Source organism: Antedon mediterranea, chromosome 7 (assembly GCF_964355755.1).
Source record: "Antedon mediterranea chromosome 7, ecAntMedi1.1, whole genome shotgun sequence".
In the NCBI taxonomy this organism is placed as follows: domain Eukaryota; kingdom Metazoa; phylum Echinodermata; class Crinoidea; order Comatulida; family Antedonidae; genus Antedon; species Antedon mediterranea.
This window is the reverse complement of record NC_092676.1, coordinates 28,385,331-28,955,537: the sequence shown is the minus strand read 5'-3', so window position 1 is coordinate 28,955,537 and position 570,207 is coordinate 28,385,331. Positions and strand designations below refer to the sequence as shown.

Genomic DNA, 570,207 nt, shown 5'->3' with positions numbered 1-570,207 from the left:
TTGGCACATATTTGTTTTTATTCAGTAATAAATGATTACATTGAAAAATAATAATTGGCTACTCTATGACATTTTATTTACAAAAAATTCTGCCTTCCAATACTTTCATTTATAACTAAAATGTACTTGTTTGTTTTATTCCAAGAAACTTTTTTTTAATACATTAAACTGTAATTTTACCTTACACTCTCAATATGATACATTTGGAATCGCCCTCAAGTTGACGCATTTTGGAAAATTAATAGCGGTCCCAAATTGCAAATTGACGTATTTTGGACAAAACGCGTATTTTGGAAATGAATAGCGCCCTCAATTGGCGTATTTTGGACAATTCTCGTATTTGGGATAATCTATAGCGCCCTCAACTTGACGTATTTTGGAAAATGAATAGCGCCCTCAAGTCGACGTATTTTGAAAAGACTCGCGTATTTTGGATTAGTATAGCGCCCTCAACTTGACGTATTTTGGAAAAAATTCTGCGTATTTTGAACTGATGTTCACCAACCCGACTCATACAAACACGGATTGATTATAAACAAAATACAGAGATGCGTTATTGCATGAACACTATAATCTTATTGGTCAATTGAATTTCAAGTCAGTTGCTTTAAAGCTGGATGCTACGCAAGGACGTAATTGACGCAAATGAAGTGAGTTAACCAATAACAAGCGACAATTAGAATCTATCGCTTGTGATTGGTCAAATTAACACTACATTGTAAGGTATACAGTTTAAAACGCATCATCATTTAATTTTGTTAACTGTAACCTGCTCCAAACAGCTTGTGAAATTAAGTACACAATCAGGCCTATATTCAATATATAATACTATTATGTAGGCCTAATATTTGAACTTTATACCGAAGAAACTAAAAAAACTAAAAAACTAAAAGATACTAAAAACATTTATACGTACCTCCTGAGAGTAGTTTTCCATAATTTGCCTACAAAAAATATATTTGACAAAATGCGTCAAAATGAGACCAAAAACAATTGTGAAGGTTTCGGTACAGTTTACTTGCAGCTTAAATGAGCAACCGTTTTGTTTTATTTTTCAGTTTCTGTTCATTTTCCATTTTGCAACGACAATTAGAATCTATCGCTTGTGATTGGTCAAATTAACACTACATTGTAAGGTATACAGTTTAAAACGCATCATCATTTAATTTTGTTTAACTGTAACCTGCTCCAAACAGCTTGTGAAATTAAGTACACAATCAGGCCTATATTCAATATATAATACTATTATGTAGGCCTAATATTTGAACTTTATACCGAAGAAACTAAAAAACTAAAAAACTAAAAGATACTAAAAACATTTATACGTACCTCCTGAGAGTAGTTTTCCATAATTTGCCTACAAAAAATATATTTGACAAAATGCGTCAAAATGAGACCAAAAACAATTGTGAAGGTTTCGGTACAGTTTACTTGCAGCTTAAATGAGCAACCGTTTTGTTTTATTTTTTAGTTTCCGTTCATTTTCCATTTTGCAACGACTGCCCACCAGTCATTGGTGTTTAAGTTCTTGATATCTTTAGATTCCAACCTGTTAAGTCATGAAGCTTAAGTACGGATGGTACTGGTACCTGATAACGCTAAATGGAATAGCTAAAATTTTTGAAGTGGTAAGTATTATACTGATTCACTTGGACCACGAAAACCGATTGACGAAATCGAATAACAACCAATTGTCAGTCGGCTGAAAAAATCCAGTTTATTAGGGGGGAAGCATTTTCTATTGGTTGTAGGCCTACGTATCATGGATTTAATTTAAACTTGTAGTTAACATTTCCTTGTATTGGAATAATATGGAAATGAAACAAGCTGTGAGTTATGAATTTCTCAGAGTGACATATTATTATTATACGGGCTTACTATCATCCCACCCAACCAACGCAAGGACGTACGCAATCAACGCAAGGACGTACGCGGAACGCAAAAACGTACGCGGAACGCAAGTTATTTGACCAATGACAAGCAACAGTTTAGTCGCTTATTGTTTGTCAAATTACCTGCGTTGCGCTAGACAAGAAGGCTGTAGTTATTGTCTTTATTGTTAGTCCACCACCAGTCGGCTTTTTTTCAATTTAAAAGCAAAAGTAGTATACGTATGAAACGCCATATGTGCCAAAATATTTATTTTTACTAATATTAAGTCAAAACTCTGTCTAGAACGTAGACTAGCGTTGCGCTTACGTTCTTTAATTGTGTACTAGAGTGTATCAAGCTTAAAGTTTCGCAAAACAATATCACAATTGTCTCTTTACAGATTTTTCTGATTAATGGATTCTGTCTTAGTTTCTATAAAATAATCGAGTGCAACGTGAACGCACCTCCCCAGCTTTGTATCAGTATGTTGTGGGGATATTACTTATTTGCAGTATTCGCAATGCTATTGGCAGTCTCGATAATGGTCATTGTGCTTGGTCACCTTATCATGCCAGACGACATTACTGATGGGTCGCAATCAATGGTATAGTAGGCCTTCACTCTTATGTGTGTCATTTGTGCACATGGAACATGTACATGGAATATGCACACAAAATTAAACAATTAGTTATAGGCAGGCCTATAATTTGATTTTGTCTTTAAAGCTTGGATCCTCTCATATCACTCCGCGATGGCTCATCAGAACTGTCGCTTGTGATTGGTCACTAACTTGCGCTGTGCCTAGGTTGTTGAGTTGATGTGACGCAACCTTGACGTAGAAGACACAACGCAGCGAGTTGACCAATGACAAGCGACTTATCCATCGTTTGTGATTGGTTAAATCACTTGCGTTGTCTCCTTCTGTTGCGTCTCTAGTGAGAACCATTAGGAATAGTAGAGCACACTCGTATAACTCATGTTATTTCTTTCGTTACAGGAGATCCGTTTTTGTATTGCGGTAGCTTTTCCCCTTTTAGTCGCTTCAATAGCCTGTGTAGCGTCCAATCGAAAAGAAGCAAATTACTTATTCAAGCCATACGGATTTCAAGTCAACGAGAACATTCAAGCTGTCACAGGTGTAAGTTTGTGGCTTTAGTGGAGTTGTGGCTTTAATAGAGTTGAGTTGTGGCTTCAGTGGTTATGATGCTTGGCTAGGGTCTTGGGTTCAAGTCCTGTCATATGTCAGAATTTTTTCTCATGACAATTTGCAACTCCACTCCAGTAGTTATGGGCGCTGGTATGGCACAAAAGCACAAAATCAGATAAAACAGGCATATAGCACAAAGACTAGGAAGTATGAAACAATAGGTTTTGAATATAACAATAGAGGTATTACCGTATATATTTTAAATTAGTTACATACTATTATGTTGTGTTGGTAACATTTTAAAGTGGGTTAATTCAGTGTGTTGCCTACTATATGCTGTGTAATTTAAATTTTACAACTTGTAGTCCAGTTTTACAAAGTAGGCCTACCGATATTTAAACATAACAAATTAATTTATGCATGACATCAGAAGCGTCCTTTTTATTTCTTTTGTTTTTTCCTTTTATGATTTAAATTAAAGTTAAAATTATATAGATAAGTTACAGTAAACTTTAGTATGTCAAACACCCATGTCACTGCTTTCGATTTCGCCCTTTGTTGACAATTCCGGAAGATTAATAAGATTACCTTTTATTTACTTAATTGTACATACTTAAATAACCTTTATTTTCAAATCCTAAATATCCGGAAGAAAATGACTTATGTCTTTGGATTATGTCGCCAAAGATCAAGCAAAAACCTCAATTAACTAGTTTCAATTAACTCCTGCACGTGCATACATAAGTATCTCTTTTTAAAATTACCGCCAAGTACATGATGTCATGTAATCAAATTAAATAATACCTATATTGTTATAAATCCGAAACATCACACCTATTTTATACAATCAAAACAACTATTGTTTTATTCTTCCGTAGTCATTTACTTTTCAGTAGGCCTACTTTGTAAAACTGGACTACAAGTTGTAAAATTTAAATTATACAGCATATAGTAGGCAACACACTGAATTAACCCACTTTAAATGTTACCAACACAACATAATCTATATATAAATTTACGTAAGGGCAAAATTCGGTAAATCACGCGTTATTTCTAGAATGTTTACTCGATGGTATATAAAGTTGGTTCGTACTTTCGGTACTGATTTTAACCACCTGATGTAACCCTGTTTACTAATTAAATTGAGTTCGATAATTAGTTATTGACGATTACAACGAATTTAGGTTCAACGATTTGCCCCAAATAGGGGTGTTTTTCGATCGTGGTATACACTGTCTAATGGATGTCAATTTGAAAAATACCCGCACACAATAACACGAGGATGCTTCGCATTTTCCTATCTCCTCCTACGATAATTGTTTTTAATAGCTGAAAACCGGTTGAACCGTTCGAGTACAGCATCATAATGTTGAAGACAGGCCGATTTTCTTTTAAAAATGCTATTTTGATACATGTAATATACGTTTTTACAAATGTATTGATTTGTGATGAATGGAACATTCCAAATTATTTGGTTTAACCATTGAGGTATAGATTTAGATTTATGGGCCCCCTTGGAGAATAAACATAAATAGTATTGCAATGCTACAATACTGTTAAGGTATTAACCACTTTTTGATCGCAATTTGAATCGCAAATTTCTTACTGTGAGTGTTGGTACTGTTAGATATAATATAAACAAATATACAAATAAACTTTATTACTGTGAGTGTGGGTAGGCCCTATACTGTTAGATTATAAACATATAATATACAAATAAATAAACGTTATTACTGACAGTTGCTTCTCAACGTTTGTATTAATTAATAATTTAAAAATATATAAACGTACGTAGTGGTGTATCGTTACATGTACTTTACTATTTCAATCGACTATGACAGTGAGAGTTTTAACAAAGTATTAAATCGTAAATGTTTTACTGTATTTAGTGGTATATTATTTATAGGCCTATAAAACATTAAAAACAATATTTCGTTACTGAGTGGATAAGAATATATTTTAAAATGTTTCCTCTTTGTACCTATCTTCTTCCTCCATCCCTCAACCCTTAATGTTACATACAAAACACAAATTGGGTTTGTTTAAATGAGTCCAAATAAAAAAACATAAATCATCGTGTTTATTTATTCGTTTCTGATTTTGTGCTTTTGTGCCATACCAGCGCCCATAACTACTCACTCCCAAAGTCTTTGTTTATGTAGAGCATCTTGTGTGTATGTTTTTCTTGTCAACGAGATTGCCACCTTTGAGATCCTTGGCAATTTGCCTAAAATGTGAATTTAAAAAAAAAAAAAAAAGTAGCAGTTTATTAATGACATCACCTCATGAATCATGATGTAATGGTGGATCACTGTCGCCTGTGATTGGTCAACTCACTCACCTCGTCCAAGTGGGAACCAAATTTCGGTTTTATATATTGGATAATGATTATTGACTTTAACTTTTTGAATTGGTGGCAGCACACATTTAATAAAAATTGGGCATGGCAATTGCTGGAAGGGAGGGGACGCCTATAAGCAAAATAACATCAAACCCGTATTAATATAAAATCACCAAGTAATTAAAATTTCAATATCGGATAATAGATTTTAGAGAGCCTAACACAGTATTTGATTTTGCTTTTACAGGGATTCGGTTTTGCTACATTGGTTTGTCTGATACTGGAGTGTAGTTGTCTGAAAAGAGCATTGTAAGAATCGAAGTCGTCACGTCATCTATCCACGTGTTTTGAGTTCATGATTGTATAACGGTAGCTTATTAGTACCACTAGTAACCCCAGCTACAGATTGTCGACAACCCGGCACTAATGATTTGCTATCAATAATTTTCAAAACCTTACACAATTACATTATGTATTTTTTGATTTTAGCATTTAGTTAGCAGCTGCACAAAGTCATATAGAAAGCAACAATATTATAATATAGGCCAACGTCAGTGGAGAAAAAATCTGCTCAAACATGGACAAAGATGTTTCTCTACTCAACAGTACCTAATGCTTCTTCGTATAGTAATAAATAATTAACATAATCGGGTATGTATCTCTTTTATCATAACCAACAGGCCTATTACACTTTTTTCATACAAAATGCAGAAGCGTAATTCAATTTCAATTCAATTCAATTTATTTTCATAAGATACATCATTGTGAAATAATATTACAGTGTGTTTAAAAAAAAAAAATTTAGAATACACTTATGCTGGAAAAACATAAATAAGCCCAGAGGGCTTTAAGGCTAGTTCCACCAGAAAAAAATAATTCAAAAAGTATATATAATAAATGTTTCAAAAGTAGTCAATAAATAAATAAATGAAAATAAAATATGAATAAATAAATAACAAGAATAAAGAAAAAATAATAAAAAAATAATAAAAAATTTAAGCTACATACACAAGCACAACAAGACACAGGACAAAAACACGTGACAGAACGAGGACAGAAGGGACGAAGACGCTGGACAAGAGTTAAAAAACTGGGTTAGAGGATAACGACTTGATTCAAAACACACTTTTACCCAAATTCTTTCGCAGTCATCGGATTTACAATTAAAAACATTCATTTGTCATCTAAAATAGTGATATATTTCGCAACAAAGGCACCTACACCCCCTCCTCGCTTGTGTTTTCTACATTTACCAAACCATTATAACCATCTATATTAATATTATTATCATTAGTTAAAAAGGTTTCTGCAACGCCAAAAACCTGAATATTATTCTCTTTGATTAAATGAGCAATCTCATTGAGTCTAACAGACGTTAACCTATTGATATTATTAAATACTATTTTAATATTACTACACTACTTGCTTGTTTTTGATCTACCATATTTCTTTCCACGTCGTCTGTGTTTTCTTCTTTTTGAATCACTTGCATTATTTGAGCTATAATCAGAGTTTATTGTATCAGTTTCTATCTGTAAGTCATATAGCCAAATACGGTATGATAACCTACATCATTCTTATCGGATGTCTGCGGCCTGCAAATTTTCAGACGAAAATCAAAACGAGGAAAAGGAGAGGTCCGAGTATAGATCCTTGGGGGACGCCACAAGTCATAGGAAGGCAGCACGAGGAGTGAGAATTAAAGGATGTGATTTGGGTTCGGTTTTGGAGGTAGTCAAAACATTCCATGTTTTCTATCGTCAGAGTAGATTTATAAATATATAACAAACATTACGCTTTAAACATGAGTGTGGTAGAACACAGTCATAAGAAACCCCCTTTTAAATTATGGGTGAGCCTGTCTAAATGTAAGCACTTGGTTGGTTGTTGATTCAAGACAGGATGGAAATTACAGTGGAAATTTCCGCTGTATAGATCCTTCTAGATTCCTCATATTGATTCATTAGTTCTGCCAGATCCTAAAATACCGGACGCAAAAATCCTACTGCGGTATCTGTTGAAAAACACCAAAATCAGGTTGGTTAGAACAATTATTTTTTTTGTAATTAATAGTTATTGTACTAACTTAGATCCTGAATTTAGATTGCCTTTCGTTTATCATAATAATGTAGACAGTAGGTCAAACGCAATTTTCAAAATTGTAGGCCTATGCATGGATTTATTAGATAAAAAAATTGTCAATATCTAAAATCCAAACAAAGTATCAATGAATGCATTTTTTTTTCAAAAACATTTATTTCTCTTTTGTTTTCTATGTACAAAGTTTGCGATAAAATAATTATAAATAAGAGCGGCGAAACCCCAAAAGCGAAAACTTCTGAAAGGCTGCCAAAATAACAAATTATGGTAGAATTTTATCAAAATAAAAAAAAAAAAACCCCAAAGAAAATCAATAAAACCGATTGAAAATATTAATGAAATTTTAATTAATGTTATTAAGGATTCAGTGATTGTATGTGGATAATAGATGCCCTTTTAGCCTAACTGAGAAATGTTTTATTCTTGGCAATTCGGTTATGTACCTAGACAGACGGACGGACGAGTAGGCCTACTGCCGGCCCAGTTACGTTGTCCTCAGTTATATAATTTAGGCTAGGCAAATGTATTTATTTTTTTAAAAAGAAGATGAAAAGTGTGTTATGATTTAAGTCAATTTTCTATTTTTTTTTCAATTAAAATAACTGAACTATCCTACGAGGAAAAGGAAACAAAAACGATTTATCTTTAACTATGTTTCAGACGATCACATAATGGAGTGTAAACGCATCGCAACGCCGAATGGTGTACTCAGGATCATTGAAGCCGTAAGTAGCTCACATACATCAGTTGAGCTGCTGCAGCCATCATTGGCTTATCAAGCCTACTCTATTTGGAAAAAATAGAATTTTTAAAGAAAATTCCACTTTTCCATGCATATTTATTCCCGCTCGCAATTTTTTTATCAACCTCTTGGGCCTAAGCCTGGGGACCCTCATCTCATTTCCACGCTGTCATCAATATGGATCCTTTACAGAGAATCCTAACGGACCTGAAAAGTGGAATGCATATTTTGAGATAAAAATCGCTAACGTGAATGACATACGCCGCCAATAGTTTTATATTTCAATTCAATTCAAACATTTCATTCAAAACATTTCATTCAAAACATTTCGTTCAAAACATTTCGTTCAAAACATTTCATTCAAAACATTCAATTCAAAACATTTCATTCAAAAAATTTAATTCAAAGCATTGAATTCAAAACATTTCAATCTTATATCGCGCCATTCAATTCATATCGATGCATTTCATTCACATATCGCGTCATAAAATTCATATCATCGAAATGTTGCGTAAACGGCGTTCCATACTTTATTCAATTTATTCAACAATATCTCGTATAATGCTTAATACTGAGCTCACATTACCAAGCAAGCAAGATAGGAACTCGTACCCTTGATCGCCAAAGCTCAGCATCCTGTTCCTGTGTGAACTCGGACCGACCGCTCTTGCAACTGTGTTTATTGAAACCTTTACAGTCGAATGAATCTTACACACAAAAATAATTAATTGAATGCTGAAATACACGGATACAAAAGGCATCCTTAATTTAGATTTATTTGGTCATTGTAATATTTCGGTTAAATAATGATGAAAAATGTGTATTATTATGACATAATTCGTATAGCCAGATAATTCAGTTTTGATAATGACCTCATGGTTGGATAATTACATATGTTTGTGAAGATTTGATTCATGCTTCTTAAAAATGAAATAGGCCTATTGCTAATCCTAAATGAAATAGGCCTATTGCTAATCCTAAATGAAATAGGCCTATTGCTAATCCTAAATGAAATAGGCCTATTGCTAATCCTAAATGAAATAGGCCTATTGCTAATCCTAAATGAAATAGGCCTATTGCTAATCCTAAATGAAATAGGCCTATTGCTAATCCTAAATGAAATAGGCCTATTGCTAATCCTAAATGAAATAGGCCTATTGCTAATCCTAAATGAAATAGGCCTATTGCTAATCCTAAATGAAATAGGCCTATTGCTAATCCTAAATGAAATAGGCCTATTGCTAATCCTAAATGAAATAGGCCTATTGCTAATCCTAAATGAAATAGGCCTATTGCTAATCCTAAATGAAATAGGCTTATTGCTAATCCTAAATGAAATAGGCCTATTGCTAATCCTAAATGAAATAGGCTTATTGCTAATCCTACGGAATAAAACGAAACTGATTGTATTGCTTTTAATTAAAAGGGTTCATTTTTAGTCGCGTGGACGCGACTCTATAGTTCACTATGTCGGTCGGTCGGTCTGTCGGTCTGTCTGTCGGTCCGGTATCACTATGCGTTTTAGCACGCGACTTATGGCTGTTGGCCTTGTTTTTAAATGTTTGAATGTATTTTATATTGTATAATTGCCAAAATAAAGTAACAATTCCATGGAACAATAAGTCTTTATCTTGGAAGACTGACAACAAAAACAAAATTAACCTTAAATGAAGTTAAATAAATCAATTTTTGACAAACCGACGACGTCGTGTTGTAGGCCTTCAGTCGTTTGGAATGGAGAAATGTGTTAAAGCGAACCATCTTTGCTGAACTTGAACATTGCATTGAAATGCCTTTTCTTTACAGATTTTACTGATCATTGGATTCGGTCTTATGCTTGATAAAATAGTCGACTGTGTTAATGCTGTAAACGCCGAGGCTTGCCGAGATGAGTTGTGGGCGTATTATGTATATATGGCGATTGCAATCATAGTAGCATCTCTGATAGTGGTCACTTTGATTGGTCACCTTTTCAACTCGGAATGGATCAATCCCGTCAGAGTGAGCATATTTGACTTATTTCGAAATTAAAGCTTTATTATTTGATTAACTATAGGCATATTGAATGATACTGTTTTTGTTGTTTTATATTTGTTTTATCTAATGTACATTATATTAATATTTGATTTAAATAAATGTTGAATGGAATTAACAAAGATTAATTAACAAAATTAAAAATACTAGTTGTTGATATAATAATAATAATTGTCGTTACAGGAGATTGGTTTTTGTGTTGTGTTTGCTATGCTTGTTTTGATTGGTTCAGCTTGCCTAGCGTACCAAATCAAGGAGATAAATGATTTATTTAAACCATTCAAAGTAGAGCAAAAAGAGCAGATGACCGCCTGTGTGAGTAGACGTGTATTTATTTACAAACCGCCGTACTGTTTATATTTTATCCACCTGAAGCGTGGTTCCCACTAGCAACAGGCCCGTAGCCAGAATGCATCAGAGGGGGGTTTTCTTGACACCAAGTATTTTGCGAGCGCAGCGAGCAACTGTAGGCTGGGGGCGAGGGGGCCGCCAAGGGCCCCCGGTCGGGGTCCAGGGGGCGAAGCCCCCTGGACGCTTTGGCTCTCAGAGCAATTTTGGTTGTTTTAATAAGCTTACAGACATTTTTTACCTACTAAAATCTGGGTTATGCAGAGAAATTATATAGTAGGCCTACAGTATGGAAGTTAGTAGTACTGATCATGAAATACAGCTTTATTGTTGCAAAAAAGTATATTATATTAGGCCCTTAAGTAATTTCTTATCCTATAAACATAAAAAACAAATAGTACCGTATATTTCGGTGTACAAGTCGCACCTGTGTATAAGACGCACCCATAACGGAGACTGAAATATTAGTATTTTTTATGTAGTCGATGCATAAGACGCACTTATTTCTAGGCCGAAATTTAAACATTTTACAATCAAAACAATGGTATTTTAATAATAAAATAACGATATTTGAGACATATTAGAATCAAATGATATAATTTTGTTTGATTGCCTTTATTACATCGTAATCAGTCTCTACTTCAACTGAACGTTCAATGAAAAGGGAAATCCCCATATTTACGATGCACTGTGTGGGTAGGGCTAGCCTAAGTCTATTTAAGTAACTTTAATTTCATATTATTTAAATATATACCTTCTTATTGTGTGTATGACCATTATAAAATCAATCCAAATGATGTTCAGTTTTTTGGGCTGATAATGAACCAGGAATATCATGTTGGGTAGGCCTATATGAAAATCTTTCCTATTTCCATGCATGCATTACAGCAATATGAGGAGAGAGCACTAACCATGTGCTCCTTGCCTGGTGGCCAGCACTGTTGGCCATATATACACTATAAGATTAGGGGAAGCTACTTAACACAATAACAACACACTCTTTTAGATATCGCTTGACATACGAACTATTGACTACATGATTATAAAATTATGTGATTGTTGACATAGAGATGTAATAAAAATAAACCACCGTGATCAAGGGAAATAGTTATTGTGTAAATAAAATGTGACACCACCGTAATTAATGGACTCTTCCATAAATGTGTTGCGCTGTGATGATGCTGCATGCTGCTAGAATACACACCTGCGAGTTCAGAGAGTATTACTAGGCCTGGGTAGAATATCTAATGCGTACTGTAATATTAATTAATACAGTCGAGGATGACAATTTATCTTAACTAAAAATTCAATAAACTTGTTACCACACTGTGGTTAGACAGGAGTGAGTAACTAGCTAGGCCTACATTGCAGAGTAGTAGGCCTACACTATTTTTAATTAATTTAAGTATTAGTAGGTAATTAAATTAATTAGGGTTACATTTAGAGGTCAAATGTGCGTGTCAAAAGTGCGTCTTATACACCGAAATATACGGTAGGCCTACGTACACGTACCAATTTAACTCAGCACCATTTTTATTCAAGTTTAAACAGTGAAATTCTTTGGTTTAATGAAAAATATTTCCAGGAAAAAAATAAAAATCCCCAAAAAGATTGAACTGAACTGAACGACGTGATCTTGTGCCTCTCGATCTCACGCTCAGCAGTGACTTTGACATCGGACAATCTGTATATTCGATCGATTTAAACATAGTCAATAGAAGTAAAATGACCAAAAAATCTGCTATAATTGATAATTAATTGCACAATTTTGGAAGTGGGGCCTTTGTTTTTCAAGGGGGGTTCGCTGGTAAAAGGGGGGTTCGCGCAAAAGGGGGGGTTCGCCCGAACCCCAAAAAACCCCCCTGGCTACGGGCCTGAGCAACGTAACGAAACCTACGCAAACGTAAGAAAATGCCCTTCCAATAATTGTGTTTGCCCCCGCCTGCGTGAAATCAAACCTGCGATGTTTGCAGCACTGTTGCATCGTTGGTTCCCACTTGTGATTACGCAATACAGCACTTTGCATCAATTCGTCGTTACGTTGCATTCTAGTGGGAACCACGCTTTATCATATTTTTTTATTAATGTTATACAAGCAAGACAATTGAAACCTGTTAAGGCGTGGTTCCCACTAGAACGCAATGCAGTATTGCGTAATCACAAGTGGGAACCGACGACGCAACAGTGCTGCAAACATCGCAGGTTTGATTTCACGCAGGCGGGGGCAAACACAATTATTGGAAGGGCATTTGCTTATGTTGCGTAGGTTGCGTTACGTTGCGTCGCTAGTGGGAACCAAGCTTCAGTAGAAATTGCCCAAAACCCCTTTGGATCACATATTGCAATTGTGCCTGTATTCTAACTTTTTATAATTTTTTTTTTCATTAGGTATTCGGTTTTGGTTCAGTGGTTCTTCTAATAGTTGAGTGTATTTTGCTGGGTTTGAAAGCCTCTTCCGATCAGCCTAACTCGTTATGGACTAATTTGATGGAAGAAAATTAAAACATGAATGATTTTCTTTCGTATTTTACAGCATAATTTGCCTTTAGTATGACTACGTCATTTATCGTCAATGTCGCATCATCATCGTCGTCATTATTAATTCTGTCTACACGAATTTAATGTTTTATAATTTACCTCCACATGTAGTCGATCGCGTGTGTGTGTCTGTTTGTTAGCAGGATTACTCAAAAAGTCATTCCAAGATCTTTACCAAAATGAAAATACAGATAGATATGGTCAAGGAGCACTCTATTTTGGAGGCAATCCGGACCACGGTCCCAATTCTGGACTACTTTTTAGTATTATTTTCAGAACAATAAGCATGTTACATCTTTTTTATACAATTAAGTATTAAGTATCAAATACAGAAGCGTAAAACATCATCTTACGTTTTTCTATCTTCAGAGAAGATTTTATAATAAATAAATGATGTGTAATATTGAAATTTTATTTTGGTCATCTTAGTTCCAACTAGAACGCACAATAATTGATCAATCACTTGTCATTCACTTGCGTTGCGTTTACGTCCTTGTATTGCGCATGGTGGGAAACAAGCTTTATACTTGTGCACTGTTGGAACACGGTCCGAAACATTACACTTTTAATATGAGTGTGGTAGAAACACAGTCATAAGAAACCCCCCTTGTTAATTATGGGAGAGCCTGTCCAAATGTAAGCACTTGGTTGGTTGTTGACTCAAGACAAGATGCAAACTTAGAGTGGAAATTCCCGCTTTATTAGACTCTTCTAGTCGATTGGATTCATTAGTTCTGCCAGCTCCTAAAATACCAGAAGCAAAATCTTACTGCAGTATCTGTTGAAAAACACCAAACTCAGGTTGGTTAGAACAATTATTTTTGTTGTAATTAATAGTTATTGTAGTAACTTAGATCTTGAATGTAGATTGCCTTTCATTTATCATTGTAGACGTCGGACAGGTAGGTCTAACGCCGATAACGCCGAATACAGTCTTTCTATCAAACTTAGATCCTGAATGTAGATTGCCTTTCATATACGTCGGACAGAGGTCGAACGCCAATGACGCCGAATACAGTCTTTCTATCAAATATTTGGTTGAAATTTTCAAAATTGTATGCATAGATTTATTAAATATATAATATATATTATATATATATATATAAGATATGTCAATATCTAAAATCCAAAAAAAGTATAATGATTCAAATCAAGCTAGACGGACGGACGAGGACAGGCGATCCGGGCGGCTTAGTTCCGTTGTTCTCAGTTGTATAATAAGTTCTTTAAAAAGAAGATAAAGTGTATTATGTTTTAAGAGTGTATAATAATATTTTTCAATTACAAGATAAATAACTTGTTTATCGATGTATATCTTTAACTATGTTTCAGACGACGATCACATAATGGAGTGTAAATACTTTGCAACGCCGAATGGTATACTCAGGATCATTGAAGCCGTAAGTAAATATAATAGCATAATACATTCGGATTGCAGCCATCATTGGCTCATCAAGCCTCTCCTATTTGGAAATTAGAATTTTTAAAGAAAATTACACTTTTACATGCATATTCAGTCCTATTGAATTGCTCGAGTGGATTGGATTATTGTTACTCTACTTCACTATAAAGACAAAATCTTTTTTAGTTTTTTGTTGGAAAAAAGTACCTTTAAAATTAGTTATTTTCTTTCGTTTTCTGCTAAGCTTTTCGTTGGTTATTATTAGCCCATCTATCATCTTTTTTTTTTGTTGTGGCATGCACCACCTTTATTCAATTTAATTCAGGAATATCACGTATAAAATGCTTAATACAATACTGAGCTCACCTGAGCGCAGCATCCTACTGTTGTTAGTTTGCCTTGAAAGAAACATTGAGAAATTCTCAACCGTACTTTACTTCCTCATAATATGAATCTTACACACTAAATAATGAATTGAATGCTGAAATACACGGATACAAAATGCATCATATTTAATTTCTATTTATATGGTCATTGAATTATTTCGGTTGAATGATACAAATGTATACTATTATGACGTAAGGCAAATATCCAGATGTGACGCTTTGTGACGCTATTTCTCTCAAGCTTTTGTATTTTTTAAATTTAAAGAGATTGCTTTTGGTTAAAGGGATTAATTTTTTTTGTTTTTTAATGTTTTATTGTATTCTATATTGTATAGTTGTATAAACAATTTCCAGTCTATGGAACAATAAGGAATTTTGTATCTCGGAACCCTAACAATAAAAACAAAATCATGCCTTAAATAAAGTTAAATAAATCAATTTTAGACGAACCGACGACGCCGTGTTGTTGCAGGCCTATAGTCATGTGGAATGGAGAAAAGTGATGAAGCGAACCATCTCTGCTTACGAACAATCAGTACTGTTAGTAATGTACAACAAAACAATACATTTTAGAAGGCTATTGTCATTTTAAAGAAATTTCAAGTTAATGTATACCGTACTCGACATGCCCGGCAGCATTGTTTTTTTCCTATTAGGTTTAGGCCGAAACCGATGCTAGGGTAGCTGCTGCAAAAACACTCACCAACCATTTAGCCGCGCCTACGTACGTATAGTATCAACAACTGAGAGTAAATTAAATTGATTAAGAATTTTACACTACAATGACATACATGTTTCATGTTAGTCTAACATTGTACTTCAGACTGAATTATTCCATATAGGCCCATACATGGGGAAATCTTTGGAACTGCTAATGCAAAAACAAAATAAATAAAAACGTTATAATATAGGCCTGTATGTGATGTTTTGCTTTATGTTTCTGAAATATTTATTTTTTTGACATCCAAAAATTATGTAGGCCTACATATCGAATGAATTAATTAAAACTCACACATAACTTTAGAATCAATTGTGATTATTATAAATGTTTAATTATATCATATCTAGGCTTACATATTGCCGGATTCTGCCAAAAAAAGGAAAGACAATTCAGCAACGCGACATCGTCAGACCAGGGAGTTGCAGCATCAACACAGTCGCAACACAGTTGCAACTCCCTGGTCAGACTAGGCCTATAGCTAGCGTACGATGTTCGTACGCTACCGCTCTTTACCAGCTAGGCCTAAAAACTAAGCCCAACTAAGTTAGGCCTAGAAACGTCTACCAGAGAACTTTCGACGCGAGCTACTTATTAGGAAGTGCATTGTTTTTCTATTTTTATCCTAATTAACCTAATAGAACGCACATTTAAGACAATAAATAACCTGGTTTAATGTTATATGCATTATTTTTTCAAAACGTAATAAATTGCAGGTCTAGTGTGACCTTCACAGTACAGTAACTAACTCCGATCTAGCTGCATTATTGCGAACGTCACGCATAGTGTGTTTTGCAAGTATGACGTCATGAGTTCGGGCATGCATCATGAATATTCATGATATATACACGCCCTCTATAGTTTCTGCCTTAACCTAATAGGAAAAAAAAATAATGCGTAGCGACACCGTGCCGTGATTGTTGTTGTCTCAGGTTTATAGGCCTACTAATTGTGTGTGGTAAAATAAGTTTGATTTTGAAAAAAGTATCTTGTGAAATTCCTCTTTACAGATTTTACTGATCATTGGATTCGGTCTTATGCTTGATACAATAGTCGACTGTGTTGATGCTGCAAACGCCGAGGCTTGCCGAGATGAGTTTTGGGCGTATTATGTATATATGGCGATTGCAATCACAGTAGCGTCACTGATAGCGGTCACTTTGATTGGTCACCTTATCAAGCCAGAATGGATCAATCCCATCATAGTGAGCATACTTGACTCATTTCGAAATTAAAGCTTTATTATTTAATTAACTCATAGTAATATCTCTATGATTAACTATAGGCCTATTAAGGAGGAATGTCCGAACCAAATGATAATGTTTTTGTTGTTTCATTTGTTTAATCTATGTACATTATGTTATTATTTGATTTAAATAAATGTTGAATTGAATTGAATTAACAACGGTTAATTATCAAAATTAAAAAGACTAATTGTTGATGAAATAATAATAATTGTTTGTCGTTACAGGAGATTGGTATTTGTGTTGTGTTTGCTATCCTTGTTTTGATTGGTTCAGATTGCCTAGCGTACAAAATCAAGGAAATAATTGATTTATTTAAACCATACCATGTAGAACAGAAAGAGCAGATTGCCGCTTGTGTGAGTAGTGTATTATTTGCCGCTTGTGTGAGTAGTGTATTATTTGCCGCTTGTGTGAGTAGTGTATTATTTGCCGCTTGTGTGAGTAGTGTATTATTTGCCGCTTGTGTGAGTAGTGTATTATTTGCCGCTTGTGTGAGTAGTGTATTATTTGCCGCTTGTGTGAGTAGTGTATTATTTGCCGCTTGTGTGAGTAGTGTATTATTTGCCGCTTGTGTGAGTAGTGTATTATTTGCCGCTTGTGTGAGTAGTGTATTATTTGCCGCTTGTGTGAGTAGTGTATTATTTGCCGCTTGTGTGAGTAGTGTATTATTTGCCGCTTGTGTGAGTAGTGTATTATTTGCCGCTTGTGTGAGTAGTGTATTATTTGCCGCTTGTGTGAGTAGTGTATTATTTGCCGCTTGTGTGAGTAGTGTATTATTTGCCGCTTGTGTGAGTAGTGTATTATTTGCCGCTTGTGTGAGTAGTGTATTATTTGCCGCTTGTGTGAGTAGTGTATTATTTGCCGCTTGTGTGAGTAGTGTATTATTTGCCGCTTGTGTGAGTAGTGTATTATTTGCCGCTTGTGTGAGTAGTGCATTATTTGCCGCTTGTGTGAGTAGTGTATTATTTGCCGCTTGACGTGAGTAGTGTATTATTTACAAACATGTATATTTAACACACCACTTTGTATCACCACAGCATGCAATTGTGCCTGTTTTCTAACTATCTATAACATTGTTTCATTTTTATTCATTAGGTATTCGGTTTTGGTTCAGTGGTTCTTCTATTAGTGGAGTGTATTTTGCTGGGTATAAAAGCCCTTTCCGCTTAAACGTGTGACGCATTTGATGGAAGAAAAGTAAAAAATCACGGAATGATTCGCTTTCGTATTATTTTTACAGCATAATTCACCTTAGTATGAAATACATTATCGTCAATGTCGCATCATCGTCGTAATGATTTAACAACATATTTATACAGGATTATACATGATTAATATTGTGTACACGGATTTAATGTTTTATAATTATTAATTAGTTTTGTTTTTAGAAGCAATTTTTATGACATGGTTCTCTAACACCGGGACGTGTACGTAAGTGCCAATCGCGTACATTTGACCACGCGCGCGACGTGTGTGTGATGGTACGCCCTCTCTCTGATCCGCCCTTTTGCGTTAAGTTACGTCCAGAGTGAGTGAGAACCATTTTTGGTGATGGACGCTGATGCTTTTTAGCTTTTATGATAATATACACAGAAAACGACTCAAAAACTTAATAATATAGTGTGAATATTGTTCATTGTCATTCAACTTTTTAATAACAATTTTAAACGTTACTGATGATTTGCAATAAGTTTATTGTTAATTTTACTCATGTTTTATGGCGTTTTCTTCCTGTTTTGTAATTTTTTACCTTTTGTATTGTTACATATTTTTATATATTTGAAAACGAGCAATGAATTTCCGAAAAGATGAATAGAAGATAAAATTTGAATTTGTAGTAAATAGGCTTATACATTATGATGAATATGACTATTATATAATTTTAGTAATTACATTGTGGTGATAGACAACAACCCATGTGACCATGCTTTAGTAATAGGACGTGTTCTTTTTTCATGAAGTAAGGTTATCACAGATATTGCACAAATAAATAATACCTTGTATTTTATCTTGTATTTTTAATTTTTTTGTATCGCACACCACCATCGGAGGAGGAAGATCGCACGTTATAAATCCCACGTTGGTGGCAGCAGTCAATGAAGTCATTGGTGTAATAAGCCTTCGGCTATTGGTTTTATCATGGAACTTATAGTAGTTCCATGGTTTTATCAAAGAATATGTGCCAGCCGCGGTTTTCCCTGTAACAGTACTATTGTCCATGCGGTAGGGCGCCTCCATAAGTCAGGATGTATATTCTTTTTGTGACGGTCACACTAATCTAAGCCTGGACCACCGGTAGTTTTTTCATTAAAAATGTTATCAACTACATGCTAACATCATGTTAAATGCTGTTTGGATATTTCGTTTTTCGTTTTAGCAATTTATTTAGTAAAAAACCTCCGAATAGACATTCACGTCAACTACCGTGCGACGGTCGGGCGCGTTGTTGTTGACGTGTTTTCACGAAGAATAGTTTATTAATGCTTCAATATTTAAGCGTGGTTCCCAATAGCGACACAACGTAACGCAACGCAGCGACGTATCGACGCAAAGTGCTGTATTGCGAAATCACAAGTGGGAACCGACGACGCAACAATTGCTGCAAACATCTCTATGGCATGCTAACGTTGACGCGCAACAAGCAGGTTTGATTTCACGCAGGCGGGGCAAACACAATTATCGGAAGGGCATGTTGTTACGTTGCATATGTTGCGTTACGTTGCGTCGCTAGTGGGAACCAAGCTTTAACTACGGTTTCTGTTTCTTATGTAATTTTATTATTTGGTGATCATTTTTGTTAAAATTTTAATCTGTCTGGGGCCAATACAGTTTACTTAATTAGCAAAATCATAATTTTAACTGCCGCCGTCGTGTGGAAAAATAATATACGGAAATGTAACATACTGAAAAAGGAATTGTATAAGTAATATAGAGTTGTAGTTTTCAATAATTTGCCTACCAAAACAATATAATGTTATGCTTCAAAACCAAACACAATTGTGAAGATTTCAGTACTGTAACCGCAGCTTAAATAAGCATAGTTTTTGTTTATTTTTCAGTTTCAGTTTATTTTTCATAAATTGTGAATAAGCTCTCAATTTTGCAACGGATGTTCAGGCATTGGTGTTTATAAGTTTGTCAGAGCGGTTCAATTCAATTCAATTCAATTCACATTTATTTACTCATCCTTTATAAATATAGTTTCATAGCATAAATGATGGCAAGGATCCTGCATAGAGAAGTTTACACTTCTGATTTCGCAGAACCCTTTTACATAAAAAACATAAAACAATAAACACAACATAATAGATACAAAATTAAAAAAAAAACATTTCCTAGGTTAAGTCATGAAACTGAAAAATTATTTCTTGAAATTATTGTTGGATATGCCCGGTTGAAAAAAAAATTGGATCGGAAAAAAAAATGTTTTTAACTGATAAAAAGTACAGTATTTATCAAATACCAAGTATCGTTGAACATTATCTTCCGTGTTTTATATCTCTAAAGCTTGGTTCCCAACGTAACGCAACGTAACGCAACGCAACGACGTATTGACGCAAAGTGCTGTATGGCGTAATAACAAGTGGGAACCGACGACGCAATAGTGCAAACACTATTAAGCGTGGTTCCCACTGGCGACGCAACGTAACGCAACCGACGCAACGTAACAAAATGCCCTTCCAATAATTGCGTCGATACGTCGCTGCGTTGCGTTCTAGTGGGAACCACGCTTTAGAAGGGCACTTTATTGTAGGCTAAAACAGCGCTAATATCTCTAGTGTTTCTACGCCCTAAAGTGTTTGGGGGATCGACTTCCTTTACAAAACACGGTGTAAGAATAATTACGCTTTAATATGAAAAGCGGTCATAATGCACCCCTTTTTAAATTATGGGACAGCCTTTCCAAATGTAAGCACTTGGTTGGTTGGTGACTCGAGACACGATTCCAACTTTTATACAAGTGGAAATTATCTCTAGGCCTAGATTATTTATAGATCATTTTAGTCGATTAGGCCTACATTCATATTAGTCAAGCCAGCTCCTAAAATACGACGCAAAATTTGATTACGGTAGGCCTACTGTTGAAAAAAAAAACAAACTCAGGTTAGAGAAATTATTTTTGTTGTAAACATTTCTAGGGTACTAATGTTAGGCCATAATAAACATAGTTATAAATAAACTTAATTTATTATATTACTTCGGACGTCGGACAGTAACACAGATGACGCCGAATACAGTCTTTCAACAATCAAATAAAACAATTGACATTCTCAAATTGTATATAAGATGTATATTGATATATAACATTATTAAATAAAAATTATATCTATATTTAAAAACTATATCAATGAATTCAAATCAACCTAGATAAATAGATGGACAAAGACAGTATTGGCGATTCCCCCAGTCATCCTCTTGCCAATTATGTGTTTCTTTAAAAATCAAGACAAAATATTATTATGATTTAAGACTGTATTTTTAGTCGCGTGGAAGCGACTCTATAGTTCACTATGTCGGTCGGTTGGTCGGTCTGTCTGTCTGTCTGTCTGTCTGTCTGTCTGTCTGTCTGTCTGTCTGTCTGTCGGTCTGTCTGTCGGTCCGGTATCACTATGCGTTTTATCGCTTTCAGAACTTATCTTGATATCAGTTTAATCTAGCTAGGTCAATTTTTCACAGTATATTCCGTATGGCCAGGAATCAATGTGGTTAAGTTTTCACGGTGCCCAATAAAAAATTACGTGGTCTACGCATGATTTAACGAAATCACGTTTGTAATCATATCTTCACAACCATGAATCACAATTAAATAAAATTTGGTACTCATAAATTTCAGGGCATAAATCATCATATGGCAATACAATTACGTGCGTAGCGCATGTAACGCATGCGTACGCGCGCTTAAAATTTTCAAAATTTATTTTCGATGAAATAAGAGTACGTTTCAGGCAATTTTAAGCGTTTACAAAATTGCCATGAGTGCGCATATTTTTGCGCGCGCACTGCGCGTTAAATGTTATTGCGCACTCTTTTTGCCAGATTTCTGTTTTCTTGACTTACTTTTCAACTCGAAATTACGTTATACGAGCACGTCAAAAGTGACAGGCTACACACGTGTAAATTAAAAAAATATAAATGTTTTTAAACATTTCAACATTTTTAAACATGTTCAGTAATTTCGGTCAGTATAGTTCACTATGTCGGTCGGTCGGTCTGTCTGTCTGTCGGTCTGTCGGTCTGTCGGTCGGTCTGTCGGTCTGTCTGTCGGTCCGGTATCACTATGCATTGTAGCACGCGACTTAATGGCTGTTGGCCTTGTTCAATTAGGAAAGGAAATAGATATCGTAGGCTGCGAAGGAAAAAAGAAAAATTGATAATAATATCTTTAAAATATCTTATTTCAGACGATCACATAATGGAGTATAAATATTTAGCAACGCCGAATGGTATACTCAAGATCATTGAAGCCGTGAGTAAATATAATCATCCAGTCTTACAATTTGTTCATATTACATCAAGCCTCTATTTGAAAAATGAATTTTGGAAGAAAATTACACTAAAGCTTGGTTCCCACTAGCGACGCAATGTAACGCAATCTACGCAACGTAAATGCCCTTCCAATCATTGTGTTTGCCCTCGCCTGCGTGAAATCAAACCTGCGATATTAAAGCTTGGTTCTCACTAGCGACGCAACGTAACGCAATCTACGCAACGTAAGAAAATTCCCTTCCACTCATTGTGTTTGCCCCCGCCTGCGTGAAATCAAACCTACGATGTTTGCAGCACTGTTGCGTCGTCGGTTCCCACTTGTGATTACGCAATACAGCACTTTGCGTCGATAAATCGCTGCGTTACGTTCTAGTGGGAACCACGCTTTACGCAATACAGCACTTTGCGTCGATACGTCGCTGCGTTACGTTCTAGTGGGAACCACGCTTTACGCAATACAGCACTTTGCGTCGATACGTCGCTGCGTTGCGTTCTAGTGGGAACCATGCTTTACAGCCAATATGATTCTTATACAACGAAAAATAAATGGAATGCTGAAATTACACATGCATTATGCATACAAGAATTAACATTAAAGCGTGGTTCCCACTAGTGACCCAACGCAGCGACGTTTTGACGCAAAGTGCTGTATTGCGTATTCACAAGTGGGAACCGACGAAGTATCAGTGCTGTAAACATCGTAGATTTGATTTCACGCAGGTGGGGGAAAACACAATTTATCGGAAAGGCATTTTCTTACGCTGCGTAGGTTGCGTTACGTTGCGTCTCTGAAGGAACCACGCTTTATAATAGAGCCCATTTCTATGAAAATCTCTTAATCAACGGTGCTTCACATAGGCCTACTAACATTGGTTAAAATAAAAAGTCTTTAAAACTTAATTTCTTTTTATTATTTGCATTAAAATTTCATTGACTGAATATCAAACGAATTTTTATAATATAATAACAAATTTTAATATTCAGTATCAACGGGTAGAATTTTCCGATGTTTATATAATAAAATAATAATAATAAATTGTTTCAGATTGTTTCAGTTTTGATTTGACTTGAAAGATGGTATTGTCCCCAAAAAAACAGGAAAAATGAAGATTAAACAGACTTTAAATAGGTTATTTTGTAGTTTTAATGAAGTTAATCACTTCTGTAGAAAAAAAAATATTTCACTTGTAAAAGGACAAAATAAAATATGGTTACATTCAACCAAAAATCCATTGGCTGGCAGCCAATTTGACTATTTTTGCTTTAAATTACAGTTTTTTCAGGTAAATAAACATTTTTTCGATCCAATTTTTGGATCAAAGTGGATAATTACTATTATGTGACATTAAAATAGCATATTCAACAAAAACATTTAAAATAATTATTGTTTTCAGGGGACAAGATTCATGCTTCTTAACCATGAAATAGTCATCTATATTGTATTATTTTATAATAATTTAAAACGAAACTAAACTTGTCTTGTGTTTTGAAATGTTGGGTTTTGATGTTTAAATTTTATAATATAGGTCTATTGCCAAGGGAAAGTCTAATTTTCAGTCTATGAACATAAAGAATCTTGAATCTAGAACAGCTACTATAAAGGAAAGTAACAAAACGCACAGAGGCCATTTAAAAAGAATGAATATAATACATCACACTTTTTTTGTCACATAAACTTTGATAGTGTAGACCGAACTTAAGGGTCTTTCACAACTGTTCCGGCACGGTTTCGGTCCGGCGCCGGCAAATCCAATCGAACGTCAATGTTTCGTGTTTACGTGCGGCTACGGGCGCATATCGATTGGCGCATAGCCGCGTGGAGCGTCGAGAGAACAAAACTTTGGCGCTCGATTCGCCGTACCACCGGAATCGTGCTGGCACAGCTGTGTGAAAGACCCTTTATTATGTGTGGTAAAATACTAATGACGAAATGCCTCTTCTTTACAGATTTTACTGATCATTGGATTCGGTCTTTTGCTTGATATAATAGTCGAATGTATTGAAAATGTCGACGCCTATTTTTGCCATTATCGTTTTTTTTGGAAGTGTTATTTATATACCGTGATTGCAATCACTGTAGCAATGCTGAGACTGGTTGTTGTGGTTGTTCACCTTATCAAGCCAGACTGGATAAGTCCTATCATAGTATGTAACTTGACGCATTTCAAAATTATTAAATTTATATTATTTGATTAAATTAAAAATTTTATGAAATAATAATAATAACAAATATTTATTTTATTTATTCTTTATATCAAACCAACAGTGTAAAACACCAATAACAGGTTGAAAATAAAAACTAAACAATAAAATATGAGCCAATATAAATATATACAAATGAAAAAGAAAATTTAAATAATTTCATTAATAATACATTTAAATTGAGAAAAATTACAGTTAAAAATATCTAAAGAATTATTTTTTAAAAGACAAGAATTGTACAATGACGAGAGTCTACAGAAAATACCATTTTTACAAACATTGACACGAGAAAATTTAACATGAAGAAAGGGTTTACTACGAAGATTACGAACAGGAACATTAAAATAGGCCTACTTGTTTGTCGTTACAGGAGCTTGCTTTTTGTATTCAGATTGCTATCCTAGTTTTGGTTGGTTCATGTTTACTAGCGTCCAAAATAAAGGAAAATAATGATTTAAATAAAGCATTGGGTTTACAATACCAGCAGACTGCCGCCTGTGTGAGTAGAGTCTTACAATGCGTTCTCTAATAATTTAAACCTAGAAATCGCTCCACAAGTTTCTCAATCTGGTTTTTATAGCATCCTGCAATTCCGCCTAAACAACGGGTTTTTATTATGTGTTTTCTAACATTCTAGGCCTTGTAACATTGTTTTATTTTTTCCAGGTACTCGGTTATATTTCAACGGTTCTTCTAACGGTTGAGTGGTGTTTGTTGAGTGCAAAAGTTACGTTACAACGTATTTGATGGAAGAAACATAATCACGATATTATTCCCGTATTTAATCGCCAGACCTATACATTTATCGTAAATGTCGCATCATATCGTCGTCACCATCAATTTTGTATACACGGATTTTATGTTTTATAATTATTAAGGTTTTGTCAGGTGAAATAGTGTTAAGCTGTTCTCTCATCATAAAGAACGTACTTGGCAAATGATCAATCACACGATGGTCATTGGTCATTTGCCGTTGCGTCCATAGACAGTGGGAATCATGATGGGCCATGATACTTTTAGTTTTTTTTAAGGAGAATAGGCCTATACACAGAAAACTGTTATAATGTATTAAATAATGTGAATACATTACTCTGTTCTAATTACTTCATTTTCGACTACAACTGTGGTTTTGACTGTAAGATCATTTGGAATGGATTATGATAATGACCTGTAGGCCTATTATACGTGCATTAATTGTTTCTGATTAAAGTGTATAAATATTGTCATTTTCATCACAGATAATTCATTAAAAATCGCGGTTTCGGGTCTTCTAATACTATACCGCTGTAAAAACTTCCCCACTGTCTAACAAGTATTTCTTGCGCCACACACATTATTAAAACCATCGTTGGTGGCAGTAGTTAATGACGCCATTTTAATGAACGACGCGTGTGTGGTGGATCAAGAAGTGGAAGTGGGTTTGTGCACAAAGGAGAACAGTTTATATTGATTTTTGCCCGAAAATAAGTACTTTTTATGCAAGTTTACTCAACAAATATTTCCTATGGAATTTTGAGAGTCATATTTTTGAAGTTTTGATTATCAATTCGTCAAAATGACTCAGTATTTACCGCCGAATTTGTTGGCGTTGTTTGCTCCCCGCGACCCCATTCCGTATATTCAGCCTGTTGTGAAGCTCCGCCATGAAAAGAAGACATCTGGCTACACAGGAATGGCCGACCTCGTTAACGGGCTTTTTGAGGTAAGGGCTAGGCCTAGCCTATTAGTAATACGTGATATTTTAGAGTTAGCCTTAGTAACCTGTGAATTAGTTAGTAGGCCTATTTATTAATTATTAAATACTAATAATGGATTATTATACGTGCTAATTTGGTTTTTATTTTAAACAAGTTTAGGCCTATATATAGGGTAGATGTACCAGACCTCGGCAGGTTACAGGGAAATTCGTTATTTACGTGTATTTTTTAAAAGCATCACAAAATATTTTTTGGTAAAGTTTTTAGTATTTATATAAGTAGTAAATACAGTGTGAATTATCAAATAAATATTTATAATTAACAAACAATAATAAAAAATGTGTTTTTTATTTATTTACCAAACCTCGGCATGTGTCTGCCAATCCTCGGCATACGCTGCCCAAGCAAGCCCTGGAATTACGCGCGAGCGATTGCGCAATCGATCGTCGATGAAATAGCAGGCCTAGCTAGGCTAGGCCTAGCCATAGCCAGATGTCAAATAAATGAGTCAAAAAACAGCAATATTAAATTTATTTTACCAACAATTATATTTTGAATAAAATTTAATAAACAACATTGCAAATAATTTAATTTAATTAGTTATTTCCGTTAGGTGCCGAAGTCTGGCACATATCATTAATTATCAACCAAACATCTTAACACCCCTCATAAACCCTATATTTTTTCATTGGTTTGAAAATGGAATATTCTGGAATGTTGCTACACTACAGTAGGAGCCTATTTCAATCCCAGACGTGTCCCTCGTGTGTAATTTTTCATGCCCTAGAACTTTAAATGGAACAGTCACGTGTTAGCTCATTGGTCTATTTTGCTGAAATGTCACTTCCGGTTTTCAGGTTTCAGTTTTTATGGCTACTGGCAGACATGTTTCGCTGGTGTCTAGTAAACGATCGGTGGTTTATATTTACCACCTATAAATAAAGTATATTATACGTTAAGATAAACAAAAAATATCAATTATTTAATTAATTATAACTAATATAAATACAACCTGCCGAGGTTTGGCACATTGCCGAGGTCTGGTACATCTACCCTAGGCCTAACTAGCTTAATTAACTAGTTAGGCTAATTAATTTTTTTTTAAAAGAGTGCATTTATCAATATAAGATAAGTAGCCTAGGCCTTGAGATGCACAATTCCTAAATTGTTTGTATATTTCAGGATCCAGAGGAGACGCCCCCACCAACAAGAGGAGAAACGAGGGAGGAGAAGATTATGCGGAAAGCTAAAGAACGAGAAGACCAAACACTCATGAAAATACAGGGAGAAATTGAAGCATGTACGCATCTTAATTTTAAAATCTCTCAAATAATTTTTTCTAAATTTTACTTACAGGGAACATTTTCGCCAGTGTAGCATAGCAAAAAGCTATACAAAACAACCTTATTGCTACACATTTTGAAAATTGTGTAGCAAAAAATACTATACAAAACTATGTTTCTCGACTTAAAAATCAGTTTGATTAGCAATATTGCTAAACAAAATTTTTAAATGAAAATTTTCCCTGACTTAGCCTCGAACCTTCAAACACACAATCTCCCAGCACATCTCTTGATAGTACAGTCGACTCCGCCTAAGTCGAATTCGCGTAAGTCGAAAAATCGCGAAAGTCGAATTTTTAGGAAAGTCCCAATTCTTTCCTATACATTACTGTGTAATTTTTATTTCTAAGTCGAATTTTTCTAAGTCGAAATTCGTCTAAGTCGACGTCTTTTTGCGGTCCGAATACACACATTCTTTAGTGATTTATATCTTATAAGTCGAAGTCACAAATTACGCGGCAACAACGCGTTAAAAAAGCCGATGAAACGTACGTAATTCGATAAACAAACAACAGAGGGGAAAATGTGGGACCATATCGGTTCTCTCAAGCAGGTTGTATAGTATAGGCGGCGTCCCACAACTCGCGCTAGTGTATAGTGTACGAGTTGTTTCAGAGTTGAGAACTTGAGCGGCGTTTTGTAGGTACCTATTTTGTCCTAGACAGATGGCAATAAACAATGAGATACCGATTTCGAATAAGAACCGAAATGTATTTATTATACGTTTTTGTATTGTTTCGGAAAAATACAGTTTATCATTGTCGATAAAGAGGCTTAGCATTTATTAGGCCTAGCTAGCTAGCTAAGCAAATTCAATTCAAGAAGGCTCATCACGTGGGCCGCGACAGGACAGGGTCCACTACTAGGCCTAGCCATAGCGCAGCTAGTGAGTGAGCCTAGGCCTAGCATTTTTTTTGGGAAATCTGTAAGTCGAAGATCGCGTAACTCGAATTTTTATACCGGTCCCATTAGATTCGACTTAGGCGGAGTCGACTGTATATACAGCAGTCTTACACATTATTGCTTGTCATTAGAAATAATTCTTTTATAGATATTTTTATTTTAATTCCTGGATTTTTCACGTAAATTTCACTTCATCATGTGACTGTACGTAGTAAACACCAGGCACAGCAATTACCTGATTGGTTGTTGATTTTGAGTGAAATGTTATTCAAAATCAAAGTTCATCTCCATCTCCGGTACACACACAGCGTAATAAAAAGACAACTACATATTCTGTAGGCCTACCTCCTTGGTGGAAGTAAACTAAACTACTGTTGAAACAGAATGACTCTTTTGCCTAAATTTTAATATGATTAATAATTTGTATCTTATTTACACAGGGGATCCTCATAACAACATGAGTTCCACAAGTGATGCATTCAAGACCTTATTTGTAGCAAGAATTGTAAGTTTATGTTTTCAACATACAAAATTCCAGTTGGTATATCTAAATTTATTTTAAGAATAATTTGTTTTACAAAATTGTCCTTTTTTTGTAGAACTTCGATACATCTGAATCGAAATTGAGACGAGAGTTTGAAACATATGGCCCGATTAAAATGGTACGTTAATTTTGCTTGTCTGATCTTATTTTGTGCTTAAAAGTTTACAAACCTACTCTATAGGTTCATTTATTCTTGATTTAGTTTAGTCTTGTTTAAATTCAAGCATTGTCTTTTAAGGCGTGGCAGTGAGATCACTCACCTAACACCTAAAATGTCCTTGGTGTGAATTACAACAGTACACCTGAATGTTTTGAGTGCAATTTGTCATTTTCATAAGACCTGTACATTGAAAACGAGACAGAATATGTTCTCTATAAGAACTATAAATTGCTGGAACTCAACTGTGGTTGAATCTCACTAAACCAATTTAAAACCGCACTAAAAAAGCACTGGTCTGACCACCCATTAAAATACAGCCCATATGAATCAAAGAAGAATATGTTCTGGTCAAGAGAGGTACAGAAGCATTAATGGTTTTCATGCTATAGTGTTGGTTGGTTTAGTACAATTGTCTTTGTTTTTTGCGTCTAGATTAACTTAGTCCATGATAAGAAGACTGGCAAACCGCGAGGGTATGCATTTATTGAGTATGAACACGAAAGAGACATGCACAGTGAGTATCAGCACATCAACTTAACTTTGTATTATCATTTACTGTTGTTGATTGCTTTACTTGATAATTACGTGTGTTACCTGTTAGCTAAAAAGTTAGTTTAATTGGATTAGGCGGGGTACCTACTACCTGTGTGTTTTAGATAATAAAATAACTTTCCTAAATTAAACTGGATTAGAGTTTGTGCGTAAATAATTCCCAAAAGGGTCAACAATAGAATACTAGGGCAAAAACATGGGGTTATATTCCTGTAGTACAGTATGCTATATGTTAAACATACCTGATTTAAAATGTGTAATATTGCCAACATTGTTTCTTCTAAGAAAATGTTCACAACAAAATGTCTGTATTTGGGACACCCTTCTAATCTAAAAATTGTTTAGAATACTTAAAAATCTTTCCGCATCATAGTTTTAATATGACCACAATAAGGAAAGGAGTTCCTTTTAGCAAAGTACAATTTAGACAATGATTTACACTATGAATGATGTAAAATTACTGTAAAATATTATATTTCTATATAACATTTATATGTAAATGCAGGCTTGAAAGAAAATAGTTTAGATTGGTAAGTGTGACAAGAGTATTTGATTTAAATCTTTTTGGCCTACTGTTATTGACTTTGAATTTTTATTTTAGGAAATTTATTAGAAAATTAAATTAAATTAGGGAGTTTTGTAATTGAGACTGACATGGCACTATTTTTGTTACTTTCATAGCCTAACGTGTGTGCGCCCTGCTTCACGTAACGGCTTTGTTGCGTGTCACACGCTCTTCCCTCGCCCTCATGTGCGATTAAGAACCATGTTTGAGTTAGGTTTGTATTAAGGAAGGTCATTTGGTAAGAACGTGGTAAGGATGTGTCTACGTCAAATATAAATATATATTGACATAAATAATAAAATAGGATTAATAAATAGCTTTTTTAAAAAAATAAATAATAAAACATAAAAATAATAAGATTTTCCGTCCAAAAAAATGTTCTAAAGTTTAAATAATTATAATAAAATATTTGTTAGTTATTTAACCACATTGTTTATACTGTAAGTTGAAAATTTAGAAATAAAATAAATGTTAATCTTGGAATTTGATTTAAAAAACATTTATAACATTAATGATTCCTTGCAATGCATGCTAAAAGTCTACAAGCATAAACATTAAATATCTAAATATTACAAATGAAATTAATATAATATTAAACATAATTAAAAAAAATACATTTAAGATATTAAAAATATCATCACTACATTGTTCTTGGTAACGTTTGTTTTGATATATTTTGTGAAATTTGTTTAATGCAATAAAATAAAAATGCACTTGAAATTTTTGGTAAGTTTAAATCGGGACAATAAAGTGCATTTTGGTAAGTGCGTTTTTTGGGCATTTCAAAATTATCCACGGACTATCAACGTTCTACCAGAACCTGACCAGGTGATGTGAATGGGGAATTTTGTGATAGACAATGGGTGTAAGTTGTTCAGGTGGTATTATTTTGGGTGTATCTATTATTTGGTAAGGAAATGTGTAGAACAATAAGAATACAATTGAACATAGAGCCCTTGTTTTGTATAACCCTTTTATTTGTACCATAATAGATTCTAGGTGGGGTTATTTTGGACAATCATTCCTAAACTGCCATTTCCCTTCTGTCTTTCATACAAATTAACTGCATTCTTTGTACCATTGTTTTTCTTTTTTAGGGCCATTAGAAAGTTATTTTTTTTTTTTTTTTATTTTTTCTTAAGAGTTACAGCAGTTAGTTAGTCAATGTTGTTCTAGTTTAGATCAAATAGTTTTACTATCTCTATGAATTCTTCTGTAATCAAAACAAATGCCTACTATTTAAAATTGATGCTACTACTGAGTTAAGAAACCATGTCTTAAATAAACACAGCACTTTTGTTTCAGGATAGTATGTTATACAATATTTAGCTGTACGGCTGTTAAACTATTTGCTTAACAAAAAATAACTAATCCATGAGCTGTGGTGCTAGTACTAGTAGCACATAACTACAACATTATCTTTATATAGCATTTACAATATGTATTTCAGTATAATTTTGATATATTTCAAATTTGAGGCCATTTTAAGATTTATCAGGTGCTTGTGGCATATTTCTTTCTTTTAATCATTCAGCCATTTTACCTATTGTTCCATTTAAAATGTGATAGTGTCAGTAAATGGTCGCTTCTACATGAAAGTTTTGTAAACTATGTAACTATTTTCCAATTTTTAAAGTAAAACAAAATCATTTTAGGTTAGTATCTGATTATTATATTTAACAGTAACAGCCGATGACCTTGTTTTGTAAATAGTTTTGATTAAATAATTTGTTTGGGTGAGAATACAAACATGTAAGTTGAGGTGGTAATACTTTCTACTACAGGTTAATTACAGAGGTTTGAATCGTCTATTAAAACTTTGTATCCTAACAGGTAAAGACAGGTTGGTATTATCACCCTGCTCGTGGTGTTACCCCCAAGTATTGTCCCCTAGTTGATATTCTGTGTTTTTTTGTGATTTAATAATTTCAAACAGCCGCTTACAAGTACGCTGATGGTAAGAAGATCGATGGGCGTCGTGTTCTTGTGGATGTAGAACGATCACGAACGGTAAAGGGTTGGCTTCCGAGACGATTAGGTAATGTGTTTATCATTTTTATTATTGGTATATGTACTGAATCAACATTATTATATTAATTTAATAATGATTAAAAGTTAAATTCCATATATATTTAAACCTACTTTGTCACATTTATATACTGTACATACAAAGAAGTGAACCCAAGTGCTTCAGCTCTGTCTACATTATCAAACTAGTTTGACAAAAGTGTGATGTGCCCAAAAATATGGTAGTGATATGCCCAAATATGGTAGTGATATTCCCAAATATGGTAGTGATATGCCCAAATATGGTAGTGATATGCCCAAATATGGTAGTGATATGCCCAAATATGGTAGTGATATGACATGTCTATATATGTGCACATCACATTCTTTTTGTCACAAAGTTTGATGTATAGACAGAGCTTTAGTGACAGAACAATTTGTTTTCCTGTCTTGTGCCTTTGGAGAAGATTTAATGTATTCAAATGATGCATATACAGGTGAACATCATTGATGACTGTTATTGAAGGTTTATTCTTTGTATCTAAATTCAGGTGGTGGTATTGGAGGAACAAGACGGGGAGGGCCAGAGATTAATGTTCGACATTCAGGTCGTGAGGAGATGTCGCAGGCAGCTGCTGCAGCAAGGTCAGTCATGATTATTAAACTTCATAAGGATGTTGATATAAAGTTTGCTGTACACGACGTATAGTTCTGAAAAGTTTCATAGATGGAAACCTTGGTACCCGCAGGGGTCTTGTTTACTGTAATGTTTTTAACAAAATAACATACTGTACATTACACACGTTAAATTGTCTTTACTGGATGTTCATTTAAACGGCTTAAATTAAAAGTGTGAATATAATTGTGATAACAAATATTAATTTAAGTTTTTTTTTAATCTTTAGGGACGAAGATAGGGAGAGAGATGTGAGAGATACAAGAAGGGATCGTGGAGAACGTGATAGGGGCGAAAGAGATAGGGGCGAAAGAGATCGCGGTGGTGATCGCGATCGAGGTGACAGAGAGCGTGGTGAACGAGATCGCGGAGACAGAGAACGTGAACGTCGCAAAAGCCGAAGCAGAAGTAGAGATCGTGGTGACAGAGACCGTGAAAGACGTAGAGACAGAGATCGCGATCGGGATAGACGTAAGGATCGTGATAGGGAACGTGATCGTGGTGATCGTGATAAGGACAGAGAACGACGCAGGGATAAAGATCGTGGTGATCGTGACAGGGACCGAGGTGAACGCAGAGAGCGTGATCGAGACAGAGACCGCGATAGAGAGAGAGACCGAGGAGATCGTGAGGAACAAGAAGAAACATTTGAAGAAGGTTTTGAACAAACAAACATTAAAAGTGAACCTGTAACCGACGATCAGGATGCGTCGTATGGCGCTGAGGCTTTTAACGATCAAAACGGTAATATGGACGAAGATTAGATCACTATTACATTTTATCAATAACTTGTAAAGCAGAATTTCACAAACTATACACAGTGGATCGTTACAATTATATAATTTTGTATGTTTTAAGGTAAAGTATTGTATGTACAGAGTCGGCATAAAAACACTTCCTCATCTTTACATCTGGTGATATTTTTTAATGAGTTTACTTTAAATATTGTAAAATGCTGTCAATTTAACCATGTTCTGTGTCATTTGCATATTTTATTTACAATTTTTCTCAATCATAACTGCTAAATTTGATATTTTATATATGTTCACCAGTTATCCTATACAAATGATCTAAATTTTAAAATTGAGAATAAAAATCTTTTATTAGATAAAACACATGGTGGTTTTGACGTTGGTGAATTTTAAGGTGATGTTAAATTTTATTAGGTAAAGTATGTCAAATTGTTCAAACAAAATACCAGTTCTAATAAAAATTCTAGAGGGCGTGTTAAGCACAGCGACAGTAAATAATAGTAAGTATTGATGAATAATGTAGTATTACTGTTAATGTAATGGGAACATTAATGATGTGTCCACTTTAAAATGTCATTTGTTATACAGAATAAATGTTATGCTCATTTTATAAATAGTTGTAGTTTTTTTTAAATGTATTTGGGATATTAGAATAAATAGCTAGATGTCATTTTATCGTCTGTTCAATTTTTTGCAAACGATTTCACCAATCAAAGCAGCTGTTGGGCGCACGTCAGTGGAAACGAAGTTGGACTTTGACTGGTCAAATAACTTGATTTGCGCGTACGTCATTGCGTCGTGTGGTGGGAATGATATTGGCTTGTGATTGGCCAAAAAATATAACAGAAACATGTTTTTTTTTTCAATTTTATTTGTAAACAAATATAATCTAAATGTACAATATGTATATTATGTGTTTAGAGACACGCTAAGTATTTGACGACTCGAGCTTTACTCGCATTAACGACCTTGCTTATACCATGTTCAGCGCAATGTATGGCGTTTAGACGTTAATGCTCATCTATCTAGATGTGTACTGAGCATATATACAGTATTACAACTTGCTGAATACGATAGACCCACTACAGCCGTTTCAAAACATTATTGCAGACTTTTGATAAGCAAAGTGAGCATCGAGTAGAAACAACGGGAATGATAAAAAGGCAATCACCTGAGAAAGAAAAAAAAGAATGGACAATTTCTGAAATTAATTTAAGAGGTGATGATAAAGATATAATTGCACTGAATAATAATTGTATACATCATACCACGCCTATGAGTTCTCTTCGTACGACTTTGCTGTATTGGACGATTCTAGACGTCAACACGACCACAGCTATGATGACAAATGAAAATTCGAAGAAACAACACACTAACTCCTATAACGAATAATAACAACACACTAACAACACACTAACTCCTATAACGAATAAAACACATATATACTTGTTTTTATTCACAGTTTAATGTATGTATTTTATGTATTTTCTTTTATGTATTTTCTTTAATGTATGTATTTAATGTATGTATTTAATGTATGTATTTTCTTTTATGTATTTTCTTTAATGTATGTATTTAATGTATGTATTTTCTTTTATGTATTTTCTTTAATGTATGTATTTAATGTATGTATTTAATGTATGTATTTTTTTCATTGGATAAACCATGAAAGTAGACCATACAAACATAAATTATTATTACCAGATGACATTTTTCGAGAATTGTTTTGTTGAAAAAAAGTTGAGGCACACGCGTAACGTCAGTGTTTGTGTGGGCGGAGCGTATTTATGATTTCTTTATCCCCTTTTCCATAATGCTGTTGAAAATGGATCTACTTGTCATTTTCTATATTTTAATTATTTGATGTACAGTACTTTGAAAACCTTATTTAAAAATTTACCGATGTCTGGTTTATAAACAACAACTTACATATCTAATGGCAATGCGCGTATCTGATAACGTACGAATTACCAATAGCAGCAGTACATTAACGGCTACGATGAATGTGAGTGCCACAAACACCGAGTACTCGTTAGGTACGCATCTGTAACCGTAGAAGTCTTTGACGATTTCATTGCAGTATGGATTGTTCAAAACGTCATCTATTACGTTCATTACAAATGCAAAAGCGACCAACATAAACGCCTAGAAAATAATCAAAACAAAGTGAAATTGAGGATAAATCGTTCTATATCATTTTCGCGTATTTAAATTCCACGTCCTTTGTTTCTCACGTCGTTGTGTTGCTGATACGTTTGTCTCGTCGTCGCGTTGCTGAACGTTTGTCTCGTCGTTCCGTCATCGAATTGTTTAGTTGTTTTCCGCAGGCCTACTTACAATTTCGAAAAACTTGAGTATTCCGTTCCGACTGCAAGCATATGCACACTCACAACCCATCGTGACATATACAATTTTACGACGTAAATTCTATAAAAAAAACAAACAGAACGAAGCACATTTTAATCTTCCTCTTTAATAAATAATAAATAGAAAACCTAGTTATCATTTTAAAGCTAGGTTCTCCCACTAGGACTTAACGCGATGACGTAAGCACAACGCAACTTGGCCAAAGTGACACTTCAATAACCAATTGCGTGTGATTGGTCAAATTACGTACGTTGCGCTTACATCATTGCGTTGCGTCGTCCAAGTAGAACCAAGCTTTAGACAGTATTGAATGAATATCGATGTACCAATTTATAATATGAATACTTATTGATATGATATTATACAGACATAATGATTTGTATGTTGTTATTGAATTTTTTAATTGCAGTATTAAAGTTGACATTTCTAGGTCATTGTGGATGAGTTACATCATCGCGTCATCAGTGCCAGCAATGACAAGCCTAACAAGGGCCGCGAGGACAGCATTTAAACATTTAGAATTGAGTTGTTAATGTAAATAGCACGTGATGACGTTTGATGACGCAAGCGCGCCTTGGACCAATCTCTCTTCTGGATCGGCCAGCTAATATTATGTTGTTATGACAGTGTAGTAATTTATTATAAGGTAAGCGACCTAAAAGTTTACTACAGTACTTTTATATTAAAGTGGTGCGATACTGAACAGTGTGTATCATATCAGTTCGTGGTACTTTTACTTTAGCTTTGTATTGGCTTCCAATCTCAGGGGCGTGGGTTCAGGTTTTACTTCGTACGGTAAGCCAGTTGGCCTACTATTGTCTCTTTGTAACTGGCATACTTCTTGTCGTCTTAACATGCTAATAAAGAAATAAACAACAAAAGCATGACATTCTTGTCGTACCTGAGTGTCCATCCATTGCACCTAATTGTATCAGTTGCAACACCGAAATGGAGAGTAGGCCTATGCATATTTGTCTATTTGTCAAAGAATTACTGCAAATGTACGTTTGTTTATTCAAGTCAATTGTTGTTTTTTTTTTTTTGAAGATAAACACAATATTCGACAGTTATTTTAAAAATTTGTTTTTATTTATTCAATTTCTGCCATATACAATACATAGAAAAAACAAATATAAATAGCAAGGAAAGACTAAAGACTAAACACTATGCTGTTATCACACCATTAACGTTATTTTAATGAATTCGTCCTAATTACCATCTAGTCTGATATACTTCGCTTAAATGTCAAATTGCAAGAAATCATAACAGTTATTAATAGAAAAACGATAAGCGGCTCATTACTGGTTGACCTATTAAAGTGTTATTAAATTAACGTAACTGTGGCCTGTAACACACAATGGATGAGTCGCGTTGTCATTCCCTTGTGATATAATTAGGCCTACCAACAACCAATATCAAATGTTTACTTTATTAATGTACAATAACATTAGATGTTAGATCCAAATAGTTTCACAAAACATTTCAAGTAAGCTGATATATCTGGAATTTATTTGTCAAAAGCTTGTTTTTCACTATAGAACGCAACGCAAAGACGTAAGCGCACACCGCGCAAGCAATTTGACCAATCACGACGTGATGGCTTGTCCGAAGTGTCGCTTGTGATTGGTCACCTGTTTGCGTCCAAATTGTTTATGCTTATTATACTACTTTTTAAACTTTTAAATTAATATTATATACTATAAATTCAACACATTGACATTAGATGATAATCTAAAAGTAAAATCCATCCATAGGCACGTCACCTGTACGTCTAAAAACCGCACGCGCTTTTAATTGTACGCGTGCGGCGGACATGTCTCTGACAACAAAAACACGACATTTTGAGTTAATTAAATATGAAATTGAAAGTCATTGGCACCGTAGGCGATTTAATTCATGTACTTAGTTCTCCATCTGTTAATACATTCGCAGATAAGCCAATAATGCCGTTTATAATTTATTTAGACACCGCAATAACAAATCCTGTTTCCGCAATTGAAATTATCGTGTCGTTTGTTGTTGTAATATTACATTCGTTGCGTCATACCTATACACTATTATGATGTAGTTTAGGCCTACTAAATAGTATAGTTATTATTACCATTTTTGAAGGAGTTAGTCCGGTCTAAGTGAACGAACCAAACCAGTGACAGAATAGGCCTACAAAAAATATACATAGGTCTATCTACTGAGCTGGTATGATACAATTGCCAAATTTCAAACATTAATGTGATGATTATTTTGATTAGGCCTATGGTATGTTAATTGAAAACATGCTAAAACAAGACTTACCGAAAATACAAAATACTTAAATTCTTATTAAGAATTAGATAACACTGTAAGCCATTAGAACATTGATATCTTATGTTGAAATACAAACATTCAATACATTTAACATACAACACATTAACATTCAATACATTTAACATTCAATACATTTAACATACAACACATTAACATTTAAAGTTAGGATAAAGCACAATAAACTTGCTTACTTACGGATGCCTCCTCCTCAGTTTGGGTTGTTTGGCGTATAGAAAAGCAGACCTGTAGCTCCCTTTACTCTCCTCATTTCAACAGTAACTGATAAACACATATAATATACAGATATACCATATGTTTGTAACATATCACTCGGAACAATCCATTCCAGTAGTGATGTCATTAGCTACGGTCGTTTGAACATGTATCAGCAGACGATACTGAGCGGTATTTAACGAAGTAAAAAGGCCAATTTACACAGACGAGCGGTAACGGTATAGAATATATATTTTAATGTTTTTCCTAAAGCTTAGTTCACACAAGGACGCAACGCAGAGAGTGACGTAGACGCAACGCAAGCGAGTTGACCAATGACAAGCAATAGTTTGAATAATCCATCGCTTGTGACTGATCGAATCATTTACGCTGCGTTACGTCCTTGCGTTGCGTCTGTAGTGATGGGAACTAAGCATGACCATCACAATGCGGAGCGGACGGACGGTTTCCGCTCAGGATAGATACAGACTCTACGTACGTGGGACAAGCTACGCGGTTTTCCGCTTACCGTTACCGCTCGTCTGTGTAAATTGACAGTTATTATCGGAGGCAGTTTTGAGGTAACACCACTGTATTATGAATAATTATATTATTAGATTTATCGTATAAAGCTTAAAGATGATCACATATTATTTTCATTTCGGCCTTATTTATTATGATACATAATCTTCGTCTTCTTATAATACTTTATCAGAACATTTTACAAGAATCTTTTCATATTATCTTATCTTATCATCTTTTCAAACATTGCTAAGCCTAGATGTTGGCCGTGGTCCATTAGTCCTGCTGTACACGTTGTTATTCTTTCTTGCAGTAGATGGTCTAACACATCCCCGTACTCTGCAGCTAGAATGAGAAAACAACGTTACAACGTTTACACTGCAGATGAGCGGTAACGGTAATACAAATATAGAACAACCTATGAACGTATTACCACAACGCGGAGCGGACGTGCAGTTTGCGCTCAGGGAGATAGATACAGATTCTACATTAGACAAGCTACTCGGGTTTCCGCTTACCGTTACCGCTCGTCTGTGTAAATTGGCCTTAATACAGAAAAACAAAAACTGCGTAAACTTTATCTACCCCATACACGCCACTGACAGGTATACGATCTAAATGTGGATGTCATATTTTGGGTCTGTATGGGCTTTGGAAAATGAAATATTAACTGAAATATGAATTCGTTTCATTACTTACATTCAAAGAAACTGTCCTGATGGTCGATGTGCATGAAGGGATTTGTTGAAATAAGTTTGTTCTGTCGTCCATGTTTAATTTTGTTGTGATCAATCTACATAAGATAATAAAAGTCAGTTTGTTACTCATTCACGTTTTGTTGTATGTGCCCGGTATGTAAGCCTACACAACCGATTTTATTTCAGAGAACCAGTCTTTTATAATTCTTAAAAACGAGAAGGTAAACATAAAATGTATGCCTACTGTAAAATATTTGTTGTTACCTTTCTGTAGTGAATTGGGATAGGAAGTTCAGGCTGTTTCTCTTCTACTGTGTGAGATTTTGTTGAAGAACTACTATTCCTGAAGGCACGCCTCTCATTTCTTTCAGATACCACTGAGATCTGATCTTTAAAGCTGACGTCATATTTTAGCTGTTTTCCAAGATGATCACGTTTTAATCTGTCTACATCATCGTAATCTATTGAATTAGCATGATCTTGTATTTTGTGTAGATAGTCATGGTGAGGAATGACATCCGGGGACACGTCTGTTTTGGTTAGTTTTTCCCATACTGGTTTGTGGATGCATTTGGTGTTGAGACCCATGCCTGTAAGAGGTCGTTTTCGATATGGAATAAAACGTTGTTTGTGAACCTGATTCGCTTGATGGAGACCTTCTCCATTTATGATCGTATCTGTGCTAGAAGTACTTGATTGGGTTGGTTTTTTTGTCGTAACGCCTTGGTTGACCAATGGTACTTCTTGGCTTATGAAGTGGGTTTGATTGGTGACTTCGGTCAGGTTGTGCTCTTCTGGCGATTTACCGTTGATCGGTTTGCTTGGTAATTGCCGGTCGTTTTTATGTCCTCTTGTCCAGTTTATGTCTATTAACGATTGTTGTGGATGATCAGGGTTAGTTAATTGGTTTTTGGCTGGGATGCTGAAGTGGAATGATCGAACTGCTGCAACGGTATATTCACGTGGTTTCAATATAGACCGACATTTGTTATTGAATAGTTTGCTGGTGTCATCATCATCATCGCCCGCATCGCCTGGTTCAACACAACGAGGTTTAACGTCTGTTGTTCGTCTGGTTGTTGTAACTTGTGCTCCTTGAAGTTTGATGTCGTCATTATTTTCTATAGATGTATTAACTGAGCAATTACTGTCGAGTTCTGCAAAACCCCAACTGACCTTGTTCTGCTGCGTAGTGGAGTTACTGTTTTCATTTCTGTTTTCGAAGGAAGATCCTATAGATAGAGACGAACTAGAGCTTGACTGAGAGTGGGCCAGGAGAGGTGGTCGCGGTCTGATCTTGGTGCTATCTTCATGAACATTTTCGCAGGATTGACTGGAATCAGTGCTGCTATCATCGGACGAAGAATCTGAGGAGGAGGAGGAGGAGGAGGAAGAAGAGGAGGAGGAGGATGTATCAGTAGAGGTGTCTGAAGAGATATCTGAAGAAGAATATCTAACAAGACGTCGTCTTGGCTGCTCAACTACTGCTGTAGAATTAGAATTCTTGATCTTTCTTCGTGGGTTAACCTGAACTGCTCCGCCCTCATCATCCGATGATATTGTTTTGTCCAACCATCGAAATGCCTTTTGTCGACGATGTCTTTGTCGACTGACGTCACTAGCCTGGGAATTATCAATTCGTTGATTGGATCTTGTTTCTGACTCATGATGACCAGTTTGCGGATCTTGAAGAACAGAATTCGATGTTCTGTACCGAAACCTACGATAAACCTTCCGCAATTGACGAAATGGCGTCAACAAGACATGCATGACGCCTTTGCTGTTCCGATTATCAATATCGTTATTGTTATTTGAATTACATTCTGTTTTAATTGTATCATCACTTGTTGAGTAGCCATTTTTTAATCGCTCCAGTTCACATCTGCACTTATGTCTATTGATACCTGCTGTTGATGATAAGGACTTGATATTATGTCTTCTTTTATTTTTTGCATTATATTTAATGAAGTACAAAACAATTGTGTACATCATGCACAGGCCTATCATAATAATAAGATTGTCAATGTTTGTGTTCATCATCTGTTTTACTACTTCTTTGGTGACGACATCATTTCCTTTAAAAGATAAATAAAACTCAACGTTATATTATATTTCCTTAGATCTTCTTCCTAGAGGCCAAGGCCTATATAAAGAAGGCTAGAAAAAAGAGCATTAGAAATATTTTATACCTACCTAAGTATTTGAAATTTTGCGCTAACCCCATTTTTTAGTAGTCCTTTAAAATGATGTATTAATATTATAAAACAAACTGTAACCCATCAGTTCGCAACAAGGGGGCGCATACAGGTAGGTTATACATACTACATCAGTCGTAAAAAGGTGGTGATAAATAAACGACGTCGTATGTTTAGATAAAATTTACCATAGCTACTCCAAATACGCGCGCGTGCATAACCATGGCTATTGCGCGTGTGCTGATCACAGCAACATGATGTACGACGTACCCCCCACGTACGACGACGACGACGTACGCACACGTAGAAATATGATGGTGCCAGACTACTAGTGTATAATGTCTTAGGAATTATATATAAAATATAAGTTGATGATGATACATTTGCATTATAATTTTATACAAATAAACAAAGAAACTGGTTGTTTTATCTGCGGCGGTTTTTTACCAACACATATTTTACTCTGTTGACGTGCCATATACTGGCGTACCATAGATATACCCACCATTCCGCGCGAGATCCAACATTTGGGACTTGCATTTGTTGTGAAAAAGCAAAAAAGAAATGGGTAGGCCTAGCTAATTAGTTCTTTTAAATAAATATCAAATGTCCTTTATATGAATCTGATAATTAATTATATAGTGTAAATGTATCTTTTCATATGATATCGTCGATAGCGTAGGCTAGTCTAAACTTAAAGCTAGCCTAGCCTACCCTACATACAGTAGGCCTATAGGCCACGCTCCCGTCGTACAACACACAACAGTGTAGCCTAGCTAGAGAGGTGGCGTGAGAGAGGGCAGGCACGTGTCCACCTGTCGGGTCTGTCCTCTCTAGACGTCGGCCTAGACCTATCTAGTGGATTTAAGGTTGCAGCAGGAATAAAAATAAGATATTATCATCTGCATAACACCTGCAAAACGTGCTGCTTATTATTGTATTGTAGTTTTTTTTAGTCATTTTTTCAGTGTTCACAACTTGTATGTATTATTTAAACAAACAAAAATTTAATTTATAATATTAAAATTATTTATTTTATTTATCAGATCGAAATCCATCGCCAATCCCAGAGGATCTAATTGATCAAGATGTTTTGCGAGCTGACATAATCGGAAGTACAGTGTTTAGTAAACAATGGGTCTTGTCATGTCTTGTTAATCTCTTAAAGGTAATAATTTACTCAACTAAGTTAAGGCTTTATAAATTCTTCTTTTAATAATAATAATAAACATATCGAGTTGATTTACACTTGGCGCCACAGGAGAAGGAACCAATTACAACAATGTGACAGCTTTGTCCTTCTGTAGTTTTACAAATTGTATTTATGTTTCAGTTTGATTACTTCACCTGTTAATTACATTTTTTATAGGGTGTTGAAAAAGAGCCAAGTAAAAGTAATGAAAAAGATAATGATGATAATCCAAATGGAATTGAAATGGACAAAGAACTAGAGGAGGAGCTATGCAAATTATGGGATATGTCAGCCAATGAGGTAAAAGATACTGTACATTGAATGGAAGTAAATTACACTCTAAAACATTTCTCCTTTGAAGTAATATATCTTTCTTGAATAGCAGAATGGCCCACATCAAATATTTATTATAATAACTATAGACACAGTGTAATACGTAACAAAAACCAATAGTTGCTGTGGTTATGTTTAAATGACATTTCTCCAAATAATGAGAGCCAAGTGATCATAGTTCATTAGAAGCGGTGCTGTAACGGTTATGGGCACTCACTGGCTAAACCTAGGGCCCCAAGCTCAAAAGGCCCCAGAGCATGAGCAGTTTAATGCAACTACCCAGCGTTGGAGGGCCCCTTAGGAGTGCTAAACCTAGGGCCCCAAGCTCAAAAGACCCCAGAGCATGAGCAGTTCAATGCAACTACCCAGCGTTGGAGGGCCCCTTAGGAGTGCTAAACCAGGGCCTTTGCCCTGTGTGTTACGCCACTGCATCTAAGTTTTATCCCATGTAATAATCCTTTGATCAATTTAAAAAATCAATATCGGATTCTTTTCAGGAAGTTGTTTCATTTCTCCACGAATGGAAGTCTGCTGAAATGCTCATCAGCGTTGTCGCTAAGACAAATTCACCTAGAACCACAGTAAGTCTATTTACTTTTGTAAAGGTTTTTCTACACTATCAAACTAGTTTGACAAAAAAAAGCGTGATGTGCCCAAATATGGTAATGATATGACATCATCATGTCTATATATGGGCACATCACATTTTTTTGTCACATAAAGTTTGATAGTGTAGACAGAGAACTTGCAAAAACAACATAAACACAATGCTGACTAAGAGTAGTTTAGAAGACTTTCTATTTCTTTTTTAGGAAATCTGTATTGGAATCTTAGCTAATATGGCATGTACAGAAAAAATGAGAAAAGTTTTTACTGAAGATGATCAACTCCGGTAAGAAACACATTAATGTATACACGGACTACCTGATATCCTAACTCTAAATTCTAATAACTAGGAGCATTGACATCTTAAGCTGTGTGATGTGCCCAAATATGGTAGTGATTTGACATCATTATGTCCATATATGGGCACATCACATTTTTTTTGTCACATAAAGTTTGATAGTGTAGACAGAACATTAGTAATTGACATTATTCCATACTTGGAGTGGGAGTGATGTGGGTTCATTGATGAATACTACAAGAAAGTCACATAATTGATGTATAATATAAATTCAATATTTAATTTGTATTTATTTTCTTTATTGTTCTATAGGGGTTTGTTAATAGCCCTTCTTGAAGGCCGAGACCCGCCCACTCTAGTTGAGCTTTCAAGATTACTACACGCCTGCATCGCTGACCAGACCACTTGTAAACCTTGGCTCACAGACATAAAGAAGAATTCAACCAGCCTAGATGCACTTACTTTTATTTTACTTAGCTCTACAAACTGTAAGTACTGAATTGTATCAATATTTGAAAACTCATTCAAAATATATACGTGCTATTGGCATTTAACCCAGATGTTTTGCACTTAATGCCAAGGAGTCTCCACATTATGACATAATTATATTATTATGAATGGCTATTTAGTTAAGAAATTATTTAAATGTTCTATCAAATTGTAGCAGGTACCGGACTTACTGTAATAAATTGCAAACAAGTTGGTGGATAATTTTTGCTATAGCACACAAATTAAAAATCTGTTGAAGTTGAATAAAAACACCAGAAACGTAATATTCATATTATATTTATTTTCCCTAATTGTTTAAAAATGCCTTTTTTTTTACATTTGTGTACAAAAGAATCGAGAGTTTACCGTGTAATTTGAACTATCCCCCACTGATAAGAAAATGTTTATTTTCAACAAAATCGTGTAGCACAATAAAAGTTCTAACAATTATGAAACATAGGGAAAATTATAGATCGATAATTATTGGAATGTATGATTGATCAATAGAAATTGTTTTGGCCTTTAAATTGTTTTAAGCTTCCAAACTTAAACAACTGTGTTTATGGTGCAGTACTTGGTTTTTCAGCTGATCTCGTATTCAACGTTTCTTGTTTGTTGGACGTTTTACTCGATTCTGATCAGGATATATTGGTGTCACTTAGCAACAGTAACTTTGTACAGGCTGTGGTGGAGGCTAGCAAAGAGGTGAAGAACAAGAAAGAAGAGTGTTATGATATGTTACTACATTGTCTGCAAGTTCTCTCAACAGAGCAAGAAGGAGTCAAAGTTTTAGGTAGAACTTAAGCTCTGTCTACACTACCAAATATGGTAGTGATATACCCAAATATGGTAGCGGTATGACATCATCATGTTCATATATGGGCACATCACATTTTATTATTTTTTTCTTTTGTTATAGTCGAATGTTGCAGTCAAGTTTTTCCAATACTCTATGAATATTTAGAAACAATATGTGAAGATGATGTTGTGACTATCGTCGGAAGAGAGAGGGCGCTTTCTTCTGTAGTGTCCATTCTTCAAGTGTTGCTCGTCAACTCTGATATGGGAGATGATGAACAAGGTATTACAATTCTTTTGGTTCACCAATTGTGGACACCCATTTGTACTTCTGTGTGAGAACTACAGTGTAACTACTGTACTAGACTAAAGCCGAATATGCTGTTTTGTGCACCTGGGTGATGATTGTGTATAAATAATAGTAATGGACTTAGTTTGAATTTTTAGAATGCATGACTTTTCTTAATATACTGTAAATACATCTTTGACAGCCATTTAAACTAATCAATTAGATTGTGTTATATAACACCTAAATACATTCCTGTCATTTGATTGGACGATTGTGGGTCACATGATAACTTCCATCATTCACTTCATGCCATTATTTGTACTATTACACTCATCATTCATTATTTGTATATTTATAGACAGATACATCTTTGCCTGTGTATTAAGATTCAGTAAACATATGTAAAGTAACTGCCAATTGCTGGACATTTATTGTACTTTTAATTTCAGTTTCAACATTATTTAGATTTCTCCTCTCCATACTTAAAACATTAATATCAAGCACACAACGTTTGAGGAGATTTTCATCAGAGATGGCAAAGAAATTTGTTAAAACATCCACGAGTGATTCTACCCGCACTACGCAAGAAAAGTCTTCATCTTCAGAAACCACAACAGACACTGCAAGTATACAGAAATCGGACAACAATCACCATGGTAATGAGGAGGAAGAATATGATGTAGACAACAAACAAACAAACATGCTGTTATCCCTTCTGACAGATTTTTTTGTTGAAGTCAATCAAGTAAGATTTTGTTGCTTTTTTTTCTATTACTGTATCTCTTCATCTTACCTTTTTTATAACACCATCGTGGCAGACGGTTATTTTTCTTGATTAAAAGTACATTAAAAATCAATATTATTTGTCAGGGTGAAAAGACGTCGCTACTCAGACAACTTAAAAGTTGTTCACCGAAACTTTTGAAAACACTTTCATCTCACCTTAAGAATTCTCATCCGGATCTTGCAGCCAAATTACAACATCCGGGTAAAACTTGACGTAATCCTAGTGCTGTAATACGGTTTAACAATGTTGTCAATGATGCTTTCGCATTCGTTCATGTTTCTTAACATTCAATTGGCGATGCCCATTTGAAGATGAGTGCGTGAGGCAGTCGTGTCTTGTTCTTGTTTTCAACACATCTACATTGTTATGAGTTCCCACAATCATCATGCTGATTATCAGGGAATTAGTTCCCACAATCATCATGTTGATTATCAGGGAATTAGTCAGCGTGGTGGCAGTATTCACACAAAGACATTACAACACGTATTCTATTGAAGCAGAGTTTACTGATCAGTTGTTTGTTTTGCTGGGTCGAACTTTTCGGGATAATTACCGAAGCATGAGAGTATTCAAGCGATTTTGAATTTGGGGAGGGAACATAACTCGATATTACACTCAGAGATTGGAAAGAACTTTCGGTTAAAAACTTAAAGATGTATTGTCCCTTTGACTAATTCCAAAAAAATAAAAAATAAAAGATTTCGAAAAAAGGTGGGCCATTTTGAAGTGTCATAATAGTTATTAACTATCACCAAAAATTTTTCGAAAAAAAAAAAATTTTTTAACTGAAATACAGACGTTTTTTTGTTAAAAAAATAACTTTGACTTCCAGTCAAAGTTTTCAATCAAAACATATCCCATAATGCAACGCACTTGTTTGGCTACTCTGTATGCATAATCATAAAACTTCCTCATGATCTGTGTGAAAATACCTTCTTAACCGTGACGAGTTGTAAACAATCCTAATTTAGCATATGCGTAATGCGTACTCATGGTTTGAAATCTTTGTTTACTTTCGCTTGTGACGATTTTCCAGATGAAATGTAATCAAACTAATTTACCTGTTAATTACGTAAACTTGTTGTTTTGGCTTAAATTTTCGACTTAAAGTGAATAACTTTAAAGATGCATTGTCCCTTTGACTAATTCCAAAAAAATAAAAAATAAAAGATTTCGAAAAAAGGTGGGTCATTTTGAAGTATCATAATAGTTATTAACTATCACCAAAAATTTTTCGGAAAAAACATTTTTTTAACTGAAATACAGACGTTTTTTTGTTAAAAAAATAACTTTGACTTCCAGTCAAAGTTTTCAATCAAAACATATCCCATAATGTAACGCGCTTGTTCGGCTACTCTGTATGCATAATCATAAAACTTCCTCATGATCTGTGTGAAAATACCTTCTTAACCGTGACGAGTTGTAAACAATCCTAATTTAGCATATGCATAATGCGTACTCATGGTTTGAAATCTTTGTTTACTTTCGCTCGTGACGATTTTCCAGATGAAATGTAATCAAACTAATTTACCTGTTAATTACGTAAACTTGTTGTTTTTGGCTCAAATTTTCGACTTAAAGTGAATAACTTTAATATTACTTTGATATGGCCACTTTAAATTTAGAATATTTTTACCTTCATTTTTTTGTGTTTCAAGGGACAATACATCTTTAATATTACTTTGATATGTCCACTTTAAATTTAGAATATTTTGACCTTCATTTTTTTGTGTTTCAAGGGACAATACATCTTTAATAAAAAGATATTTCATACAATCACTGATTTATACATGTTTATATGGCCTCTTGCAATACAAGCCAGATTGGTTTATTTTCTAAAACTCTCTTAAAAACGACATTGAAAAGTTTGTTTTATTAGTTAAAATTCCAGTTTTGAGCGAAATACTACATATACATTATTGATAGCTGGTAAGTTTAAATTGAAGTACTATAGTACACTCTTTTACCAAGTGCTTAATTATTTTCAAAATAACCTCTTTGTAAGCTCTGTCTTCACTATCAAACTTTGTGACAAAAACATGTGCCTATATAATGGACATGTCATATCACTAGTATATTTAGGCATACCATACTGTATTATACAGATATTGACTGCTTAGAGGTTAAATATAAGATTTGACATCCCCGAGGGAATGATATTAAGTTCGAGGGAATATATATTTCCCGAAGCGCCAGCTGAGGGAAATATATATTCCCCGAGAACTTAATATCATTCCCGAGGGGATGTCAAATCTTATATTTAACCGATATAAAAGGCAATATCTGTTATATTATATAGCCAAGAACAAGTCTGCTGGGTTGGGTGAAGCTAGGCTAGGCCTCCTATAGTATTTGTATTGTATTTAAAACAAGCCTGCCTAGACACCTTACCTTGCGAAGAATAATATACAGATAATTACTAATTAATGATTCCTTGGCAATAAAATATTCACTTGGGCCTAGGTCGTTTAAATTAACAGAAGAATTTCCATCAATAAGCCTATTAATAATAACATTATAATCAGGTAGGCCGAATAAACAATTCGTCTTCTCTCGATCTTCGAGAGGAGCCGAATCACCGGATGTTCAGCGCGTACTAGTTACTAGGTTACTACCGTGAGTATTGACCAATCACAAACGGTGTTTCATCACATTTAGGGTGGACTTATAACAAATGAGGGCGCTATGTATGCATAGCTTAAATAGTTTAGAAGATTAATTTCTTCAAGCAAATTCCGTGGCCCAGCGGATGAAACGTTGTCTTGCGATGGAGTGACAATTCCACCCGAGTTCAAGATCGAGTAGATGACTTTTGTTTATTTATCGGCAAACTCGAGTGTTGCACACGAAAATTACACAGTCAATATCATCGTACTCGAGAATTTATATGATTAATGACAGGGGACACGATAATTACGCGAAAATTACACAGTCAATATCATCGTTCTCGAGGATATATACGATTTACGATCCTCGCAGCGGTAGTCATGTGATGCAGTTTCAACCAATCACGTTCGCGTATTTACATAGGCTATGTAATATTTGGGCATATCACATTTTCTTAGTCAAACTAGTTTGGTAGTGTAGACAGAGCTTTAAATTCACTGGTTCCAGGGCATGATATATATCACCCAATTTGTAACCCACAGGTGAATTTAAATGGGTTTATTTTGTGATTACAGATTCATAGAATTAATATAGTATGTATTTCATTTAACAAAATCTGAACAAATTTTGTAAAAAAATAAAAGTAAATAACATTAGCAAAGAAAATATTTATTCAGAAAAGAATATATTGTTCTAGACTCGCATTCTGTTGTTATAAACAATACAGTATTTTTTTAAATATCTATAAAAAAGAATTGTAAACAAATTTCTACCATGCATGCAATTGTTTCAAATGAATAAAATTGAGTGGTACAAAGACAGCCATTGTTTTTGTTTTGGGGAAAAGCGCAATTAAATTAACCAATATCTAAATTATTTTTTTTTACATTTTTTTCTTAAACATATTTTTTTTACATTAATTTACAATAACATATAATAGTTCAAACTATGTACCACGAATTGGTAAAATTTGATTCATTTAAATACATAAACAAATTTTAATATCTTATTAGTTTGACATTAATACGAAAGACTATCAACGCAATAAGTTACAAAGGGAAATAAATAATTTGAAACAAAGAAAACTTGCTATAAGCTTCACCTCAATCAGTAGACATAGTCTATTTACATTCTTCAATAACATTGCAAAAAATGATTGTACAATTTCTATTATTAAAGAGTTTTGCATTTTAATACACAATAGCTCTTCCTACACCTGTTGCCATTGTCCGTGAAAAAGAGAAACGTAGACCCCGATATTGGATGCGTCCCCTTTAATGGTTTTCTTTAATTCATTTAAGAAGTAGCTTTTGGTTTTTTGGTTTAACCATTAACTTGTTCTTTATCAGGATGTCAAGCCGCTAAGATGGACAGAACCAGTCATATCTGTATTCTAATGCCTGCTCACAGGCGTTAAGCGTTCATAGCCGCTAAGATGGACAGAACCAGTCATATCTGTATTCTAATTCCTGCTCACAGGCGTTGAGCGTTCATATCTGTATTCTAACGCCTGCTCACAGGCGTTAAGCCGTGACGCCACTGTCTGTACTTTTTATGGAATAACCTTCATTACAATTTATCAAAATTTAGCTAAGTTTGGGTTAGTAACAATAAACCTACCTACAAATGTTCTAAAGGATTATTTTTTTGTGCAAGAGGTTTTTTTTTTTGTAACTAATGGTGCTGCCCTTTCACTAATAGTGCTGCCCTTTTCACTAATGGTGCTGCTCTTTTCACACAAACGCTAATTGAAAACAACCAGAACAAAAATTTCACCACAACATATGTTCTTTGGAAGTATCAATTTCTGTATTTATCTGATTTTATTCAATTCTACTTATTTTAACAGCAAATACATCGATATTGGTTTCTATGGTTACTGATCATAAATACTACGCTTACATATAAAGAAAAAATCGTTCGTTTTCTATACAAGTTGTTAAATAAGGTAATAAGGAATTTTAAAGTAGTGGTAACAAAAGTTGTGAAATTGCTTCATTTCTAAATAAAAAGTGTACTTTCTTGACTTAATAATGTTGAAATTGAATCCAGACATGTATTACTTTGATTACATGTTGCTGTAGCTATTCTGCTTTTCTGTCTTTAATAAACATTACAGACCTGAAGGATATGCCACATGGATTTTTATAATTATTATTCCTACACAGTAATTATATATATGGCTATAAACCTACCATATTTGGTGTGCATATTGAGAGCTTGGGTTTACATAAATATCAAGTTCTCTGATTCTTGATTCTCATAATATATTATATATGTATTATACAGTATGAAACACAAGTCCCAATAGGAGTAGGTTTATATCCTGATATGTTACACTAATGAAGTTTTTCAAGCCAAGAAATAATCTAATTAAAAAGTTGAACATAAATGAATTGTCGTGTTCCAACTTTATTTTTTTTAATTATTAAACACTGCACCTACCTAAATGACTAACTGATTTAGAAAACTTACTTTCAAGTTCCAATGATAATTATCCAGAAAGAATTAAAATTTAAAATCATAAAATGAAGACGGTATCTAACATTTTGATAGCCTGGCTAAATATTCTATGCTACGTTGTTTGTATCCACTGTTATAGTTCATTGGTATCTGTAATGATACATGGCTAAGTTCTGAATTAGCCGACTTAGTTGAAGTTTATTGGTGTCAACATTAACCACCGCTTTCTGTCTTTCCATCTCTGTTACCTGGAGAAAAATGAAATAGAAACATAGCTTTTAATTGTTCACTTAGCAGTAGCAGCATTAGCATTACATGGTTGTATTAAAGGTGTTTATTCTGGTCCTCAAGCTTAACTGGAAACATTACATTTAGATTATGCCCTCAACAGACCCACGGCAGCCAGCAGTGCAGCGCCTACCTACCAGATCCAGAGTTTAGCCAACAGCCCCTTCACACTTTCCTTTATATTTTTTTTAAATGTAAAACTCATATAGTATCAGCATTGTATGGTTGTTTAAACATTCATTTTAAATTAATATTATTTTACAAGATCCAGAGTAGGCAGCCCTCCTTTCCTCATTGTTACTCAATGTAAAAAAACACTTAGTATCACTTTTCAGATGTATTGTATGTGCATATAGATCACGTCAATTGTACCTATCTGATGACCAAACCCCCAAAATAAACCCCCCTTACCTTATTGTTTTTACAAAGCTGGCCCAGTATGCTTGAGTGATAGGATACCGCTCCTCATTTGATCATTTTGGCTACTTTCAACTTGAATCTTCGTTTGTTTTTCAACTTTCTTAAGTTGTGGTTTAATGCTGTTGAAAAATTAGGTACAGTTTAGTCAATGCGTTTCTCATATATATTTTAATAGTTGATCTTTTTAGCTAATGTGCTTTGATGAAGATTGTTCTATATATACAGTAATATGTTTTTATTCTCTATGAAGAATTACTGTACATGTTTAACATTACCATTTCTCATTGTCTAGTTATTACATGATGAAAAATGTAAATATTAGGGAAAATATTAATTAATAATCATAATGATACAAATGAAAACTTACAATTTTCCTTTGGCTTCATTGGCTTGACCTTGTAGCTCAGCAATCTTTGGAAGAAAACATTTTATTTCATCATCATTTTTCAAGCCCATATTTGGAGGTGAGTGAACTAAAAAAAGATCCATGGGCTCTGACCACCCACATAGTAGTCTTAATATATTGACTTCAGAGATTTGGAAATGTGTAATGTAATCAGTAGGGTAATGCAGAGGCCTGAGGCTCCTGGTTTAGGAACCCTATGCCATTTTTGGCTTTTTTGACGTATTTTAATGGGTTTATATGCTCCGGGGCCCTTGGGATTAGCGAGTGTTCAAAGCCACTGAATGTAATAACATTTTAAGTATAATAGCTGTACCTCCCAGTCTTGTCTACGGATGAACAGTTCAATATCAAATATATCTCCTTCAACTTTAAGAATGTCATCATAGAGGGATGCACAGAGGTTGGCCAGTTCGTCATCCCCCATTCCGTTTGTGTCGATTGACGCCACATGTGCTGAGATAAAGTCCTGTTTCTTTTGTTCTTTTGCTGCAGCTTCTTTTTTCAAACTATCTTTTGCTTTGTCCATCAACAAGGCCTTAACAAAATAATTGTGTCATTTAAAAAAAATCAGAATAACTTGCGGTCTAAAAGCATGTTTATACTAAGACGATAATAAATTACGATAAATAAACATACATATTTAGGTTACTTAATGAAATAAGATCGTAATGCATGATGTGTATACCTTTAGTCCGCCTTTCTTTTTTCTGTTTATGCTTAATTTTGATAGAATTCCTTTTCCTTTCTTCTTTCCTGAATCTGATTTTGGCTCATCTGATTTCTGAAATAATTATGCAAATTAAATTGTAAAGTGCACATGTAGACATCGCTATTTATTTTATCATCTTCTTTTACACTATTTGTGTTGTGTAAATCACAAATTCGTTTCAATGACTCTTGATGGTCCAAGTACAAATGAATGTTTATTGGTATTTAATACAAACAGTATAAGATTTATTGAATAATATGAGGGAGATGCTACGAATACAATAACGAAAACGTCACACAAGCGTATTTGTAAAAATCTGTTTCCCATGTTTAATATTGAGGGCGCTGTCCAAAATATGACTGCGGTAAATTGGAACGAAGGACAGGTACATGTTGTTTGGTTGCCTAAGCCTAGCGTAACGTAGATCGACTGAGGACTGCTATATATCAAAATTGACCTGGCATTTTTAGTAAATTACTTTCAATAAATTATCTATAATTATCATTCTTGATTCAATGCAAAATAATAGATCAAAAACTATACTCGTTTTGTATATGACTGGTGATATTCGTCAACACGAATACGCTTTACGAATATGAAATGGAAATTGATTTACTTTAGAATCCGCTGCTTTCTTTGCCTCTGCCTCTTTCCGTTTTCGTTCTTCTTCTGCCGCTTTTTGTTTCTAAAGGCATTTAATAAATCAAATTTATTTAAATAATCATCATAATCACCATTATTGTTTTGTAATTTGTACACTTAATCAATAATAATCATCACTATCCTATCTCTTCCATGAGACGAGGACGCTATAAAGAACACTACAAGACTTTCTCACTTGTTCTTGCTTTTTTCTTTCAGTCTCTTTTTCTGCTGCTGCAGCTGCTGCTTGCCGCTCCCTCTCCGCTTGCTCAGCAGCCTCACGTTTCCTGGCAGCTTCTTCTTCAGCTTGTCGCTGCCTCTCCTCTGCTTCTTGTCGTTCTTTTTCTTCTCTTTGTTGTCGTTCTTCCTCCTCCCTTTGTTGTCGTTCTTCCTCCTCTTTTTGAGCACTATCATCTTCCTCCTATCAGTGAATACAATCCATTGTATAAACCTTATAATGTACCACTTGCGTTGGTAATGAAATTCTTCTATACTAATTATAGCCAAAAATCTCAAGTGAGATCAGTTCCTCTTCAACCTATTTTGAGTTATATACTCAAATAGTAACTTACTCTGCCTTGTTCAATATTTTGTAGCATCACAGTTACACATTGATAATCAGTATAAATATAATACAGTAAAGCCTCATTTGAGACACTCTCCTGTTCAGGGGTCACACTTATAAGGGAACATCTTTTGTATAAATGAATATGTATAATATATTATGTTTTAACACTACAGTATGTCCAAACCCCTTTTCACATTATTGGTCTTTAATATGGGTTCTGCTGTAATAAAACAGTAATTCCAATATTCATTACATTTGTGCATACTTACAGCTGTTCCATTTACTGTGGGTTGCTGCAATCAAGATAAGAACAAACCATTAGTAAAGTTAATAAACAAAATGTGCATTAAAAAAAAATGTGCATAATTCCAAAATAATGTTATAAAATAATAATTGAGATATCCAGGAATATAAACTAGAAGTGCAGTCCAGCTAGAGATGTGAATGCTTGAAATAAAACAGAATTTAATTAAATTAAAATTCAGTAGTAATTACATAATACGGTATGTTCATACAGTGACAATATTCAAGTAAGGTACCTGATTGGACGTCTATAAAAAAATGAAGAAAGGATAATGTAAAAGGAAAAATATGAAGAGTAAATAATGAATATATGCTAGATTAATAAATGATTAATAGGCCTAGCTACACCTCAAGAACATGGTTGTGTTTTGGAGGTATAAATAAATTATAGGAGTCTTATAGGGAGGCATGTAATGTATTCTGATATGGAAAGGAGGTAAACACTATACAATATCAAGGGGCGTGTTGTAGTAAATGTGTAAACACAGGCATTTGATTGGCTAACACTCTATACATTCCAAGGGATAGAAATATGTACATCTACACATTCCAAACCATCTTGAATAGATAGGATTCACTGCACGTCTTATAGGTCAATATTTATACTACAAAATGCTATAGGGCTAACAGTTATCATTCTAAGGGATCCAAGTTTGCTAGAAGGCTGTATGAGGTTGTCACAAGTTTGATAGTTATGTATATATGAATGGTCTCCAACACCTATCTTTGTATCAGTTTGATTCATCCAATACCATATATCAGAGGCCTACAGTCTAGACATTTCTGGCTATAAAACAGGTTGTACTACTTTAAAAAATATTTAAATTTATTTTAGAAAAGAGAAATATATTGCTATTGATAAAAAATTTTTGGAATCAAATATTGGAAAAATTAATTTATGTCAAAAATAGTTTCTTTTCCCCTTCCCTTATAAACAATCTGAATAATGTTTCTAAAAGATATTTAATTTCTATCAATTTTGGCAAAACTAAATTTTAATATAAACTCATAGATTTCTCTTTAAAAAAACTTATATAGTTATATAACTTGCAGCTAAATTCTTTTATTTGGAAGATAAATTTGATAAATTATTTTTTTTTTAACTGTGAAATAACATTCCAACATATGATGACATTTAGCAATTAATTGTTTTAAGATAGGAAAGAACAAAGAGATTAAGATTGTAAAAAAATTGTCAAATCTATAATGATGTTAGTGATACATTGGAAACTCAACTTTGGGACACCCCTATTAAAGGGACACTTTGTTGGGAAGGTGTCCCTTTAATAGGAGTTCTACTGTAATAGAAGATATGGTAACAGGAGGAAAGATCAAAGATGAAAAAAGAAGGTTAAAAGGTGCGGTATCATGATGTGCTAAATGACAAGAGAACTTATTTCAACTGGTACCTCCTCCACATCTTTTTTGTTACCACTGGTATCCTCTGTCGCCATGCCATTCTCCACAATTTCTGGTTCCTGAGGTTTAATTTTATTTACTTCTTCTTGCTTGGGCTTTAGCGTGATGTGATAAGAAATTAATCAAAGTTGAATCCATTATATAATATAATACATAGAAGAGTTTGTGCAGATTTCACTTGTGTAATGTAACTATGTGTCAACTGTCTACTACATACTATATTTATTCTGTACTTTTATTTTCTATATAGTGATATGGTAGTTTATATTTTTGTATGATACTTTGTGTAAATTCAGTACGTGCCTATGATATTCATAGTGTGTCACTCTTTAAACCATCTCACCCTTCCCCCTTCTTACAATTAAATTCAGTACGTGCCTATGATATTCATAGTGTGTCACTCTTTAAACCATCTCACCCTTCCCCCTTCTTACAATTAAATTCAGTACGTGCCTATGATATTCATAGTGTGTCACTCTTTAAACCATCTCACCCTTCCCCCTTCTTACAATTAAATTCAGTACGTGCCTATGATATTCATAGTGTGTCACTCTTTAAACCATCTCACCCTTCCCCCTTCTTACAATTAAATTCAGTACGTGCCTATGATATTCATAGTGTGTCACTCTTTAAACCATCTCACCCTTCCCCCTTCTTACAATTAAATTCAGTACGTGCCTATGATATTCATAGTGTGTCACTCTTTAAACCATCTCACCCTTCCCCCTTCTTACAACATACATTCATTCTAACCTTCCATCTCTTTCACTCTTCCTTTATCTCTTTTATCCTCCCTTTCACCTCCCTTCCTCTTATTCATTGCATTCTCTCTCATCTAATGTTGTTAAAAAACACCAATTTATAAAGTTTAGACAGTTTTAGTTACAAAAAGGACATATATAAAGGACGTATATTAAAATTGTGTTATTACATAATAGTAGTTATATCAAAAAGAGAAAGAGAGTGTATATAGATAGATTTCAATATTATTAATAGATATTAAATTACACAAAGCGAAAAAGAGAGAGAAAGATTTAGGCAAGTTATAAATCAACAGGACAATATAGAACAGTATAAATATTACACATGTAGGAAATTAGGCAACCTACACCAAGATATAATGTAAACAATTTACATTAATGTAAACAATTTACATTAATGTAAACAATTTACATTAATGTAAACAATTTACATTAATGTAAACAATTTACATTAATGTAAACAACTTACATTAATGTACCCGGTACATTTATATTGTGAAAGTTAAATTTGAAACTTGTCTTCTGTAAAGAATTATGATGTTGATATTGTCGTTTGTGACAGACGTCCGCCATACTACAACAAGTAAGGAGAGGCACTATAGAAATGTTGTTGTTAATGTTTTTGGTATTTATTTTGCTAAATTGCAAATTAAACACGATTTCTTGATTTTTCCAAAAATATTTGATTCATTTTAAAATGAATTATTGTAATGTTTTGCTTTGCTTTTAGCATTACTTTTTAATTTTAAATAATTGATTTTTGGTTCATAAAATCATAAATCATGAAAGATTTACTGAAATTTGTTTGGTTTTTTGAATAATAATAATTATTATGATGAAAGAAATACTATAATTTTTACTATAAAAGAAATGTAAGCATGAACCATATTTGTGACCAAAAAAATGTGATGTGCCCATATATGGACAGGGTGATGTCATATCACTACCATATTTTAAGCATATCACTACCATATTTTGGCACATCATACTTTTTTTTTGTCAAACTAGTTTGATAGTTGTAAACAGAGCTTTAAACAATCATTCTACTACAGTATTGAAATGAAGCCTAAAGAAGATACAGAGAAGAATAGAGTTAGGTGTTAGATAGATAGTAGTTATGACAACAGTCGGCATGACAACGGTGAGCTACTACCGTCAGTGTTAGTGGGCGCTCTTTACCTCTACTTCATTTTCTTTCGCTGCTTCTGCCTCTGCTTCTAATTCCCTTCTGCGGCGACGTGATACGTATGCGGACTGTATAGCAAACACGAAGTTGTTGTTAATAAGAAAATAAAAATAAGAAAATAAAAATAAAACAAAAATTGGAAAATAAATTGAAAGTATAGTTTTAATAATGTGTGCATACACTGCAAATAATGTGTAATAAAAGTACAAACCTGACAGTAAATATAAATTTACCTTCAATTAAAGAACAATTTACCTTCAATTAAAGAACAGCTTAGTTTAAGTCCCTAATAATACACTATCAAACTTTATGTGACAAAAAATATGATGTGCCCATATATAGACATGATGATCTCGTATCACTACCATATTTGGACATATCACTACCATATTTAGGCACAGCACACTTTTTTTGTCAAACTATTTTGATAGTGTAGACAGAGCTATATAACTAGCTATAATATTCATCTGAAGATCAGAATAGTCTCTATTTTAAAGAATTCGTTAATTTAGGGAACATATGTTCTGTCATGTGTTTTCCAACAAACAAAACTTTAAAAGCTATTTAGAGTTTTTAGAGTACTGTACTGTATGTAATTAAGTATTTTCAAAAGCTTGAGATGAGTCTAAAGCTGAATACAGAAGTTTCCAAACTGGAAAACTGATTCCATTAAACATGATCAAATGACAAATTATGTTAATGATCTGTAGATGCCCCTGCTAAACAGTTTTAACATATTTGCATTGACTTGTAGGCTATGGTCTGTTACACTTTAACTCTTCTGGCCTATTGCCACCACTAACTGGTCCTATTATCCCAGCTGTTAAGGCATATCACTCAGGTATATATTGAGCCTTGGGATAAAGTTAATGTATTTGTATCAGCCTACTAATTCAATTCATGTTTTTCTTTATAAGAGATGCATTGAAATACATGGGAAAGCAAGCTGCATCTGCTACAACATTGTGCTCTAACACCTCATCACTACATCATTATAAAGAAGTAAAAAGAATGCTTGGGTTTTTAATTAATATGATATACTGGGCCATATACCACCTTGTTTCGAGCCTTGTGGTCGTGGGGCTTTAGAGAAAATTTATTTTGGTTAAGTGCTATACAAAAGACAATTATTATTATATACCGAATAATTAATTAATCTTTTATTAAGTGGATTTGAAGAAAAAAAATGTAAAAATTGGAAACCCACCTCTTCGGGTTGCTCTTCTGTTGTTTCTCCTCGTTCTCTAGCCCTCCTTTCTCGTCTCTCCTTCCGTGCTGCATCGACGTCATCAGCAGGCCCATTCCTTTGAGTAAAGCATTCATATTTAATCAGTTTTTTTTAATAAGATCTTTTTAAGGATATTATTAAAAATACTGATTAAAATATCTTTAAATCTTGAAAAAAATTATGAAAAGGGGAAGTACTTTCAATTCACACTACTTTTTGGCTTACAAGTTACAGTAAATCATATGTTTTTTATTGTTTACTGTGTACAGTACAGATATAACACAGTGGCCAAATGTGGTCTGGAATATTTGAAACAGACATATTTTAATTTGTAATGGTTTGTTATGGTTTCCATATTTCCATACAGTATAGGCCTACATCTATTAAGCTGTCTTGCTTGGTATTAAGACCACATGCCAGGCATAGCTGACATTCTTTGAACCAGGTCTACTGATACATGAGTATGGCTTAATAACAGAAAGATACTGAACATAAGACATGGCGATACCCTTGATTAAAACAATAACAATGAATAGTAGTTCACAAGACTGTTTTGTAGGCACCGATCTTGTGAAGGACTTATTTTAAACTGAAGGGGAAAAAGAGGAAATTATTTTTTTCTTTTATTGAGAAAAACACACCAGGTGATACCATAGAGATATTATAGTGAACTATAATATCTCTATGGTGATACACAGATGAATCATTTTATTTCCAATAAGATCCTATTAACAATTAAAATGATAAAAACAATTGCAAAAACCAAGGAAAATTACCCTCTTCCCACCAACTTAAGGCAAAGTTTTGATCTGCCCAAATAACCACTCAAGAATTTTTTAATCAATCTTTGTTTTGGTGACATTTGTAATAACCAGGTTTAGATATAAAATATTTTATTTTTAAAGTTATTCTACCAAAGGAAATCTCAAATTAATTTTTAAATGTACAAATTAAAAGATTAAAGAATGAATCTGTTATCAAACACACTGAGTTATACACAGATATGACTGTTAATGTTAATTTAAAACCTGTAAAATTGTAATATAGTACGTTGTAAATTATATTAGAGCACAAACATTGATGAACCATCAAACATGTTTGCGGCGAAACCACCAAGTTATTTGAAAGCATTTACTTACAAAATTGGAAAACAAATTTTTTTATAAAATACAAACATTCTTTTACAAAGTTTGTTCTGTAAAGTGGAAAAAGAATTTTGTGTAGAAAAGAACAAAAATAACTTATTTATTTAAAAAAGCAAATACATTTGATAATGATGTTCTTTAAAAGTTGTACAGAATTTTTATTTTATTTTGTTGGAGCAGACTGAATGTAGGAGGGTTTTTGTCAGTTCTAAGAATTTACTAGAAACAGGTGTGGATAATTGAACCAACCTACAAATGATTTATTAAGTACTTTCATTGAATTTTATAGTACACATCACATTTTACAGTTTAAATGTAAATATCATCAGTGTATTACTATTATCAAAATAAAACTAGAAACATATCTGCATAATTGTTGTAATTTATAAATTATCCTGTTGAAAAGCTAAACTGAAGCAGTGTACCATTATCCTAACAATTTTTAATTTCTGGGTAACAAAAATTTATTTAAAGTTTGTTAAAATAATATATTACTAAATATTAAGATTCTCAGCATAAAAGAAAATAAAAAAAGTTATAAAACCATGCACGTACAACTCCCGTTGTCGTCGCCTTTCCTCTCTACGCTTACGCATTGCTTCCAAATCATCATCAATACTGTTTAGTCTAAAACAGATACAAAAAAACAACAAACATGCAACAAAACAATTATTACACAATCAAACCAATATTAAAATGGAGAACCACGCCATGCAACAAAGAGTAAAATCTGCAAAAATAAAAAAACTTTAAAGATATTTTGTTTGATATAACTAAAAATAACATTTATTGAACTTCAATAATTTTTCAGATTAGAAATATTATAGTCAGTAGCGGCTATGAGCGCTCTCTGTAGTAGGGAATTAAAATATGTTGAAAAAGGCTAAAAATGCCTGAAATCTCCAGCGTTGCAGGGCCACTGATTATAGTTTGATTTCTTTTGCAAAATAAAACTATTTTATTTATATCAAACAAATTATCTTTTAAAAATATGGTTATTCAAAGTAGAAAACACACTGGAATGAAAACAATGTACATTAAATAATTGATTAATTAGAAATTAAAACATGGGTTAGAATACATAATAAAGTTGTGTAAGCCCTTGTTCACACTTAATATTTGTTCAACAAATTTTGCAACATTGATATAATACAATTACAACTTTGAATATTGGAACTTTCCATAAAAAGAAGGGTCCTGATGGACGCAAGTTCTATGATAAGTGTTACCCTGTATCTGAATACCTCCTTTGTCTTTTTCTTTGCAGTTTATAATTTTACCTTAGTTATCAGCAATTATGCTTATATACGCCATTGCTTCATCAGTGTGAACACAGCCTTAAATTGTCAAATCACAATGCTTTCTTAGCAGGTGTTGACAGACATGGCCATTGGAAGGAAATTGGTCAATTGTCCATCACCAGACCTGCCTGCATACCACTGGCATAACTAACATGCCCTCTAGGTCATCAAAACTGTCATGTTTTAATGTTTATTCCATCCACTCAATACATTATTTTACTGAGATCTGAGTTTTCTAGACACCCCTAACTTTCCTGAACAGTTTACTTCATAATTTATTTCAAGTACAGTTCTGTACTAAGGGGAAAGGATTTTTTCAGATTTTTAAAAGAAGTTGACCAGAAGTTTTTAGTTTTAGACTGCTCCATATTATCACATAAAGTGATCTGTGTTATTGATTAAGATCATTAAAACAATTTGAACATTTTTCCATACTGTTGTTTTTTGTTTTTTTTTAAACAAAAGTTATGTATTGTTATTTCTTACTCTGTGTTGTCTTGTTGCTGTCTCTTCTTGCGCCTTTCCTCCCTCCGTTTGGCTCGTTCCTCAGCATCTGTGTCCCCCATGTTGAGTTATAAAAAGTACCTAAACCAACCTAGAATAAGAACAAAACTGTTATTACAAATTTAAGACCCATAATTAAAATTTCCCAGATGTTTATATTATGAATTAGCATCAATGGTTGGAAAAGTAATCATTGTGTTATGTTTAATTAATTATTATTTCAACACATGTTTCAGTAATGTTTTCATTGGTCAGAAATATGTTTGGATAATAATTTCTTTATTGTCAACAAACAAAACCAATTGATAAGGTATAGCTATTAATAAGCTAATCAAAGCTTATCATTAACTAAATGTATGTACTTGATTTCATGAATAAAAAAAAAGTAGAGAAAAACAGTAAGCAGGATTAACAAAAATAATCTTAATTAATTTAACAAATAAAACTAAATAGTAGTAGAAAACAGTAGTAGATAAAGCAGTCTCATGCGATTCTGTTTTTTATTTCATACTTTGAATGTTATAAGTTATTTATATACAGTTCTGATGAAGGGCTAGTGTTACCCGAAAGCTCTGCTAACTTTTCTGGCTGTTTTACTTTATCGTTTTCGCTTTTGTTTGTATCTCCATTGAGATACACCCACTGATACCCACAGCATTTTCATTTTTCAGTAATTTGTCTTTAAATTTATATATACTTAAACTATACTATAACTTCAACGAAATGGAGGAGAAAATCTATATTTCCAAAAATGAATAAGACTGTTTACGTGGATACCCCACTGTTGTGTCAAATGGTCTGAGCGTGTATTGTGCTACTTTAGATAGAACTCAAGAACCACGACGTATGCTACCACTATCAAATGACTGTGGGATTCATTTCACTCTGGCTATCCAATATATGCACAAAGAACGAGTAACATGATATGTAAAAGAAATTAATCTAAAGAATTGACTACAAAAACTAAACTTGTGAATTTAAATAATCAATTAACAGAACATAATAATAATAGTCAAATCATTTAGTTGGAAACAGTTTTCCTTCTCAAGAACCGGTAATACAATAACCTAAGAAAGACACACAAAAACTTTCCATATTGGCACCAGAGCTAAAACAAGAAGAAGCCTGTAAAAATTCAAGGACCAAAAGCACAGCTGTAATAGGAGAATTGTAACTTCATTTAAAACGTAATCTCATAGCTAAAATAACAATACAGGTTCGTTTGTGAATGTCAACTGTTTAAGTAAATACTTATTCAAATGGAGCATGAAGGCTAACTTACTTGAGTAAGTACTCAAGTTGGATAGGAGTGTTTACATTGAAGAATTAAGTAGGTATATCATCAAACAACAAAACCAAACATTGCACCTCAAAATGGAAATGATTTAAGAAATAATGAAACAAATATTAATATTTTAATGATAGTATTATAAGTAGAATTGGAAAATTAAATTGATTGATAAGATTAGATCGTTATTGTTATTGTTGAGTGCTTGACAGATTAAATAGCAGTAAAATAAATAATTTAGATGTATATAAAGGATATAAGCATTTATAAACAAAAATGGAAAATTTGAGTTCATGTGGTCAAACAAATTCTGGCATAACCACTTAAAATTAGTGAAAAAATAAATAATTTTCACCTACTATACCAGATGCAGTAAATGGATGAAAAGAAATGACAAATAAGGGGAGTAATTTTACCTTAAAAAATGTTATAATATATAAACAACATTTATTTTCTTTGAAAAGAAAATAAATTGTGATCCCTGCAGCTTAGCTTGTCCCTAATTCTTGCCAATTTGTCAATCAAATTATATCAAGTAGTAACTTTACTAGAAATTTCTTGAGACCATGCAACACAAACAATTTCGTTATCACAAAACGCAGTTACTTGCAGAAAACATATTAAAACTCCTTGGAAAGTTTATTTAATATCTTAGACAAAGAGTGAATAATAAAATAAATGAATCCATTTCGATTGTGGCCCATGAAATGAATTAATTCATCAATGTATTCCTTGATGTCCATAAAAGGTGAATTACTTGGCTATCTTCATCCCAGATAACACACACAGGACTCTACCATTGTCTAAGAGGCAAGTCCAATCAACTGTCATTATTAATTTCAATTAATTAGCATTAACGGTAAATAAAATGGTCCGGATACTAAAGTGTCATTGTGTGTATGCTTACATTAAATAAAGTCTGTTAAAATTAAGTCTGAGAAGTCGTTCCTAAAAAATAAATTAGTAGTAAAAAAATCGATGAAAACATTATACATTCCTTGAGCTGGAGCGTGCCTCCGCGACAGGAGGCGTTTGACAGCCGAAGTGATTAATTTTCTTCTCAGTGCGCGGCACACTTATCTAAAACACTTGCTCAAATATGGCGACCTTAAATTCGCTTTCAAACTGGTAACAACAACCACATAACATCGTAGCAATATAAATTACTCCACGAACATGAATATTATTTCTACTTCACTTCCTTATCTTATGAATGCGTACCTAAAGCGACTAACTAACCCAGATGAACACTATCTATATACATCGTATGAATGCGGACTTAACGTTAAGTCTAAACTTATATATAAACAGATGAGCAAAAACATAATATCCTGAATTAAAATATTGACATTTTAGATGAATTATAAATATTATCCGATCCGTTTATCACGAATTAAAATCTTACCTAACAGCAAAATGGCAGTAGCCGAAAAGTATGGCGGTAACTTTTTCCAACTTGATATTGATGAAGTCAAGAAGCTGAAAGCGTCTGCCGCGTTTCGCTTGATCAAGTGTTGCATTTATTTAGTGACGTCATTGGAGTTTACGCTGTTGCGATATCCGGTATTACTCCCCCCTAGACTTATTTCGATGGCGCTATTTGAAAAAGTAATACCAACACATGTAGCTCGTTTCATCATCGGTATCGGTATAGTGCCATCTTTATCTTGTGTGCATCATCTTCACCAAGTTAATCATTTTGTCATTGTGGATTTGTCATCATCTCACTCGTCGTCATCGCCATAATCGTCATCATTGTCATCATCATCACCGTCATGATCATCATGATCGTCATTATTGTCATCATCGTCATTATCATCATCGTCATCGACATCATCATCATCATCGTCAGCATCGTCATCATCATGATCATCAAGATCGACATCATTTTCATCATCGTCATCCATTTATTATCATTATCTATTATGATCACCAGAATAAAAATCATATAGTCCACATTTAATACTATTATTATTATTTTACTAATCACATTACAGAATTCGTACATAAAAGTGTATCATCATGGTACAAAGTACGTAAATATAATTGTTGCTAAAAAATACAATGTTTAATGTTTAAGTGCAGGCATTGGTTAGATATCTGGAAAAGGTCTACGTATTTTACTGGTGATGTCATATTATCATTACCATATTTGGGCACATCATACTTTTAGTGTCAAACTAGTTTGATAGTGTAGACAGAGCTTAAGACCTAACCTTCTCTACCAGAGAGAAGTGTCTTAATTAACATGTTGTGCGTTACAAATACGTTTTGCAAACTTTGTATTACTACACTATATTGTAATTCGTCATTGCGGAAAGACACTTGTTGATGGCGCGCGCGTACAAAAGACGTCACATTTTTATCAGTACTGTATATGAACGCGCGCGTCATCTTTGTGTCTCCTCTTCGCATTTTATTTGGTCGAATTAATCGTAAATCTATGAATATATTATTAATTTGTCATATATAGCAATACGAGCCGATTCTCGGTACTTCAGTATCATAGGCTGATTCCGTGATACAGCTTCACATATATGTATCCTATCGAAGACCAATTTACTCCACCACATTAATGTAGTTGGTCGAATTGTGCGTTTTATTTTGGCATAGATAATAACATCTTAAGTTCTAAATCCTAGGCCTACACTCGTACAAACGAGTTTATAAAGAAATATTTCCGAAAGTTTATTAGTGTAGACCAGTTGACAAACTTCGGCAAACTGCAGAAAACAAGTTTGCCGAAATCTAGTCCACGCGAGGAACCTTTAGTTTGCAAATAAACAAACATGTTGGCAGAAATCTGCACTGCAAACTTTAGCTTCGGTTCCAAACTCGAACAACGCCGATTTGAAAACAAAATTCGTTTGTTAGTGTAGGCTTTAAAAATTTACTCCACCACATTTAGACATTTTTATCTTACGAATTGTCTTATTCTGAGGCCATTCCCCTTGTACCTTACACCACATTCCACGTTTCCCAACATTGTATGGCTATGCCTCATACATTATTATTTCTGTTCACCGCGGGTTCTCGTGACCCTTCATAATACCATGGAGTAAAGAACTCCATGATAATACATTGACTACACGTCAATCTAACATCACATTACGCATGTTCTATTTGTTCAACCCTGCTTAGAATATCGTTAAATTGTGCGTTTTTACTATATTCTTATTTATAATATTTTCTTTATCTACATACATACAGTTTACAAAATATTATTGAACAGTTACAGACAATTATAAAACTGATCATTAAAACTAAAGCTGTCATTTACTACTGATAAATTCTTCGGTTTTATTCGCTTTTTAGACAGATCACTTGGAGCCTACCGTTTGGTTGTTGTGCATTTCAATATACCTTCACTCCACTCGCGTTCTTTATGTTATTTCTGTCAAATAGAGCAAAAATTGAAGCCGAAATTAATTTGTGATTATAAAAAATATAAATAAAAGAAAAAATATTATATTTTAATTAATGCACTTTTTTTAAACCGTTCATAATAAAATATAGCGGAAAATGTAATTTTGTGCAACAACAACAACAACGGGTAAAATCCAATTGTTATTAAAATATACAAAAAAACAAGCGTAGGCCTATTGATAACCCTGCATAAATTACAACGCGCGCGCGCAAATATTGAAGCGTACAGTTATTTGTGCAACGTCGCGTAAAATTCCTGATGTCATCTTAAATACACATTATAGCTTATATAAAGACTGTATTCTTTTATACATTTTACCAATATAAATAGATAATTTGAGGATTCGATTATAACAATTCACAAAGTCTGCTACACTTCACTTGGCTTTTATTCTCGGCGGCGGCGGCACCGGACTTCTCTTCCTCAACGCTAGCGTTCGAATTCTGTGGTTTATCTTCAACTTTTACTGGACTTTTCACAGGACTTTTTACATCGGTTGCTAGTTTGGACGATGACGTATTCATAGGCTTAACTGGTGATCCGAGTTTGTTAGCGTTCGGTTCTTTGATAATCGGTTTCTCAATCGGCGTCATCTCGGTTGGTTTCGGCTCCTGTCGGTTTTCTATTTTCTTACCGATAACAATCGGTGCTTTTAATTGATTCTTCAACGGTGAATTCTTTGACATCGTTATATTGTCTTTTACAGGAGATTTCACAATGTTCTTTTTATTGTTGGGTGTGGCGGCAGCAGACTCGTTGACTTTAGGTGTTTTCACAAGTGGTTTTGATATATTTTGTTTTGGCATCACCGGTTTTTTTTCTATTGGTTTTTTTTCCGAGGTAAATTTAGATTTCCTTGCCATTTGACTAGGCTGGTCGCTCATTCTTACCTTATTTTCAAACTTGACTGGCCTGTACGACGGGTTGACTTCACTGTAAAATTGATATATACATTATTTTAATTAACATTGATTTCTACTAACGCAAGTGTACCGAATACGTACTGTAATGTGAGGAGGTATGGGCACAGACTATGAGAGGATATTAGGAGGAACACGTATTAACATTGTTTTACGACCATCAAGAGGTCTTATGCATTATTGTCAGACCTCTGACCTCAGTCCCATCAGCTGAAGGTAGATTTATAACTTACCCCATCTTTCAAAACAGATCAGCGCCGTTGACCTAAATGGATAGGCATATTATATTCATTTAATTGTTAGAAAGATTCCATAGATGTCATTGTTAGATATTATTATACACATATGTACGCCCTCAAGTACGGTACAAATACATTTAGCAGAGTGTCCGTAGTTATCATGATGATGAGACGAGTGTCTGAAATGCAGAAATGATCACTAAAGGTTGGTTTCCACTATATACGCAACGTAACGCTATATACGCAACGTAACGCAAAATACGCAACGTAGGAAAATTCCATTCCAATAATCCCGCCTGCGTGAAATCAAACCTGCGATGTTTACAGCACTATTGCGTCGTCGGTTCCGACTTGTGATTACGAAATACAGAACTTTGCGTCAATACGTCGCGCTGCGCTGCGTTCTAATGGGAACCACGCTTAAGATAAAACAAACAAATTCAACTTACACATCCGAGTTGTCGTCGTCGTGATAGCCGAGCTTTCTGAACCCTCTGAACGGCGGTGCGTCGTCTCGCCGTCCTTTCAACCAATACGTTTTCATAGATCCTTTACCCTAAAAGCAAAATTTAGAGTTTTCCATGGTCAGGTGTGTTGCCCTACTTGAGTCTGAGTGTTCTCAATGTATAACGTACAAATTACGTCAGAGTGGGGCAAAACATTTGACCAATTGTTCTATAGGCAACCGTTTATGATTTCATTTATTTAATAGTGTATGTTTCAAAAGTAGGCCTATCAATAACAAATTATTCATTTTTTCTATTTAAAGAGGATGATTCCCACTTGGGCGCCAACGCAACGACGTACGTGAACCGCAAGTAATTGGACCAATCACAAGCGATAAGTTCGAATGATCCATCGCGCCGTGATTGGTCAAATTACTTAACTTTCGACACGCGCTTACGTCCCTCTGTTACGTCAAAGTGGGATGCAAGCTTTAGTTGTATTTAGTTGTAATAAAAAGTTTACCTTAACTTCAATTGAACCTCTTTCTTCGATCACATACGGACAGTTACTCAGGGACTCTTTGGTAGCTTCGCTGATGTGTACACATTGAGCCTCGCTCGTAGACTCCATCCGAGACGCTGTGTTGACAGTGTCACCAAATAAACAGTAACGAGGCATCTTAAGTCCCACAACACCAGCAACCACCACTCCTGAATGCACACCTGTCCAACAACATTAATATAAAGATTATTCTCTGCCAAATATTGTCAGAAGATTTTATGAAAGAATTCCCCGTTTTTATTGGGATAAATCTCTGTGTTTTTTCTGAATGTAACTGTCAGTGACTTTGAAACTCCAATTAATTAGTTCTTACCGGCACGTATTTTCATGTGGTCATCTGAATCGGGCTCTCTTAAATCTCTCATCGCCTTGACCATTGACATGGCCATTTCGGACACCCTATGTGCGTGGTCGTCGGTCGGTATAGGTGCTCCGGACACTATCATATATGCATCACCAATAGTCTCAACCTAGTAATAGAGAAACACTTAGATAACTTATAATAGTTAATTCAACTGTGATACTACTGTATGTGTTGTTTAAACGCCGCTCAAACTATTGTTGTAATGGTTATTTTTAGATTTTACTTTTAAATGACGGCTCATATCCACCTAGAGTTAAAGGCCAATTTACACAGACGACGAGCGATAACGGTGTAATAAATATAGAATCTATGTTATTCCTTATGACTATTAAAAAAAACGCGGACCAGACGGACGGTTTCCGCTCAGGACAGATTCTACGCGGACCAGACGGGCGGTTTCCGCTCAGGACAGATTCTACGCGGACCAGACGGGCGGTTTCCGCTCAGGACAGATTCTACGTGGGACAAGCTACGCGGTTTTCCGCTTACCGTTACCGCTCGTCTGTGTAAATGTCCCCCCCCCCCCTTTTTTTTTTAAGAAGGCGTAGTGCAAACCTGGTGCACAAAAAAGTGCTCAAATATGGTAGTATTATGACGTCATTATGTCCATATATGGTCACATCACATTTTATTGTCACATAAAGTTTGATAGTATAGACAGAGCTTAGTCGTAAATACATAATTTCACGAAACCAACTCTCAGATTTAATTTCTCAGAGAACATAATCGAATTTGACTTGGTATAATTTTCATTAAGCGTAATCATGATAGCTAGCTGTATAATTAAACATCTTTCTTGTTTTCACCTTTAATTAGATTCCACCTTACCGCTCTGCTTAGAAACTTTAATCATCCACCGATTCATCTTTTAATCAAGACATCGTGAAACCCAATCATTGTGAATTAATAAGATTATTTATTGACACGCTCAATTTGGTGATTGCAAACTAACGCTTGTGAAAATATAATAAAAAAATACTCAATATTTTAGATTAAATATAAAAGAGTAATTGCATGAAATTTCGTTATGTAAACATTAGAAGACTGTTTGCATTTACTCTCAACTGTTAATCAACTGGGCGTTTGATAATATTAATTCCACTCGCAAGTAGTTATTTAATTATTTTATCTTTAATACTTTATATTACCGTCGTCGTGTTGGATTAATCGCAATAAAGTATAAAGTGTTTTTGATTATGTGATATTATTAAGCAGCGTTAGAAAAATGGCTAGTTTAGCGCCGTGTGTTTACATTTTAAAACCCTATTTTTGCTCTTTTGATAAAATCCTTAAGCTCTGTCTACACTATCAAACTAGTTTGACAAAAAAGTATGATTTGCCCAAATATGGTAGTGATATACCCAAATATAATCTTTCATAATCTTTCAACTTTATTCAAATCATACAAAGCGTACCATGTGAAATAGGAGCCTCAAAGTAGCTTTCGCTAAACGAAATCCTGTCACAACAAATATATTAGTCAAAATGCATAAATTTTGATCTAACAATAATTCAATAAGAAAGTAAATAATTAAATAAAGGACTAACATTAATGTTTTTGTAAAAGTGAACATTTATATTAACTTCATTTACGAATTTGAATGTGGTATGACATATCATGTCCATCACATACAGTTTGATAGTGTAAACAGAGCTATAACGCTTGTTTTTCACAATCACGACGCGATGAATCATTCGAAAAGTGGCGTTGTGATTGGTCAAAATACTTGTGTTGCGCCTGCGTCGTTGCGTTGTATCTAAATGTTTTCAAGTAAAAAAATGTAAGCAATTTTTAGTTTCATGGTAATGTTTGGTGACGTAATCATCTTACCTTATATACTTCGTATTCTTCACATAGGTTATCAAACTTTGTGTACATGCTGTTCAACATGGCTACCACCTCCATAGGTGTAATACGTGAACAGATTGTCGTAAAGCCTACAACGTCACTGAATAAAATTGTCACACACGGAAATACCTTTAAAATACAAAGTAAAAATTAAGACGATCAACGTAAAAATGCACGTTTAAAGGCTTATATGGTTTTGGATGAGTAATCATACACGCGCGCGCAATCCATCTGGAAGTGTTACCTGTCATTTGTCGTATATCAGTCTTGACAAAATTTGGGAAAATACAATCCTTAGTCCTCTTACCTCGCACGTACTGGTAGCTGAGTCTCCCTTTCGAAGTTTTTCCGCCACAGGTTTTGGTATCATCTGATATAACAAAGAATCTGTTTTCTTAACTTCGACATCTAATTTTCTCATACTTTCTTCTAATTGCGCACTCTTACGTTGTTCCTAAAGTAAACAATTAACATGATTTAAATATACATTCGCCTATTAAAAAGAACTTACGATACCGGGGTTGTATGGAACGCCACAAAACCAGTATTTTGCAGTACAACGAGGCGAGAAAATTAAATTTATGAGGGCGCTCATAAGGTCTTACGTACCAGGCTTTGATTCATTTCATCATTCAACAACAAATACATGGCATACCTGGTCGAGTGCCATCTTTAACTCTGTAGATTGCTGGGTTCCAGCTAGAATGAGATCACGACTCGAATCGTGCATACTAAAGTCGTTCACATACAATCCTGCGGCAGCCATTGTATCTATATTTTCCATTCTAAAAAAAGAAATGTTAAAAAAAGTTTTTACCTCCAACACAAAGTTGACGCGCGCTTGTAATTAAACTGTACTATTATGTATCACCATTTGAACGCATACGTATAAAAACGGAGCCATAATGAAATACTATTGTGTGTAACCTTCCCGTTGATTTAGATTGGCTTTATTAATCTTAGTATGGTATTAACTATCTGTTCAAATATCTTTAATTTATAATATTGTCAATGCCAACGACTTATTTCGTCTAAGTTGATTATTTATAGTGTAATGTACAGTAGTTAGGTAAGATTGAAATGATGAGAGGAAAATTAGCATTAAAACAATTTCAAGGACAAGGACAGAATAAAACATTAAATCGTATCTCATATTTTCTTCCATACAAAATGGTAAAATATTAATAATAGTGAGTATTTCTATAAAATTATCATGAGCCCTTGCAATTAGATGATTCGTATGTAACCCAAGTATTAAGTTATTGTCTTTGTTTATGTTGTTAGTTTTCCATTTAGCGTTTCGATTTTTCTTTAGTTTAAGTACTATAGGCCTACTTATGAAACGTCAAAGTGTATGTTTTTTTAAACCAATTTTAAGTTGAATCGTCGCCGGCTAGAACATAGACTTAGGTCGGATGAAAATTACGTTATTATTTTCAAAATGAAACTATATTATAATACTTACACAGGTGTACATAGAAAAATCATGGAATCCCATTCCTCTATATACTGCATTTGACCCTTGAGGCGAACTCGACGTGGGTTCATGTCCAAAGTTAGGGCATCTGTTGTATTAAAAGAAACAAATAAAAAAGGTAACAATTTGTTTTTCAATTACTTTTTTATTGTATATTTAGGCCAATTGCCCAGGATAACCATAATTGAATTCACTATTCTTCTTAAAGGTGGCAATTCTTTTCACAAGATAAACATATTATACACAAGATACTCTACATAAACAAAGTCGTATTACAAGCTTTTGCAATTGTAATTTATCATTAATGTATTATTAATATATATATTTTAAATATTGTAATGAATAAATTAAAAAGCAATCTAATGACTGCCTTGATGTTACCGATGATGACATTAATAGTTAATTTGAAACAAAGACATTTTTTTTTCGATATTTTGATTATTTAGGATCGTAAATTGGTTTGTGACGTAATTACCTGACCATGAGTCGTTAGAGTTCCTGCTTTCGTTAGAATTTTTGCTGCCCTTTCTTGAGCCTACTGAGAAATAAAAACTGAATATTAATATATTACTACTTAGCGTACTGTATTAGTTCAGTTAAGGTTCTTTCACACTTGGTCCGGCACCCGCCAAATCGAACGTCAATGTTTCGTGTTCAAGCGGCTACGCGCATATCGATTGGCGCAAAGCCGCGTGGAACGTCGTGAAAACGAAACAATGCCGTTCGGTTTGATTTACCGGCACTGGAGCGGAAACGTGTCGGAACAGGTGTGAAATACCCTTTATTCGGTTAGTATATCAATTGGTCAGTCGGTCAGTACGTCATTCGGTTAATTTATCAGTCGATCAGGAGAGTATGTCGTCAATCCTATTGTTTCAGCAATCGTTTAGTTTTTTGTTTAGTGAGCGTGCCAGACGAAGGTAACTAACTTGTATTACCTGTGGACTTCCGACCTTTTGATTGTTTTTTTCGAATCAAAGTCGTTGCAGCTAGTTCAAATACATTATTTACGTGCATAATTACCTAGAAAAAAAACAATTTTCTATATAAATTTACAAAGTATAGTCAATCTGGACTAAATTGATTTTTTTCTAGAAAAAACAGGAAATGAGGGTTTCAACCAACAATTTTTTTTTTTGTCAACAATTTTGAAGACAATTTTTTTTTTCATACGTATCCAACAGCGAGCACAGACTCGCCAATTACAGGATGGATAAACTATTTTTTAATTGATCGTTCTTACAAACTAGTTTCAACTAGTATTCTTAGAAATGCAGGAAAAAAACATATTACTGTAACGTTTTGAAAGAGAAAGAAAAGAACACCTGGGAGTTATTAAATGATTAAGCGAATCGAAAGAATGTATTAAAAAATATAACCCTTACTCCTGAAACTTGTCAACAATGAGTAAGGTTTATTACGTGACCTGAACACCATTATGATATGTGTTAAGGTCTAAGTTTATTATTGTATTTTTTTGTCAACAATAAACTTAGATTACTGATCCATTAAAAATAAAATATCATCCTTGTCTTTCATCATCCCGTTCCTCACTTATTGATTACAAACGATGGTTTTTTTTTCATTCTATGGCTTTAGTTATTTAATAGTCTGTAAAATTTAAAATCTATTTTTTTGCAAAACATCGAACAACGTTAAAATTCTAATCAACAAAATTTTAAAACGTAAGACATAAATAAATCCAAAGTATATTAGAAGGCAATAATTAGAGTAATTAGACCTAAGCATTTATTATTCTCATTCTCATCAATGCCAATTATTAGTATTTTTCATTAAATCTAGCATTGTAAACTAAATGTATTTTACAAATTGGCTTGTTGTTCAAAATCATCTTCTACTAATGGAGTCCTTTAGTTTTTCAATACGCGCCACGCATCTACTGCATAGCTACAAAGTCTTTCTGCGCATGCTCAGACATATATGGTCGACACGTATAGAAGTACTGTTAGACTCAATAGCTGCGCAGTAATCGTGAGAAAAGAACGACATTTGTGTCTGTCAATGTTTATGTCCCTTTTAGACCTTGTTATAATAAATTGTAAATATAATTATATTGTGCATAACACACGGTTTTCAATGTTGAAGCTACTACGATATACCTTCGTTTTATAGACCTATGACTTGTTTGTTTAGAGGAGATCTAGCCAATTTTAATTATTTATTTCGTCAAGAAAAAGCTCATTGCATTCCTCGCTGCTTAGTCTGCATAAAGACACATCAACAACAATTGGAATGATTTGTTGATATTTGCAATTGCATTTTATACTACTTGAAATACTTAATTTATCATGTTTTGTGTGTGTGTCAATTAATTTAACATACTTAATCAGCGTGTATTGTGTAGAAATTGAAAAATAAAGTTAAGAATAAATAGAGAACTATGCAGTAACTTTAATATGTTTCGTAAGCTGCATTTTTCAAATTATAACAAAGAATAGCATACCGAATCCCAGCAGAAATCCAGCAACGGTCGAATCAGTTCGAATTCTTGATCGAGAGGCTTGCCCACGAGGTATGGGATTGCTGAATGAAGGACGGTGCCTAGTAGAAAATAACAACCTTTATTTATTTATTTTTATTCGTCACAAATATTCAGATTTTAGCTTGAGGGAGGAGTCCTCCAACCTCTATAGCGCGCAACGACACGAAAACACGTACGCGCAACGCAAGTAATTTAACCAATCACTACAACATATCCCCTTTTTCACTTGCCTGAACTTTTACTGGTTAAACTATTACCGTATATATTATTGATTCAACGTAAAAATAAAAATTAATTGAAAATATAATTTATAGAATATACATACCAACATTCTGTATGGTCATGGAATCGTCAAAGACAATGTGGAATGGGAATATGTTAAACAAATGCGTAGGGTGTAGGTCGGGTGCCCTCTCCATAAACCTCGACACCGTACCAGCATTCTTACGGTAATTTGAATTATCAAAGCTTAATAAGTACGTCACAGACTGCATCCCGCCTTTATATTCAGAGTTCACAATTTGAACATCTATTTCGATGTCGTAGAAATTTCGTCCCACTTCAATAATCTGTCCCGTTACATAGCGAAGAAATCCCCGTCGCTTCGATCGATAATGAAGGGTTAGCCCGTTCTCGTTCTCGTCAGTACAAAAGAAACTGGGGGGCCTAAGCTTTGGGTAGCTGAACCGGATGTATTCGTGGAGGTTGTCGAGTCCGTTTAAGAAATCACTCATGTTTCGGCCCAGGCACCCGAGCAGACGATCATAATCATAATTTCCCACAAAATTGACAAAATATTTTCCGCTTTCAGACATAAACTCATCAAGTTCAATGTCCAGTATCGAGCTAGCTGCTCGACAGATTTGCGGAATTATTCTTTCACTATAAATATCATGGGTGACAAATATGTGCTCGTCAATTTCTGCTTTACTCCTGATTTCCAGCCATTTTTCTTCTCCATATCTTCCTTTTATCATATCATGAATGCTTTCTAACAGCAGCCCATACATGATTACAGTCGATCGTCACAGTCAACGTACACTAATGCTGCTTTAACGATTCTCTTCAGATTTGGTTATAAATAGAACATCTGAAAAAATGTAAATTAGAAGCGTCAAAAGATAACAATTTATTTAAATATTATCCTTAGTAGATGCTTAACTGTGTAGATTTTGAATAAATTATACTTTTTACTATTTAGTCAAGAACATGGACAGTTTGTTTTGTCTTCAGGTGGTGTCATTGTATGCATTATCGCATACATTTCATTGGAATTCATTATCTATGAGTGATTTCATTACCATCTAAACATGAAGACGTTATGCACACATTACGTAATTCATTTAAGACTTTTTGTTGATTAAATGTTACTATTTGATTTGATTTTATTCGGTCTCAACAAGACAATATGAATACAAACAATTTACAAGCAAATACATTAAATAAGAAACAAAGGAGGATAGCCCATAAAACAACAATAAACAACATAAACATACCAATCAAACACGTATAACAATAATGTATGGCAGAGGATATACAATTTAAAAATATGAGACACAAGCAATTGGATGACCTCGAGCACATTATGCTCAATCATGACACAAATTTATTTTTTAATTTTTATTTTATTTCAACCACATCCAACAGCGAAAAATCGCCAATTACAGGATGCCTTAAAACTCGATATAAATATAGAATTAAAAGCACATGAAAATACAAAACATGAAACATACAAAAAGGCAAACTTAATAGCAGTATCATAGGGAGTGTGAATACAAACATTTCTTTTCAAGACAATTTTAATGATTTCTTCTTTTTCCATTTTGGAGCAAACTTCATTCAGGGAGGTATAACAATCCTCCTGCTTTATTGTTGAAGGCTACTGCTCCACTGGCTTTCGTGCATACTGTGTTTGGTCCATACATAGTTACATTATCTTTTTTTTCAATCTATCACTTAATGTCATGGTGAAAATGTTTTACTTTAGTTTATCCTCAATACAGTAGACAGATATTTAGATCATATTATTTTAAAATATTAAAATATTTGTAAAAAAAACAGAATATATTGAAACATTGTAAAATATGCACATCATTATTTGTACGCGTGGGGTTTTTATTTAAATAAATTGTTTTTCAATTTGTTTAAAAAGTTGTAAATCGTTGACGAATTTGTTACCATATCATAAAAAAATCTAATTTACGATAATCTCTATCTCTAAAAAAAACGTGATACAATTGAGGACACTGTTCGTAATGAGAGCACGTAATTAGTGTCATGTATGTAAAATGGTAATCAGACATAGACAGGAGGAAAGAATAATGATCTGCAACACGAAGTCAATGATTAAATCACTTGCAAGGACACACAAATCATTCGCCTTAGAAGCCATGACGTTATTTACGCGCACGTAACCCTCACGAAAATAGGGAAACAAAAAGTATTTGTTTGTCATTTTACTTAAAATATATTTTTTTAAATGTGGCTTCATTATGGAATCGGAATGGATTTGATGTGATCGCCTCCATTATTTAAGCTTGCTTCCCAGAACGCAACTCAAGGACGTAAACACAACGCAAGGACGTAAGCGCAACGCAAGAACGTAAGCGCAACGCAAGGACGTAAGCGCAACGCAAGGACGTAAGCGCAATGCATATTAAAGCCTGGTTCCCACTAGAACGTAACGCAAGGACGTAAACGCAACGCAAGCGTTTTAACCAATGACAAGCAAAGTTATAGACAGTTAGCAATCACAGGCGAATAAGCCATCGCTTGTGATTGGTCAATTCACTTGCGTTGCGTTACGTCCTTGTGTTGCGTCGCTAGTGTGGGAACCACGCTTAACAAATCACGACGCGATGAATAATCCATTACGAGGTTTGTTTCCTAGTGTCAAATCATACTCGATTGTTTAATAGTCCCCTGTCCAAATTTAGTGGCATTTTCTTGCTTTGAATACTGAACTATCACCCAATGATACTCGTACCAACGTCACGGCATCTCATCCGAAAGACGTGATAATGCCATTTACTTACACGGCAGCTGAAACACAGTCAGCGGTAAATTAATCGATGAGGAATCTGGGGTTGCACGGTGGTTCAATTTCATGAGTATTATTTCTTTTACCTAATGTTACTTTACCGGTGGAACATTTGAACCTGATTAATTTGTTTTAAAAACGGTGTTTTAAAATTAATAACAGTCATAGTATAGGTCTGCTTTAGGTGAACTTAAATGTATCATTTTTTTTGTAACTGAAAACATAATTTGTCTTGTGATGAGTGATAAGAACATTTTAATGTAAACGAATTCTCTTATCGAAATATACAACATGTGAAGCAGATGGCTGCTAATGATGGGTCTCTGAATCCCCAGGCGGGTGGCTGCTCTGCTAATAATGGGTCTCCGAATCCCCAGGCCGGTGGCCGGCTGCTCTGCTAATAATGGGTCTCCGAATCCCCAGGCCGGTTGACAAAATATAATCATAGGCCTACTACAATAGGCGTACTAAAATACAATAGTCCAGTGGTCATATTCACCATTCACACTATAAAGGCCAATTTACTAATTCGTGTAAATGGTACTAAGAAACAATATATAATATATACTATTGTTTTACCGTTACCTCTTGTATGTGGACATTGAATTATAAGAGAAACACTAACAAACTAAATAATAACTAAGGCAAATTATTATAGAAAACATTAGAGTATATATTTTTGTTTTTCAATTTAAATAATTCTTCTAAGTGAATACCTCTTACGGAAAATCCTTAAATTTGTATTGTATAATAGTTTGTATTTAAGGGAATATCTTTCTTAATTGTTCTTATTTTTTATTGACAAAAACATCAGAAACGCACACAAAAAAACAAAACAACAACCACAAATTAAGTGGAAGGAAATAGGCCCACAAAAGGGAACTAAGAGCCAGTGTTGCTAATGTTGTTTAATTTTCAATTATGTGGCCATATCATTCTTGTAAATGTCTCCTGTCCCTTTTTAGCTCAATTCTTCCTGTAAACGGATGTTCATATAACGAATAGACGCCTACGATAATTTACAATTCTTCAATTATTATAAAGAAATTAATAGAGGTAGTATATTGTAATAGAAATACATTTAATGTTTAGTTAATGTACAACCAAGACACAATGAATGAGCTATTCAAGTTTTTATGGAGTCCATAGGTTTGACTTAACGACGTTTAATACGGCTTTTGTTTATTCTCCTCTTAAGGATCAAACGGTCGTGATTCTAAATATAATTTTCTAAGAAGTTTTGTCGATATGACGAGAAATTCAAAGAAATATAACGTTACATTTCCATTTATAACAAAACTTGATTCTTGACCAAACTTTATGACCGTTTATGTTTTTATAATATTTAAAAAAAAATCCTTATTCTGATGATCAAGAGGATCAATCAAAGGATAAAAACACAGAAAAGTACTATTAATTAATCAAATCACTTTAGATTAAGTTACTACAATCCTGAATTTGATTAAGGTGATTACATAAGCTTTCTCTTAAAGTAGGTCCAAGAGTTACAGACGAATGTATCTTTGACATACAAAGGCTAGGAATGCTAAATTTACCCAAATCCGTACTTGTTATATATATTTGGCTTATATAAGTTTTAAATGAAACTCTTAAACTATATTTCCCTTTAGAATGATAATGGTCATTTTATCGTCATTGATGTGATATATTTTCAATTGTTTTGTGTTAGTTCGATTAAAGTTAAACTTTATTCAATTAAACATGTTGTTTTGGGTGTTTTTTTTTTCTGCTGGTGGTATCTACAATATCTAAGGTAGGCTATAATTGGGGTAAATGGGGTCTCTAGTCTAACTTTAGAGGGGTCTGCCAGGTCATTTGGTATTGTTTACAATGTGCTAAATCATATAAAATTGGTCGCTGGCGGTATCTACAATATCTAAGCTGGGATAGTTGGGGAAAGGGGGGTCTCTAGTCTAACTTTAGAGGGGTCTGCCAGGGCCAAGGCAGTGTACAGATTAGTCTGTAATAAGGTAATTTGGTATTTCATACAATGTGCTAAATCATATAACATGGTTGCTGCACAAAAAACAACTTATTTCCACTTAATTAATAAGTAACAACATAATTGTAGAATAAACAACAAGAATTGATACTTAATATTATTATAAATGAAGATAATTAATAAATAAAGCATCGGACATCAACATTATCGACTGTCCATATTCAGTTAGGGGGCAAATGGCAAATCAGCTCTGTGGTCATGTTACAAGAGTTGTCAAAACAATATAAATTATCTGATAAAACTCTTAGAAGGTAGAAAGCCTTTTGTAATTTTTCCCCTACTCATGGATTCCTTTTGTACCGATTTTTTCAATTGTATGTTCACATTTGAAGAATGATTACCGTATCCATTGAGTATGACAGAAATGTTCGGTAACAAGTTATTTAAAAAAGCTCTTAGTAGAGGCATAAACCGGGCGAAACATCCAACTGATTGTACACTTGTTTAAACTAACCATACCGTGATTGTTAAAATATATCAGAGCAAGCACACAGGTAGAATAGAAACATAATGTAAACCTACCATTTTCACAATGCGACCTTTTACACCTGCAAAGCATCCACGCTTGCCGTGACATGAGATGATACTACCGCAGGCTGATTGATGGACTCAAGATCCTCATTTGTCTGTAAAATTTAGATCACTAAATGAAACTTCATTCAGAGGATGTTTAAGTACATAAAGTGCACTGCGCATGCGTTGTTGAACCTACTGACGGTTGGCTGTAGTTGTTTATGCGTTACCATAGAGATATATTGTACACAAATACTAAGATTTAGATGGTGTAGTGCTGGTAATTGGATTTTGTAATAGTATTAAATTATAGAAGATATCGACCTCAAAAACTTGTTAGAATGTTGAATTAAAAACAATTAACTTTTAAAAACAGTACAATATAATTAAATCATTTAACATTCGCTAAATCTCTACGTTTAAATTTCAATCCATTTTCATTGTCTTTTTTGTTTTGACTGGTTTTGTTTGGTGAGCAATAGCATTGCGGCAATGGTCAACCATATTCATTTTGGTTTTGAACGCAAGGACGTAGCGCAACGCAAGTAATTTGACCAATTATGAATTATTCGAACTGAATTGCGCTTACGTCCTTGCATTACGTCATCGAGTTACGTCCTTGCGTTACGTCATTGCGTTGTATTCTAATGAGAACCAAGCATTATCATTTGACTTTTTTTTCTTTTCATTTTTACTGTTTAATTTTTCACTCCATAATAAAAAAAAGAAGGATGTGTGGGTTTACCATGGCACGAAATTATTATTTTTCTTTTTTTTTAAAATTATTTTGCCATTTTATATTGAGTACTTTTTTTCCTAGATAATCATCAATTAACTTAGCACAGCAATTAGGCCTAATACTTGTAATCTAACCTCTTGCTCTTAATTTCGATATAGTTCTAATTCTAGCTTTTTCATCATAAAACCACTTAGTTTAATGAAAATGTGTTGAGAAGTTTTCAGGGCCTACCCACATGGTAAGCGATTTGATTAGTATACTCTTCTTGTATAATAATATTGTTCTTTTAAACATGAATATTCGTCGATAGATTGTTAGAAAATTGGGTAATGAATTAATGTTGAAATTTGATTCCGAGTATCGTTTTTGCTGATAGGAATATTCGTTTTTAAGAATTAATTGTACGGGGTAAAATGACATCAACTCCTAATGAAGTTTTAAATTAATGAACTATTGGAAATTGAAGATAGTTAATTAAAACCCGATAGGCAATATTTTCGATGACTTGGAGATCAAAAGGACTCTCAATCACATAACCACGTTCAAAAACCGTAGCCAATGCGCGCATTTGTATTTATTTTACGCGGGCGTCGTTTTCATGACGTCACCGGCTTTGCCTCATAACCGAAGCAACATACCACCGAACAGAACCACCAACCAGTTGTTTGTCTCTTCTATCAATATTGTTTCGTTGTCTCGTTTGCTTGTTACTTTGCTATTGCGTGTTTGTACGTTTTGTACACTATCTCGTTGTTTATATCATAGTTATTAATAATTGGGCCTGCTTCTTCTTTGTCTACTATGCCATTTTTATTATCTATTTATTGATGTTGTATTAATTAACATTTGATGAAAACCAACCAAATCCTTAATACATTTGACTAAGAATCCAAAGCTTCGGCACATCTATCTACCAATCTAAATGCTTCGTGGATAACCCACACCCCGCCATAGCCCATCATTAAACATCAACATTTGTCAATGTTCACATAACCTAAATAAAGATCTGTCTACACTATCAAACTAGTTTTACCAAAAAATGTGATGTGCCCAAATAGAATAGTGATATGCCCAAATATCCAAGTAATATCATCATGTCCACATTACATTTTTTTTATCACATAAAGTTTGATAGTGTAGATAGATCTTTAGATGTATTCTGATTTGTCAATGTTTACATCAATAACCTAAATAACATGTAATCTGATTTAGATAACAAATACATAATTGCATTTACTTGATTAGATTTGTTAGTATTTGATATACTATGATTTCCATGATAGTACAATATCGATATCGAGAGGTCGTTATATGTACAATTTTTAATAGTATCTCACTAATCTCCTGTAATTATATGTGATGGAAATAGAACGCTCCAATCTACCGCTTTAGTCCCTCAGCTTCTCCTCCCTCCGGCACGACAATCGACCGAGCAGGTCCATCCTCATTCTTCGGCTATGAACATAATCATTGTCGTTCACTTGTAATATATTTTATTGTGCGAACGCATGGCAAATCAAATTAACTTGATTTATTCCATAACATCGTACATGGAAATATTCTTTTCTTCGACATCGCATATATCAAATTAGCGTAAATAAATCTATACCTTATTATTTTACCTTAATCTCGGTTCCCACTAGGACGCAACGCAAGGACGTAGACGCAACGCAAGCGAGTTGACCAATCACAAGCAATAGTTCGAATAATCGCTTGTGATTGGTTGCGTCGTTGTGTTGTAACCACGCATTATTATTAAGGGTGATTACGACGCAGACACGTTTGTGTATCGATTTTCAATAAGAGCAGCATGGTGTTTAAGTGGCCCAATCGATATTCTAAGTATCCTTTAATGATCAATGAAGTGTTCTTATACTATTTAGACAACAAATGATTTGTTTTCAATTGATTTCAATCTATTTATTGAAACCTCCAAGAATTCTGAGCTTGGTGGAACGTGCTTGCCTTTACCGGGATTGTAACTCTTTCTACTCCCTAAACCTCAAATGAAACTCGGTTTATAAGCACGAGAGATTGCAGTTTATACTTCATATTGGCGAGTTTCTCTATCGCGTATAAAATGAAGTATAATAAAATCATGAATTAGTATACCATATCATTTTTTATTAATGTGTTTAAACATAGAGATATTATAGTTCACTATAATATCTCTATGGTTTAAACAATCTCTTACATCACCCGTCAGTGACGTAATTGACCGGTTGCTGTTCATTCTGACAATCAGTTAAATACTATCCCACACCCTAAATCTCAAGTGAGACTCAGTTTATAAGCACAGTGTATACGTGACTTGTCTTGTACCTGTTTCTCACTTTTTGATGGGTATAAAAGACAGAGGACATAATTATAAGTATACAGTATTTTTTTTTATTCATTCAAAAATAAATTCTCTTGAATCATGCGTCTGTGATCTGGATCATACGATTCGGAAAAAAAACAGTTTGATTTGATTTGAATTATTAGGAAAATCATAAAAAATACATACAAAGTGATAACATAAACTATACATAACATACATATAAAAATACATTTATACAAGATTTATAAAATAATTTATACAAGATTGTCCATGATTGCCCAGTAAGCTAATTAGTTAAATACCAGCACATGATGTCTACCCCTCTATTCATCAAAAGTCTAAAGATCAAATTCAATAGTTTGTTGTGTGTAGGTTTTAGATCGATTAAGTAACGGTTAGGTTATCTACATTTACTCAATGATAACGGTATTATGTCAGAGGTTTGGTAGTTATGGATATTATGGAAAACTAACACGTACAAAATGACACAATTGATGAATTGGAGGAGAAAGACAAGGTAAGTAAATACATTTGTTGTATTGCTGGAATGATTTAAGTATCAAAGTCATAGTCAGTGTGAAAATGTATTGGTAGGCCTAAAGTTATTTAAGTATCAAAGCCAAAACTCGTTAGGCCATATAATGTGTTGATAGAATTAGTACGGTAGTATAGCTAAACCATTATTTGTAAAAACTAGTAAAAGAGGATACTTAATTTAAGTATCAAAGAAGAGGTTAACATAATATTTTTTTTCATTTTTCAATCACTCAAGATAGGCTGCAAGTTTGCTGCTGAGTAGCAAGTATTTAAGGGTAAGTCAAGACACACCAGTGATCACCATCGACTCACTTCTAGGCCTAGCCAAATACTAATTTATTTTAAGCTTATAAAATGTCCTCCTTTTTACCGAAGTAAATATTTGGACTCGTAGCCTCACTAATAAAACATTATATACGATACATTTTATGTTGTTTAAGCAAATAAGGAAACATTTGATTTGGTTTTACGAGTAGGCCTAAGTCTGAATCTGGTCATTATTATTATTAGTTTCTATTTCTTTTGTGTCGATGTTATAAGCTTCTTGTGGACATTTTTAGCATTTTCTTATTCAATTAGAGAAGATTTTGTAAGTTTATTTGATTTCAATTACCATGTTAGAGGACATGCTTCGTGTACATTAGCCAAGTTAATTTGGAAGTGATTAATTTAGTTGCTCAGATGCATATAGCTCTTAATTAGTGGGCAGTTTCATACGCTCGCCCGTATTCTTAAACCGGACTTTAGTCGTAGTTCGAGCTAAAACTAAAAAAATGACGTCATTTTAATTCATAAACCGAACTTCAACTAAATCGCCGACTAATTCAGGCCAACCTCGACTAAATCGAGACGGATTTTGATCGATTTTTTTAGTCCTGGAGGGGGCAGGCTAAATGGTCGACTAAATGGTTTTTAAACGATGTTTATGAAAAACGTAACAGTCATTGAGTTGTTATATTGGCCAGATATTGAAGAATGAAATATCTATTTTTATATTAGCTTAATTAAATATATATTGGTATATGTTATAATAATGAAAATCATCTTTATTTACAACTGTATACAAATTACATAATTTTCTTCGCGCAAGTCCGACTTCAACTACGTCACGCCATTAGTCCATGGGATTTAGACTTTTAACTCACACAAATTGCAAGAAAAGGTTTTTTTGATGAAATGTGTTTTTTAGACCCCTACCGAAATCAACGTTAGGACATTTTTCGACAACAGGAAGTAGCCTAATTTGCATAATTAAAATGGCGGCCATTTTTAATAACGTACTATGTATCTTCGAAACCGCTAGGCACAGATACTTAATTATGGTGTTAAAATCGTTAGAATATATGTTTTTATATTCACTTCAATGAAAAAGTTTGTCCAAAAATTAATGGAAGTGCTATTTCTAACATTATTATTAACATAGCGACAATGGCAGATGCGGAAATTCACCACGCGATGGAATGTTAGGGGGCCTAGCGCTTTCTTTTCACGCTTTGAAGTGCGTGGTTCGTCGCGATCATACTTTGTTGGGGGCTTAGAAAATATAAAAGTTACCGTACCGCCATAGTTCCTAAATATATTTTGAAGATTTTGTTTGTTGTTAATCAAAAGTACTTCACTGTTAAATTAATACTCATCTTGTTCTAATAAATTAACGATTAAAATTATTTTTCATGTATAGTCCCGATGCGTAAAAAGTGTTGTAAGAAAATGGAAAGTGATATCAATGCGCAAAATTTCGTCTGCTCCTCAAATACTCTCTTGTCATTGGCCAATGTATAGCCTTTGTTACCCAACTGCAACTCGACTAAAAGCTCGACTTCATTAAGTCGAACTGCAAACTTCGACTACTTCGTTTTTGAATCGAATTTGAAGTAATAGCTCGAACTACGACTTTTTCAAGTCGAACTTCGAACTACGACTAAAGTCCGGTTTAAGAATACGGGCGTAAGAGTGTGTGTTTTGGACAAATTGCTGTCATTATCTCCCAATTTGCTTTTAGACCATTATCACAAAATAATAAACATACCATTTTGACGTAATGTAATCGTAACCAGTGCGACTTAACATCTAATAATGTAAAGAATCGATAGGTGGTATAAGCCACACTGCATAAACCATAATTAAGTCCAATGTGCTCAAAACAAATTAAAACATTAGATTTATGCAGGTGAATAATATTAATACAGAATAAATTATTTATCAGCAAATACTGAACATTTTAATTAATAACGTTGTCGTATCCAAACATTGTAATTGTATGCATGGAAATAATATAATTATACTATTCGCTAATGTTATAATTATATAACGTGCTTATTATCGTATACTGGAAGGTTGAACATTAATCTAAACCAGCCCTTTAATATTGCATCATCATCATCAATATACACAAGATATACACGCACTTGGTACGCTCGCGTGTTCAAAAGCTGATAATAATCAACGCTTTTCGTACTCGTGCGTCAAATTTGTGTTAAACTACTCGCAGTATTAAATTTAGCCTTGTAAAATGTGTGCTGTTGAGTTGCTTTTTAAATTATCATCATTATTGCTATCATATAGGTCTCGTCACAGTGTGTCTACATAATTTGAACACATTTATGATGGCCTTTATGTTATGTTCTAACGTAATGTTATGACCAACAACATCGAAAGCAAGTCATAATAACAGTTAATTAAGGATGTGGCTTGTTCCTCATTTAGACAATCTATATGTTTAATATACACTGCAGAAATAGATACTAACTGTGCTTTTTAATTAGGAAGAAGTAGCAGATTTCAGAGAAAATTAACTAAGGTTTATTTGTTTAATTACATTGTCTGGTGCCGTCGTGTGTTTTAATTATTCGAATGAAAAAGTGAATCCTATTTGAGCTGTAGTGAGATTAAGTCAACGGCCGGTGACGTTTATTACAATATCTACGCCAAAGACCAAGAATGTGACCAGCATTTTGGTTAAACAAGGTAAGAATAAAACTAATAGTTATTTTTTAATGATTTACTTCTTTAAATCACATTTAGAGAACCAACTAAAGTATCAGAAAAACGTTATTTTAAAGGAGGGCGGACTGATGTTTCTGAGAGAAACACATCAATTTTTTTCGGTCAATGTTTACAATACCAAAGAGGAAATAAACTACTGTTTCTTTTTTGTACTCCCATATGAAGTTATTTAATTCCTAAAACCAATATTTATTTCATTATTCGTTTCTATGTAGGATGGAGCATACGATGACGCTCAACAGCAGACGTATAAGACCACTCACTGCGCCTGCGCCAAAATCACGCACAAAACAAGTTGGCGGTAAACCGGCTAGCCAAAGAATCAGAACTAGACCGGTTACTGCCAACCCTTTATTACCACCAAGATCACCTCCTACATATATCAAATCTTTATTCGAGACAAGTGACCGATTGATACTTGGTAAGCCTAAAGACATTGATGATGGAAATGATCGTCTTCAGTACATGCGAACGCCAAAGTGTCCCACTTCTGGTACCTACAACTCACCTGCAATGTCTCAGTATGAACGCTGTACCAGCTGCAGCTACTGTAGTGACGATGAAGACAGTTCAGCAGCTTACGATTCGCAAGAAAATATTAAACACCGAACTAGCGGTAGATTAAAGAAAGATCTTCATAGAAGAATCACAACGCGTAAGCATATTGGGATAACCAGTGACGTCATCTTCCAAATGCAAATGAAGAGTAGCTTTTGGACGTCTGATATGTTATACCATAATTGGGGTAATCACCTACTTGATTTGTAAGTTCTTCAGTCTAATAATAATAAATGTTTTAGCCTATTTCCAAAATAGAAATATATGGTATTGGTAATGACTTCAAAATACAGTATATTGAAAGAAAAGATTTAAACAATGAAATCAATCTTTATAAAGTTTTTTTTCTTCTGCGCTGCCTTTATACAAATGTTGTTATGTTTCACGGGAAAAGCAATTTTCTTTTCTTTTTTTCCAACAATTACCCTGCAGACGGGAGAGAAACTGCCAAAGTTCTGGAAGTATGGGCAGTATATCAGTCGGTACAGTCGACAACCTGCCGCCAGAGGGCAGAGTAAAAGAAAGACGATATGCAGTATCGAGTGAGAGGACACGGAGTTCACCTACTGTATCGATAGAGTCAATTGGGTGAGTTGATGTACGCACGCACCCCCGCGCACACACGTGACGCGACGCGACAAAGCATGGTTAATTGTCACTGTTATGTAGAGTGCTGCTCCTCATCAATTTTGTAATAAATGCAAAATGCGGAGAGTAAATTTGCGAGAGTAGAAAAAAGTTTAATTTTAACTTCGTATTTCAACCCACATAAATACAATAATGGCCATCTTCACGTACGTGACCTTTACAACGGAAGTTCAATTAACATTAAGGAATTATTTTTTTTTAACTCATCCAAGGTCTACCCTTGAATTCATACAATGATTTTAATGGCGTAAAATTAAATATGTAGTGCCGCCTTGGGTGATTTTGAACATTTAATATCAATTTCATCAAAATTAAAAAATAGATATTTTTAAATAATTATTGGGTGGATATCCTTCAGCATTAACAATCCAATCCAGGGATCAAGCAGCACAGAATAAACTTAGTAGAGGACATTTGTGGTGTGGTTATACTAACCTTGTGTCATGAACATCGAACATTTACTGTACTCTACCATATTATGCTATTATATAAGTTTAGGCGTACTTGGCGCGCCATACGAACTTAGGCCTACTGTTCAATATTTGTATTTTTTACAATCCGAATAATTATCATTGCTTAAAGTAAAATAATTATACAGTACTGTTAAAATATTATCGTTGTATTGGAACCTTGATGATTTATTTTATCAACAAACATCTTCAAAGTTAATGAGAAGGTTTAATGCTTCTCTTTATCTACATCTACACAATTTATTTTTATCTCATCCTTCCTTTGCCCCCACCTCTTCAAATTCTACATGGCCAGAAATGCATAAAGTTTGTAGTAATGAATTAACTACTTACCTACCTAAAGCATGGTTACATGCTTTAGTATCTTTGCATGAATATACGATCAATCAAAGTACAGCATCCTTGATTTAATCCATAGCTTTTATCTATTATATTAACGTGATTTACTATTTAAACTGACTCTTGACAAATGAGCCACATACATTTGTCTATAGGCTATAACATTTTTAGTTGAATGAAATAGATAATGATATACTAGTTCAAAAATGCAGCGGTGACATCACCGTGTGAAAATTAAGTATATTATTATAGAAATAAAAATATTAACGCGCGCGTACAAATGCTGTTATATTTTATCAACGTTTGAGCGCACTTCAAATGTTTACCAAAAATCCAAAAATAACTACAATTAAATTAATATTTGTATGTTTGTTTCACATATCTTTTTTTCTACATCAACCAAACATTAACATTATTAATGTAACCCATTCGTCGCTGAGGGCGCTATTTAAATTAACTAGACATCACGTATACATTTCTCATGAACATCACTGCACAAAGTTTTTTTTGTTTAACGTTCGTGAAAATTGAATTATGTAATTAAATTTAATTTAATTGCTGTTTTTGTCTAAATTATGTGTTATGAAATCTAAACAACTGACATCTATAAGACTATAGTCTAATTAATGATATGGTATTTATTTCCTTCATAAAGACTCGTAAGAAGATAAATGTACATTTCCATAAAGAAAGCAAAAGACAATTTTGAGTCCCGGAACTATATCGTCACAGTGTAAACATGCCTTATATAAAACAGGAATTATTACAACTGTTGTACGCCTGAGAATTACTTTGATTATATATATACGTAATGTAAAACGTTTCACCTACCTTAATTTGTTTGTTCCAAAATTGTAGCAACGTTTCGCAACAACCATTCTATATTAATGTTTTTTAACGAGTTTTCTTCCGAGACCTCTAGACATCCTCACTCTTGTTCTACACTTTCTTGATTTAAAAGATTGAGCAACTCTGTGTTTTACAGAAAACAGCATAACAGTAATTAATAGCTTACTTTTAATGTGTGTTAAATCCGTGTGATAATGCTATACATCAGTCTTGTCATGTTTTATGTCATTATCGTAAGAGGGTTAAGCTATCTGCGAAATTAAATGTTCATTGTATTTCCAGTATTTCTTATTGCCTTATTCTTCTAAAGAAGTGACAACTCTTAGATTCTTCACACAAATTTCTGTGTTGATAACATGTCTATAGCTGCGTCTTCACTAGGACGCAACGTAAGTTGTGCGCACAACGCAAGTAATTTGACCAATCACAAGCTACGGATAATTCGAATCAATAGAGTATCACAACACGTATACGGATAAATTTGAATTTTTTTTTCATTTTGGTATAATTGCGACGCGTTACCTAGGTTGCGTCCTAGCCACAAAGAATTGTACGCGCTCGCTCAAACTTTGATGCGTTCGTTTATTAGGCTAGTTAACAAACAAATGCCACTTGACATCTTCTCGGTAGAATTAGTGTTACACACGCTATTAAAATTGGATTTAAAATATTAAATTGATTAATACTTACAACTTCCAGGTATGATGGTAGCAAAAAAAATAATTACAACAACAAAGAATTCCTTTTTCTCTGAAAACAGAATAAACATTAACAACTTGGAAGTTTTATATACCACCTGTTCCGTGATACAGAAACAATACACAATCTACATAACCAATTGTGTAAAATTAACCAATTAAAACAGCGAATGAGAAGGTCCGCGTTGTTAGTCTGGGACAAACGATCCTCTATTTTAAACTCAAACAGACGAAATGTCCAACCAGCGAGTCTGTCCGATATCTAGCGGTATAACAATTCGGGACCAATCGACAAACTGCCGGACAAGAACGTCGCTTCCTTTATACAATCATGGATTTGAAAATAAGTATGGTGGTACGAGTGAAGTCAGAAGAGAAAGAAAAACATCGGACCGCTTTATATCGTATTCATCTCCTGTGTTGAGTAGGTCTGTTATCGATGATAGAATAGTTGAGGAGGATAGTACAGGTAAAGGTACTGGTACGACACCAAAACCATCAAGAAAGGTATCCACAGCAGATTTACGGTGCAGAAAACTGCTCAGGTAAATTATTATTGGTTCCCCCATGATTGTGTTAATTGCATTTGTCGGGTTAAAGTTCATCTGTAGTTTATCGAAAAGATGTTAATATCAAAATCATAATCTATCTATCTAAGATCTAATAAGTAGGCCTTCCATAATTTTATTTATCGACACAGGCATTATTTAAGATCTAATAAGTAGGCCTTCCATAATGTTATTTATCGACACAGGCATTATTTAAGATCTAATAAGTAGGCCTTCCATACATACACCTTTGTCTTAAACGTGAACATAAACAAAATAGTATGTATCTGTATGACATATTAGTTGTACCAGGCCATTTTTATTAATCAATTATTACCCTAGCTATATCTGCTTGAAAACCAATCAAAAATGCATTTTATTTTATTCAATTGTGTGTTAATCAGCGGATACACTTAAGTAATACAAATTCATAATCAAGTACGTCCTACACATTGGTTCTCAGGGCACATATAGCTTACAATTGATTGTAATGGTTAATACAGTAGTGTGATTGTTACGATTAGTTGATTTTGTTTGGGTTTTTTTTTGCCGTTGCTAGTTTAAGATCTCAAACAATACGTCAAGTAACTGAACACCGAGTTTACGAACAGCACAGGATCGTGCCATAGATTATCTGTTATCATTTTCTTGCCTTTAATTTTTTTTCCAATTTCATTTTTAAATAGATTTATACATTATTTCCGTGTGCCTTAATTGACATTTAAAACCTCGTTGTTGCTTATTTTAGGCTTTACACTGATTATGTATCAGTTGTCGGCTAACTCCGTGTAAGTATTCGATTCTATTCATCTAAATTAAACAACGTTTGAAAGAATATTTATTTACCGAGTTTACAATACTGATTTGATAACAACTTGAGAACTTGAGAGTGGCCAACTCTTTACTTATTAAGTGGATACTTAAGAGACTTCCTTTTGAACAATTAGTCAATACAACAGCAGGTAAACAATACATCATTTTTGTAGATCGAATAAACAATTCATTATACAGTAAAATTTATTTTTTGGTTGGATGATAACACCCGATGTTTTTGTTTTTATCTCATTCTACCTTTGAGTGTTTTGAATAATGAAAGCTTCTTGTAAATGTGTCCCTGATGTACGCGTAATCAAACATGGTCACGCATGGTTAAAAATACTTATTTAGGCAACATTATCACCTGGGTAACGATCAAACAAAGTACTTATATTGCCATTATACTAATGCTATATCATTAACATGTGTCTGTTAATGTCTTATCATACACAATAAGTAATTTATCTAATTATTTGTATGTGTTTAGTGTTTATTATAGCTATGATGAATTATTGGTTGTATAATACGTAATAATAACCAACCTTGAATGCTCAGTGACTAGATTATTGGTTGTATAATACGTAATAATAACCAACCTTGAATGCTCAGTGACTAGAACGCGCGCGTCGTACGACGACTGATGTACGGAATGATTTATTTTTTTAATTTTCTGAATGCAGAATTGTATATAATGATAATGGAATCGAGAAGTAGGGAAGGTTATATTTGTCTAACTATACTGAAGCATCGAATTAAATTATGAATAACGTAATGTTAAAATACGAACAACGTTTACGGTACCCGGCCCCACCAATTATTAATGTGTGATGTTCTCGGTTATTTAATTAATATATAGGGTGTTTTGAAGTTTCCTTTTTATCACTGTAGATCTTTGTCGTTAGGGTTTCACGGAGAGATTGTGACTGCACGCAAACCACGTATTCTGCATCGATTGAGTGACGCGGAAATCGAAGACCCGATTGCACGAAAAACAAGAGTAAGAACTATCCAATCAAGTTTATCACAAATAGGAAGTTTTTGGGAGCGCGCAAACGTCACGATGCGCACGTACGTGATTTGTTGTTTGTACGTGCGCGTCATGACGTTTGCTCCCAAACCCTTCCCACCATGCATTGTGCAATGACGTTCCTTGCGAAATCAAGCTATTTGCGATAAACCTTATCCAATCAATCCAATTGATTGACTATAGTTTATACGCGCGCCATCAACCAATCAGATTCCAATAAATATAAATATGTATTTTATTGTTCCTTTCAGCTACGAGAAACTTTAAAACGAGCCATGCGGATCATTAAAGTTGTATCGTTGATAGCGTCGTGTATGTTGCGCAGTTCGAAGGATTCTACAACCGAAACATTCGTGGCACAACTACACTACATTACGCGTACCTCTGAAGAGAAGGAAAATCTACGGTTTAATAAAAACACATTTCAGAAAGGCTACTCGGTAAACATTCAACTTTATTATGGATTCAGTACATAAAGATAGATAATAAGATTTATACAGTGCACATATCCACAAATTGTTCAAGGCGCTTGTCAAAACCATGAAAAATACAAACCTTGAAATTAAAAACAAAACAAAAATTTGAAAAAACAATACAATCAATATAATCGTTTAAAATGCGTTACAATTCAATTCCTTACATAATATTATTATTCATCACATAAATATATTCGCAATAGAAGCGTATCCTTGTCTTATGATGACCTAGTACATCTACGAGACGCATACGCACAGCACTTTGCCGCGTATGGCGCCCCATATACATTCAACATGATAAACAATGACACAAAGACAAATGCAAATATAAGTATTTTAGATGGATGCATAATTTTACTTTGTGTCGTAATTGTTTTTACATAATTATGTATATAATTATTAGTTACGAGTCCCAAGCTGGTTGCCACAGATTGCCGACACATTGCCGAAGGACCGAACGCCCGAAGCAATTTACAAGATATACGGAGTGATGAATGACATGAAGAGTTTTGAACGTTTTACTAACAAAGTGCGATTGGAACTTTGCCGAGTGGCCAGATACATGAGGTACAATTAGTTTCAAACTCAAGGAAACCATATCAACTTTTTCGTGCGCGCGTGTAAACAATATGGTTATTCCAAGATTCGCGTGCGCGCACAGTTTCTGTTAAGCTCTGTCTACACCAAATGGTAGTGATATGGACAGAGCTTTATACGGTATTTATTTAACAGTTTTTCCTTGTTTATTAATAATTAATTATAATTCTGAGTTTATTATTATTATTGTGTTTTACTAATTCCATTTTAGTTGTGGTAAGGGTCGAGTGATCGTAAGACAGGGCCACGTTGGGTTCGGTTTTTACTTCATCTACTCTGGATCGGTGTTTGTGCAGTTAGACATAGAGGACCAGACTGGAGTAGTGATGGCACAAACAGTCAACATCATCGGCAAAGGAGCATGTTTTGGGGTAAGAAATGTACACCTTTATCATTCATTCATTATCATCTCTATTAACATTGATTATATTTTTTTTTTAACGATTTGAGGTTCATCAATAAAAGTGTGATTGTTTGATGTATGAATTAAACCTACCGTTCGTTATTATTGAGTTGTTGTAGGCCTGTCTTGGTTAACATGTTTGCCTTCCAACCCCAAAGTCCAGGGTTCAATCCTGACCTGTGTCAGAGTTGTAACTCACGACTTAATCTACTGTACACATTAAGCCTCAAACCATGAACTTTTCCAGTAATTATCCAAGTACTTAAATGTTAGTGTCGGATGTGTATAGTTGTTGGTATAATAATCTATCTCCCTCCCCCAGGAGTTGGCCCTTTTAGGCGATGGCAGACGTACTGCTTCAATTATATGCAGAGAGCCAACAGAGTTATTCGAAATCGAGAAAGATACTTTTCTGGAATCTTGCCCGTATATTTATGAAGGCGAACTAACCGAGAAGATAGACATTACTCAGTAAGTATGGAACACCGTTTTGTTTTCAGGCTAATTTACACATAGTGTCCACGTATAATCTGTATCTATCTAGAGCGAAAACCGCCCGTCCGCTCCGCGTGTACAATGGTAGAGCGGTTCAACGACGCAACAGACAGTGGCGGATCCGGGGGGGGGGGCGCACCCTCCGCACGCCCCCCCCCCCCCTATAAATCTGGGAAAACAAAATTATCCTACCATAAGGGGAAAAAAATCGGGAAAAGAAGCGTAAAAAAGAGTAAAACTTTCACTTTTTATTTAAATACATTGTTTTAGCGCCGTGCTAAATTACTTTTTATTAGAGGTCACCATTGCCGATGCTGTAAATTTCTAAGAGTTGCGAAATGAATTGCCTATTTTCACCAGAAAAATAAACGCATTTTAGTCCCCCTGGATGTAACATGATATTGACGCTTGTATTGTACCCATACTCGGGCTCTAACGATTCGTACAAAGGACACCGCCATACAACCGCGTAGGTCTACCTATTGTTTAGATTGCTGGCAGTCAGCAAGCATAAATAAAAGTGTATATACGTCAAAAATGGAACGCCGTGGTTACCTACAGATCATCATCATAGAGGATTTGTTAATAATAATATCGTAGGCCTACTGTGGTAACTGTAGGCCCTACTGTAGTGTACATTATAGCAACCGATTTTTTTTCTAGGCCATCCACGCAACTGTATCAATACCTATTTATATATTTAATTTCTTCAACAAATTGATGTAAATAAATATTGAGCCATAATAAAAGCATTAAATTCGCTTCCCCTAGATGGACGTTCGCATTGAACTTGAACGCAATCAAAACTAAATAATGAGTGAATGAAATCGGCAACAAAATGTTATATCGTCCTGTAATTAGTCACGTGTGTTTATTGGAGGGAAAAAGTATGATCGTTTTGCTCATTGGTAGAATGCTGCATTATTATGAGTGTCTTTTCCTGGATCCGCCCCTGTCAGAGTGCTGCAAACAGCGCAGGTTTGATTTCACGCAGGCGTGGGCAAACACAATTTAGAAGGACATTTTCTTACGTTGCGCGCGTAGGTTGCGTTACGTCGCTAGTGGGAACCAATCTTTAGTTATAGTCATTAACCCGTCTTAATAAAACATGCGTTAGTTAGACCATTCTTCTAATTAATTCATCCATGGTATGACAATATTTATTGATGTGTTTTATCTGTGTGTTTTATTTTATAAACCTCATCAAAATCTTTTTTTTACCCACTCGACTTGTTCTATTGACCGTGACTATCAATTATTCACGGAAGAAGACGTGTTGTTATATTACGTCAGAAAACGACATTGTGACGTAATTGGATTGGGAAAATGTGAATTAAACCGTCAGCACTTATGTCATTAATTCAGTTAATTATTATGTAAACATTGAAGGAGCTATTTTTGGTATGTTATGACGCGGAAACAAACAGACATAAGCACATTAAACATACTAAAACAATACAATCTAGGAAACGTTTTTTTTACTGATGAAAATGATCAGTCATGACACGTCATCCGAATTGTCGATTGTGATTGGTCAACTTACTGCGTTGCCCCACACCATTGGGTTGCGTCTAAGTTTAGCAACACATAACATCATCGTCGTATCATTGCAATAACTATCCTTTTTTATTTTAGAAAATACAACTTTTTCCGAAAGTGGCCCAAAGCCAATCTGCATCGACTTTGCTTCGAGTCACAGATCCGTGAGGTTTCTTACGGGAAAATAGTCGATAGAGATACTATAGCCACGGATTATCTATATTTCGTTCTTAAGGTAACTATTGGTAATTCTCAATGTTATATTAAAAAGACTCCGACTTAAAAACCTTGTATAATGTTAAGTGAATGATAACACGTGATGTTAATGTTTTATATCTCAGGGGAAATTAGTGATGTTGAAGGAACTAGATCTGTCCAAGTTTATGCGGAGCGATAGTCGTTCCTTAAGGACATGCGCAGATAGACACCTTCCTCCTCCTCGACCAAGGTCCAGTGCCGGCAATACAAAAACATTTCCTCATGCTACAAAGCACAATAAATGCTACATAAAGATTGGAGATATACAAGATGGCGAGTCCACGGTAGGTGATTGATTGATTGATGATTGATTGATAATTGATTGATTGATGATTGACGATTGATTGATGATTGATTGACGATTGATTGATGATTGATGAGATTTGGTTAAATGCTTAACCTAAATTTCTCTCTTTTGCATTTCTTCTTTAGTTGATTGGTTTTGTATAGATATCTTATAGCAATAAAGCATTTCCAATTTGCAGTAAACTTTACAACGCGATATTGTGTGTCCCAATACGTCATTTGTTTATTATTTACGTATAAGAATGAGTCGAATATCTCCTTGGTATAGTCGCCATATAATGATATGTAAGCTCTATCTACACTATCAAACATGGTAGTAATATTCCCAAATATGGTAGTGATCATCATGTCCAAATATGGGCACATCAAATTTTTTTTTCACATAAAGTTTGATAGTGTAGACAGAGCTTTAGAATGAGAAGATCTCCATGCTTTATTATAGTCGCCATATAATGATATATAAACTCTGTCTACACTATCAAACATGGTAGTGATATTCCCAAATATGGTAGTGATATGACATCATCATGTCCATAAATGGGCACATCACATTTTTTTTGTCATAATAAGTTTGATAGTGTAGATGAAGCTTAAGAATGAGAATATCTACCTGCTATATAGTCGCCATATAATGACGTATGAAAGAAAATTGAAAGCAACAATTACAGGGTAGAAGACAAGAATAAACACACCTATTTACATCTTGACTATTCTAGATTTAACTCGTAGATAATCATGTGTGTATCGTAATTACCAGTTAGACATGTAGGTTTGTTTATTATACCACTGTATTGTACTTTCTTTTAAGTTCAAACTTTAACAAGTAAGACACCGAGAAACGCTTAATTAGCAGCCGTTGATTGGCGCCTTTGTGCAATTTGTTTCTCGATATAAATTATAAACTGGTAATGTGTAATTAACCCAAAACTACAAATCATAAAATGTTTTCAGTAAATGAATGTTTTCAAAACTAATTACATTTGACCCATTTTTGGAGGGTTCATGAAAGCATTCAATAATGCAACACACTCAGTAGCACAATAGAATTACAATACATTAGTGACATTAACGCTTGCATTCACAGGAAATGACGTCAGTGAAGCAAACGGATGACGGGAAGCATAAACCAACCGGTGTAATACTTGTGAGTAACGGTGTACGTCTGATGTGCGTGTCGAAAAGAAAGTTACAAGAATACGCGCCAAAACAGTTACTGGATGATTATTCGAGAAATCATGAGCCAGCTTCGAGGTGATTTTTTAGGTTGACCAGGTTTTGAAATCTGCATTTTATTTGTATGTTCAAAATGTCCACGTTTAAAGACCCCTTCCCTGCAATTTTGGACGTTTTTTGGAAAATAATACATATATATCACTTTAAAAACATTAAACCATGTCATTCCTTGTCTTAAATGTACGTTTTATGGTAAATTATGATAAAAAGTGAGAAACAATGCACTACCTAAGTAGCTCGCGGCGATCGACCTCTCGTGGACGGTCTTAGGCCTAGCCTAGCTAGGCTTAGTTTTGTAGGCCTAGCTGGTAAACATCGGTAACGTACGAACATCGTACGCTACCTATATACCTAGCCTGACGTTGTATAGTTGCTGCATTAATTGTCTTTCTATTTTTGCCAGACTCCGTTGATACAAATTGGGGAAAACCCGGTATTTTCGCTGAAAAGTTAGGAGTCTTCCATTTGTTTTGGCCTCACGATCGATCGAAAAGTGGGCGAATTACAGGTGAAAAACAAAAATATCAATCCGCGCGCAATGCATTTTGGGATTTATAGCGGGCCGCTATAATTATTAGAATCGACTTATTTTTCACATTTTTAACCGTTTAAAGACGAAAAAAGTTATCGCAATAGGACCATATAGTATTATTTTTACATTAAATATAGTTTGTGATCTTAAATTAGATCTAAAAAACGTAGGGAATGGGGCTTTAAGCCTACTTTCACTTACTCTTTTTGGGATTCTTTGTTCTTTAATTTTGCATAACTTAAAACGATAAACAATTTATAACAAACAAAAATACATGAACAGAAACAACAAAACCCAGATATCTTCACCAGGATAACCCGTAAAAGTTTTATAATAACTTACTTGTTTCTAGCGATTAGCGAACACATGATATTCGCCGTCCTCCCCTAACCGTCGTGTATCGTAACGTCCCTTTTAACTTGTTTCCAACGGGGTCCAACAGATATCTGGGCGACAGAGATTACAAACGACAAAGTAGGCCTCTCATAAGTTGTAGTTAAAGTTATTTCTTGCAAAAACCCTTGCAAAAAAAATGTTCCTTTATTTCTTTGCCAACCGGTTGTCGATACCGAAACAAGTTTCTAATGCTTGGTTCCCACTAGAGACGCAACGCGCGTTGCGTCCTAGTGGGAACCAAGCTTAACGATTCATATCATCAACGTAAAATTTGTTTGTTTTTCTTCGGCAGTATACCAACAGATGAGGAACTGTACATGAAATATTTATCAGATATTAATTGGCAAACTTACAAATCGAACATTGTTGAAACATTAAATGATGAAAAATGCGGGAAATCGATCTTGTCGAGACCAGCTACAGCTAAAGGGTCGTCTGCCTGGTCACGGTGGCCTGGCAATCAAAGCCAGACGAACTCGGATACGTTGATCAGATCAAAGACTGAGGTATGGTTGAAAATATTATTGATGCGAAGATTTTTTTTACTAGTTATAATACATCCAAACATCGATTTTTGTTATGGCGGAATATATTCATAATAAAAACTTTTTTTAAAGTTTAAAAAGACTTCAAAAATTCAGTAGAAACTTTAACGCGAATGTAAACGTTTTTTGTACGCGCTGTATACTTTTAAAATGCGAGAAATGACTAATTTGCGTATATTTTTGTTCCTTATTTTTTCTTTCTCTAGTCGCATCTTTCCAGTCATTGGCAATCGAGATAGAGCACTGTGAGTTGTTCATTGAAATCAAACACAGCGCCACCTAGAATATTAAAACTGCTGTCTGGAGTCTAGATGAACTTTTTAACGTCGGTGGTCTACCGTCCAAATATGGCAAAGTAATTTGTATTAAAAATACATCAGATGTTCTTCCTTTTTGGTTACTAGGAGAACGTTATAGGCCCATTTGAGGCATAGCTAGATGAGGTCGCTGGGTGGTTAGAATTTGTCTTCCTAATTAAATAAGAAAGTTGAAGTTGCTTTACCGATTTAAAGAAACATTTTAAAACATATATTTATTATATAACTTGCTTGAGTATGTTCTTAGTATCAACTCAGTTGAAAATTAAAACTCGACGTATTAAAACAAAATTGCAATAAGGATTAAATTAACTATGCATTTTAACGCACATAAGTTATAAACGTTCTATGTTTGTTTATGTTACTTGGTGTACGTATATCCATGGTTAAAACATTAAAACTACTATTAAGCGTAATGTAATATATACAAAATAATATAGTACAAAGAAAATAAACATCAATAAACAATTCGTGTTTCTTAGCATTTATTTCTGTTTTCAGAATTGTTATCACTCTCTGTATTAAATAAGTTATGTACAATCAAAACAAAAATACAAGAAAATATTGATTAATTAGTAGTACAATGTTTAAACTTAGTCGTTACATCACCCTAAACAGTCTACCATCTAACTTATATCGTAGAAGGCGCTCATGCATAACTAATAACACTTTTCTTCATTTCTTTTCCTTATAACAAACATTTTTATTTTAAAATTAGAAGTTTACGCGCTTTTGCCGAGGTTTTGTTTACCGTTTTTCCCCTGCGATATTAAATGATATATTTTGTAAAATATTTCTTAATAATAAGTAATTCGTTTGGGAAGACTTATTTTAAAGTGCTAAATTAATATAAATTAATAGACACTTACTATATAACTTTACAATAAAATTTAATGACAAAAAACAAGAAGATCGACGTTTCGGAACCATCATGGAACCATTTTCAAGATCAAGTGATTGAATTATACAAAAATAACAAACACCAAAGGGTGACAGGAAATACTAATTAATTGGTTAATTAACAACAAAGAAGGTCTACAATTCTAAGAACTTAAGTTATTAAGCTCCTCCCTCTTAATTAATAAACAATTTAGCTTTGACTGAATCTTTTTGTTTATTAAGTGTAGGTTTCAGTTCTTTGATCCAGAGCATTTCCTTAATTAAACAATCAAATTTGGATTTGCACTTGCACTTGACAATATCCTGAAATGATTAAAAGTTTCAATAGGACTTATATTATGTTGCTTTAAATGCTCTCCTATGGTGCCTTTACTGTGTTCATCAATACGTTGATGAAGGTGCCGACAAGTATAGCCGACATAGTTTGTATCGCACAAACCACATTGAAATTTATATACAACGCATTGCTGATTTCGGTCATAGGTTTTCTTTTAGATTTAAGAATTTCACCTAACTTTCTACTTTGTATAATTCAATCACTTGATCTTGAAAATGGTTCCATGATGGTTCCGAAACGTCGATCTTCTTGTTTTTTGTCATTAAATTTTATTGTAAATTAATATAATAGTAGACCTATTTAAAATAAAGTAATTTCTTCAGCCTCCTAAGGAAATAGCAGTGGTAACATTTTCTAAAATCTAATCAATCCTAATGTTAATCTCTTTTTATTTATTGCCGCTACTACTACAGCAACTTTCCCACTGGACGCAACGCATTGGACGTACGCGCAACGCATTAACCTTTCGCGCAACGCAAGCGATTTGACTAATCATAAGCGACAATTCAAATACTCCCCTAAGTCCTAGTGGAAGCTATAAGCTTTAGATAAATAACGGGGTTTTTTTTTTCAGTTGTCAAGGATTTACGTATAAACACGTACTGGCCTATTAAATATTTTTTTCTTCATAAAATTCCGTTTCAATTTAAATAAATCGAGATATAGATACATTATTTATTAATTATTTCACTTATAACTGTAAAAATAATATCCGCGACAAATTGTTAAAAAACAAAAATGATTTTGTTGAACTTAGTCTTTAGTCCTATACAGCATACTTAAATTGTTTTATCTGCCATGTTTGGTGTCTCGCTGATTCCACAATAATTCCCCTCAAAACCTGTCTTCACTGCTATCGTCTTGTAATAGATGTGGAACTACTTTAAAGAAAAATAAACGGCATCAATATTTATTTGAATTAAATTTAATATTGATTGAATGCACGCGTCCGTATGATATGATTGATGACGTATGATATGATTGATGACGTATGATTTGGTCATTTATCAACAAATCTGATTTTATCAGAAGCCGAACCCTTCTTTGTGATTAGTGTAATGATTTTTTTTATCATTAAAATGAATCATACATTAATGTTGTCATAAATCAGATATAGAAATATCGTGGAATACTATGATTTTAACTAATCATAATTTTACTCGGATTTTATAAGAACTTTGTAGAGTTTATTCAGAGCCGAACTGCTCTATTAAATCTATAAAATTAATTTGTACACCCGTAATCGTTTTCAAATAACACTAGTATACTTTTGAAATAATTCTAGCTTGTTTAAAATCAATAAAGTTTTTTTTCATTGCATTTCATTATCTGTCATAATAGGCCTACTAACAAAAAGCACAAAACGACTTACTTGTATCGGCATTTAAAAGCTCATTTGATGAAAGCAAGTTTTTGATGAAATTAAATTTCTTATATATGTTCATATTATCTTCATATTGACTGCTCTGTTCCAAAAATAACTCTTCCTAAAAATGTAATAAGTTTCACGTCATATTGTTGAAATAAACATGATTAAACATATTTTAGTATCACAGATAGCTAATGCATAGGCTAAGAAAATTAGTTTCCTGAAAAAAAATGTCAAGAAAACAATTAATAGTAATCAGGAAGCCAATTGTTGGAATTCTGTTTTTTATAAGATAAATCAATATTTTTGTTTTTCGGCAAAAGTGAATAACTTGATTGAATATTCGAAGCTTCTTATTTTGTAAAGATGAAATTTATTTATTTATTTATTATCTTCTTAAAAGAGTAACTTACTAAGTACTTCTTAAGGTACTTCTTTATAAACATCTCTGATAGAAATCAAAACTTTCTATTAAGCTTTTTCAAACTTTATTAAAACTACAAATAGCATATTCAATTGATTGATTAATTGGTATCGATTGTATTCAGCTTCATTTTGTATGCTTTAACTGTAGAGTATACTTACATCCATTGATTTTTTACCCATTGGTGCGCAGACTACACTGCTACCAAGTGATGAATGCTGAATACAACAGGCGGGAAGAAACACCTTCATGCATTTCTGCAAACCCATGCTACCACATTGACAAACTTGAACTAAAAGATTTAAAACAAACATTTTAAACACAGTTAAACCTGCTGATTTTCCACTAGAGGTGAATTTGTTCGCGCGAATCGAAAGCGTCAGCTTATACGCATGCGTATTCATGATTTTATCTTCCAAATCTCTACGCATGCGTATAAGCTTGTGGAAAAACACAAGGACATATACAGTTATATATTAGTCATTGGTAAACTAAAGCAATAAACATCGTGATCGAAAGTTAACAATTTTTAAATTAGTTTGAAAAAAAAATAATTAAAAACGTAGTTAGTGTATTTCTTGTTATCCCACACATCACAAATCAATCATTATGAACAAGCAACGTCACAAATGCAAACTATTGAGTTGTGGCGCGCACTCCCAGTGGAAGAATATATCAATTCACAAGTAACTATAATTATCGTTTGCTTCCAACACTGACCGAATTTAATACAATAATACTATTCAGCGTCATTCGTACTCATGATAATATCATAGGTTATCACTAGTTCGAAGAAATGTTTTTACAACAACATTATTAATAAGTCGCATAATGAAAGAATTTGTTTAGAAGCTAATTACTCAACGATTTATCAAAGGTTAATTTGTTTTTGAAAAAAGGAAAGGATTATCTGGAGAGAAGAAAAACACTTCCACCAAAAAAAAAAAAAGAATCTAAATCCACAAACTCTTAGAAACGTTAACATTTCACTCTAGTCCTGGTTTATAATTTGATTGTTTTGTGTTGGGTCGTCTATTTATTGAAGGCAATCGCAGTCTCGCAGAAATGTAAGTTTGTTACTGTGATTTTGGCGGCGATTGCCTTCCATAGTCGACTTAAACTACTAACAAAAAAAAGGGAGAGCAGTTTACCTCTGGGGCCATTGGATCCTCGTTTGTCTAACCTAAGGTGTGTTAGGCCTGTCGTTGATGCTGTTGCAATATATACCGTCAGTATTAACACTGCTATTGTCGAGTAAGGTCTATTTAAGCTGAACGTTTCCATATCTTACTAAAGTCAACTGTATACGATGATTCACTCGGTATGTCGCTAAAGATGAGTAATGTCGCTAAAGAAATACAAGAAAGAGGTTATTAGTAATTAAATTGTGCCACAATATCTGCCGGTGGTCGCGTATTTTTTGGACCATTTTTTTCTTTCTCTTTCATAGCTTCACTGACGGCATTGTGTTTATTACCCCGGTAATTAAAACCAGTACATTTCGGTCCTTTTTTTAACAGATAGAAATACTGTATATGTATCTGAAATATTGGGCCTCCTAGGGCTACCTAAAGTCAATTTAAAGCACTGTAATGCTAGTTAACCTATGAGATATTAAAATCAACAAAGTTTAGAAATATCAAATACTGGAGATCGCTAAACGATCAATTGCTGTTAAAATTAATAATTGATGTAGCTATGTTATATTAATTGATGTGGTTTGTCTTATGCAGTGATAGCTACCAACATGGTTTGTTTTGTTCTTAACTACCAAGCTAACATAATAATAAGCAGTCAGAGTAAGATTATTGATTTAAGCACATTATGTTCTAGGACTTGAAGTAGACTAATTAATTAAGATCTATTAATGTTTTTTGCTCAGTAGTCCATTCAGGTAGCATTACATAACCAGTTTTACATATAAGTACATTCATGGTCACTATCCTTAAGTTAAGCTACTGGTAAGTGGATCCTTGTCGTGCACGATTTGTTATGTATTACGGAAGATCATACTTATTTTTTCTGAGTGACCTCCGGTTATAATGTAAAAATTTCTAAAATGGAAAAATGGGTAAAAGTTGTTTTTGATTTGGTATTACGTGGGTTCGTCCCACTTTTATTTCCATACATCCACTTCTCTTTACATATAAATATTTTTTTTTCTTTTAAAAATTATTATTATTTTGGATCGACAGAAATTTGCTCGTAGTTATTTTGGGCAATTCTTAATAGTGTAATATATCTCCATACATCTTTTTCTAGACTTACTAAAACATATCCTTGCAATTTTGTCATAACAAAATTAACTAATGTTTCTTATATTAAGAATGTATTATTGCAAGAGAACCCAATTATGATTGAGCAGACGGCCATGGGACTACTAAAACGCCATTTCTTTACAACTAGAACCGGCGATTCAAAAGTTGAATGTTCTCTTTGCAAATATAGAAATGATCTTGATTTATAGACAAATAGGAAAATGAATTACAATTTTAATTACTTATCAAAGACGAATGATTGTTTATCTTGTAGAGAAAACGAAGACGATCAAATTCAGGAATGAATTTCTATCAAATCATAAACTCCGAACGATGTAATTATTACGAGGACACACTTACTAATAAGGGAAAACATCAAAAACCCGGCAATACGTTTGGGAAAATCCTTCTTTATATCCACTCTCGTAAATTTCGGTATTTCGCCAGACTCTGGAGATTTCGCGCCAAAAACAGAATCCTCTCATAAATTGCGCGAAATAATCAAGGGCAATATTAAGATAAGTTAGCGTAACCAATGCGATCATGCTTATTATAGGATCGATCTATACAACTGGAAAACACTTTAAGGACGTATAATCACTCATAATTAAGACCCAGTATGTAGCTGGGTTGTTTTTAGCCTACAAACTATAATATCTAGCAATTTTATTTGATTGTAAAATGTTCGAATAACTTAGTTTAAAACTTTAGTCCATCATTTTGAATTCAAAATAATAATAAAAGACATTTGACCATGAATAATCCATTTAAAGCTTCACGTAGTACGCAACGCAAGGAGGACGTAAGCGCGCACTGCAATCAAGTCCATTGCGTTGCGTCTACGTCATTGCGTTGCGCGTCCAGGTGGGAACTAAGATCAATATAATACTCACAAAAACTATATAGATTTCTATGTGTTATAATAATATAATAAATCATGTATTAGAAGTAAATTTCGCTCACTATATTAATTATATATTCTAATCAATTAAATTGTATTCCCTAGAAATAGAAAATTCAAAATTAAGAATTAATTTAATGAGGTTTTGTATATTAATATTTATTTTGTATCGATTATTTGGGAACTAATGCTCTTCTGCTCGATTTAAAAAAAAAGTTTTAAACCTACATTTTTAGGAGGCCTACTGATTTAATAAAACGAGTTTAGTTTTCTTCTGGAAGAATGTTTGTTTTTGTCAAAAAATTAATATTCACATATTTGCTGATTTTAATTATATATTGCAAAAATTGCATTATTCAGTGTAATGATTTTAATTTCCGAGTCCCACACCTAAAAATATACACAAAAGCATTTAACTATAAAGGATGATTAATTCACTTTATAGTGCTTATCTAAGTCTCAAACCGCTCAATTAATCTAGAATTAGCTTATCTTGGGGTCCTTAGACATTTAACATACTGATGTGTATCTAATTTATAAAGTAACCATCAATATTTTTCTTTTGAAGATTGTAGGCATATTCGATTTTAAACTAGTTTAGTTTAATTTTATCATTGAACGCTTCATTCATTCTCGATGTAATTTAATGGGTATCGTAATTGTATTTATTCATTTAACGACGTATACATTTAATGTGTAAACATAGTATGCATCGAAAAATCATCAAAATACAAATCTAAGTATAAAGTTAATCACAATTCTGTAAAAAGTAAACTTACCCTTTGATGAAGCAGTGTTTAAGCTTGTTCAATATTGAAACGAAATCTATCACAGGTAGTATTAGGCTTCAGTGGTTGTTGCTTCAAATCCTGTTTCCTATAGTTGTATCCAAACCCAGTTGTTGGAACGATTGTTAGATCTTAAAGGACACCAATAAAACTTAGATGGATCTTAAGTATCAGATAAGACTCCCACCTCCTCATTTGCATATTTAACACGTGCTTTGAAAGGTTTTATAGTAAGTTGTTCTTTCAGATTTCGTCATACGATATTAACTTATCGTTCTATAGATCGATGCTGTATCTTTTTAATTAGCTATTAGTAACGCATTAATATACGAACAGAGTCTCTAGAGGTACGTTCTATAGTAAACTGTCTATTGGTCCGTAATTGATTCTTGTCACGTTGAACAAAGTGCTGATTGACTTATCTAAGGTCTGGTTCACTTCAAAGTAATTTCAGCAGAAGTGTGTTCAGTTTCCGTGTGCTAGAGACCTTTCGATTTTGGGATAGACATTGTTATAGGTTGCTTATCGCGCGCGAGGAGACATTGCGGACTTTAGGTTCCTTATTTCTCGACAAAAGAGACATTTGTCATTGTTTAGAGAGAGACGTAATTGGCCTGTTTTTACCCAATGAAACACGTTAATGTACCTCTACTAGATTAATTGGTGCGTGTTTATTTTTGCGCGCGCTCGCACATAATGAGTGAGTAGTTCATTTGCTAGATGGCAAAATTCTTAAAAATTAATTTAATTCTATTTGAGACTTTTTACTGTTTTATTAGGAAATAATAATTTAAGAGGCCTACATGCATGTAACAATAATTATTGCGCCATATACATATACAAGTTTCTATTTCATAGAGGTACGTATATATTTTGTGAAGACGTATTCATTTTGTGCTATACCTTTGTTTACCACAAATGGTAAATATGATATATGTTTAGACATATATCATTTTTTCATTAGTTTTACATACCCAGACAAATTAGTTTTACTTGAAAATATGATCAATATGTCTCATGGGTTTTGGTATAACTATTTTAAGAATATCAATTCAACTTGCTTATCAGAAGAACGAAGTGTTGTCGAAGTTTTAATTTCAAGAAAGCAAAATAACAAAGTTAGTCACAATATTTTAGCTATTACGAATTGATTGAAAATCTTATTAACCGTTGATTGACAGACGGTTAGAAGAAAAAATAATTACCGTTGAAAATTACACAAACTAAACCTATACAGTATATATAATTATGAGAATAAACTTTTCACACCGTAAGATAAAGATTTTCACGTAGGCCGCGCCTACCTGTGAAATTTTCGAACCTTATCCGAGGATTCTTCTTCAGCACTAAACCTACATATAACATAATAATAGCTGTACTGGTAGTGCAAATGTATACTGTTGAGTTTGTCATAAAATGTTTGTAATATTTTAATTTTAAAAATTCGTTCCCTATAATCGAAATTGGGCCATTTTGTCAAGAAGAACCTGGCAATTATTTTATGACGTCATCAACATTTCAGAAAACTCGAGCGAAGAGAGCTCTGCTGATGTGACAATTTCAAGTTTTTATTTTCTCTTGCGTTTTTGTTCGCTTTTTGTCCATTTTCTAGAACAAAAGTACATGGTTTTGTAACTTTATAATATAGTACTATACAATGTGGTAATACCCATACCCAATATAGTGTTAAAAAGGTAGGAATAATGGATTCGTGTACCGTTGTTGTTGAGGCTAAGTTAGGCCAGACTGTTTCGTTGTGTTCTTGGTTAACCCCTGCTGGCCTAGCCGAGCTAGAGTATTATACTCTAGCTCGTAGTAGGAGCCACTCGTTCAGTTCAAGAGATTTGGTGGTCTCGGGTTGCCGTTACCTAGCTAGGCCTAGGGTTATTAGTCTAGATTGCAGTAGATTACAGGCTACTACTAACCTAGTGATGGCTGGCTTGGCTGTGCTTGTGTTTATAGGCCTATAATATCCTATGGATGTAATAATAATTATATAAATATTTATGAAAACATGATTAATTAAAGCCTGGCCTACTACTACTAGCTAGGGCTAGAGTCAGGAATAAAAAAAATAATGACTGTAATGTCTACAAAATTGTTTAGGTTTCTTGTGGAGGCACAGAACTTTATATACAATATAAAATCTTTACAGTTTATATAGGAAGCAGAACAGATCTTAAGTTCAGTAACCATACAGTATAAACAAATGTATCAAGCCTAGGCTAGGCATATAGCCAAGCCTAGCCTACTAGTAGGCCTATAAAAAAAAAACACTATTTTATTTTATAATAATATAATAGTAAATAAATAATAATTAATATTAATTTAATTATTTTACAGTATCAAAACAATAATAAGCAAACAAAATAACAAATATCACTGGTAATTATGAATGAAGACTGAAGTATCACCAAAGTTAGTTTCATAAATTGTCATGTGTATTTCAACATACAGTATTTTATTTTCACCTCGTTTTACTATAGGACCTAATACATAAATCATTTAATTTAAAACCTCTTGTCCCCTAAACTGAACCCAAAATAATCCTTACTAAAAGTCAAATCTGGTGGTGGTTGTTCTTTCATCTACTGCACTGTGTAATCAAATGCACTAAAATACTAAGAAATATTAAGGTGGTTGAAGTAAAGCGGCTAAAGGATTGAGATCAACTTTGGACTACAGTAATGTGTGACGTTTATTTAATGTGGACTCGAAATACTGTGTAAACTATTCATTGATTTTACATAGAAGTACAGAACTGTCAACAAGTTTTGTAGCAGTTTGTTTTCTAGTAGCAAGGACATCGTAGCGTAGTAGAAAGGATTCAATAATTTAATGACCAGTTTGTTTATAATTCAAGATTTAATTTTTTTTTCTGTTAAATTAAATTTCATCAGAAGCTGATTAGTATTCATCTCCGAAGATTGTTGCCATTTATTTAATTCCAACTTCATTGTGAAAACAACTTTGCCACAAAAAAAAAGACAATTTTAGAAGTTTACGCATTATCAAGGAGTTGCTTTCTAACTACAGTACCGAGCGGAAATAAATCGCCCCTTTTTAATTAAATACCTAGCATCACCACCTATTCCTTTTTATAGTCACTCCCCAATCAATTCAATCGTCATAATATTTGTTATTTGTGACCACAAGGTTCCCTATTCCAAAATTAAGCAACAGTTTTAGAAGTTTATAGGTGACGAAGAAATCTAGCAGTTTTTATGAACAATTAATTATTTTGGAAGAAAACTGTCCTGGAAAAACTTGACAAGAATTTGAAATTTGATGGAAAAAGAAACGAACATTTGATTGTAATTGTTTGTCATTTTGCAGTTAACGGTCGAAGCAACATCATTGACAAGGTAAGAGTAAAAGGCCATTTTCACATTTGCAAAATGTAACAAGTTGTAACCAGGTTTGCATAGTGTGAATACAATTTTCTGGATAATCTCCCGAGAGAAAAACACACCAACAAGAGGCCTGTGTTTTTGTTTCGAGATGTTCTTACTCACCCGCGTGTATTGCCCTGGTATTAACGGATCAATCATAGTAATCAATTAGCGCGCAACTATTCTTTCCTCCCGAGATTTCACAAGGTTCGCATATTTGTGTGTGAAAGCGTGTAATAAGTCGGGAGATTTGGTTACAACTTGTAACAATTTACACAGATGTGAAAAGCGTATAAAGCCCTGTTCACACTCACTACTTGATATAACGGAATGACCTTAAACCTGTAGGTGACATTCATTGTCATGCAGTCAACGTAAATTGATGACAAATTAAATTGATTATGAATACACAGAAACCTTGATTTATGGCAACAAGCACACTTTAATAATTCTCAAAGGAATTCTATACTCGCAATCTATCTAGAAAATTCAGATACTCAATTTAACTATTTCATTAAAAATTAAATTGATATTGCCAAAAATAGAAAAGTGAATCCAATATATTTTGTTGTAATTTTGCATTGATTTATGAATGTTTTTTTTTACGTTGTTAAATCAATGGTATTTCTTATAATGATTCATTTTTAGCAGTGAGTAGGTGCGACAAGTTTTGAATCATGGCCTACTACTGTACCAAATTTTTAAATTGTTTGTTTCATGGAAAAGTGTCTCATACACGACACACCAATGGATGGGTTCTATAAAGAATTATTTCGACCATACCAGCATATATTTGTACCAAAGAAATACCATGGTACACTAGCGTATCCTAAAGGATGGGTTCTATGAATAATTAGTTTACAATACTGATGTGAATTTATTTGTACATAAAACAATGAATTTTTCTTTTATAATTGATTATTTTGTCTCTAGATTTGATTAAAATCAAGAATGGATCCATCTGGACAAGATTGTTATTATTTTTATTACTCCACATGCACAAAGGTAGTTTTAATTTATAAATGATAGTTATTTTGATTGCTGTAAAATCTTTATTAACGTTCAGTAATACCGAATTATAACATACAGTAATCTCTCAGTTTCACTACAGGTAATACTATTTTAAGCTCCATTGATGCTGTAGACTGCTAGTCACTACTTTGATTGACAACTAAATGCAAAAATGTTATTGTAAACATAATCTTAAAGAGAACTTTCTAAATTTGCAATGTTTTTTTCTAGGGTGATGGATGTCCCTTTCGACACTGTGAGGCAGCCCTTGGCGTTGAAGTTGTTTGTACACTGTGGAGAGCTGGACGCTGCTATAAGAAAGCCTGCCCCTACAAGCATATGGAACTCAGTGTAAGCTAGTGATAATTAATCTACAAATTAATTTTATGTACTTCTATTCCAGCGTATGATGTGATGTATAAAGCCACAGTTTTCAAAACCTTTATTTATAATATCAATATGTTGTAAATGCAAACATTTTTTGAGGATTTTTTTTATAGTAAAATCGGGCAACTATACAGGTAGCAGTGTTTACTGTACTTCTATTCCAGAATATGATGTGAAGCCACAGTTTTCAAAAATTTCTAATATTATTATTTTGTAAATGCAAACATTTTTGGGATTTTTTTAATAGAAAAATCGGGCAACCATAGCATGTTTTTGGGAAAGTAAACCTGGAGGATGTAAGAAGCCTTATTGCCCGTTCAAACACTCGTCACAACAAGATTACACAAATTTATCATTAGAAGAGATAATTCAACCAGTTGGTAAGTCATCTAGAAGATTTAATACACTGCTCACTAACCCTAAGTTGTACAAACATTTGTACAGCTTTTGCTTGAGTCTTACCATAATACAAAGTGACATGTTTTTTATTATTATTCAAACACAATTGAAGAATGTTTTATCAAAAGGAGAAAAAAAGGAACTAAAGAATATACACTAGCCGATTTTCGGTGACATTTTATAACATAATTAATCAAATGTGAATCATAATGGGATTGAAAGACTGAGAAAAACGGAACTAAATAAATTCTATTGTGTATTGAAGAATGCCAAATATGTTATTCAGCATTCAATTACTTTCATGAATTCATTTTAACATTCAATCACATTCATGAATATTTATTTTAACATTTAATCACATTCATGAATATTCATTTTAACATTTAATCACATTCATGAATATTTATTTTAACATTTAATCACATTCATGAATATTCCTTTTAACATTCATGAATATTCATTTTAACATTCATGAATAGTCATTTCAACATTCAATAGTCATTTAAAAATTAAGTAAAAAGGTTATTAAACCAAGTTAATCTAAACCATAATAAATAAGTGCCCTAGGAAAGACCTTGCGTTGACTAAAAATATAAGTGAACAGTTTCAATTAATACAGTTTTTTTCAGGCTATTCTAAAGAATGACATGCATCATACATAGTACTTAACTCATTGTGTCACTATCTGACCTTCTTAAGTACACAGTAATTGAACACTTAGCCCACTGATAAGTTGTATGTACTTACTGTAACTGAGGAGCTATCAGAAGTGTGTGCTAACCACATATGACATCTTGAATGCGTAATTTAGAAATTTAAAACTTTTCATTCACATATTACATAACAATGAGCTGTAACAATGAAATGTCATTTGTACGATCTACATTTACAGTTTGGCATGTGTGAATTAAAATGACCTGACTGATTTCTACAGTAGGTCATCCATCATCATCACATCATTGATATAATATTTTTGTTTTTGTTCATTTATTATTAAATAGGCATAAAAAGCCCCATGATGCCACCACCATCCAAATACCATCGTACCCATTTGACCAATCATATGGTTCCAAAACCAAAGATTGACGACAGCATCAAGACCGACGAGATGGACGTAGCCTTCTCAATCCAGACACCTATCATTGATCCTGTAGTAGTACGACCCAACGACAGTGAAGGTAAGCATTGTGAAAAGTTATTACAATGAGTATAGAAAATCTGGTGTAAAAAAGCATCCCTGACCGAGAAACCAAGACACTTTGAATTTAAAATATTTCAATGAGATTTTGCTAATATAATCACAAAACGTATTCCATTGTGAATAAAAGAAGCATTTTTAAAAGGTCATGACTTGGGAAATACCTAATTATAAATTAAGGAATTAGTTATAGTATATTGGCAGTTTATTTATGCGAATTTAGCCTTAAAACTAATAATCAGTCAGTCGTTTTACGCGCAGAATGAATTTTAATTTACGATAGTGACTTGATTGTAAATAGTCTTTTAGGTATTTATTTATAACAGTGCTTTGCCCTGTTCGTCGCATAAAAAGTACAAGTTTACAAATGGCCCGCTGGCTGACTGATGTTCCGGCTTTATTGTGATGGAACCTTTTTCCATTTTTTGTCACCTCTTAAGCTCTGTCTACACTATCAAACTTTATGTGACAAAAATATGTGATGTGCCCAAATATGGTAGTGATACAATATGCCCAAATATGGAAGTGATATGCCCAAATATGGTAGTGATATGCTCAAATATGGTAGTGATATGCCCAAATATGGTAGGGGTATGACATCATCAAGTCCATATAGGTACAACACATTTTCTTGTAAAAAATAATAAAGTTTGATAGTGTAGACAGAGCTTTTTTTTTAAATGTTTGTTTGCTGAAATAAAAATAAATGAAAACGTTTATCATCTTTTTATCTTATTTACTTCCTTTACTTTTATACCTTGTAACTGGACCATTTTGAAAAGCAGTTTTACTACGTATTATTTAGAAAATGCAATCCAGCAGTCAAAAGAAAGTCCTTGCACAATCCATCATCCTCCTCTTCTACAATTGTTGTTTGCTTGCCATAAAGTAATTGAGTTTCTTATAGGTTATTAAAACAGATTAAAAGAGTATTATTGATATAACGCTGGTCACATTTTCTTAGTATAATTGACAAATGATCTGTTTTTGAGAAAAAAAAGACAAAACAATTTCATGTTGTCATTAAACTTGCCAGATAATGTGAAATGTCGACACTGACATTATTATACATTATTTATCAAGTTCATTTATTAAATTGCTGTATTTAATTTTTTCATGCATCAATAAATGAACACAATGATTAATTATACAATATACAGGTACAAGGGCTAATTTCCATCTCATTAGTATAATTATTACTTTTTTATTTAGAACGTAATACTGTCACCGCATAATTAATTAACACTATTTATTAAGAAGCCAGCGCAGTGTCACAACAAAAAACACTATATTGATCTATGTGGCAGCATAACCTCATCGAATGATTTTTTAACTTTAATGTTTAAATTTCAAATTTGTTATAAAATGTGTATACGTACAGTATATAAACATTTTTACATTGCAAAACTCAGTTGCCAAAACATGAGAAATACATTAAAAAAAATAAAACTAACTCTATTCATTATGTATATAGTAATTTATTAATATTACTGATTCCCAATAATGAGAGGCAAGTCATGATTCAACGTTTCGATCTTTATTTGATCATCATCACAAACTACTGTATGTTATTTCAACATAATCAGTCATCTATTGGTTTTTATAATCATTTAAATATATTAAATTTGTCTTTTTTCAAAGATGAAACCAGTAGTGTTGAAGGCTCACCAGTTACAAAGCCGATAGCACGAACCGTGCAGTCACCAACGAAGCATCCAGTCCGTCATGCAGTGTCGGCAACTATGAAACCCTTCCACCAGCAGATGTCTCATGGTTATTATTTTATTTATTATACATGAAAGTAAAATAAAATTAGGTAAAAAAGCTTAAAATTATAGTAATTATTTTAAAATTCCAAATTTCAGACGAAAAATGTGTCCACAAGATGGAAGGTATAACTGACATAGATGACTTAACAACTGGACAGACAAGTCTACAGTCTGTGGAGGAAGTGAAGAGAAAGAGGGCGCTAAAGAGTTTTCAGACTCGTCGTGAACAAAGTTTGTTGCCAGAAACTTGTGAAGAAGATGAAACAAACGAAGAAATGAATGGTGCACAAATGAAAAGAAGAAAAATAAACAATGCTGTATACAATGTACAAAGTAGTAAGTTAATTAGATATCAATCTACCAGAGGCTCCAAAACCTGTTGAAGGATTAAAATGACACTTTACCTGTATGTACGATCCTGATGAGTAAAATGACACTTTACCTGTATGTACGATCCTGATGAGTAAAATGACACTTTACCTGTATGTACGATCCTGATCCTGATGAGTAAAAGTTTTATTCTGCTTTCCATTCTTTTGTGTTTCACCTTCCCTGAAAAAATAACGATGCTACACAATTAATTCATTACTTTACATGGTTGTAGTATATCTATTGCACTTATAGTGACAAATTATCTTTTTTTTTTCAGGAATATCAGATAGGTTAAAACAGAATGAAAGCAACAAACAGGTCAGCCTAAGTCTACAGGTATTGTTGTTTTCATTTTTGTTACTTTATATTACTGGGCAGTTTGCAGTTTCGATATGCCTTGTTAAATTTATATGATACAAGTATAATTCGCCTCCCTAAAATAGGCTAAATTGAGACATATGACTGGTAAATCAATTGTTTAAATAATCTGAGTATAATCTGACTCCCTAAGGTAGTCTAAATTAAGACACAGGACTGGTAAATAATCCTACCCCACTAAGTTTTGCCAAATTTTGTAACCAGGCCCCTTTGGACTATTTGGTCATACTATATCTATTGTTTTTCTTCTTTTCTTTCTTTTTGTATAGTACATGTTCTAACTTATTTTAATTTCAGAGTGAAAGTGATATACAAAAATATTCAAATCTTAAAAAATTCAAAGAACAAATGAAAGAAAAGCAACTTAAGAAACAGCAAGAAATTAGAGAACAATTGGGAAATATATTGCCAGTCATAGATCCACTCCCTGTAGAACCAGCACTGATTTTGAATACAGCCAAAAAAATATCAAAGAAACAAACATGGCGAGAGAAAATGAAGGAAAACCAACTGAAAAAGCAAGAAGAATATCAACAATTGCTGGAAAAAGAAGAAAAAGAAAAAACCGAGATTCAAATTGAGGAGATTGTGGAAGAGAAACAACCTAACATTGGGGTTAAACTCAGCTGGAGAGAGAAACAAAAGCAAAAACAAATAGCGTTACAAGATAAAATAAAGAAAGACCTTGTAGATAGTTCACAAAATGTAGCAGATAAAGTTTTTGTTAAACGCAAGCTACCACTGTCAAATTCCAAGCCGCCTAGCATAAAGATTGGAAGAGCTAGGCCAAATCCTAGACCTTCTGCTAAACCTTTAGATAAAGAAGTTAGTAATACGCAACAAGAAACGGCAAAACCTAAATCCAAATCGTTTGTGGAAATGCGAAAGGAAAAACGATTACAAGAACTAAAATTGTTAAAAGAACAAGGAGTAATTGGTGAAATTGATGAAACAAATATTTCAGGACGATCCATTTCACAAACAAAAACAGAATCTGAAGAGAAAAAAGACTTTGAACCTAAGCCAACAGAATTGGAAAGCATTAAGATTAAATCATTACAAGAAATACAAAGTGAAAAGACTGGAGAGAAACCTGATGAAAGGAAGGATAAGGAAGAGAAAGATGTACCAACAACCGAAGAAAAGAAGACAAAAGAAGGTCAAACAAAACAAGGTAAAACATTTTTAAATACCAAAAGTAAATACAGTACTATACAATAAGTAGTCATACAGTTTTGTGTCTGTAAAAGTTAGATTTTGAAGCTCTGTCTACACTGTCAAAGTAGTTTGACAAAAAAAGTGTGAGGTGCCCAAATATGGTAATGATATGCCCAAATAGAGTAGTGATATGATATCATCATGTCCATTATGGGCACATCACATTTTTTGTCACATCAAGTTTGTGTAGACAGAGCTTTAAATATTGTTTGCATAGGAGACAAGAATAAAAACCAATCTATACATCTATTTAATTAAATCTTAATATCATCCATACATCTTCCTGCTCCGTTGTATAATAATATGTTGGCAGTTTGTAATGAACTTCATTTGTATTGGTAATTACAATGGCGGACAACATTTACATTTTAACAAGTTACTGATTGTGTCTAGACAGCTTAGACCTACAGGTTGCAATGTTCACATGTTGTGGAAAGTTTAAATTAAAGCTATCTAGTTTAATCATTTAGTGATTACATTTGTCAAAATGTTGTATTTGATTTTTGATACAAATCCTTGACTCGTAAATTTTCTTAAGCTCTGTCTACACTATCAAACTTTATGTGACTTTATTTGCCCATATATGGACATGTGCCATTCAATTATGTTTTTATAACATAATTTATATTTGATATCTACAACAATGCTAAATAGTAAATCAAATAACAGTAAAAATTATTTTTTTTTTTGCAGTTAAGATCAAGCGTTCAATGGAGGCCTCTTCAACCACCAGGCCTCGATTTAAACGCAAACCAGCTTCATCAATTGTCAGCTCAGCTTCCGTTGACAAGGTAATGAAACTTACAACACCAGATTCTACAACACATTCCAGAGCTGAAGTAGTCATAGCAGACGCAGATCAATGCGATTCAAAGGTTGTTCTTTCAAGTACAAAGGAGGCTGAAGCCAGCAGGGCTGATGCTAGCCATGATGATGCAAGTCTAGCTGATACAAGTCTAGGAGACACCAAGCTAGCAGAAGCAAACGTAGTAGATAAAAACACAGCAGATACAGTTCTAGAAGTTACGACGATCAGCAAAGAGTCCACAGATCAACAAGCAGTATCTTCACAAGTTGAGGTAACCATTGATTGTTTGTACAAACTCAATATATGAACAAACATATTCCAGTAATAAAGTACTTTAAGATTGATCTAGTAATGTAAAATATTTTTTATTTTGATTCCAGGATGAAACATCAAAAGAAGAACAAAGTCACATTGAATCTAGTCTCCAACATCCAGATGTGATTAACATTGATAGCACTGAATCTAGTCTCCAACATCCAGAAATACTTGACATTCCAACATCCACAGAAGCAGCACTAAGTAACACTACTACCTCTGGTAAGTTATCCAGTTCTGCTGATGTTACAACTCAGGAGCATGTCACAAAGGTCAAACCAAGTCGAAGGTCAAGTGTGGGTCGGCGAAGACATTCAAGTAGGAAGTCATTAACTGAACAAAATAGGTATAGATTATTATGATTTAATATATATTAATTTAAAAGTTAATAAATTGTCTACCTTAAATATTATTTATGTATTTCTTTATTATTTATTATTATTTTTTTTCAGTTTGGATCAAGATGATGATGACCTTGATGAACTTTTAGAAAGCTCAACTGTTGGTGACGATGATGACGTCGGCAGTGATGCTTTACTCGATGAAATTGATGCTTTGCTCAATGATTAGATGTCAAAGGTCAACCTAACAATGCAAATATCGAAGTGATATGTTTTGATTTATCTAATCTCATTCCAAATTGTGATTAGAATAATATATAATAATGTAACAAATTAGTTTCTAAAAGAAGCTAAATTATTTGCAAAATAATTTATATTGCTTGTTCATACATGCATTGCAGCATTGACATTGCTAAATATTTTTGTTTTTGTATAAAGTGGTATCTATTATTGAATATCATATTATTGATTATTATAAAGCAAAAGGTACACTATATAGACAATTTGTTATATCCATAAAATATACAAAATAAAGCTTAATAGGCCACTGAGCGTTACTATTATTTATCACAACAAAATATACACGTTCTAGAAGGCTCAACCAAAGTTACATTATGCAAAATGTCTGCATGTTGTTTTTTTGTTGATTATTTGGTGGTAAAGTAAAATAAAACGATATTAAAAATCATGAAAAGTAGGCCTAATACTAAATACTATTAACAGTTTTAATTATTAATAATTATAATTGGCTGAACTGTAAATTAAATGTCAAATTGTAATAAGATTTGGCCTAGTTATTTCAACCCTTTGACTTAATTATTCATATAATTTTAAATAATTGTCGGTTTTAGAAATTTGATGTTAATTTTGCATTCATAATTATTCATATTATTAATTTGTTTTGTTATAATTGAATTAAGTTGTAAAAAATGGAATGTATAATTTTAATACGAGTGTTTCATTTCAAAGACGGGAATTAAATCATTGTTGATTAGACAAAAAGAAGCTATACTAAAATTATTTGTTTTTTGTTATTGCTAAAAATATGTGTAGTATCAGCTAGCATTGCAATGTATTACACGTACGCGCGTACTTAAATTGCGCGTTCGCGCATAAACCCGGTAGTAAACGCGTAATTTTAGTTGCTAAGTACAATAAACGGCAAGCTCTCTGATCTTGTTCACCCACACACCACCTCACCGGACCCACCCCCATGTCCAATTGGTCGATGGTGATGTAGCCGGGGTTCAAAACATGTCATGGGGTGCCCAGGATCGAAATTACCACTTGATCCGAAAGAACAAAACGAACAGAAAAAGTGCGCGAATTTTGAAGAAAGAAAAAGTCACGAGGACGGCCACGACGTTGAAAGACCCGCTTCGACCGAACCCATCAATGCAGACCAAGATGGACAAAGGTACGTCACTTTACCGTAGGCCTACGTAAATTGTTGTGGATATTAAATAAATGAAACCACAAGTTACAGTATTTGTTTTGAATAACAGTTCCACACATGGTATCTTTTAGGGATGACCCAAACAGCCAACGTGAAAGAAGTGCTGCTGCGATATACATCGCCAACTTTATCAAGAACTATGATGAAATGTGTGACGTGGTGGTGAGTACTAGTGATTCTGACGTCAGCAGTTCCGATGAAGAAGACTTGGTTCCACGTCAGGCATACAAAGAAGCGCATACTGATGGTAAATATGAAATGATTTTTTTTAATATGCGGTGATTACGATAGCAAATTTTGACAATTGATTTTGCCTATGATTTGTTTATGTTGAATTGAATATGAAGATAATAACTTTTACTATGATCAAGATGATAAGAATATTTTGTAAAATGTTTAGATACAGAGATGATATTGAAAAAGGCAAGAAAAAAGAAAAAAACAACATATCGACGCGTTATAAGAAGACCTATAATTGAAGACAACCTTGTCATCGAAGATTTAGAGTTTCCTGTTGTACCACCACCTCCCTCCAACACCAAGACGAGCAGTGCGATCAAGTCTGAAAATGAACCGTCCACAAGTGACGAGACAATAAACCCACGCGAAGAAGATATACCCCACTCGAGTGGTGTTAACAACAGTACAGGTACAGAAAAAACAAATGATATATCGCTTGAAGAACAAAAATCGAATGTGGAGGAAACGACATTCATGAATGAAAACGTAAAGAGAGGTGACATTGCTTGTGTCATGTGTCAACAAGAACAACAACAAGAACAACAAGGCAAGAGTGAGGTAGGACCCTACACTAAAATATAATTATTTCGAAGTCTCATATTTATGAAGGGATAGTGTTCCATGAAATCTCTGCGAATTATTCTGGCTGTTTTACTCGGGGTTTTACTTTATTGTTTCGATTTAGGTTTTTGCTTTTTTATTTTGTATCTCCATTGTGTTCCAGCCACTGATATCCACAGCATTGTCATTTGTTCAGTAGTTTAATTTGTAGTTCTGTACTTATTTCTCGTAGGAAGAACAGACAAAGCTTCAGAAAGTGTTGTCTGTCGAACTTGTCACTGAGCGTGATTTCAACCAACGTTATAGAGACGGTGCAGAGAGCCCGGTCGCCGTCGTCGGTGAACGTCGTAGCTCGATGACTACCCGTCGTCTGTCTGTTGCACAGCCTCTACTTGCTATTCCTGAACAGCATGATGAAACGAGCGACGCATCAGATTGTGATTTCGATGTCTATTTTTAAATCAACTAAAATCACAATTAACGATAAATGATGATTTCCTAATAAAGAAATGTGGGCAAAACAACCTCTATAATGCTTTTTCCTTTGCTTTCAGGTCCTCATCATATTAGTAAAACTATTCTAGTAACATAAACTGGAATGCATATTGACAAAATATTGACAAAATATTGAATAACCTGTCTAATATTATGTGTTAAAGATATATATTATAGCGCTAGTTCTCAAACTTAAAAAAAGTTTGTTTAGTCGTGAATCCAGACGTCTCTTTGATTTCGGCGTGCCTAATACCCACACGGTTTGCTTGAAAACTGGCTGCTGAGCGGCTGGCAGGCGACTTTTAAAACTTCGTCGGCGGCCATGCACATGCAATATGCAGGCGAACAAAACAAACAAAAGAATCTTATTTCACAGACAACCAGGTAACATTTGTGTATTATAATAAAATAAAATGATTGTATAAATATTTGAATTAAATTATGAAAACCGAGATTATAAATCTGGCGTTATGACTAGGCTACTCTAGAGTCTAGGCCTACCTAGCTAGGCTAGTAGTAGAGTAGTGTACCATAGACTAGGAAGGAGGCTACCTAGCTAGGCCAAGGCTAGGCCTACTTGTCAAAAAGGGGTCTAGGCCTAGATAGGCCTATTATAGCCTAGGGCTAGCTCCAGACTTTAGTACAGGCAGGTATTTACAGTACACACACATGTCTTAGTAGCCTTAGTTACTACACTATACTAGCCTAGTCCCTAAAAACCTAGGCCTATTTTAGAGAACAAAGAATAAATAAAATAGAAGAAGGCAAAATAATTGTTTGGTGCAAGAATAAAAATTAAATGAAAATTAAATTCCTATATCATTATAATAATAGATATGCCTAGGGCCTAGATGTATCAATCGTCATATGAAACATGTCGACAACCAAAATCTCATTTTTGTCTTTTCCAGCCCATGTGTTGCTTGTTGATTTTACACCACCGTTTAATAACAAAGTATGCGCAAACATACACTCATGTTTAGAAGAGTTTTTTGCTCTTGTTTGCAGCTTAGCAGGCCCTCCAAGAGTACCTTACTTCAGTATATCAGCCATTCATAGGTACTCAGAGGTATGTGTATTATTAATGTATTAAGTTCAAACTCATTTGTTTGTGCCAAAAAGACTTGATATGTTACAGCCCCATTACTTTATTATGTATCCCTATCACAAACTACATTTTTAATGAAAAAATAAATACTATATGTTCCTATTGCGATCGGATAACCTTTTTTGTCTTTAAACAGTAAAAATAAGTTGATTCTAATCATTTAAGTGGCCCGCAACATGCATCTGTTATTATGACTTTTGTTTTAAATAAACTTCAACCCCAATATTTTCCTGCCCTAATGTGCTTTTTCCTTTTTTTAGTGTTTGCTTCCGTTACAAAATGTTAGAGGCAACTTTCAACAGATTTACAATGCTTTGCTGGAGTTGAAACATCTAAAAGCTGACATGCATGAGGACCAGAGTACGACATCATTTGGTCAAGGATTAAAAGATGCTGTTTTACAGTTTAATCGGCAGTCAACACATATTAGACAGGTGATTCAATATTTATTTTTATTGCAGAGAAAAGCTGTCTATCTTCCTACAGGTGCTATCATGAACCAAATCTTACACTCCACTTAAGCGCTCTCTACACTATCAAACTAGTTTGACAAAAAAAGTTTGATATGCCCAAATATGATAGTGATATGCCCAAATATGGTAGTAATATGACATCATCATGTCCATATATGGGTTACATCACATTTTGTTGTCACATAAAGTTTGATAGTGTAGGCAGAGCTTTAGACTCAACTGTCAACAGAAAGCATTGTTATTAAGGAAACATTATAATGTTAATGAAATTTTGTATCTAAAGTTGTTTTTATTTAGATTTAGTGTGATGATTCGCTGTTGGTCTGGAATGAAATAAAGAATAAAGAAAATGTTTGCTAAATCTGTCTCAGGCTAAATCAACTATTATTGACTTGTTTTTCATTCTTTTAAGATGAGTGGCTTTAGCACACAGTTAGAGGTTACTGTGTTTTCATGTCAACATGTTAATGCCATTGCAAGACAGATAGAGGCAGCTGCTCAGAGTATAGACTTAGAAATCATCAGGGTTAGTAGTTTTTGTATTAGGTTGTGGTATTACAAATGAATGAGGACACTAAATTAGTCATCAATCATTATTTGTTCAATCTGAGTATTATGTCATTATTTAGTTTACATTAGTACATGAATAATAATAATATTAAATGGTAGTCTTATATCAACTTTAAATACAATGTTTCTAAGAGCTTTACACACAAAATGATCAATAATATGTATAAAAGCTCTGTTCATACTATCAAACTTTATGTGACAAAAAAAAATGTGATGTGCCCAAATATGGTAGTGATATGATGTCATTGTGTCCATATACAGTATGGGCAAATCAGATTTTCTTTGTCAGATAAAGTTTGATAGATAGAGCTTAAGATAACCCAAAAAAAGAAGAAAAGCAGATGAACCAGTTACCCTACTCGGTTCTCCAGCATTTTGAAGCTCCCATATGAGAGCTCACCGGAACAGTATTGACAGGAGCTTGAGGGAAAAAGGCATCCATCTATCTATCTTGGTTTAATTTCAATTTACTTTTCACAGAAAATTGAAGTAGTTACTGTGTATGAGACAGAGAATGGTGTACCATTGGATGAGAATGACAGCTCACAGAGTACTGATTCAAGTGATGACATGGCAGCCATGATGGATATCATGCAAAGTAAACTTGTACCAAATGGTACCATTATTTCATTATTATTATTATTATTATTATTTCATTATTTCATTGTATATCTACTAAAGTTCTGTCTACACTATCAAACTACCGTGCCCAAATATGGTAGTATGCCTAAATATTGTAGTGATATGACATCATCATGTTTTTGTCACATAAAGTTTGATGTGTAGACAGAGCTTTAACAAATTTTACTATTGTTGTGGATTTAAAAGATGTGTACAAAACTGAAACTAAACCGAATCGTCCATCTATAGACTTGAATACAGTGAGCAATTAAAAAACTGTCTTAAAAATCTATAACCTCTTTATATGTCTTACAGTCATTAGTAAGAGAATTTACTTTTACAAAGAAGAAGAACATTTTTTCATTGTTTTTGAACAGATACACTAAGCATTAGTGATCACTTCAAACACTGGCTGTATGATTGTGGTACAGATAAAGAATATCTACACCTGAAACTAAATGGTAAGACACCTGTTAAAGGAACAATTTACTATGAAACACCACAGCTAACCACTATTCAGAGGGAAACCTTACTCAGGGAACACCTCATATTCAGGCAATGCTTGCTGTAAAATGGCAATGTTTTAACACTACAGCCAACAACTGCTTAAACAGTGTTAAGAGGACACTTTTTTAGGTACTAATAGAGCTGTACTGTTAAACTATAACTTTCAATCACATGTAAAGTCAATATTTGTGTGTTTTATAAATAGATATTGGTTCAGGTGCAATGACTTTAAAATGTGATATTAGGGAACAGATATTAAGCCCATCACTCCTACCACCAACTGCATCATCTTATGTAAGTCTGTTTTTTTTAATAATTTCCTTGTTTACTGTGTGTGTGTGTATCGACTGAGTGTAATTGTTGTAATGTTTTCTGTTTCAGAATATTTTGCCTGAATTGAACTCCTTTACAAGTGGTAGCAAGAAACAGTCAGCCTCAGTGTCAGTGATGCAACTTACTGCTATCAAGTTGGTTAGAGCTAATGGTCTCTGTGAGTCTATTGTAAGTACTGTAGTATCCCTCCTTTAAATTCGGATGCTACTACTCCTACTTATTGGGTTATGTAGAGTTAATGACACTGTAGTTTCAACGACACTGTGGTTGCAATGGAGAGTGGTTGCTATGCACTGGTTGCAATGGCACTGTGGTTGCAATGACACTGTGGTTGCAATGGCACTGTGGTTGCAATGGCACTGTGGTTGAAACTGTGCTTTGGTTGCAATGGCACTGTGGATGCAATGTCACTGTGTTTGCAATTGAGTGTGGTTGCAACAGAGTGTGTTTACAATAGAAATGTGGTTGGAATGCATTGGTTGCAATGGCGTGACATGCTTACAATGGAACTGTGGTTGCAATTGGCATGTAGAAGGCCTAACTTATGTATCATACTTATTATTGTGAATATTGTTCTTCTTCAGGTGTTTGGAATGCCATTTGTTTTGCAGCCCACATTGTGTTGGAAACTTGATTGGGAAGAATTGGACACCAATCAGCAGCACTTTGCTGCTCTTTGTCAACATTTACATGAAAAGGTTTGACAACAAAAACATGTTATAGATGTACTGATCCTTTATTACTAATGTAAAATAAATAAATGCAATTTCTTTATATTAAATTATATATATACGACAGTACAAGGTATATTTTCCCAATTGGAGCTTTGGATAATAACCAATTTTTATTTTATTTACTATTTTATTTTAGGATATGGTATTACTGACCTGCCAGAACTCAACCCATGATCAACCAAGTTACGCAGGCAAGACACCAAACCCTAGAGGGCACTTTGTTATTCTACCATCAGAAGGGGGTTCAAGTCTTCTAGTAAAGCCTGTAGCTAGTAAAGAGCTTCTGTTACCGCATAGTTTATCCAATAGAGTTGACAGGGTTGTTAGTGATGCTATGGAAGCTGTCGGCTCTCATCTTGAAAAGGTAAGTAAAAAATGATCAGTCCGGTTCTAAAGCTTTGTCTACACCATCAAACTTTATGTGATGTGCCCATGATGATGTCATATCACTACCATATTTGGGCACATCACTCTTTTGACTTTTGATAATGTTGACAGAGCATAAGAAAATAAGATTTTTTTTTTGTAGAAAACTATTGATATATTTGTACGAGAGTTTTAACCGTTTTATTATTATTTAAATTTATTCTAATTCCTTTAACTTAACTGATGGTTCTCTCTTTCGATTTTGATTTAACTTATTTGCAATCCTGGTGAATAAAATATATATTTTTTTAATGAAAAGCGGAAAATATCCTTTGAAAGGAAGTGTGTCGTGTGTGCGTGGCAATAATCTAATGTTACTGAATGTTACTCCTTGATGTATTGACAGCTAGAAGTGTGTGATGTACTCAATCCACTTTATTATGTGTCTAATCTACACCAAACATTAATGTCACAATTGATGAAAGGTAGTCAATGGCAACAGAAGAGAAAAAACAACAATAAAGATCAAAATAAGGTAATTAGAGATGTTTTTAAACATTGATAATAATTAAACAACAATTAAATTGTAATTGTTTGTAACTACTGTGCAGTAACTGTGCATTAGCTTTGCATCAGGGTGTTTAGTTCATTAATATTTTCAATGTACTTGGTAGAAAAAGTATTTAGAGTTGGGAGAAAAACATCTGATCTGATATTAAAACTTGTCTAATATTATTTGTTTAATATTGCAGCCAGCTAAAGTGATGAATGTAAAAGGCCGAACAAAAGGTGTGATTATGACACCATCGCTAAAATCTGGTCATGTGACCAACTCATCATCCAATGGAAGTAAAGCAAATAACACACGTCCAGGTTATAAAGAAGCTACTGTGAGTAGTCGTGATTTTCCAACAGAGTTATAAATTGTGACAAAGAATTGTGACTTCACTTCGGATAAAAGATAGTGTTCTTATGGACTTATAGTAACCAAATATGTCGAAAAACAGTACTGTAGTACAGGGATTTTTTGGACTATTTAAAATTAAATTATTATGCGATAATTGTTTGCGTTATCATCATCTTATAGAGTGTTTGTAACCGGTTATGTCGAAAGAGAAAAGGGTCAAAATTTGGTCATTTTTGAAAAGAAAATCCCTTTTTTTTTTTAAATGACCAAATAGAATTCAATTATTTTGTGATAGTATTGCTATATGTGCATATATTGCGTTATAATCATCTTATAGAGTGTTTGTAACCAGTTATGGCGAAAAAGAAAGGGTCGAAATTTGGCTATTTTTGGAAAATATCTCTGAACTATTATAGTAAAGGGATTTTTTAGAAAAATGGCCAAAATAGCCACTTTTTAGAATTCAATTATTATGCGATAATATTGCTATATATGTGCATATATTGCGTTATACGTCGTGAGGTGGTTTCCCGAATGATCGTAAAATCAAAACGGTACTGGGTATGACCAACTAGCGTTCTTGTCACCAACTAGTCATCCATTCATAGAAGTACTGATGTAGTAGCCTACCTGTACGGTGACCATAGAATGTGACCCGAGACATGACTAACTACGACTTTTAGATGATAGAAAGTTGAGAAAATTTGTTACGAGTAGTTGTACGATATGAAAATGTTTATGAAAATATGTTAAAGATGTAAAACATACTACACTAGGCGTATAAACAGTAATGTTTGTTAGTAAAAACAATTTCATGTTAAAAGATATAAGGAAGAAAAGCAAAGAGATTATGGAGCGGCTGTACCTGAATATACAATACAAGTATTGTAAGGTTAAAAACTAGAAATTTAGGCGATCTTGTCAAAGGTCAAGCGCCTTCAGCCTGCCACGTTTCGATATTCAATATTGAACTTGACCTGACGTGGTTCCACAATATCTTTATATGAAAAATTTGTAGAGTGGATAGAAAATTATTAAAAAGATTATTGTTAAACTCTTTTTAATATACGTTGTTCGTTTTAATGTTAACTAGGTTTAAATTTTCTCACCTTTTTAAAAAATTATTTTATTTCAAGATGAAGGAGATTGAAAGTTTATGTTGCGTACTTGTTTCTGTGTATACAGGACGCTAAAATATTAAAATTATTAGATAGGATTTACGTAATATGATTATATTTTATGGTTTATATGAATGATAATTTTAAATAGAAATGATTTAGTTCTAAATATAATATTAATTAGTCTTACCTTGTTTGAAAGCCATTTGGTTTGGATAATATTGAAATAATGATAATGTCGGAGCCGTAGTAAATTTAATATGTTTTTACCGACCTTTCCTTTGTGAGAATGTTATGTTTGAAAGTAACAGGTTCGAAGGTTTGCTATGTGCGTGTGTTAGAACGTGGTACCGAATTGGCGCGGGTTCGATTATGCGTAAAAGTCTGTATAGATTATTCTTATTATTAATTAACGTATAGTGATCAAAAAAGTAAATTTATGTCATTTAAAAGTTTTTTGTAACTACAGTAGTTATGGCGAAAAAGTAAAGGGTCGAAATTTGGCCATAATTCATACGCCATAATATTGCTATATATAGTACAGGGATTTTTTCAAAAAATTGGCAATACTTTAGCATAATTGACATGCGCAGAACCCATTATTCGACTCTGCGCATGTTTATTATGTGATAGTAACCATTTATGTCTAAAAATAATTTTTGACCATTTTATTTTTTGACATAACTGGTTACTATAGCATAATTGACATGCGCAGAACCCATTATTCGACTCTGCGCATGTTTATTATGCTATAGTAACCATTTATGTCTAAAAATAAAAGGGTCGAAAATTGGTCTTTTTTTGAAAATTTCCCTGTACTATAGTACAGGGATTTTTTCCAAAAATGGCCAAATTTCGACCTTTTTATTTTTCGATATAACTGGTTACTTTAGCATAATTGACATGCCCAGAACCCATTATTCGACTCTGCGCATGTTTATTATGCTATAGTAACCATTTATGTCTAAAAATAATTTTCGACCATTTTATTTTTTGACATAACTGGTTACTATAGCATAATTGACATGCGCAGAACCCATTATTCGACTCTGCGCATGTTTATTATGCTATAGTAACCATTTATGTCTAAAAATAAAAGGGTCGAAAATTGGTCATTTTTAGAAAATTTCCCTGTACTATAGTACAGGAATTTTTTCCAAAAATGGCCGAATTTCGACCTTTTTTATTTTTCGATATAACTGGTTACTATAGCATATTTGACATGCGCAGAACCCATTATTCGACTCTGCGCATGTTTATTATGCTATAGTAACCATTTATGTCTAAAAATAATTTTCGACCATTTTATTTTTTGACATAAATGGTTACTATAGCATAATTGACATGCACAGAACCCATTATTCGACTCTGCGCATGTTTATTATGCTATAGTAACCATTTATGTCTAAAAATAAAAGGGTCGAAAATTGGTCATTTTTCGAAAATTTCCATGTCATTTTTTCGAAAAATGGCCAAAATAGCCACTTTTTAGAATTCTTTATTATATATTATGCGATAATATTGGTATATAATATGTGCATATATTGCATTATAATCATCTTATAGAGTGTTTGTAACCAGTTATGGCGGAAAAGAAAAGGGTCGAAATTTGGCCATTTTTGGAAAAAGTCTATAGTACAATATGCTTCAATATATTCTACAAATTAAATTTAATTGAACAATGTATTAAAAAATGACACATACTTTATATTAATTTGACAGGAAATCAGCTAATTTGAATACATCAATTTGTTATTGAATTATATCAGAACTGAGTGTACAATTGAGCACATTGAAATTATGTTTGATCGTCAATCATCGCAAATCGACAACTCCCAAAAAGTGTTTATTTGGCAATTTGTTGAGAGTGATATAATGTATAACAGAACACCGAAACGTTTATTTCCTTTACAAAATATATAAAGTTAGCTACAAATGCAATGAAAACAATTTAAAAAAAAGATATTGTGATTTCTCATACGGTATATAATATCCAAACATTGGTTACAAATTGTTATATATTTAGATATACAGTATTACTGCAACAATCGTCAATTTGATTTGTAGTGAAACCGAACATTATTTTAAACAGTTTATCTAGTATAAACTACAAACTTGCTAAATGTTTCTGAAGCTATAGCACCTCAAGTAAAGCCTTTAGTATGTACTTCATGCATTGTTGTAGTATTGTACTTAGCCTTTAAGCGTGGTTCCCACCAATGACAATCGATGGATTATTTGAACGGTCGCTTGTCCTTGTTGCTTCTACGTCCTTGCGTTGCGTCTCTAGTGGCAACCACGCTTAAGTTCGTACTTAATGCATTGCTGTAGTATTATACATTCATATTTAGTTGCTGAAATAGTATATGAACTTGCAATCAAGATTTTAGGCAAATTAATAGAAAAATAATCAATTCTTAAAAACAGAAAATGCTATTCTTTACCATTCACATGTAGTATAGGATTCATGTACATACGATCATATATTAAGGATATCTATGAGACAATCACATCTTAGGACATAATCTTTAATTTAGTATTTGATGCAATTTGTGTTTTTAACAGTCAAAAGTGTTCATTTACAAACATAGTTAGGTAAAACTACAAGCGTATTAATTTGTTATTATTTACAACTATGGTAACTATGGTAACTAGCGTGTTAATCAATGAATTCTTGTCAATTCTTCAACAATTTTAATCAAATCATTTGAAGTTGCGTCCCTCTTCATTCCTCCATCTTCGATCTGTAAATAAATTCCTTTCTGGTTAATTATAAAGCTCTGTCTAAACTATCGCACTTGATGTGATGATGTCATATCACTACCATATTTGGACACATCAGACTGTTTTGTTAAACTAGTTTGATAGTGTAGACAGAGCTTAAGGATTGTATACCATATTTTTTTTTCCAGTTTCCTACAGTTTTGATGCAATTTTTAAAATGATAACTACATACCTGTAATCCCTTCACCACCTCTTCCATCTTGTCAGTACTGAGATCTAGAAAACTCTCTATTAGATCACCGTCTATAAACCCATTAGATGGCTCTGTCTTCCTTTCTGTATCAAAAGCTCGCCAGCTGGTAATAAAGTTAAGAATATAAGTATTTAGGTCAGCAGAAGCACACAGCATGACTGTGCAGTAGTAGAGTAGTTTATATTTTGAGTGGAGTCCTCAGTACAATACTGTTCTCTTTAAGTAAAGTTCTGTCTACACCATTCAACTAGTTTGACAAAAACAGTGTGATGTGCCCAAATATGGTAGTGATATGACATCATCATGTCCATATATGGGCACATCACATTTTTTTGTCACAAAAGATTGATAGTGTAGACAGAGCTTTAGAAAAGTTCTTTATCATACAATGTGTTTATATATATCAATGGCTTTATATCCCATATGAAATAAAGTATCTTACCCAAAGACACAAGCCTCTCACATGACACATGACATATGACGCATGTCACATGATGTATGTTACATGATGTATGTCATACCACTCTCTCTAGGATTACTAGAAAATAAGCACTACATCATATAAAATGTTCAATTTGAAATCAGAGGTATTAATCTTTACCCCCATTGTGTATATTAGTACCATTATGGTTTAGTAGCATACAAGGATGAGACAGAGGAGAATCTCATCCCTGACCACACTACACACTATGTAAGGATACAATGAGTGGTCTATCCTGCCAACACTCTTAATCACTTTCGTCAGTTTGTTTTGAACCTCCAACAAGAACTTGAAGAATTCTTCTGGAAGTCTCGTTACAAGACCTGCAAGAAATAAAAGGAAAAATAAAACAACATCACAACTCAATTCTGAGCCTATGTGTACATAAAATAGTTAAAAACATGTCAAAGTCTAAAGCTCTGTCTACACTATCAAATTAGTTTGACAAAAAAAAGTGATGTACCCAAATATGGTAGTGATATGGCCAAATATGGTAGTGATATGACATCATCATGTCCATATATGGGCACATCACATTTTTTTATCACAAAGTTTGATAGTGTAGACAGAGTTTAATAAGTTGTATTAATTATTTAAACAAAATGGTAAGTTCTTTAAGATAAAAGCCAAGTTACCAATAGTTCCATTGATGGTGCCAAACAGTACATTTCCCTGAGTATTGATTGTGCTCTCGCCGATATTCTGCATTACGAGGGAGCCCTTCTTGAAAACGTTTATGAATTCTCCAAGATGAAAGAAACTCTCCTCTTGTAAATGTTGTCGTTCATCGTCAGTAGTGGCAGCACTTTGGTGAAAATAAATAATTTATATCAACTTTATTATAAAAAACAAAAAATATCCACCCTGGGTGATTCAAGTAGTTTAAACCCTTCCCACAATTCCTGTCACTTTGATGTATCGAACAATGGCCGCAATTTGCACAACTATAAAAATTGCTGTAGTTCAGTCAATTCAAATAATGTTGTAATTCACTACTAATTTGGTACTCATATATGATGATGTACTGTTGTAAACTCACCTATCTTTCTGACACGTAAACAAGTTGTATGAATTTTCGCTTCCTAAAAATGTGTCGTCATCAAGAATCTCAATTGCAGACATCCAATTTGGATTGTAATCTCTAGCAATCTAAAATACAAAAAAAAAATGTGATAGTCAGCCATACAAACAAAAGATGGATACATGGATAATTACTTAGCACCTGGCTATCTATCTGAGAAGAATAAATATCTTAGATCAGATGTCAGCTTGTGACTCTAAACTCGACCTATTTCTGTGGCTATCCCAACTAGCTACTTTGAACTCTTTTAAAGCCCTGTTTACACTATCAAACTATTTTGATAGTAATTTTGGTAGTAATATACCCAAATATGGTAGTGATATGACATCATCATGTCTATAATGATATGGGCCATCACATTTTGTTGTCACATAAAGTTTGATAGTGTAGACAGCTTTAGATTCAGACTTATTTTACTTCAATTTATTGAGAGCCTGCTTATTATGACCTATATAAGAATTAACATTATTGGTACTTGACTAACCTCTTCCAGACAACCTTCCATAGATTTGTAAGCAAGTAACGTGATGGAACGAAGGAGGTCGCCAACCAGTACAAAGTCACCCTTTGTCTTAAGATATAGTGCTATAACATTGTTGATATGTGAGCATTCCATACGTAGTTCATGATCTATCCAATTATATAATGCAACCTATGCACGAGTAAGAAAAAATTTCATAAAATATTAAAACATATGTATGGGATGTCTTTGTCAAAATTAATGCAATGTAATATTACAGTAACTCTACTAAGAACTGACAATGTTGATACATGTACTCCATATATAGATTCATAAACGATTGAAATACAATATGTATGAAACGCCTATAAGGTAAAAAATAATGCACGATAATATTACAGTAACTCTACTAAGAACTGACAATGTTAATACATGTACTCCATACATAGATTCATAAACTATTGAAATACAACATATGTATGAAACGCCAATAAGGTAAAAAATGTTGCTATTATATTTCAATAAGATACTTACATAGCTATTAACAGACGCAAGTAGTTTTCCATTGAACTCAACTAGACTATAGGCAGCACCTTTGATTTCTTTTGCAGCAATCTGAACCAGTTTGCCTGTGAACAAATGATAAACAAAAAAATATTGATTTAAAAGGAAAGCATGAATCTTTAAACTGTAAATTCAAACTAGTAGGCCTTAATCTTGGCATGAATGGGACCTGACATAGTATCATAATTATATCATTTATTTTCCAAACTTTCAAATAAAGTAAATCAATGAGGCAGGATCAAAATATAAAAATAACTGTCGAGAGTAAAACTCTTTTAATAAACTTTACATACATCGACATGAAAAAAGATTAAACTGATTTTCTTACCATCACTCCATTGGAATACTATTATCTTTCCAATTTTAGGTTCCGGATCCTCAGGATAAACCATTGTCAATCCTACAATGTAGTATGCGGTTGAGTCGTTACCAAGGGTACAAGAGATCAAGCTGGTGGTGAATTCATTTGGCAGGAAGTGGTGAGCATGAAGAACTGTGGGATTGAGAACAATTTGAAATTAAAAAAAGGAGGGATTGTATTAAAGATTAACTTAACCCGACTCTATAAAACAAAACTATTCACATCATCTGTAGGCAAAGAATGAGAATATAACTGCTGCAACAGAGAAATATTTATAGTTACTAACACACTAAAAACGCCTTTTACCATGCAATTAATTTTTACACAAATAATATTGCATGGGAAAATAGTCCCTGAGTAAAGTTAAGCCCTGTCTACACTTTCAAACTTTATGTGACAATAAAATGTGCTGTGCCCATATATGGACACTACCATATTTGGGCACACCACACTTTTTTTGTCAAACAAGTTTAATATTGTAGACAGAGCTTTCAACGAGAATTGAGTTATAACCTTCAAAGGTGTGTTGATCAATGATCAGCAACGAATGCAAATCAACTTCATCCTCCATCATGTTACTCTCATCCCTCGACGTAATCATCTTCGCCGTGCTGGAGCTGGTACTGAGGGCGGTAGTACTTGCGCTTGGACGCACCGGTGTGGACCCTGAACCATCTTTGATCTCTGTCCGCATGGTAGTGACCGCAAACGTCTGTGTTGATTCTTGGTAAGCGATCCGTGCAGGGGATTCCCCTAGAGGGATTGTTCGTATGTGTAGTTTTTGAATTTCATCTATCGTACCGATCATCAGTGACGTATCATTGGCCAGCGCCAGACTACAAAATTAACAAATAATTATATTTACATATATTTCATATAAATTTCTAATTATATTTAATATATTTAAAATATATTTTATTCAGTAAAAAATAGTGAATAATTTGGTTTTCTTACTACCAGACATGTATCCCTTTAACTTTCTATTATCAAACACTTAAGCCTAACCCTCTAAAAATCCTCACTGCACACTAATAAATAAACAAATATGAGGTGCCTCGTTCTTTTGCACATATGTGACCTCTTGATTCATAAATAATTCATGAGGCAAATGCAACCATGGATTAAACACTGTGATTTATTGACACAATTTGACACATTTACAAAAGGCACCGAAAGAAACGGGTGCTTTTCAGTTTGGATACCAATCAATATTCAGGACAAAATATAAACAAATGCTTACCTGTCTGGGTAGCCTTGAGAATTAAGTGGACACATGTAGTTCACTTCTTTGAGGTTAACATTTGAGAAAACAAGCTTATGATTACTGGAGTAAATAACTGTGGGTCTGTCCGAACAAGCATACACATTTGTCATCGATAGAGACTTGAAAGTTTTCAACACTGTTGGCTGGGTGCCAAGAATAACCTTTTTCCTTTCTGACAATCTGCCTGGAAGTACGATCACATTTTTTACAAATTAGGGGGCGGGTTGATTAAAAGAAGTGAATCTATAAGCAAATGTAGAAAGTTTTACAAATTTAAAAGGCAAATAAGCTTACCTATTGTTGTATTCATTTGAAAATAATAAAGTGAACCATCTCCCAAAGCACACAGTAGGTATGGTTGACCCTCAAACACGGTCATCAAAATTGAGCGGGGAATTATTTCTGGAAAAAAAAATATATATAATTGATAACACTGGTAGTCTATACTTGGATTACTCTTACAAGAAAATATTGTTCAACTTTTTTTCCAATATTTCAGTTTTTTCTCATAATATTATTACCTCCATCAAGCATCTCTTTGTGCAGAACTTGCATGGAAGGAATCTTTAACAACCTTGCAGAGATCTCTGTCCAGAGTCCAACAGCACAGATCTCTGCCTTTTCACTGCCATCCTCAATTGGTGTGATATCCAGACAGGACACTTCATGTTCCATTTGTACAGAGCTGCAAACAAAAAACATTTCAAATTGAATTTCAAATAAAAAATAATTTTTTTGAGAGAGCGGCATAGCGCAGTCAGCTAAACTGGTGGTAATCACTCTTGTGCACTGAACCGTAAAAGACCATAGGTTTCATTTGGTCCACGATTCGAATCCCATCGCCAATCTCTGTGTTTTCCAAATTAATTCCAAACACATTATATAGCACACCGTCTTTGGAATGAGACATTAAGCTGTTAGTGCCGTGTGTAGCATGGCTCATGTGCATGTTGAAGAGCACAGTACACACTGTGAAAAAGAGTAGAGGATTGTCTCCCAGTGTACTGAGCCTTTCACCACCAGAAGGACCCCAATGGAAAGAAGTCTATGGAATTTGTGGGCTATCCTTGGTGTGTAAGAACAATTTGACACTATACTTATCTCAGACAATAGTAATTAAAAAGCTAACCTTATTTGTTTTATTTCACCAGCGTATATTTCCAAATAAAACAGATTGCTACCAACTGCACACATGACCTGAACAGAGTTGCACGCAGCAACGCTTATGTTCTTCCCTGAGGGCGCTTTCCATTCTGCTACAAGTGCTTTGGATTCTATGCTAACAAGTCTAACAGAGCTAGCTGTCACCTATAATAAGGGAAAATAATGTTGTTTTTAGAAAAGTGCCTTGCAGTAATAGTAATAATTAACCCTTGTACGATAGACAAACATACATACAATATAATATGTCATTTTAGATAGAATAATGGACATGATGTCATATCACTACCATATTTGAGCATATCACTACCATATTTGAGCATATCACTACCATATTTGAGCATATCACTATATAATAATATAATAATACCAGATTTATATAGCGCCCTTTTCATGAGTAATCATGCTCAAAGGCGCTTTACAAGCATTATTACCCCAGTATTTTTTGGGATCAAACACGTATGGAAACATACTTCCATAATGCAGCCGGTAACCAGCGCAGTTGTGTCTAGATCTAACTGGGTACCCATTTATACACCTGGGTGGAGAGAGGCAACGTAAGTAAAGTATCTTGCCTACGGATACAAGCAATGCGGCGAGAGTTGGATTCGAACCTAGGTCTGACGATCGGTAGTCCAACGTCCAACACACTGCGCCACACGCCCTCACTACCATATTTGAGCATATCACTACCATATTTGAGCATATCACTACCATATTTGAGCATATCACTACCATATTTGACCATATCACTACCATTTTGGGCACTTTTTTTGGCCAACTATTTTGATAGAGAAGACAGAGCTTTATTCTAGTGTTTTTGAGAACTTGTTACCTGGAGCAATTGATTGTGGCAGACATTTCCACAAAAAAACGACTGTTGTTCACTTTCAATCCCTGCCAACTCTGTCTCCTCGACTTCCTCTCCATTCAACGTCAATACACGTGTTTGACCTACGAAGGTCAACACAAGCGTGTCATCCTTGTCTGACTGCGACTGTACTCGTAGTGGCCACAGACCTAATTAGGAGTGAGTAATTTAAATACAATAAGCAATATGAATAATATTAAATTATTATTTCTCTATATAGTTTGTATGTTGATCTATATGCCTAATAGCTTTTCATGTTTGTAATTGGCATCCGTTTCTCTGTCTCATAACCTGCAACAACATTTTTTGATACCAGTGTTGTTGAAAACATAATAAAGATTACTTGAACTTGAAATATAACCTAGATAACCACAACCTGAATAGGTAATAATAATAATAGTTCATTCTTTTTATATAGCTCTCAAGCTCTCAATGCACTGCACATTATTACCCCAGTCATTTTTAGATCAAACACGTATGGAAACATACTCGCATAATATTATGCAGGTAAAAGTTGATGAACTAAAAGTTGAGAGTCCAATTTCTTCCTTCACTCAATCTGTAAACTACCTGGCTTTGTGAAATGTGCCATCATCTTTGATTTCTGATTTCTTTAACATTACTTACCTTTAATTCCATGCAAGTCAATACTAGCGTGCTCATGAATACCAATTCCATTGCGTATAATACGGAGGGAGCCCTCTTTAAAAGCACCAGAGCATGTTACCAACTACGAATAAAAAGGTACAAATTATAAATACCTTATCTCTGCAGTTATTTTAGATTTTCCGAAAAAATAATACTAAAACGTTTTTTCATCTGAATTTAATTGAACCAGAATAATTTATTCTTCTAGAATAGATCCTCAATATGATTCTAGTTGCTCTGTTGTCTATAATGTAAACTTTTTCTAAAAATAACCATTGACGGAAAAAAAGGTCAACAGTGGTAAAGCCAAGATACCCCACCCACCCTATGTTGTAACTAACTTACTTGACCCTGTCCTTGTCTGTCTAAATCAACAACGCACATGTCAACAATAGGCCCAAGATTAGTAAAAGTCTCCATCACTTGTATGTAAGAACCACTCTCATTAGGCTCAACAGTCAACTAAAAAAAACACCAAAACAAAAATCAAATTAATATTTATTTCACAAAAAAGTATATGCATGTTTGTAATAAACTAAACATTTGTTTTCTGTAAGTTTTTCCCATATAGTGGGGACATACAAGCTACAGATGTATAAGTCTGCAAGTTTTTCCCATATAGTGGGGACACAAGCTACGGATGTATAAGTCTGCAAGTTTTTCCCATATAGTGGGGACACAAGCTACGGATGTATAAGTCTGCAAGTTTTTCCCATATAGTGGGGACACAAGCTACGGATGTATAAGTCTGCAAGTTTTTCCCATATAGTGGGGACACAAGCTACGGATGTGTAAGTCTGCAAGTTTTTCCCATATAGTGGGGACACACAAGCTACGGATGTATAAGTCTGCAAGTTTTTCCCATATAGTGGGGACACAAGGTACGGATGTATAAGTCTGCAAGTTTTTCCCATATAGTGGGGACACAAGCTACGGATGTATAAGTCTGCAAGTTTTTCCCATATAGTGGGGACACAAGCTACGGATGTATAAGTCTGCAAGTTTTTCCCATATAGTGGGGACACAGGCTACGGATGTATAAGTCTGCAAGTTTTTCTTATATAGTGGGGACACAGGCTACGGATGTATAAGTCTGCAAGTTTTTCCCATATAGTGGGGACATACAAGCTACGGATGTATAAGTCTGCAAGTTTTTCCCATATAGTGGGGACACAAGCTACGGATGTATAAGTCTGCAAGTTTTTCCCATATAGTGGGGACACAAGCTACGGATGTATAAGTCTGCAAGTTTTTCCCATATAGTGGGGACACAAGCTACGGATGTATAAGTCTGCAAGTTTTTCCCATATAGTGGGGACACAAGCTACGGATGTATAAGTCTGCAAGTTTTTCCCATATAGTGGGGACACAAGCTACGGATGTATAAGTCTGCAAGTTTTTCCCATATAGTGGGGACACACAAGCTACGGATGTATAATTCTGCAAGTTTTTCCCATATAGTGGGGACACAAGCTACGGATGTATAAGTCTGCAAGTTTTTCCCATATAGTGGGGACACAAGCTACGGATGTATAAGTCTGCAAGTTTTTCCCATATATGGGGACACAAGCTACGGATGTATAAGTCTGCAAGTTTTTCCCATATAGTGGGGACACAGGCTACGGATGTATAAGTCTGCAAGTTTTTCCCATATAGTGGGGACACAGGCTACGGATGTATAAGTCTGCAAGTTTTTCCCATATAGTGGGGACACAGGCTACGGATGTATAAGTCTGCAAGTTTTTCCCATATAGTGGGGACACAGGCTACGGATGTATAAGTCTGCAAGTTTTTCCCATATAGTGGGGACACAGGCTACGGATGTATAAGTCTGCAAGTTTTTCCCATATAGTGGGGACACAGGCTACGGATGTATAAGTCTGCAAGTTTTTCCCATATAGTGGGGACACAGGCTACGGATGTATAAGTCTGCAAGTTTTTCCCATATAGTGGGGACACAAGCTACGGATGTATAAGTCTGCAAGTTTTTCCCATATAGTGGGGACACACAAGCTACGGATGTATAAGTCTGCAAGTTTTTCCCATATAGTGGGGACACAGGCTACGGATGTATAAGTCTGCAAGTTTTTCCCATATAGTTGGGACACAAGCTACGGATGTATAAGTCTGCAAGTTTTTCCCATATAGTGGGGACACAGGCTACGGATGTATAAGTCTGCAAGTTTTTCCCATATAATGGGGACACACAAGCTACGGATGTATAAGTCTGCAAGTTTTTCCCATATAGTGGGGACATACAAGCTACGGATGTATAAGTCTGCAAGTTTTTCCCATATAGTGGGGACACAAGCTACGGATGTATAAGTCTGCAAGTTTTTCCCATATAATGGGGACACACAAGCTACGGATGTATAAGTCTGCAAGTTTTTCCCATATAGTGGGGACACAGGCTACGGATGTATAAGTCTGCAAGTTTTTCCCATATAGTGGGGACACAAGCTACGGATGTATAAGTCTGCAAGTTTTTCCCATATAGTGGGGACACAAGCTACGGATGTATAAGTCTGCAAGTTTTTCCCATATAGTGGGGACACAAGCTACGGATGTATAAGTCTGCAAGTTTTTCCCATATAGTGGGGACACAAGCTACGGATGTATAAGTCTGCAAGTTTTTCCCATATAGTGGGGACACAAGCTACGGATGTATAAGTCTGCAAGTTTTTCCCATATAGTGGGGACACACAAGCTACGGATGTATAAGTCTGCAAGTTTTTCCCATATAGTGGGGACACACAAGCTACGGATGTATAAGTCTGCAAGTTTTTCCCATATAGTGGGGACACACAAGCTACGGATGTATAAGTCTGCAAGTTTTTCCCATATAGTGGGGACACAGGCTACGGATGTATAAGTCTGCAAGTTTTTCCCATATAGTGGGGACACAAGCTACGGATGTATAAGTCTGCAAGTTTTTCCCATACAGTGGGGACACAAGCTACGGATGTATAAGTCTGCAAGTTTTTCCCATATAGTGGGGACACACAAGCTACGGATGTATAAGTCTTAACATCAAAGGTAAATCCAGGTACAGTAAAATAGTCAACTCTCCCAATATATATTTTATTCGCTTTTGCCAGTGGCTATCCGACTCTTAAATTCTTGAATCTTGTTTTTTTGTACTGTGTATTGTGATATTTTGTATATTTTGTAAGATCATTTTAATCCAGACCTTTTTATTTGAATTGCCCCGTGTGGGATGATTAAAGAATTTTGAATTGAATTGAATTATTTATTTACCATAACAAACCTAGAATTACATGCACAATAGGTACAATATATTTTTTATATTTATTTCTAACGTTGAGCACAACTATTTTATTTCTTTAACATTCAAAACAATAGTTAACATTAATTAAAATTTTAGGAAAATTAATAAAAGAAAAGTAATAGATTACCTTAATTAACTGTGAATCACCAAGACGGGATCCGATGTAAACCACGCCGTTGTCAAGGTATGTGATGCATTCTGGGATTGAAACCTAGAATGAAATTGATAGTCAAAAGTGGGCACATTAGACAGATAGTAGATTATAATTATTATAATACATAAAAAAATATTATTACTTTAATATAACCTTGCTGTAACATTTTAATGTTTCTTTTTATATGCCTTTCTGTATGTTTAAATGTTGTATGTGTAGTTTTGCTGTGAATTTGTCTACTTTTCATCCACCATTTTTAATACAATATTTTCAAACTTTTATCTGATTCAGATTTTTATAAATTTGGTATACCTGAAAAAATAAATAAAATAAATAAGATATATAAAAAAAATGTTACCTCTCCAAGTAGTGAAAGTTTGAGGTCTTTAACAATCGCGGAAGCACCGTCCATAGGCTCTTCCTCGTCCTTCTCTAACAACAACATAAATAATTGGCCAGCCATATCACCCAGCAAATAACGAGAACCATTTGAATCCACACGGCCGTAACACACAAGTGTGCTGTGCTTAATAATTGAGGGCGCTACAGCAACATAATGTTCTCCTTTGTGATACGTTATCGATGCTTGGCCTATGATTAGAGCGCCACCATATGGCTGTGGGACTGCGATGACCATGCTTGCTTCTGTTTCTACGTTGTCTTGCTTCCAGGGTCCTTGGGCTAATTCTCGTTCGGCCATTTTTATTTCGTAAGTTTTGACATGACGCCCTTGTGTGTCTTGGTGTATGAATGCTATCGTAGGTTTGGGACATCCGTACAGAAACTGAACGTCAATTACATTCAATTCTTCTAACCTACAAACATCATTTAGGTTTAGATTTAAATTAAAAAAATAATTAGCTTGTTTGTTTAATTGATCACTAAACAGATTATATTGATTTGTATATTTAAAAAATGCTGGTTATGTATCAATTAATCAAATAAATTTTATTAAAATAACTCAAGGTTATGTCATTTATGGTTATGTACAGAACATCATCGAAAGGAATAGGATGGTTTTTAATATTTCCAATTGTATACCTGACATTAAATGCCTTCAGTTCTCGGTTATCCTTGTCCAATGGGATCACTTTAAAAGGTCCATCATAAAGCCGCAGACCTATGGCTCTACGATCGGGGTCAATGATTCCAATAAGTCCAGTCTCAGATGGCCGACCAATCCTATCCTGGATTACAGAAAGCAGGTTGCTATTTAGTATGGAGTCCTAGAACAATGTTGTTGAATAGGATAGGACTACTGTGGCTAAAGTATTGTGTGTTAAAACATAAAATGTTTTAACCATATATGTACAGTTACATTAATGGACTCTAGAAATAAGCATAGTCACCCTACACTAGTACTCACTTCATTTTGTTGTACTTTGTATTATTTAGCATACATGAGCTCTGAATTTTTATGAACTCTTACTCTCATACTCTTTTTTAAGACACAGTAGTGAGAGATATATCACCAATACATGTATACCTGTACATTCCCATGAGCCTTTGTAATGATGTCAACCTCATTTGCTTCTTGCTTGTACTCCAAGATGGCAGCATTGTATTTGGCTGTCAAGACAAACAGCTGGCTCTTAGTACCATTCTGAGGAGATTAAAACATATCAATTACAGAAATTAAAATTGATATTCAGTATAATGTATTGGCTTTAAGTGCATCTTACTCTCACCTCTGACGGGATAAGCTTTAAGGTGCCAATGCGTCCATACATACAAACTTCTTTGACAGGACGCAGGCCCTCAGGCGTGACAAGGTAGATCTCCAAACGCGTGTTCTTAGCAATTATCAGATTTAAGTCATTAGGTCCGGTAAAATTACCTAGGATAAAAAATAAATTAAATTTGTAAAATTGTACTGAATAATAATTATTTTTGCAAAAAAAGTATAAAATTGCACTCAACATGACACAGATTTATTGCTTATCAAAGCAAAAATGTTCAGAAAATAGGGTTGGGCCTTGAGACTTAATGCAAAAAAGAAAATTTCTAGCCTACTTATAGGCTTATATAGCACCATCATATGCTATAGGGTAGTTTTACTGAATCATTATAGTAGTAGTCTAAAACTCTAAAGCTTAGTTAGGCTAGGAATTAATTTTTCTTTTAAATTATAAAATTATTAAATTAAATAATAAATAATTTAAATTAAATTATTATTAATATTTATACACACACGGTGGAACAAGCAATAGTTTTTTTTTTATAGAAAATTGTAAATATGGCAATTATTCATAACATATTAGTCGGGGAAGGATTTAATAATGATTCCTCCATCACGCTTTAACACAACCAGGGAAGAAAATGAATGCGCCCGCAATCAAATCGCCCTCTTTTCCCCATTGAGTTTGCGCGCATGTGGGATGTGAGCCTAACATTAGCTAGGATTGATTAGCAATAACTACTACAAAATTAACCTATAATTGCAATTAACAATACCTGTTACACATGCATTTACTGCAGTTGGCTTATGGGCAGTAACAACATAGTTGTTCGACATCTTGATTAATATTTTTTACATTCAAACCTGCAAAGTTTGCAAGCCTACCTCTTCCAATGAATTTTTTTTCTAAACATGCAAAGGCGCCCGCTATTTTTCTTCTGCTTTCGATAACTTAACGCGTTGAATTAAGATTTATTGCGTCAACTTTGATATAAGAGAACGAGTACACCTGTGGTGTCAAATATTGAACAATCATTTTTGTTGGGAATTTTTACTTATAAACGCAAATTACTGTTGAAAGCATTGTTTGGAAAAACATGTTTACACCACACGACCGCAAAACAGACAGAGAATACAATAACAATAGGCTTACTGTTTTTTTTTAAACAATAGAAGTCTTGATATTACAAATAATAATTATTGATGCATATTCATTTTTAATTTTCTTATCTAGTCCTCAAAATGAATATGGAAAGTAACACAAAATGTAAATTATGATTTAGGCCAGGCCTTAATTTTTTTTTTTTTTGAATTAGCCTAGCTAGGTAGGATCAGGACTAGGCCTAGGCCTCCTTGGCTATAGGCCCCTATGTGTACCTGCTGGATGATGGTTACTAATTAGTCCCCAATCAGGTCAGGGCCTACTAATGGACTAAAGCTATACGTACTGTATTAAAACATTTAAACAATTTTAAAAAGGATAATGTTGATCAATCCCAATCAGAAATAATAATAACTTTTCTTGTAAATGTAGTCAGTGTCAGTGAAGTGTTATAATATTATGAATCATGACAATTTTGTGTGAAATTATAATTTGCTTCTTGTTTTTGCCCTCCTTGCATCAGCTGTAAACAAGAGAGATTTTGGATCTTTTCAATCATCAAATGTTCAAGAACTTCTCCAAGTACCAGAGGTAATGTAATGTCCTGCTACTGCAATCATCATGATCATTATCACTTTCATATATTTTGATATCAAAAACTTTCTTTTTTTTTCTTTTCAGGAAGAATATACACCTCCAGAAATTCCAGTTGATCTTCCAGATATTATAAGCAGTAAATCTGTTGTATTTGGCAATGAAGCTAAGAAAAGACACTTTTTATTAGAAGAAGTATGTAACAATTCCAATAGTATTATCCTGAGCACCTGACTGGCAGATCAACACACACACAAATCGCAGCATACTCCCATCAAAGTGCCACAAAAGATAAAATAACATTTAACACCCTTGAGGAGATTAACTTATTCTATTTACAGGGCTATAAAAGATAAACAAATTTGTTGTTGGTTAATATTTCCACTTATGTATTTTGCAGGAATGTACGTTTCTGAACCATGGTGCATTTGGAGCGGTACTCGGTGATATACTTGACTTGGCTCATAAGTGGCAGAAATACATTGAAAGGCAACCTTTGCGTTTCTTAGACAAAGAAGTGTTCCCTCACCTTGTATACGCTACAAGACGTCTAGCTAAGTTTGTTGGTAGAGTATTCTTAATTTATGACTTCCTTAAATTTGATGAGAAAATTTTTTTTAAGTATTTCAATTTGAAAGACTTAGCCTCTATAGTTTATTTTTCTTGCCATAGCTAGTCCAGAAAGGTATAACATTAACCTCCCTGTCTAGTCATTGTCATAGATCCCCAGTAAGCCTGACCTAGAACACATTATAGGTTTAGTTCAGTACTTTTACAGGAAGAGTGGGGTAATATAAAAGGATACAATTTACAATAACATTTCTGTTGCTTTTTTCATTTTTCCCAGGATGTGACCCAACTGACCTCCTCTTGGTGACAAATGTTACTACGGCAACTAACAGCGTTCTACGGGGCATTAAATTCAATCCTGGGGATGTTATCTATTGTTTGAATGTAACTTATGGTAAGACAGGTTTTCTCTAATACTATGTGTCTATATTTGTTTACACTATGCGTATGTACTACAGTATTCAGTGGTTGGTTTTTAGGTGCTGTTAAAAAACTTCTAAAACACATTGCTGCGGAAACTGGTGCTATAATACAAGAGGAGGCTATCTCTTTACCAGTAGAGGGTGCACAACAGATTATTGAGAAAGTAAAATCCACAATCAAGTAAGATGTGTTGCATTTATTTACTCCTTTCACTTTTTTCTTATGCTATTACTATTATTGTACACCTATTATATGACCTTTGACATTATATTTCCCTGATGTTTGTGCATACTAATTTATATGACCTTTGACATGTTTCTATTATTGTAATTTTCAGGTCTGGTACAAAGATAGCTGTATTTGATCATGTTCCCAGCAATGCACCATTCATAATGCCTATCAAAGAATTAATAGATCTCTGCCACAACAGGTAAGAGGTCATAAAGTTAACTTGATTAATATATTTAATACAAGGAATCAAGAATTGATAATAGGGAACATTTGACTTGTGACCTGGGTCAAGTTGTGTCATGTCAATTCATTTGTGTGCATGCAGGAAAGTTCATAACCAAAGACACATCAATGCATAGGTCATAGGTACAGTGGTCACAAAAGAAAAGCTTGATGGGACAGTGGTTTAATTATTTTGGTTATATAATTTTTATATAACAGCTTATCTTTTTACTTATGATACATACGCGTCTTAAGGTCAATCCCAGTGTACGTTGATGGCGCTCATTCTCTCGGAGCTCTACCAGTAAACCTTCGTGAGCTTGATGCAGACTACTATGCCAGCAACGCTCACAAGTGGTTCTGTGCTCCTAAAGGAACGGCTTATTTGTATGTAAGCAAAAGGCTGCAATCCTCGGTCAGGCCACTCATCATATCACATGGATTTGGAAGTGGTTTCAATTCAGAGTTCATGTGGTCAGGTAATTATTACTAATGCTTGGTTCCCACTAGAGACGCAACACAAGGACGTAACGCAATGTAAGTGAGTTGACCAATCAGAAGCGATGGATTATTCAAACTGTCGCTTGTCATTGGTCAACTCGCTTGCATTGCGTCCTAGTGGGAACCAAGCTTTAGCTTGCACCTTGTGCACATTGCAACATGTTTACTGTCTGTCAGGTACTTAAGTTCTTACTTAGCTTGCACCAAAGGCATCACTTTTGGTAAACATGATGGTAAGCAGTTCTGAAAAATAAATGGAAATTAAATAGTAATATATGATTCAATTTTAACAGGTTTGAAGGATTATAGTTCATTCTTGGTTCTACCAAAGATAATTGATTTCTGGGAGACAGTTGGGGTGCAGAGGATGAGACAATATATGTATGACTTAACAGATCAAGCAGGTACAATCAATTCTACCAATAAAACCCACCACACCCTCATTTACCATCTTATGTATTGTATTACGTTATAGTTTCCTGATTTTGTGTTGTTTAATATTGTTATTTTCAGCTAATATGCTCGTAGAGAAGTTAGGGACAAGTCTAGCCGCTCCTAAGGATATGTTTGGTGAGTTTATCGATACAACTTATAAACAATACATTTTTTTTCTTTGTGAAATTACTGTAATATGAATTTTTTTTTTTTTTATATTTATTGATCAGGAACTATGGCATTAGTTCGTCTTCCCAGAAGCCTTTGTAGCAAACTGGAAGTGAACTATGACCTAGCGGAACAGATACAGAAGGAATTGTACAGTAGATTTTGCATAGAGGTAAATGTATAATTTTATATTTAATGGGGGTGGGGGTGGGGTGGGGGGGCGAAATGGTGTTGAGGATTCTTTTGAGTAAAACACACCTCTTGGGGAAAACTACTAAATAAACTTTATTTTAAACATCTATCTTAACCTAAAAAAATTATTTTTTAAAAGAAAGTAAATTTGGATCCAAATTAATTGTTTTCAATGTTTAAAAAATATACCTTACATTTTATTTTTGTTTACTCCACAGGTACCAGTTAAAAGCATTGATGGCGTGCTTTATGTCAGGATATCATGCCACATTTACAACCAGATGTCCGAGTATCAATATCTAGCAGAATGTTTGCAAAACCTTGCAGATGATTCATTAATATTAAAATAATGTATTTAAGACATGTATATTATATATTCACATACAGCTAGTAGATTATATAAAAAAAACAAATAAAAGTATACGTTTTCTATATTTATCCTCACCTCTGTTTGTCTGTCTGTTTGTCTGTCTGTCCATGTACCAAACAGATCTCAGAATCTTCAATTTTGTGGCCCACAGAATATTACTTTTTAATTCCAATTATTATGCTATTACTATTGGAAAAAAGCTTTTAAGTGTTATGCATAAGAGCGTACAAAAAATGGTGAGTGAGCCACTATTATTAAACGATTTTGAAAAAAAACCGTTTAATCGTTTTGAATAAGACTGTACTACAGTAAAGAAAATTAAGTTTCGTAAAGCATATAAGCAATAAACGATTTTGAAACGAATATAAAAAAATTATTTAAAAACAAGCCAGTTCATTTGTAAATGCATATACAATTTTCACAGATGATTTGAATTTTAAACAAGCAATAAAATAAACAACATATGATACTTATTATTACCTAATAAAACTGTACATCTGTCGAACAACATGTACTAAACTGCGTGTATTGGATGATGTGACGACATTATTCTTCTATTACTCCTCAATACAACACTTTAACGACGCGCAACAACCCACGACTACTTCACTTATTTGTTGATGGTATCTAAATTGCTGAATTCAAGGTTGGAATTTCCTTTTTATTGTTCAATTTTTGTTTAATATTCTTTAAATTTAAGTTGATTTGTTCTAAAATATAATAAAACAAAACAAATCTACATTGATTTTGTTTAACGAGGAGCGACTATGTTACGGATATTGTTATAAAATATAAAAGTTTGACATTCATAATAACAACACTTATTTTTCGTAAAGTGGAACGAGTATCGTGAAATATTACCTTTTTGCAAAGTGGTGTTACAGGATTTTTTCATGTTATAGATAAGAATTTTACTGATTTCAATGATTTACATACGCCTTTTTGTGTTTAAAATGTATTGTTCTTTCGATTTAAATAACTTCCCCCAAAATTTGGTGGATTTCCTATCTTATAATTACAAAAAAAGTCTATCTATACAGTTTAATTCACGAAGCTCATTCTGCTTTAACGCTGTAGCAATATAAGATGTTGCAATTCAAATTCAAATTCAAATATTCTTTATTCATCCTCTATCATGAAAATATACAACAACAATATATGAGAACATAAAAAAGATGAAAAGGAAACACATAAAAACTCAAAAGAGCTTGATTAGTTGTGTCCCCCTATGTCCCTAACTAGCCTAAAAAACTAAAACATAAATAATAAAAAGCTAAATCCTGCAACAAGTATAATTTTTAAAATTATTTGTAAAATGATAATAAATGTTCTTTAAACAATGATTTAAATATATATATATTGATTTGGTACTTTGTAGTTCGTAATTCAAGTCATTCCACAATTTGGGTCCCACACATGACACAGTAAAACTAGTAGAAGTACGATTACGTTTTCTGAGTCTCATTTTGTCTTTAGATCTTGTATTATAATTATGGTAAGAACCATTTTTAATAAAGAGCGATGAAAAACGCACGTCCTGATTAGTAGTAACATTATACATGAAAAGCCCAATTTGGTACTTATTGATATCCGCAATTTTAAGAAGTTTAAATTTATAGAAACATTCAGTCATTGAATCATTAAACTTTGACCATGTTATAGCTCGTAATGCCCTTTTCTGGAGTTTAAATAACTCATCTAAATAACTTGGAAATGTGCTACACCATATTATGTTGCAATAATTTAATACTGGTTCAATGAGTGATTTGTATATTGTCCAGAGAGCATAGGTTGGTAAAAAATGTCTTTGGATATTGTTGCAAAATAAACAGAATAGAATTTTAAACCCGGAGCCACCCTTTAAGCACAATGAGGTATAGCAGACTTCAATTGTCCGTTACTAAAGGCCAATTTACACGAGCGGTAACGGTAATACAAATAGAGAAACTATTTTATTTGTTATGACCATTTACACACGGACAGGCACTCTCCGCTTAGGATAGATACAGATTCAACTTGGAACAAGCTACGCGGTTTTTCCGCGTATCGTTACTGTGCAAATGGCTAACTCGTAAAAGCTTTACCGACTCTTCCGCACTTTCTATAAACCTAACTTTAGCTATAACATGATAAAGGCAGGCCTAGTTCAGCAATTGTAGAATAACTTATTATAACTTGCATAACTTATGCATTTTAAATCGATTGTGTCATTAATAGTCATACTTTATAATAGTAGACGATTATCCAAATTATCCACCAGATGTTATAGCTAAAAATCGATCGAAACTGTATTATTTTTATTTCACAATATCATATATTGTTATCAACCCTAAATCGATACGGTGCCAACAATGCATCGACATGGACCATGGCGGGAACAGAATATCGCGTTATTTGCTCTCGACAAGTTAAAATAATTTAAAATTACTCATTATTCATTTTGTTTTATTTCTAGATGTTTCTTCGTGTTATCGGGCTTGTTCTGTTGAGTTTCACAGTTAGCAGTACAAGCTCTTCTGGTAAGTTGAAATGAATACACACAACCTTCCCTAATCCACTGTCATTAACAACCTAATATAGTATACTAAAAAATGCAGTCATATCAATTTCTTGTTTGATATTTACGATATAAAGGCCAAATGAGAGAGCGTCGTACGACGAGGCCCGGCGATAGCGTCAGGCGTAGTTTTTATGTCGTCGGCGGGAGAACTTAAACATGTATAATTTTCTACCGACAAGACGACTTTAAAGATTACATCGAGCTGATGGTGTAATAACATCGGAACTTACAGAACTGGCCATTGTATGTGATTATCATATTTATGTAAAAACTTAAACAACAAAACTGGTAACCCTAGTTATCAATAACCATAGAAAGCAGTTTAAATTATCTCGTTATGTTGTTAATCTCACATTAATTATGTTCTTATTAACTTACAATTTAAATAATGTGTCACTTGTTTTAGTAGAACCTGACTGGAGCTATTTCGGATCAACAGGTAAGATGATTGATAGTTGATAATAGAGTACCTATTTGAACTCACCCACCTCAGATTTAAGGTTTTACATTTTTTAATTATACACAAATGTATGCTGCTTCACTTTGATTGGAATATCTTTGATTGGAATATCATTAATTGAGATTCAGTGATGTGACATCATTATGCCATATATGCGCGCGCACATCAGATGTTTTTTGTCACATAAAGTTTTATAGTGTAGACAGACAGAGCTTTATAATAAATAAAGCATAGGTACATTAAAGTGTTAATTAGTTGTGTGTATATCAAATTATCAGGGCCTCAACATTGGAGCGAGATTGGATACCCGGACTGTGGGAAAACAAAACAGTCACCGATAGATATAAGAGAAGTCGTTATACCTGACGTTCCGTTACCACCAATCCAATGCACTGATGACTGGGACGTCATCCGACCGATGTCAATCATATATAACGGACACACAGGTAATTCAGAATTAATTATATTAGTTAAACCATTGACAAACGATTCTTGTTTAAAGCCCTGTTTACACTATCAAACTTTACGTGAACAAATGGGATGTGCCAATATGATATGGACATGATGATGTCATATCACTACCATAAGTACTTGGCCATATCACTACTATATTTAGGCACATCACACTTTTTCAATTCAATTCATCGACATTAGTTTTGCCTTGTGGAGATGTGATAACACTTTTCTTGAGCAATCGTGCATACCAACATCAATCTGGTACTATACTTTAAGTCAGTTTCTATAACCACTCAGCGTTACTCAGTACAAGCGAATTGACAGGCCACAGATCGAATAATATATCGCACGTGATTGCTCAAATATTTTGCGTTGCGCTTACGTTCCTTCGTTTGCGTCCAGTGGGTACGGGCAATATGACGCAACGCATGGACGTCGTAAGAGTACGCAAGTGAATTTACGTGAATGGATTACTCTAGTATTCCGACTGTCGCCTACCTCCGTTACACGTATGCCCTTGCGCTGTTAAGTCAAAAGTGAGTACCAAAAGCACCGTTATTGTAAATATTTTATTTATTTTTCAGTTAAGGTAACGCTCGATGGGACATACCGTTCAACGGGGGGAATGTTACCGTCGGAATACGTAGCCGAGCAGCTTCACTTCCATTGGGGGTCTTCAAACGATATTGGCTCCGAGCACACCATAGCTAAATCTAGCTACCCAGCAGAGGTAATAAGGCAACTATTATTGTAATTAGTGAACTAAGGGAGGGTGGAGGGGAAATGATATTCGGAGCTAATTTGGATAATTATAACATTATTAGGAAGGTGTTAACAGGAGCAAATGCTTTTTTATATGCAAAATTTTGTTGATTAGGAATGGATAAACTTCATTACAAAATTGTTTAACGGTTTAATTATAGTCAATACAAAGTTTGACTATATGGTTTATAAATTAAATATATTTTACCAGATGCACATAGTCCACTACTCATCTGAATTTAACAGTGTGGAAGAGGCGATGGAAAGCGACCAAGGTCTGGCCGTGTTTGCCTTCTTTATCAGCCTTGGCGAAAAGAACACTGTCATGGAGCAAATAGTGAAAGAAATTAAAGGTATAGAGTTTGGTAAGTTTTTACAATATTTGTTATAAAAAATATAGACTATATATTAAAAGACTTGATGATCATTTTATATTTTATTTATTAAGACAATCAATTTACGGTGATCTGTTAATGAGTATTTCAACCGGGAAGAGTGAAATTACTCTCTTAATTTCACTCTTCCCTGATTTAAAAAAAAAAATTACACATTATTCATTGATTTTGTTACTGATGATGACGATTATGATGACATGCTGATTATGAAGACAACGAAGATGATGACGCAATGATCATGCGCGGCATTATAACGATGTAGGCCTATGTGTCAATACAATATTAAATAAATACATTTATGTTGTGTATAGATGTTAGCAAAGACCTAGAGAGTGAGGTAAACCTGCTTTCACTTGTGCCATTACTTGACCAAAGCAGCTACTGGACATATAACGGTTCCTTAACCACGCCCCCTTGTTACGAGTCAGTCGTTTGGACAATTTTTCAGATTCCTATCGTGATTTCTGTTGAACAGGTAAAATATGATTTATTTCTTCATGCTTTATTATTATTTGGTTCCGCTTGGACATAGGCTCACCGTGGGTAATTTTGAAGCGTAAAGATTGGTTCTCATTGGACGAAACGCAATGACGTAAGCGTACTTTTGACCAATCACAAGTTTGTAATTTAGGTTTAGTGCGTGTTGCAATAGTTTTAAATATTTTGTCAATTTTGTTTTTGTTTTTTCTTTAATAACACATTTTCACAGTTGGAGCAATTCCGTAGCCTTAACAACCTTAGATATCCGCTACGAGTAGTTAACAACTTCCGACCGCCAACAGGCTCTAGCAGCAACGACAGACAAGTTGTTTATCAAGAGATCGCAGGCGTTGAATCTACCACACAACAACCATAGATATAAACATTTAAAGATGTATTGTCCCCTCCACTCACCTGACAAATAATTCTTTGAAGAAATTGTTAAATATGCCTTTTTATTGTCACTTTGACCAAAAATGTGATCGAAAAAAATGTATTTAACTGAAAAAACTATAATTTAAAGTAAAAAATAGTCAAATTGGCTGCCAGCCATTGGGTTTGTGGTTGAATTTAACCGTTTATTTGTCATTTTATAAGTGAAAACTTTCTGGTTTTTTTTTAACAGAAGTTATTAACTTTATTAAAACTACAAAATAACCAATTCAAAATCTGATTTATTTTTCATGTTTTGGGGGACAATACATCTTTAACAATTGAAGTACATGTAAATCTGTTCAACAATTTGAGAAACTTTCACAATATAAATCGTTTTATTTAAAGCACATAAATTATACAGAATGAAAGTTTGTTTGGGTCACATTATAAGAGGTCGTGGATGGGTAGTAATGAGTGCTAGGCCCGAGTAACGGTGCTCACAAAAAGGTTTGGGTCACATTATAAAGCGTGGTTCCCACTAGCGACGCAACGCAAGGACGTAACGCAACGCAAATGAATTGACCAATCACAAGCGATGGCTTATTCGCTTGTGATTGCTAACTGTCTATAAGTTCGCTTGTCATTGGTTAAAACGCTTGCGTTGCGTTTACGTCCTTGCGTTACGTTCTAGTGGGAACCAAGCTTTAGAGGTCGTGGATGGGTAGTAATGAGTGCTAGGCCGAGTAACGGTGCTCACAAAAAGGTTTGGGTCACATTATAAGAGGTCGTGGATGGGTAGTAATGAGTGCTAGGCCCGAGTAACGGTGCTCACAAAAGGTTTGGGTCACATTATAAGAGGTCGTGGATGGGTAGTAATGAGTGCTAGGCCTGAGTAACGGTGCTCACAAAAAGGTCGGATCCAGGTAGACTTTAGAATCGTGAAAGGAGTAAAGTATCAATTAAAATAAAGCAACTATTGTTATACTGTATATTATCGTCAATATCATTGAAATATATATATATATATATTAAGGTGATTTAAATCTATCAATAATCTATCTATAAATAATAATTAACGTTAACCGCACAATATATTATTTTCTGGGTAATAGGCTAATTTACATAATTTATAACAATTAAGTATAATATAACTAAAATTATATACAGCACATATATTATTTATAATTATTTTTATTACATCTAAATCTATTACACTTTGAATAATAGTTAATTGAACAATAAAAGTGGTACTAACTCATAACGTTGTAATGGTCCTGATCTTAGGAGGGTGTGGTTTGTGTGCTAGGGTAAGGGTGGGGTAGGTGGTGGTATTTATTGTAAGTTAAAAACTAGTAAACAGTGCAATACAACTATTATTTATATCTTTACGAACCTATTCCTCTGTTCCTACTTTGTGAAATTTAAATCAAAAACTAGTAAACAGTGCAATATAACTATTATTTATATCCTTGGCAACCTATTCCTCTGTTCCTACTTTGTGAAATTTAAATCAAAAACTAGTAAACAGTGCAATATAACTATTATTTATATCTTTGGCAACCTATTCCTCTGTTCCTACCTTGTGAAATTTAAATTAAAATCTATTAAACAGTGCATTATAACTATTATTTATATCTTTGGCAACCTATTCCTCTGTTCCTACTTTGTGAAATTTAAATTAAAAACGAGTAAACAGTGCAATATAACTATTATTTATATCCTTGGCAACCTATTCATCTGTTCCTACTTTGTGAAATTTAAATTAAAAACAAGTAAACAGTGCAATATAACTATTATTTATATCTTTGGCAACCTATTCATCTGTTCCTACTTTGTGAAATTTAAATTAAAAACTAGTAAACAGTGCAATATAACTATTATTTATATCTTTAGCAACCTATTCCACTGTTCCTACCTTGTGAAATTTAAATTAAAAACTAGTAAACAGTGCAATATAACTATTATTTATATCTTTCATCTTTGGCAACCTATTCTTCTGTTCCTACTTTTGCCTGATCGTTCTCAATCCTGGTTAAAATTTCAGTATATATGTTTTGCATCTAAAAATAAATATTAAAACATAATTTGCAGATACTATCAATGATTACAACTTTTTTATTCCTATATTCCAGTATTTCGAGAAGATTTGGAAGATGTTGCATGCATAAAGTTTTCTAGATTTAGTGGAAAACATGCTTGAAATATAATTTGTAGGCACTGTCAATGATGATAACAACTTTTTCATTTCTGTATTCCAGTATTTCGATTTAGATTTCATCTCAGGAGGTGATTTTGGAAGATGTTGCATGCGTATAAGTTTTCAACAGTGGAAAGTATGCTTAGGTTCTTTTCATGCTTTATCAATGTTACATAACAGTGGCAAAAATAGCAAAAGGTTTCCTATTTTCTAGGAGTTTATCAGATAATCTATATTGTTTTGACAACTCATGTAACATGACCACAGTGCTGATTTTGCCATTTTTTTTTATAAACACATTTAAAAGAATGAATGTTGGTACTTACATGCGCCTCATAGTTAGGCCTGATTGTTGGCAAGTAAATGAGGTACTTGATAGACATTGAACACCACTTCTCAGCTTCAATATGCTGATTAGCACTAATAGAAAATAACATAAGATATAAAGCTCTGTCTACACTATCAAACTTTATGTGACAAAAAAATGTGATGTGCCCAAATATGGACATGATGATGTCATATCACTGCCATATTTGGCAATATCACTACCACATTTGGGCACATTATGCTTTTTTAAACTAGTTTGATAGTGTAAAAGAGTTTAAGATAAAGTTTCATAGAATCAGTGCTAGTGCATCATGACTTTTATGAGATTTGAACCCACAACCCTGTATTTCATCAAAATGGTAACTAGCTAGTGTGCCCACTAAAATAAATTTAAAAAAAAAGGTTCTCTATTTAATTTACCACCATCACACCAGATAAGTTTCATAGAATAGAGTGAATAGTTTCTCCATTTAATTTACCACCATCACACCAGACACTAACTAGAAACAACATGAGTGAATAAATAAATTAAATGGTCTTGGGGAAGGGGAAGTAGGCCTATACAGTCAGTGACATACCTGTACAAGTGAATGCCTGTATTCCATGCCTTTGTCATCAACCACTGTACTTCTATCTCTGGATAATCACCCTTCAAAAAATAAAAACAAAATTAATTAACTTCTGGCTTGCGAGCTATAGAGATTCATTGAATCTTTAGAAGTCACAGACGTTTTTTCAAATAAAAAATGAAACGAAACTCCAGGTTTTTGAAAAAAACAATTCTAAAGCTCTGTTTACATTATCAAAATTTATGTGACAACAAAAATGTGATGTGCCCATATATGGACATGATGTTAAATTACTACCATATTTGGGCATATCACACTTTTTTTGTCAAAGTAGTTTGATAGTGTAGAAAGAGTTTTAAAATTACTATAGAAAATAATGAAGTATGAAACCTTTGCTCGTTTAATGATGTCCAATGATTTCTCTAAGATGCCCCATGATCTTTCTTTTATGGTTTGTTTGTTTGATTCTTGTAATGTTAACTCCACTAGACTGTGTATAACTTTACTGAAAAGTATTAAAAGCAATAATACTAAATCCACATTCAAAATTAAAGTGTAGTTGGTGAGTACTCATTGTTGGATGCGTATGAAAACAAAATGATGATGATAAAGGGCTAGTGTTGCCCAAAAGCTGTACTTGCACCGATAAAGGGTTAGTGTCGCCCAAAAGCTGTACTTGCACCGATAAAGGGCTAGTGTCGCCCAAAAGCTGTACTTGCACCAATAAAGGGTTAGTGTTGCCCAAAAGCTCTGCTACTTTTTCTGGCTGTTTTACTTTATCATTTTGATTTAGCTTTTTGCTTATTTTAGAGAGCTTTCGCTATCTCGGATCGGGAACGAGAACCAGCGCGGCTACGAGCATTAGTTAATTAAAATTTCACATAAACTAATGACGTCATACACAAAAAACCCTTACTTTCTCGGCGGCTCGTTCCCGATCGAGATAGCGAAAGCTCTCTATTTTATTTTGTATCTCCATTGAGATCCAGACACTGATACCCACAGCGTTGTCATTTTTTCAGTAATTTACCTTTGGATTTATATCTATATATTTAAAATATAGAAAAAGTACATTATTATGTCAAAGGTCACATTGTAAAATCATCTTACCTGAATTTCTTGTAGTCAATGCTATCGTTAGCCATATATGCATTTGGAACGCTATGTCAAGAGCTTTTAAAGCTACGTCTTTATATCCAATAGATGTCGCCATACATAAGCCTGAAACATTGAATAGCATCTTGTTGTGATATAAGATTTTAAAACGATTAAGTAATGGCGATTTACTTGTTTCATGTGTTCCAATCCAATCCAATTAGACTGCCGGATGAAACACCAATTAAACAATAAAGGAAGGAAACTAAAAAGAAAGTAAAAAGATCACCAGGAAGACTAAAAGATAAACCAAATAAAAAGATTTAAAAGGTAAAAATGTAGACTTTACCACAATAACAAATCACCCAGCCCAAAACAGAAAAATATGGAAACAACTCATGGAATGTATAATTTCGGAATTACGAAAACGTTTCTCTAATTGAGCATTCACAATAAAGAAGGAATTAAGTGATGTCTAAATACCTGCTATTGTTTCAAATGTTTTTGTCTGTTTGTAAGGCAATGCTGCAGCCTTTTCAAGTACACCCATCAACTTATCTGCTTGTCCTAGCCTTGCTAATGCTTCAAACTCATACAGTAGCATCAGTACTGCCGTGTTGTCTTTAGCTGTCCTGTCACCGGTTGGCAACTTCTGACTAATTCTCTGACAATCATTGACATGGTTCAGGGCAAGGCTTAAGAAGTCCATCTACAAATGATGATATTAGTAATCTTATTTTAGTACAGGTAGCTAGAATTATTCCATAATAAAGCAAGTCTTATTGTTGAAAGAGTCTGTTGGTCTGGATTTGGTCAATTTGAGTCCATTAAGTGAATAAACACAGTAGCGCCACACATTTTGGGAACAAAGTTAACTAATTTCACAAAAAAGCTAATCAGAGCCATAATCATACTAATGTAAATCAGGAAAGTAAAATCATAAGTTGTTTTCATGATGGACCAATAAGCATTTATGCCTAGCCTTTATAACCAAGAGAACCAAATTCAGATGGGGATTAAAAGACCTTTTCAGTTTTATTAGTGGTGTCTCTGGCAGCTTGTAGGCAGGATGCTGCTGACATCAAATGACAAGTCTTCTGGCGAACCAGGCTTCCTGCATCCTCCTCACCAAAGCTGGAGAACTAAAATGAATAAGACATGTAGCTTAATGAATATGTAATGAGTCATGATGAATATTATTAGTTACACCCTGCTTGTTCACGGAATACAGGAAATATCTATGTTCTGGTTCCATATTCCATGAGGCTGAATGGAATATGGAACCAGAACATAGATATTTCCCGTATTTCGTAAGAACAAGCAGGGTGCAACGATTTTATCTCTTAGTGTACACAAATAAGGAATTGGACCATATTCGATGGTTGAAATCACAACTACGCATGCACTCATCAACGATAAAAATACAATACATAAACAGTACGCGCGCGTAGAAACATCAAACAAGTAATACGGGATATATTACCCTTCTGATCCGCTTGACTGAGTAAATGGGCATAATACGGAATTATATCTCATACATATTGACCAATCGGATTACAGAATTCACGTACAAGAGATAAGTAAGAAGACATAATGAATATCTACTTAGCTATGATACAAAGGATATAGTACACCATAATGTATTTACCTCGCTGCAAAGTGTAAAGAAACAGTTGACTAGACGGTTTTCTTCTGTACACTGCAGAGCTAGATTCCAAGCTGAAAACAAAACAGAAAGCATCACAAACAGAAAACAACAAGATATCTCATATTAATAGAAAAGAACTGTATTTATTTCAATAATAATATAAATAATTAATTTAATTGTTTTATGATGAATTATGATGTACATTTTGAATAAATTTTGTTGTTGTTTACCATTGTAATTTTGATGTATTTTTTGTCTGTATATTTAAATTTATATCTCTTTTAATTGAAATAATTTGAAAATATACCTATCTTCATAAACCAGGTAGATTCCCTTGTTACCAGTTGATTATCACTACTTGTATCTTTTGATAATATTAAGATCTTTGATACCGCTGTAAACAAAGTTTAATATACAGACATGAATACTATGAATGATCTTTGATTTCTGATAAATTAGAAGCCTTTTCTCTGCATGTGGTGTACTTTACTCTTTATGTTAAAGGCCTACAGCTATTTCAACAATTTATTAATATAGAAAACGTACCAGTCTTTAAATATGATAAAATTGTCTCATATTCACACCTGAAAAAAGAAAATGTAATATATTTTAGAGATTTTCGTCAATTGTGAGTCATTTACAAATATGGTTGAAATTGAAACAATTAACAAGTCTTACTTCTTATCATCTAAGCCTTCCATCAAAGTCACTTTCAATCGGACCAAACATCTGGAGAAAAAAAAGTAGTAACGTACAGATTATTATTGATGTCAATTAAAATATTGAATTTGTCTATAAGCTTTTTGCTGTCAAACATTTTCCTAATTTCCTGAGCATTTTGGTTATGTTTTTTCCAGCTAGACACCAAGCTTCCTTACCTAATGGCTGTAAGCACTTGGGTTGTATCCCTTGAGCTAGACACCAAGCTTCCTTACCTAATGGCTGTAAGCACTTGGGTTGTATTCCTTGAGCTGGACACCAAGCTTCCTTACCTAATGGCTGTAAGCACTTGGGTTGTATCCCTTGAGCTAGACACCAAGCTTCCTTACCTAATGGCTGTAAGCACTTGGGTTGTATCCCTTGAGCTAGACACCAAGCTTCCTTACCTAATGGCTGTAAGCACTTGGGTTGTATCCCTTGAGCTGGACACCAACGCTTCCAATGCCTTCACTGCAACTACTCGGTTACTCTTCTACATAAAACAACCATCAATATGATAATGTATATATTTCTATCATGATTATATTGAAAACGATATTTTATGGGAGCTGGGTTTAGACTATGATTAAAAACGTTGGTAAATAGGCCTACATATTATTAATATTTATTCCATTAAAATTCACAAATCATTAATATATTTAAATTGTACACTGATTTACCTCAAAAGCTAATTGTGCAGCGATGCATATCAATCCATGTTTGTTTTGCACCTCTCCTTCAGGTTCTTTCTCATCATTTGACGTGACCTCAATGATGTCATCAGTGATGTCATCATCAGTAATGTTATCCAATGATTTATCATTTTTTTCTTCACACATCTTCTTAACAGATTCAATAGCTTTGACATTTTAATATAGAAAACAATAAAATGAGTGCAAAATAATGAAGTTTATTTTCAATTTTAAACGGGTTTAAAAGAAGGCATAAGCAAAGGTACATACCCCTAGAATCTTGCCCTTTCATAAGTGCTACTTTATACATCAGAAAGTAAGTGTAAGAGTTTGTTCCGTCATGCTTGGCAGCTTCTTCTATTGTTTCTTCAGCCTTTAACAAAATTGAAATGAACATTTCATCAATGGAGAATCACACATAAAAATAATTTTCTTTAAAAAAAATTCATACACATCCAATAGCGAGTAACTCTCTTATTTATTTATGGATAAACTATTTTACACATTTTTGTGGTCACATAAAGTTTGATAGTGTAGACAGAGCTTTAGGGAGTGGAGTGGAGTTACAACCCTGGCAATAGGTCAGGATTGAACCCTGGACCTTGGGATTGGAAGGCAGCATGTTAACCACCAAGTTAAGGCTCCACTACTAGTAATACATCACATTGGTTCAAATCTAGGATTATTCCCAATGTCCCATACAACACACACATGAGACTTGGTTTAGAAAGCAAATTGGTGAGTTCCCATTTAAAGTGCTTCTGTTTGATGGTGTGGTTTACCTTTGAAATGTTGTTGAGAGCCAGAAAGCAGGATGCTCTGTTACGCTGTAGTTTAGCAAGATTCTTACTGCCTTTATCTGAACTAAACAAACTGAGTGAATAGTTGTACCAAGTCAGTGAGTCATTGTAGTCAGTCTTCTGCAAATAAGTACAGTACAAAAGTGGTTTTTAATTTGCCCCATACATACTCCATTGGGACACTTCCAATTAAAAACCATTTTAGGACCATAGAACTAGCAAACCAACTCGCCTTGGAACACTCCTATTCAGGATATACCTAAGGAACACATTCAGTACCCACTTTGTTTAAGTTAATTAATTTGAAATAAAATACAAACAATACAACACCTCTATCTCTATCTCAATACCAATTTTGTTTTAATATTTTTCAATTAATTTGAAATAAAATATAAAAAATACAACACCTCAAAAGAATCTGCAGCCTTTGACCAAAGCACTATGTGAAGTCTTGTTTTGATGTCAATGTCCAGAAGATTCAAAGGACCTATAGTTTAAATATAATAACATTTTTTAATTGCTGTAAAGATATTGAGTCATCAGCATACCAAATGACAATATTCAGCAGTGGTAGTAGTACCTCCTTTCTTCTACCATCACAAGATGATATGATTCAATGATGATGATATGATTTAATGACGATATGAGGACATGATATGATTAATGATCATTTTTTCTCACAGAGTGCTAAAAGACCAACAAGAATGATTGAAGGTGAGATCTTAAAAGTGACTTGAATTGCTTACCAGTAAGAAAGTCCTCTATCATGTCCTTAGCAGGCTGGTTCATGTTTCTTTCTAATAGCATATCCAAATGTAGCAGCACTATCTGTCCTACTACGTGTGAGCCTTCAAACTTTCTTGTCAATTTCTTGCAAGCATCAAATGCTAATAAATCAAATCTTTAAAAACAATTAAAAAATACATATAATAGTGGAACATTTCTAAAAACTTGATATTATGGAAGAATGTAGCCATACAAGTTTGGGTATGTCAGACTAAGCATGGAGTCCTCCATGGATTAAGTAAGTAAAGTATAAACTATATGTTCACCTAGTGTTAGTTGCAAGAAGATTAACTGTCTGTATAGCTGTATCTATTCCAAGATCACTGTGACGTATGATATCATCAAGGGCTGAAAAATAAAAATATCACTTAAAAACCAAACATTATGCAATCTAATACATTGTGCAATAGTTAAATTCACAACCTATTTTAGTTGAAAAGAATATGAAACATGCATAGGTTGGCTGTTTGACAGTGGCGTAACGTAGAGACCTGAGGCCCCTGGTTTAGGAACCCTAAGTGGCCCTCCCACGCAGAGACCTCAGGAGTTTTTATCATTTTTTGTGGACATATTTTAATGCCTGTCTTTTCCTCTGGGCACTGCCCCATAACCTCCGAGGCCTATAGGTTTAGCCAGTGAGCGCCACTGATGCTTGACTTGAAGCAAAAAAAAAATTCTGTTTTACCTGACTGTATTCGGCTATCTGTATAGTCTCCTTTCAACAGTATTTGCAACTTTAGGTATAACCCAACTGGATGGCAATATTCCTGTAGTCAAAACATTTGTAAACTGTTTACACTTACGTTATTATAATAATATGGTATTATAATATGGTAGTGATATAACATTATCCATATATGGGCACAGCACATTTTTTTGTCACATAATGTTTGATAGTGTAGACAGAGCTTAATACATAATTGCCATACTCACAGCATTTGCAAGTCCAACAGCATTCAATGCCTTCTGCATGTACTGTTTAATATCCCAGTCAATGTACACTGTAGCCAACAAACGAAGCGTTTTAGCCTAAAAATAATATTTAACAAAATACAATCTATTAAAGCAAAAGTTATTGTAATAATTTTGAGATATATACTGTATGACATAGCATATATATTATAATCTAACGTACTATTATCTAAGGAACCAATTGGGAATAAGTTTTCAACATTATTTCAACCTTTCTTTCCGGGTTAGGGTTAGGGTAAGTTTCGTTTCTACTCATTTTTTGTGTGTCATTTTATTCATATTTTAAATTGATTACATTAGAATTCATTACCTGGTTTTCAGAGCCAATTGAGTGATCACTTTTACCAAGTTCAACACTCTCACTAAAGGATAGAATAAAAACTGAATGTAAATTGTTTGCCTCCAGAATCTGTGGATTGATTGTTAAAACTAAAAGTCAACAATTATTGTAAACGTTTGTGTGTTACCGTAGCCACATGGCAGATGTGTTGTAGTCCTTTTTCTTGTAGCCTTCACAACCCGCATTGTAACACATGACACATAAATAAGGTGCCTGAAAATAGATTAATGGCAAGCTTAGGAATCATTTCATTCCATTCTCTTTTGTTACATCTAAAAATTGTATAGAAAATGAAAAAATAAAATAAAGAAAAAAAAGTACCTATATGGGGAAAGAATGTTAATAAAGATATATTGTCCCCATAAAAAAATATTGTTTTTTTTTAATTTTAGTTGTTGAATATGCCATTTTAATGTCACATAATAGTTATTGCATTTGACTAAAGTTGGATAAAAAAAAAATTATTTCCCTGAAAAAACTGTATTTTAAAGCCAAAAAAATGGTTAAATTGGCTGTCAGATGGGTTTTTGATTGAATTTTTAATTCCATTTATTTTGTCTTTTTATAAAGTGAAATATTTATTTTTGTTTAAAACAGCAAATGGCCTATTCAAAATCTGATTTTATTATCCTCATTTTTCATGTTTTTGGGGGACAATACAAATTAACTTGTTACCTCTTTTGGCATGATTGGTATCAAGTCCTTAGCACTTTGAAGAGCTTCCAAAGCAGTTTCAGTTTTTCCTTGCAGACAAGCCTGCAATTTGTTTGAAAAATGTTTAAACAACAAATTTATATTGCATATCTTTATATTTGAGAACGCTTTAATTTAATATTAATAAAAATTAAAATAAACATTATTTAATAATTTAAAGTTTGTTACACTCACTGACTCAACTCTGTATGTTAACATTTTAAACATATTTCTTTGTAATTCCTCCATTTCAGATTTTGTGCTGTCAGAAACTTCATTCTCTAAGAATGATTTGAACTTTTCAATGCTCTATTCGTAAAATATTAACATAAAAGTTATTGTATTTAAAAAACAAAAATAGTCACAAGTGCAAAAATAGTAATGGGGGAAAAATAGTAACAAGTGCAAAAATAGTAACGGCGGAATCAAAAGAAAAAGGGGGAAAATAGTAACAAGTGCAAAGATAGTTATGAGTGCAAAAATTAGTAACTGGTAGAAAAAAGTAAGTTGATACCTGCATAGCCCAGTTGAGAGATGTATCCGCTAACATTGGATTATCACTATCTGCAAAAAACAGAGATGAACGCCTCTAAAAACATTTCTATATTCAATAATACAATTATTTTCTATGCAGAGGATTGTAAAAATATGATATACAGACCAATCCATGCTCTGGATGTCTTGATTGCCATCTGAAAAGGGAAAACATTTAATTATGAAAAACCACAAATAATTAATAAATAAAATGTGTTCCTTTTATTAGAATAAAAAACCCATTACCCATTTAAAAGTGTTCAATAATCAAACTCATTTGTAAAAAAATTAGCTACAAAGATGATACTCAGTGTACTGGAGGTTGGAATTGAAAAAAATTGAAAAAAAAAAAGAAAAACCTACCATGATCTGTCGTTTTAGGAGTACAGGATTGCTGGATAAATTCTGCTCTTGGAATGAGAGCAGACATGAACAATGCCTCACTGTGATTTAAATAATAAGAATAGATGTAAATAATTTGATAATTTATTTGGAAATTAATAATAAATACTAGACAGTAGTAAATCTAATGCCAATAGAAACTTCACGACATTGTGAAAGGTGGTGAGGATCAAATGATGATGATTGTGATTGTTTTACGTGCATTTTGCATTAGCGTTTTTCTCCAGGTTGTTTCCAGTTTTTTTTGCAACCGCAATATTCCACAGAATGACTGCTAAATTTTGTAGCTTAAATGAAAAAAAGAAAAGACTACTTTTGTTGTTAAAAAGAAATGTTGATTATAGTGGTATTATGGTCATTAATTTAATTCAATCATTTATTTACCAGTATGTAGGCTACTGACCCAATTTGTAATGATCGGGGAGGGGTTGAGCTCAATTGACAGATTTACCTCATCAGTGATGTTGGCAGGAACGATTGTTGTATTTTCTTTGAATAAATCATCCACATATGCACAAAGTCTTTCCAAAGCTTTACAACAGGCAAGGTCAGAATGGTCATTCTTCACTTCCTCAATAAACTCTGAAATAAATTAATATTCATTGTCAACATTGTACAATTAACATAAAAGGAAAAGAAAATAAATTCATTTATTCTAAATATAAATGGTGTAAGGAAAAGGCTAAGCCTTACCTTCAACAACCTTTGAATGTGACATCGACAGGAATAAACTGGTGGTTGCTTCACTCATCCTGGCTGGCTGACTGCAAACAGCAAATGTTAGAGTGTAGAAAATCTTTATTTATAAGCTAGTAGAGTAGGTCTACCTATGTAGTAGTTAGGTAGTAGTAAGCCTAGTTTATTAGCCTCATGGCTAGGACCTAGCTAGTAGTCTAGAATAGTAGCCTAGTACTATAGAGTAGGCCTAAACTAGTCGAGCCTTTAAATTAAATTATGAAACTAGGCCTAGCCTAGGCCTGTGTAGGCCTAGAGGCTAGCCTAGTATAAATAAGATTGAAAATATAATTTATTCAATTATGCATCACATTTATAATTAAAGGAAATAGTTTAACCAAGCATACACATGTACCACGAAGTACCAGCCTTATTTACCTCAGCTAGGCCCAGCCACATCGCCTGCACAAGATCTGGCTGGGCACGGGCATGGTGAGTGGCCCACTACTACTACATATTTACGACTCGAGTATGGCTAGGCCTAGGCCTAGGTTACTTGTCGTCAAAGATTTTAGAATATGGACATAACTGTGGGTTAATTTACTACATCCATGGTCTAGTTAAAGTAATTAAGATACTAAAAACCACTAACTACACTACTTAATACAAACAGAATAATCTTATAATCTCCCCTAGGCTAGGCCTACTTACAAAACTTTTTGATCTGTGCGCTCGCTCCGTTTTTCTGATTAGCGAATGTGTGTGTACTTCGTTTCTCCACGTGAGAAAAAGTTTTGACACTATAAAGGGCGTTACACATTTTAATAGAGAGGCGCGGCAACCCAGTGGAACCGCCTGGCGCTCGAGAATATAAAACTATAATATTATTAGTTACTTATTTATGAAGATTTCATAAGATAAATAAAAAAGAACAATGTTCAATAGAAAGTTACAATTTAATATATGCCATTGCTCTTAAAACTTACCGTACTTATTTACCATCAAACAAAAACTAATTGAGAATATGTAATTACTGACAATTCTAAACAACTATGATAATAATTGACTACTGTCCGCCTACAGTATAATACTGTATGTATAGTGTATATGCATATACGTTAAAACACATCCATTAATGTACGATACTCATTAAAATGTTTCCTCAATCAAATATACAACAATGTAGAGTATACTGACGAATAAATGCAATTCAAAAGACTTTCCTAATTCAAAAGACAATATATTTGCTGCATTACAGAAGCATGATTGGTTGCCACCAGACCACTGTGGACAATCTTCCCCATTAGTTCGGCAGTTTACGATCTTAAGTCCCTCTCTTACCCCACTCTCGAGGGCGCCCTGCACATAACCATTATCTTCACTCGTACACTCTCCAGCAAAGAAAATGTTGTTTACACGTGACTTCATCTTCGCTCGGAAACACTCTAACTCTATTTCCGGTGGCCAAAGAGAGTATGAACCCAACACCAGAGGATTCCGTGACCAACCAGATACCAGGATGTCGGTGGCATTGGGAATACCCTCTCCGAACATTACGCGTAGTACTGCCTCGATTTCACATTTGATTACGTCATCAGACAAGGATTCAACTCGTTCCGCTTCGGCGCCGGTAATTTCGGCCATCAGAATATTTGTACCGACTGGAAACAATCCTGATTTAAAAAAAATAAATAAAAAATAGTTTTGGAGAATGAAAGATAATATCTTTATTATTGTCGCGTCTTTATTTCGTAAGCTAAATGTTCGGTCATATAGATAGTATGCAATAGTTATTTTCAATACAGCAGACTATTCTTTTTATACAGTAAAACGATTTTTGAAAAAAGCAACTTACCTTTCGCTTCTAAATTGGTAAATATCGGGTACCGTCCTCTGTGATCACTGGTATGAAAAATAATCTCCCGGTCTCCCCAGAAATTGATTGGAAATTTAAGATAAATTTTGCTATAAACGGCCATACGAAACCGATTCAGAGTTCTAATTTTCCAATCAGGAAGTTCTGGTATAAATGTAATTCTACTATTCTGTAAAACTCCCAGACTAACAGTAACTAATATACGGGATGCTCGAAAAACCTGGCCGTCATCACACGTTACGATGACGTCATCGCCAGACGATTGGTCAATAGTTCGTACTTTCTTGTTTAACAAAATATTTGAACTGAAAAAGTAAAATCATGATCTGAGTAACAATTAAGTCGGATATCAACATTAACAAATATTGAAGACTTAATGCTTTCACATAGTAGACAGTTATAGAAGTAACATCGGTTCTCAAATTCGAACTTTGACCTACCTTAAGTTCTTGTCACTTAGAAACGGCATTGTGGCATTGAATAAGTACTTGTATCCACGCTGGTCGATCACCAACGTCGGTTTTTCGTCGTCTGGGACACGTTTTTTAAATTCATTTGCCATCATTGCGTTCTCCTTTAAAGATGTAAACTATCATAGAAGAACATAAAGTCTTAGTTCGTACTCATATTTATTTTTTGAGAATTCTGTTTTCCCGGGATTATTAAGCCTATTCACACGTGGTTAATTTCCACTTGTCATAATATTATGTTTCTACATTCCTATGTAGGAATCTTAGAAAAGATAAAGGATGTTTTAGACTAGGTCTGCTAAATTCACTTTATAGAACGCAACACACAAGGACGTACGTAATAGATTGGCCAATCACAAGCAACTGTTCTGATAGTCGCCTTTGATTAGTCAAATTGCCTGCGTTGCGTGTGTATTTCAAAGTGGGAACCAAGTTTTATCATTAGGCCTCTAATGTGTACAATGGTGTCTACACACGGATCTAGACTAGGTTCTAGCCAGTAATTAGTAAAGAATATTTGGGCACATATGGCGTCTCATACGTATACTATAATACTTATATTTTCAGACAAAAATCGAAACGTCGGATGGTGGACTCCTAACATAAAAAAGCTATAAAATAGGCCTAACTAAAGACTTGAGGCAAGTCTAGCGCACGGCGGCGTCTTTACCTCGGGTATATCACCATTTTCGAAGTCTAACAGCGCCCACTCAATTGTCTTATGCATCTCTGACATCGGGTTCCATCCTATGGATCTAAGAGCACTTCTTACTGACATGTCTGTATCATGTGAAGCCAGTAAGTCACTAGCAATCGAAAGAGCTTTCGTAATCGCTTCAGTCGTCTGTTAAAGAAATGAACAAAATGTATATTTAGCCTAGTATAGACAGCATGCAGCAGACTTAAATTAAAGAAAGAAAAGATTTAAAATAGTAGACCTAATGTATTATATAAGACATTATAAAATATTATTGTTGGTCAGACGTCCTAATTTGGTGGTAAATTCAATAAGGCCCGCTTGAACGCACTTTTGCTACATTTGTCTAACCTAAACAAAATAGTACAGCCCAGGGGCGAATATGCGTAAGTACGAAGGCCCATAATGGCTGTATTAAAATAATCACACGTAACTAGCTTTCAAAATATCACGGCAACTTGAATACACTCAATAATTATACCCGTATGCCAAACGTCTATCGCAGTTTTCCTGCAGACCCTGCGTAATTTTAAGGAAGCAAGATATATAACATAATATGCTATACGCGGCGGCCCGATATAGAGGAAATAATAACATTTCCTTTTTATCTTATGATTACAAAACTCTTACCTGGTTCCATACCGGAAGAGATTCTTCTGTAACATTGTGACCTGTGCTATTGTAAACAACCATTGAAAACCAATTACTTTGATGAGTCTGCATGCCTTCCTCCCAGACCAATTTCTGTACAATCCCATCCACAGGCTGGGCCCAGTTTGCACCCCTTTCAACACGTATTCCTCCAAACTCAATATCATGGACTCTTCCTCCTATACGATCGGCTGCTTCTAAGATTACGAAATCTTCAACGCCGTTATAGACCAGTGTCTGGGCCGCAGCTAGCCCAGATGCTCCAGCCCCTATGATTAAAACCGATATTGGTTGACCATCACTGTCTATTGGTCCATCCGTGCTTGGCGCAGAACATATCCGCACTATCAATATAAAGAATGCAATACAAACGGCCGACACTAGGTCACTCGACTGCATGCTGCACTGCGAAGTAGTAGGCTTATGTTACGTCCCACAGCAGTAATGACAATTGAAGTCCGATGACACGAACATGTCAAATAATCGGGTTATGACCGTGAAAATGATTGTTGCAATGTTGTTACAATAATAATGGTAGATTGTGAAATATCAACAAAGAAATATAATTTGGTTAACAATACAACATGTGACTGCACACACATTGCTTACAAATTTGAGATTTGAGTGGAAATTCAAATTTGATTGTTGATGGCAATGGGAATTGTCAGACATTATTTTAGATCGATACGCTTGTAATTCACAACAAAGCAATTAAACAATTTCCTATTTAGAGGTTTAATATATAGAATTAACTTGTTTTTTTACAAATGTAACGTTATAGATGCCCTGCCAGAAAAGGGAATTATGAGCCGTGAAAATAAGTGCTTACAATGCGAATGTACAGAGAACGTGCATGAACTAACGACAACTGATTTGTAAGCATGCGCAGTTCGTTACAATCGAAAATTCTACGAAACAATATGAAAAAAAGTAAATTGAGTTCTAATTTGTATAAGAGATATTCAAATTACAAAATACAAAGAAACGCTAAAATTAATTATTGGTTTCGATAAGTTTCTTGTGAATATTTTGATACTATTTTTACTATAAAAATAAACTTTAAACGGCATAGATAACGACATATTAAGTTATATAATTAAACATTTCACCGTAGTTTTAACAATGATATAAAGTACATAAAACAAGTAAACAATAACAATAACGGCTGAGCCTTGTAAATATTAACAGCATTTGGGTCGTCATCATCTTCTTCCTCTGCGGGACAGAAACAGCTCTGACCCGCATCCCATTCAGGGCATTCTCCTCCTTGTTGACATTGCGCTATTTTCTCTCCTTCTCGTCTGCCACTGTCTAAGCCCCCTTGTACATAACCATTATCTTCGCTTGTATACTCCCCACCGAAGAAAACGTTTCCGACGCGGGACTCCATCTTCTCGAAGCATTCTTCTTCCATAGCTGGTGCCCAAATTGAATAAGAACCCATGGTTAATGGATTCTTGGACCAACGAGACACCATAATATTAATAGGTTCTGGTACATTGTTGCTTCCGTAAATCAACCGTAAAACAGCGAGTATTTCAGCTTGAACTTCTTCATCAGTAAGTCCTTCTACTCGCCTAGCCTCGTCACCAGTTAAATCCCATAGCAGAATGTTGGATCCGGCTGGGTACAATCCTGAAAGATAATATCAATCAGTGTATATCAAGTTAAGTCTCACATTGTATTTTCATCGAAGACAATAACAAATACCACACTACCAACAAAAATAAAAACATAGCATTTGACAGAACACTTTGAAGAAACTTCACAGCAGAAATAAACAGAGAGGCCGAGGCGGAAAAGTCAGAAGACTATTCGCCGAACGGCGTTAAGTAAAGTACAATAACAATTTACATGACAGTTTACTATTGTTCGATACCTGGTGACAGGACTACTAACACCAGTGCCCAATCAGGCGGCAAAAGTTCTGTATTTTTAAGTATTTTTAATGTGACAACGCCAAAGGAAACAACTTCAACTAGTTTGAAACAAAAAGTGTGATGTGCCCAAATATTATGGTGATATGTCTCAACATGGTAGTGATATGACATCATGTCCATATATGGGCACATCGTATTTTTTGATAGTCTAGACAGAGCTTTATCTTATGTTATGTGGGTCCGCCAGCGTACCTTCTGCTTCCAGATTGGTAAATAATGGATAGTATCCTTTACGACTACTGGCATGCAGGTTGATTTCATTGTCGCCCCAGAAGTTAGATGGAAACTGAATGTAGATCTTGCAGTAAGACGCCATCTCGTATCGGTTGATAGTCCTCGCCTTCCATCCGGGAAGTTCTGGTATGAACTCAATCAGTTTATTTTGCAACACGCCACAGCTGACAGTAACTAAGACACGTGATGCTCTGAAGATCTGGCCGTCTGCACACATGACAGCGACGTCCTCACCAGATTGGTCAATAGTTTGTACTTTTTGGTTAAGTACAATTTTGGCTCTAAATACAAAATTATAATCAAATATTCTGATTGTTTTATGCCATGTCCTAACTTTTGCAAACTACTTTTGTTTGCCAATTTGTATATAGCAATTAACTTTAGAAAACCTTTTCGCCATTTGTAAACTAAAGTTTGCTAGTGTGGAATAGACTTAAGAAACATTATTCGAAACTATTACTATTTGTTCAGACTATCAATAATTGCTGAAAACCATTCTAGAAACTTAATAGAAACTTTTTGTAAAGCTTGAGATCACTTTGGATAAAGACAAAGTTTAAAAACAAATTGTATGACCTTCGATTATTATCTATTGTGTTTTACTGTATAAATTGTATACCATTTGACCTATATATTTATCTGGTGATTAAAGCGTTTAATACTTTGATGACTATCATTGTCGTCATACCTCAGCTCGTCGTCACTCAAGAACGGCATAGTTGCGTTGAACAGGTACGCATAGCCTCTTTCATCTGTGATCATAGTGGAACGATCGGCTTCAGGAACTCGTTTAGCATACTCCCCTGCTATGTATGAGTGAACCTTCAGTGAGGCATACTAATAAATAAATAATAGAAATGACCAGTAAACAAATCGGTGCGGTGGCTTATAAATAACAAATGAAAATATTATCAGCCACTAGTATACGCGTGATTGGTGATCCATCACGCCTTTTTTTTTTATTGTAAATGAAAAGGAATAGTACAGAGTTATAAAAATAAATATTTTGTTAACAATGCTAAAATATCGGGTGATTCCAAGCCGATTAATATTTAATACTTGAAAATGTTATATCAGAATATGAATATTTAGATTCCATGCCCCCAAGTTTTTTTTATTTGTGGACCTTCTGTGTGGTTGATATTATGACTATATGGAACTAAAAGTTTGATTCTAACGTAACTATACAGTAGTCCAGTACTTAAATTAACTACTACGCAACGTAACTAGTACGCAACGTAACCAGTACGCAACGTAATCAGTACGCAACTTGACTAGTAGGCTACGCAACGCCGCGCGGAAAGTAATTTGGCAAGAAGCGGTTGTGAGATAGAAACTCAGAATACTAAACTTACGTATGAATCTTCTCCGTTTTCAAAGTCTAAGCTAGCCCATTCTATCAACTTTTCGATGTCGGTTTCCGGGAGCCAGCCTACTGTACGCAAACCAGAACGGATAGGCATATCTGGATCATTCAGCTCATAAAGTTCGTCAACAATACTAAAAGCAGCAAGAATACTTTCGGATACCTTTAAAAAATATTCAGTAATTTGGTAAAACGATAAAAACAAAATGGATTTATGTGGTTTTTAGGATTATGTCGTTTTTAATGTTAAAAAACACGTTGATAGTCAACAATGTTGCATAAAATTAAATAAACATTATGAACGTACCTCGTCAAAAACTGGAATCGCTTCTTCTGTGACATTGTGCCCCGTACTGTTAAAAACAGCAAGCGAGTACCAATTATTTTGGTGCGTTTCCATCCCAATTTCCCAGACCTTCTCCTGCACAACTCCTCCAACTGGTTGAGCCCAATGTGCGCCCATTTCAACACGTATCCCGCCAAACTCAACGTCGCGCACACGGCCGCCGATATAATCGGCTGCTTCGAGTATAATAAAGTCTTCAATACCGTTGTCCACTAAAGTTTGTGCTGCCTGCAGTCCGCTAGCTCCAGCCCCGATGATGATCACGGAGGCATGGTCAGCTACATGCTCAGCAGAACATGAGCACCCAATAAAAAGAAACATCCATATACCAAGCATTTTTACCTGCTTGTTTTAGAAGTTGTATATAAAACCACTACACCTACTACCTGTAATATGGTAATTCTCTCTCGGCTTACTAATGAATACCAACTATGCATATGTATATTTCTAACTGAACTACTTTTTTTTGGACTGAAAAAAGTAGTATTGTTGTTCAGTGATTCGAATACTTCATTATCAATCCGTTTCAGAATATGAATCCGCATAAAGGGATTAAGGTGGTGGTATGCGGACGTGTGAATACAGACAGCAGGCCTTACAACAAAAGACATTGGCAATGCCGTTTTTTCTGCAATTTGTATAAACGGACAACAACAAAAAAAACTTCCGCTTTTGTAATAATACCACCGAAGTGAGACGAACTTCATTGTAAAGTTTATAAACAAGTCACGTGGGTCAAAACAAAAACAAGAACGAAGCAAATACAAAGACTTAAGCTCTGTTTACACTATCAAACTTTATAAGACAAACAAGTGTGATGTGCCCATATATGGATATGATGATGTCATATCACTATCATATTTGGGCATATAACTAGTTTGATAGTGTAGACAGAGCTCAAGCTTCCGTCCAACACCCACATAACACAGAATGTTATGTAAACTTGAAAAACTTAAAACTGAATAAACTATATTGACACATTATGCACTACTTCCTTATTTAATATTTCAAAATCATTTTAACGTAAACAATCTTAAACTGACTCGAAGCATAGCGAATTTAAAAACAATAATTTGCTTAAATGGAACGTACGACGATGCTGGTTGGGTAGTACAATGTACAAATATCTAGTTTCTATATTCAAGCGACTGTTTCCCTTAATTAAAAACCCATTTATAAAATTAGTAAAAATAGGAATGATCGATAAGTAAAATATTCCACATCTTGTCAATGACGCCACAAATAAAACACCAGAAGAACCAAAACAGCTTTATACGTTACAGCTTTTGTACGCGCGCATTAAAAAACCGATGTTATAGCTTTTGTACGCGCGCGTTCAAAACTGATGTTATAGCTTTTGTACGCGCGCGTTCAAAAACAGATGTGACAGCTTTTATACGCACGCGTCCAAAACTGATGTTACAGCTTTTGTACGCGCGCGTAAACACGGAACGGCACTGCGTTTTAGCGCGCGCATCCGATTATTGATAAACTTGTGTACGCACACGTTTAAATAAATTATAATTGTTCGGATGTTATTGTTTCTGTTGTGGGACTGACTTTGAGCCTAAATAAAAATTTTCACATTGGCAAAAAATATTCAATTCTAACAGATATGATGAAGAATAGAATCTACATTAATAGTGTGCAACTATTGTGAATTACTCAAACAGTAAACTCTTAGGAGCTTCATGGAAATTCGACACAGGGTATCATAACAAAATTCCAAAACATTTAAGAGTTAAAAAACAATTTAAATTACGTTTTCCTTTAAAAAAAATAAATTTATTGTTTGAAATTAAATTAAAATTGCAGTATGATAGTGAATATTAAGGAAATGGTGAACTTTGCAAATATAACAATTTTTTAATTTACTCCTAATCTATCAAGAAAATAATTCTTTTCTAAATTGCAATTATGAACCCACAAAGCATAAAATTATTCATACGAATGTATAGCTCTTCGTTTCTTTGGCGTTGTTGGGGATTCTAACGAACATTTAATGACGCGTTGTGCGTCAACAGCCGACGACGAATACGTGAACCCTACAAGTTTTGCTTTCTCATCATTAGAGGTTGATCGAGATCGAATGTTGCAGTGATTTCGTTCATGGATATCTAACGTCCTTCCCGACAGCCTACATCCGTCGGAATTGCTACGCCCCAAGTTGTTTTGAGTCGGATTTGAGTTCAAATGAAAAGATGATCGCTTCTTGCTATTATTTGTGCACTGTGTTTTTAAATTGAATTCAATTGCTGAATCTTCTGTTGATTTTCGTAAATTTCTCATGCCGGGAGTCAGAATCTTTTTGCCTCTGGTAATTCGTTTGTTATCGTTATTTTGTGAGTCAGTGTTTCTCATTGTGATCCGCAATCTTGGAATTCTAGTACTGGTTTGATTAATTAATTCAGCATTGTAACGAACATTTTCTCGTTTTCTCACATCATCTTCACATATTACATCGTTGTTCTCTTCCGATTCGCAATCAGAATCCAAGTGACCGTCAAACAACTTGTCGTTCCTCCCCAATTCCTGATTTAAACTTCCGATCGAATTACTTGGTTTATAAAATTTTAATTTTGAAATTCCTTTAATTTTAAGTTTTGTCTCGCAATCTGAGATTTCAGATTCGTAGGTAATGTGAAATCGAGAATGTTTTGCTTTCTTTAGTTTTCGCTGCTTTAAATGTTTTGAAGAGGTAAATTTGAAACTGATCTCGCTATCGGAGCCACTCGACTGCCATCCGCTATCTTGCTCCATAACTGTCTGTAACCTAGAGTCTAATTTTGAATTTTGTTTTCGAAGGTATGTGTCGGCTTCCTCGATGCGAACACTGTCAGATGGAATCATTTTCGTTGGTGTAATGAGAAGCTTTGGTTCCGGCAATTTATATCCTTCGGCCAATAAGAGTTGAGCATCGCATCGTGCAATTCCTTTGCGTTCTGCAACAATATCTACAAGGTCTTTTGACGTTGGGGATGTCGACATATCTGGTACGTCTACTTCACCTCGATTCCTAAATGTATCTAATAAAATGTAAAAAATACACAACTTTACTTTCTTTTACTAATTCAGTTAAATGAAGCTTTAAGTTTCTCACACAGCCTATAATAGAAACACAATCAATCAATTAATTACTTTGGCTAAACACAATAGTAAAACCTAATGCAACATTACATACCATATTTACTGATAGGTTTTTTAACCGTGCCATTTAAGGACCGCCTTGGACTGATTGGATGCTGTTCTTTTTTCATTCGCATGATACGATTATCTGTGTCTCTGAAGCGGTAGCTACTCTTTCCATCTGGCGTTTTTTCTGTTGATTTGCTACGCTTGAATGCACCTTGGTGTCTCCTTTTGTATGAAAATTTAAAAAAAAAATATTTTAACAATAAGTCACATTTTATAAGAGCAAATATGATTGAATAAATAAGTTCAAAAAAAGTTTATCACCTTTCACAAGTTTCACATTCGCAGCAGCAGTTTTCTTCACCGAAGAAGCCATCGCCATAGAAACAAGTAATTTCCTCTCCTTTCTTGATATCGCGTAAAACTTTGACGCAGGCCGTGTTACGACTAGTCGATACAAACTGTGAAGAAATTAGAATGATGGTAGTTGATACTTTGTATTCACCTGTTTGGGATGAGGGTCTGTATTGGTTGCAAGTTACTCAGAGTGGATACCTGAAGTGAATAGAGGCAAATGTAGACAATAGTGTTTTCCCAATAAATTGTAAGAGAACAATTATTGAAGCTACTGTATCAGACTCAAGAGGCATGACCACTACCAGAACTACAGTATACTTTTTTATTTTATATATCATACGCATCTAACAGTGAGTAACTCGCCAATCACAGGATAAATAAACTATTTTAATTTATCATGCTTATAAACTAGGTCTCATTCGAGGCTTAGGGAGTGGAGTTGAAAGAATCGTGAGTTACAACCCCAGCACTAGGTCAGGATTGAACCCCAGACCTTGGGATTTGAAGGCAAGCATGTTAAACACCAAGCTACAGCTCAACTTATATATTTACAATTTAGGTAAAATCATTAAAAAAAACAATGGATTACTCACCTTGCAGTTGGGTCTGCAATCTGGGAAAAAATTAAGAATAAAATGTTCTTTCATTGCATGTTATTGTTGTTTTTATGCCGGTTGAAACGAAACAAAAAGATCGGTGATAAATTAAGTGGGTCACTCACACATAGCTTGTTTTTAAGGAAATAACAAAACGAATGAATGTATTAAACTACTGTACACTAAACAAAGGAAACATTTCTACATCCTGCTTTGATAGATATAAAGATAAAACAAGTTGATAGCACATAGTACATTATAACCCCATCTTTGGGACAATTGAATTCTTACCATGATTAATAAATGCAGCCGAGCCCAACCACAACTGGGCACAGTTTTTCCTTGTCGAGTACATGACACTGAAATCATTAATTCCTTGTTTCAACCATGTGTTCTCTTCTTCTTCAGTGAGCTCTGCGATGCAACCGACTAGTAACTCAATTTTGTCATTTTTACACCTTGAGAGATTGGAAAGAAAACATTTTGGTTATTAAATGAACTTTCTTACACTTTCATGGAGTTAGGTGTTAAACATGGCCAGTCTTGAAAATATAATTCATGCATTCAATTCTCTTGGTGAAATTATTTGATGATATGCTTAAATATGGTAGTGATGTGACATCATCATGTCCATATATGGGCACATCACACTCATGTCACATAAAGTTTGATAGTGTAGACAGAGCTTTATATCCTCATCTATAGTATACTCTCAGATTTGTGAGTTAAAATAAAAGCCAAGTCTTAAAAGGTAATCAATGCATACCATTCCCTAGTTGCGATTATTTTACCACCAGCGCCCTCTAGAGAATAACGATAGCAAGGCACAACCTCAAATCCAGCAAGATCATCAAACATAGCCAAATAACGAAACACCTGTGTGTAGGAAAAAAACCAATTTATTACATTAAACAGAAAAATGTGGGATTAGACCAAACATTCATAAGTAGTGTTTGTATTTCGGCATTGCAAAAACGCAAATTATTTTTTGTTGAAGATCCTTAAAGCTTTGTCTACACTATCAATCTAGTTTGACTAAAAAAGTGTGATGTGCCCAAATAATATAGTAGTGATATGACATCATCATGTCCATATATGGGCACATCAAATTTTGTTGTCACGTAAAGTTTGATAGTGTAGACAGAGATTTACATACATGTTGTTTAGTAGCTCTGGTTTGTTGCTTGGATTTATTTAGAAAGTACACTTTTGCCCATTCACCAGACATGTACTTGTCAAAGGCCGCCTCATAGTCATTGTCCTTCTTAAACTTTTCTAGAACGGCTCGCAGAACGTCAGGCCTTGGGCCAATAGGTCTGAATCTAAAAGAAAAAAATCATTGCTAATGTTAGAATAGGATGGTTGAATATGACACAACAGGCAGATGTATTTTCCCCTTGGACATATGTTTGTGGTTACTAGATACATACCTAGGGTTCATCTTGTGAGTGGTAAACCCAAGGTAGGGGTCAAGGGTCAAGTTAGTGGCCAGGTCATCATTCTCGCTGAGCTCCCTCGCATTCATTGACACAGCTGATGTCAACGACAATATCAACCCAGCAGATGGGCCCTCCACCACCATGATAGCCCTGTAAGAGTAAAAACTAGTAAATTAGTAAATAATTAAATATCATACATGCCTAGCCAACAACAAAAATACAATAGGCATACAAATACTGTACAAGAATCCAGTAGGATAGATATGTCACGTCTACCTTTTTGTCCCCCAGCCCCCCACCCCCTCTAACCCCGGCAAAATGATAAAAAATGATAACATTACAATCATCTCTAACACTACACTACCTTTCTACACTTTATAAATATTATGAAATGTAATTCGACTTTGACGTGTAATACCGGTATAAATATACTAAAATCTAAAAAAAATAATATCAACCGGCGGAACAACTCGAAGTTAGCCCTAAGGCTGGCGTTGTTCCTTTCCAGTGTTCCACACGGAGAAGTCACGGAGTTTACGCCTAGGCCTAGCCCACCGCGCACCGAACAGACAGGCTACCTACTCATAATTTAAATGTCCATATACTTTTTTAAAAAGCGGTATTATTGTAACATTTAGAATGCTTATAAAACTGTAAACATTGCAACATGTCAAGACAATTTTACTTCATACCCAGGTCGTTTTAAAAGAATGACAACATCTTAAATATTGTTATTTTTGTAACCTGCTTGTTGGGCGCGACCTGTCAAGGCCTAGGGCCTAGCCTACTAAGCTCCGATCTACTACTACAGGAACATTCGAGATATTATTGTTTTATTCGGTTTAGACAAAAGATAAACAACACAAATTAACATTCGTTGACTGCTGGATTATTTTTTTTAAATGTTTGATAAAATTCATACCTTAAATGTTAGTTGTTAGTCGGCACACGTAAATTTAATTATCAAACATTTCAAAATCATTTTTGAAAAATGGCAACCATCGTTCTTTTTTTCGATAAACGAAACATGGCGCCCATTTTCATTTCGTAGTTGGCGCCCTTTCAAATTTGTGAATCATCATTTGTCGGTAACTATTGAATAAAATGACGACGGCGACGGAATTTGATATAAAAACAGGAGATAAACGTATTTTTAAAAGATGAACAAAAATATGTTGATCGGTCATTTGGTATTTATAAAGCAAAAGACCCCCCTCCCCGTATATAGGCCTACCTATTTTTAATCATCATCATTAACATCAATCATCATCATCATCATTATCAGCATCATCATTATTATCGTCATCATTATTATTATCATCATCATAATCATCACCATTGTCATAATCATCATCACCATCATCGTCATAATCATCATAATCGTCATCATCATAGTCGTCTCATCATCATTAACATTGGCAGTTGTGTCATCATCATTATCAATGTCAGAATTGATTGATTTCCCCTGAGCGTTATCATTTCATTTCATTTCATAGTAACATTTATTTCCTTCATAATATACAAAATAAATAATATAATACAAAATTCATGACGAGAAGAAAGATAGTTAAAACAATACAATTTTTTTTCTCACCTTTAACATGAATAAAACAATATTATGAAGGAGGCACAATTTCTAAAAAGCAAAAGCTTGTGTTGAAAGTGCCTGAACAAAACAAAAAGTAACTAAAATTAAATTAGTAAATAATAGTAAATGGTAGATAGGAATAAAGTAATTACCATAACGGAATATGAAAACAATAAAAAACTGATACCTAGAATATAACTAGTTAATTAATTTACTTTTGTATTAGATATTGTTTAGTGTTAAAGACGAAGCTATGTTTGCTTGCAGAAGTTGTAATTTTGTTAGGAAGTGAGTTCCATATCTTGGGTCCAGTAAATCTAATATTATGTTGAAAAGAAGTCTTTTTGTGTTTAGGAATATGAAGGTTATTGAGGATTCTTGTGGAATAGCCGTGAAATTCATAATTGGGAGAAAACATATCGCGTAAATGAGATGGAAGAAGAGCATTTTGGCTTTTGTAAATAAATAAACATTGTTGGAAAATATTAATATCTGTTAATTTTAATAATTTGAGAGAACGAAATAAAGGATCTGTACTAGTTCTAGGTGAAACATTCGAAATTATTCGAATGATTTTCTTTTGTAGTATTTGAAGTTTATTTAAATTAGATGGGAATGTGTTACACCAAACGATATTGCAATATAAAAGATATGGCAAAACAAGGGAGCAGTAGAGTGTTCGGAGAATATGATGTGGAAGAAAAGATGCCAGTCTACAAATTATACCAATATTTTTGGAGATTTTGTTTTCTGTCTCAATAACATGGGGTTTCCATGTCAGACGACTATCAATGGATACACCCAAAAATTTTGCACGATTGACCATGGGGAGAACAGAACCATTTAGTTTAATTTGCAATGGACCTAATTTAATCGGCATCGTACTACTTCTAAACAAAACATAGCTGCACTTTTTTAGATTTACAGAAAGGCTGTTTGCCAGAAACCATTCGGATACATTAATTAAACTTGTATTTACAGTGTTAAATAACGACTCTAAGTGTCGATTTTTACAGATTAGTGTTGTGTCATCTGCATATAAAAAGTAAGATAAAGATACTGACGAATTGTAAATATCATTCACATATAAAAGAAACAGAAGAGGACCTAGTAATGAACCTTGTGGTACTCCACAGGTAATAGGCAAATAGTCAGATTGGGAATCACAAAACTTGGTACATTGGTAGCGGTTGGATAAATAGCTCTTAAATAAATTGAGAGGAACACCGCGAATACCATAGTGATACAGTTTTGAAAGAAGAATAGGATGGTTAATGGTATCGAATGCTTTCGATAGATCGACAAAAACACCAATTGCAAACTCATCATTTTCAAATGCATCTATTATTTCATTGGACAAATCAATTAAGGCCATTGCGGTATCAAAATGTTTGCGAAATCCAAATTGCTTATTGAATAGAATATTATTTTTTTCCATAAAGGCATAGGTTCTATTATAGATAATTCTTTCTAATATTTTAGAAAATAGCGAAAGGACTGAGATCGGTCGGTAATTAGATAAAGTGTCCTTTTTTCCTGCTTTAAAGATGGGAGTAACTCTTGCCAATTTCAATTTATTTGGAAAAACTCCTTTTGTTAAAGACAGATTAAATATGTGACATAGAGGTTTAACATTAACATCGATGTAACAAGTTTTAAAAGATGGAAACGAAAAAAAACAAAACATTAAATCTACATAATTTATTGTTATCTTACAATACGCTGCCACCAGATTCGCAGTTATAGTTCAAAATTAGTGCTTATAGCACATTTAGGCATATTCGACAGTCTAAATGCAGAATATGTTAATTGTAGAGAAAATGAACTCTCTTATAACTAAAAACAACAAGAAATTAGAGTTAGACTATACAAACAAAAACATATCGGAAGCTTGTCGAACTTACAAGTTCACAATTACATTAAAAATATAAAATTGCTATATTATATACAATATTGTAGGCCTACCCTTTGTAACGTTTCAGAACAAAACTGTTAGTGTTCTGGGCACAGCGATAAAGTGTCCCCTGGAGCCAGGCTATTCCTCCTCGCAAAATATATCGATAATTAATCAATTCAAAATATATCGATAATTAATCAATTCAAAATATATCGATAATTAATCAATTCATTTTTTTTAAAGTTAAATATTATGAATACAATTCTTTAACAAGGCAAATTGAAATTGCAATATGAATATTTTTTTTTCAGAGGACCCTTTTGGCATCGAGTTCTGCAACAACCAATTCTTTATTGTCCAATTATGGGTGAAGTTGTCTCTCCACATTGATGGATACATCGACATTGTTGTGTAGGACTCCCCTTTTGACTTAATATTTAAACAGTCCAGTACCCTTAAATAATTTCTTTCATTCATGATAAAGTAACTACAAGATAACAGTGCAATTACAACTAATCACATTTACGTCAGCATTTACAAGCACTATTATACACAGGATAGCAGGCGTCACGCAAAATGTCTCTCTTGGGTACACACATTTCGACATGGAAAGATTCTTGCACAAAGATCTGTACATGTGTCGTATATAATTCACCCGACAACATTTCATCTTAAAATGTAAAACTTCTCAAAATGAATAGAAAGAAATCCTTAAATATTTAATATTAATTTATAATAATAATTTAATAAAATGTATATTTATTAAGATAAATAATCTTATAAGTATAAATATCCATAAGCTTGATTGGTGAATACAGCCCTCTAAAATAGATCTCCATACAAATCCTGTCACGGACTGACAACACTACCTCCTCCCCCACCCACCTACACCTTTACGTAACCATGGCAACATAAATGTAACTAAGCCTTGAACTGATTCAAGCCACCATTTAAATTAAACATTATCATTCATCATCAGTCATTTGTAAATACAGCAATAACATTTCAAGATAAATAATTCCCATACTCATGATTTCATCACGCCCCCACCATATCAAGGTTTTGCACACAAAACATTTATTTAAAAAAAATATGTACAACTTCAAAATATACAGAAAATATTCTGTGCTTTAATATATACAAGTATTACAATTGTTAGGCTATCTTCGTCCAGGCGCTTTCTTCGGGATGCCAAGAAATATTTCTATTTTTGTTTCTAAAAACTTTACAAAGGAGTCTGGTAAAATAGACTGATATTCAGTATTGTATTGATAATATTTTTGTGGATTTGCACAAACTTCTAGCAGAGCTGAGACAACTTTCTGGTCCTGAAAATAAAATATGAAAATAATGATTATACCTAATTGTCTATCATAATAATATTAGTTAAGAGAAAAATTTATTTTTTGGAACAAAAAATTAAAAAAATCAAGTTTACCTGTAGAATTGCCTGATGCTGGTCAGAGGCATAAAGCCTGCCATCACGGACAATATCTTCAATCAGAAATTCATAATCTTCTAAAAAAGTAAAAAACCATCAATTCAATGAATAACTGTAAGATACATGAGTACACACATGTGACGTAATCTAAATTATTATAATTTAATATTTGTTGCGTAACCGTATTTGTACGTCACAAACGTCACGTCACGTAACCACGCCTAGTGACATCACCTGACACACAGAATACACTTTTTACAGAATCGCTTTCTTTATTTTCTTTATCGAATTCTATTGTTAGTTCATTTTTCTGAATACATTCCATTTTAGCTAAACTTTAATTCATATTACGTTTTAGCTCATATCATTCTTATAGTGGCCTGTACGATTATGGTGTAATTTATTCTAAAAAGCACAAAACAAAAATATGTTACCTTCATAAGTTACGTAAGGAATTCGAAATCCCTTTGCCGTTCTGGCTTCATTTGACTTGAACTGAATCCATAGTTTCTTCGTTTTTGCTGTAAATGCAAGCGGAGTTCTGTATGTCTCACATGTCTCAAAGGTTGTTGTGGAGTGTGGAGATTCTAAAAAACGGTATAAAGACAAATATATTATTTGGAAAAACTAATAAAGACATAAACCGCTAATCCAAATTTGATATAATAATTATGATAATTATGATAATATCATTTATGAATATTGGAGGAACTCCATTCATTAGTTGTAATAGTCTAGTGTGTACTACCAAATGGAGAACAAGTCTGAAAATATTACATCACAAACAAGGAAAACATTCAAAGACATAAATTGATTATAACATTAATAAACCTAGTAGGAATTATTTAAAAAATTATTTTCACTCACCTGTTCTGCGCATGACTAAGAAATCTTCGCACCTATCACTTATTTGATTTGCAATGTAAATTTCAGGAAGGACAATCAATATACGTCGGTTTGAAGGTGGCGTTATGGTCCAGACACACTCTACGTCCGTTGGGTAGTTGCCTGGGTAATTGGGACTCTCAATAAAACCCTTTCCTGCACTTATAACACCACCACACCTGTGACCTAAAACATTTAAGTCAAGATAAACCTATAGTTACTATTGTAGTAATTTCGGGTTTTTTTTTGGTGACACTTTCTTATAAGAACCTCACCAAAACATTCAAACAAAGTAATGTTTTGAAAACAAAAAAATAAGCACTTACTTTTACATAAACTAACATCATCAGCACCGACTGAGTCTGTTGTAGTGTTGCCAGGACAACGAATACAATAATTCATTTTAGTTTCATTTTGATAAAATCCTTTTTTACAAGGCTGGCATTGGTGCGATCCTGTATCGTAGTACTTTCCAGTTTGGCAATTATCTAAATCAAAATTACAAAACTAAATAATAAAATTGATATCATTTTACATTTGGTTATCCGCACTATGTGTAGTTTTATGTTTTTTCCTTTTAAAATATATTTTCCTACTATAATTAAGCGCTGCTGAGCAAAAAACTTGTTAAGATCTTTGACAAAATGAAGAGGGCGTGCTTTCGGCCATAGTGAAGATACAGATTACTCGAGATTTTAATAAGCTTTTCTGACGTGAGCAATGTACCGATTTTTCTGAAATTCAATAGGCATGGTCTGTTGGGTTGCTTAAAAACAAATTCAGAAAAATAACTTAAAAATTGTGTAAGAAAGTTATTATAAGTAAAGTTACCTTTGACTTGGCATAGCTGGAATGATGCTGAACCAACGTCTGCAGTGCTTAAATCACCCCCACATGGCCGACACGATGCTCTGCCTGGCTCAGGCTGGAAATGACCGACAGGACAAGGCCTACATGGATGGAAGCCATCTTTAGAATAATCACCCGGTCTACATTGACCTGAAATGATTAATAACCATATAATATTAAACAATCATTACTTTAATCTTTCAAAGAATTTATGTTAACAAACTCTGACATTATAACTTGTTTTACCAATTAATATGATGTATAGTAACATAACTTAATACTATATAATACCTCCACATTCAGTTACATTCCTGGCGCCAACAATGCCAAAATCGTTGCTCCTTGATGGACATGGATTACAGTTCAATTGGCCTTCCATATCTTGGTACATTCCAGTTGGGCACAGAACACAATGTGTGGTTACCTGGTCATAATATGTACCCATGCTACAAGCAACTATATTTATATAAAATAAATCAATCTAGTTAATATACTTTGTTGCAAATTTAATTTACGTTTATTATTTAGTAATTTGTTAGTTACAAAGAAGCAAATGGAGCAATGCAAAGAAAATAAAGTCATTTTGTGATTAATAATTACTTTAGTGATGATGGCAATACTAAAAATAATAATGAACATAATAGATTTTTAAAATTAAGTGACTTACCACATTTCCCAGCAACCATCACTTTTCCCACAGTGCAAATCATTTCCGTTTCTTTAGTTAACAATGACCTTTTATTGACCTCATATTGTCTGCCATTAAAGTCAACGAAGAAGAGCTTTCTGTTGATTGACCTCCGAAGCTCATTTACCATTCGTCTCAACTTTCTCTCGCTATGTTTCCTTACGCATTCGATATTACAGGAAGCTAAACAAATAAAAACCATCAGATATAATTATTGTTTACTTCTCTATTGTATTTTTATCATTTATTTATTTTATTTATTTATTTAATCACACTCTTGTTTAAAACAAGACCAGCCAATTCTGGCTTTTGAGTGAACAAACACATTGTATGTTACAGTTGTCTTTGAGAAAATAGGACAAAACGATACAATAAAACTAAAATGTAATTGAAACTTCGATCAACCACGATCTAGTACGCAAACTTTCAGTTAATGAAATGATGAATTAAAGAATGAAAGAAAATGAATGAATGAAAAAATGAATGTATGTGAAGGAAGGAAGGAGTGATTGGTTGAGTGTAGGCCTACCTGTAGGCTCTTCGGGGATAATTTGTATTTCAAAATCTGCCTCTATAACCAGCGACCGATTGGAGTCTGCTCGGCGTGCTCTTTTGCTTCTGTTGTGTTTGCAACGCAATTCAACTGAGTTCACTTGGCACTGGTTTGTACATGAACCCTTTTCAATTTCTGTGGAAAACAACAAGTCAAACATGTTTAAAATGATTAGATTATAATATTGATTTTTTTTAAATTCACCGTAATTGTTATGGAAATCTGTATATTTTGGACCTTGGGTTTAACCTATGTGCTTACAAATTCAATAAATATTTAAATATTTTATAGTTTTATCGAAATTCTAAAAATGGTCTTAAACGTTTCCTAATGTGTTTTTCTATGAAAAGTTTTATAGAAATGATCAGTTTTATGGAAATCTAAAAGGTTTCCAAATGGCTATTCAGTGCATTTTTTTTATGACATACTTAAAACACTTTATCAATATATAGAAAGACTCTGATGAAATTTATTGTACACAACATGATTCAAATTACTGTAAATGATAAGTTATATTTGGGAAAAACTCTTTGCTCTTAGTTTGCAGTACGTTAGTAAGCAAATGAAATGATAATGAGGGGGTGAGTTTAAAAAGCAGAACAGCATTTGTACCTGAAATTTTCTTATTTAAAGTTTCTTGAAAACGATTTTTGACTCTTGGTTTTGACCGGCACTTATCGGCTTTAAAAGAAAACGTTGCCTTTCGCTGGAACGTTGGTGCCGCAATGGCCTCTACTCGAAAAAGGGAGAAATAAAAATGTGAAAAATAAATTAATAAAACTATGATTAGGTTGGAAAAAGTAGCATAATTAAATAAATGGATGATAATGGTAAAGAGAGAACATCACACAGCAATGAAAATATGATTGGTAAGCAAGCATGTCAACAAGCCATAGTACCACTTCGTTGCTTTCTTTGTACTGCTCTGTCTACACTAACAAACTAGTTTGACAAAAGTGTGATGTGCCCAAATATGGTAGTGATATGCCCAAATATGGTAGTGATATGACACATCATCATGTCCATATATGGTCACATAAAATTTGCTAGTGTAGACAGAGCTTTAAAGGAAGGGTCTTATAACTACAGGAAAAAATATATATAAAATCCATGCAATTACTCAACAAAAAGTGAAGTTGATTAGAAAATCATGTACCTGAGCAGGAAGGCATGGTCTGATTGAGATCATTGTTGTACCACTCAAATTGTGTGCTCTTATTGCAACGATAAACAAACATATTACGGCCTTTCATAGACGTTGAGAAATGTGAGTTTGAATTGCAGGTGATCGTGCATACAAGTCCTCTGCTGTCACAATCAACGATCGTTTTGGGTGGCGGTCGCAACCTCAGACAACTTGTCGATTCTAAGTTAAAGACAGGAATGATGGTAGTCAGATATTGAAATACAAAAATAAAAGACTATATCACTTAAAGGGCACTACAATGGAAACCAAAGGAGAACAGAAAGCAGGAATGCCGAGAAAACCCTCATGGAGTACTTCAGTGTATTTTCCATGCCCACTTGGCGAATTTGTTCGCGCGACTTGAACGCGTCATTGAACGCGTCATTAGTGGAAAACTAGGATTGGAAACAACTGGAATACTATCAGCAGACTTTCTGAATGACGTCATTCTTACCGACACAGTCTTTGCTGTTTGGATGCAACTTGTAGTTGTTGTTACAAGTACAGCGGTAACTTCCTGGGAAGTTGATACAATTGTGTTCACATCCGCCATTGTTTACAGAGCATTCATCCATATCTGAAGAAGAAAATGTTTCACAATAGAAAGATGTATTTATTTAGGATTTAAAAGTGTATTTGAATAATTACTCACTATCATCATCTTCCTAATTATATCATAATCGTCATTTTTTTTATGTTGATTTTTGTTTAAAAAAATTGGCATCCATCTTAATTTAAACAACCTTAACTAAATTATTTATGAAAAAAATACCTTACCTCCGCAATGTGTGATACCATACGCTTGATAACCCTGGTTACATAAACAATGGTAGCTTCCATCTGTATTTACACATGTATGTTGACAAGCGTCTCGCTCCTCACATTCATTTATATCTGAAAAAAAAACCGAAAAAAAACCGCTTTTAAATTTTACGATCATTTTACGTAACCTGGGTTCCCATTAATGCTTGGTTCCCACCAGAGACGCAACACAACGACGTAACGCAACGTAAGATACTTGACCAATCACGAGCGATGAATATTATTCGCTTGTCATTGGTCAACAACTCGCTTGCGTTGCTTCCTTGTGGGAACCAAGCTTTAAGACGCAACGAAATGACGTAGGCGCATCGCAAACATTTGACCAATCGCAAATGATGAATATTACTTGTGTTGCGCTTACAATAGGTACTTTGTTTTAGTGGAAACCAAACATTACACTTTAAGCTTGGTTCCCACTAGAACGTAACGCAAGGACGTAAACGCAACGCAAGCGTTTTAACCAAAGTTATAGACAGTTAAGGCCTGTGCACACCAAACGCGAAGCCGCGAATTTCGCGTTAAAAAGTGACGCACGCGGCAGGCAAGGACGCTTCCAGTGTGAACATACAAGCGAACAGTGTACGATAGTCGAATTTCAACTTCAACGCGTTGAAAACGACAGCAGCGAAGGCTTCGCACGCGAATTTTCAAAAGTTGAACCTTGGTCAACTTTTTGAGGCGTCGCGAGCGCGGTTTGCGTTCGTCAACCAATCAGAAGTCAGGAATATCTCTCATTTCATCGACGACGACACCGACGGCAAAAAAATGGTGGCTGACGAGCGAGGTCTTTATGGAAATACTTACCCTTCTTGTCTTTACGATAAGGGAAGTAAGTCATACACAGACAGAAACATAAGGATTAATGCATGAAGACAATAATTTCAGACAAACATCTGTGTAGAAGAATGCCAGAAAAACTAGGCCTAAAACGCGTCAGAGATCAATTTGTAAAGTGAGTTGACAAGCCTATTTCTAGCCTAGGCCTAGGCCTAGGCGTACCTAGGTTTAGGCAATACTAGGGCCTAGCCTAGCTAGCTTGGCCTACCTAGCCTAGGCTACATATACCCTAGTAGGCTAGGCCATGCCAAGTAGTACTTATAGGCCTACATAATACTTACTAATCCCTACTAGTCTACTATGTGCTAGGCCAGGCCTAGCCTAGGTTAAGCCTACTACTAAATATGAGTACAGTACTACTCTAGGCCTAGCTAGGCCTAGCCTACTTATTATTATTAATTAATATTGATAGGCCTAATATTTAGTTGATTTAGTGTTGTAAGGCTAGGATAGGCCTAGTAGTAATATTAATACATAAATACTGTTGTTTTTGTTTCTTTTAGGTCAATTAGATGAACATTGATAAATGGAATCCTTCAGGCTATTACCAGCGTTACAAACTCCACCAATGACCAAGATAGTAGTTTAAGCGGCCAGTATATTATTGCCATGGAATTAAGAGCAATTGCTCCTCAAAAATGTGGACTGGCAATTATGAGGCTGATACAGGTTTGTATAGACTTTTTTCAAATGGGTATGTCAGTTGGTGACATACATTGGCCAGAAAAAATGATTTGAGCAATATGCCTTACTATAGCAATTTATTAATACTTGTTTCATTTTTTTTTTTTAGAAAATGGAAGAGATTAAGGAGGAGTTGGACTGTAACTAGTATTTATTAAGTGGTTATAGAAGGAAAGCTGAACTGAATGTCTTTTTTTAGCAATAGAGAACACATGGAAATATAATATGTATATGTTTTGTTATACTCCAATACTAAAAAAAATAGTCAAATTGGCAGCCAGCTAATGGAATTTTTTTCATTTTATAAGTGAAAACATAAGTTTTTTGGGGTTTTTTTTCTATGCAAGTGATTAACTTTGTTAAAACTACAAAATGACCTATTCAAATTTGATTTTAATCATCTTCATTTTTCATGATTCTATGGGACAATACATCTTTAAGTTTAGTGTCATTTTTTGGAAAAGATTATTATATTGTCTTCCTGAAAATATAATTTAAAACATTTTCGTTGTGTGTAATACAGTATAACACTTTAGGGTTAGTTATTCACTTTTAACAATAATAATATTTCTTCAATTTTCATTTTTTTTGGGATGATACATTTTAAATTTATTATTTTGATATTATTTTGCGAAAGTATTCAGGAGTAGTAAAAAAGAAAATCTGGTTGATATTTAATGATACCTTTTAAAAACAATGATTCACTATTTCAATAAGTGTATTTATGTGAAAAAGTCATAAGATAATATACAGTGTAAATATGAGTTTGGGATATTTATTACATTTAAACTAATGAGAAAAAAACTGTATGTTTTGTCATGAATAATATAATATTTAATAATAATTAGAAAATGAATGTGAAAACTTTACATTAATATTAGGCCTATAGTTTATATTTGAAAATGACAAACCCAGGAAGATTCCCAGTTCGTGTTTATATGAAATGTTTTATATGGTTATAATAACCTCTGTTGAAAGATATTTGTAACACCACTAATAAATACAGTCAGCAGATCACATGTACGTGTAATCAACATGCAATAAATGCTTTAATTCTTGTAACTGTATTGATATTGGATACATCTTCTTCTGTCCTTGTGATATATACATACAATCATGCACATTTCAGGCTTTGGAAACGGATAACATTTTCCCACCAAAACCAAACACTGTGATTGGTGTAACCAGGGAAGAGTTAAATTACATTTTAATTTAACTCTTCTCTGGTTAAACTTACATAGGAAATACTTCAGTCATCTTATTTTAAATGTAGCATTGTATTGGCCAACCCACTATCTCCTAGGCCTAGCAATCGCGACGAATCAGCACATCGTGACGCGTTTAGTGGGAACCGACAAGAAAAACTAATAGACGCATGACAATTCAACTTTCAAAGCGATCCGTCGAATGACGCGTGACGCATGACGCTTCGCGGCTTCGCGTTCGGTGTGCACAGGCCTTTAGCAATCACAAGCGAATAAGCCATCGCTTGTGATTTGTCAATTCACTTGCGTTGCGGTACGTCCTTGTGTTGCGTCGCTAGTGGGAACCACGCTTTAGTGAAGAAAGAACATATTCATCAGGTCTAAATACCTACCAACACATGTTTTTTTATTAGATGATAGTGTATAGCCTTTTGGACACAAGCACTCATATCCTCCGATCTTGTTCCTGCATTCATTGGTACATCCTCCTCTGTTATTTAAACATTCGTTGATGTCTAAAAAATACATATAAATAATATTATTATTTTCAGTTAGCTGTAATTACGTACTTCTCGATTGCTCTGTCACTACTTACTGCCCCATGTCACCTTGCTCTGTCTACACTATCAAACTAGTTTGACAAAGTGTGATGTGTCCAAATATGGTAGTGATATGCCCAAATATGGTAGTGATATGACATCATCATGTTGTCCATATATAGGCACATTACATTTTTGTTACGTAAAGTTTATAGACAATGACAATTTCCAACCAACCAGCAACGTTTTGTCACCAACAAATTGATGTCCCCATAACTTAAATATTCTGTCATCCAAACTTAGGTAGGAGCACGAACATTATCTTTAAGTCAACAGCAAACTTTACAGATTCTCACTGATATACGCATGCGCAAGGCTCGAACCTCGCAAATAAATCTCGTAACTACGTATTACGAGAAGAAACATTGTCACATTTACCTTTACAAGAGCGATTGTCGAGTTGGAGCCAGAATCCTGCACGGCAGCTACACTCCACGCCATCGTCTGTATCTGTACATTTCCCTAAGCAACCGCCATTGTTCAGTCCGCATGTCTCTGGATAAGATTCATCAACTATATAAATCGACATATACAGTAACTAGCACTGCATAAACATACACTACATCATGCAAACATGCCAAGGTTCTACCCCTTTTTACATATAATGGAATAGTCCACGTTTTCTAAATTTTTGTTATAAATTAATTAATGTTTAGTTATTTTGATATGTAATTAAGTAAAGAACCCCCAGTTGTTATACTGGTGTTACTAAAAGCATTAAACAAAAGTTAAAATTAAATCAAAAACATGCAACAATTGTTATCTTAACACATTAACATACGGGTAACAAATTAACACATGTCGATAGAACAAGTTCAGAAATTGCAACTTATGTTATGGGCTACATCACAGCATTGTACTATTAAGTGAAACAGTATTATACACAATTATTTACAATACAGGCAAAGTGTTATGGTTTAGTGATTTGTTTTAGTAAAGCTTGGTTTTACCTATTTTATAGGACGAACCATAAGTAATTTGACCAATCACGACGCGATTGGTTATCCTCCATCGCGCCGTGATTGGTTTAAGCTTCGTTGGTATATTTCAGAGACGCCGAACGCATTTAAAACAGAAACAATAATACACGACTCGCGTCCATACAAAGTGTCCCAGTACAAATCAACAGTTTACAATTTCTGAGGATTGCCACAAGTCTCAAGAAGTTAATTATTTATTTTTTGGCACCACCAGACCAGCGGACGTTTTTTGTCTACTAGGTTCCAGCAACTTAAATATAGGTATGATACGCCATATGTGCCAAACATACACTATCTAGAATATTCATTAAAACGGCATCTTTAGAAGGCTTTAGTAAAACTCACCTATACATGTCTGGCCATCTGTGTTAAGGTTGAAACCAGGACGACAGCTACAGATGGGACCTGGAGGCGAGTCAACACATATGTGCTGGCATCCTCCGTTACCAAGGGAACACTTAGCTGAAAAAAAAATGATTACAATTTTAGTCTGGGTGTAAAAAAAGTAATTCAAGAAAAGGTCTTTCAAGAATTAATCTGAAACACTTACGAATGCAGTTGTTCCGGTTTATCGAACGTGAGTATCCCGCGCGGCATTGACATATCGATCCGGCACTCGTGTCCACACAGTAGTGTACGCAGTTCAGGTCATGACTTACGCACCCTGGGTCATCTGAAGAAAGAACAAGTTGGACCAGTTAGTACAGCAATAGGCTAGAGTCGACCTAAAGTACAACTCCACTGTCTAAAACATAACTGAAGAGGTTGTAATAGTATACAATAGAGGGTTCCCCATAAAAACTGTAGAGGGGGTTACCCGGTGAACTGGTTCACAAATAGCCCCTATTCAGGGGGACTACCTCCTATCTGATAGGTGATTATTTTACTATTGGCAATCCATGGCCACATGCGCCTAAATAGATAAAATAAATTTAAAAACATTAAAAAGCAGTTCACCTGAACATGTCAGTCCATCTTCATTCAAGTACGAATGAATGCAAATACATTCATAGCTACCAACTGTGTTGACACATTGGCCCTCACACCTATGTTCACCTAATGCACACTCGTCCTTATCTGAATAAATAAAACGATAAAAACAAGAATTATACAATATTACAATGGCCGTATTCACTATCCTCACTTGGGCTAAGGGAGAAACACTTACCCCTTAAAATGAACAAAAAAATCTCCTATCTAAATGAAAACAATTTAAGGGAAATACTTAAATATTTATTGAGTTAAGTGAAATAGTTAATATTTAAGGGAAATATCTCACTTAAGTGTGATTGGTGAATACGGCTACTGGTGGATAATACGCATACTGATAAGTTTTAAGAATAAAAGAAATGAGAGATATGGAGATGTTCTAAAATAAGAGCAACGTATCGAAAGATCGTTAATTATAATGTAGGCTAGTTGATTATGATTATGATATGATTAAGATTATGTTTCACTTACCAATGCAATTTGTGCCATCAATGTCTAACACAAAGCCATTAAAACAGGAACAATGATAACTACCAGGTATATTGATGCATCTGTGGACACACGCCTCACCCAGGCTACCACTGCATTCGTCGATATCTTGAAAATCAAAAGTAAATAACCCAATCAGATAAATATGAAATTAAATTTCTAAAAATCCCTACAAAATAATTCTTTAACTATAGTTGATTCTACAAAACAAGAAAACCAGAAACGTATACTCTACCTTGACAGTTTAAATGAGTCCGTCTGAAGCCCTGTTTACACGAGCATTTTTGATTCTCACTTGTGGGGATGCAGGTTTCATTTTCCGAGCACCCTTCATTAGTATCTACATTGCACTCGTCCACACCTGTGACAAAAATTAAACAATTTGTATTCCTTGTAATGCTTATTGATTACTACTAGAGACGCAACGTAACGCAAGTGATTTGACCAATCACAAGCGATGAAGTATTCGAACTGTCGCTTTGGTCAACTCGCGTGCGTTGTGGCTGCTACGTCATTGCGTTGCATCTCTAGTGGGAACCGGGCTTTAGATATAATATGAAGTGCATTATTATACGTATTTGCAATGTATAACAATCTTCCTTGATATCATAAAAGTACATGCATAACATATTGTTCAATAAAATGGAATTAAATCTTAATATTTAGGAATATGATAGTAAACTGATGAATAACTTCGATAAATAAAAAATGGTTTAGGCCTACTGTATTTAAAAAAAAAATAATTGTAGAAAAATATATTTCCGAAAAAATCATGCATTGATGTATGGCTCAGGGTAAAGCTCTGTCTACACTGACAAACATGTGACAAAAATATGTGATGGGCACATCACACTTTTTGTTTGTACAAACTAGCTTCTACACACTATAACACGTGACAACAAATGTAATGTGCCCATATACGGACGCGATGACGTCATATCACTACCATATTTGGGAACATCACAAATGTTTTTGTTTTGTTCGATAGTGTAGACAGAGCTTTATGCATGCATTCGTGAAAAACTGTGAAGAAAAAAACTCATTATAAGTTACACCAATGAAATGTAATTTACAACATTAGCAATGAGTACAAAACTACGTTGCACAGGATATATATATATATATATACAAAACAATACATTTTCAAGCAACATAAATTGTAACTTTTTTTTTTATTCCTTTAAACAATTTATTTAACTTCCTTTAGGCCTAAACCATGATAAGACTCAAAAGTTTCTTAATTTCATATTTGCTATAAAAACATGCAGTTTCACATCATTGTGCAAACTATCTGCCCACACGGTGATTAACTATTTACATATTTGCCTCATTGCATCGCTAAAAATAAATTAACATTTTAAAAAAAAATGAATTAAAAATTAAATGATGTGAAGCATAACGCTATGATTTTTTTTATTGACAATAAATTGTGCACAAGCAATGCCATATAATAAGTGTATTTATAATTTAATAATAATAATAATTTGCATAATGGCAGCACGTGATTGAAATGGAGATTTTTGATTGGCTGCTTGTTACTCACCAGGAAAAATGGAGGTGTAGGTAGTAACCTCACCACCTCCTGATCCTAAAGACGAAAAAGACAGAAATTTACATTTTAATTTGAATAAAAAACATTATTTATAATGTATGCCTTAGAAAATAATCTCGTTTCCCTGGACGCCAAGGCTACAGTAGCCTAGAAAAAGTAGCCTCCGAACGTTTATGCTAATGAAAGGTAATAGTAATAATGTATATAAAATCTACACAAAATCTGTAAACAAAAAATCCAAACGTATAAACAACTCATTTGCATAACTCTAACGCGCTGAAAACAAGATAAGATTTTATACACAATGATTGGCCAAAAGTTTGACCAATCAATATCTTCGTTCTACGCCCTCACTTCCTGACAATTATTCTGCACAAACAAGTGATGCCTCATGGTTGCAGTCACACATTTAAAGGCCAAAAATAAACTAAAGGTGTTATGTTGATTGATTTACAAATTCGATTTGTTTTAAATTAGTTACAAGCGCCGTAACATGTGGTAATTAATTTGCACATGGGAGCAATGATTTATTCCATCGATTGTACTTGTTGTATTGAGGCACCAGGATGTTGACCCTGAAACGTACTGGTACTGGTAATAAAACAAAAGCACACAAATGACACGTTTAGTAAGTAGATCTTAACAAGTAATTGAATTCGAACAATTTATATGAAATATGAAAAATCAACGAAAGGAGCTCTATTCATATAAACCTCATTTCGTCATAAGATTCTTATTCCATTCCATTTAGTTTGAGTTTAGTTTAGTTTAAGAAACCTTTCCAATAATAACGAATATTTATGACAAAGTTAATGATAGTTGGCGTCCTATATTCACACAGTCTACCTTTGTTTCTAAGGTTCTAATTCAATTAAGTTTAGGTCTTAATGGCCATTCCATGTACACGACACTGTACCCCCTTTATATATGTTATTTATATAAAAGGTTGATTTCATTAGCAGGGATTTTGATTGACAAAGCATGTGACGATTTAATCGAAATTTCACCTTTGGTTGTTGTACCAGAGAAACGTGACATTTTGTCTGGTTGTGGACCGAGAGTAACCTGGTTCAATTCCTCCTAGCGTCTGGTCTGCGTATGCGACTCTGCGCGCACCAACCCAAGTGACAAATTAAATGCTGCATCCGCGCGCCTCCTGATTCCATGTTTCAATCAGTGTCGTCTGCTTTACTTCATCGAATCATCCAACAAACACAATTGGCATTCAACCCTCGTGCTGCTTGTTCTAATTATCTTTGAAAATAATTTAAACCCCAACTTGGCCTTTTGACGTTGGTCGAATAAACGTGTTAAAACACGCTGACGCTAAAATCGTGCCAGATGTACGACTGAGAGCAAGTGCGCCGACAAAAACAGCGGGGGCACGTCAGTTAGCCAGAACGGCGACGAGTCAGGCGATACGTCACACTTCCGATGTTTGATATGACATGTTAATGCGTTTCATCAAGATAAATAAATGGAAAACATTTTATCTAACTATTATATCATTAAGGTTGACCTATTTAATAAGTAACTGAACTATAATAAACAGCAAGTTGAAGCTGTTTCGTATAGGCCTACAAGAAAATAAGAGTATTATTAACGTAGGCTACGTACACGAAGATGTTGAAAAAACAACCGACGGAATACACGCAACTGACGCAGAAAGAAAAAGCAGAAAGGCAGACGAAAACGTTTAGAAATTTTTAACATACATATTTTAAACGTTTTTTTTTTTAAGTTTTCTATATACTGACGTTCCATAGATTTTTATTTTGCTGGAAGGAACCATGTCAACACAATTTAATAGAGGGAAAGAGAATGATAATTACACTGAAGAGTCTAGCTAAGGTTAATCAACATTGACAACTACAGACAGAGCAAGAGCATATCGTGTCAAAACGCTTGTACTCAAAGTAACGCTACTGCAGAGACAAGCAAACGCATGTTGAGAAAGCGGCTGTTACCGTCTGCGAATCAATTAACGAGTTCAAAATGCACCTTTGCGTTATTGACGCGTGAACAAGTTCTGAACTTATAACAAAAATGAAACGACATTTTACCGAACCGCTCTCAATCGTGAATTTCGTTTTCTTCAAAGTTTAAAAACTATTAGTTTCCAAATGAGTTACTTTTACTTTTTAATTGTCGCTTTTTAATGTCCAGCTGCTGTTGTTCTCCTAGTTTTTAAATTTATTTCCAATTAAAAAAAAAGAACGGAGACTGACTGATTTTTTTTTTGTCTGACTGAATTTTTCTAGATCTGGAACTACGCGTACAAACCTACACCAACAACAAGTTGGCCAAAAGTCAAACATAATCGGTTTGCTGGTGCTGTGAATCTGTAATCATATATATGAATACCAAAACTAGGTTTCTAAGAACTAATATGCGGTTATTATAATTATTATTACAAGGGCAATCTTAATAGACCTACATTTTTATTAAATTATTGTAAAACAACCGTATCTGATAATGACTACATCAACCATCATATTTTATATCTCAAACTGAGTAAGCATCACTTCGACATATTCTTTTTTTAAAAACATTCATTAAAATAAAAACATATTTTAATGTAACATAATATTTATTCATTTGGACCAAAAATTGGATAGACCATGGAGTTATCAATACCTCCATGGATAGACAAATAAATTATTTACCTAAAAAACTAATTGAAAGCATAACATTGTAAAATTGACTGGAAGTCTACTTTGATTGAATTTAACCGTTGATTTTTACTTTTTATAAGTGACACATTTATTTTTTTTAATTTTGTATCTACGAAAGTGATTAACTTGATTAAAACTGCAAAATTACCTATTCAAAGTCTTTTTAATAACTTTCATTTTCATGTTTTGGGGGACAAAACATCTTTAAGGAACAAGAACAACGAACAACTTATTTTCTACTTTGTCCGTGGGGCATGGATGGAATATATAATATCCAATTTAGTTCTAACCTACGATAACAAGGAAACATATTTATAAATAGTGATACAATTATAGTCTGAATTTGATTTGAAACATGCCGGTAGAATCAGTATACGCATGCGTCGTTGAAAATATATTAAACATATCGCACACAATACAAAAGGTTTGCCAGGCTCTGTATGAAACTCACGAGAATTAAGTTAGTTTCCCACTTGGACGAAACGCAAGGAAATAGAAGCGTGCAGACCAATAAGACAGTTCGAATAGTCCATCGCTTGTGATTGGTCAAATTACTTGCGTTGCTTGTGTCCTAGTGGGAACCAAGCATTACGTTAGCACATTTATAGATATCGAAGTCACGAAACTAAAAAAAGAATCAGCAGAGAATTTAACCTGTTTAAAGTGTCAACACATAAATTTAAAAATGTTAAATTTGAACTAATCATAACATAATGAAGCATGTTAATGACGTAATTGAAGTCTTATCCAAACGCCATAATGTAAAACAAACGTTTATTTAAGAATTCTCGTGAGATTGATAAACTATATTTAACGATGAGTGCTAATGTTGGTACATTTTGCAAACCTCTGGGAGGATGCACAAATATTATCTAATGATAAATATAGTTACAGAGCGACACTGTAAGTAAACATTTGATGGAACCATGTCTGGGATTGGAACATAGTTTGATGTGGCAACATTTTATACCCATTTATAGACATCCATTATTAAGGTGAAATTATGCTGTAACTTTCGAAGTAGGGCCTACTTTATAATTAATGACGATTTTAACTTTGATGATTATGACGTTCAGCATAAGCATGATAACAACGAAGATGACGACAATGGCGATTCACGGTTTGCTTTTACGATGTAAGAAAGGAAGAACAGTGACCGGAAGTGACCAATCATCACCAGACATGATTATTAGTATATATCTGTTAATTAGGTGTAAATGTGCACGTGTTGCATTGTAATTGCTTGTTTTTTATTGTTGATAATTAAAGTTTTCCGTTGTCTGATAACTCGTAACTATGGAGGGATGCTCATAATTCCGAATTCATGTAACAAATAACAATACAATTACCTTGTTATCTCTCTTGAGAAACTTACAATCTTAATTTGATTTAAACCAAGGTCTTGTTTGGGCCTATGGGATGATCAAGCTAAATCTGTCGGTATTTAATGAACTGTTCAAGTGAGACAACACAGAGACAGTTGAATTGCTCGCGTTAACAAAGTGCACGCGCGCGTTACCAACAAGTACGCGACGGATTGCGTGCATTTATGCACACACTACTCCCACGTGCGTCAAACTGTGCAGCCGTCGTCCAATGCGTCAAACAGGAGTCAAAATGTCAGGACGAATTCAGTGCGAAATGCACTCACTTTTAACCAAATGTGACTTTTAACGTAATATAATTATACAGACTTAGAAATATCACATGTCCCCGCAAGCTCACTAAGCGGCCTATTTATCAACAATGAGCCGCGCAGTTGCCTGCCACTGTGGATTAAGGGCCGTGTTTTACAATACAAATACTGACAGCGGGGAATACGATCATCACAGCCTCTGTACCCATAGCAAAATGGCCCTTACGAGGCTAAATAAACGAGTTTAAACACGTTGGATACCACTTTGTACCAATTCTCATATTTCTCACGGAAATTCTCCATAAACCTACCCAATCATTTCCTTTGTGATCTGTCAGTATTCTACATAAAAGTACCGTGGCCTCTTTCTTAGCTCATTATAATGTTTAAGATAGCATGTATAAAACAACCATAATAATTGTTGGGCAACTCTCAGGCAACTCTACTTAGTAGTTTAATAAACAATTTGAGAAACTTTGATGAAAATACACCGACATCTTCAACGATCTCGTGGTAAATACAGAAAGACAAATCTTAAGAGCTAACAAACTGAAGATGAACAATAATAAAGTTCGACATTTTGAATCATAATGGTATGCCTAATTTTATTCAGATTTGTTATATCAAACTAATCAATGTACGCTGGTAACCGATCATTATTTAGTTTAATTATTATTAGTGTATGCTTAGCTTTAACTTCTTTCTTTGGATGCACCGTGGTATATGTGCTGCTGATGCAAAAATTAAATAGTTATTTGAAAAAGATAGTTTGTATTTCATGACGATCTAACTTACCTTGAGAGATGTTGTAAGTAAGAAAAAAACACATAACATGAAACAGACAAATAGTCTTCATCGTTTTATAGTCAATAAAATGAAAAAGGCGCGATGACTGATTGCGTCGTCGTATCGTCCAACATGCATACTATATTTTATACTTTAAATCCACACTCAGGTAAAAATATACCGCTCTTCTTCCGTCGAAAAGTTGGCAAGGTTTTCTACATCACAAAGAGGGAGTGAACAAAGTCTATCAATAAGATTCTACCATTTTCTCAACAGGTGAAAATAAAGAAATGGTACAGCCCATCATTGCTACACAACTTACGTAATAACTATCCAAAGTCATAAGTTGCATAAAGTAAATACAAACGATACTAAGATACTATACTATAATAATAGTAAATTTCATTCAATTGATTCAATTTTTGTTTAACACTATTGAGTTAATATTCACCTTTTAGAAAGTCTGCCGGTCAAGTTATGTCAAATCTGACACATTTGCAGACGACTTTTTCTCGGTGCAAACGTCGAATTTTGCAGGAAATATTACCGCCGATCACCTGTATTTAATTTGGAATTAGTGTCGGATTCATTTCAGCAAGAGAATCGCTAACGGATATATAATGAACACTGACTAGCAGCAGACTACTACGTGCATATAGATGAAATACCAGAGATTAAATAATAAATAAACTTCCTTTTATTTAATTGCATATCTTTGATTTCTGGTACAGTACTGTGGGGAAACCATTTCTGCACTTTGAAAACCGGTCTCTGTTATTTTATACTTTTAAGATATATTATATATCTTAAAAGTCTCAAAATACATCACAGAGTATGGGAAAATGGATAAATACACATTTTAGTTTTCTACTTCTGTATAATCATGATTTTTTATGAAGAAAATATTACTAGTTACTTAGATTCAGAAAGGTTTTACACTTACCAGAAGAGATACCCAAATAATAGGTATATCAGATGATAAGTCAACAAGAAACGAAATAGCCTAAACCCAGAACCATTTCGAATTCCGTATGTACATATTTCCAAAAGATAGGATACATTTGGATTCATTTCTGTTTTAAATTATGTTTCAATTTGTATGAATTGTGAATGTTAGCTTTGTTCTTTGATGCCAAATGTTCTTTTAAGCTCTGTCTACACTATCAAGGTTTTATGTGACAAAAAATGTGATGTGCCCATATATGGGCATGATGATGTCATACCACTACCATATTTGGGCATATCACTATCATATTTCGGCACATCACACTTTTTTTTCAAACTAGTTTGATAGTGTAGAAAGAGCTATATAAAGTGGTATTTCCAAGTTACTTCACGATTGAACGTGTTACCCCATGTGCTAATCAAATAAACTTTTACGACACAGTCAACTGATAAATCTTAAATCGTTTGTAAAAGTATAATTAAACATAAGAGTTTAATTATAACATATGGTTTTGTTTTTACTTTTCTAATCTAGTTTAAAAAAAAAATTAAATATATCCGTGTAATATCAATAACAACGGTTCTTTTTGTTCAAGACAAAAAACTAGATATGTGAGTACTCCTCCCTTCTCCAAATTGCAATTGATGAAATCCAATTAAATTTTAATCTAGCAATTGCATGGATTTATTTTTCATATATTTATTCGATTGAATTGGTCAAGGGGTTACGTCAAAACACAATAACATAATAGTGTTCGCAACCCTTAATTATTTTTTACCAAGAAAATGACGTTTACTTTAAAGACATACTAAAACGTCACAAACATAAAAAAAATTCCAAAAACAGCAATATAAATACCGCTTTGACTAGGCTATGTTTCACGAAATATTACTGGGCCTAAATGTTTAGATGATGACAACAAATTATGGATTGTGTTTCATAAAATGAAAATTATATTCGACAGAAAAAACGCTTAGCAATATTGGTGTTACAAAAACAATCTGTCATAGGCTTGTTGAATGAACATTCTAAACATGTCATGTCAGTTTGAATCATTCTGTTTTGGGGTCCCGTTGAGATCTGTCAGCTAAACAATTTTACAGCGAATAAAGCTAGCTACTAACGCTCGAATTAATACCAATTGGCTCGGGGCTAATACCGACGTTCCTTTTGATTTAATTCTAAGCTTCTCATCAGCGAAGAAGAATAACTGTCAATATGTAGATACATAAAAAAGAAAGATATGTGAGCGAATTCTGAAAATGTTGGTATAAAAGAAAAAAAAAACATTCCTGGAAAAATTTAACCAAAAGAATAATATTCTACATTGATTGTATGAACTGAATGAAAGATATTAATTTATTAATAATAGTTCACAGCATTTTAAATAAAGTTTAGTTGTTAAATGTTTGAAATGAACGAAGACTAAAATAAAATCAGATATTGAAGAAGTGAAGTGGTCACAAAAAACAAAAACTCCCCAGTGGTGTTGGAGATTGTCCTTTAGCGAAAGGAATGTTGTTATTGGTTTATTTAAAGTCGCTCTATAAATCGGTTTGTTTGAATAGGAAAGAGATGATCAAATATTTCAACACATTTGGTGGACAATCTCAAATTACCACCGATGCCACTTTAACGAATCCTAAGGCGATGTATTGACAACAAGAGTGTAAATCAGTTTATTAGAATTTAAGAGGCTAAAAATAACATAAACACAGGAAATGACGTCATGAATAAATATTGTTTATGCGAGAATAAATGTCGCGGCGCGGAGACACGATAATGGAAATTGGCGCGCATGTTGTAATTATGGATGTAAAAGCAGACAATAAATAACAATCTATCGTCTGACAGGTTTCTCATCTCATCCAGGTACAATATTGTTTATGTTTTCTAGCCTCCAGGAAGAATTGAGAAACTGTAATACAAACACCTAAGCTGACCCATCACTTAAAACAAAATATACCACAGCCACCTTTCATCGCCGTCTTCTAAAGTGTTTTACGGTACTTTCAAAGAGATGTAATTGTTGAGTGATGTTATTTTAGTGACCTAGAGAATTTAAAATCAAAACAGTTTACATACACGGTGTTTGCGATTCGTTTTATTGATGTTTAATATTAAAGTCCGTCATTATCGAGTTTTATCAATATACACACTCAGCTCAACGTAAAAACAATCCGAATGTTACTGATGTGCTGCATTTTAGTTGTCGCAAAGATTAAGCGTAGTTCCCACTAGAGGACGCAATGCAAGCAATTTGACCAATCACAAGCGGTAGCCTGCGATACGATAATTAATAGTGTAGTAGGCCTAAGTCGTAATTAAAGTTTATTTAGTAATCAACAGTTTTAGAATCGAATTTAAACCTAGGAATTCACCGAAGATAGATTCCCGGCAACTTGGTGGCGCAACTGATAGAATATACACGATCGTTCGTAAAAGCTATTTCTACCAATAATGCATTCATTTATTATTATTTATTACTGTTTTTCCTTTTAATTTTTAAAATTGATTTGTCCTATTTTAGTCTGACTACACTTTCAATATGTACTCCATTTGTTAGAACCAGGCTGGGAAGTGAACTTTTATACCGTATTATTATTGAGCTTAAATTGACGGTAACTGCTTGATAAATCAAACTGGAACAGAATTTAGTTGTATAGTAAATAAAGTGATGGCAATAAATTCCTATCCAGTCACATGTCAAATAAACACTGAAAACATCATAATAACAATTTATGTCGAGGCTGAATACATTGTTTCCTAGATCTGTTGAGACAAGTCCCTTGGATCATTACATTTAGAACTTGTTACTACTGGGTAAATCGTGAATTATACATTGTAACCTATGCTTGCTCCAAGTCTGTATTTATTGTCTTTTTTTATGTTAGTCCACCAGTCGAAGTTTAGATTTTTGTCAAGTAGTATACGTATGAAGCGCCATATGTGCCAAAATATTTATCTTTTAATTGATATTAAGTCAAAACTCCGTCTGGAACTCATACTACTTGTAACCATGCAAACAAATATAATCAATCAAAAGAAAATAGAAAGAGAGAAAAAAACGAAATAAACTAAAATCATAAAAAAGACAATATTTACATTCACAATTTCTGGAATTAAATTGAGGACACGGACTTCAGTATTTCAAGAATAGATTAAGGGAACGTAGTTGGCGCTCTGTATAAATAGTGTTTTACATTTTTTAAACGGTACCAAAATCATGTGACTAAATCTGTCAAATTACCGTCGCCGAGCGTCGTTACACTTAAATTACGCCCTCATACGATAATAAGACCATATAGAACGTTGAATCGAATCTGTGACCTACATACTCGATTGACTTGGAATATTTCATAAAATTTAGCTTTGTTAAAAACCGACAAATATTTCAACAACATGATATACTATGAGATTTGAGAACTGAATCTCAAGTTCCAGTTGTTACCTGCATTCCTGCTTTTTAATAATTTATTGGAATTCCGTAGATCGGGGTGTTTTTAGGTGTGTAGGCCTATTCGGGTTTAGGAGTGTCTCACCTGTATACTTTATTACCTTAGTTCAGTAAAGAATGTTTCAACGTAAAAAAAAAAGAGTTCGGTCATAGACCTATCAACAGCAACACTTTTTTTACAATCAATGAACATATTTGGTACGCTAGGGTAACATGCTGGTCAAACCACCGCAATCAATCATATATTAATTGTCAGCGGTTAACACCGTGGTATAATTATTGAAAACAAAAACATCCCCCTTTCTTTCGCACACATAACCGCACCTCATACAATGTAGTCCTACTGGAATCTTAAGCTTGTTGTAAGACACAATGTATGACCAGTAACAAAATCATTTGACCAATCACAATCGACGATAAATAATCGCATTGCGTGTACTTGTGCTGCTGCGCGTACGCATTAAAGCTTAGTTCTCACTCTAGCGACGCAACGCAAGGACATAACGCAACGTAAGTGATTTGACCAATCACAAGCGATGGAGTATTAGCATTAGAACAGTGGCTTGTCATTGGTCAACTCACTTGCATTGCGCATACAACCTTGCGTTGTGTCTCTAGTGGGAACCGCGCTTAACAAAGATAAGTTTTCTTGCGTGGTTTTTCCTGAGAGTTTTCACTCTAAAGCTTGGTTCCCACTAGAACGTAACGCAAGGACGTAAACGCAACGCAAGCGTTTCAACCAATGACAAGCGAAGTTATAGACAGTTAGCAATCACAAGCGAATAAGCCATCGCTTGTGATTGGTCAATTCACTTGCGTTGCGTTTACGTCCTTGCGTTACGTTCTAGTGGGAACCAAGCTTAAACAAAGCAATCTAACTTGCTGTAACAACGTAACTATTATCATCTGTACAAAAAGTAAAATGATGGAGCTTACCTTCATTTGTTATTGGATAAATATTAACATCGCAGAGACCAGTTCCCGACCGAAACGTTCCTCCGGGAACTCTATTAAATCCTGCATATATATTATACTCTAGTTCATCCCCAAATATAGGTTCTTGTCCGCTTAAAGTGTAGAGGTACTTGTTCCTCATCACACCCTTCTCAGATTTGTGATTATTCCACTGTATCCTCTCATCACTTATTTGTAAAGTTAATCTACTTCCTTTTTCTGCAATATTATCAATAACTTTAAGCAGTAATCCCCCGTCGATTGTTGCGTCTGTGTGTCCCGGGAGACTGTTGCTGTAAATACGCATCTGTCTATTAAATATTTGCGTTTCAGCGATGTTTGACGCTTTTACTTGATCTCGACTTCCCCCGTACCCGTCCCCTGTCTGCGAGTCAGATATATCTACTGTCCATAACGTAGGATTATCACCGTACATCAAGACAAACTTGACAGATTTGCATATTCCAGAGAAGTCGACCTTTACTACAGCTTGGGAGTCACATAGTCCGTTGTTCGACGGGATTGGGGGCACGATTATCTGTATACAATCACTTGAACCTGTTACATTGCCGCTCCGTAGGTCTAACTTTACACCTGGTTCTCTTCGAGACGATGTACTTGGTAGTAACACTTTATGAAAATAAAAATGATGAATGAAGATAAAAAACGGTGATTAATAAGAATATAATTGGTAGGCCTACCTAAAACAACAATGATTCAGTTGGTACTACAGTATTAATATTAGTACAGTTAGGAAAGAATGAGATTATATTACAATACCACTCTTCGCTTGTAAATAGTGTACCGTACTTCAATGTGTATTTATGCGTGCGCGTGCCATTACTGTCGATTTAACATATTATAAACTTAAAGCTTGGTTCCTACTAGACTAGAGAAACGCAACACAAGAACGTAGACGCAACGCAAACAAGACGGTTCGAATAATCCATCGCTCGTGATTAGTCAAATCACTACGTTGCGTTACGTGTTGCGTCTCTAGTGGGTAAGACTACGACAAGTATAGCAACGAAAAAGATGTAGACTTGCTAGGAATACATTCCATTTTTTACATACGGTAAATGACGAGTTATTGTGGTTTTTTAAACCTCTCCATTTAGTACGACTTTCTGCAAATCAATACTTGCCTATATAAGTTTATAATTTCAAATAGAATATTTTTTAAAGTTTATTAGAAAGTCTTTTTTTGTCTCCTTAAATATTTGTTAATCTTTCATCATCCGGCCAGGCAAGAAATGCACGAAAAAATTTAATTATAACCAGCATACGACGACTAACTGGAGTGTACTACACAAAGATGCCCTAGTTTACGCGATGTCATTTCAAGTCATCATTCATTAGTCAGATGGGAGTCTACGAAAATCACGGAATGTATAATAATCAGTGACCTTCAACAGTAGATAAGATACATTATGCATTATGTGTGTACAAGTATGTAGTCACATTCTTAAAGGAGTGTACTGCCATAAAATATTAAACAATAAATATTAAAGAAAACTTGTTGACTGATTTACTCTGACATTTCCGAGTTATGAAATTTCATTTTAGGCCTATACTAATAAATAATCTGGCTACCTGAATATTTCCGGTTTGAATTTCATTAGCATTAACTTAAGTTTGGTTCCCACTGGGACGCAAACACGTACACGCAAATAACTTAAGCTTGGTTCACACTAGGACGAAACGGTAGTACACGCAACTAACTTAAGCTTGGTTCCCACTAGGACGCAACGCAAACACGTACACGCAACTAACTTAAGCTTGATTCAAACTAGGACGAAACGCAAACATGTACACGCAACTAACTTAAGCTTGATTCAAACTAGGACGAAACGCAAACATGTACACGCAACTAACTTAAGCTTGGTTCTCACTAGGACGAAACGCAGATATCGACACGCAACATAATAAAGCTTGGTTCACACTAGGACGAAACGCAAGACGAAGTATTCACGCAACTAACTTAAGCTTGGTTCACATTAGGACGCAGCGCAAACACGTACATGCAACTAACTTAAGCTTTGTTTCACACTAGGACGCAACGCAAACACGCAAATAACTTAAACTTGACCAATAACAACCGACATAGCATAGGAGAGTAGACACAGTATACGTGCATACGTGTTTAAGAACCATGCGTCAAAATACTAGACACTTTTTTAAAATGAAATATAGGTCCAGTGGTTACAGTAACATTTGACAATCTACGAAACACTATTTCCAAAAATGTTGGGATAGGTTCGAAGAGAGTGTTAAATTATTAAAATATTACCAACGTGGGTAAAATAATTCAAGAATTTAAGCAGTTGCTGCAAATATGCAAGAAATTATTGGAACTATTATTATAATTGTTATATGAATAGAAACTTAATATATTGAGCTATTTTAAGAGAGAAAATAAAACATTCAGTACAGCTTAAATAAAAACATGCAACCAGGGAATAGTCACATTTAGTAGACTTTACAATGAATTCCCTCTACTCTGACTATGTAATAAATGTTAACAAGATTTCCTCGACGAATATAGAGTCCTAAGATATAAAATTATAATTTATTTGATGAAATATCGAGCCAACGTCGACCTTTCCAAGAACCACGTCGTTACTACACCGCAATAAATATTCTTTTGGTTAATTATCATTTTAATTAAGAAGATAAATGTCACTAATTTTTGTTATTTCGTTTCGTTTCATGATAAAACAACCGTTAAAATTCATTTAATTTGAAGATAAATGTAGCTGAATTATTCAATAGCCCAATGAGAACTTCTAATTCCGTCTATACGAGGCTAACCACCATCGGTGCAGATCTACTACAATACAAAAACAATTTTACATTTTCATTTATTCGTATTATTTAATAATAGTTGAATACACGATAGTTTTAAATAGTTTGAATTTAATGGATGATTAATTTATCTAAACTCTACTAATAATATGTTAAAATTATATTATTCAGTTTCAATAAAGGAATGTCCTTAAGATTGGCAATACGTCAAACAGAATCTATCAATCAAAATCTGGTATTGTATGTACATGACCCTCACACAAAGGAGAAGTCGTAAGTTATTGCAACTTACAACCCAAGAGTATACGAGATGTTATCACGTATTAAACATTCAATTTGGTTAAATATTTCATTGTAACACTAATCGGCAGTGGCATCATGAACAAGTTGACGCGCGCGTTCAAAACCTCAGTGGATTTAGGACGCATGCGTTCAAAAGTTTAGTGGATAGTAAGGCGCGCGCGTCAGTGTTGAATTTTTAATTTTGTTTTGCCCAATAATATTTTGAAGAAACTGATCTGTTACTTCGCGGTGAGTGGCCAAGCGGTTAAGACAGTGGAACCGTAATACCTTGCCATATTAACAACGGCAAGGGTTCGAGCCTAACTCGCTCCATGGTTCTGGTGGTAGAACGAGTCTTGGATAAGAATTATAAACCGTAGGTCCAGTGTACACATCTGGCTCATGTGCACTTTAAAGAACCTAGTACATCTTTCGAGACAAGTAGGGGGTTACTAGTACACAGCCACTGTCACTCATCAAGAGGGCCCCTTGATTGCCAGCATACGCTGTTTAGGGTCACCCTCTATAAATAAGGTGTAATAAATAAAATAAAAATTCTTAATAAAATTTCCCCATTGCATTTTAAACTTTACTTTACGTACAAACTTTTTAAATGTATTAGGGTTGATCTATTGACAGACCTCGGAAATACGTTGACGACCCATCAACATGCTCTTGTCAAATTAACAACATGACATGTCATAATACATAATTCCAAGACATGGAGTATACGTTTGATTGATTGATGACGTCATAGCTAACAAATTACTAGTGGTTAGGGTCCTGCTGCTTGGTGGTTCAGTCAATTCTTACACGGGGTTGATACACGCTGATTACCCATGCTAACATGTGCCCCTCTTGTTATTCCTTGTCAACATAATTTTATAAACGCGTAAACCACCTTTAAGCCTGGTTCCCATTAGGACGCGACGCAAGCGAATTGACCAATCACAAGAAACAATTTAAATAATCCATCGATTTTGATTGGTCAATTCGCTTGCGCTGTTCCATCCTTGCGTTGCGTCCTAGAGTGGGTAGCAACTTTTATAGTAACGTCTTTTAAATTTGTTTAATCTTCCAACTAAATGAGCGAAAATCGAGTAGGCTTTTGGCAAAGCTAAATAATTCAGGTGAAAATAGTTTTATGAAATCAAAATTGATGATTTACGGTAAACAACTACGCAATTAAAATGAGATATTAACAATACAAAAGACTGTAAATAAATATAAAATTTACAGTTTTTAGAATTTGTCGATTAAGGCCTACTCAGTACACACTCACAACAACATGGCCTACGCAACGAGTAGGCTGAGAATTGGGTTATGGATTATAAGTTGTGAGTTATGGAACGTCAAACAAGACATATTGTAAAAATTCAGCGGTTATGTAACTTTGCTATTATGTATCCATTGGTCAACTACTACCCTCATGGCGCTCCACGCTGAGTGGGTTAATTTCTTAAACATCACCTAATCTCTTATAAAATATATTAACAATCGCACAGATTAGCCCCAAATAAAAAATTAATCCGATATAATCCGAATCACTACCAGTATAAATTCACTGACTATTTAAACACCTAAGGTGGATAAACGCAATGACGCCACCCGCCACGTAGTGCAGCCTTATTGTTAAAATTATATAACTTGTTTATCTAAAAAAATATTTAAAAAAAATTCAACGAAAACAACTTTGCAAATGTAATCGTAAGGACTCAATCATGATTGCATGTTGGGAATACATAATTCTATCTATAAAAAATGTAATGGATTTAAAAAGAGAACAGTATTTTACGCACAGTACGGCCATATTTACCACATCAGTGCGTGAGGAAATCAACACAATGTTGACACGCGCGTCACTTTATTATCAGCTTATGAACGCGCGCGTAAAATTAGGAGTGAGCACCTTCGTTTATGTGTAATCAAGTTGGTATGCAAGGTGAATCGCATACAAACAAAGATAATACACTTACCTGTAATAAGCATTATAAGGCTCAAAGAAAATAAGCCACTGTGACAACCCATGTTGGAAAATGTAGTCCTACTTTTAAGCATCCTTAAATATCAATGTGTAGTAATATCACAGTTGTCTAGGCCTACTAATAAAGCCTTCACACGTGTTTACACAACGGAAATAAGTCGTTTTGATAACTTGATTGCAGCTATGTTAAGCATCTTTTGAAGTGGCTCAGATCTTGGCTAACACTCGATTGTGACAAACTTCCGTATGCACAAATACTTGCTTATTTCCACCAATCTCAATATGTATTCCAGCATGGTTGTATATCAATGTTTGATTGAACGAAAGCAATAGAAATCGACTTGAATATGATTCGAAAAGCAGTTAGGGCTGTCAGTGACATAGCATGATGTTTGTTTAAAATTCCAGTATACAATTGACACTCCCTAAGGGTAATTATCCTATCACTTAAGTGTCAAATCTAAAAAATGACGAGGTTTGAGTAGCGTGGTTGTACAGAATGCTCTCCTACGCCAGTGATACGACGAAACCCTATCGAATAGTTGGCTGATGCTCTCCTGGGATTGGTTGACGTTGTCAGACAACAAACTTATACGCGCCAATCAAAATGTCAAAGTCTACTATGTATAAATTCGCATAGACCTTGTCAAAAACTAAGCACCTCTTTGCAACTACGGTCAGGAGTAACCCTGCTTGCTAATTTACTAAAAAAATACCTCTTATCTCAAGGCTTGCGCATTTCCGTCGCGGATTTAAATGAGGTGTGAAGAAAACATGAAATACGGCACATTTTGCGTTTAAACTATGAAAATAAACCACTAGAATGCGAACACAAACAATGCATAACAGATACGGCAAAATGGCCGATAAATCATGTAAAATGAAAGTAATAAGGATTTTCAGATCCCCTTAAACGGCGACAAAGACAATAATGTATTTATAATGGTTGAACTTGAGGGGATTCAAAATAAATACCGCGTCGTTGATATGTTAAGGACGGCGGCAGCGGTGAGGTGCTAGTTCAACGGAAGACAACATTAAATCCACATTAAAGTTCTTATCCCTTTTTAATTGGACTTGGAAATAATGTGGTACGGATGTAAAATGGAGCGAACTTGGGGACTAGAAGTGGTATTCGATGTTGTGACTGAGTCTTTACATTGGTCATGAGACTGAGGGGCCAACGTGGAAAACGATTAAATTAAATAAACTAAAACTAAAATAGAGTTATATTTTAAAACTTTCCAAATACAAAGAAATCCGTTTGCGAATTGAAAATCAATGAAATAATTTGGATTCAATGCATATGATTATATTATTAATATAAATTAGACTTTTTTTTAAATAGTTATGGTGATGATGGTTATGATGTGATACCAGGGACGTAGTTATGGTGATGATGGTTATGATGTGATACCAGGGACGAGCATAACATCTTGTGTGATGATACAATGATGCCACTGCAAGTCACTGTGTAATCTTTACTGAACTATTTATTTTTTATTGTTTCATCAGAGAATGGAAAGTGGTTGAGATGTTAACCCCATAAGGAAACCCATAATATTTCTCGTTTGTTTATACTACATTTGATGTGTTTATTTGATCATGATTCGCTAAACCCCGTTAACAGGATTACTGGTCTCGGCAACATGCCATTACTTTCGTTTTCAAACTTGTAAACGTGCTAGAGATCATTAATGGTGAAATATACCATCACTCAAATAAACAATAAAACCACGAAGGATATATTTATATATTGTTAAAATACAAGACACATTTCGTGGGTTTGTTTCAGTGTAGACAATGAACAAAAGTGTCATTAGATTTGATGGCGTTGCCTAATATTATGATAGTAATACAAAAGAAAACAATATAGTATTCAATCTTATTTAATTGCTACTTACAGCATGCTTACAGCCAGACACTGATGCAATGCTTAACGCAAACCCCAGGAGAAGAGACTTGGTTCTCGTTCGGATAGTGATGTAGTTTAGACAAAAAAATGAAGAGCTGAAAGAAACGAAACATTACAGTGATTTAAACATTACAGAAGTTACAAGATTTAAGCTAATTAGATATAATATTACATTATATTATTATAGATGTGTATTAATATTTGCATATTATTTGTATAAAACTGACACTAAATAACGAGAGGAAAGTCATAATTCAACATTTTGATCTGATCATCATCAGGAATGAACATGGATTCCAAAGGCAGACAATTATAACTATACTATGCATAGATTATGTAAATGAGATATATAAACAATTAGCCACACATCAAACATAATCAGTACATCTATATGTATTTATCAATTATTAATTAATTATCTGTTTAGTAGCGCCTCAAGCATTTCCAAAAGTGCTTGTTTTACTGTTAACAACGATTGTTATGATATGATATTTATCATTACCGGTAATTGCTTTAATTAAGTGACTTTAAATTTATCAATTTAGGGGACTTTGTGAAGTTAGAATAAAGTACGAAACTAACCGTGACGTCCTCATCCGAAGACCAGTCTGTCAATCAAAGCATCAATCATACAGATAAAGCAAGGTTTAGACAACCACCAACTGCTTAGAAAAACATGAAAAGCTTGGTAATCGTCAGTTGTGGAAATCGAGCCAGACCGCAAGAGGAACATCATTTGAAGACATTAATCAGCTTTGACAGCTAACGTAAATATTCGCTGTTAAAAAGTCAAAATGAAATAATACGAACGGTGACAAAAATATTATTAATCCCATCATGTTTTTGCGGATCTATTGGTTGGTCTTCGTTTTAGATACAGCCGCAGGGGGTAAACATGACAGCAGTTTCCACTTTTTTCTAACACTGACCCCATTTTCGCGTATTCGGGGTTGAAGTTGATTTTCAGGGGTAGGTTTAAATCATGGTAGGCCTAAACAGATAGATACTTTTTTACATATATTCGCTTACCAACTCTTTAGTTGGCTTTTCTTAATCCAAAAAAGGAAGAAAATCGCCAATTTAAATTAAGTTTTTATAAGAATTTCACTATGCATTAGCTAAACTCGCTTAACTTGAAACGTATAAAAATAGGCTTCACACATAAACCTTTAAAAAAAAAATTCAAAAAATACAGATATCAAAAAAATCTTTTAATTAATGAGATATTGATTGGAACACGTCAGCAGAATTAGGTAATTCGATAAATCCACACGGTGAAACCAAGATAATGATAAAGCCACAATCTGGACACTACAGTTATTTTATTTTAGAACTTGCACCCAAGACTAGCTGTTGTTGCCGCCAGATTAAGCTCTAAGTTTAGAATGAGTATTATTGGACTATTTTATGCGAATAATTTCCCACTCATAAGTACATACAGTATATACGCCTATGGTACGTCTGCAGATACAAATTGTGTTACGGTAAAATCAGAAGTCTGGTGCGAAATATGCTTGATCTCAAGTTCTTTAAAAAACAAAACGTGTGCCCACCAAGATACCCCAAAAAGGGGAAGCCACTTTATAACACGGAAGAAACAAAAATATGTGCCCTGCAAACAAAAGATAAACAAAAGTATGGTGGCCGTCCGGTCATAGTGAAAAGTCATTGTCACTACTACAGTTTTCCTTAATATTATTATAATTGTAAAGTTTGCCGGAACGGTTTGGGCCTCCGTACAAAAGAGACGTTACGTACGTTAGAATACGGTTCCTTTTATTATTACTAAAATGTTATTGTATGCTTTATAACTTTACAAAGGACATAGTCACGTACACCAATAGCCCTACGATTTAAACCTTGTTTCATTTTAGTTGTTTTCAGCCGAGTGTATTTTAATTTGTGTTTGTCTGTTTATTTATAGTTACCAACGATCATGTAATAATCCTGCGATTTCAGATTCAATCAAAATATCGAGGCAAATCGCCAAAAATAAACTCTTTTATTTCGACATCGACAACGAATCCGCTGACACACAATGAAGTAAAACGAAAAGTAGTTCAAGTTTGCCAAACGTTTTAAGTAATATTTAGTTTTTAAAGGTATTTCAATTCATTATTTGATCAGCTTACAATTATTTATTATTCAAAGTGATAACATTATTCTTTAAAAAAAAAAGATGATTTATTGAATGTTTGCCAAAGATCAAAACTTTATTAAATCATGTAATCTGAGTGATTTTGTAAGAGTGATTTGGGAATTAACAGGAATTGTTGTACGTGACGTTGTTACATTTGTAATCTAACATTTTATAATACCAAAATTAATAATGTTGCTCAAGCCGCCGTCTGCACATTAATAACGTTGCAGAAAAGTAAGCGGTTACAATAAAAGTAAACCTTCAATAGAGGTTTAGAGTCACATTACAGAAAAACAGCGTTACCTATTATATACAGTTTCTAGAGTTACATACTGTAAACTTGTATACAATTAAAGATTACAACTTGTTTTCGTTACAAAGTGAACTTTCATTAATTAATTAAACAGTTATTAGGTAATTAGCAAAGAAGATATTTGATTGGATAAGGATTTTATGACGTCACGAAAGGTCCTCACAACGAAAGGTCCTTACAAGTAACTGACACGGATCATGGATTAATGAATATTCATTAATCCATGCACAGACGATTAGACGAAAATTTGACGCGTGCGTTAAAAAATTGTAGCAATAATAAATATTTGAAAAAAACAATAAACAATACTCAACTAATGTTAGGACAATGGATATGCATAAGAAAATGAAAACATCAAATGCTTGGCCATTAATCCTTTTTTTTAAATTAATAATTTTTTTTTACAATAATGACAATGACAAAAAAATTACTTAAACGAACATTGAGTAATGCCTTTATTGAAATATTGTCTTAAGATCGACAAAGGTATCCGCTTAAAGTCATTGCATGTTATATAAAATAAACACTATATTATTTAAGTCAAAATTAAAAACGAATCAGCCTGGTATAGAACAACTGTACACAATATAATCCCCATACAAATACTAATGATGATTAATTTTTAAGAAATGAAAAAATATTTTCAGCATTTTAGTTAATTTTTTTGGTGACAGTGTTATGAAAACACAATGTTATTGTCTTGGTAACCGAAACATGTCATGGCAATTAGGAAAATATATTGCCATGACAACAAGAAGCTGGCAACATTCAATAATGACATGCTTTTATATACAACAATCCTGATGATACAAATATAATAGAAAATTATCCCCAAATATTTGCCTTTTTTACACGTTATCAAAAATATAATCTCATTCTATATAATGATATGTCTGTGATAAAGAGAAGTTTCATCCTTACCTACCTAAAATAAAAATATTTCACTTCATTTAAGCACTTTCCATATAAAACAATACTCTATGCATTATCCAAATAGCATCCTTTTCATGTTACTTATTAAAAAAAAATTACAACAACTGATACAGTAATATAATTTACAGCAACTTAAGGATACAGTAATATAATTTACAGCAACTTAAGGATACAGTAATGCAACGATACCATTGTGGTAAACATTTATGCCAACCTCTTATAATATTCAATTTGACAAATCAAATGCATGTAACAAAAAACAGGGACTTTTATATGGAAGATATGTGCTAACCAGCTGTAGCTTAGTACCATACTCCATCTGTCAACCCCCACCCTTCTCCCCTCCCCCTCCCTAAAAACCTCGAAGTACTGTTCACAAACACACACACTTTTTATCCCCCATGCTTAGATCTTTAAATTACATAATAAAACATGATGACCTTATATAACATCACAGTTATAATACACTAAATAAAATGTGTTTGTATAATTATGTTATCTCTGCAGAGTATCATTTAAGTATAAATTCAGCATATTGGTATAAATATACATTTATAATATATTTGTATATAATGTATACTGAATTTCACAGCTTTTGAAAAACATTAAACAAGGTGATAGTTGAAAGGTTGTGACCTTAAAACAAATTTGCATATTTATAATTTTCGATGAATACAGAATTCACATTGATTTGTGCATTGTTTGTGAATGTATTTCAGGTAAAGACGGCAAATATACCGTAATTAGATATGTCTAATGATGTATTCCAATAGATTTGATCAAAATATACAGTACGCATACATAATATATGCATACACAATTTCAGTATGTTTAGTTAAAACATATTTCATTTTTAAAATGTCAAATAGCGCTCTTGTAAAAATACAATTTTTATCAATAGTAGACTTTTTAAAAATTACAGTATTATTGCTCACACTCGTAAATTCAACTCTCTCACACACAGGAATATAAAAATTTAATAAAATCCAAATTTAATTTGCATAGATTTTTTTTTTTACAGACATTTCCATTTAAAAAAGATCAAAATTGTGAAAATAGAATTATATAAGTAGTAAAATGGCAACATTCACTCATACACAAAAGCGCACACACCCCCACACAAGAACCATACAACCACTCCAATTCAGTCTATTTCTGCTTAAACATATATACAAATTCTTAGTCAATTTTTCCTTGCATTCGTTCAACATATCAAGATTAGGAAACATTGACTTTCGGAGGTCAACCTTATTTACATATTCACTTTGCTTGATTAGTTAAAGTTCAATGAACTTTGGTTCAAACTTTCTGGGTTATTTACAATATTTATACAAAGAATATTACAGACAAAACAATATTAATAGAAATAATAATAGTACAATTATCATAAAAACTGATGATTAATTATTAAAAATAATCTTACAAATAAACAATACTGGCTCGAGCATAAGCCCGCTCACTTACTGGCTCGAACGTAAGCCCGCTCACTTACTGGCTCGAGCATAAGCCCGCTCACTTACTGGCTCAGGCCCAAGTCCACCCTCGTAGGCAATGTCAAGTTCAGGAGGTGCACTTAACTTTTCAGGTGGCGTCTTAATATACTAACAGAGGGCCTATATCCAAATCAGTATTGTATGTTTAAATGCTGGTATAGAAATACTATTATTATAAATCTATTGCATAAAAACAAGAATTATAACATAAATAATGTTGTTATTGATTTCCAGAAATAATCTTTAAAATTTATTATTTTTTAAGAATTATTTATTTTTTTAAGATGCATTTAGTTGCTTTCAAACTTCAATCATGCTTTTTTAAAAATCATGATTTTCCTTTTTTATAATAAAATTCTTGATATGTTTTCAATATCATAATACCTTAAGTACAAACAACAAATAAATCTCTAATTTATAATTACAAATGTTTGCCCCAATTACCAAAATAGATTACATTTTTCTTTGCATTTAAGTTTACAAATTATATTACTACACAACAACAACTACTTTTTGATATATGAAACATAAAATAGATTTTAAACAAAACTATATAAATATATAACATTATATTATTTAACATAAAATTTATTTTAGTAAATTATAATAATTCCACAAAATAATAATAATATTTTGAATCATTGACACAACCTAACCCTAACCCCAAATTACAGAACTCAAATTAAAAACTAGACCTTATAAGTAACTAGTCATTTTAATTTTAGACCCGTCTAAAAACTGGTCATCTATGGAAACAATCCACTGTGAATCGCAAACCTCAAATTAAAGACTTTGCAAATTAGCTAAAACATCCTCTTTATTTGTTTAATTAACAAGGGCAGCTCTAACAACTGTACTACAGCAGTACATCTGACTTGAAGATGCTAACATACATCTGGTGGAAGTTTCAACAACGTAAACATCTCATTCTGACTTCATGCAATTTGAAGTTCATTTAATGAACATAGTTCCAAAGCTTTATTTCATTGTCTGCAAAGGGTTGAACTTCTTGATGATGCTTATTAAACGTTGAATAATATGCCACCAATGGCCTTGTGGAAAAACAGATTTTTTTCATAGAATTCTATGTAGAAACCGTTTGCAATTGGTTTAACAAATTGTTTGAAAACTATTTTCCATAGATTTGTTTTTATCTAGAAAGAAGATGCGTGGGTTTAGGAGTTAATCACAAATGGTGAAACCATTGAGTGAATTAAATCTTTCGTACTTTCCTCCTTTAAAATCGTCATATGCAACACACTTAATAAACATTCATATTATGCAACAGCGTTTAAAAACTCCAAAGAGAAACTTGAATATACAGGTCACTGATTTGAAGGAGGACAGTTTCTGAACACTCTTTTGAAATGAAGGTTGTACTCCTCAAAATCTAGTTTTGATGTTGGTGAACATGTTTCAACCTCAGTAGCCTAAAAGAAAAAATAAAAATATGTGAGAAAGAGGATGAAAAATTCAATTTATGAACCATTTTTTTTAAATTATGCAAAATAAACCAATTTAGCATACAGGTGTAATATTTCAATTTTTGATGCATGTTTGTGATTTCCGATATTTTATTTTTTCTTGTTTTAATTATCAGTTTTATTGTTTTATCAACATCATAAGTATCACAAATGATCGTAATTCAGTACCAGTAACTTTGAAGATAATTTCATTAATAATTATACAATTAAGAATTAATGAATCGGGTATATTTGTTCATATCATACAAGATACAAAAAACTTTATTTGTCTTGGTAAAAACAAAGAAATGATGGCTGTCAGCAAATTCGATTAAAAGATACACATATATATATATAAACAAATCAGGCAAAGAACATTAATTCTAAACCGCCCGGTGATATACTGAAATTTAATTAATTAATTTGAAACGATAAAGATGAGGAAATCTGTGAGAATGAGAAAAAGTCGCCCCAACCGAGACTCAAACTCGGACCGCCTGCTTGATATGCAGATGTCCTAACCATTAGACCACTGGGGCTTTCATGGTATTGTTCGAACTCGATTGGATAGCGACTCTTTAACACTCTCGGCGTGGTACGGCGGAACAGCACTAGTCCTCAGTTGTACGCACGCGCACCAGAGATCAAATTGATACGCCCTCATCTTACAGTATTTTTATTCACGAGGCGGGATCTCCGAAGAGATACTTTTATATATATAAACAAATCAGGCAAAGAACATTAATTCTATATTAATAGAACATTAATATATATATATATATATATAAACGGATTTAAAAAATGTAAAAAATACAAGTGTAAAACCAACATATAAACTAAAAAAAGGTTTACTTACTGTCAAATTTGATGTTACTCTAAATCGGTATGAAACACTTGCATAATATCCAACTGGTAAACTCCATTGGAAATTCTGTAAAAAGTGTTAAATGCACAAATTCATTTCCAAACATGTGGCAAAAATTCTCAGACAGACAGACAGTATCAGTATATATCTTTATTTATCCCTCATGAGGCAATTAACACAAAATGCGCATTAGAGGGTGTTTACCACCATTTAATATCAGTTTTTCCATTAGGTATACCTAATTCCAAATGATACGTGATGTGTAATTAACAAATCAAATGACCAGAATACAATCAGACGTGTTATAATATGATCCAACTTGTTCCTAGGTTGTCGATCATTGCAAAAGCCCTATTACAGGGTAGTAATGTTATCTCAAATACATACCCTACTGCTATATCTGACTACTTTCTCGGGTGCTTTAGCATCTATAGAAGAGTTACAGAGGGCGCCTGTTTGTGTGTTTAACGAACAGTAAAACACATGGCAATCAACGGTAGTGCTGAAAAATTAAGAGTGTGAAATTATCTGATAAATTATTTTAATCTGAATATTTAAAATGCTTAAATGATTACAAAACAACTTAACAACAATCAGAGAAAATCTTTTTAGGCTAAAATAAACATTTTTGTTGTTCCATGGAGCTATAAAATTAAGTAAATAAAACTAATTGATTAACTGATTAACATTTGATTAAATTATGCTCAGATGAACTGAGCAATTATCTCAATATTAATTACTTTATTTTCAACTAATTAGGTAAATGTTGGCTTAAGTGGATTTTAAGGATTAAGAGATTAAAGTTGATATTAATAGAAGATTAGCTAATTAACTATGACCTCTAACATCAATACTTTTTAAATTATTTTTATAATCGTATAATATACATTCCCCCATTTCCCCACCCCCTCTCATCTTCCCACCTAAAAAAATAGGACTGATGCAGCGGTGATAAACAAGAACAAAAAAAATCAGCAATAAACAAAATCTTTTCTGTGTTCTAATAGTTTTAAGCATATACATTAATTCTTATTATTTTTATTTTTAGTATAAAAAAAGAACCTTTTCAATTTTCACACCTACTACATACACAGACATGAATACTTACTTTATTTCCATAATCCCACTCGTCAAAGGAAACTGCTCTGGCACCTCTTTATAACACGAGTAATTCTTAGACTCACTGGAAATACAAATATTTAGAAAACATTGGTTGTTGACATGATAAAAACCAAAATGTCAGAAATAGGATGCATGGGTAGGAAATCCTGTGTTCTCTGAACATAGGGGAATGAGCTGTTAGGAGCTCATTGTACTAAGCCTCGGCATTATGTGGTGAGGTGGCCAGTTCCTTTTCACGCCGCCTTTTTTCTCCCTAGTATTTTCAACCAGGTACTCATTTACAGCTGAGTGGACTGGGAGTTGTGAGGAATTGAACCCGGGTCTATCTGTATGACAGTCAAGTGTCCTAACCACTCGGCTATCCAACTCCAACTTAGCAGGTACTTGTGTTAAAATACTGAAGGAACTTGACTGGACAATCACTTTAGAGAACTACCATACAACAATTGACACAAGTGTATTACAATATAATTTACATTTTTAAGTTCTGTCTACACTATCAAAGTTTATGTGACAAATGTGATGTGCCCATATATGGACATGACGATGTCATATCACTACCATATTTGGGCATATTATTACCATATTTGTGCACATGAAGTTTGATAGTGTTGACAGAGCTTTACATTTAACATAAACTTACGTTATGTTTGGATTTGTCATTAAATCAACTTGTGTGTCGAATGTGATAGATGAAACAACTGAAAAAAAGAAAGAAAAAATGTATTGTACAGTTAAAATGTATTGTACAGTTAAAATGTATTGTACAGTTAAAATGTATTGTACAGTTAAAATGTATTGTACAGTTAAAATGTATTGTACAGTTAAAATGTATTGTACAGTTAAAATGTATTGTACAGTTAAAATGTATTGTACAGTTAAAATGTATTGTACAGTTAAAATGTATTGTACAGTTAAAATGTATTGTACAGTTAAAATGTATTGTACAGTTAAAATGTATTGTACAGTTAAAATGTATTGTACAGTAAAGCATGAATAAACGAATACATCTATGATGGGTATGAAAATGTTACATACAAACTTTTAATTTAAAAAAACATATTAAAATACACTCTAAAACGATATTTAAAGTGATTGTTGATGATGAATGTATTTGTAAATAAGTTTTCAAATTTATGAAAATAAGTGCCAAAATCAAAGAAAAAAAAATTCAATTCAAATGTTTGCCTGCGAAATAGACAATTCAAAAGCATACAAACCTTGCGTTAATGCCGGCAAAGTTGAACGAAACATGCGTCGCCTACGTCTTCTTCTGTGACTGATCATTGGATCCTCGTCTTCCTCCGGCGGCTGTGATATCGTGTACGAGGGACCGCCTCCTCCTTCAACTGTCGAAGCAATGTTTACACTCATAAAGCGACTGGTGGAAGTCTCTAGATCTATAAGGAAAATTAACCATGCTGACTTTTGCAAAGCATCATGGTTGAATCTGGGGAGCTAACCCTAAGATGGTTTAAAAGGTAAAGGTCCCGTATTCAATTCTGAACATAGGGAATGAGCTGTTAGGAGCTCATTGTACCAAGCCTCACCATTATGTGGTAGGGTGGCCAGTCCCTTTCCACGTTGCCTTATCCTCCCTAGTATTTTCAACCAGGTACTCATTTTACAGCTAAGTAGACTGGGAGTTGAACTCTGGTCTCTGTCTGTGTCCTAACCCCCCCCCGACTACCCAACTCCTTGGACGGCTTAAATGACTCTTAAACTCTAAACACAAATTAAATTCATTAATGGTTTTCAACTGGGTGGTTCTAAAAAAATGATACAAAGGTCTATTTTGTTTGTTTCTGTTTTAATAAACAGATATAATAAAGAAAAAAAATTGATGTCAAATAAGCAATGGCGTTTAGGACTTGACCCCATAAAACAATACAAGCTATGGTACAAGTATAAGAAAAAAACAGCACAAAAAATAGTGTCAGTCCCCACTATAAACTTTAGGTTATTTTAGACCCATCCCACATATTTGAAAATACTGGACCCACCATGAACACTGATCAAGTAATTTTAATGGAAACCTCACTAAAGTACTGACTAACACTGCACTGCACAATTATGATATCTTTCAAAATGAATGAATTAATTACAAGTGAAGCAGAAAGGCTTTAACAAACTCAATTGAGTGAGAAATCAGGAATCATTTGCATCGGTATGGAATAAACTTTCCCCAAACTGATGTCTTTACTGAGTCGCGTCTAATTCTGTTTTATATTACAATCACAGAAACTTAAGTAATTTTAAGATGCAACAACGTAACACACTTACTTGACATTTTATTTGGAGCAAGATTGCAGCAGTGTGTTGGCTGCGGTGCTAGCGTCAGCTTTGACGTTAATTCTCCAACATTTTTTGGTGGTGTTACTGTGTTACGTGGAGGAGGTGCAGCTATTAATAACAGACAATAATCAAAATAAACATTTATATTGCACAAATTTAAAAAAATGGTGTATTCTGTATTTTTTCGAAAACATTTTTTTAAGTTTAAAAGAATCAAAAGTGGGTCAATGTTTGACAAAAAGTGAAAGATTGTTCCAAAGAGAGGATTCAACAAAAAAATGACATTATGGAACTCATAGACTTCCAACCAATAAATATTTACACCAATATAGTTAAACATCTCTATTTCTAACAAAACATTTCAATCTTCTATGTACAGTACTAAAGCCAAAGTATAGTCATGTCTTGGGATCATTCTACAGTTACCAGACCACTAGATAATAGGGTAGATCAGTGCTTCTATGAATGTATGTTCTGTTCATACCCAGTACCATTTTGATTTTATGATTAAACAGGACAAAAACTCAGAGACGATGAGATGGAACTGATTGTATACTAAAGTTTTGTCTACACTATCAAATTAGTTTGACAAAAAAGTCTGATCATTTCAAATCAGATTTTTTTGTCATAAAGTTTGATAGTGTAAACAGAGCTTACACGTAGTAGGGTTAGGCATTGTTCGAATATGTAGAAACAAATAGCAATGATTTGTCAGAGTAATGATTGAATTGATTGTATACTTACACATAGTAGGGTTAGGCATCGTTGGATTCACGTTTGGATTTAGAGTGGCTGTTATTGGAAAACCTGTGGTTGTATTTGGTGGGCCTCCCTTCGCCGTTTTATCTGCAGAACCAGAGCTGTAAAGAAATTAAATACAAAATGGAATATAAATAAAACTGTTGCTTCTATTAATGTATTAGCTTTGTAACAAAAAATAACAGCTAAATAAAACATTCATTTCAATATGAATACAATATGAGATCAGAGTTATATTTCAGTTTCTTTCAAGAGCTGATTTTAAATTCTATTATCTGAAACAAATGACAAACAAAGAACATTTACTCACTCTTTTTCTTGCATCACATAAAGTGTAACCATACAAACAACACTGAAACACAAAAATAAAATCATTACATTAATTGTTTAATTCAGAATTTTGTATACAGGTATAGGTATAAAATATCAGTACTGTAGTATTTTCCAACATAAATAAATATAGTAAAAATAGTCAATCACATCTCTACCACAGTACCACGATTTTCTATCTTCGTTGCATTATTAACAACCTGTAAACAGAACTTAAATTGCCTACTTTGATGCAACACAGGAAATTGACCAATCACAACTTGATAAATGATGATCCATCATCAGTGATTGGTCAAATCAGCATTGCGCTTATGTTTGGTTCTTCCATTGTGTATGAGAGGGAACTCCGCATTATAAATTTGCATGTAATGGGAATGTGTGTGTATGATTGTGTTTTGGAAAGTATATTATTAAGTTAAGTAATCCAATTTTGTTATTTGGTTTTTTTTTGTTATTTTGTTTGTTTGTTTTTTACATGTTACATGTTTAAAGCACTTGTGCTTATTTTGTATCCCATCCATTATCATTTTTATTGTATTTGTATATGTTTTTATTTTGATTATGGAATAAAAATGTCGTTGTTTGATTGATTGTGGTGATAAATAAATATTGAGACATACCAGAAAAGCATAATCACGACTAGGGCTACTATGGTCCATTGCATAAACCTGGGTGATAGACACGTCTCATCAGGTGGTGGGGCGACGTGTTTTGACCGTATCCTCCTTCTATCCCGATGCTTGTGGTGCGAACTACTTGGTTGCATGCTAATTTTGGAAACGTTACTTGCTGTACGGCTGTAAAAAGAAAATATTTAAAATGTAATTGAAGACAACGTCATAAATTAATTGAAGACAAATTCATATGTAGCAACTGCAATATGTATTACTGTTACTGTAAACTAGTTGATTAATTGAAGACAAATTCATATGTAGCAACTGCAATATGTATTACTATGATTAATTGAAGACAAATTCATATGTAGCAACTGCAATATGTATTACTGTTACTGTAAACTAGATGATTATTCTGTTCTGTGATCTAAGGCTATAGGTCTGACTTTAACATAGCTGTGAACATTAATAATGCGTACATTATGTGACAAAAAAATGCGATGTGCCCATATATGGACATGATGATGTCATATCACTACCATATATGGGCATACGACCACTATATTTGGGTAAATCACGCTTTTTAAACTAGTTTGATAGTGTAGACAGAGCTTTAGCAACTTAATTTCTAAATTCTCAATAACAATAAAAATATAAAAAATTTGAGACTTGAATAAAGATAGGCGGCTACCTTATCGTTCCTATACTTGATGTGGAGTTCATGCTATCAAGCCGTTTCAGCTTGGCTAGTTTACGATTCATTTTTTCCAATTCATCTATTCTCGTTTCTAAGTTATCAGTCAATCGACAAAGTTCTTTCACAGCGCCAACATTCTCCATGAAAATGTGGTCTTTATTTACAACCAAAAAGTTATCTACAACGTTGCCATCGGCTAAGGTTACGTTTCCAGTGTCTTTGACAGCGTTAGGCATGACGGATTGAACCTCTTGGGCTATCACGCCCGTGTCACATCGCTCCCCGTCAACTATCCCCATTACTTCCGCAAATTTATCTTTGTATTCATAGCGATATATCTTCATTTTTTCAATGTTCTCTTTCAGATGTTTTGGATCAACCTACAATATATAAATCACAAATATTTTTTATACGAAATATTTCTTATGAGCACTGTTTCTCCTACATACTCCTATACCATAATACAAAGCATTAAAAAAACTAATTTTTTTTAGACACAAGATATTTATTTGGCTTGGCAGCAGAAACAACCCTTGGAAAAAGAATTTTGACAGGAATTAATCATGATTGAGAGACTACCACGTAAGGTATCAAAAGCTATGTATGTTTTGTAACGGCACATCATATGTTTGATAAGTTTCTTTACCTCTTGGAAATTTTCTTTGACCCTCTTATCAGATGGCTGCATAATCTGACCGGTCACTTTAATATTTCCATGGACTACAAGTGCTTCATTTGGCCGGTCAGTGTTCACACCAACTCTTCCCTACAAGTAAAAACAAAGAATAACAGTATATTTTATTGTTTTATTATCAATGTTTTCACACAAAATTAGAATTAAAGTATTAAGTGGGACAAACGTTTGCATTTATCATTCATCATCATGATTATGATTATGATTATGATCATGATTATGATCATGATCATGATTATGATTATGGCAGACATTGTATGTGAACCTTTAACAAGATCAGCTTAATCACCCTAATGTGATCTATTGGAGCATGATAAAGCACCATGTTTAACATATAGTTCACATGCTAGATTAGTTTATTTGAATTCAACCAATCAGCACTTGGGTTTAGTTTTCCAATCATTACACACATCCTAATCGGACCATATCACACTTTCTTAAGTTGGGCTGCCAATACATTTCATGCAACTTATTATCTCATCAGCATAAATAGATCATGATCTGATGTCCTTGTGAACAGTTTATCATGATGATGGATCATGATAGCTAATATGAACACACCTAGTGTATTTGAAAGCAGTGATCAGTTGAATGTGTTACTTACTAGATGGAAGACTGAGTCCGGGGTTTGGCCCTTCTGCCAAGGAACATCAACGTCATTTTCAAACTGCCCTGGATTAGACGCCTGACAAAGATAAAAATCGAAATTAAGCAAACATAATATTTTAAAAACAGTGAGTGGTAACAGTAAGCTGTAAACCTCGTAGCTTGTCCCACATAGAATCTGTATCTATCCTGAGCGGAAACCGCCCGTCCGCTCCGCTTTGTGTGTCATAAGGAATAACATACAATCTATATTTTTATTAACGTTACCGCTAGTAGGTGTAAATTGGTCTTTGAGCTTCATAATAGTCCAAAAATTAAAATGATTATATAGTTACCCTAACAATAATCTTCTCACAAACACTAGCCACAATCATGAAAGTCTCTGATCCGCAATAAGCGTGAACTCCGACAACCAACATAAAGTAGCGTTGGTCTGGGTTTGGTTTCCCTTTCTTTCGCATGTTATTCGACGTAGTCTCGCTGAAGTGTAAACGACCAATGGTTGCCTTGGTAACTTGATCTACAGGAATGTCAATCCTGTAAAAGAACATTAAATAATTTGTTAACATTCACCTAAACAGTTAAAATTTTTAATATTTTTAATGCATTCTATCAGTGGCGGGTTTCCTGCTATCGAATGTGATTAAAAATAAATAAATGTCGAGTTGAATAGTCTACTGATTTTTTTCTACTCTCTGTAGAATTTCTTGTGTAATGTATTTATGTATATGTCCCTATTAAACACAAAATGTATTTGTTATTAAACTTTGTTTAAAGGTTTGCATGGTTTGTGATTCAAAATGAAAATATTTGCCTACTTTAGTGTTTGTACTGTAGCATACTAACCAAAACACCAAGACATTGTCAACTTAATACTTATTTCCATTTTGGAGACCCAAGGTGTACTGTATACCTTTTAACTAATAACTTAATTTTCTATTTGACTTACTTGACAGGATTAAATGGTTTTTTGCTTCTGTCCGCTTGCGATTGCTCAACACGAATATACGAGTCCATCGACTCAAGTTTAACGCCGTTTAAATGTACATAGTAACTGTCAATTCGTTTTAAACCGTTGGTCGTTCGGACAAACTTCGGTACTCCTAATAAACCAATGTGGACTGTAACTTGAAAATGATTCTTCTTTTGACAAACAAATGAATCGTCAGGAACGGAGAAATTGAAGCCTTTGTCCGCTTCAACTCTGAACTCTGGTGCTAGTCTGCAATGCAACAAATAAAATCAATTTTAATTTGATTTCTCAAGAAAGCTACACACAACATATCGTTCTGTGTCACTGACGATACTTAATAGGATCGCTAAATCTCTTTCCACAACATACCGTTCTGTGTTGCTGACGATCTTAAATTGCCTGAAATATATTGCTAAATGATACTTATTGATGATGATGATACAAATTGAGAAAAGAAAAACCAAATCTGGACAGTAGGAAATTCTTCTTCAGCCAGCGTGTAGTGAATGACTTGAACAACTTAGCACAAAGTGCAATATCTGCTCCAAACCTACTCTGCTTCAAGAACGAGATAAACAAACACATGGGTTTATAAAGAGCCAAAAAAGCCCCCTTAACCCTGCCACACTCTATCTTCAAGAAGATGGATTGTGGCGAATCAAGGTAAATTTAAGGTAAATACTTACACATTCTGTCCATTGGCGTCACATAGTGTATGCCATTTATTTGGTTGATATTGCTGCCATTTTATGCACTGATACGTTGATTCGGTGTATGATAGGTTGTCGCTGCCCCCACCGGCACTAGTTCCCATTTCTATGTCATACATGTTGCCGTCATTGAATAATGACGCTAAAAAAATAACAAGATCGTGTATTATTGTCCTGTTACAGAATAAACTATAGCTCTAAGTTCAACAGATTTATAGTTGGCACCAAAAAAGGCGAATGAGGGCGCTGCATTTCAAGAGAACATCCAGGAACAAAATTAGGTAATATGTTTATTCTGGACAACGCAAGCCATACTTTACATATCGAGTGACCCCTGGAGTGACCTCCTTATATTATAGCACCTTATGATGAAAGAACGAAGTCACATGTTGTAACTTACAATTATCCAATGCGTAGTCAAGGTCCTGCATTTTTGTACACGAATCACTCCCTGTAAAAATAAATAAAAATCAATTATAAGTATGTTTAACATTTGAAGTAAAGACTACTTATTGAGATGTTACGTAATACAATATTGAGAGGATTACATAATATAGATTAAGATATTTGACAGGGTTGAAACAGGGAGTTAACAACTGGTTGAAATGAGCAATCGATCGAAAGATAAACATAGACTTTAAAACCAAGTAGCAAACTGAAGAATAGAAAAATTGTCACCTAGCGGAAAAAGAGCCGGAAAGGTACTTCCGAGTGTTTCATGGACAAATAACAGGGATACAAAGACGATGTGGTGCTTATAAGTGCTAGGATCCAGAAACAGGAACTGGGATACTAGGGTCTAAAATAGCACAAACTGACACCAACAACAAGATGATGCAAAACATGATGCATTCAAGCAATTTATATAAAAAAAAAAAGTAATATAACGTCGTTTGAATCAGGATGCGGATCCTAATTGGTTAAATAACAAATTATTTTAAGAATGTCAAAACATTAAACAGAGGATTATATTGTTGTACATTAACATCTTGTAAGGGACCATGTCAACATGATTCTACTGCAGTTACTGCAGTAACTACATTTTGTTTCACTCTTTTCAGGCCAATTATTTAGTAAACTCTTTTGAGGGTACAGTAGCACACTATTTATTGCAATGGGTAATAATACCCCAGGGTATTTATGTTGTTTTTGTAAATTGTAAAATATTTTTATAGTATTAATTTAATGCTCATCACATTGAATACAATAATAATATTACCAACTACTATCTGGGAAAAACTTTGCCAGTGTAGCATGTAGCAAAAAGCTATACAAAACAATCTTATTGGTACACATTTCTAAAATTGTGTAGCCAAAAATACAATACAAAACTATTTTTCTCCACTAAAAAATCGGTTTGATTTACCCATGGAGCTATAAATTTATAGCTCCGTGATTTACCTATATTGCTAAACACATTTTTTAAGTTGAAATTTTTCCCTGATTAGATCTTTGGAATGCATTTTTTAAACTTTACACAAGTGCACACTAGAATAGGTACAACCATTCCTTGTAATCTATCTATTAATTATCATACAATAAAATACAGATAGTGTTTATGAACTGTTGTTATGGGGGAACAAGTTCAAATGGGAAACAACTGTAACATATTATTAATACAGTATACATATATTTATATTTAAAGGTCAAAAGGTCAACGTATGGGAAGTTGCAAATTGGAAGTTTATTACTCTGCAAGTGAAGACAATGAAACAATTTGAACATAGTATTATATCATCATCGTTTCACCATAAATCTGTCACACTAAATTATAAACAAAAATTATCATTCCCAGTACTATCCAACATTCATAATTACTACAGAAATTCTGCCCAATTACAGACAAACGGAAATAGGGTACAAGCTACGCAAAAATATGATTTGTCCTTAAGTTATGCAAAACACAATAATTTTAGACAAATCACTGCCTGCACCATGCAAAGCCCTTTTTCCAGACGAAATGAATACGTTTTCATTATACTCCAATCGACTATACTGCTGTCGCGCTCAGACACATAAATAACTATCGATGCCGCGCTTAAAATCTACTGAAATCGTTTATTTTTACTACGGAAAAAGTTCATTAAGATCATCGAAATTAATTATAGCAAATTGAGAAATCTACTATTAAGATATAAAGAATTCCTAGTAGTAGAGTGGCTGAGTGAGTCATTCATGCTATGTTTAACACTTCAATTTCATTCATTCATAGGCGGCCTACTCCACTACCTAAAATACAATCACTCTTCAAAATAGCAAAAGCAATAATTTTTGGTTATGCAAATGAAATGAATGTTAAAAGCCAATCGGAAACAAGATTTTTAGGACTTGTATCCAATAGCTGCATTATACTAGAGATGTTTTCCTGGAATGAAATAGAAAGAACAAGGTCTTTAATTGATAATTTACAGTTTGGTATTTAAGAGAGTATGCAACACAAATTGCACCACAGAAGTTTCAGCATTAAAGTTGCACAACCAGTAGAAATCAGAAAATCGGAAAAAATTATATAGAAAACAAAGATTTCGTAGTATTGTACAGTAGTAGTACAGGTCTGTAGTAGTAGTATTTATTAACGCTAGGTTTAATGTTGAAAGAATTTCATTTAGCTTCGATCTTGTATAGATGACAAACTTGTAGCTTTTACAAAAACGAAATTTGTCATCTATAGGTTTAATCAGGGAGTTGTAAAAATGTTGATAACAAAAAATCATTCGATATGTCCTAACCATGACTTTTGACCTCAAGGATCAGCTGTCCACTGCATGTTCAATATAAATTAAAAAACTGGATTTGTATGATTGTGTTTATATGAATTCAACACATGTTCTTTTACAATGGTTGGTATTAAAGTCCACTGAAATCAGATCAGATTATTTTCAATAATAACAATTAGAGATATACTATAAATAACCCTTAAACGCCAACAGTTAATAATAATTATGTCAATAGTAATAATTAGTAATAATTTTTTATTTAAAATAATCACAAACTATGAAGGCTACCGGTGTTTAGAAGTTTGTTTGGTGCACAAATCTGTCACCTAAACTATGAACACTAGGCCTATATAATATTTGGTAGTAGGGGGTTCCCCGGTGTTTTTAGTCTTAGTTCTCTAATACCTTTACTTAACCCCTTACTGCCAATTGGCAGCTCCACCCGATATAACAGAGTGTACAGAACACAAAAAGACTTTTTAAAATACAAAAAGTATTGAACAAGTTTTCTAACCTACTAGCAGTGGCGTAACGCAGAGACTTGAGGCCTCTGGTTTAGGAACTCCAAGTGGATCTTCAACGCTGGAGGCATCATGCATTTTTAGCCTTTTCAACATATTTTAATGCCTGTTTTTTCCTCTGGACACTGCTCTGAGGCCCTCATAAGCTCCGGGCCCCCGGGTTTAGCTAGTGAGCAGTCATAGCCGTTACGACACTGCCTACTAGGCACTTATTTATCATTGTGGAGGAGTACTAAAAACAGAATATCATGCACATAATGATATGATTACTGTAGGAGACTAATAATTAGTACAGCATTGTTATAGTATAGTACAATGGATAGACATACAATACAATACATATATATTTGTACACTGTAATACATAGGTTCATACTAAAATACCTGAGTTTAATAATATGAATATTAAAATAAAACTTTTACTTATAATATGTGTAGGATAAAATGTACTGCATATTAATATGTAGTACAGTTTAATGTCCTCTAACATATTTTCTATTAATGATTATTGAACCGTAGCCCCAATGTTATGTTGAAATCATATCATGCCAAGTTACATATTTTAAAAACATCGTTCCTCTCGTATGTAAATTTCAAATGAACATACCATCTGTTTCACATAGATGTTTGTTACTTAGCTTAATCCAGAAATTTCTATGAGTTTCATTTTATCAATAAATCAAAACTTGCTTTTCGCTTTCAAGAATTTCAATCTAAATTCATGCTGCGTAACTTAAAAATCATTTTTTTACAAAATAACTTAAAATGTTTGTTTTAAAGAGAATGTGTATTGTATGAACACATTTACATACTAACATTTTTATATACTTATAATGTACTTATATTTTTTTGTGGCTTAAGTACTAAAAGTTAAGTTAAGCTTCAAACTGTTGCTGTATAGGCCTATAGTATTTTCATTATATATATTTTAGTTCAGTAAGAAAAAAATGTGTATATTAAATTATATTTTAATAATAAATTATAGAAGAATTATATTATTTGAAAAGTACATGAGTACTACTACAATGTGCATTATGACCTACGCTGACCTCCAAGGAAGTACTTCAAACGATATTGATGCTTATTACATCATGTGTACATTTCCTATTATTACTGTATATGTACATATAGTAGAATGCTTGGATGAACAGAATCCGGAAAATAATGGTATTTGTTAAGGTAATAAGGTCATATTCAACCACATTCTAACGGTATTACATATTTTAATATTTTAAGACTGTTTTCACACTGGTTTCCTGTTCTTCCAGAGAACCAACAGTTTACCAAGTTTATATTGTGCACATCAACCAACTGTTTTACGTCCCATCTGAAAGATGAGGCAATGAGAGTTTAATATCTTAGGATACATGGCACTGTGTTACATAATTTGCTTAGTATACAGAAAAATAAAAGTTATTTACTGTATGTCCACACTAAACACATGCCAATGATGTTCCATCATTTAATATTTTAAGGGTGGATTCACACTTGATTTGATTAATGAATGCTCAGTGGCATACATAATACCATTGAATCCATTTTCTTCCCAGGACTCTTTTCAATTGAGGTATTTTGTGAATTTCAATTTTCACACTATTCCACTATTGTAATTTGTTACAACCAATATCCTAATTCCCAATGTCCCACTAATTATTCAAGCCTTGTTTTATAGGGTTACACAGCACAATTTAATGAATAAAAACAGAAACCACATAATCACAGAAAGATTAAGGGTGATTCACATGGCAATACCCACATATTTTCCACTACCACATCATCAAATCCCACCCTATTTTTAAACCATCATCAGATTCTACTGAAACATTATAAAACATAGCGATAATCAATTTGGATTATTAATAAAAATAATTAACAAAAGTCTTGACGCACTTAAAATATTCTAAATGAATCAATAGCTTTCAATGATTCAAGTTATTTTTTTCTGTGTGAATTTCCTTTTTATATTCACAAAAATGAAAATTACTTTAAACTGACAAAACCACAATTGAATTAGGAACAAACGGGTTCCGGTACATCCAAGGATTTCTTACAAAAAATAATAATGCGTAATCATACAGCCTAAAAATACCAAACACTATCACACTAGTTTGACAAAAAAAATATGATTTGCCCAAATATTGTAGTGATATGTCCACATATGGTAGTGGTATGACATCATCATGTCTATATATTTTTTGTCACGTAAATATTGATAGTGTAGACAGGGCTTAAGGGACCATGTAAACATTCCTCTACTGCAGTAACTATACTTTGATAATCTTTTATTAAACAGTTTATTTAATTATTTAGCAAGATTTTCTGGGTAATCATAACAATGTATATTGCAGTGACTGTCATAAGCTTCTACATTGAAAAAAAATCATACATTATTGCAGTAAAATAAAATTACTGCAGTATTTGCAGAATAACAAAATGAAGTACTGACAGTATTTGTACAGTAGTAGAGTAATGGTAAAAAATCAATACAAAACCAATTTGTCTTTCTTTTTATTGATACCATATACACTTTACTATACACTTTATTATGATACTATTTGAGGTATACTGTGTATGTTCATCCGGGTGGAAAATAATCTCACACAGCGTTTATTATTTACATAGAGGCGGGTCCATTCTTTATACAATTATTCTATAGATGAGTAATGCACGAAAAAATCAATAGAATAGTGTGCTGCCGCTTCACAAAGTTGGAATCTATACTGTGTACATATTGTCAAAGACATAAACAAGTATTAATATCAACAATATAATTTGATTTATATAATTATACCATAATAGTAGTAACCCCTAATTTGGCGGACCAATATTCAGGGCACACCCATATATTAGGAGACACTTTCCTGTGAAAAAAACAAGGGCCAATAAATGTTTTGACATTACTATAGCAAACCTCCATTCAGGTGAAACTCACATTAAAGGAACCCTTTGTTGAGTCCCGAAGGTGTCAACTTAATAGGTGCTCTTCTATAAAATTAAATCACTTCTTTTCTGTATTGTAATATATACTGTATCTTCAAGGTAATCTAACGACAGGATTCTGAGCTCTAGAGATCGATTCTACCTATGGCTGTCCCTTAACAGACACCGCATACTGCAGAGAATATATACATGGTACAGTACTGTTGGTATTTCTCGCAGCCAGACATACGATCAAAGAGGACTTGTTAAGAGTTCATATCCACAGTAGGCAAGGCGAGCTCAGCATCTTCTTGTTAGAATGCCATGCATTTCACAATGTCGATTTATATACCATTGTAGCCTATTTCCTCAAAAGCAATGGTTATTTTTACAATTGAATCTTTTGTAAATAAGTTTAGAATCAAATTTCACAGTCACTACACAGAGCCTTTTATTCTATTTCTAGGTTATAAACACGATTTAGTACCTATCACCAGCAGTACTTAACCCCCTAATGTGTCACTGTTTAAAAATTTTAATTTTAAACCAAATGATTCTAGAGTTTGGTATTTGGGAGGGGTTGTGGATGATGGGAAAAGAGATGGTTTGTGGTGTAAGTTAAGTACAATACACACAAACCAACCATTACTGGGCCTGTAAGGTTACGACCTGACCACTTTTGATAACCCAGTGGCTTGAACAGAGATTCTTCCCTTTTTTTGCAAAAACCGGACCACTTTATTTCTTGTGGCTATATCACTGTTATGTTGGTAGTGTATTCAGTAAGTGCAAGTGCAACTTACCTCGATAAACCAATATTGGCTATTTATTCAAGATTCATTTACAAATAAAAAGTTACTGTAAAAACTAAAATATTAAATAATCATAGGTAGCCCATGATTGTGAGAAAATAAAATCTTGACATGTTTTGTCAAAATCAAAAACCTTGAAGGCAATCCAGCCTAAAAAAAAATGTCAGGGATTTGATTCTTCTATTATGATTTTAAAGCCGACGTCTCTGAAGGGCAAATCTGCTGTTAACAAGCAATGCAGCAACTATTATGAATCATGCCTTTATTATATCACAGTAGCAAGCAGTCTCACATACTATATAGTCAAAGCTGATATTTGTTTTATATACTTTTTAAAATGTTTGTAATAACTAAAATATTTACTGTTACAATGTTACAAGGTTTTTTTTTATTATGTACAGTAGAATCCCAATTAAGGGGACACATTCTGGACCAAACAAACTGTCCCTTAAAATGGACCTGAAATGGATTTTCGATTTTTTAAATTTTAGAATGATGTTTTAGGGGTTATTACTGTAGGTGTTGCTAGAATGTATATTGTTACAAAATATAAATTGGCCCTTTTGGGGAAAGCCCCATTTGAAAATCAAAAATATTCGCGGGTGACATCACTTTGCGAATATATTCCTATCCCTCCAATGGACAATTTGCAGTTTTTTGGCTATAACTCTTGAAATCTATGGAGTATTTTTTTAAAAATGCTTGTGCATTTGCAGAAACGAATTTAGAATATTTTTAGATAAAGTTATTACCGTAAAAACGGTTATTCATCAAGTAAATGACGATTTAAAATTTTCAAATCAACGGTTTTTTTCGACTTCGCGCGCTGGATTGGGGGCCTAGGCCTAGTAAAGGTTTGGGAGGTAGACCTTCTAAATTCGGGTTTTAGAACAAACAAAGTACATTTTAGGGACCTATATTTCAACAACATTAGATATTGAATAAATTAGTATTAGTGTCAACGCTTCGCGTATCTTTTTAGGCCGTCGATCATTCACTGACTATCGGGCGGCATACACGCTCTTGATATTGTCGTGTGTATGTGACGTCGTGGATATAGAGGCTTCCGACGGCCGTTGAAATAGAATATTGCAATGGCGTGAGTAATTTTACCAAGGTATCTTAAAATTTCGTTTTTTCTCTAAATACTATACATTTTGTTTTTATTTGTATGGGTTTGTGTTAATTTGATACATTTAAATAACATGAGTGAATTTCTTGAAAATCGAAAGTCCGTTTCCCCTGAATAGGGGTTTGCTGTAGTGTTAAATATATTGGCTCTTGTTAGATTCCATGAGAAAGTGTCCTCTTAATAGTGTGTCCCCCAAATAGGGGGTTGTAAAGGTGGGGTGTTCTAATGTATTCAATGGTCGTTCATCCTGTTTGACCTAATTGTTTGACCTGACATTGTATTGATTGTTGTAATTTGCATTTTGGGTAATTATCAAAAAGTACAGAATAAATAAATACTTTTTAAGAATGTACCTTTTATTTAAAACATTTTAAAACTATAAAGCTCTGTCTGAAATATCAAATTTACTTTTTTTGTTAAACTAGTTTGATAGTGTAGACAGAGCTAAATAAAATATCTGATGGACTTCCTTGAAAATGAATTGTATAGAAACACTTTGTATTCTCACTATCAACATTTTATGCAATAAATCTCATGAAAGAAAAAGGGGAAAAACCAAGTACAGTACTGTAGTCATAAAAAGCCAGAATATACAACAACAAAAAATTCATCTGCTGCAAGAGGATCTGGATTCTCTTGTGGGATGGGCTGAGACATGGAAACTTTCTTTAAAAATAAGCAAATGTAAATCTTTGTGTATCACTCTGAAAACAAAGTCTATTATAACCAAATATAAGTTGAATGATCAGGAATTAGATTGTGTTAATTCTCAAAGGGATTTAGGAGTTTTAATTGATAGTAAGTTAAACTTTTGTTTACATGTTAATTATGTTGTATCTAAGGCAAATAGAATGCTGGGTTTGTTATGGAGGAACTGTAGATTCATGGGCAATGGTGGAGCATTAACATCATTGTACCGTTCAGTCGTGCGCCCCCACATGGAATACTGTTCAGTCATTTTTAATTCAATTTCTTGTACTCAATCTCAGCGTATTTATAATGTTCAGAACAAATTCATTAGATTCCTTACTCGCACTTGTCCTAATTATTATGTTTCTCTTATTTCTCTTGAAAATCATAGAGTTGTTTTTGATATGGTTTTTTTATACAACTCATTCAATTCCGTTTATGATTGTCCTATTGTTGCTTTGTTTAAGCTGAATATACCAACTTGTACTCGCAGCAAGTGTTTGCTTCACGTTCCTTGTGGTCGTGTTGAATGCACAAAATGAGGTATCTTTCAGCGGTTACCCAACACATTTAATAGGTTACTTGTTACTTGTTTGGATATTGATTTATTTTATGATAGTTTAAATGTATTTAAGGGTAAAATTTTTAAATCTTTGTAATGTCCCAATCTTTGTTTATATCATTGTTGCTAATATGAATATATTACTATTAGGCCAAATAAAAAAAAATACTTGTTAAGCGTCACACCCTCATAAATTTTCAGGGGCGGGGGGACGGTTTTTTTTTTTTTTTTTTACTTTTTATGGAGGAATATTTTTGCGCGATGGACGTTTTGGCCGACTTTTTTTTAGGACGAAACGTCAAACTTTTAAAATGCGAAACAGAACAAAATTGACTATGTATGAAAATTGAGTTTTGTATTGTTTATATCCAGACGTAATTAAAACATTAAATTTAATTGCCACCGAGCGAAATTGTAGGCCCTAGGCTAATCCGTCCAAGCTGCCACCCCCGCCTCACTCATCGGCCATGGTCCGCCGTCTCTCGCTCGACTCATCTATCCAGGAAATTCCCTATCGCGAGAAGCATGATGTTGGTCTCAATAATAGTATACTAAATAGTGGGCTGATTTTGAAAACAGCTTACGGCATTTCTTAAGTGAATTTTTATTCAACGTATTCATTCTTCTTTGATGAATCCTTTGCCAATTGCTGTGTAAATCAGTATTTAAAGTTGTAATGCGAAAAGTGTGTGTAATTATTCCACAGGTAAACCAGGCATAAGAAAACCCATCGCCCAACAGGACCTCGTGGTGTGCCGATCTCGAGCGCGAGAACATCGTAAACAAAATTGGTAGAGTCCATTATGTATGGGGTGTTTCCTATTTACGAACCTATAAAAAACGCGCTTCGACGACCACGGTGTAGGCAAAATATTTATTTCGTTAAATCCCTAAATTGATAATCGTGTATTCTGTAATCACGTGACTGATGATGTAATCCTCAGCGACGTACTAAATGCACATGATTTAATGTGTTGGGGAAAAAGCTTGCTGTTTACCACATTACATGATTCGCGGTGCTATTCGCGTTTCCTTGACGTAAATCGGCGGCGTGTAAATATAATGAAACAATTGTTTTCACCAAATTGCCGTTGTCGACATAGGCCTAGAGCGATCGGTGGCTAGCTAGCGTGACTAAGCTAAGAAGTACGTATTTTTCAAAAAATTACACCAGCCTAGCAAACATTTGCTAGTTTTGAAATTTTCAACTAGCAATTATGAAGAATCTACTAGCAAAATGCTAGTTTGCTAGCGTGAATTTTGAGCCCTGCTCTGGAGCTAGGCCAGGCCGCTGAACTTTCCGTTGTATATGGGTAAAAAAAAAATAAAAATAAAAAGAGAGGCGGCTGGATAATCAGGAGCGGGCGCTGACGCTTAACAAGTATGTTTTTTTATTTGGCCTTATTATAGTTTATGTTTAGATTCAACCTGTTATTGGCGGTTTCATCGCTGTTGGTTGACAACTGAATAAAATAAAAAAATTAAAAAAATTAATATATAAAAAACTATTAAGGGCTAGTGTTGCTCGAAAGCTCTGCTAATTTTTTACTTTATCGTTTTGATTTAGCTTTTCGCTTTTCCTTTTGTATCTCCATTGTCATTTTTTTCAGTAATTTGCCTTTGGATTTATATAAAAAACTGTATTAATTTCTCTCAAAATACTCTACAAGAATATTGATAAAATATTAACAAAATAATTGAAAACAGATTTCTACTAATTGACAACTAAATTTAACTTTATATAGTCTGTACTTAATTGATAATTCAGTCCAACTACTCATCTTCTCAATCAAACGTCAAATTTATCACACTTTAGACGAGGGCGCTAATTGACAATTACAAAAGGAAACTTCTTGGCAACCGTTATGCAATAAGTCACAACATCTAAGAGACCCTGAATATAGGAAATTAAAAAAAGGTTGTATTGTGGGTCATAAGAGCGGGGTCAAGTACTGCAGTAGCTAGGGGTATACTGCAGGATATGATAGGGTACCCCTTTCAACAAATCTAATTATACAAACAATAGGTGTTTTGTATTTAAAAAGGAATATTGCTCTCCGAAACTTTGCCAACTTCCTGGCAGGGACGTTGTGATTGAGCTTTTAAAAGATATATTGCTCTCTTAACCTTTGGCACTTTCTCCTGGCAGGGACGTTATGATTTAGCTTTTAAAAGGAATATACTCTCTTAAACTTTGGCCCTTTCTCCTGACAGAGACGTTTTGAATGAGTTTTTAAAAGGAATATACTCTCTTAAACTTTGGCCCTTTCTCCTGACAGAGACGTTTTGAAAGAGCTTTTAAAAGGAATATACTCTCTTAAACTTTGGCCCTTTCTCCTGACAGAGACGTTTTGAATGAGCTTTTAAAAGGAATATGCTCTCTTAAACTTTGGCACATTCTCCTGCCTGGGACGTAATTGAGCTTTTTGCTTATGTTCGGAATCGACTTACCTGGTTCTTGTTTGATCTGCATCATACTTGGGGGCAGCATACTCCTCTTCATCGAGTTGTCTGGCGTTATAGAATGCTTTCTCTTTTTCGCTTGATGAGAAATTATACTGAAACGGCAATTAAATGACTCATTTAGATTAAGATTATCAATAAGACTTCATTATTAATTTGATAAAGACAAAGATTATAACTTTTGTGAAGTAATTAATTATAGGTTTTAAAAGTAAAAATAATAATTGAAAATATATATAACATTCAATAACAGAAACAATTGTTTAAATAAAATATCTTTGAATTGTAGCAAAAATGGAAGGGAAATAATTTTATTCGCTTTCTAAATCTGTTTAAAATAAAATATTTGAATTAAGTTTTAAAATTGTTAAACACTCTAGAATGTCGCACACACATTATCAAAAACGTCAATGTCTGATAATGATTTAATTAACACATATCTAAATAAAGCACACGGCATTACTATATTTAGGAAGGACAGATTTATATCATGACCATATATAGGTATATGATTACTATATATGGGCATATTACATATTTGATATAATGTAATAACATGGACAAAGCTGAAACATCTTCAAACCCACACAATGAATCACCAACGTCTTATTCTCCTTCAATTTTTGCAATGTGTGACTCACTCAACATATCATATGATATTGAAATTGAGTCATTTAGTAAAAATTGATACAAGTTTGCCTATACTTCCTCCATTAGTAATGTACTGTATATACTGATCTAACATTTAGGCATATTGCCTTTAACTAAAAGTTTTTTTTACAAATAGTTAATGTGATGATACTGTTCTTTCTGTTTTATTATTTTTCTTTTTATTACCTCCTTCACCTTTCTTAAGAAGGTTATAGTTTACATACAGTGCAGTTACAGTGTATAGTATTATTCTATACAGTATAGAATAATAATTCAAACTGTGCACATTGCAGACTAAACCACTTCACAACTGATATTTCATTTAAATATAAAATTGCTTTATTTTCTTAAATAATTAAAGAAATCTACAGTAATTTATCATGGTTGCTAATGTTATCTGTGAACTGCCAGAATTGTACCTATATTTATTACACAGAAGTCTTCTAACCTTTAATGCTACAAATAAAGAATGACTACCACATTTTGTTATTAGGAAGTTCTAAAATTACAACAATCCAGGACCTGGTATATTCATTGTGCGCTTGCGTGGACATTCAGACGTGCTTTCTCACTTGATCCTATTTATTTTTTTTTTAGAATTCTATCTAGGTCCAGACGATGTGCAATGACACAATATGTATTGCAGGTCGTTGAAAATCTATATCACTCCTTCTACAGATGGAGATACCGACTCTGTCTACACTATCAAACTAGTTTGACAAAAAAAAAATGTGATGTGCCCAAATATGGTAGTGATATGCCCAAATATAGCAGTGATATGACATTATCATGTCCATACTATGTATATATGGGCACATCAAATTTTGTTCACATAAAGTTTGATAGTGTAGACAGAGCCTTAGAGATCAAGACCTAACGTGGAAGTTACACTAAACTTTCATAAAAAAAATAGACTGAAAATGGCCGACAATGATGATGATGATGTCAACATCTCTATGAGTAAATTACCCTAACAATAATGCTAGGACAATTACAGTTTAATTAGATGGCCCTGTCTATGGCTCCTGAACATAAATTAGTGCACAATTAATGTATCAATCACTACATAACAGTGATAATATTTGTTATAAATTTTCCAAATATGGAAATGTATGGAAACAATCAATTAAAAATCTCCTTGATCATAATTTGAGTTTAGGCCGAGGTTTCTTTTTCTGTATTCTGTGCCAAAAGTTTGGTGGAAATGCTGTAAATCTAGAAATAAGGGCAGTTTCGATTTATGCTGGATTGTTTTATGAATATTAAATATTTGGTTATTGCAGAATTCTCCTGAATTTAGATTACTGTACTAGACTTGGTAAACAGATATAGTGGGCTTTCTTTAAATAAATAGATATTTTTATAATAGCGATGTTCCTTCTATAATAGTTTGCTAATTATCTGGAAGTAATTTATATATTCAAAAAATTAATTATATAACATTTTTTGTGTTAATTAGCTATAAAATAGTGTGTCACCCATCCTTCAGATCTACAATACTGTATCTAATATTCATAAAGATATACAATATGTTTGTCCACAGACTGGAGTTAGCAGCTTTCTGGTTTGCTGGATTTGGAAGATGGCAGGCACCAGGTTTTTTTATATTTATATATTATTTTATTTTTTGCTTAATTTCTACATGTTTTGATGGCTGTATGGCAAATCTTCTGGGAGAACAATCTTTGTATGGAAGAGGCTACCAAGTATAAACAGAAATACATAAATGAACATTCTTAAAGCAGTATTCACATTATGATAAGAACATAATAAAGGTGATGTGCACTATTACACAGAATGAACACTTATGTATTCTTTGTCGCTCTGTGGTAGTATAATCAAGTTATTCATAGAATCACTGGCCATAATGTGACCACCCGCAAAGTATATAATCCCCAGACTGGACACTGAAAACTATACTTCAGAAGTTATGTATTCCAGGAAAGGATAGCAAATTATATATCCAGTAGTATGACAGCTGTTTATGCTTTTTACATTGCTGCTTCTGATATAGCTACCCATAACCTTCTGCTGGGACTCCTGGTGTGATAGCTCAACATAATGTTTTGTAAAAAGTCATCCCTGGACTGGTACCTGGTAAAATGACTCCTTTTAACTGTGATGTTGTCATGTGATTTTACCCCTCATTCAGTAATATGTTTTGTTCCTGTTATTTATTTATGCACTTGGTTTTTTGCAATGCAATGCATCTCAGATGATTATTATTTGACAGTAAAGTGTTGTACATATCGTATATCATACTGTATGTTGAAGTACGTCCAGGTTTTTTTAAAGGCAGAGAGATTTTTACTTAGATATTTTTGTTTTTGTTTCTATTTTTGGGTCTACTGTAGGCTAAGGTGCTTTTATACCTATTTTTCCACAGGTCTCCTTTATCTTAAATCGTGTAAATAAAAACCTGTACTTTCATAAACTAAATATTCTATACTACCAGAAAGACCCTGAACAACAGATACCTCAATGACTACACTAAATTGCAATTGTTATTTTACGATACGATATAAAATATTAACACTTCCTTAATATATGAAATACACTGTAGAATGATACAGGAACATAATGCAGGACAATACACAAAGCGCTTCTATTCTTTCTTTCTATTCTCAAATAATGTAAATTCTTTTATTTCGACTCAACATAAATATGGACTTATCGACGTCAGCTATTCAAGAACTTTCTCTTTTGATATAATACAAACAATGATACAAAAGATATTTCTATAAAGAAGGTAAGTGAACTTTAAAAAAGTATTTAAAAGTAAATTATTTCCTAAAGTGCATTAGAAGAAAAATATCTTAATAAGTTTATTTTCATGGAAAATTGTAGGTAGATCAATTTTTGTACCCAAGTTTGTGTTCCTGGAGAGGTTTCACAAAACCTAGTCTACACTTAGCAAAGTTGAGTTTGAAAACTTAGCAAACTCAAGTTAGGAAAAAAGTTTATTTTCAGAAGTTAGAAAATAAAGTTTGCCAGTATAGACCACTGAAGAAAACTAGATTTCAGAAATGGAAAAACAGTTTGTCAGTGTAAACACTTCCGAAAAATAGTTTTCAGAAGTTAGGAAAAAGGTTTGCCAGCATAGACCAGTTAAAATATTTCAGAAAAATAGTTTTCAGAAGTCAAAAAGTTTGCTAATGTAATCTAGTTGAAAAACTTCTGAAAACTACTTTTCAGAAGTCAGGCAAAACTAAAGAAAACCACAAATTTTAAGAAGTTAGGAAAAAGGTTTTCTAGTGTAGACCAGTTGAAAAACTTTAGTAAACTGAAGAAAACTAGTTTCCAGAAGTTAGGCAAAAACATCTATCAGTTTAGATCAGTTGAAAACTAAAGAAAGCTAGTTTTGAGAAGTTAGGCAAAAACATATACTGTACCTGTTTAGACTAATTGAAAACTTCAGAAAAGTTATCAGAAGTTAGGAAAAAATTTAAAAGCGTAATAGTAAAATGTAACAAACCTATCTTTTCTTGGTAGAGGTGGAGGTTGCTGGTTATCTGCTGACGTAATATTCGCAAGAATTGGAGGATTTGGATTGCTCTGAATAAAGTTCACCAACTGCTGCGACACCACTGCCGAGCTACATGATGGCGTTTCAACGGGAACCTGCCCATTTATCATCGCCGCCGGGACGTGAATACCGTTGGCCACACCTGGTCTGAACATGTTGGCAGCATCTGGTTGTAACTGGCCTGGAATGACCGGCTTCTGTTCTGGAGGCGAGTAAGGTTCGGAGTTTGGTGGAGAGTCTGGTATATGACTGTAAAAAAAAATGTTTCAATGTCAGATAAAAATAGAAAACAAATATCATCAAGTTGGAAAAACTCTTGAAAAAATCTGTAAAAGCAGCAGCTGATATACTGTAAACTACTTTAAAAATATAATGAAGTATTTGTACATTGTATAATTTTTTATAGGATATCATATTGTATAGTAGTATACAGTACGATGAAATTCGTAAAAAAAATCTTTATGTAATTGAAATTCTTATATTATTGATACTAGTGATAATTGATTACCCATTTCATTTAATGAAATTAGAATTCAAAGATCAAACATGGATGAAGATATTTTAATAAAGAAGCAAACATTAACATTCTATATAAAGACAATTCTATATTTTATAAGTTTACTTTATTATCATTAGTAAAACATACTTCTATTACAAATGACAGACACATCACAATTATGTTATTAATCCCTTAAAATCAAAGTATATATTATATTGAACGTCGGAATAATATTGACTAGACAATAGGCATTAAACAGTCTGCAGGAGGTATTATAAGTAACAGTATGATAATCCTAGTAGTATGACCTTAAAAACTAAAATTATGCAAAGTGTTTGTTTATGAATGGGAGGCCAATTACCATTCCTAAAATATCATTAATTTGTCTATAGGCAAGCAACCATGGCCTTGTCCTGACTATAGGAAGACGGACAACTCAGGTTGCAGGATGCCAGCATGTGTTTTAATGCCTCCCACCCACTCACATCCTTGTTGTACCATTCTCTTCTCTCAGTACCACTGGCCCATTCATTAAAGTAGTAGGATGTTTGAGCCTACGGTATTATCACAACTGAATGTAGCCTAACAAGTTTGAATATCCTGTATTGGCCAGTAGGATATGATGCTGAAAACCCTCTCTCCTTCTTGCACCACAGCTGGTCAACTTGTTTTTTATAAACTTCTTTACTTTATTTACTTTTTTCTCTGACTGTACCCTTCCTCTTTTTCATGATTACTAAGCTGTATCACCTTATGATTAGTGTGTAGTACCTGTATGAACTATAGGCTTGTACCAGACAACTATTGTATTGTAGGTATACACAGCATTGAGTAAAGTAGGAATTACCAGGCTAAGAAATCTAAAAAACTTACCAGTACGTTTTTAAGCACTGCCTCCCATAGTAACAAACAAGTTATTTTGCTTATCACCAAGGGTTACACAACTGTATATAAGGTGCATCTACAGGATATTGGTGGTCTACAAATTGATTGATTGATTGATTGATTGATTGATCGTTGATCAAATTTTGTGACATCAAGGAAACACTTTGAAACCACAAAATCCAGGGATGTTTTTTTTTTAAATCTTTTTAAATCATTTTTATTCTCCTTTATTTTTTAACAAGTTCAATTGAACTTGTTTGATATTACATGCTAAAAATAATTCGCAGCATTTTAGGAGAGACTATGAAATTATAAACTTTTAATAATTTTAATTTGTTTGAATTAAATTTTAAAAAAACAATGATTATCATAGCAGAAAAGTTTAGCTAAGTGATCGAACTCAACCTTTAAACATTATCCTTAAAAGTCTTTAAAAAAAGATGTGAAAAAATATGTTGAGTATGAGTTAATTTATAAAATATATTATAATTTTATCTGTACAAAATCATTGAAACATTGTTACAGTTTCGAATTCAACATTAAATTTATGTACTTTATATTTAACATTTAAATCATCTGCTACAGTAGTGTTCTAGCAGAATCTCTTGATTTTATCGCAATTCCTGCTTATGTTAGTTGCTGACGTTCATCCACGAGTCACAACCGGCATTTCATGCCAAGGGTAGCATCATTTTGTTCCGTTTGGGACCTTTTGTAATTAGTACCATTGTTGTCTCAAACAAAAATAATATTTATCAAAACATCCATTCGGATGGACAATACAGATAATCTGGTAGAAAACAATCCTAAAAATAACCACTAAAAAGGATTTGCCGATCAAAATCCGACATAAATTTAGATTAAGTTGTTAATATAAAGTCCTCCAAGACTGTATGACGTCTATGAACACGTCATAATCAAAATCTTAGATTAAATTTAGAACAAGATGGTGTAATTAAAACCATCCAACAACTTCCATGTTTCCTATTTTTCGATACATTCCTGTTGGGAAGAGCCAGATACAGTACTTCCTTCCCAAACAACTTCCTAACTCCGTCTTGCACCTATTCAACATCTTGTACCACCTTGTCAAGGGGTACAGGTCTTGCAACATAGAACCAACTCTTTTTAACATCCTGCTCCGTAAAAAAAACAACAAAAAAAAGCTATGGAATTGGTAGTTTATCTGTGATTTCCTTTTCAACCAAGGTTGCCATCTGGGAAAATGATTTCAAGATTTTTTTGTTCATATCTCACTAGGTCATAAATGTACTGCCTGTACCCAGAGCAATCTAACAATAACTGAACCTATGCTATAAGATATTAGAAAATAAATCTAGATATACAGTATTATAAGGTTTAACTTCAAAACTATAATAGTGCCATTGAAAGCTTTTGAGTAGTACAGTACTGTATTAATTATTCATTAAAGTTCAGGTAATAAAAATGAGAAATTGTTTCTGTATAATTAAATTCACCATATTTCATTTTTAGCAGACCTTTGATTTTTATTGTAATAACGAAAAAGCTAATAATTTTTTAATAATATTACAGTATAATAAATTAAACAAATATTCCCTATTTCAAAATAGAAATAATTCCTCATAACTGGACAATGAGTAGTACTAATGCATTATACAGTATACTATAAGAACAAAGTGATATTTCAATACAATAATAGAATTAGCAAATAGTTCGATGTCATTTCATTTTGGACAGGCCAGACAGGACATAACATTAAACAACCCCATACAGTGAGTTACTCACAACTTGTACCCTAGACGGCAAGAAAACCTGCTGAAAAAAAAGTTACAATCGTCTTGACATTAGAAGCATGTATGATCTTTAACTTTTTTTTTTATAACACAATGACTGATTCGTCGAAGTACAAAGAATTATGTGGTAAAATACACACAATTGAGTAGTACATTGAATCTAGTATAGTAGGATAATTAGGTTGAAAACAGAGATTGGCTTCCTTTTCATTTAGTAAGGTGAGTCACCAATACCTTGGCTATGTCCCAAACAATAAGAGGAGTCTGGAGCTGTACAGAATAGCATTTTTACTGCCAGGCCTACCAAAGTAATAGTCAACGGTTGTAAAAATCGACTACCCAGAAAGTCCTATTTCCTGGAAGTCAGTAGAAAAGAAGTTCAGGCTAAGTATAGATTTCTGGACATGATGAAGAAACTTAATAATTGAATTCATCATCATTTCTCTATAATAGTATAAGCTAAAACTCTGTCTACAGTATCAAACTAGTTTGACAAAAAAAGTGTGATGTACCAAAATGTAGTAGTGATTTGCCCAATATGGTACTCAGCTGATATAACATCATCATGTCCATACTCTATATGGGCACATCACATTTTTTTTGTCATATAAAGTTTGATAGTGTAGACAGAGCTTTACATAGCATATAGGCCTACAAACAGCATGACAGTGCTATACACTCCAAATAAGGCTTTCTAAAGGTTTGGTCTACTAATTCTGTACAAAAAAAATGTCTGGGGGCTGGCTAACGATTTCTGCGGTAAAGTACATGGGTATAGTTAAAAAGTAAGTATGTGATACTGTACATGATTTCTCATTTATACAGTAATAATATAATATTTTTTTGTATGAACCAGGCCTTGCCTTTTAAGGCGAGTGAGTGCGATCACTCACTTAACACCCTCCTAAAGTGCCCTTGAGGAGTGCGATTTACAACACGCCTTAATTTGGTAAACTTCTACACCGAAAATACAAACAGCACACCTACAGCACCCCTGAATATATTGAGGAGTGCAATTTGTAGCACACCTAAGATTTTCAAAAGACAAGGCCTGATGAACTACAGTTTTTTTGAATATGTTTCTTCTTTTTTACAAAATATAAGAATAACCTGTACAAATGGATGAAATTTACCACCCTTCAAATACAGTACTGTAAAGTGGTTTATGGCCTTTTACCATCTCAAGTGATTTAGAACACACTAACTACCAGTTCAAATACTATATATACAGATTTACAGTCACTGTAATAAATATTACACAATTACTGTACTTGTGATAAAAAAAATTATTACATACATTTTCTTTCCTTTTTACTCCATTCTTCATTCTCGACAACAAACCCCCAACAAATCGTTCTCCGGCGTTCAAAACATAAAAACCCTTACTTCACACTAATGACAAAGCACTTTAACTTAATCTTATATGATGAGTGTGTTGGTAGACAAAAACTTGGTAAAGTGCCTAAATTGCCCAGCAATAGCCACCTTACTATTTACTTTGCAGATAACAAAGTGAAGTTTGGCCTCGTCGTCGGTGGCTTAATTTGACTTGGACAAATATAATTAGACTTCCACACAGGGCATTTTAAGTACGACGACATAAATTTGTTTCATTTATTTCATTTTCAATTGAAGATAACTTTGTAAATGTATACATACATGTATCAGATACCATAGTCATGCACACATTGACGATGTTATCAACTTCACAAATATGTTTGATACTGTGATGATAGTTGATAGATTACAGTATGTATGTATGTAGTAGGTCAATCAAGCTACTATTGATTTGACACCAAAATCCTTCACAACAAACCCAACACACACCATTGTGCCACAACCAAATTGCGTAAACTGTGAAAGCTATGACGTCAAATGCAGTAAAATTGGTGTAGTTGCTGAATCTATCACAACACCAATTTTGTAGCTCTACTGTTTTGCATACCATTTGGTATCATTCATCTCACCTGTAATAGAAATTAACATTGCTTACCTTAATGGTACAGAAAAATCTTGATGGAAACCGCCATTAGTGTACTCGTACGTTGGTCTCCCGGTCGCTGCCGTCACCGTCGTCTGTAGCTGCTGCGGAGTTTGTTGTTGTGTTAAACTATTTACTGGATTATGTCCATTTTGGGAATATGCTACCGCCTGTTGGCTAATGTCTGGAAGAACTCTGAAAGAATAAATATTTTGAAACTTTTAGATTAATTAAAGAAAACATGATTAAATTGTTAATATGCCAATTAAAATATACGGCTTTTAAGTGTGCAATTGATACAAACCAAATTTCAACAAATAAGGTATTCTGCTAATAAAAACATGCAACAGAAAACAACAAAAAGGACCCAAATGGCGATGGTATTTCCAGAGAGACACCAAATGTTTATATACTTTTACAGGTATTGTTGTATGCTTATTATTATACTGTACAGTAACATGATCTAATGCCTAAATTCTAGGACTGGGTTTATGCCAGAGCATTCAAATAAAGTCCAATTATAAGCTGCCTTTATAAACAGTGTCAGTAATCAATGGTTTGAAGTAGTTTTGACCTCCTTCTGCACACTTTTTTTTATACTATTAAGTGTAATTTTGTTTTTTCATTGTAAATGTTATGCGTGTACAGAGAAACAAAAACAAACAAACAGAGCCATATTGTTATGTATTTAAACGTAAACAGTGAACGAAACGCATTCAATATGCTAATATTAAAATTACAATATTTGCATCTCACAGTATATTTGTTTGTGGTTCCTTATGCATTGTTATCTCACAGGTCATATAACATATGAAGGTCATTGGAAGATAACAACCAGGTTATTTCGACTGTGCAATGTTCAAAGTTATTCACTTAAAGGGGGATTCTGGGTTTAAAATTGGTTTTAAATATCGTTTATTTATTAAATAAAAAATATTATAACAATATAGACATGTCAGAATGAAGAAGTAATAACGAGAAATTAAAAAAATTAAATTTCATATACATTTAGGGTAAATTCATGGAAAGTCAGTTTTTCAGCAGCTTAGGGAAGCTCATTAATATTCATGAGATATTCACAAATCACGTCACCAGTGGATTCCAAACTCGCGACGTCATGTACGTTGTGTTTGTCAACTAATTTACATCTCTCTCCCCTGTCAAACGACGACTACCCGATCATTGTGAAATACAGTACATTTTTTGTAGATTTTCTAAGCTAGGCCTAAAGTGTAATAATAACAGTAGTAGCATATATTTATTTGACATTTAATGAAATACAAAATTTAGTACAGATACGGAGTCATAAATTATACTATTTTATACCTCTATAGTACAGATCGTATTATCGGCTTCACGTACAATACTACTCTAGGCCTAGCCTAATAATAATATGGGCGACTCGAGCCATTCTGACTAGGGATTTCATGCCACGATGGCTACGTTAAAACAATGGGGCCCATGGGCCTAGCTAGCCTACTACTAGACGATTGGCCCATAAATAACAAAACCCATCCTATCAACCAAACTCCTAAACAATCTAAACCTAAAACGTTCTACAAAATCGGCTGTAAATATTGAAGCAAAACAAGGTCCGATCGCCGTCCACACGTATGGTGTCCCGATCGTCTAAGTAGGCCTAAAATAAAATAGGCTTAGTTTACTCTCCAAAAAAGCGGATACTCATGCATCAAGCAAGTAGACCAGGTAGTAGGAAGGAGACCTAGCCGATCAGGCCCAGTTAAAAATTGAGCTAGCTAGTGTAGTAGACCCTATGCGAATTGATACTACCAGGCCTTTTACTATATAGGCTGCACTACACAAATATTCCAACTCTCTCATTCGAGCTATATTATCTATACCATTCCGGTAGGTCAAGTCGACCTTCAATCAAATACTGTACATCGTTCATGTTGTGATTATAGACGGAGTATACTCGACCCGACCAGTTTGGTATTGTTGTATCTGCTTATCACGTGACGATGCCAGGCATGGGCAGCAGAGAGAGCACGTGTATTTTCGTCTCGCTCGATCCTCAGCAGGAATGTACAGTATACGTTACGCTTCATTGATTTTAATTTTTCCCTAAGTCGGTGCGAAAATCGGCAAACGTAAAGTGCAAACATATCTAATTTTTCACTGTTTTGATGAATTTTCATAAAAAATTGACTTTATAAATGGGAAGAACGACTAAAATTACATCAGATAAGTATAATTTTACAAAAGTAATCGAGTCGTCGGAAAATGGACCATTTCACGAATTTCCTATTTTGTAACCACAGTGATTTTGCCGTAGCTGCACTTGTAATCTGGCCTGATTTCACAGCCTTCGTTCTGCTTCACTGGGCGCTTATATAAATTGAAACTTTCACCGTTCAAGAGACAAACAAATATATTTTACATTTTTTACTATTCATTTTAAACCCGGAACCCCCCTTTAAGCAGCATCTACTGTATTGCTGATAAGATTACAATGTTATATTTGCACTGATTTTTATAGAACAAGATAACCAAACCCACATTTCATGTAAAATAAGTTAATTGTCTTAGCTCTTACTGTAGTAAAAGTACTGAACAATGTACAGTAGGTGAAAGTAAGGTTTTAATCATATTGATTCTTTTTACCAAGGATTGGAAATATCACAAATGGAAACATCGTTAAAACCTCAAAAAAAAAAAATGAAAATTTCAACAACAAAAAACAGAGATGAGAACCATGGGCTTAAAAGACCATGTTTTTTTAGGAGGTGGGGGGACGTAGAATTTCATATAACATTTTAGCTATTTTCAAAACTATTATTAGAGAACAATTTAGAAGATAGTTTCATTGGATTTCTCATGCTCTGGGGCTCCTTAAGCTCTGAGGCCCCTGGGCTTAGCCAGTGAGCGCTCATAGCAGTTAAGCCACTGCAAACTACTCTATATAGTAAGCTTGAACCAAGACGATGGTGAACTTAATAAAATGGTTTGTGAAAAGATACTTACATTTCAGGTTCATCTGTACTAATTAATTCTTCTAAAAGTTGGAAGTTTAAATCATCAAATTCACCACCTGTAAAACAGTTTATATATTATTAAATTGGTAAAAATAAGATAAAATGAAATTAATTAATAATTAAAGAATACTGTAGGTACAGTAGGGCGGTGTACAGTATTATTTGGTTGGAAAGGTTACAAGAAGATATACAATAAAGGGAGGAATCCTATGTTTATGATGCCTTCTATGAACTTTGCTCCTAATTTTCCTACTGCTCTATTTTTTGTTCTCAATTCCTTCAGCTTTGTTTACATTACATTATTCAATACATTTTTAATTATGAGAAAGTCAAACAAATTTTAATGGTACAATAGATGACAAAGTAGTTTTTTCTATAATCACATTTTAATTTACTTAATTTTGTCGTTCTTAAAATTAAATTAAATAAATATCAACCTGCACTATATAACATACCGGTATTATCATTATTATTATAACATAATATAGCGTAACAAAACTATTCTAACATAGAAATGAGTAACAAATTTTGTATAATCCTTAGAAAAACCACAAAGCCATCAGCAGATTTTTGGAATGTTTTACACTTGCCTCAAGGTAAAATGAGAATACTGTAATATGAGTTTAATTTTTATTAACAATTCACTTAAGGGCAAATAAAAAAAATGGAGTAAAATTTTTTTTATTCATCTGGGAAAAAATATTAAACTGGTAAAATTTATTTTAATGTATTTTTAATCTGAATAAAATAACATTGTGTAAAATCATTATACAGTACTTTAAAATTTTCTACCTATAGTTTTATACAGTAAATTTACTAAGCATTGCCTAAACCCTTGAGCAAAACAAAACTGATTAAATATAAATATTCATTTGAAAAATTTACAAATAGTGCAAAATTTATATTAACTTGTTTAAACATGAAATTGGTTAAAAACTAAAAACTTTAATGTTGATTATGGCGTCAGTGGTGATGAATGTTTATCTTATCATTTTAAGCTTAAACTTGAAATATACCAAAATGATAACTTTAGTCGGATTGAAAATGCTCAGTGAGAGTGGATTTACTACTACTCTCTCTATTTGTACTCTCAGCCAATGAACTTCCATAAGCATGTACTTAAACAAACTTTTACTTTCTAACTTTAGTTCCTAACTTTCTAAAATATATCTTTGCGTAGAATCAACAATTACAATGCTAATCCAATTTTTGTATTTATTTTAGATCATGTACATGTTAAATATTATAATAATGAATGGCTAGGCCTGATACTCGCATTGCTAAATTCAAGGAGCCAGGCGAGATAACCAGTAGAGGGGAAGATGGCCCTTATGACGTAACGGCACGCTGTGGTTAGCACAGTGTACTTTATTTTACTTCAAGTATTTATGTGGTTTGAAACTCACCAAAAAACTGCTGCAAAGCTTCCGTTTCTCCAACAACTTCCATCATTAATTATCCGTGGAACATATGAAATTTTGATCATTGATAATTCGTTGCTAACATTGTCAAATTTATTGCAATTATTATCACTTTAGTACGCCAAACTTTACGTCAAAACAAATGGTGGCCATGTTAGATAGGCGGAATCAGTATTTATTGCCGATACATGACTGATAAATGAGTCAGTGGTCACGTGATCAAATATTGACGTACATTTTGCTACAGCAACAGGTTTTAAAATTATGACCAAATCATATCACTAAGTTATTACGGTTGTTAAATATTATTTTGGAGTATTCGTTTCATTCGGGGAGAACTTTTGCATGAAAATTATGTTTACAAAACAGAAAGAAATAACTTATATAAAGTGTCTTCTTTTTCACACAGAGAAAAGTGACGTAAACAGTGACATCGCGAAGTGGTTCGTATGACCTTTGGCCAAACGTCGTTTCTATAAAACATCCACAGAAAGTTAACTTAATCTACATAAATTATCAACACATATTAATCAAAACTACTTGAAAGTCTTTTTTTTTGCTTTGTGCATATTTTCATTTCCCTTTAAGATTAAAATTGAGAAATGACTACGCTTATTGATGAGAAAACTAAGAGACAACGTCATTTAAGTATGTGCTCAGTGAACTGTGAATTAACAGTGAAACGAGATAAACGTGGGGGCGTCCTGCTATTTAAATAAGTTGACAGACAATACACTGATGTTTTGTGAAGGAATAATAAAATACAATTTTAAACTACAGTACAACTATTCACTACAACAATCCACTGAATAATTTCCGATAAAGATAACAAGGATAACTTCAAAATAAAGAGACATTAAAAGATGTTTTCTTTATATTTGGAGTTTCGTTTGTTTTATTTTTCAATATCTATATTTCAATTCTACTTCAAATAAAATGTATATAAAACATAATTATAATTCAAATATAATTCAGGTGATCCATTCTATTATGATGACAGTATAATAATGTTGTCAACATGAATTCAAAATATCGATGAAGACTCTTCTGAGATAGAAGGGGTATGGACACCCTCGGGACTCAACGAAGTTTATAGGGCTGCGGTCTGAGCTGCTGTGTGTCAGCTGTGTATATTATGACCTCTTAGCGCCCTCTTTTTAAATTTTGTGGGAGGGGATAACACAATGAATAATTATTGCAGGACCTTGATATGTGGGGGAGGGGGGGGGGGGGAGGGGGTTGTATATGTATATCATATTTTCACATCCCTTGATAATAAATAATAAAGTAGAAACGTATTAAACATTTATTTCCACAATATATTTGTGAACAGAAACACCACAAGATAACTTATAATTACCTACTCTATAGACTCGGCAAACATGGTTTAAAGTTTCAGGTGCGACGAAGAATATATATCATGTTATAATACAATTTGTTCTTTTAAAGCTCTGTCTACACTATCAAACTTTATGCGACAAAGACTGATGTGCCCATATATGGACATGATGATGTCATATCACTACCATATTTGAGCATCACTAGGTCTACCATATTTGGGCATCACACTTTTTTGTCAAACTAGTTTGATAGAGTAGACAGAGCTTTAGAAATATTCAGAAATAATAATTATACTATTAATACTGGGTTAATGATAAACTGAAAATAATAATTCTAACTAATTAACGTTAATTATTATTATAATATAATTTGTTGATACGATAATGATAATTTATGATAGTGTGTGACAATATGATTTGATGATGACGAAAACGATGACGCTATTGTTCATAGTGATTAATGTCGTCATGACATAAGATGACTTGTTTTAACAATATACAATATAAAGTAAAATAAAACGTAGTAAAATTTAAAATGTGCTAAAAATCTACAGTTACCTAAAAACCCCTAAATAAGACCAGATTCTTTGTACTGTATCTCAAAATATGGAATATTATCTGTAGTATTATGGCAAATTCCGTAATACAGTGTCACCTGTGGCGCCTGTATTATGGTACGGCCTACAATACGTAACATATGTATTAGATAATTTGTCTTATACAGTACTAGACAAGTTACAGATACAGTACCAAGAACCACCTATAAATAATGAGATTTGACTTTTTGCCATTCCAGTTAAAAAAGTAAACTTAACTCTTGTACACCATTCACAACACTTCAGATATATATTTTCAAAAAATGTAAACAAAACATATCAATTGTGCGTTACGTTTAACACATATTGTTCATTACATTTAAACTGCATTATTAGGCTAAATTCAATTGCATTGTTTGAAATATATAAGAAAATTGGTAACAACACGGACTATTCCAGGGACGACAAAGGAGAGTGGATATCATAAAAGCGTCGGTACGTATTTCCACATTTTTCAGCCGTAATATTTTCAGGATTATTTGCCGCATAGGAGCATACTAAACAACTAACAGTAAACACTACTCAACATCAATTCATTATATAATTAGTATCTGATACCACTTTATAATAATATTATATAACAGTTAACAAATTTGTAAATCTTTCCAAATCTAAGTACGGACTGATCATTTCTTGAAGTAATATCGGCGGTAATACATCCAACTAGGCAGTGGTAAAGCTTGGTTCCCACTAAAGACGCAACGCAAGGACGTAGAAGTAACACAAAGCGTGGTTCCCACTAGCAACGTAACGCAACGACGTATTGACGCAAAGTGCTGTATTGCGTAAGCGTGGTTCCCACTAGAACGTAACGCAAGGACGTAAACGCAACGCAAGCGTTTTAACCAATGACAAGCGAAGTTAGAGACAGCAATAACAAGCGAATAAGCCATCGCTTGTGATTGGTCAATTCACTTGCGTTGCGTTACGTCCTTGTGTTGCGTCGCTAGTGGGAACCACGCTTTAATCACAAGTGGGAACCGACGACGCAACAGTGCTGCAAAAATCGCAGGTTTGGTTTCACGCAGGCGAGGACAAATACAATGATTGGAAGGGCATTTTCTTACGTTGCGTAGATTGCGTTACGTTGCGTCGCTAGTGAGAACCAAGCTTAAGCGAGTTGACCAATGACAAGCGACTGTTCGAATAATCCATTTCTTTTGATTGGTCAAATCATTTATGTTGCGTTACGTCCCTACGTTTCGTGGGAACCAAGCTTAGAGAAAAGCAGGGGACATCTCACTAATATACTACAAAGTAAAAGCCAATTTACACGATCTAGCGTTAACGGTAAAGCTTGGTTCCCACTAGAACGTAACGCAAGGACGTAAACGCAACGCAAGCGTTTTAACCAATGACAAGCGAATTTATAGACAGATAGCAATCACAAGCGAATAAGCCATCGCTTGTGATTGGTCAATTCACTTGCGTTGCGTCCTTGCGTTGCGTCGCTAGTGGGAACCACGCTTTAGCGCGTAGCTTTCCCACGTAGAATGTGTCCTATCCTCAACCACCCGTCCTATCAAGTTTTGTGTAAATGGTCATAATTATATTTTTGTTTACGACTTACCGTTACCGCTCGTCTGTGTAAACTGGCCTTTAGGTGAAGAACTGTCAGAGTGAGTTTTAAGATTTGTTTTATTCGAAAAAAGAGGACTATGCATGGTAATATAGTTTACCATTGCAATGCAAGTTGTATTATGATGGAAATACAGTACTTACAATATAGGGGGCCTACTACCTTTACATATCAGTACATGTTATAACATACGAGTCATATTAATACACTCAATATAATATATCAGTAAATTAAACATTTAGGACACGCATCTGATATTTTACTGTTTGTGCAACATATAGCACCATGTCACAAATAAACTAAAGTCGCTCCTTCTGTGTATAACAGCAGGGTATCCACTCCACATGCATTCTCTCTATATTTCTTCCTCACCACCTTATATAGACGTTTGCACATGAAGTATATTGTATAATGACATAATATTAACAAATTGATGAAGCGAAAAGCGGAGTTTTTCAGCATTTTTATGGAGTAAAACATTCTAATCTTTCTTATCTTGCAACTGAATACAAATGTAACTACTAGAGTAGAGGTCTACAGGTTTAAACGCGCGTGTATAATGCGGGCGTGGCGATGACGTTAACTGACTGAAACTCGCGTATGTAAGCGTAATGACGTCAACTATCGGGAACTTGCACGTGGTGATGACGTCAACTGACGGAAACTCGCGTATGTAAGAAGCGTAATGACATTAACTAACGGCAACTTGCACGTAATGATGACGTCTACTAAGACGGGAAAAAAGCGCGCATAATGAAGCGTGGTGATGACGTCACTTGACGGGGAATACCACAATGGTTGTTGTACACTACTCTCCGTTTGACACCGGACGGCGTTTAAGTCCGTTTGTATGGGTGCCGTTTACTCCGTTAGATATGACGTGTGTCTTTTCATGAGGACCATCGACCTTCTTAGCCTTGCCATCCTTTCGTTTTACGTATGCGTTGTAGAAGAACTGTGCGAAGAGAACTGTGTAGCTAAGGTACATTAGAGACGAGTATATAAGTCGGCCATCCGTCGTGTCGCATTTCTGTCCGGTCATTCGCATAACAATCACATAGCCTACGACGAACATTCCTAGAAACATCTGTACCAGTTGTATAGTAGTGATGCACATTGGTACAATTCTTGGAGTGCGTACACCAGCTGCGCGTAACGCGTAGTACGGGTACATAATAGCATGAACTGCGTAATTCATACCACAGAACCAAAACCCAACCGAGCTCTGGTTCCCGAAAACGATAAAGGTGCATATCATCACAGAAATATGATGATACCAATGCAAGAATATAAGTTTTTGTTTACGAAGAACGACGAACAATGTATCGCCGAGTTCTACTACTTTCGAAAAGGCAAAAGCGGCTCCCCAAAACCCATTGTTGGCGTAGTACTCTGAATTGCACGCGCTGTCATGGAAACTGTCGTACCAGACGGCATACAGAAGAAATGGCGAACATCTTAGTGCGCCACCTATACTGAAAAGAGCCAGCATTACGTTCCAGGCGAAGAGCGGTGGACGGAGACTAAACGCTGGTCTATCTTTCATCCACTTCTGAATAGAGAATATTGTTATTAAATATATGATACTGATCAGTATTCCAAACGGCCAGTATGTCCCGAAAAAGTTGACGTAATACGGCAGATCAAACGTCCGTTCGAACTCGTACAAATGCATCCTGTCCTGAGATACATTCACCATTTCTAAAGAAAGTAAAGACAACAAATGAATTTTAAATATCATGATATTAAAATGGCATTCTTGAGCATGGTTCCCACTAGGACGCAACGCAATGACGTAAGCGCAACGCAATTGACGTAAGCGCAACGCAATGACGTAAGAGCAACGCAAGCGAGTCGATCAATCACAAGCGAGTCGATTAATCACAAGCAGACAGTTCAGATAATCATTGCTTGTGATTGGTCAAATTACTTGCGTGTGTCTCTTTCGAGTTTGACTATAGAAAATCAACCGAATCTAGTTCGCATGTATTTTGACAATGCGTTGCATGTGCACTAGAGACATTCGCATGTATTTTGACAATGCTTGCATGTGCACAAGACAAAACATTCAAAAGAAAGCTTCCTCGATTCCTTAAATTGACAATGGGGTCATTAATGGGGTCATCATGCAATCTCAGGGCATGGATTTATCAAATCTTGAATTGCATGCTCAGCGATAGTACACTTAAGCCTAAGGGTCTTTCACACCTGTTCCGGCACGGTTCCAATCCGGCGCCGGAAAATCCAATCGAACGTCAATGTTTCGTTTTTACGCGGCTACGCGCATATCGATTGGCGCATAGCCGCGTGAAAACGAAACATTAATGTTTGATTCGCCGGACCGGAACCGTGCCGGAACAGGTGTGAAAGACCCTTTAATTGTACCTAGTCTATTGTTCGCATGTGCCCCTCACTGAATTCGGCTTACGTATGAGTTTTAATTCAAGGACTGTTGTACCGGTATTGTATTATTGAATAAAGTACTTTTCCGGTAAACCTGATTTAAAACAACTTAAGGCTTTGGAAAAGTAATTCGGGATAGGGTATCATATCATATGATTTGTAACAACCAATTCGACACGCAGCACGTAAAGTCCAACTCAGACAGCATTGTACGACGATACCCGACGAAAAGTTTTGACTCGTCGGTGCTGTCTGAGTTGAATCCCGACGAGACGAATCGTCGCGGGATAGCTTCGGGCGTAGTTTTTAAGCCGTCGGGAGAACAATACATTAAACATGTATAATTTCTCACGACGAGAGGACTCGTCGTACCGTACGACGCTGTCTGTGTTGGCCTTATAGACATAATCGAAAGTACAATGAGATCGACATATACGTGACCAGCACATAAAAGATTTCATAATATCCGATCATTAATATATCCGATATGCAATTTATAATAACATATCTCTTATGTTTGCATACCGTTTCAAATAATACTCAGATTGTTGTCGTAACCTTTAACAAAAGATAACATTATCAGGACGACAATATCATTATGTGCTTTTAATAAGAAGAATAGATAACACATTGGCATGGCCTGGACGAGTTGACAGATCACAATCGTTGACAGTGTACTGGTAACAGTGATATTACAGTATTACTACAGTACTAACTAACTGCAAGACATATTCAATCACTTTCACTCATCAACTAACATAACATAAGAAAGAACTATCCAGTAGCCTATGGCTTCACGAGGCATTTAGTATTACCGAGAGATTAAAGAAAGACAATAGAATTACATAATGTTTGTAATGTAGATTCAATTCAAGTGAAAATGTTTTAGTCTCAACGATTATAGGCAACGTACTATAGGCCTATAAGACAAAGATGCTCTCCAGGTGGAATGCCATTCTGAGATGAATAATTAATGTAATTTTCCTTTCTATGGACCAGAGATTCCGAAATAAACGATTGAATGAATGAATATGTGGTTTAAATGCGAATACAAGTTAATATGTCCATGTACTACTAATAGCATTTCACAATAGACCATTTCTACTTATTACCTATTTAAAAGACCTATTTATCTATATTACAGTCCATTATACATTGTATTCATACTCATCATAGACACAAGAAAACCTTCAGTTCGGTAGAGAAAATTAACACTGGTAAAATAATGTAGGCTATACGAGTTCGAACAATACCATGAAAGCCCCAGTGGTCTAATGGTTAGGACATCTGCATATCAAGCAGGCGGTCCGAGTTCGAGTCTCGGTTGGGACGACTTTTTCTCATTCTCACAGATTTCCTCATCTTTATCGTTTCAAATTAATTAATTAAATTTCAGTATATCACCGGGCCGGGTTTAGAATTAATGTTCTTTGCCTGTTGTGTTTGTGTATATTACTGTATCAATATTCACATTTATTTACTCATCGTTTATAAATACAGTTTCATAGCATAAATGATGGCAAGGATCCTGCATAGAGAAGTTTACACTTCTGTTTTCGCAGGACCCTTTTACATAAAAAACATAAAACAATAAACACAACATAATAGATACAAAAAAAAAAAAATAAATAAATAAAAAAATTAAAAAAAATAAAAACATTTCCTATATACATTTTAGAGTTGTTCATCATCAAAAAGCGATACTGTTTTTCTAACATGATTATTTATACATTTTATATATACAGTATATATAAATCTTCATCAAATAAAATTGGTGAAATTTATTCTAAATGGTTTTATAGGCTGCCGATTTCCAGTATATTGTACTATAAAAATACTTAGTGCACCAGATCAAACAATTAATACCGGTAATAATAGATCAATAAATAGATCAATAAAACATACGTTCAGTTGCATTGTTTACGAACCCCATAAATTCATAAAATATGCAATAATGTTATACTATTATTAATTAATAATATCTGTGTACAGCACCGTTTTATTATTGATATTCAATTCAATCAGATTTATAAATAAATGGAGAAATTAAAAAATCAATCTCATTTTATGGATGACCGATTCCTGCATCATATTCATAAAGCCTAAAGTAAAAGCAAATTATTTAGAAACATATTTTTATTCCTTTACAACAATATTTATTGCAGTAGGCCTATCTTACAAAGAAAAATAATCTTGAGCCTCCTATGCTATCCAATTTTGTCACCCGGTTACGAATGATGATGCACATGCAGGCTAGTAGATGCAGTTCAGCTACTTCTATTCTAGTACTACTACTGGTACTCTACTGTGTGGAGGCCTACCATCATTCTACCATCAATCACACACACATAATACACATTCAGCAGACTACATCAGCATTTAAATAAGTGTATTCGTTATTTATTTGTTGATAACGTTTAAAAAAGATGAAACACTTACTTCTTTGAGTATACTACTGTCTTGTTATACAGATAAAGACAAGAGAGTTTCTAGCTAGCCGGCAATTGACCTACTGTTTTTTTTCTCATGAACTGTCGCGAAACCGTAAATAATTTGTACGTCTTTGTGGGGCTAAAAATAATCTACATTTCAATTTGTTTAACATAAAATGAAATAAAACATTAATAATTTTTAAATGTATGGCAATATAGCGAATCTTATTAATTACAATTAATTATTATTCCAAATGATATCATCAGAGATAGTTTCAATTTGTAATTTATCATAATTTATTCTTAATTTGTAGTCCATAATATGCCGTTTTCAGCGATCGGACGATTCGATCATGCTGATTTTACTCAATGAAGCGTTAAGTGAGCCACAGTGTGAATTCCGCAATTCTGATTGGTTTATCAAGATAGTGTGCCATCTGATTCATAAGCATTTATTTTATCAGTTTCGCATATTTTTCACTAATATACTAGTAATAAAAGATATATTGTCCCCCTAAAAAATATTTTGTTTTATGTTTTTGTTGAATATGTCATTTCAATGTCACATAATAGTTATACGAACAGAACAAATATGCTTGTGTTACAAAATGCCATCCATATTATTAATTCACGTCACCATCGATAGAATACTGTAATGTAAAGACTTTTGTAAATAAAACTTTTTAAACAACTTTTTATCATTTTTTTAAACTCTTTAAACGTTTTTCGTATTTTAACTTCCAAATTCCGCATTTTAAAACTTAAATTTTGTACAATAATCATGTGTAGTATTACATTAATTTTTGTTTATCATTTTATCTGTTTTTTATCGTACTATCTGCCAACAATCTTTAAGAAGAATCTATTGTTATTTTATTATAATAAATAAAGCATTTCAGTATTCATACAAACAAAATTGTTTAACCGAAAATAATAGTCAAATTGGCTGGTAGGTTTGATTAAATGCATTTGTCTTGTTATAAATAAACGTTGATTTTTTTTTTCTACGGAAGTGATTAACTTTTTCAGAAAACTACAAAATGTACCTATTCAAAATCTTTTATTTATCTTCATTTATGTTTTTTGGAGGACAAGGAAGCCTACTCGACCCCTGTAATTATGTAGGCTACGTTATTTAGGATTTTACGGACGGTTTAACGACAAAATTAGAATACTGTATTGTACCCTATACCAGCAACAAAAATACGTAAATTGTAATTGTACCATTTTGCTAATACAGTATAGATCAATGAAAATCACTGAACCATAATGATATCTCTGAATCCCCAGTTCTTCAGCAGATGCGAACATCGGCGAACGATTTGGTTTTAAATTTTACAAATTTGTCAAGAAAACGTGCGAATTGACATTTTCTTTATACCATATCACAACGAGAAATAATTATATTTTATAAACAATATAACATAATTATCATTTAGTTTATGCAAATCGCTTGTTTTTATTTATTGTATCGATTGCAATTGACCAGTCACGTCATCGTAAAGTTACAAAATGACAACTTACAATCAGTGACATGCGAGTCAGTCACAAGGCTAAGGTAATAAGGCAACCGTGAGGAAGATGCCCATCCCCCTACCTAACAAAAAAAGATCTGTAACAACAGTTTAAAAAAGTAAAAACATTTGTTACAAATAAATTAATTTGATATAATTATTTTTATTTTACATAAAATTAGACATAGCTATTTTCACTGCAACACAAAAAGTTGAAGTAATCCACTTATATCGTAAATATAATCTTAGTAAAATCTGCTGAACAAAGAAATCGCTAAGTGTCAGCTGTTTAATAGTGTCAAGCTAGTCTACCATGCTCGACAACGTTCCATATGAATATGGGAAGCTATTATGACCCCAATGGCCGCCCATACATGCCATATTTACTTCATTGAATACAGCAGTGTTCATTTATATTTCTTTGTTTTATTATATTTTCTACTGAGTATTATTCTCCTGCAGTTACATTTTATGAATGTATGATTACCTAAAAAGCTTGCTAACTAATAATTGCATAAACATGTTAAAGAGAGAACAAAGTGTAGTTACTGCAGTAGAAAAATGTTGGCAATGATTAATAATGTTCACAATGTTTCACAGTGCGCATGAGCCAGCAATAAGCATGCTCTGTTTACTGTATATATAGATGGAAGATTGAATATAACAAAATTCCAAAGTGTATAAGTAACTGAAGTAGAACAATTTTGGTATGGTACCTTAAATAAAATTTAAACAAATGATGAATCTATTCTCCGAAACGATTGTTAGTTATCACAATGATGATATACAGTTTGCGGTACACCACATATATTAGTTCTGAAAAGAACTGTTGAGAGAGAAACTCAACATTTCTAATATACATGGTGTACGGCAAACTGAATATCAACATTTGATTTCGCCATGCAAACCTTCAAACAATAAATTATCACAATGTTTCACAGTGCACATGAGCAGCAATTGCATCATGGTCTGCTTACTGTAGTACTGGAAGATTGAATACTGTATCAACAAATTCCACACAAAGGAGGGGCTATGGCAAATAAAAAATATGCCTTGCTGGGTATTGGTTACATAAGCATTGCAAAATTGGAGCGCGACATAAAAACAAAGGATGCCAAAATCATAACAATCCTAATCTCATTGGATTTTCTAAGTTAGACTTGAGGGATTGCAAGAAGACAGCTGCTAAGGCATCGTCGACAACTCTAGCGTCGCTGGATAAGGTCAGTGTCATTACTGTTTGTGCTTGGTTCAAGGATGACAATCGTAGCTTTGATGTTCCGACGGCTAGGATACATGCTTGTGGTGGGTTGATGACAGCACTAAACTCTCCAATGCCAAACATTCCTAGGTTTGATATACTGAATAAGAAAACAGAAAATAATTATTGATCTGTAACTAAAGGAAACTGAGCAAGAGGATGGAGGCTGAATGGCGTAATTCTCAAACAATATGTCATAAGTTACATTATACTCAAGGGAGTCAATATTCAAATTTGATGTCTTTATTAAGGGGGTGAAGAAGGGGCTCAACATTACCTGAATGATCCACCTTGGAATTCATGAAGTTGTAACTTCCCTTCACGGGCTCTAGAAGCTAAATCCTGGAAAAAAGTAGGGAACTTTATATTTAAAATGCTTGGGCCAGTGTGCTGGGTCCCACTGCTTGGAACAGTGACCTCTGTTGAAAGAGGGACAGAGCCCTGGGCAAGTGTCCTGGGTTAGAGCCTGGGCAAGAGCCTATGCCAGTGTCCTGCTGAGCCATAGCCTCACCAGAGAGCCTGGGCCAGTGTATTGATCCATAGCCTGGGCTAGAGCCTGGGTTGCTCTGAATAATTCTTAAGACATGCTTACCCTAACATTTTCTGATATCTGCTTTAATCCTTTATTCGAAGCATCTGTCACAATCGGTGTAATCAGTCCTTGTTCTGTTGCCACAGCAACTGATATGTCAACATTGGCCATCTGTACAACACCCTCATCTTTCCATTGTGAATTTACTTTTGGGTGCTCCTTTTAGTGGGGAAAAGAAATCACAGAAGTGTTTTTTATTTCGATAAAAATAGTTTTAAATATTCTATTCTATTTAGGCTTTTATATGGCGCCCTCTACTAAGAACAGAGCGCCTAACAATATTTAAACTATTTGGTTTTAAAAAAGTCTTAAGTAATATATAAATAAGTAATAAATACTCTACTTTCGAACAAACAAGTTAATTAGCAAACAAACAAACAAACAAACAAACAATTAGCCTATCAATAAGTTGAAGATGTTTATACTTTTATCAAAAAATAAACAGAATTTAAAAGTTTAAAGATCTTGGCTAATATGGTGTGAGCCACAGGTACAATGTAGGATTCAAACCTAAACTCACTTTAAGAGCCATTGCAGCCGCCTTAATAACAAAGTCATTGACATATGGTGTGAGCCACAGGCACAATGTAGGATTCAAACCTAAACTCACTTTAAGAGCCATTGCAGCCGCCTTAATAACAAAGTCATTGACATATGGTGTGAGCCACAGGTACAATGTAGGATTCAAACCTAAACTCACTTTAAGAGCCATTGCAGCCGCCTTAATAACAAAGTCATTGACATATGGTGTGAGCCACAGGCACAATGTAGGATTCAAACCTAAACTCACTTTAAGAGCCATTGCAGCCACCTTAATAACAAAGTCATTGACATATGGTGTGAGCCACAGGTACAATGTAGGATTCAAACCTAAACTCACTTTAAGAGCCATTGCAGCCGCTTTAATAACAAAGTCATTGACATATGGTGTGAGCCACAGGTACAATGTAGGATTCAAACCTAAACTTACTTTAAGAGCCATTGCAGCCGCCTTAATAACACAGTCATTGACAGATAGCTTGGATTTGTCCCTTGCAAATGATTTCCTTAGTTTTAATATTGCGTCTATTGTACATTCTATTGTAGCATATGCATGTGGTACAGTACTCTGAAATATAGAAATATTTGAAATAAATAATATATGTTGGGGTGACCTTTTCTCATTCTCACAGATTTACTCATCTTTATCATTTCAAATTAATTAATTAAATTTCAGTATATCACCGGGCGGTTTAGAATTTATTCTGTGTCTGTGATGTATATATATATATATAATTAATAATTTACCTCTACCTCTGTTTATCAAGCACTCTATCCAGGTGATCGGAATTATTTATATATTATATTATAATTAAATCCAAAGACAAATTACTGAAAATAATGACAATGCTGTGGGTATCAGTGGCTGGATCTCAATGGTGATACAAAATAAAATAAGCAAGAAGCTAAATCAAAATGATAAAGGAAAACAGCCAGAAAAAGTTGCCAAGCCGATCTTTCGGGCAACACTAGCAATTTTTACAAATTATATTATAATTAATATATATATATAATTAATATAATGATGAAATGGATAATTACTGTTGTAAATTTAGAATCAAAATTCAGACATTTCCATTATTTTAGATATTGACTAAGTTGGATCAAAACAAACAGGCAAACTGCATACAAAATGTCACTAAAAATAACCAAGTTCATCCTTCGAAAAAGTAAAGGTAATGAACATCTGAAGGAGAAGTGACCTCTGACCTTGTATGCATCAGCTTGATATGATTCTGTATACGTTAAATGTACTAAACATTTCCCTTGTATCTCATTGCTTAATTTAGAAAAAATATAGATGAGTAAAAAAAAAGGAATGGTGACCTCTGACCTTGTATGCATCATTGTATGTTAAATGTATTAACAATTTCCCTGCTATCTTATTTCTTAATTTGGAAAGGAAGAAGGGGGGGGGGAGGGGGGGGGGGCTAACACTATAATAAATGTAACCTTAGATTCTGTCAGACGTCTGGCAATAACCTTCCGCATATTACTTAATTCTAAATCCTCATAAGCTGGAGTCTAAAAGAAATTGAAAAAACAATTTTAAGGACATTTACACAACATTAGTTCTACTACAGATTGTGCATCAGAGTTCAATAAAAGTGGTCATCCGTCTCATGAAGTTAATCGGTCAACGTCCTTTGTCCAAACAGTTGATAGATTATGTTCAAGAAATTATGCAAAGATACTGCAAACATTATTCTTCATGGTGTAAACATTCAAATGCTTATAAACAAATTTTAATTGATAAGTAACGTAATTTATCATTATTTCTTAATAACTGTTATTACTAATCATTAAGTAATCAACTAATTGCTTCAGGTGTGTATAGTATTACATTAATTAACTAGGTAATGTGGTCATTAAAATCACTTAAGTGAAACACTTTAATTTAGTGTGTATTAAGCTCTGTCTACCTAGTTTGACAAAAAAAAGGTGTGATGTCTAATACTTGCAGAGTGGTGTTGTAAGTGGAAGAATACAAACTACCTTATGACCTTTGACACCAGACATTTGTGGAGGTGAAATTGTTTGAGTTGTAGCTGTCGTTGATTTAGCTGGTACACTGTCCTTTTTAGGTTTAGTTGACATGTATTTTAAAACATCCCTACAAACCAGAATTTATAGTTATATTGTATCAATTATTTTGCATAACATACAAAAATGCGACCAGAACACAGTAAAGCAATAAGGCAAGATTACCTAAATAATTATTTAAATAAAAGAAATAATTAACAGTCAGAAGGTTCTACAAAGGCCTCCACTTTATGAATAATTAAGTTCCAATTATGATATTAAATAGGATTTGAACCAAGGCCATGAACTTGGTCTTATAACCATTAACTTTCAATATGGCCTATATACCATATTTTGACATCCCTTTTATCAATTCTTCTAACATCAAAATGATGAGCCTATTGATTAAGTGGAATTGACACCACATTGGATTTAAACCCATGATACTAGGATTAGAAGGTGAGCACTCTAACTATTTAAAAACATGCAATATGGCTTACATACAATATTTTTCCCCTTTAATCCTACCAACAAATTATGAAGGTAATACCACATTGGATTTGAACCCATGATACTAGAATTAGAAGGTGAGCACTCTGACTACAAAACCACAATGCATACCCTTTAAGTATTCTGTTATTTCGACCAGTTGCTTGAATCTTCCCAGAATCCAGGTTATGCGTATCTACCAGATACCTGACAGCTGGAGATAAACTTTGTCTAGAAATAATAAAAACAAAATATTCAATTTCAAATGTATATATTATAATAAACCTCTGAGGAGATTATATATTCAATCAAATCTCCAGTACACATAATTATAATTTTATTTTTCATTTTGTTTTTGCAATATATAATCATCAGTTATGATTAATATATTGCAGTCAGTTGGGTAAAAGATGATGTTTTTTGTTTGACATTTTTAAAATTTTATTATACGGTAATAAAACAAATTGATTATGATGGTAATGAAAATTAATTATAATAGAATATATATTATAAAAAGAGTAGTAGGCTGGTAAAGTTGTTGAAAAAGAAGACTTACATACTACCGTGTCCTCCTGTATCTACTCTTGTAGGACTCTGGGGTGATGGTGTCACCTCTTGACTTGGTGAAACGTCTTGTTGAGTTGTTGACACTGGTATGTCAACATCTTTGAAGTCCTCCCCTTCAGCAACCATTAATGCTATTAGTGTATTTATTTTAATATCTGAGGTGCCTTCAGCTACCTACGAGATAAAATAACATTTAAAGTTTGGTAAGAAGTAATCTTACAGTTACAGACTATTTTTAGAACCGCTATTAAAGGAGAATGATGATGAGGATGCAGATAATATGTCAATGTTTATGGTAACAATGATGATGATGATAACAATGATGATGATGATAACAATGATGAGGATGATGATAACAATGATGATGGTGATGACAATAATGATGATGATGACAATGATGATGATGATAACAATGATGATGATGATGATGATAACAATGATGATGATGATGATAACAATGATGATGATGAGGATGATGATAACAATGATGATGATGATGGTGATGACAATAATAATGATGATGATGACGACGACGACGACGACGATGATGACAATGGATGATGATGATGACAATGGATGATGATAATGATGATACAATTGATGATGATGATGATGGTGATGATGACGATGGTGATGATGACAATGATGATGGTGATGATGATGACAATGATGATGATTGAATTGAATTGAAATTTATATTTATACTGGGTAACCTCTTCAGTCAAAGACTGGTCTCCCAGAGGGCCCAGTTGGTGATCAGTGGCTGTGATGTACTAATACACCGGGGTAACCCCCTACTCGTCTCGAAAGATGTACTAGGTTCTTTAAAGTGCACACGAGCTAGATGTGTACACTGGACCTACGGTTTATAGTCCTTATCCGAGAAGACTCGTTCTACCACCAGAACCATGGAGTGAGTGAGCCTCGAACCCCTGCCGATGTTATGGCTACGTAATTACGGTTTCACTGTCTTAACCGCTCGGCCACTCACTCACTCATGATAATGATGATAACAATGAATGATGATGATGATAATGACAATGAATGATGATAATGATGATAACAATTGATGATGATGATGATGATAACAATGACGATGATTTTAAATGATGAAAATCAAATCTTCTTACCAATATTTTAGCCATTACCCCATCTTCATCTGCATCCATAAAAACTGTTGCTTTGTCCGTTTCCACTTCACATAACGCATCACCGACTGCCACGGCTTCACCTGCAAAAAAAATATAACAAAAGCATCATTACAGTACAAACTACAACATTGGTAAAATTTGTTATTATTTACTAAATGTTTATTGTATGACACTGTACTTGCCACCAAGACTGAGTGAACCCTGGATCTGAGTGAAGGGTCTTTCACACCTGTTCCAGCACGGTTCAAGTCCGGCGCCGGAAAATCCAATCGAACGTCAATGTTTCGTTTTCACGCGGCTACGCGCATATCGATTGGCGCATAGCCGCGTGAAAACGAAACATTGATGTTCGATTCGCCGGACCGGAACCGTGCCAGAACAGGTGTGAAAGACCCTTGACCCCTGGATCTGAGTGAACCCTGGATCTGAGTTAACCCCGTGATCTCAGTGAACCCTGGATTTAAGTGAACCTTGGATCTGAGTGAATCCTGGATTTGAGTGAATCCTGGATTTGAGTGAACCCTGGATCTGAGTGAACTCTAGATCTGAGTAAACCCTGGATCTGAGCTCATACATATAATTTTCATTCAATAAACAATACAAACCTTCTTCTTTCAACCATTTTTTAATTGTTCCAACTTCCATTGTTGGGGAAAGGGCCGGCATGAGCAATTCCATTGGCGTAACTCCTGAAAAAAGAATAATATACTACTGTAGGCCCTATTATAATAGTATTAATAATTTCACATATTTTATATGTCAAGAAGAAAATAAGTGTTTCTTATTAGTTAGACTTAAATAAATGTTTTTTATTTTAAAATAAATTTAAGGCATTTTTATGGTAGTTTATTTATTTATTTTTAGTAAGACTGTCATTGTCAAATAATAATATATTAACATATTTCTAAGCCAGGCCCAACATGTGGTGGGCTATCAGTATCAGCGGTCAAGGTGGGCAGGAGGTGGTGGAATCAGCCCATATTATGCATGATGATGACTTATTGCGGAGGCCTAGCTTAATAACGTATGACAAACGCTTCTATATAAATACCTTGAATGGTACCAGATACACTAAAATATCGTGTTAGTATTGCATCTGAATTTAATAAACTTGAAAATGCCGGGTAAATTACACATTTTGTTCCCCGGCTCAAAGCTCGGCTTCCTACCCGCAGAATAGCCGCCATGTTTGTTATTGCATATTTAAAACTTTGCTTACTATTAGAAATAATATTTCTAAATAGTATTGTTTCATAAAAATTATAACTTAAAAATATGTATTTGAGTTTTAAAATTATTTTATATTAGAAAATAAATATTTCGTTTACTATGATATACATTTTGTAACATTTAACGTAATCATAAATGTGATAAAACGACAGCAGACGAATGACACATTGCCATTTATTAGTTGTTGAAGTAGAGAGGTTGGTGAAACAGCTTCAATAAAAAGCAAATAATTATTTATTATAAAAATGAATAATTCAGATAATATTAGTTTTCAAAATGAAAAGGTAGGGGAAAGTATCAATAATGTAGAATAGTGGTTGTACAATGAATCATATCATAGTCAATATAGACATGCATATTTTAGTATTATTCTAGACCACTGTGTGAGCAGGTATACCTATGGTCTGATGAGGCCAAACTGATGTTGACAAACTGCTGAATGAATGTTTTGATTTTTTTTTCCAGGATCCCAGAAAATTGATTCCAGAATTATGTAGGTTGTTCTATAACCTGGGCTGGGTCACAGGAACTGGTGGAGGGCTTACTATCAAGTCTGGGTTTGTAAAATTACAAATTATATCATATGATGTATATAGTGAAAAGAAGTGTGTATTTTCCTTCTAAAGAATAGTAATGTAGGTCCTAATTTGATAGGTCGATTTTTAACTGTTAATTGCCAGTACAGTCAGAATAAAAACCACATAGACTTTCAGTAGGATTCAAATTTGAAATACATTTAATTTTCTTACAGATCCAAAATCTACATCGCACCATCAGGGGTCCAAAAGGAACGCATTCAGGTGAGCACTCCAAAAGCAACGAAGCGTAACTATTTTCTGGGCATGCTCACAATAATCCAGCCGGTTGAGTTATGGTTATCTTGACTACAACAATTTATTTTTTTGTCATAGGCAGAAGACATTTTTGTGCAAGATATTAAGAATGTGGATATATCTACCCCTCCTCCTGAGAAGAAATTAAAAAAAAGCCAGTGTACTCCTTTGTTTATGAATGCTTACACTATGAGAGGTAATGCATATATTTTGTGTTAAGCTACACTGTCAAACTAGTGTGATGTACCCAAATATGGTAGTGATATATGAAATCATCATGTCCATATATGGGCACATCACATTTTTTTGTCACATAAACTTTGATAGTATATTACATTATTATATATCACACCTGATACCACATAGTCTGTATCTAGGGAGACTAGTAAAGATAAAAATGGCCAAGTGGACAGTTTCAGATTCAAACTTCATGCCTCACTGTCATCTCTATTAACACTTTAATACACTTGATACACTGACTATATCCCCCACAATAATTTACCACAGAACTGCTACATAAACCCTATGAATTATTTATTTTTAAAAAAGAAGAAATTATTTTAAAAAAGCAAATTTGAAAACTATGGCAGAACTTCTTGCATAATTGATTTCTATCGTGCTTTAGGAGCTGGTGCCGTAATTCACACCCATTCTCAAGCGGCTGTCATGGCAACACTGATGTATCTCGGAAACGAGTTCCGTATCACGCACCAGGAAATGATCAAAGGCATTAAGAAATGCACAAGCGGGGGAAATTATAGGTAAAGTTTTTTGACAAACTAATTTTACAGAAGATGAACAAAGTCTTTCCTAAAGTTGTTATTCAAAATAATTTTACTATTTAATATATTTGTTTATATTTGATTTTTATGTTGCTATGGTAACTTGGTAGAGCCTCAGCAAAACTTAATGTGCAAAGGAAAAACCTTAATTTTCGATTTGATAAATTAATAACTCTGAAATGTCTAACGTACATTCCTACCTACAGTAATTAGATAACATATATAACTATTAACCCCATTCTTGTTAAATATAATGTTATATGTAGGCATGGTTTAATTTATATTATCCTACAACAGTAAATGTGCTACATATTGATAAGAAATTTGATATATACATTCATAGAGTTATGTTTACTCCAGAATGAGAGAAATGGGTTTTTAGACGATTACATTTTGAACATATTTATAGTGTTTTTTCAATATTTCCCATATGATGAAGAATTAATTGTACAAATTATTGAATTATTGAAATCACACTTTAAGAAGTGGGTTTGTAGACGATTACATTTTGAACATATTTATAATGTTTTAAAATATTTCAGATATAATGAAGAATTAATTGTACAAATTATTGAAAACACACCAGAAGAAATGGGTTTTTAGACGATTGCATTTTAAACATATAGTGTTTTTTAATATTTCAGATATGATGAAGAATTAATTGTACCGATTATTGAAAACACACCAGAAGAACGGGACTTAAAGGTGATGTAACATTTAAATATAGATTGTGATGGATTTAAACAATCTATCAATAAAACACAAACAAGGTGGTCATATAGCCTCCTTTAGCAGAAGTAATAAATAATGTCTAACTGTGATTCGAACTTCATCTTTTCTATTTAGTAGGCAGATGCCGTACCATTAGACCACTTGGGTCTTGATGATATGTAAAGCTCTGTTTACACTATCAAACTAGTTTGAAAAAAGAAGTGTGATGTGTCCAAATATGGCAGTGATATACCCAAATATGGTAGTGATATGACATCACTTTATGTATTTATTTCCAATCAGGATCGTATGGCAAGAGCCATGGATGAATACCCAGAATCCTGTGCGGTTCTTGTAAGGCGACATGGCGTATACGTGTGGGGTGAATCTTGGCAGAAAGCAAAATCAATGTAAATATCAATTTTAAATTAATAATAAAATGTTAGATTAATAATAAGATATTTAATAAAAATATGATATTTGCCTGTCAATTTTGATATATAAAGTGAATATTGGATTTTTTTTTAAATTTAAATTTCTTAATTCTAAAAGTAATTTGTATTGAGTTTTAATTATTACCAAATTCTATTTAATATTCATAATATAATTATTTATGTATACTTTTAATTTGATCTGAGATTATGAATAAAGTTATTATTATTAAATTAATATATTTTATTAATGCAAGTTCAGTGTTCGCCAATTTTAAATGTATATTTTTTTAATTTTAAAAATATATATTTATACAATTATATAATTTTATTGTTTTCCTGTAGGTGTGAATGCTATGACTACTTATTTTCGATTGCAGTGAAAATGAAGCAATGCGGACTAGATCCCACAAAAACACCACAAAATGAGGGTGGAATAGTTTAAAATTATTACCATATAAAATAAATACGGCTTTACTACGTTGAAACACCGGTTCTCGTCAGATCACCGAAGTTAGCAACGTTGTGCCTGGTTAGAGTTTGGATGTGAAACCATTTAAGAATATCGGGTGCTGTATATGGAGCTGGGGTCCAGTTAGGCATTTGAAACCAGCACTGCTGAATCTTATGGCAGCCCCTGCATCTAGTATCTGCCTCAGACGTATTGGCTTATGTCACCTGGTCAAGGTGGGCACTGGACGTAAGAAGTCAATGTTCGGACCAATCAAGGTGCTTTAAACAGTCCTGGCTTTGTTTGTATCAAACCTGTTAGTGGCGGTAATTATCGCTGTTGGTTTCGATTGAATAAAATAAAATAAATATCTTAACCTATTTTTCTATGGATATACAATTACTATTTAGTACTGGAAATGTAACAAATACGTGTAACCTCAACGCCCCATCCCACAAACAAAAATTAAACAGGCCTATAAATTTGAATTATTGTAACATATTAGATAGTGTATAAAATGGAAATTGTGTTAAAATAATTATCTCCTATGGATAATTAAATTGATTGCAAAATTTGTGGTTAGAGAATTAATTATTTTAAACCTTAAAATATTTTAATAACAGAGTTGAACCAATGAAAAGTATCCTAAAATTGTACTATTGTTAAGTTATTATGGTGTATGAGATTTATGGTAATTAAATAAATTAATATAAGAGATTTAAACTGTGTTTGAACGTGAATAATTACTGTATAAGATTAAAAATTAATTCAAACTATAATAACCCAGGAAAATATTAAATGTTATGGGCCCTGTTTCTGCTGCCAACTAAATACCGTATATTATACGGTATTTTTTGAATACCGTATATATACGGTATATTTTTGGCAGCAGAAACTGCGCTCATAAAAAATATACCGTATTTTGTATACCGTATTTTCCCCACAAAATTTGTGGATAAAATACGGTATTTACAAATTTATACCGTATTTTTTGTACCCGTTTCTGCTGCCAATAAAAAATACCGTATTTTTTTTTTACATGACAAAAGGTCAACATTCGTGTTTTTATTTTCTGTCGCTGTCAGCTGCTTTTTCACACGTGTATAGATATATTCGGCGAAAATGTGGAGCGAAGACGTCACAGTTTTACTAAATAAATGTGTGTGGGGAAGCTAAAATGTCTGGCCAACTAATAAAAGGGACAACCACATTTATAAAGACATTTCTAAAAAAATAAAGCAGGAGTATGGAATAGACTTGTCTCCAAAGCAAGTAAACTCAAAGCTGAAGAGCCTGCGAAAGCAGTACAACATTGCAAAATACAATAACTCGGGGAGGGAACGAATTAATTTTCCACATTACGATGTTTTCTGTGCTCTCACAACATCTCTATCACTAGGGCTAGGCTGTTGAAAGTGAGACGTAAAACTTCCTTTATTGCGACTTTTAATTATCGACCAAATAAATGAATGGCAATTTGGGTAAAAAAGATGAAATTTAACACGACCACCCAAGAAGTATTGTTAGCAGAAACGGGGTACTAAAAAATACGGTATAAAAAATACCGTATTTTATACCGTATTTTTATACCGTATTTTGAGCAGTTGCAGCAGAAACAGGCCCATGGTTGAATAATATTACGCGCGCGTTTAAACTGATAACTACGATAATGGTACGCGCGCGTATAAAATGATAACGATAATGCATGTTACGCGGGCGTTTAAACTGATAACTACGATAATAGTACGAGCGATAATGATAACTACTCGCGCGTTAACTTTCTTTCTCTCTTCATCATTTTCAAAACGAGTTCGTTTTCAGTTTAAACTAAAAACAATCTGAATCGAATTGACGTACCGTAATTGAACCAACATTTGACATTCGAAGATGTTATCAGTGACGTCATCATAAATAGTATACGTATCATTTCAATTAAGACATTTGGACGTGTGAATATTGTGTACCGGTACATTAGTACTACTTATCTAATGGTTTTTATTTTCGTTTTTTAATATAAATCTAATGATTTTCTTTCGTGTAACGTGTAAATTACAATATTTTATGACATATTTTGCTTGTTGCGTAGGCGTTTATACTGCATTTCAATACTGCCTCACCTCTGGAGATTCCGTTTTTGATTCTGGGTAATTATATCGGTATTAATTTCTGTCAAGCCTAAATGACGAATAGAAAATTGTCACTAAAACAACAAAATAGGGACAGATATTACGCACGTGGGTACAAACTGAGCGGAATGTGTACCATGCGAGCTTTTAATTTTACAAAATGTTTCAATTTCCATAACGTGACTTTCTTTATACCTACTCCACCCTCTCGAGTGCCACCTCTGCGACCAGGCATGGACTAAATCTCATTCCTGAATTTCTATCAAGTCGTCAGGCAGAAGTAACGGACAATTTTATCTCCATGACTTGTTAAATAATAAGATTTTAATATTGAAAATAAGTTTATGGTTTATCAATACTTTGTAAATTAACAAGAATTGTCCAAATGAAGTGAGAAGTGCAAGAATATTACACAGATTAACTTTTCATTTCATTGTCTTTCATTTATTGTTTTACTTTGTATGCAAATATTTTAAAGTTTTGTTTTACATAATTTTATGTAAACGTCATGGCCACTAAAGAGAAAACACCATTTTCATCTGCCTAAATGTATTCTTCAAATCAACAACATTGCGACGTCATAATTATTCCACTTTCTAGAAGGAGAAACTAATATATGATAGATATTTGTAATCGAGAAGTGATATGTGTACTTTATTTTTGTTAGCAGAAATTGAATATTAATACTTAGTAATAACACGGTGTAACTTATAATATCCCCATCAAATATTCACTAGCCTATAATTAGCACTGCAAGTTTCAGGACGCCCACAAGTGTGAAAGCATAATTTGCATTCAAATTAGACAAAAATGTATAAATACTGTCAGGTAACTTAAATTGATACACACGTTTGGATAACAACCTAGGTATGGAGATGATTACAGTGTTAATGGTCATTCCTTTACTGATAGCGGTGGTGCAACCAAAGTCTTTGCTGTCGCAAAATGCAGAAAACTGGAAGTTGAGTAAGCCTAGGCGAACTTCAAATGATAACCATCCCGTTTTAACAGGACAACTCCGTCCAAACTCTTTGCCATTAGAAGCCTTACCTTCCACAGCAGATAACTACTTTAACGCTGCATTTGACGGAAGAAGTTCTGCAAAAGACGTCAATTTGCCTGCCATCTTACGGTTAACAGATTGCGGAACATTCTGTCAGCTGCTGGTTCGAATACGTAATCAGCCCTCGGGTGAATTTCTGCAATATTTTGATAGATTGAGAAATCAAGGATATTTATTAGGGAAGATTCAACGATCTATTGGTAATATTGATATGAAGAGAGGAGCATCTAGCGAACAGTCACGTGGTGGATGGTGGACCGGGCCGTACGGTAAGACATTGATATATTGTTTTTTATCCATGCCATCTTCATCAGTTTCATCATCATTCTGTATCATTATCTGTTTCATGTATCTTTGTTTTATTAGTACCATAATTTACTCAATAACAAATATCCGTTCCATCATACCCGTTGTATCATCCCTTGTCTTATCATTATCAGTATTACTCTGATCATTTCATAAATTAGCATCATCACTGGTATCAGTATCATCTTCATCAATTCATCACTCTGTCTCATTATTTGTTTTATGTCTTATCAGTAGCATAATCTAAAATTCAACCACACTTTCATCATCAACATCTTTGGTATCATAATCAATATCCATTCTATCATATCCGTTTTATCATTTTTTGTCTTATCATAATCAGCATGCCTACCACTATTACTCTAATGTTCATAATAGCATCATCACTGGTCTCATAATCAAATTAAAAATTTGAAGTTGAGTAGGCCTAGACGGACTTCAAATGAAACACATAACCATCCCGCATAATCAATCTGTCGGTATCATCATTAAATCTTATCCAATATTTGTATTTTTAACAGCGTAATCATCGCCATCATCATCATCATCAATTATGTATCATATAAAACTAACAACTATTTTTGTTTGCAATAGGTAAACGATTTAAAGACGATAAAAGTGAAAGTAAGAACCCGTGTCAAGACCTGCTTGGTGACGTCAACTCGACGGAACAAACACTTGACTGGTGTCACTTTCTTTTTGGTTAAAACAATAGATAGAATAAAACGGTTAGTTTAGTATCTATTGTATTTGATTCAATGCCTCATTTTTCTTAAATACTAAAGCTTAGTTCCCACTAGAACGTAACGCCACGACGTAAGCGCGATGTAAGAAATTTAACCAATCACAAGCGATGGATTATCCGAATTTTCGCTTGTGATTGGTCGAACTCGCTTGCGTTGCGCTTACGTCCTTGCGTTGCGTGTGAACCAAGCTTTAAGCTTACTTAGCTTAAAATTATGATTTAAATTTATTCTAAATAATAATAATAATCTGCTGGTATTTATAACGTTTGATTATAGACAACATATTTAGTTATAACTAAGATTTTCGATTACGCTTTTGTATGCGATCAAAATGTAGATTCAAAAGCAATTGTTAAAATTGTTATTGAAAACAAATCTAAAACTAAATGTGACACAACTTTTAGAATTGTCAGACTTAATCATTACTGTTTTCGCAAATATTTAGAAACATATTTACAACGATGCATGAAACGTGTACGGTATACGATATCTCAATGTTTACAGCTGTTTCAAGAAAGGTGCTTGAGATAATATCTATCAAACATGTTCAATTTCACGTGATCAAATTATGTAATGAAAGATTAAAAGGAATATATAGTATTGCAATGCTTGATTTTAAAAGATTTTGAAAATACCTTCCTATAATAAGTGCTATACTACAGAGAAGAAAAAAGACAATTCATAAAGTAAATGATTAAACCATAATTTATCAGACACTACGGAGTGCAAAATAAAAGAGTGGATACGGGATATACATTGTTCTAATACAGAAACGATAGGTCTGTTTACATGCCTTAAATTATATCTCATTTCATTTTAGGGAGAGTAACATCTTCAACGAACGAACATGACGTGCCAAACGCACGCTATTCAAAATTACTACTGGTACCGCAGCCGTTTTCTAGCTGATCGAACCCAGATTGAGAATAGTCAACATAACTTTTGCAATTTCTTATCATAGAAAAACATGTTCAGAATAAGGCCAGTTAATTTAATGAGTGACACCACGGATAGATGCATCATTTTGAACGCGCGTTCAAAAACCGATGGCTCGCGCGTTCAACAACCGATGGCTCGCGCGTTCAACAACCGATGGCTCGCGCGTTTAACAACCGATGGCTTGCGCGTAAACTTTTTGTTTTCCCGTTGTGTCACTCTACTGACGTGGGAGTCTGTTTCGAGACAATGTTTTGTGTATTAGGCTACTGTCTTAATCATTTAGGATTGGATTCAACTATGACGTATGTTTCATGAATCATCAAAAGAGTATATAATTTTTTATTGATGATACCGTTATTAAATAAACTAATTATTGACATACTAATCAACACAGTGTTAATCTATATGGTAATTAGTACGATTCAGGTTGGAAGAAGACACCGGACGACTAAAATATTTTTAGACCAGTTAAATTTGTTCGATTAACGCCGTGCATAGGATTCCGGTAGAATTAACGCAATTGATAAAGTCTAACCACGGTGTTAAATTAATTAATAGTTCAAAACATTGGTTTATTAGAATTAACGCTTTTTTTAATCCATGTTAGAAATAATAAGAGATGAGCAATGCGCGTCCATGTACATTTAATTTGCTTCAGTTAGTTTTAATACAAGACACAAACAAGACCAATAATGAAATTACAAAAATATTAGCAGAACTTTTAGCTACCGCATTAGTTCCACAGTAACACGATTGCTCTGCCTCCCACTGGGGACAATCTTTACCCGCTTGGCATTCGACAACTTTCAAAGCTTCCCTCTCGCCACTTTCCATCGCGCCAATTACAAAACCACTATTTTCGCTCGTGTGTTCCCCACCAAAAAACAATCTATCAACACGTGACTGCATTTTAATAGCACACTCTTCTTCTAGGTTTGGCGTCCATAAAGAATATGCTCCTAGCGTCAATGGGTTCCGCGTCCAACCCGAAATGAACATGTTCGTTATGTTTGGAACATTCTCCTCACCAAAAATTCCCCTGAACATTTCTTCGATTTCAGCTTTCGTCACTTCGTCAGGTTGAGCTTCGATTCGTTTAGACTCATCTCCAGTCGCTTCTACAAGTAATGCATTTGTTCCTTCGGGATACAAACCTAGGGAAAGATAATAATTGATAAAATATGTGAAGAAAAACAAAATTAGTAAAACAAAATAGTTTATGTTAAAAAAATACCTATTATTACCAAGGTAATCTAACAATAGGACACTGAGCTCGCCTTGCCAAGAGAGAAACTCGTAACAGTCCTTTGATCTTATGTCTGGCTGCGACAAATACCAACACTACTGTACTATGTACATGTTCTCCGCGGCGAGCGGTGGATGATGTTAAACTTAGCGTTTAACTGATCGTGTCGCAACCACAAAAAAAACCTTTGATCTCCGGAGCTCAGTATCCTGTTATTGGATTGCATTGTTATTACTAACCTTCTGCTTCCAAGTTTATGAAAAATGGATACTTTCCGCGCTGGTCGCTAGTTCTCATGATAATCTCACGGTCACCCCAGAAGTTCTTCGGAAATTGCACGTAAATCTTGCTGTACGACGCCATTTCGATACGGTTCAGCGTCCTCATCTTCCAGCCTGGCAAGTCGGGTTTGAAAGTGACAACTTGGTTTTGTAACACGGCTAAGCTAAAAGTCACAATGACATTGGTCGCTTGGTATTGTGTCCCATCACTACAAGTAACAATCACGTGATCTGGTGACGTTTGGTCGACTGTTGTTACAACTTTGTTCAGAAGAATCTTGTTGCTAGGCAATTAAAAACAATTGAAAAAAATAAACGATTTCTAAATAATTGAAAATGTTTCTAATTTATATATTGATAAATAACCATACATTTACCTGTTAGTTTTGTCTGCTAAGAAGTCCAGAGTAGCATTGAAAATGTATTTGTATCCACGTGGATCTTTAACAAATACAGGTTTGTCTTCATCGGTACTACCAGCTGCACGTTTAATAAATTCGTCAACTTCAGTGGAGTGAAATTTCAAAGATGAAAGCTAAATAAAAACATAGATTAATGCCACAAACAGGTTTTAGAGCGTGGTTTTCACTAGGACATAAAACAGTGAGGGTGGTTTTTGCCAAAGCATTAGCACGCTCAATTTGACGTATTTTGCTGTCTACCAAAAACCCATCCATGGGGGGACGCAATGAAGGGACGTATGCGTAATGCAACGTAATTTTTACCAATCACAAGCAACAGTTAAGCTCTGTCTACACTATCAAAACTTTATGTGACAACAAAATGTGATGTGCCCATTTATGGACATGATGATGTCATATCACTACCATACTCAAGCATATCACTACCATATTTGGGCACATCACACTTTTCTGTCAAACTGGTTGAAATCCGTCACCTCGTAGAACGCAGAAAGCCTTTCCAAGCAAGAGTCAAACATAAATAATGCTTTTGATATTAAATCCCGGTTGACATACTGTAGTATTATGTTTCAAAAATGCCAATAGGGGTATTAACTATTTAAAGCAAATAGTATTTACAATGTTCAAAAGAGAAGATAGAATGTCGCACAATAGATTTCCATTGGGCCTGTTGAGATAGAACGAATAGGCTTTTGAAAAGTATTTGTATGGAACTGAAATTCTGAATACAAAATAGAATGCACCATTGACAATCAAAGGTAGGTACGTAGAAAGGTGTATCTGGTGGAGCCAAACATCCATAATGACTCATTGTCGAGCTCATTGTCTTAAAGAAATTTGAAAATATATTCCAAAAAGATAAAAATCCATGATACTTTGAACTTGTGGTTATGTTTAATAACTTAATGCAGATTAATAACTAACTAACAACCTTTTCACTCCATATTCCTCCAGCTTAAGTAACAGACTAGATCATTAGTAAATTACCTCTGGAATATCTGCTAATTCGTAGTCTGTGTATGACCATTCGATTGTATGTTCAAGGGGCGTCTTTGGCAACCAACCAACCGTTCTCAATCCAGATCGAATTGACATATCGGTGTCTCCAAGATCCCAAAGATCTTCAGCAATGTCAAATGCTTTCCTCAGCTTTTCTTCCATCTAGAAAATTAGGCCTAACTTTATTAGAAAAAAAATCATGATTTTCTTAGTTGGTACAAGAATCAGCAGGACCTATATCAATACTTAAACTGTATAAGGCAATCTAACAACATGATGCTGAGCTCTGGAGATCAAAGGGTTTACCTGTGGCTACGACACGATCAGTTCCACGTCACAAATATAATATACAGTACGCAGAGCCACCCATAACCATCAGAAGATTGTTACGAATTCCTAACTTGGCAAGGTGAGTTGTTAGATTGCCTTTCTGTATAGTCTATGCAACATTGGCAATTGATGCGCCTCTAATAAGAAGACCATTGAAATACTGACATCTGCCACAATTTAGGCCTAGTAACGAGACTTACCACATTAAAAACTTGGGTTGCTTCATCCGTTATATTATGTCCAGTGCTATTGTAAGCTACGAACGAGTACCAGTTGGTCAAATGAGTTTCCATTTGAAGCTCTTTCACCAAATCTTCAATTTTGCCTTTACTCGGTTGAGCCCAATTGGCGCCCTGTTCTACTTGAACACCAGCGAACTCCACATCATGCACCCGGCCACCGATATAGTCTGCACCTTCCAGGATTAAAAAGTTTTCAACTCCATTGTCAATGAGAGTCTGAGCGGCCTGTAAGCCGGTTGCTCCTGCCCCGAGGATCAACACAGACGTTGGGTTCTCAACCGATTGACTTAAACACCCCACAAAAGAAACACTTGCAAAGAATACTAAATACAAATCCATTTTGTATATATTTCGTATTAAGTATAATTTATAGTGAGTTACAATGTTCTATCACCAACCAGTAAACAACCTCACCACAATGAAAGCTAGAATGAACTTGATAACAAAGATAAACATGTACTATATCATTTGTTTGCTTTCTGTTAGGAACGTGTTCCATTACTATAACAATACACGTCTGTTTACTTATAAATACATGGCCTTTTAAAAGCCATTACATCATAGATTATTTTAAATGATATACGGCAGGTGGTTACGTGAGAGTCAAGACGGCGCGTCATCAGTTGCATAACATAAAGGAATACGGGCGCCAGCGCGTACTTAAGTTTGGTTCGATGTCACAACACAAGACGTACGCGCAATGCAAGTCGTACGAGCAACACAAGTCGTACGCGCAACGCAAATAATTTGACCAATCACAAACGACATTCGGATGATCCGTCGCTTGTGATTGGAAGTCCTTACATTGCGTCCTTGCGTATAATCGTGATTCATGCTCACGTCACGTGTACCATGGAGGATGGTTGTACACATAACTTATCAATATTCAAATTATGTACTGCATGAACACCACTGAGGAATGAATGAATAAATAAACTAATGATTGAATCGCGGAACTAAATTGATAACAACATTGTGAATTAGGCTACACAAACAAGCCACTTTTCGTCAAAGATAACTTTATCAGTGATACATGACATTTTAAATGTAATCTGTCTGTTCCGTACGAATTTTATTCGACTTTGGATCATCCAAAAGAACATTTACTATTTAATATACTGTCTGTTCTGGCTGTATTGAATATAAAGCAAACATCGCTAATTTAACTCAGCAACTTCCTTGAATGTCATTATGTTGTCATTATGACGCAAAATCATTTATACATTTAAAATTCATTAGGAGGCTAATGGTCCTTTCTAACAGACAGGATGAACCAGTATTTTGCTTTATAGAACTCTTATTAGACACGAATATACGTTAAGCTCTGTCTACACTATCAAACTTTGTGTCAAAAAATGTGATGTGCCCATATATGGACATGATGATGTCATATCACTACCATATTTGAACATATCAATACCATATTTGGGCACATCACACTATTTTGTCGAACTAATTTGACATTTTATCTTAAGTACGCAATGTTTATTCTGTAATAACTGTAAGCATCTAAATGGCGTCACACTTGTTTACATTAGTGTTCACAACGATTTCAAGTGTTTTATGTTGAAATGTTAAATGTATTTACGGAGATGATGTGTAAATACGAACTATTCTGTTATTTTTGTTTTCGCGTTATTTGTTTTTATTGCACGATATACGAGATAAAATATATGATTAATTGTTTTGGTTGTTGACAATTAATAATCAAAGTTCGTGTAGAAGTGGTGAAGAGGACTCTGTCTACACTATCAAACTTTATGTGAAAACAAAATGTGATGTGCCCATAATTATATAGATGCGATGACGTCATATCACTACCATATTTGGTAATATTACTACCAATTGGGCACTTTTTTGTCAAACTAGTTTGATAGTGTAGACAAAGCTTTACATCGTGTCCATTATTTTGCCGATTTGATTTATTCTGGTAAATGGTATCATGGGCGGGGGACACTCAAAAGACAGACGTCACCTTCGATACTGGCAGATGATTGGTTAGAAGTCATTTAAACGCCAACGCGATCAAGACAACAATCCGCCCTCTATTATTGCTCTTCTTCATAGACTTTCTGTGTACAGTATCAAAATTTCAGACATTAACAAAACCAAACACAATGTTTTATACTATTATTTTATGATCACATAATAATAATTAACATTTAAAAACAGAAAAAAACAGAACCTACATATAAACAGATATTTGCATCATCAAATAGCAACTTAGTAGCAATCAATAATCAATAAATAAAAATCAAACACAAATAAATAATTCAATAAAAGCTTTGAACTCTTTAATAAATATATTTTAATACTTTCAACTTAAAATTAACTCTGGGTTTAAAATTTCTAATTACTGTAATATGGTGCTATCATGCAGCTGGTTGTAAAACAAGAAATTACGGCAGTCTGTTTTGATGGTTATTATAATTGCTGAGCAGCTGGTAAAATAGATATTTTCTGCAGTCTGACTTGACTTCACCATTATATTAGTATTTCATTCTTATATCTTACATTCTCTATGCAGCAGGTAGTACATAAGTTTTTTTAAGCAGTTCGGCATGACAAGATTCAATAAAAGTTTCACTAAAAATCATATCTTATTGACAACTTAACTTTTATTCATTTTCTTCTTTTGTTTGCAATAGTCTTTCCACAAACTCATTTATTTCACCCGCACTGGCTTCATATTTTGCTAATTGTTTAGGTACTTCCCCCTGCAATATATATATGTATTTGATGATTATTCAATTTGAAATATCTTTTACATTTTTGTTTATGAAAATAAACAAGTACTGTAAGCTTAAAGATGTGTAGTCCCCCAAAAACATGTGAAATTAAAATGGCATATTAAAATAAAAATTGGGAAAAAAAAATTGTTTAGGACAATAAATCTTTAAACTTTAAAAACATTTTTTTTGACCTGATCACCTTAAAAATAAATAAAATAAGCTTACCAGTGTTTCTGAGAGGCTTCTGGGATTTTGAAACATCTCTAAATCTGGAGCAGATTGCAAATCCCGATAAAAACTACTAAAATCATTTGTTGGATCAGAACGAGCAAATGCTGGTTTCTGAAAAAAAGTAACCATTTTGTTTTACTTTAATACACCTTTATTTAAATTTGATTTTTTTGTAAGTAGATAACTTTAAGTTGAAATTTATTAACATTTTATTAATTTTGTTAATGTAGTATATTTAATACAAAGAGTAGCTGGCTCATTGAATTACAACAATCTAATTTGCTCATCCCCAGAATTTTCATGTTTTCAAGTTTTTATTTGTTGTTATATTGACATTATGATATACAAATGACATACCAAGGCCATAGCGAGAAGTTAACAACAGACAAGGCAAAGATGCTTTAAATATAATTATTAATATGACAATCTCTGCTGGGGAATTGGGGTGGGAATTTTAAAATTTCAGACATCTGACTCATGCTGGGGTTTGCAACAGCTGATGACAATTCAAATAATAGCTGTTTCTAACAAACTAAAATAAACTTAAAATAATCTGTATTACTTACTAGATCCACCATCACAAAATCTTCAACACTTTCTGAGGACTTCTGCAGCATAGAAGGTGTTGAAGGGACAGTCACTAAATCTTCCTAAAATTCAAATTTAAAAAAAAACACAGTCATGATAATGCATTGGGAGTCTTTATAAAATAAAAACAACTGATTAGATAGCAGATAAAAGAATAATAAAATTATATTTACAACTATCCATTTTTTGATATCTCACCTGTTTTGTATCAGTAACAACATGTTGGTGTTTAGGTGATTCTACTACATGGACATCAGATAAAAGTGATACAAATGGTATATCAGCTTGGCTGTTTGAAATCTCAAGTGACTGGTTCAAGCTTGCAAATGCTCCAAGTTTGTGGTCTCCACTCAAACTACTAAAAGAACAATTTTAAATGGCATACTACTATGAGAGTACTATAATATATATATTTTTAATATATTGTATTACTTATTAAATGTAGATTTACTGTATAATTCCTTATACGGTTTGCTATAAGATGTTTGTTTAATTGCCTATTGTTTTTTTAAAGTTCAAATTACTTTTTGTGACTGCGGCTGATTCAAAGGTCAATGGTCTAAAAATAAATAAAATAAGATTCTTCAAGCAAGTTATAAAACATATAATAATACACTGACCTTTGGCCTTCAATTACAGCATCTTCAGTTCCTGGTAGGTCAGCTATTGTAAGGGGATTGGTTATAGGTCTTGAAGACATGTCATAGAGGTCATAGTTCAATTTGTCAGGAGGTGAGGTAGAAAAGTCTGTGATATACTCTGAATATGAATCCTGTGCTGGTACAAATACTTCCGTTTGCCTAAAGTTAATAATTTTGAATGGCATTATTATTGCCTTTTTTTATATGCAGCATTTTCTAAGAAACACATGAATATTAACATGAATATAGTGTATAAGTGTTTTATTACAGAGATAGTACTTTCTTGAAAGAAAGAGTAGAATTGATAGTGAGCTTTTGAGTTGAAGTGACCTATTGTGTCATCGTCTGAGCTTGTACAATCCAAATGTCCAAAGAAGGACATCCCAATGACCCTGTATGTGCACAATATGGTTCTAGGACACCTACCCCCTAGACAGTTATCCCCCGGATGTTTACCACCCGGACAACTACCCCCTTAGGACAACTACCCCCCCGGACAACTACCCCTTTAGGACAACTACCCCTTTAGGACAACTACCCCCTTAGGACAACTACCCCCTTAGGATAACAACCCCCCCGGACAACTACCCCCGGACAACCACCCCCTTAGGACAACTACCCCCTTAGGATAACTATCCCCCGGTCAACTACCCCCCCCCCGGTCAACTACCCCCCGGTCAACTACCCCCCCCCCCCCCATCCAAAAGTAGACAAATATATAGGACCGGTTTCTGTAAAAATGAAATCATCTGTTTTTAACGGGTGTTTCGAAACTAGAGACCCGAGACCAGAGACCTGACACGAGACCAATACGAAAAGGGAGACCTATATTTGGGTCTCCCTTTTCGTATATTAGGGTCTCCCTTTTCGTTAAGTGTGGTCTCTCTTTTCGTATAGTGGGGTCTCCCTTTTCGTACGTGGGTCTCCCTTTTCGTATATTTAGGTCTCCCTTTTCGTATTGGGTCTCGGGTCTCTGGTCTCGGGTCTCTAGTTTCGAAACACCCGTTTTTAATCGATTATTCTGTTTAACAGCACGCTAGACCCTAGATGTGCTAGATTTAAAGTACCGTATTTATTGAAAAAACGGCCTGGGCTGTTTATTGTTTAGGTGGTTTTTAGGTGGACATTTATTGGAAGAAAGTTGTTTATTCAATGGGAGGGGGTATAATCTAATGGAAATAGACGACGATTATTCCATATGATGTTTTATGGGAGTGACATGGTCACCGTTTATTTGAGGGGAATTTATTTAAAGATCGACGTTTATTCGGTGAGTGAACATTGAGGTCAAATATCAAACGTGATATTATTCTTCAAGTGTACAAAAATACATATATGACAAATTTGAGATAAAAATTAATTCTTTTAAGACCAGTGGTTATCGAAGCATTGTCCTGACGCAAAAATTATTATTATTATTAGCGAACCCAGTCTTTACAGTAAATACAGGGAGTACTATATAATACGTTCGACTATCCTATGATCATGTGTGACAATCTTCAGTTTATACCAGGCTATATTTATGTTCAATCTTTTACTTTTGTTTACAATAATGAATAGTAATTCGTCAAAGTAACGAATTAAAATATAGTTATTATTTCCTATTATACACTGTTGCAGAGTCAGGTTGTTGAATGGTCTGGGTGGTTAGGGTGTTCTAAAGGGATAGTTTTCTGGGTGGTAATTGTCCGGGGGGTAATTGTCTGGGGGGTAATTGTTCCTTGGGGGTAATTGTCCGGGGGTAGTTGTCCAGGGGGTAGTTGTCTTAAGGGGGTTGTTGTCCTAAGGGGGTAGTTGTCCGGGGGGTATTTGTCCGGGGGGTAGTTGTTCTAAAGGGGTAGTTGTCTTAAGGGGGTAGTGGTCCAGGTGGTGGTTGTTCGGGGGGTAGTTGTCCGGGGGGTAAATTTCCAGGGGGTGAATATCCGGATACGGCACAATATGTCGCAAATTGAAAACTCCATAAATTAGGACTTTTCCAACATCCCTGATGACATTTAAAATACCTGTTTTTGGCAGATGTGCAAGGCCTACATTCCGTAGTACTCTTAGGGTTTCCATAATGATCATCAGATACTTTCATTGGATTTGAATTACTTCTTTGCAATGATCTAAGAAAAGATAAGTTAAGTAAAAGGTAACAGGTAGAGGTATTTTTCTGGTCCTCAAGCTTAACTGGAAACTGAAGAAATTTGGATTAGACCCTCCACGGAAAAAGCAGCAGCAAGTATTGCAGCACCAACGAGATAAGCACATCAGGAGACGATCCCCTTATCTTTTCAAATAGTGTACCAAGTTCTTTAACGTGCACTATGTACAGGGGTCCAACAGCTTTACATCCCATCTGAAGGTCTGTTGATTTGAGATTCTTTGTGAATTAATTATCATACAAGTCTTGTAAAATAGTCAAATGGTACAGCATACAGTCAACACTATAGCTTTCAAGTTAAAGATACATGGATTTTGATAGGTAACCCATATTCTATCTACAGTACAATACATTCAGCAACAACAACAAGGAAAACCTTCTCTTAATTACCTTTGAGTAGTGAGTGTTAGGTTTGTTCTGTAAGAGGCTGATAATACCAGTGAGCCAACAGGGGTTAATACTGATCCTACTTGAATACTCTTGTAATCTACAAAAAAAAAAAACCATTTGTTCATTAATAATTATATTTGCGCTTCCTCACATATATGATCAGCTCATTTTACCTGAAAAGCCGAAGAACATTGGCAAATCGCAGACTATGGTTACGAAACGAGCAAAGCTACAGTACTCCTAGCAACAGTACTCCTAGCAACCACTAACAAACGAGCAAAGCTACAGTACTCCTAGCAACAGTACTCCTAGCAACCACTAACAAACGAGCAAAGCTACAGTACTCCTAGCAACCACTAACAAACGAGCAAAGCTACAGTACTCCTAGCAACCACTAACAAACGAGCAAAGCTACAGTACTCCTAGCAACCACTAACATCTAGTCATTACCAGATGAAGACTTGATGAAAACAAGTTGAAACGTCACACACGCACGTATTCATGGTTTAACGTAAAGAATTATACAGATATATTTTTATATCTATATATTTTGTTGTATGTTGGAATGCAAGTTCCTGTAATTTCTTCTGATTGGAGATAACAGTTTTTCTTATGTCATATTTAAAATGTTATTTACACAATTTAAATGTATGGAAATGAAACCAAATTTAGATAAATGTACCTGAATGAATAGCTGATATTGTGAATAAACAAATTTCAAAGGAAGTCAGAGGCCTAGGAAAAAGAATGACAAGCATAACATGTCTATTACCTTCACCAAGTAAACTATTGTTTGGTTCACCAAAGTATATCCTATAGAATATCTTGTAATCGTCCGGACTTTGATGACGTGAAACTCGGTATGCGGGCGTAGTGCGTGCAAGGCATATTAAAGATTTCAACAGCAATGACATTCTGTTATAGACTTTATAATAGATTCGAACACTGGGGTCACTCTTCTCTGTCATGGCCAACTTCCAAGTCTCCAGAATCATTGAATCTCCCTACAAATAAAGTTACAAATATAAATGTGATAAAACGAAAAGAAAAAAATACTTCAATACATCAATGGTCACAATATAACAGGATGAAGAAAGTGAGTGAAGCCTGGAACATCTAAATGATGCTGAGCATGTTCTTAACTTCTGTCTACACTCAAACTTTATGTGATGAAAAAAATGTGATGTGGACATGATGATGTCGTATCACTACCATATTTGTGCATATAATCACCATATTTGGGCACATCACACCTTTTTGTTTTCAAACTAGTTTGATACTGGTAGACAGAGCTTAAAACATAAATACCAACCTCTGAGGTCTTGAGTGATATTTCTATACATAGTGGTTCGTCAATTTGTGGAAGACGATTATTTAATTGTTTTCTCGCTTCAGCTTGGACTCCTGCTTTATCAATCACGGATAAGTTAAACTGCAAAAACAATACAATGAATGAAAATATCTAAGCAAGAGAAAGGGGATTGTTTTATTTTAGCCATAAAAGAGATTGGTAGAACTACAGTACCTGATGTAACTCTGTTCAATTTCCATTTTGGTGAGCCACTTGACAGTGATTCAGTTCACTTTTTGGTTAACCAGTATTTTGAACTCTTTTCTTTTGTTTTGTATATGTTATTTTTTGACAAATGAATGAAACATACACAAAATTAATTCTTACCCAATCTGACCGTGATGACGTACTTCCTGACCTCGTATTGACCTTTTCCCCTAGTCTTGCTTGGACTATCACTTGAATACACTGAAATTGGTTAAAGTTAATTTTTATATTTTTATTTATTAAATATATGTATACGGTACAATATATAGGCCTATATTATATATTCATATGCAATCAAAAAAAAAATATAAATGTACCTTTAATGCAAAGAATTTTGTAAACTGGTCAAGACCTTTAATCTCTTTATCTGTCAAAATGCTCTGAGCCATTTTAAGGATAAATCACTAGAAATTATCTGATAAAAGTCAACAAAAAATCATTTGAAAAAAACTAATAAAATATTGATATTGAATAATACAATGAATTCACCCTTTAACATAACTACTGAAGACTGTTGACATAACTTATATAACTTTTTTAAACAATATGGATTATTAAATTCATTAGTAATTTTACAAAATGTTTTATTGAAATATATTCCAAGACACTTTTTAAATGTTATGTCATTGTTTATTTAAATAGTTTGTTTAATTTTTATATTTTGGGTAGACTTTCACCTTATATATAGTTTCTACCAGCATAATTTAATTTACACTATACAATACAAATACAATCATGTCACTTAACAACATCTATCATTTAAGAATCTACATTTTATCACTTATTATTATTATTCAATTTAATAAAAATATTGATATAAAGTTTGCGGTGTACACCACGTGTATTAGTTCTGAAAAGAACTGTTGAGTTTCTCGACATTTCGATCAATATGCTTTGATCGTCCTCAGGAGTGAGAATGCAGAAAGTCCAGGAAACTTGGAATATAAGTGGAAAGGGTGGGACTGCTGTGAAAGCCAAAAACAATGGCATGTTCACACAGTGGCAGGGATTGGAACTAGCTATAGCAGAGCATTGTTTCTCATGAACAATAGTGAATGGAAACTTGCTATAGAAGAGCATTGTTTCTGATAGGTGTAAAAATAATTATTAAATAATAATAAATGAATGAAATAATTTATTATGAAAACCCAGTGAAAATCAATCAATACAATACAAACCACACTACAGTACTAAAGAGGATATTTTATTCTAAATAAGGTATGATGTGTGTCACCACACGACATACAAAATGAAGTCACTGCCTGGTGTCTGTCGCGTGTTATATGGAAGAATGAAAGAGACGATGAAATGAAGCTGAAGGGCTAACAAAATACAGTCAAATATTCATACTTATCCAACCATAGACTAACATATTATTCTTAAATAATTTAAAACAATAAACAATTCTTACCAATCTTCAAGCAAGACGAATATTTAGAATATAAACATTGTAGATTATTTCATTTTAAAAGCATTTATCATTTCGACACAGATTTCTAGGCCTACTTTGTTATTGTTTTCTTTTTTTGAGAGGTCAAATTGTATTACATAAGTATTTTATGAACAATTTATAATTTATTTTTTTATAGTTCTTGCAGCTGTTTTTAAAATAAAAACTAATAAAAATTTATAAAATATTAAATAAAGTGAATTACTTATTTAAAAGGTTTCTTTATAACTATTATTTTTGTTTCAATTTAATAATTTTTGATTCGAATTTATAAATTAGATATTTAAAGGTCAATGTCACTTACTACTTCCGCCCCTATTTTGTTGTTTACGGTCCATGGAAAACAGCGAAACAAGAGAAAAGCCACTTTGATAGTTATAGGTAAAACAGCTGTTATTTACTAGTTCCTCAAATATGTCAAAACATTCAAATATGAAGTCTACTTGTGAAAGTTTTAATATCACAAATGAGATATTTAAAAGATCAAGAAAACATTGCAATAAAATAACGACACGTATAAGAAGATTTGCCGAGAAGAAGACAGCAGAATCACCAAGCGTCAATAAGGTAAGTTCGTCCTATTTTTGGATTTTGTAAGGGTAGAGAAGATGACATCCACCCACGGTAGGCTAGCACCAGACCTGGACACACGTATCTTGCGGGTAGGCCTAGACTTATCATAGGATGGGATTGCTAACGAATACAATCTAGGATTAGGCTACTATTGAGATCTTAATAGGAAAACATACATACCCTACTAGGCTATATTGTTTGGTAATAATATTTATAAATTTATATTAATTAAATAAAAATCAATAAATATTAAATGATATTTTATAATTGATTTTTTACGGTAGTTGTTGAATGATTTGTTTCGTAGATGCTTCTTTTTATCATGTTTTAGTTTTATTTCTGAATTAAATAAAAGAGATAATTACTGTATAATAATCTTCTTAACTTATAATTTCTTAATTCATATTATATGTATATTATTTATTTCAGCCTGTGACATTAACAGAAAATGTAAAAGCAACGATTATCGTAGCATTCAGTTCTGATGACACATTAATGGCGTCAACACATGGGGATCATAATGTTCGAATCACAGATGTCCGTACGCAAGAGTGTATAATGACGCTGGTTGGACACCCTAGGACGCCGTGGTGCGTGACATTTCATCCATCGTCCAATGAGATACTGGCCTCCGGCTGTTTGGGTGGTGAAGTCCGAGTGTGGGATTTACATGTAGGTATTTTTAAAACTTAACTTATGACTTACTTTGCATATTTACTCATATCAACCTATGGTGTACTGTATACACTACCTCTAGTAGTGCACATGTTATGCGCGATTTGAACGATTTGCGCAATTTGAAATTGCTCAAAAAAAATCCTTGCGCAATTTGAATTGAAACATGTGTTTCAAATTGCGCAAGCAACGTATTAAATTGTGCAAGTAATCTGCAAATTGCGCAAGGTTTTTCGACAGATTGTGAAATCATGCACACCCATATTTTTATAGTAATTTCTAAGAATGATTCAAAATTAAAGATAAATATCGCATTTCCTTATTTTAGTAGTGCAAATATTGTTATAAGTTAGCATACCGTCGAAGAACCGACGAAGGAAAACGAAGCGGTGGTGTTCCACCAGGCGGGCGCGGCGCGGGCGGCCGGCTTTACTACTCTAGCCTAGCTAGGGTCTGGACTACTGATACTGACTAGGTTACATGGCCTAGCTTAAACTAATATTAAAAACTTAATTTTTACATTTATTTTGATTTATTTTATTCAAGTTACAGTGATAATATTATTTAATTGTAATAATAAATGTTATGCATTTATTATACACATGTTATCTTCGCATTTATTATGTTTTATTTTGAGTTATTTAGATTCCAATAAATTATTATAATACCGATTGTCTGGTAGAATTTTGTTGCGCAATTTGAAAATTTACAGTTCGTTTTCAAATTGCGCAAAGGTGTCATATTGCGCAAGAACTATCTTGCGCAATTTACAAATTGTGCAGCGCAATTTAAAATTGCGCAAAGTTTTTCTTGCGCAATTTGAAATTGCGCAAGTTGATTGCGCAATTTGAAATTGCGTAAAAAAATCCTTGCGCAATTTTAAATTGCGCAAGAATTCTTTGCGCAATTTCAAATTGCGCAAGGATTTTTTTGCGCAATTTCAAATTGCGCAAATCGTTCAAATCGCGCATAACACACATACAATATTAGCATTAACTAACTGTACATGTTTTTAATTTTGTTTTTCTAAGGGTGGTAGTGAAGTGTGGGTATCGGAGCATCATAATGCTATTTCATCATTGTCATTCCATCCACAAGACCAAGTTCTTGCTATAGCTACAAGTAATCAAATCTCTCTTTGGAACTGGAGTCAACCAAAGCCATTTGCTTCTGTCAAAACAGCATGCCTAAATGAAAGAGTCAGGTTGGTAATTTACAGTATAATATTTGGGTCAATTCAAAGTGAAATTTATTTACTTCAAAAAAGACAGTTAACAAGATGTAGATAAAAAAATAAACTATAACATGTTCTCAAAAAACAGAATGCTTGTGGAACAAAAATGATATTTAAAAAGACACATGAAAAAGAAAAAAAAATTGATATAGTAATGTTTAGATGTGTTGAAGAATTGACGACATTTAAATAGTGAATTCTTGTCCATGTGCTTATATCTGGTAGTGTGATGCATACAACAGCCTTTATTCAGGTATAGAACAAGGTTGCAAGCCACCTCTACAGCCTTGAAATCTCCCAGTCTAGGCGGCACACAAGAACCAAAAAGAACAATAAGGAATAAAATATGTGTAACATTTTGTTTTCTAGATTGATACGGTTCAGTACATATGGAGATTTTCTTTTAACTGGCATTTCAAACAAACCAAGAGAGGAGAATGATGTAGATGTCTCACATAGGTAAGTCAGTTCGTGCTTAATTTACTCAGTTAATTGCTAAATAATCAACAATAACAATTCATGATATTCTGTTTCTTAGAGTTGATAACATTCTATGTATTTGCTTTATATATACTGGTCCTTTACAGTTGATGAATACTGGTAATTTTGTTACAGATGAATAATTGATACTGTACTAAAGTATACCATATATCAATTCTTTTTTTTTTTCAGTTCAATGTTTGCTGATAATAGGAATTCTGCTGGCTCTTTTCAAAGACCTCTCTCTAGAAGATTTTTCCAATTTAGACAAGATGATGATGACAGTTTTGAAATTCAGCGCCCTCCAAGGCGTGGTAATGAAATACCATACACGCAGACTGTTGAATATCGCGTGAGACGTGCAAATGCACGTAGAGACAGATTAAACACTGCAGAAGTTACATTGGCGCATGCATCCAACCAATCAAGGGAGATTCACAACTTATTGTCAAGATCGGATGAAAGTGTGTCCACGGATAACCAGGAAATTAATAGTAGATCACTATTGTCACAAGCTAGAAATTATGCCGCTTCTGTGACGTTAGAAACTGTAGCTAATCGTGCAACCGATGCGTTGGTATCAGGAGAAGCTCACAGAGCCGCTGGACGAGATGCTATGTCCCACAGACAAATTCTCGATTCTGTTTTATCAAATCTTCAGAATCAATCGGCAGAAATTCCTCGTAGTCGGGATCACAGTATCCTAACTCAAAGAAGAACAAATTCAGTTTTTGGCACAGCAATACAACATCGGCCTTTTAGGCAACGTATAAATGCTTGGCGTTCACCAGACTCTCGTACCGAAAACAACGAAAGTAGAACGCCAACTGCGTTAGAGTTGAGGACTATTCTTCACCCGGAGCTTAGTTTGACAACGACCACTTCCGATGCAAATTCTAATGTTGATTCAAACTCTATGCAATCTGCTGATTCACCATCGTCGTCATCACAATTGAATGAAAGATCATCCTCTGACAATTTGCTGCCATCAAGTACAATTACACCTACCTCTAACACTTCAAACTCAAATAACACAAGTAAGTTGTTATGAAAAACCAACATACAGTTTATTAAAAGTCCATACACATAACTTCACCCAGAGTTGTCTTCTTAGTGATCATCTGATCTTCCTCGTTCCGTTACACTCCATCCCATTTTAAATTCAAATACTTGAAAACTCACCTATTTCAATTGAGAGACCCTGGTAAAGAACGCTTTATAAAAGTTCAATATTATTTTTATTATCTTCATGAGCTACTTATATGGTTTATCTTGCAACCCACCTATTTTTTGTTCCTGGAAAGAAGAGTGCAGCATGTATGCTTGAAGATGGAGATTTATTATCTATCTTTTTTTCAAAATTAGTTTTCTCTCTTTTACAGATGTCCAAAGTTGTAGTGCTAGTACATCAAGAGAACAGATACAAAGGCCATCAACCTCTCAGTCTTCATCATCATCTTCCTTCATAGCTTCCACTTTCCTACCGTCAACCTCCTCCTCCTCCTCACGGCATCATTGTTTGCACCATCAAAATAGAGCCTTGGTTCGTAGAATGGAGCGCATTGATCGTGTTAGGCAATCTATTAGAGAGCGTGTTCGGGAACGTGTAGAGGCTCGGTATTCAGAACAGGATGGGTCGAGACCAACTGATCCAGGTAAGAACACAGTGCCCTCAATTGTTCACACTAAATTTATAAGATGTATTGTATGAAACAGCTGACATATTGATCACAGAATTAACAATACACCATCTGAACTCTACCCCAAAATGTGTGAGATATTGTATTAAATGTTAACATTTGTTTTCACCAAAACAGCTGGCCTCTCTAATATAAGAAGAATAGCTAGAAGGATACAAAATCCAGGACCACTAACACGGAGCTGGACGTCAAGACGCAAGTACCGCGGACAACGTCTAGCAGGCGTGTCGGGTGATGATACGCATCGTGAAGTGAGAAGATCAAGACTTGGATTTCATAGACTATCGCGAGGGATGGAAAGGTGACAAAAAATGCTGCTTTTTACCAAGAACCAATATTTGCTATGTCATAAAAATTGATTTATTATGTTATAAATAATTAATATTATATTACTATTTTTAATATTATTTATTTTCAATTGCATCTATTATTAGAGTTCGTCCAGCCCAACAGCCTCTACATCGTCACTATGACGTGAGTATTTTTGATGAGGAAATTGGCAGACCTCCTCGAAATGTTCATGCTGTTGTCAACAGGGCCATAGCTGGTAAGTTTTATTTTCAATTTCTTGACTTATAAAGTTTTCAACAAGAATATGTTCTGTAGATGTTTCTTGATTAATTTACTTTTAATTAAACTTAATCATCTTACCATAATTTAATATCATAGATGCATTTTTAGTACGTGGAGAAACGGCAGTGGCTAATAACATCAAGAGCACCACACATCGTCTGCAGTGGTGGGATTTCACAAAGCAAGAGTTACCAGATATTAGCGATGGTAAATAGCAATATTCAAACATCATTTTGAATCCGCATCAAGGTTCTTGGTTCAAATCCTGTCAGGAATCACAATGAATCACTATGGGCATCCCTGGCAATATACCCAAATTGAGAATGAACGAAAAGACTTCCAGTAACCTTTTCTAACATGTAAAATATATAAGACATATCTTACCATCCCATAATAATGGTTCACATTCTGCAATTTATTAATTATAATCTTTCTTTTTTGACAGCTAAATCTTGTCTTATCGTCCCACACTGTAAGATTCACAATGACAATAGCTGTGACCTGTCCCAGGATGGTAGACTCTTAGCAACGTTTGTTCCAAGTCCATTTGGTTTCCCTGACAATGGTGTTCTAGCAATATACTCACTCATGCCAAACAACTTTGGTGATGTTTTATATACTAAAAGTTTTGGTACGTTATTTTAATATTGTTTTTCATTAATGCTCTGTCTACACTATCAAATTTTATGTGACAAAAAAATGTGATGTGCCCATATATGGATATGATGATGTCATATCACCACCATATTTGGGAATATCACTACCACATTTAGGGACATCACACTTTTTTTGTCAAACTAGTTTGATAGTGTAGACAGAGTATATGCTATGCAAATATAGGTTTAGAATTGATAACTATTAATAAGAACTATGAATGGATAATCATATGTAATTAATAAGGTATTAAGAATTGATAATATTTAATGTTTGATTTGTATTTCAGGCCCAAATGCAATCTGTACAAGTCTTTCACCCTTAGGTACTTATGTAGTTGTTGGCCTGGCAGCTAGACGGTTACACTGCTTGAATCAAACATCTAGAAGGGTAAGTGTATGACCTTTGACACTGATATTTTAGCTCTTGAATTCGGTGCTAATTGCTATATAAAAAACCTGCGTTGGGAGAACACTGACTTTATTATTTTAAACTGTTGTCTTCTGCTGCAGACAATGGCGCAAGTGTTCAAAATGCAGGAGCCGTATGGTGGGGAGAATTCACTTGTACAAGTAAACTCAATATTACACAACGGAGATGGAGATCAGAGGCAGAATGCTAGTGTGAACGTTGTCAAATGGATACCAAGCCCAGGAGCAGGCATAGCCTATGGCACCACTAAAGGTGACCTTCGTATTTGTGTTGCCAGGTAAGTCTTTCTCTTTCACCCTTTACTTACTATGTGTGGATATTGAGACTCTGCAAGTCAAGCTTAAGAGCACCTTGTTTATAGGCTGTCGTTACAGCCAATAAATTACTATAATTATATATGTTATTATTTATTTAGCCCATCTGTAACAATAAATGAGGACCAAAATCAACAATCAAACGGTAACGGAGACATGTACAGTCGTTACAGCATCGACCCCGTACAACGAGCTCGTCTTTACAATGACATCAGTTTAATGGCTCTTGGAATGCAATTCCCTGACGATCCAGGCAGTGAAAGAGCCGGAGCTCGAGTACCTAGGGTAGCACGGGCGACACAAACTGGTGAGGATGATGATGAACCAATGGAAAGACGGAGTACATCTAGTATGTCAAGTACATCAACGCAAACGGAACAGCCGCTTGTGATTGAGGCAGCGCAAGATGGAGATAGTAATTCCAGTCAGGAAGGTGTGCCATTAGATCCTGTCTTAGCTGGTGAACAGCCTGCTGAAGAACAGCAAAACCCTGGGGAAGAGGCTAATGCTGATGAAAGGGGTGATGTTGAAATGGGGGAGGTGGTAAATGCTGATGAAAGGGGTGATGTTGAACTGGGGGATGTGGTAATTGATGGTGCTCAAAATCAACATCATTCAGATACGGAGGAAAGCCGAGACCGTGAGACTGGTGAAAGTGTTTAGCGTAAAAGTCTGTAGTACCGATCTAACATTCCAAGATGTTTTCAACAATAAACAGAACAACTCTGTCTAGTAGTAGCACCTGTAAAGACACACCTACCAATTTATGCGGTAGACTACAATTTTAGCCTTTCCTAATCCTACCAATTCACCAAGCAAAAGCGAAATTATACCAGTTAAATTGAAAAAGATTTTTCTTTTTTTAATAAACACCGATGATCATGTTAAGTCCCTACTGCTCTTTCAATAATTGAACAAATGTTAATTTAGAAAAAAGATGTTTTATCAATTTCTAGTTTAGACACAATCTTCAAAGTGTTATTACTTGTAAATTTCCTTGAGGTTATTGGTACACAATCTGTTTATTGACATATGATCATGTATTGTTCAGTTCTTTCTCGGATATTTCTATAGAAAATACTACTGTAATTGATTTATTAAAGCAAATACCGATCATTTCCTGCCTCAGACAAACACTGTGCAATTTGTTTTTTAAAGAAAATAATAGCGTTAGGCCCTGTCTACACTATCAAACTTTATGTGACAACAAATGTGATGTGCCCATATATGGACATACCACTACCATATTTGGGAATGTCACATTTTTTTGATAGTGTAGACAGGCCTTTACTTTTAATGTAAACAATTTGAAAGATAGTGATTTATAACTTTAAAAATAACTTTCATTTATTCAATCATTTTTGTTTTAGTTTCAGATTAAGCTCTTACAATTTTTTATTTTTTCCCTTAAGTAAATTATATTTGTATAATATGCCTATACTACTAGGCAGTGCAGTAAATGTATTATCATTTTTGAGTTTGTAAAATTTGAAGTACTGTATTTTTTAACATTATGTGCTGCTGTTGTTTATTTATGGTGCTAAATAATTGGTATAAGCCCTCTTTTGAATTTAAACCGAGATATATCCAGCAGATTATTTTAGGGGTAGCTTGACCTGTTACCAAATGTTGTATGGCGGTGGGCTTATACCAAAGTCGGTGTAAAGTCCCAATTATGTTTTAAAATTCTACTTTCGAAAACAAAGTATTGTTGCTATAAGCTTTTATAGTGTTACAATTTATTTTAAAATTAGAGTTTTTTTTTTCTCAGATTTTCAATGTATATTTTTTTTGTTTTTTTCTTTTATTAAAATACAGTATTAAAGATAATGAAACAAAATTCTAAACTGTACTTTTAGCATGTTTCTGTTGAATTCATTGCAATCACTTCATTTAATTACACCATAAGGCTGTCTACACTATCAAACTAGTTTGACAAAAAAGTGTGATGTGCTCAATTATGGCAGTGATATGACATCTTCGTGTCCATATTTGGGCACATCACATTTTTTGTCACATAAAGTTTGATAGTGTAGACAGAGCTTAACACAATTCTCAAAACCTTTATGCCTTAATATTCCTATAAATAAATTTGGCACATATTGCATGTCATACGAATACTTGAAAAAATTAAAATGGTGGCGTTCATAATACTAATACAATGGAAAAAGACAATAAATGTAAGTGTTTTGTTTTTCTGGCCTACTGTAATAATAAAACAACGAATCCAATCTATTTACAAATGTTTTATTTACATGTTGTATGAAATTTTAAACAGTTTCACAAAATATAAATACTTTAAGGCAGTGGTTGAACAGGATTCAGTTTGTAATAGACACCAGTTACAGCTGGCTAAGTACTGTCTTATTAATAAACTAGATTCTTCTCAGAACTCAACTTTGTATAAACACAAACCTATTAAACTAAAGCTATGCACTACATATTATCATTCCCATATCTAATATACTTAAAGCGTTCAGAATAGTGTTTATACAGCCATCGCCATGGCGATCTTCGGATGGCATTTATAGCCTTGAATCTCGAAGTCTGCAAATGTAAAGTCATCGATGTTCTCAACTGCTCTTTTAATTACCAATTTTGGAAATGGTTTTGGTTCCCGTTGTAACTGAAAAAAAGAGAAAACAAAAACATATTTTCATAGTTTTATTTTATAAAAACAAAATATATTGTTCAATATTATAAAATAAACGCAAATTACCTGTATTTTGAGCGGCTCAACGTGATTGCTGTAAACGTGAGCATCTCCAATTGTGTGCACAAAGTCTCCAGGTTTTAACTTGGTCACATGGGCTATCATGTACGTTAATAGAGAATAGCTGGCAATGTTGAAAGGAACACCTAACCCCTACAAAAGAGAAGATGATTGTAGATGAGAAGTGTACAAGAATTAAGTTTCTGTATAGTTTCTGAACATTAGTACAAAGTATCTTAAAATCTAAAACTTACCATGTCACCAGATCGTTGATAGAGTTGGCATGACAACTCCCCATTAGACACATAAAACTGAACAAAGGCATGACATGGAGGAAGGGCCATCTTGGGAAGATCTACAAAAAGAGAAAGAAATTTCAGATAAAAAACACAAAATATGCATCACTCCTATTAAAATAGTGGAGCTGTAGCTTAGTGGTTAACATGATTGCCTTCCAATCCCAAGGTCCATGGTTCAATCCTGACTTAGTGCCAGGGTTATAACTCATGACTCTTTCAACTCCAATCCCTAAGCCTCAAATGAGAGAGACTATTTATAAGCATGAAAAATTATATTTTATCCATTCTGTAATTAGAGAGTTTCTTGGTGTTGGATGCGTATGAAATTTTTTAAATAAAATTGAAAAAAAAAGGACAAAATGTGAAAATTAAAAGTTTCATATATAGTAGAACCTCTCTTTAGGGACACTCCTATTCTGAGGAAACTTTCTTGTGAAACAATATACAGTACTGTATGTCCTATAATGAGAACACTTTGTTGGGTCTTGAAGGTGTTCCCCAATTAAAGGGATCTATTGTAATGCTTAAGCAAGGTCCACTTATGAACACATGCTTTTAAAGATAAACTGTTTCTTCTCTGTCATGAATAGGTTTATGTAATTAAATGTTGCAACAAGTGCCTCTATATATTCATAAACATTCAATATAGTGTTTTCTGAAAAGATAATAATGAACTAAAAAAATGATCATGCAAAGAGGATTTTAATATTTTTGGAATACAGTATATTGTACAAATTTTTTTATATAATAAATAATAAATTATATAAAATACAAAATATGATATGACATAGACGTAACATAGATGAAGTGTTTACTATGTGAAATCATGAGTGGCCAAGCGTGAAATTTAAATAAATAAATCAGAATTACTATTTTTAAGTCTCTGGCTTAGGCTATAGCTTTTTTCATTATAACATTGCTAATTGCTTTTTTATATAACCTTGGCACCTCATGGAAATAGGGGTCAGGGGTTACATCCATTGACCACTTACCTTACATCAAACTGCAAGCGGTGAAAAAAAGGAAAATTATTTTAGTTTAATTAAAGATAATATAAAATAGCTATTTTATAATTTTTTATTATGAAAATCATAATGGATGTACAACATATTGTTGTACTAGATAACATCTTGTCAAAATCAGTTTATTATTGATAATATGATTAATACATACATCTGATACAGTGCATTGTCACCATGAAAACAATTAACTCCACAGAATTTATACTTATGTATTGTCCTAAAATACATTTGCTAAACCCACAAAAGTACATACCTGTTGGATTCCAAGCAGACATAATTATTCTGCGATCATCTGGGTTTTCTTTGATTGTTTTAATGACCTCTGCTAATTGGTCAACTCCTTGGCCCATGTAGTCTGCATGCATGTTAGTGTATTTTGCGCCAAAATGCCTCCACTGGAAACCATAAACTGGTCCTAAATCACCTATAATGAAGATAATTCAGCTAAGTTATATCTGAAATTTGGTTTACATGAACTACTAACTAGATTCAAAGAAGGTCCTGTTCTCTGGTGCCGGCACCACATTTTGGGTGCTTAAAGATTTCAGAAACTTAGCCATCAATCGGCTATATTTCTTGGGCCTTCAAGTCTGCTGCTTTTGTATACAATCTACGCTGGCGAAAATGATCCCTGCTTACTAGGAACTACCTACCAACTTCACGGTGTGGTAAACCTCTTTGATCAAGAAATTCTCTAGAGCCATTAGCATCCCAAATGTGGATGTTCTTTTCTCGTAGTTCATTTCCATTTGTAGAGCCTTTGACAAACCAGAGAAGTTCTTCTGCAACAGCCCTCCAAAACACACGCTTTGTTGTTAGCAGTGGAAATTGATCTATAAAAAAACCAATCATCAATTCAAATCTGTTTTATTTTGAGATAATATTTATTTTTAACTTGGGTTGTTAAATTACCTCGCAATGAGTACCGACTCTGTGTACCAAATATGCTTATGGTACCGGTACCGGTTCTGTCTCCTTTGAGCTGACCAGTTCTGATAATGCGGTCAATCAATTCAAGATACTGCATTTCCTCGTGTCTCGGTTCACCATGGTTACCAGGAGCATTGATGTTCATCTTCTCCTCTCCTCCTTTTATTTCTGTATTTTCTAAATCATCATTATCATCCGTCTTCATCTTTTTTATTGCTATTTCAAGTCCTTGTTGATCAACACTTATTTCTGTCCTCTTTTCAGGAGTTTTTAATTTGTGGTTTTGTTCGTTTAATTTTGACGGTGATACTTCTTCCAAAACAGACATCTTGGTATTTCAGCTTGGAAACAGTAACAATCACAAACTAAATATAATAATAATAATTATAATAATACGTCCCCTGTATTATTAATTCAACAGTTAAATTAAAATATATTTTAAATGTAGTATTTTTATTCACACTATAGGTCTTACTTTAATTATAATTTTAAATTGTCTGCATCCATAATGCACACACTCTCTCTCCCCTACAGTACAGTATTTACTGTACCCTCTCTCTCTCTCCCTGTGTACCTTGTTCTTTCAATCTTCTTATATTATAATAATATAATTAATTAATTATCTTACACTTACACTTACACTTAATGTTTGATGGAAATAGTTTAGGCTAGTGCCTATTAGATTCCATTTCTAGCCGAAAATAGTTGTCAAGTCTAGACTTAAAGATGTTCACTGAAGAGGCTTGTATTACATATTCAGGCAGAGAATTCCAGTGATGTATGACTCTGATGGTAAGATGTACGTTAAATAACACGAATGACACATAAAATACACAATCCCAATCATCCAAACCACCCTTTTGCCACTCCATCAAGGCAAGAATGGAATGAAACCTAACCTAGGCCTAGAATACAATGACAATGTAGCGCCTTGGATAATGTGTAAATGATGTTACTCACGATGGTCTTCAATACATTTTAGGCATCTTTTTAAACTCATTTTGCATCATCATTGGCAGCAGCAAAATGAGTTTAATTAACTGAAATACTATGTAATAATAATGTACTTAACCAATTTGGTAAAACACGTATAATTCGGTAAATATGACAATTAATACTTACTAAATGTACAAAATCAACAACAACATACACCAACCACCACAAAATTAATATTTCGCGCGTTTTTGGTCGATTGGTTGCCATGATCCCGCGTTTTAAAAAAACCTTTGAGGGCGTTTTTCTAAAATTTTCTAAAACGGCTGGCAGAAAAAGACTAGAGGCTAGCCATGTTTCTCGCTCTTTTCGATCTTCGGGCTTGCACGGTAACCTCGTGAAAAAAGTAAGTGTTTTTATTCACATATTTATGGGGTTATGTGTAATAAATTTAGATATATTTTTAGTTTAATTAAATCTAATGTATTTAAATTAATTTTTCATTTACTTTATAGATATGACTACCCCCCGGCAGCCACAACAATCCGTTCAAGTGTTCGGTCGTAAGGTAAGAAATGTTGGATGAGTCGAGCTGACTGGGCCTACCGATTGGCCGCCTGCTGCATGTGTGGCAGGCGAGATGCATCCATTCTTGCCTTGATGGAGTGGCAAAAGGGTGGTTTGGATGATTGGGATTGTGTATTTTATGTGTCATTCGTGTTATTTAACGTACATCTTTTTACAGATGTTAAATTGAAAAAAACAAAATTATCTAGTAGGCCTCTATAGGCCCTAACCTAAATAATATTAATAATGTTCTAACATTTCTGCTATCAATATCATAAATCATCCATCCTATCTATTAAATTAATATCAATATCAGTGTGCTGGACAGAAGGCCTACAACATAATTTATGTCATGATGATGATGCAGCATAAAATAAATAAATCTTACTTAGTATGCAAATGTTTCTGCTGTTGACACAAATACAATTAATTTACTAACCTAGGCCTAGAATACAATGACAATGTAGCGCCTTGGATAATGTGTAAATGATGTTACTCACGATGGTCTTCATAAACTAATAATGATGATACTTTTATTTTATACTGATGCACATTAATTATCTGTTATTTTGTTTTTATCATACTTTATTAGACCGACAAAAAAGAATCGTCAACATCACACAAGCAGTATACTAAATAAATGTTTAAAAAATGATTTTATTTCAATAGAAAACTGCAACCGCAGTTGCCCATTGTAAAAGGGGAAATGGAATGGTGAAAGTCAATGGAAGACCATTAGATCTTGTTGAGCCAGCTGCCCTCAGGTTCAAGGTAAGGCTATCACCAACCCTCACCATCCTTTAGAGGTTGATTCCATCAAGTTTAGCCCACAATTAAACTCTTTAATTATGCCAAATTGAGCCCTGTTTCTCAAAACTCTTCAATCAATTTTCATTTTCCAAACTACTGAAATTTACTGATTAACAATCCTGATCATCTATTGAGTATGCCATTTATGTAACATTTTAAAACATAAATTACCACATATAGAGTTACTAAAGTGAAAGCACGATCACTACTTTAAAAAATTGGATAAATAATGTACTTAATTTAACAACACAACTCATTAATTTCTCATGTTTATTTACTTTGCCACTTTAGGTGCAGGAACCTCTACTTTTGTTGGGAGCTGAGCGATTCTCTGGTGTAGATATCCGAGTACGTGTTAAAGGTGGAGGAAGAATCGCACAAATCTACGGTATGACAACACTTTTATTTTCAGTTTATGGAAACAATTGTAATGTGTAAATGATGCTACTCACGATGGTCTTCATAAAGATAATGATGATACTTTTTTTTTCTACTGATACACAATCATTCTTCAAACTTTCCGTGTGTTTTGCATTTTTTTGTTAAACAATCTTTTAAAATTAATTGTTTTCTTTCTTGCAGCTATTCGACAAGCTATCTCAAAGTCTCTCGTTGCGTATTACCAAAAATGTAAGTAATTTTATAATTCTTTCTCTAAATGAAATGAGTGCTGTTGCTTGATGGTTAACGTGGTTACCTTCCAATCTCAGAATCCAGGGTTCAATCCTGGTTGACTCTTTCAACTCCACTCCAAAATGAGACTTAGTTTATAAGCTTCTGATAATTATTAAATAGTTTATCCATCCTGTAATTGGCAAGTTTCTTGCTATTGGATGCATATGAAATTAAACAAAAATAGTGATATCACTTCTCTCTACTGAATTTCCAACTCCTTCTTAATAATATTCACGTTTAACCCACTTTCTTCCTGGAATTGTTATTTAAATCCAAATAAAGAGGAACCATTAAGATATCTCAGTGTTTGATTATATTGTTTAATTATAATTAAACAATTATTAAACAATTATTCTTTTCAGAACTATATATACGTGGTGTACCCCACAAACATCAACATTTAATTATAATGTCAATATTTTAAAATGTTTGTGCTCATTTTTATTTGATTTTCTGCTTTATTGTAATGTATAGATGTTGATGAGGCATCTAAGAAGGAGATCAAGGACATCCTAATCCAATACGACAGGTCCTTATTGGTCGCTGATCCTCGTCGCTGTGAGCCTAAGAAGTTTGGTGGTCCAGGTGCCCGTGCACGTTACCAGAAGTCATACCGTTAAATTATATATGGCTATGTACATCATTGAAGAATAGGCAAAAATGAATAAATAACGTTGAGAAAAGATTATCATGATTTTGTTTCATTATTATGTTGTATTTTAAATTAAAATTTGACGGAAAACAAATTTCAGACATGCTTGATCCTGCCGATAGTCTGTCATCCATCTTGTGAAACAGGATCTTCTTTCTGCAAAATACTGTTCCGTCCAAGAGTAGCACTACACAAGGCTTTAGTTCTTGTTTCCTTCTCTATAGCACACTCTACCAGCAGGTGTCCTGATTCTTTTTATTCCAGCTCAACTGTATAGTATAAAAAAGGGAATCTAACCACAGGATGCTGAGCTCCGGAGATCAAAGGGTTTATCTGTGGCTCCCAAAACAGCCCTGTAACATAAACCGTGCGCTGAGGAAAATATGCAGACATTGCAGTACTGTTGGTATTTGTTGCAGCCAGACATAAGATCAATGGAGTGTTATGAGTTCTTATCTTGTAAGCTCAGTGTCCTGTTGTTGGATTGCCTTGGTATAATATGTATTTGTGTCCAAATTCTTTTTACAAACGTTGAATCGCTGTCTAGAATCAACTCATTCAATCAACCCACTCAAACATGTAACTTTTATATGGAGATTTGAATATTATAATCAGCAACACATTTATGTGAAGAAATATAATAAGCAATTACTCACGTATGTTAGTTATGCTATTTGTATTACAGTACTTATTTAGTAGTCACTGGTTGGAGGTACACACCTAATTGGTGACAGTGGCTTAGGCTGCTGTTGTGCTTTCCTGGCAGCTAGTCACTATTTAGTGACTGGTTGGAGGTACACACCTAATTGGTGACAGTGGCTTAGGCTGCTTTTGTTCATTCCTGGCAGCTAGTCACTATTTAGTCACTGGTTGGAGGTACACACCTAATTGGTGACAGTGGCTTAGGCTGCTTTTGTTCATTCCTGGCAGCTAGTCACTATTTAGTGACTGGTTGGAGGTACACACCTAATTGGTGACAGTGGCTTAGGCTGCTGTTGTGCTTTCCTGGCAGCTAGTCACTATTTAGTCATTGGTTGGAGGTACACACCTAATTGGTGACAGTGGCTTAGGCTGCTGTTGTGCTTTCCTGGCAGCTAGTCACTATTTAGTCATTGGTTGGAGGTACACACCTAATTGGTGACAGTGGCTTAGGCTGCTTTTGTGCTTTCCTGGCAGCTAGTGACTATGTGGAGGTACACCTAATTGGTGACAGTGGCTTAGGCTGCTTTTGTGCTTTCTTGGCAGCTAGTCACTATGATTTTATTTTTTCTCCTTACGTCGTGTTTGTTTAATTTGTTTATATTTTGTAAAATCTATCTTTTTGCCTGAATAATAATAATAACACCAAACACATTAATGTGAGATAATTATTTTAATGCAATATAAAGTTTGAAACATGATTACAGCTACATACGAAAGATACAGAGGTGTATGTACAAAAACAAATGACTTCTCACTCTAGGCTCAGAAAATATAAGAAATACCAACTGGAAGATCATGTATTGATAGCACTTCGAAGAAAGGTGTCTACACTATTAAACTTTATGTGAAAAAAAATGTAATGTGCCTAGTATGGATATGATGATTCATCACTGCCATATTTTGTTATATCACTACCATATTTGGGCACATCAAACTTTTTTTGTCAAGGAACTAGTTTGATAGTGTAGACAGAGCTTAAGGTTCAATACACCATGGTTTAACCACTAAAACTTCTTCAAATATCTTATACAAAAATAATGTAAGACCACTGAAATAAACACAAAAGTACATATGAATAAAACATACTTAATACTTTGTATGTAATAACTGGCCAAAAGCAGTTTAGATACAAAGGGGTAAACATAAGGCAGATTCTGTAGGCTAATTTTATTTTTAATTTATCGTAAAGGATCAAACTTCTTGCAAACTTCATCGACCAATCAGTTACAAACTTCTCAAGGTTTGAATAAAATAACCAGAAACATTAAAATCAAAAACAAGGTGCAAATACACTGTATATGTTGTCCTTTTTAGATACCATAACCAATATAATACTTATAGTAAATAGCTTAATAGGTTTTTAAACAGAAATGTTAAACTATATTTCCCAAAGACCACATTTTTATTATAATTTTAATACTAACAAACATTGTATTTCCATTTTATTTTTACAAAAGTTTATCATGAAAGTAGAGGATAAACATATATGTGTAAATAAAGTACAGTATGTATTCATCATATAACTAATATTACTGTTTTAAAAGCCCTTTACACAGTAAAATATTACATTGCAAACTAAATATAAATTGTTATATAAATTATAAACTTTGGATAAATTTATTGAGTTAACTATCAGTATCAGTAAAATACAAATTGAAGCAAACATAATTCTTTTTACTCTAGTAGCTAGATCAACTTTCGTATGCACTTTGAGGTCCAGAGAATTTGACTTCAGAAATTGGTTTAGGGTGGTCAAACAATCATTTTTGGCTTGGTTACACATTTTGAAAATGTGGCGAAAGGTCAAAAGGTCAGGGTCAAAGGTTATAAGATCAAACACCATTATGTCCTTAAATCTCAACAACCACTGGTCACAGCGAGGTAATTTTGGTCTCAAATTGATCAGAAGGTATACATTCATATTCAGTCTAATGAAACATTTTAGTCGAAAATGACCGGAAATGCCATTTCTGACCTTTGACCAATAAACCAGGGCATATCTGTATCTCCGTAACTATTGGCCGTAGAGACTTGAATTTGGGCTCAAATTGTTCGAAATATACATTTAGTTATTTGTTACACATTTTGAACAATGTTACAAAAGGTCAAAAGGTCAAGGCCAGGGGTTATATGAATAAACACAAATAGGTATTTGTATCTCGGCAACCACTGGTCACAGCGAGTAAATTTTGGTCTCAAAATGTTTAAAAGGTATACATTCATATTCAGTCTAATGAAACATTTTAGTAAAAAATGACCGGAAATGACATTTCTGACCTTTGACATACATACCAGGGCATCTTCTTATCTCTGTAAGTACAGGTCGTATAAACTTAAATTTAGTATCAAATTGTTAGAAATACACATATTTACATTCATTCTAACAGAAAATTTGGATAAAAAATGATCAGAAATACTATTAATTACTAATCTTTTAAATGAAAAACATATCTACCCAACTTATCATTAGACAGTAATGTTATGCAATAATTGATGCTTAATGATTTCATTATACTGTAGGAATTAAAACAAATCCTTTACTGTTTGTAATAATTGTACTTTTGCTTATAATAATGCTAGAAAGTGTTGTTGACCCCCGAACGTTCAAACATTTTTGAGAATGCTAGAAGTAATTTACTGTAGTTACCCGAATAAAAGCCTCGGGCATTTATTTATTCAGGGAAGGCGTTTATTTTGTTGGGTGTAATAATGGTAACATGTATAATCAAATAAATACACCCCAGATATATATATAAATAAAGATATATATATATATATAATAAGAATAATAACGGGATTAAACCTCATTCTATCCTGGTGGAAGTACAATCATGTAGGCCTAATAAAAGGTATCGGAGACCACAATAATAGACCAAGTCATTGTCATTATTACGTAACACTGTTGCATAATAGTTTTGAATGTCAACGACAAAACTTATACATATACACGTCTGTTCCCAGTGTAGATAATAAAACAATATATATTTCTGGAGATTTATTATCAATACCACTAGAAACTTTGACATGTTTTAGGTACTGAATGCATTGACAATAAAAGCATCAGAAGTTTATCATGATAAAATCATACTACAACACTGTACTACAGTACACAAGGGTGTTTTCAGGAAAGCTGGGCATATTGTACAATAGTAATGATTGAAACTATGTATTGGCATTTAAAACTATGCAAAAGATTGTTGTCAAATTGTAGTTACAAACAAATAGATGATAGAATGAAGTTCCATTATGAGTGCAATCGTGTCAGGATAATGATGTGTCATTGTTTTATATCATTATACTGGCACCTGGAGGAGAAGATCCATTTAATGGAATCTATCACTTTTATTTTAAAAGACAGAAAGATTTCGTTAAAAAGCATAAAGAGGAAAACGAATCATGTAAAGTACCTTTTATCAGTTGAGAAACGAAATACAATTATTAAAATTAGAGTATTCCTTCAAATAAACGCCACCATTCCCTCCAATAGAACACCATGTGGAATAAACGCCCCGCCACATGCATTTACACAATAATTGTATCACGTCAACACATTTCATTAACTACCATAAATCTACAATTTACCAAGCATTTTGACATAATTTTATCACTTTTTTATATTAATTGTGCAGTATTTTTTTACATCTAGGTGGTATTTATTTGATTATACATGTTACCATATTATACCCCAAATAAAGATGCCTTCTTTCCCCCTAAAAACCATTTTGAACAATGAATGCCTGGGGCGTTTAATCGGATACATATGGCAAGTTACTTCTAGCATTCTGAAAAGAACTGTTGAGCTTAACGTTTCTATCAAAATGTCCTCGGGGACAGCAATAACTAGTATTTGAAATTAAAACAATTTAAAGTATCAGTTATTGCATAACATTACTGTCTAAGGATAAGTTGTGTAGATATGTTTTTTGTTTGAAACATTGGTAATAGTATTTCTGTTCATCTTTTAACCACATTTTCTATTACAATGAATGTAAATATATATATTTCGAACAATTTGATACCAAATTTAAGTTTCTACGACCTGTACTTACAGAGATATGAAGATGCCCTGGTATGTGGGTCAAAGGTCAGAAATGGCATTTCTGATCATTTTTGACTAAAATGCCCCATTAGATGGAATATAAATGCATGCCTTCTAAACATTTTGAGACCAAAATTGACTTGCTGCGACCAGTGGTTGCCGAGATACAAGTACCTTCTTTTATTTGTTCAAATAACCCATGACCTTGACCCTTTGACCTTTTGTAACATTTTTCAAAATGTGTAACAAATAACAAAACATATATTTCGAACAATTTAAAACCAAATTCAAGTGTCTACGACCAGTAGTTACGGAGATACATACATGCCTTAGGTTGTGGGTCAAAGGTCATAAATGGCATTTCCGGTCATTTTTTAATAAAATGTCCCATTAGACTGAATATAAATGTATACCTTCTGATTAATTTAAGACCAAAATTACCTCGTTGTGACCAGTGGTTGTTGAGATTTAAGGACATATTTATGTTTGGTCTTATGACTTTTCACCTTGACCTTTTGACCTTTCGCCACATTTTCAAAATGTGTAACCAAGCCAAATATGATTGTTTGACCACCCTAAACCAATTTCTGAAGTCAAATTCTCTGGACCTCAAAGTGCATACGAAAGTTGATCTAGCTACTAGAGTATTTGTGATAAGTACGCTGAATATCATAAAAAGTAAATCATCTATAAATTATTACTCTTTCAAAACATTTTTGAATACGAGTTTCTCTAAATTGATTTGCAAAAGCCTTTAACCATTCCTAGGTGAAATTAGTGATGCATGACAATGAAATTAGTGATGCATGACAATGAAATTAGTGATGCATGACAATGAAATCGGTGATGCATGACAATGAAATTAGTGATGCATGACAATGAAATCAGTGATGCATGTCAGTAAAACCCTGATATCAACATTGCTGTCCTAAAAGGTAAGCCATGCTACGAGGTTTTCCATGACACATAAATTCAGTAGAGTTTTGGCTGTTTTTCTCAGATCACTTAATATATTTTTTCACAAGTTCTTTTAATTTATCATTCTCAGCGCATTCTAAGAGAGTTTCTCCACTGGGTGCTTTTTCATTTGTATTTGCTCCCTAGAAAAAAACAAAACAAAATATTGGTAATACAAAGGGTAATAGAAAAATAATTGTTTGCAATTGAGATTATGTAGTTTGGGTTTACTTACTGTATCCATAATATTGTTAATCTTGGTGGTGGTATATTATATAACTTTAAAGCCCCATTCCCTACGTTTTTTAGATCTAATTTAAGATCACAAACTATATTTAATGTAAAAATAATACTATATGGTCCTATTGCGTTAACTTTTTTCGTCTTTAAACGGTTAAAAATGTGAAAAATAAATCGATTCTAATAATTATAGCGGCCCGCTATAAATCCCAAAATGCATTGCGCGCGGATTGATATTTTTGTTTTTCACCTGTAATTCGCCCACTTTTCGATCGATCGTGAAGCCAAAACAAATGGAAGACTCCTAACTTTTCAGCGAAAATACCGGGTTTTCCCCAATTTGTATCAACGGAGTCTGGCAAAAATAGAAAGACAATTAATGCAGCAACTATACAACGTCAGGCTAGGTATATAGCTAGCGTACGATGTTCGTACGTTATCGATGTTTACCAGCTAGGCCTACAAAACTAAGCCTAGCTAGGCTAGGCCTAAGACCGTCCACGAGAGGTCGATCGCCGCGAGCTACTTAGGTAGTGCATTGTTTCTCACTTTTTATCATAATTTACCATAAAACGTACATTTAAGACAAGGAATGACATGGTTTAATGTTTTTAAAGTGATATATATGTATTATTTTCCAAAAAACGTCCAAAATTGCAGGGAAGGGGTCTTTAACTATAACTTAACTTTACTTGCCCTTTGACAAATTGAACATTCCCCACAAAACTTGGTGAACAAAATTGGGTGGTGATGTGTTACCAACCAACCACCTTAAAATCATCTAATGATGAATCTCTTATGCACTTGTCAATTGAATGACTATACGAAAGACGGGAGAGTTGCGTCATGGATGCGTCATTTACAAATAATTATAATGCAGGGGTGCGTAAACAAATCTGGTATGTCACATCAATGAACAATGATGTGTCAGTGTCCGTCAATGGTCACAATGCGTCAAAATGGGTGCGTTATGGTCACCTAAAGATAAGTAACTTTTTTCAATCAGGGGTGTGTCATGGTATTCATAAGGTTGATTGATTGACGCACATCGGACAAATAACATACCTCTCCCGGGGGTCATACAATTGACAAGGCCAATATTATTATCTAGGGACCACATTTGAAATAAGTTGCTTTTTGTACTTTTCTGTGTTTTTATCCTTGATTGATCCTCTTGATCATCAGAATGAATAAAAAAAATTAATAAATATTCACATCGTAAACTTACGTTATCTAACAGGTATTTAACACATTCATAATGGTTTTCATAGATGGCGGCTAGAACTGCAGTCATTCCCAATTTATCTTTTTTCTGTGAAAGTGGAAATAGTTTTTATTAACTTTTATTAACAATTAATTTAAACTGTTGCGCTCAACAATTTTACTTTTTTGTTAAATAACATTTATTAATTTACATTTATAATTAGTAGCAAACATATATAGTAATTCCTCTTATTTGATTCTTTGTGCAAAGTTCACTGCATAAATTTCATTATTGTTAAAGGATAACTGATAAAGAGGGATAACTGATAAAGAGTGATATCAATGAAGTGAAATCAATTATTCAGAATGTAATGCGACATTTATATAGCACTATTTCGTAAAGATCAGAGCGCTTTGTTGATTATTAAAATTATCTAGACTCTGAACAGGAAATAGGCTAACCAAAAACAACCCGTTATTGACAATAAAAAAAAATGTAAAAAAATAAGAAACGCGATCAAAGCTGGAGTTTTCGATTTGCAACTACCGATGACATATATTGACCTGACCTAGGTTGGTCGTCGGTCATTGCCTGTACCTAGAAACCATTAAAACCTGTGTTGAGGTGGGCAGTGAGGACACATGTCCCAATATCTCCAAATGCCAGGCCAATTGTTCTGCATGTGCAATGAATTTATTAACATGATGTAAATAGTTCCTGGGCTCTAATTTGTCGCAAATCAAAGGTTTTGATTAATATTTATGATCTGAATGCTGGACATACAGCATACTGCAAAGGTTTGCAAATTAACCATGGAAAAAATAAATAATATAAAATCATTAAAATCATCACTTTATTGGCAATGTTTTGATGAAAATCACTCAAGCTGTCTGTTAAAAATATTGTAGGAGAAAAACATTTTTTTTAAAGTTTATACATACATTAATGTCTGCACCTTTCCCTACAAGGAATTTGATGACATCTAGCTGACCATAATCAGCCGCAATGTGTAGAGGTGGTCGCTGTCCAATGAAAGCATTGATATCAAAACCGGCCTGAGAAGAAAAGAAACATAAAATTAAAAAATGAAAATGTTAATAATGGCATGGGCCTGTCAAACTTTAAAGCAAAGAAACATTTTAAATTGTATTTTATTTATTTTTTATTTTTCCTTTGATTTGTGCTCTCAGCATATTATACAGAATTAGAGGCTTGGTAACATAGAGGCTTGGTAACACAGAAGCGTGTCTATGCCTCTACTTAGCTAGGCCCCTGGGCCTACTAGAGATACAGATTACATCGGGCTTGTTGGCTTGGCGGGCCGCCGGAGTGAGCACGTTAATGCCTATCGTTTAAATATTCAAAGAAAGAAATGTTTATACTTACCACGCTAACCGAACTTTCTAAGTTCTCTATATCACCGTTTTGACAGCTCCATCTAACTTGATCAGCCATGTTTACAAACGTGTCTTAATTTAATTTCAGTGAGCAAATTAGAACAATACTGTTGTATTTTTCCTTCTTATTTAATGGTTTTAAATAGTTTATTCTAGGCCTAGGCCTAACTCGTTTCCAAAATCTTTACCGTAAATACGGAAGTAGAGTGTGGTTGGTTCTTCGGTGAAAATTGCTCTGAAAACAAAATGGGTGTGTCTCATTGGATAATTTTCACTCAATTGGGTCAAACACTCAGAAGAATATTAATAATACTGTAATAACTTACTGTTTTACTAAATTAAATTAAATAGTTTGTCCAAAAAAAAAATCAGGCTTATAAATAATATGTTGGTGAGATACCCCTTCCAACCTAACGCATTCAATCATTCCCAACCCCCTTACCCCCCCCCCCACCCCACAAGAATTCTCCGTGGAGATAATTATCGTAAGGACTGTCTACACTATTAAACTAAGTTTGACAAAAAAAAAAGAGTGATGTGCCCAAAAATGGCGGTGATATGCCCAAATATGGTATGTCCATGTGCACATCATGTTTTTTTGGTCCGCATAAGTTTAGTCTAGACTGAATTTCTTTAGATGTGTATACAATACGGTGACATGATATATCACCCCCCCCCCCCCCACCCTCCATCACTACATATTTTTATTTTTAGTGGATTGTTCCCCTCACTTTTAAAGAGCAAAATCATTAAATTGTTAATAATGAAATAGAAAGAAGACTTCAATGACATGGCGTATCGTATGTAATTTCAGAAAATACAGTATCTAAGAAGGACCTACTATTCTTCCCTCTTCCAAGACCAGGATACAACTGTCCTCTGGCTGATCAACGAAAAATGATACTTATAGATCGGGTCATAGATTCTCTGGTGTTTACTTTGGTTTAGATAAGGAACAATATTTCCTTGGTCCAGCAAGCACACCTTTGATACCCTTTTAAATGCTTATACTCATGCTACAATAGCAGTTTTACCCTCATGATAGCCATTTTTTTGCCTTTTTTTGCCGCGAGCTAAACTAAAGTACATTAGTTTTCATGTTGACGCGGTGCCGGGCGGACAAGAACAATCATGACAGACAAACCGTTTTTAGGTGTAAATGTTATCAATGGTTTTAAATGGCCGCCAATTGTGCGTAATACCAACCCTGATAAACTACACAATTTCAAAGTAAGAGAGGATGATGTTTTTGTGCTTACATATCCAAAAGCTGGTAAGTCTCACTCAATAATCGAAGTAAAACTGTGTGAATTCCCACTTAAAGCGTCGTTCCCACTAGAACGTAACGCAAGGACGTAAACGCAATGCAAGCGTTTTAACCAATGACAAGCGAAGTTATAGACAGTTAGCAATCACAAGCGAATAAGCCATCGCTTGTGATTGGTCAATTCACTTGCGTTGCGTTACGCTCTTGCGTTGCGTCGCTAGTGGGAACCACGCTTTAGCTACGCAACGTAACGCAACGTAAACCTTAAGCGTGGTTCCCACTAGCGACGCAACGCAAGGACGTAACGCAACGCAAGTGAATTGACCAATCACAAGCGATGGCTTATTCTCTTGTGATTGCTAACTGTCTATAACTTCGCTTGTCATTGGTTAAAACGCTTCCGTTTCGTTTACGTCCTGGCGTTACGTTCTAGTGGGAACCAAGCTTAAGAAAAAACTCCGTCTGGAGCCCAGACTAGCGAGGGCACAATCATTGGAAGATCATTTGCGTCGCTAGTGGGAACATGGATTAAGGAATCTATTCTTTAATCCATGGTGGGAACCACGCTTAACCGATCCGTATTTTGAAACGGTATGCAAATTATTTTTGAATAAAATTTACAAAATAGACACATAATAAAAAAAACCTAATAATAATGATTTATTGATGATTTTATGATTTAATGATGTATTCAATTATTTTCATTTAGGGACTCATTGGGCACAAGAATTAGTGAACAATATTTTTTGTGAGGGAAATAAAGACAGAGTTAAAGAAGATTATGGAAGCAGCTCTGCTATTCTACCTATCGAATTTTTTGATACGTGCGAAAAATTCGATAGCTGCTCGACAGAAAAGCCAAGAGTCATAATGACCCATGCACCAGTTGACGTACTACCAAAACAGGTACTTGAAGGTAAAGGAAAGGTAAGTGTTATATCATAGATCTCCTAATAATTATAAATTGAAGAACGATCAACAACAACAGGACATTGAGCTCGCCTTGCCAAGATAGGAACGCAGTCCTTCGATCTTATGTTTGGTTGCGAAAAATACAAAGGGATACTGTACTATAGATAGATTCTCCGTTTGCGTTCTCGCGTTGTGCGCTAGTGTGAATCGAGCTTACCAGGGGCGTGGAACTGATCGTGTCGCAGCCACAGACAAACCCTTTGATCTCCGGAGCTCAGCATCATGTTGTTAGTTAATAGTACGACCATCGTCGACACGCGTATATATATAAAGTCATTGAAGCGTAACATTTCTTGCTAATAAGAAAAACAGATTCATTGTATCTGTGGCGTTTATTTAAATTATAAATATGTCTTTAATGCAAGACAACCCATTTTTTTTTAAATTGTACCTAAACTAACATTTTTTTAAACAAAAAGGTGGTGTTCGTTATTCGAAACCCAAAGGACAGTGCTGTTTCTTATTGGCATTTTCTGTTAGAAAGACACTTTTTAAAGGAGTATGAGGAGTGGGGTAGCTTTTTTGAAGAATATCTCAAGACCGATAGTAAGTGAACCTTGATAATGACGTCATTATCATCACTCTTGTCAAGTTTGTTTATGTTTATCCTCGTATTTGACAAGGGCAATGATAACACCTAGTAGTAGCAGTCAGTAGTACATTACATATTATTATCATTCATTTTTTTGTTATTTCAGTGATGTATGGAAATTGGTTTGACTACAATCTGCCCTACTATGAACAGCACCGAAATAAAAAGAACTTTTTGTTCTTAACCTACGAAGAAATGAAACTTGTGAGTTTTTCTTGTTATTTCTGTATAATTTTGATTTTAAAGTACATTGCATTATTAGTCGGATTCCGATTAATTTAAAGTTTTTCTTAACTTTTATGATAATTTAAAATGATAAATAATCTTAATTAGGTTATATGCATTATCATGCATATAACCTCTTGATTCTGTCAAAATCTTTATTTATTTATTTATTCTTTCCTTAGCACTATTTTGTCCGTGAATTATCTTGATATCAGTTTCATCTATTTAAGTCAATTTTTCAGAGTATATTCCTTATGGCCAGGAATCGATGTGGTTATATTTTCACGATGCGTAATCAAAAATTACGCGGTCTACGCGCGATTTTACGAAATCACGTTTGTAATCATATCTTCACAAGCATGAATCACAATTAAACAAAATTTGGTACTCATAAATTTCAGGTCATATTTCATCATATGGCAATACAATTACGTGCGTAGCGCATATAACGCTTGCGTACGCGCGCTTAAAATGTTCAAAATTGTCAAAATTTATTTTCGATGAAATTAGAGTACGTTTCAGGCAATTTTAAGCGTTTAAAAAATTGCCATGAGTGCGCAGATTTTTGCACGCGCACTGCGCGTTATACGTTAATGCGCACTCTTTTTGTCCGATTTCGGTTGTACAACCTTTCTTTAATAATATCATCATATTTTATTCACTTTTCAACGCGTAATTGCCTTATACGAGCACGTCAAAAGTGACAGGCTACGCACGTGTAAGTTAACAAAATGGTGAAAATATGCTAAATTTTAAAATTAATATAGATCGTCAGAATGCTCGGGAACACATATTTTTTATTTCATTTTCTTGAAGTGTATGTATCTTATGTATGATTTATTATTAAACTAAGGGAACAAAAGTTGATTAAGCCATAATTAATTGCATATTAAATTAAAAAAAATTCATTTCGACAATCAAACAAATTATGACATTTTCTTAGGCCAAAATAACAAACTTAACATTAACTTTCTTCCTCCAAAAGTTCATATATTAAAGTTAAAAGTATATAGTTTGACAGTGCATCATTTTTGTACATTTTTAGAGATGTCATCATAGTAAAAAATTATAATTCATTGCGGTATGTAATAATCTATCTGCACCAAAGTGGTTACTGCATAGTAAATACACGGAGGAATTTTTCTACAATTTTTAGACAGTTGTGTATGGCTCGGTGGTGTGTGCTCGTGTCTATGGCACTCAAGGTACCGAGATCGAGTCTCACCTTGGAAAACGAAATAAGATTTTTTTTTTATTATCCGTATTGTTTGTTCAAATTTATTTCTTAGTGTATATATTATACACATGATTTATAATGAAATCTAGATAAAAAATAACTTATGTCTTTATTATTATGTAACAGCAAATGTGGTTTATGACATTATACGCAGAGGGATCTTTGATCGGATTGTGATACCGGCTATTGTATTCGCGTTAGCAAGGTCCTATCATATATTATAAATAATTAAAGAATCTGAGAAAATCAATGAATCAAAATATCTTTTAAAAATCAATTATCTTTATTAAAATCAATGCATATAACCTATAATTCGTCATAGTGACGAATTAAATCTAGTTTCTTTTTATTTTAGTGTAAATAATATGACGATGGTGTACGATCATTTATAGTTATGATCAACTTAATTTTGATGACTTTATATACAATAATAATGAATTGTATAAATATTTTAATGTTTTTCTCCTGCATTGTTTTTTGTTCCCCCCCCCCCTTTTTTTTTTTTCGTGAATGCCATATTTTCTAAAATAATTTTGACATTTTTACAGGATCACAAAGGATGTGTTGTTCGGATTTGTGATTTTCTGTCTCGTCCTTTGTCAGAGGAACAGTTGGACAAAGTTGTGGAAAATACAACATTTTCTAGCATGAAAGCGACTAAACAGAAGTTTAATGTCACGAGAAAAGGTAATTTTGTTTATTGATAGTAGTACGATGCATATAGGACCAGGTTTCCCACTAGCGACGCAACGTAACGACGTATTGACGCAAAGTGCTGCAGTATTGCGTAATCACAAGTGGGAACCGACGACGCAATATTTTAAGTATTGAAGATATATTTAAAGTGTATAGACTCACATTAGGTTTTAAAATAATGCATGGCCTCTGTCCATCATCCTTTAACACTTTGACTGCCAAACACGAAGATCTTCGTTTTTGGAAACACAACGCTTGACTGCCAAAAACGAAGATCTTCGTTTTTCGCGTTTTTTTACGAAATCCGGTAGATAGGTTAATTATTGGTATATACTATAAATATGAACACTATATTCGGTCTGGACCGTCAATATTTTACAATTTGAAAGTAACTAATCTGGTTACGAACGACTGTCAAAATGGTACCTGTCGAAATAACAAACACCGCGCATCACAGTAGCGCGTAGAGCGATGGCTTGGCGCATTGTGTATCGGTCGCGCGCTAGCTATGCCGCCGAAGCATTACAAAGGTTTTTGTGGATTGACATGTTTGTTTGTTATCTGAATAAAAAATAATGGAGTCATTTTCAATATGAAGTCTTTAATTTTATTATTGTATGTATACCCTAATTGTTTTGGTGTTTTACTGAAAGTGACCGAGTTTCACGCAACAAACTTGTTTTGAAATAGTATGGTTATTATCATCAGTTTACTATCTCCTAGGCCTAGGCTAGTAGTACTAGGCTAGCCTAGTCCTAAAACGGTTCCGGACCAACTTTAGGCCTGGTTAACTAAGCCTGGTGTCTTTACTATGTGGATTTTGGCGAAACATTGATGTAAGATTTATGATTTATAAAATGTAATACATTTTTCGATAGTGATAACTTGTTTTTATAGGCCTATCGGTGCCGTGTAAGTAACTTTTTCGTTGTTTGTTGATCTCACCGGGCGATATTTTCATATTGTGATGTCTTGCACAAAATCGCAATTATCTCGACTTTCTTGCGCGAAACTACGAAAAATTCAAAAAGTGGGTTACTTTCATTTTACTATTACGATTTACATATTGCGATTTAAAAATCGTTCTTGGTACCATTATAAAGCTAAAATCTTTATGATTATTTTAGTCTAAATTACATATAAATCAGATCACATACATGGTTTCAATCAACTTTAATAAAAACATCGAATTGGGCTAAAAACGCTGGCGGTGGCAGTTTCTAACTGGAAAAACCTCTGGCAGTCAAAGTGTTAATGAGTTTGTGAGATCAAGTGAGAGGTGTGAAGGGCGGTTAATACATTGGAAGGCAAAGACCAATACATTTTTAAATTCATCGTTTGTTATTTTCCCTAGATTATGGGAGCAACTTCCCAATGAAATTAAACAATGTGCTACAATTTCAGACTTTAAAGCCCAACTCATCAAACATTTGATCTCAAAATATTAAGTTGTAATTGTTTATATTGTTTATTCAATGCAGCTTATTTTTAATTGGTGTATCTCATTATAACTTTGTTTTGTTTTATTTTGACTTAATTTGTGCTACTTAGTTTTGTTATTTTTGTATTTTATAAGTAATGATGGAGTAAGAGCAGTTTTCTGTTTGGGCTCATGCCTATTACTTGCTCCTGGCAAGATGAATTGTAAAATGTACTTTATGAACTTTTGCCGAATAAATATTATTATTATTAATATTGCTGCAAACATCACAGGTTTGATTGCACGCAGGCGGGGGCAAACACAATTACTGGAAGAGCATTTTCTTACGCTGCGTAGGTTGCGTTACGTTGCGTATCTAGTGGAAACCAAGCTTTAGATGCATGCCTTATAATAATATTAATAGTTTAGGCCTATTTAGTGGAGGGCCTATAATACTGCAATAATTAATTGTAACTTTAGGCGATTAGAAGGATTTGCTTTAAATTTATTTAAAAAAAGTCAATATCATTATATCAATTCACTAATTAATTATTTATTATAGGTATCGTTGGAGATTGGAAGTCTCGTTTTACTGTCGCTCAAAATAAGCGTTTTGACGCAATTTACAACCAGAGAATGGAAGGATCGGCGCTAGCAAAACGGATTATATTTGAAACCTAAACCGGATGCACTAATAAGAAAAACAAATTTATTCAATTTTTATATACTTTTGATATTTTTGAATTTTTTTGTAGCATCTACTTACCAAGAATCTGACCCCCATCGTCTAAATCTGACCACCACCGTCTAAATCTGACCACCACCGTCTAAATCTGACCACCACCGTCTAAATCTGACCACCACCGTCTAAATCTGACCACCACCGTCTAAATCTGACCACCACCGTCTAAATCTGACCACCACCGTCTAAATCTGACCACCACCGTCTAAATCTGACCACCACCGTCTAAATCTGACCACCACCGTCTAAATCTGACCACCACCGTCTAAATCTGACCCCCATCGTCTAAATCTGACCACCACCGTCTAAATCTGACCACCACCGTCTAAATCTGACCACCATCGTCTAAATCTGACCACCATCGTCTAAATCTGACCACCACCGTCTAAATCTGACCACCACCGTCTAAATCTGACCACCACCGTCTAAATCTGACCACCACCGTCTAAATCTGACCACCACCGTCTAAATCTGACCACCACCGTCTAAATCTGACCACCACCGTCTAAATCTGACCACCACCGTCTAAATCTGACCACCATCGTCTAAATCTGACCACCACCGTCTAAATCTGACCACCACCGTCTAAATCTGACCACCACCGTCTAAATCTGACCACCACCGTCTAAAGATACAAATACAAATACAACATATATAATATAATGTAATAAACAACAGTAATAATAAACACTACAAAATTGATAATGTTATTTTGTTTTATTCCTTGTAGGCCTATTCATTCATATTTTTAGTAAAAAACAATCTTAATAAAAATATAAAAGAAAATACAGCAAGAAACAAGATCAAGAACAAGAGCACGTAGAGAAGTTAAAGTGGTATAAGCTTTAGAAATAAAACAATTTGAGATTTTTAGCTAGCTATAAAAAATATATATTAACATCCCAACAAAAAACAAAAAATGTCAAAAAGGTTGTTTAATAAAGACACTAACCCAAGAACGTAACGCAAGGATGTAAAAAGCGATACAAGAAGTTTGTTCAATCACAAGCGACGGATCACAAACGTACTCGTTTGTGATTGGTCAAGTTATTTGCCTTGCGCGTACGTCCTTGCGATGCGTCATAGAGAAGAATCAACCTTCTCCTACAGGATTCTAAAAATGTCTAATATTATAGTATGGTTTCTACGTAGACTTACCCCAAGTCTTATTTATTGGGGTTTTATGTTAGTCCACCAGCCTGGAAATATTCCGGGCTCAAGTGTTATAAGTATGAAACGTCATGTGTACCAAAATATTTATTTATCTTTTTACCAATGTATTAACTTGAAAGACCTCAGCCTATAGCTTCGTTTTTCCAATACCGATATGTTTCTAGCAAGTTTCAATCATTATTTGTGAGTATAGTTTTGGAGAAAAGTAATTTTAACTTAAATTCTCTTAAAACCATAATTTTTATTCAAAACATGGCAGCCATTTTGATTGTGCGATTTGGCATGTTCCCCCAAAAGGATTCTGGATAATTTTGAGTCGTTAACTTAATTCACAAGACCAGTATTTTAAAAAAATAGCAAAATTAGATAGTAGTACAGTACTTCCATTGTCACCAACCTAAAAATGTCTTCTAAATCTTCCTACTTTGGGGGAAAAGTACACTTGAGTGTTTATATTGACGCGGTGCCGGTCGGACAAGCACAATCATGGCAGACAAACCAAAACCGTTTTTCGGTGTAAATGTTATAAATGGTTTTAAATGGTCGCCAATGGTGCGTGATGCCAACCCTGACTCAAAATTAGCAAAACTTCAAAATAAGAGAGGATGATGTTTGACAGACATCAACGTGAACAGTAATACACTGTGTTATTTAATTGTTATTACAGCTGTTTTGTTTTATTTTTCTCAGTGTTGTATGGGACTAACAAGCACGAATGTGCAATACTCGGGGTACAGCAAAAGAAGCTGTAATGACTCTCATAAGACGGGATGACGTCACATACACATCAAAATCAGCTACCAAATACGGCTATACGGTACCATCTTCGAGACGTGATATGGCTGCATCCTGTTTGAAATTTAAAAATCCGGCTTTATAGCTTTGAGGACATGTCCCTGTAGTATATTCATACCAACTCAATACTACAACGATTGAGGGAGGAGTAGTACTTTATAATTCGCACTTTTTACTCAATAGTGTCCAGATGGAGGAAATGGATGAGGAGAAGATGAGAGAGTCCTAGACTCGGGTACCCCGAGTAAAAAACTAAATAAGGAGTCGAGTACTAACTAAATAACTCTGCACACATAGTCAAAACCATATAAAAAACATGCTTATCGCATGTGAGAACATTCGGACCTTTAACATGAAGGAAAAAATAATTCCTTCATGCTTATATCCACCAACGCATTCGATCATTCCAAAATTTAGGCTCCGAGGGATAACAATCATCGAAATTCTTCATAAGAGGCTATTATTTTTCTTTATTGTTAAAGCTCCAAAAACATGATAATATTTAAATCAGACTTTGAATACGGTTATTTTGCAAACTTAAACTTATAAAATGACAAAATGAATGGTTAAATTCAATCAAAAACCCAACTCCCTACTTTAAATTAGTTTTTTTCTAGGTAAATATATTTCTTCTATCCAGTTTTTGGTCAATTGATACTATTATGTGACATGGTATATTCAACATAAACGTTTTAAGAATTATTTTTTAAGGGAGACATCTTTAAATTCACTATCCTTCCCTCATTTCCAAGACAGGATACAATGGTTTTATTTAAATTCTTTATGGTCATTTGGATTAGGCCTACTGTCTTGGAAACAAAGAAATATATTCGTGTCGTCACGGCAAAGCAAACAACATTGCGTCGTTTCAGCATGCACACCTTTGTTATACCCTTTTAAATGCCAACTCATGCCAGAACAGCAGTTTTTGACCCTTATGATAGCTATCTTTGCCGGCTAACCCAGGGGCCTTCCAAAGTACACTTTAGTTTTATGTTGACGCGGTGCCGGTCGGACAAGTAAAACTTAAATGACAGACAAACCAAAACCGTTTTTCGGTGTAAATGTTATAAATGGGTTTAAATGGCCGCCACTGGTGCGTGATACCAACCCTGAACAAATAGCAAACTTCAAAGTAAGAGAGGATGATGTTTTTGTGCTTACATATCCAAAAGCTGGTAAGTCTGATTATCTTGATATTAATTGGAGTAAAACTGTAACCGGTCGGCGTATCTTGGGACGGTATGAAACGAGACTGTGAAATAGTTACTTCAACGTCATTTATACCTAAATGTATTTTCACATAAAATTTACATCATATTTGTTTTCCGAGCTTAGCAAAATAACACATCATCATCAAATGCATAACCGGACACCATCATCTTGAAGCATGGTAAATTTAAATAATGTACCATATCGCGCGGCAAGTGCTGTGCGCATGTGTTTATTTCATTTCGTATTTCATGTTCCCTCAGTAGGTTATATTTGAAAAATCACAATTATAAAAATATACGATTCTCATTTTTATCAGGAACTCATTGGGCACAAGAATTAGTGAGAAATATTCTGTGTAAGGGAAACAAAGATAAGGTTAAGGAAGATTATGCTAACAGTTCTGCTGGAGGAGGACCTATCGAATTTTTCGATACTTGCGAAAAATTCGATAGTTTTTCGACAGAAAAACCAAGAGTTATGATGACTCACGCGCCAGTTGACGTTCTACCAAAACAGATACTTGAAGGAAAAGGAAAGGTAAGTTTACTGTAATGAGATTCGACATAATATTAATTGAAGAACATACGTGTGGTATAGAAGTTAGTTCATACTGAGACAACATCTCAGGTTAATACGATGACACGTGTAAAAAAGCATAGGTCAAACCAAAGTCATTGAAGCGTAACATTTCTTGCGTAGAAAACGCAAAAGATGTTATTAAAGATATCAGATTTTAAAAAAAATTATTGTACAGTTTGTGGCGTTACATTATAATCATTTCTTTAGTCCAAGAGAACTCCAGAACATTTTTTAAAACTGTACCTAAACTAACTTTTCTTTAAAATAAAGGTGGTGTTCGTGAATCGAAACCCAAAGGACATTGCTGTTTCTTATTGGCATTTTCTATTAGAAACACACTTTTTAGAAGAGTATCAAGAGTGGGATAGCTTTTTTGAAGCATATCTAAAGACCGACAGTAAGTGAACCTTGATAATGACGTCATTCATCACTCTCGGCTAGTTTGCTTATGTTTATCCTCATGTACTTGACAACTTAAGCTCTGTCCACACTATCAAGCTTTATGTGAAAAAAAGTGTGATGTGCCCGAATATGGTACTGATATGACATCATCATGTCCATATGGGCACATCACATTTTTTGTGTAAGTAGTACGTTGTATAGGCCTAATATTATCATTACATTTTTTTTTTCAGTGATGTATGGAACTTGGTTTGATTACAATCTGCCGTACTATGAACAACACCGAAATAAAAAGAACTTTTTGTTCTTAACTTATGAAGAAATGAAACTTGTGAGTTTTTCGTTATTATAGAGTAATTTTGATGATTACGATTGGTCAATTATACACCATAATTAATGAGGGTGATCCATCCAGCAACCTTTGACCCTTTGAGTTGTAGCCAATTTGTTTACATTGCTTTGCATTTTTTTGTGAATACCATATTTTCTAAAATAATATTGAAATTCTTACAGGATCACAAAGGATGTGTTGTTCGGATATGTGATTTTCTGTCTCGTCCTTTGTCAGAGGAACAAGTGGACAAAGTTGTGGAAAATACAACATTTTCTACCATGAAAGCGACTAAAAAGAAGTTCAATGTCACAAGAAAAGGTAATTTTGTTTATTGATAGTAGTACGATGCATATAGGACCACGCTAAAGCTTGGTTTCCACTAGCGACTCAACGTGACGCAATCTACGCAACGTAAGCAAATGCCCTTCCAATAATTGTTTTTGCCCCCGCCTGCGTGAAATAAAACCTGCGATGTTTTCAGCACTGTTGTGTCGTCGGTTCCGACTTGTGATTACGCAATGCAGCACTTTGCGTCAATACGTCATTGTGTTGCGTTACGTTGCGTCGCTAAAGCTTGGTTCCAACTAGAACGTAACGCAAGGACGTAAACGCAACGCAGGCGTTTTAACCAATGACAAGCGAAGTTGTAGACAGTTTAGTGGGAACCACGCTTTATATGACCAATAATATTTTATTTAGGAAAGGGCCTATAACACTGCAATATAAGTAATAGGCGATTAGAAGGATTTGCTTTAATAAATAATTTATAAAAATTCAATATCGTTATATCAATTCAGTAATTATTTATTTATTATAGGTGTCGTTGGCGATTGGAAGACTCGTTTTACTGTCGCTCAAAATGAGCGTTTTGACGCAATTTACAACCAGAGAATGGAAGGATCGGCGCTAGCAAAACGGATTATATTTGAAACCTAAAATTGATGCTAAATTATTCACTAATAAAGAAAAAATCAAATTCATTCAATTTTTATATACTTTTGATATATTTGACTATTTTTATATCTATCATCTACAAAATCTTAGTAAACTGTTATGGTTTCTGACCACCACCGTCTGAAGATACTTTTGTCACAAATATACCATCGGCAGTAATAATAAACATTGACAAGTTGACAATGTTATTTTGTTTTTTATTCCTTGTATTTATTCATATTTTTGGTAAAAATAATTTCAATAACAATAGAAAAGAAAAAAACAAGATCAAGTTAAAGTGGTGTAAACTTCAGAAATAAAACAATTTAGGATTTTTTTTTTGAATACCTAGCTTAAAAAACTATATTAACATCCCAAACAAATATCAAAAAGGTTGTTTAAAAAAGACACTAACACAGGATGTAAAAAGCGATACGAGTAGTGTGTCCAATCACAAGCGACGAATTATATACGTACTCGTTTGTAGTTGGTCAAATTATTTGCCTTACGCGTACGTTCTTCCAATACCAGAGTATGTTTCTAGCAAGTTTCAACGCTAATTGGTGAGTAGTTTTGGAGAAAAGCAATTTTAACTTAAATTATCCGAAAACCAGTCATTTTCATTGTTCGATTTTGGCAGGTTCACCCAAAGGGATTCTGGTTAGTTAGAGTTGTGACCTTCCCAAGACCTGTGAAAAAACCTCAACCTTAAAAAAGCCTCTAAACTATTTATAGGGGCAAAGTACACTTTAGTGATTATGTTGACACGGTGCCGGGCGGACAAGACAAAACAACATGGCAGCAGACAAACCAAAACCGTTTTTAGGTGTAAATGTTATAAATGGTTTTAAATGGCCACCACTTGTGCGTGATACCAACCCTAGAAAACTAGCAAATTTCAAAGTAAGAGAGGATGATGTTTTTGTGCTTACATATCCCAAAGCTGGTAATTATGATCATGTTGATATTAATCGGAGTAAAATAATTGTAACCGATCGGCGTATCTTGGGACGGTATGAAACGAGACGAGATCGACTGTGAATTAGTTTGTTTATCATTGCAATGTTATTATTAGCTCTTTTATTCAAGACGTAAAATTTGTTTTCCAAGCTTAGCAACTTACATAATCATAAAACAAACTTCCGAACGCTCTTATTGTCTTTAAAACAAATAACAGAGCTAACAATATGGTAAGATAGTGTATCGTATCGTGGTATGTCCTATGTTGTGATCAGACATGTGAATTCTTGTAACGAATTTTTAATCATCATGTGTTTTTATTTCATTTCCACGAATAAAGGGTCTTTCACACCTGTTCCAGTTCGGTTCCGGTCCGGCGCCGTCAAGTCTAACCGAACGTAAATGTTTCGTTTTTACGCGGCTACGCGCATAACGACTGGCGCATAGCCGCGTGGAGCGTCGTGAAAACGAAACATTGGCGTTCAATTTGCCGGACCGGAACCGTGCCGGAACAGGTGTGAAAGGCCCTTAAGGGATGACATTCCACTACATAAATAACGGACATGATCCTTTGTATGTTCAGTTAATTTTTTTTAACAAAATTTTATACCGAATCGGTATGTGTTTGTTTTGGTTATTCTTGATATTCATTTATTTATTTATTTATTTATTTATTTATTCAGGTTTATAAATAGTCAAAAACCCGAAGGCTGAAATTGTTGATTTACACAAATATATATATGAAAACGCAAATATTTAAAAAATACAAAATTTATGCAAAACATAAGTTATCCCCAAGTTTGTCCTTATATGCGTGTTTTCTATAAATGGGAAAAAATGATGCATTTTATTAGTAAGCACTTAGCTCCTACTTCTTTCAAACTTGGTTCAATAACCCACTCTATACACTGTTATACTACTAATAAACAATAACGATGATCATCCGTATTTTCATTAGGAACTCATTGGGCACAAGAATTAGTGAGAAATATTCTGTGTAAGGGAAACAAAGATGAGGTTAAGGAAGATTATGCTAACAGCTCTGCTGGTGGACCTATAGAATTTAGTGATACTTGCGAAAAATTCGATAGTTTTTCGACAGAAAAACCGAGAGTTATGATGACTCACGCGCCAGTTGACGTTCTACCAAAACAGATACTTGAAGGAAAAGGAAAGATAAGTTTGCTGTAATTAGATAGACATAATTAATTGAGAACATACGTGTGGTATAGAAGTTAGTCATACTGAGACAACATCTCATTACAATGACGAGCGACACGCGTAAAAAACCATAGGTCAAACAAAGTCATTGAAGCGTAACATTTCTTGCGTAGAATTTTAAAAAAATGCAATTATTATTAGTATATTTTTTTTTCTTTAAAATAAAGGTGGTGTACGTGATTCGAAACCCAAAGGACAGTGCTGTTTCTTATTGGAATTTTATGTTACAAAGAAACTTTTTAAAGGAGTATGAGGAGTGGGGTAGCTTTTTTGAAGAATATCTCAAGACCGACAGTAAGTGAACCTTGATAATGATGTCATTATTATCACATTCGTCTTAATGTATGTCTACGTGACTTAAAGAAAGACAGACATCAGCGTGTCAGTAATACACTGTGTGTTATTATAACTGTTTTATTTATTCTTAGTGATGTATGGGACTTGGTTTGATTTCAATCTGCCGTACTATGAACAACACCAAAATAAAAAGAACTGTTTGTTCTTAACTTACGAAGAAATGAAACTTGTGAGTTTAGTTCGTTGTAGAGTAATTGTGATGATGATGATTATAGTCTAAAGCAACTTTTGATGACTATATAAAATAATTGTCAATGTTTTTTTCTCCTCTAATTTTTTTAATTGTTACAGGATCACAAAGGATGTGTTATTCGGATTTCTGATTTTCTGTCTCGTCCTTTGTCAGAGGAACAAGTAGACACAGTTGTAGAAAATACAACGTTTTCTAGCATGAAAGCGATTAAACAGAAGATTAATTTCACAAGAAAGGGTAATTTTGTTTGTTTTAGAAATATACTTATAACATAGTACGATGAATAGTAGACTTGCCCCAAGTCTGTATTTATTGTCTTTTTTATTTATTTTTTTTAGTTCGATTTTTGTCTGAAGATATACAATCTCAAGTAGTATACCTATGGAACGCCATAATATGTGCTAAAATATTTTGTCAAAACTTCGTCTGGCAACCAGACGTAGCAAAGGACGCATGCATTGTAATGTCTTTCAGTGGGCCTACACCAATTACTGCAATTTGTCATGATTGAGATAATTAAAGATTCGTCTTAAATTTAAATATTATAAAAAATCCAATATTCTGATATCAATATGAGATTATCATGTTCCGAATATGAGCACTGTTTCTATAATTTGAAAGTATATTTTATTATTAAATATGCTTATAACTTATTTATTATATAATAATGTAGGTATCGTTGGCGACTGGAAGTCTCGCTTTACTGTCGCTCAAAACGAGCGTTTGATGCAATTTACAACCAGAGAATAGAAGAAACAGCGTTAGGAAAACGGATTGTATTTGAAACCTAAAACAGATATTTATTGCTATATTCTCTTTACCAAAAATTATACACAGCTAGCAGAAAAGAAACGAAAATTGGAACCATTGATACAGTGAAAAAAATACGTTGAACTGTTATCCAAGCTCTGATGATTTTCTGTCAGAAATATACGATTACGGCAATAATAATAAACAATTACGCTACATTATGCTATTTTATTATTCTTTGTATTCATTTACTGTAAAAGAATAACAGAACACTAAATACAATTAAACATAAAAATAGATAAACATTTAGAGATGTTTAAATACCTAGAAGCTATTATATATGCCAACAATGTTAAACACCGAAAAAAAAAGTGCTTACAAAATTACATATCGTTGTAAAAGTATACAGTCAGTGGGTTTCACTATGTTCGCCTAGTTTTAAATATCGACTCTGACACCTCTGAGTGGCTGTGTTGGAGACCAGTCGAACAACGCTCAACAGTGTCAACTTATGACGAAGTCTGATCAGCTCAACAATTCTCTTGAAAGTACTTTAAGTTTGATGGTTTACATATTTATGAACAATTAATTATTACTATACACTATATCCAGAAGAAATTTCACATTATTAACGTAATTATATTGATACATAAAGGGTAAACAATTCACAACATATAGGAACATAGTACGTGTGCTCTGTTTGTTAACAAACTCCGAAGAACATTAAAACAAACACACGCATGCATCCGGTAGTTGACCTTGTAATATTATGGTATTTATATAAATTAAATTGTCGATAATAAAATATAATCATCCACCTGAACAATTCACAAACAAAGCAGGATTCACTTATAAAAGAAATGCAGTCAACTCAACATACACTAAAACATAAAACTGTTGCATTTCAAGTTGCAATTAGTGTTTTAGATTGTTTGGTTTTATGGACCATTAAACATGACATAACATTATAAATTTAGCGTTTAGTTGCCCATCTGATAATTACTAACCTAATGCAAGGACGTAAAAGATACGAGTATATCCTTATTTCAATCACAAACGACGGATCATCCATACTTGTTTGTGATTGGCCAATTATTTGCGTTGCGCGTACGTCTTTCAACTGCGTCATATCGGAAACCAAGCTTCTATAATTATCTACAGGCAAATTAAAAAAATGTCTCAGTTAGAGGTACTAAACGGCCGCTATTATAGCTCAAAAGCAAACTTAAGGAAATAAATTTGATGAAGCACTTTGTTCAAACAAAAGATATGCAAAATCAAACGTGAACGACTTTGCCGTGACCTTTCATTGTTATTGATATCTGTGTTTGAACGTGAACTAACATTTCCTACAACTTGCCAATATCGTTTTTGTAGACTGGCATGATTTTGACCTATGTGTGCCAAGGCTATATACATGTACCAAAGTATAAATTGTAATTTCTATTCGAACCACGTCGCAGCATGGCAGACACACCCAAAACCTTTCTAGGTGTCAATGTTATAAATGGTTTTGCATGGTCACCACAGGTGCTTGATGACACACCTGAAAAACTACAAAGTTTCGAAATAAGAGAGGATGATGTTTTTGTACTTACATATCCAAAAGCTGGTAAGTTTTCGGAGTTTTTTTGCTGTGAAAAACGCAGGTACTAAAACTCGAACCGATTTAGCTAAAGAGAAGCACAAATAAAATCATTTTTAGTGCAAGTTGTCTATTGCTTGTTTTATTTTAGGAACTAATTGGGCGCGAGAATTAGTGAGAAATATTGTCTGTGATGGCAACAAAGAAAAGGTTAAGGAAGATTATGAAAGCAATCCCCCTGGACAACTTGAATTTGTTGATAATTGGAAGAAATATGACAATTTTTTGAGAGAAAAACCAAGAATTATGATGTCCCACGAGCCAGTTGACGTTCTACCAAGACAGATATTTGAAGGAAAGGGAAGGGTAAGTGTAGGCGTACTCTTTGGTGAGATCTTATGGAGAAACAATACAACAAAGCATTGGAGCGTAAAAACATTGCGCATATGTCTACGTAGCTTGCCCCAAGTGTGTGACGCCTAAGTTGTAGATTTGTTTGTTCAAGGAAGGTTTCCTACACATGATGTGGAGGACTTCCTTGAGACATGTTTCAAGAAACTATTCTCATCATCAGAACAGAAAACAACGCCTAGAGTACTTATATACCAATAGAACATGATAAAAGTAAAATGTAATTTTTTATACAACAATAGGTGTTGTTTGTGATGCGAAATCCGAAGGACAGTGCCGTTTCTTTTTGGAATTTTATAAAAGACAGACAGTTTTTGGAGGAATATGAGAAATGGGATACCTTTTTTGAAGCATATCTGAGGTCTGACAGTAAGTGTAAATTAGAAAAAGTTATCACAAGCTCAGACTAGACTGTAGTCTGGAGTCGGTTACTCGGCTTAAAAGAATACATGCCTTAACACAAACTGTAGAGACATGGTGTAGCTCAAATAATTGTAGGCTTAGCTTCCTTCATCAGGTAGAGTAATATAAGGCAGACATACGTGTATTTATTTTCAGTGTTGAATGGAAATTGGTTTGACTACAATCTGCCGTACTATGAACAACACCGAAATAAAAAGAACTTTTTGTTCTTAACCTACGAAGAAATGAAACTTGTGAGTTTTGTTGTGTTATTACAGAATTTATTTCACCACAATGCATTTCTATAAGGTCCCTATATGAACATACTAAAAGTCTAGAAAAATCCAGGTAGGGGAAATAGGTTTTTTTAAACAAAATGGCCGCCAATGGCGAAAATTCCTAAAAAAGGACAAAAAAACATAAATGATAGATCTAATTACCACTTTATAACAGTTTTTACAATGGCTTATATATTTCTTTACAATTTCGAAGATCTGACCTACAATAAACACATTATTTTAAGTGCTGTTAATTAGAAAATGGCCGAAAAACAAATGTTTAAGTATCTAGATATATCCCTATTGTTATAATAATATATAAAACGCAGTCCTTCCTATGCTTAATACATAGGATTACGGTGTCTATTAATAAATCAGTTCATTCACATTTGTACTGTTATAACAATATATTACAACATTGGTGGTGCCAGTGGGGAGGGGTATAGGGATGGGAGATCAAATGGGAAGGGTGAGGGAGTCTGTCCGTCCCCCCATCCTCTCTCCACAATTGGCTATTTTTTATGTAGACAATATGATGATATTTCCTAATATAAAACAATACCCCATTGAGTGCTGTTTCAAGGATTTTCATTTTTAAAAGTGAGTAAAACTACCCTTTACCGGTATAATATTATCGGAACCTCTGGGTGTGCTCCCATTGATGGCCCAGCCAATTGATGCTGGCTGCGCTCTCCACCCCTCCCCCCCCCCCCCCTCATCGGGAAAATCCTTGCGCCACAATCTATTACCGTATTTATTCGGATAAACGCTACATTTAGAAAAATCGAATAAATTCCCCCTCCCCCTCCATAGGACATCATTTTGAATAACCTACCCCACCGCACCCCCTCCCCCGCTCCCATCGGACATCATTTTGAATTTATTTCCTCGAATGTACGCCCCGCCAGCGATTTTTTTTTTCGTACATAAGTTGGGGACCCCTTCATGAAACGTCACAAAATAAACATGAATAATTCATCAGTTAAATTTGTTGTTCCGTATGCACCCAAGCGTATAGCAACAAGAAGTGATTACACAACTGCGATACGATACTTTCTACAGTAGGCCTAGGATTATAAGTCAATTCACGTGATTGCCTTCGCGCACTCTTCTTCACACAAAATGTGTCGAGTCGAGGCTAATCGACAGCTAGGCAAGCAAGTACGGCAAGACATTAAACTAAGTAGTAATTCATTGGACATAGCCCAAAGAAAGCTTAGACCCACAAGAATAAAGAATGTGTATAATTTGTGTACTGTATTTTTTAATTCTGCTATTTTATTATCAAACAATATGCATGTACTCAAAGGAACTTTAAAAATGCGCGTATATGAACACATGAGATGGGAAGATTTGACCCACAAGAATAAAAATGTATTTTTGTGTAATGTTTATTGTTTAATTTTGCTGACTTATTACTCGGATTGTGTCATACCAAAGATAGTACACTATAGTGTATACTATCTTTGGTCATACCTAACACACACACGTCACACACACACACCCACTACTAGAATAGACATGGGTTTAGAGACTAATAATTAGGCCTAATAGTATTAATAGAAACTATAGTTTTAACACGTAATTCTTTAGTAAAAAATTATATTAAAAACACCATAAACTAAAGGCTGATTATTTCGACAATCCACACAAAACGCCGCTATTCTTCTATGAAATCGCACGCCGCAACAACAGCGGAGATAGGCCTAGAATCGTACCGCACTTGTGTAATCACTTCTTGTTGCTATACGCTTGGGTGCACACGGAACAAGAACATTTAACTGATGAATTATTCATGTTTATTTTGTGACGTTTCATGAGGGGGTCCCCAACTTATGTACGAAAAAAAAAAATCGCGCCCCGCCACATGCATATTATACACAATATTGTATTTTAACACATCTCTATTTGTAATAGAATTCACTGAATGGTGTTGTATTTGTTCATATCTAAAGGGTGTATTTATTTGATTATACACGTTTCCCACATTACACCCACAAAAATATACGCCTCTCCGAATAAACTCCTCACGACGATTACACGCCCCCACTACCCTCCTTAAAAATCAACCACCAAGGGCATTTATTCAAATAAATGCGGTAATTTCACTTTCATCTTGTCAGTATCTCATCCTCCATCTATTGGTCAGCATGTGCTGATGCCGTGGCATTCTTAAAAATAGTGGAGCAGCAGTCCAAACCATATTTTCTGCAACGGCAATTCATTTTACTACAACCTTATTTATAGGTACATCTAATCAACTTTAATAGTTTCTCTGGTGCTGGTAGTCAATTTGTCATCAATACTTTCCATCCCTATGTGGGATGTGGGTTGAAGAGTATTTCCTATCCACTGCTATACCTGGTAATAAAGACTCACGAAATGAAATTTTGCAGCAAGGGAATAGATTTGCTTTTTGCAACTTTCTCAAAGTAAAGAGGCTGTCTAAAGTCTCCATTGACTTCCCTCCATAATATATAGGTACCAATGCCAAATTCCTGATGCAATGTTTTCTTTTTTTTTAAACTGTTTGGTTTACAGAATTTGACATACAACTCCTACTGTGATGTGATGATTTTTAAGACCAACACCTTTTCCTAAACCAAATTTACTTACGGCCCATAATTATAGCCATTAAACACAATAGTTTACTTTGCCTTCACATAACGTAACAAACATACATGGTACATAATAAGTGTCTTGAAATGTTGTTGTTTCGGGCCAAGAGGTTTGATGTAGCAAACAGTGGGCAGTGAGATGAAGGTTTCTGAGTAGTCTAGCAGTGTGTATGGAGTCAATGGAGTAAAAGAGGGCTGCAGGAAAAGTATAAGATTTTTTTTTTGTCCAAATGATGCATTGTGTATGACTGTCTCACATAGATGATGAAATAGTATATGTGAGGGAATGTGCACTGCTTTTTTATTGATGAATATGGTTGGTTTGACCCATGTGTTCTTTCCTCTTAAATTTATATTCTGTCACGGTTGCTTCATTCATTGATTTAATACTGTATGTTCTCGATGGGGGAGCACTGTGAATACATGTAAAGTCTGTCCTTGGTGTGAAGCTCTGTAAAAATTAGTTTGCTTTTTATACATGGAATCCAGGGATATGATACTACATCCCATCTATTTGGTATAGGAAAAGGTCTTAAAAAGTCATAACACCTGGGCAGTAGTATGCTTACAAACTCTGTAAAACCAAACGTCTCCAAAAAAAAAGAAACCATCGCATCAGAAGAATTGGCATTGGTAGCTATATACTGTATGGAGGAATACGTTCTGGGAGAAAGTAGCAAAAAGCAAAACAGCACTTGAAATAAAGTCTATTCCCCCTACAACAAATGCTGCAAAATGCCATTCCCTGCGTGTATATTACCATGGTACAGCAGTGGATAGAAAGTACTCTTCAACCCACAGACTGGGGGATGGAAAGTTACAAATGGCGTGATGTGTCCATTGATGACAAATTTACCACCAGTACCACTGTTTGTGACGAATACCACGGCATCAGCACATGCTTAATTCCTACCTATAGACAGAAGATGATAACTGGACAATGAAAATGAATGGATTAATAGATTCTAAGATTGTATAATTCTATTGTTGTGACAGTACAAATGTAAATGAACTGTTTTATTAGACACCGTAGTCCTGCATTATAATGCATAGGACTACGTTGTCTATTATTATAACCGTGGTGATATCTTGATACTTAAATGTGTGTTTTTGTTGCTAAATAGCATTTAAATTAATATGTATATTGCAGTTTAAATGTTTGACACTAAAGAAATATAAAAAGCATTATAAAAACTGCTATCAAGTGGTAATTAGATATAAAATAAATGTTTTTTGTTCATTTTTAGACATTTTTCGCCATTGGCGGCCATTTTGTTTATTTTTGTTTAAAAATCCTACCTGGATTTTTCTAGACTTTTAGTATGTTCATATAGGGACCTTATAGAAATGCATTGTGGTGAAAAAAATTCTGTTGCAATTTTTTCAACCTTTTACTGATTCTGAGCATATCTTTCCTGTACTATTAGTTCGATTCCAATATAAGCTTGGATGTAACCTTTAGGAATGTTTTAAATATTAAATAAATAACACTAATTGTTTATAAAAATATAAAACGTTTTATTTTCTTGTCATTTTTACATTTGTTAAACCATATTACAGAATTTTAAATTCGGTCATGTTTCAAACTTAGGATCACAAAGGATGTGTTATTCGAATTTCTGATTTTCTGTCTCGTCCTTTGTCAGAGGAACAGGTAGACAAAGTTGTGCAGAATACGTCATTTTCCAGCATGAAAGCGAAAAATTCAATATCGTTTCAGCTAAAGGAAGAAATAGGAAAAAAAACGTTTCCTTTGTTGCGGAAAGGTAATTTTATTTTATGTAGAAAGAAAATGTTTTTTTTCCTATAGCATTTTAAGTAAAGTATGTAAGGACCTAATTGAAATCACCCGAAGTACTATCCTGTAACAAATATTATCGTATTTTATAGGTATCGTTGGAGATTGGAAGACTCGTTTTACTGTCGCTCAAAATGAGCGTTTTGACGCAATTTACAACCAGAGAATGGAAGGATCAGCGCTAGCAAAACGGATTATATTTGAAACCTAAAATCAGCATTTAAAAAACTATTTCATAATACAAGTCTTAAATTTAGAAATAATAGAGTTTTAATTTAAAAAATTAATTATGTAACTTTGTATTATGATGAATTGTGTTGTATTCATATCACTTGAAATCATTCATGAATAAAATTCACCGTTTGACCTGAATCTTGTTTCTTTACCTTTTTATATTCCTTCACCTCGTTTGGATCTCTATCCTACGTTTGGTGTGGAAGCTATCCAATATGATGCATTGAAATATACAACAATAAAATAATATAATTAAATTTTATATGTAAGAGAATAAACTATTAAGATATATCATTCGTGTTGTTCTTCAGCCAATATTTAATGACATTGAATTAAAATGGGTACACGTTTTGTGTTATGTAGATTTCGTATGATTTAGACTATAGGCTAAAAGCGTACGTTCTAACTTGAAATACAGACCACGTCGTATCATGACAGACAAACTCACTGATTTCCTGGGGGTAAATGTAATAAATGGCTTTAAATGGCCGCCACATGTGCATGATGACACACCTGATAAACTACACAATTTAAAAATTAGAGAGGATGATGTTTTTGTACTTTCATATCCCAAATCTGGTGAGTTATTCGTTTCTTAATCTAATTTGATTAATTTTAGTTCTTTAATTCATTTTAATTGTGAAATGTTACCGATACTAACACTTGAAACTATCCGCAAGACACAAAATTGTGTAAAGGATTATTTATAAAACACTTTTTATTATCTTAGGGACTCATTGGACGCTAGAAATAGTGAGAAATATTGTGTGTGAGGGAAACAACGATAACTTTAAGGAAGAGTATGGAAGCGATCCCCGGGGGCCTTTCGAATTTGGTGATAATCACAAGAAATTCGACAGTTTTTCGACAGTAAAGCCAAGAGTTATAATGACCCATGCACCAGTTGACGTTCTACCTAAACAGGTATTTGAAGGAAAAGGAAAGGTAAGTTGTTGAGAGATCTGTGATCTGATTCTGATCGGTTGTAATGTGATTTTAGATATTATACATAATATTTTCCCAGTCGCCTAGCTTGAATTGTCCTCAGTTTACTGGCTATGTACGTAGGCCTATAGACTATAGACCATCTTTTTACTAATATTAAGTGAAAACTCCGCCTGGAACCCAGACTAGTTGGCCTACAACGTGTGTTATGCTCCGAAGTAGGTTCTTCTATCCATAGCTAGCCTATGTTACAAACCTCAGGATTCCATAATGGCTGATAAAAGTAAAATACGGTCATTTTAATAGGTGGTGTTTCTGATACGAAATCCAAAAGACAATCTTGTATCTTACTGGAATTTTGTGAAAGAAAGACAGTATCTGGAGGAGTATGAGCAGTGGGATAACTGTTTCGAAGCATCTCTGAGGCCTGACGGTAAGTCTAGTTCAACATGTGAAACTCCAGTTATTGAAGTTTTCCTGCTCGATGATGTAGTGTTTACGTAGTACTGTACTGCGATTGCATACCGAGATAATTTACATAATAGTCTACAGGTTGTTGGTCCGATATATAATTGTAGCAAGAAGGTACAACGGCTCACACAACAAGGTATACGTACGAGTAAAACGGTTGTATTAGATGCTATTGCATTGTATGTATACAATATGTACACTTGACTGTTCTGCTGTTTTTTATTTGGTGTACATCACAGATATCTGCATGATGTATTAGGTATATATATATTATTGTAATAGAATTTCGCCTAAAAATTAACACGAACTCTGGTTCTATAATAATTAATAGACCTACTGTACATAGAGCTAACTATTAACTTGCATATTAATTCTATAGAATATAATATAAAGTGATACAAGACAATTGGAGAGATCCACACAATCAAGGCAAAATCTAGCCACAGGATGCCGAGCTCCAGAGATCAAAGGCGTTATCTCTGGCTGCGACACGATCACTTTACGCCCCAACAGACACCGGGCGCAGCGGAGAATATGCTATAACAGATAGCCTACTGTTTGTATTTGTCGCAACCAAAAAAAAAGATAAAATGGACTGTTCGTATCTTGGCAAGGCTAGCTCAGTGTTATGTTGTTAGATTGCCTTGCTTCAATCCAATTGATAATTATCACAATTCTATAAGTGACTTTCTACGTCATCACACCTACTGCCATTGTCATCCATGTCACACCATATCTTTTATGGACATAGGCCTACGCGTCATAGTGAATTTACATATTAATGTTATCTTTATTTTTCTTCAGCTGTGTATGGGAATTGGTTTGATTTCAATCTGCCCTACTATGAAAATCACCGAAATAAAAAGAACTTTTTGTTCTTAACCTACGAAGACATGAAACTGGTGAGTTTTTCTGGTTATTTCTGTACAATTTTGATTTCAAAGTACATAATTGCATTATTAGTCGAATTCCGATTAATTTAAAGTTTTTCTTAACTTTTATGATAATTTAAAGTGATAAACAATCCTAATTTCTCTTCGTATATAAATGTCAAATTTTCCTCCACTATACGCTAATAAATACTAATAATAATGGCTACTGTTTTGAATTTTTCAAGGATCACAAAGGATGTGTTATTCGAATCTGTGATTTTCTGTCTCGTCCTTTGTCAGAGGAACAAGTGGACAAAGTTGTGGAAAACACAACATTTTCTAACATGAAAGCGAGAAATCCAGTTTTCCAGCTAAAAAAAGAAATAGGCAAACGGACATTTACTTTGTTGCGGAAAGGTAATTTTATAACATTTTATATGCAATTCAATCAATGTGTATTAATATAAAAAATGAAATTGTGTAAAGCTATTATAAGGTCGCATAAAAACATTTCTAAATCATAGTAAACGCAATCCTCCTTAAATCATTTATTATATAATAATGTAGGTATCGTTGGAGATTGGAAGACTCGTTTTACTGTCGCTCAAAATGAGCGTTTTGACGCAATTTACAACCATAGAATGGAAGGATCAGCGCTACCAAAACGGATTATATTTGAAACCTAAAATCATCATTTAAAAAAACTATTTTATAGGCTTATATATTAGAAATAATAGTTTAATTAAAATAATTCAATAGTTTAAAAGGCGTAATATTGTGATCATATCAGATGAATTGAGTTATATTAATTTCAATTTAAATTATGTGTTTATGGATAAAATGCACCATTTGACATAAATCTTGCATTATCTTGTCCTTCCTCCCTTGTCTCTGGATCTCTGTCATAAGCTTAGTTACCAGGTCTATTCCAGGTTTATCCCATTCCCCTTCATCTCCCCTCCTCTTTAGCTCCCCTCCACTTCATCTCCCCCCTCCCCTTCATCTTCACTCCCCTTTATCTCCCCCTCCCCTTTATCTCCCCTCCCCTTTATCTTCCCCCTCCCCTCCCCTCCCCCTCCCCTTCATCTCCCCCTCCCCTTCATCTCCCCTCCCCTTCATCTCCCCTCCCCTCCCCTACATCTCCCCTCCCCTTTATCTCCCCCTCCCCTTTATCTCCCCTCCCCTTTATCTTCCCCCTCCCCTTTATCTCCCCTCCCCTTCATCTCCCCCTCCCCTTCATCTCCCCTACCCTCCCCTACATCTCCCCTACCCTACATCTCCCCCCCTACATCTCCCTCCCCTACATCTCCCCCTCCCCTACATCTCCCCTTCCCAGGCGACACGTTAACTAAATATTTCCTTATTAACATTTTATGAGGAAGATCTAATAATCTGCATTGAAATCAATTATTTTAGATCATATAATATTAAGAGATTATAACGTTTGATCGGCACGGTTTATTTTGTGTGAATATTTCGTGAAGGTCATGAATATCATGAATAATAAAGTGGGCAGGTTTTGTGTTTATGTAGATTGCCTTACTTTATAGAAAGACTAGATCGGAATACATTTTGTATTCATATTTTGAAGCGCAATGTTGATAACCACGTCGCATCATGACAGACAAACTCACTGATTTCCAAGGTGTAAATGTTATAAATGGCTTTAAATGGCCGCCACTTGTGCATGATGACACACCTGATAATATACACAATTTCGAAGTAAGAGAGGATGATATTTTTGTACTTTCATATCCCAAATCTGGTGAGTTTTTCTTTTCTTTATCTAATTGATTAAATTTAGTTATTTAGTTACCGGTATTAAAACCCGAAACGATCCGCAAGACACAACATTGTGTAAACGATTATTTGTAAAACAGACTTAAGTTATTTGTTGCTTTGATTTCATTTAGGCACTCACTGGACGCTAGAAATAGTAGGAAATATTGTGTGTGAAGGAAACAAAGATAAGGTGAACGAAAATTATCGAAGCAACCCCCCTGGACCTATCGAATTCAGTGATAATTACAAGAAATTAAACAGTTTTTTGACAGAAAAACCAAGAGTTATGATGACACACGCTCGAGTTGACGTACTACCAAAACAGATATTTGAAGGAAAAGGAAAGGTAAGTTTGTTTTGAGTTTTCTCTAAACGATCTTATGTTCCCAGTCGCTATCGAGGACATTTTTCCATCGAATTGGTTTGTACCAGTGTTCCCTCCCCTAACCTACAATCTGTTATTAACCTCTACATTATTATGGCTTAATTACAAATATCCAAATTATTTGAATAGGTGGTGTTTATGATACGAAATCCTAAGGACAATCTTGTTTCTTACTGGAATTTTCTGAAAGAATACCAGTATCTGGAGGAGTATGAGGAGTGGGATAGCTGTTTTGAAGCATCTCTGAAGGCTGATAGTAAGTTTTAGTTCAACATGTAGAACTGGAGTTTAAGCTTTATCTGCATGGTGTGTTTTTTTAAAATATAAAATGGAGCCTAAATGTAATAGTTAATACGAGCTCTATTGCGTGTATTACAATAATCATGTACAAGGTAGTATATCGCAGCGTGTGTCAAGATTAGGAACATTAAGATCCATGTTCCGTGGTTGTATGAATTTTGACAAATAATATCTTTTATTTATTTTCAGTGTTGTATGGAAATTGGTTTGATTTCAATCTGCCGTACTATGAAAATCATCGAAATAAAAAGAATTTTTTGTTCTTAACTTACGAAGAAATGAAAATTGTGAGTTTTGTTATTTGAGTCAAGTCGTGTAAACTATAGGCCTATGCAACAATGATTCCACTGTATAGATTTTTGGTACATTAAATGATAAATTGTTCTTCATTTACATATATATTTTTTTCATCTAGAAAATTTACATTGTTTTTACATTTTGTCAAACCATAATCCAGAATTTTAAATCCGACCTTGTTTGCTATTCTTATAGGATCACAAAGGATGTGTTATTCGAATCTGTGATTTTCTGTCTCGTCCATTGTCAGAGGAACAAGTGGACAAAGTTGTGGAAAATACAACATTTTCTAACATGAAAGCGAGTAATCTTGTATCGTTTTTTCAAGAAAAAGAGGATATAGGCAAACGGAAATATACCTTGTTTCGGAAAGGTACTTGTATTCTTTTATTTTTAATTAAACGGCAAATTACAGTACAAACCGAGAAACCAAATAAGATAGATAAGAGATAGAAACTCATTTTCATATACGCTTTTTAGCGTACCATGCTTATGGCTAATGTTATAGTGCAATGCTTGTATTAACTCACTAGAATGCATTTTGCTTGGATGATTTTCTTATAAGTAAATACAGAACATTTGACACTACATATTTATTTGGAATTTGAACTTCAGATTGAAAAACCTATAGAAGTATCGGTAAAACATATTGAAAATATGCAAATAATTCCTGTCCACTTTGTGCAGGCGTAGAGTATTTACAGAAACAGGTGTGACAAGAAAAGCGGCTTCATAGTCAAGTTGTTAAGGCAACGGTGAGGCGATTAGAAATAGATGTTTTCAGTTTAATGAAACATACTTATTAACAATTATATGCTTTATTTATTATAGGTATCGTTGGAGATTGGAAGACTCGTTTTACTGTCGCTCAAAATGGGCGTTTTGACGCAATTTACAACCATAGAATGGAAGGAGGAACAGCGCTAGCAAAACGGATTATATTTGAAATATGAAATATAAAAACAAATATTTGGTATAGGCTTAAACTGTAAAATAATAGAGTTTAATTGAAATTAGAAATCGGGTTTAATCTTGCCAAAGAATTGATTTATACTTGCATAACGTTGTGATGATATAAGATGAATTGAGTTACAATTGAATTCAATTATATTATTATGAATTGTAAACAATTCCTCGTGACATCATACTGATCCGCGAGAATTATTTTTCACTCGGTTAATATCGGATACACTCGGTAGAATGTTCCAATTCGTGTTTTTTTTTTAATACTGGAAAAAACAAAAATTATACCAATGGTATACAATATGGCCAATGCTTTATTTTTATGAAGAGTGTGTTTCCATGAAAACTCTTCACAGGGTAGGCCTGGGCCTATATGTTAAATTAAATTGTATATACTAAATATTCAGCGTTTATTTACCGTTATCATTATTCGCATAATATCCCCAGTGTCAATTAAAATATAGTAGGCCTACGGCCAATTCTTTGTTTTCATGAAGGGTGTGTTTCCATTAAAACTCTTCACTGGCTAGGCCTGGGCTTATATGTTAAATTAAATTGTCCACAATAAATATTAAGCGTTTATTTACCGAATCATCATTCGCATATGTTCTTGCGTCAGCGTCAATTAAAATTAATTTCGTAGATATAGGGGCCATATACATTTAGGCCTACGACCTAAATGTGCGGGCACCAGAGCCACCATAAACTCTATGCTTACGAATATATAAGGCATATAAATCATTGTTCCAAGACCGACTGCTGCCAGCCAAACTATACTATGACAGAAAACCCCAAAACGTTGCTAGGTCTAAATGTTATAAATGGCTTTACTTGGCCACCACTTGTGCATGATACCAACCCTGAAAAACTAGCAAACTTCAAAGTAAGAGAGGATGATGTTTTTGTACTTACATATCCCAAATCTGGTGAGTTTTTCGTTTCTTTCTGTTTTTTTTTATATTCATTTTAGTTCAGTTCTAGTTGTAAAACGTTACCGGGGCAGCATAAACTTCTGATCCTAGCTAAAACAATCGAAGAATTTTGATTTATTTATTTAGGCCCTAATATAAATAGACTTGTTATTCGTTGCTTACATTTCATTTTAGGGACTCATTGGACGCAAAAATTAGTGAAAAATATTTTGTTTGAGGGAAACAACGATAAGATTAGGAAAGATTCAGAAAGTAATCCTCTTGGACCTATCGAATTTGGTGATAATTACAAGAAATATGACAGCTTGTCAACAGAAAAACCAAGAGTTATGATGATTCACGTGCCAGTTGACGTTCTACCAAGACAGGTATTCGAAGGAAAAGGAAAGGTAAGTTTACCGTAATGATATCTTAAAGTAGGCCTATTAGAAATTTTCCAGTTGCCTATAGTGGAATTTGGAAGCCTTTATCATCGACGTTTTGTACGCATGTGCAACGTGTTGTACGCATGTGCAACATGTTGTTATGCTCCAAAGTTGTTTTCCCTCAATAGGCATACAATTAGTGTTACAAACCTCAGGACTCTATGATTTTGTCGGATTTTGTGTCTTTTATACTGTTTAGTTATATGAATATAAAGTCCGAATGAATAATCAATGCTGTAAAGGTCAATATAATTTTAATAGGTGGTGTTTGTGATCCGAAATCCAAAAGACAATCTTGTTTCTTACTGGAATTTTTTGAAAGATAGACAGTATCTAGAGGAGTATGAGGAGTGGGATAGCTGTTTTGAAGCATCTCTGAGGCCTGACAGTAAGTTTAGTTCAACATGTAGGACTGGAGTTTGAGCTCTAATCTGCATTTTTATATAAAATTGAGCCTAAATGTATAAATAGTTAATATAGAGCTCTATTGCGTGTATTACAATAACCATGTACAAGATAATATAAAACAGAGTGTGTCAAAATTAGAAAGATCAAGATCCATGTTCCAATCCACTAGAGCTGACGTGAACTTTGTTACAATCCTCGGACATATCCGTCATCACCGCTGCGCTCATTCTCCGTGGTTGTATGAATTTTGACAAATAATATTATGTTTATTTATTTTCAGTGTTGTATGGAAATTGGTTTGATTTCAATCTGCCGTACTATGAAAATCATCGAAATAAAAAGAACTTTTTGTTCTTAACTTATGAAGAAATGAAACTTGTGAGTTATTTCAATTTCATCATCGTTAATCAGATTCAGATGTATACATTTCTCATCTTTCATGATAAAATAAGATAATAAATAACATGAGTGTTCTTCTTATCAAATGCTGAATGTTCTTAGAGAATGTTTTATATGCATAATACTAATTTTTTAAATTGTTACAGGATCACAAAGGATGTGTTCTTCGGATCTGTGATTTTCTGTCTCGTCCTTTGTCAGAGGAACAAGTGGACAAAGTTGTGGAAAATACATCATTTTCTAGCATGAAAGCGAGTAAACCTGTCTTGTTCTTTCAAGGCAAACCGACATATAATCTGTTGCGGAAAGGTAATTGATTAAAAAACATTTCGAAATTATAGTAACCACAATTCATTTTAGGCATTGCTTCGAATTTAATTTAAAATATAATATTATTACATAACTTTAATTTTGTTATAAAAGATTTAATAAGTACTTACTCAAACGTTTCGATCTCTATATAAAAAGAACATCTTATCTTTTATAAACGTAGAAGCTAAATGAAATTCTTCGATGATTATTTATTTTAGGTGTCGTTGGCGATTGGAAGACTCGTTTTACTGTCGCTCAAAAAGAGCGTTTTGACGCAATTTACAACCAGAGAATGGAAGGAACAGCACTAGCAAAACGGATTAAATTTGAAATCTGAGACATATTATATTTAGATGTTTTTAGTAAAAATACAATGTATGACGGTAACAAATATTATATTTAATTGATAATGAACTTCAATTGTGAATAAAATACAACATAATTGATATTCGTATAAATTCGTATGCCTAAATGTATTCATTATAACAGTATTAAATGGAAAGAAAAAAATATATTATATATTAATTCTGTGAAGAGTGGACAATCTTGTGGGTGTTCCATATTGCTAGCTGCGTGCTAAAAACTAAAAAATTGCATAATTCCTGGCCCCATCATATTACCGATCCTGCAACACTTATACTGAGTCTGTCCCCATTAACATTATGCGAGAAAGCCATCCAATATGCTGCATTGAAATATACTGTAATAAAGTAATCATTTAATCTAAAAAAATTCATACTATTGAATGTAATCTGCTGATAATTTCCTGATCTATAACAATTCAATATGTTGATATAACGTGTGCGGTACACCACGTAGGATTATATTATGTCTGAAAAGAACTGTTGAGTTTTCTCGTTTAGATCAATATACTTTGATGGTCCTGCTTGATTCACACTTAAGCTTGGTTCCCACTAGAACGTAACGCAAGGACGTAAACGCAACGCAAGCGTTTTAACCAATGACAAGCGAAGTTATAGACAGTTAAGCTTGGTTTCCACTAGAACGTAACGCAAGGACGTAAACGCAACGCAAGCGTTTTAACCAATGACAAGCGAAGTTATAGACGGTTAGCAATCGCAAGCGAATAAGCCATCGCTTGTGATTGGTCAATTCACTTGCGTTGCGTTACGTCCTTGTGTTGCGTCGCTAGTGGGAACCACGCTTTAGCAATCACAAGCGAATAAGCCATCGCTTGTGATTGGTCAATTCACTTGCGTTGTGTTACGTCCTTGCGTTGCATCGCTAGTGGGAACCAAGCTTTAGAATGCAACGCAACGACGTAAAGCAACGCAAAGTTATTTTACCAATCAAAGGCGAGGGATTATTCGAACTGTCGCGTGTGATTGGTAAACTTGCTTGCGTTACGTATACGTCATTGCGTTACGTTCTAATGGGAACCAAGTTTTAGAATGACAGACATTATTACTTACATGTTTCTCTTCTGTCAATTTTTGTTTGCACAACTTTGCACTGTCGTGCACATGCGTCTTTAGGATGGAGGATAATTTTTCTCGATCCCTGGACTTGACTTAGCCAGACATTGTCAAATGGTAAAGTAGGCTGCGAGAAAGTAAAGTAAACAAGCGAGATTTGAATTAAAAGTAGTGCTGATGGGATGTTGATTATTAAAAGGTAACGATACTATATTACAAGTCTTACATAACAATGATAACCTCATTCCTCATAATTACCAATTTGTAAACATGTTCGGATGAGTCAATAAGCAACACTCTCACGATTGAATTACTTTCCTCTATAGGAAAGAAATACGGGACAGGTGTGATATTGCGTATAAAGTTATGGCCGCGTAATTCGTCAATATGCCTGAAAGAATAACAATAAATAAGAGTACTGAGGTGTGATGGCAAAAATGGACGTAAGACACAACTTTTCTTCTTTTTCATATCTAGTCTGGTTTCCAGACGGAGTTAATATAGACTTAATATAGTTAAAAGATAAATATGTTGGCACATATGGCGTTTCATATGTGTACACTTGAGCTTGAAAGATCGAAAAACTTTGAAATAACTACAGACTTGGTAGTCTATTATCGTACGAAATGAGTATTTTGGTAACCCTCTCCCCGACTTCAAACAAACAAATCTCTTATAGACCTACCACTGAATGTTGCAACCCGACAACTCTTTACTGCTCACTTCAGTTGCAAATACTTCGTTGATGGTATTCCATCTATCATCTTTACTCAGAACGTCTCCTGCATGTTTTTCTTTCCTACCAAATACTTTATGAAATCGGGTTTTTATATCATCAAAAGTAACATTGCTTACGTCAGTATCCTAGAAAAAAGATATTCACATACAAAATCGGCAATTTGCGATTCTGACAATGATGACGATAATAAGATATAAAGCTGGGTTTCCATTAGGACGTACGCGTAACGCAGCGACGTAAACGCAACGTACGCAATTTAACCAATCACAGGCGATAGGTTATCCGAACTGTCGCTTGTGATTGGTCAACTCGCTTGCATTGTGCGTACGCCTTTGCGTTGCGTCCTAGTGGAAACCAAGCGTAAGCTATCGAATGATTAATAAAAGCTGACTTACTTTGACTATTATTGGAGTTCCACCATAAAAGAACCTTTCTGTAAAATCATGTAACCTTTGAAAACTTTTGATTGCAATTACGTCAGAACAGCCGCGACAATCAATGAAGATGTCATCCCCTTGCACGAACCACGGATTTCTTATCAGACAGTCGGATTTATAAAAACCTTTAATATTAATAATCATAAAAAAACGATTAGTCTCACTATTGATATGAGTTAAACTGTCAGTTATTGTACCCGTAGTTCACCACAGCCGACGTGTGTTACTTACATTTGTCTCTCTCCACCTTTGGTGTATAAAATGGGACACAACTTATTTGCGTTGATCACTAGCTGCATTAATATTATTGAAGTCGAGTATGTTTCCATACGTGTTTGATTACAAAAAAATGACCGGGGTACAGTATTAATAATGTGCAGCGCATTGAGAGCTTGCTTATGCGCTATATAAAAATGAACTACTATTATTACCACTTACTTACTCTTGTTACTTACCTGGTCCTAACTGTTTTAAAAGTGGGAGAGACATAAATCTGATACATCTGTTTATTAAGTATGCAAAATACTGCATGTGTCTTTTGAGATACATTTTAACTGGTCCACAATATAAACACAATAACATAACTAAACCCAGCATGATAATAGAAGCAAGTAAACACCATTTCAGAATTGCCGATGTCGACTTCCTTCTAGGCCTACGACGACCAAATACAGATTGTACACATCTCTGAATCTCTACAGCTCCTAATCCTGCTTCCTTTCCTTCTTTAAAGGCCTGCTGGAGATCTCTTTCCAACTGTTCAGTCTTCCTGAACATGGTGGTAGTTATCTCTCGTAGTATAGGCCTACTCTGTAGTAAGATAACTAGACTAGCATAAACACATTAGACTCACCGATGCTATACAACATGCATATATCTCGTCGTATTATTATTTCCTGGTTGATACGTAACCTTTAGTGCATATTTGTTCCGGTTCATTAACCGTTTACAAAATGATAATACTGTATTGTTAAGAGAGGCTTTAAAGTGCCGGGTATCATGAAGAGTGAAATTAACTTAATTTCACTATTCCCACATGAAAAAAACAATATGTATTTAAATATTGAAAAGATTGGTCGTGTTTAAATTTTTATAAAATCACCGGACAACGTTGTCAGGATGTCTGGGAAAGGTTACTCATCTTGTTCGTTAAAGTGCACTAATTAATAGTAATACGACAACGATTTGATACACCAACAAAGAGATAGATGTATCAAAATTAATACAGGCTTTATTTCAAAGTTTCTTCATATCACTACTCAGCTAATAATAGGCCTACTGTTATATTAGAATCTTATTCAATTTGTCTAAAAATAAAGAAGCAGCGCGTCATTTAGAAGTGTCACGTGGTCGCACAGGTTCGGCAATTTTTCTTTTACAACTTCTTTCTGCGTCTAGGATATCATCAACTGACATCAACTCTATGTTGTCGTGGAGATTGTAGCAAACGCGTTTCGATTGGAATTTAGAAACGCATTTTGTCTTTCGAACATCCGGGAATTTAGAATTAGATGATAGTCGAACGTCACCATCTTTAACAGATTGCAACAGTTGGCATATAAACTGCTTGTCTGCTTTTGTATCTTCCAAAGCATGTCTTATCCAGTTCCAGTAAGGAGACTTTGTACGAAAACTTTTACTTTCCTTTCTTACGCTATGAATCGCGTTGTCATAGCGTTTCTTGTAACGCGTTGTTCTGGAGAGTGACGAAAGACATCTGTAATATGCGTTTAGATGGACAATGTTTGTTATCACAAGTCCTGGCTCTGTGTTAACTTCAACAGTTCTGTGGTTTGCTGCTCTTTTTGGATCATTGACGTCATTTCCATTCTGATGGCGAGTTTGACTACTGACATTACGGTCTAGAAATAGATTGTAAGTTGTAATTATGGTTTCAATGACTTCAACACTAATCAAACGATAAAATAGGCCTATATAAAAAAGACTTCTAAAATATATGACCACCACTTGTACTAACCTTGTGTGCCTTTTCTTTCATTACTGTTATTATCGTTAGAAATGTCCTCATTATTGCACAGTGTTAAATCGAGTATATTATTCGGTGGTTGAAATTTGAATTCTCTTTCCTGTAATGAAACAATGAAATTATATATTTTGATGTATTTTCTATTTCTTCTTTTTTTTTATTTTTTTATTTTATTTTTTATTTTTTTTTGCACTGCTGGCTGCCGTGGGTCCGTGGAGGGCCTAATCCAAATTTCCTCACTGAGGACAAATATTAATACAAAATACAAAAAATATTCTGCATAGGTTTTATAGTCAATATAGTGGGAATATCTTATCATTTTGCTAGTAGGCCTACACACTAAAAATCTGCATTCAGGCATTGCAAGAATATTAACAACCTACCTTCTTTATTTTGTTCATACCATTTCGATTTGAACTTTTTTGAAATGACGTTTCTTTTTCGTTGTGTGTAAACGGTTCTAGTTTGCCCCAATTATCTCTGAACAGAAATGTCCGCGTATTAGGCGGCGGCACAGCAGCTACTTTGGTGTTCTCGTCCACAAACGTTCTGGTAATTTTCAGCAACCTGTCCTCATCCAGTGAAACCTGCCTGGAGGTGGACTTCTTCCATTTTCGTTTGATCTCTACTTTGGTTCGTTGAAGTCTTGAATGAGACCCAGTTACGTCGTTATCTGTATCTATTTAAAACAAAAACATATACTGTACGGTATAAATATATAGTGTCTACACTATCAAGCTAGTTTGACAAAAAAAGTGTCTCAAATATTTAGGTAGTGATATGACGCCATCGTCTCCATATATGGGCACATTTTGTTGTCACAATGTTTGATGGTGTGACAGAACTTTCGATTGGAGATCTCTATGTGTTGGAGACTGTTCGTGCTAGGCCTAGCCTATGCCTAGTACAATCATGAATTAAAGTTCTTTGAAACTTAATATTCTCCTCACCACCATCCTACAGTAGGATATAAATATGTTATTCATTCATTCATTCAATCTTTTATTTCGGAAACTCTGGTCCATAGAAAGTAAATTACATATAAATGAAATAAATAAATAAAATAAACAAAATTACTACTACTCATCTCAGGATGGCATTCCATCTGGAGAGCATCTTCGACTTAACTAAGACGTTGCTTATAATCGTTTGAGATTAAAATATTTTTGCTTGCATTAAGTCTACACATCAGGCCATATATTGATATTCTTAACAATTCATAAAAAGAGGGAATTCTACATTCCGTAAACATGAGGCTGGCACTGCAATGTCGAGGCCGTGCAACAACATTCTTAAACCATTATTGTAGCATACCCGGAGAGATCGCAAGGTACCTTGATTATAGTTGCACCATAATGTAGCACAATACATATTTAATTTACACAATATGTTCTAAATAAAACACATTTCACATTGATAGAACACATACTAAATTTTCTGACCAAGGAGTTGGCTCGGATACACAAAGATCTGTATTGCCGCTTTATATCAAACTCATCACATATATCCAAGGATATAACATGACCAAGATATGTGGTTGAGTCAACATATTCTAAGCTTTTGCCATTAATGGTAATAATAGGTTTCAATTGAATCCTCCGTGACTTAGGACAGATTATCATACAAGATGATTTCTTAGCATTGTAAACAATATCATCATCATCATGAGATGTTGCAACCCTGATGAAGAAGGTGATATAAGCACCATATGTCATCTGCATACGATAGGTTGTTAAATTTAATATTATTATTAAATTTAAGTAGAACAACCGACTTCATAACAAATTATGCCTACCATGAACATTCATTGCTATAAAAGTTTTATTTATTAAACTCCTACCAGCAGTGCAATACCATGCGCTATCTGTGTCCCTTTTATTAAACAATTGACTACATACAGACATTAAACGGATGTTTTTATTTCGTTGCTAAGAGATCTCTAATAGAAACGCCCTGCGTACACGCGCGTGTGTCTTCACTAGGTAGGCCTACGCGTTTCCGTTTTTATATCAAGCAGCGCAATTTAAACACGTGTAGCCTGTAGAGGGCGCTAGATATAATATTTTTCTCGACTTCCTTTCAAGATGGCAGCTGCCACTAAAACGACGTGAGTTCTTTTTCGCTTTCTTTTGGGTTTAAATTGTAATCATTCACTATATTATGTGTAGTAGTATGTATACTGTCTAATATAAGGTCCACTAACACATCTTTTAAGCCTAATTTCTGGGTCTAACATACCCGTTGTAACTACCTTTTGTTCATGAAAGAGTGAGGTGAAAAGAAGCGAGGCGACGAGAAGAGAGAGAGTAGAGAGAGCTCTGGGTCTGGTGGGGGCCATCAGCCGTACCGTACGTAGCCTGTAGCTAATCGAGGGCCTAGCTAGAGTTAGTGAACGACTGTAGATTTAGATTAACTTCGTGTTAGCTAAGCTAACTCACCATGTTGTTGGTTTTGTGTTTGCTAAAAATAAAAAAAATAAAATAAAATGTAATACAGTCAAAATTTATATGTTATATTAAATACAGTACTGTACTATATTAATTATTATATTTAAATATAGACTGTATTTCTTGCCAAACGACTGGCATATTTTTTTTTTGTGTTCCAGCTGCATATTCATGTCTTAATAAACAACTATTGCATTGCATAAACAACTGTTACATTAAAAATGGATGAGGGACTTGAGATTCCTAAAGATTGGAAAGAAACGGCATTTACCAAAGAAGACAATCCCACAGGACTACTTGAAGAAAGCTCATTTGCTACACTTTTTCCAAAGTACAGAGAAAAATATTTACGTGATTGCTGGCCACTCGTACAGAAATCATTGAGTGAACATGTAAGTCAGTGTCACTTGTCAATTGTATGACTCACTATACGACCACCAGGAGAGATGCGTGTGTCATTTACAAACAATTATTGGGGGGGGGGGAGGAAGGGGCGTCGTATAGTGATTCATACAATTAACAAGTGCATTACACTTATGTGAATTAGCAGAATTGCGAGGTCTGATTAATATTAGTAATAAGATAATAAGATGTTTAACTTCAATTGATGTTTGAATTATTTTGCAGGGAATTAAAGCTAATCTAGATGTCATTGAAGGAAGTATGACTGTACAAACAACAAGAAAAACCTGGGATCCATTTATCATCATTAAAGCCAGAGATATGATGAAGTTGCTGGCAAGGAGTGTGCCATATGAACAGGTAAAATGAAAGACAGATTACAGGATTGTAATGGCCTAAAGCTCTGAAATGTGATGTTCCCATGAAGATATATCACTATCATATTTGAGCATATCACTAGTTTTATAGTGTAGACAGAGCTTTAAAGTCTACAGAATTTATCCCTCTTTTCTCCATACCATTTATCATGTTTTATATATAGTTTTTATATATATATATTATTTATTGATCCAAAGGCAAATTACTGAAAAAATGACAATGCTGTGGGTATATTATTTATTGTATAGTGTGAACTAAGTTCAGTTTATATCAATTTCTAATACTGAAAATTTATTTAATTAAAATGTTCTTTGAAAACAGGCAATTAGAGTTCTTGAAGACGGTATGTCGGCAGAGGTCATCAAGATAGGTCGAATGGTTCCAAATCGTGAACGACTTGTAAAACGGCGACAGCGTTTGATTGGTCCAAATGGCTCAACATTGAAGGCTGTTGAACTGCTTACAAAATGTTATGTGATGGTACAGGGTAACACTGTAGCTGCAGTTGGCCCTCACAGGGGCTTAAGAGATGTTAATAAAGTGGTTATTGACACAATGAAAAATGTTCATCCTATTTATAATATCAAGGTAAACTATTACATTCCCTACCTTACATATAAATGTATGTTATGCTTTTCAGAAATTGTGCCTCCTTCATAATACTAAATACTAAATACTATTATGAGAGGAGATGAGATCTCTTTTGTTCACTGTTTGTATTACTTGCAGTGTGATTACTGCCCAATGTAAGCAAATAATTTAAATTAACCGAGCCTAATGATACTTGTACCAACCACTGCCTAGTCATCCATTTATAGAAGCGTTGATAAAGCAAGCCTGCCCAGTAGAACTTACTATGGTTTCAATAAACTTAAAAACACTGGCTAAAAAGTCCAATCTGAACATGCAACTCAAGTCCAGTGCAAACAAGACTAGTCAAATAGTTTGCTTACAAACAGGATGTAAGAACAGGATGTATTTTTTTTTAGACAATGATGATTAAACGAGAGTTAATAAAAGATGAAAATTTGCGCAATGAATCCTGGGATAGATTCCTGCCAAAGTTCAAATCAAAGAATCTAGCAAAGCGTAAACAACCAGCAAAGAAACGGACAAAGAAAGAGTATACGCCGTTCCCTCCGCCGCAACCAGAAAGCAAGGTTAGTTAAATGTTTAGTTTCTGTTATTAAAGTGAAGCTCCACCCAGAAAATTTCTAGTTTTCATACATTTCAACTTCATATTTAAAAAAAAAATGTTTTAATATGTACAATTTTTTGGAAAATCATGGCTTTTCGCGATTTGTGAGGATACCTTGTATTTCCTATTCTTTTACATGCAAAAGAGGAGGTAAATTTGAATAATCTTTAAAAATTAATGTAACAACCGTTAGTTTGCAGGTAATCTGCGTAGTAGTAATAGCTTCTGTAACTACTCCAATTTGGGGATTTATCACACTGCTACTTTGTTTATTATCGCATTTTTTTAGTTAATATTTTAAACGTCATGAATTTGTAATTATCAAATCTTCTCTGATCTTACGTTTTAGATGGATAAAGAAATATCAACAGGTGAATACTTTCAGAAGGAAAATGAAAGAAAAGCGAAAGCAAGAGAAATGAAAAAGGTAAATATGATCTGTTAAGCCTTGTCTACACTATCAAACTTTATGTGACAAGAAAATTGTGATGTGCCCAATATGGACATGGATTACTTGGCTGTTGTGACGATACTTGTCTTTTTTCATATTTTAGAGAAAACAGGTTGAAGCAGTTGTCAAGAAGCAAGAGAAGCGCTTAAAAGCGTTTGTCGCCCCCAAAGAACCAGCCGTCAAACAAACAAAAGAGAAGCCTAGTCCAACTAATGATGTTGATATTGATGCTTTAAAGGCTAAAATTAATAAATCAAAAGTAAGTCTCTGTTTTATGAATAGTTGATATATTTTAGAATTGTATCCTTGTTGGAATTACTGTACGCACTTGATTGAAAAAAAAAAAAAATGTATTTTTGATTTTGTTTTAGAAGAAAGGTAGTCTACAGAAGCCGAAATCAGCACCGAAGAAAAAGACTTTGTCCGCGAAATCATGACAAACGGAACGTCTTGTCTAATGTGTAGATTGTGGCTAGTATTTGGCAGAGGGAGTTTCTCCAAACATGTTTGCAATGAAGTCTTCATAAGTAGAAGCTGATATGGAAGCTACTGTCACAGTAGAAAGAAATTGTAGAAACAGTGAATATGTAAATTGTAGAAACAGTGGATATATAAAGCTCTGTCTTCACTATCAAACTAGTTTGACAAAAAAAGTGTAATGTTCCCAAATATGGTAGTGATAATAATGACAACATCACATTTCTACATAAACTTTGATAGTGTAAACAGAGCTTTATGAATAAAACAAACCAGACACTACTACAATAACAATGAACTCTCAATTTTATTGTATACTATTGTTCACTTCAATCAATTTCAGGTGTGTTGCTTACATTTTTAATTACTATTATTATGTACAGAAACGTGAATTAAAGATTTGTTATTGGTTTTATATTTTGTTTACATTCTTGTTGAAAATCACGCTCAAATGTCCGAACATGCAATAGTACACTTGTGTGTGCAATAGTATGTTATGATTTTGCAACAGGTACTGGCTCAATATCATCTATTCCAAAATGGTACGACGCGTCAGCACGATGGCGCCTTAAACCAATGATTGCGTTCATTTCCATCGTTTTTGGTGTAATACCGAGGTCCTCAAGTCCGGGTACTCCTTCTGTCGGGATTTCAGCGCTGTGTTGCTGTAAATTAACAAATACAATTATTAGTTTCTTCAAAATGTTTTGATATCAACCATACTTTTACTAATAAGTTTAATAAGTGCTTCATATGTCACTTACAACTTCCAGCATATCTCTCGTCAACCACGGGATGAAAGGGTACAGTTCAAATCCTCTTGCTATTCCTTTAAGCACAAACTTAGGGAGTGGATACTTAATGTATGGCCGCCTCGTTATTCTGTAAATGTATTCTATCACATCACTCAAGAAGTAAGGCTTGGGCCTGAAAGAAAACAAAAATACTAACCCACAGCTTGTGCACCCAAGGAAATCTAACATACATGACACCGAGCTCACAACACAACATAGGAACTCGTATGATCTTATGTCTGGCAAATACCAACAGTACTGTACTATGTATACATATTCTCCGTGGCGCGCAGTGTATGTTAAGGGACGTGGAACTAATCGTGTCGCAGCCTCAGATAAACCCTTTAATCTCCGGAGCTCGGCTACTAACTACACACACTATGCAAGCTTACCCGTAGAATTCATATGTTTTTCCTTCAGCATCTTTTTCTTTGCATGCCATCAAGATACCTTGAGCAACATCTGTCACCTGAAAATAATTCAATGCATTTTGAGTGAGCAGTGGCATAACAGCTCACTGGCTAATAAACTGAGGGACCCTAGAGCTTAAGGCGCCCCAGAGCAGTGCAATGTCCCAGTCCAACTACCCAGCGTTGGACGGCCCCTTAGGAGTACTAACCAGGGGCCTTTGCCCTGTGAGTGAGGCTATTCCTCTCATATAGCAGATTTCTACTAGGTGGCTGTTTGATGTAGTTTCTTTTCTCAGTTTAATTTTGACATAAAATATGCAATAAGTTACTTACAAACACTGGTCTTTTAACAGATTTCCATGCAGAAAAATAAAGAGGTACGCCACCAGCAAATCTCTGATCTATAACAAAATGTCATCATAATAATGTTTTATATCACAGCCTATTCTTTATAAAGGTTTTTTTCACAGCTGACGTCCTCTGTATGTGACATTAAGTAAAAAAAACATAATTCATGACATACTTGCAAAATGATTAAAGTATCTGTCTTCAGAGCCATAAATTTGAGCTGGTTTTATAATAATGGCTTCTGGGAATTCTCTTCTTACGACGGTCTCTCCCGCAGCCTGGATTGAATAAAATAAACAATTAGGCACAATAGATTACCACAATATAGTGTATCATCATCTTTGTGTACTGTGCAGAACCTCATTTGATTATAGTCACACATGGGTTAGTCCCATTTATACAGCTGGGCATCCTAATTTGTGTATGTTTTTATTGTGCACATATCAATGTACATTATCTTATGTTCTCTGAAGAAAAAATGTCAAAATTGCAGCCAGTACTTACTTTAGTTCTGAGAAATTTTGATGGTGAGGTGATGTCTGCAGATAGCGCCGAGAGGTGAATGAGCCTACCAACGCCCTCTTCCTTGCAGATCTTGGCCAACGTTCCAGCTACGTTGATGTGGATATCCTCAAAATGAAAGTTTCTAAAAATAAAAGATAAAGGCTAAAGCTCTGTCTGCACTATCAAACTAGTTTGAAGTGCCCAAATATGGTGGTGATATGCCCGAATATGGTGGTGATATGCCCAATATGGTAGTGCTATGACATCATTCATCATATCCATAAATGGGCACATCACATTTTATTATCACATAAAGTTTAATAGTGTAGACAGAGCTTTAGAAGCTGCACTCAAATCAACTGGAAGGGACCAGATCAGAAACAACAGGAAACCTTCTATAGTGTGAAAGGCATTCTAGGTACACATGAGAGCAATTCATGATACTGTATACTTATTATCAGGGGTACCACACACCTATGCATTACAATCTCACCTTGTTTCATAGTCTTGTCCTAGTAAATTAATGACAATGTTACAATGTTTTACTATATCTCGTATACGTTCTGTCTCCTTTACTGTGTACTCCTATGAAAAGCAAAGACAGAAATTGTTTAATATCTTCATTGAGCATATCATGATTCAATTACGGGTCAGCAACATAGGTCTAAGGTCTAGGTATAAGAAACCAGAATTAGGAGGCATATTCTAGTAGCACGGGCCGTTTTGCATAATATTCCAAATCTGAGGACATCCTCACCCCAGGATAGATTCATCATAATGGTGCTATGTTATGTTATTACCTGGAAATTAATTTGTCCCAAATCACCCATTAATTTCATATGTTGCACATAATAAGGATCGCAGCGGTGAGGAATTATAATTTGGCTTCCTTCTTTACCTGAAAAAAAAAAACCAATGGGTTGTTGTCACTCTGAAGTTCATTCACAATTGTAAGTGTATAGTGTCAGTTTTGATAATAAATTTAAACTTTTCAACACTATAATTAATAGGATAGAAAGAATTTTACCTAGCCTGTTTACAAGATATCTGCCGACAAACCCACTTGCTCCAAATACAGCCACGGACATTCCACTAAATGATGAACGGCCACCTCTACCTCTCGGCACAACTGATGGATTGTATGTTCCTGCATTTCGCTGGCTCACAACCGTAACACCGGCAACACAATTTGATATTTTATCTAAAAAAAAGAATTTTCATAAAAAGAAAGGACCGATTTAATTTAATCATGATGATGAGGTGATTGCTAGCCTAGGCCTAGGCAAACACAAGAAGAAATAGGCTTAGGGTAGGCTAGCTTCTTCTGGCTGAATGGCTTTCCCAGTATAGGCTAGCTAGGCCTAACACTAGCCCTAGGCTGGTAGGTCCTAGCTAGCTCTCCTAGGTAGCTACTTACTAGCTAGGCCTAGTAGGGCCTAGGCTAGCCGGTAGCCTACTACTACTACTACTACTACTAGCCTAGGCCTAGCCTAGCCGGATCTCTACCTTACCAAATATAATTTTTTGATAATTTTCACCCTACGATATGGTTGATTAGATTAATAATATTGAAACTGACTGCCGTTTTACTTACTACAAACCGTCACCCGGCAGCATAAATTTCGAGCAACCGTCAAATTCGCCATTTTCTTCTCGAAACTCGACGACTCGATCGATCGAAGAAAATTAAAATGTGATGATGATCAAAATGAGCATAGCGCCCTCTATACTCTCTATACCGTACCAAACTACACCTGGTAGCTGGTAGGTACTCATAAAACTGATACCGCACTACACTGCTGATACGGTACTTAAATTTTGAAATTTATAGATTTTTTGTTTGTTTTTTGGGTTGCTTGTAATTTTTCCAATTAAAAAAAAATTCCTTAAAAACATTTTATTTTTTATAGGAAACAATTAATGATGATCTTCTAAGTAGACATCATCAGATGTTGATTGACAGCTCGGACCTGCGTTTGTATTGATTGTCAATGTTGGTCTCTTTTTTCACAGTTCGATTCACACGCAATAACACGAAGAGGAACTGAAGAAGAAGACGGTTGGATTCTGGCCTGTGTACGTCCTATTGCAATTAATTCGCGCGGCGCAAATCAAAAGATTAAATGATGATTTTTGAATATTAACTACATAATAAAAGGCTACTGCTAGCTGTTGTTTCGTAGCCAATGCCAGTTCTCGAAAAGGATATAAATTCAGCATCAAATTGTCTGATGATGAATGGTGGGGAGCCGCTTCTCGACCACCGAGATGGAGAGGCTGGAATGGACCTCGTTCGCACCGGTAAGTAACTTTGGCGGCGTCTTGATTTCAGGATAGTCTGCTATCTCATTTTTTGGCCTTACTAAGTTTTGAAAATCATAAGTAAATTGAAAGTAAAAAATGGCATGTTGACTTGAAATCCTTCTTGCTTTTTCTCTTTTATCTATTTCCAGAATCTTGCTTAGATATTATTAATAATTTTTATAATTTGAACAAAACATAAATATAATATTGAAAACAAAATATAAATTAACAGACACAAAACAAACTGGCCCAGTGATATACTCCAACCGAGATTCGAACCCGAAACTTACTTTTGAATATGCAGAGGTCATACAATGAGACCACTTTCAATTTCTTTGACAACATTATTTAATTTAAATGAAAATTAATGGTATTAATAATAATTTAAAAATATTTTAGTAAAACCATTTCATTTTGTAATTATTTATGTTTTTTTTTGCACTTTTATTACAAGAAAATATGCAATTTTTTCCTGAATATGAATGTTTTATGGCTTTAAGTAGTGTTATTAATTTATAAATTAATAAAATTCATGATCCCTCTCTATTCATACACCATAATCTAGTTTATAATAATGTAGCATAATAATTAATTAATTATGATTGTTACTGATGCCTTCTAGGTCTGTCTATATTCGTGTGTGATGGTTCGTAAGATAAAGTAATGTGTATAAAAACCTTGTTTCATAATATGCAGTGTGGGCAACCTCCATATATATATATATATAAACACAAGAGGCAAAGAACATTAATTCTAAACCGCCCGGTGTGATATACTAAAATTTAATTAATTAATTTGAAACGATAAATATATATATATATATATATATATAACACAGTAGGCAAAGAACATTAATTCTAAACCGCCCGGTGATATACTGAAATTTAATTAATTAATATGAAACGATAAAATGAGGAAATCTGTGAGAATGAGAAAAAGTCGCCCCAACCGAGACTCGAACTCGGACCGTCTGCTTGATATGCAGTTGCCCTAACCATTAGACCACTGGGGCCTTTCATGGTATTGTTCAAACTCGATTGGATAGCGACTCTTTAACATTCTCGGCGTGGTACGGCGGAACAGCACTAGTCCTCAGTTGTACGCACGCGCACCAGAGATCAAATTGATACGCCCTCATCTTACAGTATTTTTATTCACGAGGCGGGATCTCCGAAGAGATACTTTTATATATATAAACAAATCAGGCAAAGAACATTAATTCTAAACCGCCCGGTGATATACTGAAATTTAATTAATTAATTTGAAACGATAAATTTATTTATTTATTAATTTATATATATATATATAAACAAATCATATATATATATATATATATATATATTGGTCAAACTCGCGTACTACGTCACACATTCTATGTAGGGCAACATCAATGCCATATGTGATACCTATTTTCGATGCGTTTCAATGTTCTAACAGAGCAACAGGCAAAATGTAAAACGCACATGAATCTATTAATCATTCATTGTCTGTCATCACATCCATTTGTACATTCCATACTTCCGGGCATACTTCCATGAATTATTTACTTTTTCGTGGAAAAGTATATTTTTCTTTGTATGCTTGTTTTTGCATGAAAAGACCACAATTTCAGGTGAATTTGTTTTTGTAAATAGGTACTACTAAACAAGCCTATTAATTTTCAAACAGTTTCTGAAAACCCATCTCTTTCACATTGCATATGAACTAATGTATTTCACCTACTGTAGTTCTAGCCTTGTGGTCGCAGCAATATAGAGAACATTTCTTTTGGGCAATACAAAAGAGAATTATTATTATTTTCAAGAAATTTGTTGATGACTCCTGTCATGAGTTTTAACTGTCAATATGGGACAGAATATTTGATAGCGCACCTTTCATTCATTCTTTCATTCATGTTGTCTATTTATTATTCATCAGTTGTCTAGATTGGCATTCTTCCATCTACATTCTGACCCAAAATCAACTTTGTATCAGATAAAGAAACATGTATTCATCCTTTAAAAAAATATTTTATATAAGCTTTCAACCTTGGGATTGGAAGGCAAGCACGTTTACCACCAAGCTACTGTCATACTGTCAGCTCAACTACTACTCTATGCATCTAACAATATTAATTCATCCACAGATCTGTCTGTCTGGTTTTTAAAATTAATTATAGTAATCCTCTTGTAGTCATACATTGTTGTTTTTATAATCAGTTCAAGTCGTGCCTTATAGCCAACTATATCTGAAGGGAGTATACTTATTAATTGGTCATGATAAAGTATTATTATTTTTATAATCAGTTATATCTGGACATTAGTGACCATTACTATAAACTACTACATCGATGAAGATGATACCTGATCAATATCTGTCACTATGTCCAATTTGTAAGTTCATGCTAACTACTACCATATTGACACAGATGTAAGTCTACTTTGAGATGCTGCATGTCGGTGTCCATCCACAAATTGCGAGTCCAGGGCTAGGAATTTACTTTTTTATTCCACTAGTGTTAGTGTTAGTCGTAAAAAATCAAACTAGCAAAACAAAATATTTAAAAAATGAAGCAAAATTTTAAAATCAAATTTTAATAATTGAATTATTCTACAAAAAGTTAAATTTTCAGAAAAATGCCAATCAAAAATCAAGTACAGTACCTTGCTTACTATATTAAAAATGTATTTTTTTCAGTCAAATAATTTAACTTTTGAAATGTTTAACTAGCAATTATAAATCTACTAATAGCAAATTGCTGGAGTCTCATCAAAAGTTCTATATAGACTTCTGACATTGGAGACTGGAATAGAGACCAATGCACAAGAGTACCCTGTAGTTTCTTATACTTAATTTCAAAAGCTTTATTCCGTCTATTAATACACAATGCTATTGACCAAACATTGATTTGTAAGCTACCCTACGGTCATTTAATATCCATACAATATATGATACATTGGATACGCACACAAGAAACAAACGTCGTTCGTTTACTATTTTTAACGCTGCGTTAATGAAGTTCTATTTAAATGCGAGCTTAAATCTCCTAGACTTAGGTTTATGTCGCTACGCATTCAGAGGTTTTAATTAGACAATTTATTCTGATTTAGCAGAACAAGCAGTTGATAAGAGCAAGTGGAATTTAACTGACTTTGTCATTCAGGATTTACGTACTTCATCATATGAGCTCATTAGAAAGAATGAATTGAATATCATATATACCATATTTATTCGAATAAACGCCCGCTTTGAATAATTATCTCCCTTAAATAAACGCCCCCATAAAACATCCTTTTGGGTCTATTTCGTGCCTAGCTTACCTTGATGAACCAACAATATTCTTCTCTCCTCGAAGAGCTAGATAGACTTGAAAACTAGAAGTTTTCATTGAATCCCCTTTTCCACAAATGGTATAGTCCATGAACTATGCCCTCAAGAATTAAACTTCTCCCCCTTAAATAAATGCTCACTTCCCTCCTCCCATAACATTTGTATATTTCAGCCATTGATATCTACAGCATTGTCATTTGTCAATACTTTGCCTTTGATTGATATTATTATATTTTATCTAAAGAATATAAATAAATTGTAATATATTGTTCCATTTGTATTGATCATTGTATTGTATTGTCAATGTAGTACAGTTTGTTTGTTGTTCAACACATCAATATTATTGATTTATATATGTACCATTTCTTAGAAATAATTATTTCAAATTAATTTAGTACTGTACTTCAAATGTATCTTTTATTTATTATATTTATACTACAGAACTCCTATAATGTAATCTGAGTATTAACAATATTTGAAAAAATACCTTTGCTAAATTATTTAATGGTTTCATAATGTATGTAAGTATATACTTAGAATAATGTGGTGGTCGCGTGCCTTGTGACCAGATCACAGTATGATTTAGATTAACTAAGTCACCTGCTTAGCTCTATTGCTTAAGCTTATGTTCTGTTCTTACAGCTGTTATAGCCTCCATAAGCATTGTTTTTATAAGACATTTGGTCAGGCTATATTGTATATAGATACTGATATGACATCAAGAAGGGAAGCCCTGGAGTTGTAGGTCGGGCTAAGAAAACAGCTCCATGTATTGCAAATATTACAATAATTATTTAAACTATTTTGTTATAGCAGATTAATTAATTTAAAGTTATTTTAATAATTGCATATATTTATTATTATTTATATAAAATCCAAAGGCAAAATACTGAAAAACGACAATGCTGTGTGTATCAGTGGCTGGATCTCAATGGAGATACAAAAAAAGTGAAAAGCTAAATCAAAATGATTAAAGACCCCTTCCCTGCAATTTTGGACGTTTTTTTGAAAATAATACATATATATCACTTTAAAAACATTAAACCATGTCATTCCTTGTCTTAAATGTACGTTTTATGGTAAATTATGATAAAAAGTGAGAAACAATGCACTACCTAAGTAGCTCGCGGCGATCGACCTCTCGTGGACGGTCTTAGGCCTAGCCTAGCTAGGCTTAGTTTTGTAGGCCTAACTGGTAAACATCGGTAACGTACGAACATCGTACGCTAGCTATATACCTAGCCTGACGTTGTATAGTTGCTGCATTAATTGTCTTTCTATTTTTGCCAGACTCCGTTGATACAAATTGGGGAAAACCCGGTATTTTCGCTGAAAAGTTAGGAGTCGCCATTTGTTTTGGCCTCACGATCGATCGAAAAGTGGGCGAATTACAGGTGAAAAACAAAAATATCAATCCGCGCGCAATGCATTTTGGGATTTATAGCGGGCCGCTATAATTATTAAAATCGACTTATTTTTCACATTTTTAACCGTTTAAAGATGAAAAAAGTTATCGCAATAGGACCATATAGTATTATTTTTACATTAAATATAGTTTGTGATCTTAAATTAGATCTAAAAAACGTAGGGAAGGGGGCTTTAAGTAAAGTTAGCAGAGTTTCCGGCAACACATTATTATTTTTGTTTACATCTTTAGACACATGGCCAATGATTACCAATAGTAAATGAATCACTGTCCTATAAAATAGGTGGTAATCCTCCTGATGCAGGGGCTATTCTGTGAACCAGTTAATTGGGGTAACCTGTCTCGAAAGATGAACCAGGTTTTTTAAATGGCACACAGGCAAACTGTGTACACTGTACCTATGGTTCATAGTCCTTATACGAGAAGACTTGTTCCACCACCAGACCTACTGCAGGAGCATTAGTTTTTGTGTATTGTTTTTATTCAATATTTTACACAGAGGCGCCTCTGTTTTGTGTGGTGGTAGAAAGCCTCTTTCACCTAGCAAAGCTTTTTTTACAACCACTGGGGGTGTTGTATGGTGTGCGACCCAGTGTTTTGAAAGGCCATGTGGAGGGGATAATAGACTGGAGATGAATAATCTAATGAATTTAGAGGCAAGCGTCTTAAACCAAACTGATCAACCAAATTGTTCACATTACCATTTGAATAATAGACCGTGACATTATCATGTCTTTTGGCATCTTCTCTCAGCTACGTGTCATATATTGTGGCTTATTAATCAACTTGCACCGTGTTTTGACGTCAAATGATGTGCTCTGGTGATTCTAGAGGCCATGTGCACGCTGTCATCTTTGTCACATTAGATAGGTCAGCCTCAAGCATAGTTGATTGTCATTAAATTTAGTGAAGGACTATCCATATGCCAATTAAATTTTGTCTTTAATAAACAGACATTCATTTAATCTCCATTTCCGATCTTCACATATAGAATAAAAAAATACAGAGTTAGTGTATTATACATAACAAAGAAAATGTTATATATAAAATAATTTGAATATTTCTATATTATTATATTGATTATTAATTAATGTATAACAATGTGTTTATTTTTAATTATCAAAACTTTTTCATTTAATATTTAAACAATTTATTTTAGAATTTTAATTACAGTATTATACCCAAGTCAATAGGGAGTACATTTTTTTACCTATTATGTAATAAATTTACATTTTTATTATACCCTTTCAACAGAATTTTTCCAACAATCAATACGTTTCCTGTATAGGTTATTAATATGTTTTATTTTAAGTATCATTATTAACCCTTAAAGTAACACATACAAATGATTATGGAAATTTAAGTTCGCGTTTACTACCAGCCAATAATTATTAATTATACAAATAATTAACCTACAAGAGTCTGTCAACCAAAAACAGGTCGAATTTCCATGTTCGAACAAAGACCCAACAAAAGGCAGGGAAAACCCTCATTTTACGCCTTTCAATAACAACTCGCTTTATTTGCATTTCAAGTTGAGAAGGTGATATTGATTTTAATTGATTAGTTGATCAATAAATTATAATTACTTGCTAGATATTAAATCTAAAATAATAACGTGCCCCCTTGAACTTACCGTAAAGTTCATAAATAAATTGTTACAATTAACACAGGCTAGTGAATTAATAGAACGTCTATTTTTAAATATGAGAGGGAAAAACTATAGAGATGACCCCTTACATTTCATTACATAAAAGCCGACTTGATTTAGGCCATTGATTGTATCATTCCTATAATTATTAAGTTCTAAAAAATGAGCATACTTATAAAATATAGGCATGAAGATTTTTTACCACTAAAACCTAAATAAAGGACGGCGTTGTAGATATAACAAAATATTTATTACAATATAAATATTGATTACAATTTAAAAAAAAATTTGTTTTGGTGAAATATAAGGTGCGTCTTATACATCGACGATATAATAAATACCGATATTTTACTCTCAATTAGGGGGTGCGTCTTATACACAGGTGCGACTTATACACCGAAATATACGGTATATATATATATATATATATATATATATATATAAATATTTTTTTAATGCTACGGTATTACGGTAATTATCCGGTTTAATTCCATATTTACTCCATTATATTATGGGACATTAAATACTATTGTACTATTTAAATAATAATTGGTCTGTGGAACATAATATATGTATCTAAAAGTCAATAACTGTAATAATATTCCATTTTATTGGAAATGTAACTACTTTATACCATGTGACTTTACTAATGACCTGTTTATTAGGCGATTTCAACAATTGTTGATATAGAACCAATAGATCTGGTGATTGTAAATAAAATTAATAAGTAATTTCTGGAATTAGAATTTACAATATATTGCTGTCATCTACCAATTTATAATATCATAATTACCATCATAGGTAACCTATCATCTTTTATATTATTATTTAATATTGCCAAGAAAAATATACTGCACTACAAGCCAAATACAAATAACAATAGGCAATGTATAAGTAGATTGTTAGGAAACATAAAAAAGTCATTGGAGCTGTAGCTGGGTGGTTAACATGCTTGCCTTCCAATCCCTAACCTAGTGCCAGGGTTGTAACCCATGACTATTTCAACAGCACTCCCTAATCCTTAAATGAGACTTAGTCTATAAGCACGAAAATAGTTTATCCATCCTGTAATTGGTGAGTTTTTGCTTGCTGTTAGATGCGTATGACATAAAAAATAAATAAAAAAGAGAGAAAACTGAATCTCTATAGCTAACCCAGTAGCAATACATGAAGATAAAAATATTAGTAAATTCAAAGGAAATAAAACCTTAAATTAATTCATAACATTAAAATAAAAGCCCTCCTTCTTTCTTTTCCGAAATCTTGTATCTGCATAATGAGGTCATTATCAATATTATCATCGACAAATTGTCATCATTATGATATGATAATACTATCATTATCAATATTATCATCAACAAATTGTCATCATTATGATGTGATAACACTATCATTATCAATTTTATCATCAACAAATTGTCATCATTATGATGTGATAGCACTCTATCATTATTAGTTTTATCATCAACAAATTGTCATCATTAGGATGTGATAACACTATATCATCAATATCATCATCAACAAATTGTCATCATTATGATGTGATAGCACTCTATCATTATTAGTTTTATCATCAACAAATTGTCATCATTATGATGTGATAACACTATCATTATCAATATTATCATCAACAAATTGTCATCATTAGGATGTGATAACACTATATCATCAATATCATCATCAACAAATTGTCATCATTATGATGTGATAGCACTCTATCATTATTAGTTTTATCATCAACAAATTGTCATCATTAGGATGTGATAACACTATCATTATCAATATTATCATCAACAAATTGTCATCATTATGATGTGATAGCACTCTATCATTATTAGTTTTATCATCAACAAATTGTCATCATTAGGATGTGATAACACTATCATTATCAATATTATCATCAACAAATTGTCATTATTATGATAGCACTATCGTATCATGTCTTCATCAATATTGTTGTCTCCTTTCGATTATTGCATCTTTTGTGATTAGCAACATAAAGACAGTACTGCAGCAGTCCTTGCATGACATCATCATTCATTGACAGCGTGCTTAGCATGCAAAGAATGTGTAAAATCAATTAACTAATCTATTTCAAAAACCTTCACGTTCGGTGTCAGGTCTTAACATTTCATATTTGTCTCAAATTTGCTAATACTTATCATCTGATCAGCTGACGTGAAGTAATAATGATACAAATCATTCAGATGACATTAATATCGCGATGCTGCTGATTGCATTTTGTTTCGTGTTAGATTACGCGATAAAATTAAATGCCGTTTTAAGATCTTCTTTAAGTGATATTTACGTGTTCTATTGTTTAACACTGTGAATGTAGTCTGACACCATTAACTACTAAGTTTGACTAAAGAATATGTGTTTAGTTACACAATATGTAGCCTATACATAACTCCATTGTGTGGTATTTGGACACAAGAGTTATAAAACATACAGTAATTTAAAATTATTATTTTTTATTAAAGATACATTGTCCCCCTAAAAAATATTGAAATATTTTTTAATGCCATTTTAATATCACATAATAATAGAAAATTGGATCGGGAAAAAAAAAAAAAAAAAAATGTTAAATAGTCAAATTAAAAATGGCATTTATTAAAAGTCTTCATATTTCATGTTTTTTTTCTGGAACAATCCTTCAGACTACAGTATATTGAGTATGATGCGCACAAACAACATACTTAATGTACTGTAAGTTTAATCATAGTGACTTCTTAAACCTTGTCATTAAACTATTTTTAGCCCGGTCAACTATCTATTGTGTTTGAGGTTTAAATAAAAAATATTCATGAAATACAATGCCCTCCCAGACGCAAATATTTGTAACTGTAAACCAACATTAGGTTGGAAACAAATGAAAATAGCACGATCGCTGACAATTGCGACAACTGGACTTTACGCCTACGTGTGTTTTTTAACCAATACTGTATTATCTTGAAAGTTGATCAATATTCAATGAAATTAATATTGTTATTAATATGAAAGGAATGTATACAACACATAAGGAATTGTTGAACTACTCCAAAGGCTTGTTTCTGTTGCAAGCAAATAACCAATCTATTTGAATAAATTAATACCCACAATTTGTTGGTAGTAAAAACACAACCAATTTTAAGTAACCGGTTAAAAATGGCATTCTCAAAATGATGGTTACCCTACTGATAGTCTGACCAAATCAATTAGTTGACAATATACACAGTACCGTTTTTATCGTATGATCATTCGGGAAAAACTTATATAATGATATTGGAATTTCCTTTCCCGGTTATATCGTTGGATGTTTGAATATCTGAACACACTGCATTTAAACAAAACTCCAATTTAATTTATTAAGAAAGAAAGACAATAAAGGGAAAACTTCAGCAGAAGTGCTGTTGATACTTATTTTTATAAAATCTATTTCAAGTACAGCTATCAAAGATAATTAATTGGATGTTTATTATTAATTATAAAAATAATATTGTTTTCTAAAAATGTAAAAATAATGAGGTTATAAATGATAATACAGTATGTACAAAAACCAGGCCAACAGCCATAAGTCGCATGCTAAAACGCATAGTGATACCGGACCGACAGACAGACCGACAGACCGACCGACTGACATAGTGAACTATTGAGTCGCGTTCACGCGACTAAAAATAGTAATAGTGATGTTCGTATTAAATTATTGACTTTTAATATCTATAAATTATTTATTTATTCATTTAATAAATTGATTTAACATATCATTTCATTTCATTTCCATTTCCATTTCCATTTCCATTTCCATTTCCATTTCCATTTCCATTTCCATTTCCATTTCCATTTCCATTTCCATTTCCATTTCCATTTCCATTTCCATTTCCATTTCCATTTCCATTTCCATTTCCATTTCCATTTCCATTTCCATTTCCATTTCCATTTCCATTTCCATTTCCATTTCCATTTCCATTTCCATTTTCATTTTCATTTTCATTTTCATTTTCATTTTCATTTTCATTTTCATTTTCAATTTCATTTCATTTCATTTCATTGATAGAATGTGTAGAGTGCTGTAGTTCATTGGCATGGATCTATCTGTCAAAGTCCTTGACATTAAACTGCGACGACAACAACGTGACACCTTTAAAATCATTCAAATTAAAGATATATTCATTATTGATTGAAGATTAAAACACTCTGTAAAATTGCTTTTGTTGTGATTGTCCCCACTTTTCTAATCATATACTTTTTTAAAACTCAGTTGTGAACAATCCTAGGTTTATAAAATAAAATATTTTGAGCTCTGTCTACACTATCAAACATTATGTGACAAACAAATGTGATGTGCCCATATATGTAAAGCTCTGTCTACACTATTAAACGTTATGTGGCAAAAAAAGGTGATGTGCGAATATGTGGACATGATGATGTCATATCACTACCATATTTGGGAATATCACCACTATATTTGGGCACATCACACTTTTTTTGTCAAACTAGTTTGATAGTGTAGACAGCTTTGTAACATGACTCTCTACATAACCCATTGAAAGAAACTGCTTGTCTTGACTTGAACTGAGAACCAGAGCAGGTGTAAAAGACCGTTAAGACTTGAGGTGAGCAGCTGACTCGCTGGATCCAACAATTTGCCAACAATATTTTTTTTAATATAATTTCTATGATTTCTATACTGTAATTGTTTAATATTAAATTTGTAATATAATTTTTTTATTTCAAATTCATCCAACAGCAAGCAACTTGCAAGATGTATAAACTATAATTTTATTATTATTTCAACACAAAATTACTTTCTGCATTGAATTTAAGTCAGAATTTATTATCATTTTCGTTATTACTTACATGTCCACAGCTAAGTTTTTGGAAACAATATATTTTTATACATTTTAAGCAGAATAAACAGCAATATTGACATTTTTTTCTATGTATCCTGCCTGTATATTATTTATTTATTACGGATCGCAGACAAAGAATTTTGTAAATTTATGACTGTCATGATGAATCCACGACATTGTTTTTGTCCACAAATCAATAAGTAAAGCAATCGTTCATGATCAGACATATAAATTGGTTAATCAACCAGACATCTCCTACATAAATCTATTTTAGAATCGGAAGATCTATAGATAGACAACTACTGTAGCAAAATATTAGTAATCTAGGGGCTCAAGGTGATGTCAACAAATTTTTGAATTCTCAAAATGTACACTGTATTTAATTAATTTATGCTAGATGGTCAATTGACAACATTTGAATTCGCACAATGTACAATTTAACTTCAGTAGGCTAGGTGTGAGTGATGGTGAACAAATAGTACATAAATTTTACTTGTTTTTATTTTTAGCTACATGCAATAATTAGTTATTCTATCATGTACTACTTCTTGGGATAATTACCTTTGTGAATTCATTAAAATATTACTCAATATCATAGCGTTTCTTTATGGTAACTAATTCTTTAAAACCAATGAAATTGATTGTACTCAGGAGTTTTTTAACACACCGGGCCGGGACACACACCTGGCCGGGACACACACCTGGCCAGGACACAAACCGGGCCGAGGCACATACCTAGCTGGGGCACATACCTAGCTGGGGCACATACCTAGCTGGGGCACATACCTAGCTGGGGCACATACCTAGCTGGGGCACATACCTAGCTGGGGCACATACCTAGCTGGGGCACATACCTAGCTGGGGCACATACCTAGCTGGGGCACATACCTAGCTGGGGCACATACCTAGCTGGGGCACATACCTAGCTGGGGCACATACCTAGCTGGGGCACATACCTAGCTGGGGCACATACCTAGCTGGGGCACATACCTAGCTGGGGCACATACCTAGCTGGGGCACATACCTAGCTGGGGCACATACCGGGCCGAGGCACATACCTAGCTGGGGCACATACCTAGCTGGGGCACATACCTAGCTGGGGCACATACCGGGCCACAAAACACATAATTTTAATTAATTGAATATTTCTGTATAATTATGGTCCTAATGATTGCTCCTTCTCTTACAGTTGCAGAATTTACACGACAAATCTCCGACCTTTATAAACAACATGCAAATAGTCTGCAGAACGTGGTGTATATGTTTCGACAGAGTAACGACAAAATCAAAGACAGGTTAGTATTAAATTGAAATATAAGTTGAAATTAAAATACATATTTGGCCATATGACAGTTACTGTAGCCAGTGCCTTAGCCACCAGTACGGTTAGTAAGGTTTCAACCTGACCATTTTTTCACAGAGGCCTTGGAAAACCCAGTGGCTTGAACAGAGATTGTTCCCTTTTCTTGCGAAAACCGGACCATATTTCTTGTGGCTACATCACTGGTACTGGTAGCTATAGTTAATATTAGTTGCAACACTAGTTAGTTAGACCTATCCTCATACTTCGAAATTTGGGAAATCCTAAAGCTTCATCTACAATATCAAACTAGTTTGACAAAAAAGTGTGATGTGCCGAAATGTGGTAGTGATATGCCCAATATACATAATTATGACATGTCCATATATGGCCACATCACATATTTTTGTCACCTAAAGTTTGATAGTGTAGGCAGGGTTTTATTGTGGATAGAATAGAAGCTTCCTTCTATTCATAGATTGTACTTTGTTTCTTGTCAAACAATTATTTCATATACTCTTCCATTGTTATTCTATTCAAGATAATCATCATTTTGTATCTGTATGCTCGACATTCATTGAACATTGGCGACATGTAACTAATACTCTACTACTATAATGCCCATTGTGACTAAACATAGATCATACAATTTTATTTTCTGTTGTAGATCGAAAGAAAGAACGCCTTTACTAAGATGTTGGGACGCCATGTTAGAAGAATACCAGGCAGCGGTGCAGGTAAAACACCATACAAACATGCACAAATACAAGCAATATACGACAACACACTAAATACTGTTTTCTACGCTAGTAATCAATCGACTAGATTATAAATCTGTTTGCTCAAAAACAGATGTTTTCCGGGTCAAATGTTCAAACATTATAATATGACATGATTAGAATTATGATATATTAAAAGTAAAATCATTTATCTTTTAATTCCGCGATGATTACCATAAATCGTGGTGAAAGCAAACCAATCCTAATTATACTCAATTACCCGTTAATATCCACTAATGAGTGAAATATCAACAACTTACATTCCATATGGTTAATTTATGTGTTTGGAAATAATGAAAAAAGTAATACTGTAGTACTGTAGTACCATATTTTATTGTTTACAAATAATAGCTCAAATTTGGCTACTTTCAACACTCAAAATCAGTCCATTTGAGATCAATGGCGTAGTAACTAATTCCTTTCAGTCAATTTTTGAGATGATCATAATTTGATATCACGCATTAAAAAATTAAAATGTGTCAATAAGAATATTAAATATTCATTGAAGAAATTTAAAATTGTCATCGTCATGATAGTCGGATAGTGTGGAAGAAAATCTAAAGCTCTGTCTGCACTACATGATGATGTCATATCACTACCATATTTGGGCATATCACTACCATATTTGGGCATATCACTACCATATTTGGGCACATTACACTTTTGTTGTCAAACTAGTTTGATAGTGTAGACAGAGCTTTAGCATGTCTCTTCTCAATCTCTCTCTCCCTATCAGTTGGGGTATCCCTAGTGTTGTTGGATTTTCTTCATTGTTTCTGCTATCCTTCGCCTCTTTCCATTGATGCCCAAACTGTCAGTTATTGTAGTGTACTTTTTTATTTATTATTTCATACTCATCCAACAGCGAACACAAACTCGCTAATTACAGGATGGATAATCTTATTTTATAATTTATCATGCTTATAAACTAAGTCTCATTTGAGGCTTAGGGAGTAGAGTTGAAAAAGTCATGAGTTACAACCTGGCACTAGGTCAGGATTGAACCCCAGTCCTTGAGATTGGAAGGCAAGCACGTTAACCACCAAGCTACAACTCCACTACACTATCTTGCAACCGTGTATATACTTCATGTTTATGAACTAAAAGCATCACTTATCATATTTGTAATAACAGCTACAGTATATTCTGCATCACTAGAGAAAGACATATACGGTTGAAAATCTTTGTGTCTGCCTTAATGTAGCATCATCAAATTTGTTTACAATTTTGATTTGATTTCTGTATCAACAACGACAGGATATGCGTATTGCACTGAATACGTTGATTGATCGGTTTTCTCCAAACAAAATGCGTGGTTGATTATCAATTTGGCAAATCTTTTTGATGGACTTGATGGGTGTCTAGATTTGTGTTAGATTATTTATAAAGTGTGTCACAGCGGTTTGTAACACCCTCTCGGCGAGATTACAAGAATTGGGACATTTGTCATCGTGGGAATGATTAAAATGTAACTAGGACTAGATTTGTAAATGACATTCTGCAGTTGTTCCAATACAACACTTAAAAACTATGTTTTTTATGACTTATTGATGTTCTTTGAAATTTATGGGTTGTTAAATTATTGCCATTAGAGTATTAAATAAATTGAAGTAGAGTTAGATTTGTAAATGAAATATTCTAGTTTGTGCTTAGTATTAAATTTAAAAGTGCTGTTACGTACACCTATAACTGATCTTTTCCGTGTTATTCCCCATGGAATAAGTTGACGAATCTCCCTCAAGCACACACATACACCAGTCTTTGATGATATGAGACGGCTGATCTTTTGACGTCATTACTTAAATAAAAAATAAGTACTTGAAATTTGTAACGGAGTAATTACATGGGAGAGACAAAGAGTGTTTGCTAATAAGGACCTTTCTTCCAAGGTGAACGCATCTCCGCTAGCTTTTAAGAAAAAAAGAAATTACTTGGTGTAATTATGACGTAAGTTTTTGGGCAAGGCAAAGGTCACATGATGCACTGTTGTAGCATTTTCTATAAAGAAGATTGCAACTAGACCGTTGGTTTTAAAATGATTGAATTTATTCATACGGTAACTACAAACAATAAGGCACTACAAACAATAAGGCACTACAAACAATATTGCACTACAAACAATAAGGCACTACAAACAATATTGTACTACAAACAATAAGGCACTACAAACAATAAGGCACTACAAACAATAAGGCACTACAAACAATATTGCACTACAAACAATATTGTACTACAAACAATATTGCACTACAAACAATATTGCACTACAAACAATAAGGCACTACAAACAATAAGGCACTACAAACAATAAGGCACTACAAACAATATTGTACTACAAACAATATTGTACTACAAACAATAAGGCACTACAAACAATAAGGCACTACAAACAATAAGGCACTACAAACAATAAGGCACTACAAACAATAAGGCACTACAAACAATAAGGCACTACAAACAATATTGTACTACAAACAATATTGCACTACAAACAATAAGGCACTACAAACAATATTGTACTACAAACAATATTGCACTACAAACAATAAGGCACTACAAACAATAAGGCACTACAAACAATAAGGCACTACAAACAATATTGTACTACAAACAATAAGGCACTACAAACAATAAGGCACTACAAACAATAAGGCACTACAAACAATAAGGCACTACAAACAATATTGCACTACAAACAATAAGGCACTACAAACAATAAGGCACTACAAACAATAAGGCACTACAAACAATATTGTACTACAAACAATATTGCACTACAAACAATAAGGCACTACAAACAATAAGGCACTACAAACAATAAGGCACTACAAACAATAAGGCACTACAAACAATATTGTACTACAAACAATAAGGCACTACAAACAATAAGGCACTACAAACAATAAGGCACTACAAACAATAAGGCACTACAAACAATATTGCACTACAAACAATAAGGCACTACAAACAATAAGGCACTACAAACAATAAGGCACTACAAACAATATTGTACTACAAACAATATTGCACTACAAACAATAAGGCACTACAAACAATAAGGCACTACAAACAATAAGGCACTACAAACAATATTGTACTACAAACAATATTGCACTACAAACAATAAGGCACTACAAACAATATTGTAATACAAACAATATTGCACTACAAACAATAAGGCACTACAAACAATAAGGCACTACAAACAATAAGGCACTACAAACAATATTGTACTACAAACAATAAGGCACTACAAACAATAAGGCACTACAAACAATATTGCACTACAAACAATAAGGCACTACAAACAATAAGGCACTACAAACAATATTGCACTACAAACAATAAGGCACTACAAACAATATTGTACTACAAACAATATTGCACTACAAACAATATTGCACTACAAACAATATTGTACTACAAACAATAAGGCACTACAAACAATAAGGCACTACAAACAATAAGGCACTACAAACAATATTGCACTACAAACAAATTGCACTACAAACAATAAGGCACTACAAACAATAAGGCACTACAAGCAATAAGGCACTACAAACAATATTACACTACAAACAATATTGCACTACAAACAATATTGTACTACAAACAATAAGGCACTACAAACAATAAGGCACTACAAACAATAAGGCACTACAAACAATATTGCACTACAAACAAATTGCACTACAAACAATAAGGCACTACAAACAATAAGGCACTACAAGCAATAAGGCACTACAAATAATATTGCACTACAAACAATAAGGCACTACAAACAATAAGGCACTACAAACAATAAGGCACTACAAACAATAAGGCACTACAAACAATATTGTACTACAAACAATAAGGCACTACAAACAATAAGGCACTACAAACAATATTGCACTACAAACAATATTGCACTACAAACAATATTGTACTACAAACAATAAGGCACTACAAACAATAAGGCACTACAAACAATATTGCACTACAAACAATATTGCACTACAAACAATAAGGCACTACAAACAATAAGGCACTACAAACAATATTGTACTACAAACAATATTGCACTACAAACAATATTGCACTACAAACAATAAGGCACTATCAAACAATATTGCACTACAAACAATATTGCACTACAAACAATATTGCACTACAAACAATAAGGCACTACAAACAATAAGGCACTACAAACAATATTGCACTACAAACAATATTGTACTACAAACAATAAGGCACTACAAACAATAAGGCACTACAAACAATATTGCACTACAAACAATAAGGCACTACAAACAATATTGTACTACAAACAATAAGGCACTACAAACAATAAGGCACTACAAACAATAAGGCACTACAAACAATATTGCACTACAAGCAATAAGGCACTACAAACAATATTGCACTACAAACAATAAGGCACTACAAACAATAAGGCACTACAGACAATATTGCACTTTACAGATAATATTGCACTTTACAGATAATATTGCACTACAAACAATATTGCACTACAGACAATATTGCACTGGAAATCTAATCATAAACAAATATATTCAAATCTACAGCAAATGTGTTTTGGTGGGCGAAATTATATGACGGATAATTTATTTTTAATCTGGATTTGTTTATGAAAAACAAGTAGGAAATGTCAAAGCCTACACACTGAATGAGGTTAATTATCGCCAATCTCATTCGCATCATGTCCAATCTCATTCGCGTCATGTCCAATCTCATTCGCGTCATGTCCAATCTCATTCGCATCATGTCCAATCTCATTCGCATCATGTCCAATCTCATTCGCGTCATGTCCAATCTCATTCGCGTCATGTCCAATCTCATTCGCGTCATGTCCAATCTCATTCGCGTCATGTCCAATCTCATTCGCGTCATGTCCAATCTCATTCGCATCATGTCCAATCTCATTCGCATCATGTCCAATCTCATTCGCGTCATGTCCAATCTCATTCGCGTCGTGTCCAATCTCATTCGCGTCGTGTCCAATCTCATTCGCGTCGTGTCCAATCTCATTCGCGTCGTGTCCAATCTCATTCGCGTCATGTCCAATCTCATTCGCGTCATGTCCAATCTCATTCGCGTCATGTCCAATCTCATCCGCGTCATGTCCAATCTCATCCGCGTCATGTCCAATCTCATCCGCGTCATGTCCAATCTCATCCGCGTCATGTCCAATCTCATTCGCGTCATGTCCAATCTCATTCGCGTCATGTCCAATCTCATTCGCGTCATGTCCAATCTCATCCGCGTCATGTCCAATCTCATCCGCGTCATGTCCAATCTCATCCGCGTCATGTCCAATCTCTTTCGCGTCATGTCCAATCTCATTCGCGTCATGTCCAATCTCATTCGCGTCATGTCCAATCTCATTCGCGTCATGTCCAATCTCATTCGCGTCATGTCCAATCTCATTCGGTCATGTCCAATCTCATTCGCGTCATGTCCAATCTCATTCGCGTCATGTCCAATCTCATTCGCGTCATGTCCAATCTCATTCGCGTCATGTCCAATCTCATTCGCGTCATGTCCAATCTCATTCGCGTCATGTCCAATCTCATTCGCGTCATGTCCAATCTTATTCGCGTCATGTCCAATCTCATTCGCGTCATGTCCAATTTGTCATGCATAGTTTATAGAACATGAGACTCTATAAATCATCATTAAATTATATGAAATGAACTTTAATAGTTAATTGTTTTTGTCAGTAGTTTTAATTCTAAACTGAATAGTTAATAGAAAAATGAGTGTGAGTGGGAACATAGATGGATTCTATGCTAGTTAATTAAAGCTCTATAGAAAAGATATAATATATTTGATAGATAGTTAAACTACATGTTTAAGAAGCTTCAAATAGTCTCCACTCTAATCTATTATTACCAATTGTCTATCAAATAAATACCCAGGTGCTCTAACTCTAATAGCATACAAAAATACAAAATAAGTTACAGTACAATATTATTTATAAGCTCTATATATATTTATATTCTCAAACACAATCAAAATATGATAATAATATATAATTACAGTCTACATGTATTTACTCATCCGTTAAGAGAGCCCTCTATGACAGAATAGCGGGGGCTGATAAATTGGCATTTTTGCAGTAGGCCTATGCTAGTCAATGTCCCACAAGATTTACATAATTTTTTTCCTGTAACACCTAATAGGTATCAATTTGATCACTTGGAATATTACTTGGGTTTATTTTTTGTCACATTTAAAACTAAAACTGTATTAAAAACAAATGTTATTTTATATCTGGTGAAAAGGACAAACTTAATCATTGTGAAAATACATAAAAAACCATTATAAGTGTATGTTCCTAGAAAATTACATTATGAAATTCATTTTATGATTTTAAGACATTTGACTGTATGAATTATAGAAAATAGTAATAAATGTTTAGCTATAGTTTCACAACATAAACGAATATTTGAATATTATATTATTCTGTATATAAATACTGAACAATTCCTAGTATATTAAACTACATGAAATATTAATGTTATATAAGTTTTATGAATACTCTATGAATATTCACGATAATGTTAATAATTCATATGAATAATTGAATTAACATATTAGTAACCCTGTAATTTCTGTACTTTTAAGAATTATTTTAATCATAAAGTTGTTTCAAGGTTTAACATTACCTACAGTACCTCTTAAAACATTAATGTTCTCAATTCAGATTTGTTTAAACAACTTATAGTTCCTTAAATTATTGATTTAAACTCCAGTTTAAATGTGAACTTAGAGTTATGTAACAAAATGAATAACTTGTGGAGATATCCAGTCATTGGGATATAAGTCTATATGATACAGGTAAATCTTAAATGTCAAAGAAAAAAAGTCTGCAGGCTTAGATAACAGGTGTAAATAATTCTTTTTATATTCATTCCAGTTTAATGACACCATAAAATCAATTTGATTAAATTCATTAGACATTTAATGATGTCATACACACAATTTCATTATTGCCCTTTGTAAACATTTACAAAGTGTCTCCTCAATCAAACAGGTTGCGTGGGTTTTACATAAAGAAAAAATGATGATTTGTGTGTTTTATTTTGGCATGTTCATTACCAAAAGGGGGGAAGGGAGGGGGGAATGAGGCCCCTTCAGAATATCTTTCCCGATATTGCAATTTATTAACAAAATTTTATTTAACAAAACACCCAACAGCGAGAAGCCAATTAGAGGATGCCTTATAATTATAAAACAGAGGCTGAAATAAATAAAAAACAAATGAAAATAAAACTATTAACAAACACAGAAAGTAAAAAAGCAAAAACAAACAGAGCATTGTAATAGGACTCGCGTATTTGTCTAATGGTATTGAAATAACATAAACAAATATTATTTGTTTATGTTTATTATTTCAAACAGAACAATACATTGTGCAACATTTAAAATTGCTTTTAACTTGATAGGCGATGGAATATAATGAATCATACTATAATCATTTGAATCTTTTTATTTTACAGAATAACTTTGATATAGCAAATTCCCTCCTCTTGTATGTTGCTGAACCCCTCACAGACATAGTATCAGAACGACAAAAATTAGTGACCCGTGTCAAAGGTTATCACGATGATCTACAAGAAGAGACTGAAGAAATGAACAGTGCCTTGTTAAAGGTAAGCAATTTATTTTTTAGTAGTTTTTGTGTCTTTTTTTCATTGGCAGCATAGTAGAATTAGGAAGGTATACAAAAAATACTTGTTATACCACCATGGTAGAACCTCACTCCTGTAAAAAAGGGACACTTTCCCGTCTATTGAACAAGGAGAAATGTACACTACAACCAACACCTGTTTAGGATACAATTTTGTTTTGGTCTTAAAGGTGTCTCCATTATAGGAGATCTACCATTGAGTTTTGAGCCAGTAGCACTTTGTTCACGTAAATAAAACGAGAAAGAGTTGCAGTTATGAAAAATCTGGAATATATTATTAGATTTGTAATGGTAGATTGGAGACCACTGGTTGACTCAAGGCCTACACAATGGATTTTTTAGGTCTATTTCGTGCCTAGCTATTTGGACAATCCGATAGCCTATTCCCCTTCGAAGAGTGAGATAATATATTTTATTTATCTTAAAATAATACTTTAAAGAACACAGACTTCTGGGAAGTCATCCCACTCTTTTTATTATCATGTTTTTAGTAGGTTTTGTTAAATACAGAATACTTGTTAAAGGCCAATTTAATGTCATCGTAATGTCTTTTAGCTTCGTGTATTTCATGGAAATTGATGGCATTCAAATTAATTGTTCTCATTATGATTCTCATGTAAACTTAACGGTCGAGTGTTAGTTAAGTAAGTTGCTATGGAAACTGTACGCAACATACTTAAGTACATAGGAACACACACTCTTATAAATTGAGTCTTTATCACTAGTGTCTGTGAGAAGGTTGAGGTAAAGCCATGGTCCTGTGTACATTGCACAGATATTAAAGTTATTCACAAAAAATATCAACAAAAGAAACGGTTAATTTTAACCAAAAACCATTGTCTGACAGACAATTTTAGGTGCTTTTGCTTTAAATTACATTTTTTCAGGGATTTTTTTACGATTCAGTTTTTGATCAAAGTTTTAACTAAATTATCACTATTATGTGACATTAAAATGGCATATTCAACAACAAAAATTTAAGAAAGTTATTTTGTTATATAGATACAACATATCTTGAAATAAAAATAAATAAAAAAATCACAATTTCTCAATACAGTTAATAATACTACATTTAACTTGAATAAAACTGTAGCTCAGTGGGACTAGAATTTACCAATTGTTGATAAATAAATTGACCGTACAGTTCAATTCAATAAAACATTTAATCTTTCAATTGAAAACAGAAAGAGGAAAAAAAATGAAGATGAAACAATTAAGATATAAGCCTATACAATTAAAAAGGTAAAGGCCAAAAAATGAACAAAAGATACAGTATTTAACAGAAAAGCATTCCAACTGTAACTTGTAGTAGGCCAGCCTAAAAGAAATACAAAATATATAAGTATAGTACCTGTAATAACTGTATATTTATAAATGAAAGATTTAATTTAATCTGTGTAATTGAAAGGGTCTTCCAAGTTTAAAAACAAAATAGAATCGTATCGTTAATATAGATTGTGCTGATAGTATTGGTCAATTAACGTCCAAGTAAATCGGTCATCTGGCATTTGTGTTTCAAGTTTAATTTGACAAGGAAATTGAATGTGTATGTTTGTGTAAAAGGATTATGTAAGAGCTTTATGTCTTAGTAAATTAGTGTTTGTGTAAAATGGTTTTTGAAGATCTGTACAGTATTAGAATGAATGTCCGAGAGAAAATCTTGGCCTATTCAACATTTGTATTTCAAGTTTATTTGACAAGGTAATTTAATTTGTTTGTTTGCGTAAAAAGGAGTTTATGGAAGAGTTGTAGTATTGGTAAATATATCAGATACGGCAGGTCTGATTCTGTCATCATTTATATACATATTTCAAGTTAATATGACCTGTTATTAAATAGAATTTGTGTCGACGTAATAAGGTTTTACGGATGAGCAGAAGTATTGGTAAATTAATGTCTAGATAACCAAATCTGTCGCTCGCTGACATTTGTATTAGATAAGAATGTTCATTTGACCTTTAGAGTATAGATTCAAAATGACGTGCGTTAACAGCTTGAATGGGCTTCCTGCAAGTTGCAAGCGACAATATCAAAGCATGCATTAGTGGTGTTAAGCTGCTAGACGCATGCAAGTTGCTAGTTGACAATTAATTCAAGATCTTATACCGACGTTAATCTCCACTAATGAAGTGTCGGCATTACCGGCAGATTATCAAATCATACATATATAGATTGGTTTCTTGAAGGTGATAAGCTGTATAGCGCCCTCAAGCTATTTTCAATATCATACAGTTTTTAATCATACTTTTATTTTCTATTTTTTTATCAGCACTTCCAACCTGGAAATCAATCCTTACTGGGGTATATCCTTGGTGTATAGGGTGAATTTGGTAGGAAAGAGGGAAGGGTGGTTGAGAAGATGTAACCCTGAAATATTACTGGGTGAATTTGATAGGAAAGAGGGAAGGGGCTCGTTGAGAAGATTTAACCCTGAAATATTACTGGGTGACTTTGGTAGGAAAGATGGAAGGGGATGGTTGATAAGATGTAACCCTCAACTATTACTGATTGAATTTGGTAGGAAAGAGGGAAGGGTGTGGTTGAGAAGATGTAACCCTGAAATATTACTGGGTGAATTTTGTAGAAAAGAGGGAAGGGGGTGGTTGAGAAGATGTAACCCTGAAATATTACTGGGTGAATTTTGTAGAAAAGAGGGAAGGGGGTGGTTGAGAAAATGTAACCCTGAAATATTACTGGGTGAATTTGGTAGGAAAGAGGGAAGAGGGTGGTTGAGAAGATTTTACCCTGAAATATTACTGGGTGAATTTTGTAGAAAAGAGGGAAGGGGGTGGTTGAGAAGATGTAACCCTGACATATTACTGGGTGAATTTGGTAGGAAAGAGGGAAGGGGGTGGTTGAGAAGATTTTACCCTGAAATATTACTGGGTGAATTTTGTAGAAAAGAGGGAAGGGGGTGGTTGAGAAGATGTAACCCTGAAATATTACTGGGTGAATTTGGTAGGAAAGAGGGAAGGGGGTGGTTGAGAAGATGTAACCCTGAAATATTACTGGGTGAATTTGGTAGGAAAGAGGGAAGGGGGTGGTTGAGAAGATGTAACCCTGAAATATTACTGGGTTAATTTGGTAGAAAAGAGGGAAGGGGGTGGTTAACAAGATGTAATCCTGAAATCTAGGTTGGAAGATTCAATTATAGTAAACAGCAATGAGTTGATCTGGTCCTCTGTGCTTAAATAAAGAATTGTGATATTTTAAGTCCTATTGTCTTGTAAAACCAAGTTGAATTGCCATCAATCTTCTAATTTCTATTGTATATTTTGTACATGGCTCAATACCAATCTGATAATGTCAGTTGTACTTTGAAGTATTACTATTATAACCTGAAATGGTTGCATGCTTTTTAGGTTGGACAAAGACTGATGGATGTTGTTGTTTAGTAAGACACTGATTATCATCTAGTAATCAATGTTGCACGTGGGTTGGGGACGGATATTAAATGTCAAACACTACGTTACTTCTCTTTTATTTTGAACTACATTTTTTTAATTTAGAAAATAGTAAATACTTATTCAATTTTAATGCGTTAATTTACAATTTTTTTATGAAATTTTTATTTTATATATGTTGTGTTTTATTTTCATGTTTTATGTAAAAGGGTCCTGCAAATACAGAACTGTAAACTTCTTTATGCAGAATCCTTGCCATCAATTATATATTGTAATTGTAATTATAAACAATGACTAAATAAATATGAATGAATGAATATTAGTATTATATTTTGAATATAATTTTAATAATTGATCTACTATATTTTCATTACATTGTAAATTATTATTTCTGACGTTTTTTCACAATGATAATATGCCTCCCAACTCTTCAGTTAATTTCAGGAATTTTCCCAATTTTATATGGGTATATTGTTTGCTTGTCTGCTTATCCTTGATTTATCAAGTTGATCATCAGAATAAATAAATAAAAGAATAAAAAATGTTTTATATATATTTTAAATTGTGTTTGGAAATGCTTTCATAAATCATAATATTTTATTTATTAGTTGGGACCTCTGCGATAATAGAATATGATCCAGGCTTTAAAAAAAAATATGTATTTTTATTTTATCTCTAGAGTCAAAGAAATTATGCAGAAACGTGGACGAGAATGACAAAATCTCAAGGTTCTACTAAGGTGAAGAATTAACATTTGATAAATAATTAAATAAATTTTAATATAAACCAAATAATTACAATAAATAAAAGTATATTTTTTTATTTATGGTATTTATTAATTTTTTTATTTAACTGGTATAAAATAATTAAGAGTTTACAATAATTCAAAATGCCTAAACAGTCTTAAAAAAGAAAAAACTTAAATGATATTATCTATAGTTATTCTGTTGTACTTTAGTGTTTTGTGTACGATGCAGATGTGCAGAATCTTCTCATTTTCACTCCTGATTATTATTAAGTATTATTGGCAACTTTTTTCCACCTCTTTAGAATGGTATGTGGTAGGGATTTAAACCCATGCCTGCCAATGTTATTATTCATCACTTAACATGGCTATTGGAGACATTAATCTTTTTCAAATAATAAAAATAATACTTCAAACTGTCCTAAATCATAGGTACTCTGTATTATGATAGGAAATCTATGTGTCATTATTTTTAATACCAAACACTCTACTGTAAGACCTTCAATCATGGGTACTCTGTATTTGATAGGAAACCTATGTGTCATTATTTTTACCAAACACTCTAGTATACAAGACCTTCAATCATGGGTACTCTGCATTTGATAGGAAACCTATGTGTCATTATTTTTACCAAACACTCTAGTATATAAGACCTTCAACTCAAAACCTATATTACATTCTCTTTAATAAATCATAAAATGCACAAGTGCCACGATATATAAACATATTATTAATTTATAACTATTACATAAGATGTAGCGATTGACGTACACGCTGGCATGTAAATATGTGTGTTGTCGGTCAGAGCACCTGCCATTGGTTTTAACCTCTGTTTGCTCACGTAAGCAAACTTAAAGCACATACGTGAATCATTTAGTGCTTCCAATGAGGCTAGTGTACACACGGTCGCAGAGGAATTAACGACACCGACACATTACGATGAATTGTTGGAATCTTAAGCACGGTCCTCGGAATGCTTTAGATTGTACATTATTGTCAACCCTTTCAAAACGTTGACAAATAAATAAGTAGATTATGGGCAATAATCATAAAATAAATATGAAAATGTGATTAGACCTCTTTAAGTAAACACTCCTTTATTAATAATGGCAGGAGAGACACAAGAGTAATAATTTTAATGAGAAGTCGAAAACAACAGAAGAAGACAGTGAATCATAAAAAAGATAATTTTTCATTGGAACAAAATCCTTAAATTACAAATTCAAAGCAAATTTTTAATTTATAAAATTTCAAAAAAATGTAAGAGCTGTTGGCATTCTATATGCTCACCTGGATGAATATTGTAGGGGTTGCTTAACTACAAGTATCCACCTGCATGCTAATTAGTCTATAACTTTATACTGTACTTTACCACATACCTGAGTATAATGCCATTTATCACCTTGTACTTGTCATAGTTCATAAATGCACTTAGACTGCACATTAATACATATTTTCTTCTCCTAGCAGAACCCATTCTTATTTGACTGTTATAAGAAACATAATTCGTACGTCTTACAACTTTCACTCGTCAACGAGTACAACAGTAGTCTACAGGACTTAGCATTACCTCATATAGTTCAGGTAAGTTTTATTATTTATTTTTTTACTGACATGAGTATAGGCTTATAATACCTTTTTTTCCCATTCAAGATGACCCAAAATATCAATTCAATTTAAAAACTGTGGCTGCAAGATCTTGAGATTACTGAGTATATTATTTTTTTTAATTTATAGATTTACCTATAAAGGTCTGTCTACACTATCAAACTAGTTTGACTTAAAAAAGTGTGATGGGCTCAAGTATGGTGCAGCGCAATTTAAAATTGCGCAAAGAATTCTTGCGCAATTTAAAATTGCGCAAGGATTTTTTTGCGCAATTTCAAATTGCGCAATCAACTTTGCGCAATTTTAAATTGCGCTGCACAATTTGTAAATTGCGCAAGATAGTTCTTGCGCAATATGACACCTTTGCGCAATTTGAAAACGAACTGTAAATTTTCAAATTGCGCAACAAAATTCTACCAGACAATCGGTATTATAATAATTTATTGGAAACTAAATAACTCAAAATAAAACATAATAAATGCGAAGATAACATGTGTATAATAAATACATAACATTTATTATGACAATTAAATAATATTATCACTGTAACTTGAAATAAATCAAAATAAATGTAAAAATTAAGTTTTTAATATTAGTTTAAGCTAGGCCATGTAACCTAGTCAGTATCAGTAGTCCAGACCCTAGCTAGGCTAGAGTAGTATAGCCGGCCGCCCGCGCCGCGCCCGCCTGGTGGAACACCACCGCTTCGTTTTCCTTCGTGGGTTCTTCGACGGTATGCTAACTTATAACAATATTTGCACTACTAAAATAAGGAAATGCAATATTTATCTTTAATTTTGAATCATTCTTAGAAATTACTATATAAATATGGGTGTGCATGATTTCAAAATCTGTCGAAAAACCTTGCGCAGTTTGCAGATTACTTGCGCAATTTAATACGTTGCTTGCGCAATTTGAAACACATGTTTCAATTCAAATTGATTTTTTTTGCGCAATTTCAAATTGCGCAAATCGTTCAAATCGCGCATAACAGCTTAAATATGGTAGTGCTATGACATCATTATGTCCATATACACATCACTTTTTTTGTCACATTAAGTTTGATAGTGTAAACAGAGCTCTACTCTACTTAAACAAAAAGTTAAAAGCCTCTTTTTGTTTATTTTGATTATTAAAACAGTAAATGAAATAAATTGTTATTTAAAAATGTATACCTGTATGATAATAAAGAAAAATATTATTTTAATTAAATAAAATCAAATAATATGTTTGTTAATAATTAAAATTAATTTCAACTCTACTTCCAATATTCCTATCTATATATTCTGTAAATATTTTTATTTTGTAAATATTTTGTAAATATTTTTATTTTGTATAACAAAAGCCGTCCCTCTTGTTGTTTATATCATAATCAATTGTTCGTTTTTACCAAACAACAATTACAAATTTTAATACCAACCTTCAACCATTATTTTTCTCAATATGGAGCGATTATTTATACCATGTCGATTTTATTATGTATTATCATTATTAGCTGTATTGTACACTCCATATACAGTGTCGTATTTTATTGGTTGTTTTCATTTGGTAACTAAATTCTCATAATATCAGATAAAATCATTGATGTGGATGGAAAACTATTGCAATTTCTTGTAGAGATATTTTGTAAATTCATTATTTTTCGTATTTGATATTAAACTGTAATGTCATTTTTGGTTACTCTTTAATACCATACATGATTATGTACTCTTCGGTGAGATTTATGCAACTTGCTTCAGCTGACGAATCATCTTAAATTTGTCCTCGTTGTCGTAACTAAAAGATTTGACTCAAGTCGGATTATTAATGTAATTATTTTGACAATGTAGATTTGTGTTATCGGACAGAATATACGTAAGTGGGTATTATATTGTGTATGGTTTTGTATTTGACAGGACTTGCAGAATATTCAAGCCAGTGTAGTAGATTCCACAGCACATGCCATTATCAAGCACGCCAAGATTATTCAAACGAGGGTATGTTACATTTTTTATTTTATTTTCTTATTTATCTGGAGTGAAGCCATTTTACGACGTTACTTAATACTTTCTTTTGAAACACGTTATAATTCAGGGAAAATTTCATTTTTAAATTTTGTTTTTGTTTTGTGTTTTTATGTGTTATATGACAATACTCTAACGTACGATGAGAGTCAATTCAAACTAAATCTATAATCTGTTTAGTAATATTGTTAATCAAACTGAATTTTGAATAAATAAACATAGTTTTGTATATTTATTTTGCTATACTATTGTTTAGCTATCATTTACTATTCTACACGGCCAAAATTATTCGCTATCACCAAACCTGTCCGTTATATCGCCAAACCTGTCCGTTATATCGCCAAACCTGTCCGTTATATCGCCAAACCTGTCCGTTATATCGCCAAACCTGTCCGTTATATCGCCAAACCTGTCCGTTATATCGCCAAACCTGTCCATTATATCGCCAAACCTGTACGTTATATCTCCAAACCTGTCCGTTATATCGCCAAACCTGTCCGTTATATCGCCAAACCTGTACGTTATATCGCCAAACCTGTCCGTTATATCGCCAAACCTGTCCGTTATATCGCCAAACCTGTACGTTACTGTATATCGCCAAACCTGTCCGTTATATCGCCAAACCTGTCCGTTATATCGCCAAACCTGTCCGTTATATAGCCAAACCTGTCCGTTATATCGCCAAACCTGTCCGTTATATCGCCAAACCTGTACGTTATATCGCCAAACCTGTCCGTTATATCGCCAAACCTGTACGTTATATCGCCAAACCTGTCCGTTATATCGCCAAACCTGTCCGTTATATCGCCAAACCTGTCCGTTATATCGCCAAACTTGTACGTTATATCGCCAAACCTGTCCGTTATATCGCCAAACCTGTCCGTTATATCGCCAAACCTGTACGTTATATCGCCAAACCTGTACGTTATATCGCCAAACCTGTCCGTTATATCGCCAAACCTGTCCGTTATATCGCCAAACCTGTCCGTTATATCGCCAAACCTGTCTGTTATATTTGTTACATACTGTACAGATAGTTTGTTTTTTCTTCATGAGCTACATCTAATGGATATCAAATTAAACTAATTATGGTTTCAGACAGTTATTGTTTATTTAACTATCCTGGGCAACATTACAACGATTGCAAACCTGATAACGTCATACCATTAGACCACCTACCCTAAAGGCTTCAATACATGTTGTCACTGCAGTAGTCTGCTGTATGTTGTTAATATATAAATCACAGATGTGCTATGTGCCTATACTGATATGGTGATTAAGCGTTCAAGTGTGTCTGTAGGGTGCATTGGAAAAGCCTGAAAGACGACTATGATAACAAATGACAATTGGATACAAATTGTCTAATTACATTGTATCGACAGAAGAAAGAAAAGCAGTTATTTGATACAATTGTCTATAATAAAACCCGAGAGAATGAATGAGCAATGCACAACCAAATGATGAGCCATTGGTTGCGAGTTGATATAGGGCACGTAGGAGGAGGCAGTAAATAGTTGATATAGGGAACGTAGGAGGAGGCAGTAAATAGTTGATATAGGGCACGTAGGAGGAGGCAGTAAATAGTTGATATAGGGCACGTAGGAGGAGGCAGTAAATAGTTGATATAGGGAACGTAGGAGGAGGCAGTAAATAGTTGATATAGGGAACGTAGGAGCAGGCAGTAAATAGTTGATATAGGGAACGTAGGAGCAGGCAGTAAATAGTTGATATAGGGCACGTAGGAGGAGGCAGTAAATAGTTGATATAGGGAACGTAGGAGGAGGCAGTAAATAGTTGATATAGGGAACGTAGGAGCAGGCAGTAAATAGTTGATATAGGGAACGTAGGAGTAAATAGTTGATATAGGGAACGTAGGAGCAGGCAGTAAATAGTTGATATAGGGAACGTAGGAGCAGGCAGTAAATAGTTGATATAGGGAACGTAGGAGCAGGCAGTAAATAGTTGATATAGGGCACGTAGGAGCAGGCAGTAAATAGTTGATATAGGGCACGTAGGAGTAAATAGGTTGCGAGTTGATATAGGGCACATAGGAGTAAATAGGTTGCGAGTTGATATAGGGCACATAGGAGTAAATAGGTTGCGAGTTAATATAGGGCACGTAGGAGCAGGCAGTAAGTAATTGATATAGGGCACGTAGGAGCAGGCAGTAAATAGTGGATATAGGGAACGTAGGAGTAAATAGTTCTAATATTGTCATTGAAGGCAGAGCATGATAAGCATCAAGTACAGGATAAACTATTCTGGGCTCAACTTGTCAATTCTATGACCCACAATATGACCCCTATGAGAGGTGCGTCATTTGTCCGATGTGCGTCATACCTTATGAATACCATGACGCACCTGTGCCTAAAAAATATGACTTACCTTTAGATGACCACGGCACACCCATTTTGATGCACTATGATCATGTTGTTCATGATATGGTAGGTGGTAAAATGGCGGACATTGACACACCATTGTTCATTGATGTGACATAACATCTGGGTTTCTGGACGCACCTCTGCATCAATAATTATTTGTTTCTAAATGACGCATCCATGACGCACCTCTCCCGGGGATCGTATAGACTAGTGGGTCATACAATAGACAAGTAAATTATAGCAACAAATATCTACCATCTTCTATAACTATAATTGGTTTTTTAAAATTAAAGTTTTGAAAATGACTTTCTTTGTAATATGAACATGATATTCATTTTCAACCATGTTGGTTGGTTTATAAATTCTATAATAAGTCTCTCAAGTAAATGCAGAAATCCCATGAGGTTTGTTAGTCAATGAATTCAAAATGAATTTCTTAAAATGGCAATTTGAAATTGTCTTTATGTTTGTGGTCTATTAAGTTCATCCTCCATGTTCAACATTGAATAAAATAATAATATCAGAATAATATTTTAAAGAAATTAATTTGTTTATATATTGCATGATGACAGACAAGTAACATTAATAATTACAATTGTTGTAGTGTTTAAGTAGTAGGCCTGATGAAAATGAAGCGTATGAATTTTATTTTTCTTAAGGCCAATTTACACAGACGAATGGTAACGGTAAGCGTAAAACCACATAGTTTATCCCACATAGAATCTTGTATCTATCTTAAGCGGAAACTGCCCGTCCGCGGTGTGTGTATAAGGAATGCATATATTCTATATTATTATTACCACTCGTCTGTAAATTGGACTTTATTGATCATGACATCATTTCATTTGTTTGTTCAAAGACAGTATAAATGGTTATCCTCTACGATGAATCATTTTGTTTTCTATTAAATCTATTTATAATTCATGCCTTTGGATAGATCTGAGAACAAAATGCAAAATTCAAGCAATATATTTTTGAGACATCAATAAAGAAGAATCCTTGAACATAGGTGAACGTTACCTTGTGTAAATAACCCCCAAAGACACCCACACGTCACATTTTTTGTCTTTAAGGCACATGTGGCCAAGGATTACCAATAGTAAATAAATCACTGTCCTACTGTATCAGATGGGTGGTAATCCTAACATTACACATCCACCCACATGTCCGATCACACACCCACCCACCCATGTGTCACATCACACATCCACCCTCATGTCACATCACACATCCACCCTCATGTCACATCACACATCCACCCTCATGTCATATCACACATCCATCCACATGTCACATCACACATCCATCCACATGTCACATCACACATCCACCCTCATGTCACATCACACATCCACCCACATGTCACATCACACATCCACCAACAAGTCACATCACACATCCACCCACATGTCACATCACACATCCACCCTCATTTCACATCACACACCCATTCACATGTCACATCACACATCCACCCACATGTCACATCACACATCCACCCTCATGTCACATCACATCGCTCAAGTTTCTTTTAGCCTTTGTTTTGACCATCCGATAATCGCTAGCTTCTCGATTCTCCAATTTGTTAAGTTTTCTGAGATTATAAGTAAGTCAACTCCACAAGGTTTTGATACAGTAGATTACTATCCCATCATTATATTGTTAAATAGCCCGTGTAATTAACTGTGTTATTTTTAGTTTTGCAAATCTGCTGATATTTACAGCTCTAATCTTCTCTGATATGTTTCACTAAATTAATGACAGATTATTTTGTAGCTAGGGTACGATATATTTTCTACAGTTAAGTAATTTGATTATGATTTAATTTTTTTTTAATGACTACTGAGCTGTTTGGTAAATATAAATCTGATTTTTAAATATTGTATATTAAATGTAAACATGACTGCTGGTGCAATCCCCCAGTTATTAAACGGCATACTGTGTGAAGGGCATGATGCAAGGAGGGCACATTGTATTGATGGCATACTAGTCAAATACACTATGTGGACTAGGCGGCGCACAGTGTAGGCAGCGCACAGTGTGGACAGCGTACAGTGTAGGCAGTGCACCGTGTGGACAGCGCACCATGTGGAGGGGCACAGTGTAGGGTACACAGTGTGGACAGCACACAGTGTAGGCAGCGCACAGTGTAGGCAGCGCACAGTGTGGACAGCGCACAGTGTAGGCGGCGCACAGTGTGGACAGCACACTATTAAATAGCACATTACCATTATGTGTGAATAGCAGTCAAAGGTTTGCTGAACTCAATTGATAAGTCAATAAGCTAACAATTTATATAAAACAATTGCAAGAGATAAATTGAAATTGCTGACTAATAAATCAAGCCTGACCTTTACGTTTATAAGTGTATTTCGTGAGTTTCAATTATTCTATAGCAATGAAATAAAACATTATTTGTTTTATGCAGCTCTAGTTGAGTATAGTCAGTGACACAGAGGTGGATTCCTGTTGTAAATAATAGGAACACAAATATGATTGTTGACCATTTAATCCTTATTTTTGTTATTATAACATATATAAGTGTAATACTCCTCACCTTTTTATTTTTAGAAACATTTTTATACCAAATGAAAAAATAAAACATTACAAATTACTGTCTCTTGGCATGCAGATGTTACTACTCAAATCTAAAAACGTAAAAAAAAATAACGAAGTAAAAGCCCTGAAAGATGCATGACCTACATACCTTTAGTTCATGTTTTCAAATGCAATTTAATAACATGATCTTTAATGAAGTTTAATAAGTTACAGGCTGTGTGCGGCATCTAGGCCTAGGTTCACAGTACAAGAAACACTAGTATAAGATCTGTAAACCGCTACTAAATGTACGCATTTTAAATTTAATATATTCATTCAAGTTTCGTATTTTGGAGTATAATATTACAATTGCTGACAGCATTAGTATGATGTGTTTGTTGTTTAATAATTTGAAGTTTTTACAATGCAAAAATATGTAAGTTGACAAACTTGCTTTGACTTCCCTATAATTTGTTGGATTTTTAAGGTTTTAGAATGAGATAGAAATGTACATCCACAATATTTTAGTATTTGATTGAGTAGAGTATGGTGGGTATCAGTCTGGGTAAGGTAACAGATCATTCACAATGCTTAGCGATTAATCTTTTCTTCTCAAACATATATTATAATATGATTATCCATCATCTTAGTAGAACGCTGACAAATGCAATATTGTTCATTTGCACTTTTTTTACAGATCAATTTTTACAATATTTTTGATTAGAATAAGAATAATTGTATATTGAGACAATCGATAGACAACTATTGTCATGTTGAATAGACTCAGTGTTATAATACAAATAAAACAACTTAACATTCATATTTCATATGTTAGTTTGCTTTTTATTCATGTTCCTTTTGTTTTCCTCTCTTTATTGTCGAGCACAAGAGACATCGTTTATTTGCGCTATATAAATCTATCTATTATTATTATGTGCAAATGTTGTGGCCATCTTTTCATTCATTGTTTCGTTCATTTAATCACTCGCTCATTCATTCAATAATTTCTATATTTATTCTCTCATATATCTATAATATCAAATTTTATACATACTATACATGCATTAATTAATTTCTTAAGCTCTGTCTACACTATCAAACTTAATGTGACAAAAAAATATGATGTGCCTATATACGGACATAATGATGTGATATCACTACCATATTTGGGCACATCACACTTTTTTTGTAGACAGAGCTTTAGCCATTTTTGTATTAAATTCAGTAAAACCTTAGTTAAACAGACACCTTAGTGTTGCATTTTTCATGAACTTGAACCCGACTTGACCCCTTTGTAGGGTGTCCAACGGGAGTCTATGTCTATGTCTACTGTACGAATATACCTTTCGTAAAACCGAGCCTATTCACCCCAATTTTGACAAAATGTTACATTTAAACAAATAAAGTATTATATTTGCTTAAATATTACTATACTTTATCATTATTTATTTAATACATTCTGCGTTGCAATTAAACATGTTTGTTTGTCACGTGACATAAATTGGCTGAATTGTACCAATTAACTGATAGTTCACTTGCTAAATAAAGGAGTCGATTATATTAATATTTGATAGTTTATTTCAAATTATATATTTCCTATTGACAGTTATGTGATCAAGGAAGAAGAATGGACGCTATAGTAACTTTAACAAGAGCGGTTGATGCCAAAGAGAACATAGGGGACATGCAGTTCCCCGCCAATAAACCTAAGATAGCCCAGTATATGTTTACCAAACCTGAGGCCAGTGTAACAGGTGTAAGTAATACAACTATTGGTTTTTTTTCTGGTATTCCTAAAGTACTAGATACATTGTATTTAAATCATATAGAACCATTTGTATAAATGACAATGTCTGCTTGTGTATGGCAAAGCGCAGTATACATACATTAAATGTATCTGTTTTTTTTATAAGTAAATAAAAATTATTTTTTCCTAATAGTCTTAAAATTCAGATTCATCCTGGTACTATCATCCACAGCACTATATTTTCATCATAGTGTTATTGTTGTTGTTATCACCAAATTTGTCATCATCATATTTATTGCTATCTTCATCACCATTGATTGTAATCAAAATCATCATCATTGTCAATATCATCATCAATATCATCATCAATATCATCATCATTATCTATTTTATTGATTATAGATGTACTATTGTCCCCCCTAAAAAATATATTTTTTTTTTAATATGCCATTCACTTTGACCAAAAACTGAATCGGATTATTTTTGTTGTATTTTTTCCAGAAGTGAATAATTTTATTAAAATTGCAAAATGGCGTATTTAAAGTCTGATTTTATTAATCTTAATTTTTCTTGTTTTTTTTCTTTAATTATATTCATTTATTCTCAATCAATCTTTATACCAGTATACATACATATATAATGATATATACATCGTAATCTTGCATCCTATGTTTCAAGGTCTCTTTCTATTGTGTTTTTTAGTGATTAAAATGTCATAATTCTTCTCTTGCTTTCAGGATTTTTCGCAAGGTAAATTAATCCACCATCCATCCACAGAACAGAGTTTGCAAGAAACGCAAGGTGATTTAATAAAAGAGGTATGGTACAGTAGTGCATTTAATGCTCTGTCTACACTATCAAACTAGTTTGACAAAAAGTGTGATGTGCCTAAATATTGTAGTGATATTCCCAAATATTGTAGTGATATGACATTATGTCCATATATGGGCATATCACATTTTTTGTCACATAAAGTTTGATAGTGTAAACAGAGCTTTAGATGTGCCAAGACAATTTATACAGTAGAACATGTATTTAGAGGACACCATCCTTCAGGACCCAACAGAGTGTCCCTTTAATATGGATTGGCCCTTCAGGACCCAACAGAGTGTCTCTTTAATATGGATTGGTCCTTCAGGACCCAACAGAGTGTCCCTTTAATATGGATTGGTCCTTCAGGACCCAACAGAGTGTCCCTTTAATATGGATTGGCCCTTCAGGACCCAACAGAGTGTCCCTTTAATATGGATTGGCCCTTCAGGACCCAACAGAGTGTCCCTTTAATATGGATTGGCCCTTCAGGACCCAACAGAGTGTCCCTTTAATATGGATTGGCCCCTCATTTTATTACAAATAGGGTGGGGGGAGGGCAACCCAACAGAGTGTCTCTTTAATATGGATTGGCCCCTCATTTATTACAAATAGGGTGGGGGGAGGGCAAAGGAGTGGTTGTACTTTATTATAATAACAGTAGATTGTATCATCTCTTGATTTTAAATCCTATCATCGTCATGGCAGCTTAGTCTCCTTCATTTATAATGTAATATTTACAGTAATCTTCTGTAACAATATGGCTTTATAGAGACCTTTATATTTAGGTTTTGTTTGGCCATCCATTCCTTCTATTTTTACTTTTTTATATCTTTCTCATTTACTTTGTATTCCTTCGCTCTCTATTTCTTCATTTTTCTTCCACTTATTTCCTATCCTTTTCTACTTAATTTATCTTTCCTGCCTTCTCAGCCTACCCTGGGAAACATGGGTATCTAAAGGTCACACTATCAAACTTGATGTGACAAAAAAGTATGTGATGTACCCATATATGGACATGATGATGTCATATCACTACCATATTTGGGTATATCACTGCCATATTTGGTCATACTTTTTAAAACTAGTTTGATAGTGTAGACAGAGCTTAAAGTGTGTACATTATAAAGCTCTGTCTACACTATCAAACTTTATGTGACAAAAAAATGTGATGTGCCCATATATGGACATGATGATGTCATAGCACATCACACTTTGTTTGTCAAACTAGTTTGATAGTGTAGACAGAGCTTTAAATACAAACGTCGTCAGTTGATATTATTTTAAAATGTGTTTGTTGTCATAATAAACATGTATGCTGTGACATTTACTCACTGCTGACCTTTAAATATAATCATTACAGTAATTGTGTGCCTTAATATTTAATTTCAAATATTGTATTATTATGCACTGACATTTACAATAAACTGAATTTAAAAGGTCAATATGCTGGAAATGATTTTAAAATTCGAGTTATTATTTATTAGTGATTACTAAAAATTAATATAAATGATATTGTATAGAAAGGGTAATATCTTTTGTGACCAAAAACAGATGCTTAATATTTGATGACCTCTTCTCACCTTAAAGGCCCATTTACACTAGGATGATAATGATCGATGATAAATATATAAGCATGAATTTTTCTTGCATAAAACAAAATAAATTAGAAAAATTTCGTTATAAGAACTATAGGATAATCATTTAAGCTGTCTTTGATAAAAATAATATTCAAATCAAATGATGAAATGATCAACAAAAACAATAAAAATTAAAATAATAATATGGTGTTTTTTTCCTTTCTATATTAGATTGATGATCTTGAAAATGAACTAAGTGAATTAAATGATAAGTTAAACAAACAGAAACGTTATTGTGACAGGTAAGAATTGCTTTATTTAATCTAAAGCTCTGTCTACACTATCAAACTAGTTTGACAAAAAAAGTGTGCATAAATAGGGTAGTTATATGACATCATCATGTCTATATGGCACATCACATTTTGTTGTCACATAACATTTGATAGTGTAGACAGAGCTTAAAGATGTATTGTCCCTTTGACTAATTCCAAAAAAATAAAAAATAAAAGATTTCGAAAAAAGGTGGGTCATTTTGAAGTATCATAATAGTTATTAACTATCACCAACAATTTTTCGAGAACAAAATAATTTAACTGAAATACAGATGTTTAAGTCAAAGTTTTCAATCAAAACATATCCCAAACGCGCTTGTTTGGCTACTCTGTATGCATAGTCATAAAACTTCCTCATGATCTGTGTCAAAATACCTTCTTAACCGTGACGAGTTGTAAACAATCCTAATTTAGCATATGCATAATGCGTACTCATGGTTTGAAATCTTTGTTTACTTTCGCTCGTGACGATTTTCCAGATGAAATGTAATCAAACTAATTTACCTGTTAATTACGTAAACTTGTTGTTTTTGGCTCAAGTTTTCGACTTAAAGTGAATAACTTTAATATTACTTTGATATGGCCACTTAAAATTTAGAATATTTTTTTGTGTTTCAAGGGACAATACATCTTTAACAATAATCATATTTATAATTGTTCATTAGATTTTGTTTATAATTGTTGTCAAGTTAAACCATCTTTCCAACACACTGATAGTGTTTGTTACTAGATGCTTAAAACTAAGCGTTCATCATACTTTAGTATTATAATTGTTTACTGCAGCTTGTTATAATAAGCATTTCAGACGCACTCAGATGGGAGTAAAACCCATCAAGGCATAAATACTATAGAGTATGAATTTACTGTTTAATTATACAATTTCAAATTGAAACATTGTCATTACAATTACAAAGTTTAACAAACGACATCACAATGTAAATTTAGCATAATTGGTAAAGGCAAAGACATTAGGGATTTTAAATAAATTTTATATCTAATATAAAAAAATAAATGGCTTGCACGCACATTGATATTTAATATAGTTCGATTTTCAAAATTTAATTTATTATAACATATTTAGGTTTAAATTATTTGAAAAGTCTAAATGTATTTGTGATAAATTTGGTTATTAAAAATCTAAAGCTCTAACTACACTATCAAACTTTATGTGACAAACAAATGTGATGTACCCATATATGGACATGGTGATGTCATATCCATACCATATTTGGGTATATCTCTATCATATTTGGGCACATCACACTTTTTTTGTCCAACTAGTTTGATAGTGTAGACAGAGCTTAATAAAAAAAGTATATATACAAATAATGAAATATTTACATAACAAAAAATTTCAGCATTGTAATTTTGATATTAATCATAATTAGCACAGAAATTATGAGTAGTGGTATCAAATTTCTCAGAAATTGTATATTAAATCTTATTAAACATCTAATATAGTGTACAAGAAGCTTATATAAATTGTACTCTTCATTGAATTATATAATATAAAGGCCAACTCAGACAGCATCAAACGAAAAGGCCCGATGAAACAGACTTGTCGGTGCTGTCTAAGTTGAATCCCGACTAGACGAGTCGCCTTAAGATAGCGTCCACCGTAGTTTTTAGGTCGTCGGGAGAACATTAAAAATGTTTTATTTTCTCCCGACGAGATGACTCGCTGTGTTTGTTGCCCTTTAGATGTACTACTGTTTGTCAATTTGTAGTCATATATTTCAGTTTGATTATCACATTAATGTTTTTAAAGTACATTAACATACAATTTGTTGGAGGTAACAAATAATATATCTATACTATTAGAGAGTGTGTAAGTTTCTCCGTTTTTAAAACACAACATTTACGTAAACCTTTGTTGGAAAAAATTATTTTTTAAGTTGATTCTATGAATATATTATATCATTATTTTATTTTTTTTATTTGCGAAATAAACAAATCCAGTTATAACAGCATTTTGAAAAGTAATATGTGTTTCGCATCATTGAATATCCTTGTTTGGTATATGTAATTAGATATACATGGGTAGTTTTCACACTTTCATGAAAGTGTTACTCGCTTTTCAGGGACCATGTAAAATAGTTCTGTGCAGCATCCCTCCAATTAAAGACCTCTATTCTCGTCTTTGGTCTAAGTATAAGCTTATTATTTTTAAGTAAGGACCAGAAAAAATGTGATTTGAAAAATCGGTTCATAATTTAATAAATTATTACTGTAAATGTAACCATAGAAAACTCTGAACAACCTGGTAATATATTCTGAATAATTAATTTATATTAATAAATTATATTTTTATTTTGTTGTGATCAAGTTGTTGCGTGGAGAGCAAGATCTTAAGATTCTAGAATTCTGACGTACTACTGTACTTGTTACTTTTTTTCATATTTTATCAATTTATCAAATTGATTTATTCAAAAATAAAATTGGTTTTTTTAAAAATAAAAACACTTTAATGACTGTATTCATTAGCAAACATTAAGGCTAGATTAAAAGAGTTTTAAGCAATTACAGTATTGCTAGTATGATCAGAGTAATGTACTGGGGACTTGTAACATCTAAAGCATCATTATACTATTAAATAGCTTTTTGTATTTAATTCAGTTTTGTAAAACTGAGATTTCTCAATGTTCTTAGAGTATAATTGTAAATCAGCGACATCATTATAATTACTCTGGAAGGTTAAGAGAAATTTCTTTTTTTAAGTTTGCGGTTAAGTTTGAATATTAAAAAAAAGCTTTATTATATAATAATGCATAGCATCAATGTCCTTATAAACCTTTAAGCTCTGTCTACTCTATCAAACTAGTTTGACAAAAAAAAGTGTGATATTCCCAAATATGGTAGTGATATTCCCAAATATGGTAGTGATATTCCCAAATATGGTAGTGATATGATACATCACATTTTTTTGTCACATAAAGTTTGACAGTGTAGACAGAGCTTTACATTATCTTTGTACTTTTTCTAGCTACATTCAAAGTCAATAACCGTATGATTTAAATCTCCTTCTACTGTTTAATCCTACTCTTCTTTGACTTATTCTCTCCACTTCAGTGGCCGTTTTGTACACCTTCTGGAAATACAGTTGTCTCAATATCTTTAATATATTATAAGTCTTTGACGATTCATAATAAAAAATATTTGTTAAGGTCCAAAAATCTTCAATTTGAATGTAATTGCTATTTCTTTCGTTTTTAAACCAGCAATACCAGAAGAGGATCAAATATAATCAAACGAAGCAGTGAGTATCAGACGGATATCTATAAAGTCCGACATGAAATGCGTAAAATTCAAATGATCATCAAGACAAAACAGACTCAGGTATGTTTAAGAATACTTTCTTTAAAAATGACATAAGTCATCATGTATTTATTTATTCTGTCTTTATACTGAATGACGCTTTCAGTGCAAGCATTTATTTCCAAGGTGATTCAGTAGGTATCTGTATCTATAATTTCTCCAGTATCATAAGCATACTGTGTAATACAGTGTCACATAATATCACATGTGATGCCTGTATCATAGGCCATAAGCCTATCCCAACCTTAACATTAAATACAGGCATCACATGTAATGCATGGGGAGATACAGTACACAGAATTAGGTGAGTGATAAATTAACATATTACAATGACCAATTTATGATGCATGTGACAATGTGTTATAGAATTTGCCATGATACTGGGTGCATCATGCAATATGTTGAGATACAGTACAGAGAATTGGGTGATAAGTGTGGCTATAATAGCAATAACCACTCATAAATACTGCACTGTGATTTCACAGGATGCAAGCACTCACAACAACCAAACAGTATAATACATTTAAATGTCAAATGTCGCCAGCTAATTTTAGCAGAAGTACTAGACAATGCATTTACGTTGACGCATTATTTACGTAATTACCGGTAGCTTATTCAAGCATTCTGTCACCTGTTATGTGCTTTCGTCATTGCTGTCATTGGTTTTCTCAATTTTATTAATGCATACGTTGTCTTTATCTTTCTCGCTCACGTTAAATCTTTTATTAATTATCAAATAGAACAATTAGATTGGTAAATGCCACAGGCTTATGCAAGTGAGAGGTATATAATAATGTATAAATTAATCATATATGACTTTTTATACAACTAGAGAAACAAATGCTTTTAAAAATAAAAATATTAGTAGGTATAGATGAAAAAATCTACGTCACCTGCAAAATAAGGTTGATTCAAGAGGCTTTGCTTATTGTTTCTTTGTTATCTGTAATTGTTATATATTTGTTACATAGAGATTTTTTTCTGCACTGTTGATTGATTCTAGGGAGAGGGAAACTTTAGGTTAACCCTACAGTAGGTCCAAATATCTGATAGTATGCAGAGCGTCGTTAACACACTCTGAGTTTGTGCAACTTCTTTAATCACCTCATTAGAAGTGTTCAACAATCTCGACAAACTCCAATCGCAAATTGAACGCTACGTACGATAGCTATCCTTACATCTTAATTTACTATAAATTAATTCCCTATGTGCAATTATATGGTCGGTCCATATTCAGTTTTAATACAGGGTAAGGATAGATTAAACGAGACAGAATTGCTTTAGCCCAAGGCTTTCTGTTATGCAGAATTAATGCTGTCTTGAATTATTGCATAAAGGAAACATGCCATTTTATTCATGTAAAATTTAATTTTTTTTTTTAATTTGCCATTTTAATGTCACATAAGAGTTATTCGCTTTGACCAAAAACTGGATCGAAAAAAACAAATTATTTTCCTGAAAAAAATGTAATTTTAATCAAAACATACTGTATGTATGTACATGCTGTAACTGTATGTCAGACAATAGTTTTTAGTGTAATTAATCTTCATTTTTCATTCATTGTTGGGGGACAATACATCTTTAATGTTATTAGAATTGAATATAATTTACATTAAGTAGTGGCATCATGGTACTGTATGTAGGTTGTTAACAAGATGGTTAAAGTCTTGTCATACTACCATATTTTTCTTGAATTATTATTAATTATATTTTATAACTAAAATAAGATTTTTTTCTTAACAACATTTTTACTATGAATATTATATGATTCAATTATTGAAATATAGGTGAGTACGTGCCCCTGTGGTTGGGTTGTTTTTACTACTACTTCAAATCCCAGGGTCTGTAGTTAAAATCCTGTCATTGATACATTAGTTTGTAGGCAGTGGTACAGCCTGCAAAGTAATCAAGACTAATTTGAGAAAACACTATCAAACTTCATGTGACAAAAAAAATGTGATGTGCCCATATATGGATGCATAATTATGTAATATCACTACCATATTTGGGCATATCACTACCATATTTGGGCATATCACTACCATATTTGGGCACATCAGACGTTTGTCAAACTAGTTTGATAGTAGATAGAGTTTTAGAAAGAACTAAATATTTTATTTTTTTAAATTTTATTTAATCAAAACCAACAGCGCTATATAGGTTTTAATAAATGTATTTACTTTCACAGTTGGAACTGTTTTCTGATGGAAATGGAGTGAAGACAATAAATGGGTTCCCAAAAAATGACTACGTTCGCAAAAGCTCCAACCATATAAGTAAGATGCAGGATGACCTCATACGAAAAGAATTTGAGGTGACGTGCAAAGAAGTTGAGGACTTTACAAATCGCGACCTACAAGACGATTATCAACACGTCAAGAGGGAGAATGGAGGGCGCAGTACACGAGACACAGAGAAATCACGCAATGAAGTTGATGAAGGAAGAAAAGATGTGAATGGACAAATTGATTACGGCGTAAGACGGGGAAGCATCGGCATGAAAAAGGAATCAGAAAGACGTAGCAGTTTTAGCGTAAAAAGAGATATGGAGAAAAAAGAAAACGATGTGAAAAAAACTGATAAAGATGTTGAAATTCGAAAGAAGGAAGATGGGATGAAGAAAGATGTAGAAACAGACGATCTGAAATTGAAAAGAAGCTCTTTTGAGCGTGCTCTAGCGGAATCGAAAGATTCAGTTGCCGAGTTACTCGAAAAAGGTGGCAGACAGCACATTTTCCAAGATTATAACTTTAAGAAGCCAACGTTTTGTGATCAGTGCCGTGGGCTTTTGAGAGGTAACACGATTTGTTTGAAACATTTTATGGAGACGATATAAATGAAATAAACGTACTGTATGTAATAGTGATGCTATGAATTTAATATAAAAAAAAGAACAGTATATTGATAACAGGCAAGGGGTGGATTGGGAAATGGCAAAAGGCTGCCTACTTTCTAGGAGTTTTATGTGGTTTTATCAGATGGAAATTCTTTAGTGGTCCCAATGGGCCATTAATACAAGATACTCTATATTGTTTTGCCTACTGTAAAACATGATAGCTTTAATGACCAGTGCTGATTTTGTCATTTTCTCCTAATTAGTAATGAACTATTTGTTTTACAGGGTTGATCAAGCAAGGGCTGAGGTGCAAACTGTGTAAAGTTTCTATTCATCACAAATGCCAACAAATAGTGCCTGCGTGCCGTGGAGCGCCACCGGTAGGTCACTGTCATCACATTGATTGAGAAAAATGATATCAATTCGAGAATGCACCATTGTTATGTGGTGTGTAGGTAGACAGATGGTGTTGGAAAGGGAGAAAGAGAGTTATTATATTCAGTGAAATGAAATAGTTTACCAAATTAAAAACATTTAACTTATTAATAATGGCAGACACAAGGTATTCGTGTATTTGAACTTAAAACTTTTAAAGTATATTATTTATATAATAATTATTATAAATATAATTTTTAGGTTGTTTGGAAGTGCATTAATTTTTTTGGGACCTTCATCCGATTTTGTTGGATAGAGGGTGCTGTTCCTAATTTTTTTTGCCCATTAATACCATTTCATAAATGGGCCCACCCAGTAATTTGTCTTGCAGTATATGGGTGTAGCCACTGATTATATATGTAATACTAACTCCATTTAGAAGACGTATTTCTCATTGTAGCTTCAGCTTGATGTTTGTTGTACACGTTCCCCTAATATTAATATCTCCCTTTTGTGGTTACAAACTTCAATATTTTGTTGTAGACTTTAGATTTATAGATATTTATAATTTATTAGTATTATCGTTCATGTATCATTTTAACCCTTTTTCCTTTTTCATTAATCATTTTTTCATTTCCTATAAATTTAGCAAGAGCATCGGCAGAAATTTAAGCTGTTTCGCAAACACTCTAGTCTCTCGGAAGTGGAAACCGATGGAGAAAAGAAATCCTGGGTAGCGTTCAATTATATGTCTAACATCCTATTTTATACGTCTCGTTATTCATCCATTAAGATTCGTTGCATGCAGGGAATTAATCTTCTGGAATGTACTCGTAAGATTGATAGATGATGACTTTTTGGATGTGTACAAATTACATACACATGCAAGTTATGGGTGTTTAAAAAAAAATAGACACAAATAAAATATAATACATTTGTGTAATCACAAAGAAATGCGTAACTTTTACCTGATGGTAACACGGCATTTTGAGTTTACAGATTCTGTGACAAACTCATTTGCATAAAATGTCCATGTTTGGCTTCGAATTTTACTGACTACCAAATTCATTAGTTTTATAAGCTTATTTTACTGACTACCAAATTCATTAGGTTTAAAAGCTTTTTTTATTGACTACCAAATTTTACTGACTACCAAATTCATTCTCAAATGAACACCTTAGTTTTATAAGCTGATAAATATTTTGAACAATAAATAAAAAAAAACAATTTTTAATTCCAGAACATTAATTTTCTTTGTTTTTTATTTCAGCACTGTATTCGTGCTTAGCGGGTTTGTTTGCTTAATCAGTATGCTCTGTTTGTGTCGTAGCCACGTGTAGAAATCTCCCGGCTATTTTCACCATAAATCATTTTGTTGTTTGCTTTCACGATGATTCGTCCGTTTTTTTCATTATAAATCTCCCGTTGATTGTTTTCACCATATTCTTATGTAACCAAAACATTTTCAATATAGCTCTCTAACTCTCAGTTGGTGCCTGAAAATTGATCCATCTACAAATCTGTTTTATGGATATTGCTCAGAAATATTCTAAAAATAATAATATTATTCTAACACAATTACTTGCATTGCTTTATATACAAACCAGTTTAATCTGTGATAAACCATAAGGTGGTTACTTTTGACAATTCGAGTACCTAAATAAATAATTTCAAATCAAATACAAGAAAATACGAGAATCAAACATGTTGTTCCAGACAATACGACATGCATAATTGATTGTCTGTGTCCGGAAACGATGTGTTTAGGTTAAAAGTTTAAAAAGACGTGTACAAGTTGCATGTGCGTGTTGTTTAGATTACCACGTTGCAGGCTCTGATTCTAACTTGTTCATACAATACATCATTCAGTTCCTTTATTTATATTATTATTTATTTATATCATTAGAGAGCTTCGATTCATGACAATGTAGGAATAAGTTAGGTTATCTACTCATTTTCTAGGCCTAGATTACGACCGATGACATATCAATGTATATATCCTAGGTCAACAGTTGTTGAAATTCAAAACCACCATTTTGTGATAAAATACACAAAATATTCTGAAATATATTATATTACACCTTCTTCCCGAATAATTTGTTTTATATTTTAAAAGGTAGATAACAAATTCTGCAGAACTACAGTTGTGGTTTTAGAAGAACTTTGTATTGATTCAAAACTATATTTTTTAACTTTAATCTATGGATCATGGCCCATAGGTCATCCAGGTCACTTAAAGGTCACTTTGTTAAATGTGCTACAAAACAAGCTAATATGTTGTAAGGTACACAACTCAAATTAGAAATTTTGGTTTTAGAAATTTAAAATTATTTCCTAAAAAAATGTTAATATTTTCATTTCTTTGAAAGGTATGCACTCGACTGCATACATACTACTCACTAATCACACATTTAAAATATAAGAAATGTATGTGTGCTTCTATAACGCCTTCAAATTTAATTGGCTTTTGTAGAAGAAATGATGTCCTTTAAAGCCTGTAATAGCATGTGGTCTCACGCAGCATCATTACAAGCTTTAGATAAGGCACGTTGCAACCAAGTCATACACAGAATGCGTGGGACTATAAAGCGCAGATTATTGTGTTCTATCGTTGCCGTTAGGTTTAGGAAGATTTTCAGGTTTATTATAATGGAATGAGTACTGTAGCTACACTGAGGTGAACCCAGATCATGAGAGGGGTCACTAGTCAGTTGTATTTACATTAGAACTCAATTAAGTGGTGACAAGACAAATTGTCCCTTTAATGAAGGTGTCCCCTGAATAAGTGTTGACTGTAGTCCTAAAGCATATAAAATTGTCCCTCTCAATCGTTTCGTCATGGAAAAGGTGTTCCCTTAATAAGGGTGTTCCCTTAATAAGGGTGTTCCCTTAATAAGGGTGTTCCCTTAATAAGGGTGTTCCCTTAATAAGGGTGTTCCCTTAATAAGGGTGTTCCCTTAATAAGGGTGTTCCCTTAATAAGGGTGTTCCCTTAATAAGGGTGTTCCCTTAATAAGGGTGTTCCCTTAATAAGGGTGTTCCCTTAATAAGGGTGTTCGAAAACAAATTTCTACTGTATTTCAATATGTACTTTCTTTGATAATATTTGGCATTCTTATTTCTGTATACTCTACAGCCATGGAACAGTCTGCAAGCAGCAAAGTAAATTCTTGTGTCTAAATCTCAATTTTTCTACAATTTTTTAAATTGTTCCTAAACTTATTTGTGCACAGAACAAACAATGAGCATCTGACACTGAAATGAAATTAAATAAATCTTGTTGTTCTTTAGTCTGAAAAACGAAAACTGTTGAGAAGACAGAAAAGTTCATCAGAAGTAGAAGGACCACGGGATGAAACACCACGTATTGGTAAAAACATTCTTCTGCATTTATCTCTTTAATGTGTTCCATCTTTGCTGTTATGTTTAATATGGTATAGTTGCTCAATGGCTAAACCCAGAGACCCCAGAGCTCAATGAGCCCCAGAGCATTAGCAGCCTAATGCAACTGCCCAGCTTTGGAGGGCCCTTAGTAGTGCTAAACCAGGGGCCTTTGCCCTGTCCGTCGCCCCACTGGAGGGCCCTTAGTAGTGCTAAACCAGGGGCCTTTGCCCTGTCCGTCACCCCACTGGAGGGTCCTTAGTACTGCTAAACCAGGGGCCTTTGCCCTGTCCGTCGCCCCACTGGAGGGTCCTTAGTACTGCTAAACCAGGGGCCTTGTTTGTTTTATCTTTATACTGGGTAACCTCTTCAGTCAAAGACTGATCTCCCAGAGGGCCCAGTTGGTGATCAGTGGCTGTGATGTACTAATACACCGGGGTAACCCCCTACTCATCTCGAAAGATGTACTAGGTTCTTTAAAGTGCACACGAGCAAGTTGTGCACACTGGACCTACGGTTTATAGTCCTTATCCGAGAAGACTCGTTCTACCACCAGAACCATGGAGTGAGTGAGCCTCGAACCCCTGCCGATGTTATGGCTACGTGATTACGGTTCCACTGTCTTAACCACTCGGCCACTCACTCACTGAGTGCCCTGTCCGTCACCCCATTGTCTGTAGGTGATACTTTTTAGGAAACATAGAATAGTTATATTTAAATTAGTTTTTCGTTTATTTGTCTAGAAATTGATCCTGTGTATGAAGCCATAAAGTCCGCCTCGCGGATGTCCGTACGTAACCATCCATCAGATACATTTAGTAGCGGTAGTAGCCGTCGTAAATCGTCACCCAGCCCGACCAGTCCTAACCATCGGCATACTACAAGCTCACCTGGTGAACTCATTGACTACTCTACAGTCACTGATAGCAGTAGCCGTGACTCGTTAAGTCCTGGACGCTCCAGTACCGGCGCAACTCCTAAGTCGGCTCCTCATAGGTAATATATTGTGTTATCTTTTTATTAAATTAACCACAATGCATATGTTAACTTCAGTCAATGACGGCCAGAAGTTTTCAATCGAGAACAGCTAAATAAACAAGAATAAGCTTGAAAATTACCTTTATTTATAAAAAAAAACAGCTTGCTGTAAACCTAAGCTATATTCTGTATTTTGTTATTTATTTTTTGCTATTTTTTCATAGATAAATTATATGTGAAAAGTAACAATTTAGTGTTCTATATGTGAAATATTACCAATGACATCAGCGCTCAACATAATACAGTCATCAAAATCATTTTATCAGTAATAATAGCACAAATACACAAATACATTTTAAACAATTAAATAGATTTAGAAACATGTATATTCCGTTGGCTATCATATTATATAATGGAGATTTTAAGTGATACCATTACAATTAAATGTTTGAAAATAAATATTGTACTGTAAACAGTTTGTATCTATCGTAAATCATTACTGTTTATTTTATACAATACATATGCAATTGTATACATATAATACAAGTACATACTACAAGCTGTACTTGCACCGATGAAGAGCTAGTGTTGCCTGAAAGCTCTGCTAATTTTTCGGGCTGCTTTACTTTATCGTTTTGATTTAGCTTTTTGCTTATTTTATTTTGTATCTCCATTGAGAGCCAGTGATACCCACAGCATTGTCATTTTCAATGCTTATTATATTTTGTAACTCAATTGAGATCCAGCCACTGATACCCACAGCATTGTCAATTTTCAGTAATTTGCCTTTCCATGATTCATATACTAAAATACATATTTTAAACAATTTAAAGTTTTTTAAATACAAATACAATTTGTTTAATCAATTATATTCAACTAATTTTACAGAAAATGTAAATCCAAATATATTGATTATCTCAATTAAGAATATATACAAATGTGATAATGTCATTATAGTAATTTTGTTGAAGGTTCTTCAACATAATGTTCTATTTATAGTGCTGTATGTCTTTGGCTGCTAAAAGTACATTTACCCATCACATGCACTGGCCTAGCAAGAATTCAGCACAGTTTTGTCTCAGCATATTTTTCATACATATTTTTCCAGGCTTTCTATCACCGCTGTTATACAAGTTGATGATTAACCAAAATATTTAAACTATAGCCTACATATAGGTTTTGATTACACTATAATTGTGTACACTTGTATATGCATTAATTAGATTGTGATTAAAGTATGGTAAATGTTAAAAGCAAACACTTAAGGTTGTTGGGTTGATTGAGTGAGGAATATATTTGATATGTCCCTGATGTTATCACAGCAAAAGTACAGGAGTGTTGTGTGTTGGTGAACATATGTTCATATCAAAGAAAAAAAAACATAATATATATATATACATACAGTAGAACCTCTATTAAAGTGGCCCCCCTGGGACCCAACTAAGTGTCCCCCTTAAAGTGGCCCCCCCTGGGACCCAACTAAGTGTCCCCCTTAAAGTGGGCCCCCTGGGACCCAACTAAGTGTCCCCTTAAAGACCCAACTAAGTGTCCCCTTAAAGTGCCCCTCCCCCCTGGGACCCAACTAAGTTTCCCCTTAAAGTGGCCCCCCTGGGACCCAACTAAGTGTCCCCTTAAAGTGCCCCCCTGGGACCCAACTAAGTGTCCCCTTAAAGTGGACCCCTGGGACCCAACTAAGTGTCCCCTTAAAGTGGACCCCCTGGGACCCAACTAAGTGTCCCCCTTAAAGTGGCCCCCCTGGGACCCAACTAAGTGTCCCCTTAAAGTGGCCCCCCTGGGACCCAACTAAGTGTCCCCTTAAAGTGGCCCCCTGGGACCCAACTAAGTGTCCCCCCTTAAAGTGGCCCCCCTGGGACCCAACTAAGTGTCCCCTTAAAGTGGCCCCCCTGGGACCCAACTAAGTGTCCCCTTAAAGTGGCCCCCTGGGACCCAACTAAGTGTCCCCTTAAAGTGGCCCCCCTGCCGGGGACCCAACTAATAATGGTGAAATATAGAATCTATGTTATTTCTTAGGACCATTTACACAAAATGTTGAGTGCATGAGTAGTTTATACTCAGGATAGATACAGATTCTATGTGGGACAGGCTACGCGGTTCTCCGCTTACCCTTACCGCTCGTCTGTGTAAATAGAGGTGTATAGAGTTCTGCAGTGCTGACGTCACAACTGTAGATGGCGCTGTTTCGTAGCTAGAAAACTTGCAACCTGCCCGAGTGACTCCAAGGTCACCAATGTTTGGAATAGGCTTATTGAAGTAATCATTTTAAAACTTAATCATTTTCAATAAAAACAAAATAAAATTTCAAAAGATCACTAAATATTTGATTTTAATAATCTATTTATTCTTCAACTACAGTTTAAGTTTAAAAAAGTCAAGCTAAGATACATAATTTGATAGAAATACAGATATCTATAGTTTATCAGCATAGTAGCGTTGAATGCATTTTTGGTTGCGTAGCAATCACGCAGTGCCATCTATCGTTGTGATGTCACACCGCATAACTGTATGTATAGAAGAGTTTCAAAGGACGCCTTCTACACTATCATAATAAAGATTGTCATCTTTAATTATCATAAATTGATCAAAACCATCAACACTTTTAATTATTTTTAATAAAAACTATTACATTGATAAATATTCATCTTTTCAGCATTACAGTTGATCCTATTCTAATGAGAAAACCATCTTTTCTTTCTTTTATCTTCCACTTAAATTGCTCATGGAACTTGGGAACCATCTGTAAAAACTTCTTTCCTTTATCTTGAACTTATCTGTTTGCAACTTTATCCATCTTCTGTTTTCAACACCTTCCCTTCATTCTTTGCATGACCTCTGACCTCTCATTCTAACATTCTATTTACAATTTTTAATATATTAATTCTTAATATTGTATCATTTAATAAACTAATATAATTATCAACCCTGGTTTTTAGACCAGTTACATTTAAAAGATGGAAAACGTATAACAAAGGTGAGTCTGACTTTTATTTTGTTTCTCCTAATGTTGATAGTCCGGCCTCTTCTCGACGCAAGATGTTGAAAAATTACGGGAAAAGTATGTCATTGGATGCTGAACCTCGTGAGTACTTATAAATTATTTTCAAATCAGCCATTTATACATAATAGTTATTTATGTTGACCAAAAATTGGGTCAGAAAAAAAATTAATTTTAAAGAAAAATTAGTTGAACAGAAGTCAATGAGTTCCTAGTTACATTTACCTATTTATTTAATTTTTTTTCATATACAAATCATTATTTTTGTTAATTTTTGTTGGACAAAGTAATAATATTTACAAAATAGCCTATTCAAAGTTAGATTTTATTCATCTTTATTATTCATAGTTTTTTATAACAGCTTTAAATTTCTTTGATTCTTTTTTTGTTTGTATCAACTTAAACTCTCGCAAACTAATTGCAGTAATTGTTTATAATAGATAGGTTTCTCACCTTTAATTGTCAGATAGTTTTTTTTCTTAGAATTTATTCCACCTTTTAAGCAATGAATTGAATGTGTATATTGTATTCCAAGTTGCGTCTGCTCAATGATCACTCAAAATGAAACAGAGCAGCTGTTTGCGAAGCTAAAACAATTTTCTAGATACATTATTTGATAAATCACCTTCAATTTCCTTTTGATTATAGCATAATTTGTTACAAAATACACATGAAATATTATAATACTTGTTTCTGTTTTCAGAGGCTACGGCAAGAGGAGGCGGTTGCTATGGTTACAGAGTGAGTGCGGAGGATTATGTATTTTTGAAATCATTCAATGTTGCATGATAAATGTACTCGTGCTAATGATGTTTGTGTAGCCTTGTATATGACGCAAATACATCTTTGGAGTTTTATTTTTAATGAATTATTATTCATAATATGTGCATGAAATTATATTTTGCAATATTTTAGCTTTGTCAATAATGTTTGTATGATAGATCTTGTGCTTATCTTTAATACTGTATTTGACGGAATGACCCCAGTTCTGATATGATCCAACATAGCCATACTATGCTAATATCAAAAATAAATCTCTCTCTAAAAGGTGTTATAATTAACATCTAGTATAATTATTATTTTATATTCATTATATAAATTTAGCCCAACTTTCAGATGCATGTTTTAATTCTTAAGCTCTGTCTACACTATCAAACTAGTTTTGCAAAACAAGTGTCATGTGCCCAAATATGGTGATTGACATCATCATGTCCATATATGGGCACATCACATTTTGTTTTCACATAAAGTTTGATAGTGTAGACAGAGTTTTAGACACAATACAAACATTGCATCAGCCCCATGTCCTTAAACTAAAGCTCTGTCTACACTATCAAACTAGACGTTTGACAAAAAATGTGTGATGTGTACAAATACTGCATGGTAGTGATATACCTAAATATGGTACTGTAGTGATATACCTAAAATATTGTAGTGATATGACATCATCATGTCCATATATGGTCACATCACATTTTTTGTCACATAAAGTTTGATAGTGTAGACAGAGCTTAAGTCAAGCATGGAGGTGTAAAAATAGAATACCTCCATGAGTCAAGTACTGTATATGTTATATTGCCATAGTATCTGCATTGTTTCCAATAATCTTTAATTCTGTATTATCTTGCTTCTTGCGCTCTTGTTTCATTCTTTGCATGTATTCTTGTTGTCTCTGTAGCCTCGTAGACAACAATCGGAAATTGATCAAGCTGATGATTCCGAAGCGTATATGTTTAGAGGTTCTCCTATTGGTCACGTTGTTTTGTCCCGTGACCCTAAGGTATATATATTTATTTGGCTTATTTACAGATTATCTTTCCGATTTTAGACATTTTGTGTCACAATTGATAATCCTGCTCCAATAGGGATTTGTTACGCTTCACGACATCTCTTACAAATTAGTGTAAAATTTGATAAAAAATAAAAATTTTTAAACAAAATATAAACCAAAATTACAATGTTGTATGTAATTTTTATTAAGGATTTACTTTTTAATTGTACTCTGCTTCCCAACTATGAGTATCATTTTTTATTTATTTTGCAATTCTAGAATTATTAATTGTATTTGTGTGCTACTGCAGCTTTAAAATATGATGTAATAACATTTCAGGCTTTAAACTATGTGCTTTATTCGCTCTCATTTTAAAATACATTCATTTAATAATTCTTTATTTAGTTAGTCTTTGAAAATTACAATACATTTAAATATGGTAAAACAAAACAGAAGCAGGAGTCTGAGAAGATGAAGATAAAACTAACCATCTCTGTAGCTTTCTCTGTAGGCAAAATAAATAGGATATTTTAAACATTTCTGTCTTGACATGAAGCATTTAGCTGTATAATACAATGACTTGTTTATGTTTAGTATGTAGCATCATAGGGGTTAAGGAAACTATACCAATCAACAAAATAAAGATCTAATTTCAGCGTTTGACATTTAAAGATCTTGCACATCTGTCGGTGAACAAATAAAACACTTTTACCTGTCACTTTACAGACGTTTATATATTACATAGAAACTTCAGCCAATACACTAAAATGTAATTTGATAGGCTTATGTATATTTAAGTTTCTACTCATTGGAAATAATTGTACTTTTCACTGGAGAACATTATTTAGTTTATTTCTGGTGTAGTGGTCATAATGGCTGTAAAATTAACTGACCATCTCAATCAAACTGACCATCTCAATCAAACTGACCATCTCAATCAAACTGACCATCTCAATCAAACTGTTGGTGAATTTAACTAATTTCTCCAATGTGATGAATACATCAGTTTGCATTATAAAAGTCTACTATTTTAAGCTTAGTTTCTACTTGGTAAGTGATTTGACCAATCAGAATGCAATGGATCAATCAAACTGTCACTTGTCATTGGCCAACTCACTCGGGTTGCGACTACATCTTTGGATTCACGTGGGAACTAAGCTTTCATGTAACACACGGCTTCAAACATCACATTGGTCAACTGTCCATTGGTGGCTCCTGGAATTTTATATGACCATTAGAAAGTCAATCAGTTCTAGTTAGCCGATAAAAAATGATTTAAGTGAGCCGTTGATTATAGATTATATTTGTCTATGAACTCCATTCAAATTTAATATAAATATACGGTAATAATATAATAAATTAAACTCACACACTGAGAATAATTTGAATTTGTAAAACTCTATTTAACTAAACAAATTTAGAATCACAATCAATTATTTTAGTTTACTGTTTCTATTTTATTTTTAACAACCTAAATATAATATTAAAAAATATACAATATTATTTTGAAATAATAAGCATAAAATAATTGTAGCATAAACAAATAACAATTATGTATAATAAAAGTATACTATATTAAATTAATTTATTTCTTTCAAACCAATTGTTACCATCTGCGTTATTGATCCAGTATACTATAGCATTGTTTTGATCCATTTGATTATTGTTGTTTTTGTCTAGGGAGAACAAGGGGCAAGTACAAGCCTGTCGGCAAGTCGCTACGATGGGTACGGGTCAAACAGGACACTTAGCAGGTCACCAAGTAATTCCCTTAATGCGTCTTCCAAGGTAAAATATATATAAATAATAATAGTAATGGTAGTCTTATATAGCGCCTAATACAATGTTATAGTGCTTTAAAGCTCTGTCTACAATATGAAACTAGTTTGAAAAAAAAATGTGATGTTTGCAAATATGGTAGTGATATGACCAAATATGGTAGTGATATCACATCATCATGTCCATACATCAAATCACATTTTCAGGTTTGATAGTGTAGACAAGGCTTTAGATTGATACCTTTAAATTGAGAGAAATGTTGAGCCTATAATATCTGTTGCTACTACTACAATACTTGTAATTTCTCTATTTAATTTCTGTATGTTTCATTACTTTATTCATAGGATATAATGTCTTCAAATCAGCCGTTAGCAACAGAATGTATTGCTTTATTTCTTTATTTATTTATAGGATATAATGTCTTCAAATCAGCCGTTAGCAACAGAATGTATTGCTTTGTATAACTTTGAAGGATCGGTTCCCGAGGACCTGACATTCTCGTAAGTTTTAACTCCGATGTACTTGACCTTTTCATCATGTGATTTGATTACTTGTTAGGCTAAATTGTGTTTCCATGTGGTTAGAAAGCATCCTTAATAATATAATAATATTATAAACAATCTCTTTTCCCCATTATTTTTGCCTTAATTCTTTAATTGTTTATCTTTATTTAAATCCAAAATTAAGAAATGTTTGTAATCGTGGACTTTGTCGATGTTCTTTTGTCTTGTGTTGTATTTGTATTTATTTATTTAATCACGTTCTTGTTTACAACGTAAGACTAGCCAATTCTGGCTTATGAGTGAATAAATAATATAGCAATTAAAATAGTCACAGATAAAAAAAAAAGTTTTAATCGTCTTACAACACCAAATAAATAACAATCAAACAAGCAAAGGACTTTTTTTTTTCTATTTTACGAACCAGTTTGATTACATTAACAATTATACATTTATATAAACACTGGTTTAATATTTTCATGTTTATATTATTATTATTATTATTTTCAGGGCTGGAGATAAGGTGTATTTATTGGACTCTTCAAGTTCAGAATGGTGGAAGGTACTGCAATATTGACATTTATGATTGATTGATCACTTTATTTCAGAATAAAAATTCCATAATTATATACAACAAACAATACAAAACAGAAAATTAATGTAACAGATAGTTTGTAGTGAACCTAACAAGATCATTTTCACTATTCAAAACTCTTATTCTAAAACCATAGACACACTTGCGTACTATTGCAGAAAGATTAGCAAATAAGGAGTTAGTTATACCCAATTCTGCCGTAATTGTACCAAATACTCAGTATATTGTTTCTAGATCAGTAGCCTACTGTAGCATTCATACTGGTACACCACCAAACTTGCAATAAAAACTGTGTTTTGCTACATAACTATTACAGATAATAACATTTTTTTTAAATATTATTGTTATCAGGGTGAATTGGATAATAAAGTTGGATTTTTCCCAGCATTCTGTGTCGAGCCCATCCAGCGCTGGGAACGAGCTCTGAGGGTGACGAGATCTCACAAAGGAAATCTTGAAAGACCAGATGGCTTAAACTTACGACGTGATCAGGTAGGTGTACAGTAGCACTTAAGCACAAACTAGAAAGAGATACAGATCCTAAGAGCATTAATATTCATTGAGGCATATTAGAATAATGTACATTTGCTTCAAATACCTTACACTGGTACAGATGCATTCAAAAGTACTGTTACGTTGTACCAGCCTTCACTATTAAAAAGAAGATAAACCAGATATGTACAGTAGACCTCCAGTTTAAAGTGCAATTTTAGACTTGGTTGAAGGAAGCCTTGAACATGTGCCGATTGTATGGCTACAGTGTGCCGCCCCCCTGCCCAACCACTCAGCGACTCATTATTGGTCCTATTTCGTAGATATTGATTATTTTAATAAAGTAGTAAAACTTTCTTTTTGATTCAGATTGCAATTCAAATGTCAAACGTGGAAGCTGGCTGGGTGACAGTTCGTATGGCTAAGGGTCAACGAGGCTCCTACCCCTACTGTTACCTTGCTCCTATCCATCACAAATATTTTCAGTGGGGTGATGAGATATACAAATGAAGCTGCTTTTATATCATTTTATGCATATTTCGGTGCTATAAGCTGTTCCTTAGAAAGTTGGCAAAACTTTTGGAAGTGGGAATGATTTATAAGAGGACAGGTCTTTATTGATGGAAAGGTGCTTAGGTCAGAGGTTAAGTGCATGTCCATACCTGTAATAAATATGGTCCAGTCTGGCTACAAGTCAATAAAGTATTTTGCCATTTTTTAAAAAGGATGTTTGAGATACAGGAATGGAATGTGATGCAATTTTACAATTTGCATTTTGTTGAATGAACTGCTTTGTGGCATAGCACCACACATGGGTGTAGCATAGTACCACACAAAGTTGTAGCATAGCACCACACATGGTTGTAGCGTAGCACCACACATGGGTGTAGCATAGCGCCACACATGGGTGTAGCATAGCACCACACATGGGTGTAGCATAGTGCCACACAAGGATGTAGCATAGTACCACACTTGGTTGTAGCATAGCACCATACATGGGTGTAGCATAGTGCCACACATGGGTGTAGCATACCACCAAACATGGGTGTGGCATAACGCCACACATGGGTGTAGAATAGCACCACACATGGGTGCAGCATAGTGTACAGAGTGCTGCCAGCCACATATGGTTGTAGCATAGTGTTCAGAGAGTAAATGTAGCACCAGCGTAGCACAAACAAAGCTGTTCCCGCTCACACATACTACACGACTACTCATTTTGGAATTTAATATTTTCTGTGACGGTTTTTCTACTATGCCTCCTGTGGCAATGTTTTCCAGTGATTATTGCATTACATAATTTGAATGATGACGCTACAACATCTAGAAGGCATCATTCTTAATCGCTATTTTCGTGGCACTACAAGGAAATATTCATATTTTTTCGTAGCGATTATTTTCTAAAGTATTTTACAATAGTTATATTGAAAACTGTAAATTTTCATGGTAGAAATTGAGTAGTAACAATATCAGATGGTTGTTGATCGACCAATTTTCTGATAAAACAATTTTATCAAAAATATATTTTAAGTAAAAATTTGTGAAGCACTGCAGGAGCAGTATGTAAATACATTTTAAATATTTATTGAAAAATATATATTCTGTTGTCTCATAGAGATGCACAAATATTATATTTAATTTATTCTTTGGAATGTTTCGACTCAGGATTTAATAATATCAACTCATTTTAAAGATCATATGACATACTTTGACCTATATTTAGCAAAATATGTATTTGAAATAGTTCTGGTCATAATGATTGAAAAAATCAACTGGACTTTTAGTATGTTATCACACTTTCAAAACAATTTTGAACATTCCATAAATGGCATCCAAATGAATTTGGATTTCTCATTTTTCTTTTATCATCAGAATTGATGAGACTTATTTTCTTGATATATTATCCTGAAAGTTGTCTTTGCCTTATATGGGTTGCTTGTTTGCTAATATGGATTGCATTTTCCTTATATGGATTGCTTGTTTCCTTATATGGATTGCTTTTTCCTTATATGGGGATGTATGATCTAATTGAGACTGACTGGTTCAAATGTCTTTTACAATAAAAGGACAGAGTTAAACACTGAACCTTCGCAACACTTTTTTGTACAGTATTTTATAATTCAGTGCTTGCGGCATATTTATATATCGCTATATAATTTAAGTTAAACAAATTTATAATTTATTCATAAATAGAAATATTATATAACTGTTTTTAAAGATTGATTGATAAGTATTCTGACTATAGTTGTTTTATATTTAAAATAGTGTTTATAAATATTTTTTGATTGAAATGTTTTGGATTGCAATATTACTATGCTGGATGTTTTTAAACACCACTGAAATGATGTTTACAAAAATTGAAACCAGTGATCTGTAACTTAAATTATTTTTTCAAAAATAGCAATATTTTTTAACAGTATACATAAACGCAATCTGTATCTCTTATTTAAATACTTCCTTTTAAACAATTGTGTTTAATATTGAACTCAAAATTACCAAATATGTTTGAATTAAAACATCTTTGGAAGGTTGTAAAAAATCGATTTTATGTACTGAAAGCTTGTACAGTATGGTCATTTAATATATGTGGAAAAAGTCAATGATTGTTAAATATTTTTAATAACGATTAAAATAGTAATATTTTGAAACATGATTGTATGTATTCAGGTGTAGGTGGATGAATAAATAATGTTTTATTCAATTGAAGTTTATTCATAACATGTACAAAATGTTACCACATTTGTAGGCCTACGGCTACATGCTTAGATTTGTATGCGAAGGAGTTTCGTTCTAACTCTGTCCTATAAAAGATTTATAGTAGATATTTCATTTATTGTATAATAAATTAAAGATTTGTTATATTGTACTTAATTTTGCTAAAATAATAAACAAAATCAATACTAAATTTGTTAGTGAGAGATACTTACGTGAAAAGATGGTCTAATGTGAGGCTGTGGCCAGCAAGAAAGCTGCCCCACCCCTCACCTGGTCCTCCTTAAACCCTCTAACACCAGCTTTTCTTGAGTTTAAAAGATGATCATTTTAGCAACATTTCTGTACATAGAGAGGTTAAGCAAGGTATCTGATACCTACACAATGCGCTACTTGTAAATTTAACCACCCAACTATGTTGATCTATGCATTTTTTAAATTGTGAATTTTTGTATATTAATGTGAAGCAAGTGGATAGTGATTGTGATGAACTGACTTAAAGTTTTTAAGAACATTGTAAAAAGCATATTATATGATATAAGCAGTTTGGATTGCTTGTACTTCTAGTCATCACTCTAATGCACATAGTAGAGTCATTGATTGTTCTTAATTTGTACAATTAGGAAATACTTCTAGATTTGTGACGACTTGGACTACATAATTGTGACTTTTGTTGTCACCTAGACTTAGAATCCAGTGATCCTAATGTGATCCCTACATGGCACCATGACTTAACATGATGTAACTTCGTCTTAGGTCGTAGGTTGGTCACAAATCAGAAGTTTCCTATTAATGGTTGTCTGTGAGCATCATATCTGAATGCTGCACCATCAACTTCAGGCAGCTAGTCCTTAATAATCAGAATGGTCAGTATCAGCAGATATTAAAGAATATTCTTTGATTATTCTCAGTTCAACATTGTAGTAAAGGGCCTTCCTCCATCGTTAAGCCTCTAATAAAAAAACATATATTTTCATATGGCGCCATAAAGTGTTAAAATACTATATTAATAAACTTGTTGGTAGGTTTTGAAAGTTGTGAAAGTGCAAGCTGCTATCAAATATAGTGTTTGTTTTTGTAACATCCATTGTGAGGTTGTTTAAATCCTCCTCCTCAGTGTGTATATTACTTTATAAACAAGGGTTGTTCTTTCCCTTATATTCTTGCCGTGTATATATAACCGAGTGAACGCAATAAATATAAAATATAAATATGTCTTGGCATAATGTTCTTATTTCATTTCATTTGTATAAATCGACTTTTTAAAATTCAATTTGTATGCAATAATATTGTCATATATGCGTATATATTGCGTTATCATCATCTTATAGAGTCATAGTAACCAGTTTTATCAATAAATAAAAAGGTCAAAATTTGGTCATTTTTCGAAAATTTCCCTGTACTATAGTACAGGGAAATTTTCGAAAAATAACCAATTTTCGACCCTTTTATTTTTAGACATAAATGGTTACTATAGCATAATAAACATGCGCAGAGTCGAATAATGGGTTCTGCGCATGTCATTTATGCTATTGCAACCAGTTATGTCAAAAAATAAAATGGTCGAAAATTATTTTTAGACATAAATGGTTACTATAGCATAATAAACATGTGCAGAGTCGAATAATGGGTTCTGCGCATGTCAATTATGCTATAGTAACCAGTTATATCGAAAAATAAAAAGGTCGAAAATTGGTCATTTTTCAAAAATTTTCCTGTACTATGCAATAATATTGTCATATATTGCGTTATCATCATCTTATAGAGTCATAGTAACCACTTTTATCAATAAATAAAAAGGTCGAAATTTGGTCATTTTTCGAAAATTTCCCTGTGCTATTTTTTAAAATGCCCAAAATATTAATTCAATTTTTATGCAATAATTTTGTCATATGCGTATATATTGCATTATCATCATTTTATAGTCATAGTAACCAGTTTTTTTGGCCATAGTACAGGGATTGTTTCGAAAAATGGCCAAATATAACATGCACACAACACATTATGACAAAGTAGGATATTTCTAGTAAATACTACAATTTAATTATATACAAATATTTACAAAAGCATTGAAATAATCTGAATTCATTGTTACTGTTTTTGTTGACACTGCGTGCAACTATTTAGTATTGTTGTAAAGTTTACGGAAATAAAAGTAAAAGTATTTTAATTCATTGCCATAATCTTTCAGGTTTTTTTATACAATATACACAATTCAAGACCAAATAAGGTCATTGTATTATTAATTTAATATAACATCTTTTTAATCAATGGCAATATGAAATTAGGGGATTTCTCTTACTTTTATTACAGAATACAATACAATGACAATATTCTTAAACTCTGTCTACACTATCAAACTAGTTTGACAAAAAAAGTGTGACGTGCCCAAATATGGTACTGATATAACCAAATATGGTACTAATATAACCAAATATGGTACTGATATACCCAAATATGTTAGTGATATGTCATCATCATGTCCATATTTTATTTATACATTTTTTGTAAAATCAGTTAAGTATCACTATTGCTGTAAATAGTTAGCACACCTGAAGTTTGTTTACAACAACAGCGTGTTAACAGGAATAGAATTCAGGTCCCATGGCCTCTAGTTGGCGCACTGCAGCATCTCTATCTCGTAATGCTCGAGCAGCTTGGTCGCGTTCTTTTTTAGTCGGTGATCTTTTTTTCTGTCTGGCAGCCATCAGTCTTCTGAAGCACTCCAACACCTCATTGTCGGCTCCTCGCATTTTCTGTCGTAGTTCCTGTCGTTTCATTTGATCCTTAGCGAGTTTGTAAAGACGTTGTTTCTGACTTTGGTTTCGATCACAGAGGGCGCGCAACTCTGCTTGACGTTTTTGCAGTTCTCCTAATACCTCATCTTCTTCACCTTCCGATGCTTTGTCATCAAAATCTAACAATCCTATATATAACAGAATCATTATCAATAACACTTATATTTACATTTTAAATTACCAAACCTTTTAAGCTCTGTTTACACTATCAAACTAGTTTGAAAAATGTGACAAAATATGGTAGTGATATGCTTAAATATGGTAGTGAGATGACATCATGATGTCTAAATATGTGCACATCACATTTTTTTACACTATCAAACTAGTTTAACAAAAAATATGTGACCAAATATGGTAGTGATATGCTTAAATATGGTAGTGAGATGACATCATGATGTCTAAATATGTGCACATCACATTTTTTGGTCACATAAAGTTTGAACTTTAGAAAGTTTACAATCTAGAATATTGCTATCATATAGTATATTATGACTAACCTTGGTTGAAGAGTTCCTCTCTAATCCTAGCTTCTAGCGCCCTCGTGTGTGGTACTGAGAACGGCCTGTTATTCTGCTTTGGTGACTCTTTGGCTTCAACTGGTGTCTCAACCTGAAATAAAAAGAAAAAAACCAGCAAAAATTAAGTTAGAAATAAAATCAGCAACAAAGGTTTGGTTAATCTGTCTGTATAAAATGAATGAAATTCTGCTTTTGAGGTAAGTGTGGATTTTAGCGAGTCTGGACTACAGTCTGTTCATTTAATGTAATCACAACAAAAAAAGTGGGCTGCACCAATTGGCCAACCAGATACGCTAGTTTGAAATCCCGCCCCCTACTATTATTCAATTTAGATTATTATTTTTATAAATAATATGTTTTAACAGATATATATATATGGCAGTCCTTATAAGGAGTCAGTTTACTGTCAGCTAGTTCACTCTCTAGTCAATGATATAATCTCTTTGCACAGTGAATACTCACCTTGTTTGTTTCCATAATAATATCTTCAATTGGCATCATAATATTTTCATCTACAAGTGCTGATATCAACCTTTGAGTTAGTGGGCCAAACGGACACACGTCAGATTCCCTTTCACGTCTTCAAATGAAATAAAATGTTTGATTTAAAATAATTTGATCATCACCAGGAATCAATAAAGATTGAAACGTCAAATCATGACTTCCCTCTTACTATAATCATTTGATTTCTCAAAGATTTTGGAATATGTATTATATTAATTACAATATTATTTGTCAAAGGAATCATCAATGACTTGATTGAAAATTCGAGCAGACTTTCTTGGGGTGGTGTCTTGTTGGAAAATGGGATACTCATTTTTTTTCTACCTCTGTGTGTACATGGGCATAGGAAAGTGTTGACATGGGTATAATGCAGCAAAAAAGACAACCCTCATCTCTCAAGAGCAGCTCTGTCTACACTATCAAACTTAATGTGACAAAAAAATGTGATGTGCCCATATATGGACATAATAATGTCATATCACTACCATATTTGGGCACATCACATTTTTTTTATCCAGCAAGTTTGATAGTGTAGACAGAGCTTAAAGGATGAATAATCAAGTTAACTTATTTCTAATGGCTCTTTGTTCATGAATGTTATTGTTGTGTACTTACAATGCTTCCACCCTTTTCAACATGCCTTTTACTTCTCTGCCCTGTGAAGGAGTCGTGTTACCAGATAAACTTTTCTTTTTTTCTGCAATACGTCCACCTTTAATTAAAACCACAAATGTATGATTCACCAAACAAATCTCGCAATCAGTATTCAAACACAAATTAGAAAAAATTGAATACTACTGTACCTTCTTTCTGTTCCTCTAGAAGATCTTCTTGCGCCCACCGTGTTGAATAATGTCTACCTAGAGGGGGAACTTTGAAGTATTCTGCGTCGTTTTCGTGTGCCTGTATTAACTCATGTAACGTTTTCATATGTTCAGTGGTGATATCTCCACAATACGGTTCCACAGACGTCCAGAATCTGTCGGGAACGTCATTCCGTGGCACTCGTGGAATTTCTAGAGGTTCATCTATAAATTCATATTCTTGTAGTTTTTGCTGTGAAGAATAAATAAGTTGAAATTTTAGAAGAAAAAATGTTCATTTAATTCATTCAAATAATCTGAAGCTAGAGCTATAATGTGAATGTAAAATATTTAATAGGAACGAGACTAACCTGAATATTTTTGGCTTTGGGTCTGCCAGGACCAGAAGGCATAGGAACACCAAGTTTGCCAGATTCTTTCACTTTTTTCATGGGTTTTTCTAACTTTTCATCAACGCGACCACGCTTCCCAGGGCTGGATTCTTCTTTCTGTAAAAAATACAGTAAAAATATACTAAATATACATACATAAAGTGTGATACATCTACAGTTCTCCTCTCAAAACATGGCAACAATATCAATGACATTAAAAAAGATAATAATCATACACCAAACGGTTTTCCAGTCTTCTTGCCATCTTTTTTATCTTGCCAGTCTTGCAAAACCTGCGTCTCTGTGTGGAGTTGTTGCATCCGTAGGCTCACAGCTGCCAACAGTGTCTCCAGTTCTAGCTGCAATGTGTCGATCTCCTCCACTGCAATGCCTTCCTCATCCGGTCTCCCAAGAACTAAAAAAAAAAATTTGTTCCCCAAAAAATGTCTTTCAAAATTTTGCAGAAATAAATTCAATACAAAATAGGTGTAATACCAAACAAAAGATACACCAACCAAAGTCTTGCAGAAAGAAAATATTTGTATTAGCGTACTATTTAAAAAATATCATTGTATGATTGTGGGCTAGGCCTATAAAATCGTATTACGTGTACCACAGAGAGTAGAATCAATACGTTCTGTGTACGTGTAACACCCCGCTCGCAAAGGGCGAGGCAGAGCCTAACTCTCACTCTCAATGCAGTCTAGATAAAGCTATTTATAATTGTTCATAGCAACCTAATTACCAGAGGAATATCTTGGACATGTTTTACAATGATCTATTTCTTTAAATTCAGAAAATTGGAGAGGACAATCTTTTTGATCAGCCATAATTTGCAAAATTATAAAGGTACATAAACAAAGGTTCCGACCAAAAACACAACAAACCCAAGCTCTTTAATAACCTTTAACCTGTTCCATAAATATGTACGGACTTGAGAAAGTTGGTTACATTTCGGCGTCTTAAATATATATTTTAATTAAATAATAATGAGTTTTGTCATATATATTAAAATATTACGTTAATTTCTATAAATTTTAGATGAAATGTATTTTTCGTTTAAATAAATATCAAATTATTGGAATTGCTTCAACATGGCGGCCTCCATGAAACGTAAAGTTATCAAAACCGCTCTTGTGTCAAGGGTCCTTATTATTGTGTTACAAGTACGATTATTAATTTAAATTATTTTAAATTGTCTATATATATTATAATGATAATATTTGTTATTATAATTTGATTGCAATCTGTCTAAATTATCAGATAGCAAGGTTTATACTACTCTAGGCGAGTGTTTTTTTGTTGTTGTTGAAGTATGGAGTGACTGTGTATGGAACGCCATGCAAGCCTAAATTGCATAAATACATAATATGTGAGGCCTTTCTGTTAAATTAAATATTTATTTTCGATAATTTTTATTTCTAAATTGTTATTTTTTGATAGATTGTCTTCAATAACCTAATACCAGATCATGATGCGGATGCATTCCACTACAAATCAGCCCAGAAATCATCCTTCGGTGACAAAATTGTCAATTTTTTTTTCGGAGGATTTGGGAAATGGGATGGTGCTCACTTTCTATCAATTGCCGAAAATGGCTACATAAAAGAAAGACAATACGCCTTCTTTCCATTACTACCAATGATGATGTCGATGGTTGCCAACACAGTTCTACTTCCATTGCAATGGATTCTCTCGGTGTATAGTCGTCTACTTCTCGCTGCTTTAGTAATTAATGTCATATCATTCACACTCGCGGCATATGGGATATACATTCTGAGTGAACTTGTTTTAAATGATGCTAAATTAGCTTATAACTCCGCATTACTATTCTGCATAAATCCAGCCTCTGTGTTCTTTTCTTCGACCTACACGGAAACTTTATTCGCGGCACTGACATTCTACGGAATGATACTTATAGAACAAGGATGGTATGCTACTTCAGCTTTGACCTTCGCACTTTCAACTCTAACCAGGTCGAATGGAATGGTATCGTGTGGTTTCGTCTTGTATAAAATGACTTGGCAAACTATTCATTACATAAGCATAAAACATCATTTTTCAATATTTAAATTAATTTTAACTTGTTGTAAAAATGGATTCATTATACTATTGAGCATAGCCGCAATTGTATTGCCATTTTTTGTTTATCAATGTTATGGTTTTTTAAACTTTTGTACAGATTATGACAATATTCTTAAATTTTTAACGGACTACATTTCTGGCAAGAATATAGCAATCAGGACAAGGGCGCCATCGTGGTGTGATGACCGACCGCCTTTACTTTACTCGTACATCCAAAACCATTACTGGGACGTTGGTTTTCTGAAGTACTATCAACTTAAAAAGATTCCGAATTTTATTCTCGCTTTTCCGATGGTAGTAATATGCATCTGCGCTGTTTGGATATACAGCTGGAAGAATTGGAATACAGTTAAGTTTCTTGAATTTCGCAAGAGGACGTCAGTAACCATTGGTTACATGTCAGAGGCCGTCTTTGTTTACATTGTTCATCTGTGTACTTTAGTTGTTTTTGCAACAACTTGTATTAATATTGAGGTAGGGTATATGCAACATTTTAAATTTGCTGTATTGTTCACCTTTGGCTCATAAAAACATTTCATAAATGTTCAAAATTTTCTTTCAGGTTACAACAAGATTAATTTGCTCCTGTTGTCCAGCGTTCTATTGGTACGTTGCTTCGGTTATAAAATCAAAAGGACATCTAAAAAGGAAAGCTCTTGCTAAAGATGACCACAATACCATTTCTACTTTCTATAAACATTTTGCTATAGATGATTTCAACACTAAACTCATCTTATTTTATTTTCTAAGTTATTGTGTTGTTGGTGTGTTATTGCATTGCAATTTTCTTCCATGGACCTAACCGATATTCTACTTACTACCAAAAAATGATATACAGTACAGTATTAACTATTACAGACTTAAATAAACTTTACTTTTAAAAACAAAGGTATCTGTGTAAATATCCTTAAGCCTAGCACCAGATTACATTACTGATGAATGACATAAGCTGAATTGTGCAAGTAAAGAAAGAAGAGCTTTAGTTTACATTCAATGCACTGCTAAAGCTCCATTAATGCGACAACAAATTTGATGTCATATAACTACTGTACCATATTTGGACATATCACCACTATATTTGGCCATATCACACTTTTTTTGTGAAACTAGTTTGATAGTGTAGACAAAGCTTTACAATACAATGTTTGCATTTTAAATAATAAAAAAACTCACATTTACTTCAGTATCTACAATTTATTCTAAATACATCAATATAATCATAACACATAAGATTTCAAAAACAGTGATCTGTACATTGTAACATTGACATTTAACATAGTTTATATACAAAAATGATACAAATTTCTCGATCAACAGTAATAATGAACTACTACTGTTGTTTTGAGAACGCAGCAGCCCATCCCATACCCCATACAAAACAACAACTGTAGGCTTAGAGCCATTCCTTCTAATAATGAATGTGGAACGCAGCAGCCCATCCCATACCCCATACAAAACAACAACTGTAGGCTTAGAGCCATTCCTTGTAATAATCAATGTGGCCCCTACAGTAAAAAAAATCATAAAAAATGTAAAATACAAAATGCTAGATAAAAATAGTGGCAACTCACTCAAGTATAATAATAATTTATAAGGTGGGCAAATAAAACATCTATTAAAAATTATTATTTGCCAATTTCATGTATACTGTACAAACATTTAGTTTGCGTAATATAAATTTGCGCATCCGTTAATTTAAGAGCAGTAAGAGTACATGCATGATTTATTCATATAAAGCGTACCATAGGCCTACCGACAATCAACTGTTAACCATAATTTTTTGCTAATTAGTTACAGTATGTTTTGCCAGAGAACAATGTAAAGGACCGAACACTTCGTATTCATATTATTACTATAATGTAATTGATTGAGCAATTACATATACTGTATTACTATTAGAAAGGCGATATTGTATAATCTCTATGTACAACAATGCTTATGTCTCTCTCTTTCAATAATTCACACGGTTGGCGCAGCTACCGATGTTTTGGGTTTGCCAGAGAATCGTGAACTCATTAGTCGCTCAACCATGTTACGTGCGTACTTGACGTGACTAAACAGCTCTTTGCTGCAACCGACTTCTTCAAGTTGTTTCATTCTCATTGTACGGAAATTGCGCTTTTCATCGATGTACGTAAGAGCTGACATGAGAGGGCACAGAATGATTTTGGTGTGATCTTGGAAGAAGTTAATCTGCGGGGGAAAAAACCCAATTCTGTTAACAAAATGCGTGTCTATCATATGTACCTACAACTTTTTAAAACAAGAACTAAAAAAGTAAAAAAAAAACAGGCAGTCCAACAATAATCAATAATTTGTAGATTACCTGTAGTGTTCCATTTGTGAGATGTAGAACAATTGCACTGCGGGTACGGAACCAAGCACGCAGCCACGGGAGACGCGCCATGGTGTCAGCCTCACGTGGTGTCATACTTCCTCCAGCCTGAAAGAAAATACAGCATCGTTTTGTAATGAAAAACTCATTGTGCTTGTTTCAAGTCATCTTAAGCTCTGTCTAGCTTAATACAAGTTATGAACAATCATACTACTAATGTACCTTCAAAAGATGTTCAGTCATGTAGTTGCGGAAGTATTTTAACAGAGTTATCTTCTTTGTTAGATCATGTGGAAAAGCTTTCAATGTGTGGAAGAACTCTTCTCCTTCACGCTCAATGTACTGTACACTCCTACAATACACAAATCAAAATAGTGTTTTTAAGATGTATACATGACTGGATGTGGTTCTTTGTTATCAAACAAAAATACCTGTGACAAATTGGTAGACCGTAGAGATGGTTAGGAAACATCCTAAAGCTCTGTCTACACTATCAAAACAAGTTTGATGCACCCATATATGGGCACATCACATTTTTTTTTTTGTTCACATAAAGTAAGTTTGATAGTGTAGACAAAGCTTTAGAAAACTGCCAACTAGTATCAAAATACAGGCATTAACAGAGAAGCCAGCTTAGGAACATCTAGTAAAGAGATTTGATAACAAAGAGATTGGCTCTACTTAAACAGCCAAAGACACTTGGTGAAAGGCTTACAAAAAGAATTGTCTAATTAAAAATTACACAAGACTAGAGACTTACTCTCCATCTGAATTAAGTATTAATCGTGTAGAATCGTTGAAGAGTACGCCAACGCTGCCATCGCACAGTTGATATCCTAATCCATATTTATCGGAGTAATCTACCCATTTGCTGACCCATAGGATTGGGATAGCTGCCGGATCTTCCGCATCATCTGAAACAGTAAATCAACATTGTTATCACATTATATTTGGACTAATTTATTTCAGGACAAGAAGGTAATATGGATGAAATAAATGAAGGATTTGATTGATTATTATCTACCAAATATGGTAGTGATATGCTCAAATATGGTAGTGATATGTTCAAATATGGTAATGATATGACATCACCATGTCCATATATGGGCACATCACATTTTTTTTTTACACATAAAGTTTGGTAGTGTAGACAGAGTTTTAAATGATGTACTGTTAATTGCTTATACCATGTACAAGTGATGGTTAAATGAATACGTACCCATCTTTTGATCAGCTATTTCATTTGGTTTGCTATGAACCAATGAATTGAGTTGTGATAGTAGTTTATCAAGGTGATAGTCACTTGGTTCATCTACAGAAAGCAAAAATAAACATCATTGATAAAAAAGATTTAAATAAAGATTGAAAATGATTTCAATCTATGTATCTTAAAATTGTATACAGTACATCACTGCCTATACCATTACAAGCTTACCTTCATTTTCTTTTGGCCGACTTGACTTCTTGGCGTCAGGTTTTACAGATTTCTGACCCTCTTTTAAAACAGTTTCTTTATTTGAACCCTCTGTTGAATAGAAAAAAAAATGCATATTTTAATTTCAGATTTCATAACAAAGACAGTTTATATAGTTTTGAATCAACTAAAAAATTATCCGAATCAATAATTAATCTCACCAGCATTATTGAGATCTAAGAGTGGTTTTCTCGTTTGAGCACTTGATGTACAGTTAGCAAAGCGCGGCGCCATCGTCAAACATGACGTGGGTAACCTCGGTGGCAGGTACCCGCTCTGGAAGAAGTCGTCGCATAGCAATCCACCGACAGAGGGCCTCATGGTAGGATCATTCTTGAGTAGTCGTTGAATAAGGGAACGTGCTGGGGAGGACACCTTGGATGGGATGTAGTAGTCGTTTTTCTTGATTTTCATGTAAGTGTCTTTTAAACAGGTTGTTTCAAATGGTGGCTTACCAACTAGCAGTGTGTACCTGAAAAGTAATTGTAATAAATCCTCAGCCTACATGTCATGGAATATGGTGTCTGTTTATACGATTTTTGGCAATTAAGGCAATAAACAAATTTCAATTGTACTTACATGATACATCCTAAAGACCATGTATCTACTTCAAAGCTGTGTCCTTTTTTGCCGAGAACCTCTGGTGCAATATAGTTAGGTGTACCACATAGTGTCCTGTAGGTTTAAAAACAAAAAAATTAACTTAGCAAGTTACTGGTGGTAGTAGATTAAGTGACATTAAAGCCACCTTTCACTTGGGGAAGAGAAAGCAATGTAATGAAGCCTGACAATCGAAAAACTTACTTTTTTCGTTCACCTTCAAAATCAATTTTCGTAGCCAGGCCAAAGTCGCCAATTTTAATAGTCATTTCATCATCAATAAACAGGTTTCCCAACTTGAGATCTCTGTGTATTACTTTGGTTTGATGTAGATACTGGACACCTGTGATGGTTTGGTGCATGAAGTAGCGAGCCTCGGGTTCGGTCAGCGCTTTACGACGTTTGTGCAATTCCATTAACGACTAGAGAGATTGATTACCATTTAAGTTTTTATTATTAAATAGAAACAAGGTAGGATGAATATTAATTTTATATTACTGATTATTATTTAGACTTATAAATTGATATTTTTGATTGGTTTGAGCAATTTTGTGAAAAACTTACTCTTCTTCTGCAAATCTCTAAAAGTATGTATACATTGCTGTCATCTTCAAAGAAACCATGGAAACCAACGACATTGCGATGATTTAAAGTTTGATGAATTGCTATTTCCATTGTCATCTAGAAAATGAAAAAAAAAAAAATTAATATTATTAGCTACATTAAAAAAACAAATTTCAGTTCAATAGAAAGGTAGTTTATATTCTTTAAAACACGGGGAAATAAATTCTACAATGTTTATAAACGAGGGTAATGTGTTTTTGAAGTTATCATCTGTTGTACTATGTCTGAATCCAATTAATAAACAGTTACTTTGTAATATGAGGTGTTCAAGGACAATGTTGAGGGTGCTTTATATGACAAAAAAACTTTACCTTTTCCTTTTGATGAGGTTTAACCAGAAGCATTTTGGAAACAATTTTTCCAGCATAAATTTGTTTTGTGTCGACATCGGTTAATTCATAACATTTTGCAAAACCTCCCTGAAAAGCAATGCAATGCACATTTAATTTAAAATGAATGAGAATACAGATTTATTTATTGTCAACCTACGCTTTATTTAAAAGGTCTTTCTCTTAGTCTTAGACAAGGACAATGTTACATAAATGATTTGGCCTATTAAATACATGTATTTCATCAGGCCTAGGCTATTAATTATTATATGAGCATGATTGTAAACGAACTGAAGAAAACATTAAAATAAACGCCGTGGTTAGGATTCCGGCACCGGAACTCAACTGCCCAGCGTTAGGGAATCCGACACGCTATTGCGCATGCCCAGAGCGAGGTAATCGGCGACTCTATACTTGTACTTATCAACAGCGATGGATCATTTCATAGCTGCGCCACACGGCGAACTAGCCTATAGATGCCTACTAATACGGGATCCACTAATCTAGGCTAGGGCTACCAGTTAGACGTGACCAGTGGGCCTATTTATTTTGTAATTAAAAAGTGGTTGCTTTATTCATATATAAACTTCATATCATTATGAATTATAATAATTACATGACTAGTTTTATGATTTTTCACAACGCATTATTATACTGTACATAACAACAGGGAGTTGTCCCTCCTGATAACAACATGCAATCACAAGTTGGATGTGAAAAAACTGTTCGAAGTCAGGGTCGCAACACTAAAAACAGCATTACGAATCTTAGATAGAAACTGATACTTATTAATATCATTATAATTATTTTAACGCGTGGCGTAGTCGTATTTTAATTATTAATTCATGTATGGCATAGGCAAAGTTTCATCCATCGCCCTCTCCCCTCGCGCAACGACTATCTAGGCTACAGTAATCCCTTTATAACACTCCGACTCTCGGTGGTGTGGTGTGTGTGGCACTCTATAAAGTGCAAGCTATAATTCACTTCCCAGAGCTATGGGCATGCGCAATAGCGTGTCGGATTCCCTAACGGTGGGCAGTTGAGTTCCGGTGCCGGAATCCTAACCACGGCGTAAAATAAAACATTTAAATAATTTTGTTAAAGAAAAAAAAAACATCAAAAATAAAAATAGAAATAAAAAACAGTTAACACCATCTTGATTTAGTAAAACTGGTGGATGCAAAAGCTTAAAAAAAATAGTCAATTAAATGAATAAATAAATTCAAATAAGGCCTACTAGCGCCAGGCTAATTTATTATGCAGGTTTAAATGTTTGCCTTTTTTGTTGTGGCCTTACTTTTTTTATATTAACATTTAAAATTCAAATATAGGGCCTAGGGCCTAGGCCTTTATATATTATTCAATAAGGCAAGCATTGACTTTAGGCCTCCTAGGCCTAACACTCAGCAGACTAAACAATTGAGACTACATGACCCTGTTCCTATATCTTACGTCCTGCCTAAAAAATATTTGAATGAATCTGAAAAGGGAAGGCACAAACCTTTCCAAGAAATCTGCCTTTCATATACCGCTTTCTTGATGATGGATCAACTATTATATCTGGAACATCTTTAACACGAAGGTCTTCTTTTTTGCTTGCCATTATGTTGTAGTTTTTAAACTAAAATATAGAAATAATATAATTTTAAAACAAACTTCCTTCACAGCCTCACTCTCTCGCAGGCAACCAAGATCATTATGCAGAGCACTTGTTTTGAAACCGGCGGTTTCCAGAGGAGTACGTTGCCTGATTGGTTAATCGTGATTGCTCAGGTTTGTTTTCATTGGTTGAATGATTGTATTTTAAATAACCTTTGGCCTTGACTGGCCTTTAAATATTTTACTGTTAGCGCAAAATATATAAAAAACAGCATTATATTACATGTTTTGGTAAAGTATAATTCCAAAATATATGTAAATGAATAGCATTTAATGCTAATTAACCAAAAATACCTTTTTACGTTTAAATTATTAACAAAAAACGATTGATAATTATAACCACAATCACCAGTCGTCTTTTGGTGGTGGTTGTTCAAATACACGTCTGTATCTACAAGGCTGTAAGTCAGCCATGTGTGTAATGTCAACGTGTTGAGAAGTTTTAGTTTAGAAGTTTTATTATTTTTTGTGTAGATTTTCCCCAAAATGGCTATGCTTGCTGAACCCCGTCGTCGTCAAAAACTTTCATCTGATCCTAGGAACACAGCATGGAAAAATGGTATGATGCAAAAACCTCGTCATTTATTAATTAATAAATAAGCTAGGCCTATCCTATCCTAGCTAAGGCTAGCTAGCAGCTTCTACTCTCTAGTAGTTAGTAGTAGGCGGCCGAGATGGATGGATCTAACCCACACAGCTAGGCCTAGGCTTAACTAAACTAGTAGTAGTAAGCCTACAGCAGGGAGACCAGTTGCCTAGTGTAGTAGCGTCTCACTCAATCCCTACCACCAGTAGTAGAAAGGCCAAAACCTTAAATTAAAAATGTATTGCTTAGCAGTGAGTAATGGTTTATTTTATTGTCATATATTTTGTTTGGTTACCTTATTTTTAGTGAAGATAAGAATTACAAAATTTAATATAGAATTTTATACAAAAAAAATATTTTCTTCAGATTCGGACAAATTTGGTAAGCGGATGATGGTTAAAATGGGCTGGACCGATGGAAAAGGACTAGGTGCAAATGAAGATGGTTGCCAGGATCACATCAAAGTTACTCTGAAAAATGATACTCGTGGCAAGTGCAGTGCAGTGTACACCTTAAAACTAGTTTGACAAAAAATGTGTGATGTGCCCGAATATGGTAGTGATATGACATCATCATGTCCATAAACATGGGCACATTACATTTTTTATCACATAAAATTTGATAGTGTAGACAGCTTTAGCTTTACACAAGACAACAGGTCAAATAGCAACCAATATATAAATAGACAAGATTTTTAACGAATCTTTATACTGTATAGTACTTTTGCAGTACTATTTTCTATAAAAAAAAACTGTTGACACAGCAGCAGCAATTGGGGAGTTAGAATGATAATTAAGTGGGTAATGGCAATGTAACCAAAAACTGAAGGAAATGTTTATATTTTAAATGAAATCTTTATTTTTAATTGTAGGTCTGGGTTGCAGCACTTCACATGAAGACAAGTGGATAGCTCACCAGGATGACTTCAATAGCCTTCTAGCTAATCTTAATGAAAGCCACGCAAGCGGAGATACTACGCCCAAACAAACATCTATTACAAGTCTTGAAAAAAAGTCTAAGAAATCTAAGAAAAGAGTGCAGTAAGTTTATTTATAACAGTTAACACAGATTCTTGTCATTTGATTGGACGGTTGTGGGTCATATATTAAATAAATGTACTATTATTAATAGCACTCTCGAGAGTGTGATGTAATTATATATAGCCAAGTACTGCAATTCGGTTTTTGCGCGTTCATTATGTTACATAGTGAGCAATCACATACACAACAAGAGGCTGAATATTTTTCTCCTGTTTCACATCATGAAATTATTTGTACATATACATACATTATTGTGTTCGTAGAATCAAAGAAATCTTTATAAAAATATCATCTTTCCATAATTATAATAATCTTATGAAAAAGGTTCTTCACAGTAAAGCGAGATGATGATGATGATGAATTCAAAGACAAAATAGGAAACATATTCTTAAGTGTGTTATTATTTAAGTGGACTAAGTAAAAATAAAAAGTAATATAAAGAAAAATACATTATAGAGGGCACTGTTTCATTTAACATTCCTTTAGGCAGACTTATACCGTTACCCTGGAAGCACCCTGGATATTGTTGACAACAAGTGGCACACTAGCCTACATTAAAAGCATCCAGTCACCTTGTTCCTAGGCAACAACCAAAACAATGTCATTAAAGTTGAAAGGATAGATAAATGTCGGGCAGGTAAAAGGTCAGGAAGCGGCAGACAAACTTGTGGGTGGTACATTCCCTGTGTGACCCCTTGATGACCTGCTAAGATACAGCAGCCACCAATGGGGTAGAGATCGTAATCAAACATGAATAATGTGGGGAAATGATGAACTATGAATCACTCGCAATAGCTAACGTGAACATGTTAGTTTCACTTCTAAATGCCTAGGGTGAGTTAGGATGTAAACCTTTGAATTCTGTTATGGACTGGGAAAGGTAGAAAGGAAAATTTAGATTGTGAATTTATTCTGCTCCAATTAAATCCCATTAAAATTCATTTTAAAAACACCATCGACCAAAAGCTAAACCACATTGATATTTTTTATTTTTAAAGTACTGTGACATTCTATAATTAGAACAATGAGGCATAATAAAAACATTGTAATTAGATTGGTATCTCACTACTTCTATCCTTTTAAAATTTAATAATATTTCTGCAAGCTAAAATAACATTTCTCTGTCATAACCCAATTCAGCAACAATAAAGTACATTTATTAGAGTATGATATTCAGTATATTCAAATTAATGACATAACATACCAAAATATCATTTTTTATTCATCACATTGTGTGATTTTTAGTTTGTTTCATTCCCCCCCCCCCCCATGAGTTAAGTTAAGGAATGTTATTTACTATTGAAAGGAAATGTTTGTATTACTTGTGAATGTGTGTTTATTGTATAAAAAAGCTGTAGATGCAAAAGAAAATTAACATTTTATCATTTATTCAGCAGGTTTGTTAAAGAGGTTGACAATTAGATTTATGACATTTGACCAAAAAGTAATCTTAGCATTTCATGCATGGTATAAAATTGTGTTATGGATATACTGTATTTTTCCCCACAGTTACATGAAGTTTACAAAAGGAAAAGACCTTACAGGTTATAGTTCAAAGGATATGGATTGCATTATGGGAAGGCGGGTCAGCAAATCAGAACCAGCAACTCCTCAATCTCAGTCTGTAAGTATAACATTAACTTCTTGTGGCACTACTGCCGTAGCTTCAATGGTTCGAATGCTAGCTGCTCCTCAAGATAGTTAAATTCTATCCTGTAATTAAACATTAAATTCACAGTTGAATGTGTAATGTTGTATTTTATATTTTTAGATACAAAACTCAGAGGATGATGATGATGATGCAGAGAGTGTGACATCTTGTCCAGACTATGGAGTAACCACCATCACTCGTACAGAGAGTGTACAAGAATACTTTCAGAGAAAAATGATGTTAATGCAAAAAGCAAGAAGTACAGTGTCAAATGACAAGAATGAAAGTGACCAATCAGATGATGCAATACAAACAGCATCGTTTAAAATTAGCCAATCAGATGAGGATTCTGCAGATGTTAATGTAGTAAAAAAGAAGAAAAAGAAATCGAAGAAGCGAAAACATTTAGATAACGAAACGAATGATATGTCTGAAAATGAACGAGAGATAAACAAAGAGGAGGAAAAAATTGCTAAGAAAAATTTGAAAAAGAAAAGGAAAGAAAAGGAAATGAAAGAAAAAATGAATGAAGACATTCCAAAGCAAAAAAAGAAAAAATCAAAGAAAGCTAAACATTCTATAGAATAAAGAGTTTTAATCTGAAATCAGAATTGAATAAATATTTTATGTATCATTATTTCTTGAAATGTGTGTATAATTTGTGCAATTGTTTGAGACGTCAAATTAAATTCATTTACCGTATTTATTTGAATAAACGCCACGCTTCGAATGCACCTCCGCATTATTGTATTTTAACACATTTCTATTTGTAGTAGAAATCATTGATTGACATGATCTACAATTTACCAAGCATTTTGATACAATTTTTACTCTATTTTATCACTTCTCGATATTAATTGCCGGGGTATTTATTAAAATAAATACGGTATATTAGCAGCCCTGTTATACCAGACCTATAGAAGCAATATAAATCTCTTTATATCAATGATCAATTTAGGAAACACAAATTATCCAATATATTCTCTCTCCTTTGTATACAATACAAAAAAAAACACCATTATAATAATTGCCTATCCACCTTAGGTTACAGCAATCAACCAGATATATTAATTTGTATTCTGTTACTATAGGTAACCAATATTTCTTAAAGTGGCCGTTAAAATTGAAAATATCAAAGCTGGTAGACAAGATGAGGTAGATGATCTCTGTATGGACGGTTTTGTTTTCATCCCACGTCTTGAGAATCCTATACAGCAATTGGTTATCGCATTGGTGCTAATGCAGCTTCATACATGCCCCTTAAAATTGTTTCTATACTTCATCCAACATACTTGCAGGTCACCTTACAATATCCTATAAGTAATAGTATTGTGTTTTTAAAAATTGATTGATTTGTTTGACCGTGTTTAAAGATGTATTGTCCCCGAAAAAATAATTCTGTAAAATTTTTTTTTTAATATGCTAATTGGATCGAAAAAAAAATGTATTTACCTAAAAAACAATGGGTTTTTAGTTGAATTTAACAGTTTGCTTGGTCTTTTTATAAGTGAAAACATTGATTTTTTCAGGTTTTTACTACAAATTATCTATTTAAAGTCTGATGTTAATATTTATTTTTCATGTTTTTGGGGGACAACACATCTTTAATAATAATTTAATGTTAGATAATAAAAAAAACATGTTTGTAATGAAATAACATGGATGAACAAGTTAACTAGCAAATTGCGATGTTTGATAATCTTGTAACGCTTCTGCGACACTAAGATTAAGTTAAGTTTCATCCACAAATCGCATTCAATTGTGTAATTCTTATCAAAATAGATTCGATCCAAAAGTGAACCATTTTACCATTGCTTCTTGTTGCTCCTACAACTTCCTTTAAATGTCTGCTCTAATTTCTGCCATAAGTTTGTATAATTATAATTCATAGAACACACACACGCAAACCACGTTACTCCATAATTTCCATTTGTGAAAAAACTATTGATATTGTATGTTAAAACTAATCTGTAGGCCTATACGCATCTCCCAATCAAAATGCGATAATTAGCGTATCTTGCACATTAAGAGGTTCTGGGACCATTATAGTTTTAATTTATAAATTTAAATGAAGATAATATTATTATTATTAAAATATTAATATATTTTAATTTTAATATATTTTATTAAAATATTAATATGATGCACAAAAACGACCCCTATCACTGTCTCTGTACAATTTTTGGAATAAGATTTTATATATAATCTGGAACGAACTATTGTTTTTTTACCAATTGTTTCTTTTTTTTTTTGTATATGAATGTACTAATGTATTCAAAATAAAGGAAGTGAATGTTATACCATGCATGTGAAAAGATCAGACTTGGCCATACTATAAAATCCCACTTGTCTCATCTGCATATTGTGAAAAAAGGTGATTCCAAGACTGTGGAGCAATTTTGTTCTCATCTTTATCTATTTATATGTAGAAATTGATGTAAGTAAATGTAGAAGCACAGGTGTGTACAACATGGACGACTTTCATATCTGCTCTAAAGCTCTGTCTATCAAACTAGTTTGACAAAAAAAATGTGACGCGTGTGTTTCCAAATATGGTAGTGAAATGACATCATGTCCATATATGGGCACATCACATTTTTTGTCACAAAAAGTGTGATAGTGTAGACAGAGCTTAAGGGTTTTGTGTTGTAAAGCTGCCACCAAATGCTGTTCTACTGTCTGTAAATGACGACAAGTTTAAATCATTCTTTGTGTCGTTCTATTGTATGTCATGATATATTATTATGTGTTACTGTATCAGAGCAAACACCAAATCACACGCAAGTCATCTCATATGTTTCAAAATTAAAATATTATGTACATGATTTCCAAATGGTATAAGTACAAAACATATCAACAGCTTCACTGCTGACAACAATAAGTTAGGGAATCATTTCCTTCTACACAAAAACTACGACAGAATTTTTGCACTTATGTAAAAAAAAAACTAATTTTACTCGTCAATTTCTGTGATGCACAAAGGATTTTGTACAATTTAACCACACATTATCACGTGATGATTTGATAGGTATTTTTAACATTATATTATACAGCCTATCGATAACTACATTCAGAAGATTCCATTTATCTTACAGGTAAATTCGCACAGTCTACAATACCTATCTACTACATGCTTATCAACAATATATAACAATTACCCCTCTTTTTACATTTTGAGTAATACCAATTTTCTAAAAACAAAATACAAATATTTTCTAGTACAGTTGTTCATCTTTACCTCAGTGTGACCCCCCAATTCCCACCCCTGCTGTAGAATTTAGGAATACGGGCAGAGGTTTGGTATCTCACAAAGAAAATACTGAAACATTCAGAGGTAAAAAGTAAAAATGTTTAATATAAGAAACTTAAACGCAAAAACAGCATTATTAAAGATTGTATATTTCACACAGCATAATATATGCACACAAAAAACATGTGAAATATAGAATCAAGTTGCTGCGAAATTTATATATTTTTCTTCCACACTTTTTTTTATGTGTGAACAAATACTAAGAGTTGAAAACATTTACAAGCTTTAAGCTCTGTCCACACTATCAAGCTACTTTGAAAAAAAGAGTGTGATATGCCCAAATATGGTAGTGATATGACATCATTATGTTCATATATGGGCACATCACATACTTTTTGACATAGCTTTATGTTTGTTGCTTCAGCTTCCCGTAAAAATAACATCCCCTTCTTCCCGTAAAAATAACATCCCCTTCTTCCCAAACAATTACATCCTGCCCTGCATGTAATATACAATAACACAGGAAGTGCTGTGCCAAGGAAAGAAAGCAACGTTGAGTTGTACCAATATTTGTAAACTGGATTTGATATTTTCACCTCAAAACATTGTAGTACAATTTATATATCTGTATAATTCACTTACAAATAAAAAATATTTGTAACTAAAAAGATGTTTTTTTAACGAAAACATTGGCAGTATGCATGGACTGCGCCACCATATTTAAATTATCGTTTTATATGAACACGCTTACACAGTATCTGAATATCTAAAATGTATGTACAATGTATACATGTTGTGTAAGTTGTCTTAATCCCGACAGAAAGTCACATGCCGTCGTTAAAATAATGCTGATTTGTACCTAGAATGTCAACATCACTCACAAAAATGATGCCTTAAATTAGCATAAATTAGCATACTGTATGATTTATTCATAACCTATGCATTTGTCAACTTCTACATAAGTAGTAATACATTATCCTATTGTTTGATGTATTCATATTCGATGCGTTTGATAGGTTCTGCCAAATTCTCAATTAGCATAAAGTCAAATTCATTGATAATCAAAAAAAAAAATCAGCAAAAATCGGTGTATTTCTGGTACATGAACAAGAAATAATTATAAAAAATTCATCTTTTGGTGATAATAAATGATTAGTTGAACATCTCTTTAGGACACCTCTATTTAGGGGACACCACAAAATAAATGAGGGGAAATATATATTTTAACACAATAGCCAACCCTTATTCATGGGACAATACTATTAAGGAAACACCCCAAAGTTGTCCCCTTAATAGAGGTTCTACATATTTGAGAAATAACATTTTAAATTAGCATAACAGTATACTCTTTGATTTATTCATATGAAAATGTTGGATACATTTTGCACAAAAATAATATTTTTAATGAAACCAAGATGGACAGACAGTGACAGAAGCAAGTAGTTTAACATTGTATTATAAATTGAACATTATCATTGTCAAATGAAAAATAAACAGTTGCCCTTATGTCGTCAGTCAAGACGAAGTAGCAACTCGTTGATTATCTAATTTGCACAAAATAATACAGTAGAGAAATCTTGCCTATTAAGTGGACGCTTCCATGTTTTAACACTACAGTCAACACTGATACAGGAACACTTTTTTGGGTGCTGAAGGTGTCCCCCCCCCCACCCCCCTTAATAGGGATTCTACTGTGATTATATTAATAAATACATGTAACCAATAACAAACCATTTGGCATAAGGTTAATGTAAAACAAGGGAGGAGGGAAAGAATAGGATGCATGTTTTATTAGACAAAGCTGTTGGTGTCAAGAGTTTATAGTAAATTGACTTAAAAATAAAAATGTATTTTTTTTAAAATAATTGAAAGTAAATAAATTTCATAGAAGTTAATGCTGTTGAACAATTGTTTTGGTCCTATATTGTACATGTTATTATTTTGGAGAAAATTTTGTATTGTTTTTATTGAGGCATATTAGTAAAATAAATGAAATATCAACACAGCAATTTTAATTATTAATCATCATTATTTTTAGACCTAATTATTTTCGTTAATTTAATAATTTTATTTTATAATTGCTAAATTATTAGCTAAACATTATTGCATTACTGAACATCATTGTCATTATTATCATTTATAATATTGCTAAATTTATTTTCAACAACAGTATTGTCATAAAATTTAGTTCACATTCTCAAAATATTACGATGATTCAAATGTCAACTCATTCAATATTCATTAACTTTAAAATGATTGAGTACGGAATAAATTGTTCCCGTTAATTAAATTTTTGTAAAAATATTTGTATAAAATTGTGATTAGAGTTGACCTTACAAAAAGGTATTTACAATAACGTGTAGAATTAATTTGTATATCAATATTGTGAACATGTTGCTATCTTACTATTCTTACACCACTAAAGCACATTATCAATTCACTGAGCATGATTGGTCTTGATGCAGAAATCGCTGATGCGCGACAGGTTAAGAAGGCAGAGCTGAGACAGCAGATTCAAATGTGATTAATATTTTAAAAAAATGTCCATGATCATTTTGAATGCAAATATGCGGATTGTTCAGCAAGAATAATATTGCTATGATTGTGTATATTAACAATGTTTATGTTCATAATTTTTCTAGATAATCCATCAATAAGATGATAAAAATATTCATTTTAAATCATCAGAATTACTAAGTGAACAAAGAAAGGTAAACCGAGAGCGTTTAAAAAGAAAATGAAAAAGCAATCTGGAACAATTAAGATTTAAATAAACAATTTAAATTATTATTATATTTAACATTTATTTTTAAATAAATTGTAAAATTCCCCTAGGTAGAGAAATAGGTTGGTAATTGCTACGTAAATAGTAACAAAATAAATTAGAGGAGGAGGTTTGAAAAAAACAAGAATATCAATATGAAACTATGAATTACGTGTGTAATATTTTGAATCATGTAATTTTTGTTTTAATGGACAAAAATACTTTTGATTGTGGGCAATTTAAAGCCTAAAAGATACAGGCGTATCCATATAGAAATAAAATATATAATTGTATCAATTGTATTTTACTCTATTTTTTAATTATCACACTGTTCTGTCCATACTGGTTCATTGTACACATCTCTGCATTTAAATAGTACATACATTTTGACTGATAATAAAAATCGTCTCTATTTTATAAATCTTAGAATTGTATGCAAACATTGTCTAAATGTATGCTAATAAAACTAACTGGTATAAACTATTCTATTGTAAGTTTTTTTTTTCATTTAAATAAAAAAAATGATATGAAATTGGCACAGCAGAAAAAAAACACATTTGATATTCATAATGGGTGTTGGTCACAATTTTACAAAACAAGTCTCTTTGTGGTCAACAACATTCAATATTTTCAACAAAATATGTCCGAGGATTATGTTGTAATAGAAGGCACTCTACTGAGGACCCTTTCAACAGTTTTATACAGTATAACCAAAAATTACAAACAAATTATGTGACATATGCCACTGACTTGACATTCAGGTGAACGGAAATAAATGACCTTCAACCCCTGACCTGCCAAATCTGTCAACATTTACAATATTGACTATTTTCTATTCACAAATAAATATACTTGCTAAATCATCTTCGACTTCACGACTCTTGAACCATCCATCTCGGATGGAACCGTCTTCTTCAGCAGGATGCATCATGGATGCATCTCTTTATATGATGGCGTCGGGAGACCGCACGTTTACGCGACTTCACTATTTGCAGCATTCTTGTTGAATCCATGTAATACAATATTAACAATCTTCACATATTAGGCATGTTTTGATATTGCATCATGGGATTGTTCATCGGCATCATTCCGCCAGGACCCTGAGGGCCTCCCATCATGGGGTCGCTAAACATACCCATCGGTTGTTGCCCCATCATATTAGGGTTCATCATTCGATGTCGCGGGCCGGGTCCGAACATATCAGGCTGCATTTGTCGTGGCATGTTGTACATTCCAGGCATTTGACCTCTGGGCATACCTCCCATCTGTTGTTGAAACATGCTGTCCGCGTGGCTCATCCTAGGCCCGGACATTCTCTGAGTCACGTAACCTTGATTCATACCTTGTATTCCAGGTCGGACCATGTCCATGGGAAACGGCATCTGAATTTGTTTTGGTCCCTGAGAAGGTGCTTGAGATACTGGTCCTGGATTCAAACCAGGATTTAAGTGCGGATTCCCTGACTGTGCTTGCGCATCTGGTGTTGGAAAATATTGCAAAGTCTGTTTCGGCCCCTTACCGTCAGGTAAAAGGGGTGGTTCAAAGCGATTTTGTAAAATAGCTAAAGGATTTTGTCCATCACCGGAGGAAGGTGTGCTTGGGGCAGCACTGTTCATTTTCTGCCCTGGCATATTAGGCGTTGTACGCGAAGAAGCATCTATAGGTAAACTTGCCGGTAAAGGTACTTGATTATTACTAGAGTTCATAGGTCGATTAGGATTTCTCATAATAGCGTTACCTTGTTGCTGCATGTTCATTACATCATTCGGTAATGAGCTGTTAGCCATAGAATGATCAGGCATTATTCCATGCCCCATATTTCCGTCGTTCGGCATGCCCATATTTGGCATGCCCATATCCGGCATGCCCATACCACCAGGCATATTGCCATGATTACCCATAAGTCCATGGTTTCCCATATTGGGCATATTCATTGCAGACGACATGTTATTTCCAGGGCTAACCATATTCCTTTGATTACCCATAAAACCTGGTTGCGGTTGCATCATGCCCATCGGTGACATCATTCCTTGTGATGATGTCATCATGTCTGATTGTGAGTTCATTGTTCCAGACTGTGATGGCATCATATTTGATTGTGATGACATCATATTTGACTGAGATGACATCATATTTGACTGAGATGTTTGTAAGTGATGTGGAGGCATTAAATCCTGTTGCATCATGCGCATTTGTCCTTGTGCAGGGTTCATTCTTTGCTGTGGCATCATGCCACCTTGACCTCCCATTGTCTGTCCAGCTGGTGAGGCCAATGCAATCATACCGCTTTTTGATGACATCATACCAGGTTGTGGTGACATCATATTTCCATGTGTTGACATCATACCTGGTTGTGGTGAGGGCATCATATCCGGCCCACCACCTATATTACTTTGATTAAAATGCTGTAATCGTCCAGATTGTTTTTTCTCCAAAGCTTTCTGATAAAAATTTGATGCAAATTGTTCCTCTCCTCGTGGAGGGAAGTTTGGAGCTTTGTCGCGATTTAATTGGCTAGGTGGAAAATTGACAAGTCTTTGAGGTTGTCCCATTTGCGCATCCGACGTTTTTGTCATTTGCTGGTTTGATTCTGCTGTTGTTTTTGGCATACTCGCTTCCGGTGTATTCGATAACGGCGTCGGTATCCCAGTCGTCGTCGTGCTGGTGTTCGGTTTTGACATCTGTGGACTAGGAACATTTGGCTGTGACATTTGATTTATATTGTTAGTATTATTACTTCTTGTCGTGTTGAAGTTTTCAAGACCTGGAGTTCCAGAATGTCCCGGTCTTGGAGATTGTTCCATCATGCTACCGGTCATGTTTGAATCAATTCCACTATTATTACTTTGTAACGTAGGTGTGGGTGACATTGGCATGCCCATATTGCCTTGCGAACGTGGGAAAGGCATTTGAGACGGAACATTTGGCATTGATCCGCTACGATTAGTCCTACTGCCAGGCATAATTAAACGATTTGGCGATAGTGGCATATTATTTGATGGCATTCCGCCAGACATTGGAAAAGATCCAGACATATTTTGTCGCTGTCCAAATTGAGTTTGTGGTCCGTGATAAGGTGGAGGAGGTGGAACATTACCTGGCCCCGGCATGCCTGGTTGGTTCAATCCAAAATCTGCCATTGGATCGTGCGAGTCCATAGGCATATTAGGACCACCTAAGTTCACAAGATTTGGTTGTTTAGTTATTATTTTAGTTTGTTGTTTTTCTTGATAGAACTCGTGTTGTAATTTCACCCAAGCTTTTTGTGCAGGCGTGGCATTTTCCCAGTCATTGTTCATCGGAGGCTGCATCATCATCCGTTGCTCTGGTGACATCATTTCCTCTTGCGGCATCATGGGCATGTGCTGCGGACTCATACCCATTCCTGCCGTCGGAGACATCATAATACGCTGAGGTGGTTCCATCATACCAGGACCGGTTGGTCTCATCATTCCCATCATTGGATTATCTGGCATCATCATCATATCCGGTGTCGGCATAGGCCCCGGTGACATCATTCTTTGTGGCATCATTTGGTTACCTGGCTCTTGTAAATTAAATAATCGTTTTATGTCCGTAAGTTTCCTAAGTTTTTCCTGCCTCTGACGCAACTGATCCGGAGTTAAATTTTCGTCGCTATTTGTCATCGTAGGTCCAAATGGCAAGTTGACTGCCATAGGTCCGTGTGGAGGTTGATGAAACTGTTGAGGGCGCATTAGAGGTCGCTGCAGCATTTTACTAGCTGTGTTCATCCTTGGATGACCCATCATTGAGTTCTGCATGTTTGGCATCATGTCCGGCGCATGTGGTTTCCAAGGACCGGGACCAGGGATTTTCTTAGACGGTGGATTTTCCCATAATGCACTTGGACTAAGATCTTCCGTTTCCGTGGTGCTTGGTTGCGGTACGCCAACGGGTGATATCCTTTGATTAGACGGGAACGGCATCTGCATATCGGTATGGAACGGGTTCGACATCGGGTTGTATTGCGGTGGGAAGTGTCCTTGAAAGGGCGGGTTAACGTGTGGACCATAATGATGTTGTTGCTGCTGTTGCTGCTGCTGCTGCTGCTGCTGTTGCAATAATTTATTGGCTCCCTTCGTCGACACTTTCCTTTTCCGGTTGACCTTTTTCGTTGTTGTAGGTGGGGTTGGCGTAGATGTCTCTAGGACACTACTAACAGGCGTTTCGTGAACGCTGTTTGATGGAGTGCTGTTGCCTGCTTCCGGTGTATTACTGGTGTTGCCTTTAGGTGTCCGGCATTCTTTAGGCTCAATGCAATCTAATGGTTTATGAAGTATCTCCTGATTTTTAGGATCGGGTGTTCCTAGTGGAATTGGTGTACCTTGTCGTGAGCTTGACTGATCCTCTGGACTGTTATTACTCGACGTATGTGCTACACCAGAATCTGCCGATGAAGGCGGCGTCTTATCCTGTGCATCCTAAGAATAAATATTTTAAATTAATTAATCCTAATATATTTACAGAAACGGAACATTATACTTTCAAATGTAATAAGAATAAATCCATCAATGAAACGGATTAATTTGGTCATTAGTCCAATTGAAAATTTGTCAAATGCAAGGAACACAAAGGAAAAACAAATTATCTTAAAAAAAAAAAAAACAAAAAAAAAGAACAAATTCTCACCTGGTCAGCTTGCAGGAACTTGCGAGACGCTGACTGTGTTTGATGGTAGTTTATGATAGAGTTAGCCGTGCCGGTCAGTACGGATTGTGCGGCCTGATTTGCTAAATACGTTGAAAATGCAAACACCTCTTGTTGGTTACCGGTGTGGTCACCGAACCTCTGACCACGAGGATGGTACCCCATCATTGTATTATGATCTAAACAAATTAAAATAAAGCTTAGTTAAGAATACTATTTTTGCCTTTAATACCACATTATGCTTCTACTGTAAAAATGAATAATGCTATTTAAGCATTGATGAATTAAAATTTTGTGTGTGCCAAAAAAATATGTGTTAATTAAAAAGTTGCGTTTTAATTTGCCTTATAATTTTTTTAAATAGTTTCAATTTGCAGTGGAGAAGGCAATGTACAGAAAGAAGCAGTACAATGTTTTTATAAGTGTGCCTTAGTAGTAGAATATTTTCACAATACAAATTACTGATATTGGCTTTAACTAACATACCTGGATTTGATTTATTTTCCCCATTTTTCCCAGTTTTTTGATCCACTAAATCCCAATTGCCTCCTGGCTTTGGCTCCGTCGGCCGGTTCCGTTTATTCCGAGATTTATCTGAAAAATTACAATATCATACAAGTTATTTAATAACTTGAAGTAATGAAATTAACAAAATTACTTTAAAAATAATCTGAGACAAGAAAAAAAAAATGAGATAAAAAATTTAAAATTCATAGTCTTGTTGTTAACAATGTACTGTATTTGTATATTATGAGCAATTTAGTTTTCTTAAATTTTGTTACACACAAAACTTACAGCTTAAGTGTGCAGTCATATAATAAAATGCAACAATATTTTCTTGAAAAAAATTGCAATAATTATGTAATAAAACAAAACGAACGAGGAATAAAAGTTGACAATGTCATTATTGATATATAATCTACAATTCTCTGTTATTACCGATAATTCATTATTATTTTCTGCATCCAAGGTTACGCGCATTGGGAAGACTGTGTGCCGCGGGGAACGGCGTGAATAATTCAAGGAGTTGTGGGAACAATATTTACCGATATCATACACTTAGTTAGTGTCACAAAAATAATTATAATACTGATACAGTAACAGTACTGTACAAGTACTTATTATTGGTATACTGTGTAGTAATAATAATTAATGTTTAAATTATCAAATATAATTTTTTTTTTAAATTTAATCTGCCGACTGAGACTACATATGAAAAGAATACAAACATGCAAAGATAATTCAAATGAATAAATTGTAGATTTACTGATAAAATTTGAATGAATAAAAATTAATATATTATAGTGAACAATAAGTTTAATTTTAATTATTATACAAAATGCTACTACTGTATATCCAATCATAATCTATCATGTCAGTAAATATACAGTACACAAATCCTTAGAATATTTCAAATGGATCTATACTGTAAATATTAAATTTGACATTTATCAGTTTGTGCGTTATGTGTTTTATAATAATATACAGTATGCTTAGTGATCACATTATGGAATGTTAGACTGTATACAAACAATCTGTCTTGTAAATGCTTGTTTATTTCATTGTAGCATTTAAACAAACTAAGCATTTAAAGGATTCAATAAGATGAGGTTCTAAAGCTCTGTCTACACTATCAAACTTCGAAATAAAGGTAGTGATATGCCCAAATATAGTAGTGATATGCCCAAATATAGTAGTGATATGCCCAAGTATAGTAGTGATATGCCCAAATATAGTAGTGATATGCCCAAATATGGTAGTGATATGTCTAAATATGGTAGTGATATGACATCATCCTGTCCATATATGAGCACATAACATTTTGTTCCTAAATTTGATAGTGTAGACAGAGCTTAATACAATGTGATGTGCACATTTTAAAAAATTACACTAAATTTTATATGGACACATTTGTTGAAAACTTTTTATTGTTGCAACTGGCATTAATTTTCAAGAAGGTTACAAAATACTTCAGCACTTACTTACACGTCACATGACATCAGTATGAATACAGTAGAACCCATCTTTCGAGACACCCCTATTAAGGCGACACCCCTATTAAGGCGACACCCCTATTAAGGCGACACCCCTATTAAGGCGACACCCCTATTAAGGCGACACCCCTATTAAGGCGACACCCCTATTAAGGCGACACCCCTATTAAGGCGACACCCCTATTAAGGCGACACCCCTATTAAGGCGACACCCCTATTAAGGCGACACCGCTATAAAGGGAACACCGCTATAAAGGCGACACCCCTATTAAGGCAACACCCCTATTAAGGCGACACCCCTATTAAGGCGACACCCCTATTAAGGGAACACTGCTATAAAGGAGACACCGCTATTAAGGCGACACCGCTATTAAGGCGACACTGCTATTAAGGCGACACTGCTATTAAGGGCACACTCATGCTATTAAGGGGACACTCATGCTATTAAGGCGACACCGCTATTAAGAGGACACTCATGCTATTAAGGGGACACCGCTATAAAGGCGACACCGCTATTAAGGGGACACCGCTATTAAGGCGACACCGCTATTAAGGCGACACTGCTATTAAGGCGACACTGCTATTAAGGGGACACTCATGCTATTAAGGGGACACCGCTATTAAGGCGACACCGCTATTAAGGCGACACCGCTATTAAGGCGACACCGCTATTAAGGCGACACCGCTATTAAGGAGACACTGCTATTAAGGCGACACTGCTATTAAGGGGACATTCTTTCCACATTGTTGTAATGAAAGATGTAGTTACTGCAGTAACTGCAGTAGAAAAATGAAATGATCCCTACTAACTTATCTTCTTTTTTTGTAATTTATCATTTATTAGATTCTATGATATATTTAATATGCATTAAATTTCACAAACAATTAAAAAACAAAACTTTTCCAATAATTGTAATATCTAAAAATTACGAATATGAAATGCCAAATTATTCTTGTAAATATATTGCTGATCATATTTTGAATAAAAATAATATAAATCACAGAATATGAATGTTAAAAAGCAGATATCAAATCCATCATTGTTTAAGGAATTCATAACATGAACTATGCCCTTGTTTTTCAAGCTTTAAATATCAAATGTTGCAATGTTTATGGTTTAATGTCAATTGTTGAAGCATGATGCTGTGTATTTGAATCATTTGGATAAAATGTATACAAGGGTTACTGTGAAACCAGTCAAAAATAAGGAATGCTTACAGTAGGAGGATGAAGATGTAGAAAATACACCAAAATACCGATGAAATTTATGATACATAAATAAAAATATAAATTTTGATTCATTTAACCAATAATAATCACATTATTACATAATGTAAATGTAGTAATGAATTATTATTTACTTTCAAGATATAATGAACTTTAAATAGTCTATTCATAAGACCAGTTACGATCGGATAAAGTGCTTTAAATACAAATTTTAGCTTTGATTTCTTTTATTTATTATGAGTTTATGTATTTTTTTCCTTTTCGTATCTTAGGCTGAATCAAACTTAAAGTATTTTAGACTTATATGACCCTTGCTCCATATGATTACTTCATTGTTTATTATCCTGTATGTTAATTGTTAATATTATATTGTGAAAAAATAAACTTATATTGAAATTATATTATAATTACCCATGTAATAAAATATTTAACTATATTTATTTACAGATCATTGATCGAATAATTTGCCACATTGATTGTTAAAACAACATTGTAGCATATACAGGTGATCATGAGACTAAACGTGGCCGAGTCACGTGACCAAGCTACAGTTGTCGTCACAGTACGAGATAATGGTGCTGAGTTAGATCGGCATCTACACGTTGGCACAGCTAATCTAAGAAATAGCAACAAATTAATTGGATGTTCAGTGCTTTTTATGATTGCCATGATAGTGTTGATACCTAAGAGGATGCATGAATACTTAATATAATAAATATTGCACAATTTTTTTGTTTTCTTTCTTTGTTTATTAAGAGTTCTCAATAGATGATAGTTCTCTAAATAATTCACAGTGGGATAATTAAGAGTTGAATAATATAAAACTGAATTTAATGTATGAATTTTAATAAACCATTTCAGAAGAAATTCATTCATTACAGAAGGAATTCATTCATTTTTCAATCATTTGCAAACCATTTACAAAATCCTACGTTTTGTTGTTCCTCACCCGTAGCGACATTTCAGATTGCATTCATTTTGTTGCAAAATATTTTTTATTAAATAGACAAAAACCTCATATTCCTGAAGTCTGCCAATTTTATTTTTTTTAATTTGTTGATTAAAATTGATGGACTGTGATGGGATTTTTAAGATTCAGAAACGTGACTTTTGCATATTGTGTACATCATATAAAAGGCTCATCTTAATTTGATAGGCCATGGCTACTCCTCCAAATAGATGTTTAAAATAAATTAAAGTAAATAAATTGTGATGGGATGTTTCCACTTGAGGGCAGGATTCATGGAATGTACCATTATCTGTCAGGGGTATTTTAGATATTCGAGTTTTAGCTCTCTTCTCGGAGAAAATAGGCTAATCGGTTTATCCAGGTAAGCTAGGCACGAAATATATATTTTTTTTAAGTTGGAAAAATACATTACCTCCATCTTCATTATTCCTATCATTTGGTAAAAAAACAGAATCATCATCTTCCGTTCCTTCTTCCTTTATTTCATCAATTTTCCGTTTTTCTCCTTTATTTTCCAGTGAAGGTCTATGTGTATTTATTAAAGTCGCAAGTTGTCCGTTTTCATCGTCTTTATCTTGTTTTAATCCATTAGGATTGAGGCCGACACTTGCCGTGATAATACTATCATTATTCACTTTGTTCTCTGTGTTATTTACTAAAGCAGTAAGCCTCTTCAGTTCTTCCCCCATGTTTATAGTTGCTAGGTGACACACTATTGAATTTGTTCAGATTCAAAGAGCAACTTTGTTTTTCTCATTTTCAAATATAACAAAAATTAATTTGGACTTTTCAACTGTACACAGTATGTAACTCCTAGTATTCCTTTGGATTCAACCTGAAAAATAATAATTTTCATTAATTATTGTTTTTATTTATTCTACTATTCAATAAATTTTATTACATTGATTGATTCATCCAATGTAAACCACTAAACTATCAAACTAGTTTGACAAAAAAAATGTGATGTGCCCAAATATGGTGGTGATATGCTTAAATATGGTAGTGATATGACATCATGTCCATACGAGCACATCACATTTTTTGTTACATAAAGTTTGATACTGTAGACAGAGCTAACACTCAATTACAACAAAATGATATCCATATCTATGGGCTTATTAAAGTACCAGATCACAACAACTATGGTTTAAATTTTTGTAGTATTATTTCGCGCTTGAAAATGGCATAATTGGTTAGTAAATTTGACAAATAAAGTGAATAAAAGAATTCAATCCATTTTATTATTAATCTCTACACATAACAGTATTATAACTAATTTGATATTCTAATAAAAAATGAAGTGCAGTCAGTTTGTAATTGGAGACGGTGCTGTTGGGTCAATGATACAATGCTTGTATTGTTATTAAAGGTAACCTTTTATATGGATAATATTGATTTGATGGTCAATAATGCAAGAAGGCCAATTTACATAGCAAATAAAATGATAGAAAAGTACAAGTTTACCAGCTCAACACTTTGCATGTAGTTATGCACTGTGACTTTTAAATAACGTTTTCTTAGGAACCTAATATTAATTTAACGCCATGATCATTTTTTTATAAAACTTTTTAAAAAGAAAATGTTGATACAAATTTTGTGGTACACCAAATATATTAGTTCTGAAAAGAACTGTTGAGTTTCTCGACGTTTCGATCAATATGCTTTAATCGTCCTCATGAGCGAAAAAAGAAAATACATCATGTGATTTTCATCTTTCAAAATTTGTGTTTAAAAAAATAAATATGAGATTATGACTGACTACCGGTACAATTATTGTTAAGTATGGACAAACTAATTAATTTTTTGTATAATTAACTTTTTACAATACTAAATAAGATATCCCAATTATATTGATATCAATTTAATAATTGATACTACTGACAGTAGTGATCTGTTTTATAGGTGCCATATAATTTCTTTACTTTTATCATTACATTTGTATCTTGGCGGCTTAGTTCATTCATTATAAACCTAAACAGTCAACATATAAGATCATCATAATTTCTGTCAATTACAGTATCTATCAGAGGTCAAAAGTCATGCAGGTCATTAAAGCTATGCGTAGCGGTTAATTTAGCAAAATAGTGTTGGTGTGCTGCATACGGTATATCAACAAATGATATGTGCCGTACTATGCTGTGTACTGCAGCACACACTGTACACATACTGTTGTACTAGGCGCTATGTATGTAACATGGGTTCAGTAGCGCGTCGTAACCCCAGTTTGCAGATTATATTTAATTGAAAAGATTCTTTCTGTCCTTGAAAAAATCTATTGTTTTATTTGTACAGACAGAGTATTAAATTTAATGGTACCAGTAAAATTTATCAATTCAAATTTATTCATATAAAAATTACATGAAATTGGAAAACAAGAAAGTCAGTCAACATACTCTCATTTTGTCTATCAAAAATCAAATTCAAGATTTGTTGTTTTTTGTACAGTATTTTGGAAATCGTCCAAACTTTGAAATGAGTTCCGAGAAGACTTTGCACAAAACCAGACGTTTGAATTTGGGTCAACACTAGGTTTATGCTTCGAATTCCCACTAAAGAAGAAACAATTTAAATATACCATCGCTTTTGATTGGTCAAATCACTCATATATATTGCAGCTACGTCCTTGAATCTTTAGTGGGAACCAAGGTTTTTTTTGGGGAGGGGAAGGGAGCTGACAATCCTTATATTTAATCAACAATAAAGAAAGCAACAGAAGAGATCTACAGTATAACACAGTGACATGATACAGTTATTAGGTGATATTTCAATTAACAACAGTTAGGTCTCTTTAATAGATAGGCTTAAAACTTCTTTTATGAGAACACCTATTCTGATACACCAATTATCATACAATTAATTTATATGCAATGTCAGTAATACTAAATGCTATTTTCACAAAGCTCCTCTATTGAAAATTGATTCTTTGTAAATCGGTTTTTACCTAAACACAAACTACACAACACTGAATCTATTCCTGCCATCGTGCTTGTCACAATGGCTTCATTGTTGACACATATTGAGGTTTTCTTAACGTTTTGTTCGGAGGCATAGACCCACGCAGTCGGTATGGTTAGTACTTAAATAGGGTTAATTTTTGATGAATGGACGCTTTGCTGATAGTCTATTGATCAGTATATCAAGTAATAACCTGCAGTTAGTTTTACTTGTTGCAATAGGTTAACAAACATTATCCACTTAATATACCAATAAAGGGAAAGAAACGTAACAAAATTGCTACATATATTGCACAATCTGATATAAAAAAAAGGCAGAGAGCGAGGCATTTTAATTGGTTGATACAACAAGTATAATAAATGTTAAATAATGAAATTGTATTTTATTTTGGGGGAGAAATTTTATTGGAACATTTTAATGTTTGTAGTTTTGTTTGTACGCCATTTTTATATTTTCATATATTTTATGACGGACCAATAAATATTATGATGATTAAATGTATTTTTTGTATGTTTTGTCAAGAGCCTTAAATGATCAGTTAATATTAAAACATTTAAAAATTTAAATAAACAAATTACTGTAAATGATTTAATTAAAACACATTTAATTTTTAAAGCTTGACAGAGACTACAAACGTAATAATTGGTTAATGAGTATGATTGAATGACCCAATACATGACCCACTAATATATTCTTGGGTAATAATTAGGTGCTAAATTCTTTAACTCAACTCATCAATACTGTAATTTATACAAGTTAAATATTATATTGTTATTTTAAAGGATGCATCTTTGTACCACTGTATAAGTGTGCCCCCTTACCCAGTACCGTTTTGATCGTACGATTAATCGGGAAAGCACCTCACGACCCTAAAGGTGTAAATCCAAATAAATAAATAAATAAATAATAATAAATGATAAATAAATAATGTTAATGATTACATGGATTTCGATAATAATAAATAATTATTAAAGACAGAACATTGCATTTGAGAACTACTTGGTATATTACAATTACTACTGTTTATTCCTGCAACTTATAGATACGATATATGTCAACTATTGTAAGTGCTAAAGCGTTGTCATCGTCTTTGTCGTCTCTCTTGTAATAATTATCAATCCAGTGACCAGGTAGTACACATCGTATTAAGTCTTGTCCAATTCATTTTAAGCTTTTGTTACCCGGGAGATAAAAATATATATGGTATAAACCTGACGATATGACCTAATTGCTCAGGTACATTTGCAACAAGATATTTACTGCATAATATCAATAATTACTTATGATTTTGGCAATAATTATAGGTCAAAGGTCATCTGAGCTGTATATGCATACAAACATACATGAATAATATTAATTACTTGATGATTTCTGTAATAATTATAGGTCAAAGGTCATGTGAGCTATATATTGCATACTAACATACATGAATAATATTAATTACTTGATGATTTCTGTAATAATTATAGGTCAAAGGTAATGTGAGCTACGCACACAGTAGGTGTTTATTTGCAGCTGAGCAGCTTTCTGCATTTATACAGTAACAATTAAATAAATCTCCAAATTGAACAAGAAATATATACAAATATTATCAATTATTGATTTTTGGAATAATAATAATAAATTGACATTGGAAAGTAGAAATGATGAAATGTAAAAAATGACAAAGAAAACAGGTAAAATGAGTAGAAACAGGAAGAATTTTGCCGAAATAAAAATTGCATTGTAACAAGAAACATTACATATCACAGAAAATATAAATGATGGCCAAAAAAATGTTTGGCAGTCTAAAAGAAATGATACAATTAGTTTACGTATTTCTGTCTGATTACGAGTTCATTTTGCAAAACGATGAATACGCAGCATTCTTTAATAGCACGACATACATTATGAAATCACTATGTATAGCATGGTGATCATTATTGCAACAAACAGTCATCGCTATTGTCATCAAAAGATGCTATGCTGCAAAATAATCTAAAGACGATTCCAGACTGATTTATCAAAATCAAAATCTTTGCCACAGATGAAGATGTGATAACTAAAGACTTGGCTACATTATCAAACTTTACATGACAATAAAAAGTGATGTGCCCATATATGGACATAAAGATGTCATATCACTACCATATTTGGGAATATCACTACCATATTTGGGCACATCATACTTTTTTGTCAAACTTGTATAATAGTGTAGACAGAGCTTAAGTTGTTTTAAAGGCCTTTCAAATGAATTAATTAATCATTTGTGTACTTTACTATATACTGTAATACCGCCTTTTAGTTCCTATACAAACAATTTTCAAAAAGTAAAACTATTTAAAAAGATTTTTTTGTATTAAGTTTACTTTTAGCCAATCACAAATATTTGTAAAATACTAAAAAGTAAATATTTCTGGATATTTTAAACTAATACTGTAATTTAAATTCTCAGGATTTAATTTGTGAAATACAAGATAGATCTAACATTACATTTGTAGCTTGTCACACTTTTGACAGAGTACAATGTTTGATTTCACAACTCTGAATTAACACTCTTTCCTTCATTTTTTAACCGAAATGAGCAAAATACACACTACTGTATATTATATGTATACCATTACCACAAGGAAAATCCTATAATATTCTGTAACTTCATTTAATTCTATCCAACATGTATTGTATCTAGTTGAGATGATCACTGTAGTATATTATTAGCAAAAAAAAAAATTAATACTGGTAGTGGTAGTCATCTATGTGCCTCAAACCACTGTTTTCATTATTTTCCTTTGACCACACTTTCTCCCATTCCACAGTTGTAGTATACTCATCATGATATTTTTCTCTATTCAGCAATACTTTATCAATTTTAGCATTTATCATTATTTTAATGGTGTAAACATCTGGCATATGGTACGGGAGAAAGCGTAGGACTGTGCTTTAAAAGGTCAACATTCGATCAATGACGCTAGTCGCTAAAATGCTTCCAATAATAATAATGTGTTATATTATGCGATAAGGTGACATTGATGCTTAATTCTTTTTTAAAAATTGGGAGAAAAAATACTGAATTTTAACCAAAATTAAATGCTACAGTACTTTTTGAATTTTATGATGCATTTTAATTCTAGTTTTTGTTGGTTTTTATTAACAACAAATTTTTCCCAAAAAATAATTTAAATGCTACCGTACTTTGAATTTTATGATAGATTTTAATTCTAGTTTTTGTTGGTTTTTTTTACAACAATTTTTTCCAAAAAAAAAAAATAATAATTTAGATAAACCACAAAAGTGATAGTATAAAATGTTGGTTTCAAAATTACAAATTCTTTTTAATTGCTTCAATTTAGAAGGAAGAAAGTCAGAAAAAAAACATAAATTAATCAAAAAGACCGTCCTTTTATCCTCCAATCTTTAAAATATAAGTTTTGAAAAAAAATCCCGACAAAGAAAATGCCAAGGGTGAAAATAACCGACACTACCCAATGCCCTACTCACATCTAGGGGTACTGTAGATACAATGCAGTCAGTAAGTCTATACGGAAGTCAGTCAGTTGACCCTTCCTGACCCCTGCTCACATCAAGGGTGGAAATTGTCACTAGGTCAATAAGAAAGCCGCTTAGATGACCCTTCCTCGCCAAGTCAAGGGTGGAAGTGATCGCTAATCAAATGATTGCGATGTATCTTCCATTCTGCTTTCTTTTAATTTATTTATACCGTGTGTCAAGTATATTTTTTTAAGAGTTTGTTTTAATAACAAAAAAACTTATAAGAAAACGTTTACCCGCAGCCTGCTAAACACATCCGATCACGCAACTGAAATTATTCTAATACGGATGATTCTTGTTGGTTTTCAATTTGATTTCTTTCTTTTTTTATCATCTCAACATTAGCATATCCTTTGCAAATTGGAAAATTAAGTCCATATGACCAAATGGAAGTATGAAAATATTTATACGCCATTATATCCCTTTGAGTCACATTCAAGTATAAACTTTGCTTCATTTCCAAGTAATACCACACGTTGGGTATCAAAATGTGCTGTGGTCAAATTGAAAATTATTTATAAAAAAATATTTACAAATCTTCTAAAAATCTAATTAGACAGTTTTACCGACCAAATTTTAAAATGAAATATAATCTGTATTGATATGAACACATCATACCAGAAGATTCACTGAATAAATTCATATAAAATAATACTTGAAGTCTACAGTAACTCCCCATAAAGAGACAAGAAAGATATCAGGTATTTAAATAATATTCAATTTGTTGATAAATAAAGTTTATCAATGTCTACAGTATGTGACAATTTACAATTTCGCTGAAATTAACTTCTGTGTTTCAATTGATAAAGATTAAAAAAAATATTTAATAATGTAATTTTTAATATTTTTTTCTTTCACACTAAGTTCACCTACACATAATGTTACATTTTCCAATAATAAAAGATGATAATTTTTGTTTTTTCCTCAAAATAGTTTAATACAAAAATTACAATACTTTCTACGGGTGATTTCATTCGTGTTGTTTTTGCCCAATGATTTATTATTATCGAAAAAATAAAATAAATTGATAGAAATTCATTTCATAAAACATTCAACATTAAAACATTATTATAGTAGCACCACGCTTTGGTAATCATGCATACAATTTATAGATAAATGAGGCCAAAAAAGAATATTCAATTACTCCCGACTTCCTATTTTAAAAGGTCATCAAAATTACCTGGCCAGCTTTTGACATTTATATGACCTCTGTATGGCAACCCCATGCAAGGATACTGTATATATTCCCAAACTGATTCTGATATAAATAAAAGTGAACTACTGAAAATTGGTATTTAAGGATTAGTAAGGGGCAGATTTGATTCAAGTTAGTATATTTCGGTAATAGAGAAATTGGCTTTCATTTTTGGCTATAATTTGTGCACGCTATTATTAATGTACAGTATACTATGGTTTGAGCTGCAGGCTTACAGTACATTGTAATAAAGTATGTGTATGTACAGTATTGCTTTGAGGATAAAAAGAAATTGCTCTGGTAACAAAAAATCCAAACGCAACAAGTGCAATAATGAAATTTAAAAAACCGAGAATTACTCTTTTATGAATTATAATAAGCCACAAGAACAATAATTGTAAAAAGAAATAGTTGACGTAACAGTTTTAATTATTATTTATTGTCTTGCATAATATTAGTATAGAGTGTCTTCTCCCAGACGTGTTTTGGGTTTGCGCATATGCAGTTTTTTTTTCAGCCATATGAGCTTTGGTGTGAAACAGTTTCCTTTATGCTTCTGTCCTTTTGAATATAAAACTAGACATCGCTTTTGGTGAATTATATTATATTAACAATATAACACTACAAGAAAATTATCATTGCTGGTACATTTACTGAACTAAAGAAACAATTTAATTTTATTTCAAATCCTTGAATATGTACTTTAGATGCAAATGAAAAATGTGTAAATCTTGAAGGCTAAATTGATGATGAGCATCACATACTAAGCTCTTCAGCAAACTTGTTTGTTTTAACATTCTGAATGTCTTCTTGCTAAGTACAGTATACAATACCTTATATGATTCAGGCATAGGAAATCTGTGATATCATCACTAATAGGTAGCAACTAGCTCCCCCTTATTTTTACTGATCATAGGATGATTCATCGATAATGAAGTTGGAATAATTTGAACTAGTTTTAATGCTAGTAGTGGAATATATTATAATCCCATGCTAAAGTATAATAATCTATAGATTATAGGCTAAATTTAAATACAAGACTTTGGTAAATTCTATTGTCCGAATATTATCGAATATTTTATTATTCCATTGTTAAACCTCAGGTACTGTACAGGCATGAATTTGAAATATATCTGGAAATATCTAAAATTATATATAATATTATCCGACCAAATTGTCATACCCAGGCCCCCCTGATATCGGGAATTGAAGGCATAGAGGTATTTGTTCGTTTTGTAATTCATATGCATCCAACAGCAAGTAACTTGCCAATTACAGGATGGATAAACTATTTTATAATTTATCGTGCTTATAAACTAAGTCTCATTTGAGGCTTAGGGAGTGGAGTTAAAGATTCGTGAGTTACAACCCTGGCACTAGGTCAGAATTGAACCCCAGACGTTGGGATTGGTAGGCAAGCACGTCAAAGCTAGATCTTTACGCACTGGGTATTGGTATAAAGTAGAACATCGTTTATCAACGACAAGAAATACAAAGTCATTTAATAAATTTTGCAATACAGCTATCATTCAAACTACCTTTGTTTACATTAACGCTAGAGTCTTAATAGCATACATCCGTGACCTCTGACCTAATACCAGAGAACTGACCTAACCATGGCAATATTGACAGTCATTGAAATTATTAATGAAACAAATAAACAAATGAAATTTGATACTATGAAAAGGGAAGATAAAGAACTAAGCAGCGATTCTTTAATACTGTTTGCTTGTATACTGCAGTAGTTGTGTATTGGTGTTCACTGGTGCGTGACAAACTGGTGGCAAAGTAGCTTTTGGTTAGGCTATGCCGATTCTACTTGTACAGGACTCTATCTGTACTACCATGCCAACCTAACATAAATTCCAAGGTGAAACACCCATTTAGGGCCCATCATGCTAGTAAAGCTTTCTTCCTTTAGTGTTAGCAAAAATAAAAAATTAACAATAATTTAGATAATAATCAAACAATTTTCAAAAACAATAAAATTCAACAATTATTCCAACTTACAAATCATAAAGTATATTATTAGTTAGAAATAATTCAATGAACAATATTTAACAATTGTATTACAACAATACTAACAATCAAACATTAAACATAATATCAACTATCCTTCTTGGATAAGGACTATGAACCATTTAATGTATAGAGCTGATACGTCAAGAAACCGACTGTCTTTTCTACCAAATTCAACTCATATCTTTAACTCAAAGATTGTTACTGTAGATCATAATAGCGCACATGCAATATATATTTTAAAGTTTTACTGTTGATGGATGTTTTAATTAATGTTTTTAAATTGTAAATTTGTTCTATGTATGATGTAATTATGAATGTTTTACCCTATTTTTCTGTCGAGGAAAACAATTTTTCCATGTACAATTTATTTTATATGGAATGAATAAAGATTTGATTTGATTTGATTTGATGTACACAAAATGCTCAAAAGAATCTACTGTAGTACATTCTTAGAGATGAGTAGGGGGTTACTCAGGTGTACTAACACTGTATACACAGTCAATGTCACACTTGCCACAACTTAAAGTAGGCTTTTTTAGGCCTCCTAATTAATCAATTTGTTGATTGTGAAACTTACGACAATGAAGATGAAGAACTTTAATTCTGATTAGTAATGTAATTACTAAATATCGTAATTGATTAAGCATTGTATTAGTTACAGTAGCACCTTCAAGTACGTAAAAAATGTCAACCTATTTTAACAAAGCCAATAAAAGGCACAAAAAAAGGTTATCTAGTTGTAATTAAACCAAATATTTTCTGTTGAGGAAATAAATTAACAATTAATGATACAAACAAACCAGACAATATTGCTAAGTACGCTAAATATCAAATGTCAATATGTTTCATATCCAGAGTTCAGCTAAAATCATTCCATAAACATAATCAATATAGGATCTAACTGACCTCAAAATGACCCTAAAGTAGCCTCTTTGCACCAGACTAATATTATAACATAGCCTCTTTACACCAGACTTATATTATAAATGCTGTTTAAAAAGGCTCAATTAATAAAGGAGAAATAATAACATAAGAAATGTATCAAATAATACTGTATGACAATAATATATTTGGTACTTACCATACATGATGATTATTATATAAACTCTGCCAGTTATATAGTAATTTATATCGTCGTCATGGTAACTAAAAGCATTAAATAATGTCAGAAAAAATGGAAGAGTCCAACGAAGGTAACTGAAAAAGAAAAAAAATCAAGAAAAACATAAAAACAAGAAAAAATATAACCATATGATCAGAAACTGCAATAGTTAAAAAGAAATTGAATATATTATATTTTAATTTGTATTTTGATTTAAAGTCTGGTGAATAAATTATTATTGTCACTTTTAAACATTAGGGAGGTTTCGCAATCTTACGAATACGATAACGAAAACGGATACGTCACACACACGTATTCGTTTTCGTAAGCCATAAAAAAATCTGTTTCGCATGGCAACGAAATATTGAGGGCGCCGTCCAAAATATGACTGCGGTAAATTTGAGCGAAGCGCAGGTACGTATTGCTTGGTGCTTGGCTGCCTAGGCCTAGCGTAACATAAAAGCGAGTGAGAACTTTAAAAACTGCTATTTATCAAAATTTACTTGGCATTTTAGTAAATTAATTATATTATAATCATGAATCATTCCTGATTCAAATGCAAAATGTGCAAAATAGATCAAAAACTATACTCGTTTTGTAGTTAGGCCAAATAAAAAAATATACTTGTTAAGCGTCACACCCTCATAAATTTTCAGGGGCGGGGGGACGGTTTTTTTTTTTTTTTCCCTTTTTGTGGAGGTATATTTTTGCGCGGTGGACGTTCTGGCCCACTTTTTTTAGGACGAAACGTCAAACTTTTAAAATGCGAAACAGAACAAAATTGACTATGTATGAAATAATATTGCCTATGACAAAATTGAGTTTTGTATTGTTTATATCCAGACGTAATTAAAACATTAAATTTAATTGCCACCAAGCGAAATTGTAGGCCCTAGGCTAACTAATCCGTCCAAGCTGCTACCCCCGCCTCACTCATCGGCCATCCGCCGTCTCTCGCTCGACTCATCTATCCAGGAAATTCCCTATCGCGCGAGAAGCATGATTTGGTCGCAATAATACTAAATAGTGGGCTGATTTATAGTTTGAAAACAGCTTACGGCATTTCTTAAGTGAATTTTTATTCAACGTATTCATTCTTCTTTGATGAATCCTTTGCCAATTGCTGTGTAAATCAGTATTTAAAGTTGTGATGCAAAAAGTGTATGTAATTATTCCACAGGTAAACCAGGCATAAGGAAACCCATCGCCCAACAGGACCTCGTGGTGTGCCGATCTCGAGCGCGAGATCATCGTAAGCAAAATTGGTAGAGTCCATTATGTATGGGGTGTTTCCTATATTAATACGAACCTATAAAAAAACGCGCTTCGACCACTGTGTAGGCAAAATATTTATTCCGTTAAATCCCTAAATTGATAATCGCGTATTCTGTAATCACGTGACTGATGATGTAATCCTCAGCGACGTACTAAATGCACATGATTTAATGTGTTGGGGAAAAAGCTTGCTGTTTACCACATTACATGATTCACGGTGCTATTCGCGTTTCCTTGACGTAAATCGGCGGCGTGTAAATGAAACAATTGTTTTCACCAAATTGCCGTTGTCGACATAGAGCGATCGGCGGCTAGCGTTGGCTAAGCTAAAAAGTACGTATTTTTCAAAAATTACACTAGCCTAACAAACATTTGCTAGTTTTGAAATTTTCAACTAGCAATTATGAAGAATCTACTAGCAAAATGCTAGTTTGCTAGCGTGAATTTCGAGCCCTACTCTGCAGCTGGGCCGGGCCGCTGAACTTTCCGTTGTATATCGGTAAAAAAAAAAAAATAAAAAGAGAGGCGGCTGGATAATCAGGAGCGGGCGGTGACGCTTAACAAGTATGTTTTTTTATTTGGCCTTACGAATATGACTGGTGATATTCGTCAACACGAATACGCTTTACGAATATGAAATAGGGATCAGCTCAAAAGTTTCACAAATGTATGACGTATCCGTTTTCGTTATCGTATTTGTAAGGTTGCGAAACCTCCCTATTCTCTGCACTGTACATAGATTTTACAGTTTTTTTGCCTGCAATATGTTGATAAAATTAAAGCAAAAGATATATTGTTATTTGAAGTTTTATCGTAAAATTCTTTATAATGATTTTAGTCAAATTACAGTTTTTTCCCTAGGAGTTAATATTTAAATGTAATACAATTAAATAATATTTATATAATAAAAATGCTCTTGAATAAAGTAAAGCATTTTTATTGACTCTAATAGATTCCTTATTCTCCCCCTTGCTAAAGTAAACAGTCTACTGCTCTCAAAGGCAAAGCTTGAGGTTAAACAAACAAAACAATGCAAAGCTTGCTAGATATATAAATCAGATATTCTGAGAATTTAATGTCCACATACGAACAAATTGAGTTCAATAATAAAGATAAAACACTTTTAAATGTACCTAAATTCTATTTAACTAACAATTCTTTACATTTTTTCGCCGATTTCTGTCTATTTTCCGCTTCAAAATCTTTTTATTATTATTTTTATTTTTATTATTATTTTTAAAATGTTCTTACTATAAAGTATTTGTCTAATTGAGATTTACTGGATGTGACGTCTGTTCATTTTGTAAAGAAATTACATATTTTTCATGTAAAATGTTCATTCTAACATAGTGTTATATTCAATAATGGCTAAAACTTTGTGACCCGGAGCTTGAACGATACCGGTGAAGAAGATAGAATATGACCCAGAGCTTGAACGGTACCGGTGAAGTAGATAGAGTAACACATTTCTGGTTGGTGCGTATTAACAATATAGATTTACTGTACCTACCCTATAGTAGATTCCATTCCTCATTAGTCGTTTTTTGTTTGTTTAATCAAATTGTCATTGTCAATTTTTTTAGGCTCATAAGTCGGTTTTTTTTTTGTTTGTCAAAATGTCATTGTCAAATTTATCCAGGCCTCCTTCTTTGTTTTTAATTTTCTGCAATTCCAATATAGTATATGTGTACAGATTATTTTATGCTGATAAAAAACTAATGTAATCCTTAATTGACATTTCAAAGAGTTATGTAAACGAGTAGGTCATTACTCTTTAACCAACAAATATCAGCAATAAAACGAGAGAGGGAAAAGTCAAATATTACCCGCATTATGTCACTAAATCAAACATTCTGGTCATAGAACCTTGATATCATTGATGATGGTGACTTTAAAAGTTAAAATAATGAATCAATCTTTTTTATATTTAAAGGTACACCATACTTTGTCTTATGACCTCACAATTCTATCTTCTTTATTGCAACAGGCTTTGATTTAGGGATAATGTTCAAATACTAAAGTTAAAATCCAATGTCAAGTGCAATCTGCCACTCATATTTTTATAGGTGAACATAAAGCTCTGCCTACTGTACACTATAAAAAAAGTGTGATGTGCCCAAATATGGTAGTGATATGCCCAAATATAGTAGTGATATGACATCATCATTTTCATATATGAGACATCAAATGTTTTTGTCGCATAAAGTTTGATAGTGTAGACAGAGCTTTTGACTAGTTTCTAGTGACATACAGTAGTAAAGAAAGTATTACGTATATGAACTGAATTTCTTCAAGATTTACTCTACAAGTGATCTTCTAAGCCTATCCCTAAAATTCAGCCAATAAGCCAAGATCCAAGTGAAGAACAGGAAAGGAGTACCAAATAACAATATCAGCTTCTTCACATACAAAGTTGTCATAAACTGTGTACCTATCAAAAATAATAACGAACGATTTTATTGATACAAATACTGAGCTACCGAGTTCAACTAAAAACACAAAAACTATTAAAAAATAATATAATTTAAGTGACTAATCCTATATAGGCTACAATGACGAGGCACTTCGGGAATTCCTATATTTCGTCTTTTACATAGAAAATGCTTAATAATATACAGTGATAATAAAATAAAAATTAAGAATTATTTTACCTACTTTAAAATAAAAGCACACAAAATTAATAAAAATGAACCATAAGCCAAAATGAATAAAATATTTAAAATAATTATAAATATAATAATAATTGAACTGTTAATTTATCATAATGTCACCTACCTGTATAAAAAATAAATCAGATATTGCATATAGTGTATGCCATCTTAAAATGAATTCCGTACTAATACTACTACTGTACACCATAGAAATGGTTACTCCTACTTACAATAATCATAATAATACAGTTTATCTGCATAACATACGAGTCTTATGCATGAACGTTGACAACTTCATTATACGTTTATATCTTAAGGACCCAGAGTCAATTGCAACACGGCGGATACACTTCTTTACATTGTTATCACGCTATTAGAATACAAACATGGATATTTTAATTGCGATTTTCAACTTAGTCAACGTTTAACAGAGTTCACCTCTGAAACAAACACTGGATAATTTCAAGAACTTAAAATTGTTGAAATGTTAAAAAAGAGCGATGTTAAAAATGTATTTTTTCCTTTATTCTGCCATCAGAATAGTGTCCTTTTAAATTAAGATGTCTGCTGTATAGTGTTTATAACAATATCATATCTGGTTCGGCATTATCAGAATTTGTGATACATAATTCTATAGTTTAACCAGCGACTCTTTCCCCAGACTAAAATGTTTTTAATTTTCTTGAGCTCTGTCTACTGTACACACAAACTAGTTTGACAAAAAAAAAGTGTAACGTGTCCAACTATGGTAGGAATATGCTTAAATATGGTAGTGATGTGATATCATCGTGTCCATTATGGGCACTTCACATTTTTTTGTCACGTTTGATAGTGTAGACAGAGCTTTAGATTCATTAATACAGTGTAAATACCAATGTGTATTTACACTGTATTCTATCCTCAGTTTGTTGTTATTTTGTTCTAAAAACAGAACCAAGTTATCTCCTAAAGTGCATACTAACTGTATACAATACAACTACATTAATATTGCTCTTGTTTAATGTATATTGTTACTGTAGTGATAATTGAATAGGTAATCCTACACAGTCAGCTTCATTTATGTGATGATGACACTAAATAAATAACCTCCACATGTTTATACAGACTTACTATAAATAATGTAATCTGTTATTAATTATTAATTGCAGTGACTATGTGTATAAATATTATTATTAATTTATAGATGTGTTAAACTATTAAACTGTATAATCATAGAATGATCATTTATTGGTTTTATCAGAATGTATGGGATTGCCGTTACATTACAGATTATCACGAAGAAAACCATTGTAAAATAACAATATATTCAACGCGTTTGCAACTTAAACTTGTGAAACTAATATTTAACTGTCAAAGCAACTATTGGTTTCTAATCGTTTATAACAGAATCATTCTTGGATTTTTTTAAAATTTAAATTATTTAAAATGTTTTGGAATTGTGTGATCATCCTAAATATTAAACTAAAAATGTATTTGGAAGAATTTAATTGGAGGTGGAATCGTTAATTTGGGAGGTCTTTAATGGAGGTGATATCTTTGATTGGGAAGGTCTTTAATGGAGGTGATATCTTTGATTGGGGGGGGGGGGGGGGGCTTTATTGGAGCTGGTTGGTATCTTTGATTGGGGGGAGGCCTTTAATGGAAGTGGTATCTTTGACCGGGGAGGTGTTTAACGAAGGTATCTTCAATCAAGGAGGCCTTTATAGAGATATTTTATATTTTTAATTAGGGAGGTCTTTAAAATTGGATTAAGGAAGGCTTAATTAAATGGGTCTGTAACTAAAAGGGTCAATTGAAGTAGTTGCAATTTATGGGTGTGAAAATCTTAAATTTGGAAAATATCTTTAAAATTCAATATTTGAGTTAGTCTTTAATTTAAGGTATCTTTTAATTGAGATAATGTTTTATTTCTATTTCTATTAGACTATTTATTCAGAATTGAAATCAAAACATCAACACTAAAATCCAATTTGTCTTTTGTTAATACAAGAATCTAGCGATGCCCACGACTTCCTTTTGTTTATATAATGACAAATGTGACATCCTCTTAAGAAAAGGGAAATTTAAACACCCTTAAACATCACACGACGTTTTAATTTAGGGTCTCTGTGGACTATAATGTCCAACGTGATGATGTCAGAAAGCTTTAACACATTATAACTGTATGTTTGGTAACATTACACAGTCGTTTAGTTGTATCTACGTGTTAATGTTTTTTTACATTAATATCTCTAAGGTATCATACAATAAGCAAATGAATTTAAATAACCAAATGGAACTAAGATGACTTGTGTGTCATCATATTGAATGTTTCTGTTATTTACCTCTATGTACTGTGTCTTAGTATAAAATTAAATCACAAACACTTAATCTTAAAGATATATTTTCCCCCAAAAACATGAAAAAAATAAAGATTAATGAAATCAGATTTTGAATAGGCAATTTGGCAGTTTTAATAAAGTTATTCACTTCTGTAGAAAAAAAAATCAAAAATAATTATTTCACTTATAAAAAGACAGAAGCAATGGTTAATTTCAACCAAAAACCATTGTCTTCCAGACAATTTAGGTATATTTTGCTTTAAATTACATTTTTTTGATAGAAAATGGGTTTTTTTTTTTATCAAGTTTTTGGTCATAGTGAATATTACTATTATGTGATATTAAAATGGCATATTCAACAAAAAGAAAATTAAAAAATTATTTTTTAGGGGGACAATATATCTTTAATGTACATCAGACCATTTAATGTTTATCACTGTAAAGAATATATTTTCTAATATTTTTTTGTATTTTGTAAAAATCCTTTATAAGTACATGTTATTATTATTAGCATTATTATGACTATTATTTAGTATGAAATTAAATCACAAACATTTAAAATAATGTTCATCAAAGCATATCATGTTCATCACTGCATATTTTATAATTAACAATTTTTTGGTAAAAATCCCTGTACTACACGCTATCGTGGTTATCATTATTAATTATGACTAAAAAAATATTATGATTGATTGAAAAAAGTTCACAAGAAACTTAAAAGTTGTTTCTATTGTATACAGTACTGTATACACATATGGGGTATGAGAATAATGGAAATGGGACGGTATGTTTTTTAATTCATTTTTTAAATTAAAAAATAATCTGTTAGATCTAAAAACATGCTGGCAAAAATGACGCCACCCGTCTTGACACAGGTATATTTTCTTAGCAAATAACAATTAAATACTGTACAGGTAATAAAATATAAATATTTAAAAAATAAAGAAATTATTTATTCTAAAAACATCTGGTTCAAATAAATTCAACAGATAACAAAATTATTTTTCATATCACAGCAAATAAAAATGCTTTATAATTCATGAAAACATTATTAATAATACATAATATTAAACCCAAACATTAATAATTTTTGTTTGTTCAAATAAATTAAATTGAAAAAAAAAAGATTTACATTATCAGAAGAAAAAAACCATTTTAATATTTAAACTAATACGCTAAGAATTTTTATTATTTTTTGTTTTATTTCCTCAACCAACATTCAAGAAAAAGTGTAAGACAATATTTGTTTTCTAAATATCAGTTCTGTTTGCCAAACTAAACATAAGGGAATTGTCTGTTTCTGACCACAGCTATGTATAACTGGAAAATTCAACCATTGTTGTATGTTTGTAGGAGAATATATCACATGGACTATTCTATTATGAAGAAGGTAAAACATTCTTTAATTAAGAATAGAACAGATATATCAACTATAAATATGTCATTTAATTTATAAATATAAATTTGTATTAAATTATTAAAGATGAGCTTCTGCTTATAGAAAAATAGCTAAATTATTATTTTTTAAATCAATATAATTGTTATCAAGCACCCACAAAAAAAAAATTGGAAAATTCCAAATAAACCTGATTGCCTACAAAAACAATTTATAAAAAAAAAATTTCAGCTAAAAACTGCTCCACAGAAACCATTAATTTGATGTTCCAGACCAGAATTAGAGGTTCTTAAAAACCATATTCAAAATCGATTCTTTTCATATAGACAAGTTCCTGTGGACACGTTTCTGTTGGCAAGATAATGCTATACTTTCAAAATATGGTGTTTATTCCATATTTTCTTGCTTAGTAGAAAATCTTCCACCCATCTCAACTTTTTCTATAGTAGCACTGCACACTGTACCAACCAGGAGCAAACTCTCCAAACTGTCCTCTACAATCTACAGCATATCCACAATACAGCATATCCACACTACAGCATATCCCCACTACAGCATATCCACACTACAGCATATCCACAATACAGCATATCCACAATACAGCATATCCACAATACAGCATATCCACAATATGCAAGGTACTCTATACCAATTGCAGTATAATATTTGTCTCCAATTTTGCAATATCAAATACTCATGCTTGCCTTTACCATGTGTACAGTACCTAGTCTTTATTCAATATCCTTGGCCTATTGGCAAGTTCTACCTGTACCAACATACCACCAAGGCCAAGTAACAAGCGCTTCCATATGAGACAATGGCTGAGGAGGTGGCGACTGCTTACAAGTCAGTCTAAGCAACCAGCCACCTCCTGTGGATTATAACAACCCAACAAACCTTCCCTTCTACATTTTTTTGTGTCTTTTACCGTTTTATCTATGGAATCAAATCAAATTATCTATGGAATAAAATGATGTCTAGACATAAACCTATAATTGTACTTGGCTTACAGTAGTTTAAACCATGAAGATGAAAAAACACCAACGTAATGTATAGTTAGATTATTATAATATTCAACAACCAAAATCAGTTTAATTTATCAGATAGAAAACATGTATTACATTGACTGACCACTTTATTTCAGAATAAAAATTCCATATACCTGTACCGTATATTTCGGTGTATAAGTCGCACTTTTGACACGCAAATTTGACCTCTAAATTAAGGGTGCGTCTTATACACCGAACATAAATGCCTCACCACACAGATTGTACATATTGGCCTATTGTCACCTCGTTTGCTAGGCCTGAGTAGGCTAGGCCTAGCTACAGTATACTAACTAACGGCAACCTGCTTCTGCCTAGTTTTCAAGGCATTTTAGCATGATGTTATACTAAATATGATGAAAAGATTTGTTCATTATGGAGCGGTTTTAGGCGCTCCGATAAATTTCATTTGTAAACGTTTACATACAATCGATTGGAATAGTATTTATTTATAGTTATACGCACGATCGCCGACCGCCGTACCCCTAGCGCAAGCCCTTCTTGGGCGGCCACATGGTGTACGGTATTCGACTAGTATATTCTCCAGGTGATTATAGCATGGACCTAGCGTACACACTTCTCGGATACATAGATACTAATCGAATACGATTGTCCGTGAAAACGTGCGCCCTCTCGAAATGATCGAGCGAGGCTAGCCCACACACGTACATCGTGTTACACACACGGTCATGCACTCGATGTTGTTGCGGGTGCAAAACTCATGAATAACAAGTTAGAAAGAACTTGTTGAGGCTGGGCACGGCCGAGCCTAGGTAACAAAAAACCTAAATAAAGGACGCCGTTGTAGATATAACAAAATATATTATTACAATAATATTGATTACAATTTAAAAAAACATTGTTTTGATGAAATATAAGGTGCGTCTTATACATCGACGATATAAAAAATACCGATATTTTACTCTCAGTTAGGGGTGCGTCTTATACACAGGTGCGACTTATACACCGAAATATACGGTATATACAATTCAACAAACAATACAAAATGGAAAATCACACAAAAATAGGATGATTTTCTCCCATTTAGAGATTTGAAGATCGTAACAGATATTATTAACATTAGTAGTGATACATTATATTTTTATCAAAAGTGGAAAGAACATTCCTTAATTATTTCAAATTAAACAAAAACATTATTGCAGATATTTCAAATGTTTTTTCTCGCGTAAACCCACACACACCTGATCAATTTCTCACTGCATTTCCTAGAACATCGCCCCGATGTATGAGTCAACTAAATCGATATGGATCGCAAAACCAAAAAAGTTTAAATGATAACTGTGAAACGACGCAACAACGTACGTGACATGACATGACTAAATATTTAAGGGAAATATTAGGAATAGAAGACTAGGTAGCGCCACCGAAGACAATTCATTGATACAACAAAGACTGGTGACTCATGAGAGTCTAGACGATGAATCCAAAATCTTTTTTCGACATTGAGGATAACACAACATTAGCTCCATCAATGTTCCATCATTTTGTTCAATTAATTATGTTTTAGCAAAATTTTTTAGTTTACATTTCAGTTGAACGTACAGGTAGGCCTTGTTGTAAACGGAAATAAAAATGATGTATGAAGAAATTGAAAACCAAAAAATATTTTAATACCAGATTTATAATAAAGTTATTTTGTGGTAAATAACAATGGGCCTATAATAAAGACTACAAAGCATGTGACCTAGGCTCAACTGAGAGGTGGTGGTAAGGTCAATGCTTAGTTGCAATCAAAGGTCATATGGTACATTCAAATCTTGTGCAAAGTATTTTTTTATTTTCATAAATTTATTTCTTTTCATACTTTTTTATTGGGAAAGAGAAGACTTTATTCACACTGAGTAAGTTTGGTTATAAAAACAAGACAAACATTTTTGTTTTCTTCAATGATTGATACTGAAATATTATTATTACATACAGGAAATATATACACTAAACTGAAAAACCATGTTGCCTTAAAATTGAAAAATTCAATCTATAAAAAATAGAATGTTATACTGTATCAATTTAAAGCAGACAAACTACATTAAATAATACATTTAGAAAAAAATTATCAATTACTACAGGTTATCCATTACCGTAGATTTTTCCATTTTTGTTCCATTTCTTTCTGCAAGACCATCTTAATCTTATAGGAAGTATAGTTTTGATAAAAATAGAACAAAAATCGCCATCAGAGACAATCTGCATTTTGGAACATTTCCTGATTCTTCCGGTATAAAATCTTTGATTGAGGTCCAGACTTAGCAGTCAGTCATTTGGGTATTTTATTAGCTTGTTAAGTATAAATGATAAATTGTTGATTATCACCAATTAGGTGTAATGATAGAGACCCTATGAAATAACAATAACTGGATTAATGTAGATAACAATAAGCTATTGTTTTGTATTATATCATGCTACTGTTGCATATACAGTAATAATGGTAAAGAAATAATTGATCTGTCGGCCATTCAACTCTCTAACTTCTTTAATGATTATTCATAAAGAATTTTATGAGAAGCTTTTTTAATGACATGTGTCTTGTAAAATTGACAATATCATTATAAAATGGGCATTGTTAAATCCTGCAAACCTCCAAAAAAACATCAACCCAACATGAAAGGTACTAAATCGTGTAGTGTACTACAAACTTGGTATGTCAATTTTTTTTTAGTTAACGTTTTTGTTGTTAACTACTTATTGTTGTAAAACATCATTTTTTTGTTACTAATAATTGCTAAACCAATTAATGTAGCTCACTGATTTTGACGCATCATAAAAGAATTTACAGCGTTTTTAAATGGTTACATCCAATTTGCAACTGATAAAGCTACACATACCAAGAGTGGTGTTGGTAGTCTATTGAGCACTGCTCACATGGATAAACCAACATAAAGTAGTTCTCTCCGGATGAAAAGAAGAAAATCTATTGAACACCCCTATTGGGTAATGGCTCAGTCTGTAAACATCATTGTGAATATTCTATAGATTACTAAACAAATACTATAGGCCTATAACTGAAACCAAACTCAATGAGTTTCTATACTACTAAGTACTACCTCATTGACATGATAGCGGAATCTACAAATATGCTATACAGATGTACTCACAGCTTAGCTACCAAAATATGGTAGTGATATGCCCAAATATGGTAGTGATATGACATCATCACGTCTATATTGACGCTGTTGATTCGTCTATTTGTTATTTAAATATTTTTATATAGTTTATTATAATTATATCATTGTTGTTACTTTGGGAGTACGGAACATGAACTCTTGTTATAGTGATTAGGTTCACTTTTAGGTTCCTGCCTACTCCCTTAGTTTCTGTGTTTTTGTATGTTTGTAACTGGTTTTTGGCAATAAATAATTATAATAATAATAATATATTGGCACACATTTTAGATAGTAGTGTAGATAGAGTTTTACAGTACACTTTTATGAACAGCATACTTTAATAACCCATACCCTTACAGGCATAGGAAGCCCCATATTTCCCCTTGATACGTATAGCTAGGTGAATCAAAGACTACTGTATGCAACACAGTTTCTGACTTTTTATGTTTCCGACTCGCTGATTCAAATCTTACAAATTAAATTTGTTGACTTTCTTTTTAATTCTATATTTGTGAAATAACAAGAACAAAGTGTAGAACAAATGGTTTGTAAACTAATCCTACACATCTTTGTATATACTCACTAAATTACACAAAAAAATATGTTTCGGAAAAGATTTGAACCTCCAGTAGCTTGGCATTCGCAACACTAGACTACTAAGCTTGTGGTTTTTTTAACCTCAACACATTCTTACGGTACTTCTGTTCATTATCTTATTCATTCATTAATAACTTTTTTAATTGATTTCCTTTTCCTATAATATTTTTACTGCTTTTCCATATTTGAAGAAAAAGGGAAAAACCCCTTAATATTGAAAGAAATTTCTTTATACTGTACTGTTTAAAGCTATCTAACTTGTTTGATGCGATGTGCCCATAAATGGACACAATGATGTCATATCACTACCATGTTTGGGCATATCACTACCATATTTGGGCACACTTTTTGTCAAACTAGTTTGATAGTGTAGACATAGCTTTTGTGTAGCAAGCATTCAGCTTTTCTGAACTTAAGAATTCAAACTGTAAATGTTAAGTAGGAAGGAAGAAAAGAGAGACAACCTGATTATTGAGTTAAAATTAAATTATGCAACTGGAAGACTTTATAGAAGATGACTACTGTAAATCACTTCAAACCAGGAAATGTACAACACATCTATGTATCATAGAACTTGATGTCCCCATATATGGACATGATGTCATATCACTACCATATTTGGGCATATCACTACCATATTTGGGCATATCACTACCATATTTGGGCATACTGTATGTATCATTACCATATTTGGCCACATCAAACTAGTTTGATAATGTAGACAGAACTTAATAGTAATTAATTATATTAGCTAGCTGTACAAGCTTAGCTATTTACACACAAAAACAAATTAAATTTAAAATATTTCAAAACTAGGATTTAAAAACTAAGCAGCAACTACATAATTAAGTAGCAATTAAAACTCTGAAAAAATATATTATTTCATTGGGATAGTTACTTTAGTATTGATATGTAATTTAGTAAGAAATGTATAGATTAATCCTTAGCAACTTAATATATTAGTATTGTCTTCCAAAAACATTTTAAATAAATAGTATAAAATTAATTTATTTAACATTCATTTTTTGATTACTTTTTTCTAATTAAAAATAAAAATGTAATTTTCAGTAATTAATGAAATAATTTAATTATTTATGGAAGCTTATACTTAAATTGTTAAGCCACTGAGAACCAACACAGAATTTGAACTACAGCAAAATCCATGCATAAAATGCATTTAAAAAACTAGATTAAAGTGACCTATCTTACCATAATATTCTTATATTAGATGAGTCACTTCTACACAAATAAAGATCAGATATGCATTATAGATTCGGTAAAACAGCGATTCTGAATCTGTATTGGAAATGTCTATTCTAAGTATCGCAACTAAACATATTTAACATAATTTAAGTTTTCAGTTTTTATAGCATGTCTACTGTGAATAGTCAAATAGAAATTACAATGTTATAATAATACATGTCACTCTTCTACTTACACAAATAAAAATAGAATCATTTTTTGAAATTATATTTGGGAAAAAATTAGAAATACCTGTATAAATGTATTGATAAAATATCATATCACAAATAAAAATATAAATAATAATAATGTTCAACAAATGAAAAAATAGGACGAATGATTACAAAAGACAGCCTTTGATGATCAAGATGATTTAAAAAAAGAAACTACTGTATTGTACCTCATATATTATGTAATAATCTAATAATAAATAACATGAAAATCTTTTTTTTTTTATACTACCACATACTGTACTAACACAACAGTACTACAGCCAACTCTCCCAATACCGGACACCTTTGGGCCGGCAAAATAAGTCTGGTTTTCCGGAAAGTCTGGTATTCGGAATGTGTTTTTAATGGTAAATACAGTATAAATTTGGGACCTTTTGGTCCTCAAAAAAAGTCTGGTATTGGGAGAGTTTCTGGTTTTCAGAGAGTCCGGTATTGGGAGAGTTTCTGGTTTTCAGAGAGTCCGGTATTGGGAGAGTTTCTGGTTTTCAGAGAGTCCGGTATTGGGAGAGTTTCTGGTTTTCAGAGAGTCCGGTATTGGGAGAGTTTCTGGTTTTCAGAGAGTCCGGTATTGGGAGAGTTTCTGGTTTTCAGAGAGTCCGGTATTGGGAGAGTTTCTGGTTTTCAGAGAGTCTGGTATTGGGAGAGTTTCTGGTTTTCAGAGAGTCCGGTATTGGGAGAGGTTCTGGTTTTCAGAGAGTCCGGTATTGGGAGAGTTTCTGGTTTTCACTGTATATGTAAATGACTTTTGTATTCTATTGTTCATTCATTGTTTCATTGATCAGTTGTTTTATTTATTTAATAATAATAATAAACACCAAAAGTACAAAAATCATTTATAAACTACATTATTTTCTAAATTAAATAAATTCTTGATCATTAAACTTTAACAATTATGATAAAATTCTTTACTGTTTTATCATACAGTAATATTATTTTCCGTGAAAAGATTTGTTGAAACATACAGTACTGTTCATTATTCTAAAACCAATTTAATAATGCACGTTTCTTTTGAAATATGCAAATAATAAAGACTATTGAATGTTTCATTTATTAATAATTAGGTAGTAATATTAATACACAGCGCACTAAAATGATTTAAATCGACGACGACAACGAGCATTTATAATTCTAAAACCAATCTACTAACGCACGTTTCTTTGAGTACGCAAGGTTTGAAATAAGTAGCGTGTCCTCGGAACAACGAACGAATTCAATGAGTATTACTGGGATACAGACCGATTCCCTACGGAATAGCAGATACGCATTAATTAACGTGGTGGTGCGACGGAGAGGATATCTTTCTCTTTTGATGATGTTTCATTCAATGATCACTCCCAAATGGCTAATGAATTCAAATAATTATTTTTCTTCTGCAAATATTATCTTTTGTTGTTATGTTTAATTTGATTGGGTGTGTAAACAGATAATTGATCTCCACTAAATATAAGACTTGTTGTAACTACAAATTAAGCTGTTGTTAGTTGAGAACGATTGTTCGGAATAGATTTTGACAAATTAGTAATATTTTATAGTAATTATTATGCGCCAATACATTAAGCGCATTTTGTGAATCCAATTACAGTACTGTACTCATTGTCAATACTTTAAATAATATTACAAATATTAAATGATATATACAGGGTATTAGTAGGACAAATCTATATTATTTTTCTGTAACAAAGGTGCATGGAAATAAGAAATGTTTAAAAAAAAAAAAAAGTTTAGACAAATTAATAATATGTTCTACATAATTAGAGAGGCGGAGTCCATGTGCTACCGTGCTCTTTTACTAAACCACAACAAACTCCCTACCACCAAATACAATTAGTGTGTTCAGTACATAGGACAACATCCCATCCGAAGGACGAAGCAATGAGAGTAAAGAACATTACAATAAGTGGCATTGATTTTGTTATCATTCTATTATTTTCAAATTAATTAAAAGGACTAGTGTACTTACATTAGGAGTTTAGAATGTTAACAGATCAAGGTATCCAGGAGAGGAAAGATAATACTGATCAAACCTGCATCTAAAAAATTAAAATGAAGATCATTTAACAGAGGAACACAGAGAGACAGACAGTGGTCCTTTAGATACAGTTACACTAGTTATGATGCAGGCCTGTTCCAAAGGGTCTGTTTCTGCTGCATAGCACCGTTTATTTCAAAATAAAATATAATTTTTATATTGACTGCATTAATTTTTGCTCCTGAATAACCGTTTTAAATCAGTGGGTGGTCATCGACGAAATCGTTAGCAGTACCCAAAATACAATGGCACTGGCGGTCAATTCAAACGCTACTGCAGTTTAGATGACACAAGGTCAGCGGCTGCCAATAAAAAAACCGTTATTTTGCGTTGCAGGTAAAAGTTGCACAGCAATAACCGGTTAAACACCCAATCGATTCGGTGTTAGACACCATGGTGTCTAACACTGAATCGATTGGGGTTTTTAATCTGTTATTTTTAGGCCGACATTTAACTGCAAGTTCTTCAAAATTTATGCTGTTTCTGCTCCCAAGAAGTTGGGGTTAATTTATTCACATGGTTTATTAACCAGTTATTTGTATGCAGCAGAAACAGGACCAAACTAAATTCATTTCAATTAATGTAGGTGTTGTTCAATGATTTGGAGTCATACTTTGTGTAACTTGCCTGATAACACAACAGTATCATTAACAAATGAATTTCGGTATTATTAGTGTTGTGTAACTTGCCTAATCACAAGTTATAGCAGGGCCTGCTGTTTTAATAGATATCATACATGAATGTAGGTATTCAGTGTTTTGTGTACAATACTATAAATAAATGCAAAGCTTGATATAAATATTGATCAATACAATTTTTTTTGTATTTCAACAGCTGCTTCTTCTGGTCTATTCAATTCTATGGTTTTTGAATTCATCCAAGGGAATGGATAATAATATGAATATGCTTAATATCACAACATATGATATAAGAAAATTATTTAAATACAGTAATCCAGTATTAACACATATTTATTATAATACGAAAACTATTGTATAATATTATAACATTACATTGGAATAAAGTAAGCTCATTGCATTATAATATTTGTATAAAATCAAATATAAGTTACTGTAATAGAAACTTAAAATTAAACAGTAGTAGTGTAATATCTACAATAATGGGGCTTTAAAAAAAAACATCAATTCATCCTACCTAAAATTGCATTTCTAGCATACTGTACAGGGAAGTATAATATGATTATCAGTACTCTACCTGTAAAAGATACATTAGGGGGGTTGGCCTATATTTTGCACTTACAGTATATTAATCAGGTACCTGGATTGAATTACAGTATCCATATCTTAGAAGCAACCCAGTGCAGTTATACTGTACTATATAAAACATGAAAATCTGTAGTTTCACTACTATACTATTACTATACTACTATACATCAAATGGCAGTATGCCAAGAGTGGTGAACAATTCATAAAACAACTTAATTAAGTAATTAGCATCAATTGCATCAATTTTAAGATGAATTAAATTGATTTAATATCTCAGTCAATTAACAAATTCATCCAACCAGATCTTGTTGATTAATTAAGACGTTACACAGGACAACTTAATTCCTGGAAATCAAGTAACAATGAAGAATTCTAAAAGTGTATTGTGATAAGGTTTGTATTGGGTGAGTATGGTGAACAAGCTCACTCACATACAGTAGTTGTTAGTGTTACACACTGTAAATAGCCTGAAGAATACTGTATGGATAGACTTTTAATGTAACGCTACCCTCAGCCTTCTACTGTACTGTAGCTTCCATACTCACCAATTTTCTACTGGTCACTCACTTCATGTTGTATTCCCTATTCTCACAGTATACAATTTTGTCAGTCTTCTACAGTACTGTACAAAGTTATCATCCTCAGTTGCCATTTTCAGTGGTCACTAATGTTGCCATCTCTCTATTCTTATTAACTAAGATTTCACTCAGTCTTTTACTATACCATAGTATATACAGACTGTATCAACATTATTTTCTATTTTTTACTGGTCACATTCCATGTTGCCATTTTTCCGGTTTTACAGTATTATTAAGGTGTGTTTATGAAATTTTAAGTTCCCAGGACGACCCAGAAAAACTTGGTAACTAATCAGTCCTCAGTTTTTAATGGCTGTCCATTTGGATTCATTTGATTTCGGAGGTTGGAGTTGCTACATAAAATTTGCAGTGACCTTTTAGATAAAAGATTTTATGACAATTGTATGCAAACCATGCTACTTTTACGCATCTAATTCTGATCAGTTTTCGTGACTAGATTCGAGGATGTTCCAGTTCTTTGGTGCCTACAGCATATTCTTAAAATTTGGGTCATTTTTCCAAATTCTAGACCTGTCACCACCATCTTGTTCGATAAGCTTTCTCTAATTGTCTTTAGTTTATGTTATTGTTAGAATGACATAATATTGTACTGTACTGTACAAACTTATAACTGCTACTACTAGCAAAGTTTTAAACTATGCCGTTAACTAGGGCAACTTTTAAATAGCCTAGTTACAAGTAGTGCCACTCAATCATACATTCTACAGTGAATATACTGTTACTGTGTCAGTTGTCACTCAGCAATACTCTCTACGTTATATTAATGAAACTATTTTTTTCACATTAATTACTTTACAATTAATTTCCTTGTTTGGTTCTATTTTTTAGTTTTATTTCTGGGAAAAAATAATTGTGTTTAATTGTTAAATGACAGTAGGCCTAATTGATTGTGATTGAAAAATGTCATGAATAAATAAGCTTTACTCTCAACTTTTAAGACCAAAGGATTAACAATCGGTTACAGTAACTTTACAGTACCTGTACAGTATATCAAACAAACATGGTCTGTAATTGGAAGAAGACTACTGTGCATACAAGTAGTTTATACTGTATATTATGTGTCCAAAAGAAAATTCATGTTCACATTGTAATTATTCAAAATTAAGGTTAAAGGTCAATGAACAATACACATGTCTGAAGTTTATACTGTGACAACAATAGTATTTATAATTTCCCTTAATTATCAGAAGTATTTAGTATCTAGATTCAATTAAAATTTGATTTATATTATAGTATACAATTAAATTGTAGTCTTTGGTGGCATTGCATGGATACTGGAATACCAAAGATTCAGTCTCTTATCCAGAATCTATGAATGGGCAAGCACCCAAGGTCCCACATCCTGTATCCTATTGTCTGATAAGTACTTCCACTACTTACTCCACTGAATTATTAATTATATAACTACTGTACTGTTGCTGCTACTACTACTGAAGTCAATTCTTTGCTATTTTGTAGCAATGATACCTTCCACAACAGGCAATGCATCAATTAAAAAATACAAGAGGATAACAAATAATACTATTATAGTAGACTTGGGCTGATTAACATTTTGGTCATCTCTTTACTGCCGTTGTCAAATAAAAAACTCACTACAAAATACAATGCAACATTATAATAGGCCAAGTAGACAACGTTTCCATAGTTTTTGACAAGCTGTCAACTGAGAGCTACAGTAGTGTAGTTAGTTTTATATTCCCACCTGAAAATACTCCTGCATGGGGGTGACCTCTGCACAAGATTAGGCCTATACCCCTGCATAGGGATAACCCTACCTACACAATATCTTCTTGTATCACTCTCCATATTGAAGTAACACATTTTCCACCTTCATTCATTCAATTCTGTGACACATCTTATTTTTATCATCATTACAGAATACAAATAAATAAATGACAAAAAGAGTAATAATATATGATCCCATTAATATGATTTATCTTATGCAAACCAGATCAACATGGAATAAAATAAAATGCAAATTCTGTAGGCCCTTAGCTGGCGCGATCAGCCAAGTCAAACGGCGGGACAGTGTCGCGTATGTTTTCGTCATCAATCGCTACCTGCCAAATTTCCAAAACCCACCAATTTCGTTCGATGTTTTAACATTTTATACGTGGTTAAACACCAATAATCTATTCATTGTGAGCATTGACTACTTTGCCTTTTTAATACTTGATCTTTCGATTGATTAAAAATCTTTGAAACAAAACGATATTATGAAAATGATAAAAGCCTACCAATGTGTACTGAGCCTAGAGCTAGCTGAGCCTCGGTCAAACATGCCATCGCGCACACACACACAGTAAACAATACTTTCAATACTGTGAAAACTCGAGACAAAATCTTCTACCAATTTTATAGCGTATCGTTATGGCATTCCATTATCAGGACAAGAAATATTTAAGTAATAATTACATAAATATTACTAGTATAATACGTACCTACAAAATACATCTTTTGGTGTGATTCAATTGCATTTCCTACGTTAAAAATTCAATTCAGACAATGCAGCTGGTCCGCCATTTTAGATAGAGAAATGCTAAGCAAGGTCACTCAGAGGTCACGTGAGGTGTAATACCATCCTTGATTGGTCAATTACAGGAAGGTTAATTATCGTTGACACCAGTAAATAAGTAAACAAATTTCGTAAATAATAGCGGCTTCTTTTGAAGACTGTGGGAGTCTGTGTGTATAGGCCTATGTAACGCCGCTTTATAACTATTACAAATGAATGTAAATGATTACAGGGGTGAATGCTTAGGAAGGGAGAGTGGCCACTCGCCGTATAATATAGTACTGTAGTAGTAAGTTGTACTCAAAGTTCGATACTCGCTATATCCCTTAGGCCATGGAATTCCGAAATCGTCTAAAAATAAAAGACCTATTTATAAACAATGAAGCAAACAGAAACACAACTTTGGACTTCAGTAATTATTTTATGAGACACAGTAGGCTATGCCGCGTTAGCATGTGATTGAGATACTCATTATAGGTTTTAGTGTATTCTGAAAATGAAGTAGATTCAAAATCACTCTCGGCGGATTCATATAATATTATTTATAAGTTAGTCGAATTGTTCTTTTATAGTGTTTAAACAGTTTTTTGGATAATGTGAAAACGATTGCGGAAGGATTACCCTTAAAAAATAGTAAGCCTGCTTATTCTAAATGATTTAGATAATGGCCGAGCTGATAGTGAACGTGGGCCAAATAAAAACGTAGTTCATCACTCATGGTGTAATTGATTTTAATTCAGTAATTGGGTTTATAGCATTTTCCTCTCTCCACATCCTAATGCAACGCTTCTTACCCGAAGACATGCACTAAAAAGTATGTGCATTTTATTTCAATGCTATTTATAATATTAATAGCCAAAATAATAACATTCTTTCTGAATACGAAAAATGTATTTTTGTATCAATATTTTTGTTTTTAAATATGGTAATGAAATCATAAGTACAAGATAATTGAGATTGTAAAGAAAAAGGTTTGTGTACTCATGGGTATATGTCATTAAGCCTAATGCCCCATCCAAAAATTGACATAGGCGCAGAATATAGGGCCTAAAATTACCGTAAAATATGCCAATTTCTATCCTTATACTGTCTAAAAATCACAATTTACAACTGAAACTAATGGAAAACGTTTAAAAATATAGATTAAAAATTGTTTTTTAATTAGTTAATTAACTTTAATTAGCGAGGCCTTTGTTTATATTCGACTACTACCAGGCCTATTTCATTTCATCTTCAATATAGGCCTATATATTATTTATCCACGAAGTTAAATGTTTCATTAGCCTCCACCACAGACACTATGATTTCCATGAGAAAATGATATTAAGCTCTGTCTACACTATCAAACTTTATGTGACAAAAAATGACGTGATGTGCCCATAAAGTTTGATAGCGTAGACAGAGCGTTAAGTAATAATAATAATATTTAGATGGTAGTTGTACACTGTCCTCTCCTCCTGTTGTGTGTGAATGCGGAGTATACGCGTCACTTTTAAGAATTACTTCATAAATATTTTTTTTTTCATAACTTTCGCTTTTATCGGAAAGACAAGGAATGGATTAGGCCTACAATTTACTTCAATTGCTTCCAGGTCAAATGAAAATATTAATACTACAAAACATTGAACTCACTATTTATTTATTTATTTATTTATTTCATAACTAAGTTTAATTATTAATCAGTAGATTTCTTCAGACTTTTTTCTTCTCGCGCATTGCGTATTTGTAGTGTGCGATCCGCGCGATCAAATTCAATTTTTGTTATTTATTTAGAAAAGCCATTGCTCGTATAAAAATGTAATTTGGTTATAGGCCTACCACTCAAATAAACTAAACTGGGAAAACCATCATAATAATAAAGATAAAAGAAAATGTCAATAATGTGTGTTCCTCGACTTTCACTCGAGAAAGTCACGCTGTTGTGATTGGACAGTATAGCGGTAAGTCTACTACAAGTGCGTCTCTACATATTTTACTTAGAGTAGAATCAAGGACTCTGTGAGCCTAAATGAAAATAAAGCGCAGGAAAGGGAAGAAGACTCGGGAAGTTAGCTGATGTCATCCAATCATAATTGTACTATCTGATGCCAACAACCTTTGTATAAACTTCACAGTTAAAGTTGTGATTCATGAATACTTCTGTGTCAATTTTAGCCGAACGCGTTCCAGTTTATGTACGCGCAAACAAGGTTGGGGGGAAGGGGAGAGGGTGTAAGTAGTTGTTTTTATGACGTATATGGATGTAGTTCATTTGTGTCGATATAAAGTTTCGTGCCAGTTTATTATATACCCGTTTAACGAATATATTTAAATTAAAAGGGTATAGTTTGGAAGGTACTTTACAGTTTTCCTCATGTATGTGTATGGCAAAACAGTTTAAGAATTCAATGTTCCAGGATTTTACAAAGGAGTTATACATGTAAATTATTGTGTGTTGTTATGCTGTTCAGTCTGGGCATTGTATGAGTTTGTGTGTACATGGGTGTGGTCATCAGTTTTATCATGGACTTATTAATTAAGTCCATTGTTTTATCATGAAATTTATAGGTCCATGATTTTATACAAATCTCTTTCTTTTCTTTCTTTCTATGATTGAATGCCAGAGCAAGCAAGATATACACATTAGTACATTAATACATCATTATATAATCACTACGTCAGTCAGTGAGCATATTAATTATGTGATAAAGTACAGACTCATTAAGCGATGAATGTGTTTTATTGGTATGGAACAGCGACGCATTACTAGCAAATATTATTGAATGTTTAACGCCGAAGCATGCAAAACGAACTTGTCACGTGTATCATGATGTAACTAAGAACATAAACCAATTATCGATGTTGTATCAATCGATTGGTGATCATTATGAGATCGACCTCTCGTACTCAGACTGACTGACACATTTATTGATTGAAATGATAATTAGTATTATTTATAAAACCCAAAATAATATCAGAAATTATTGTAATGTGAATTTCTTGCCTCGTTATGGTGGACTTTGACAATATGCCTAAATGTTTTAAATATTGTTATAAACAATCAATGAAAAACATAAACCATATTATTGAAATTCAATTGGTGAAAATATGAATGACAGAAATAACAATAAGACAAATAGGCCTAAGATTAATTAAAAGTTTATTCAGTTAATCATTTACATATAATTATAAATAATATTTAAGTTTATAAAGAAATTTACAAACAATACAAAATAACATAATAAGAAACATTATTAAAAGGAGAAATGAATAATAATATTAAATGTTTAAAAAAAAAATCCTTTTGAAAATTACGCACTCTTGAAAATGTGACGTCTGCTCAGTCCGACTTTACACACTTATAACAACACGGTGTAAGGGATTTTACAAGCCTATACACATCACGTGACATTTTAGGGTACCATGAGGTGTTCCTTTGATTGGCTTACTTATTTTTTAATTCATAACTACTTTTCTACAGTCTGATTGGCTAAGGTTTTATATTAGTGCTAACACTTTTTATTCTATTTTGTCAATGGGAATCTTAAAAAACTTTTGATCCTAAATGAGGGCGCCCCATACATTATGGTTAAGCACACAAAACAATCGTCGAAAAGCAAAATAATACAATACGTTGTTTTTACTGTAAAACTATTTAAACAATGTGTTGTTTCAATTTTAAATATCGAAAGTTTATAATTATTCATAATCAAATACAAGACCCGTGCCTTTCATTTTTTCTTCGTATATTTTATCGAATTCTTCACTTTGTGCAACCGTAAAATAATTCTTCCAATCTCCAATTTTTCCTAGAAAAATATTGATAAAACGTTGTAATGTTCATTAAACAATCGAAAATATCTTGGTATCCACTTTACTTTTTACTTTCTTTATTTTATTTGATGTAATTTTTATTACTGTATTATGATTGTATATCATCATCGCAAAGTTATTACCAACCTTTCCTCATAAATGGCGTCGACTTGACATCTAAACTTGCGCTGTCTGAATAGTTTGTTTTTGGATTCTTTTTCATACTTCCAAACGTGCAGTGATTAACGACTTCGTCTAGTTTTCCATCAGGAATAGGCCAACCGAAGAATTCAGAAACCTTTACAATTGCTGTTGGCAGATCCTGAAAAAAAAAACAAGTTATCATTACGTCATGATCTAGATAAATTTAATCATCATCTGTTGGGCAAGTGGTAGATGGTTACACATTGTATTGGATGGTGTAGATATTAGGTGATGGATCGTTTGAATTTTTTACGAATGAATTATTGGCAGATGTATTATGTATTTTTGGCGGGTTTGGCTTTCCATAGTCTACCACCAGTAACAAAATTATAATTTCTGAAACCGTTAAATAAACACATACTTTGTGCATGTCTTCATACTTTAAAAATAGTACATTGTCATCATTACGCCGACTCCACCAATACTTATTGACCTCAAACCAACTTCCACTATGGGCTAAAAAATAAAACAAAATAAAACTTGTTTCCCACTAGGACGCAACGGAAGGACGTAAGCGAAACGCAAGCGTGTTGACCAATGACAAGTGACAGTGCGAATAATCCATCTCTTGTGATTGGTCATCACACATACGTTGCGAAACGTCCTTGTGTTGCGTCTCGAGTGGGAACCAAGCATTAGTTAAACACAATGCTTGGTACGGAGAAGTACCGTAACATTACGTTGTTCTATTTTATCAAATGCGCCAGTGTATAATGGTTAATTAACATACCTTTATCGTTACAGAAGTCGTTAAAGAAATCATCCCATTCGTAGGTCCGCATAAAAGAAATTGCATTAGTGAAATGAAACAGAGACACGGCGTTATCCTTTGCATTTCGTCCTACATAAACTACCTACAATACACAATGTGAGAAATGTAATAATAATTTGAATAAATTGTTATTTGGTTGGCTCATACTTAATAAACGCTGGCGGTAGAACGTCTTTAATGTGCCATGATGGTGTAACTAAAGCAATCTAACAAAAGGATGCTGAGCTCCGGAGATATCAAAAGGTTTATCTGTGGCTGCGACACGATCAGTTCCATGCACCCAAACAGACACCGCATGCCGCGGAGGAGAATACCGTACAGTACTTGGTATTTGTCGCAGCCAGATATAAGATCAGAACAGTTACAAGTTCCTATCTTGGCATACGCGCGTGCGTCACGGATATCCAACACAACGTTTAAAACTGTAATCCATTGCCTTGATGCACAAGACACAAAATTCCTATACCTTTGCTTTGTTGGTCAACATCTGTTCTGGCATGTGCTGTTTTGGTAAATGAGTCTTAATTAGGCGGGGAGACGGCAGACTATCAGCGACTTCGTGAGGTCCAACATCGGAATCTAACTCTTGCATGTCAAGAAACAAAAATCGATCTCTGATGCTCTTGCTGTCTGCCTTTTTGAAGTCACAACCATAGAATAGAACAGACACTATCTCTTGCATCCACGTAGTTCCTGTCAAGAAATGTGAAGTCTTTGTTATTGTAGCGTCTAACTGTAAAATAAACTAACTAAAAATTGGTTCACACTAGGACGTAAGGGCAACGCAAGCTAGTTCACAAATTACAAGCGAAAATTCGGATAATCCATCGATTGTGATTGGTTAAATTGCTTAAGCGTGGTTCCCACTAGCGACGCAACGCAAGAACGTAACGCAACGCAAGTGAATTGACCAATCACAAGCGATGGCTTATACGCTTGTGATTGCTAACTGTCTATAACTTCGCTTGTCATTGGTTAAAACTTGCTTGCGTTGCGTTTACGTCCCTGCGTTACGTTCTAGTGGGAACCACGCTTTACGTCGCGCTTACGTTGTTGCGTTACGTCCTTGTGGGAACCAAGATTTATTAAACGCAATGCAACGACAAAGCACAACGCAATGAATATGTGGAGTACTCAAATAAAAATATCCAACAATTACGTTTAGATGATGAACGGGTATATTGTTTCTTTTTATTGATAAACGTTATTATAGACGAAGGGGACGTTATTATGTAACGTGATGAGTGACGTAGAATGTCACATCGTCCCCGTTGATAATCGCCCCTTCCTTCGTTTGTATCGTTTTCCTCGCTATATTTATCTCCCATACCTGCTTTAGGATATGTCATAACAATAATATCATCATTTCGAATCTCCATCTTTCTAACCGCTTTCAACAATTCGTCTGACGTCACACAAGCGTGGAGCACCCCGTCGACCATTCTCTGATCTTCAAACCGTTTATCCGTTACTGGAGACATGTTTCACCACAATAGGAACCAGTTGAAAGGATCACCACTGCAGACGACTGCAATCAAATATTGATCGTTACTAAAAATTTAAGATAAAAGTAACACGTCCATCAATATCACAACTTGCACATTAATATCAATAAGGACAAAAAAATGTTCTATTTCGTTTTATTTGAAATAGGGCCTATGGTGCCTATGGTACAGTAGGAACCTTGTTCTATGGTAGTGCTACGGTATCACACCGTACATTATGATCTAATCATGGGAGTTTCCCGGATCATAATATTTCACTGTGCTGTGAACAACAACATTACTATAGCTATTACTTTAGGCATTTTTTGGTGATAATTAAGTGTACGGTATCCTATGTCTACGAAACAATAGAAAGTTATAGTCTATAGGCCTAGTATAGGCCTAATACGGAACGGAATGTTCTATGTCTTTTATTATAATAGGCCTACTTCTAATTCAAATTATTTCCTGGAATATGTTACACTCGATCATCCAGGGTGTGTTAAGCCTTATGCTCTTTTTAGGGCGCCATGCAAAAACTTACTTAGATAGAGATATTTTATTTGATTAACCGTTGCCTGAGTTCTAAACTTACCTACAAAATATATAGTTCTATCACTTCAAACAGTTAATCAGATCTAAATCAGCAACAACCCACCACGTCTCTCTAACTCCGATGACTGATTAACAATCGGACTTTACTACAACAAGATATAGTTCCAAAGCACACAAGTGACTTGTGAGTGGAACCCGGGTTTATTTTTATTAGGTACGTACATCTTATCATTGGAAAGATCTGTAATTGTGCAGGCAGGCTTTGAAAAACATGTTTTTTACATGTTTTATTATCCATGGTAAATAGCCTATTTAATATGTATAAGAGAAAAAATTGTGTGTTGACTTACGTCAGACTAAGCTAAAAAAAACGAGGGCTTAAACGGAAGCAGTGGACCCCACAGTCGGGGAGGGGGGGGGGGGGTGAGGAAACGGAAACAGGCTTCCTAATTTCCAAGAGGTTTACATGGTTAAGTTATCACAACTCATATAGTAAATTAATGATATAAATTACTTATAATTCAAAATAAAGTGAAAATAAGTCAGGAAATAAATGTTTGGTTGTTGTGAAGGAACCGAGCGATTGTTTGTCAAAATACGTTTTTTGATCGTTTCAAATACGTTGTTTATTCATCGTTGGCCAAAATACATTTGTAAGAGACACTCTTTTCCTTGTTTTTATATCGTTTCGTTTGTAAAAAAAATATGTCCATTGCTCGTTTGAAATACATTGTTCAATTGTCAAAATACGTATTTCTCGCTTACCAAACTACGTTTTGCAGATCGCTTGTGGTTCCAGTCTGAATACAGCAAGGAGGAATTAACAATTAACTAAATTGATAATAACTGTATATAATTCCAAAAGCCTATTTTATTATCATTATAGTCAAATCCCGGATTTTGGTACCAGGATTAAAGTGTTTAAGTTTCATTGTGCACGGAGTTTTTCATACGGTAATATAAAACATATCTAGCCTCCATTACAGTTAATGACAAATCTAGCCTCCATTACAGTTAATGACAAATCTAGCCTCCATAAGGTAGTGTACATCTTTATTTATTACATCTTTATAATAAACTAGACAAATAATTATTTGCTTACTCATGCAAACCTAAAATTTTATTTACAAAATATTATACCCACTACTATCCTTCGACTTGGTTATAAATATTTACTATTTGCAATCAATAAAGATACTACTATCTTTAGCAAAGTTGTAACATGTCATATCTTTCATGGTACGGGGAGCCGTTTATGGCATTTAGTGTACTATTGTAAAGAACGGCGCCCCGTACAATTCTACGTCATTTTCAATCATCCACATTACCTACATTTTCCAGCTGAAAATGTGAACGCGCGTGTTACTACGTCATCATTTTTAAGCACACGATTGTGACAAATACACAATGTATAATCTCATTGGTTGAAGAAAACTTAATGTTAAGCTCTTTCTACACTATCAAACTAGTTTGACAAAAGAAGTGTGATGTGCCTAAATATGGTAGTGATATGCCTAAATATAGTAGTGATATGACATCATCATGTCCATATATGGGCACATCACATTTTGTTGTCACATAAAGTTTGATCTGTAATTCATAACAGTCATATTTGTCAACCAATCATTGCATAAATCTAATTTTACAAACTATTACTCCGTCTCTTTACCTCACAACTTGGTGGTGCCATTGCCTCCGTTACTAATGTTAAATTTAATAATTACAATTTAAACAAGTCATGTTATACATTAAAAAATATTAAAAGTGATCAAAAAACTATAGTGAAAAGCAGTATTTACTAAAACATAATCAAAAATTATTTAATTATCAATGAAAACAGATAAAACAATTAATATTACATACATTACATTAGCAAAAAAGAACTGCAAAATACAACACAATTAATACACATACCAAACAAGATGATGCAACAACCAAATAAAAAAAGATCCGATACATAACAACCCCCACCCCCCCAATGACATATGTAAATCATACTTTATATTGTTCTTAACTTAGGTACATGTTCTAGATCATATGACAAGATGACGACATCAAGATATTGTACTACCAAAAACTAATAATTAGTAATCAACAGCAGTTTATCTTTTATGTAATTTCTTATGGATTTGAAAATGACAACAATTATTATTATGTGCTTAATAAAGATACATTTATCATATTTATGTGATCACTAAATGATCAGTACATATTTATGTGATCACTAAACGATCAGTACATATTTATGTGATCACTAAACGATCAGTACATATTTATGTGATCACTAAACGATCAGTACATATTTATGTGATCACTAAACGATCAGTACATATTTATGTGATCACTAAACGATCAGTACATATTTATGTGATCACTAAACGATCAGTACATATTTATGTGATCACTAAACGATCAGTACATATTTATGTGATCACTAAACGATCAGTACATATTTATGTGATCACTAAACGATCAGTACATATTTATGTGATCACTAAACGATCAGTACATATTTATGTGATCACTAAACGATCAGTACATATTTATGTGATCAGTAAACGATCAGTATGCTATTCAAAGCTAAACTATTATGAAGCATATTAACCATTGAAAATACACAGATTTTACAGTAGACTATCTATAAGTCGATTACAGTACTCAGTCATATTGGAAAAATTAACCAGACAACGTTTTTCTTCCGTCAGATGGAGATTACTATGTGTTACCTTGGTGTCACCAATTTAGATAACCAGTCTGCGTATATTTATATTTACAGAATTTATTGAAGAAAATTATCGAGGGAAAAGTATAGTATACCATGCATGATTTGTCCATGATTAAACTTATGCTGGTTACCAGTATATGTCACATAGATAATGCCGCAAGAATACTGTACTTTCAATTGAATGACCTTATACTATACAACGCTGTAAAGGCTTAACCCCATTCAAATTAAACATCAATGTAATAACCGTTTTGCCTTGGTAAAAATTAGCCCATTGGAGCCCTAATTATCTGTGGTCTTTGTTTAGACATAACATGCATGTTCTACTGTATTTCGTATGTAATTAATATTAGTATTAATAATATTATAATCAAATGTGATAATGTCAGATTAGGATTCTGACAAAATTCATAATCGTTTATTTTATTAATTTCATGTGAAAAATCACATTTTTAAAATCAAATTTATAAAATATATTTATGAATGAAATATTTATATTATGTTAATTCAATAATTTAATAAGTTACAAACTTTTCAATCAGTTTTTGATTGGCATTCTGTCTTGAAGAAAGCATCTAACATTTTGTTTATTTATCGGTTTTAACCAAACGTTTCTTGCGCTGCATACACTAAATAAAGAAAGCCGTCTGCGTCTTGTTCTTGGCCGTAAACCTCCGCTATCGGTGTTGATACACTTACCATACTCTTCTGATTCACCAGCAGATAGAAGGCTTGGTTTGGATTTAATTGTAACCTTCGTCTGACGTAAATAACAAACATTTATCCATGTTATTTTATTTAAAACATATTTATACAGGATAAAAACATTTCAGGTATAGATGTAGCCCCTGTTTTACATATGTTATTCACTCATTTTAAATATGTAGCTATAGTGTTCTCCAAAACCAATTAGGCGAGGTACCGAATCCAATTCTAAAGCTCTGGTAGTGATATGTAGTGATATTAATATTATGTGATAAAAAAATATATTTGAGCATATCTACGATATTTGGGCACATCACATATTTTTGGTCAAACTAGTTTGATAGTGTAGACAGAACTTTAGATAAAATCTACAGAAAAGTTGTTTTTATTGTTTTTATTGTTTTTATTGTAGGCCAAATTAACTGCAGTCGGATTGTATTTTCAGTGAGTATACATTGATTTTTACATTTCTTGTGTTGTGAGTTTAGCGTATTATACTTTGTAACCTTTTTTTCAGTATATACTGGGCTCTTTGGTAGAATAATCCTACACTTAAGAGTTCAGAGGTCAAGTATGGCATTATCATGACATCATAAAAAATGAAACCAAATTGGTCTACCTGATTATTTTTACAAGTTCTCCCATTGTCACATGATCTGGTACTAAAAATTTTGTCTTGTCGAGTAAGGGTAGATTTTTTTCATTTTCGTACCGCTCAATAATTACCTACAATACAAACAAGATAATAATGTCAATTATCAGTATAATAAACAACTAATTATATTGTATCATCTTATTTTTTATAGAAATTAAGGGCGAGTGGACAAGGGATAGCAAATTATACTAAATCTTGGTTGCCAGCAAGTTTCTAACACATCAATGGCGTCGTCTGCTAACTTTTCAAGCAAATATGGAGGCAGCTATTACATTCATCTATCATAAAAAACTTGAGATCATGAATGTTGAGGGCACCAAACATATGGCTTCTTCTACAATATTTCTTTATCTCACTTCATCATCATCAATCCTAAACAGATAGTTAGTGGATCTTGATGGGGTGATAAAACCCCACTCAAGCACCATGCAATTTATTAACAGACTGTTAATATAGCTGTTCAAAAGTGTACGTAATTTAATCCACTTGTACTCACAGGAATTTTGTTTGGATGTTTTTCTCGTATTTCAGCGACATCTTTCCGTCGTTGGTCTACATAAGATTGTACAAAAAGAAATAATAATAAGATTAACAGTTTAAATACAGCAAAAGAGAAAATACCTTACTACTACTACTACTACTACTGTTATGTGATAAAATATGTAATGTGTCCATCATATTTGGACATGATGATGTAATATTACTATCATATTTGGACTCATCACACATGTTTGTCAAACTAGTTTGATAGTTCAGACAGAGCTTTAGATATATTTTTTCTTTGTTACATAAAAAGAAATAGAAGAATTCAAATGTGAGGATTGTCCAGCTGAAATCACAAAACAAATATTATAATATAATATAATTTTTGTATGCTTAAATGTCTTGTCAAATTGTAATTGTATTTTTGTGAGAGTCCCTAATGATCAGCTTCGGCTGGATGGACCACTCTCGTAAAATATTGTTGTATTTTTTCTATAAATAAATAGTAATATAACACAAAAAATAAATAACTGGGATGTTCAGTTTTCGTGAACAGCTGACAATATTCAGATAAGTTCCAGTTCGTAGGTGCCTGACAGTCTAGGCCTAATATTATTAGTCATTACTTACATATTTGCATAATGGGAAACCTATTTTATCTAAGTTCGTACAGGGTAAACTTACTATACTGTTCTGTAATAAAATTCTGAAAAGAAAGCTACAGATGTTTAATAATTAATTTTCACTGCTGGTTTCATGGAACAAAGAAGCAACTAGAGCTGCTGACATGCCGCATACACAACACACAGTTTTCACTGCTGCGAGCATACATTTATTATATAGCTAGCCTACAAACTTTACATCATTACCATGTACATTGAATTATCAATGTTTCAGTGTATTCGTTGTGAGCTTACTAGTACTCTACTACTCTACCAGGCCAGGTCTAGACTACATACAGGAGTACCACAACAACGACTACACTAGTGACTACCACAACATTTCCTTCTTCTTCATCATTGTTAAGCCTAACCTATCCTACATATATCTCGTGTATAAGTAATCAAAAACAGAAACTGATTGTACCAAGAGTTCTTCTTTCCTTAAATGTCTTTTGTGTCAACATCTCTACGTTTATTAGTGAATTTTTATGTAGGAATTCCCATGAATTTGATTGTCAACTTCAACAACGCAACAACGAAAAGCACCACTGTATTGCAAACCTGCCGGAAGTTTTGGTTATTCCGTTTTAATCACTTATTAAATTCTCCCCCTGTTACAAATAATTTACAACGTTTTATTTCACAATTTGTTGTATTTTGTTATTATAATATAAAAGGCAACCTATTTCAAACGATTCCTTTTAATAATATTCTGAAAAAGAAATAAAAAAGCTTCTTATTTCGTTAAAAAAACTGAAAATATATAAATGTTTGGGGATATGCGCAAAGCCTTTTGGGTAATATACTATTACGTAATGTACTATTTTAAGCTACAATCGCCTGACGTAACTACTAGACCATCTTTTTAGCATCAAACAATGCCCTTAAACCATGAATTAATGAATATTCATTAATCCATGCTTTAAACTATCAGATATTTAACTACATAATATATAGGTAAAGAAAAATTCTAAACCGCTCGGTGATAAATTTAATGAATTAATAAAAATTAGTCTGAGAAAAAAGTTCCCAAACGAGATTCGAACTCGGTACCGTAGGCCTACTCTACTTGTCATCCGTTCTAATTTATTCAATAATTATGATTAATTCCAACAAAATAAATAAAATCATTACACAAATTCTGTTAATATTCATTGCCATTTTTAATTCTTGTGATTTTATATTTTTATTTGAGCCACTAGAATTTTATTATTGTTTATTTTATTTTCTCGGCCTTGATTGACCTCAACTCAACCCGTACAAAAAAGAAATAAACGAACTTTTTGCTTATAAAAAACAACGTCAAATAAAGTTTAACAAATTGGTTTCCATAAGGACGTTCATGATAATGCTGGTGACGTAACCTGCATGATTTTTTAAGGTAAAAACTTAGTTTTTAATTTTAACTCATGCTAATTGGACTGGAAAGGTTTTGGTGGAACAAAAAAGAAGTAAACAAGGTAAATAAAGTATCAAAGTTACAGTGAAACGTCGTCAAACGTCAGTAAACACTCTTTGAGGACGAACAAGAGTGGAGCATTGACCGTAACGAAATATAGTAAGATTGTTGATAAGTATAAAGTACACCACGTCGTTATAGTTCTGAAAAGAACTGTTGATTTTCTCGATGTTTTGATCAATATGCTTTGATCATTCACCTCTGAGGAGGGCGATCAACAAAGTCGAGAAGTAACATTTCCAAAAATTCAAATCTGCTGCTGCATCATGTTGTTAGATTACACAATTGATTATTGTCTGGCTAATATTCTACTTTCCAAAACTGTTATCAATAAATAAGAAAAACAAGGCCAACAGCCATAAGTCGCGTGCTAAGCATAGTGATACCAGACCGACCGACCGACCGACCGACCGACATAGTGAACTATAGAGTCACGTCCACCACGCGACTAAAAATCATTCGGAATAAATCCACCTATCGTAAAGATCATCTAAACGTAATTTTTATGGAAGTTTTATTTTACTCCATACAATCACTGCGTTGCTTGTTTAAGTGCAACTCAAAAAATCAAACTTGACGTGACAACAAAATGTGATGTGCCCATATATAGACATGGTGATGTCTCACTACTATATTTAGAGAATAGACAGATAGTAGACAGATCTTTAAATCAAGAATTTTTGGAAACAAATCAATGCAGGCTATACTACTACTGTAACTGCCAGTTGCGGACTAGAGTCTATATGAGGTTTGGTTACGTTTACGGCAAACATCCAATAAGGGCACCTAATTATAATTTATAACAATAAAACAGTAACCAATAAAAAATAAAGCAGGTCTCTACTTGTAGGTTAAACGAAGAACGAAAGAAAATTCGACGTAAAGTAAAGAAAGACAATTACATTAAAAAAACATGTCGGTAACGGATAAGCGATTTGAGGACGAGAGAATGGTTGACGGGGTACTTCATTCTTCTTTGACGTCAGACGAATTGTTGAAAGCGGTTAGAAAGATGGAAATTCGAAATGATGATATTATTGTTGTGACACACACTAAAGCAGGTAAGGCCTATTATAACCACTAGTCGGATATAGCATATTGCCGAGCTTTTGAATAATATTTGACGAAAGCAGCTCTGAACTGAATTATCAGGGAATTATGGATTTTTTGAGGGAAGAATTTGGTTTGTAACGAAATATAATAAGATTGTTGATATAAAGTTTGCCGTACACCACGTATAGTTCTGAAAAGAACTGTTAAGTTTCTCAACGTTTTGATCAATATGTTTTGATCATTCTTATTCCTGGAGCAATCAAAGTATATTCGAGAAACTCATCAGTTCTTCTCGGAACTATACGACGTGGTGTACGGCAAACTTGATATCAACATTTGATTTATTTCGCCATGCAAACCACTTTCAAACGAAATATAGATTGTAATTATTTTATTTATTTGGTTTAGAATGTTTGTTTTTGTAATGTAAATATGAATGTTCGTTAATATGATGCTGGATGCCACTGATGTTCAAGTATAGTCTACTGCAGCATCATGTTAGTTCGTTAATATGATGCTGGATGCCACTGATGTTCAAGTATAGTCTACTGCATGCATCATGTTAGTTCGTTAATATGATGCTGGATGCCACTGATGTTCAAGTATAGTCTACTGCATGCATCATGTTAGTTCGTTAATATGATTGCTGGATGCCACTGATGTTCAAGTATAGTCTACTGCATGCATCATGTTAGTTCGTTAATATGATGCTGGATGCCACTGATGTTCAAGTATAGTCTACTGCATGCATCATGTTAGTTCGTTAATATGATGCTGGATGCCACTGATGTTCAAGTATAGTCTACTGCATGCATCATGTTAGTTCGTTAATATGATGCTGGATGCCACTGATGTTCAAGTATAGTCTACTGCAGCATCATGTTAGTTCGTTAATATGATGCTGGATGCCACTGATGTTCAAGTATAGTCTACTGCATGCATCATGTTAGTTCGTTAATATGATGCTGGATGCCACTGATGTTCAAGTATAGTCTACTGCAGCATCATGTTAGTTCGTTAATATGATGCTGGATGCCACTGATGTTCAAGTATAGTCTACTGCAGCATCATGTTAGTTCGTTAATATGATGCTGGATGCCACTGATGTTCAAGTATAGTCTACTGCAGCATCATGTTAGTTCGTTAATATGATGCTGGATGCCACTGATGTTCAAGTATAGTCTACTGCAGCATCATGTTAGTTCGTTAATATGATGCTGGATGCCACTGATGTTCAAGTATAGTCTACTGCAGTATCATGTTAGTTAGTTCTAATTCTATGTTTACACTGTTATAAATATAAAAGAAATAACATTAATCATTCGGAATATCCACCTATCGTAATCATTACCTATAATCGTAATTGTTGGGAAAGTTTTATTTTACTCCATACAATCACTGCGTTGCTTGCTTAAGTGCAACTCAAAACTTAAAGCCCTGTCTACGCTATCAAACTTGACGTGACAACAAAATGTGATGTGTTTATTATATAGACATGGTGATGTCTCACTATCATATTTGAGCACATCACACTTTTTTTGTCAAACTAGTTTGATAGTGTAGACAGAGCCTAGACGGTAGACGCTACAATAACAAAGACTTCACATTTCTTGACAGGAACTACGTGGATGCAAGAGATAGTGTCTGTTCTATTCTATGGTTGTGACTTCAAAAAGGCAGACAGCAAGAGCATCATAGAAAGATTTTTGTTTCTTGACATACACATACCAGAGTGCGCTGTTGGACCTCATGAGATAGCAGATAGTCTGCCTTCTCCCCGCCTAATCAAGACTCATTTTCAACAACACCAGATGCCAGAACAGATGTTGACCAACAAAGCAAAGGTAGACACGAGCAAAATTATTATATTTATGGGTCTATTTTAAGATCACGAGACAGCACACACAATTCAGTTTTAATGTTTGGGATGAAAAGTGGTCAAAGTTTGTGTAACGCTCCATTATTATTATTATAAAGTAACGTTTTTCAAATTATACTTATATAAAGTATAAGACGTGCTCCATTATTTTAGGAACACCTTCGTGATGTAGCCTATTTTCGACAAAATATGTTAAATATTCAAAACAATATGAATTATGTCGAATGAAATTGGCACATGGAGAAGGCAGCACCAATATATTTAAAGTTTCTCATTTATTTCCAATTGTAGGTAGTTTATGTAGGACGAAATGCAAAGGATAACGCCGTGTCTCTGTTTCATTTCTGTAACATAGTTTCTCATCTGCGGACCTATGAATGGGATTCGTTTTTTTATGACTTCTGTAACAATAAAGGTAGGCTTATTGATAATTAACTTTAGCGTAGTTTGCCTGTCCATGGGAAATTTGTTAGCGCAAATCGAAAGTGTCAGCTTATACGCATGCGTACAGAGGGATTTGGACATGGCCATGGCGGCTTCAATATACAATAATACTACCATTAAAATATATAGACCGCAATAGTTGGTCAGTGACAACACTAACGAGAAATGAATAATATAAAAAAGAAATGAATAATTGTTGGCACTAGTTCAGATATACTAACATGATGACAAATCTGTTATTTTATGCCAAAGATACTAATAAAGATTTAGTACCGAATAAGTTGCTTTGTACCCATTTCTCTCTTTTTTCTTCAGCTCATCGTGGAAGTTGGTTCGACATTAATTTGTACTGGTGGAGTCGCCGTAATGACGACAATGTTCTTTTCATAAAATACGAAGATATGCAAAAAGTAGGTCGTATCATGGAGTAATATACTCCATGGTCGTATGAAAAATATAAAAATAAATTGCACCAAATTAATAATAAAAAAGATTATGCAAATACAAGAATTATTCATGAAATACAAACTTATATTTGTTTTACTAATATAATAACATTCGGATTATGTCACACTTTAGGATCTGTCATCTGTAATTGTAAAGGTTTCTGAATTCTTCGGTTGGCCTATTCCTGATGGCAAACTAGATGAAATCGTGAATCACTGCTCGTTTGTTAGTATGAAAAAGAATCCAAAAACAAACTATTCAGACAGCACAACTGTAGGCGTAAATTTTAAAGCATCGACTCCATTTATGAGAAAAGGTTGGTATTTAACAGCAAAGTAAAGGTGTGACGTTACACACCACAGCAAACATTCGTCCACTGGTTTGCATTAATCAAATTATGAACTATTATTATTCACATTTTTTCGGGTGGTGGAAATAAGGACGTGGTTAAATTTACAATGTGTTAAGCTCTGTCTACACTATCAAACTAGTTTGTTTGTGATGATGTCCATATATGGGCACATCACATTTGTTTGTTAATAAAGGTTGATAGTGCAGACAGATATTAAGGCCCAATAATAATTTAATGATATTTGTTATTGTACCCGATATTCGCACTTTAGAATAATTTTATGATCTTTTAATCGACTTTCACAATGCCAATAATTCTGAATTCTCTTTTAGGAAAAGTTGGAGATTGGAAGAATTATTTTACGGTTGCACAGAGTGAAGAATTCGATAAAATATACGAAGAAAAAATGAAAGGCACGGGTCTTGTATTTGATTATGAATTATAAAAGACAATCAAATATTTAGATAAAGTTTGCGGTACATATATATTACTGAAAAGAAGAGTTTCTCGACGTTTCGATCATCAATTTTGAGATCTATATCTACATTCGCCATGCAAATTAAAACGACAATGGAATAATAATGATAATAAAAGACTACCACATAAACAATAATACAAATAATAATATAATAATATATGAAATGTAATATCGTGTATTTGGTGTAGTTAGTCAATTGTTATTGGATTGGTCGGTTAATGTTACTCTTCATAGTACTCGATGTTTTTTTTGGAATGGATACACAGAAAAAAAAGGAAAAAAATATTATACATGTGAAATATATATCAATATTATTATGAATCAAATCAATCTTTAAATACCAGCAACAAGGCCATATACATGGCTGCAGTCGCGTGCTTGAATTAGTGTTTACTGACCAACTGACCGACCGACATAGTGAGCTGTAGTGTCATAAAAAATGAGGAAACGTGGAGCAGAGTGATATTAAAAAGAAAAGATTCTTGACATGGTGTGTGTGGACACCTTCTTCGTCTAGATTGCGATATCCTATCTATCTGAATCAATGAGCAAAGTCAATAGACCAAGATGACGACTTAGAACCATGTGGATGAAAATTATAGAAAATGCACTATGTTGCAAATTCAGCGTTCGTGATGACTACTACTGTATATACAATATACATTATCTATCTTTTAAGAATATTTTTACGTAATATTACGGGATTCAGTATTTTGAGTACCTGCTACTTTATTAGAATCATAAATGTAATCATAAAAAGGTAATAATACAGTATATACCATTATAAACATGTGGCGAGGATTCCGTATTTTGCCTGTACAATGTTGTTTTTTTCTTTACTCTTTATTCCTGTCAAAAACAAAGAAATGTAAATAGCATACAACTTTGTAAAGAAACAGAAATGATACTGGATATTTTTTATTTGATTCATCGTATAATACATACTTATGCAGATTATTACATTTATTATATTTCACCCGAGAATAGGTCAAAACATAGTGAACTGAGTATGTTTATGTTGTGATGTTTCAACATGGGTTCCAAAGTTTCACAGGAAAAAAACTGGCTTGCTGACTGAATTGTATTATTGTTAAAAGAACCACTCAAAGATTGCAGTATCATGAAGAGTTTACTAATACAATACAACTTTCGGTTAATCCACCCAGCATTGTTAAACCATGGACCTATAAAATGTATAGGTCCATGGACCTATAAAATGTATAGGTCCATGGTTAAACTTTACAATTACTGTATAATGCAACATTGTATATAACCTTTTGCGTTATTGGTGCAACATAGTAAATTCACCAATGGTTGTGAATAAAATAATGTTCCCATCAAGCACTCTATTACAAGTATCATTCACATCACAAACTATTTTCACCAATGACGTTTACATTAAACATATTTCAAATTAAAATCCGACTTAAATATATAGCTATATAATTAATTTACCAAACATTCTATAAAACTTTGTAATTACAAATACCATGGAATGAGGTAAACACATTCAGATGGTTTGTCTAACATTATAACCGTTCTCTACAGGCCGCCTACATCATAATGATATACAGGTAAACACATTCAGATGGTTTGTCTAACGTTATAACTGTCTCTTCAGGCCGCCTACATAATAATGATATACAGTACTATTAATCTATTATTACAACAGGTTATTATTTATTACACAAAATATACATTATAGTTTAATAGATTGCATACCATAGTGACTTTACTAATTTATAGTTTTAAGGAGAAAACTAAAACTAAAAAAAAGAAGTTGCATAACTAACCTATTGATCAGTCATCAGAACAAGGAATGTATTGGATCATCTTAAGCATAGAATAATTTAAACATAATGTCTTAAAATTAGTAATGTTGGAGAAGGCTAGTAATTTACCATTACAGTACCATTCTGCTGTATATGAAAAAATAACCTAATAATAATCTAAATCAAAATTTAAACACATTTTCATAATAGATTAATACAATTATAAAGTTTATCATTAATTGTACATTTTTATTTTACCCAATATAAACAATAAAATATATTATTTCATTAATTTTTACATCCAACAAAATGAAAATGTTCACTAACAGAACTTGATTTTGTTAGAGGTCGGTGAGAGAGTGGTTACCCACAATTAGTTAATGGGTTTTGAAGCATACCACTCAACCACATAATGTTCCCTTCATAACTGCATAATGCATATATCATAATATTGCTACTTAATTAACAGTATTTTAATATGGTGAAAGAAATATGGTTACACTCAAACAACAAACAGCGCCACCTATCCAAGCACCATCTATTACTATAATTTAAATAATCACCAAAAATATCTGAATGATTTTTGAGCCATTTTTTCCCCCGCAATCAGTAAAACATGCGCTTTCTAAATTTGAATACCATAAGCCATCAATCCGTTTACTGAAGCTGTTGTAGAAATTATTCAAATTAAAAAAACATAAATGTTTCTGCCCAAAAGTGGTCTTAAATTGGAAGAGGAAGAAGACGCATGCACAATACTGTTCCTGTAAATAAACTAATCCTTGTTTAATTGACCTGGTACTGTGGTTTTCGATTTGAGTAAAATTGGTGAGCCGATGCGAAAAAGGTTAGGACGTACAAGGCAGCAGCTATAAAGCAGTTGACCGCCACCTTGTGGTACGCTTCTTCTAGTTTTTCCTTCGTTAAGTCTTCAGTGTCATTCAAGTCTACTTTGACGTCTTCTATAAAGGTTACAGCATTCATTTCAAAGAAAATACCAAGTAAAAGCTGGAAAAAAAAACATGAAAAGGATTTTTTAGAAACTAAATCTTAAATTCACCCTACTACACCCCTGAATGAACAAACAATACAATATACAGTAAACCTAATTAACAATAAAGAAACAATAACAATTAATAGGAACAATCATTTTAAAAACAATTAATTTTTATAATCAAATTATAATATTTATAATTATACTATTAGCCTTATTATTAATATTAATTAGGCCTATTTTATTATTAAGAGATTCACTTCTTCATTCAGGCACATTTAATTATGTTATGGTAGGCCTAGCCTAGTACAAATTATACGTCCTTCCTAAACCCCCTAGTCTAGCCTAGCATAAGCCTGTACAATACTATACCAAGCCGTCTCAACATTATACAATTATTATTTCTAGCCTAGGCCTAGACTTTACTGACTGGCCTACCCTAGGCTTACTACTTACCAGCATCACAACACCCCAGACACTCAATATCAAACAGCACGTCGACAATTTTGGGCCACAAAACTTCGCCATTGTCTTTAAAAAATAATCAGCCGTATAAACAAAAAGTTAATTTGGCCTATGAGGCATGTAAATCTGCACTTTTATTTTGTTTACCAGATGTTTGGTCGTTCTTTTAGGCCTTTTCATGAACCACAAACAGAGCTAGGCCAGCGAAAATGTTTTCGAGAGAATTGACCTTACGTCGATCATGTGACTGTACACTGTGTCAGCAGCCTCCCTCTCTCTTTTTTCGTCATGCATGATGGACATCCCCAGTGTATGTGACGTAATTGATTTTACTTCTGCCCTAATTTCCGCAACTTCCCTTTTTAATCACACCCTTCAATTTTTGTAGAAGATAGCTTTAGAAAGACGAATAATAAAACAGTAGTTTGCTTTAAAATATGAGTGTAATGAAGTTGTGAAAGTGCTATTTTATTAACTATATTGAGAGTAGGAATTTGCTTTGCGTTGGATGGAAAACTGAGAGAAAAACATCAGTTCAATCACGTGACTGCATAATTAGTTTCCAAAATGGTGGACCGACTGGGTAAGTTTAGGAAGTTTTCTGGACTTCCTGGGTTTAATAATTGAAACCAAATTAAGGCAATACTTAACAATCGTGTCTTGTGTATGTATTGTTAGCATGTGTTAATTTATTTATACTTGGGTGCAATGGCTAAGAAGTTAACCTTTTTATTTGTGTAGTAAACTTTAGGCTGGATCGACAGTTGTTACCACAAACACACAATTCGCACGGTCGATTGCTGGGTTGTGCACCACAACAGTTTCTCTGTTTATGATGGGTTACCCGTAGACAGGGCTTAGCAGTCTAGGGACCTAGGCTAGATAGGCCTGTGCAAAATATGAATCAATTGATATTAATAAGCACTAACCTAGCTTTTATTTCAACGAAGCCAAGTTTCATTTATTCTGCATTAAAACAATCATTTTATTAAATAAAATTGTAAACAAAAATGATATATTAAATAAAATAATGAATTACAGTAAAAATAAATTAAAATAATTATATAATTTTTATTTGTCGTTGTATAGTAAATAGTGAAGCCAATCAACGTCGAATAACACATGTAGACCAATGCTTTGGTGGTTCAAAACAAGTAAGTATGGTAGCTAAACATTTAGCATATTAGTCCAACTCCTACTGACTGTGTAGTTTAGATTTAATATAATATTATATCTTTATAATTTATGTACTGTATTTGGGAAAAAAATTGCTTTATGTAATAGAATATGTGTTATGCAAACAGTAAATATAAATGCATCATACAATAATAATAGTTCATTCCAATACAGCGCATATAAGCAAGCTCTCAATGCGCTGCACATTAATTAAAATAGACGATGGCAATAACTTAAATTTAAAGCTTGTTGTCATACATATTGTTTTTGCATTGAAATACATTTTTGGCATATTCCTCCATCATAAAGAGGTAGTTTCTAATAAAATATTTTATATCATGACATTAAAATTATATTATGCAAATTTAAAATGCTTATCAGTATCCTGGCTAAACTTAAGTTTAATATTTTTACATAAAAAAATAGAAATATAAATTTCTATAATTTTTCTGACCTTCATGATAGGAAATTAGAAACATCCAAGTTTAATTTACACACATTTAAGCACATTTCAAACTTGTCTTGAATGTGCAGAATGTTAATGCACTTGTCAATTGTATGACCCACTATACGACCCCCGGGAGAGGTGCGTCATTTGTCCGATGTGCGTCATACCTTTGAATACCATGACGCACCGGTGCGTAAAAAATGTTACTTACCTTTAGGTGACCATGACGCACCCATTTTGACGCACTGTGACCATCTTGTTTATGATATATGGGTGGTAAAGTGACGGACATTTACACACCTTGTTCATTGATGTGACGTACCATCTAGGTTTTTTGACGCACCCCTGCGACAGTAATTATTTGTAAATGACGCACCCATGACGCACCTCTCCCGGGGGTCGTATAGTGGGTCATACAATTGACAAGTGCATAAGCTCTGTCTACTTTATCAAACTAGTTTGCCCAAATATGGTAGTGATATACCCAAATATAGTAGTGATGACATCATCATGTCTATATATGGGAACACCACATTGATAGTGTAGACAGAGCTTTACATTAAAAATATTTAAAAAATTGATGATAGAAATTCCATTCTATATCATCAATATTCGATCAAAAACGATATAGTCTGTCTATCCAGCTAATGTTTGATTCATTTTTTGTAGACATTGGCCGTTCCAGGCAGAGTGCTAGTTGGTGAGGGCGTCCTAACAAAGATGTGTAGAAAGCGAGCGAAAGCAAGGCAATTTTTTCTCTTTCATGATATTCTAGTTTACGGAAATATTGTAATAAATAAGAAAAAAGTAAGTAAAAAAAGCATGTTGCTTGATTTAAAGATGTTTTATAATCAGGCTTGTATCCAGAGGTTCTATAAATAGCAACAACTACCTCACCAGACTAAACAAGGGGTGATATACAACTCTTTATTTTCCTACCTATCTTGTAGTTAATCATTATATTTAAATTAATTAAGTCAGTCTAGATTAGGAAGGTGACCCTTATGTCAAACCCACACCTTCTCCGCTGCCGCTCCCCTTTTCTTATACACATAGCATTATTCACAGCAATTCAAAACAAACAGCAATGAAAAGTTTTAGCATTTATGAATATATAACAGACTTATTATTTATATATTATGTTTTGCAGTATAACAAACAACATATTTTACCGCTGGAAGATGTGCGACTAAAATCTATTGAAGATGAGGGAAGTAAGTACGTAATTAAAAAGAACCTAAAAGAACCTATTATTAAAAATATGCCTCGACCACTTTGTAATCAAAACTTTTATTTAGTTACATCCCAAAACTGACAATCGCATATTCTGTAATATGCACAGGAAGACAATTTAGTTTGTAAGATTGTGAACATTAAAGCCTTTTTATACTATCAAACTTTATGTGACAAACAAATGTGATGTGCCTATACTGTATATAGACATGATGATATTAGTAGTAGTATTTTGTTATTTGTGCGAACAGCTTTAAAAGCAATTGTCCAAATGCATATTATACATAAGTGCTGAAAGCCAGTAAAATCCCAATCAAATTAATTTGTAACAAATAGAAATTAAAAGATGGACGATTGTTTATGTTTGTTTACAGATCAGAGGAACGGTTGGCAGATTATTAGTACTAATAAATCATTCTCAGTGTACGCTGCAACAGCCACAGAAAAATCTGAATGGATGGCACACATCAATAAATGTATTTCAGATCTTATAGTTAAAAGTAAGTTGATTGATATAGCAGGTTGGTGGGGGCAGTCAGCATAGTTTGTTTCCACTCAATGTAACCTATTGTTAAGCTCTATCTACACTATCAAACTAGTTTGACTAAAAATCGTGATGTGCCTAAATATGGTAGTGATGTGACATCATCATGTCCATATATGGGCACATCACATGTTTTTGTCACATAAAGTTTGATAGTGTAGACAGAGCTTTAGACCATCTAACCAGCTCATAAATAGAAACAACTTGATGCTTTTGTAATACAATAATAACTATTACCTAACTTAAACCTAAATATATATCTATATATTATCAGGTCAAAAACCATGACTCAAAACATAGGAATGTGTATATTTAGTATATATGGCTTAAACAATGCATACTTAGCCACTCAGCTATGATTACACATCACATAGAGGTGTTTATGTCTGCCTTACAAGATTATGTTACTTGTATAAATAGCATTACTAATTTATTGTTTAAGGTGGGAAGAAGCCAGCTACAGATTTATGTCCTGTTTGGGTTCCTGATCAAGATGCTTCGTCGTGTATGAACTGTGATAAGACAAAGTTTACAACACTGAATCGACGAGTAAGTAAAGCATTGCCTAAATGCAGCTAAATTACTATTATACTATATTAACTACATTGTGTGTTTTTATTGAATATTACATATTTGCCTTTGCAGTACCATCAATTGTGGTATTAATGTTGATTTCTTGAAATGGCTATTACTTATTAGGTATCTAATAGCTAAACAGCTCATGTGTTACTCAGTTTAGTAACATGTTTTGAAATGTGTAAGTCTGCTAAAAATGCTATATACAGCTGCATTGCAAAATATATCTTTATCTGAGCAGACTATAAGGCTGGGTGAGATTAGTTTTTGATCAGCAATGCGATCTCCCTAAAAACCTTTGACCTACTGTACAAACTTGACGTGACAATGTGATGTGCCCATATATGGACAAGATGATTGAAATTGATTAAATTGAAATATATATTTATACTGGGTAACCTCTTCAGTCAAAGACTGGTCTCCCAGAGGGCCCAGTTGGTGATCAGTGGCTGTGATGTACTAACACACCGGGGTAACCCCCTACTCGTCTCGAAAGATGTACTAGGTTCTTTAAAGTGCACACGAGCTAGATGTGTACACTGGACCTACGGTTTATAGTCCTTATCCGAGAAGACTCGTTCTACCACCAGAACCATGGAGTGAGTGAGCCTCGAACCCATGCCGATGTTATGGCTACGTAATTACGGTTCCACTGTCTTAACCGCTCATATGTCATATCACTACCATATTTGGCAATATCACTACAATATTTAGGCACATCATACTTTTTTTGTCAAACTAGTTTGATAGTGTAGACAGAGCTTAAGGCTGTGAGATTGGTTTTTGATCAGCAGATCCTTCAATGTGATCGCCCTAATAATAATTACAACTTTGTGTATTGCAGCACCATTGTAGGAAATGTGGACGTGTAGTTTGTGGTACATGTTCTACTAAAAAGTTTTTGTTGCCGACTCAATCATCTCGACCCCTGCGTGTATGCGACACATGCTATGATCAACTATCAACAGGGAAGGCCTCACAAATGGATGCTGTTAATCCACCAGCTGGTATGTTACTTTAACCTTTGACCTATTTAACTTTACTGAGCATAACAATTTACTTTGGCTTTCTTTAGCATCCTTTGATTTTTCCCTTGATTTATGTTGGTTACGACTGGGCTACTACAGCTGTAGTTCTTATGAGACTGACCTAACATTAACAAATTGCATATAAATGGTGCAGGTGGTTAGAACAGGTGGTAACATTTCACTAGCCCATAAGACAGGTAGGTTAAAGTGGGAAAGTGGTAAAGTGATGGACATTGACACACCATTGTTCATTGATGCACCCCTGAGTCAGTAATTACATAGTTTACATTTCATGTAAAGGCTAAACTCAATCTGAACAAGCAATGTTGTAAAACTGTTCTCTCAACATGCATCGACATTCTCTCTGTTTTTTAGGTAGCAAAGCAGCAAGTGAGCCCATTCTTGATCATGACTCATCTGAAGATGACGACGATGACATGGAAGATGAACAGGAAAATTCAACAGAAATTCAACAGGTATAGGATAACATTGTGGTGGGTGGGGCTTTTGGGCGGGGACTCCACCATAAAAAAAGTTTCATCCTGTCCTAAATCTAACATACTTTAGGCCTTCCACCAAGCCTAATTTTAATATGATATTTTAAAATAAAGAGATGAATGAATACCTGCAATCAATGTTTGCACATGCGGTCTTCAGTTTATGTCATCATGACATCATCATCAATGTTTGTCCCTGCTTTCTTCAGTTTATGTCATCATGACATCATCATCAATGTTTGTCCCTGCTTTCTTCAGTTTATGATGTCATGACATCATCATCAATGTTTGTCCCTGCTTTCTTCAGTTTATGTCATCATGACATCATCATCAATGTTTGTCCCTGCTTTCTTCAGTTTATGATGTAATAAAATGCTCCTTTGTAGGTATAGAGTAATAATATAATAATTAATATAATTTGTTTTTTTAATTTTAGCCAACTTTCTACGAGGGCACTAATAATGAAGGCCAATGACAGAAGAACGTTTAAAGATTGTTAAAAAATGTAAAAACCATGTATCTCAAGAAAATACATTTTAAAAGGAAACACATACACGGATTGGCACATACTTAAGCAATGTTCATGTGTTTGCATTAAGCTTTGTGCTTAAGTGTGGTAAGCTTGACACAAACATATGACAACACTATTTTAGTATGCACCATCTGGGATTAGTATAGTAATCTCAGCCACGATGTTAACAGTTGTTACTTGCATTGCCTTACTTTTATTATATACTATATTTAAGATTTTGTACTAGAAATTGCAAGTTCACAAACTTTAAAACAAGTGTCTTCCTGTTGTAAGCATATTCAAATTTCTCCTACTTTTAATGGAATGTTTAATAAGGTTTGATAATGTTAGTTCAACGGACAAAATGAAATATTTAGTCATACTTAAAACGTATATATTTCCTTAAAATTATTTACATTTGATCTTGTATTCTTTTTAAGTATTTCATTCAAAGGAACAAAAAATATGTAGAATTTACTGCGTACTACTTAATGTGGAAATAATTTTACTTAGTATAAGTAAATGTATTATTGTTTAACCATTAAGGACATTTGGAGTGTTAAAATGTTTGTCATATCCAAAAATTGTACTCAAATATTTGTATACATTTGTATGCAAGCACGGTTTGCATGAGTCTTATCTGCTTTCCCAGGGCTACTCATTACGGTCACTTCCCAGGTCTACTCCCTGTGGTCACTTCCCAGGGCAAATACCTGTGCCCACTTCTCAGGGCTACTCCCTATAGTCACTTCCCAGGACAAATACTTACAGTCACTTCCCAGGGCAAATACCTACAGTCACTTCCCAGGGCAAATACCTACAGTCACTTCCCAGGTCTACACCCAATAGTCACTTACCAGATCTATTCCCTATGGTCACTTCCCAGGGAAAATACAAAATTCCCGCTTATTAGGGCAAATACCTATCCCTACTTCTCAGGGTCACTCCCTATGGTCGCTTCCCAGAGCTACTCCCTATGCCTATTCCCCAGTTTTACTTCAATTTATATTTTTTAAGTGGGTGCAAAATGAATACAAGGGTGCTTGTACAAACTCTGATAAAACAAAGTTCTATTACCTCTTTTGTATAAAAATGTATAACAAAAATAATGTGGTTCAACATACACATTTTTACAATTATTATATTATAATTATTTTGATTTGGGTTTTGTTTTATAGACTTTTCTCAGACTAAAAAGAATTGACTATTTTAGTGCATTGTATAAAAATTAACACCATAAAATTGCACAACAGTCACTTTAATACGGTACAGTATAGTACTTGCTTTGTTTGTTTGTTAGCACAATAGCATTCACAATTTTCAAGTTTTCATCTTGAATATTCCCGTGCAAATAGGTATATACTTTAATACAGAACATGCTTATTTAAAGAAAATTGGTTCTTTACAAATAGGAAAAAGAACAATCTGTATTCTTTTAACATGGGCTGAAATATAAGCAGTGAGGCCTCTATCTCTGAATATATACTTTGCCAAGTACTTCACTCAGTTTCTGAGTGGTTTCATTTACTGTACAAACTGTTTGGGTTATTAAAATATTTTCTGAATTAATTTCTTTGTTAATAGATGTTTAGATCGTCATTATTTAGTCCTATTTCTTTTTTTGTAAACATTATTCCTAAAGGCAATATCTATAATTGTTTAGAATAATAATTATACAATATTTAGTAGTAAAAATGTTATTTATTATAATTAAAATATTATTTCATAATGTATTTGATCAATTTTATGTTTGTATGATATAATTGGTGAAACCTGTTAGAATATATTTTTGCATTAAATGTTTGTTTACATGGGGAAGAATTAGTAAACAAATTGTGGTTTACCGCAACAAGGAAATCTGAAGTTTTAAGCCAACCAATTTTAGCATATTATACAGTCAAGTACAACCGCTCTTAAAATCGGTCACCCTGGGACAAATGGTTTTTAGGGGCTTATAAGATGTTGTCAATAATTTTAAATCACAATTTGTTTTAGCTTACTAAATTTATTATTTTATTTAGGTTGATTTTGGGTTAAATTGTTTAAAATGTGAAAGGGATAATTATATATATTAAAGAAACTGAATTCATGAGTTTAAACTAGGCTGCTGTCAACTCTTGCAATTAAAACGTGTTTATTTGAAGTTGAGTTTAACAGTCAAATACTGTTGCTAATTGGTAGTGACTATGTAACACCTGATTTCCCAGGGTTGCACACTCTGTTGAAATTGCAAGGGTAACCAATGCCTAGCTTTAAATTTATAACTTTTAATCAATTTTGTTGACACATTTTCAGTTTAAATAGTGCTAGAATAAGAGTATGAAATGTTTTATATATTATAAATAGCAAGGTGTTTTTGGTCGAGCGGTTCAACACAACTATGCATGAATAGATAGGAGTGCATGCAAATCTATAATACATTAAGCAAGTGAAAGAGTAATACATACATACTATATTTTAAACTACTAGTCATGATATAGCAAGAGGTGTGATGAGGTCAGAGTTCAAAACATGTCTGTACCCTGGATGCTTTCCTCTCATTGAATGGGATGTATACTCCAAAGGAACATGCCACTATTTGAAAAGTGTACACCTGCCAACTCTTAGTTATACTGAAAGGTATAAAAGGGTAGAGGAACCATCCTGCCAGGACTGAAATCAAACCCTATTCAAGAGTAGAAAGAACTTCAATGTAGCAAAATTATATTTAAAAATATTGAGGAAATTGGTTGGAGGTATTATCACTAATTGTTAAAACTAATTGTGTAAAATCATAATAGTTATTACTACATTTGTTAAAACACATAGAACTAGTATTCAAGGTTGTGTATACTGTATTACATTATATTATATTTGTTGAAATAAGCTTTTCTTTGTCTCATAATTGCATGCATACAATTGAAAGCAAAGATAAACATTCAAAATAAAGTTGACCAAAAGGATTTTAATTCTAGTTCTTTAGTGGTGGTTTTTAGAGGTACGTATTTTTATCACATTCCCTTGCAAAATTCTGAAGTTTACACACACGAGGACTTCAACACCGGTGTTTTGTATGGTGGAAGAGCTGCACCCTGTGTGCATAAAATGTGACATAATAAGATGCATTTGTAAACCCTTGTCTACACTTTACGTATCACAAAAATGTGATTTCATATTTTTGTGAAACTAGTTCGATAGTGTAGACAGAGCTTTAGCATGAACTGACAGATTGTAATCAGATTGACAAGAAAAATTTAATCAAGAATATTTTTACATCAAAATACAAATTGTGTTGACTATCAACTACATGAATATATAATAGTACAGTACATTGAACCAGTGTATACAAAATTATTAAAAATATGCTAATTTACAATATTAAATATATTTCTAAATGATCTATTTTATTACCAATTTTTTATTATCAACTGGTCCGAAAATTTATAATCTCCAAATTGTACAGTAGAACACTTCCTTTGGGACACTTTTGCTTGAAACAAACAAGATGCAATAATATATATATTTTACGACTATGATCAACCCCAATTAAGAGGACACTGCTGGGTCCCAAAGGAGTCCCCCACAGTAGGGATTTTGTACAGTAGCAGTTTAAAAACGTTATCCAGCCTGCACCTCCAGAATATTTAGCTTATCGCTTCCAGTGTAATTAATGGTTTTTTATTTAGAAGGTTTGTTGTAAATGATAAAGTCCCATATATTATGCCAGGTGTTAGAATCATGGTACAGATATGTCATTGAATTCTGTAGAGATGGTTGTAAGACCTCCTGGTGATACTCAAACAGCCATAACACAATACCCCATACTAACATAGCAAACATGGGGAAGGGGTCACGACGGGGTGGCTTCACTACTTCCTTCTTTACTAGTAATCGACAAAGTCCAAAGATAATCCTTGACAACAGGTACATGTTTATCTGAAAATGAATTTATGAAATTATTAATAAATATATTGCATTTTAAAAGATTGTTAAGGATCTTGATCTCGGTCTACACTATCAAACTTTATGTGACACAAAATTGATTTGCCAATATTGACATGATGATGTCATATCACTACCATATTTGAGCATATCACCACTAATATTTGGCCACATCACCTTTTTTGTCAAACTAGTTTGATAGTGAAGACAGAGCTTTAGGAAGGTTTCAATTTGCAACGACCACCTATGCATTGATGTGTTGTAGGTTGTCGCCTGGACCACCAAAACTGTGTCGAGGAATGGAGGAGTAAGTAAGCAAATCCAAAAGTGTGATGTGCCCAAATATGGTAGTGACATCATGTCCATATATGGGCACATCACATTTTGTTGTCGCATAAATTTGGATAGTGTAGACAGAGCTTTAGTGTCTTACCTGACTATTAATATTATTATTTTCACCAAACACCAAATAACCACCAATACATGCTGCTATGAATGAATGACTCTCTCTTTCTTTTTCTTCAATTCGACGGAACACACTTGTTAACGCTTTGTATATGAAAACAAAATATGACAGATTTCTTGAGTGGGTGTAGGTCGCTCGTAGTATTCCTCTTATTTTGTCTAGCAATCTGTAAAAAAAAGAAAGTTTAATGCACTATATTAACGATTTTTATTTAGAATTTAACAGGATCAATACCACATTAATACACCTTTGTGTAATAAATATTTGCATCTTCTAATTTATTATTCCAATATACTTACGGGCCTCTCTTGAATAAAAAAGTCATAACCAAGGCATGTGGAAATCGTATCTTAGCACCATAACTGAAAAATAAAGACAATATCAGCATTTTAGTTACTTCTTTAGTCTTTCAGTAGGTATACTTAACTACCAACCAGTCATATTTAAATATATTAATTTAATATTAATTATTTATATCATAATAAAATAATACTTTACTAAATAGGCAATAATTGTCTAGCCTAGACTAGGCTAGTCTAGGCATTCTTTACAAGCCTATTATCTAGTTTCATAACTAATTCTACTCTACATTGATAGGGAATCATGGCCTACTTATACGAGAATTCCTAGCCCTCGGCAAAGGCAGACTAGACCTACACCAGAAGCATAAATAGCCTAATTTGTTGCTACTCTCGGTGTCTGATCATTTCGGCCGCCAGTCATTTCGGCCGCCGGTTAGGGAATTGCCAAATTCATGAAACGCCAAAAAAGACAAAATATGTATTGTTCATTTCGGCCGCCAGAATTGTAATTATTCTTGAATATGTATGACACGCCATGTGTGTTTAAAATGTTATTTTTACTAAACACTGTATTATTAAGCCGAATCGGCGGTCTTCAATTCCAGAAAAACAGCAGCGATATTTATGCCATAATTTATGGCGTGCACTTTGCCAAGGAGGTTTTTTTTTATGTGCCAGTCACACTTATTTGTATGTTTTACATTTATTATATTCATAAATAAACATTTTTACAAAGCACGCGCATCTTCAGGACCTGTAAAATAAAAATATAAATAAACATTTAATCAATATTTATTTTGACCAAAATATTCAGATGGTAAAATACCGTAATATAACTTTAAATCTACGGCAAAAAAAATGTATTTAGCCCATTGCACAACTGATCTCTGGTTTAAATGATCATAGTTCTCTGTGGCGTTCCATAGACTTGGTAAAGTTATTTTTTGCACTGTAGTACTGTACAGTTATTTCTGGCTATTTCAATTTGGCGCGCCATACCTGGCGGCCGAAATGATCATGCTATATTTTGTCCTTTTTGGAGTTTCAAGAATTTGATCGTTCCATAACCGGCGGCCGAAATGATTGGCGGCCGAAATGCACTGTGACCCTACTCTCCCCCGTCTGCTGACTCAACCTGATAGGCCTAGTTAAAAGATTGCAATTTTGAGGCACTTAATTAAAAAAAAAACATCACAAATGTTATATGTAAATCTAAAAAACAGTTTTTACTTACACAACTCCATTTCGAAAACCTTTAATAACGCTTAAAATTGAGGAATATTGGCCCGAAGCCAAGAGATTATTTAATGCGATCATGGGCGCTGCCATCTTGAACAGGTTTGTAATCGTTGGGGGCGCGCTACCTCTTTTTAGAAAGATCAGAGCAATTTTTCATACACGATTTATTATAATAATAATAATAGTCTGTTCTTATATAGCGCATATAAGCAGGCTCTCAATGCGCTTTATATAAAAAATAAAAGCAGGAATGATAATATTTATATAACGTACACAATCATTAAAACATAATGTAAATTTACAAATTATTATTTTCATCACAAGATTTATTTGGTATATAAAAGTGCATTTTACAGTGAATTTAGTTATTTTAGTAAAAAAAATAAAATATATTTTTATATAAAAAGAACAAGAAATTCAGAAATGCATTATATGCAAATAAAAAAAACAGTGCAGTATCAAAATAAACTAATCAAAAGGTGATTAAAAACAATTATTAAACACATATACATTGTTTAAAGAACAAAACATTTAATTATTTTTTGATCTGAACTTATTTTATATATGAAAGTACTGCATGTAACAAAACACATAGAAAAGGGTGAAAAACATAAAATAAATGTAAAAAAAATTACAAGTTTAAACAGACTACATTGCACACACTACAGTAGACTACACATTAATACAATATATCTAGTTTTAAATATAGTTTTTTTTTCGTTTTCATTCAACGAGGGGATAGACATTTCATGATTATTATATTAATTATACAATGTTTTTTTATTTTAATTCATTTTAATTTCTTTTGTAAACAAATTCATTGATTCAGTTAAAAAAAGTTGTTCTTTTGTGCATAAGAGTTTATATACAAATAGAAATCTATTTTAAATTCAAATTATTTATATACAGTACAATAATGTTTCTGGTGCGCCCTAAATGTGTGATTATTTTAAGAACTGATTGCAGAGAAATTTGATGTTATTGACCAATATGTTATTTGTCCTATTAAATATGAAACACAATTACTGTATCATTATTTAAACTTTGTCAATTGTATTGTTAAAAAAATAACAAATATTTGCTCATGCCTACAATTAAATCAAAGTTGTGATAGCTCTATTATTAAAATAATATCAAAGACGTGGTAAAAATTGGTGCAAAATTAACAATTTATAAAATTGTGCAACGTGCTTCAGGATTGGAGTTATTACTTTTAACGTGGATGTCCTTCTGGCGTGACGCACGTTGTTGTTGTCGCTTTTTCTTAGCGGACGTTACTCGCCCATGCTTGACACCGTGTAATGATCGGTTCCTCGATGCGCTTCTTGTTCTACGTTCTCCTCGTTTCACTATGCTGGTTGCTGGGGTGAAGAAGGGCTGTTCATCAACAAGCGTTTTTTCTGGTGTTTGGAAAACGGTATCATCCTCACTGAATTTGAATTCAGTTATTTTCTGCATAAAAGAAAAGAAGTATTTTATTTGACATCATCTTTATAATTTCTTTCTATTACACAATAAACATAATTTTTGTTTTTCTAAAGCTCTGTCTACACTATCAAACAAGTTTGACAGAGCTTAAAACAAACTGTATACAATTTAAATAATACAACACAACGTCTTTTGTTCATTTATATGTTGAAATAATAATATAAATCCAAAGGCAAATTAAAACTGTGGGTATCAGTGGCTGGATCTCAATGGAGATACAAAATGACAATGCTGTGGGTATCAGTGGCTGGATCTCAATGGAGATACAAAATGACAATGCTGTGGGTATCAGTGGCTGGATCTCAATGGAGATACAAAATGACAATGCTGTGGGTATCAGTGGCTGGATCTCAATGGAGATACAAAAATAAAAAGCGAAAAGCTAAATCAAAACAATAAAGTAAACAGCCAGAAAAGTTAGCAGAGCTTTCGGGCAACACTAGCTCTTCATCAGTGCAAGTGAGGGAATTTGGATAAAGTCATAGAAATTATTAGAATATTGAAATAATAATATAATTCCAGTGGATTACATTGATATCTTTCTAAAATGTTGTTTAATAAAAAAGAACTGTATTAAAAAAATACAAACATACATTAGGTACAAGTGGTTCATGGATAATCAATAATCAATAATCAATCTTATCCATAAATAAAACTTACAGACTGATTTTGTTCAACTTGACTTCTGGTAAGTCGTGGGCGTTTTGAAGGTGTTTCCCGCGGTTGATTTTTTTGTGGTTGATTTTCCTGCGGTTGACTATCCCGTGGTTGATTCAACTTCAAACTCTGTAGGTATTTCCTCATTGGGTACAGACTATCTTGCATATGTGCATTATTCTGTAAATGTAAACAATAAAAGTGAGAATAGTTATTAAAAAAGTTGGGAACAGACATGCCCTCTCCTTATATTGAACTAAAATTAAAAATACATGCTCCCTCTCTTATAAACAATGCTGGATCAGCCTTTTAGGGAACATTCTATAGTTGGCACCATATGAATTTCTTTATAACTCGTTGAGAAAAGAAGAACATTATCAAAGCCAGTACCGTTTTGATTCTATGATAATTTGGGAAATTATCTCATATAAATCATACTTTTCAGAAAAAAAAACTTACTTCATTATCTGATCTCTTTCGTTTTGTCTGGTAGCGAAGACTAGTCCTTACACGCCCTCTTTTAATCATCGGAGAAATAGCGGAGCTACTAATTGTCTTGCGCAAGGAAGCAGAATTTTGTTTCACACGCGATATGGCATCTTTGATCGTTTCTACCCAAGACAATGCAATATTCTGATCCTCATGGAATAATAGCAAAGAATCATTATCAAAAGATATCTAAAAACACAAACCATAAAAAATCAATTAATATTTTTAAGTGAAATACACAAACAATGTTCTTTCAAGTTTTTTTAGACAAGAATAGGAATTTTCAATTTTTTGCAAAGTTGCTTGGAAATATTTCAGAGATGCAGGCAACAAGTAACTCACTTTAAAGAGGGCGCCAGCTCCTGGTACCTTGTGATCACCCAAGACGCAATCCACCGAGCAATCTAACAAGTTGATGATGCAACGACAGGTGAATGTCGTAGCGTTGTCAGTGTTTTCCAGGAATGTTGGTTTGGCATACACTAACATGTCAGAGAACAGGAAGAACATTCTGTCATGGTACTTTGCCCCTTTCTTGGAAACCTATGAAAACATGTACAAAACTATTTAAAACTCTGTCTACACTATCAAACTTTATGTGATGTGCCCATATATGGACATGATGATGTCATATCACTACCATATTTGGGCATATTACTAAGTGTAGACAGGGGTTAACAAATCTACCTGGCATAATAATTGTTTATTTCTAAAGCTCTGTCTACACTATCAAACCAGTTTGACAACAACAGTGTGGTAGTGATATGACATCACATTTTTTGGTCACATAAAGTTTGATAGTGTAGACAGAGCTTAATGAAACTATTTGCATACCTTTTTGAGTGCTCCTTCTTTGATAAAGCGTCTGCCAGGGGCTAAGATCTTTGGTGCAGTCTCTCCAACCATACAGTTCTGAATGCTAAGCATCTTCTGAAAGTTGTCATGTTCTTTTAGTTGTTCATTGATGTTGTGCGCAATGGTATTCACTTGTTGTGTTGCCTCTATACAATTTAAAGCAAAAATATTGCGTATTACTATTGCATGATGCAATGCACTTCAATTATGTCTTAAGCTCTGTCTACACTATCAAACTTTATGTGACAAAAAGTACCACTAGAATTTTTTTTGTCAAACTAGTTTGATAGTGTAGGCAGAGCTTAAGAGTCAACTCCAAACACAATCCTAGTAAACGCACCTTTTAACTGTTCATAATCCTTATGACTTTCACTAGTTTTTTCCAAAAGTTCTTCAAGCAAAAGTTTATATCTGAAAATAATTTTAATTTTACACAAAAATTACAAAGTACAGCACCAGGTAACAAAATTACAAAAATATTATTGAATTTTGGTATGTGGCTTTATATTTATATTGTACTTACCTGGGAATCCTCTGTACTGGTGTAATCAACAAAGCATGCAGTTTTAAACTGCGACAAGAAGGTTTAGATTCTTGAATGCGTTTGAAATCCGCAAACTCTTCACTCTTTCGACTCCAATCCTAAAGTAAGAGTACAGAATGGTAGTTAATCTAGACTATCGTCAGTGTATGTGCTAATCAATATGGTCTAGTGGTATGCTTGCTTCCCTTGGTAGTCTCGTTTTCCAACCAAATATTCTATCAGTCAGGACTACTTAAAACAGTAAGACATTATAAAGCATGTGCAGTGCTGTGTCCTCCTGAATTGGTTTATATAAATTTGATTTATTTACGAGACTGATTCAAACTCATTCAATCAACATTGATTGTTTTAACACAAGTTTGTGATATTACAAAATAATCCAACAACATATAAATACGAAATAATGAAAGAAAAATATTTTTAAATTGAAAAGAAAAATAGTTTGAATAGTGATGCAATGAAACAAACACATACCTCAAGAGTTGATGCCGCTCTGTCAAAACTGTTGGCGTACGTTGAATACAGTTTAAGGTACGGCACCAGAAGGAGGAAAGCTTTGCCAACACTAAAAGTCTCCAGATGAATAAGAAGTTCTTGGTTGACTGCCTTGATGGCAGTGATGTTGCTGAAGATGATGTCAATCACATCCTCTGGTAGGATTCCTGTCTTCCGTATTGGGTTGTAAAAATTCTATAAACATGAATAAAAACAAACTAGTATTTAGTAATTATATATAAGTGATAATTAAAAACCAACATTTGTCATAAAGTAATTATCAATAAATCAATAAGAGGAAGAACCCACACCATTACTGAAAGCCTAAATGCCAGCTCAGACAGCGTCGTACGACAAGTCCCAATGAAACGTCTTGGCTCGTTGTTGCTTTCCGAGTTAAATCCTGACAAGACGATTTGTCTTGAGATAGCATCGGCCATAGTTTTTAAGTTGTCGCGAAAACTTTAAAAATGTCTGAGTTGGCCTTTAAGGAGCATTATGTACTATTACCTGTATAACCATTCGTAATTGTTGTTGATATTTCTTTTCCGAATCAAATATTTCACTGACAATTTTATCTCGCTTGATTCTTCTCTTGCGAGCTGAAGCAGGTCCGGTCTGGAGTATGGAGTCAAAGCAGCTCTGCATAACATTTGATCCTGGAGTTCGACTCATTTGCCGCTCAGACCTCAAACCTATTGTCCAGATAACAATTAAAACAAATTAAGAGGCTAGAAACATGAGTAAATTAGATATAATTGGGATGATGGTCGCTTGAAATAATGACAAAAAGATAAATTATTACTCTAAGTACTCTCTCATCATATCAATCAAATTCACATCCCATGTGCTTCTATTATTAACATTACACTTCTTACCTCTCCTTGTTCTTGTACTGTTTGGTGTTTCTCCGGATGATTTTGGCGTTCGTTTGGATGATTTTGGCGTTCTTCCAGATGATTTTGGGGTTCTTCCTGATGATTTTGGGGTTCTTCCAGATGATTTTGGCATTCTCTTAGTAGATTTTGGCGTTCTACTAGTAGATCTTGGTGTCCTCCCAGTAGATCTCGTTGTCCTTACAGACGATCTTGGGGTTGTTCCAGTTGACTTTGGCGTTCTTAATGACATCCTCTGAAATGCAGCCGTTGATGATGGTGTATGCTGTGACATTGTATATTCTTAGAAAATGAATTAAAAAAAAACCATAATATATTAATATTATATTATGATGCAGTAGCCTCTAACTAGGCCTCTAGGCCTAGGCTAAGCCTATAATAAAATAAGGTTTAGGCCTATTTGTATTGTGGTTTTTTTTCTGTCCATTATGTATTTTTATTGAACTGTAATATTATAATCTCGATTTCCTTACTAACTAGCTAGCTAGGCCTAGCAATGTTAGGCGACCTAAATCATCAATAGGCCTAGTAGGCTAGCTGAGTCAAACGCGACCGATGTCACCTGTCGTCACACACACGGCACAGCCTCCCTTCTTTCACCATCTGTCTGTGATTAAATTTCTTTCAAACAGGGCCTCCTCCTAGCTAGCCTAAGACGTATTATTACAATATTATTAAAATAACTTACCTAAATCTTAATCTTGTTAGTTTCTTAACAAGTTCATTAATAAAATATCATAAGACAATGTACCAAAATGCCAAGATTTTGGGTGAAAATCTACAATAAGTATTTGTCGTCTGACTTTCAAATTCGCCACCAATAAAATTTGAAATGAGATATATAGCGCCACCAATAGTCTGCTTAATGGATGTCATTGTACTGTACAACAAAAGGTAGGCATACAATCTATTTCAATCAACTAGGATTATGATATCTCAATCATCATTCTATTGAATAAAAACCATAAACGTTTTTAGTGCGATGTTAAATTGAAAATATCAATTGATGTTGGTGATAACAAAAGTGGACAGAGATTTAAAAAACTCCGCGGCTGACGGCAAACAAACAGGCCAATTAAAAAAGTATTTTAATAATTTAAAATCAATCAGAAAAGTTCACAAGAAACAAAATCAAACTATTTGTCAACCAACAGACACACCAACTCCTTTATTTTTTGTGTTCACTTCCTTGAATTACAAAATATATAATTCTATTTTACAACTACAATGTAACAGCAACAGAAATATTTTAGTTTTAAAGTCAACACCCTACACAGAAAACACAGTTTGTTTTTATGCTCTTTTAGTATACAAGTAATATAAACAAGCACGAATGTGCAATACTCGGGGTACAGCGAAAGAAGGTGCAATGACGTCATAAGACCGGATGTAACGTCACATACACATCAATAACCGCGCTACCAAATACGGCTATATGGTACCATCTTCGAGACGTCATATGGCTGCATCCGGTTTGAAATTTAAAAATCCGGCTCTATAGATCTGAGGACATGTCCCTGTAGTATATTCATGCCAAATCCCAGCTCAATACTACAACTAGTAAGGGAGGAGTAGTACTTTAAAAATCGCACTTTTTACTCAATAGTGTCCAGATGGAGGAGGAGAAAATGAGTAAGTCCTAGACTCGGGTACCCCGAGTAAAAATAACCACCCCTCCCCTCCTCACAATGATATTTTTCCAAATTATTTCAGAGAAATGGACAGTGTATAGCATATCGTGGTAATGTAGCCGATACCACCTTGGACAACAACGAAAATTCAAACAAATATGCCTACTGATTTCAACCAACCAATCAATGAGGTCAGAGTTGTTGTTTATAATATCATTCATCGATCAGTTCCTGAAATATCGATTCAAATTTTCGGGAAAACCTCGATTCGAAACGAGGTTAATACAATCGATCGAATATTGCCGTCCCAAAGGTCGATCAACTCCCGGAAAACTTCGATTTCAAAATGTCAATCAAAATGGATTCACAATACACAATGATGACGTAAGCCGTTGATCAATCCCGGAAAATACCGATTCCAAACGAGGTTTCATGAGGTGTAGATTGTTTCTGTTCGGGTTTTCGTCGGGCGAATGGACGTATAGCAGCCATATAGCGGTATTCCTCGTCTTCTGGGTCGTATGACTTAAATATTGCACAGCAAAGCACAACAGAAAACAGCATTCCCAAAATCTAGAGTAAATAAATAAATACAATTAGTTGTTTTTTGTAAGCATTTAAATAAAAATGTAATATAATGTCAGATAAGCAACACATTACAACAACAAAACACGTTACTTAAATATTACATATAGCAACACAAAGAAAGCGCACGTGTACATACGTCAATATAATTGTAGGCTTACACATTATAATATTGTACATTTTGTTAAGCTTGATTCCCATAGTACGCAACGTAAGGACATAAGCGCAACGCAAGTGATTTTTGACCAATCACAGGCGATGGATTATATTGTTCGGTCTGTTTGTGAGCTTTATTTATCATTGATCAACTGGCTTGCGTTGTGACGTCCCTGTGTTGCGTCCTGCAGTCAAAACCCCTCGTCACGCGGAGAATTGAATTTTAAATGTTATGCATCATTAAGCTATTAAAAGATCTACACTATTTAAAATACACAAGAGATAATACAATGTTAAAACAAAGAAGTAGAATTCTGCTGATATTTTATTATAAAAAAACTATGTCACTGTTTTAGCATTATGAAAATTGTAAGTATTGGTTACATTAATAATATGTAAGATATTGCAGCATCCGATCAGAAAATGATAATAAATAGTCTTGTTTGTATCAGTTTTTTAGGAGTCAGTGTGTTTGGAGAGCATCCATCAGTCTTCCCACGTGCTCCTTCTTCAATTGAAGTCTCTTCTGCATTTGTTTTTCATAGGTAGCAATCTCCACCTTCAACTGATCGACTTCATTCATCTTCTTCATTCCCTTTGCCTTCAACTTGGCAGCAAACTCCTTCTGTTTGTTAAGTTCTGCGTCACCCATGTTAGCTTTCTTTCTTACGATCGCCACATCTGCCTCCAGTTTTTCAAAGATCTGGATTCGTTCTTGGTGGGTTTTCACCAGAGTTTCTTGTTCCTTCTCCAAGTCAGCAACTTCATTCTTATCTTGTTCAGCAGCTCGTTCCTCTTTGGCAGCTTTATTTTGAAGGTTTTCAACCTTGCTGCGATTCAAGTCGATTTCATCCGTAAGTTCTCTGCATTTTCTTGCATTTTCCGAGTACCATTCTGAAACTGGTGTGGTAAGCCAATTTGAGCCACAGAGCGATAAGGTGACAGAAGCAGTCGGAAACTTGTTCCGTTCTCTACAAATCAAAGTATCAAAGTTAACATTTGTCCCATTCATTTAATAATATTAATATAAGCTACTATCATACAGTAAAGCAACATTATTTCGACACATTTTTTATTTCAAGCCATTATGAGGTGAAGGAGAAGACAATTTATTAATTTACTACTTTAATACCTACATGTATCTACTTGCACCAGAGTACGTCAAAAACGTAGAAAAAAGTTCGTTAACAATCAATAACAAGGCAAACATGATTTTAGGTTCTATAAAAGCACGCTTACAATTCAGTACACTGTTACTAGTTTCGCAGTGAAATGTAAAATAAACATTGTCACCATGGTCATGTCTTTTTGTATTGTGTAGTACGCGTGTTTCGTCACCATGGAGCTGCGCAGTATTTTCGTTTTCTATTGGACCACACTGCGTCTGGAATCGTAACCAAGGATATCGTCATGTAGGTGGTACACGGCTGACGGACGCGCGACATATTCCTCCTCTCTTCGCGTTGCTATGATGTGAGTTAAAAGTGTGTACGTCGTACGTATTCTCGACTCTATTTTATGGTGATATCTTGGTTTGGATGTTGAACATCAAAACATAAAACACATACAGATACGATTTTACTGTACTTTTGTGAAAACGTTTTTTTAATTTGTTTCATACTTTCACTGCACATCTACGTAAAGGAATCGAATGCTACTACCATACCTCAATGAAACTGATTCCTACTCCGATACCAGCTAAGATAAAAATGTTTGTAAGAACGTCCTCTTCAATCTCTTTACCACATCCCTAAAACATAAGTATAAACAGTACGGTAGTAAGAGGGTGCGCGTACGACCGAAATTGTAGTATATAGTATATAATGGCCTCTATAAATAACAAAAATAACTAAGTTGTATTTTCGTTTTTGTTCTTATACTTATACACTGTTCTTATGATTTACATACAAATAGAACACATATTTTCTTACATTTAAATAAAAACCTCTATCAGAACAACCTGATTTGTCTTCGGTTGTGTTGCAGCTGCAGGAATCAGGAATCATTTGACCCGAATCAAACCAATCCATGTAGCTATCGATACCACAACACTTTAACTAACAAGAACAAATATATAAATAACATTTAGAGAAATAAATAAATAAATAATGATAAAACATTCGTGACATTAGAAAAAGTTCTAGCCCTATATTATTCTCTATCACGCGTACAAAAAATGTATACGCGCGCTGAAAGTGAAACCAATCGTTCGGATACTATACAGTATCATTGTATGCACGCATCATGGTCATAGTGTTATATTTCTCTTACAGTTCAACGATGAATTCGTAAAGATGTATTTGTAGGCCTAGACGAGATTGTAGGTAATGACTCTAACATGGTATTTGCTTGTAGCCTCAGTCCATCGTTGGCGTCAGGTGCCTCATCTACTACCCGCTGGGTTCACTTTCAACGTTAATTACTGTATCAAAGTTCACAGGGTTTCCTTGTGAATACACGGGCTAAGAAATTGCTTTGACATTGTTTATATTTTTGAAACTATATGGCTTTCATTCTTACTAAGAATATTGTGAATTTAGAAAACGATGTCCAATTATTGAAAATGACGAATTGGAGATGGCAAAAAAGGCACAGTGTCTAACGCGCGCGTTAAAAAAATGCTTGGTCTTTCGCGTGGAGTTATCACCATTAGGCGCGGCACGTCGTACAAACGTCACCACGCCATCTTAACTCACCTTCTCCTGTAAGAGGTCAACTCCTTTTTGTGCAGCAATGTCGTTTTCTTTGTACTTTTCTTTGATTATTTTACTCAATTCGTCACTGAACATAACTCCTATTTCTTCCCGATTGACATAACACCACGTACATCCAGCTATCTCTAAACCAAATATGGTCAACAAAGCGATGAAATACTGAAATTGTTTAAATAAAATGATACTCAATTAACGGTTTAGATCATGTTGACATTTGGGAAGCACGTGACCAATGAAATTATTAGTAACTTACAAAAACAAGCATACATATGCTTTCTTGCATCGCTCCGCAGCAACCAAGAAAACCAACCGCCATTATTACGCATCCTGTTGCCATGGTGACGTACGTGCCAATAAAGTAGTAATCAACAGCTCGTCTGTCATGGTCTTGTATCTCTTGCACGTAGATGTCATTTTGGTGGTCAAATCGAAGCCATAGTCCAACAGCTACGATTCCAACACCAAAACACTGAAATAAAACAGAAAGAAATCCTATAACTTTATTCTCCATGACAATTTTTCGTAAATGGTTTGATTTTGGCGGCGATTGCCTTCCATACGTCTGTATCATCGGAGCACTTTAATTACGGAGTATAATCTAATCTTTAATTTCCAATGCTTGTTTTCTTAGGCGATGGAAATTAACAAAATGGAAAGATGAATAAACACTAAAGTTTTGTTTCAAGCAGCACACCAGGTAAAACGAGAGAGAAAAATAAACAGGTGCGCGAGAAGTGATGACTGAAAGGCAGATGACACATCCATAATAGATATTTACTCATTATATATATAATAGATGTATAATATTTATATAATAGATATAAGACAAAGAATCTATCAGTGTTGGAGCTTCTCAAGGATGTGTTATTTTTCCAATTTTGTTCTCTTTTTATTCTAGTAGTTTTAATATTTTAAGTAAAGATTGCAATATTGTAAAATACGCTGACGATACTGTAATTAGTGGTTTTCTTTGCGATAGTAAGCATAATGTAAATGAATTTGTTAATGAAGTTGGAAGATTTGTTAATTGGTGTGAGGATATGAACTTAATACTTAATATTACTAAAACCAAAGAGATGATAATAGATTTTCGTAAAACCGCAGCAGAACATAATGTAATAACTATTAAAGAAACCGAGGTTGAAAGAGTAACCCAATACAATACTTAGGCACTATAATTGACAACAAATTAAAATGGGAGTCAAACTCTCTCATGATTTCCAAGAAGGCATCTCAAAGGCTCTACTTTCTCAGAAAACTCAAGCAAATTAGAGTTGATAACAGTATTTTAATTCTATTTTATCAAAGTATTATTCAAAATATTTTATCTTTTAGCATTGGATGTTTTTATGGTAACTTTACTGAAAATGATAGGAAAAATATTGAGAAACCACGTAAAATTGCACAACGTATTATTAAAGCTGATCTAACGCCTTGTTCATTTATCTATGAAAAGAGTATTCTAAAAAAAAGTAAACAATATTATGAAAGACCCCACTCATCCGTTACATTACTGTTATAACTTAAATAGATCAGGCATTAGGCTACGACCTCCAAGAGCAAATCTTTGTAGAACTAGAAAATCCGTTGTAAAAGCATTCATATTTTTAATTCTAATGTAAGACGTTAATGCAATTTTTAATAGTTTTACATTTTTAGTCGCGTGGAAGCGACTCTATAGTTCACTATGTCGGTCGGTCGGTCTGTCTGTCTGTCTGTCTGTCGGTCTGTCTGTCGGTCTGTCTGTCTGTCTGTCTGTCTGTCGGTCCGGTATCACTATGCGTTTTATCGCTTTAAGACCTTATCTTGATATCAGTTTAATCTAGCTAGGTCAATTTTCCACAGTATATTCCTTATGGCCAGGAATCAATGTGGTTATGTTTTCACGGTGCGCAATAAAAAATTACGCGGTCTACGCACGATTTAACGAAATCACGTTTATAATCATATCTTCACAACCATGAATCACAATTAAATAAAATTTGGTACTCATAAATTTCAGGGCATAAATCATCATATGGCAATACAATTACGTGCGTAGGGCATGTAACGCATGCGTACGCGCGCTTAACATTTTCAAAATTTATTTTCGAAGAAATGAGAGTACATTTCAGGCAATTTTAAGCGTTTACAAAATTGCCATGAGTGCGCATATGTTTGCGCGCGCACTGTGCGTTAAATGTTATTGCGCACTGTTTTTGCCCGATTTCTGTTTTCTTGACTTACTTTTCAACTCGAAATTACGTTATACGAGCACGTCGAAAGTGACAGGCTACGCACGTGTAAATTTAAAAAAAATAAATGTTTTTAAACATTTCAACATTTTTAAACATGTTCAGTAATTTCGGTCAGTATAGTTCACTATGTCGGTCGGTCGGTCTCTCTGTCTGTCTGTCTGTCGGTCTGTCTGTCGGTCCGGTATCACTATGCATTGTAGCACGCGACTTAATGGCTGTTGGCCTTGTTAACAGTATTTTTAACTTTTTATCTTGTATTTTTAATCTGTTATTATACTGCACGTTTTTAAATTGTTGCAATATTGTTGTTTTAATCTACCAAGCAAAGTGAATTTCCATTTTTATGGACAAATAAAATTTCTTGAATCTTGAATCTTGAATCTATAACACAGAATTAATCATAAATACGGACATACCCTTACAATAGTTTTATTTGTCTAATATTGTGCGCAATCGAAAGTAAATAATAGTTAACGTCCCATGCAAGAACGTTCTAGGTTGCATTTATTACCGTCTACATTGTACTATCAAATTGGTTGTGCTCAAATATGGTAGTGATATGCCCAAATACGTTAGTGATATGACATCATCATATCCATATATGGCCACATCACGTTTCATAACATAAAGTTTGATAGTGTAGACGGGTCATTCTTCAGTAAGTGTCTAATTTCAGGTTTATAAAAAATCGATTTTAAAATTTGCATTTTTTAAATTTTAAAAGTTTATTCAGATAAATGAACATGTATTACATGGCAAGCGTATGTTTGGCGCAATCTTTATTATATATTTCGTATTTTATTCGTATTTATAAATACATGGTTCTATGTTACTGTCATTTCCGTCACATTTATGGAATATACAAAGATAGAAAAAATAACGGTTCAGGAATTATAAAATTATTTCCATTATTAATTCTTTGATACTATATATTATTTTTGTCTCTATTAATCAAAAAATGATTGTTTTAACATTTATAAGTATGATGTTATACGTTCAAAACCATTTACTATTCCAAAAAATAATAATTTTCAGAAAATAGTATGACTGTCACTGATGTTTTACCAAAATTCTGTTGAACTAATATTACTATCCATTGACATAGTAGAAGAATATTGTTTATATTTCAATATACCACATAATTGCGTTCATTACTTAAATATTTTAGGATTTAAAAGGATAAAATATCCATGTGACGGAGATGAAACCGTGACGGATATGACGAACCTAAAAAATCATGTGACGGATATGACTTTAAGATATGATTTGATTATGTTTATTGACCAGAGTCACATAGATATACAATGTAATAACATAATAAAGATATACAAAACAGAATGTACAACAAAAAAAGGCCCTGGCAATAACAAAAAGTCATATCCGTCACGGGCCGTCATCTCCGTCACAACGAAACATTGGGAAATGTGACGGAGCTGACCGTGACGGAGATGATGTATTTAGCATTGGACAGCCTAGGATCACATCGTAGGCATGTCTGACAGCGGAGACGGATTGCATACTTCTAGATACCGTGAATAACTTGTACTTCCAGTTGAAAAAAAACAGAAATTATAATTATTTAATGAGTTCTATACCGTTCGGATATGACATTCAATAAAGGTACGCAGCTGTAATTTTTCTAAAACCTTGTTTTTTTAGCTTTTTTCCTCTTTTATTGAAAATGATGTGCGGCTAGTTTAATTTCAATATCTTCGTATGTTTACAACGCACAGTCAATTTTTTTCCCCGCCGTTCATTAAACTGTAGACGGTACATTTAAATTATGTGACGGAAATGACACAAAACTGCGGGACAAGCCTTTTCAAAACAAAAACTTTAAAGTTTGAGATTTAATGTATGTAGAGATGTATTTCGAAGAAAATAATCGCATGAAATCATGATTAACTAACTTTTTACAATATTTTCGATAACAAAAGTCCTGTTATCAAATATATACGGCGATCATAAAATTGAAGATGTACGATCGGGACATAGGATTTTAGGGGGTTGCCTGAAACATTTTTATAAAAATTAACAATATCAATGTAATTATCTTTGTTTTATGTAATTAATTATATTTACAATAATGTTGATTATGATTTAAGTCAAGAATTTTTATTTTTTAATGATGAATTTTCAGTCTCTATCCCACCAAAGTATCGGGACACGATTTTAGACACTTACTGAAGAATGACCCAGACAGGGCTTTAGCATGATGATGATACGGATACTAATTCCGGCGGTTACATTTCTCAGATTCGTTTCAGTACCGCACCTGCTACCTTCATGCATAGTGCAAGTTACAGATCAGTATTATCAATTATGCTGATAGATATTTAACTAGTCTTCAGTATCAATTACGTCGTTTATAATTCGAAATATTATTTTAGTTTCTAATAGTCACAGTTGTATAGATGTGACATATTTCATTTGAGTATTGTATAATATCAGGTCACGTTGATATGATTTTAATTACCTCAAAACTATGTTGATGGTGTAATCAGATAATTAATTCTAACACCATCGTATCGTTTTAGGTTGTACTAGCATTTGTATACTGACTTTAAGTAAAGTCGTTTACTAAAAATAATGATGGGATACTAACATTAGTAGTAGCATTAAGACTAACTTTAAGTAAGCCTATTCGTATAATTTGATTTAAGTGTACGTATTTGTAGGCATATCGTATATTGACTTTAAGTATAAAGTTTCCATAGCCCTATACTAACTTTAAGTATTATATTTGTATAGAACTTATTCGTACACTAACTTTAAGTATTGTATATTTTGTATACTAACTCAGTTAAGTATAGTATATTTTGTATACTAACTCAGTTAAGTATAGTATATTTTGTATACTAACTCAGTTAAGTATAGTATATTTTGTATACTAACTCAGTTAAGTATAGTATATTTGTATACTAACTTTAAGTATTGTATATTTGTATACTAACTCAGTTAAGTATAGTATATTTGTATACTAACTTTAAGTATTGTATATTCGTATACTAACTCAGTTAAGTATAGTATATTTTGTATACTAACTCAGTTAAGTATAGTATATTTTGTATACTAACTCAGTTAAGTATAGTATATTTGTATACTAACTTTAAGTATAGTATATTTTGTATACTAACTCAGTTAAGTATAGTATATTTGTATACTAACTTTAAGTATTGTATATTTGTATACTAACTTTAAGTATTGTATATTTTGTATACTAACTTTAAGTATTGTATATTTGTATACTAACTTTAAGTATTGTATATTTTGTATACTAACTCAGTTAAGTATAGTATATTTGTATACTAACTTTAAGTATCGTATATTCCTACTAACTTTAAGTATTGTATATTCTTACTAACTTTAAGTATTGTATATTCATATACTAACTACTAAAGTATGTATCGGATACTGATGAATATGCAACTCTCTGCCAAGCTGGATACGGTAACCTCCTTACTTTGGTGATGAGTGGCCCATGCCAGCACTTTGGTGATGAGTGGCCCATGCCAGCACTTAGGTGCACCTTTATGCTAATTACATTACATTTTAATTATCTCCTAACGATCTCACGCATTGTGTCTATACTAAATATCAATTTAAGAAAAGCGTATTCATTATGAAATAATTAACCGACAAAGTGTGATGACTGCGACTTTGTTGAAACATTCGTATGTAAACATTACCAATTAATTTCATAATGATACCATGTGATGTATGCTGGTTAATTACCATTAGGTCTTTGAAAGGTCATAGGTCAGTCTCAAACAATCTATACGTTGTGTAATTTTATTTTTTTAAATATGTTGGTTCTATTATCTACAATAAAAACTTAATTTATAATGACGACATTTTTAAAATATATATCGCCCCCCCCCCCCTACCCAACCTCGCGATTGATTAATAAACAACATAATGAAAGTACAAAGATTCCAGGAAATATTGTTTCACATCCATAATTCTTCTAATTTAATTATAATTGTAAATCCATAAAGTTATTTAAACAGAAATATATTATGAGAACATTTTGTAACACATCAAAACACAATGCTTACTGTATATCAGTAAATACCTATATGAGAAACAGAAGGAGTAAATGTAGGCTACTCACCAAGAAAACGAAATTGAACAAGAATAGAAGATACTTCACACAATTATTGCATCCCCCGGTTACAGCCATAACAACTTCGACAATTGTTCGTTTAAATCAGTATAATACAATAATTCCACGGTTTGAATTGGATTCTAATTTAGAGGTCCCACATATTCCACGCCTACAAACCCAGTGCCCGTTAGTGTCAGTGTTTACATTCCTTTAGGCCTACTGCTTCTCGCGTGTTAAGTCCCGCTATGTCACAAACGCTCGAATATGAAAACATCCAGCTTGCTATGGTTCCCGGCGCATAAGTGAATCTTTGACCAATAGGAATCGTCCTTTAAAACACGTATAGCACGGAAGCTTCTAAGCGCCATCCACTTGGCGACTTGTCAAGGTAATTTATAATCAATATATGACCATTATAAATTATCCTGACAAGTCGCCAAATGGATGGCACTTAGAAGCTTCCGTACAAAAGACAGCGTAATTAAAATACTGTGTACCGTATTTCCAAGGTGGCTTTGTGAATGCGAAATCCTTCGATGTTTGTTTAGGATGAGAGGGTCTTTCAAATTAAGCGAATTATTTTTAAATCGGGTCGGGTCTGATGACCGCGCGCATACTGTAACATCTGTTCTTGATGTAACAATAACTAAGATTAGATTTTGTCATCGATTAGAGCTCAAAATGTGCACAAACTTTATTACGCGCCAAAGCTGTTATCAACAGACGACATGCAGGGTTCGCGAGCACTATGTAATTTGTTATCGTGATAAAATATAAGCTATTTAGATATAGATCTTTGGTATTGTGTCTTTATATCATTGTATGTTATCATTACTATGTTTATCTCAATTGGCCTAATATCGATTGATTGATTAATTAATGATTGATTAGTATTGATATTTTCATCTACTTGTTGTGAAGTAAAAAAAAAACTCAATCCAACCCATAAAACATGGCAACCATATCAATCTAGATTGCATTCATTATCATCGTTTAGGCCTACATAAGAACATAAGACATGTTTTCCCGTTTCAGTATAATATAGGCCTTACTTAAAGAGACCTTACTAAAGAATATTCTTTACTCCATGCTTAATCAATAGCTTTGAATGGAAAACATCCTGACAACGCATCAGACTAAGATCTACAAGATAGGCCCTACTATTGTCTACTCAATATATTTCAAAATATAATTTAAATGTATAGAACGAATTAAAGTATTAGGGGGATGCCAGTTCATGCGGATATTGGTGAAATGTTGCATTAGAAAATACTTTTTGTTATTAAAGTAGGCCGCTACTATACTGTAATAATAATCGATTAGAAATGATGACCCGGAAGTGAGGTCAACCGAAATTTGCATATTATTCATCACCGAACGCCGGAATAAAAAGTGTGTCCATATTGTTCTTGTTTTTGGTAAGTTTTCTTCAATAAATTACACATTTTTGCATAATGTGATAATATTCTCATGAAATCAATATATATACAATATGAAGAATGTATTATTTGGACATTTTAATTACAACATTGGATTATTTATACTGAATTCGAAGCAAATGCTAGGCCTCATACTGTTGTCAATTTTACGTTTAATTTTTCAATTGTTAGCCTCGGAAACGTAACCGTTCCGGTCAGTTGATTGATGTATTTTAACCAGGAACTTAAAGTAGTGGCCTAGAGAATTTAGATACCCTTACTATTTATTTATTCGTATATTATTTACTGGAAATGCATAAAATGTTGTCTTTTTGAACATAAATATACTACTTTTTGCAATTAATTATTTATCTGAATGAACTGAATACATTTTCACTAGGCCTAGGCCTAGTTAGAGCCTACCTATAGGGCAGGCATACAGTAGCTACTGTTTGTGATAGTAGAAGTAGGCCTAGAACTGACTGCAGTCGGTACAGTAGTAGATAGTAGTACTAGTAGTAATTGCTAGCTTACTAATACAGATAGCCTAGTTATGGTAAGAAGTAGTATTATATGTCAGGACCTTACTTATCTGGTAAACCATATCATTGTAATAAGTATGTTACTTTTTCAACTTTTCAGAAATTAATAAAACTGTACTGTAAAGCGTACAACATAGTTGGCAATGAGTCTTACAATAGAACAAGTGTTGAATGATGCAAAGCGTTTAGTGGAGAGGTTGAGAGAACATGACAACGCAGCGGACACATTGATTGAGCAAACAACAACATTACACAAAAAAATTGATGCCATGAAACAGGTTTGTCACAATGAGCTTAACATTCTTAATGTCTGTCTATGGTAACTGTACATTTGTAACAATGAATTTAACATTCTTAATGTCTGTCTATGGTAACTGTACATTCACAATATACACCCTCGAAAGGAAAAATAATTTAAGGGTCTTTTACACTTGTACCTGTTCCCGCGCATAGCAAACAAAATCGTGTTGCTATATTTTGTTTAAATCACGAAAATTTGCTAATGCTGTACGTGCGAACTTGAATGAAGATGGTTTCGCACCAGAGCAGGTGTGCAGCTTATTCCTACTGATGTTTTAGTCCAGAAACCTTACATTATTTACTTACCTTGATTAGTATTGGTTATGATATGTACATATTATTCATATTCTTCATATTACATAAGCTAGCTTACTTACCTATCCTACAAGATGGTCTCTCAAGTCAGTTCTGTTTCCAGCTTTAATTTTAACTTCATTCCAAGATCTACAGCAAAATCCATCTTTTTCCTTCTCCATCGTGAGCCTCCATGTTGTTTAGGGTCGACCCACCTCGCACTTCCCTTCTGGCATCCATGAAAATGCAGTCATACAATAAGCTTATTAAGAATTAAAGTATTCTAAATTGAGTACATTTTAAAAAATAAATGTGCTTTGAATAGTATCAAGAGGAAGTGGAGGAGATGAACCAAGTCGCGCGGCACCGACCCAGATCATCACTAATCCTAGGAATACAGCAGGAGAACCGACAGATACGAGAACTTCAACGAGAGAACAAAGATTTACGACTCGCATTAGACGAACACCAATCAGCACTTGAGCTTATTATGAGTAGTTACAGAGAACAAGTTAGCAAGCTGGTGATGGCTAATAGAACAGAACAAGTTGCAGCATTATCAACTAATATGGTATATATGGTTTTTATTTTATGAGTGCCATAGTTATAGATAACAATTTTAAAGCTGGTAATAGCTAATATGGTAAGGATTCATTTTCTTACTATTATTTATGAGTACCGTAGTTATAGATAACAATTTTAACAACAAACACGCAGTGGCTATTCTAATACAGTAAGGAAATGTTCTTTGGTCAAGTCAATTGTGCAGATCCTAGGGTACAGTTGTAGAGCAACCATACTGTACCTCCAAGTGCCTGGAAATGGTGTAAATTTCATTAGAGCAAAGCATCCCAGACCCTTTCACATTTTTAAAGTGATTATATTTGTAAGCGAAATTGCAGAATTTTTCGAAAAAGACATTTTTGTTATGATTATATTTGTTTTTGGATCAAATAGTTTATGATTGTTGATCACTGGCACCAAATCGTCATACTTAAAATCGTCATACTTAAAATCGTTTTTGACACAAAACATTTTTACTACTTTTTACCGTTATTTTTCAGCAATGTGAAGAGAAACCTCACGGAATGTTAACCTCACCCGTAACACCCGACAACGACCTGGACCAAAAAGCGGCTGTTGCCATGGAAGAAATGATGGCGCGTCTGTTAATAGAAAACCAAGGATTGCGAGAGATGTTGGAAATAAGTAGACGCATGCACACTCAGCACACAAAGATAATAGAAGAAGAAGAAGAAAATGAGAATTCTAAAGACAATAATAAAAACTTTAAGGAAAAAAACGATAATGAAAATGAATCGTCGAATACAAACTTTGTGTAAAGATTTGTTTGCAAGAATTCATTGTGTTTCTATACGTACATGTATTATATGTATAAATTAATATATTGTATATATCTGATAATGTATGTGATGTATATAAAATAGATGATCTTTTGCGGTCATTTAAAACCTTGCACAAATTTTATTTTGGTCACAACCAGAGAACTGTCACAAATTAGGTGATTATTTGTGGTATTTTGTTACATAAACCCTGCATAACTTATCCTGTTTATGTACACAAAAGTCTATGGCAGTTTATGTTCATTCTATTAAAGTATTAACAATCTTTCATAATTATTGGATGTGGGTTATGTAAAAGGCTGATTGGCCCCAATTATGCCTCATATTACTGGGTCTATGTGTGTATGCCAGTGAACCTACATTACAGTTTTGACTGCATAAGATAATAAATGCCAGTTTGGTGCGCCATACACAAACGTATGGCAGTTTATGTTCTTTCTATATTACCCTTGGATGTGTGTTGTATAATAGGCTAATTTGCCTGTCAATTGCCTTATATTATTGTATCTATGTGTGTATCCCAGTGACCACAGTTTTGATTGTGGAGTGGAGGTGTGGCTTGGTGGTTATGATGCTTGGCTACCAATCTAAGGGTCCTGGGTTCAAGTCCTGTCATATGTCAGGGTTTTTTTCTCATGACAATTTACAACTCCACTCCCAAAGACTTAATATTAAGTCTTTGTTTATGTAGAGCATCTTGTGTATATGTTTGTCTTATATGTTCTAGTGCAGTATATGGAGAGCTATCTCGATAGTGCTTTGCACTCATGGCAATCCTCAGGGTGCTGCACCGCTGTATTGTCATGTATTGTTGTGCCTGAAAATTGAATAAAACAAATAAAACAAAAAAACAAAACAGATTACATAAGATAATAAATGACAGTTTGGCGCGCCATAGACAAACGTATGGCAGTTAATATGTTCCAATCCTTGGATGTGTGTTATATAATAGGCGAATTCGCCTGTCAATTGCCTTATATTATTGTATCTATGTGTGCTTCCCAGAGACCATACATTACAGTTTTGACTGCATAAAATAATCATTTATGTTATGCTAGTCAGTTTATTATTACAGCTTTATAAAGTTGTTGGAGTTGGACCACGTAATACCACCAGGGATAAACCGAGACCACTTGTTGCATACTTTCTCAGATATTCCACTAAAGAAAGAGTACGCAAGGCAGCTCCAAAAGTGAGACCTAAATTTAAAGATAATAACATCTACGTAAATAATGATTTTACCAGCAGAGTGATAAGTAGAAGAAAGGCATTATACTCATCGATGAAATACCTGCATTCCAACAAAGTAAAGGCCTGTGGCCGTATTCACCAATCTCACTTAGGCTAAGGGAAATACTTACCCTTAAAATTTAAGAATTCCCTTAACAAAGGGAAACACTTAAGGGGTATTCACAAATGAGTTAAGGGATTCACTTACCTAAGGAAAACACTTAATTTAAGGGTAAAACTTAAGGGTAAAAATAATCATAAATATTCATGAGTTGTCCTATTGTCCAATCACAGAGGATTTAATTCCCCTATGGTCCAATCACTTTCATCTCTAAAACTAATTTGCATATTTAAAAAAAGAGCAAGGGGTTGTGGGGATGGGGAGGATGAAGAGAAAAGTGTGTGGACGATGATCAATAAAAAGAAAATAGCAGTCAATACAAAAACAAGTAAATGAATATTAGACCTAGACTAAATTGTATGAGGATCAAGAAAAATAGGTCTAGCCTATATACTAACAAATCAACATTCTGTGTAGGCCTAAACCTGTCTGTATTGGGGCATATGCAGGCTAGTTACTGGGCAGACCAACAGGGGGCCTAGCATCTCTACCTAGCCTACTAGAGAATGGGGCTAATTTCTATTACAACGAAATGGGAAGCCATCTTCCACGAAATAATGGCAGTCAAAACAAAAATAAATGAATATATAGGCATAGACTAATTTGTATAGTGAGGATCAGCAAAAAAGGTATAAATGCTACTCAAACCAACATGAATCCTAGGCTGGTTAGTGGGCAGACCAATAGGGGGCCTAGCATCTCTACCTAGCCTAGACTGGGGCTATCTGCAAGTATGCATAGTACTCGCACATACAGAATCGTCAGCACAACCAAGGTACTGAATAGTTAAGGGAACTTTTAAGGGACCTCTGAGGTCCCTTAAAAGTTAAGGGGAAAATAGACCAAGTTAAGGGTTTCCCTTAACCTTAAACCCTTTGTGAATACCACTTAAGTGAAACCCTTAATATTTTCTTGATTTAAGGGAAATTCTTAGGATTTAAGGGAAATATCTCACTTAAGTGTGATTGGTGAATACGGCCACTGGCTCCACCTTGACAAATTGCGTTACATAGATGCAAATGGTTATGTTCGCACATTCATCGACATGGATCATCTTGCCAAATACTACCCGAACCTCAAGGAAGCACATGCCCCCGTAGCTACTGAGTAATTTTAGTCGTCGCAATAATTTAACTTTACTTTGACTCTACTTACCGTCAACCGAAATATTACCTATAATATATTTTTATTTCAAGAATTGTTTATTTTGCTTCTCATTAATTATGTATTAATGTATACAGTCTCATGCATGCTTATTGCTGTATTTCTTTTTTAGATAACGCTATACGCAGCTATTGTTAATGAATGTTAATTATCTTCACTTACTTCCTTTTTATGACTTTAATGTGAACTCTGAACTTACTAACAACAATGATATTTCTAACATAACCTTTAATCCAGTTAATTACAATGAAAATGACAAATATGATGAATCTTTTGATCAACTAATTAATAATCTCAATTCACAGTCAGTTACCCTAGATGAATGCAGCTTTTATGATTATTCACAATTTAATTCTAAGTTTAATACATCCTTTAATACTAAACTATCTCTCCTGCATCTTAATATTAGAAGTATTACGCATAAAGTTAATGATCTCGAATGCCTTTTGAATTCAATTAATAACAAATTTTCCATAATCGGTATCAGTGAAACATGGCTTAATGAAAACTCCCCTATTCCTTTCATTAATAACTACTCCTTCTTTGCAAGCAATAGAAGCAATAATCAAATTGGTGGAGGAGTTGCATTTTTTATACGTAATGATATTAGCATTACAATTCGAAATGACTTAAAATTACCAGACGACCTTTCCGAATCACTTTTTGTTGAGATTGAAAATTCAAAGACAAAAAATGATATTATAGGCATTATTTACAGAGCCCCCTGTGGAGGGCTAGATTCTTTTACTAAATCCGTCGATAATCTATTAACCCAAATTAACAATGAAAACAAAAATTGTCATCTCATGGGAGACTTCAATATTGATTTATTAAAATTCCATAACCATAAATTAACAAACACCTACCTAAATACCTTAATTTCCCATTCTTTTTTTCCAACTATTTCAAAACCAACTAGGATTACCTCAACTTCGGCCACCTTGATTGATCATTTTTATTCCAAACAATCTAACTATAAAATAGTTGCTGGTGTTTTACTTAATGATATCTCCGACCACCTTCCTATATTTCAGTTCATTGATCAAGAAATTAATGATCAAAACCTTGATGATAATAGCGCCAACTATTCATTTCGTATAAACGACCTAAATGCCTTATCGATTGATTTAGAAGGTGAAGACTGGTCTATGATATTTGATTGTGACCCAAGATTGAGTTTTGATATATTTATTGAAAAATTTACAAATATCCACTCCAGACACTTGGTTAAAAGTAGTATAAAATCAAATAAAACGTTTAAACAACCATGGATGTCATCTGCTCTCTTAAAATGTAGTTCTCGGAAACATAAACTTTATAACAAATATATGCACACACGTAGTAATAATGACAAATTAAACTATACAAAATATAATAATATTTTCACTAATCTTTGTCGCACTGCTAAAAAGAATTATTATACTTCCCAGTTTGATAGATATAAAGGTAATCTGAAGAACACATGGCTTGTAATAAATTCTGTTTTAAATAAAGGTAATAATAATAACAAGCACCCGAATCTAATCAAAGACGGTGATAATATTTACAAAACTCAAAAAGAGATATGTGAATCGTTTAACAACTATTTTTCTACAATTGGTCCTAATCTTATTAATAGTATGCCAACTAATATAACTGATCCATTATCTTATCTTCATTCTGCGTTTGCCAACTCATTTTATATTAGCCCAGTTTCAATTGATGATGTTAACCTAACTATATACAATCTAAATTCTAATAAAGGGTCTGGATCTGACGGTATTAGTGCTCGTGTCTTAAAATCTGTATCTCCCTTAATCATCCACCAACTTACACATTGTATAAATTCATTTTTTTTATCTGGCACTTTTCCAACACACTTAAAACTAGCTAAAGTTGTGCCCATTTTCAAGAAAGGTGAACGAAGTCAATTATCTAATTACCGGCCAATATCACTACTTTCAGTGTTTTCCAAAATTATTGAAAAACTCATGTATTCTAAACTTTCTGATTATCTCACAAAATTTGATATACTTAATAAACGCCAATATGGTTTTCGAAAAAAATCACTCTACATCCCATGCCGTTTTAGATCTTATTAATAATATTACAAATTCATTTGAATCAAAAGAAAATTTATTAAGTTTATTTATTGATCTTTCAAAGGCCTTCGATGTTATTAATCACGATAATTTAATTAAAAAACTTGAGTGCTATGGAATTAGAGGTATTTCATTGAATTGGTTTAATAGTTATTTGAAAGATAGAAAACAATATGTTGCATTAGGATCTTGTACATCGTCGACGATGGATATTACTTGCGGAGTGCCACAGGGATCTGTGCTTGGGCCATTGCTCTTCCTTATTTATGTTAATGATCTGGCTAATGTCAGTAACAAATTGCAAGTAATATCCTTCGCCGACGACACCACCTTATTTTACTCTAATTCCAATATTGATTTATTATTTACTACATTCAATGATGAATTAACAAAATTTTGTGACTGGTTTATTTCAAACAAATTACTTATTAATACTCTTAAAACAAATTATTTAATTTTTCACAATTCTCAACGTAAACTAAAAGTTGATGACCTAAATATACTTCTTGGCGGAATTCAAATTGAACGCAAAACTGAAACACTTTTTTTAGGTGTATATATTCATGAAAACCTCAAATGGACCAGTCATCAAAACTACGTTTCGAAAAAAATATCAAGATCTATTAGTATTATTAACAGACTTAAGCACTTCTTCCCTCTAAATATTTTAATTTCTCTTTATAACACACTTGTACTTCCTTATTTCCAGTATTGTAACATTATTTGGGCTGCAGATTACTCTTCTAATATTGCTAGATTAACTAAATTACAAAAACGTGCAGCTAGAATTATTACTTTTTCACCATATAGAACCTCATCTGAACCCCTTTTTAAACGTCTTGGTATATTAAAATTAACGGATATCCACAATGTTCAAGTTGCCAGTTTTATGTTTAATTATTTTAAAAACCAACTTCCTATTTCTATGATTGATATGCTCTGTAAACGTACCAAATTTCACAATTACAATTTAAGAACTTCTCATTTAAACATTCCTTTTGCTAGACTTACAAAAACTAAATTTTTTATAACTATATCAGGTCCTAATTTGTGGAATCATATCCCACCAAATATCAAAACGTCAATATCATTATTTACTTTCCGAAAAAAGTTAAAGAATCATTATATATCTAAATATTATACTGCTTAGTTAATATGCTTATTATCATTATTTATACTCATATACTATTTATGTCTTACACAAAATATTAGTTGTTGTTTATTATTGCAATCTTTAATCTATACTATATATAATGTATATATAGTATATACTATATATATACTGGAATTATAATTAAGTATACATATTTTTTTTTCATTTACCAATATCGGTAGTTATTTCATTTATATTTATCATGAAACTATTGAAATATAATTTAAATAATTTTTATAAAGAAGATGTTAGTTATGTTATTATACTGTAATTTTTTATCCTAAATTATATAATTATATATTCTAGGTTATTTTTTATTTTTTTAGTAATGTGTTTTGTTATGGGTCCCTACGAGACAAGTTTTTAACTTCTAGAAGGGATCCATGATAATAATGACTACCAATTACTGCTTTATCTATGTTCACTTTAATATCTTTTTTCTATTTTGTATATATTCATTCATTATTATCTAAATAAATATTATCTGAATCTAAATCTGAATCTAAGTGTTGTTCTGTACGTCTCCACATTCTTGCGTTGTATATTTAATTTTGATATCAATAAACCAAGATGAGATAATCATAAAACATTTGGTTTTGTTTAAATTGATTCCAACTCTCGTGTCTTAAAATATGATGAAGAATATCTACCAAAAATACATACCTTAACCAGAGGGTTAATCTGAATCTTGTGAAATTAAATATTTAATACATAGCTGGGTATTTTACTTAATTTTTTTAGAAAAATATTGATCTAACCACGGACCTATAAAATGTATAGATCCATGGCCATAAATATTATCTAAACCTAGCAATCCGCGAATGCTCAGTGGACATGAACAACGTATCCATTGATTTCTATTTCGTTTTATTTTACTAACAGACATATTGGCCTAATAAGTAACAGCAATGCGATACAAAGGCGTTAGTGATCATATGTATTTATATGATTTCTATGATTTATATGACTTCATATGTATTTATGTAAAATTACGTCATAGTTCAGAGTTGGGCAATCAAATAACTAATCAGAGTATTTTATTTTGTTTTGTTAGTGATCGGGGGGGGGGGGGGTTGTGGATCCTATTCTCAAATGTATTTATGTAAAATTACGTCATAGTTCAGATTTGGGCAATCAAATAACCAATCATAATTATATAAGAGTATTTTATTTTGTTTTTATTATATTCAATTTTCAGGCACAAACAACAACATATAATACATGACAACGGTGCAGCACCCTGGGGATTGCCAAGTGCTAAGCACTATCGAATTGATTCTCTATACTGCACTTGCACTTCAAACATATAAAAGTAAAACAATAAAAATACAAATATATATAAAATTGATATTGCATTGTCATTTTTTCAGTAATTTGCCTTTGGATATGATATGATAAAATGGATATAAATATAATAATAATGTACAATTGTGAAGAAACGTTCGTATGACGTATTACACTTTTCACAGTAGGTATGCAGGTTTAGAATGACATGCCAATTTAACTATTATATCCCTTTGAATTGTTATTTCGCTGTTAATATTTATGTAAAACCACGGAAGGGTGAAGTTAATTCATTCTTCCATGGTAAACAACCTAAATAAACAACCTATTCATTGACTTCTTGTTCGTTTTATTATTTTACCAACAAACAACAGTATAAGTAACAGCAATGCGATACACAAATATTCATTTTATATTATACTTCCTTTATGTGAAAATAGATAACTTTAGGTAGCTTCAAAAGAGTCAGCAGCAGTCAATACGCCTAATTTTTACACATTCAATTTATCGTACCTTGTTGTGTAGTATAATTAGCGTATAAATGACTAAATATTTATTTCAAAGATATAATGTTTATTTATTTGTATTAGTCTTTGTTACACACGGTTTATATTGAAGTTGTTATCATTCGTTGTTACTACATCAACAAGTGTTAATCAACATGGTCATACATTTATGTTTATTTACAAAATGTTTATATTAATGAAGTCATAACGTTGTTATCATCAGTACATCAAGAAGTGTTAGCTCCATAATCAACATTGTCGTACACTGGTTCAATATGGTCTTCATAATGATGCGTTTGCGATACGATTTCATGCGTGACATAACGTCCAATTTGATCAAAACTCTGCAGCTGTATTTGCTGTTGTCCAGAAGCTATCATTGCATCTTTCTTGATGTTCCTCCTTTTGCAAAAGTAAAAACCAACAAACAGGCAAACTACCGAGAATACAACATTTCCAATGCTGACAATAATGATAATTGCTAAATCTAAGCCACCAGAAGACGGTGAATCTGTAGGCTGAGTTTGTTTTGTTGAAATCGTGCTTTTCTGTGTGCTTGTCAATTTACAACTGTTAACACCATTATTACACATAAAAGTACTATTTAAATCATCAACTGTTAGTGTAAACGTGTAATTTAAGTAAGTGAAAGTAGTAGTATCTTTCTGCACAACATCTTGAATTGTTTTGTTATTTTTTAACCACTGTAGCTTCACACTTTCACCAAGTCCAGTAGCACTTGGATTACCAGGTTCAGAATAGCAAGACATCTTAATATTTAAACCAATTGAATCTGTTGAAAAGTCACTTGACTCACAGATTGGGTAAAACAATGATGGAGTATATTTAGCAAGTACAATAACACCAGATGATATTCGTACTACTTCACCTGTAGACTTCAGACTTACTTCACATGTGTAATTATTACCATTAAGTAAATAACCAAGATCTCGTCCACGTACTTGTCTTAGGTGAACATCATATCTACTATGGTTGCTGTATGCTTCTTGTTCTCTTCCCAAGTTGTTCAGTATCAACATTCCATCTCTGTAAATGATTGTTCTGTCACCATTTCTTGTTTCTCTATACCATGAGATTGTATATTTTGTCATGTTTGATACTGAGCATTCTAATTGGCCTGTTCCACCCTCACTAAGACCTATAGAACCAATGTTTGCGGTAAATCCCAAGTCCTTTTCAACTGCATTAACCACAAGAAACATTAAAACACCAACAAAGCCCAATAATGTAACAAAACGTCCCTCCATTTCAAATTTATGTTTTATGTTGATTCTGTTATATTTTGTGATGAATTTCCTTATTCAACACAACCGTTGTTTAAACGTGTACTGAAGCATGTAATGACGTTTATAAAACGGTAAACCACCATAACGATTTTTTGGAAAATAAATTCCAAAGACAATATAAATCGCTAAGGGAAAATGATAATAATAATATAACGAGAATTATCGAATATAAACTTTGCTTTAGATTTGTGTTGCCCAGATCTTTATTTCATTATTTTTGCACATGAGTATAACTTTTATCTTTACCGGCCTACTCTGAAAAAGTATTTGATGGAAGATAATCGTGTGGTCATTAAAACCTTGATCACAATATACCGGCTGAGCCAACAAAATATACCGTATAGCCAATAGCTGGGAATTATGCAAAAGATGTGGTCATTTACAGTATTTTTTCACTTGAACCTTTAATAACTTTAGGCTCCTTATTAAGTAATTAGTAAGAAATAAAATGAAATGAAGATGTGTATTTATTAAATAAATATACCTATAGGCCTAAATTAACTTCTTATAATTGTCTGGATGATCCAAGTTGAGATCTCGAGATTAGAATTCTGGCTCGAGAATAATATCAGCTTATTTTAATTATCCACGAGTTTGACATATTATCAATTGGCAGTAAATTACCTTTCTTCAAAATAATAGACCTATACCAATATGAATTAATTACACTACACTTTTATATGAAACTGATCTTTCTAATGAAATATTGAGTCCCTCATTCTGGAGATTAGTTTAATAATGTAGAAAAGGCCTATTAATATTTAGGACGTTTCTGAAGCATACATGAGAATCTCATTCCATTTCATTTTCCTCACAATTCATTCAATTCGAAGTAGTGTTTATTTCTTGTAATAAACAAGATAACAGTTAATATGAGCAAATTAAGACAGGCGAATTAAAAAAAATCTTGAGATGGGCTTCCCAGAAACAGATACATAATATAAAATAATGCATTCACCGTTTTATCCAAATATAGAAATATCAATAAATATATAAATTCCGATTAAAAAATGATACCTTTAACAATGTAGGCCTATATCATTTTTTATATCAAAACTTATAAAATATCGCAAACAAATGCAATTACTGTGTATGTACAACCAACATGATGTTGCAGATTTCAGACATTAGTGCGGATAGCTTACAGTAGTGTTAGAGACTTGTGTTTATTCTATTTTTTTAAATTTAATTGTCTGATGAAAATGTTTCTGTTTTATTGTGATAAGTTGTGTTATCATGTGTTAAATTAAATAAAAAGGACAAAGTGTAGTATATATGGCACCATTACAGCATGATGTGTGTGTATCAATTTAGTTGAAACGTTTTATTGTGTACATATTCATTTTAGATAACTAATATTGTTATGTTGTTCCAATTTTAAAATTGTTTACTACTAAGAACAATCATATAATTTTAGAAATCCTTAAGTTCCTTTCAGACTTTCGGCAGACATTTTTTGTTTCTGTTACTGGTCCTAATTTATGGAATAACCTTGATGTTTCAATTAAACATTCTGTTTCTTTACCAGCTTTTAAAAGTAAATTAAAAAATAAATATTTATCACTGTACCATCAATAATTTTATATAGCATTAATTAAGGTAGCCAATTTTATATCCTTTTTTCTCTCTCTCGGGGTCATGGTGAGACAAGTTTTTTATTTCTAATCATGAACCCAATGATGGCATTCCTTTCTCTTATTTAGCTTTTCTTGTTTTTGTATTGTATTACTGTTTCTTATTGTTTATTATTCTTGTATTGTTTGTCTTACCATTATTGAATAAATGTTATTGAAATACTGTAGAAATCTTCTTTTATGCACATTATTCGCTCGAATCGGAAGTGTTCACTAATGCACATGCGTATATATTTATCGAAAAGTGCGCAACCAATTATAACTCAGGAATGTTCGCGAATATATTCATTGATGGAAAACAGGCTTTAAATACTGTACTGAAAATATCAATGTCGGTGGCTATCTGTAGTAGACTCCGGGTGTGCAGCATCGAGCTTGTGCAGATTCGTTAGTGCAGCTTTGCTCTGTAACAGGACGAAACGGTAATCGTACAAATAAAAAAAATGAACCATCTGAACATCCACAAATAAATTCTATTCATTTTATTTACTACTAGGCCTACATTTATAGTTTACGTAGCTAAAATTTAAATAGTATTACCAACCACCTAAATAAAACAATATCGACTGAAATTTGTTGTATTCTTATTAATTTATTAAGTTCCAATAGTAAGCCGTTACATTTAATAATAATCATACTAGGCCCATCGAAAACGTAGGCTAATTTAAAATAAACTATAATTATTTCATTGCAATGTTACTCATGATATCATGACCTGTCAAAGTTTACAGATACAAAACTAAAAAAATGTTAATATTTTACTTAAGCTTATACTAAAGTACAAATAGAAAACATTGCTTGTGATAATCTTGAATAAAATCCTATATTAGGCCTATACTAAACACTTGCTTAATACTATTCAAAATTAAATTAAGAATTATGACGTTAAAGTCCATTTAATTATAGTACAATATCTAAACATATGAAAATTAAACTTAAACAATGCCGCAAAAAACATGTTCTAGTATAAGCAGGTATTTTTTTTTAACTGTTGAATCAAATTCAACATGATTAGGCCCTATGTTAAGTAGTACAGTATTTTAAAGATGATGATACAATTCTAAAAATTCAAATAAGAGCTATTCTTCTTCTATTTCTTTGACACCCACAAGGATCCTAGAATTTTAGTTGTGTGTTTGTTCCACCTGTCTGGATGTGCACTTGCTCCTTCCACTTTTGAATTCCATTCCCACTGGGACCACAAAATATAAGTTATCATTTTATCCCTACGGCCAAAGATGTTCACTGGATTTCTAATTAATACATATATAAACAACAGTATATATACACCATAAAAAAAAAAACGAGTGGTACCACTTCCGATAACTACCGTAATGATTATCACCGTTAAAGTTGAAATATAGTTCGGATTCGTTTTATAAACCAAAGCATTTTTTAATTTATTAAAAGGTATTTTTTATGAGTACAGAAGTATAAATACCTTTTCTTTAGTTTTGTACAAGTTAATTTTGTATTTTTATGTTTGCGACACCTTCCGTTGGTAGTGATCCTGGTGGTATTCGTGCGGTTGCTTTAGTGACATAACATGGGAGCACAAAATAAAAGTAATCATAATTACGTGTACGTGTGTTATTATCTGCAAACCTAATGAACTCAAAGTAGCGTTTTTCTGAGTCTGACTTCATTACCGACTGCACATCCTCTACTTTCAAATTGTAATCTCCACCTATTACAACTGGTAAATTAAATTTATCAACTAGATCAAACGCGTAAAGTCGAAGTTGTTTAACATTTTCTTTTTTTCTGGGAAGTGGTTCCTCTTTATCTTTTGTTGGAGTACCAGTTGGATTTATCTTATGCTTGCCGTGCCATGCAATAACAACACAATCATCTAGTTTCACTGTACAATGACGACCGTGGTGGTCTGGTAGACGGATATCCAATTCGTTCACCGGTATCTGTAGGGGTATCCGCTGCCTGTCCTGTTCTTTCTTGATCAATACTGCTGTGTATCCAGTTTGGTTTAGCACATGACCAAAGTATTGATTATACTCACTGAAAGTATTCATCGTACCTAGAGTCAGTTCTTGACACATTATAATATCCGAATTGAAAATTGTTTCTACTTTGTTCTTCCTCATCTCAGGAGTTTCGTCGTCTCCATCTAAACCACTATTGTAAGTTGTAATCGTATATGTTTTCGTGCCAAATTTAAATTCAGCAGTAACAGGATTGTGTGGTAGTGGTGGTGGTGGTTTTGGTTTTGGTTTTGCCATTACTCCTATTGTATATGAAACGTCTGCGTTCAATAGAGACTGAGTAGTAAGTCTACATTGTAATAGTTCTATTTGTACTACTTTGTGATAGAGAAATCAACAATAAACAACGGTGCAGGATAAATAAGTAAATGGTATTGGACAAAAACAGTACCGTAATTACGTCGTGTTCGGAAGAGACGTTGGTTTTTATTGGTTGAATTTTCAGGGTTGACAAAACACGAAAGAATTATGCCTATAAGGTAGTAGGCCTACAGTCATCACAATATACGTCTGATTTGATATTGTAATATTTTAATTAATAATTATTTTAATTGAAGTATACCGGCGGTTAAACTCTTTACCTGTTTCACAAATGTTATTTTTTATTAAAATTAAAAGCCAGAGATTGATGAAACACATAGTAATACAATTTCAGACGTATACAAAATACACACTCATTATCTATGTTATAACCAAATTAAAAATTAAATTTCTTTTGAGAATTGAAGGTCTAAAGCAAAGTTTGTATCATCGTCGTCGTCATTGTATTGATATCGGTTCTCAGTCATATCTTTCTTTATTGAGTGCAGTGGAAAATAAATGCTTCATTCCTTTACCAGAAATATAAAACCAGATTGCTATTATATTATCAAATATTATATGTTATTATTAGAATAAAAATCGATGACAAAAAATGGATGCAGAAATAAAATCACGAAAGAACTTTTGGATTGCGGTAATAGGCCGATAAAGGGTTTTTATTTTAACAAAAACCTTTAACAAATGGATTGGTTTTTATAATAAATTTGATAGTCTTTAGATAGTTTTGATAGTCAAAGTCTTGTATACATTTGTTATAAAAAGCATTCAACTCCATACTCTACAGGAATATTTGTACCGCGTGACTTTCTAAAATACTTTATATATATTGGAGACTTGGTGTCCTAATATTCTAGACAGCCCGTAAAATATTGTATCCGTTATAATAGATAGATCTTTTCATGTGCAGTTTGTTGGATGTATTTTTGTCTTTTTTTTTTGTTTATGGTTCTATTTCTATATGTATCAAAATTAATTGTGAATATCCAATTCTGACATCAAATTATAAGCATAATTGGTATACAATTATTTCCTATGGTATAAATAAAGTAAAGTAATATATATTTCAATTGCTTACATTCTTCTAATCACGAAAATATAAATATTTGCCTATTCAGAGATGAGGAAGATCTATCTGTTTATTACTAGTGCTAGAAACACAGGTATTACTCGAATGACAAATATGTTTACTAAAACTCAAGAATATCTATATGTATTGCATTTATTATTTAATAACAAAACTAAAATGTCGGTGTATATAAAATTACAAATATAATTTTGCAGATTTCAGAGACACTAGTTTCTTTTATTTCCCTGTTGTCTTGAATGAGAACAAGTTGATAATAGGAAATATAATAACATAATTGGTCAGATGACGCATGAAACTTTAAATTGTGTACAGAAACGAACTGTTTACAAATAAAATATTCCAGTTGTGAAATAAAATTCCAACGAGGACAGTACCAGCATGAAATGTATGAACTAAAAATCATCAATTATTCTATATGATAAAAGAACATATATTTTTAGATATTGCGTGTTTATTAATGTTATTCTAATTTCACGATAGAAAAGACAGGAGCAATGCGTTTAGAATTCTGGGTCGACCAGCTTATTATCATTACCTAATAATATCAGCGCAGTATCCACAGGTTTGACATAAATATTATCACTGGGTAGTAAATCCCTTTATTCAAATTATACCAAACTTACGATCTTTCTAATAAACTAATAATAGAAGAAATAGCTTATGTCTATTTTGGCGTGTATAACTTGGTCGAGCATTCGAGTTAGTAGGCATATCTGTCTGCAGGAAAAGTAAGCCTAAATGCATGTCAAATTGGGGCTCTGAAATAAACAATATTTAATACAATAATCATATTAATATGCACAGTTGCTATCGTAATTAATGTTATAAGCATCAGTTTATAAAATTATGACAGTAATACATTAAAATTAATTCAAAATAAATTGCAGAAATTGGTTATATAAAAATAAATTTGAAGTACTATTTTATCTTTTCAGCGAAAATTCAAATTTTAGGTCTATACGATACAATAATCATAGTATGTACTTCTAGCATCGTAATTAGTTTATAAACATGTCGGTATAAAATTATGGCATAAATGGTTATAAAGTAGTACGTTTGAAGTACTTAAATTCGCAATCTTCACAGATGAGGTGAGTCTTTTGTTTGTTTTACTAAATTTTTAAAAACATCAATAACTGTGTTTATTATTTTATAGCAAGACTCATAAAATGTCGGTAAAAAAAATACAATTAAAATACAGAATATAATAAAAATCAATTTCTATCAATATCTATATTAGTCACTAAATGTATCAATAAAAATCCCAAGTTGTTCAGTATCAACATTCCATCTCTGTAAATTATTGTTCTGTCACCATTTCTGGTTTCTCTATACCATGAGATTGTATATTTGGTCATGTCTGATACTGAGCATTTTAGTTGGCCTGTTGAACCCTCATTAAGAGCTATAGAACCAATGTTTGCACTAAATCCTAAGTCATCTTCAATTGAACTAACAACTAAAAGTCTTAAAACAGCAAATAACAGTGTTACTAAACGTCCTTCCATTTCAAGTAATCATTATGTTATTATGCTGATTCTGTGTGTTTATTCTGTTAAGGCTTTTTTCGTCTTTTTTTTTTCTTTATTCAACTACAAAACCTCCCAACTTGAAAAAAAAATGAAATATCAAAGCATGTCCAAACAACAGAGGACGCTATGACATTTTAAAACTTCATCAAGTCATAGTGGGCGCTTTTAAACAAGTTTAGCATCTATACAAAAATGTCAGGCGTTACAAAGGGTGGAAAATGCGATGCCACTGGACTCATTATTCATTAAAACAACGCATGAATTAATTATAAACAAGGACCGATATTTATATGTTCTTTTAGTAGATTCACAGGCTAATAAATCGGGATATGCTTATCTTTTCACATTATCCACTCACTTATGAGTTACTTATAATTAATCATGTATGTATGCAGTGATACATTAAAGTATAGATGGAGTATACAACGTATTACAGTACAGGTACTCATACTCTGTTACGGGGATATCTGCAATTTTAGAAGCGTCACCCGGGTAGAATAGTTTCCTTTCCTTGTTGAATTGTTATTTCTCTGTTATTTTGCCGTTAACTTCCGTATTAGTTCGCCTTTTTTGCTCAAACAATTCATTCCATATTTTAGTTCGTTTATTTATTTATCATAAAGAATAACAGTAACAGTAACAATAAGTAACAGAAATGCGATACAAATAAATTCGGTCAGCTAAAGAGTATTTATAATAAAAGGTTAACGGCCCTATTATTATGTTGTTTATATACACATGATAGTCATGCTGCCCTTGGTAAAGAGTACAGTATACATACACACTTGGATATATCATAGCAAAAATATCCTAACAATTTTAATTTATTAATTTTAACGAATATGTTCTGTCCTACGACTAGTTGTAGATTCATTATAACGGTTCCTTTTCCACAAAAATATTTAGTCAGTATCTGTTTAATAATCATATTCTAACTAGCTGTGGTTTATTCAAATTTATAAAGGGTCGACTAAAGTAATAGTTTACATTAATAAAGATGAGTTAATTTTATTCAGAAAGATGGATGTGCTAGATTTGTTGACATCATAACAAGAGGTTTCAAACAGCTCCAGAATCAGCATAGTCATACTGTGGTGGTTCAATATGGGTTTCATAATGATGTTCCTGTGATTCAATTTGTGTGTCGTCATAATAATGCCCAATTGGATCCAAACTCTGCTGCTGTGTTTGATGTTGTCTAGAAGCACTATTCGTTGCATCTTTCTTGATATTTCTCCTCTTGTAAAAGTAAAGACCAACAAAAAGGCAAACTACCGAGAATACAAAATCCACAATGCTGACAGTAATGATAATTGCCAAGTCTAAACAATCGGAAGAATCTGTAGACCGAGTTTGTGGATCCGTTGTTGAGATAGTAGGCCTACTTGTCAATTTACAACCGTTAATACCATTATTACACATGAAAGTACTATTTAAATCATCAACTGTTAGTGTAAACGTGTAATTTAAGTAAGTAAAAGTAGTTGTATCTTTCTGCACAACATCTTGAATTGCTTTGTTATTTTTTAACCACTGTAGCTGTACACTTGAACCAGATCCAGTAGAACTTGGATTACCAGGTTCAGAATAGCAAGACATCTTAATATTTGAACCAATTGAATCTGTTGAAAAGTCACTTGACTCACAGATTGGGTAATTCAATGATGGAGTATATTTAGCAATTACAATAACACCAGATGATATTCGTACTACATCACCTGTAGACTTCAGACTTACTTCACAAGTGTAATTATTACCATTAAGTAAATAACCAAGATCTCGTCCAAGTACTTGTGTTATTTGAACATCATGTGTACTATGGTTGCTGTATGCTTCTTGTTCTCTTTCCAAGTTGTTCAGTATCAACATTCCATCTCTGTAAATGATTGTTTTGTCACCATTTCTTGTTTCTCTATACCATGATATTGAATATTCGGCCATGTTTGATACTGAGCATTCCAGTTTGCCTGTTCCTGAACCATCACTAAGAGGTATAGAACCTGTATTTGCACTAAATCCTAGGTCATCTTCAACTGAATTAACTATACAAAGTCTTAAAACAGCAAATAACAGTGTTACAAAACGTCCTTCCATTTCGAATGTTGATTCTGTTTTCCCTTTTGGGTAAGCCTATATTTTAAATATTGTTTTCATGTTATTATTTCCTTATTATTTTAAACACCGTTATTTTATTATTGGTGTATCCATACGAAACGGAAACTGATATTGACGATTACAGTGACCACCATATTAATGATCCTCATGAATTCAAAATACAATTCAACATTAAGAGGAAATAAATCAATAATGATAATGAATCAAACAAACCTAATTGTTAACTTTATTTAATTGCGTTCCTATGTATTATATCACGTATAAATTAATATGTTGTATACATGTCCTATATCTCTGAAAAAAATATTTGATGTGCGGCAGCGGTCATTCAAAATCTTGCATAAAAGAGCTATAGAAGGCATTATGCAGATGGGGTATGGGGACTTTGTCACCTGAACATTGGATAACTTTTCAAATGTGTAAACCTCCTCATAAATTAACAGTATCATGTTTACAGATTACCAATATCATAATGAAGACAATCCTGGGGATTTGTTATCATAAACATTACAATTTTGACTATTCTGAACATATTGATTGATTATTAAACACTGTTATAAAACAATAACATCAAGCTAAAGCAGTTTTACTAAAAACATATTAAATGAGGTACATAATCATTTCAAATGCTGAGTTAGCCAGTTATTGTACATGTATAATGTGGCTTACGTCATTCTTGCATAATTTCGTGAGGTGTAATCACAAAATACTTCAGTAGATACAATTCAACGTCGTAGGCGTATTGCCTACGTTACCTGCATGCTCACAAAGCATGTCGTGAACCATGACTTTAGTTTGTCAAAATATAATAATAGAGAGGAATGTGTACACTACTAATACCATTCATTATGTTTTTAAAGAATATTACTGTTGAACTAGACTGTATAAAATAATACAAGGGACTGGATACGTAAAACGACGGTACATATAACTCTTATACGTATACGTACCGCGACAGGCAACCAAGCATTGAGCATTCTAGAGCCTTTATTTGCACTTAATCCCAGGTCACCTTCAACTGCATTAATCCGAAGCAGCAAAACACAAAAATAACAATTTTACAAGAGGTTTGTCCATTTGAAATTAGTTATGTTAATTCTGTGTTGATTCTGTAGTATATTTGTATGGGTAGTATAGGCCTATTTTTATCTTTTTCCCGCCCCCGTGAGATTTTTATGAAAATGTTCAAACTATAGAGGGCGCGTAGGGTGTACATTATAGTTAGTATGACGAGCGAAGATACTATAAAGGCCAATTTACACAGACGAGCGGTAACGGTAATAAAAATATAAATGTTACCGTATATATTCCTTATTGAATTGAATACAACAAACAACGATATTTGGCCTATTTTATACTTTTTTTTGGTTAGAAAATAAGAAAAATAAATGAATTCGATTCGTGATAAAAAAAAAAATCCAAGTAATCTGACCGATAAAAAGCGACTTTACTTACGTAATTGATTTTCCAGGTTCGTCGTTTAATATTAGTATGGGGCTCTAGCAACCAGCAATGAGAGATTGAGAGAGGTAATTTTCGTTGATATGCAAAGTTTCACTAGAAATATATTCATAAAACAAATCAAATATATTTATTTTGTTTAATGATTGGTATACTATAACAATTGTATTTACCTAGCTCTTAGTAATTGTTTATAATACAAAAAATAACCTGATCAATGTTTGAACCTCCTATTACCAACACAAAATATTATAAAAAAGACATTTAAAGGCCCGACACTAAATAGGCCAAGTTTTTGTTTCGTTATATGTATTTTGTTTTTATCAAGTGCAATTATGCTTTTTATTTCTTTTCACGTGCAGTTTTTTGGATGTATTTTTGTCGTATTTGTTGTTTATGGTTCTATTTCTATCTGTATCGAAATTAATTGTGAATATTTAATTTTGACATCAAAGTATAAGAATATCGGTATAAAATTAGTTCCTATGGCATAAATCTGTAAAGTAATAATTTCAATTCTTCTAATCACGAAAATACAAATATTTTCCTATTCACAGATGAGGAAGTCATATCTGTTTGTTACTGATGTCTTAAGAACATCAATGGTGCCAGAAACACAGGTATTACTCGAATTTATAAACATGATTTTGCAGATTTCAGAGACACTATATTTTTTTTTATTTGCCTGTAGGAATACGAATTGATAATAACACAATAGGTCAGATGAAGCATGGAACTTTATATAATTGTCTACAGAAACGAACTGTTTACAAATAAAATATTCCAGTTGTGAAATAACATTCCAACAAGGACACTACCATCATGACATTTACGAACTAAAAATCATCAATTATTCTATATGATAAAAGATCATATTATATTTTTAGATATTGCGTGTTATTCGCATGTTATTCTAATTTCACGATAGAAAAGACATGAACAATGCGTTTAGAATTCTGGGTCGAGAATAATATCAGCTTGTTATCATTACTTAATTATCTCAGCGCAGTATCTACAGGGATAAATATTATCACTGGGTAGCAAATTCCCTTTCTTCAAAATGTATAGACCTACCTACCGTATTAAAATGAATTAACACTTTAAACTTATACGAAACTTACAATCATACTCATACGAAATTGACGATCTTTCTAATAAACTAACACTACATTCCAATTTCCTATTAAGAAATAGCTTACTCTATGTCTATTTTGGCGTGTATAACTTGGTCGAGCATTCGGGTTAGTAGGCATATCTGTCTGCAGGAAAAGTAGGCTTAAGTGCATGTCAAATTGGGGCTCTGAAATAAACAATATTTAATACTGTACAATAATGATATTAGGATGCACTTTTGCTATCGCAATAAATGCTATAAGCATCGGTTTATAAAAAATGAATTGCAGAAATGGGTTATATAAAAATAAATTTTAATTAGGCCTACTATTTTATCTTTTAAGCGAAAATTCAAATGTCGGTAAAAAAAATTCAATTATAGTTAGCATATAATAAGAATTCAATTCGATATTATATTCTATATAGTCCTTAAATGTATCAATAAAAGTAATAGAGCTGATGAAGCACAGTGTCAACTGTTAAATCGTGTGTAATTATTACGATTAAGAAAATAACCAAGATATCGTCCACGTGCTTGTCTTATTTGAACATCATGTAATATATATGGTTGCTGTATGCTTGTTCTCTTCTCCAGTTGTTCAGTATCAACATTCCATCTCTGTAAATGATTGTTCTGTCACCATTTCTTGTTTCTCTATACCATGAGATTGTATATTTTGTCATGTCTGATACTGAGCATTCTAGTTGGCCTCTTGATCCTTCACTCAGAACTATAGTGCCTGTCTTTGCACTAAATTCTAGGTCATCTTCAACTGAATTAACAATAAGAAATCTTAAAACAGCAAATAACAGTGTTACAAAACGTCCTTCCATTTCGAATTGTATGTTGATTCTGTCTTTCCTTTTTGGTTAAGCCTATATTTATTATATATTGTTTTCATGTTATTATTTCCTTATTATTTTAAACACCGTTATTTTATTATTTCCATACGAAACGGAAACTGATATTGACGATTACAGGGACCACCATATTAATGATCTTCATGAATTCAAAATACAATTCAACATTAAGGTTAACAAACCTTGTTAACTTTATTTAATTGCGATCCTATGTATTATGTATAAATATTAATATTTTGTACTGTCCTATATATCTCTGAAAAAGTACTGATGTGCGGTCATTTAAAACCTTGCATAAAAGAGTTATAGAAGGCATTATGCAGATGAGTGTAGAGTAGTTTGTCACCTGAACATTCTGGACTTGTCTGTATCTTGGTATTAATATACAGTACTTTATCAGTAGTTATTCCTATTTCCAGGTATACTAAACATGCACTATATTCCAGTGATACACTACAGTAATGTTGTGTAAGAGAATCATGTTGTGATAGTCTGATTATTTTTGCACCTGTACCCTTCTTGAATGGTGTACATATTTTATTTTTAAAAACCAGGAACAATTAAATATATATATCTTAGTGTGTGTACGTAATTGGCACACACCAATGTTGTTATATTTTTAATTAAATTTAAATTAAATAAATAATCAATTTGACAAAAAATTTGTGACTGCACGTATATTTATTTTAACAATTCAACCACCTAAATACTACAGGTATATATATAAGGACCAAACTGTGTTGGATGCAAAATTAGCTAATAATATAGACCATTACGGCTTATATAAATTTGAATAGATAAATTCTAAACTGCCAAAAATAATGCTAAAATATACAAGAAAACAGATATCCTGACAAATAGGAAACCTTTACCCACAGAATATTTAAAAATTTTAAAACGCAACCACTGACAAATTTATGATGAAAAATCAACCTTTCGAAGAGGGCGCAATTAAATCTTTGATTGTAACTAGACTACAGTACCTGAAGGAACCAATTCCTCCATGCTATTTGGTTCTCTTAAAAGATTTAACTCATCAAAAATGAGCTTCCTATATTATTCATGCATTCTTCAATAAAATAATATTCAAATTAGGCCAACAGATGGCATTAATCAATTAAGTATATAGTACTAATTATCACTACTAATGTTTATGTTAAAAATCTATTCTAACTCACGGATTAAACAGACATAATCAACGCACTGTCGAGCATAGATTGAATCTACAGAAAATACGTGTTGCATCTAGTCCAATAGAGTGAAAATATTCATCTGGTAAATTCATTGAACATATTAGAATGTTATTTCAAACTAACGATTGATTTCTCTGGTGTAAGGTGTGTCATATCATGAAGAAATAAGTTTTATCTTTGAAGAGGTGACATTTACATTTGCAACACGGTCTGAACAACCCTTTGATTAAGCTTGCTCTGTTGAAAATAAAAAAAAAAATCTTACTGATAACTCACACATTTAAATTCTAATAAATTAATACAACTATAAATCATAATTAGCGTTTTTTTACCTGAAAGTTCAAAAATCAAGCCCTCCTGTTGTTTAGCCATACCATAATAGTAATCAGTATTGTTTGGTTTATTGACATCTGTACTGCACTTATAAATGTAGTTTTCTGATAGATCGTCTTCAATTTCACAGCGAACTTCTGCGTCTAACTGAAAGGCTCCACCGATGATAACTGGTTTATCCAAATTGTCTACCAACGATAATGCGTATCGACGAAGTTGGTTAAGACAGATTTCTTTTTTTTCATCTGCAGTATGCCTACCTTGATTTCTCGATCGGCCGTCCCATGCTACAACGATCATGTTATTCAGCTTGACTGGACAAAAACGCCAATTTGCTTCTGCAAGAGCATGATCAGTTGGTAATCTTTCTATTTGTTGATCAAACCTATTCCTCTTCACCAATACTGCTGTGATGTGTCCTGGAACGTTAGAACCAAGAATACTCTCGTAGTCCTCTTCCAAGTTTTCCAATTTAGCTTGAGTAACTTCTCGACAGAATACAATATCAAATCCACCGTCTCTTATCCATCTATTATTCATTTGTCCAGAGAATGTACACGTTGTAAATGTGAATCTATCTCCATTCAAGTTCAAATTAGAATTAACAGCAGTTGCTTGTGACATTGTGAATGATTCTCGTTTACAGTTACAGTTTGTTCCTGTCAGTTGAACGTACGTACGTGTGTATGTTTTTAGTTTGGTCTAATAAATGATACATACTAAGTTTTTTTCTATTTATATCGGATCGATTATGTTATGTTGTTACATGGCAAGAAAACCAGGCCCTCTAGAGTTAGAAAATCAGGCCCTCTATAACAAAAATTGAGAGAGGTCAATTGGGAGAGTTCAGGGAGACATGTGTTATTGGGTTGCTGGCCTGTTTTTGTTAAGGGATTGCTGTTTGGTTTTGTTGTTTTCGTAAGATGTTTTAAAGTTAAATTAAAAAGAACAATTATTTAGAATTAAACCGTGGTTAACCATTAACAAGGAACTGATGATTATCCAGTAGATGATTAAAGGAATATAAGATCGTTTACAATTAAAGAGAACAGATGTGTTAATCCGTTGTTTTTTGTTGATTCATACGGTGTACGGGGATACTAAATTCGCTTTGGAAAAATATCGTTGAACTATTGTTGAGATGCCCTGGAAACCTGTGTAAAATCTGGCGATCCTGCCAGGACATCTCTAGGAAGTGAATGAGAAAAGAAAAGCGAAGAACATGGAATTAGAAACTCTAGAGAGAGAGGTACGTAGTACACTTTCCCTTCTGACTGTAGAACAAGTAAAAGAAGTGGCACGGTATCTTAAGCTAGAAGGAATGGATGACAAAACGAAACGCATTGTTTTAAAGGCAATCAATAAATTTTTAGATGGCGATGAGGTAGACACAATGGAGGATAAAGGACTAGCACTGTTGACGGGCATGCATGAACTAATAATTGGTGGATTCGAGGCACCAGGAGAGGAGATCGAAGTGGCAGTAAATGAGGTGACGTCTGCAGGGGGTGAGAGACCAGCGCCAGAGAACAAGGGCTTGGGTGCTTTCCCATGTGGCAGACGTGATCTGAAGCTAAGTGGACAGATTGGGGCACCCGGACAGGCAGGGAAGCTGACCTTTAACAGTCTCGCCATGCAAATTGAAGATGCAGTCCAAAAAGGGTATACCTCCAGAGAGATTTTGGTTGCTGTGACCAAAGCAATAAGTCCAGAGTTGCCGCTACGAAGTTACCTGGAAGGGAGAATTGATGTAAAATTGCCACAGTTGCGAAGAATTCTAAGGGCTCATTATAAGGAACGAGATGCGATGGACCTGTATCAAGAACTAGCAGCAGCATCGCTTCGAAAATCTGAAGCAACACAGGATTTTGTTATGCGTGCGATGAGCCTTCGTCAACGGGTCACTTTTGCATCCCAGGAAGATCAATCAACCCTAAAATATGATGCGGATTTAGTACAAAATACCTTCATCCAAACATTGAAGACTGGCTTGCCAGAGAGATTGAGAAGTGAAATGAATCCGTATCTTACACCGAAAATTACCGATGAAGATCTTCTAGAAAGATTAGCCATTGTGGAGAATCTAGAAGAAAGACGGTCTCAGAAAAGTAAAACGTGCATCAGTGCTGCTTCTGTTGCAGCAGATGGACAGCAGGATGAGATACAACTGTTGATAAAAGGAATGAAAACACTACAGGCTAATGTGTCGGCACTTCAACAAGTGGTACGGCAGAACACTGAGACTGCATCCCTTTCAATGGTGCAGCAGAGAACTGAAAGAAAGACTAGAGAAAGGGGTTGTGATGTATGCAAACAGAATAAGAAGGGGCGGAGTGTAGACATTGTTTTAAGTGCGGTGGATCCAACCATTTTTCCAGGAGCTGTAGGAGCCAGGGAAACGGACCAAGGTCAATCCAGCGGGACGGGGAGAGACCATAAACACAGACAGGTCCCCCAAACAAAATACCAGTAACAAGCTCTTGGAATGTAATAATCGTCAGGTCAGCCATCTTACACCAAGACAACATCAACAAATTGTCAAGCTTATCGGTAATAAGTGTATCATCAAATGCAAAATAAACGGCGGTGTGGTAGAAGCTTTATTTGACACAGGGTCACAGGTTTCTATAGTGTCACAGAAATGGTGGTTAACCCAGTTTCCTAATTTGCCACTACGGGATTTAAGAACTGTTGGAGTCAGATCTTAAACTGTTATCAGCTAATGGAACAGAAATTCCGTACCTAGGATGGTTAGCACTTAAGTTTGAATTATTACCAACAGAAAAGCAATCAACATTTTCCACTTTAGTACCTGTCTTGGTAACCGAAGATAATTTGCTACATCCAATCATTGGGTATAATGTCATCAGAGAGATTATCCAGCATACTGAGGGACCAGAATTAAAGCAGGCCATAAGTACATCTTTCCCAAAATGTCATCACATTACAGCAGAAAGATTAATATCCAAAATCCGAACGTCAGACCCTACAGACTTTTGTGAAATAAATTCTGGACACACTTTACATAAAATTCCAGCCAAGCAAACTAACATCATTAAAGTGAGAGCAAATACAGGAAAGATACAAAAGAAAATGATGGTTTTATTTGAACCACATCGAGAACATTCTTTACCTGACGGACTGGAATTAGCTGAAACCATTGTAGACTTAAAACAAGGATTCTGTTCACATATTAGTATCCAAGTCACCAACAGGACTGACAGAACACTGATTATCCCAAAGAAGACTCATTTATGAAAATTACAACTAGTGACAGCAGTATATCATGGCAGATTGGACACTAAAAGTAATACAGTCAATGAGGATAATCCCATGAGAAATGTGCAGACAGCTGCTACTAGTGTAGAGATGAACCCAGGAAGTACTGATTGGATATCTAAAATTAACTTCAACCATTTAAATAATAACCAACGAACATTGGTTGAAAAGATGTTGCAAGATGAGTCTAACAGTTTCAGTCAACATGACTGAGATATGGGTTCAATACCGAGTCTTGAAATGAAAATTAACCTAACCGACAACATACCAGTACAGAAAACCTATCAATCTATACCCAGACCTCTCTTTCAAGAAGTAAAAGAATATCTTCGAGAACTGATCGACCAAGGCTGGATAGTAAAATCCGAATCACCATATGCTTCACCAGTAGTTTGTGTGCGAAAAAAAAGATGGAGGACTACGGCTATGCATCGACTATAGAGACCTAAATCGGAAGACCATACCAGATTGTCAACCCATCCCCCAAATACAAGATGTGCTCGACAGTCTTGGGGGAAATATGTGGTTTAGTACATTGGACCAAGGCAAGGCATACCACCAGGGATATATGCACCCAGATAGTCGTCCACTCACTGCTTTTGTCACTCCCTGGGGTTTACATGAATGGGTGCGAGTACCTTTTGGATTGAAAAATGCCCCAGCTGAATCAGAGGTGTATGGAGGACGCTTTAGATGGTCTAAATCATAGAATTTGTGAAGTGTATCTAGACGACATTATTGTTTACGGAAAAACCTTTGAGAACCATATGAGCAATCTAAAGGAAGTGCTTCGACGGGTTCAAGAAAAGGGAATGAAACTAAAACCAACTAAATGTCATCTATTTCAATCGGAAGTCAAATATTTAGGTCAAATTATTAGCCAGGAAGGGATCGGATCCTAAGGATACCGAGGCGCTCAATACACTCAAAACAAAAGTTCCACAGACGGTAGGCGAAGTAAGGAAACTCTTAGGGTTCACTGGATACTATAGACGCTACCTAAGAGATTACTCAAAGAGGGCGAAACCCCTATTCGTGTTACTAACACAAGCTGGAAGTTTAAAGAAAAATCATACGAGGAACAAAAAAAGACAAGCTAAACAGAAAAAACAACAAGGACAAGGGACAATTTCCATCATCCACTCCAATAACTTGGTGCCCAGAATATCAACAAATTATAGATGGGTTTATTGATGAGTCCCTTGTCCTTGTTGTTTTTTCTGTTTAGCTTGTCTTTGTTTGTTCCTCGTATGATTCCTGATTTTGAGAAACCCTTTGAATTTCATACAGATGCCTCTCAGGATAGACTTGGGGCTGTGCTGTACCAAAGTCAGAATAGAACTTTGAGAGTTATAGGCTATGGTTCGCTATGGAACGTTATAGGTTCGCTGTAAAGGGGGGGGGGGGGGGGGGGGGGTTCGCCCGAACCATAAAACCCCCCCTGGCTACGGGCCTGTTTACAGGCCAAATACGATAGCTGCCGTCTCGAAAAATCAGCTCAGGTATCGCCTCGGTTAAAGGGGGTGTCACGAAACCTCAGACCACGAAAGCTCAGACCCCCTAAGACCTAAGATCA

At 33.6% G+C, this 570,207-nt stretch overlaps 58 protein-coding genes, 1 long non-coding RNA gene and 1 pseudogene across 93 annotated transcripts; 28 read left to right on the top strand and 32 right to left on the bottom strand.

The window, feature by feature from the left end:
- The first annotated feature begins 853 nt into the window (after window positions 1–853).
- On the top strand, window positions 854–6,694 carry LOC140054676 (uncharacterized). Its single transcript, XM_072099750.1, has 4 exons — window positions 854–1,628; window positions 2,273–2,476; window positions 2,870–3,010; window positions 5,608–6,694. Exons 1-4 carry the CDS (start codon window positions 1,560–1,562, stop codon window positions 5,671–5,673), a joined length of 480 nt encoding a protein of 159 aa, XP_071955851.1. The 5' UTR covers window positions 854–1,559; the 3' UTR covers window positions 5,674–6,694.
- Window positions 6,695–7,294: 600 nt separating this feature from the next.
- Window positions 7,295–18,883, top strand: LOC140054675 (uncharacterized). 4 transcript variants are annotated; one of them, XM_072099748.1, is made up of 9 exons: window positions 7,295–7,397; window positions 8,121–8,185; window positions 10,009–10,203; window positions 10,420–10,551; window positions 12,973–13,923; window positions 14,455–14,522; window positions 16,639–16,833; window positions 17,100–17,231; window positions 17,971–18,883. In XM_072099748.1, exons 6-9 carry the CDS (start codon window positions 14,469–14,471, stop codon window positions 18,043–18,045), a joined length of 456 nt encoding a protein of 151 aa, XP_071955849.1. In that variant the 5' UTR covers window positions 7,295–7,397; window positions 8,121–8,185; window positions 10,009–10,203; window positions 10,420–10,551; window positions 12,973–13,923; window positions 14,455–14,468; the 3' UTR covers window positions 18,046–18,883. The 4 variants fall into 4 exon arrangements, 3 of the variants coding, with proteins under 3 accessions (XP_071955849.1, XP_071955850.1, XP_071955848.1); XR_011846552.1 differs by having other exon boundaries at window positions 7,296–7,397; XM_072099749.1 differs by lacking the exon at window positions 8,121–8,185.
- A 7,056-nt stretch (window positions 18,884–25,939) lies between these two features.
- On the top strand, window positions 25,940–34,415 carry LOC140053897 (U1 small nuclear ribonucleoprotein 70 kDa-like). Its single transcript, XM_072098639.1, has 8 exons — window positions 25,940–26,266; window positions 27,444–27,561; window positions 28,948–29,012; window positions 29,107–29,169; window positions 29,644–29,725; window positions 32,265–32,366; window positions 32,887–32,980; window positions 33,241–34,415. Exons 1-8 carry the CDS (start codon window positions 26,120–26,122, stop codon window positions 33,773–33,775), a joined length of 1,206 nt encoding a protein of 401 aa, XP_071954740.1. The 5' UTR covers window positions 25,940–26,119; the 3' UTR covers window positions 33,776–34,415.
- A 385-nt stretch (window positions 34,416–34,800) lies between these two features.
- LOC140053898 (uncharacterized) lies at window positions 34,801–38,777 on the bottom strand. 5 transcript variants are annotated; one of them, XM_072098641.1, is made up of 6 exons: window positions 38,626–38,762; window positions 36,868–36,987; window positions 36,101–36,190; window positions 35,693–35,908; window positions 35,032–35,142; window positions 34,801–34,934 (listed from the first exon to the last, which is right to left on the bottom strand). In XM_072098641.1, exons 3-6 carry the CDS (start codon window positions 36,158–36,160, stop codon window positions 34,857–34,859), a joined length of 465 nt encoding a protein of 154 aa, XP_071954742.1. In that variant the 5' UTR covers window positions 36,161–36,190; window positions 36,868–36,987; window positions 38,626–38,762; the 3' UTR covers window positions 34,801–34,856. The 5 variants fall into 5 exon arrangements, with proteins under 5 accessions (XP_071954742.1, XP_071954743.1, XP_071954741.1 ...); XM_072098642.1 differs by having other exon boundaries at window positions 38,630–38,762; XM_072098640.1 differs by lacking the exon at window positions 36,868–36,987 and having other exon boundaries at window positions 38,630–38,777.
- Window positions 38,778–39,306: 529 nt separating this feature from the next.
- On the bottom strand, window positions 39,307–42,191 carry LOC140053896 (uncharacterized). The gene is made up of 4 exons (XM_072098637.1): window positions 42,061–42,191; window positions 40,132–41,942; window positions 39,869–39,962; window positions 39,307–39,514 (listed from the first exon to the last, which is right to left on the bottom strand). Exons 1-4 carry the CDS (start codon window positions 42,089–42,091, stop codon window positions 39,393–39,395), a joined length of 2,058 nt encoding a protein of 685 aa, XP_071954738.1. The 5' UTR covers window positions 42,092–42,191; the 3' UTR covers window positions 39,307–39,392.
- Window positions 42,192–42,580: 389 nt separating this feature from the next.
- Window positions 42,581–48,947, top strand: LOC140055302 (protein saal1-like). Its single transcript, XM_072100604.1, has 10 exons — window positions 42,581–42,630; window positions 43,109–43,230; window positions 43,432–43,554; window positions 44,085–44,168; window positions 44,400–44,479; window positions 44,804–44,979; window positions 45,567–45,773; window positions 45,900–46,061; window positions 46,517–46,812; window positions 46,938–48,947. Exons 1-10 carry the CDS (start codon window positions 42,627–42,629, stop codon window positions 47,064–47,066), a joined length of 1,383 nt encoding a protein of 460 aa, XP_071956705.1. The 5' UTR covers window positions 42,581–42,626; the 3' UTR covers window positions 47,067–48,947.
- Window positions 48,948–50,109: 1,162 nt separating this feature from the next.
- On the bottom strand, window positions 50,110–65,616 carry LOC140055303 (uncharacterized). Of its 6 annotated transcripts, XM_072100605.1 has the most exons (14): window positions 65,498–65,616; window positions 62,787–62,895; window positions 61,555–61,626; window positions 59,834–59,930; window positions 58,620–58,694; window positions 56,670–56,774; window positions 55,227–55,250; window positions 54,586–54,810; window positions 54,364–54,432; window positions 53,724–53,819; window positions 53,352–53,573; window positions 53,000–53,043; window positions 52,624–52,751; window positions 50,110–52,172 (listed from the first exon to the last, which is right to left on the bottom strand). In XM_072100605.1, the coding sequence occupies exons 2-13, from the start codon at window positions 62,864–62,866 to the stop codon at window positions 52,634–52,636; spliced, it is 1,227 nt and encodes a 408-aa protein (XP_071956706.1). In that variant the 5' UTR covers window positions 62,867–62,895; window positions 65,498–65,616; the 3' UTR covers window positions 50,110–52,172; window positions 52,624–52,633. The 6 variants fall into 6 exon arrangements, with proteins under 6 accessions (XP_071956706.1, XP_071956708.1, XP_071956707.1 ...); XM_072100607.1 differs by lacking the exon at window positions 56,670–56,774; XM_072100606.1 differs by lacking the exon at window positions 61,555–61,626.
- Window positions 65,617–66,085: 469 nt separating this feature from the next.
- Window positions 66,086–81,599, bottom strand: LOC140054876 (soluble guanylate cyclase 88E-like). Of its 3 annotated transcripts, none has more exons than XM_072099978.1 (14): window positions 81,465–81,599; window positions 76,205–76,969; window positions 75,841–75,938; window positions 74,315–74,399; window positions 73,852–73,914; window positions 73,365–73,464; window positions 72,555–72,684; window positions 72,207–72,353; window positions 71,882–72,028; window positions 70,000–70,156; window positions 69,648–69,847; window positions 69,128–69,234; window positions 68,410–68,452; window positions 66,086–67,486 (listed from the first exon to the last, which is right to left on the bottom strand). In XM_072099978.1, the coding sequence occupies exons 2-14, from the start codon at window positions 76,887–76,889 to the stop codon at window positions 67,481–67,483; spliced, it is 1,968 nt and encodes a 655-aa protein (XP_071956079.1). In that variant the 5' UTR covers window positions 76,890–76,969; window positions 81,465–81,599; the 3' UTR covers window positions 66,086–67,480. The 3 variants fall into 3 exon arrangements, with proteins under 3 accessions (XP_071956079.1, XP_071956081.1, XP_071956080.1); XM_072099980.1 differs by having other exon boundaries at window positions 73,852–73,911; XM_072099979.1 differs by lacking the exon at window positions 81,465–81,599 and having other exon boundaries at window positions 76,205–76,994.
- A 10,254-nt stretch (window positions 81,600–91,853) lies between these two features.
- LOC140055589 (uncharacterized) lies at window positions 91,854–101,515 on the top strand. Its single transcript, XM_072100926.1, has 11 exons — window positions 91,854–92,164; window positions 93,872–93,980; window positions 94,262–94,450; window positions 94,890–95,053; window positions 95,295–95,454; window positions 95,809–95,957; window positions 97,617–97,755; window positions 97,862–98,062; window positions 99,169–99,335; window positions 100,538–100,751; window positions 100,997–101,515. The coding sequence occupies exons 1-11, from the start codon at window positions 91,854–91,856 to the stop codon at window positions 101,027–101,029; spliced, it is 1,836 nt and encodes a 611-aa protein (XP_071957027.1). The 3' UTR covers window positions 101,030–101,515.
- A 1,060-nt stretch (window positions 101,516–102,575) lies between these two features.
- On the bottom strand, window positions 102,576–108,265 carry LOC140054581 (uncharacterized). 2 transcript variants are annotated; one of them, XM_072099625.1, is made up of 5 exons: window positions 108,076–108,265; window positions 105,289–105,485; window positions 104,299–104,429; window positions 103,717–103,831; window positions 102,576–103,225 (listed from the first exon to the last, which is right to left on the bottom strand). In XM_072099625.1, exons 2-5 carry the CDS (start codon window positions 105,419–105,421, stop codon window positions 103,179–103,181), a joined length of 426 nt encoding a protein of 141 aa, XP_071955726.1. In that variant the 5' UTR covers window positions 105,422–105,485; window positions 108,076–108,265; the 3' UTR covers window positions 102,576–103,178. The 2 variants fall into 2 exon arrangements, with proteins under 2 accessions (XP_071955726.1, XP_071955727.1); XM_072099626.1 differs by having other exon boundaries at window positions 102,583–103,222.
- Window positions 108,266–109,624: 1,359 nt separating this feature from the next.
- On the top strand, window positions 109,625–120,640 carry LOC140055285 (uncharacterized). Its single transcript, XM_072100585.1, has 13 exons — window positions 109,625–109,778; window positions 111,421–111,449; window positions 112,410–112,481; window positions 112,719–112,838; window positions 113,122–113,254; window positions 114,275–114,451; window positions 116,113–116,244; window positions 116,337–116,576; window positions 116,890–116,948; window positions 117,288–118,164; window positions 118,902–119,287; window positions 119,397–119,677; window positions 119,784–120,640. Exons 3-13 carry the CDS (start codon window positions 112,428–112,430, stop codon window positions 119,899–119,901), a joined length of 2,577 nt encoding a protein of 858 aa, XP_071956686.1. The 5' UTR covers window positions 109,625–109,778; window positions 111,421–111,449; window positions 112,410–112,427; the 3' UTR covers window positions 119,902–120,640.
- Window positions 120,641–120,843: 203 nt separating this feature from the next.
- LOC140055286 (uncharacterized) lies at window positions 120,844–122,439 on the top strand. The gene is made up of 4 exons (XM_072100586.1): window positions 120,844–121,089; window positions 121,200–121,375; window positions 121,529–121,926; window positions 122,162–122,439. The coding sequence occupies exons 1-4, from the start codon at window positions 120,932–120,934 to the stop codon at window positions 122,387–122,389; spliced, it is 960 nt and encodes a 319-aa protein (XP_071956687.1). The 5' UTR covers window positions 120,844–120,931; the 3' UTR covers window positions 122,390–122,439.
- Window positions 122,440–122,746: 307 nt separating this feature from the next.
- Window positions 122,747–128,411, top strand: LOC140054828 (meiosis 1 arrest protein-like). Its single transcript, XM_072099921.1, has 12 exons — window positions 122,747–122,808; window positions 123,336–123,493; window positions 123,793–123,966; window positions 124,418–124,531; window positions 125,056–125,173; window positions 125,574–125,657; window positions 125,909–125,997; window positions 126,085–126,204; window positions 126,621–126,734; window positions 126,907–127,134; window positions 127,543–127,671; window positions 127,889–128,411. Exons 1-12 carry the CDS (start codon window positions 122,760–122,762, stop codon window positions 128,057–128,059), a joined length of 1,548 nt encoding a protein of 515 aa, XP_071956022.1. The 5' UTR covers window positions 122,747–122,759; the 3' UTR covers window positions 128,060–128,411.
- Window positions 128,412–130,821: 2,410 nt separating this feature from the next.
- LOC140055284 (DNA damage-binding protein 1-like) lies at window positions 130,822–145,034 on the bottom strand. Its single transcript, XM_072100584.1, has 22 exons — window positions 144,927–145,034; window positions 144,161–144,309; window positions 143,959–144,075; window positions 143,514–143,659; window positions 142,831–143,287; window positions 142,446–142,529; window positions 139,375–139,491; window positions 139,009–139,111; window positions 138,346–138,530; window positions 137,479–137,657; window positions 136,871–137,034; window positions 136,644–136,751; window positions 136,326–136,533; window positions 135,599–135,921; window positions 135,053–135,217; window positions 134,695–134,789; window positions 134,185–134,352; window positions 133,659–133,768; window positions 133,255–133,424; window positions 132,840–132,942; window positions 132,118–132,241; window positions 130,822–131,905 (listed from the first exon to the last, which is right to left on the bottom strand). Exons 1-22 carry the CDS (start codon window positions 144,985–144,987, stop codon window positions 131,825–131,827), a joined length of 3,417 nt encoding a protein of 1,138 aa, XP_071956685.1. The 5' UTR covers window positions 144,988–145,034; the 3' UTR covers window positions 130,822–131,824.
- Window positions 145,035–145,168: 134 nt separating this feature from the next.
- On the top strand, window positions 145,169–149,019 carry LOC140054068 (uncharacterized). 2 transcript variants are annotated; one of them, XM_072098901.1, is made up of 12 exons: window positions 145,169–145,417; window positions 145,776–145,843; window positions 145,934–146,041; window positions 146,247–146,412; window positions 146,694–146,810; window positions 146,896–147,019; window positions 147,177–147,269; window positions 147,548–147,771; window positions 148,087–148,197; window positions 148,307–148,363; window positions 148,459–148,568; window positions 148,807–149,019. In XM_072098901.1, the coding sequence occupies exons 1-12, from the start codon at window positions 145,393–145,395 to the stop codon at window positions 148,936–148,938; spliced, it is 1,335 nt and encodes a 444-aa protein (XP_071955002.1). In that variant the 5' UTR covers window positions 145,169–145,392; the 3' UTR covers window positions 148,939–149,019. The 2 variants fall into 2 exon arrangements, with proteins under 2 accessions (XP_071955002.1, XP_071955001.1); XM_072098900.1 differs by having other exon boundaries at window positions 145,773–145,843.
- A 482-nt stretch (window positions 149,020–149,501) lies between these two features.
- LOC140054069 (carbonic anhydrase 2-like) lies at window positions 149,502–155,677 on the top strand. 3 transcript variants are annotated; one of them, XR_011846482.1, is made up of 9 exons: window positions 149,502–149,604; window positions 151,414–151,477; window positions 151,925–151,957; window positions 152,257–152,424; window positions 153,019–153,164; window positions 153,408–153,561; window positions 153,903–154,066; window positions 154,301–154,953; window positions 155,210–155,677. XR_011846482.1 is itself a non-coding variant. In XM_072098904.1 (8 exons), exons 2-8 carry the CDS (start codon window positions 151,414–151,416, stop codon window positions 154,445–154,447), a joined length of 873 nt encoding a protein of 290 aa, XP_071955005.1. In that variant the 5' UTR covers window positions 149,502–149,604; the 3' UTR covers window positions 154,448–155,677. The 3 variants fall into 3 exon arrangements, 2 of the variants coding, with proteins under 2 accessions (XP_071955005.1, XP_071955003.1); XM_072098904.1 differs by having other exon boundaries at window positions 151,928–151,957; window positions 154,301–155,677; XM_072098902.1 differs by having other exon boundaries at window positions 154,301–155,677.
- Window positions 155,678–157,548: 1,871 nt separating this feature from the next.
- On the bottom strand, window positions 157,549–167,607 carry LOC140055588 (testis-expressed protein 11-like). Its single transcript, XM_072100924.1, has 29 exons — window positions 167,587–167,607; window positions 166,894–166,964; window positions 166,652–166,782; window positions 166,403–166,487; window positions 166,162–166,241; window positions 165,926–165,956; window positions 165,779–165,828; window positions 165,460–165,573; window positions 165,247–165,327; window positions 164,699–164,784; window positions 164,542–164,593; window positions 164,193–164,288; window positions 163,945–164,026; window positions 163,526–163,607; window positions 163,220–163,374; window positions 162,881–162,960; window positions 162,456–162,593; window positions 161,944–162,046; window positions 161,662–161,840; window positions 161,389–161,474; window positions 160,961–161,011; window positions 160,829–160,866; window positions 160,590–160,676; window positions 160,283–160,353; window positions 159,660–159,776; window positions 159,118–159,343; window positions 158,650–158,760; window positions 157,930–158,044; window positions 157,549–157,619 (listed from the first exon to the last, which is right to left on the bottom strand). The coding sequence occupies exons 2-28, from the start codon at window positions 166,949–166,951 to the stop codon at window positions 158,025–158,027; spliced, it is 2,490 nt and encodes an 829-aa protein (XP_071957025.1). The 5' UTR covers window positions 166,952–166,964; window positions 167,587–167,607; the 3' UTR covers window positions 157,549–157,619; window positions 157,930–158,024.
- Window positions 167,608–167,830: 223 nt separating this feature from the next.
- Window positions 167,831–171,026, bottom strand: LOC140054422 (uncharacterized). Its single transcript, XM_072099401.1, has 5 exons — window positions 170,549–171,026; window positions 169,892–170,065; window positions 169,192–169,340; window positions 168,731–169,056; window positions 167,831–168,548 (listed from the first exon to the last, which is right to left on the bottom strand). The coding sequence occupies exons 1-5, from the start codon at window positions 170,966–170,968 to the stop codon at window positions 168,025–168,027; spliced, it is 1,593 nt and encodes a 530-aa protein (XP_071955502.1). The 5' UTR covers window positions 170,969–171,026; the 3' UTR covers window positions 167,831–168,024.
- A 279-nt stretch (window positions 171,027–171,305) lies between these two features.
- Window positions 171,306–174,852, bottom strand: LOC140054743 (uncharacterized). Its single transcript, XM_072099820.1, has 5 exons — window positions 174,417–174,852; window positions 174,099–174,272; window positions 173,432–173,580; window positions 172,702–173,024; window positions 171,306–172,204 (listed from the first exon to the last, which is right to left on the bottom strand). The coding sequence occupies exons 1-5, from the start codon at window positions 174,789–174,791 to the stop codon at window positions 171,675–171,677; spliced, it is 1,551 nt and encodes a 516-aa protein (XP_071955921.1). The 5' UTR covers window positions 174,792–174,852; the 3' UTR covers window positions 171,306–171,674.
- Window positions 174,853–175,431: 579 nt separating this feature from the next.
- Window positions 175,432–180,980, bottom strand: LOC140054067 (uncharacterized). Of its 3 annotated transcripts, none has more exons than XM_072098897.1 (9): window positions 180,902–180,980; window positions 179,971–180,129; window positions 179,697–179,862; window positions 179,307–179,416; window positions 178,832–178,998; window positions 178,538–178,557; window positions 177,912–178,048; window positions 177,637–177,812; window positions 175,432–177,481 (listed from the first exon to the last, which is right to left on the bottom strand). In XM_072098897.1, the coding sequence occupies exons 2-9, from the start codon at window positions 180,120–180,122 to the stop codon at window positions 176,394–176,396; spliced, it is 2,016 nt and encodes a 671-aa protein (XP_071954998.1). In that variant the 5' UTR covers window positions 180,123–180,129; window positions 180,902–180,980; the 3' UTR covers window positions 175,432–176,393. The 3 variants fall into 3 exon arrangements, with proteins under 3 accessions (XP_071954998.1, XP_071954999.1, XP_071955000.1); XM_072098898.1 differs by lacking the exon at window positions 180,902–180,980 and adding an exon at window positions 180,672–180,759; XM_072098899.1 differs by lacking the exon at window positions 180,902–180,980 and adding an exon at window positions 180,344–180,519.
- A 2,273-nt stretch (window positions 180,981–183,253) lies between these two features.
- On the bottom strand, window positions 183,254–213,139 carry LOC140054182 (signal peptide, CUB and EGF-like domain-containing protein 3). Its single transcript, XM_072099076.1, has 22 exons — window positions 212,742–213,139; window positions 207,661–208,308; window positions 195,908–196,033; window positions 195,655–195,780; window positions 195,151–195,270; window positions 194,744–194,866; window positions 194,539–194,655; window positions 193,592–193,708; window positions 193,007–193,129; window positions 189,844–189,960; window positions 189,521–189,643; window positions 189,037–189,246; window positions 188,493–188,612; window positions 187,857–188,015; window positions 187,307–187,510; window positions 186,931–187,095; window positions 186,622–186,789; window positions 186,117–186,278; window positions 185,773–185,976; window positions 185,340–185,492; window positions 184,903–184,982; window positions 183,254–184,792 (listed from the first exon to the last, which is right to left on the bottom strand). The coding sequence occupies exons 1-22, from the start codon at window positions 212,821–212,823 to the stop codon at window positions 184,625–184,627; spliced, it is 3,615 nt and encodes a 1,204-aa protein (XP_071955177.1). The 5' UTR covers window positions 212,824–213,139; the 3' UTR covers window positions 183,254–184,624.
- LOC140054183 (uncharacterized) lies at window positions 190,444–192,175 on the top strand. Its single transcript, XR_011846491.1, has 3 exons — window positions 190,444–190,840; window positions 191,229–191,394; window positions 191,519–192,175. It is a non-coding gene; the product is annotated as an uncharacterized lncRNA (long non-coding RNA).
- A 4,405-nt stretch (window positions 213,140–217,544) lies between the features above and the next one.
- On the bottom strand, window positions 217,545–256,571 carry LOC140055202 (myelin regulatory factor-like protein). Of its 2 annotated transcripts, none has more exons than XM_072100456.1 (22): window positions 256,206–256,571; window positions 254,789–254,855; window positions 251,816–251,998; window positions 246,613–246,912; window positions 242,475–242,581; window positions 231,072–231,122; window positions 230,648–230,813; window positions 229,938–230,210; window positions 229,324–229,525; window positions 228,987–229,067; window positions 228,335–228,454; window positions 227,683–228,068; window positions 226,998–227,174; window positions 226,358–226,399; window positions 226,033–226,148; window positions 225,277–225,396; window positions 224,214–224,393; window positions 223,637–223,694; window positions 222,980–223,054; window positions 222,259–222,373; window positions 221,863–221,937; window positions 217,545–220,973 (listed from the first exon to the last, which is right to left on the bottom strand). In XM_072100456.1, the coding sequence occupies exons 1-22, from the start codon at window positions 256,249–256,251 to the stop codon at window positions 220,869–220,871; spliced, it is 3,045 nt and encodes a 1,014-aa protein (XP_071956557.1). In that variant the 5' UTR covers window positions 256,252–256,571; the 3' UTR covers window positions 217,545–220,868. The 2 variants fall into 2 exon arrangements, with proteins under 2 accessions (XP_071956557.1, XP_071956558.1); XM_072100457.1 differs by having other exon boundaries at window positions 224,214–224,342.
- A 557-nt stretch (window positions 256,572–257,128) lies between these two features.
- On the bottom strand, window positions 257,129–264,662 carry LOC140054863 (very long chain fatty acid elongase 6 pseudogene; annotated as a pseudogene).
- Window positions 264,663–266,070: 1,408 nt separating this feature from the next.
- On the bottom strand, window positions 266,071–273,884 carry LOC140053974 (pyruvate dehydrogenase protein X component, mitochondrial-like). Its single transcript, XM_072098755.1, has 11 exons — window positions 273,758–273,884; window positions 273,312–273,395; window positions 272,686–272,786; window positions 271,545–271,729; window positions 271,121–271,219; window positions 270,473–270,590; window positions 269,930–270,001; window positions 268,908–269,045; window positions 267,938–268,096; window positions 267,623–267,687; window positions 266,071–267,445 (listed from the first exon to the last, which is right to left on the bottom strand). The coding sequence occupies exons 2-11, from the start codon at window positions 273,382–273,384 to the stop codon at window positions 267,205–267,207; spliced, it is 1,251 nt and encodes a 416-aa protein (XP_071954856.1). The 5' UTR covers window positions 273,385–273,395; window positions 273,758–273,884; the 3' UTR covers window positions 266,071–267,204.
- Window positions 273,885–274,122: 238 nt separating this feature from the next.
- LOC140054388 (methylthioribulose-1-phosphate dehydratase-like) lies at window positions 274,123–277,823 on the top strand. Its single transcript, XM_072099365.1, has 8 exons — window positions 274,123–274,220; window positions 274,402–274,493; window positions 274,688–274,736; window positions 274,848–274,965; window positions 275,395–275,530; window positions 276,196–276,256; window positions 276,566–276,672; window positions 277,039–277,823. The coding sequence occupies exons 1-8, from the start codon at window positions 274,182–274,184 to the stop codon at window positions 277,136–277,138; spliced, it is 702 nt and encodes a 233-aa protein (XP_071955466.1). The 5' UTR covers window positions 274,123–274,181; the 3' UTR covers window positions 277,139–277,823.
- Window positions 277,824–278,990: 1,167 nt separating this feature from the next.
- On the top strand, window positions 278,991–281,365 carry LOC140054135 (uncharacterized). 2 transcript variants are annotated; one of them, XM_072099018.1, is made up of 3 exons: window positions 278,991–279,058; window positions 280,138–280,602; window positions 281,234–281,365. In XM_072099018.1, exons 2-3 carry the CDS (start codon window positions 280,140–280,142, stop codon window positions 281,344–281,346), a joined length of 576 nt encoding a protein of 191 aa, XP_071955119.1. In that variant the 5' UTR covers window positions 278,991–279,058; window positions 280,138–280,139; the 3' UTR covers window positions 281,347–281,365. The 2 variants fall into 2 exon arrangements, with proteins under 2 accessions (XP_071955119.1, XP_071955120.1); XM_072099019.1 differs by lacking the exon at window positions 278,991–279,058 and having other exon boundaries at window positions 279,742–280,602.
- Window positions 281,362–286,232, bottom strand: LOC140054134 (uncharacterized). Its single transcript, XM_072099017.1, has 5 exons — window positions 285,803–286,232; window positions 285,261–285,434; window positions 284,229–284,386; window positions 283,810–284,135; window positions 281,362–283,478 (listed from the first exon to the last, which is right to left on the bottom strand). Exons 1-5 carry the CDS (start codon window positions 286,181–286,183, stop codon window positions 282,979–282,981), a joined length of 1,539 nt encoding a protein of 512 aa, XP_071955118.1. The 5' UTR covers window positions 286,184–286,232; the 3' UTR covers window positions 281,362–282,978.
- Window positions 286,233–288,034: 1,802 nt separating this feature from the next.
- On the bottom strand, window positions 288,035–295,649 carry LOC140054488 (autophagy-related protein 13-like). 2 transcript variants are annotated; one of them, XM_072099493.1, is made up of 12 exons: window positions 295,542–295,649; window positions 294,448–294,545; window positions 294,251–294,331; window positions 293,885–294,004; window positions 293,345–293,576; window positions 292,573–292,669; window positions 292,040–292,144; window positions 290,016–290,195; window positions 289,594–289,750; window positions 289,374–289,457; window positions 288,802–288,918; window positions 288,035–288,561 (listed from the first exon to the last, which is right to left on the bottom strand). In XM_072099493.1, exons 2-12 carry the CDS (start codon window positions 294,517–294,519, stop codon window positions 288,463–288,465), a joined length of 1,344 nt encoding a protein of 447 aa, XP_071955594.1. In that variant the 5' UTR covers window positions 294,520–294,545; window positions 295,542–295,649; the 3' UTR covers window positions 288,035–288,462. The 2 variants fall into 2 exon arrangements, with proteins under 2 accessions (XP_071955594.1, XP_071955593.1); XM_072099492.1 differs by having other exon boundaries at window positions 288,038–288,561; window positions 289,594–289,753.
- A 286-nt stretch (window positions 295,650–295,935) lies between these two features.
- LOC140055100 (activating molecule in BECN1-regulated autophagy protein 1B-like) lies at window positions 295,936–304,281 on the top strand. Its single transcript, XM_072100311.1, has 13 exons — window positions 295,936–296,147; window positions 296,583–296,825; window positions 297,860–298,032; window positions 298,432–298,521; window positions 298,735–299,579; window positions 299,925–300,197; window positions 300,360–300,543; window positions 300,677–300,789; window positions 300,912–301,022; window positions 301,261–301,446; window positions 301,759–301,859; window positions 301,982–302,178; window positions 302,317–304,281. The coding sequence occupies exons 1-13, from the start codon at window positions 295,995–295,997 to the stop codon at window positions 302,876–302,878; spliced, it is 3,231 nt and encodes a 1,076-aa protein (XP_071956412.1). The 5' UTR covers window positions 295,936–295,994; the 3' UTR covers window positions 302,879–304,281.
- Window positions 304,282–304,446: 165 nt separating this feature from the next.
- LOC140054525 (thymidylate synthase-like) lies at window positions 304,447–308,339 on the bottom strand. 3 transcript variants are annotated; one of them, XM_072099549.1, is made up of 8 exons: window positions 308,302–308,319; window positions 307,814–307,965; window positions 307,162–307,544; window positions 306,903–307,082; window positions 306,503–306,673; window positions 305,183–305,283; window positions 304,935–305,081; window positions 304,447–304,841 (listed from the first exon to the last, which is right to left on the bottom strand). In XM_072099549.1, the coding sequence occupies exons 3-8, from the start codon at window positions 307,505–307,507 to the stop codon at window positions 304,704–304,706; spliced, it is 1,083 nt and encodes a 360-aa protein (XP_071955650.1). In that variant the 5' UTR covers window positions 307,508–307,544; window positions 307,814–307,965; window positions 308,302–308,319; the 3' UTR covers window positions 304,447–304,703. The 3 variants fall into 3 exon arrangements, with proteins under 3 accessions (XP_071955650.1, XP_071955651.1, XP_071955649.1); XM_072099550.1 differs by having other exon boundaries at window positions 307,820–307,965; XM_072099548.1 differs by lacking the exon at window positions 307,814–307,965 and having other exon boundaries at window positions 308,302–308,339.
- A 103-nt stretch (window positions 308,340–308,442) lies between these two features.
- LOC140054539 (small ribosomal subunit protein uS9) lies at window positions 308,443–310,852 on the top strand. Its single transcript, XM_072099569.1, has 6 exons — window positions 308,443–308,518; window positions 308,628–308,680; window positions 309,349–309,450; window positions 309,781–309,877; window positions 310,072–310,119; window positions 310,639–310,852. The coding sequence occupies exons 2-6, from the start codon at window positions 308,630–308,632 to the stop codon at window positions 310,782–310,784; spliced, it is 444 nt and encodes a 147-aa protein (XP_071955670.1). The 5' UTR covers window positions 308,443–308,518; window positions 308,628–308,629; the 3' UTR covers window positions 310,785–310,852.
- Window positions 310,853–312,173: 1,321 nt separating this feature from the next.
- LOC140054540 (myotrophin homolog) lies at window positions 312,174–319,567 on the bottom strand. The gene is made up of 4 exons (XM_072099570.1): window positions 319,345–319,567; window positions 318,900–319,013; window positions 317,983–318,066; window positions 312,174–316,657 (listed from the first exon to the last, which is right to left on the bottom strand). The coding sequence occupies exons 1-4, from the start codon at window positions 319,411–319,413 to the stop codon at window positions 316,559–316,561; spliced, it is 366 nt and encodes a 121-aa protein (XP_071955671.1). The 5' UTR covers window positions 319,414–319,567; the 3' UTR covers window positions 312,174–316,558.
- A 792-nt stretch (window positions 319,568–320,359) lies between these two features.
- LOC140054538 (amine sulfotransferase-like) lies at window positions 320,360–326,660 on the top strand. The gene is made up of 6 exons (XM_072099568.1): window positions 320,360–320,628; window positions 321,332–321,549; window positions 322,014–322,140; window positions 322,293–322,390; window positions 324,197–324,335; window positions 326,327–326,660. The coding sequence occupies exons 1-6, from the start codon at window positions 320,487–320,489 to the stop codon at window positions 326,443–326,445; spliced, it is 843 nt and encodes a 280-aa protein (XP_071955669.1). The 5' UTR covers window positions 320,360–320,486; the 3' UTR covers window positions 326,446–326,660.
- A 2,808-nt stretch (window positions 326,661–329,468) lies between these two features.
- LOC140054536 (sulfotransferase 1B1-like) lies at window positions 329,469–332,079 on the top strand. Its single transcript, XM_072099567.1, has 6 exons — window positions 329,469–329,652; window positions 330,006–330,226; window positions 330,539–330,665; window positions 330,904–331,001; window positions 331,184–331,322; window positions 331,822–332,079. Exons 1-6 carry the CDS (start codon window positions 329,505–329,507, stop codon window positions 331,938–331,940), a joined length of 852 nt encoding a protein of 283 aa, XP_071955668.1. The 5' UTR covers window positions 329,469–329,504; the 3' UTR covers window positions 331,941–332,079.
- A 4,734-nt stretch (window positions 332,080–336,813) lies between these two features.
- LOC140054533 (amine sulfotransferase-like) lies at window positions 336,814–342,882 on the top strand. Its single transcript, XM_072099562.1, has 6 exons — window positions 336,814–337,030; window positions 337,155–337,369; window positions 337,657–337,783; window positions 337,973–338,070; window positions 342,304–342,478; window positions 342,603–342,882. Exons 1-6 carry the CDS (start codon window positions 336,883–336,885, stop codon window positions 342,719–342,721), a joined length of 882 nt encoding a protein of 293 aa, XP_071955663.1. The 5' UTR covers window positions 336,814–336,882; the 3' UTR covers window positions 342,722–342,882.
- Window positions 342,883–343,061: 179 nt separating this feature from the next.
- On the top strand, window positions 343,062–345,993 carry LOC140054535 (amine sulfotransferase-like). The gene is made up of 6 exons (XM_072099566.1): window positions 343,062–343,323; window positions 343,475–343,689; window positions 343,996–344,122; window positions 344,965–345,062; window positions 345,278–345,449; window positions 345,600–345,993. The coding sequence occupies exons 1-6, from the start codon at window positions 343,176–343,178 to the stop codon at window positions 345,716–345,718; spliced, it is 879 nt and encodes a 292-aa protein (XP_071955667.1). The 5' UTR covers window positions 343,062–343,175; the 3' UTR covers window positions 345,719–345,993.
- Window positions 345,994–346,361: 368 nt separating this feature from the next.
- On the top strand, window positions 346,362–349,341 carry LOC140054532 (amine sulfotransferase-like). The gene is made up of 6 exons (XM_072099561.1): window positions 346,362–346,797; window positions 346,946–347,160; window positions 347,329–347,455; window positions 347,689–347,786; window positions 347,992–348,169; window positions 348,628–349,341. Exons 1-6 carry the CDS (start codon window positions 346,650–346,652, stop codon window positions 348,747–348,749), a joined length of 888 nt encoding a protein of 295 aa, XP_071955662.1. The 5' UTR covers window positions 346,362–346,649; the 3' UTR covers window positions 348,750–349,341.
- Window positions 349,312–351,587, top strand: LOC140054528 (sulfotransferase 2A1-like). The gene is made up of 6 exons (XM_072099556.1): window positions 349,312–349,685; window positions 349,866–350,080; window positions 350,378–350,504; window positions 350,805–350,902; window positions 351,070–351,232; window positions 351,454–351,587. Exons 1-6 carry the CDS (start codon window positions 349,439–349,441, stop codon window positions 351,570–351,572), a joined length of 969 nt encoding a protein of 322 aa, XP_071955657.1. The 5' UTR covers window positions 349,312–349,438; the 3' UTR covers window positions 351,573–351,587.
- Window positions 351,588–351,687: 100 nt separating this feature from the next.
- Window positions 351,688–354,713, bottom strand: LOC140054527 (uncharacterized). 2 transcript variants are annotated; one of them, XM_072099554.1, is made up of 6 exons: window positions 354,303–354,713; window positions 353,806–353,972; window positions 353,357–353,535; window positions 352,930–353,062; window positions 352,669–352,798; window positions 351,688–351,935 (listed from the first exon to the last, which is right to left on the bottom strand). In XM_072099554.1, the coding sequence occupies exons 1-6, from the start codon at window positions 354,622–354,624 to the stop codon at window positions 351,847–351,849; spliced, it is 1,020 nt and encodes a 339-aa protein (XP_071955655.1). In that variant the 5' UTR covers window positions 354,625–354,713; the 3' UTR covers window positions 351,688–351,846. The 2 variants fall into 2 exon arrangements, with proteins under 2 accessions (XP_071955655.1, XP_071955656.1); XM_072099555.1 differs by having other exon boundaries at window positions 351,844–351,958.
- A 362-nt stretch (window positions 354,714–355,075) lies between these two features.
- On the bottom strand, window positions 355,076–357,703 carry LOC140054529 (uncharacterized). The gene is made up of 4 exons (XM_072099557.1): window positions 357,630–357,703; window positions 356,218–356,513; window positions 355,826–355,934; window positions 355,076–355,709 (listed from the first exon to the last, which is right to left on the bottom strand). The coding sequence occupies exons 1-4, from the start codon at window positions 357,640–357,642 to the stop codon at window positions 355,177–355,179; spliced, it is 951 nt and encodes a 316-aa protein (XP_071955658.1). The 5' UTR covers window positions 357,643–357,703; the 3' UTR covers window positions 355,076–355,176.
- A 172-nt stretch (window positions 357,704–357,875) lies between these two features.
- LOC140054526 (KRR1 small subunit processome component homolog) lies at window positions 357,876–361,257 on the top strand. Of its 2 annotated transcripts, none has more exons than XM_072099553.1 (8): window positions 357,876–357,941; window positions 358,443–358,673; window positions 358,909–359,043; window positions 359,383–359,649; window positions 360,051–360,221; window positions 360,609–360,686; window positions 360,814–360,969; window positions 361,085–361,257. In XM_072099553.1, exons 2-8 carry the CDS (start codon window positions 358,503–358,505, stop codon window positions 361,145–361,147), a joined length of 1,041 nt encoding a protein of 346 aa, XP_071955654.1. In that variant the 5' UTR covers window positions 357,876–357,941; window positions 358,443–358,502; the 3' UTR covers window positions 361,148–361,257. The 2 variants fall into 2 exon arrangements, with proteins under 2 accessions (XP_071955654.1, XP_071955653.1); XM_072099552.1 differs by having other exon boundaries at window positions 361,082–361,257.
- A 218-nt stretch (window positions 361,258–361,475) lies between these two features.
- On the bottom strand, window positions 361,476–364,944 carry LOC140054524 (NADH dehydrogenase [ubiquinone] 1 alpha subcomplex subunit 9, mitochondrial-like). The gene is made up of 10 exons (XM_072099547.1): window positions 364,838–364,944; window positions 364,271–364,444; window positions 364,044–364,141; window positions 363,737–363,828; window positions 363,244–363,385; window positions 362,915–363,017; window positions 362,725–362,792; window positions 362,374–362,450; window positions 361,952–362,114; window positions 361,476–361,852 (listed from the first exon to the last, which is right to left on the bottom strand). Exons 1-10 carry the CDS (start codon window positions 364,887–364,889, stop codon window positions 361,682–361,684), a joined length of 1,140 nt encoding a protein of 379 aa, XP_071955648.1. The 5' UTR covers window positions 364,890–364,944; the 3' UTR covers window positions 361,476–361,681.
- Window positions 364,945–365,288: 344 nt separating this feature from the next.
- LOC140054520 (uncharacterized) lies at window positions 365,289–426,647 on the top strand. Of its 2 annotated transcripts, XM_072099540.1 has the most exons (24): window positions 365,289–365,544; window positions 377,955–378,060; window positions 378,733–378,802; window positions 386,350–386,502; window positions 390,624–390,683; window positions 392,160–392,273; window positions 394,193–394,273; window positions 400,826–400,975; window positions 401,704–401,784; window positions 403,588–403,658; window positions 406,907–407,024; window positions 409,192–409,798; window positions 410,125–410,219; window positions 410,864–410,947; window positions 413,505–413,583; window positions 414,338–414,590; window positions 417,602–417,669; window positions 418,289–418,326; window positions 419,264–419,365; window positions 421,037–421,144; window positions 421,547–421,635; window positions 422,146–422,197; window positions 422,582–422,722; window positions 423,092–426,647. In XM_072099540.1, exons 1-24 carry the CDS (start codon window positions 365,430–365,432, stop codon window positions 423,230–423,232), a joined length of 2,976 nt encoding a protein of 991 aa, XP_071955641.1. In that variant the 5' UTR covers window positions 365,289–365,429; the 3' UTR covers window positions 423,233–426,647. The 2 variants fall into 2 exon arrangements, with proteins under 2 accessions (XP_071955641.1, XP_071955642.1); XM_072099541.1 differs by lacking the exon at window positions 410,864–410,947.
- A 783-nt stretch (window positions 426,648–427,430) lies between these two features.
- Window positions 427,431–431,331, bottom strand: LOC140054523 (transcriptional adapter 3-like). The gene is made up of 8 exons (XM_072099546.1): window positions 431,195–431,331; window positions 430,686–430,864; window positions 430,429–430,566; window positions 430,058–430,310; window positions 429,870–429,966; window positions 429,213–429,330; window positions 428,730–428,841; window positions 427,431–428,360 (listed from the first exon to the last, which is right to left on the bottom strand). Exons 1-8 carry the CDS (start codon window positions 431,277–431,279, stop codon window positions 428,014–428,016), a joined length of 1,329 nt encoding a protein of 442 aa, XP_071955647.1. The 5' UTR covers window positions 431,280–431,331; the 3' UTR covers window positions 427,431–428,013.
- A 220-nt stretch (window positions 431,332–431,551) lies between these two features.
- On the top strand, window positions 431,552–433,902 carry LOC140054522 (GPI mannosyltransferase 2-like). 2 transcript variants are annotated; one of them, XM_072099545.1, is made up of 4 exons: window positions 431,552–431,615; window positions 431,893–431,968; window positions 432,632–433,008; window positions 433,097–433,902. In XM_072099545.1, the coding sequence occupies exons 1-4, from the start codon at window positions 431,556–431,558 to the stop codon at window positions 433,334–433,336; spliced, it is 753 nt and encodes a 250-aa protein (XP_071955646.1). In that variant the 5' UTR covers window positions 431,552–431,555; the 3' UTR covers window positions 433,337–433,902. The 2 variants fall into 2 exon arrangements, with proteins under 2 accessions (XP_071955646.1, XP_071955645.1); XM_072099544.1 differs by having other exon boundaries at window positions 431,893–433,008.
- LOC140054521 (serine/threonine-protein kinase PLK1-like) lies at window positions 433,763–439,578 on the bottom strand. Its single transcript, XM_072099543.1, has 12 exons — window positions 439,401–439,578; window positions 437,879–437,986; window positions 437,508–437,624; window positions 437,148–437,365; window positions 436,923–437,018; window positions 436,505–436,815; window positions 436,305–436,394; window positions 436,089–436,181; window positions 435,630–435,783; window positions 435,092–435,221; window positions 434,861–434,977; window positions 433,763–434,727 (listed from the first exon to the last, which is right to left on the bottom strand). The coding sequence occupies exons 1-12, from the start codon at window positions 439,500–439,502 to the stop codon at window positions 434,494–434,496; spliced, it is 1,770 nt and encodes a 589-aa protein (XP_071955644.1). The 5' UTR covers window positions 439,503–439,578; the 3' UTR covers window positions 433,763–434,493.
- Window positions 439,579–439,975: 397 nt separating this feature from the next.
- On the top strand, window positions 439,976–443,457 carry LOC140054530 (PIN2/TERF1-interacting telomerase inhibitor 1-like). Its single transcript, XM_072099558.1, has 5 exons — window positions 439,976–440,117; window positions 440,511–440,633; window positions 441,016–441,184; window positions 442,694–442,808; window positions 442,956–443,457. The coding sequence occupies exons 1-5, from the start codon at window positions 440,045–440,047 to the stop codon at window positions 443,421–443,423; spliced, it is 948 nt and encodes a 315-aa protein (XP_071955659.1). The 5' UTR covers window positions 439,976–440,044; the 3' UTR covers window positions 443,424–443,457.
- A 5,520-nt stretch (window positions 443,458–448,977) lies between these two features.
- LOC140054518 (uncharacterized) lies at window positions 448,978–488,799 on the bottom strand. Of its 3 annotated transcripts, XM_072099538.1 has the most exons (8): window positions 488,689–488,799; window positions 484,354–484,423; window positions 472,057–472,216; window positions 468,490–468,605; window positions 458,121–458,543; window positions 454,004–454,111; window positions 453,500–453,696; window positions 448,978–453,291 (listed from the first exon to the last, which is right to left on the bottom strand). In XM_072099538.1, the coding sequence occupies exons 5-8, from the start codon at window positions 458,395–458,397 to the stop codon at window positions 449,884–449,886; spliced, it is 3,990 nt and encodes a 1,329-aa protein (XP_071955639.1). In that variant the 5' UTR covers window positions 458,398–458,543; window positions 468,490–468,605; window positions 472,057–472,216; window positions 484,354–484,423; window positions 488,689–488,799; the 3' UTR covers window positions 448,978–449,883. The 3 variants fall into 3 exon arrangements, with proteins under 3 accessions (XP_071955639.1, XP_071955638.1, XP_071955640.1); XM_072099537.1 differs by lacking the exon at window positions 472,057–472,216; XM_072099539.1 differs by lacking the exons at window positions 472,057–472,216; window positions 484,354–484,423.
- Window positions 488,800–491,909: 3,110 nt separating this feature from the next.
- Window positions 491,910–495,905, bottom strand: LOC140054534 (sulfotransferase 1C2-like). Of its 3 annotated transcripts, none has more exons than XM_072099565.1 (7): window positions 495,614–495,905; window positions 494,861–495,081; window positions 493,997–494,223; window positions 493,489–493,612; window positions 493,120–493,214; window positions 492,702–492,876; window positions 491,910–492,550 (listed from the first exon to the last, which is right to left on the bottom strand). In XM_072099565.1, the coding sequence occupies exons 2-7, from the start codon at window positions 495,009–495,011 to the stop codon at window positions 492,441–492,443; spliced, it is 882 nt and encodes a 293-aa protein (XP_071955666.1). In that variant the 5' UTR covers window positions 495,012–495,081; window positions 495,614–495,905; the 3' UTR covers window positions 491,910–492,440. The 3 variants fall into 3 exon arrangements, with proteins under 3 accessions (XP_071955666.1, XP_071955664.1, XP_071955665.1); XM_072099563.1 differs by having other exon boundaries at window positions 495,610–495,904; XM_072099564.1 differs by having other exon boundaries at window positions 494,861–495,058; window positions 495,610–495,904.
- A 515-nt stretch (window positions 495,906–496,420) lies between these two features.
- On the bottom strand, window positions 496,421–501,357 carry LOC140054541 (microtubule-associated protein 1 light chain 3 beta-like). Its single transcript, XM_072099572.1, has 4 exons — window positions 501,224–501,357; window positions 500,151–500,206; window positions 499,619–499,725; window positions 496,421–499,054 (listed from the first exon to the last, which is right to left on the bottom strand). The coding sequence occupies exons 1-4, from the start codon at window positions 501,261–501,263 to the stop codon at window positions 498,895–498,897; spliced, it is 363 nt and encodes a 120-aa protein (XP_071955673.1). The 5' UTR covers window positions 501,264–501,357; the 3' UTR covers window positions 496,421–498,894.
- Window positions 501,358–503,103: 1,746 nt separating this feature from the next.
- LOC140054531 (sulfotransferase 1A1-like) lies at window positions 503,104–507,686 on the top strand. The gene is made up of 6 exons (XM_072099560.1): window positions 503,104–503,319; window positions 504,929–505,155; window positions 505,482–505,605; window positions 505,950–506,044; window positions 506,214–506,397; window positions 506,766–507,686. The coding sequence occupies exons 1-6, from the start codon at window positions 503,172–503,174 to the stop codon at window positions 506,876–506,878; spliced, it is 891 nt and encodes a 296-aa protein (XP_071955661.1). The 5' UTR covers window positions 503,104–503,171; the 3' UTR covers window positions 506,879–507,686.
- Window positions 507,687–507,819: 133 nt separating this feature from the next.
- On the bottom strand, window positions 507,820–510,397 carry LOC140054542 (ribonuclease kappa-B-like). The gene is made up of 2 exons (XM_072099573.1): window positions 510,134–510,397; window positions 507,820–509,691 (listed from the first exon to the last, which is right to left on the bottom strand). The coding sequence occupies exons 1-2, from the start codon at window positions 510,203–510,205 to the stop codon at window positions 509,470–509,472; spliced, it is 294 nt and encodes a 97-aa protein (XP_071955674.1). The 5' UTR covers window positions 510,206–510,397; the 3' UTR covers window positions 507,820–509,469.
- An 83-nt stretch (window positions 510,398–510,480) lies between these two features.
- LOC140054516 (pleckstrin homology domain-containing family F member 2-like) lies at window positions 510,481–519,093 on the top strand. The gene is made up of 9 exons (XM_072099535.1): window positions 510,481–510,725; window positions 511,232–511,296; window positions 512,436–512,573; window positions 512,917–512,980; window positions 513,374–513,499; window positions 513,986–514,092; window positions 514,964–515,126; window positions 515,523–515,623; window positions 516,081–519,093. Exons 1-9 carry the CDS (start codon window positions 510,710–510,712, stop codon window positions 516,117–516,119), a joined length of 819 nt encoding a protein of 272 aa, XP_071955636.1. The 5' UTR covers window positions 510,481–510,709; the 3' UTR covers window positions 516,120–519,093.
- Window positions 519,015–522,173, bottom strand: LOC140054517 (peroxisomal membrane protein 4-like). Its single transcript, XM_072099536.1, has 4 exons — window positions 522,079–522,173; window positions 520,842–520,904; window positions 520,510–520,708; window positions 519,015–520,070 (listed from the first exon to the last, which is right to left on the bottom strand). Exons 1-4 carry the CDS (start codon window positions 522,171–522,173, stop codon window positions 519,813–519,815), a joined length of 615 nt encoding a protein of 204 aa, XP_071955637.1. The 3' UTR covers window positions 519,015–519,812.
- Window positions 522,174–522,658: 485 nt separating this feature from the next.
- LOC140054506 (rho guanine nucleotide exchange factor 39-like) lies at window positions 522,659–528,348 on the bottom strand. Its single transcript, XM_072099522.1, has 11 exons — window positions 528,196–528,348; window positions 527,490–527,789; window positions 527,122–527,306; window positions 526,591–526,806; window positions 526,096–526,214; window positions 525,913–525,983; window positions 525,552–525,718; window positions 525,060–525,260; window positions 524,688–524,906; window positions 524,232–524,408; window positions 522,659–523,535 (listed from the first exon to the last, which is right to left on the bottom strand). The coding sequence occupies exons 2-11, from the start codon at window positions 527,779–527,781 to the stop codon at window positions 523,254–523,256; spliced, it is 1,929 nt and encodes a 642-aa protein (XP_071955623.1). The 5' UTR covers window positions 527,782–527,789; window positions 528,196–528,348; the 3' UTR covers window positions 522,659–523,253.
- Window positions 528,349–528,645: 297 nt separating this feature from the next.
- On the bottom strand, window positions 528,646–541,775 carry LOC140054712 (CD9 antigen-like). 2 transcript variants are annotated; one of them, XM_072099792.1, is made up of 6 exons: window positions 541,576–541,775; window positions 532,847–533,062; window positions 532,576–532,752; window positions 531,811–531,936; window positions 531,546–531,629; window positions 528,646–529,711 (listed from the first exon to the last, which is right to left on the bottom strand). In XM_072099792.1, the coding sequence occupies exons 2-6, from the start codon at window positions 532,928–532,930 to the stop codon at window positions 529,535–529,537; spliced, it is 648 nt and encodes a 215-aa protein (XP_071955893.1). In that variant the 5' UTR covers window positions 532,931–533,062; window positions 541,576–541,775; the 3' UTR covers window positions 528,646–529,534. The 2 variants fall into 2 exon arrangements, with proteins under 2 accessions (XP_071955893.1, XP_071955892.1); XM_072099791.1 differs by lacking the exon at window positions 541,576–541,775 and adding an exon at window positions 538,945–539,336.
- Window positions 529,853–531,139, bottom strand: LOC140055111 (uncharacterized). Its single transcript, XM_072100318.1, has 2 exons — window positions 531,016–531,139; window positions 529,853–530,850 (listed from the first exon to the last, which is right to left on the bottom strand). Exons 1-2 carry the CDS (start codon window positions 531,087–531,089, stop codon window positions 530,343–530,345), a joined length of 582 nt encoding a protein of 193 aa, XP_071956419.1. The 5' UTR covers window positions 531,090–531,139; the 3' UTR covers window positions 529,853–530,342.
- On the top strand, window positions 540,293–543,936 carry LOC140054713 (FGFR1 oncogene partner 2 homolog). The gene is made up of 4 exons (XM_072099793.1): window positions 540,293–540,356; window positions 540,999–541,176; window positions 541,818–542,063; window positions 542,557–543,936. Exons 2-4 carry the CDS (start codon window positions 541,042–541,044, stop codon window positions 542,833–542,835), a joined length of 660 nt encoding a protein of 219 aa, XP_071955894.1. The 5' UTR covers window positions 540,293–540,356; window positions 540,999–541,041; the 3' UTR covers window positions 542,836–543,936.
- Window positions 543,937–564,488: 20,552 nt separating this feature from the next.
- LOC140054768 (uncharacterized) lies at window positions 564,489–566,044 on the bottom strand. Its single transcript, XM_072099854.1, has 2 exons — window positions 565,352–566,044; window positions 564,489–565,256 (listed from the first exon to the last, which is right to left on the bottom strand). Exons 1-2 carry the CDS (start codon window positions 565,974–565,976, stop codon window positions 565,246–565,248), a joined length of 636 nt encoding a protein of 211 aa, XP_071955955.1. The 5' UTR covers window positions 565,977–566,044; the 3' UTR covers window positions 564,489–565,245.
- Window positions 566,045–570,207: the final 4,163 nt, after the last annotated feature.

Excerpts from the sequence above, each read along its gene's own strand:
- LOC140054520 (XM_072099540.1), top strand. The coding sequence starts at position 365,430 with ATGCCAGTTCTCGAAAAGGATATAAATTCAGCATCAAATTGTCTGATG. Across the intron at positions 407,025-409,191 it reads TCAAGACAAAACAGACTCAG|TTGGAACTGTTTTCTGATGG; the intron begins GTATGTTTAAGA and ends TTACTTTCACAG. Across the intron at positions 417,670-418,288 it reads GTCATTGGATGCTGAACCTC|AGGCTACGGCAAGAGGAGGC; the intron begins GTGAGTACTTAT and ends TTCTGTTTTCAG.
- LOC140054388 (XM_072099365.1), top strand. The coding sequence starts at position 274,182 with ATGAATAATTCAGATAATATTAGTTTTCAAAATGAAAAG. Across the intron at positions 274,494-274,687 it reads GGGCTTACTATCAAGTCTGG|ATCCAAAATCTACATCGCAC; the intron begins GTTTGTAAAATT and ends ATTTTCTTACAG. Across the intron at positions 275,531-276,195 it reads ACAAGCGGGGGAAATTATAG|ATATGATGAAGAATTAATTG; the intron begins GTAAAGTTTTTT and ends TTAATATTTCAG.
- LOC140054506 (XM_072099522.1), bottom strand. The coding sequence starts at position 527,781 with ATGTCACAGCATACACCATCATCAACGGCTGCATTTCAGAGGATGTCA. Across the intron at positions 525,984-526,095 it reads CCAGTACAGAGGATTCCCAG|ATATAAACTTTTGCTTGAAG; the intron begins GTAAGTACAATA and ends AATTATTTTCAG. Across the intron at positions 523,536-524,231 it reads AAGTTGAACAAAATCAGTCT|AAAATAACTGAATTCAAATT; the intron begins GTAAGTTTTATT and ends TCTTTTATGCAG.
- LOC140054516 (XM_072099535.1), top strand. Across the intron at positions 511,297-512,435 it reads GCTTTGGTGGTTCAAAACAA|ACATTGGCCGTTCCAGGCAG; the intron begins GTAAGTATGGTA and ends CATTTTTTGTAG. Across the intron at positions 512,574-512,916 it reads TTGTAATAAATAAGAAAAAA|TATAACAAACAACATATTTT; the intron begins GTAAGTAAAAAA and ends TATGTTTTGCAG.
- LOC140054542 (XM_072099573.1), bottom strand. The coding sequence starts at position 510,205 with ATGGCGAAGTTTTGTGGCCCAAAATTGTCGACGTGCTGTTTGATATTG. Across the intron at positions 509,692-510,133 it reads TCTGGGGTGTTGTGATGCTG|CTTTTACTTGGTATTTTCTT; the intron begins GTAAGTAGTAAG and ends TTTTTTTTCCAG.
- LOC140054713 (XM_072099793.1), top strand. The coding sequence starts at position 541,042 with ATGAGTCTTACAATAGAACAAGTGTTGAATGATGCAAAGCGTTTAGTG. Across the intron at positions 541,177-541,817 it reads AAATTGATGCCATGAAACAG|TATCAAGAGGAAGTGGAGGA; the intron begins GTTTGTCACAAT and ends TGCTTTGAATAG. Across the intron at positions 542,064-542,556 it reads CAGCATTATCAACTAATATG|CAATGTGAAGAGAAACCTCA; the intron begins GTATATATGGTT and ends GTTATTTTTCAG.
- LOC140054535 (XM_072099566.1), top strand. The coding sequence starts at position 343,176 with ATGACAGACAAACTCACTGATTTCCTGGGGGTAAATGTAATAAATGGC. Across the intron at positions 343,690-343,995 it reads TATTTGAAGGAAAAGGAAAG|GTGGTGTTTCTGATACGAAA; the intron begins GTAAGTTGTTGA and ends TCATTTTAATAG. Across the intron at positions 345,063-345,277 it reads CCTACGAAGACATGAAACTG|GATCACAAAGGATGTGTTAT; the intron begins GTGAGTTTTTCT and ends GAATTTTTCAAG.
- LOC140054134 (XM_072099017.1), bottom strand. The coding sequence starts at position 286,183 with ATGGATTTGTATTTAGTATTCTTTGCAAGTGTTTCTTTTGTGGGGTGT. Across the intron at positions 284,387-285,260 it reads AATTAGCAGATATTCCAGAG|CTTTCATCTTTGAAATTTCA; the intron begins GTAATTTACTAA and ends GTTTTTATTTAG. Across the intron at positions 284,136-284,228 it reads TTAGCAGACAAAACTAACAG|CAACAAGATTCTTCTGAACA; the intron begins GTAAATGTATGG and ends TTAATTGCCTAG.
- LOC140054536 (XM_072099567.1), top strand. The coding sequence starts at position 329,505 with ATGACAGACAAACCAAAACCGTTTTTCGGTGTAAATGTTATAAATGGG. Across the intron at positions 329,653-330,005 it reads GCTTACATATCCAAAAGCTG|GAACTCATTGGGCACAAGAA; the intron begins GTAAGTCTGATT and ends CATTTTTATCAG. Across the intron at positions 331,002-331,183 it reads CTTATGAAGAAATGAAACTT|GATCACAAAGGATGTGTTGT; the intron begins GTGAGTTTTTCG and ends AAATTCTTACAG.
- LOC140054531 (XM_072099560.1), top strand. The coding sequence starts at position 503,172 with ATGTCGGTAACGGATAAGCGATTTGAGGACGAGAGAATGGTTGACGGG. Across the intron at positions 505,156-505,481 it reads TGTTGACCAACAAAGCAAAG|GTAGTTTATGTAGGACGAAA; the intron begins GTAGACACGAGC and ends TTCCAATTGTAG. Across the intron at positions 506,045-506,213 it reads AATACGAAGATATGCAAAAA|GATCTGTCATCTGTAATTGT; the intron begins GTAGGTCGTATC and ends GTCACACTTTAG.
- LOC140054540 (XM_072099570.1), bottom strand. The coding sequence starts at position 319,413 with ATGGCTGATCAAGTTAGATGGAGCTGTCAAAACGGTGATATAGAGAAC. Across the intron at positions 318,067-318,899 it reads GGAAAGGTGCAGACATTAAT|AAAAAAGATAAATTGGGAAT; the intron begins GTATGTATAAAC and ends CCACTTTCACAG. Across the intron at positions 316,658-317,982 it reads TTAAATACCTGTTAGATAAC|GGAGCAAATACAAATGAAAA; the intron begins GTAAGTTTACGA and ends GTTTTTTTCTAG.
- LOC140054521 (XM_072099543.1), bottom strand. The coding sequence starts at position 439,502 with ATGGCAAGCAAAAAAGAAGACCTTCGTGTTAAAGATGTTCCAGATATA. Across the intron at positions 437,019-437,147 it reads TTTGAAGGTGAACGAAAAAA|GACACTATGTGGTACACCTA; the intron begins GTAAGTTTTTCG and ends TTAAACCTACAG. Across the intron at positions 434,728-434,860 it reads TCACAAATGGAACACTACAG|ATTAACTTCTTCCAAGATCA; the intron begins GTAATCTACAAA and ends TTTCCCCCGCAG.
- LOC140055100 (XM_072100311.1), top strand. The coding sequence starts at position 295,995 with ATGTCAAAACATTCAAATATGAAGTCTACTTGTGAAAGTTTTAATATC. Across the intron at positions 296,826-297,859 it reads TCCGAGTGTGGGATTTACAT|GGTGGTAGTGAAGTGTGGGT; the intron begins GTAGGTATTTTT and ends TGTTTTTCTAAG. Across the intron at positions 302,179-302,316 it reads CTTCGTATTTGTGTTGCCAG|CCCATCTGTAACAATAAATG; the intron begins GTAAGTCTTTCT and ends TTATTTATTTAG.
- LOC140054530 (XM_072099558.1), top strand. The coding sequence starts at position 440,045 with ATGGCTATGCTTGCTGAACCCCGTCGTCGTCAAAAACTTTCATCTGAT. Across the intron at positions 440,118-440,510 it reads GAACACAGCATGGAAAAATG|ATTCGGACAAATTTGGTAAG; the intron begins GTATGATGCAAA and ends TATTTTCTTCAG. Across the intron at positions 440,634-441,015 it reads TCTGAAAAATGATACTCGTG|GTCTGGGTTGCAGCACTTCA; the intron begins GCAAGTGCAGTG and ends TTTTAATTGTAG.
- LOC140054524 (XM_072099547.1), bottom strand. The coding sequence starts at position 364,889 with ATGGCGAATTTGACGGTTGCTCGAAATTTATGCTGCCGGGTGACGGTT. Across the intron at positions 362,793-362,914 it reads ATACTTTAATCATTTTGCAA|ATCAGAGATTTGCTGGTGGC; the intron begins GTATGTCATGAA and ends ATTTTGTTATAG. Across the intron at positions 361,853-361,951 it reads CGAGAGATATGCTGGAAGTT|CAACACAGCGCTGAAATCCC; the intron begins GTAAGTGACATA and ends GTTAATTTACAG.
- LOC140054518 (XM_072099538.1), bottom strand. The coding sequence starts at position 458,397 with ATGGGGGAAGAACTGAAGAGGCTTACTGCTTTAGTAAATAACACAGAG. Across the intron at positions 453,697-454,003 it reads GGAAAATAAATCAAATCCAG|ATCATAATACAATGATGGGG; the intron begins GTATGTTAGTTA and ends TAATTTGTTTAG. Across the intron at positions 453,292-453,499 it reads AGTTCCTGCAAGCTGACCAG|GATGCACAGGATAAGACGCC; the intron begins GTGAGAATTTGT and ends ATTTATTCTTAG.
- LOC140054526 (XM_072099552.1), top strand. The coding sequence starts at position 358,503 with ATGGATGAGGGACTTGAGATTCCTAAAGATTGGAAAGAAACGGCATTT. Across the intron at positions 360,222-360,608 it reads CGCCGCAACCAGAAAGCAAG|ATGGATAAAGAAATATCAAC; the intron begins GTTAGTTAAATG and ends CTTACGTTTTAG. Across the intron at positions 360,687-360,813 it reads AAGCAAGAGAAATGAAAAAG|AGAAAACAGGTTGAAGCAGT; the intron begins GTAAATATGATC and ends TTCATATTTTAG.
- LOC140054069 (XM_072098902.1), top strand. The coding sequence starts at position 151,414 with ATGTTTCTTCGTGTTATCGGGCTTGTTCTGTTGAGTTTCACAGTTAGC. Across the intron at positions 151,478-151,924 it reads TAGCAGTACAAGCTCTTCTG|TAGAACCTGACTGGAGCTAT; the intron begins GTAAGTTGAAAT and ends CACTTGTTTTAG. Across the intron at positions 154,067-154,300 it reads TCGTGATTTCTGTTGAACAG|TTGGAGCAATTCCGTAGCCT; the intron begins GTAAAATATGAT and ends ACATTTTCACAG.
- LOC140054527 (XM_072099554.1), bottom strand. The coding sequence starts at position 354,624 with ATGTTCAGGAAGACTGAACAGTTGGAAAGAGATCTCCAGCAGGCCTTT. Across the intron at positions 353,973-354,302 it reads TTTAAAACAGTTAGGACCAG|GTTTTTATAAATCCGACTGT; the intron begins GTAAGTAACAAG and ends TTAATATTAAAG. Across the intron at positions 353,063-353,356 it reads TCGGGTTGCAACATTCAGTG|GCATATTGACGAATTACGCG; the intron begins GTAGGTCTATAA and ends TTATTCTTTCAG.
- LOC140054534 (XM_072099565.1), bottom strand. The coding sequence starts at position 495,011 with ATGTCTCCAGTAACGGATAAACGGTTTGAAGATCAGAGAATGGTCGAC. Across the intron at positions 493,613-493,996 it reads TGTTGACCAACAAAGCAAAG|GTAGTTTATGTAGGACGAAA; the intron begins GTATAGGAATTT and ends TGTGTATTGTAG. Across the intron at positions 492,551-492,701 it reads GACGCCATTTATGAGGAAAG|GAAAAATTGGAGATTGGAAG; the intron begins GTTGGTAATAAC and ends ATATTTTTCTAG.
- LOC140054539 (XM_072099569.1), top strand. The coding sequence starts at position 308,630 with ATGACTACCCCCCGGCAGCCACAACAATCCGTTCAAGTGTTCGGTCGT. Across the intron at positions 308,681-309,348 it reads TTCAAGTGTTCGGTCGTAAG|AAAACTGCAACCGCAGTTGC; the intron begins GTAAGAAATGTT and ends TTATTTCAATAG. Across the intron at positions 309,451-309,780 it reads CAGCTGCCCTCAGGTTCAAG|GTGCAGGAACCTCTACTTTT; the intron begins GTAAGGCTATCA and ends TTGCCACTTTAG.
- LOC140054532 (XM_072099561.1), top strand. The coding sequence starts at position 346,650 with ATGACAGACAAACTCACTGATTTCCAAGGTGTAAATGTTATAAATGGC. Across the intron at positions 346,798-346,945 it reads ACTTTCATATCCCAAATCTG|GCACTCACTGGACGCTAGAA; the intron begins GTGAGTTTTTCT and ends GATTTCATTTAG. Across the intron at positions 347,787-347,991 it reads CTTACGAAGAAATGAAAATT|GATCACAAAGGATGTGTTAT; the intron begins GTGAGTTTTGTT and ends CTATTCTTATAG.
- LOC140054676 (XM_072099750.1), top strand. The coding sequence starts at position 1,560 with ATGAAGCTTAAGTACGGATGGTACTGGTACCTGATAACGCTAAATGGA. Across the intron at positions 2,477-2,869 it reads CTGATGGGTCGCAATCAATG|GAGATCCGTTTTTGTATTGC; the intron begins GTATAGTAGGCC and ends CTTTCGTTACAG. Across the intron at positions 3,011-5,607 it reads ACATTCAAGCTGTCACAGGT|GGATTCGGTTTTGCTACATT; the intron begins GTAAGTTTGTGG and ends TTGCTTTTACAG.
- LOC140053898 (XM_072098640.1), bottom strand. The coding sequence starts at position 36,160 with ATGGGTTGTGAGTGTGCATATGCTTGCAGTCGGAACGGAATACTCAAG. Across the intron at positions 35,909-36,100 it reads TACTCAAGTTTTTCGAAATT|GCGTTTATGTTGGTCGCTTT; the intron begins GTAAGTAGGCCT and ends ATTATTTTCTAG. Across the intron at positions 35,143-35,692 it reads CGCGCATTGCCATTAGATAT|GAGTTAGTGTGTTGTTTCTT; the intron begins GTAAGTTGTTGT and ends TATTCGTTATAG.
- LOC140054675 (XM_072099747.1), top strand. The coding sequence starts at position 14,430 with ATGTATATCTTTAACTATGTTTCAGACGACGATCACATAATGGAGTGT. Across the intron at positions 16,834-17,099 it reads AATGGATCAATCCCATCATA|GAGATTGGTATTTGTGTTGT; the intron begins GTGAGCATACTT and ends TTGTCGTTACAG. Across the intron at positions 17,232-17,970 it reads AAGAGCAGATTGCCGCTTGT|GTATTCGGTTTTGGTTCAGT; the intron begins GTGAGTAGTGTA and ends TTTATTCATTAG.
- LOC140055111 (XM_072100318.1), bottom strand. The coding sequence starts at position 531,089 with ATGTTTGCCTTGTTATTGATTGTTAACGAACTTTTTTCTACGTTTTTG. Across the intron at positions 530,851-531,015 it reads TCTGGTGCAAGTAGATACAT|AGAACGGAACAAGTTTCCGA; the intron begins GTAGGTATTAAA and ends TTTGATTTGTAG.
- LOC140054876 (XM_072099978.1), bottom strand. The coding sequence starts at position 76,889 with ATGTATGGGCTGCTGTTAGAAAGCATTCATGATATGATAAAAGGAAGA. Across the intron at positions 75,939-76,204 it reads CATGACCATACAGAATGTTG|GCACCGTCCTTCATTCAGCA; the intron begins GTATGTATATTC and ends ATTTTCTACTAG. Across the intron at positions 74,400-75,840 it reads TGGATTTCTGCTGGGATTCG|GTAATTATGCACGTAAATAA; the intron begins GTATGCTATTCT and ends TTTTTTTTCTAG.
- LOC140054712 (XM_072099791.1), bottom strand. The coding sequence starts at position 539,013 with ATGGCTGTAACCGGGGGATGCAATAATTGTGTGAAGTATCTTCTATTC. Across the intron at positions 533,063-538,944 it reads TGTTCAATTTCGTTTTCTTG|TGTTTTGGTGTTGGAATCGT; the intron begins GTGAGTAGCCTA and ends GTTTTATTTCAG. Across the intron at positions 529,712-531,545 it reads TAGGAATCAGTTTCATTGAG|ATTTTGGGAATGCTGTTTTC; the intron begins GTATGGTAGTAG and ends TATTTACTCTAG.
- LOC140054828 (XM_072099921.1), top strand. The coding sequence starts at position 122,760 with ATGCAGGCGAACAAAACAAACAAAAGAATCTTATTTCACAGACAACCA. Across the intron at positions 123,967-124,417 it reads AGTCAACACATATTAGACAG|ATGAGTGGCTTTAGCACACA; the intron begins GTGATTCAATAT and ends CATTCTTTTAAG. Across the intron at positions 127,672-127,888 it reads ACAATAAAGATCAAAATAAG|CCAGCTAAAGTGATGAATGT; the intron begins GTAATTAGAGAT and ends TTAATATTGCAG.
- LOC140055202 (XM_072100456.1), bottom strand. The coding sequence starts at position 256,251 with ATGATGGAAGTTGTTGGAGAAACGGAAGCTTTGCAGCAGTTTTTTG. Across the intron at positions 246,913-251,815 it reads GATTTTTCTGTACCATTAAG|TCATATACCAGACTCTCCAC; the intron begins GTAAGCAATGTT and ends TTTTTTTTACAG. Across the intron at positions 242,582-246,612 it reads CCTCTACCAAGAAAAGATAG|TATAATTTCTCATCAAGCGA; the intron begins GTTTGTTACATT and ends TTGCCGTTTCAG.
- LOC140053896 (XM_072098637.1), bottom strand. The coding sequence starts at position 42,091 with ATGGGGTTAGCGCAAAATTTCAAATACTTAG. Across the intron at positions 41,943-42,060 it reads GCAAAATTTCAAATACTTAG|GAAATGATGTCGTCACCAAA; the intron begins GTAGGTATAAAA and ends TATCTTTTAAAG. Across the intron at positions 39,963-40,131 it reads TCCCAATTCACTACAGAAAG|ATTGATCACAACAAAATTAA; the intron begins GTAACAACAAAT and ends TATCTTATGTAG.
- LOC140054182 (XM_072099076.1), bottom strand. The coding sequence starts at position 212,823 with ATGCTTAAAAGTAGGACTACATTTTCCAACATGGGTTGTCACAGTGGC. Across the intron at positions 189,644-189,843 it reads TGGTATCACACATTGCGGAG|ATATGGATGAATGCTCTGTA; the intron begins GTAAGGTATTTT and ends TTTCTTCTTCAG. Across the intron at positions 187,511-187,856 it reads TATCCCCGAAGAGCCTACAG|CTTCCTGTAATATCGAATGC; the intron begins GTAGGCCTACAC and ends TTATTTGTTTAG.
- LOC140054522 (XM_072099544.1), top strand. The coding sequence starts at position 431,556 with ATGAAACGTAAAGTTATCAAAACCGCTCTTGTGTCAAGGGTCCTTATT. Across the intron at positions 431,616-431,892 it reads TCCTTATTATTGTGTTACAA|ATTGTCTTCAATAACCTAAT; the intron begins GTACGATTATTA and ends ATTTTTTGATAG. Across the intron at positions 433,009-433,096 it reads CAACTTGTATTAATATTGAG|GTTACAACAAGATTAATTTG; the intron begins GTAGGGTATATG and ends ATTTTCTTTCAG.
- LOC140054743 (XM_072099820.1), bottom strand. The coding sequence starts at position 174,791 with ATGCTTGGTATATGGATGTTTCTTTTTATTGGGTGCTCATGTTCTGCT. Across the intron at positions 173,025-173,431 it reads TTGAGTGACGACGAGCTGAG|AGCCAAAATTGTACTTAACC; the intron begins GTATGACGACAA and ends TTTTGTATTTAG. Across the intron at positions 172,205-172,701 it reads TACCAATCTGGAAGCAGAAG|GATTGTACCCAGCCGGATCC; the intron begins GTACGCTGGCGG and ends ATTATCTTTCAG.
- LOC140054067 (XM_072098897.1), bottom strand. The coding sequence starts at position 180,122 with ATGGTGGTGGAGGGCCCATCTGCTGGGTTGATATTGTCGTTGACATCA. Across the intron at positions 179,417-179,696 it reads CCAGAGCTACTAAACAACAT|GTGTTTCGTTATTTGGCTAT; the intron begins GTATGTAAATCT and ends TCCTACACACAG. Across the intron at positions 178,999-179,306 it reads ATAATCGCAACTAGGGAATG|GTGTAAAAATGACAAAATTG; the intron begins GTATGCATTGAT and ends CAATCTCTCAAG.
- LOC140055588 (XM_072100924.1), bottom strand. The coding sequence starts at position 166,951 with ATGAGTGAAGCAACCACCAGTTTATTCCTGTCGATGTCACATTCAAAG. Across the intron at positions 164,594-164,698 it reads ACATCTGCCATGTGGCTACG|TGAGAGTGTTGAACTTGGTA; the intron begins GTAACACACAAA and ends TCTATCCTTTAG. Across the intron at positions 163,375-163,525 it reads CTTCTTGCAACTAACACTAG|ATTTGATTTATTAGCATTTG; the intron begins GTGAACATATAG and ends TTGTTTTTAAAG.
- LOC140053974 (XM_072098755.1), bottom strand. The coding sequence starts at position 273,384 with ATGGAATTGCTCATGCCGGCCCTTTCCCCAACAATGGAAGTTGGAACA. Across the intron at positions 267,688-267,937 it reads AGATATCAGAAAATGTTAGG|GATTTAGCTTCTAGAGCCCG; the intron begins GTAAGCATGTCT and ends ACTTTTTTCCAG. Across the intron at positions 267,446-267,622 it reads TTCCAAGGTGGATCATTCAG|TATATCAAACCTAGGAATGT; the intron begins GTAATGTTGAGC and ends TTTCTTATTCAG.
- LOC140055284 (XM_072100584.1), bottom strand. The coding sequence starts at position 144,987 with ATGTCGAACAACTATGTTGTTACTGCCCATAAGCCAACTGCAGTAAAT. Across the intron at positions 142,530-142,830 it reads AACTTTCACTACTTGGAGAG|GTTTCAATCCCAGAATGCAT; the intron begins GTAACATTTTTT and ends ATTTCATTCTAG. Across the intron at positions 136,752-136,870 it reads CAAAGAGATGCTTGATGGAG|AAATAATTCCCCGCTCAATT; the intron begins GTAATAATATTA and ends TTTTTTTTCCAG.
- LOC140054528 (XM_072099556.1), top strand. The coding sequence starts at position 349,439 with ATGTGCGGGCACCAGAGCCACCATAAACTCTATGCTTACGAATATATA. Across the intron at positions 349,686-349,865 it reads ACTTACATATCCCAAATCTG|GGACTCATTGGACGCAAAAA; the intron begins GTGAGTTTTTCG and ends ATTTCATTTTAG. Across the intron at positions 350,505-350,804 it reads AGCATCTCTGAGGCCTGACA|TGTTGTATGGAAATTGGTTT; the intron begins GTAAGTTTAGTT and ends ATTTATTTTCAG.
- LOC140055285 (XM_072100585.1), top strand. The coding sequence starts at position 112,428 with ATGGATCCATCTGGACAAGATTGTTATTATTTTTATTACTCCACATGC. Across the intron at positions 116,245-116,336 it reads CCACCAGCAGATGTCTCATG|ACGAAAAATGTGTCCACAAG; the intron begins GTTATTATTTTA and ends TCCAAATTTCAG. Across the intron at positions 119,678-119,783 it reads TCATTAACTGAACAAAATAG|TTTGGATCAAGATGATGATG; the intron begins GTATAGATTATT and ends ATTTTTTTTCAG.
- LOC140054581 (XM_072099625.1), bottom strand. The coding sequence starts at position 105,421 with ATGGAAACGTTCAGCTTAAATAGACCTTACTCGACAATAGCAGTGTTA. Across the intron at positions 104,430-105,288 it reads AGGATCCAATGGCCCCAGAG|TTCAAGTTTGTCAATGTGGT; the intron begins GTAAACTGCTCT and ends TAAATCTTTTAG. Across the intron at positions 103,832-104,298 it reads TGGGTAAAAAATCAATGGAT|GAAGAGTTATTTTTGGAACA; the intron begins GTAAGTATACTC and ends TTACATTTTTAG.
- LOC140055302 (XM_072100604.1), top strand. Across the intron at positions 44,480-44,803 it reads ACTGAAGATGATCAACTCCG|GGGTTTGTTAATAGCCCTTC; the intron begins GTAAGAAACACA and ends ATTGTTCTATAG. Across the intron at positions 44,980-45,566 it reads TTTACTTAGCTCTACAAACT|CTGATCTCGTATTCAACGTT; the intron begins GTAAGTACTGAA and ends TTGGTTTTTCAG.
- LOC140054517 (XM_072099536.1), bottom strand. The coding sequence starts at position 522,173 with ATGGCAGCGCCCATGATCGCATTAAATAATCTCTTGGCTTCGGGCCAA. Across the intron at positions 520,905-522,078 it reads GGTTTTCGAAATGGAGTTGT|TTATGGTGCTAAGATACGAT; the intron begins GTAAGTAAAAAC and ends TTTATTTTTCAG. Across the intron at positions 520,071-520,509 it reads ATAATAATATTAATAGTCAG|ATAAACATGTACCTGTTGTC; the intron begins GTAAGACACTAA and ends ATTCATTTTCAG.
- LOC140054422 (XM_072099401.1), bottom strand. The coding sequence starts at position 170,968 with ATGCAGTCGAGTGACCTAGTGTCGGCCGTTTGTATTGCATTCTTTATA. Across the intron at positions 169,341-169,891 it reads AAAATGGTGATATACCCGAG|TTTACATCTTTAAAGGAGAA; the intron begins GTAAAGACGCCG and ends CTTCTATGATAG. Across the intron at positions 168,549-168,730 it reads TACCAATTTAGAAGCGAAAG|GATTGTTTCCAGTCGGTACA; the intron begins GTAAGTTGCTTT and ends TTTTTAAATCAG.
- LOC140055286 (XM_072100586.1), top strand. The coding sequence starts at position 120,932 with ATGGGGTGCCCAGGATCGAAATTACCACTTGATCCGAAAGAACAAAAC. Across the intron at positions 121,090-121,199 it reads GCAGACCAAGATGGACAAAG|GGATGACCCAAACAGCCAAC; the intron begins GTACGTCACTTT and ends GGTATCTTTTAG. Across the intron at positions 121,376-121,528 it reads CAAAGAAGCGCATACTGATG|ATACAGAGATGATATTGAAA; the intron begins GTAAATATGAAA and ends TAAAATGTTTAG.
- LOC140054541 (XM_072099572.1), bottom strand. The coding sequence starts at position 501,263 with ATGTTGACACAAAAGACATTTAAGGAAAGAAGAACTCTTG. Across the intron at positions 500,207-501,223 it reads TAAGGAAAGAAGAACTCTTG|ACCAACGACGGAAAGATGTC; the intron begins GTACAATCAGTT and ends AATCTTATGTAG. Across the intron at positions 499,055-499,618 it reads GAACTTGTAAAAATAATCAG|ACGAAGGTTACAATTAAATC; the intron begins GTAGACCAATTT and ends TATTTACGTCAG.
- LOC140054768 (XM_072099854.1), bottom strand. The coding sequence starts at position 565,976 with ATGTCACAAGCAACTGCTGTTAATTCTAATTTGAACTTGAATGGAGAT.
- LOC140054538 (XM_072099568.1), top strand. The coding sequence starts at position 320,487 with ATGACAGACAAACCGTTTTTAGGTGTAAATGTTATCAATGGTTTTAAA. Across the intron at positions 320,629-321,331 it reads GCTTACATATCCAAAAGCTG|GGACTCATTGGGCACAAGAA; the intron begins GTAAGTCTCACT and ends ATTTTCATTTAG. Across the intron at positions 321,550-322,013 it reads TACTTGAAGGTAAAGGAAAG|GTGGTGTTCGTTATTCGAAA; the intron begins GTAAGTGTTATA and ends TTAAACAAAAAG.
- LOC140055589 (XM_072100926.1), top strand. The coding sequence starts at position 91,854 with ATGTCCAACCAGCGAGTCTGTCCGATATCTAGCGGTATAACAATTCGG. Across the intron at positions 94,451-94,889 it reads CATTTCAGAAAGGCTACTCG|TTACGAGTCCCAAGCTGGTT; the intron begins GTAAACATTCAA and ends TATAATTATTAG. Across the intron at positions 95,455-95,808 it reads GCAAAGGAGCATGTTTTGGG|GAGTTGGCCCTTTTAGGCGA; the intron begins GTAAGAAATGTA and ends TCCCTCCCCCAG.
- LOC140053897 (XM_072098639.1), top strand. The coding sequence starts at position 26,120 with ATGACTCAGTATTTACCGCCGAATTTGTTGGCGTTGTTTGCTCCCCGC. Across the intron at positions 27,562-28,947 it reads ACAGGGAGAAATTGAAGCAT|GGGATCCTCATAACAACATG; the intron begins GTACGCATCTTA and ends TTATTTACACAG. Across the intron at positions 29,170-29,643 it reads CATATGGCCCGATTAAAATG|ATTAACTTAGTCCATGATAA; the intron begins GTACGTTAATTT and ends TTTTGCGTCTAG.
- LOC140054529 (XM_072099557.1), bottom strand. Across the intron at positions 355,935-356,217 it reads GTATGAACAAAATAAAGAAG|GAAAGAGAATTCAAATTTCA; the intron begins GTAGGTTGTTAA and ends GTTTCATTACAG. Across the intron at positions 355,710-355,825 it reads TGAAAGAAAAGGCACACAAG|ACCGTAATGTCAGTAGTCAA; the intron begins GTTAGTACAAGT and ends ATCTATTTCTAG.
- LOC140054488 (XM_072099492.1), bottom strand. The coding sequence starts at position 294,519 with ATGGCTCAGAGCATTTTGACAGATAAAGAGATTAAAGGTCTTGACCAG. Across the intron at positions 294,332-294,447 it reads CAAAATTCTTTGCATTAAAG|TGTATTCAAGTGATAGTCCA; the intron begins GTACATTTATAT and ends AACCAATTTCAG. Across the intron at positions 289,458-289,593 it reads TTGTTACTGATACAAAACAG|GAAGATTTAGTGACTGTCCC; the intron begins GTGAGATATCAA and ends TTTGAATTTTAG.
- LOC140055303 (XM_072100605.1), bottom strand. The coding sequence starts at position 62,866 with ATGGGGGACACAGATGCTGAGGAACGAGCCAAACGGAGGGAGGAAAGG. Across the intron at positions 59,931-61,554 it reads AGGCGACGACAACGGGAGTT|GAATGGGCCTGCTGATGACG; the intron begins GTACGTGCATGG and ends CTTTACTCAAAG. Across the intron at positions 52,752-52,999 it reads AATGAAGCCAAAGGAAAATT|CATTAAACCACAACTTAAGA; the intron begins GTAAGTTTTCAT and ends ATTTTTCAACAG.
- LOC140054523 (XM_072099546.1), bottom strand. The coding sequence starts at position 431,279 with ATGGCTGATCAAAAAGATTGTCCTCTCCAATTTTCTGAATTTAAAGAA. Across the intron at positions 430,865-431,194 it reads ATGTCCAAGATATTCCTCTG|TTCTTGGGAGACCGGATGAG; the intron begins GTAATTAGGTTG and ends TTTTTTTTTTAG. Across the intron at positions 429,331-429,869 it reads TTGAAAAGGGTGGAAGCATT|ACGTGAAAGGGAATCTGACG; the intron begins GTAAGTACACAA and ends TTTCATTTGAAG.
- LOC140054135 (XM_072099018.1), top strand. The coding sequence starts at position 280,140 with ATGGAGATGATTACAGTGTTAATGGTCATTCCTTTACTGATAGCGGTG. Across the intron at positions 280,603-281,233 it reads ATGGTGGACCGGGCCGTACG|GTAAACGATTTAAAGACGAT; the intron begins GTAAGACATTGA and ends TGTTTGCAATAG.
- LOC140054525 (XM_072099548.1), bottom strand. The coding sequence starts at position 307,507 with ATGTCTGTTTTGGAAGAAGTATCACCGTCAAAATTAAACGAACAAAAC. Across the intron at positions 306,674-306,902 it reads TTTACCACACCGTGAAGTTG|GTGATTTAGGACCAGTTTAT; the intron begins GTAGGTAGTTCC and ends TCTTCATTATAG. Across the intron at positions 305,082-305,182 it reads ATCAACGATCTGGTGACATG|GGGTTAGGTGTTCCTTTCAA; the intron begins GTAAGTTTTAGA and ends TCTCTTTTGTAG.
- LOC140054068 (XM_072098900.1), top strand. The coding sequence starts at position 145,393 with ATGAATATGGAAAGTAACACAAAAT. Across the intron at positions 147,772-148,086 it reads TTCAGAGTTCATGTGGTCAG|GTTTGAAGGATTATAGTTCA; the intron begins GTAATTATTACT and ends CAATTTTAACAG. Across the intron at positions 148,364-148,458 it reads CGCTCCTAAGGATATGTTTG|GAACTATGGCATTAGTTCGT; the intron begins GTGAGTTTATCG and ends TTTATTGATCAG.
- LOC140054533 (XM_072099562.1), top strand. The coding sequence starts at position 336,883 with ATGGCAGACACACCCAAAACCTTTCTAGGTGTCAATGTTATAAATGGT. Across the intron at positions 337,031-337,154 it reads ACTTACATATCCAAAAGCTG|GAACTAATTGGGCGCGAGAA; the intron begins GTAAGTTTTCGG and ends GTTTTATTTTAG. Across the intron at positions 337,784-337,972 it reads AGCATATCTGAGGTCTGACA|TGTTGAATGGAAATTGGTTT; the intron begins GTAAGTGTAAAT and ends ATTTATTTTCAG.